Here is a 576716-nt window from a genome sequence, read left to right on the forward strand (position 1 = left end):
AAATAGTGTTGTTTCAGAACTGGTACTGTGTTCATATATACCTCTGTGAAATGAACGGAAGACAAACTTGTTTTAAATGATACAATCTCTGAAAAAAATTAAAATGTGACATTCAAGCTAGAGAATTTCTGAAGGCTACCTCATCAGTAAATAAGGAATATGAACAATCTGCCCTTATATTGCCTGAGCTTAGTGGAAAGGTAGAAAAGAAGGAAAAATAGAGCGAATGATACTGGATTGGTGAGAGAAAAAGCTATCATGGAGGTTAAAAAAACCCTGCTGTTATTCACAGGAGTTTCCTAAAGCATTAGCCCAGTTATTTGCCTCCGTAGTGAAGCAGAGAAAGAACACATTAATAGTTTAATTAATAGCCAGACTTTAGAGACTTTAGGATTTCAAGACAGTGCCAGAATTTTTCTTGAGAGACTGATTCCACCAAAAGTCTAAGAGAATTGAAGGGGAAGCCTATACTTCTGTCTCTTTAATGTGCATTATTAGTTTCCATTACTGTAGTAGCTGAATGCCTTGCTTTTTCAACGGTTATCTGCACAATGTCTCTATGCTGTAACAACGTGGTATTAACCACCTTGCACAAATAAAGGAACTGAAAGTGAGACACTAAAGGACTAAACCAAAGGACTTCTGTAGGGTCACACAGAAAATGTAAAAAAACAGGAACCTTAACCTAAATCCCACACATGTCTTGTAAGACCAGAACAGCCTCCTTTCATCTTAGTATTAAAGCAGACTATACGGCAGCTTGAACAAGGTAACAGAATACACTATAGCTGAAAAAAGTGTAATAGAAAAGACAAGATTTCATGTTTCTGTTGTTTGATTACAGTCTCTTCTTTTAACATAGTTGTTAAGTTATTCAGCTTCTTGAAGTGAACAAGAATCTTCCATTGAGTCTAATGTCAGTGTGACCAACTGATTAATTAATGATTTCTCAACACGCAGATGAGTGAGCTGTCTCATTCCCTAGTAAGAGTTTTAAATGAACCGATCAATGATTTCTTAGTCAGTTCAAAATTCTGATCTTTTTTGGTCCGTAAATTTATTTGTATGTCTCTGTGCTGCTGTGGGGTACCTATGAGTGGAATGGAACTATGTGGGAAAGACATTTCTGAGTAGTCCGAACAGGGATGGCAGTGTCAAGAGATGAAAAAATTACTCCTGCCTGCTTTTTATACCAAAGGGATGCTTTGGATAATCATTCAAAAAGCTTTTGAAATGAACCTTCAAAAATTTTAGAATCATCCCTCCCTCATAAAAGACCTTTTCTGCATCACATCAGTGAGATGAAATGAAGATGAAGGTTGCTCTGTTTAAAATTATTTCTTTCTGACATTAGTTTGAATTTGGCTTTTATTCACTCTACAGCAATCTCAGTGGAGATCATATGGCATAGGCTGCTGTTCCCATGCTCAGAAATTTTACATTTCAATGATATGTTTGTATTTCTAGATCTAAGCAGATAGAGATAAGTAGTGATTTGAGCATGCCCTGAATCCGGAATGTGCTGTCCGCAAGCTAGGGAATAAATGCACTTATGATGGGTTAGTTGTTCATGTTCCTGAGGGAGCTGGGACAAGAGGAGAGGATTCTAAACATTAGTGAAGTTTAACTTAGCCCTGCACTGCACGCTCTGTGAGTGTGCTGTATCCTTGAGTAGTGTGGCGTGCTATGGCACACACAGCAAGGCGCTGCTCTTCTGCATGAGCAATCTTCCACAAATGGCCATTTTTGTCTGTTCTCAGCTGGGCTGCAAGGAGGAAATACAGGGGTCCTTATTTTGGGAAAAAATGGAAGGGTGCATCTTGTGTAAGGAAATAACTGGAAGAAGGTTTGCAGATTTCTCATTCAAATTTGTGAAATGCAATACGCTTGACAACCCTGTCACTCTTCCTTTTTATTACAACATGATGTGTCGGGCTGTCAAATAAATAAACAGGGCAGCTTTCTAGACAGATGAGCTTTTTTCGGTAACAGTTAAAATCCAGAAGGCTTTAGGTAATGCCATTCCATAAACCACCTAGATTCCTAATAATTTCTTACCCCAATGTGAATCTGTAATTTCAGGGAAATGAAGTTGTAATCCAGAACCAACTGACATCACTGGGTTTGCCTAATATCCTACTGCTCAATTTCTACTAGAGTAATGATGTCCACATATGGACGTTGATCCCTGGTAAGATCTGTGTAACAATGCCTGTTAGCAATTTTGCTTTCATCTTGTTCGCTATTTTATTTGTCCCATATGATAAGAGGTCCTAGGCATTTTTTCCTTCAATGTTTTAAGGAAAAACAGTAGGCCTGAAGAGAATGCCTGCAAATGACATCTGTTTTGCTTTTTATGATGATTATAGATAAAAGGATGAGATAACAGTAGTTCCATAAAAGAGCAACATACTTTAAAGGTATGACATTTCCCCTCACATTTATGCATTACTTGTTATCTAAATATTTCCTTCTCCCTTTTGTCTTTGTTTTGGAAATAACAAAAGTTATCAATCACCTGGAACTGCGCTGATGTTTCCATGGCAGTTCAGTAATTAGGTCTGTTCACCAGGGGCTCTGATTAGTCCAATAAAATCTTTTGTGCAATTCTTTCAGACAGACTGTTGCCAGCCTATGAATAAAGCAAAATTATTCTAGCCACAGACTCATATTTTCTCATTGATACACAATACTTGAGCCTTAACTGCCTTTATTGTGTTGTTCTAGGTTTTTCAGTATTCAATTATCATCTAGAAATCCAAGCTCTGACCTGAGAATGATCATACATTCCCCAGCAGGGAACAAGCAGTTAACAGTTTGTACTGTAAAAAGTGCTAACAGCTGGGCAGCTTTTGCTCCCAACTGACCAGAACCAGGATGATTTAAGTGATAGACACTCTTCCTTCAGAAGAACAGCCCTGTGCACAGCTCCCAGTGTTTCCACAACTATGTTACATATCAGCATCTAAAGCTGCCCCTTCTGCTGAGTTCTTATAAGCCAAAGCATCTTGAGATCAGCTGATCAGAGGCGGCTCGGCGGGTCCCGATTCAGCGAAACCTTCCAGGTTCAGAGCATATTTTTTTGGGTGTTTTTTCTCCCAATCGTGCACTTCGGTTCTCAAGAGCCCCGGCAGCTCCCGGCAGCCCTTGCGAGGCGGTGACGTCAGTGGGCGTTACCGCGGGAGGGCGGGTGATTTGAAACCCGTCGCATCTCGGCACCGGCTCTCGGTTCCTGAGATCAGCTGATCGGAGGCGGCTCGGCGGGTCCCGACTCAGCGGAACCTTCGAGGTACAGAGATCACACCCCGCCCCTCGCCTTGAAAAAGCCTCCGGGAGGACAGCGAAATTTCTATTGAACTTCTTTTTCATATACTGGCATCTACAAGTACTGCCATACAAAACTGCTGGGGTGCAGTATTTGCTAGGAAGGGGCTGGTATGATTAGGACATGAGAGCATCTTCAGATACATATTGGACAGAGAACTTAAAGGTGAGTTACTTTCCATTTTGGAGGATAAAGGGAAACTCTGGTGCCTTGGAATTTCATGTAAATTTTTGCTACTGCAAGGAATCATAAGGGCAATATGTCATACTAATCCAGTGTTCAATTCTTTCTTGTTGCACCTTGCCATCTCTCCTATCTATTAAACAATTAGTTCTACACAGTGAGTTGCTAATTCTTCTGGATTCTCCAGTAACATTAAACAATTCTTGTCATGTAAAGATTTCAATTGTTCTTTAAGATATTTAAGTGTCATTTGCAGGGGCTTCATTGAATCATAAGTCTCTGCCGTAAACATAATGCATACAAGTTTGTGGTTTCCTAGTTTGTGGAAAAATCCATAGTACATATGGTTTCCTGTAACAGCATAAATGCAATTTTCCATGTTCATCACTACAAACACAGATGAAGATAATTAAGTGGCTAACAAATGAAAAATGGCACATATACAGTATATTCACAATAGTAGAGGAATGGAAACTACTATCAGCGTTTCATTAAAATTCATAAACTCAATCTAAGTTGAAGTGTTTTTTAGCTTTTTGATAGAAAGCACAAAGCATTTTGGCAGTCAAATGCAGTGAGGAAGAAGGGACAGATTTGACCCTTTTGTGAAGACCTGTAAGTTTGCCTCTGACACTTTCACCTGCTGCTCTTTACTTCTTCTCCCCAAAAGTTGACAAAACCTTGTTGCTATGTTTCTGCGGTGTCAACTGTGACAAATTCTAAGGAAATAAAATAATATTTAATGCCTTTTTTTTCAGCAGTTTATGCTGCAAAACACAAGTTTCATGCCACTTAACCTCCTCAATTCCTTGTCATTCTTTCTATTTTTTTAAGAATGAACAAGAAGGTTTTAAATTTATTAAGGTGGAAGAAAAAGAGGATGGAAGAACAATATTTAACCTCCCGCTCCAGCAAAGTAATAGTATATAAAGGCTGGATGTATCAAGTGATAATGTGAAATGTTGCTTGGGTGATGGGGCCTGTCATTTAGCTTCAGCTTTGTGTGGACAGCAGGACATCTTTCTGGTGCTGGCTGTTGAAAATGTCACAGTGAAGCCTTTGTCCATGCAAACACCAAGATACAGTTTTTGGATTGTGGCTTTTTTTGGTGATTGTGATAGGGAATAAAAATTTAGCCTTTTTAGTAGTAAACAGCTCTTATTAAGTTCAAATATGCATAAATACAAAACTGAGGTATCATCTACCTACATACAGCCTATAATTTTCTTCAGATTGATTTGTGCGTATTAGTGCTAATTTTAGTCTTTTTGTTAGTATATGTTACAGTTGCTTTGAACTAAGTGGCAGAGACTGCCCTTTTTAAAGTACCTTGAATTTTCAAATGTGCACCCATTAGCTCAAGTAATGCACAAAGTTACCGTGTGTAAAATCAGTGCACTTTTGCCAAGTGGTCTATTATTTTGAGCTTTTGATATAACTAATGTTTGATGAGGACAATACATTAATGCTATTTCTTGTAGAATGCTATTTCTTAGTAGATATCAGAAGTTTACAAAAGTATGGAGATATCTGACAATATATTTGATGTATCTGAGGTATTATTAAAGATCTCTCCATGTGTGTCTTGATCAGATAGCTGCTTATGTAATCGCCATGATTATCCAAAATTAATATCTGGAAAATTATAATTTATTTCACACTTCATTTACATTATTTAGTCTTACTGGATTAACTCGGATGAGGAATGCATGTTCTCTCCTGTATTTGTTAAATATTTTACTTTTAGGTGTACTCTTAGATATTAACCAAATCATTCGTGATTCAAGATGCACATGGACACAGAAGCCCCAAATGTTCCCTATATGTAGTGGTAATTACACTTTATGAGAACTTACAATGGGTCTGAGCAAATAAGTTACATTCCAGACTTCTCTAAGTAGTTTTGTATTGCTAATCTAAGTCAAAGAGGGATCTTGATCTGGCCTCAAGAGCTAACTTTGTTAGTATTCTTATTTGATTCTTCACAACTCCAGCTGTTGAGTTTTGTGTAGTTTAAATCAAACAAGCAATGCTGGAGACGATGCACAGCTGGTGGAAGCTGAACAATGTTTGACTAATTTGGAGTTCTTTTGCATGAATTTCACTCTGAGTGCAGAAGAATGAAATATGAGTACATCTACTATGGTAGATACTGAGAAAGTATAAGGTAACGCAGCAGCCTTGTACTTCATTTTGTGCTTTTGTCAGACTGCTGGGTACACAGAATTGGCAAAGCCAGTCTACAGACTTTTACTGTATTAACCATTTTAAAGTTAGCACTGTTGTCCATATTATTTGTCCTCTTGTGCATTAAGTTTCAATGTTGCGTAAGATTCTTCTATTTCAATTTTAAAAATGCAGGCACCAACAAAAAAGTCTAATAAAAGTACCTCCTTACCTCACTCACCTTGCTTTGAAATGAATTTTGGATTTGAACTTGGTTTTAATGTAAAACAAAATTAGTAGCATTTCAGTCCAAGCTAACAATTTTTTTCTCAGAGGTAAAACAATAGCATATTTCTTTCAGTAATGCGATGTTTTTGTTTAATTTCTCATTGTGTTATGCCTGAATGTCAGATTTCAGCGAGATGAAATGAAAATGATATCCTTAAGCAAACAATGGGGGATTCTGCCAGTATGACCTTTAGGGTCAATCACCTCATTAGCAGTCAGCTTTACAACTGCACGTTATTTATAGGAGAGGGATTTACAAGCTGTTAAACTAAACAACAAATGAAATTGTCCATGAGCCATCGTCATCCAATATAGAAATTCCCCTTGGGTAACAATGTGCTGCTTTTTCAATGGGAAGTTTTGAAAAAATTTAATACACTTTATTTTTTGCCAGCATAACCTTTATAGGGAACAGTCCCTTTTTTATTATGATGGAAAACTGTGCCATCAGTGTAAACAGCTCCAGATGCACAGTGAAATTCAGCAGTCACAATCCACAAGCCTCATTTTAATGAATGCTCACAGGCATCTTTCTCATCTGCTAATTGTTTTCAATCAAATTTAAAATACCACAAATAGAGAGTAGCTCAGTAGCGCATTTACATTCTCCACTAACTAACCATTTTTATTAAATATATTTTAAAAGCAATATTCTGAGAAGATAGCTTTAAGAAAGGTTTCCATGTCTGCATTTTGAAAATGGTAGTATGGTTTCAAACAACCTGTCAGCCTGAGCATGATGTGATGTAATAAAGAACTACACTGTGACATCACATGTCCAATGTTCCTAAAGAGCAGGTAGAACAGATTTCTAATGTGCCTAGTGATGCTGTTTTGCACTAACTTATGTATACAAGCACTTTAGTTATTATCACAGGGACGCTTCATTTTCTATGTTTTGCTGTTTCTGCTTTAATATTTTCAAGTAGTTCAGTCTTAAGTATTAGTCTTCTCACACAAAGTCTATTAACTGTTCTATTTAGACTCAAATTGCTTATTGCTTTCAGAAGTCTAAGTCATTGCTTCATTGTGTGTTTTAGTTTACCTCACTTTTGTGAATTCCTTTTCGATATTGTCCTTTATGAAAGAAACATAGTCCAGTCCTAATTTAGCATTTTTCCCCTGTTTGAATAACTCATTTTTGCCTGAGAAACATTTGTATTAAAACAACTCCAAAGAAAAACTTTTTCTGTTACTCACTGTGCTTTGTTCTGCCTTCTGTTTACACTGCATATGGGTAGGCAGAGAAAAAGAAAGCTGCTTTCAAGACTTCTGAACACTCGTAGTCAACTGTTTTTGGGAAAGAAACACAGAGAATTCAGAGTCAGGTTCTTACTTAAAACAAACACAAAACACCACAAACTTTTTCATACTTTCATATTTAGTCTATATTGCTAGACATTTGTAAGTAAGGGAGAGCCAACCCTGATACTCTAAGTTTAAGTGAAACAATGGTCACTTTGCATAAGAATTATATATCATTTGTGAAACTGGCATTTAGCTATCTGTGACGTAGTTCAATCAAGTCAGCAAACCTTAGGTAACTTACTTCCTTTATGACCTTTATCAATATCAGATTGACCTCACAAATCTAATCAAAACCAATGACTCTTGAGAAGTCTGACTCTGTAACTACTAACACAACCAACATCAGGCCTACATGCTGACCTTATGCTTAAGTTCATGGTAAACGTACAGAAAATGCCCTGCAGGACACACAATGTTACATAAAACAATCCTAATTCATCACACAGCATGGATGTGGGCCCACTTATCTGCAGACAGAGCTTTTGTCAGTGTAGTGGCTCTACAAAGGTTATGACTTTTTTTCTGGCCTTCCATGAAAAGGTGAATCTAAGTTCAAACTGGCAAGAAGGCAAGGAGAACATGCAGCATGCACTGCAAGAAGGGTATATCCTGTACCTGCCTTCTGATATATTTAGCATGGACTAGACAATTGCACAAAATGCCATGTTCCCAACTGTGTCCAGGACAGTTTCTCATCAAATGGATAGGGGGTCTGGTTCTTGAATACACTAACATGCGAGGGAAAATTTGGGAGATTACATAGGGTCCCTAAGACCTACAGGACAGAAACACCATTTTGCCATGGGTTGAACTGTAGCTGTGGATGGCTGCTGGCAACTTTCACCCTGGCAGAAAGATCATGCAAGGATGTGTGTTCTGTACTGTAGGATTTAATTCTGGATAGCTCCCAAATGGATTAGATTAAACAAGCTGTTATTCAGTTAAAACTCATGATTAGCTTTTCATTTTCTTTCTCTCCCTCTCACATGTCAGAAGAACATTGTCTAAATCCTGCAGTGAGAATTCATGTTAAAGAAGGAACTGCATTTAATGACTGTTTAGGACATTTGGAAAACAACTCACTAGAAAATAGCAAAATATGAATGACTACTTTAAATCTGCAAAAATATTTTATGATTTGGTACTTCCCATTCTAGAATGATAATATTTTGTACACAAAACTAAGCTCCAGAAATTACATCTAAATGAAAGACTTCTGCTAGATAATAGGCATAAGCTACTGACATCACTCTGTTCCAGGTGATTAATGCAAGTCGCTGACAATCACTTGAGTGGCATCTAGTCTTCTGTTCTGACGGTCGAGCCAATGGTGCTACGAGCTGGTATACATTTTGCTGCATGCGTCATCAGCAGAATTGCAGCTGGGGCTCACTGTAGAACTTTTATTAGAAATATGATGTATGAAGCAGAAGGAACACAGCTTGACTCTCAGATCCCAGACTGAGTTTGCTGCTCTAGCAGTTGGAGAAGTGGGAGAAAGGCTTTTGACATGCAAATTTTGTATCATTTTGGTACAAAGGCAAATGATGGATGATAAATACCATATCCCATTATATACACTTCACACTTTGCAGACAGAACCACACTTTGATATGCACAACCAGGAGAAAAGGAGTCAAAGGGGGACTATGATAGGGACATAAATGTCTACAAATAATTGAGCAGCAAGAATCCCTGTTGTGTTATTGATAGTGGCTGAAAATGGCATAATAAGGAGCAATAGCATGAAATTACTGCATAAAAGAAAACATTTAAATCAGACATTAGTGGAAAAAATCCGTAACAATGAGAAAAATTAGGCAATGGAAGTACGTATTTGTAGAGATATTTAAAACCTCGCCATGAGGTGTTCCAAAGTGTGATTTCACTTGACAGGTAGTTATAAAAACTGCAGTTTACCTATTTTATCTGTTTGTTTAGTCACATTTACAGATTTTTAGTGACAACAAGTTGTTTTTATACCATGCTGTTCTTGCCATGGGCACTGACAAACAACAAAGTGAGAGAATAAGGTGAAGTTCACAGGGCTTCAGTTCTAATCAAGAAAACTGGTGTTCTTTAGAGTAAGTTGACAGTGTCTTTTGGATTCCTGAAAGGAGATCTTGATTTTGGGACTAATTTCCAAGCAATAGAAGCAAGCATGTCACTGTACTTAAAATGCAAATTTCAGCCACATGGTGTTAGAATCTGAGAGAATCAAAATCTGATGGAAGAAATAATATCTTTACTTGAATTGCTGAGATTGCCATTGAGTCTCTTATAATCTAGCATGGTAGTAGCCTTTAGGATTCTGTCTAATTTTGCAGATCACAATGAAAAATATAATGAATTTCAAAGTTTGGAATAGTATGAACAATCTTGTTGAGTTGTATTGTTAAGTTTGGGTTTGGTTTTGTGTTCTAGTCTTTGGCTGCTGTAGAAACAGTTTGTTTCACATTTGGGGAGTGGAAGGACAAACAAAGGGTAAATGGCAAGCTCTCTTCCTGTTGGCCGTAGGACAGAAACCACCTGTGAGGCCTTCTCCTGGTAAATGTGCATCTCAAGATGCAAACATTAAGCATTTCCTTATACCAGGCATATTTTGCAAAGGATTCCGTGCGACTTTCTGCAGTACTAAGTGTGGCAGCATGAGGGAAAAATAATCTAGGCTGCATTCCTCTTTCCTGGGTATTTGCTAGAAACAGTATTCTTATATGAAGTAGAAAGATACCTTCCAGAATGGGGTGGTTCAGTCTTCTGCTTATTAATGAGGATGTACTAGTCATTATACCAAAATCTACCAGAAAGCACTGTCTAATTTCTTCTCTTCATTTCTCCTTTTTATTTCATTCTTTTGTAAGGAAGTTTCCTGTTTACTTTTTGGAAATTTGGAGTCTGATGAGACTCCCGTCCACCTCTAATTTGTGCTGGAGTCTATTATGTGCAGTCAATAGTTGATGCTTACTCATGAACCACAAGAAATCCATTTCATGTGGTATACGACAGCCTTTAATGTTGTAGTATATTGTATGTGTTTGGCTTAGACTATTTTATTATTTAGCTTAGTTTATTTTAAGATAGATCAATACCATCTACTGTTTCCAAAACATTCACTAGCATTGTGGCTAAGAAAGTGAGTGCCCAATCACAATATGTATTTTTTTTAATCACTTAATTCCAGTTAAAGCAGCTTATGTACATTTTAAGACATTGAATGTTAAAAGCACTTCGAGAGAATTCAAGGGTAGAATTACTGAAAATCTGAAATGATACTTGAAGGCAAATTTATCTACTACATATTAAACATATCAAGGTGTTTTAACTTTCCTTTTAGGTCATCATTTTGCATTTTTTCATTAGCACAGGGGATGCACTCCCATGGCTTGCCATTTTTAAATCACAAACAAGCTCACTATCACAAAATTTCACACAGAATCCCAGAATGTCAGGGATTGGAAGGTACCTGGAAAGCTCATCCAGTGCAATCCCCCCATGGAGCAGGAACACCCAGATGAGGTTACACAGGAAGGTGTCCAGGCGGGTTGGAATGTCTGCACAGAAGAAGACTCCACAACCCCCCTGGGCAGCCTGGGCCAGTGTCTGTCTCCCTCACTGAGAAAAGGTTTCTTCTCATATTTAAGTGGAACCTCCTATGTACCAGTTTGAACCCATTGCCCCTTGTCTTGTCACTGGTTGTCACCGAGAAGAGCCTGGCTCCATCCTCATGGCACTCACCCTATTTCAGTTCACTGTGAAAAGTTTCTTGGTAAATGTAGCACTACAGGGGTCCGTGGTTGTCTTGCACTGATGCATCTTTACTGAATGTACTTCTCACTCAAGAAGAGGGATCTGGCTGCCAGTGTGGAAAACTCTGTCTGTGGTCAAAGAGTCAGAGAAGTGTTTGGGTATTTTTTCCCATTTCAAGCATTACTACAGGTAATAAAGACTCCATTTGCTGAATTAAGCCCCCAGTGGCAGCCCTGTAAACCCTATTGTACAGCTATAACTGATGCAAACCTCCCAAACTATTTCAATGATGTACTGGCAGCAATACCCTTCAGTTAACTCTAAACTATTTCGGCTCTGCAGGAGCAATAGGAATAAACTTTTGTTACTAATTAGATATGACTGGATACATGTATAGATCAGATTTGTTGAGAAAGAAGGTGCCATTTTATCTTGTCGCTTTCCAGAGCAGAGCAATGCTTTAAATAAGACCTGACAGAACACTGCTCTTTCTGGCGTCTGAGCGGACAACTTGATATAATACATTACTGTGTAACATCACCATTTGTTTGCAGTTCTTCAGCCCACTTCCAGTCCAGCTGGCTTGTTTCCAAGTCATTTTGAATTGCTTTTGGAAGATTGTGTAAGACATTCTGTCCAATAGTTTATTACTATACAGACCTTGAGACAGATCATCCTTTTATAAGCTTTTTTCCTCTGTATTTTTCTATATTTCTGTAAGAGAGAGCAGCCCTGAAGCCAGCTTACAAGATCTTTAGAGGAGTTCTTCCAGCAGAGGGGAATACTCAACCCCTTTCCATGTTTGTAGACTGGGTCTAACCTCTTTACATGTTTGTTGTCTTCTCCCTCTCTTACACCTGCTAGAAATACCAGCTTATTTTTTACAGTCTTGTTTTATAATACTATCAAAAAGAATTAAAAATTAGGACAAATACATGCATTGTAGAGAACTTGTTCTCTTTTTAAACCTGCTCAGTTTCTAGATGGTAGACGGTTGAAATTATTATTCTTTTTTTGATAACTTTTTTTTTTTAAACCAGAGATCAGAGATTAGTACTGAAGAACTTGGGTTGAGTAGGAGACTTGTGACATTTAAAAGCATTCCTCCTATGCAAGATGCACTGAAAGGTACCTGCCAAGATTGCCCTTTTGGGGCTACTCTTACCATAGAGGTTTATTAATATTAAAATTAAAACAAAACAAAAATGTTTCTGTCCTAGTAAAGTTTCATCTTTGTGTCCTTTTTCCTGTAAGAGTAGCAGAAAAGAACCTTTGGATCTGTCCAGCATTGAGGAAGTTTTTTTAGTGCTTCAGTGGGTCATTGTTCAGTAAGATGACAATGTTTCTTGCATTGCTGAACAAAGAAATAATAGACTGGCTAATTTTTAGCTTTCTGTTTTTCTAAAAATGTAATGTCATAACTCTTCCATTTCTATGTTTTCTACTTCCTGTTATTTCTAAAAGAATGAGTCAGAGAAATGGAAACATAGCTGCTGTGAATAATTTAAAAGTGGTCTGAGAATAGCTAACCATTACTTCTGGTGATGCTGCTTGTGATGGTTACACAATAAGATTATCAAAAGAATTGTGGGAGACAGAAAAATGGAAAGGATGCATTAAGTCATGTAGTCATTTTTGCTATTGTAGAATTATGCCTAACATTAGTTTCACTAATGGTTTGTCTGGCTACCTTTAAAAAGTTTGAGAAAACTGATTTCCAGTATTTCTTCAACATTATCCCTATACCTTCTGCTCCTGCTGAAAGATTTTTTTAAATTATTATTATTTCATCCCATTATTTCTAGAGACTGCTCTTGCTGCTAAAGACTCTCTCTACAGGTTAAAACAGATAGTCAGCACTCCCTTTCCCCTTCATATGAGTGATGAAAAAATCATACTTCATATTTGTTGCAAAACAAAAATGCATAACACCACATATTTTCATAAAATCCACAGCATTTCATAAAAATGAGTGAACTCTGCCTCCCTGAGACTACCTCCCCAGGGAGGTGTCACAGCCCCAAGCCTGACAGTGTTCAAGAAACAATTGGACAACACCCTCAGACACATGGTGAGAACTGTGGGGTTGTCAAATGCAGGGACAGGAGTTGAACTCAATGGTCCCTTCCAACTCAGGACATTCTATGGTTCTATGATTCTGTGAACTTACTGAAGAAATTTCTTCACTTTTTTACTTTCTCATCTGTCTTTCTATCTTTGCTCCATTTTTCACACCAGTGGAGGTGAGTAGGCTACACAGCTCAGAGATGGGAAACCATTTCTTGTTTTCTATGAAAGTAGGATGGCACCATACTTGTCCCAGATACTCCCTAAGCAGCAAAAGGACAGGATACATTTACATTTTTTTTCCTTTTTGTTTTTGTTTTTTTTGCACCTTCAGTATTCTTCAACAGACTGTGGAGCTCTGATTCAGTAAATGTTTGATACTGAGTCTGAAAATGGGACAGAATCCCATTTACTCCTTCATTCTTCTTTCAGAAGGCTAACACCATAAAACCTATTCAATATTAATTTATTCTGATTTGGCTTCTGCTTTCACTGTTTGGTGAAAAGAAACTTTGGCTTTGCCATAAACAAGTATGTGCTGAATAACTGTAGAGATGGAATTTGGTCAGGATGGGAGGATACCACTTGCCAGAATGTAATTTCAGAATGTAACTACCAGCTCAAAAATAAGCTTGTCTGTTTGCTTTTCTCCTGTTAACTCTGTTTTCATAAGAGATTTTAATCCTTAACTCCGACAGAGAAAAGGTCTGGAATTAGAGGTATAAATGGCTCAGGGATGCATAGAAGCAGTGGGTAATTTTTCCTCTGTTGCCTGCCAAAACAGAATAGTGGATATTTCCCATTTGGCATCACTTTAATTAGCTGATTCCATTGTAACTACACCATTACCTATCTATTAGTATTGCTTAAGCCCTGTTAATTTCCAGGAAAAGTCTACCTGTGAAGCTGAGCCTGTTCTTATGGCTCTACACTGAGCTCTTTTCTATGGCTATAAACTGTTCAACGATAGAGATATAAATATAAAAGGACGGGCCAGAGTGAACCCCTCGAGCCGTAGAATGATGGAAATCAGATTTCATGTTTGTCTGAAGGCTGACTTAGCTGGCAGTAGCTGTCTGCCTTCTGGTCCTCTTGAGTACTGAGCAGCAGCCATGAAGTGGCATGGCCATGTCCTCATCCTTGAGCTGCACAATGCCTGATCAAGCCCTACCTTTTAGTAGCTTCTGCACTGGCATATTTGACAAAATCATTCACTTCACTTAAGGTTTGAAATTCCTCTGGTTTCATAAATTCTATGTTTCCACACAAAGCTGCTCCAATTTTTTTATCAGCGCTCATGTTCCGATAGAAAAAGCAGGTGGGCAGTTTCTCTGCTTCCTTTCTTCACAGTCTATCGAGCTGACGTCTAGTGGCAAATATAAAACTGGGACCAATCCCCTGGAAACTCCTTTAAGTTTCACTTAGAGGTCAAGTAGTTAGAATCACCTCAAGTGATCTGTACTTTAACCCTAACAACTGCTGATTTTTCTCTGGCTTCTCTGTTCTTCTCTCAACTTTTTTCCTCAAATATTCAAGTAATAGTTTTAAGCCTTTAGGGGAATTGGTCACTTGTCATTGCTCCTAGGTCTTTCAGCAAGATGAAATCTACTCAGGGAAACACACAGTCACCTCTCATTAAAGCTTTCTGACATTGTTCTCTGCTTCTATTTGGTTTTGACTTCAGCAAGTTTCAATTACATAAGTTAAAAGGTTTCCAGCTTGGATGTTTCTGTCTGATTTTGGGAACCAGAGAAAACTGGGAGACGAGACAGGACAAAAGGTTTATCAAGCAGCTCCTGAAGTGGGCTCCTGCTTTTGCCCGTGTTGAGGGACAAAAAGCAATCTTCTCCTTTGAAAGCTCTAACTTTCTTACACATAGACTGGATATTTTATTCTTTCTCGTCTCAGAGATAAAATTGGAATCTTAACATTTGTGTGAATTTTCCTAAATCAAAAATTCTTTGCCCCAAAAAATACCACAAAGAAAAGCCAGCGAAGAAAAAGCAGAAGCGCTCCATGGCAGCTGGCCGGGTGCACTCTCCCGCAGCACTGTGTTCCTGCACAATGGGGTGACATGAAGGGCTGTCCCTGCTCCATACGCCGCTTCTCCTGTGGCACAGCATGGCAGGGGGCTCACACCCGTCCATCCCGCAAACCCCTGCAGCCCCCTCCATGGTCCCTTCCTCTGTCTCACCCTGGGGGGATGCGGGGCCGGGCACGTTCACTTGACGGCGCTGCCGCTGGGTCTCCCTCAGCGGCGGTAATGGCGGCGGCCTCGAGGAGGTGGTGAGGCGTGAAAAGGGAGTGTCCGAATGCACCAATCAAAAAAACCCTTGCCCCCCAACCCAATAGGGATTGGCTGAACACTACGAGGGCCCCGAGAAGTGGGTGTTTGTGACGTCCGTCTGCCTAGCAACCCAGAATGTTCTGGAAGGCCTGAAGAGAACGCAGCCAGCAGTGGGTCGTGCTTTGCGGGCAGTGGATGCTCTGGCTGCTCAAGGGGCCTTGGCCCTTTGCGTAAGGGCTGCTGTGGGGAGATGGCTGCTGTGAAGTTTACCTGCAAAAAAGGTGAGAACCACAGTTTTATTTTCCTTGGTGTGGCCGTGCTCTGCTGGGGCGTTTGTGAACTCCGTTTCCAACACTGGTTGCCGGCCGGTGGGAACCTGGATGCAGGTGGGTGCTGTGCTGGGCTCTACCCGCCCAGCTCGGTTGCTGATCCCTGTGTGTATCACGTAGTAGTGCAACTGTCAAGAAACTGATGGGGTTGGTCTCTTTCTAAGGGGAAAAGATACAAAGTTGACAAATTCTTTTTTAAAATTACAAAACAAAATGTTTAACAATGAAGAGTGTTGGTGTTTAACTCCCAAGCGCCTAATTGCGTGGTCACCAACTAATTGTAGGTTGGTTTCCTGAAGAAATGAGGTTTAATTGTTTGTCCTCCTTGACTCTAACAACGTGATTGAGTGCATGAGAGGAATGTTTTCTCAAAGGGATTGTTACATTTTGGCAGACTGAAGGAAATTCAGCTCAAATACATAAATGCAGGTGCTATTTGTCTCTATTCATGTAGGTTCACAACATTAACGTGTGTGGGACCACCTTAATTTCTGTGTTCTAACTGGTGCTTGACTTTCCAGTTTTAATATTTAAACAAGCTTTTTGTATAAGCTCGAAGGTGTGCCAAGTGTACGGGTTTGTACAAGATTATAAGCCACGTTCAGGGGGTTCAGGGGGTACAAACCGTATTGCACAGCATTTTAGATAGCAAAGCGCTGTTTGGCAGCTCTCTACTGGGCTTCCAGTCTGCCTCCACTGGTTTCGTGTTTATGGATGGATTTAATATAGGATGAATTACAGCTCTCTGAATGACTTAGAGGCACCTGCACTCTTTGTTGTGCGCTGGGTTCTGTCTTCAGCCACCAGAACATGTGGATTGGCCACGATTCTGATAAATTCCTTGAAGTTTAAGCAGGCTTTTGCAAATTGAGATGCTCTGTCTAGACAGTAATTTTGCAATTAAAAGCCTGCCCATACCGAAATTTACACAGTTGATTCTACCAAGCATGCAGCCTGTCATCCTCATTTGAGATTTATGACGTCAAAGGTTTACCACTTTGAATGACTGATTTTCAGCACTGTGCTGTCAGCTTAATTTGAAGCAGGGTAAACTGATAAAACCATAGATTAAGGGGTCACAGCAAAAAGTAAATCAATAGCTTCAATATTCAAATAGGTTTCCTTAACTCTGTCCAGCATCTGTTTTCTAATCTTTTCTGGTTTTCCTTTTTTTCTAAAGGTAACAGGTTGTTTCTTATTTCAGTGTGAGAGCCGGCAATTGAAGGAACGTAGAGTTTGGCCAAAACTGACTACCTTGAAGTTCAGATCATTCACTAATGGGGAAAAATGGTTGATGGCTGTTGATGAAAGTACCCCATCCGCTTCACTGGGCATGTTAATTTAAGTAACCGCTGAGTGGTGGGAGCAAGGCATTTGGAATTTAGCTTCTTGTTAGTGAACATTTACAATTCTCTGATGTCTTAAAATTAAAACGGGTCTGTCCTATAATAATGTTCATCACCACAATACAATTTAAAGAAATTTCTTTTACCATGTGAAACCTGAACTGGCTAATAATATCTACTAGTGACTGTTGATAGCATGATAACTGTGTGCCATTGATGACTAGTAGCTGTGTTGACACTGGTCTTTTGGGAGAAAAGGTACTGTTAAGAATTCAGAAGAAGACCCTCTTAAAACTTAAGGGCAGAGCTTTCCTGCTCTTCATTGAAGGCCTTTTCTGCACATCGTGTGTGGGTTCCCCTCTTTTTGGGGATATAGTAAAAAATCCATTGTAGTGCCAGAGCAGAAATTTATGAGTGGTATAAAGCGTTACAAACATTCTTTTTATTTGTTTTTAAATTTTCATTTTGTGAGATAAGTATTTTTGGGGCAGATACACATACTCTTAGTACTTTTAAGAATGCATTGGCTTCAAAGAATTCCTGTAAAATCAATATACAGTATGTTTCTTACATCAGTGAACAACTTTCTTGAGGAAACAGAGAAACAATTTAAGTAAAACAACTTTGAGCAACAGCTACTTCCAGCTTGGGCTTTTTGCTATAGATTTTGTGGACCAAATTCATTAGAAAATATTTTGGTTCATTTGGGAAACAGTATTAATGACTGTTAAGATTTGAGTAATTTAAAAATTCTTGTCCCCATTGATACTGTGAATGAATTCCACAAGCAGCAGATGTTTTCCTTGCAGATCTGTTGTTCAAGGAGTATCTACAGTTTTCAGGTGTTTGTATAGAGAGGAATTATAGCTAAACTGATAGACATTCAGGAACCCAATTGTCATCTTCGGACTGAGCATAAGAACTATACTTCCTGAATTCACAAGACCTATTGTGCACACTGTGAAACGGCATGTGTGGGGCATGTTGGACTTAATGTTTATGTATGGATAATTTGTGTAGCAAATATCTGCATGAAGCAAAGTGTATATGCACATGTTCGTGTCCAGCAGATGTTCTGCTGCAGAAGTATGGGAGCCTGTGCCAAGAGAGAAATCTTGTGTTTAATTAAGATGTTTTCCTGTTTTTTACTGGCATTCCAACTACACCTGATCAGAATGTGAGGTATCAAGGGTGGTAGCATAAGCATTTTTACACTTTAGTTTTTGACACCTGAGAACTGTAGACTGGAATTTATACACAGTTTAAATTCAATTTTACAGCAGATCTAGCCACGTTCAATTCTGTTTACGTATTACGTAAAATCAGACTGTGTGATCTACACTTTATATCTGTAATTGGTTGTGTGATGTGTTTGAATTACTAGGATACAAAAAGCCAATCTCAAATATTCTTCACAAATTTCTGTATTCGGTGCAGGGGGAGGGGAGCAGAACTCTTTGTTTTCAAAACCTCTGAAGTTCTTGAAATGCAAAATGTTTTCTTTAGGTCAATTGATTATTGACATCAGATATTCCCATTTCTCAGATGGTGAACTGAAACAAGGCCTGCTTGGTGAGAACAAAGGCTGTTCTATTACAGTGGATGATTAGACTTGCAAACCTAATTATCCCCTTTGGGACTCAGCACGGACCTAATGCAGCTTGGATTATGGAGGCAGGTTCCCACTTTCAACTTCGTTCAATGGATTTCTGACAAGTCTGGTCTTAGAGATGATTAATTTCAGTACCACGATTAGAGAGCTTTCTGCAAAGGAATCATTGGATTTTTGAGGGGTTGGAGTGGATCAACTCTTCTGTTTCACTTTGAGATTTGTTTTTTGTTTTGGTTTGTTTTCCCTATTGTTTTTATTCAGAGGAAAAAAGTATTCCAAGTAGAGCCGTCATTTAGGTCTGATGTGTGAGACATGATAGATGCACTGGGTATCTACCATCTGTATAAGGTTTATGTTTGCAAAACAAAATTGTCATAAATTCGTAGTAACCATGGTCAGTGGGCAATTTTATTGCCATGTCTAGTTTTAGCTTGGTGAGCTGATGAATGGCACAGGAGGTAAGGTAATTTGGGTAGTCACACTCCCTGTGGTGGCAGACAAACTGCCTGACCTTAACACAGATTCATGCCTACTTAGTGTCTACCCAAGGCTGTCAGTGAAGATGTAACAGGTTGTAGGTAGACTATGGAGCTTCCGTGGTAAAGGCGGTTGATGCAGCTCTCAGTGTTTGCTTTAGCTGATTGTTACTGAAGCTTCTAAAGCATGAAAGCGTATTTAATTTCCCAGAGGAGGGCAATAAAAAGAGAATTTTATTGAAATCTAAATCCTAAGCCTCAAAAACTTACTCCTGGAGTATTACCAGTGTCAACATCGGTCCTTTTCCCAGGCTGTACTTACCACTAAATTTATATTTTTATAACCCTAAGTCAAGCTACATATCAAAACACATCTATCCATTTATTTTAATATACTCAGCACTTACGTTACTGAAATCTTGTAGTGAAGGTAAGAATACTTGCAAATAATCCAGCAGACTCTAATACTAGAAGAGCTGTAAGGGTTTGTCTAGCAGAATTGCCAGGTATTATGAGCACCCTTGTACAGAAGCTTTTCTTGTGGGCTCTGTTACATAAGTTTTCGTGTATCCTTTTATCCCTTAAAAAGGGCTTTAATAATCTGTCAGCCTATGCTGTTTTCTGTGAAACTTCATGACTGTCATTTCTTTGAACCAACCATCTCAAAACCAAAAACCAACCAACCAGACCAAAACACAAAAAAACCAGCAGCCTGTAGATTAAGAAGTGATTGAAAGGAAGAGGGAAGTGAGCTGTGGTGTGAGGGGATTTTTTTGGTTTTTTTAAGCCTTTTTTCTTTACTAGACCAGGCTAAATATCTTCTCCTAAGTATGTGATGTTCTCACTCTAGCTAGCTACATATTTTCTACACTGAACAATGAAGAAAGCTCTACAGCCTTACAAAAAAGCTCTCAGACAGACAGGCAGACACAAATTTTTGTTGCCTGTAAATGAATTATTCAGGTAATAATTTACTGAACAGTAAGAAGGTACTGTACATCAACCCGATTAAAAAATAAATAAATAAGTTAAAATGTCATACATTAATGATGCTGCTGCTTAGTTAAGATCGCTTTTACTGTAGTTTGGCACAGTCAAGCATCCAGTGAATAGTACAGTAATTTTGAAAGTTATAAATACGTAATCTGGACAAAAATACTGGCAGTCAAATACGTTGTACTCTGTTTTGTATTTTACATTGAAAGATGTGTGCTGGTAGGGAAAGAAGTGCCCTACCAAAACAACTTATAGTTCTTCTTATACTGAGCTTGATGTTTTATTAGTAGGTATGGATTATTGGTGGGATGCGGTCATCAGAAGTGAGCACTGTAGGAAAGGGGTTTATGCACGGAAGCGTTTAAAGGAAAGGAAGTTGAGATCCTTGGGAGTTATCTGGTTTCTGAACAAAAAACCCAAACCTAGAAATGAGACAGAAGCCCCAGAAAAACAGACTTTTCTCAGTTTTAGATATTTTATGATGTTACTGTGGAAGGAAAGAAAGTTAGAATGTGTGTGTGGAGGAACCTTCTGTATAGTCCATGCTTCCTTCATTGACTTTCTTTTTGGCATAGTTTTTTCTTAGCTTACTAGTTTGTTCTAATAATTTTTTCTATTTAATGTAAGAATCACATTTCTAAACCTTTATCTTAATCTCCCTGAATCCCTCCATGATCCCTCCACACATACTCACGTAGGGGTGAAAGGAAGCTGGTAAGTTCCTTGTGTAATATTAAATAAGTAATGATTTTTCCCTGGGCATTTCTAAAGGTACTATGCCATTGTCTCCATTGACAGGGAAAAGAAAACCCTGTTGAAGTAGAAAATGGACAAAAATCCACCTGAATTTATAAAATGTGTGCTTCTTCCTTGGAGTCTTCACAGCTTTGTTAACATTCATCCCATAGAAGATCTTAGTAGTGTAGGAAGCCGTGGAAAACTGTGGTACCACAATTCAAATGTTGTGAAGGAGTGTATTTCATGGGTTCTTCTGTGATATTTGGATGTGTCTGGATGAATTTCTTGTTACTATGTCCATTTTTGTAGGGATGCATAGCAATATTTAAAGCAATATATAACAAATATAATGTGTTTCTGAAGTTTGGATGCTTTGTAAAATATGGATAACTTCTTGGTAATATGATTCTTATTATAGTTTAAGACTGAAAGTTGAGGTTACAGACAAGGACAGAAATCTTAAAATCACGGTATATTCAGATCTACGCTTGTACACAAGAGAAACTTTTCAGTCTTACTACCTTAGACTTCCATGAAACTTAAGATTAGAGTTCACAGTTCAGCAGTTTCTGCTAGGAAAGATTATTTCTGCTATATGCATAAACATTCAGCATGCATTTAGTGCTTTTCTATTCTGCAGTTACAGAAGTATAGATTAAAAAACCCCAAACTTTTGCCTTAAAATAAATAGTTCACCAAAACATATTTCTTGGTTAGTTTGTTATTTGCTTTCTGTTACTAAGGCAACAGTCTTTTTCCTGAAGGGTAAAAAATTGATTGTCACTGCAATGCTATCTAAGATTTAAAAACAAAACAAACAAAAAAGCCTGGACTCTCTTGCTTTGCAGATTGTCTCGATCTGAGTTCTTGGGATTTTTCTAAGCAAGCACTGGAAAAAAAGAAAACCTGCTAGTTTTTTGAAAACAGTGTATGAAACAATGTTGGCTATAGCAAGCATCTTAGGAGAGTATAAGATATAAATTGAGTAAATGATGGTAGGAAACCAAACTAGTATATGGCAATTATCACATTGGATCTAGGGTTCACTTTTTATTTGAAAATGTTTTAAATATGAGGGTCATCATACCCTTGTGTGCTATGTTCCACTATAGTACACTGTCAGAAAACATAAGGAGACAACTTGCCTTTTTTAATATATTTGAAACTTCAAATTATAACATCAGTTTCTTTGTGGTTATCCAAACAATCCACTTCTCCATTGATGGGAGAGTTTGGCTGAGTATCTCATAGCAGCAGTCCTTTCAGAACCTCCAGTCATCCTCTGTGATTTGCATCAGGCTGAAAGCAGCAAATGAAGTTAACTGAAACAAGAGCAACTTAAAGCTTCCACAGTATTTATTATATGTAGTGTAGAAGTAGTTTGAATTCTGAATATGTTTGCAGCATTTTTTCAGTGCCAGTTCAGCTGTTTCCTAGCATACTTTTTAGACTCCAAGAACACTTTTACAAACAAATCCCCAAAAATGGCTGGGAGTGGGGGGAAACCTTGACATCTAAAACATTTGCAGCCCTGTTGTGAATATGGGTACAACCACTCTTACAGTTTTGAAAGCAACCTGCAGAAATTTTCTTGTGCGTTTCCACTCTTAGTTGGAAGTAAGTGGGAGTCCAAAGCTAAATTACCATGGCAGTCGTTTGAAGTATGTTTGGTTTCCTGTGTTTGTTTGGAGAGTTGCTTTCTGTAGCCTTTCTGTGACTTTCATAAAACAAAGCTCTATGATAAGAAAACAAGAGAACGGAGTCAAACTTGCTCAAGTTCTGGCAGATTTTAGAGTTCTGTTTCAGTCCTGTCACTTGCTGAGTTACAAGTGTTTGCTATATTCTAGCAGTGTAAAAACCGTTAAGGTGATTAATTCATCTTTGAGAATTTGAGCCTTGGTTGCTTAATATTTACATACAGTCCTCCTATATAAAAAAATTAAATTGAATAGGGACCATTCAAGGTCAGAATTAACATGTTTAAACTGTAGGAAGAATTTTTTGGGAAATAAGCTGGCTTGGTTAAACCACAACAGTGGCTCACTTAAAAATTCTGTGCTTTGTCCCTGCACAGAATTATGTTGGTGTTTGGCTCTGATTCAGACAGCCTGAGTTTGACCTACATCCTGTGTCTCCTGCTACTGCTGTCTGACGCTTGGCTTTGGAAACGTCATCAGTTGTAGTAGGAGCTTAACTTCAGTGTATCTGGTAAGAATCAGCTTTCTTGTTCATCAGGTAGAGATGTGGAGACATTTGGGAAAAATCTTCAGTGATGTGCCTTTGATGGATCTGCTTTTCTATACGAGCTGAGGTTTGATATATTCTCTTCAGGAAAGATAATTTGATGGAATTCTCAAAAATTGTTAGTGTGGCAGCTGAAGCCTTGGTTCTGCTTCTTGATTTAGGTCACTATCTGTTCCCATATAGGAGGGGGTTCTACTGTTTCTTTTGGTTAATTTCCATGTAGGTAGACTTGCCAGAGTCTTGCTAGTTTTTAACCTTTGTAGTTATTTATTTGGTCATTTTACCAGAGGTATTCAAAAGCTCAGAATGCTCAGCTTCTGTTGGAGATAGTTGATCTCCAGTTACAGGCTCTTTGTGTCTCTGAAATTTTTTTGGTTGCTTGCTTCCTTCTTTAGTTGCATGTAAAGCCTTCTGCATGTGATGCACTGCCTAATTTCAGTGTTTGTGAGTCAGATTGGAACCCACCTGTTTAAAAGGTGGCCCTCTCTTAGGATGTTAGCAATATTTTCTAAATAGCTGTAGTAGTTAAACTGCAAGTACAATGTAATTAAGTAGAAATGTCATTTTATAGTATAAAATCTAACACACAGGTAAAGCTCACTGTCTCAGAGGAGCAGAGAGCACGAAATGCAAAGCTATTTAATTCAGTAGGAAAGGTTTACAGCCCTCCCGTTTTGAAATACGGAACAAAGCTGTATTGTTGGAACCATAATACACAATACTTCTTAAAGCCAGAGGTGTCTAACCTTCTTTAAATGTTCTTCAGAAGCAATCAGATGGCAAATACACGTTTTCACAAAAGCAGTTTCTTCCACAAAGCAAGAAAGCTTTATAAAGCTACTAAGCCTTATAAAATCTGTTATTACTTGTGTCCTTTATAGTCTAGGTGTTTTAGCTTTTAAAGTGATATTATCAATTTAATTAAAAACTTATCAAAGTCTACCTCTCACACAGAAGCAATTCAGAAATTCAAACCACAAACATCTTACGTGTAAATTAGATGCTAGTAATCATATCGAACTTCAGGTATGTTAATTATTTAAAAAAAAGAATCCTCTATGCATTTAATGACCTAGATAATCAGAGTACCTTGTTGTTAAAGCTGAAAATGTCTTTGACCTCTGAGGGAGTGGAAGCAAGTAATCCCTTTGGTACAAGTGAGCTTTGATTTTTATACTTAAGCGTGCCTAGTAACCTAAGTCTTTTTCGTAGAAGGTGATATTAATTATGGGCTGACATGATGGGAAAGTCATTGAAGCCTACAGAAGTATTCATCAACAGTCAGAAGACTGGTTCAGGTTCTCTATATCGCCTGAGCTCCTGTAACTCTTTGTGAAAACACATATGTCATGACAAGATTATCCCTAGCTGGTATTCCTATATTGACTTTCCTTATTGTTCAGAAGATGCACTTTCTTTTGGTCTATGTTTTAAAATAGGCATGTAGTGTTCTCTTGAGCTGGATAGAGGGTGGAGGAAGAAGAAAGGATTTTCCTAATGGTTCAACAAGAGCACTTAGTAAATAATTTATCATCATCAAGTGCCAGCTTTATCTGAAACTTGACAGGTCTTTCTTTTATGATTCAGTACTGTCTGTGGTGACCTGCTGTACACGCTGGCCATCAATGTAAATGCATTCAAGTGTCATCCAGCCACTGTGACTTTATAAAGTATATGAAGTAGTGGATTATTGTACCTACTGGCATTCATGAAGACAATGTTAGTAAATGTGTGAGTAAGTATTTTAAGGCTCATTAATATTTTCAATAGAGAAATACAAGTTCTATATTTGAATTTGTAACAGGCATCTTCTTCTATGATAACTGTAAGAAAGTGATTTTGCTTATTGATTGTCATTATCAAGCAGTCAGGCAGACACTCTAGCAGGTAGAATTACCTTTCTGTGTTGATGTCTGCCAGAAGCTAACAGCAAAAGTGATGTCCTTTCTGCTAGTGAGAGCTAATATGCAGGAAGGTAATGGGTTTTAAAAATGCTGCAAACCTTAATGGTGCGAGATCAATATTACTGTTACTACAGGTAAAATGCTCCTACATATATTATTAAGACCTTCAGAATTACTTGAAGCATTTTTGGACTGTTAGAGGACTGAGTATTTATCTTCACAATAAAATACTAATGGACCTGGATTTGGGGAAATAATATTCTTATTTTTTTTCTTGTTTAGGAATATGAAAACTTGTTTTAGGGACATAGAGATGAACATAACAATGCCAGACAAATCTATCAGTTTCTTTGCTACTAGGTAGTATTTAGATTTAGGGAAAGTTAAATGAGCTGATCTAGGAGCTAGGCAATTTTGCAGGGATTACATGTATGCCTGTGTGTATATTTGTCTGATGGGAGGAGAATGAGCAACATAATCCTGGTTTGTTCTATTAGCAGTATGTTCATAACCTTGATACCAAGGGTGTATGCCCGCAGTGAGGCCTCAGAAACACTGCAGGATGTTTAAGGCCTCAGATACTTTCCAAGCCCCATTGTTTGAATATTAATGTGCATATGATTCTAAGGTTCTTGTGTTAAGTGCAGAGCATGCAACAGTTACTTTACTTGCTATTAATGTTTTTTTGTTTTGTTTTGTTTTGTTTTTTTTCTTATCTCAAGAATGTTCTCCTGTGCTCTGCAAATTACCCTGCCAAGTTTTAATCTAGCTCATAGTTCTTATATAATTTAATTATTTGTTTGGAACCTACAAACATGAGGGGTCTGGAGCATCTTATGAGGAAAGACTGAGAGAGCTGGGTCTGTTCAGCCTGGACAAGAGAAGGCTGAGAGCAGATCTTATCCATGTTTATAAATATCTCAAGGGTGGATGTCAAGAGGTTGGGAGCAGACTCCTTTCAAAATGAGGGGCAGTGGGCACAGACTGAAGCACAGGAGGTTCCATCTGAATATGAGGAGAAACTTCTTTACCTTGAGAGTGCCAGAGCCCTGGCCCAGGCTGCCCAGAGAGGTTGTGGAGTCTCCTTCTCTGGAGACATTCAGACTCACCTGGACACATTCCTGTGTGATCTGCTCTGGGCAAACCTACTTATCAGGTGTGTTGGACTAGATCAGGGGTGTCAAACAGTTCCAACATTACATTTGGCCCTTTAAAGGCAAGCATGAGGCTGATGTGGTCCTTGGATGATCTCCAGAGATCCCTTCCAACCCCAACCATTCTGTGGTTCATATAGGTTGTGGGAGAACAGTTTAGCTTTCCTGATGGTGTCACAAGACCGCTTGGGGAAGGTCCATAGCTTGTGTCAGTTAAGTAAAAAATTATTTTTGTTGACATGTTAGATGCTCATTGGTTGAACAGGCCGGGCCTAAAAACAAACAAACAAACAAAAACAACAACAACCAACAAAACCCCAAACCACCCAACCTCAAATGTTCTAACTGGAAATAAGCAAGATATTCATGAACAGAACTGTCTTCAACTCAAGTTGGACTGAGTTCCAACTGAAATATATTACAAATCCATAAATATTAATTGCAATTTTTAAAGCTACTTCTTTTTTGTTTTCAGAACAGTAAAACAATTCTGTTTACATTTAAATTTATTCAGCATCCTTGTTAGGTCTTTTCACTTACACTGTGCAGTATGCTGAACAACTTTGGCAACAAGTTATAACGAGTTGTGTATCATGATTGCAGCTATATTGCATGTTTTCCTTATCCATAACTTTGAAATTATCTGAAAAGTATATTTTGTTTTGTTTTTTTCTGTATGGCATGTGATAAACATTCAGCTTTAGCATGCTCTGACTAACACATGGAGAATGAAATACTGTGCCATAAGCATACAGTCTAGTTTCTAGTCCTGGACAGATGGGCTAAATAATCACTGCCTAGAGATTTAGCTTTGTGACTAGATCACTTGTCACAGTAAATATATGCAGTGTTCCATAACATTGGCACAGTCTAACATGAACAAGTATCAATGCAGAATAGTAATCCTACTCAAAATGTTTCAAACACTTTCTTTCTTGCGGTGGCATGTTCAAACACATGAACAAACGTCAATTGTACATGTAATGGCAGGGTTAAAAATAATGATGATGAAAAACTTACGTATAAATATTGTCATAAGGTGAGAAGCAAGTGGAGGAGTTCATCCTGCGCAAATCCTTGTTTGGCATAGATCTACCAGATCATCTGCCAGTGATTTCTTTTTTTCCTATGCTTCTCTATTCAGTGCCAGTTGGAAAACCTAAAAAAAAAAAAACCCTAAAAAAAAAAAGATCAACAGAGCCACAAGTACTTTTGACTGGTGTTTCAGCAGCAAAATGTTTTAGAGAAAGCAACATCCATGCCAGCCATCTGGGGGTTTTGTTTACCCTCCTGAGTACTGTCCTTGATTGTCCTGGACACAGGTGGCTGGGGTACAGGGAAGGATCTTGTCTGTAATTTCAAGATGATAGTTGCAAATCACATGCTATTCCTTAGAAGTAGATCCCGTGTCATATCTCAATTGCCTTACTCGACAGAGCACAACCATTGATTCTTGAGATAGGTTCTCATGGAGCCTATGGCTGTGTTCTGTGAATGGTATTGCTTATTCACAATCAAGATGAGGACTATAGATAAACTCTGTCTTGTTTCTTTGCAGTGGCATTTGGGAAATCTCCAGTACTGAAGTCAGACTTTGCCTGAAGTTCCTGTGACTTTGCTGGCTTGCACAATCTGAACCATATGCAGTGTCAAAAGTTGCATTGAAGTTCAGTTCAAAGCTTGTTTGTTAGAATTACTGATTGGCTTTGTCCTAAGCGTTTCACTGCTCTAAAACAGTGAGATGATAACTGTGCTGATTTTAAAAAATGGATGCATCTCTATGTAAACAAGAGGTGGAAAACAAGTGATTTCACCCTCACAGAGATATAAGTTTTGTAGTAGTCGACACAGAGCAATTCTGCTGTGACTTATTACTCCATAAGCATCTCAGGTGCTCAGGATCTGATTATTGAAAAAACTGCTTGTTGCCAGAATAACGTCAGTTTTAGTCTTTGAATTTTATGTGCACTGCCCAAGAAAATACAACACGGATTTTGAAAATATACTTGATATTCTCCTCAGAAGCTGCATTAGAATGATCTTGATTTCAATCATATGTAACTAGACATTTATTTTACAAGTGTAATAGCCAATGTTTGGACTTACCTAGGAATGCTATGACTTGTTTTGTTGAGGGATCTTTTTGAAGAATATAATGCTTAAGAAATTGTAGAGATGGTGAAACCCACTGGGATAAATATAATATAAAGCATCTAATTAGAGTGTATTGCTAAATTCATATAGTGAATTGATTTAGTGAAATTCCTTGTGAGATGTGCAAAAATAAGATTCTCCTGTGTAACAGAAGTTCTGAAACTTACATTAAAAAATGAGTGATTGAAGGTTTGGTATTAAAGCACTTTCAAGCAGATAACTTTAATGTATAGAATTCATAATGATAAAATTCTGCTCAAGTTTCAGTGAAGCTAAGAACCTGATCTTTAGCAGCTTTCATAAACAGATTTCCCTCAAATTTCTTTGCAAGTGTGAAGCCTTTAAATAGATCGGTGGAACACACTACATAAAACGGTAATCAAGTGGATAGTTGGGGTGGACTTATTCCTCTGCATGTCGCTACACAACCAAGGTCATTGGAACTTATATTTCAAGTACAATTCAAGATACACAGTTGAATTCTTGAGGCCCTGATGTACAGAGGTATAGGTTTTATTTATATCTGTACCTGAACAGTCATATCAAAGAAATAGAAACAGCTTGAACCTTCAGGCTGCTGCATCTCAGCCCCGTAAATTCCTCCTGTTTCTAAACACTGGACAAGGGAGAGGTAATGGGCAAATGAACAAAAAGTACTGTAGCCCCAAAGCAGAAGTTGGGCAAGTTCTGGTTTTCGTAACAAAATTGAATTTAATTTGATTTTTGCACACTTAATGCAATATGTTCTTATAATTCCGGAATTCTATATGAATCAAATAACTGTGTAAAAAATGAATTTTAGTATTTTTACTTTAATTTTTCTTTTAATGAAAGATGGATCTGGTTTCAGTATTTGTCTAAATGCATTTCCAATCCCTCTAGAATCTTTGGATAAAAAGCTGTTCTGTTTGTTGTCAGGAATTAATAGGCATGTTATAAGATCTGTCAGCTAGCATAACCAGGCATCTTAAAGCAATCTTTTTCACCATTTAGAACAACAGTCCTTGATATTAATCAACCAAGTAGGTGATCATAGAAAACTCAGTGAAATGGACATGGTCTGATGGACAGAGTTTTGGAATCAGAAGTATGACAAGAGAAGAGGATAACACAGGACGATGAAAGTAGATTGAAATACTAGGAGATGAAGAGGATTAAACATGAAAATCAAGAGTGTCCAGAGTGAAGACGACATTTTATATGCCCGAGAAGCCAGGACCAAACTGAGTGTTATCATTTGTTTGCTGAAACAGAGTAAGCTAGAGTTTGACCTGTGAGGAATCTATTTTGTTCTTGTTTTGTTTACTTGTTTGCTTGATTTAAGTGGTTCTCAGTAAAGGATTATGTATTCTGGGAACACTGTTCTTATGATGTGCTTCCGGACAAGGATGGCTAGAGCATGAGCACACAAAACCCTGCAGTTCTCAGAGCCAGCCAGCTGCTGAGTTCCTCAGAGGAGGAAAGGCTGGGGGAAGTCATTTCCTTGGTAGGTCTAATTAGCTGTGTGATGAGATTGAGTATTTAGTTAAGTATTTTATTGTGCATAGCAGTATGATATCGTAGAAAGGTTTGAGGTTGTTGTTGTTTTGCTTGTTTTTACTAAAAGACTTTCAGTATGATCTCATAGTATTGGATTAGTGTCTGATGAGTCACCAGGATTAGGATAGAATGACTCAGTATAGAGACCAGCCTGTAACTATGTAACAGCATACAGAACTCCAGTTATAGTTGCATTAAGTATGGCAGCTCCAAGGGTGTATGTAACAGTTTTTATAGCATGCACTGATGATCTAGACTCAAATTCTGAAATCAGCATTCCTCTGAATAGATTCTAGTGCTGGTGTGAAACTCAGGTAAAACCAGTGGGGCTGATGCAAGGATAGTTACACAGAAATCCGGTCACGGGATAAAGCTGAAACAGTAGTTGTGTCAGGCTTGTTCTTTTATCCTATCTCTTATTCATTTAATCCTTAAACTTTGCTCTTTTTCAATATATATAAGCAAGATAAAATACTCAGCAGTTTTTAGAATGTGTTTTTAACTTTTTTACAAAAATGTTAATATTAGGAAAAATAGATGTGAGAAATGTGTATGACTTAATATAGTATGGTAATATAATTGAATAACACTTAGGACTTATTCTGATTTGATGAGCAAATCCTTTGTTCAAAGAAAGAAGCATTATTGGAAACCCCAGAGGATGCATTTTGTTTTGCTCATTGAAAAGATGGCATTGGGATTTAGGAATTACGAGCCTTCTGATACTCTTTTTTTATGTCCAATATGATCATTGTAGTCGCATACTCTGTAAACTTTCTGGAACTCATAAGTGACCATTTGCTGATACTTGCATAGGAATCCTACTTCAGTTAAGACTATCTAGTGATGAGATGTTGCAGCTGCTTCTATCTACATGTTGCTTTCACTACAGCTGGGAACAACTGAATTTCTCAGCAAACAATGATTAACATTTTGATCTTGACAAGCACTTTACTGTCTGAATACCAATGTCTGAGTGATTGTTTTTGCCAAGCGAGGCATAAACAGCTATTGCATATGTAGCTTGTAGTTAGCTTCTGCTTACTAGAAACATGTGATCAAATACTTGCATGCTTGATTTTTTTAAACTGTATTATAAGTAATCTCTTCTGATTTATGGTTGTAGAAAAAGTGTAGTCTTACGTGTCTAATAATGCTATGTCAGCTAACTCCACTATGAAATGCTAGATGTCTGAAAGAGCATTTAGCGTCAGGTGTTGTGATCTAATATGTTAGTGATTCATGCCAGTGCTCCCAGATACATGCAAATTGACTGTATTCAAATGTAACCAGACAGCAGTTATAGTCTACAGATTAGCATAGCCTGAGAAAAATCCAATTATCCTATCCTTGGTTGTTTGCTTTAATTATATTTCTGTTTCAGGGTACCTTTTTGGTTAACATTTTAGAATTATTTATGGAACTAAAATCAGAGTTGTAAATGTTAATATGAATCACCAGGCAGAAGTATGAGACCGTGCACTTTGTCCATCTTGTCAGTAAAGGAAACATCTTACGAATGAAGCCCAAGTACCAGGTACTAGGGGAATAGAAGTTAAGCTTTGCAATGTGCTTATGCCTTGCTACAAAATAAGCTGGAATCAAGACCAACTTACATTCCTGGCCCCGTTTTAGCTGTTGGAGAAAAGCCTCCTAGCCTTCTTTCAGGGACAGAGCAACTGTAGAAAGCTGTCTTGTGGAGAGCAGAAAAGACCAGACGGATGAAAGCTACAGGTGCTTCTGCTCGTGTCCTGATGTTCCCTCTGTATGTTCAGGAACGCTGCTGAAATAAATATGCTTCAGGGCATGACTACAGTGCGTAATCAAAGCGTGTGTTATAGTCACACGTTGCGAAAAGTGTTCACGAGAAAATATTGTGCAACTGATCATACGTGTTTATGGAGTGTGGGGTATACCTGTATTTGCTCAGACAATACTTGAACTGCATTTGATAGGTTGACTGAAGTTAAAGATGGGCAACTCTGACTATGTCTTGTCTAGTCAGGGTTTCCAATGTATGCAGGTGACTGATGGCTGCTTCTCAGGAACAGATTTGGTAGAAGGCTGGAGGAGTTTCAGTTGTGGCTCAGATCTAGTTTATTGCAAAAAGAGGTTGGGCTGGTAGCTTTTGGGCAGGGTTGCAGGTTGCCACATACTGATGAACCAAGCTGCCTCTCAAACCGATTTCTGACTGACCTGAAGGGTTTGTAATTGTCCAGAGGCAGTAGGAACAGTGTGTTTAAGCACAGGAAATCATACGATTTCATGAAGGTCTCTTTATATATAGCTGTAAAGAAAATGTAGCCTTTTGTTCATACACTTCATTGTTTATGTGATTTTTCACCTCAGAGTCAATAAGAAAGAAAAATATTTGGAAGTCATTTAGCAAGGAATTATAGTAGTAGTAGAAGTCATATGAAATAAATTAGTTTGCCAGTTTGAGATATGCCCTCTGAACAATGTCATACAGCTTTATTGGACAATCAGTGAAAGCTGATTGTGATTGAACCCCCATCCTGTGAGACTGGGATTGAGAGGGAACCATGTCACAATGAAGAATTGGCTACACATACCTGTGAGGAATTCAAAGTACAGAGAGGAGTGTTCATTAACAAAGAAGAGGTCTTAGACTTTAGAATACTGTGAAAAGACTACACAGTGTGTTGATACCTGGTGGGAGAACATTCAGAGATAGTGGCGGGAATCACAGAGTGACTATGAGAATATTTTGAAGTACAAAGAACAAAAGATGGTTTAAATATTGCATGAAGAAATTGAAGACTGATGTAAAGTGCAGATAATGCACATTGATAGTTATCCATAGGTTCATAAAATGCAATACATATACAGTACAAAAAATAATATTTGTGTGGCTTAATAGAGAAGATGAAGCAGATCAGAAGTACAGCTCAAGGTTTTTTTAGGCAACCATCAAGATCAGCTGTACTCCTCTTTACATTTGCATGTGCTTGAGTTTTTTCCTGAAGCGGGAAGACATTTATGAGGTCTCAGTATTAATATTACCCTTGGATAATTTGTAGAAATGTACTGGAGCATGGATGCTTTTGAGTCCTTGTGAAATGGTGCATTTTTGTGGGAGTAGAAACAAATGTTGTGAAGAAATTTTTCACTGAAGTCACACTAATGTAAATGGGGGAGAAGCGCTTAACAAGAAAATTCAAACTTAATAGGGTGTTACATTGCTGTCAAAGGCCCTCGTGACATAAGTGGACAGGGAATACATAACTTCCTTGCAAAAAAATATTCAGATGTTTTTCATTCTTTTGCAACTAGAGTTCTAAAGGTATAAAATGCATATAGCTAGGAACTCTTTCCATGTCTTGGGTGCTTGGACTGTGCAACACAGCAATGGAGCTTGTGGGCAAACTGTGTTCTCTACTTTCACATTCTTCCTCTTTGAAAAGATGATATATCCATAATTTGCTTTTAGAGTGCGATTTTAGATGTTACCTTACAGATTATTGGATACACTTAAGAGCAAACCAGCCAACCACCACCACCACCAACAACAACAACAACCTCACCCCTCAGTAAAAAAACAACCAATAACCCCCAGCACCAGTCCCTTCCACAGGCTGCCCATGGGGGTTGTGGAGTCTACTTCTCTGCAGACATTCAAAACCCACCTGGACATGTTCCTGTGTGATCTCACCTGGGCGTTCCTGCTCTGGCAGGGGGATTGGACTAGATGATCTTCTGAGGTCCGTTCCAATCCCAAACATACTGTGATACTGCGATTTGTTTCACCCCCACAAAGTGGCAAGTTTCCTTGGGTGACAGGTTTTACTTGAGTGCTAGTAAACTGCTGCTGTATGGTGAATGACGGTCAGATGCACCGAGTGATAATTGATCATAGGATTGAATGCTTGAGGAACTGTTGAGGCAGAAGTGGGAATATGTGAGAGAGTAAGTGCGCTCAGAATCCAAAATATTTACCAAGAATGTAATTATAGAAAGTTTGAGGTAGTAGTGTAGGGGAAGTCTGAATGGTGAAATGAGTAGAGATAGCTATTTTCTACACAATGAAGTTCTTTGTGAAGAAGCGGGATGCGATGAAATTCAGAATGGACTCAGAACCCTCAGGAATACCAAAGCACCAGGTGTTGGTAATGTTCCAGTTGGGACACAAAGAATTATCAGTCTGATTTTGTTAGTTTGGGACAAAAAAGACAAGGAATGGTAATGGTCCTGATTAATAGAAGATAAGATTTTTATTGTCTAGAGAAGAGCTATTTATTTGCTAATACAGAAAGCAAGTGGCTGGAACTAATGTAGGCTGATTGTTTGCCACCCTTGATGGAGTCACCCATGAGTCACTGCTGGCCAGGAAGCCGTCAGTCAGCTGGAAAGGTGTCAGCCTGCCTTGCATCCTGGAGTGTGATGATTCTTGATCTTTCTGAACTACTATCTTCCAAGTAATTTTATGTTCCCTCTCAAGATTGTATGCCTCTTCATGTATGTTTTTTTCTCTTGAGCTATAAACTACTACCAACTCAAAAGTTTTTGTTGTTTGTTTCTACTTACTAAAAAAAACGTTATCTTCCAAGTCTTTAACTTACATAGTCTCTTTGTGTCAATTCAACAGTAGTCATTTGCTTTGAAGCTGAGCCAGAGTCACAGCGGTGCTTTGCAGAATTTGGCCGTATATTAGAGGCAGTTGATCTGCATTGGAGTGGATCCTGGGTTACAGTCCACCTACCTGCAAAACAAACACAATTGTACGTTTATTATTTTCCCCTTCTCTCTCCCCAAGGGATTCTGAGAATCAAGAGGAGCTTTGAGATGTTTTGATGAAACATGATGGTTGAATTAAAAAATATGAAAGCAGGCTAAATACAAGTAGTACTAATTGCTCAAATGTATAAGAAATTCTCTACAAGTGCATCAAAGTAGCACAGAGCTAATTTAATAATTTATAGAGCCTATAAAGGTTTGGTAAATCATGTATCAAGTTAAGATCCTACTTGCTATTACATTTTCAGATATTATGAGTCAGCAGCTTTATAACTGTAACCATCTGAATTTCAAACGTTAAATGTAATTTAACACTGCTCTAGAATGAATAAGAAATGATAGAAGGTCACCCTTGTGAAAAAATTACTGTAACTTGATATATGTAACATAATCTATTATGTACATCAGGTTTGTGTTGTGCAATTTTACTATGTAAAACATAGCACAAACTTCTTTTTTCTTTTTTCACCTTGCTGCCACCAAAGTCACTGACAGTTCAATTTCAAAGAAAGATCTGGCTTTTGAGAAGCAGCAAACATAAAAATACAGGTTTTCATAGACATATACAGGACCAGGCCTCACTTCAGGCACAGCTTTGCTTCGAACCGTGCATCGTCTTTAGCTGATGGACTTATTTGGCATCAGCTAAGGATTATGATGGAGAGTCTGGCCTCCCAGCCAGAAAGGCGGGTTATTAGAAGGAGTCAGTCTGCCTACAAATTCAGATTCTTGTTTTTTTCTTGTCCAGTGACCTGTCAGTACCAATAGTCAGAATATATTTGTACATGGCCATTAAGACGATTGCATTTACATATACAGTAATATGTCCAGAAAGACTTTTGAGTCCTGTTTAAGGAATAGGAAATTTAAGCCAGTAGTCTTTTCTTAATAGAGGGGTCCAGTTTAAGTGTTTAGTAGTAAAGACGTTAAACTGAAAGGCTGATCATATATTGTCTTTTATATGATTGTTCCAGTTTTGAAATAAAGAATAATCTTAAATTCACATTATTTCTTGAAGAAGCCATATAATTTTGAACTTTGTAACATTTGTGTATGACAAGTTTGGAGTTAAAGTCTATTTCGAAACACCACTTCATGAAATAAGATGACCAGAGATCACCCAGATGGTTAACTTGATAACAGGAGGAAACTTTATTTAAGATGCTTGAACAGATAAAGTGCTTAATATTAAAAATAATAATAATAATTTAAGAAAATAGAAGCTGCTTTGACAGTGGCTTTATTATGAAGTCTTCCTCTGTAAGTGAAACAGAACAGGGACCAGGTGCTTTGCATGTAGCTTGTATATACAGTGTATAAGAAGTTTAATAAGTGCTTCAAAACTAGATACTGATTCAGAGCTGGGAAAGTTAACGAAATTAGTAGTATATTGAAAAGGATGCTAGGAGGCCCATTTCTTTAGAGAGGAATTATTTGGGAGTATTTATAGTGACCAAGTGAGCTGGTGAAAGGTACAGTCATTAAAATGTATTCAGATATTGCACTTTTGGATGTGTGGTTTGACATAGGGCAACACAATCAATTTTCCCAAAAGCAGTGCAGAGGGAAGATGTCACATTTACTGTTACAAAGCATCACTGTGCACTAAAAAACCTGTATGGCATTAAAAGGTCTGCTTGTGCTGAGCCAGGTAAATACTTCTGCTGGTGATGAAGAACAGTCACTTATGCTACCTATAGTAACAACAAGTCAGTCTCCATAGGCAGAAATTTGCTTTATGAATCCATAGGAAGTAGCAGCATTTCTCACATTGTCAGACAGCATTGTCATAAGACTGGGCAGGGAAAGGCAAACAGCAGCTCTCCAGATGAGGAAAGCTTTGTGACCAGCAGTGAATGGTAACACTGGGCTAGAGCCAGCTGTTGAAAAGACATGCTCTCAAACACTAAACTGCATTATTTATGTTGACACTAACTACCAATGACAGTTTCAGAAATTGAAGATACTGAGGCAAAACTACAGAGCTGATTTTCTGTTCAGAGGTTTTCAAGCAGCCGTGAAGAAGAGTGATGCAGTGCAGAAGATAATTAGGAGAGCTAAATAGTCTTGCTACGGGAAAGAGACAACTCAGTTTTTTTCAAGTACTGAGATGATTTGGTTAATACTACAAGTGAAAAGTTCAGGCAACAATTCTAATTAAAAAAACTGGGAAATCTGATAAAGAAAATGTATTAAAAGCTGTGAAATTCAAAATCTTATTGCACAGAGCATTCACTTAGGTTGATAGACCAGCTAAGTATCTCTTGGGAGGCCACGCAACTTCTTTGTTGATCTGAAAAAGATGAAGGGATAAGAGGGACCAGGCAATAAAGACTTTTACTGGGAATTGGTAGATGCAGACCAAAAAAATGCCCTTGTCAGGAAGGAACTGGAGAACTGTGGAGTGGTGGAGTATGAAAGAGTTTGTAAGGATCTTAGTAGTATTAGGCACAGTACAGAGCCAGGAAGTATGACCTAAGTAGGTTAATAAATACCCATGTACTTTGCAGTTGTCACTAGAATGTACTCTTGTATGAATTGGGAAACTGTGCGAATCGACCTAAATTTTAATTGTAATCACAATCTGAGCAGTTCATAGTGGATGATTGGGGGGAGCGGGGCATGTCTGACTTCTGAAAAGAATCTCCACTTCTTTAGTAATACGAGCATACACCAGGTGCCTGTGAGTGCTGGAACTGAATATTCACTGAGGACAGTGTTGACCTATGGTATTTGCCTGTCATTTTTCAGCCTGGTGGATGCTTGGGGCTTGATTTATGATTTCATTTGTAATCAACACAAATGTTAAGTACAAAATGAAAGAATGGGGACGTGATAGTGAACGTGAGCTGGGTTTAGACCGTCATGAGACAGGTTAGTTTTACCCAAGTGATGATGTGGTGTTGTAATAGTAATCTTTAACCCTTATCTTTAACCCTTGTGTGTGCACTGTGGTGATTTTGTTGAAACACTATGGCATTTACAAACTGTTTTGTGACCAGTGTTTAGAACTGAGAATGGGCTATATGGGAACAGAGCTAAGGGTCCCTTTGTAAGCAACCAGACAGAGCAATCAAACACAATGCATTGAATTGATGTCCAGCTTGTTAAATCTTGTTATGTGACTGTTAAAACATAAATATTACTTACAAGTTGAACAGACTATGTAGAACACTATTGTCGCTAAAACAATGATGGATTAATCACATAGGAACTCAATTATCTCCTATATTTCATAGATTTCTGCCTTGTATCATTAGTTCATGAATATTTGATATGCTGAGCATGCTTCATTGAAATAACTAATTACAAATGCTGTGATTTATTGAATGTACTTTAGGTGAGATTTAATAAAAATATCTATTCCAAACTAATTCAAACACAGATTGTGTGTTTGCTCTTAAAAAATTCCATCCAGTATAATAAATTTTCTACTTTAATTGCATGCTAACCTTTGAGAAATTAGACCTCAGGGAAAGCCTTCTACTGGAATACACAGTTTCAGAATTCAAAAGTTCAGCAAAATCCCTATTTGTGACGATGCTAGATTCAGATAATTTTTGGTCTGTAGGCACTTGCATAAGGCATCCCGTCCAGACCCATGGATTTGTGGATGTCCAGATTGCCTAACTGCTCCCTAACCCAGTCCTCATCAACCAAGGCAAACTCCTCCATTGTCCTGCCTTCCTCTGGGGCCTCAGGGGTACGGGGCTTTCAAAGTTTCCTGAAAGCTGGGGTGCTACTTGTGGAGTAAAACCTGTCTGAAATAGCATTTTTGGCAGTTGCTACGAGTGGACGTCTGGAAGCCCACAAACTCTGTAACCCCCAACAGGGAAATCACAAGATTTTGTTGTTAATTTCACATGATGTGCCTTGAACTTTCAGATTTTTCAAAGATACTCCCTAAGAATTTTGCACGTGAGAAGAATGTCTTTAAGATGGTGCTATCTTGTTAAATGTTTCAAAACTTCACTTTTCTCACCCTCAGGCGAAATTGGTCTCTACAGTCTTTACTACAACTTACACCTGTAAAAGTCCAAGTGGGGCAAGTTCATGCTAGGTATCTGATGTGCTTTGCAGTGTGAATTAGGAAGAAAAGCACAGTAGATTAAGAGTAGGTGAGTTGTTTAATATGCCTTTCAGAGCTGGAAATAATTTCCTTGAATTTTTTTTAATGCAGCTGTTACTTTATTGCCTAAACATGAGATTCATTGCTTTAAGAAAACTCTTAAATTGGTACTGTAAACAACTTAATACAGTTTTGAACTGTCCTTTGTGCTACAAAGTCATTGTACTTCAGGTTCTGTAGGAAATATTTTTGTAGCAGTGTTTTGGCTCATAAACAGTTCCCCTTGAGCAGAATTTACTACCGGTGATTTTAGAGGTAGATCTACTTGGAGAGGACTTTAAATTAAAATTCCTGACTGTAAATAAAGAAGCAACTTCAAGGAAAGTTTGCCATAGTTCAGTGTTCTGAGACTTACAGTGACATTTCAATATATGAATTTATTGATACTATAAAACTTCAGTTATTTTTTTTTAACTGTTGAGTCTGTACTTTTAACAGTGTCCCATCCAAAGCTATGAAAGACGTAAGGGAGTTACCAGTTTTTCCACTGTGATTGAATTAGATTTGTATGAGCAGAGCATTCTGAATATGAAGATGCGTGTTGTTTGCCCTCTAGATATGGCTGGTTTGTCCTTGGTTGTACCTGATGAGTGGACTCCTCTCTCCTCCTCATGATACGTGTTGTTGCAGCAAGAAGCACACAGGCAGTTGTGCGTTGCCAGGGCTTATTGCACTATGTGTAATTTTATTTCTGATGGTGGAAGAAATTGGTGCGTAGATAATTTATTACTAAGAGCTCTTTTTTTCTGTGTGTACAAACACTTTTGTTTTCTTCATTGGGGAGAAATGTCTTCTGAAAATGAAAATCTTCTTAACTTAATGAAAAGACTGAGAGTATGTTATAATTAAATACCAGTGCTTCATAAATATGTACTGGTGTCAAGGCTTAATTTCAATCAGAGAAGACTTTTAAGTAGTTATGACTATGTTGTCCTGCTTCTGACTTTTCCTGGCTCTAGTAGGTTGTTTGTAAGCAGTTTGTGTGAACTCTGTAGAGTGGAAGGAGGTGGTACTCATTGTAAATAATAGACAAAATCTTGACGCTTAATATGGTAAAAATCAGTATACCTTTATATATGTCAATTCTTTTGTCCATATATAAAAGTACTGTACTTTATAATTACTTCTGCATATTGGGCTGTGATTGTGTAGGAATATTAACCAGCTCCTGAAGGATTTTGGCCATCTTCTGGGGATTTTGCCTCTACAGCACATGGGAGTCAGGATCATTGGGTAGGTCTAATGCCACGCATGTAATATATGATCCTAACATCAACTCGAGAGTTTTCCTGAGCATGGCAGATTCTTTTATTTCAGTTTCTACATATTATATTGAGAATTAATTTATCCCCTATTTTAGTGAGCCTTAAAAATGCGAAGGTTAACATTGTCTAAAAATGTCTTTCTGGATGGAACTGATAAGGATTCTGACTAAAAATCACTTCTTTTCTTGTTCTTAATTCAGTCACATGTAAATTGAAGGTAACCAGGGAAACCAAGAGCTTCCTATCCTTACATACTTCGCAGAGTGCTTTCTGGAAATAGAGTTGTGATCAGTATTCTTTGAGAACACAATACATGAAAATAGTCTTAACACATGTCAGAAGCAGGAAGACAGAATCCTCTTATTGTAACAGTAATCATACAGTCCTCGAAATTTATCATTTTATTATGAATTTACTGGGGGCACTAGGAAATTACTAGATTTGAAAAAAAAAAAAAAGCTAAATGCACGGTAAACCTGTGTGTGTCACAAGTTCAGCATTTTTGAGCAGTATTACAGGTAGGAACAACCCCAGGTTCCAGTATAAGTTGGGGAATGACCTATTAGAGAGCAGCGTAGGGGAAAGGGACCTGGGGGTCCTGGGGACAGCAGGATGAGCATGAGCCAGCACTGGGCCCTTGTGGCCAGGAAGGCCAATGGTACCTGGGGTGGATGAGAAGGGGGGTGGTCAGTAGGTCAGAGAGGTTCTCCTGCCCCTCTACTCTGCCACATCTGGAGATGTGAGACCACACCTGGAATATTGTGTCCAGTTGTGGCCCCTCAGTTCCAGCAGGACAGGGAACTGCTGGAGAGAGTCCAGCGCAGGGCAACAAAGATGCTGAAGGGAGTGGAGCATCTCCCGTGTGAGGAAAGGCTGAGGGAGCTGGGGCTCTGGAGCTGGACAAGAGGACACTGAGGGGGGACTCATTAATGTTCACAGATATATAAAGGGTGAGTGTCAGGAGGATGGAGCCAGGCTCTTCTGGGTGACAGCCAATGGTAGGACAAGGGGCAATGGGTGCAAACTGGAACACAAGAGGTTCCACTTTAATTTGAGAAGAAACTTCTTCTCAGCGAGGGTGGCAGAGCCTGGCCCAGGCTGCCCAGGGGGGTTGTGGAGTCTCCTTCTGTGCAGACATTCCAACCCGCCTGGACACCTTCCTGTGTAACCTCATCTGGGTGTTCCTGCTCCATGGGGGGATTGCACTGGATGAGCTTTCCAGGTCCCTTCCAATCCCTGACATTCTGGGATTCTGTAACGTTTTGCTGTCCAGTTTGGTGCTTCCATGTGTACTTTCTGTGCTTAGGACAGGGCGGTAAAAGGCTAAGAAAGCTTTTTTGTTGTTGGTTTGGTTTTGTTTTGTTTTTTAAAAATTTCAAGTGCAGAGAGACCTCCCCATCACAAAGAGATACGTCATACAAGTAAAAAAAATGAAGTGTTCTAAGGCATGTAAAGGAAAAAGAAACAATTTTAAGATGAAAACTGTTCTCATTGATTAGAAAGGCAGGCTGTGATTCCTATTTATTGATAATTAAAGGCAGTGTAGAGGGAGAGACTGACATATAAAGATGCACTGGAAGCCATAATGAGGTACTAGAGCTCAGATAACAGGGGATAAACTTCAAAATACAATATTGACTTCCAGGGATTTGGATAGCATCAGACTGAGTGAATAATGAGGCATTTAAGTAACAAGTGAATGGTTCATGTTCAAGCCAAGCTCTGTGAGTTTTTATTCAAAAAAGATCTAGTTGAATTTGCTCTCTTGCTATTTAAAAAAGGGGGAGTGGGAGACTAAAGAAAAAACCCCAAACCACAAAACACCAAACAAAACAGCAAAAGTTCTTTCTGTAGGTGTGAAGGAAAATAACCACTTTCATAGGGTTCTGTAACAGCCTACCTAGAAAAGGAAACATAGAATTGCAGCTCTTTCTCATGTTTTCTATGCAGCAGCTAAACATACTCATGTTATTTGAGGGTTGTTTGTTGTTGTTGTTTTGTGGTTGGTTGGTTGGTTGGTTTGTTTTAAGGCTTTATTTAGCTGTGTATGCCATAAAGTTATCCTTAGGTTAACTCTTTTAGGATGGTTAATTTGCACGGGGTTAAACTCTCCTGTGGATTTTCTTGGGCTGTGGTTTGTCACAGTAGACCACAGGGCTTCCTTTGGATCCACTTCACCATCTTAATTAAATCTGTGGTTAGGCTTATTTAGCTATTATTCGCTTCATAGAAGAAAGACATTTGAGGGTTTGGTGTCTGCTCTTGAGGATACTAAAAGTATCTGCTTTAATTAAACAAAAACTGAAGTCAGTTCTGTGTTTTGAAGTGCTTACCAACTTCACCAGTAAATATGTTTTCTTTTAAATAGAGAGGTGTATCTGCTACAGTAAATGCTTTGTTCTAAGTGGTAACGTTTTATAAAGGAGACCTATTTGGAGGTGTTATGTCTTATGTCTTAGCGTAAAGGCTACTAAGTTTTTTTAAAAAGGTCAAAGTAAAGTGGTTTTGTTTTGTTTTCTTAACTGAATTTGAATTTTGCTTTTAAAGAAAATGGTTCTGATCTTCACAGTGTGTCCAAGGGTAGAGTAACACATTGTGTTCCGTGTTCTTGGGTGTTCCTGCCCTGGGTCCGGGTCCCTGGAACTGTTCTAAACAGGGCCTGTGGCTAATGGAGGAGGCAGGCCTTGCAAAAAGGCTCCTACTGGGTTTCGTTTCTCAAGGAATTTAGCAAAATATTGGAGATTAGAATCCCTTCTCCACTTTTCGTTTTGTTTTTTTCCCCGCTCAGTGCTAAATTATTGGTTTATAAGTTGTTTTCCAGTCCTTACTGTCTGGCTTTTCTCAGAAATTTGACATTCAATAGGAGATGTTTTTATAATAGGGATAAAGAATAGTAACTGTTCTCATTTTCATAAATTGACATTTTCTGAAGAATAATTCTATTGCCCAAATCCTGCTGCTGCCCTAAGTACATGCATAGGTAGGCAACTACTATATCACTTGAATCTCCCAAAGATTTCCTTGAAGAGAGGACTCGTTCTGAAGCGGCACCCAGGGAGGATGTACAGGAGTGCTCGGTCCTCGCAAAGGGCTCTTTGTACAGAGTCCCTGTCACTTCACAGCGCATTGAGGCTTGATTCGCAGAAGCAACCAGAGTAAGGAAGTTCTAGAAATTGAAGCAGCACTATAGATAAGTATTTTTAGCCAATAAGAATAAAATACAGAAATAAAAACAAATACTGCTTTGTGAACTTGGTACTGTGTATAAATCCACAGTTTTCCATGCATTGCCAGGTGTTTAATTTATCATGTTAGCTTTTGACGTTTTTCTGATAAGTATGGAAGGTAAATAAATCTATCACATTCTTGCTTTCTGACTGCAATTGCATTTTCAGCATAGGATGCGCTGAAATAATAGATTGCTTAGCAAAGTAAATATATGAAAATGATGTTTAGGATTTCGGTGTAAGCAGTAATTAGAGTAGCGCTTGTCAGTTTCAGAGCATTGTGAAATATTATGGCATATTGTGACTTTATTTTTACAGAATCTGTTACATACCTGTCACGTTCATTCAACTAGAAAGCATTCTTTATGACAATTCATATAATATCATAAAGGCAACCAGTCATGTTTGATACAGAATCATTGTATGTCTCAATGTTCAGATTAAATTGGAAAAGAAAAAGACAGTGCAGGAAGATTAAGCTCAGTAGAAAATGTACTTTAAAGGAAGCAGATCTTGTTTTGCAACTCCTCTTGCAGCCATAAAATTCTTAAGATGTGAACTTGCTTAAATTAGTTATATCTGCAGGAATTGGTATTTTGTGGAGTGTTGACAGAAGTGATCACATGAACTGCAACAAAATACGCCAGACTGATGAAGAAAATGTAAAACTTTGATTGTTGTTCAGTTCTCACAGGGCAAGATGGAATTTTTTTTTTACATTTATTCAGTGACTCTGACATTCTAATATATTTTTTCTTTATTGGTCCACATTTATTATTGACCAAAGTGGGCTCTTAGGTGTTCTTTATTATTATTATCTAGCTTTAACCTCTTTCTTAAGTGTATGGATGGACCTCTGCATCTCCTGTGTTATTGGAAATGATTCAGTGCAGTTATAAACATGAACTTTATTGAATCTCCTTGTGAACTGCAGGATACCTGTATGAAAAGGAATGGTTTGGTCAACCTTGGCATCTTGACAGTGTGAATTTTGGGGGTCGGTTGGCAGGGTGTCTTGTTTTTTTTTTTTTTTAATTTTTACTATATGAATGGTTTTTGTGCTTGGAAGGAATCCAGTTTGTGTGTGACTGTCTCGAGTCTATCTCTTGATACCAATTATTATTAGATCTTTTCCGTGCAGCTTGTTTTCTGTTTTCATATGTCACAGTTATTGTTAGCAGTGTTGTACGTTTCTTACATAGCACCAGATATTAGCTCAAGCATTTTGACTTTGAGCGTATCTATGCAGCTTTATCTCCTAGGGCAGATACAATAAAAGGTTTTACAACATTTCTGTAAACAAAATGTTTTTAAAAGTGGGTTTACAATCTCCTATCCTGCTTTAAATAATTTTGAATTGTATTTGACTTTGCTGCTTCCTAACAACATACTGGAGTTGGATTACCTGGAGTTTCATACAGCTGGTGCTACTGAGCCAGGTTATCACAGTTCCTAGATGGCAGCTATAATTAATACTGTTTAGTGAGGCATCCCTCTGCTGATTGGTTTCATTAACATGGCATAGAACAGTGATAGTCAATATCATTAAACAGTTTTATCCTTTCTGGATAAAAGTAACAGAGTAGTTATTAATGGAACAAATAAAAAGGTTTTATGAAACATTGGTATGTAGGTGCCTATATACTTGTCTAGCTTTATTTGTCTCTGAAATGGTGGAGATTTTTTCCAATAATGTTTACCACTAGCTGAAGTGTTCTATATGCCAGTTCGAAACAGAAGTTGTTAATAACTGTGATAGGATCTACTAAAAGGAGCTATAGCTCACCTAAAAATAGTTCAGTATTCAAGATTGCTTTCTTCTTTGATTTCCATGTCAGAAAGAGTTGTGTGTGTTAGTAGTTATCAGTTTTGCTTCAAACTTTTGTACTTCAATCTTGAAAAGTCAAACCAATGTTATCTAATACAGCTCAACTTAGACTTCTAGTCCTTATTCTGTGCCCGTTATCAGGGGTCATAAACTTATTTAAGCCATGAACTGACAACAGAAGTGTTTGGGAAATGTAGGGGGTTTATTTATTCCTTTCTAAACTAAAAAAGTGTATGTATTCTTATTTATATGTTACTTGAATGTGCTTGTTGCTGTGCTCTGTCATGGTAAGCATATGCACCGGGATTCAATTGGACAGAATATGGTGTGAATTAAAAGAAATTTCATAGAAGGACTGAAAAACTGTATTTTTAAAAGTTGTATTTTTGCATTCCAGTATTTTATTCTGATTTGCTGTCTGATTTATGTATTTAATGGCCTTTATTTTGTTGGCCAGTGTGAAATTGCATGAGATTGTGACCACTGACTTTTCTATCTCAACTCTGTAACAACTGATTTTGATGGCTCCTCAATACCGATCACTACTTAAGCATCTGCTCTCATTTATTCATGATTAAATGAGGAGAAAAGTGATGAAAAGTAGCGTTGCACTAAATGCAAAGTCTTTCACTTTTAGCTGGATGTACTCACATTTGGGTTAGTTGTACAGATATTCTTTTTTTTCTGGTACTGAGGCAATGATGAAATGTGCACGAATCATAAAAAACTCGCTATCGCTACCATTTATTGGCAACAATTGTTAATACTTTTGATGTCTTAATCATTCAGCTATGCATCTACCAGTAAATCAGCACGTTAACTGTATAAGTGATATTGTCTTCTCACAAATGTAGGTAATAATTTGTCCCTTTTGCTGTGTCTTTTCCACTAAATCATACATATATATATATATATATACACGTGTGTTATATATATATATGTGACACGCTGGTCCTCTCAAAGCTCTCTAGTGAGTTCTGGTTAATCTTGGCAAAGATGACTTTTAAAGTGCACCTTTCTGGGTACTGGAGGACCACTGATATTTTCCATGCACTCTGATTTCGTATCAAATAAGTAGCTGAAGCCAGTCAGCTTTTGCTCCGACAAAATGAAAAAGCTTAAACACACTGTGGTATGGGGTGAATGAAATGAAAATTTTGTTTATTAGGACGTTTTTACAGGGAGCCTGAAGGGACTTGACTTTGAGGGTGCCAGAGCCTGGCCCAGGCTGCCCAGAGAGGTTGTGGAGTCTCCTCTGGAGACACTCAAACCCACCTGGACGCATTCCGGTGTGGTCTGCTCTGGTGAACCTGCTTTAGCGGGTGGGTTGGACTGGATGATCTCCAGCAGTCCCTTTCAACCCCAATCATTCTGTGATTCTGTGATGTTTGTTCTGACGATTCAGTAACTTGGCTCCTCATACACTTGATTCTGAATTCAGGAAATGTCGACTCATACCTGAATGTATACAAACAAACATGCATGTAATCATTCAGCCACTTACAAGCAGCTTATCATTTAATGGATTGACACTTTTATAGACTATTATACTTGCAATAAAACCAGATAAATTTTAAATAATATATTAGTAGAATAATAATATGAGAGCTTATACTTTTGAGGTTTCTTGACTAAAAAAAATGCCAGTGGAATGCCTGTAACATCAATGAACTTGTTTACTGGGTTCAACTGGGTTGAATGGCTGCTGCAGGTCAGACATGCAAATACTGGAGAGGCTAAACATAAGCAAAGTTGTAGAGAAAGCAAAGGGAACGATTGCATAGGACTAAGAAATAGTATTTTAGCATACTTAAACCTTTGATACTTCCTTGTTTTGCAACAAGTAACAGTTAATGTTTTTTGTAAGATCAGGGGATTTGGGACATTTTTGGTTTATATTTACAGAGAAATGCTGTAGTAGTATTTTGCAGCATTTTAAAGACTAGAGGATGTGTGAGGGCTTGTCTTAACCTACCAGGACAGGAAAGAAGACTTTCACACCTTATTTTTTTAGCATTTTTCACTAAATCAGTACTAATAACAGCTATGTATCAAAGAATTTCCCCAACAATTTAGAAAAATGTTGGAACTCTATGGAATTCATGAAATTAAATTAATTTGGTCAGGGTGTGACCTGAGGTTTACTTCCGTGTATGTCAAAATAATAAGCTGGCATACTAATTTAAGACACTTGAGAAACTGGGTCACCTTTCAGAAATCCTGTGACATAATTGTCCAGTGATATTTGTCATTGCCATAGACCGGGGGAATGATTGGATACTGCAGATATCTGCTTACATTTATTACAGTCCACACCAGGAATTGTTTTGAAAATTTCCATTTTCTCTTTTGATAGTTGTTGAAGAGAAGATGTTTCAATAAGTTCTTCTGGCAATGTGGAAATGATCACTGAAGTCTTTTGTCTTTTCAGTTGCATCTTTTGAGAAGGATGCTTTGGGCCGAGATCGTGGGTATCTCCTGGCACTGCAGCGTGAAGTGCAGACAACTCCTTTTCAGTCTGTGGTAGGCGGAAAGAAACCCTGGGAGATAGTGGTTTGATGGTGTCTGGTGACGAGGACAAGGAAGAAACTAGATGGCCGAGATTTTGCTCGGTCTTTATTCAAAGCTACTCTTTATCTGAATTTTACTTTAATGGTTACGTTAAAATGTTTCCATCCTTTTTGTAATAAAGAGCCAAGAAAGCAACACAAAGTGTAGAAGGATGGAGTCTTCTAAACAGAGTGGGCTAAAAAGGATTAGCGTACATTTTTGATAGCCTGGGGGTCCTTTGCACCACTAAACTCCCTTTCTAACAGCAGCAGTGCAGTGTAGAGGAGAAATGCCCCCACTGTGGTGATGATGGTACATACAGTTTTTTGTATGCTTGCTTCCCCTGCCTTGTTATTGGAGTCTCTAGAGGTTGTTTACTGTGACTGCTAATTGGTGGAGGGGAACAATGCTAGTGATGTGACTTGGCATACTGTATGACTGGAAATGATAGCACTGTAAGTCATCCTTTGGAATGAAACAAAGCAAATTAAAAACAAAACATAAAAAAAACCTACCACAAAACTCTGCATATAGCTGATACTTCTGCCCAAGTTCTGCAATACAGGACTAAGCTTGATGGAAAAACATTGCATTGCAATACTTACTGTTCTCAGTACTTGACAGTTCTCATTGTTACTTGGGGTTCCATTTCATGTATTTTATAAATATTTCAAATCAAGGTTCTTTAGATGAAGATATTAAGATGCCATCTTTTCACAGCTGAATGTCATTGGTGACAGGTAATTTTCCAATGTTCCAAACAGGTTTTCTTTTTCTTTGTAACTTTTCTTATTTTTCGGTATTCCTAAATCCCCTCTGATTCCTTTCACACTTCTGTCTTCACAGTCAGGTTTCATAAAGAACATGGCAGGGGAAATGTGTATTCAAAAGTTCCTGAAGTTTGTGTATAAAATGGAAATGTTTGAATAGTTTACTGTGTGGTGGGCTTTTTTTGTTTTATTTTGCAGGTAATCTACTATTTTTCTGCAGTTTATTATGCTTTTGTTGTCGTTTTTGTCATGGTGGTTGTTGTTTATTCAGTTGAGGATAAATTCTTAGTATATAAAGTGAAAAGAGAAAACAAATCCCTCGGTCATAAGGACGTTAAGGCAAAGTATTTTAATTTAAGGCCTCACTCTGTGGAAGTCTTGTAGTGAAATGTAAACGGGTTCAAAGTAAGGGGCTTTAATTTATCTTTTAATTTTCTAGGAGATTTGAGTTGGGACAATGGAATGGTCTCATTTTTCATAAGTTAAGTATGTAATTAGAACAATTTCACGCATATTTATTTTTGCTTTTCAAGAAGCCCTGATTTTATTGTGTAACTAATGGCAGAATGTGGAAGGATTATTGTGGATAAATTTGCAACAGCTGTTGTAACAATTTACAAATAGTTTCTTAAGTATAAAGGTACGACCTGTTTATTTCTTTTTAATTGTGTAAAGTACATATCAACTGCTAATAAATCTATGATGTCTAGCCATGCTTGCAAGATCATTTGGATATAAATTACCATACATAATTGAGCTGTGGGCTGCAGATGATGTTGACCCACCTTCTACAGGAAATAGAATTGCTGTGTGCTTGATATTTTGTTCTTCCTTCACATCAGAATACAGATTTTGCTAAAAGTTTGATACTGTGATTTTCTAGCGTACTTCCTGAATATGTATTTTAAGTAAAGAGAATGGACAACAACATGTTGAGGTCGTGTATTGATGTATGTAAGCAAACAGCTACTGGAGTTGGGAGGTAGGCTTATCCAACTTCAGGCAATCATCTGAAAAGATAACTGGGTCTTGACCCATCAGTCACTTACCACAAGAAATAGTCCTTTCTTAAATTTGCAAAGATGCATTTTTGCTAATTTCCAACTTCAATCTGTGAAGTGGCTGTGAACCCTTATTTGCATTGGTCTTTAGAGTAAACAGTTCTTTTAATCTTTTTATTTGCTCCTTCCCTTTCTTTCTCTCTCCCCTACAGCGTGTTGGGGTTACGCTTGTATCCATTCCATAGCAGAGCTCTAGCAGCATCCTCTGCGGATGCAGACTTGGGGAGCGGAGTCTTTACCTGGGATCTCTGAGAGCTGGTTGTCAGGGCTGGCCTGGGGTGAGAGACAAGAACAGCCGTGAGGGCTCCAACAGGCAGGAGCTCAAACAGGCTGAGCTGTGTCTGCTGACCAGCTGTACTAGCTGTCCTGGCAACAGGAATAACAACAGCAGGGGCTACCAAAGTTACAATATTTAGATAACATCATCTCCTTCGAATGGCATAATCCTGGTACAGTGTGTATATACACATCATTCATTTCCATTTAACAGCTGTGCTGATGTATGAACAAATCAAGGTTGGATTCTATTTGCCATATTCCATTTGAAATGATGTTTCGCCAGTACACTTTTACGTAGGATTAACAATAATACCTCCAGTGAATATACACTGCGTTTTGCATTATGACATTATGTTTGACTTCTGCAATTGCAGTATGTAGCAATAAGGGCGTATTGCAATGGTGGCTTCTAATGCATCCATATCCCTATTCTCTGCAGTCATTCCTGATTGATGAGATCTTTGGTGTAGCCTTGGGTTTTTCTTTCTAGTTACTAGCTGAATCATCTTGACTTTTATACTTACGGCTCTCATTCCCTTTCTGTTACTCCAGTCATTGAGGTAATCCAGTTCATTTGGTTATCTCCTTTGTACTCTTTATTGACAGAGGTCCTAACTTTGTTTTAGCAGTGCTTGTCTGTTTCTTTTGCCAGGGTAATACAAAGAAAATAGTATAAAGGTTGATTCCAAGAATAATCTTTGTCATTGCTCACCTCCTTCCAGTTGATGCTTTCCTTTCAGAGGGTGGTTAAGACTTAACTTAACATTTTTCACCCTAAATAACATGTTTTTTCTTATGATGTGGGAGTATTTTTAGTTAAGATAATGGAATATGTAAGGCATGCAACTTTCAAGTCATAAGTCAGAAGGTCAGAATAACAGAAACACGATTTTCCTGTGTTGCTACTATATGCTGTGTGAATGTAGATGTCCATATTTGGAAAAGTTTCTCCACCTTCCTGTCTGGTTGAAATATGTTACCACTCCAGTTTGAATAAGAATGCAGAAAAACTCCATTGGCTAGTTAAACAACATAAGACCCTGAAAGCGCTACAAGCAGCCAGTTCATTCACACTGCTTTTATGCATCCTGAATATGCATTTTTCTTATTTGTCACCATGGTTAATATACTATTCACTGTAATAGTGTCAGAATTACATATTCAGATGGGGTGATGGAAAAAGAGAAGATCAAGGGAAAATTGAAAACAGTGAAAAAAGATTGGCTATGGGGCTGTCTTTCATGACAGCTTCATCTGTCTTCGCAGCCTCAGCTCTGTTTGAAAGGGTATAATATAGACTTTTGGTTCTGATAGTAGTCAGCATGTATGAAACCCTCATTGGGGTAACTATATGATTTCATTTTCTGCACGAGGCAAACAATTACTGTGTTACTCATGTAGGTTTGGGTCATTTAGGAAATACTGTTCAGAGTGGTGGCTATTGTGGGTTTTTCAGGGGTTTGGGTGGGGTTTTTTTGTTTCTTTTTCTGTGTTTGTCTTAAAGCTCTGTATCAGGTTTGTCATTATCTCATCCACCCCAAACAAATTTAGCGTGTCTTTTCAAAAATGCAACTTTGGCATTTACACAAACTTAATTCTTTTAACATAATATACATTGTGATTTTGAGATCTGTAATTGTGGATAACTTTCAGAATGGTTGTTTAAATGCACAAACTTTGAGCAAACTACCCATTGATGGAAACCATTTTCTAGTATGAAACAAAGCTATGTTTGTCTGCCTGTTCTCTCTAACTGATTGAAGTGTAGGCTATACAGTAAACGTTAGCAAGTGACCCAGCTGATACAGTGTGATGGCAAATTTGGAGGCTTATCCTCAAGTAGCCTATTTGGTAACATCAAGTTGTAGCTTTTGATTTGACTTGTGGGAGAACATTCTTAAGACACTTTTGATGCAGCAAAGAAGTGAGGGTTCTGCAAGCAGTTCTTCAGCTGCATCAACTACCTGTAGAATTGACAACGAATCAGTACATTTTTACATTCACTTCTAAAATCATTTTTTGATTGCTCGATCACTCCATTTGTTTATGTAAATATAATTAGTTTTTTACTAAATGAGCAAAGCTGGCATTGACCCTTGATATACAACATTGTAATTTCAGATTGTATTTCCAAGTTCATGGCAACCTCTATTCATCACCATTGCAACCTACAGCTAAATGATATCCCCTCTAGTCATCTTATTAATGTGGTTTGCTACTTAAATGTCCCACAGTAACCTTCTACTAATTAATAGATGCACATAAAATTTTATTCTGCTTTTTCAGGACCTGGACCTCTTGCTGTCTCTGAGATATCTTTAGGAAAATGCCTTAAAGCTAGTAGAGGCCATGTGTATACGGTGGGTGTGTTTGGGGTTTATTTTGTTTCCTTTTAATTTTATCCTGACACTACCTAAACTTCAGTATATACTTCTGGCTGTGCAATGCAGATCATTGTATAAAAACATTTAATTCTTTTGCATCTTTCAAAGCTTTTTATCAATACACATTTGGTAGATGTCAGAATAGAGAAGAATATTTTAGAAGAGGCAAAAGAACAAAACAACATGGTGGGAGAAATAAACGGTTAAGAAAACTATAATAAATCACAGGAATTTCTAAAGCCATGTAGTATCAAAAAGAACTTTAAGGTCTTTTTTTTTCCCATTTCTACTTCAATTAATATAATAAGGCCTTACAGTTTAATTTCTAACAGCTAGCTAAACTCCCTGGGAGGTACTCTAGTGGTAATTAGTCATCTGTGAAAATGCAGCTCAGGCCAAGTAACTGGCAGATTCATAAACACATCACACAGTGTTGTTAAATGTTCATGTTTTTTTCTTAGAGAATACACACATTCTGCCATGGGAAACGATGCCCATGAACACATACCTAAGGTTGGGAGGAGAACAGTTTAGGTCACGTTTTCTATTGATACCCTTCTTCACTAAGGAATGGTGTTTTCCCTATAAGGCGAAAGCGCTGGATGTTGTTATCTCATCACTTGTTTGGAAAACATTTTCTGAAACCTTGGCCAGGGAAACCAAGTTTCACTTCTTGCCCTGTTTTTAGAAGACAATGAACCTGCAGCTGTGGCTGAGCTGCATCTGGCCAGGCAGAGCTCGCTTTCTGTTTTGCAGCGCTGCATGTGAATGGGGGAATCCGCCCTGCTTTTGGATTGTCAAACCGGGAATGTGGCCTTGCTGCGAGGAAGAAGTGATGTTTAATTAGAAAGTGCCAGGGTTAAGGGGGAGTGGGGAAATCAATCTGTTTTCAAAATTTAATGAATTATTACAGGTTTATATTGTGAGAAGTGCTGCCCTTAGGCCTTTGGTCTCTGAATGCTGGCCTTTTCACCACATAAATGTTTTACATTTAAGCCTGTTTTTCCTGCTTTGCAGTATAGTTCATTGCAGTATACTATAACTGCATATTATTCTTATTATGCAAAGTCATATTAAACTCAATGGTGCATGTATCTCACTTCAATGTGACTTTGTGTAGTAAAATTGTATATAGTGAGAGGAATTTGTAATGAAGTAGCTGCAAAGAATTCTCAAGGAACAACTAAGGGAGAAAAATGATCTTAACACATAATTTACCACATAATCACAGCTATATAAATTTTTATGAAGCATCCACAATTGTACAACATACTTTTTTTGTTCCTCGTTATTTTATAAACAGTTTAGACCTGGGCTTGATGTTAGTGGCAAACTCTACAAAGGACAGAACTGAGACAGGAAGAGATGCTTTTCTTGTGGGTTGAAGTTAAGAAAGAAAGAACAGGAATTGTAGGTAAACAAGACCCCAGTCCTAACAGTGATATGTGGGAAAGGTTTATCTCGCAGGGGCAAAAGGATGCTGGGACAGGAATTAGCAGGGCTCATTTGGAGAGCTTTAAACTAGACTGGAAGGGTGATGGGGTTGTAGCTGGGCTTGCATCAGTAGGGCATCACTCTAGAGTTCATGAAGGGTGGGAGGCCTCCCGTAGCCCTAGGATGAAATTGGTGTGCTCAGCTCGCTCTCTGAAATGCCTGTACACCAATGTGTGCAGCATGGGGAATTGCCTTTTCAGGCAATTGCTAGGGGAAATCCCATGGGCAAGGCTGCTTGAAGGTAAAGGGGCCCAAGATAGTTGGTTCGTGTTCAGGGACTGTTTCTACCGGGCACAAGATCAGAGTATCCCGACACATAGGAAGTCAGGGAAGGGAGGCAGGAGACCTGCTGGTTAAACAGGGAACTGCTGGGTGTGCTCAAGTGGAAGAGGAGAGTTTATAAATCATGGAAGGAGGGGCTGGCCCAGGCTGCCCAGGGAGGTTGTGGAGTCTCCTACTCTGGAGACATTGCAACCCGCCTGGACACCTTCCTGTGTAACCTCATCTGGGTGTTCCTGCTCCATGGGGGGATTGCACTGGATGATCTTTTGAGGTCCCTTCCAGTCCTTAACGTTGTGTGATTCTGTGACACAAGTCATATGAAAGTCTCGCGTGGTATGCCATCCACGGCAGGAAGGCACATCATGGTTTCTGATTGTGGCAGCGCCATGAGAGAAGGTGTGCTTGATGGCCACCTGACTGAGTGACTGCGTGTCTGACCTTCAGTTTCCTCTCTCCTCCACAGTGTGGTAGCTGTAAGACGTGCTAAAACACGTGCTGTATTATTGATAGTCATGTTAAATTCTCTAAACCCATATAAAGCCAATAAGAAAGGTTTTCAGGATCAAGACTCATTGAAATTATGGGACAGTGGAGTGACCATGCAAATGGTGTCACTAAGTAAACAAAAATCTGTAAGAAACGAATCTGTGCCATGATTGAGTGCATCCTTTCATTTTCTACCATAGTTTTCCAATATCTAATTTGGTTTAGATCACAGAATCACAGAATGATACTCTGTTGTAATCTTGAACATTATTATTGTCAATGTTGGTATTCACATATAACTAGGGAATAATTTGGATTAGGATTTTGAAGAGAAAATCTAATGGTACCCATATAATAACTGCTAATAAAAACAGATCTTGCTAAATGGCCTTTGTAAGGAAAATTTTGTCCCAGCACTTTTTCAATATTAATAAGTAATGAAATTACTTCTATCGGTTCAGTGTGCTAAATGGAATTGATTACCACACTACTCATGTTAGCACACACAGAGCATAATATGGATCGGGTTTTGAAAGCTGAGTGAATGCAAAGTTAAAAATGAGAAGTTTTCTTTCCACTGAAATCAGAACGTTTAAGGCTCGGAATAAACCCTTTATATTGTACAGTAGTTCAAAGTATTTAACAGGATAGAACTGCACTTTGCAGAAGTAGTCCAAAACTGTTTCACACTTAATTGTGTTGTTCTGTCTCTAGCAAATCATATGTGTGAAGTTTCCTCAGGTATTCCTTGTTCTGAATGCAGTTTGGTAAGATTAATGGAAATAAATGTGTAATCTAATACTACCATTCAGTTGTCACTTCCCATGCAATTTCATAGCATGCAAACCTTTTCTAAATTACATCGGCAGCAACAACAATGTTCTAACATGTGACGAGTTGCACTTCATGCCCTATTACTCACAGTGTGAGTTAGATAACTATCATGAAGGTGTCAGAACCTTTGAAATGCAGTAAAAGAGAAATCACTCTTGTCTTAACTACAGGAAGAATAATTTTAGTCAACCCTTTCTGTCTACGCTTGACCAGCCGTGCGTTAGGGAGTCTTACCAGCTGGTGAGGAAGGAGTTTAAAGAACTTGCAGGAGTGAGAGAAGCATTCTTACAGGCAGTGGCGTCCTGTTATTTATCTACTTTCAGGATAAGTAAAACTGTCAGTGTTCTTCATAGCTTGCACATGCTTTGGATGATTTCATCTCCTCTCCCAAATCCTCTCCTAGTTTGCTTTGTTGCCATTTTTATTTTATATATATGTATCTATGTACATAGTTATTCTAATCCACTAGGTTGTATGGCTCAATACCTCCCATTTCTAAAGAGTGTTTTCCCACATCTCTTCCCATGTATGTTACATGTCCAGACCTTTGTTTCTAATTTCAGATCTCATTGTCTTGCTGTTGACTGTATGCACTCTGCTCAGATGCTGGAAGCTCCATAAGTATAGAACTTGATGAATCTGCGTTTCAGTGCTCCTGATATCACCAGTACCTATGTTACCCTCTTTCTTTTCTGCATCTCTCATTTGTTGTATTTTTCTTTCCTTCTGCTTATTGAACTCTTGCAGTCCATACTACCAATTTCAATCTGCTTGGCTTCCTGGGCTCTTTCGGAACTATTTTTTAACACCTGCTGGTTTTGGGAGCCATATAGATTTTAAACTTTAAGTTCTGTTTGGAAGTCTTGATTTATGTTCACAGTATGGCAAGCTGATAGTTTTTCCCTCCTCTTCACCTTCATTGCTAGTCTCTTAACATGACAAACAGCGCAGGAATATACCTTAGTTTTAAATGCTATTGTAATTATATGTAAAACAAAATTGAGGCAGAAAATAATTATCATAATTGTATGAAACAAACTGTACTACACATGAATGAAACATGATATTACCATGCCACTGTTTGTCTTCAGTGCATTGAACCTACCCTTTTTATATAGGAATCGGCACTCTGTGTTCTGACATAGGAAGTTAATTGTAAAATCTACAGTACAGTCTTGGTAGCAAATTTTAAATGACTTATTGAATTCAAACTACAGGAGAGATTGAGGCAGGTAGGATGTGATTACCTATGTTGAAATGTTGCTAGGGTACTTGTTCAGACATTGGAGAGTCACAAAACTTAGGTATGAACTTGCTGAATATTTCCACGGTTTGGAGTTTTCTTTGGAAGTTGAGCACCCAAAACTGAGCAAGCCTTATGGGACAGACACATTGTGAGAGCCCAGCATGAAGGGTTCCTACAGGAAATATTGTGTGTTCTGATGTTTAAAGGATATTGATATAGAACATTATTAGGCAGAAGCTGGTGGCAGTAGAATATACTCAGAATTTGGTAGAAGGTCTGGGGTTGCTGGATGTGTGACAGAGGAACAGAGCACAGTGATCTGTCAAGGCTTTATGTTCAGTAGTAGGTTTTTGTGTCTGTCAGACTGGTGTCTAGTTCGACCCTTGATGTCCCTGTGAATTATTAAATGCCTTAATATTCTGAATCTGTGTACAATCACATACATACTTTGGTAATCTATATTTATATGGAACTGTCATTTCCTGAATTATAAACTGTTATGCAGCTACTGTTCTTTAAATGTGAAGTATTTACATAAGCTATATTAGGAAAATTGCTATCTGAAATAACTATATTGAGCACCTGGCATAAGTGCATAGATTATTTAATGTGACTTAACATCAGACTTTAAATAGTCTCCTCACTAACAATCTGCATATCACAAATTTAATCCACATAGAAAGTGCAAAACTGACAAGATAATTAACTTACCGTAAGTTTAACACAACTGAGCGATGGAATCTGGGTAAAACACTATGAAATGTGGATAGACCTGTTTCTGGAAGGACAGTAAATGACCAAATCTCACTGATTTCAAGCAAGAACATTCACTGTAGTATCTTTTATTATTAGGGTGACCACTGTACTGTGAGATTTTTTTTGACTATCAGTGTGTTTTCTCAATACTATTACTGCAATATTACTAATATCAGTAGTGACTAATGTATTGATTACTTGTTAAACAGCACTGTCTCTGAGAAAATGGAATTTTTACAAATTATTCATGTAGTTGATGATAATTAAAATGCCATCTATTTCCAGTATAATTTTAGAGATTTAACTCAGTTGTATTTATTACAATATAGGGAAAATGTAGCGGTATTTACTATATAGAAATAAATTAATATTTTATGAATATTTATTTTTGAGTAGTTTGGAAAATGAGAATGAGAGCTAGAACAAAAAATATAACTAAATGCTTTAAGTTAAAAAAAAAAAAACAGCTGCAAATAGGGGGCAGTTGTACTTTATTCTGTTTTAATTGCATACTCAGCCAATATACATTTTCAGCTTTTGACTTAAGAATCATTCTTTTTAGTAACATCAGCAGCTGTATCCCACCATCACTACTAACCCCACACCAGTGCTGGCAGTTCTAGAGATACAAGAAGTAATCTCATTTTCAGAATAGGGGAATATTACACGACTTAGTATAATTGCATGCAACATGTGCAAATATCGTTCATCTAAAATGACACCTCATATACATATACTCATGATGCTTATATTTATATGTGGAATATATATGAAGTGAAGTATTCCATCTATTTTTGGTTAGATGATGTCTGATTCACAGTACAGTTAGGCAATTAAAGCTATCCAGTGACTCCTTGGAAACAAAATTTATGCACAGTTTATTATCTTCTGCAACTTGAAATTCATTATAGGGATAAATAATTTAGGCCAGTTCTCCCATGAAGTGCACCCATGTTACATCAGAAGGAGATTTCTTCTCTTGCATTTCCAAGCTCAGTGCCCAGGAAGGCCCTTCTGCTTGGTTGCTAAGTCAACACAAATCAAACGTAATTGTACAAGTTTGTCCTTTATGTTTCATTGCACATGCTTCACCCTGTTACCCAACGTCCTTTTGTTGGTGCTGGGAGCTCTTTATCTTGGCAACTAAGGCATTTTTTGGTTCTATACTTGATATTAAAGTCCAAACTAATCACAATGATGCACAGATTTAAGGTCATGCTAGCTTTCAAATGCTAATTGTTCTGCCAGCAGTTCTCATTTACAAGGATTTTTAAAGGCTACACGCACATTCCATAGGATTCAGTAGTTGGACGTCTTCTGAAACCAATTAAGAAGTATAACTGGTCTTAAAAAAGAAGCCATATGCATATTGTCCTAGGCTGCTGCTTTCACTGTATGCAGATTTATTTAAAAGCCATTTTAATTAAGTTATGAAGGTTTGAAATCTATTTAAGCTTTTTTTTTTTTTTCTTAAATGGTTTTATTTAGCAGAGGAAACCACAGATAATATTATTTCCTTTTTTCTTCCCCATCCCACCTTTTCCTGCGGGAGGTACAAAATAACAAAAGCTGTCTTAAGTGGTTTATTTTTGTTTGTTCGTTTTTACTTAATCTGTTTATTAGATGTCTACAAATTGATTGTGTATGTATATATATTTCAAATGTAGACTTCAAAGTATCCTCAATATTTCGGAAACAGAGTATGTCCGTTAAGGTTTTTCTGACTGCGAAGATGTAGGATATGATTATATGTCCTTGGAGAGAAATGTGGTAACCTCATTCAAGACTCCTTGGAGTTTTGCAGAAATCCACAAGTGGCTGTCAAGGCCACAATTTTCATTCGAGACTTTCTGTATGTGCTTTTGTTGTTGTTGTCCTGAAGGGCATAAACAGAACTTTAAAAGAGCAGATTAGGGATATACTCATAAAAATATTAAGATAAAAACTGAGAGTAGAAAAGGATCACCTCAGTGAGTCCATTCCTGCAGCAAAAAGCAATTGGATTACCACTAAATTATTTATAAACGTATTTTCATTTATTGAATGTCAACAGCATGCTTCTTTTGTTAATGCTAAGCAGAACTGCGAGTACAGCAGTGGTGTTTTCCTAAGAAAACTACTAATGCAAAGGACAAATCTGGAGCCAGAAATGAAAGGTCAGAGGACAGTCCTCTCAGCTTGTGAGGGTAGATCTTATACTTCCATCCATTTACAAGACGTGGATAAAGAGCTGATGAACTAGACATCGTGACCAAGTTTGTGTAGTGATAGTTCAGTTGAGTTCATCTGAACCAGGTGCCAAAATTGTGCTGGTTCTTAAACTGCCAATAATTGTTACCAGGGTACTTTACTTCACCTTCTACTTAAGTCACAAACCTTGAGGTCAGATGCAGCGTCAAAAATGGGTGCATCTTGCAGGTGTTGGGAGGAGAAAGAAACAGAAACTTCCTGTGCTGGGTCCTGTTGCAATGGTGGCTATTACAAAAGAGAAAAGGAAGATCCTGATCCTGTGAGTAAATTGTCCTCTGGGATTTCATGCGTATGTGGAACCTTATTTCAGATCTCAGCACAGAGGGAGTGGGAGCAAACAGCAGCGGTTAGAGGAGGCTGTGAATGTTCTTTTCTCCTACTGCATGTTCTTATGCATTTATCTTTTGCTGTATATATATATATATATGTATATATGTATGTATGAATGTTGGGCCCAGCTGCTGTACTTCCTGAAGACATCTCTGAAATGGGTTAATATTTGTTTAGCAACACAGTCTGAGTTTTGAACCCTTTTCATTAAGGTGTATTTAGTAGTGAAATTTCCATCATGCTGCTGTGCATTCTGTTAAAGCTCCTTGCTCTGCATCAGTGTACACTGAGCTCAGAAGAGAAATACAGCAAGCTGAACAGCAAGTGTAGGGTGTGAGAAGGATGAGTACATCACAGGCAGAAGTCCAAGAACAGTTTGGAGAAAAGTGCAAAAACGAGCTGGGCAACAACATGTTGCTTGCCAGGTGGCATTCAACCGAAGAGACTTGTGGAAGGGAAGAGAAATATATCAATATATCAGAGTTGTTCAGGTACCCAGCATGTTGAAGAGATGTTCCCAGCTCATAGTAGTGGTTCCATCCATATGATGTGTAGTCATGGAGCAGGATCATGGCTTATGGACGACTCCTCCCCCTGCCCCCTTCCTTCCACATTATTTTACTATTCTTGCTGCCTATTATTCTTGCTTCCCTATCCAGTAGAATTGGATAGGGAATATTAGTCATTAGTCTGTTCAAACTCTGGTGTAGTTTTCTGAATTGCTGGTGCTGTCAGTGTTCTTGTTCTGGACACTTCTGGTCATGTTTGCACTTCTTTACAATCAACATATAGCTTGTATAGTTGATCTATCTTCTCAAGCACACCAAAACTATTCTGTAGTTCGGAGCATATGTGATGGATCATATATTTGTCCACCTCTGCAGCAAAAACTCATATAAAGTTCACAGACTTATCTTTACATTTATACCGCAACATCAGAATTGGTTGAGTTCCAGATCTGAAGGTGTTCCTGGGTCTCACAAGCACACGTGGTCAGCTGTTGTCCACATGGGGTAGTTGCTTTTCTTCCCACCTTTTTTTTTGTTATCGCCCTGTCCTCTCCCATGTTACCTGTATTATGCACCAATCCATGAGAGTTAGTCACAACAGAACATGTGTTGGAACTGACATAGGTCTTTTACAAATACTGACACATTTCTTTCCACTTTCTCTCTGCAGTGTATTGGCGTATACTTCTGATCTGATGTAGCGCATTCCTGGCCATCCTAAAATCTCTTCATAAAAATTGCATGAAGTGTTCGCGCTGCCTTTGTTTCATCCTGTTCCGAATCTGGTTAGAATGTTTGAATGGAGACTGCGGCTCAGGTTGCTGTGAGTGCTGTACACTGTGGAAGCTGCGTTAGCTCTGCTGTGTCATAACTGAAATCCATGGTACAGATCCAATGGTTGTTAGGACCTTATTCGTGATGGTTTTGCTCTACATTGTCCTTTTATAGTTGTACAAGTGAGTACAGTGCTGACAAGGAAGGAATAACAGTGTTATTCTTCCCAGGTGCAAATGACTCCAAACTGTTGGAAGCCACCAAAGAGTAAGATGGACCTTGAATAGCAAAGGAGTTGTATTTTATGCTATCTTTGACTCATGACTTAGGAGTTAATAAAACCATTCAAGTTGAGTACTTTAATCTCACAAATTGGTTATCACAGCCTTGTGGCCACTTCTTGTTTTATAATAAAGCGTAACACAAAATATCTGTGAAGGCTTACAAAATTAAACTAAGGGAAATATGTGGAGTTTTGAGCTCATTAGGAGCAATTCATATTTTCATCTGTCTCATTAGAGATGTTTTCATGAACTAGGAAAGTACATTTGAATCTGTGATTTTTATTTTCCCTGCCAACTGGCGTGAGCTTTTTGAGATTGTTATTTTCTTTTCATTTATTTCAAAGTGTTAAAAAGGATGAAGGGAAATAAAGAACCACGACACCACAGGAGAAATGAGAAGAAAATCAAGGCACTAAGGAAAAAGTGAACTGCATGAATGTGATAAGAAATACTATTTTATGGTAGGATTGTTCTATATACATATATATATATATATATGTATGTATCTCTCCTCTTTTGGTACTTTGATGACAGTGTATGGAAATACAGCATACTGGTAGTGGACTCAGAAGGTATTGTTCAGAATTGAAATACACAGGTGAAGCACGTCATGTTGAAGAATGACACTTGACCTGATGCTGTTATGTATGTTTTTTTGGAAAAAGTGACAGATTTCCTTACACCAGATATAACTTCAGTCTAACTGTACTTTTACTGTACCAAATAAAACTTACTTGACCTTTGGTAGTGTTGACAGTAAACCATTTACAAGCTTTTTGTGTGAAGAATGTAGGGAAAACATAAGTACTCATTGTGCAGGACTGTAATGACTAACCACAACATACTCCAGATACTGCATATGTATAAAATAGAGATTCACTGCTCTTTAGGTGTTAGACAGCTGTCCATACAGTAAAATGAGTTTCTCTGTTCCATCATTAATCCTTTATGTTGAGGTGACTTCCTTGCCAAATCAGTCCTTGATTTGGTCTTGACTTTGATCATATGATTGCTGGTTACAGACCATGATGGTGATTTTTGTGATGAAATGGTCTGCAGTTTAAAGAAGTACCACACTATGCATTGTAATACAGTTTTGCCAAAAAAAAATCTTGGCAATTTCTTGAGTCTGAATCTGTGCAGTTTTCAAATTTTTGAGTTTAGTGTCCAATTCAGTGTATTTTTGCCCAATTTTGCCCATTAATATTCCCCATTTGTGGCATTTGTTATTGAGAAAGCACTTCCCTTAGGAATTAGAATTGAGTTGTAAAAATGTGAAGCAGTCCCCCTCACCTTTGAAAGTGATTGAACACAAAAATTGCTTTTATACAGCCTACTCACTTGGCAACCAGATTTTCAGGAGATTATTTGCATTGAACATGCCCCATACCCGCAGTATAATACTACCTTACAGTTCAGGCCTGCAGAAGCTGAACAGGATTTTTCTTGGAAATAACCCTCTTGGTAGATGCTGATGATGTGTATGCACTTGTTTAAAGCGTGTAGTAGTTCCTATATGATCAAAAGTCACAGTTCTGTAATATTGAACCACAGAACTTTTTGGTGGAAATAAGGAAGAAAAAAGATTTAAAACTGATGTCTGAATTAAACCATGAGGGTAAGCTTAAATCTGGAATTTTCTTTCTCAGATATTTGCCTAAATGCAATCTGGATGTGAAGGTTGGATTGCTTTTATTAATCATAGAATGGTTTGAGTTAGAAGGGACCTTCAAAGGTGGTCTAGTCCAACACTGCTGCCATGAGCAGCGACATCTTTCACCCTGCCCTTGAACACTTCCAGGGATGCACATGTTTTGCTCTTGGTGATGCCAATGGAAGCTACAAAACAGTGCTGCTTCCTCCCATTCTGATCAGTAGAAAATCTCCTTGAGAGAATACAGCAAATGCTGCTCAGCTTTCAGGTTTTCTGCTTAGATTGCCAGCGGGGCATTCTTTCAGTGCTAGCTGGGATGATGGTTTCTGTGACACAGGTATCTTCCTGTCTATGAGCTGAGCAGAGGCTGCCAGTTTGTATCACAGGGATCACCAAACCACCATTATCTACGGCATTGATTTTTACATGTGTAGCTGCATGCCCATACTACACATTACACAGCAATACATGACATTTTTTTCTTTTTAATTCCTTCCTTTCTGATTTGTTAGGTCCGTGAAGTAATTGTAGGCTGGAAAACACTGAAATATTATGTGATAATTCCTTTGTATTATAAATGTCAGCTTTTTCATAGTAACAAACTATCAACTTCTGTTGTCACAAGTGTCTTCACAATGAGTCTGTCTGTTTTGCTTTAATTTGCCTATAAGTTACAGTTAATGCTCCCATAGGAGGTGTTGCTTTTCAGAAAAGAATGCGGTGGACTGCGCATTGTGTCTTAAAACATATTGCTGGAAATACGCGTCTGGTGGTTAGCCAAGGCTTAAAAGAAGTTGCGCCCTCCTCTTGATTGTAACACCTTCCATTTCTTAAACTAGTTTTGAGGTCTTGCCATACAGCGTAGATTAAAATGCCTGCTATTTCCTGTTTTTTCAAAACATATAGACATAAATCTGTCATATACTGCAACTCAGTTTGGTATTATATACTGAGAAAATTAATAGCAATATAATCTTACTTTACAGTATAACTGAACTGCAGAAAACATTTCCGGAAGTATGTAGATTTATGGATCAAATAAAATTTAAGTGTCCTGATATGTAGAAGTTTATGAAGGCACAATTTCTTTGTTGAGAGCCATTTTTCCTTTTATTAATTCATGTAAAACTCATCTTTCATTTTAACTGTAGTTTATTTCAGCTTTCACTCTCCATAGAATAGGAGTTTGAATTCCTGCCTCTCTCCTCCCCACCCCCTGATATCCTTGGTTAGGATTATTTAGTTGTCACTACAATTAGTTCAATAGCTTTTTACTTTCCATGAACCTAAGCAGTCATTTTATTTCCATGACTCTATAGTCCTAGTTCCCGAATAGTCTTTGTTACTGTGGTTTATATGCAGTACACACGTGTTTTTGTTTTATTGCTGGAAATTATGTGAAGCTTCTTTGATTTTTAGATACAATTATGGGCAAGATGTTTTTGAGCCACAGAAGGATATTTCTTAGTCCAAATAAACGGAAGTCATTTCATGGCTATCTGAACCTCAGCTGTAATATCTAAACACACTCAAGTTACGTGTTCAAATCCCTGTTGGTCTCGTCTACTCTGTGAACAGCAGTTATGCTCCTTTAAGTGCTCAGTGTTAGCTGCTAAGCATTGTTCGACTGAGATTCTAACAAGTTTAGCCTCTGCTCTTAATGGACACTGCACCAGAGTTCAGTATGGTTTTGCATCTTCAATTAAATTGCAGGCATAGATATTCCCATGTACATGTCTGTTTAGCCACTATGGGATTTGCTACTCTTTTAATAAAGTAAATGGTGGAAATGTAAGAAATATTTTAGCTGATATTAGGAATCAGTAAAACAGTGAGGATTCTAATTTGGTGGATTATTTTTTTAATTGCTATCCATTGCCAGTACTATATTTTAGTCTAAATGGGACACCGTGAAGTGTGAAGTCCCCAGACCTTCAGGACTATGGCTGAAGAGCTGATCACAAGAGGGACCTGCAGCTGCTGTCATAATATACATAATTTATAAAATGTGAGACGTGGATAGAATAAAAATTAACAAAAAAAAAAACAAAAAAAAAAACGAGGTGAAGTTCCTGCAGAGAAGCAGCAGCAGACTTCTGTGGTCTTTGGATCCTTTATGGAATCTCAAGCTCCCTAATAGAGTGGAAGACCTTTCAAATATCGTTATTTAACTTTGTCATTTGTGTTAGAGCTGAACTGGTATTTGGTTCAATTTTCCGATCTGTCCAGGCAGGCTGTGTAAACACACGCTCAGAATACAGAGTTTTTCTTGGTCTTTTGGAGAGAAAGGATGTTAAAAATGGCCATTGGGCCAGATGAGTATGTTCATAGTAAGTATTATTTGGCAACCTATATCTATTATTTCTGATGGGTCGTTCACGGGGCTTCTACTGATAGGAGTTATTGGGATGGTAGAACCCCAGATGAATGCCACCTGCTCCTTCTAAGCAAATGAGGATTTTCAGCATTGAGCAATGTTCTAGGTCTTTGGTTCCACCTTGGAGGGCAAAGATGTTTTCCAGTAAAAGTGAAACTTCTGAACAGTTATCTTGATGTTATTTTTGAGCTGACTTGCCCTAAAACCCTCAAAGCGTTGTCTGCTCCAGTGTCTTTGTTAGAATGTGACGCTTTGACACACTTGCATTACAGTTACTCATGTCTGTTTTCTTTCTTCCAGGTCAGTTTAGGATAGTAGAACAGGGGAAGAGAGAAAGAGAGAAGTCCATAAGTATTCCTTGTTCTCATAACCTCGCGTATCTTTATCCTGTCCACTGAAGGGAGACGGAAGAGGGGAGGAACGGAGAGGGAATAGAAATTTTTCTTTAACTGCATGCTGAAATTCTTTCTGATCATAGGCAGTGTTTGCAGTTATCTTCTGATACCCTGGCGGATTTTCAACAGAATTGGTTGTAAGAGAATCTTGAAAAATCTTGGAAACCTGGAGTCCAAGCATAGTTCCTGTAGGGAGCATTTGGAGTCAGAGGATTTCTTGCTAGATGTGGGAATGGCAGTTGCAGGGGTTGTCATGGGGATGGAGCATCCTGACAGTGTCAGGAGAGACTTGGCTTTCGGAACCAAGTTGATCATTGCTACCTTCTGACAGAGAAGCGAGGTAAAGGTACTTGTGCCTGAAAAGTAGGAGACAATATACACAGTGTTGTCCACCATTAACAAGGCTGGGTTTGTTTATGCAGTGTTGATGATTTATCCCTACTGAGAGAGAGAAACAGGGAATGAGGATAAACAAGGAAGACTGGAGAAAATGCAAAATTGAGTTTATCCTAGTTAAATAAAGGTTAATAATGCTGAACTGAATGTAAAAAATTTAGATTGATAGAGACACAGATGAATTAATCTCTGGCTACAGTGGAATTCTAGTGAAATTACATGTAAGAATAATTTTCCTCGGGAAAAGAATTGAAGCAGAAGCTCTCTCAAAGAAAAGGAAAAATACCAAAAAAAAGGAGGCAGATCAGACAAAGAGAAGAGAAATGAAGTCTTGTAAGACATGGGTGTTTACACTCATGACAGCCGGATCTGTAAGCATGGTTGTAAATATGACAGTCACGACACTGTTGATTTGCATGGTTAATATTAGTAATTATTTGTATTTAAACTGTCTTCCATCTACAGATCTCTCTGTATTTGCAGTCGTAAGTTGTTAGGCCTTGCTTGCAGAACAGTTGCTTAAACTTGAAATCCCCAGCCATTCCTGTTTTACTTATTCTTGAACTTCAACATTAATTATTCTTCCTTCTTCTAAAATAATTTATTGACTTGGTTCAATACAAATCTATAATGTAAAATGCTAAAAATTAAGGAAACAGATCTAATCTAGGTAGCACTGCAATGTAATTATTTAAATAATATAACTGCCATTACAGGACTGAGCAACTAAGTGGCTACATTGTGCATGTTAGTTACTTGTGATTGATTACCTTCCATAGCTCTGTGATATTATAATTACTACTTGTGAGTAATAAAGCCATTAGTAATATATAGAAATATATTCTTCAAGCAATCCATAAGCTACATTTCTCGGTGTTATTCACTGAGAGAACAAACTGGTTTGCTACAACTGTGTGCCTTCAGCATCTTGCATCTGCGTTGTTCAGATCTTACAAACCTTTTAAAATTGTGAGGGCTCCTCCAGGCTGGATTTCTATTTTATCATTTGGCATCACCGAAAGCCAGTAAGAGAAGGTTTACTTATATATGAAACAGGCTTTTAACTTCAAGATAAGCAGTAGGGAGAATGACTCAGCCAGTGCCTCATAATCTTTATACTCCCTGTTTATATGGAGAACTGCATACTATTTATAAGATGCTGTGGACCTTTTGATCTGTCTTTTGACTCTTACTTTTTAATACTTATTTATTAATAGTAGATAATATAGGAAAAAAATCTGTAACTTGTTTTTCTGAAACTTTAGGGGCCAGTAGATTTAGCCCAGTAAATTGTCAGAAACAGGAAATCCGTCCTCCAGGTGTTTTAGGATTAAGCGAGTGCAGAGATCGCTGCCGAGAAGACAGCCCCTGTGTCCCATGCTTAAAGGTACCTGGGGACGCTTGTTGCAAAGGCTGTTAAAAAGTGATCATTGCGGGAAAGACGTGAGTCTGACCATGTCATCTTGGAACATGAAGCTACAAGGCTTTTGTCAGGACCACTCACTGTATAAGAGTCAAAAGTCACGTAACAGCTGGGGTGAGGGGATCCAGGAGAGCAGGCAGGAGAATGGACTTTGCCTGTGAGATTGGCTGATGCCACTTTCAATGGGTCTGGAATGTCGACTGTTGTGTTAGGGATGTGATCTGAGTGTCAGTAGGAGATCACTGAATTATTTATTTAATTGGTGTTCCTTTCAACTTTGTGACAAAGAACCTGCCCTTAGCTACATTCCTAGATTAAAGGAGTTTTCTCCAAGTTAATGTTACAGACACAAAATACCAAGTGGGGAAAAAAAAGAAACCAACCCAAAAATAGGTGTTTATTGTTTTATTACGGTACAGAGAATAAGTATTGATAATAGAATTTAAAGGTCCTCTCAGAGGTATGAGAATCATAGAAGTGAGGGTAAGAAGCCGTTGTTGGAAATCTGGGACTGTTTTCTCTGCTGTTAGGCAAATTAACTCTGCATTCCTGATGTTGTAAGTTTAAATAAATTCACCCAGTAGCTGTATGCAGCTTTCTAGGACGGGATTTTCTGTACTTACCGATAGATAATTGCCCAGGAATTTGAAGCAACGATGCTGTTTTAATGGACTCACATGGATGCAATCTTTAAGCCACTGAGACAGAATTATAACAGGATTTAGTGTTGATGTTTGATTCAATATTTAAGAAGAAAAATGCATAAGAAATTATTGATGGATTGTTAAAAAAGTAATCAGATTTGCATAATTGTCAGCTATGCTTAAGTCTTAATTGATCTACAGGATAAACCTCAAGTTCTTTCAGGGAGAGTTCATTTATAATGTATAAGATATTACACTTGTTTTATGAGAAAAGCCTGAGAACAAGAAGCAGAAAAACATCTCTATCAGTAATATTTGCAACTCAAAACGCATTTGAAATTTAAAAACAAATTAAGAGTGTCTCTTGATTTGAAAGCTGTCTGAAAATCAAGCAGATTTTCAGTCTGTTGAGGGCAGCCTCTTAAACTTCATCTACAAATAGTCCAGAGCATTTTGTTTTTAATGACAGATAATTAATTTTTTCTTTGGTTTTGCTCACAAAATATTTGCACTTTTCTTCTCATTTTAAGTAGATAATGTGTCAATGTAAGATGTTACTGTCAGTCACAGACTCAGTCCTGCTTTCTCGTTAGAGAGGATTTTGAGTGCTCAGGAATGGCAAGCCTAAGGTATTATTTTCAAAAGCACATAGTGATTAATGATCCTTGACTCTATTCTTAAAAAGAATTCAGGAATTTAGGCACATTCTCAGGTGTTACAAAAATGCCTTTGTTCTTTTTGATTGAATGGACTGGCAGTGTGGACAGTGCCATTGGAGAATTAGACAATTTTACCAGGATTATAATGTCAGTTTCCTAATTATCAATTAATTTTATTATAGTTTTCCTAAAGCAAAAAAATACTATGTAGAACATCAGAGCTGAGTTTTCCCGAGTATTTCTGTGGTATGTTGATAAGTAAAAATTTAATTTTCCAGTGCAAATAAGTGTGAAATTAACTACATCTGAAACATTTCTTTTACAGCAGAAGTCTCTTTACTGGCCACTTTAAAGTTTACTCAGCAGTCTGTTTTAAAAGTCACTTTGGTTAGGTGCTTACAAAATATACTGTACAGTGGATTAATCCAGCTTGTAAGCTGTTTCCCAAAGAAATGCTTAATAAAAAGAATTTCATGCAATATGCTATTAGAGCTTCATTTACATTAATAAGACTATTCTCAAACTATTAAGCTACCTTCAAGATTAAAAAAAGGAACTCACTGTATTCTGCATGTACAGCCACAGCGATTAGTTCCTGCTGCTCTTCTACCCTTCTGAGCTCAGTGTGCATGAGAGAGAAAACACTGTTTTCCTCACAGCCCAAGAGGTTCCGTGTCCTCTTGCTGCCATGAAGATCCCCTCAAACAAAACAGTAACACCCGAAAGAGAAACCAATAATGTGATTTGCACTGGCTGCGCGGGGAATTAGCCCGAGGTTTCAGAGAGCTGAACCGAACGAATCCCGTGTTGCAAAGACTGAGTACGTGTACTGATGTTACATGGATTATTCAGAGAGCAATCTGAAAATACCAGCATTGGAACTGGTGCTTACCGTGGGAAGAGAGACACGTGGTAACTTACTCAAAGGTTTGAGTCCTAAATGCCATCAGCACTTCTAGAATCCAGTTATCAGGTATCCGCTATTAGGACTATTGAATGTACCGTATGAGATTAGAAAACTGTTCGTACAGTGATCTCGGGACTGTTCACACAGTGATCTCATACCTGTGATCTCGGGATCTTTGAAATAGTGAAGGAAAAGCACAAGAAGGTAAGACTCCAATTTCCTGTTGCTGGGAAAGCAAATGAACAGACCAGTTACAACCCTGTGAGCTTCAGAGGAGCTGGCTTGACATAAATCTGCTTTTCAATAAAGCCTAATACATTGCATTTTGTGAGAAATAGTTTGAAACAGAGGAAGAAAATAAAGACTTTTTAGAACTGTATCATGGTACCAGATTTTTGTAAGCTAGGCTTCCTTTGGGGGGAGAATATTTGAGAGCAAGACTGATACAGAGGAAGTTGGCTTCATCTCGTTAGGAACTGCTAATCTGGATGTGTGATCAGCTCATATGATTTCCTTTGTGGTATATTTTTTGATTGTGCAGAGTTCTGTGATGCACGTTGGCTTCCTCAGACATGTGCACTGTCCGCTTTAGTAGATGATCTGAGCCATTTACCCAGTTATCACAGAAAAGTAGGAAGAAATCGGTCTGGAGTTCTCATCCAGAAAAAATGTTCAGCTAGAGGTGGGTGAACTGGAAAAGACCTCTCTTTATTTCCGCATGGATTCTTGTTTTGTTTTCGGTTAACAGCCACAAAATGATTTTTGAAATGGTTATATTTACTGAGTTTTGAATATTCATTTTTATGATTTAGTGGGGAAAAGAAATTACTGATAGTAAATTAGTCTAGCAAAAAGCACATAAGGTCCAATGGTTATTTTCAGTATATAAATATTTTTAATATTTACTCATTGAGAGAAGTGATAGCTTCTTTCTTCATTTTTAATTTTGACTGCAGTAAATTAGCTAGGAATGTATAGGTGTGATGTAAAATGCAGCAGTGGATTGCGACGTGAAAGGAAAAGGTCTTCACATATGTTTATATGCAAATAGTTAATAGATAAAGTGCCAGAAGCAGATACCAAGAAATGCGGTGACCTTTTTGTGAGTTCTGCAAGATCAATAAACTTCTCCTTAATGTGCACTGGAAATAACTTGTCTGGAGCTTGTGACACTCTTGTCTTGAGCGGGTTAAAATTCACAAGTGATTGTGTCTGCTAGATGGCCAGTTACAAATAGTATCATCTGCGTAGGTTGCTCCTTTTTTGGTTAGTATCTGCCGTCTTGCGCTGTACTTCAAAGACAGTCTTCAAGATCCAGGAACAGAAATACTCCTGGCAAACATAGGCACAGTTTTAAAATGTTTTTCCTCTTTCCTTATACTCATAATTGGGCAATTTTGTCAATGACTGGCTGTAGTATTTTTCAAGTTCTCTGTACCACAGTTGGGCTTGATTTACTGCACATCATGTTGTCAGTTGCCAGGACTCTGTGACCAACAGGTGAGACTGTGAGAAACGTGATTCACTAGCGTTTTGTTGAAGATTTCTTTGCACAAAGGGATGGCTCAAGGCTGAAGTTGCTACAGTCCAGAGAAATGTGGAGTTTATGGTAAAAATACAGATCGTCAGCATTCAGCAACCAGGGAGTCTGAGATTAGTGACTTGCCTACCTACTTGAGCTAGAGATAGGGATGATCCAGGAGGGTAACAGAGGCGTCTGAACTGAGCCTGCAGCTCTATTTAAAAGCAGTCTGTTCTTATCAGATGCTGTAAGTCACTGTATTTCATTGTGTATGGTTTGTCTCTTCAGATTGTCACTGTATTTGACATAAACTTGTAAAAGTTGAGTGAATGGTTGAGCACCTGCTTAACAGAACAGTCTTCCAACTTAAGTTGTCTCTAATGTATTTTTTTTCTTTTCCCTCCTGCAACTAATCTCTGAAATACCCATATGGCATTTACTTCCAGTGTTATTTATTTATTTATTGTATCGTGTAAGCGGTTTGGCTGCCTGTGTTTGTCATTTGAACTTTACAATGTTGTTTCTTGTTCTTTTGCTGCAATCAAGAAGGAGCTTAAAGAAGCCTCTGCACCTGTGAATCTCCCTTTGAAGCGCAGATGCTTAGAAAACTCTAGCTGGTTAGCTACTCGGTGATGCTGGAGGTGTGAACAGTAGATTTCTTTCTATGAGCTGAGCAAACTGACACCTCAGTTACCCTGCCTAGATATGTGTAGAATTTAAATTTTCTCTCTTCAAAGGTTGTGTCCATCTTTGGTTGTGAAGGCATTAATTGGTTGCCTTTGTAGATCTTGCAGCCTGCCCAAGTTCACAGGAGAGCTTCTGATCAATAGTTTTTCACATTGTGTGCGTAAGTGGCCCAACCTGCTTCCAATCAGGTGTACTGTTAATTTATTGTAGTCTTCTCTCATTATCACACTTGCTTTTCTTTTTTTTTTTTTAGTTTTCTTTTTTTGGTAGAACTGAGTTTCCTGGGTGTCTCTCTATTTAGTCATGTACTGTTTTGTCTAACATTGAATAAATACATAAATGTTAAAAAAACAGCAAAAAAAACCAACCCTATTATTTTAGGGCTACCTTTTCCTGAGAGATTTCATTTGCATCTCCTGCCCTTCCACCTAGACAGACGTTAGGGTTTTTGGAATTTACTGGTTTTATTTTGCTCTGTGTCTGGCTGCTGAATACTCACCCAGACTGCACTCCCTCGGTTTAGCTGTGAGAATGCTGTGGGGACTGTGTCAAATGCCGTACTCAAGTCAAGGCAGACCATGTCCACCACTCTGCCATCATCCATCCGTCTAATGTCCTCAGAAAAGTCAATGAGGTTGGTCAAGCACAACTTCCCCTTGGTGGAGCCATGTTGACTGCCCCTAATGACCCTCTTATCCCTGATGTGCCTTGAGATGGCACCAAGAAGTCGTTCCATCAGTTTCCCGGGGATGGAGGTGAGGCTGACCGGTCTGTAGTTACCCAGGTCCTCCTTCTTGGCCTTTTTGCAGACTGGAGTGACATTTGCTTTCCTCCCGTCCTCAGGCACCTCTCCCGTTTCCCAAGACTTGGCAAAGATGATGGAGGTTTTAAATAGAATTTTAACCAATTAAGGATTTGTTTGATTCAGTATGCAGATTTGATTTATAACAGATGTCAAATGCCTTGTGCTATAAGCAAAACCGATACTAGTCAAAGATGGAGAGATTTTGTCAAGAACAATCCCCATCCAAAACTTGTATTTTTAAAAAACAATAGTGAAATGAACATTGCCATTGCTCCTTTCCAAAAGTGTTGTGAAGAGCAAGCCATAGCTTTTGTTAAATCTTGCGAACTAGATACATCTTTTGTTTAAGAAACAGACAATTATGTTTTTTCAGTGCTTTCTGTTCCTAAAGGGATTGAATATTTATGTCATTTTGATATCAGGATGGGCGGATTCTGTGTTCATTCTTAGTGATATCAGGTGTGGTCGGATGTCATTTTGGGAGGTGCATACGTAGCTTTTGTGGTTTGTACGTGAAGGTTGACTGTCGTTCTTAACTAGAAAGATGAAGAGACTCCTGTATACATTTGCAGTCTTCCCTGACGGTCCTTGGTGTATGATCTTGTATTTAGATAAAATTCCGCTAATGTTTTATGCTGCTTGTTGTTATAAATGCTTCCACATCATTCAAAATCTCCACCTGTGGAAGCATTGTGGTGGTACCCAGAGGACTGTTCCATACTCTGTATTAACTTCCACAGGGTCACTATAATACCATTGCTCTGGAGTGCTACTCTATATAGAACCTACACTGTCTTTTTATTAAGAAACTGAGACTGAAATCTTGAAGTGTCACCTTTCTAAAGCATTGTGTGTTTGTGGATGGGAAAGTTTCCTAGAAGCTTTGTGGTGTATTGTCTGTTCTTTTCCATAGCTGTTTTCAATACCTAGGCTACTACGATAAGACATGTAAAGATTAGACTTGCAGTTTGTGCTTTTGAACATTGTTCACCAATTTGCTGATTTTTTTTTTTCCTCTCCAGAAAAATAAATAAATAAGAAGCCAGTTTTCTGGAATCCCATCACAGACTTTTTTGTAATTATCAGCACTTGAGATTTTAGCTAAAGCTGCACAAAGATTACATTAGCATAAAATGTTGTGTTCTTCTGATTGAATATATTATTTGAGGGAAAATATTCAGCAGTACTAAAGGTAGGAATAAGAAATTATTACCTGCCAGGTGATAAATAGTACTCTGTTGATGAGAAATATTTTTTTTAAATGCTAATTGCTCCGTTGAAGTTGACACTTAATCCAGTTAAAAATATGCCACAAATCCAGCTCTGAAAATTCAGTATATAAGTAATGGGGCTGTTTGAATTGTAGCAATTACTGGTTCCAAATTAGTGGGTTCTCCTTTAAAATTTACTTGTCACATCATATTTTGTCACATCATGTAGTTCCACTTCATTACACATTGGCATATAATTCTGATTGGTAAACTGCAGTGAGATGATCAGAGTCCCACTTTGACTTTGGTGCTTGTGATTGAAAAGAAACCCAAACACTGCAATGCAAATAAAATGTTTTACTGATTACACAGCTACATTTGTAGCTTTTATTCCAAGATCTCTCCACATAGAATTTCTTTCACCTTCTTAACCCCTCATACGCTTCTCATAAATTATTCTACTTCATTTTAAAAGTCTGCTGTAGTTACTGCATGTTTAACGTACAGTGGTGCCTGTTTGGATGTGACTCTATATTGCTGTTATTAGTGGATCTCTGCTACTGGTTGGATTAAATACAAATGGGTTTGTCAGGGTTCCCCAAAGATGGAAGTACAGAACATCTAACAGTATCGCAACTCAAAGTTATGTCTTTCAGTGTTTAGCTGCTTCTGAAATGAGTGATCCTGTGATGCTGGATTGGACCTTGAGGAATTTCTGGTTATCTATAAACCTGAGAAATGTCTTCCTGCACAAAACAAACAGAAATCCTTTTATTTGATGCAGCTTCCTTTGCCAATCTACAGAAAATTTTATTGTATGTGGAACAGAGAACAGTCCTTTAAGGAGTCATCTATAGAAACAGTACGTCTGTTTTGTTCCTAGAAAGAGCCCAGAAGGGAAAATAGTGATGGGGTACCTTTATTTCCTCCTTTATTCAGCCCAATCAAAAATCTGTCCCTAGTTATGGGAGTGAGGCAGGCAGAGAACGCTTGAAGCGTTGGTATCTTGGTCTGTGCCTAATTGGTTACAAGTGGTTTTGTATTTTCTCAGTGAATCTGCTTTATGGAGATTCTTTGGAGCAGAGTCACAATACAGGAGTCTAATGGGCAAAATTAACACCTATTGTTGCTTCTCTGTTGCAGTTTTTTAGGGCTGGAATGCAAACAATACAACCCTTTCCTTACTGGTTTGTGACACTGTCTCCATTTGGATGCAGAGAATTTGTAGAAAGAGGAAGGGGTCTTGTGGCTGACGGAAAGAAGATTTTTGGTGTTGCTTTTCCTGCTGCTTTGTGTCTCTTGAATTTCTCTGTAAGTTTTCATAATTGAACACTGGGCTTTAAACTTGCAGGTGGCAAGATCTTCCACATTTTATTGGGATGAGGAACCTGCTCAGTCTCTCAATTTTCTGCCATGGAGAAAATATCCCACATGTCTATATAAATGCTTTTGGCTCCTGTCTCTCTGTTTTGTGGAGATTGCAATCAGCATTCACCTGGCTGCTTTGCCCTCCTTGTTGCAGGAAGACACCTTCTGATAGCAGGGAATGTTAGCACAGCTGGATTGGCCTGATGGAGCTTTTGATGGCCGGACAGAGCTGGTTAACTTACAGACCTAGTTTATTTCAAGATCTTGGTCAAACTAACAAGTTCTGCCACAGACTGTCTCTTTGGGTACTTTTGTGCCACTGTAAATATCCGTGGAAAAAATGCTGCTAATACTTCAGTTCTGTTGTGCAAGATTGAAGGAGTAAGACTTTTCAGTGGAGCACCTAGCATGCACTGACAAATCAGTATCTTTCTCTTGTGACTTGCATTGATATTCTTCTTTATAAATAACTTGATACTTAAGAGGTCACCAGTCTGTTTTGGAATTTATTGTTTGTTTAGTAACAGTCATGTTCTAAAAAGTGAGCCGTTCCTTTTGCAGAATGGCTTTTATACATGAATGAGTGTAATTGTTTTCCGAGCACAAACTTTTCAGTAGCTGAAAACTGTTTTCAAAGCAGCACCCTGTCCAGGTGCATCTTAAAAGTGTCCAATGTTGGGGAATTCACTGCTGCCCTAAGTAGATTATTCCAGTGTCCCATTGTTCTCATCATGAAAAATTCCCCTCTTCTTGTCCAGTCAGGAGTAACTTGTCCCCATTGCCCGTCGCCTTTTCCATGTGACTCCGTGTGAAAAGGGAATCTCCATCTTCTTTGTACCCACTGGAACATGTGGGTGAGCTTTTGTGTGCTTCATTTGGAGTGCCAGGAGGGAAGAGCTAGGCAGGAAATACTGGGCTTTGTATGGTTTTGGCATGGGCTTGTTTTGGTGATTACCTTATTGAGATAATTTAGCTTCTTCCGTCAATTTTTGTGGAGCACATGATACAATCATTAGAGAGAAATAATAAATTAAACCAGATTGTTTGCTAAACATGGCTAGTGATTTATGCCGTGTACCGTAGCAGTGGTATTGAATGTGCACTCTCTGCCCTCCTTTTCTTTCTCTTTCTGGTTTTATTTCAAGGAATGCGTGTCTGAACTGAGCGAAGCCTCCTTATGTTGTCATTTAGATACAGGTATTTTTGGTGATAAAGTTTTAAATAAGAACATTTACTCTGGCAAAAAAAAAGAAATGGAAAGGAAACAATGACATTGCCCCATGTGTACTGCATAATGAGTTGCTGTCCTCATTTTTCACTTGAAACCAATTGTTATGGTACTGAAGTGAACAGTGCCTCATCCATACATATATATCATTTTTCAAAAGGATACTCTAGAGAGAATGAAGATCAATATGAATTCATTTTTTCTGGTAATGGAAAATATTTGAACTGTTGAGTTATCAGGCACAGAAATGACTTCTGGGTGTATCGTGCTTGTGTTTCTACCCACTGCCCTGACAACTGCAGGCGTGTGTAAACCGACAGCTTTGGAACAAGGAGTCTGGAGAGACCAGCCGTACTCACACTGTTTAGGTAGAATGATACATGATTAGCAGAAAAGCAATTTTCCTTAAATAGATCCTTTCTTCAACACACCAGCTAAAATGTGAGTGTTTTGTTTAATATTTATTTTAGAGCAAACAATATCTGGAAAAAAAACGAAAGCAGTTTAAAAATTCGTATGAAGTTCAAAATATTTTCACTCACACACTGTAAAACAGATAAATACTGTGATGGTCACAGAATATAATTATATTTTAATAGATGAAGAGGATACAGAGGTGCAAAGGTATTAAGTGTAGAAGTAACATGCATAAACTGTAAAATAATTGCTTTTAATGACAAGATATGTTCTCTGCTAGTTGCCTGCAATATTATCTTCTTAATCATAAATGTAAATAGACATATGTACACAAAGATATTTCTGTTGACAAGAGGCTTTCAAGCTACTTAGAAACCTCAAAGAAGGGCATGAAAGAATAAGACAATGTTTACATGGAAATGCTGACAAAATCTGAAGTGCATTGCAGTGGGGATAGAACAAGTAATTGCTGTGTTATTATGAGGTTTGGCCAATGAGGGTAAGGGGGGCAAAGAAAAGAGACTAGAATTTGAAGTCCTCTGTTAAGCTCAGTGCCTTGTAGATGAAGAAAACACTGTGTGACTTACACTATAAAACTACGTTGTAACTTTTAAAGCCAGTCAAATAATTTCTATCATAATTTCCATCATAAGCTGTTGAAAAGCTTTGGGCTAAAGACAGTAATAGTAATAATGCTTGACTCTCAGAGAACAGCAATAATGGCTGTTTCAGATGCCAATACATACAAGATGGATTCTTTGTACTCTTTTTATATCCTTGGCATATGTAGTTTCTGTGCCAAATAGCTTGTGAAAGATGCTAATTTTATTAAATATGTTCCATTTTGAAGTTGCAACTCATTTAAACCCGAACTCTTATTTCCAGCCTGTGTCTGGAAGGTGAGAATTTGTTTATTTATTTATTGTCTGGCATGTGTTGACAGCTTCAGGTTGGCTTTTTATGGAATGTTAGATCTTAAATTGTAGTGAGTTTAACCCATTATGACTTGATTTTGTTAATATCTGTTTTGTAACTATACCTCAGCATTCAAGAGTTTCCTTCTGCAGGGCAGTGATTGTTCGGTGCCATTTCCAAAAGTCTAGTACATGTCTCTTCTCTATGTTCAGTGGAAGTTTAAAATACATAAATAGGTTTGTGAAATTACGATTTATCAGCCGTAGGTTACTGAAGATGAACGTCTGCCTGAGCCTGCGCCAGAAGAGCGTCGTGCAGCAGCGGGGGATAACCGGCAAAACATTACATTTTCAGTTTAGGTTTCAGAAATCTGATTTTTTTGTTGTTTTGTTTTGGGTTTTGTTTGTTTATTTGTTGGGGTTTTTTTTTAATAACTTCTAGATAGGTAAAAAGAATTTCAGAACCTAAACTGCAAATAACTGCCTGGGGAAATTCCTGTTTAAAGCTGTAATGGAGAAACAGGCTGAATACTTGTCCTGGTTTTGTTAAAAAACAAGTTTCTCTTTTAGTGAATTTGCCTGTCAGCTGAAGCTTCATAATAGCTGCATTTTCCTGAAGAACCAGATACGTGTTTTGGTGAACATAGCAATGGAATGTGAGGTTATTGCTAAGCACGGATGGACATCTCGCCAGAGGGGCAATGAGAAACAGGTGACCAAAAAACTGACCAACGGAGTATAACATTCCATTCACATGAATACTGCATATGAAAGTGGGAGATCACGAGGATCTCTTCCCTTTTTTCCCTTTTGCTCATGGCCGACATTAGGAGAGGACCTTGCGAGTCAGCCCTGTGAACTGAGGCAAGTGAGAGACTGAATCCAGCTCCGGTTGGCTGCAGAGTCCAATCCAGGACTTTGGTTGCCGGCTCTGCAGTTGCTGAGACTTTCAAGATTGGTTTTGTATATTTTGTATTATTTTTCTCTATTCTTATTAGTAGCATTAGTAAAACATCTTTAGTTTTTCCAGCTCTCTTCTCTCTGTCCTTCTTTCCCTCCTGGTCGCCTGTCCTGAGTGGGAAGAGGGGAGAGCAGGTTAACAATACATCTGCCAGGGTTTGATTGTCACCCCGCAATCAAAACCCTCAACAATACTACACAAACATATTCTAAAATTCTGAGGGATGGCTTCTGTCCAGGTTTTTACATTTTTTTTTTCCTTTTTTCTTTTTACTTTATTTTTCTGGTTCAGAATGCTTTAAGTCAGGTTATAATTCTATATTAAACCCCTGAGAGGTTGAAAGAGACAAAACCCGAATCTCTTGTTGAACAAAGAAAGCCTTAAAAATTGTTTAAAGAACCAAAACCAGCCAAGCTTTGTTTCACTTGCCTCCATTCAACAAGATGGAGTTTGGCCTCAGGGCACTCAGGTCCTGATCCAAACCACTGCGGAAAGAATCCCTCATGGTCTAATTATCCGCAACTCTAAGCATCGAGAGTGCTTATTGAATGCTCTCTAATGAGGGGAAATCAGGAGATTATTACAGGAATGGCCTTAAAGCATACACATTTTCTTTGAAAATTAAGACCTTTTTCCAAAAGTACAGTGTATTTGTTTTTCTGTTTGTCCTATAATAGGAGTGTAACTTTCTATCAGTATTTGATATATTTCTGTAAAAAGTGAGAAAGACTTTTTCAGACATTTAAAGGAAATACTGAAATTGGGAGAGGGATTTGACACAGACACAGGACAACAGGTACTCAAAGCGTAAGAATTTAAAGAAAAATACCTTTTCGGATGATGACTTACTCTGTTTTCTAGAGATGTGTGTATGTATTTTCCTCAGTGACTCGAAGTTGATACACCATTTTTGTAGTGTCTTCTGTGACACTGGAGAGTTGTTTTCATGGGATTCGGTAAGATTCAGTAGGGAGACTGGGGAAAGCAGGGAATGAAGCTGCAGGAGATGGGAATGTTGATGTTCTCACTGGAATGGCAGCCTGGCTGATGTGGTGGGAAGGAAGAGCTTCCACCTTGATGAAGTTGGCACTGAGCTATAGCAAGGTGTTGTCTGACGGGTGTATGATGATATTTTCAGCTTGAGCAGCTAAGGATTTCTGCAGGTTCTGCAGTTATGAGAAAGCAGACTGTAACTGGTCAGTTTGCATCCTCAGAAAGCTTTAGCTTCAATAGTTAAGCGGAGAGAAACAATGCAAGGATCAGAAGGAACCATCCACAACACCCACCTAAGCTGGGAAAACTGTTCTTGAAGGGACTGAGTTGATTATCATTAAGTGTTGTTTAATTCTGTCATGAGCTTCATGGATAAAGTTCTGCCTGACGAGGGAACAGAGATTCAAACTGACCTTGGGAAAGCAGAATGACCTGTTCTAAAGTCAAAGTGATCATAGTTATATCAGAACAGCTGTGCTCGTTCCCTCGTTCAGATCCACTGCAGACTGTACACACCTCTGCTCTGAGTTCTGCAACCTGAGAGTTTGGAGTCAAGAATTCACCAGGCTCTGGGAGCTATTGGTAGGTGCTGCCAGCAGAGCGGAGACTGCACAGCGTCATTCATCACAGGACCAGAAAGAAGTGCTGTCGTGGTTACTTAGCCCAAAACAGTTGTATAATTGCTCTTCTCTCAAACCTCTGGTCCCGTTTCTTAACAGGGATCTCTAAATACTGTCTGTTGAGGTGTCTTTGAGGAGCCTTTTGTATGGGAAGAGGATATCCTGGAAAGGACAGGACATGACAGTGCCCCTCTGAAAAAACATTGAAGCCTGTGTATTTATAAGTAGATGGAAAAGCTAAGAGTTTTCACTGTTTTGTCAGAGTATTCACAATTAAATTCCATAGGCAATTGGAAATGGTCAGGTTTATATAAACCTTGTTTTTCTACATATTTTTTCCCCAAGAATATACATACTTTGTATTACTTTTCCTATGAGTTTAAATATATGAAATTTCGAGTGACAAAGCTGTCAGGCGTACCTGTGGCATTGGTTTTAAAGCTGTTGAATGAGTTCAAAGGAAACAAATTTATGGAAATGAATTAGGGGTAAAAGGATTTAATTGAAGGTTTATTGAAAGTAATTGAAATTAACAAAGGCTATTGATAGAGATCAGAAGTAATTAAATTAATGGGAAGAAATTTGGTTTAATTGAGATTTAGTTGGGAATTACTAAAAGTGAGTGAATTTCAGTGAGAAGATTGATAAGCTGCCTGCTGATTTTTAAGAGTGATATTAATGATTTTCTATAATGAAAAGCTGTTATCTAGGAACAATACATGACAAAGGTATATGCATATGACTGTCCATTTCTTTGTTTTCTTAATGGGAATATTGATATTGTAATGGTGTCACAAATACTATAAAACTATTCCAACTATCTGAATACAAAATATAATCTTGATAAATATAGATTCATGAGCTGTATGCAGAGAATAAAGAAATGCTCCACGCTTTTCAATTTCTGTTATAATTGGTGCTGAAAGAAATGAGGTATTGCAAGATATAGAACTACCCGACAAGTAATAATTCTCAGTATCATCTTTTAAACAAAATAATCTATCATGATTAGGATATGACATTTTCCAGTGGTATTGCTTGCAAAGGCTATAAATTCTTATTTCAAAATGACCCTAGTTTTATATGTCAAACAGGAACACATATATTGGTGCTTTGGGTTAGTTTAGAATACAAATATTAATATATAGAATCTGAAAAATACCGGGCCTTTTTATTTGATAACCAGGCTTCGGAAAGGGGAAGAGAACTTATTACTACCTTAATGTAGGAACCCGTACCAAAAATAGAGGGGATTTCGGAAAGCAAGAGTAGGGATGTGAGCATGAAATTAATCGGAATTACTAATATTTGTCTGGAAACTGGTTGGAAATTGATAGCAACTGAACTGCAGTAACTTTGGAAAGTCTCATTTACCTCTGACCCCAGTGATTTGGGTGACAATGCCATGAATTAGGGATTTCCTCCCTACTACAGCTCTTCACCATTATGATCTACCAGTGCATGACTTCAAACTTGTTTTGGCCAGTCAGCTGCGCCGGTGACCCTCGCGTGTTGCTGGAGTGTTGGTGTGCAGTGGGTGGCCTTGGTCCTGCCTGCGGGTTTTCGGTGGCTGCTGGGCCAGCCGTACCTGCGCTGGTTCTGGGTGTGCAGTGTGGGACCCAGACGGGCCGGGGGCGATGCGGAGAGTGGCGCACTGGCACTGGAGAGCTGGTGACAATATGTACCGGTTACAGCACTTATTCAAATGCATTCTTGCTCTTTACTGATTTAACATGTTTGTTTTCTCTAGTCCCTGTATCAGAGGGGTAGTGTTTGGAATTATTTCATATTAAAAAAAAATATATATATATATTTATAGATATATCTGAAACTGGAAGCTTAGCCTCAGGCATGTATTATACAGGTATTTAGAGTCATATTGTTTATTTCTGATTTCAAAGGAACCCATTATTTGAAAAGAAGCAACCACAGCCACGGATTACTTATTCCTTCGGAAATTGCCCTGATGCAGATCTTGAAGATGGGGTTTAGACTATCTCTTCTTTTTGTGTAAATAAATTTCATTTCATTTAAAATAATACGTTTTTACATTTTATACATTTGATAATATTACCTCTTTCAAATATTTTCAGAAAACAGTAATTGGTAAAGCTTCCACCAGAAGAGAAAGGCATCCAAAACACCTTCAGGGGAGGCAATTGCATAAAGGATTCTAAATCTGCTTATGTAAATTGGATTTTCCTAAGTTAATTCTCAAAATTAAGGTAACCATGCATTCTTCAGAATGAAATACAGTTCCTGTCTTGAAAAATACACTTCTCTTCCCCTTTCAGATATTATAATGTGTATATGTATAATACATATACATATGTATGTTAAATATATATAACATAAATAAAGGCTGGAGCTTGTTCAGGATTGCATTTTTTATGGAAGATTTTCATTTCAGTTTGTACTTTAGAGAGTATAGATAAAAGAAGAGCATGTGTGGATGTAATTCACGTGCTTTAACGTAACCAGAAAAACACATTTAAAAATATAGGAGTTTTCCCTGTTGCTCTATATAAATCTGTGAATTTGAAAATCTTTTCTGAATCTAATGTTTATCAAAAATGTAGCCAGTTCTTTTGTCGACAGGTTTTTCCGGTCTAGCTGCTGTGTTGATTCACTGACCAGTTTTATTTACCTGGAGGTGAGACATTCTGAAAGGAGCATTAATCAGACCTAGAAAGGCCTATCTGATGTCGGTCAATTAATCAGAAACATTCTAGAGAAGCTCTTGGCTCACAGTTTGTCAGTGGTAGGTGATGAGAAACCTTTCTTAGCAGGAGATGTTAATATGAATAGTTAAGGTAATTATTGAGGTGTCTAATCACAAAAGATGCTATGGCTCTGGATTTTATTTGGTCTAGTTAGTTGCCAAGTGCTTTGGCACATTTGATCACTGGAGTAGAATGCCAAATTCAGGGTTCTGCATTTTATTGCTCCTGTGAGGAACAGGGATTTCTCCTTTTGTTGCACTACTGTTTGTTTCTAGGACGTACATGAAGTTCTTGTTCCTGAATGCAGCAGTTCTCGCCTGTAGTTCAAATTCTGTTTTCATTAACTAACTTGAAAGGTCTCTATAGCCTTTGCTCCTTCTCAGTGGTTGTTCAGACTATATTAGATGCTTCCTTGCTGTCGCCTTTCTCAGCTTCTCTCTTTGCCACCTTTTACACAGACACGAGCCTTCAGAAAACAACGTGCAGCTCATTTTCTCTAGCCTAAAAAAGGCTTTTTTTAAAAGTCCTACTGTGATTCTTTATTAATGCCCTCTGAATTGAACCTATCGTGTATAAAAGTAGTTTTACATATTGTTTGTACAAAGATGACTTGGCAACTTAGAGTTACCCGCAATTTAAAAACTGTGTTGCATGTGCCAGCACACCAGGCTGCTGAGACATACGTATGGAGTTTGCATGGACTTCATGCAGAGAATGACTGCCATATATAATACTCAGGAAAAAAAACAGGGCAAGAGTGAAGTTGGTCAACAATGTGTTAGATGTGTATATTTATTTTCTGATCTGATGATCAATTTTTTCATGTTGTCTTAATGTCCAGAATGCATTTAGGGTTTTTTTAATTTGGGGTGGGTGAGGGGTGTTTTTTGTTTGTTTTTAATTGCAATAACTGCATTTTTGCAGGAGAATTCACTTTCCACTTCAAGAATATGGAAAGTTCTGTCCAGGGTAAGCCAAAAGAAAACATCCATTAGATAACCATGAAGCAATATTTGTGTCGTGGTATGACAAAGCTCATCTCAAACTCTGGACTATGAAAAATGGCAGTAGTTACAGTCAACAGTTCCCTCTCTCACACTTTGTGTATACATTTTAGCTTCTGATCAAAAGAAAGTTGTAATTCCTTTAGCAATGCAGTGTATCTCTATCTTAAAAACCTTTGTTCTATGTATGTGTAAGTTTGGTGTTTCCTGTCTTTGCTCGGAATTTCACCCGTGTGAGGTAGTGAATCCTCTCGTATTCCAGAGTGTTCTCTGAGGCAGCTGAGTGAACTGTGAGTAACGTTGGGCTCCGGTGTGGGAAGCTGTGCTTCCTCTTCACCTTTCAGTTCATCAGAACCATCAGCGCTCTTCTCCAGATGTGGTGTCAGTTAGCAGCCATAAACGCATTGATGCTGATTTTCATAACCTCCCAACACTGGCATGCTGAACCAGCCATGAATTCCTCAGCTTGCAGCAGGCTCTATACACTTACACATTTTAATGCTCCATAATGTTTTAGTGTAAGGAGGGTTTGTTAACATTTTGTCATGTCACCTTTTTCCTACTGTTTGGCCTTCTCTCAGCACAAATATGTTTGATGTTTTCTAAATTCCACGAGGAGCTGTGCGTCCTTTTGACTACTGATGCTGTTACAGAGAAGCGGAGTATCTAACTGTCTGCATTGGATGAAACTGGGAATCTCTCTTAACTTTTAATAAAATACAAAGGAACTTTTCTGCAGTGTTGTCTTAATATATTCTTTAAAAATAATATTTGCAGAAAATGGTAGAAGATGGCACATTCATAGGTTAATATTAAAATGAGTAATCTTTTAAGTATGGGACACCAACTGGAAGCCAGCAGTGTGATAGGCAGTGATAAAATCATATCCAGATGGCTGTTTGGTAGTCTTAAGGACATACAATGTTCTTACTCTGCTTCTTATAGATAAATAATTACCGGACAAAAATCCCTTCGCTCACACCTCACGCTAACATACACCTTTATGTGGTGGAAAACAGAATTGGGTATGAAAGTGGAACCATTTGTCAACCTCCTAAGCTGCGTTTGTGTGCTGTGCATCATGAGAGCTGAACGGGTACTTGAGCTACTACTAAGGAGCAAAGACCTACAGAATTATTTTAAGAACATCATTGGCATTTGCAAACACCAGATTGACTTGGAATAATTTGAACCAGCAAAAAATGCCATTCTGATTTTATTAAGTCTGCGGCAAAATTATTGTGTTGAATTTACTCGTTTCATAATTCTGTTACATCTGCTTGATTAAACATTTGAGTAAATGAAAAAGAATAATTATTGAGCCTAACAAATGTACACAGGAAATATTAGCTGACCTTCAGTTCAAACACTTTAGTTTCTCTTGACATTTCCTTTGTTTTGAGCTATTACATCTGCCCTAGCAAACACATTTAGAAGTAGTTTCACAAGCAAAGTCAACATTTATTCAGACAAAATAAAGCTAACAATGGAGTGATTGCTTGTGAAACAAAAGTTATTTGGGTTAGAAGAGACTGAACACACTGTATGAACAGTATTGCGTGGCTTAACTTACACATGTGCAGCATATTTTGTCTTTAATGAACTCGTTCATAGATATTTTATTTAGTGTGGAGTCCTGTAGTGAGAGGTATAGAATGCGCAGGGAATGAACGGTTTCACAGGGGGATGGCAAAGGGAAAGATTATGTGGTATCTTCTGGAATATGTGTTATAGATCAGTACAATGTATAGAAAAGGTATCATGCAGAGGTGTATTTCATGCTTCTGTAATTAACTTGGTAAACTCCAAGGCAACAGGTAATTACCGAGTTTCTCAAGTCAGATCAGTCAATGTCCAGGTAACCAATAAAGCATTCGTGGGCAGTTTTCAGAAATATGTTGCACAGTCTGTATTTTGTGCTGCAGAACAGGTCAGAGGGGTCTTTGTTACAGAAATACTTCCACTGCTTTGAAGAAGTAGTGACTAAGTTAAATCTTATTTGTCCTGAACCTGGTTCTCCAGAATCTCTCTTCCCTGTTACACTCCTCAGCTTCTTCCTGAGCAACTGATAGTGGAAATTCTGTATTTTTGTTATATGAAAGGTAATTCCCAGGGTAAAGTGACCTAATTTGGACTTCAGGAATTCAAAGCTTTGAAGTTTGTGTAGCCCATACCAACACCTGCACTACAGAAAACCAGGTGCATCAATTTGCAAGTTAATTTAATATCTAGAATCATAGTATAAATTAAGAATTATGCAGATTGGGGAATTTAGACAGCAAGTTTATCATAGAGGACATGCTTCATAGATACAGATTTCATTAATAAACTTGCATTAGCTAAAAAAAATTACAAAAAAAGCCAGGAACTAAAAATATGAAACACGGATTGAAGCTATTATTGTGTTCCTGTTCATATCAAAAGGCATCACAGTCACTGAAACACAGACGAGAACAAAATTCTTCATGACCGTTCAGTAATACACAGTTGGGAGACCTTGTGCCATTGACATCAGTGTCAGGAAAGTTTGGAGTTTGGTGCTTGTTATCTTGCACAGGATAGCAGGTGTTCAATCAAAACCGCTCAAGTATTTTCTGTGGTTCTCATATACTTTAAAAGCAAGTAATTAGAATTATCCACAGATATTTTGTAACTATGAATAATTCATTTCCTGTGCATCAATAAAATAATTATTGCATATTATCATTCTTAGCTTTCTACTTCAATAAAATTGCTCACATCATGTCACTGTCACAGTAATGTGCCTTTTTATTTTTCATATTAATGAAAATTACCGGTAGAATGAGGAAAATTGTAATAAGGTTTAATGTTACCTATAAGGCTTTTCTGCTGTATTGCACTGAAATGATACAATATCTGGCTTCCGGTTGATTGGAAATGGATATTGCTGCCCAGCTTGGCCTCTTTTGAATACTTTGTTTCTAGATGTTAACTGGTTTAGACCACTTGCATTAGCTTAACTGACTCAATTAGGCACTTATTTTGTGAAATTCAGACAGTTTCTTTACAGTTGTGAAGCTCTTTTTTTCTCATCTTGTTACTTTGTTTAGGAATTCACTACAGCCTCCATCCAGAATGATCTCACATGGGAGTGATGTGCTATCCTCATTAAAAACTTACCTATAGTTTGTATTAATCAAGTGTTTAAATCCTTGGTGGCCTAAGATCAATTCTATTTGGATTTATTTGTAGTCATTTATGGTTCAGCAAACACTTAATGGTCCTTAGAAATTTTTGTTTCATATGAAATCTGTTATTTTTCCAAAAGTCCTAAAAAAACCCCCTGAAACAACAAAGCAAATAATTTTTGAAAGAAAAACAAACAAACAAAAAAACCCCAAACAACACACCAGAATCCTGCGAATGAACCAACCCAAACCAAACAAAACCACAAACACAAACAAAGCAAACCCACAAAGAATCAAAACCCCAAACCAACAAACCCAAATCAGTTTCTTATTTGGAATATTTAAAACTGCTTTGGCTATAAAATGCATAGGTTTTTATAAAACTGTGCATCGTTTGTTAAGATTCTTTGTTACTTTCACTAGCAAAATGCCTACATCGTCGTGACTTCACTGCTTTACACAGAATCCCAGAATGTCAGGGGTTGGAAGGGCCCTGGGAAGCTCATCCAGTGCAATCCCCCATGGAGCAGGAACACCCAGATGAGGTTACACAGGAAGGTGTCCAGGCGGGTTGGAATGTCTGCACAGAAGGAGACTCCACAACCCCCCTGGGCAGCCTGGGCCAGGCTCTGCCACCCTCACTAGGAACAAGTTTCTTCTCAAATTTAAGTGGAACCTCTTGTGTTCCAGTTTGAACCCATTACCCCTTGTCCTGTCACTGGTTGTCACCGAGAAGAGCCTGGCTCCATCCTCCTGACACTCACCCTATAGATATTTGTAAACATTACTGAGGTCACCCCTCAGTCTCCTCTTGTCCAGCTCCAGAGCCCCAGCTCCCTCAGCCTTTCCTCACACGGGAGATGCTCCACTCCCTTCAGCATCTTTGTTGCCCTGCGCTGGACTCTCTCCAGCAGTTCCCTGTCCTGCTGGAACTGAGGGGCCACAACTGGACACAATATTCCAGGTGTGGTCTCACATCTCCAGATGTGGCAGAGTAGAGGGGCAGGAGAACCTCTCTGACCTACTGACCACCCCCTTCTAACCCACCCCAGGTACCATTGGCTTCCTGGCCACAAGGGCCCAGTGCTGGCTCATGGTCACCCTGCTGTCCCCAGGACCCCCAGGTCCCTTTCCCCTACGCTGCTCTCTAATAGGTCATTCCCCAACTTATACTGGAACCTGGGGTTGTTCCTGCCCAGATTCAAGACTCTGCTCTGCTCTTCCCAGAATTACGCAAGCACCTTAAGAAGCAAAAAACAAATGTAAAAGCCTATTCTGTGGCAAGATCAGGATTACGACTTAGCACGGTAATAAGTAAAACCTTTAATTTTTTTTTTTTTCTGTTCCTGCAGAGTGAATGAACTTTTTATTTACTGTCTGAAACTTAAAAACATGTTTTATATTAGGAAATGTTGATGTTCAACTTGAAGTAATTATTTGGTATGCACAGAATATTGTGGGGCTTATCTATACTACTGTGGCTTGGCACACGTGCTACCTGCTGTTATTTACTGTTGTCTTAATTTCATGTTTGCTGTCAGAAAAATATCTTCCTTTTCCATCCTTCAGTTTGCTGTAACCTGAACCTCAGATTTTAGTTCGTGTTTGTTTGAAGCAGAAAGATATGATTGTGCTGTGTGTAAACATCTGATTTAATGAGAAGATAATCTTAATAAAATGCTAGGGGTGAGATAGCAAAGGTTGTATACTGGGTTAAATAATACCACTGTCTGATGGTACTTTCTCTTCGATTTATTTTCCCAGTTCTGTGGTAGGGATGCATGTATTTTGCACTTGAATATGTGTCAAACTTGATTAATTCTGAATTCTACTGCTACTTACACATCTTTTCAGGCGTGTCTACATCAACATAATGGGTGACAGTAATGTCCACATAAGTGAATCCTTTGAAAATATACTTTCATTTACCCTTGATACAGTCGTACTAGCAGATGATTGAACAGTCCATGAAGTGGGGGGTGTGTGTGTATTGATCTCCTCAAATTCTGCATTCCAGCGTAGTAATAGTTGCCAAGCCATTTCACTGCCATAAGATTCACTCCTTTGGGCCGGGTTTGCTCGCTGTAGCGCGCGGGCTGTGCCTCCCTGGCTCAGCAAAGCTCAGCCTGGTCCTGCCCCAAGGATCCCCACACCCTGGTTTGCTGGTTGGATTCCTTTAGAGCACGACAGTTCCACCAGCCGGGAAACGGCACATAGCATGGAGCAGGTCAGTGTTCTGACAGGTATTATCCCAGCTCGTATGACTGGCATTAGGAACGTAATGTTTTCCTAAGTTAGACTGGGATGAATTTGGGGAGATTTTTTCACCTTTTGCTCCTGGAACCCTTTAAAGTATGTGCTTTGCTGCCCTCGCAGAGGCTTCATAGATTAGCAGCCTTTTAGTCTTGTATCTCGGATGTTTTAATTTCAAAAATACGTTTGTTTGTTTCTTTAACTGTGGATTTGATAATAGAAGTGTCCAGATGAAATAGAATGGGGGGTGATCAGGTGCTCCAAATTTACACTGATGTTGAAGTCTATGAAACAATAAAACTAAGTGAAGAAATTGTGTATGCTTTAATGTTCATTCAAACAGAAAGAAATTGAAAAACAACTGCACCTGGGGAAAAAGATTTGGAAAGACACCTGGAGATGTTCCAAATGTGTGCTTTCTTAATAATTAGCACATCATCTACCTAGTTAGCATCTCATAAATAACCATAAAGTAGTCATTTAATGAATCATTTTACTCTCTGCTGTCAGAGGTTACAGAAAAAGCCAAATGCTTTGTTTATTTTAAGAACAAGGTGCGTCTCTTTTTTTTCAGCATCGTTGAAAAAATTGCAGTAGGAAAATGATGTCATATTTTAGATCAGATGGGGTTTTTTTAATACAACATAGCATGAGTTAAGCTCAGTGGCATCAATTACACTGCTATTTTGTACATGTGTTTTTTGGCACGTTACAGAGGATGGCATTGATTAAGCTGTGGGGCATTTTCTGACTACAGCCTTGCCTAGGTTTGGATGCCTGAGATCCTGTTTAGGCTTCTCAGCTCTATTCTACTCAGACTCAGCTTGTGTTGTGTTAACAAAGGCATTAGTACACTCTAACACCATGGGTTTTGTAGATGTGTGTCTAGTCTTGAGAGCTACAAGGATGGGTTCTAGTTCTGCCCTCTGTGATGGCTACTAGAGCTAAGTCTGGCTACAGCAGAAAACTCTTAGTGTTGTTAAGGCACCAGACAGGGCTTGGGCTGTGGGAGCAGAGAGGCAGGATGCAGTTCCATCCACTGAAGGAGACATGTCTTAGCACTCTGCCTGGGTTTTAGCAATGGTTTCAACGTACCTTGTTAAGAGTCACTTTTATTTATTGTCTAAACTTAAGGATAAGAAATGCTTTTCTTACACGGTGAGGGCAAACATCAGTCTATCCTGATAATCCTGGCTGTATGAGCCAATGCAGACAGGTTGCAAGAACAACCAGAGGCCACAAATGGAAGGCAGAGACCAAATTTATTGTTGTTACCTCACTGCCTGGGGATCTCTGGAGCAGCACTGAAACTCCTGGGCAGAGGTGACACGAGCAGAGATGCAGGCACTGCAGAATTCAGCCCTGGTTGAAGATCAACGAGCCTGCTCGTTTGAACCTGGATACGGGGATTCAGGCAGGCACAGTTTACCACACTGCTTTGATCTCTGCCTGCAGGAATCTCAAGGATGTATGATAAGGTGCCTTTACGGCTCTTTAGACAGGCCTGTTATCTAACACAGAGGTTCTACTTGTGATTTATTGTGTTTTTCTATACCGCAGTTGCAGTTGCTTGAGAGTATTTACAATTAACCTCCTCGTCATTCTTGCGCTATTCCCACACACTGGCTTTAACAGTAGGCAATATAAGGTGCTGAGGGGGAAGCATATAGGTAGTAGCAGTTCTGTATAATCACAGCATCATAAAATCATTTAGGTTGGAAAAGACTCTTAAGATTATCAAGTCCAACTGTTAACCTAACACTATCGAGTTAACTACTGTTTCTTCATTCTGTGACATTCCTTCATCTTGCATAGCCTCACATACTGCATTTGTCACCAATATTTTCTGTTTGAGACAGAAATTGCACTTGAGGCACTCTGTAGTAGCAGCTAATGGAATACATATGTGTAGAGTCCAGATTAGTGCTTTTATGTCTTAAATTCTCACAAGTAAAGGTAGGCATGAAGTCTGCCTCTTCAGAAGGGACTGAAAGGACAACCATTGATGTCGCTGGTATGCTTTTAGCCCTTAATCCAAAGGTGGTTGTTGCTTCCATTCCAATGTCCAAGAAAGGCAAGCCTCCATTACTTGTGTAGGTATCAAGATGACAATATATAAACGATATAGTTTATGGTAAACCTCACTTCAGTGGGAAAGTAATTCTATATTAGGTGCTTCAAATCTTATTTTGAAGCATTAATGATGTAGCATTATTTGCTATACATACAGTCCTTGGATGTTAAGCATGGGGGGTGGAAGGGGAAGCTGTGGGGAACCCCACACTTGTAGCATCACCTTCTTGCTGAAGATAAGAAACCCCAGTCCCTGGCTGGGAGACTAGACTTGGGTCTCCTCAGGAGTCTGTTCCCAGGGAGCACAGATGGGACCATAGCAGAAAGGGATAGGGCCCCGCTGGCAAAAGGGTTCAGATTTGGCTGGCATCTTGAAATTTGCCGATGGTGTTTGTTGGGGTTATAGAGTTGGGGAAAAAAACCCAACAACCAACACCTGAACATCTTTTGAAGAAACCTTTGAATAAATGATCTGAAATGCATCCTTAGAGAGCTTTTGACATCCATCAGCCTTTCTTAAGTGGTAAGAACCAAGAAAATGTTTGTGGAAAGAAAAGCTTAGAGTTATCTAATGTGGTGAGTACAGAGAAGGTATTTTTGGATTTCTTAATGTAGCTTTCCATCCTGCAATGTATCATTAGGTGTTATCAACAGCAAGGAAAACTGCCAATCATCGTAACAACTAACTACTTTTAAAAACGCCATCCAGTGACTTTAATTATGATTAAGTACTTATGAAATTAAGTAACACTGAATACACAAATTCCTTCTGGTAATGATCAAGGTGTTTATTTTCTCCATATGGGCTTTGGTTTTGCAGAGCAGTTTGAGCATGTGCATAGTTTTGAAGTTAGTAGAAGGCCTGGTCAGGACTGGATGAATATAGCCAAAACCTGGAGATATTAGATGGAAAAGAGCTGAAAAAATTTGTGTGACCAAATATACCCTATTAGATCCTTGAAGAATTTAAAGACTTAAGTACCTTTTAGCTCTTTAATGAATGAGAATAATCAACTGTTAACATGTCTTGCAGCTAAACGCTCACTAACATGTGTTGAGTACTGAAGTATCTTTGAAAATCTGCCTCTACATCATTCTAGCATATGGAATCCTCCTCCTCCTCAATTGCGCTGTTGCTTTTGGCAGCACTGGTAGTACTGCCCCTTTTACTATTATTCCTCTTTCCCTGACAGAAAGTCTTATTTTATGTACTGTAACCTTCTGCTCTTTGACCACCTGGAAGCCAGAACAGTGTGGGGTTAGAGCACATCCTTCTTTTGTCTGGACCTGTTGCTTCTCACTGTATTTATTTCTCTCTCCTCCCCATTTTCCAGTGTGTCAGGCAGGCAGCATTTTACATTTGGAAGCACTTTTAAACTCTTTTCACTTTCCTTGCTTGGCTCTGAAGGTATTTTAGTGGCATAGATGGGCAGATTCTTGACTATTGTAACTCTGGGAGGATGGGAGCAGTGAACTAACTCAGTGGTCCTTTCTGTCCTTACCTGGGGTTTTTCTGTTTCACTGCACGCACAGACACACACACACAAAAGAAAAACGACCTAGTCATGTTCATTGTGCTCTAAGAAATCAATTGAACTGACTTACCTATCAGAGGTTTTAGTGGTTAGAATATTATATAGCCAGTGGGCGATCTAACATAACACAAATTTCTTAAGGCCTCAGCTTTACAGACCAAATTAGAAAACTAAATAAAGAACTCCAACTTAGTCTTTTCATTTAATATTCCAAATGACTTAGAAGATTCCACTGTCAGCAAGTATGCATTGGTGCAGTTATACATGTTTTCATTTGAAGAAGACCCTTCAATACATATTTATAAGCAACTCAGATCTATGTTAATAGGTTTTCTTTGGAGTGCTTGCGCTTTTTCTCTCATGTGCTCTTTCCCACTCTCTATTTTTTTCTTACTTCTTTTTATTTTATTTTTTTCCGATGGACTCTAATGCTGAAGTTAACCTGGCTTTATGCTAAGGACTGCGCTGATGTTCAGCTCTTTCATTGTTAGAAAAACTCTCCCAAAAGGGAGCATATGCTAAATTGTGTTTCAGGGAATTAAACCCATACATTTGTGTCATTCAGCGATCAGACAATAATGACATGCTTATGTCCTCGCGCTTACTAGGCAAGAGAATTTATATTTTCTTGTTTTAACATCCAGCTTCAGTGATAGTAGCAACCTAAAGCCAAAATAAAACTATGTGCTGCTTCTTTGCAATGAATAGTAGTTAAAGAACTCAGGAATGAGCATATTTTTTTCTTCCATTAAATAACTTGAGAGGCAGAGCATAATAGAATGATTTTTCAACAAGCCTTGGCTCTAACAAATGGACAAGAGAAATAGAAGGTAGATTTTAAATGTTATTTGTCTCTGTGTAGATTACATGTTTGTATTTTAAATGACTTTGCTCTTCAAATAATTATATAAACAGTAGGTTAAAGCCATTCATTTATGTGCCATAAGACTGTACAGTGCTAAATGAGATTAAACAAGTCTTTCATTTTTGGTTAATGGTTGAATTATTAATTGTGCTTACATGAATCTACAGGGATTACTTGAAGAACAGAATTTAGACTGTGTTAACCCGAGGAATGCAGAGTGTCTGATTTGAATTAACTGCTGAATTAGCTATAGTTGCAGTCTGAGGAGAAGGCTGCTGGCCATCAGCCAACAGCAGTTGCCACAAGTCAAAAGAGCTGCAAGAAGCAGGTCAAATTTAAGAAGTACAGAATGCTAAAGCTCAGTTATTTAAATCAAAAAACCTAGTGCAGATGATCAAATAAGCAGTTGAGAGTATTTGATTTGGAGCACATGGAAACCATCTGTTCCTCTATAAGCTAAACCGTAGTAATAAATACAGGCTGATGGAGCAGAGGCTTGGAGAGATGAAGGAAGATGCCATGCCTCATCACTTCTTTCCAGCTCTATGAGAGGAATCTATTTTTAAAAGTCAAAGTGTGTCCAAAAAGTAACAAACTCATTCCGATTGTCCTTGTAACACGCACACTGGCAGAATTCAAAGTGATTAAGTGACTGAATCATAATTTGATACCTGTGCAAGTGAGAGATGGAAGAACTGGGCAAAGAAGCTACTAAATAAGTTCCCTTCCAATGCAGCAAAGTAGTGTATCACCAAGAATTTGGACTGATGAAAGTTGCTAGTAGGAGATAATGTCCTTTATGTCTTCTAGTTTTGACTGGTAGAGGTTAAAGTTTTGAGCAAGACTGCTACATGTAAAGCAATAAACTGCTTTGTGATCCTGGCTAAATTTCTGAAGCAGAGAAAAAAAAAAGTGTGTATTTCTTGCTTTTGTGTGTGTTCTCTGTGCATGTGTTGAGTTTCATGAGCAAGAGAAAGGCTAGACTGAAGTTTTAAGTCAAGTATTATACAGAAAATGTAAGTCAAAAGTCAAAAAGTATATTCATAGCCTCCTTTTTGGAGAGTTTTGTGTGAAAACATGTTTTGGTTTTCTTCTCTTTGATAGTCACTCATTTTTCTCCACCTTTGCAGCTGTGAAGTTGCACCGAGGGGGAGTCCTCTTGTAAACCTCCGTTCTTTGAAGTAACACATGTTCACTAAACGCGAATGGCTCTCAAATAGCTTAAGGCAAGCAACACCGTGTGCTTGATGGAACTACAATTGCTTTTTAAGAATTCTTTAGATAGTCCTTCAGAGTCTTTTTACACAAATCAAAGTAACTGAAAATTCGAAATTTCGAGTGATGGTACTATTGTAGATTTTGAATAATGATCTTTCAATAGCATATTGTTTTACTTCAATATATTTCGGGTATCTTTGTTCAGTTCCAAAAAAAAAAAATATAACAACTAATTACAGACACAGACGGACAAGTGGAGCCCTTAATTTTGATGACTCTAGAAATAAGGTACAACATAAGCACTTCTTTGGAATGTATGTAGAGGTGGTAGTACACTGCACCTTTTTTTCTTTCCTTTTGTAACACCAGTTAGCGAACTAATGACAGTGTACTGGATTTGTGCTGTCACTCACAGTGTGCAGCCACATCAGTTCTGGTCTTGAATTTGGCAACTTCAGTTATTGCTGATAAAAGCTGCCTTGTTCAGAAACTCTAAGCTATGGGAAGTATGCTATTAAATTCTCCAGGGATCCTGTTTTAATTCAAAACTGAGTTCTTCGGTATCCAAAACTTAAGTTTCCTATGAACAACTGAATAGCAAATGTGAATTATTAAGCAGAGCTCAAATCTTAGAATGTAGAGTGCCCTTCTGGATTATGTAGGAACTGTTCTATTTCACAATAAAATTGCTGTAAGATTCCACAAAGGCAGCTCAACAATTTAAGATATTCTTCTTTAGATGTATCAGTGAATGTGTAAGTTTTGCTTTGTGTGGGGTGTAATGTGTTCTTGCACGCAGTGTCCATTAAATAAGGTAGATAAGATGGTGTAGTTGTGTTATACTGACAAGCTTTAAAAATAAACTCTACATTTATGGTAAATGGGGGAAAATAGTTCTGTCTAGTAGAGCGAATCACAAGTAAGGATCTTATTCTGGAGATATGGGTCAGTCTGAAATCCCATACAGTTTATTCTTGTTGCCTGCAAGTTATGCCACAAGAAGAATCTCTGTGGCAGCAGTTATTGTTGCTGGATTATTTTACTCTCTCAAACTCATCCATATGAAGCAAGCATAGTGTTGGAAACTGTGCTCAAATAGAAGAGAACTTTTAACATGCCTGCCAGTGCTGTGAATGATCCCCCTGTCAGTGCGTAGTCTGTTCATGAAGATGAACATGTGCTCTCCTGGAATGATTTACATGGTTCGATATGTTTGGAACATTATTTGCCTCAGTGAAGATGTCGTTTTCCTGCTTTTCCTAGATTTGTGTAGACAGATGACTTCATGGCTAGAATTCTTTGTCTCTGGTGAATTGCTGCGATAGCTGACTGTTGCTGTGGCTTATTGCAGAGTTCCTGCTGTGCTAACACTTACCATCAACAATACTGTACACACTGCAGTTCACATGCAAAACTATTGCAGAAAGCTGTAGAAGAGCAATTGATGGGTTTATGGGAACACCCTTTTACTGTTGTGTGTATATGAAATGGACAAGAGCTGAACAAAACCAGCATGGGCCTTTGTTCTGAAGAGCACATAAGTGTATACTTTAAGCAAGTGCCTGAAACTATCCTTTCATACTTCTCAGTAGTGTTCCTTACGGTGGCTCTGAGAAGCATGCTTTGCTTAGGCATATCTGTATCAGAAGAAGTTTCTGAACAAGGTCACTGTGGTTAGCGAAAACATCAGCTTGTGTTTTTAAAGGCACTGGGGTTGTACAGGTTCTTAAAATTGAACTCATGCTTACATGCCATGCTTGACTGAGACCATAGTAAACTCTCAGAATACTCCTGAGCTATCGTTCTGGTCACTTTACGAACACTGATTATTGTTTGCCACTATGATGTATTGCAATTAAAGGTAATATTTATTTGTTATTATAAAGGTTATGCATCATGTCTACTTTCTTGTTACCAACATCAACATTTACATTTATTTCTCATCTCTCTTGTCTACTTGATGCTTACAAATGTTAATCATTAAAAAAACCTGCCTGTAATTAAATTCCTTGGGCAGCATAGGCAACAAAAGAATGAAGACATTTTGAGCTTCCTAATGTTCTGCAGCAGATACTGTTTGTGTCTCAGAGGGAAACGTGCATGAAAGATGAAATAACTGGCAGTTGTCTGTTGAGTGTCTTCCTGCCAGAGTCACCTGAGTAGCAGTTCTTGTTTGTTGTCTTCCTTGTGCAAGTTCAGGGTGTGTGTTCTTGTGAACACAGTCACAGTGGGTCAGATGGCTCGCCAAGCCAGAGCTCTACGTGCAGGTGGAAGCAAAACCTAAAGACAAACTCTAAAACCCTTAGGTTCCTGATGGACTGACACAGGTTTGCTATGGGTAAACTATTTGTAAATATTCACTGAACAACTTTTTACTTCTTTTTTCCCAGGTGATGGATAAACTTCTGCCTCTTCTCAGTCTGTCAGGGAGTTTAGCCACCGCAAAGCCTGAAGAAAGTGAGGTAAGACATTCTTACAATTGCTGATTCATAAGGATTTATTTTGATCATTTGTACTGAGGGATTAATCAATCCTGTGTTACCATTCCCGATCTTTGAGCCTGATCGAGTTGACAGTGAAAACATTGGAATAATCTAGATGCATTTTACAGGCCTTCAGCTAGTGCTTAGATTGTTGCATGAGAGAACCATAATGAACGATAAGAGACTAGTATTTCACAAAATATTTGTAAAAGGTGTGTTGTGAGTTTCATTGTTTGTTTCTGTTTGTTTATTTGTTGGGTTATTTTGTTTGTTTCGGTTTGATTATTTTCCCTGTACAGTGAGTATTAGGCCTGCAATCTGTTGCCAGGGGTAGATTGTTACAAATGCCATAGCAAGCATTGCACAAGATATTTATTGCAACAAAGGAATTAAAATAGTTTTTAATACAGGCTGTTTTCAGTTACATTTTTGTACCAAGAAAAAATATTTTTATTAACAGATGTATTACATTTGTTCATGTTCTCTCTCTCTCTCAAGTGCATTATATTTTGTATCTATCATAGTATACATACAACATTAGTAAGAAGGATTAAAGAAAGACATTCACGCACATGCACTCTATTTTTTTTTTCCCAAAATTGGGCTTGATATTTTAATAACTCTGTATTTTGCCAATATAGCTTCAGTTTAATTGTAAAAACATAGAATGATGTAGTTTAGAGAGCCCCTCTAGAGGTCGCCTGACCTACATCCCCGATGCTGTAGTGCTGAAGACTTCAAGCCAGTTGCTCAGGGACTGACCCTTGAGCAGTTGTTCCAGCTGCTGTGGTGTTTCAGAGGTGACATGGGATGGACTCTCTCTGCCACTGATAAGTTCTTGGCACCCTCACGTTGTATGGACTGTATGTGTCCCTTTGTTGAAGCAGTCTGTAGGTTTAACCTGCCTCTGTTGAAATGTTTCACTCTCCCAAGCGAGGGAGCAATGTACGAGGTCGTAGGTCCAACAGTGGGCCTCTCCTGGTTGACTTTCTGATCATCTGGGTCAAAAAATTCTGATTAACTCTCTCTAGAAATCTCTGGATTTGTTGTGTCCTGCCATGTTCCAGCCAACGTTCAACCAATGTTTTGAGTGAGAAGTGGGGCCTGTGATGATGAGGCAGCCTCCAGTTCTTTGAGGGTTAATCTACCTTATATTCTGAATCAGGTGATCTGTACCAGACACGCGCCACAATGTCACCCATGATTATCTGTTCTCTGATCCATACATGTAAACTCCAAAGTAGCTGATCACCACTTCTGCAGCAGAGCTGCATGTGTCTGAGCTGTTCTTTGCCATCTTCTGTACCTTCCCCTCCTGTCCTTCCTCTAGAGCCCACATTCCTCGTAGTGCTCGGGTCCTGTGAGCTGTGCTAATGAGATCACACCTGTGCAACTGCTTCTGGAGCCGTACATCAGAGTCCATTTACATACCAATAGATGTGACACATCACAAAGCATCCTCAGTCAGTGTTAATACACACCTTTACCATTGACAGATGTCAAATTTGTTGTAGATACTCTTTAGCCATCCTCCTCTGCATTCTCCTGAAACTGTTCATTTGGTAATTAGCATTGTTTCACTAGACATCACCTTTGCTTTGAGTCTTCCATTAGAAGATTTTCTATCACTTTCAAACTTCAAAGTATAGAAAGACTGATAGGGATGAGGGAGAGGGGAAATAAAAAGTGTGTTTTTTCAGACTATTTGTTAATGCTTGTGGTCTTGGATCCTCTTTGATGTTTTCCACATTTCTTGTTGTTTTGTCACTTGGCTGTAAATAACATACTTTCCTGGCCACTTAGAAAGGTAATGTTCTCCTCGCTTGTCTTGTACAATAGACTTATCATTGAGCAGAGCATTCCTGGCAGCCTACTGAAGAACTTAAAATTGAAACATCCTTTTAGTGTAGAGTGGTAATCAAAATGCTCGTGTGTTATGTGGGAAAGGAGAAGTAAGCATTTTTCAAGTTTATGGCACAGAGCTTTTCCCATTGTTGTAAGAGTTCCATCATTAAAGAAGCCACCTCAAATTGCCCCAGAGATCCCCAAGCAGTTCTAAAAAATGTTGGTCTTTGGATCAGTTGTAATTTTATTCTGGTGTCGTTAGTTCTCTGTGTGGCTTTGCTCTGCGTGTTCTTCGTCATCCAGAAAGTACATTCTATTTGAAGCATTTACTCCTGAGTTCCCAAGTGAAATATATTATTTCCCCTATCATCCTCAACAACTGTGCATTGTTAGAGGTTCAGATTTGTTCCTCAATAAATATCCACTTGTTGTATGACTTTAAAATACTGTAACACTCATGCTACATACATTACAGTGAAGGGCTGCATGTGCATTGTGTAACGTGGTAGCAAACTGTAAGTTATAGTAAGTGCTGCCTTTACAAAACTGAGTGTTTTCCCATAGGAAGGAAGTGATATTTATATTCTTTTGACAGAGTTTTCAGGAATTTGTGAGGATACGACCTAGGGAAGGAGGAGAACACCACAAAAATGGGACTTTCTCTTATATTTATTTACCAAATGGTTGTGCTCGTCATAGGTCTTGTGTTTTGGGACTTTTTCAGTTGTTGAATTTGCCAGATTGTCTGATTAGAAGTATTTCATGTACGTCTGGCTCCAGATGAATGTAGATGGGTTGCCAAGCCTCCAGGGCTTCTTGGGGTCATGTCTTTGGGATCACTTGCCATGTGCTTTCATCAGCCATGGCTTCTAGACCCCATCTCTAGGCTGGCCAACTTGCTTGGCATCTGGTTTCCAGATTTCCTGACTGTGCGAAATCCCTAATGAGAAGACGTTGTGACATGTGCAGACTGAAATTAAGTGAGAATAAAATAGTTCATAGTCAAAATAAAAATCTGTTGTGCTAGTCAGAGGTGAGCAGCCATGAACTGACATACTTTATCCATATCCATCTAGAGCAGCCAGAGCGGCTTGGATGTCCTACTCTAATATGACCACTGGTCAGTTTATCGAGTAGACTGGCATCTTGGAGTGGATATTTCACTCTGGAAATGCTATAGCTTGGCAATAAGTACACACTGTCAAGTTTTGGTTTATTGTCCTGATTCAGTCTTATTTACCTTGAAAATAAAAATTTCCCAGAAACTGAATTTCATTTTTGCGCCTAATCTTCTCATGTCTGTGTTTCACCAAATTACGCAAAGTAAAAGTGAAACAAAATTATATGTATCTTAAAAAGTTAAGAAATACCAGATTGTTGGCATTGAGACCCTTTTTGCACATATATCATGATTATGTGCTGTTCCTCAGCAAGAATATACTGACTATAAAACCTAAACTTCCTTAATTAGCGCCTCATTGGTTCTGCTCTCCCGAGCTTCAGATCTTTATCCTTCATAAACACTAAATAAGCCTGTTTTCTGCCTGACCATCAGCTTCTTTCTTTTTGACAAGTCTGCTTTTTGGCACTTTCTCTGCAGTTCCAGACTGCTCCTTTGCTTTCTTTGGCTTGTGATTCCGTGGTGATAGAATGCCAGCAGAGTGCAAGGAAACAAAAGATCTCTGCTTTTAATACCAATACCTTATTGCATCTTGTAGCAGCAGTTATCATTAGAACCCTTCTCCATCCCTACTGCCAAAGATTGGGATGTGCTTGCTCAGTCTATGGTATCGGAACATACACTGTGTAGTTACAAACAGAATTTAATACCACTTTCCTGCAGGGATAAATTGCTTTTAAAGTTCGGTCAGCAAAATCCAACAGTTTGAGCTGTGAGAGGCTCCAGTTCAGTCACTGAGAACAGATTCTTTTGCTTGTTAATCTTCTGAGTGCCTGCTTACGTGTGTGGGAAGTGTGGAAGTGCTAGCAGGCTTCAAAACAAAGAAGTCTGGGAACTATTTTGCATGTGCAAAATTGCTCTCTCCTACTGCTGGTGTCAGAAATGGCTGAGCTGATCAGGATGGAAGTGTCAACAATGGAAAAGAAAAGCTCAGAGAGCGAGCAAGAGACACCCAGTGTAAGAAATGTCAGCACAACTGGCTAAAGTTGGAGCCAGAAAAAGCAGGATATTGAGGCAAGAACAGTAATGCAGTGTTACTGTTCAGTGCTACCTGCTGTTCCCTGAAGACCAGCACCAAATAATCCTTGCTTTTATTTTGTACATCTGAGTAGGTGTGAGAATAAAGCTGCCTGCTACAGGTCCACATGCCTTAATTTGCTCCAGCTTTTGGAACCCAGCAATAGGATAAGAGCAATTGTTCAACCGTTTTCCTTCATCATGAGCTGTTTTGTATTGCTGGGGATCAGAGGAGGTTTAGTAGTTACATCATCCGAAAAGCAACTTATTTTATTGGTTGATTTATTTATTTTGCTTTCAAACTTTACCTTTAAGGAGGTGCTTATGTCTACTGCATAATTTCATATTTTTAAGCCAGCTCATAAATAAAGTATAGTGATATGTAGATTCATTTTGGAATAGATCCAAACGTATTCATTTGTCAGATATTATTATAATGTTTCTTAACAAGTTTAATAAAGTGTGCTGAAGTGGTGTCACTATAAAAGTATTCCCAGAGATGTCTGCATTGATGTGAAACAGTTCCCTGACTATTCTGATTTGATCAGAGCTACGCAGCTAGCTTCACATCAGGCTTTTCCAGGCTTGATCACTCACATTTTCATTAATTTTTCAAGCCTTTCTCTAAAATCTGCTTTATTATTTATTTAGGTGTTTCTTTGCTACAAAGAAATCCAGTGGAAAATGAATATCTGAGCTGCTTAACCGTTTGGCTGGGTCAGGTTGTTCACTATGTCTCGCTGTCTGCTGTGTAAGTGAAGGCTCAAGTGCTGCTTTGGTTTTTGGCTGGATGCTGTATGCCAATCCACAGAGGTGAACCGGTAGTTAACCCATGGATGAAACTGGGCCTGTAGATGACATAAACCTCCATGATCATTCATGCAGCCAAACCTGAGGTTGCCTCATCTTTTCTCAGGTCTGGAAAGTTGACAAGAAAACCCAGCTGGCCAGAATGGTTCGTTAATAGCTGTTGCTTGGGACATGCATTTGTATACATGTGGTGTTTATTACTTGTCAGGCTTCCAAATTAGGTCTTCGTTATTTATGACACAGAAGTGTTCATCAAAAGTCAGGTTTCTCCATCAGAAATCATATCATAGCACAGCACAGGACATTGCTTGGACTGTAAAGAGAAATCACTTTTGGTGGTTCCTGGCCACTTTGTTGGGTGCAGAATGTCCTCATGACAGTGACTGGTGGAGTTGAGCTCCATAGAGTACAGTGCGGAAAAGTTTTTAGCCTTGCATGTCAGAATCTACGTCCAAATCTTAACCTTCTTGCTCTCCGCATTCCCTTGCTGTTCTTCCACTGATGGGAAAAGACAGAGCCTGGAGTGGAAGAGGACAATTACAATTTGAGATTTACTCATCTAGCTGCAGTTAGGAGCTGCAGTCTGTGGCAGCCAATGCGGATGGGATGTGTATTCATAAATCTTGTAACTGTGATGCTTTGTGTTGTAGCATTTGAATACTTTAATCAAAAGAGAAAAGTGGCAAGGAGGGTGTATGGATATTATTTGGAATACTTTTTATAAACAGAGTTTAAAGTGGAGAACCTGATTGGACAGACATTGCAATATCCCAGAGTAGGTTTTGAAGTAAGTGATTTCATTGTGAGTAAGAAGTCTTTGAAATCCATGTATGTTCCCACTCACTTAAATAAAGAGCTCATTAAAGGTTAGTGGGGAAGAGTTAAAGCTGAAGATACACTCTTTTGTACCGGCCTCTTGTGGTTCATCTTCAGTGTAAACTCGTGCATGGTTAGGTGTTAGTGCTTACGTAAGGTGACATGTTATTTGTTCTAACTTTTTTAAAAGTACGATAAACTGTGGATCCAGACACATGACTTCTGTCTGTGATCTGAGCTTGTAACATGTGAGCTAGGTCTTGTCCTCAGCTGTTGCAACTCACCTCCTAAGGCTTGTCTCCCGTCAGGCTCAGTACAGCACATTAACATAGCCGGTGAAACATGGGGAGACAATTTCACCACTTATTTGTTTGTGTAGACGCATAGGCAGATACTGTGCTATATTCTTTGCTCCTCTCCTCTGCCCTTCCTTAGATAGGCTCTCCAGGTGTTCCACCTCTGATGGGCTCAGCTGTGCCCGCTGAGCGGCCGTTGCAGAACCCTCTAGAACCAGCTGGAACTGGCTGGAACCAGCCATGTCCAGCTGGGCAGCCCCAGTCTCTCCTCACAGGGGCTGCTGCAGCCAACACCTCACCAGGCAGATCCAACCAGGGTAGAAGGAGAGTCAGCGTGGACAGGAGTGATTGGGGGAACAGCAGAAAAGAAGAAAAACCAAAAGCTGATGTGTATTTTAAATGGATAGGCACATTGGATGAGCTTCTAGGATGAGACTGGCTTGGGAACTGACCGAGGAATGCTATTGACAAATTGTATGATAAAACGATCCTGTAAGTCCAAAGAGACTGCGTCAGACGGCCTGGAGAAGGAGAGGGCTGCACAGCTGAATTTACAGGAGAGGTGAGTTGTGAAAGAAAAAGTTATTTTGCCTTCCTGTGTGTTGTATTTGTGCCGTGTGCCTGCTGTAAGCTTATCTCTGCTTCCTCTGCGGGGAGAGCTTTATGTGCAGTTAATTCTGTGCACTAGCAGCCAGGATATTTTTGCAGTGTGCGTGTATTTCCCAGAAGTGCTGGTATATGAAGATCTGGGAATAAGCCATTAAGATTTGTGAGAGCCTTATTCTTTCCTACAGGGTGTTGTAAATAACTTACAATAATTTGGACTTAAGCAAAAAGGAATTAAGAAGTTGACTGCAGCTAATGAATACTAATGATTGCTGGAAACATGATCAATGTGAGGCACATATTATTAGTGAAGGTGCCCTTCTTAAACTTCATTAATCACCAAGATACCTAGGAAGCAACAAATAATACCTTGTTATTTGGCAACAGCTAAAGGAAGATCTGGTTTGTAGTAGGTGTTAATTTCTGCATTCCTGTCTCATGCTGACACAAAGCAAGATTTCTGTGAGAGTTTGTGCTGGCGTAAGGAAAAGATGTTTAGTGCTCTGTTGGCACTTCAGCATATGAGTATATCTGAATAAATGAATAATCCTGTTCAACTCATCCAGGTAATGTGGAAGTTTATAGTCAATCATGTCTTCACAAAGTCTGTAAGGGCTTCCATACGGGCAGAGCGAGGCCCTGACAGATTGGGATTGTGAGATTTTAGTGTCTTCTGAAATCCTCTATCAGAGAAAGATACAGTCTTAAACACAATCACAGTAACAACAAAGAACCTCTGAAGTTAAATGCTTGTTAAACATGTCTTCAGGTTGTAGCCATTTTAATGACAGTGCTGCAGTTTTCAGGTCTGTTTCACCGTCCTGGGGTAACCTAGAAACAGCTTTCGTGTAACAGCTTTCTTACTTCCCCCCATCCCTAAAAAGTGTCTCGATAAATCCACCAGGAATGAGATTTACCTTGACCTGTTCCGTTTCATTTCAAGAACACATTTTTCACCACTGTCCTCCTTATTGGCTTGAAGTTTCCTACCTAGTTTGTTCATGTAAGTAGTGAGCAGGCCAACAGTACCGAGAACTTCAGTCCTCTCCAGCGCTATGTGCTGTATTTTTACTGTTCAGTAATTAGTTTCTTCAGCAATTCACTTAGCAACTGATCTTCCTAGGAAGTTGCATTAATTCCCGTTGATAATAACCTGCTGTGGAGAGTTCTTTGAAGAAGTTTACCTTTCCCAAGTGTGATTTTTTTCTTTCTCTTGAGCTTTCTTGTGCTCATTTACACTCCTCACAGTAAAATATCTTATAGGAATGCAAGATTCCCAATTTTGAAACTTAAATGCTTTGAGAGAATTAGCTTTGTGCCATTCTTAGGAGTGAAATCAGAGCTATTTTGATAATTTTCTGCAGTTTCACAAATAATTTAGACTTGGGGCTGATAAAAGGAAGGGCAGAGTAGGCAGAGGGTTGCATTGGTCCTCCACATCTAATGGTGAGCTTCACAGCAGAAATTCACTGGGCGTGTGTACCTTTGCCATTAGATTTCAGCGTATACACAGAATAAACCAGACTAGTGACATCTTTTCTCCCCGGTGCCGCCACCGGTGCTGTCTGTCCTTGCAGGAAATAAAGTCATCTTCAAACACAGAGTAAACCATGAGGTGTATAGGAGTGACAGTAAATGCTTTTAGCTTTATCCCATGGATCATGCATTAGACCTGTGGTAAATGTAGCTTGTTTTTTTCTGGAGCATTTTTATTTTCCTACCATCCATAGAGTGAGAGTACTGCTAATAGTTTGGATGTCGTAGTCTAAGGATCATCGCTCTCCTTCAGGTGATCATACGGTGGAAGTTTCAGGGGCAGCCGTTTTTTTCAGTGCAGTAACACACTGTCTGCTTTAGTCTCAGTTTCCAGAAGAAGTAGCTTCTGGGAGAAAACTTCTTGTGAAAACTTGAGTGTTCGTCATCATCATGTGGTGCAGAGTGTTCCAACACTGCTGATCTTTGAACCCAGGCTTTTAGGTTGTAAGAAGTATTCTGCGTATGGCAATGCTTGTAGCTGGGACTGGCGCCTGTGGCTAAGGGGGAGGGAATTAGTCAGTGCTGCTGTGAGAATTTCTGTGACCTGTTTTTCACTGTAAATTGAGAATGTAAAAAGTGGGTGGTGGAACCCAGGGGTTCTTAGGTGAGGTACTACCTGATCACAGGGCAGTTCTTGTCTTGTTCCCTTAAATGCCTCAGAAATCTTCAGGCCCCTGGTTTTCCTCTGTTTTTACAAATGTACATGAGGAGAATAAAACATTTGTAAATTACAGTATTCTTAATGAACAGTTACAAAAGCAACTCACTTACTCCTATTGAGTGAATAATATAGTTTTGTACTAATAATTCTGTGTTTGCTGATGTGCGATAATATATCCGAGTAAAAACCCACGGTTGCTCTTAGAAAAAGATGATAAAGCCTGACATGTTAATCTGAGTATAGAAGATAAGGAAACAGGTTGTGACTCACAGCAGTTTGCTATGGACAAAATTCTTCTCAGCTATTATGGTCACAAATTGTCACTCTTATGTTTCAATGATAGATATTTAATTATCCTATAATAATTCCGTAATTAGTTGTTACCCTTTATGTTGCACGGTGATTACTTTATAATTAAATATTAATTTAATAACATGATTATGTTTGTGTTGTAGCACAGAATTAACAGTGAGTTAATTATGAAAATTTTCAGATGCAGCAGTTTGAAGAAGTAACCTCTCCCTTCTCCCAAAAGAAGCATCCAGAATTGTATCCAGAATGTGCTCCAGAGCAGTAAAATGAGATATGCGTGAATTATGACGGACTTGTGGAGACTAAGATAGTTCATTGGCATTTGTAAATGTATAAAGGAATAATTCTGGCTTTAACACACGTAATAATTTAGCAGGGACTGATGATTCTTATACTAGTGGTGACTCTCACTAGAAATTAATATTCAGATACTGTTGTGTGTTTAAGATGCTGATCTTCATATGCAAAGAAATTGCAGCTGCACAAGAAGCATTTAGTGATGGAGGTATGGGGCTGAAAATTGTGCACCCAAGGCTTGCAGGGAATGTCTATAGGATTCTAAATAGATCTGGTGTTTTGGTTACTGAATGAGTCTTGTCAGTGGCTAATGCATTCTGGAGAAGGAAAACATTGGTGGCTAGGTAAAGAGGTCCTTTTGGTTAATATTGAGGTGTTATTAATAGTTTTTGGGACAATGCTATGAATATCGAAGTGCTGTGCAAGGGCTTAACCTAGGCAACAGTACTTTTTACCTGCGCTTATAGTGTCATTTTGCGTTATTTTTACACCCAACAGAGAGAAAACTGTTGCCTTTAGCAAATGAAACCCCTCCCTATACTAGACTTGATGTAGAATTACTAATTATGTGGGGTTTTCCCAAGCAGTTGGAATAAATTCATTCTGAGGATGGATTTACTATGGGAAAGATTGTTCCATAGCAATATGGAATAGCACGTGTTGAGAGAGTGCAACTCCTCTGAAAACATTGTTCCACACTATCTTCTTTTTTCTCCTGTATTTCTCCTTGCCAAATCGCCTTGTCTCTGCTTAGGCTGAGACTTCTGTTGCTTAAGATACTGCCTAAAGTCACATAATGCGGAGTCACGGGTTATTTATGGAATTATTAAAAGAAACAGGTTATTGAAAAACAAATGGAACTCATTCTTAGAGAAATGAGTCATTTTTCCTTCTTGTTTATTCTGGTGCATTTCTGGTCTCCTTTTCAGTAGTTCATCACCTGACTGGATTCACCCACAAAACCTTGGTATTCACCGTGTATTAGCAGGAATGTTTTACATCGTAGTACCTGAAATAGTGGATAGTGTTTCGTAATCTGTTTTCCTTCCTTAGCGTTGCCATTGTTCCTTATCAATCTGGTGCAGTTGCACACCGTAAGTCACAGTGTTGGAAGCTATTTATAGTGAGCTTTGTGAAAGGTCAGATACCTTAGGCTGTTTGGATGTTTTCATTAACAATGTTATTTCCTGTTTTCATCCTGTTTTATAATATGCCAAATCAATATTTTTTAGAGAATAACATTTAGATCTTAAAAAAAAAAACAAACGACTTTTTAATCTTAGCTTGATAAATTCTTACCTCACAGAAAAAGAGGTAACAAAACTAATTATTGTTCCTTTTTATATCTTTTATCTGATTTTGTATTGAAGGGTCCATACATTATAAATATAGTCAGCATTATTCATAAATGCTGAATTGATTAGTTGGGTTTGAAACTAGAATATCCACAGGCTACTCAGATAAAGAAGAAACCTGGAAAGCTGGTATCAAAAGCCTAAGGAATTAATAGAAAAGAACTTCATATTGCACATTTGATATAATCATAACAGAAACATAAAAAGGTTTATTGCTTGCCTTCGGGGCAGAAGGCACCTGTCTTCACATGGAGAGTCACATCCCACAGCCCTGTTATTGAGAAGTCCCAGACACTTTCTTCACAAACAGCTGTGCTTTCTCTTGTCTATAACACCGCATTTTCCGAAAGGAAAGGTAGTGCTCTAACCCCCACATACAACATACAACAGTTCTGCTCCCGCTGCGAGGCTGAATTAGCCAATTTGGAGTCGGGTGCTTTGCTGAGCATTGATTGATCTGATTCAGCTAGCTGATCCCCCCAAAAAACAACAGACAACCCAATCCCCACCTCCTTCTACTGAATAATGATTATTCTGGGTTAGCATGTTAAATTACTTCATCAAGGGATCAGGCAAGCTGCAGCCTGTCCATGTGGAGCTTGTGGCCAGGAGCAAGGCTGAATGGGGAAAAAAAGATTTGGTAGATAGAAGAGCGAGCAGAAGACGGGCTCTAAAAACCCCACTGAACTGTTAATGTATTTAGGTCTCATATAATTGGACCTGAAGAAGAATATGAGAGAAACTAACAGGACAAGAAAGGAGAGAGAACCCCTTTTCTTTAGTGTAGTGGAAAAGACAAATGCTGCTGAGGTAGATACCAAACAGAAGGACATAGTTATTCTAGCTTAGGTCTGGTCTCACCAGCTCATGGAGAAATGCGGAACACTGCCTCTTTCCACTCCAAGCTGTGTCTTTGAATGAAAGTAGGAGCCAGTGCTGTGTTTTACGCTGTCGTACCTTCCCAAATGTTCCCTTTGGGGAACATAGCAGGAGAGCATCTCCGCTGAAGATTTCTGCAGGGAGTCTGTGTGAGGTGATACCAACCTGTTCAGTTCTGATAAGGCTGTGATCCTTCTGCACGTGCATCGAAGAGCACATTTCTAACACCTGAATTATTACTGGTGAACGTGTGTGTGTTTCTAGGGAGTAGATGAGAATTTTGAGGGTTGCTCTTGTGGATTAAAGCATGTAAATTCCACTTAAATCTTACTTCTGGTGCATATATCTGATTTTGAATCTGCATGGTCTCTTGTCTACTGGGATGAGATTTAGAAAGGCACATTTGGTGTTTCCAATTAAGGTTTTGCATGTTTGAAAGTTCAGAGTGTGTTCCCAGTAGGATTTAAAGAAGCAGTGGTATGGATCTTAGGAAGACGTGGCAATAAATTGTGCATAATGATGGACAAACATCTTAGAACTGGTTGAAATAGCAGGAAATACTGACCACAGATGCATGTCCTCTCTGGATTCCTCTAAGTCACCTGGCTGAAACATGAAGATGAGGCTCTCGGTTTTCTGAGAAATTGTCTTCCCGAGGATTCTTGGTTTTTGCTACATTTTAGTAGTTTTATGCGTTACCTTAGAAATTTGGAAGAACAGACTCAGACTCTCCTATTCTCTTTTGAGTAATTTTCCAACGGCCTTAATGAGGTAGCACTTTTCACCTTGGGGAAGTATGCACACCAGTTTCATACAAAGCTGGTAGAGAGCTCTTCCTCCTCAAAAGCAAATAGAACTATGTGCTGTTTGGGCAAGTTGATCATACAGTTCTGACCCATTGTCCCTCTCTTTGTTTAACATCTGAAAAATTGATGCCACTTCAGCCAACTCAGTGAATGAAATCTCGTCAGAAGAGAACAGAAAGTTCACACACAAAAATGAACCGACTAATACAAATTTTGTCTGGGCTTCATGCAGGTTTTACAGAGTTCTTCCAGTTACAAGAGTGCTAGTCTTGAATCCCAAAGCAGTGGATTGGAGTTGGCTTAAAAATATTCTGATGGAAACATTTTTCAAAAGGAGGAAACAGCAGAGCAAGTTGCTGTGGTTTAACATGTGTCCTCGTTTTGGCTGGGATAGAGTTAATTTTATCCCTAGTAGCTGGTGTAGTGCTGTGTTTTGGATTTTGTATGAGAATAATGTTGATAACACACCGATGTTTTAGTTGATGCTAAGCTGTGCTTATAAGTCGTCAAGGACTTTACAGGGGCACAAGAAGCTGGGAGGTGGCACGGCCAGGACGCTGACCCAGACTGGTCAAGGGGATAATCTGTACCATGGAACCTCATGCTCAGTGCATGAACAGGGTGATTCCTGTTCAAACAGGATGATCACTGCTCGGGGATGGGCTGAGCACTGATCAGCGGGTGGTGAGCTATTGCATTGTACATTACTTGTTTCGTATATTCTACTATTTTAATTCTTGTTTTCCCTTTCTGTCCTATTAAACTGTCTTTATCTTAATCTTTAAGTTTTACTCCCCGCCCTCCCTCCCAATTCTCTCCCCCATCCCACTGGGCTGGGGCGGGAAGTGAACGGCTCTGTGGTATTTAGCTGCCTGCTGGGTTAAGCCACAACAATATGGAGCTGAATACTTGCATACATATTTTACTGAGTCTCTGAAAATGCTCAAGGTGTACATGAATAGATTGAGTCATACAGATGTGCACTTCATAAAAGACCCTGAGGCTCCTTCTGGCCAGCGTAACTCCTGACGTCTTATTTAATACTGCACCCATTTTCTGCCACTGTTATGTGGGTTAAGCTCTGACCATCATGCCTGTTTAGGAACTGTTTGTTTTTCACTTACCTTTTCCTTTGCATTTGTTTAATTAAAAGATCTCTCAAGACAGCACATGCCACAGTGCCCCATTCCACTGCTTTTGTCAAGATTATATATAAAGTGCTTCTCTAATAATTGTCTTGGGATTTAGGAGAATTCTGGAAACAGGTCACCTCCCTACTTTCACATCGGTTTCCCACATTAAACAGATTGTCCTTCAGCCTGTAGTATGTTAAAAGTCTGATTTATAATACTGTAAACAGTAACATAACTGAAGTAAATCTCACTAACAGTGCAACTTACATCAATTGGTAGTGTTAATTTATGATCAGCCCTTTAAAATCCCGTTAGTTTTATAAAAGGACTGTAAATTAATTCTGTGAGTTGGGAACACACTGAAGTTATTACTGCACAGCACCTTATTACAACATTTGAATACTTCTTGCCTCTACGAATACACTGTGATGCTTTGATAGTCTCAGTGGCTTTTAACTGTACTACTACTATGCTAAATGATTTTCTTTAGTATAAGAGAAAATTCCACTGATGACTATATGTTTTCTGTTTAATTATATTCTGTGTTTGATTGCATAGATATTCTGAGCCCTTTTTATTGTTCATAGTGCGTGAGGGAATCCTTTCTTGACCATCTCAAGACATTTACGTGTTATGTCCATTACTGTTTGCCATTGCTATTCAAAGAAACAGCAGTGTCTGTAGACACTTTGTTAGACAATCCTTATTTTATCATGTCAAATTTCAAGGGACAACAAGAAAACCACCAAATCTGGCATCGCTTTTCTTCTAAAATTCTTTGAATCCGTTCTGGGAGAAAAAGAAGTCTGTCAAGTCATTAAACATAAATTTGAAATAAACCTTAGTATTATATTTAAAAAAGGCACCCATTGTATGTTGAAATGTCATCACTGGTGTAAACCACAGGGTCTTCGCGAAGTGGGAGTGGATATCTTGCACAGTAGAGATGTGAAAAGGTAAATTTAACCCCTAACAAGTGTTAAGAGCCATAAATAACAAATGGCTCAGCAGTAATTTAATCCTTTGCCAATCAAAGTACTCAGTGTTGAGAAACCGTCTGGGAATGTTATGTTGAATGGAAATGCTTTAAGTTTGAGAGGCTAAGTGTAATTTTTGTAGCATAAGGCTGAGCCTGGTGCATTTCCAGTCTGTGAACCCTTAAACATAAAAAAAATAGGAGTTTTATTGCCGGTAGTCGTATTTTCTTGTTATTCAAGAATTCTGTACGAATAATACAATAGCAAATAGACAAAGCACTTCCACATTCACTATCTACATCATATTTATTGGTGTTCTACATTGGCCTTACTGTATGATAGATAAATAATTCAAAAGATTCTCAGAAAAGTACTTTAAAATTGTATGGAAAGTAAAATCATTAAAATCTGGGTGAAAAGATCAGTAAAATATTTAACATTTCTTTCAGCTGGGTTTATTGCAGTCTGTTTTCCACACAGACTCAGTGAGAAATAAATGGAGGGTTAGGTTAGTGCGGGAGAGGAGAGGGCACGTGTGTCACCCTCCTGTTTGGCTGTGTTGGGGACACTGAGGGCCTGTGGAAATTGCAGTCGTCAGTCAGCTGTGCATGTGCTTAACCAGGAGCTCATAAACATTCACAGGCTAGCGACAGATGTCCTCTTCTGCATCTAGTTTTGCCTATGGAAGCAATTATCATCTGTAAGTGATGCCCTCCTCCCTGCCGTTCTCCCCTGTAGGGTCTTCTCCCCTACCAGCACAATTGCTCTTTTGCAAGCTCCCCGACCCATTTCAGTCAGAAAGCTGGATTCAGAGAGACTTGCTCTAGAAATTGGCCAAAGCCATCCTGCTCATTCTGACTGACAGACAGTGAAAACTGCATTCACAAAAGTAGCTTTGGGAGCAGAAAGTGGGAACAGTTGCGAGAATCTTGGCAACAAGTCTTTGTCTGGCACATCTGGGTCTGGAAAACACTTGTGTCATCATCCGACAGAACAGTCTGTGTTGTGGCTAGCGACCTGGGGAGCTCTGGATTGCCTGTCTCCTGCAGAACCCATCACTTGGTTCTGAGGTTGTACTAACCTATCTGGAATTGGGTTGGACCACCCCGGAGTTCTCACACAGCACTGCTGTTCAGATGAAATGTGAATCTGAGCTTGAGGACAGTCTCTGAACTGCCCTTTTCTTCCAATGGAAATAATACAGTATGGTCCAGTAGGTTAATTCCCGTGCATAAGCACATTTGTGTTGCAGATTTCAGTAAAATATATGCAGACCTGTAGTTTTGCCATAATTGACTGCAGCGAGGAGAAGTTTATTGATGACTTAATAATCATGAGCATATTGAAAGTAGAAATCATGCTTCAGAAACCTCCAAGCAAAGTCAAGTCTTATGCTTTGGTAATGACAGTCACTTGTTTTTATGGACTTAAATACCCATCATGTCCAAAGGAAACAAAATAACAACAAAAGAGCACAATATATTTAATTTTGTTTAAAGTCGAGGAGCAAACTGTTAAAAATTTACAGAATGAGTGTCCATAGTATAGTATAAAGATACAAATACAGGATTTCATCAGTTACTTCTTAGTATGTCAGAGAACAGGATAAATAAAAGTTGCATACTGTATATATTCATTTAAGCTTCCAAGAAGTGTGTTACATTGTGGGGTCAGAAGATTGCTGGGGAACATCTCTTTATTATCTAAGTATGATGTCACTCGGTAGATACCCTGCTGACTTCATTTATGGTAAGCAGTTCTGCAAAAGCACAGACAACTTTTTTCCTTTCCATCTGCTGTTCGGTTTAATTCCTATTACATTTGCTTGGTATTTATATAAATTGCTGGTAAGTTCTTTATCATTACTTCACATCGTAACTGTTTGGTTTTCAAGATCCCTTTCCCCAAATTAACAGTGAGGGCTCATGCTGTTTTCAATTATTACAATTCATTCTATTCATTTAGTAAAGAATGCTTCTCTGCATTTGAGTGAAGCACCAAAAATAAGTTTTCCTTAAAATCAGGGGAATCCCAGCAGAAGAGAATTTGCCTGATAGTGCCTGTACTGTGGGTACCGTTGGGCTTACTCGTGTTTCCTTTGAAAGGCAGCCCTGCTGAGTTCAAAGGGAGCTGGGTCAGAGCCTCCGTCAGGCAGAGAATAGCCTTCACAGAACAGCCTGTACTGCGATGCCAAGCTCTGCCTCCCAGTTATTACTGCAATCTCAGCGCAGGCTAAGCACGTGGATTGGAGTGCATCTGGCAGCACAAAGTGAAAGATGCGCTCAGGAGCGGCTGCTGAGAGTTTGGGTGGCTCATTTTGTTGATTGTAGGATTTGATTGCCCGAACTGCTCACTTTGCATATATTGACTAGGGGAATAGGTGTTCTGTAGTGACACATTGTCAACACGGTAGAATCGAGGAGGAAGGTGGTTTGAGAACTTGCTTATGATAATTAATATCCTAATGTATGCAACAGATTTTGAGTCCCAGGGATAAGAGTGAGTTTATTTTTTTTCTGTTTATTTTGTGATTTTTTGACTGTAGAGGCGGGTTTGGCCCACTTCTGTTGCTTGTATGATACTGAAATAATGTTCAAAGTGGTGGGTGACAGTACAACACCCTTAGTCAGAAAATAGAAATGGGTCTATAGCTGCAATCACTATTTATGTCTACGTGGGAAGTGTGTGCAATCCTAGTACAGACTGCATTGTGGTCAATAACTTGCACTTATTGTAGTTCATGTTATACACATGCAGGCTGTCAAGGGTGACACATTTATCTAACGCCTTCTGACAGATTGAGTGCAGTTCTTAGCTGGCAGACGTGCTGTTTGGACCAAATGTTCCAACACCAACGCGTTAGGCAAAGAGCCAGTAACTGTTTGTCATGCAAATATAAATAACTGATACCACAGCAGTGGTGTCTTGCTGCAGAAAAGTCTGCTTTCTGGTAGAAACATAGGTCACTGATTGCATTTGAAGCATAGAGGATGAAGTAATACGTGTATTTTAAATTACATGTTCAAGTGTCAGAGAACAAGTAGTAATATTTTTATAAATTCTGTAATATTTTAAAACTCATTCTTGGAACATTTGAAGCTGTCTTTCTTGGTGTGTTTGAACAGCGTGTGGCAGTTTGGACCCTCCTCAGTGCAGGTGTGTAGGTTCTGCAGCAGTTGCGATGCTCCTGCCCGTGGTCACCCAGGCAGGAAGGAGCCTGACCCTCGGAACTGAACCCTGGAGTCACGGTTGACACCCTTTCCCACTTGGTTCCACCTTGGTCGTATTTCCCTGTCCACTGCTGTCCGGGCTCTGGTGCAGGAGAGCAAAGCTGTTTGTCTCTGTAGTCTCCTTGTTGTTTTGTGTGGAAACAGGGCAGTTAAGCCATTCTGACTGAGACCACCTTGCCTGTCCAGCATTAAAGTGTGGGTATCAATTCCCAGGGTACTGTATATCTGTTCGTCTGCTAAGATACAGAATCAGGAATACGTTTCTTCTAGGGAACCTAAATTGCCAAGAGATCTTTTCATACCGGCCTGGATGTTCAGAGCCAGCGTGCTGGGGAGTGGGAAGAAGTAAATTTTGTATTTAGATGTGGTTTGGATTTTTGTCACATTTTTCAGCTAGCACAGGTAGATTACTTCCAATGTAATACAGAAAAGTAAGGAGAAAATGAGCAATATTGGGTTTTTTAAAATTACAAAAAAAGGTATTTTAAATCCTCTCCAGCTGAGATAGCTCTTCTGTACTTGCCTTCCTCCTCTTCTACTGAGAGACCTAACCATGAGAATGCCTAGGCTGTGTAATGTTTATTTGGCTTGGAACACTGTTAGCGACATATTGACCCACGTAAAAACATTTAAGTGTAATATCTCTACTTGTGATAAAAGTTAATAAAATTACGGGCTCCCATTTTGAATCAACGCTTTTGTTCTTAATTCATTTGTGCTCATGTCCTAATCAATAGAGGCACTTCTGCAGTGAAATTGAGCAGCTGTTAGAAAGCCACCCTGCTACAACAAAGGCTTGGGACAAAACTGGAAATGCAAAATGAGGTTTTTCTGTGAAGACGAATTGTCATGACTGCCTGAAATGGAATTTGGATGGGTGAATTGTAATGGGACCTTTACTTGCCATAAAGAAACAGTTTCTTGACCTTCATAGAAGCATCAGGACGCAGATGACCTTATCTTGTCCCCAGGATCTATTTGGAATACAAAAGGTGCAACCAGTGACACAAACAGTGCCTCTTAAACAACTCCTGTGTCCTCCAGACCTGTGTGAGGCAACTAGTGGTACTGCTACGTTTTAGTTCTTGGACTTGAGTAATTGTGTATCTGCTGTCTTAGTTTCTTGAAGTATCTTACTCAATCTTGGTTTGTTTGTTACTTTTTGGTGGTTTATTTGTTTCTAAAATACACATGCTTCTGTTTCTGGGAAAACTGTTTGATAATGAAAGCTCTGCCTCTGCTATCACAGAACAGTTCCTTATCCTTCTTTTTTTGCTGTAAATAAGGATAAATGGTTATGTTCCCTTAAAGCTTAAATCTTATGTCAGTCACATCATATAAGCACCTTTGCTTTTTCTCTTGCATTAGTAGCGGGAAAAGAAAATATAGCACTGGTGACTTCCTTCATCCTTTCACTTGTTTCAAATCTCAGAGTCATGATACACAAACAAAGCCAGCACTTTTTTATCCAGCCGCAAAGCTGATGTGCAAAATGTAATTAACTTGGATGGTGACATCTCTCTGTAACCTACCTAGTCAATACTTCAGAGCTTTGTTCTCTGGAGGTGTTAAAGCTGTTGTCTTATTTCACTTTATCTCTTTGGAATTGCTCTACATCTTTCAATCCACCTCCAGTGTTTGTTTCTGCAATGTATTGCAAAAAAAAATGGAAAAGCTTCCCCATCAGAAGTAGAAGTGCTAGAAGCATGTAGGAAGTGTATCAGCAAATTGCTATTTGGCATCCTTCTTAAAAGTTTTAATCTGTCTTGGCTGTTCATTAAGACAGATGCATAAAACATCTGTACTAGTCATCATTCACTGCCAGAATCCTGGCTACTCCACACGTAGCTGAAAAACTCATTTTACTAATTGAGGAGGGAGTTTCCAGCAATCATTTTGACAATAGCGGTTTCATGGATGTCAGTCACTGGAGGGGGTAAAAACAAAAAGCTGTGTATGTGGTAGGTATGTATTTAATATCAGCCAGGATTTTACATCAGGCAAGCTAGGAGTCATTTAAAAACGTTAGTCCTTTTTCTAAGCTAATTATTGCATGAGAATCCAGTTCAGTATTCAGTATGATTACTGGTGTAAAGGCTGAATGTTTAATTTCAGGGCAGCTCTGATAAATGAAGTCCTGTTAGGTACCTCCCCAGGTACGTATTTTATTACTGTATACAGTAAATTTCTTGTCCTTGAAAAATGGATATTTCTCCAAATGATGTCATGACATAATGTGCAGCAGAGGATGTGGATGTGGCAATATTTAACCCAATGAGTAAAAGAAATTTTTTGTCCTTTTTATGATCTGTCACTCTCACATTTGCAAAAGAATGTGTTTTGAATACTCCCACTAAATTTACTAAATGAGTCAAAGTTTAATGAGAATTTCCATTTAGCTGCTAAACCTAGTGGTGCGTTGGTAAAGTACATTAAGTTTTATTGTTAAGTTCATTTTGTATCTGTGATAGGGAGTTTGAAGTGAAGCACTTGTTCAGAAAAGAAAACCTTGTTTAGCTGTACTGAAAACTATATTCCCAGCTAAGACTGTTCTCAATAGGGTGACGTGTAGTTATCGATTTTACTAATGGCATGGATTCTGAACTGCAGGGTGTAACACAAAATGTAGCAAAGAAATGCAAAGGCATTCATATATTGAGTAAAATATTGAGCAGTTTCTATCAGCTCAGGTATCTGTTTTATAATGGATATAATTCAATGAATTTTCTTAAAATTACTAGTCATGAAAGCAAAGGCTGACCTGGTTTATTCCCGAATGAGTGCTGTGTGGAGGGGAGGCGAGCGTTGGCAGTGTTCTTTAGGAATGCAGTTGGTACCAGTAACGTAGCACGTGCCTCAAACTGCCTCAGCGGGGTTCAGCTCCTGTTCTGTGCTGGAGGGACTGTGATCAGGTCACTGGCAGGTTTTGGATTCTCAGTGTAGTATCTCTCTGTCTTTTGCTTTACACCTCGGTTAAAACACATAATAAACAACTGCCATGAAGCTTTATCTTTAGGGGAGAAATGTGTTAAGGCTAATTACTTCATTTTGAATTGTGGTTTCATATGGGATGTGTTTGTGGAAAAACAAATATACACAAACTTAGTGGTAAAACAATAATGAGCGTAACTCCCTAGACACCGCTCTGCTTTGCAAGAGGGTTTGCAAAAAGCTCCTGTGTTTACAGAGTCCCATTCTTCCCGCTCGTGGCAGTATCAACAGGTGTTTCTTGAGCAACTCAGTGAAATGTGCAGAGATTTATGATGGCCCTTAGTTGGAGGATTTATTCTGCAGTCTTGGGCTGTCCCAGGAAATTTCCATCTCTTGGATAAAGTACTTTCGATGTTCCAACATTGATTTCTAATATGCTTACTGATTAGAGTAGAAACATTTACAATAAATAAGTTATTTGTGAATTCAAGTAGGGGTTTTGTCTTTAAACAGTTTGTGCTTTTAACACGTTTCTTCTCAAGCCATAATTATCCAGTAAGTCATTTGATGATTCTTGAGACAAACAGCACTCTAAAATTTCAGGTTCAAGGAGTCAAGAGCATGCTTGTGATTCATATTGGGGCTCTGATTGTTGTCTGGTCACAATAAGATAACTTGTGTGATGAGTGTGACTGTGACAGGCAGCTGAGACTCTAGGAATGTCTTTGTCCTCTTGTAAAGAAGTGGAAACTGAAGAGCTGATGCTCTATGGGCTCCTCTTCGTCTCCATTTCTGAGTTTAAGAAGAGAACAGAAAATGGTGAAATGATGTAACAGTTACAACTGTAGTACTTTGTGCCTTTGGGGGAAGTGAACTCCTTTTATATTCAGTATTCCTTGTACACTGACCCAAACTAGAAACTTGGATGTGCCTTCCAAGGGAAGCTATTCTGATGCTTGCTGTTCTACACTAAGGAAAAAATTGCATGGGGAATAAAACCTAAACATATTGCCAAGCTAGCTGCCCCATTGCTTAAAAACATCAGAGTTTTTTCATGTATTTTAATGTATTGTGCTAGATTTAGAGTCCTCTGATCTCAGTGGAGAAAATCTTATTCTGTTTAGTGGATTGTGAATGTAGCCTCTTAAAAGAAAGTCTCTTTATTGTGTTTGGACTTGTATTGGTTTGAGATAAAGCATGAAGAAATGTCTTTTGCTTGTGTCACACAGGTGAAAGACAAATTTTCTTAACCTCTTGGTCTGCTTAGCAAATCATTTATTTGCCATTTTCAGAGTGCAAGAAAATAATTTTTTAGTATTTATGGCAACTAACATTGTTCAGCTCAGATACATTAAATGTATCTAATGGGGGTTGTTCAGAGTTAAATCCAAAATATCTCTATCTCAATTTCAAGAGATTTTAAAGCCCTATTTTATGTTAGTTTGCTATACATGTGTCCAAATTGCAATTCTGCAATTTAATCAGGTTGTTTACTTGGTAGGATTAAAGCATAAAGATAAATGCAGAAGGCAATGAGTGATATTTTATAATGTTCCGGTTGTTGTTTTTTTTCACGTTTTCCGTCTGCCTGACAAATACATCAACCTTCTCATATTTAGTTGTAATTACACCTGGAGATAAAATGGTGGTGGGGCTGCGATGTTACAGAGACTTGAGGAGTGTGCTCAGTCCGTAACAGTGGTGCTCGTACATAAAGAGACAATAAAACAGGTGATAAAACACAATCTGTTTGCCCGGTGCTCGTGATACCTTGATCGGGATGTAAAGGGAAACATTTCATATTGGTTTATTTTGCCATTCAATAGGATTTAGAACAAATCTTTTCTCCGAAAGTAAAGGCTTATCTTTCTCGTTCAATCATGTTTGATATGTGTTCTAAAGCAATTAAACAAGGAAGATCCCCATAGCCTGAAAGTGTATAAAACTACAAATGTTCGTGTTCAAACTGTTGAGAAAGTGATGCCTGTTTTATATTCAGAGCACCTGAACACTCATGTGCAACAAAGAGGTTTCATTTTCCTTAGAATTCTTCTCAGCTGTTCAGAATCTGGTAGGAACTTAGTTTTGGTGGTAGGACAGTTGTAGCTTTGTAAGGAAAAAAAAAATATATAGGCTCAGTGTACTTTAAAGGCTTCCATTTTGTCATAGTTGATGACTCTTTACGTTGGGCTTAGTGTAATTCAATTATCTTTGTAAATTGTATGCTCTGTACTGGAGACTGCATTCTATTTGATGACATTTAGTACGAGGCAGCCAGTGTGGATTGCTTTATCATAAATCTTTAAACAGTACATGGAATTGAAAGTGATTTGTAGACTCTGGTTGCATCTTATGTGCTGGGGTATGTTGACACAGAGTGTCTGAATTTTATGTATTTACTGTCCAAGCAGAGTACTTTATCTCAATTCTGTTTGCAACTGAATCTAATTGCTAAGTCACGTGTAAATACTAATCCTCATCAAGAAGTGCCATTGGCTATTATTGGTTGGAATGTGCACAATGTACAGTGTAAGAAGTTCAAAGATGAGCTGCGGCTCAAGGGGAAGAAGCGTATTGAAGACTGCAGACACTCTCCATTTATGGCTTATGAATTTAGTTGGGCATATTGGGCTGCTGAGGCCAAAATAATCTGACTGGCTTGGGATGGTATATCCATTTAAAACCTGGTTCTTCCTGTTCACTTTCTCGGAACACCTTGCAGTTCCTGTTGGCCATCCTAGTTTTTTGGCAGTAACTAATTATTTCAGTTGCCTTCAGTCTTAAAATGTTGATTACATAGAGCAGACAAAATGGTAGTTTACATGCCCATGAGCTTCACTAGAATTTTGGCTTCTCACAGACCAAGCTTAGCATTAATACTTTGCATTGTAGTAATGTACCAGTTTAATCTTCTTTTGTACTAAAAGCTTCAGGCACATCGGATGTTAACACTTTGTTCACCTAAACTTACATTAAATGAATCTGAATTAATTTTGAATCTCCTAATATTACATGTTATATATTAAGAATCTTATCCTGCAGAAAGAATCCTTGACCCAGCTTTCTTTAAATAATTAGTATTACAGAGATCCCATTTGCAGATATCATTAAGACAAGGTCTTAAGATATGCATCTTACTCAGTTATGGAGGTTCAGCTATTCTCTATCTTGTAGGTTATGAGTGTTATTTATTTGTTTTAATATAAGTAGGCTTACAGGATGGATTTGTGTCTGCAGGAACACCAGAGACTCTTTGGTGAACCCAAACAACATAGACTTTGTGTCCAAGATCGATCAAAGAATAAAAGGTTGTGTCACATTTTGCTTAAGAAAACCAGTTAAGAACACAGGATTGAGTCGGACCCTGGGTACATTTGATCATACTTTTTGCTTCACAGATAACAGCACAAAGTAGGTCAACAAAAACATTTTAACCACAAAGTCATTTAGTACATCTACGAGCTTTATTTATTCTGTTGGCTTGTGCACATAGTCGTGTCCATGGACTAATACTAAAATGTCCTCCTCTTTGTATTGGGCAGAAAAAGCACTACCCTCTTCAATAATGTGTCTTCATCAGAGGGAAGCCGTTCTCGTGGGAATATTCCTGTTAAAAAGTACCTTTGTGTGCAGGGCATGCACACACACACAATAAAATCAGGTTATGTGCTTTTCCATTAAAATATGACCACTGTAACCTAGTGCTTGGGAGCCCATGTCACAAGGCCGTAGTTTAGAGTGACAAGTATGTGAAGTTCCATTCTGCTTTCTTCTGCCCCTACGAGGCTGTCCCACATCTTTTCCTTATTTATGATGATTTTTGAAAAGAAGTGAGAAATACTTTCATAAACATTTTACTTGTCGGAGATGCAGGGATTTTAGATCAAAAACTGTGTTCTTTGTGTTATGTACAGTAAGAACACTTGAGTTTTGGGGAGGGATAAGACATTGTGTGCTATTTTTATTTATTTATTTTTAACTACTAGCTGCCAGGGAGTTGATTAGATGCTTCTGCTGGATTTACGAGACACTGACCTCTGTGAATGTGCCATCATTAGAGCAGCCACTAGGACTATCGTGTGTTCAAAACTCTGTATCAAAAGAGAGTCCTTTCCCAAAGGACCCAAAAGTGTATTGTGTGAGCTTAGCTTTGAAACCATGGGTTTTACAGGATTTTTAATAGAATCTTCATGAGTGAAGACAGTAACTCCAACAGACTTTGTTCTAGGCTGATAGATGTTGAGCATGGGAACCATTTTCTTGCATCTTTTTTTCAAATTTTTATATGAATTATTTTAGACTAAAATCTCGTGACAAGAGATGCAGATATAGCAGCCTGAACAGACTTTAGGGATATTGTCAGCAGTGACAATCAGATATTGAGGTGTATTAACTTGGGCTGCGTGATCTGTGCATCTGATATACTGTGTAAAAATAAGAAAATAATGAAATATTAAAAAAAATAAAGAGGTTTTCTAGATGTGCGAGAGAGAAGACATCAGCAGAGGTGATACCTTTTCATATTCTGTGCTGCTTTTGTTTGCAAACAAAATTGCAGGGGACCTGGGGGATTTGTTTTAGCTGGACCCCGTGTGGGTCTGCTGCATGTCGTTCCGAGTCACCCTCCTCTTCTCCAGAAAGCTCGACATTTCCTGGGTTTGTTTCGGTATGAGGCGATAGTGAAACACTGATGCGCAGGTGAGTATTTTACATTCGGTTAACTAAGTGTGCTCTTGGTCTAGGATCTGTTAAACCAATGCAGTTAGTGCAGAAAAACAAAGCAGAGGAGAAAGTGGAAAAGATCTATAGAGTTAAAAAAACAACACAGCACTGATAACAGGCATAACTCTGTTATTATATTCAAGAACTTCACCACAAAATTGATGGCATTTGTTTGTACGTAGCTCATATTTGTATGTGCAATACAAGACCCTGTGTCACAGTTTTATTTTTCCTCTCTAAAGCTATCTTTATCTTTTTCAGTAGTTCCCTCTTCAGCCATGGAGCTGATATTCCTCAGTGTTGATGAGAACAAAACACAGAGAAAATTCAAGTTATTTGGATGTCCTTATACCCTAAACAAGTGATTAGATATTTAGCTCGAGAGCTGTGTGTGCTCAGCCTTTAAAACTAGGGCATCTTTTTAGATACTTACTATTGTTTCAGGTTTTATACATGTTTGAAAAGCCCTTGTGGCTAAGTGTATCATTAAAGGAATAAAGAGTCTTCAGTTGTAGTAGGGATTTTTCACAACTTTTATAGATACTCCAGCACTCTAGACTCCATCATGCCTTTGTTTTCTCTGAAAGACTGAGAAGAACCCTGTGAATGAAAAGCAGCAAGTTTCTGGCCCCCGCCCTGGGTGATGCTGATGTTTCTGCAGATCTGCAGCTCTGGGAGGAGGACAGGGCAAATGTAAGAAAGGAAATTATCGTGTCTGACAGTAATTTCTCATTTCCTCCTCTTACAGAGGGTCAGGGTGATTAGTTCTTCATGGGCTTGTGATGAAACACAGTAGCCCTTCAAGGATCTGTTTAAAGTCCCATTGGGGTTGGACCTCGCACTGAGGGGCACAGTCCCCTCTGTAATCACCCAGAGGGGACAGCCGGGAAGTGAGCCTGGCGCTGTTTGATTGTTAGGGCTTTATTTGGACTTCTCTCTCTTTCCAGTTAAAAGGTTCAGTTTAGGAATAGTTTACTCCTGGGATACTCCAGAAAGGCAGTATAAACAGTGTTCTCAGGTTTGACCTCTTACTCCATAGACAGTTCTGTAACCGCTGTCCCACCAAGGCGTGCACTCACAGATACCCACAGGTGGACGCATGTGGCGCTTCCCTCAGCTTACCTTGGTAACATTCCCATTCTTGTGGGCTGTCACAGATCGTCACATTATGTCAGATCCTTTGCACTGAATAAAGCATGTGGAGTACTCACGTTTTAGGGCCACAAAGATGCTCTGTGTGGCCAGAGGGGATCTTGTGAGAGGATCTCTAAAACATTTCCTATTCCAGATGATGATTTGTGACGTGACCCTTGTGAACTGGGACTGACAAGCTGCCAATGGAAGCTTTACTGTAGGGAGAGGAGCAGGGGAGAGAAACCAAACGCTGGAAAGCAAATAGCTACTCTTCTTTTGGTGTTGGTTTTCAGCCATAACTCTAAATAGCTTTTCTATAAACAGAGACAGAGTTATCCACCAGTTCACCTTCATTGCTTTGAGCTTTTTAACTTCATCATAGTACTGGTTAATAATAGTGTTAGCAGCAGTCTTTCCATCTCATTTATATGAAGCTATCATGTTAAGAGATGATAGTTGATATACATCTAAAAACTTTGTATGTATATCTGTTTTTAATTTAGACGTGTGTGTGTGTATAAAAATGCAAAGGGGCAAGTGACAACCAGAGAAGCCTAAGTGGTAAACTGAAGTATCTATGTCTAGGTGTTGGCTCCCCATAGTGTAAGGAAGGTTTAAACTTGGTTTCTCCCTATACATGGTAAATCCTACAGCATGTAATAAGTGAAACTAAACTAACACTTGAACTTGACTTTCCACAAACCTCTCATATAAACTTCAGTTTGGCAAAATGAAGGTAGAGATCGTTTTCTTCAACTTCTTTCTTCCTCCATGTTCATGTGACCTTGGGAGTATAAATACATTTTGCTGCTAACACCTATCAGAGAGAGCTGAAGATTTAGTGGGGAGGCCCAGAATTTGTGGAGACCTTCCTTAAATCTGTGATGATGATTCGAGAGGCAGCGAGATATTCCTTCACAGATCTGAGGCAAAACCTAATATTTCTAAGCGGGAGTTGCAGCAGTATCTGGTATTCCTTTGTGGTGCGTCCTGTTGTTAGTTCTTTGAAGGTGAAATAAAATTAGGCAAATATTTAGGGTGCTGTTGTCTTACTTGTTTGGTAACCAGTATTTTCTTGAAGCTCTGTCAAACTTCAAATGATGATGTATTAGTAATTTTGTATGTGTTGCTTTTAAAAAGCTACACATACCTACATATGAATATGTATGTGTATCATATTTATGCACTAAGGTTTTATAGTGGCATTCAGGATGTTGGAGATTTTGTAAAGCCACTAGTCTCCATACCATATGTTTCTACAATATCTCTTGAATGCTTATGGGACTGGCAACTCAATATTGTAAGTTCAGTTTCACAGGGAGAGGAGTCGGTCTGGCAGCGGCAGCAGTGGATTTGTAGATGGTACCTCCTTCATCCTTAAACTTGAAGTACAATATCGATTTCTAAATCAGAGTGAATGATGTGAATTTAGCTAATCCGAGGTAAAAGAGGAAAATGTATTTCCAAAATGTAGGTTATCTACCCCATCTTTATCATGTTTAGAATTGCCTAGCAATGAGATGCTGATTTTCCTTTCTCTCATTAGTCTGCTATCTTTTCAACTTTCTTGTCTTTCTAGCAATTGATTTTTCTACCGGAACAAACTGCATACTACTCAGCTTGTCAACTTTAAGCTCTTTTTTTCTTCCATTACTTTTTTTACCTAGGCTCCTCCACAATGTTTTCTTGAGACAGAAAATGAACAGTGGCTGGCTTTTTGTTATTTCTTTTTTGGAAGCATATATTCTTCAGTAGAGTTTGAGAGCATGTTGTTCTTCCTGACAATGATTCAGCAAAAACAGTGGAACAGGAAGTTTTCACAGGCGATCTTACACCACTCCTGTTTGTATACACCAGCTGAAGGTAAAATGTCTGCTACAGTAGTGATTACCACAGCACTCAGTCCCCTTGAAGCAAGGAAAGTGCAGTTTATTGCTATTTCCTATATACGGAACCTTTCCTTGAGATTGAAGTTGTATCAGTGTATGCTCTGAACTAGAAAACCAAAGGTATGGAGATGTTTCCTGTATTCATGCAGGAGACAAAACGGAGATCTGCATCGAGAAGTCAGGTGACCAAGTCATTAGAGAAAAGTGTGGCCTCAGAGTCAGACAGAAAACAGACATTGTTCGTGGGTTTAAAAAATAATAAAAAGTGTATTACAACTGGACCGAGCAATAATTAATCATCTGTCATCAGGTTTGAGACCAGAAGCACTAGATCGGTTTTTGTAGGTAGTTACTCTTTGCCAGGTTGGCATTATTCTTCCCAGTATAAATAGTTTATGTGTTTGATGTATGCTTTATTCATTTTGGGACAGGAGATAATGATCGGGCTGTTGCAGCCTGTTCTATGAAAGTTCAGAACGTCTCCCTGTACTCAGTTCTACTACAAAACAGAATCTCAGACCAACCCACAGAAACAACAACAGTAAAATGATGGAAATTGCACCTCAGTGTACTTATGAGCTAGAGTATCTGAAATAAGACGTTTTAAAAAGAAGCAGCAGCTTGTGATGATCAGTGAAGTTTTTAAAACCTTTAAATCTTTTTTTAGAAATACGCACCTAAATACTGGAGACTGTCTTCTGTAGCAGTACATGGATATGCCAGAGCAGCTCCCGAGTCGTACTGATTCTGGAGACATGCCATTTAGACTTGCCGTTTATTGCATAAAATGCATTTGGGTTTTAAGTTGTTACATCTTCTTTTACTTAAAGTTCTGCTCTCTCTTCAGCACCAACTGAACTCAGTAAATGTTTGCAGCCTTCCTTTGCAAATGCTGCACTGTTGTACCTTTTGCAGAAAATAAACTACCACCCTTGTTGAATTTGTGTGCTGACTTGGTGATAGGAGCAAATCCAGTAAGACGTGTTCAAGACTCGGCCAGACTCGTTTTTACAAGCCTAAGTAACAAAAAGAAAAAACCTAAATACTGTTTAACTCAATAATCCGTCTCTCTGGATTATCGTGTGTCTTGGTGAACAAGGCCTTGAGCAGCTGCTTCATATTTCATGTCAGTTTCTCTGTCTTCTGGCAGCCTCCATCACCTTCTGTGAAATGCACGTTTGCAGTGAGCTTCACTGCATACTCAGTGCGGAGTCTGATCTTCTCACCTCTACCCAGATCCCACTCATGGAAATTATTATTCTTCCATTTTACAAATAGACCACATGCATATGATTTAATACATGCTTGTCTCTTAGGGTACACGTTCAAACTTATATGTATGGGTGGACTGTATTAACCCAGGAAATACCTTGCTTTTTTCTTAAGATAAAATATATTGAATGAATTGAAACTAACATGGTTCTCTGATGGGAGCTCCACAGACGAGGTCACTGTGCACCTAGGAAATTAGGTCAGGACAAAACCACTTTTTTTCCAGTTTTAGTCCAGATTTGAGTGGCATTAGATAATGGACAGATGCAGGAATCCCATCCGAGAGATCACCTAGTTATTTATATTTTCTTGGCCAGATTGGCTGCTAATCCATCAAAATCTATGGTTGTTAGAACTGCTAATGAGTTCCTAATTAGAAATTAGCCAGCCATCTTAATAATAGATAGTGTTTCCCAAATCTGTCAACCAAGAGGATGCAACTTTTAACAGCCTGTGACGTTGATTCACAGTTAAGTAAATGATTTTACATACTATTTACCCTTTTCCCTCTTAATGACCAAATAGTTTTGAAGTGAGTTGTAACATTTTTTTCAGTTAATTCTCTTTATTAGTAACCCAGTTTGACTATTTTGAAATTTCAAAGTAATAATGGTTGTACTGTTTCTTGTATAGCAATGCTGTATAGATCTAATTATTGCAGTGCAGAAAGACATTTGTTTATTTGGCATTAATGCATTAGAAAAACTAAGTTGCATTCAGCAGATGTGAAATCAGTAGATGTACATGTTTAGGTTGGTTCCTTGTGTTTGGTCAATACAACATAATGTTTTGTTAGGCAAAGTCTGAGTTAATCCAAGCTCATTACAATTAACTAAAATATTAGCAGGATTACAAAATAGATTTCTTGCTTTAATTTACCTGTTGAAAACTCCATATATTAATTGTGTTCTACATCCCATTTGAGACAGCAGAAATGGGCACGGCCAAAATTAAGGAATTATCTTAAGCTGGAAAGTTACTTAATTATTTACCTGTTTTTACTTATTTGGAGTAGTGTATTTTTATCACTGATGTAAGTGAAAGTAGACTTCATATGAACATTGGGATATTAATATAACCCAAATAAAAAATGGTGTTAATAAAGGCCAGACTGGCTTCTTTGGAGACAGCAGAACCAGGGACATTTCAATACCTTGTTTGGTTCTGCAGATGTTAAACTGCAGAAGTTCTAAACTTGTGATACAGTTTTGAACTCATGATTTGTGCCCTGTATGATCTTGGATTCTTGTGGTGTCTCTATAAAGCAAGAATGGACCATCTAGAGAGGTCCCATGACACACATGAACCCCAAACTATGCTATTAAATACTTTGGAGTTTTCTGTTTCCTTCTAGTAGATTCACTTTGTTCAAGTAGCTGCCGCTGGTCCTGTTGAAAAAGGGGGATGACCAGGTTTGGGAAGCTGTGATCAGTCTTTGGAGACCTTTTAGCCAGAACATTTTGAAATACAGAGTTAGAACCAATTTATAGATTTGCTAATGAAGAGCATAGATGAATGTGTTGAAGTTACATTGTAATGTGTTCCATGTATGTGAGGCAGAAAACTTATGCAAGTACTTGAGAAATGTCGCTGAGTTTCGCAGCATTGGACCCAATATAAAAAAATAACCTGTAGAAAGCAGTGAGCTGTTAAGCCCATGTGTGCTGCATAGAACTGGTAAGGATGTTTGGGGGATTTTTTTAATGCTCTTTTCTTTTTCAGAAAATGTGATGAATCAAGAAAGGGCAAAAGAGGGAAAATCTTTTCATTCGAGGGCTTGATGCTCATAGCTTCTTTGTATCCTGATGCTTTCAAAAAGCCACTTGCTTCAAAGTATCAGACAGTTGAGGAATTGATTTAGACTTGCAGGTGAGCTCAGAAGAAGAAATGTGTGTGTTGTGGTCAATATTTTAGCTTTAATGGGAAAGTGAGTATTCCAAAGCTCACTCAGACCTTTAATGAGTGTTTTAGACTTCACTGAGGCCAAAAGTAATGTTCTCTGATTCTTGCAAATAAATATTTTCCTGTTTCTCTTTTCTAATGTGAGTGCTCAGATAATTGAGGCAAGGTGTTGGTGTTTAATTGTTGCAGTTAATTTTAGTTGTAGTTTTACATTTCCAGAAGAAAAATTGTCCAGAACACCTTTGTGGTTGCTTTGTTTGGTTGGCTTTTGTTTGTTGGTTGGTTTTGGTTTGTTTGTGTTTGTTTTTGTTTTCCAGATGTGACCAGTAAATCCTGATAGTGCCTCATGCATTAAAAGCAACAACAACAGAGATGCCGTAATTGTTGATTTAGGCTACATTAAATTTGAACAAACTGTTAATGAGTAAAAAATAAGCTGAAGTGAATACCTCATTAATCTTACTTTAAATAACTAAAAGTAACCCAGAGAGTGTGCTGAGTTTTGGCAGAGGTGGTGGGGAGTTTTTTGTTGGCGAGGACATAGTGAGAAATGTGCATAATGCCATGGAATATTGCCCGAAAACTTAAGGATTATTTCATACAGTGGTGCTGATTCATACAGTTCAGGAACTCTCCTTATTAAGAGTTATTAAAGAGTGGTTGAAGTGTCCTAATTAGCGTTGTGTTTTGTGCTTGTTCCCTGTCATGGCACTTGAAGGTCAAAAAAACCCCCCCACAACAAAACCAAATGAAAAGTAGATCCTTTTGTGAAGCCATTTCTATGACCCACGATGGTCGAGTAAGAAACTTCAGACAGTACAAAGCTATTGTAATTATTTTGTGCTCCCTGTGTTATCTTTGTATGCATTCTGCCACTTGCTAAGTCAACACAGCACTAGCAGGTCATGGAAGTGTGTTCAAGAAGTAAGTCTGGAAGAAATAATATCATTTATTTTGGGCAACGATACCCTTTCGGTATCTGTGGAGGTTTGAACCCAAGCAGTAATAGGGACTTCTGATTCTATGCTGAGCCACACTGGGCAGTGAAATAGATGACTACAGACTTGTCTGGTCTTCTTAGGTGACAGAGCAACAGCAGTTTGACATGGCCAACGTAATGCCAAAAAATAAAAATGCAGGCAGTGGGACAGGAGGATAGGATTTCATTGGCCAGACTTCTGTGCTTCCCAGCTTCTCCAGGATGGGGCAGAAGCTAAGAATAGAGGATGCTGTATGGCCACATCCAACCCCTGCACCGTAACCTTATAGAGTGAGAAGCTACATTTTAGTGTGATTGTTGTAATCTTCCTCATAGCAGAATTCTGTGTATCCTGATCAGTTCTTGAACTTCTCCAGCATTCACTAAAAATTCTTGTCAGTCTTCCGTTTGGTTTGTGCACAGCAGCACTGTGGGTTTCTGACATGTCCTTGCAGGGTTTGACTTCTGTTTTTCCTTTCTCCTACAACAGAAATTGTCCCCATCTCACCCTTTACATCACCTTGCAGTGGCATTTTTTACCTCCTCAGTGTACTGGAAGAAATGCCATTAGAAGCATGCAAAGCCTTTTTACTTTTTTATGAGTCTTTCACGTCTTCCGCCTCTCCCTTGACCTAATGGCTTGTCAGCTGCACGTCACTCTTTTTCTTTTATGGAAGCTAAAGTGTCATTCATTTTGAAAGAATAAGTAAGTTCATGGGGATACAAACCTGTTTGAACTGCAAGAAATCTGCCTCCATTTTTATAAAGCCAGTGTGAAATGCCAGCGTTGAAAACACATTCAACTTGGTTGCTCACTAAATGTCTTCAAAGAGGATGAAACGATGGGCAATAAGGGAAAAAACATACTTTTGCACAGAGGTACGTTACAATAGAAAGGAGAAATTTGTGTATTATTCGATGTGCAATGGACCTGAGGAAAGGGTGACTCAGGCTTAATACAAGTAGACTCAGAAAATGTGAGGGAATGTTTCACAAGTGCTAGCAGGTGCTTGTGAAACAGAGAGGGAGGCAGGAGTAGAAGACCTTCAGGAATATATTCCTTATTTCTTGTCATTGCAGAACTATTGAGTTACATATTATTCTCAGGAAATGTCTGTCCTCGTTCAAAACTCTTAGTCAGGCCTGTATATAAGACAAGCTCTAGGCTGAGCTCTTCATGAAGGCTGTCAGCTGCTTCCAGGGCAGGTGCAGCTACATGCTGAAGTTTCTGCCTTGCTTCCTGCCAGCTGAGAGCAGTGACAGCTTGGGGGCGTGGGGGGACACTGTAGAGCCTGTGAAACCTTTTGAGGTTTCCTACTCACATATAACAGAACTACAGAACTGAAACAGAACTACAAAGCTGAAAACAGTGGTTTGTAATGTGGTTTGTAATGTTTGTAATGTGCAGTTGTGAGCAAAAAAAGCTCAAAAGCATGGCTAAACTGCAGGCAAAATTATATCTCAGTGATGTATAAATCACAAGTATGTTTGAAAGATGTATGTTATGGTATTTAAACTAAGTCAGAAGAACGTGAATTTGAAGTGCAGTAAAGGTCTGAAGTTCTGAGTGCCACGTTTACAGTGAATAAAAACTGGAAGTAAAATCTCTTGGGAGCAAGAGAATTCATCTCGTTGTCAAAGTCGAGTCAATACCGTCCCAGCTTATATGCGTTGTGAGAACCTTGAGGTGTTCCAAACTGGAAAACCTAATACAGTATCTTGTCTTCAAGTAAACTGCAGTCAAGCTTGAATCAAAGGTAATTACCTGTCATCTTAAACAGATTCTCCTCGGTACAAATCAGCTGTGCAGTGGCTAATCCTCACCAGAAACTCTATTAGGCACATCATCATTTGTTCTGGAAAACGCATGAAATCTCTGGTCAGAATGAGCTCCAGAGGTAATTGCCTCATTGCATGCAAGTGTACGTATGAAAAGGTTCCAGTGAGTGCCCTTCTTAATCTTCTGGTTTTGCAGTGAAGGCTCAAATACGTTATGAAATCATGAGGTCTAGTAGTGCTTTCAGAATTGTTGCCCTCCCTGGATCTCCCTGCATGCCCTGTACCTCTGGTACAGCTGTGAGCAGCGGGAGTTCTTTGAGAAACGTCTGCATGGAAGAAAATTTGCAGCATCTTGGCAGATTGCATGTTTTCAGTTTTAGGTTATTTCAGATCTCTGGAGAGACTATCAAAGCAGTTAAAAGCATTATTGTTTTGATTCTGATTACGTAGAAACTGCACCCGGTGGTTAGGCACAATACGAAGCTTTTCTCACATGAGTTTCCAGCAGTGGCTGGTCAGAAGTGAGGAAGCAAGAGTGAGTAGTGCCACTCTTCACAGGTAGCCGTTTGTAACCCCCGTGTTACCCATCCGAGTGGTTAAGCAGTATTTGGAAATACTGTAAGCCCTCTTTTAAAAGTTACAGCCTCTGAGAAAGAACTGGTATGTTTTAGGAAACTAAGAAAATAACCTAAAAGAGGTAGAATTAAATAAAAAAGAATTAGAGAGCTAGAACCTCTATGGCTGTAAAAGCATCACACTTGTTACAGGTATAATATTTCTTGCATATATTGCTCTTTAAAATAATGATGGCGTGTTTAGAAACTAGACCTGTTTTTTTTTTTTAGCAGAAACAAGTGATACTTTTTGTTGTTTCTGTTGTTCCTTATTAGCAGTATTAACATTAAATATTACAAATGTGGCACAAAGTTAAGCTACGTGTTACTTAAAGAGATACGAGGAATTTAAGTTTGAATTTTTTGCTATTATTGCTGTTTTAAAAAATAATAATACTCTAGTGAGAGTCAGCATTGAACTTACGATGATGATGTTAGAATAGATTTAACTCAAAGTTACATAGATGTAACTCTAAGGCAGTTAAAGCCAAAGGTATTGTTACCTCAGGTACCAAGGTATGATTTTATGGAAGATGGGTTGTCACAATGTATATTTGTATGTTCAATCAATACCAGAAGAGCTGTATTATGTTAATGGGATATATATGCTTAATGCATACTAAATAAGGCCATGTTGTAGCTATTAGGCGGGTTGTGTTGTGAGTGACAGTGTAGACGTATCATAAGCAAATGCATAAGAATTTCAGCCAAATGAGAGCTGGAATATTTTTCGTACATTAATTCTTCTGCTACATATCTAGTGGTAGAATGCCCTTTGGTTCATTTGTGAGCTTCCAGCAACATCAACATGCTCTTCTTTTTGAATCTGCAGGCAAACGGAAATCCTGTTCCTAAGGTTAGTTGGCTGTCCATCGGTGTGCTCACTGACTGTGTTACAATAATGCATCAAAACCCGTGACAGGAAGCATGTGCTGCTCCCTCCACTTCTGGCCAAAGCCACATTGTACATTAAAGCTTCTTAAGTGGGGAACTTATCCATTCAGTGGGCTTTATGTTTTGGAAAGCCAGGATGTTGATATCCCAACTTCAGCATTATGACTTAATTGCAGAGTCAGGAAGGAAGAAAGAAGAGATGGAGGAAGAAGTGATGAGGAAAAGGATTGATTTAAAAGGCCTACTGCATAAATTATTGGAAATTGATGTGAGATCTCCTTAGAATGCACTGTGAATGAGAAGTTTGCCTTCACTGGGACTCAAGTCTTTGCTATTTAAGTATGAGGCAAGTGACTAAAATAGCAACTGTTCTCATCCCCCCCCCCATACTAAAACTGGGCTTGGTGAATGAGAGCAGAAGCCATTCACTAGTTTCTGTTTGCGAATAGCATCTCAGATCTGCCATTACCTAAGCACAAATACAATCATCTATCCTCTTCCCTCTAACTGGGGCAGAACTGGAAGCAAAAGCTATTCAGGTGGATACTGAAGTCTCAGAGATAGTTCCCTATCTTGTTCTAATAAGCTCCCATGCTGGTGGAATAGAATACAACAGAATTGTGTTTGCAGCCAAGTGTCCTAGAAACATGCCTCCCCAAAGGCTCCCAGAATTCTGCAGTAAGATGTGAACAATCTTTCATCTTCCTCGAAGAAGTCCGGCTGGACTCGTGTCAGGCTACAAAGTCCTTTTGCCTTCTTGGTCCAGCAGCCTTGAGCTAGAAGCACAGGATAGCTTTGCGTTCCGTGGAGCTTTACATTTCTTAAAAATCACAGAATCCCAGAATGTCAGGGGTTGGAAGGGACCTGGAAAGCTCACCCAGTGCAATCCCCCGATGGAGCAGGAACACCCAGATGAGGTTACACAGGAAGGTGTCCAGGCGGGTTGGAATGTCTGCACAGAAGGAGACTCCACAACCCCCCTGGGCAGCCTGGGCCAGGCTCTGCCACCCTCACTGAGAAGAAGTTTCTTCTCAAATTCAAGTGGAACCTCTTGTGTTCCAGTTTGAACCCATTACCCCTTGTCCTATCGTTGGTTGTCACCAAGAAGAGCCTGGCTCCATCCTCCTGACACTCGCCCTTTAGATATCTGTAAACATGAATGAGTCCCCCCTCAGTCTCCTCTTCTCCAAACTAAAGAGCCCCAGCTCCCTCAGCCTTTCCTCACACGGGAGATGCTCCACTCCCTTCAGCATCTTTGTTGCCCTGCACTGGACTCTCTCCAGCAGTTCCCTGTCCTGCTGGAACTGAGGGGCCCAGAACTGGACACAATATTCCAGACGTGGTCTCCCCAGGGCAGAGCAGAGGGGCAGGAGAACCTCTCTGACCTACTGACCACCCCCTTCTAACCCACCCCAGGTACCATTGGCCTTCCTGGCCACAAGAGCCCAATGCTGGCTCATGGTCACCCTGCTGTCCTCAGGACCCCCAGGTCCCTTTCCCCTATGCTGCTCTCTAATAGGTCATTCCCCAACTTATACTGGAACCTGGGGTTGTTCCTGCCCAGATCATAAAAAAATCATAAAGTTAGTTTTGTAGAACCAAATTGTAATGTGAGATTTATAAAACCTTGAATTCCACTGAAGCACTTGTTGAAATGCTGGGAAATCAGTCATTGCAACTATTTGCAGAGCTTCAGTTAATACAGTAGACTGAAGTGATTAGGTAGGAGTTAATTTGTGTTAAATATGCTGTGGGATGAAGTTTTGTGATAAAGAAAAATGCAAACACAAAATCTCCCCAGCAGTTAAAGCTGCTGCTTGGCGCTGTTTGAGGCAGATTCTAGATTATAATGTGACATAGAGACACCTAGGGGAGACGACTTGGATGGTAGAAGAAGCCTTGTTAAGCCAAATATGTTTTATTAACCTCAGCAACAGAAAATGTGATGCAGTTAGAAAAAATACAGTGTATCATATCTAAAACAACTTGGATATATCTATGTCATACTTCAGTTTTCAGACTTGCCTCAAACTGTTGAAATTCAATAGAAACCCTCCAAGCTATAGCTCTGCACAAAAATACTTTAATTGTGATGTTGTTGTTTGCGTAATTTACTAAATACTGGTGTCTGGTTGTAGGTGAATGCCCTTCATTTGGCTCTATGAGACTCTGCAAATGCAGTTTTTGTGCATGTCAAGCTGAGCCACAGTATGAGAGTTCTCTTTGTTAGGAGCGGTCTCTCAAGACAAAATTGGTCATGTTCAGCTGTGATTTCCGTGTCTGGCTGTTACAACAACCGGTGTGTTATTTGACAAGCTCATTCCAGTGCTAGTTAGAGATCAATAAATAGAGGTACATCAAGCAGGTTTTACTGGTGGTCTCTTTCCAGTCGTTCAGGCCGGGGCTCTGGCTGGAACGTGAGTTCTCCCCTGACTAAATGCTTGAATTTCTTCCTTAGAGGTGCAGAGAAAGTGCCTCTGGTCCTGACAACAAATGCCATCTTGCTCCCGCAGCCCCACAACTTCGCCATAAGCCTGGTCTTGTCAGGCTTCCTGTAGTAGTTACTATGGAGAGATGAGTTTCTCCAGAAAGTGAATGAGAGCAGCTTTATTTTCTGGAGTTGTTTGTCTCCGGTTGTTTACTGACAGTGCACAGAGGTGACCGAGACTGTGGAACACAAGTGTGCTAGATGGTGATGTTACTGACATCTTGTAGGTGTGGAGAAAAAAGAGCAGAATGGGTTATCAGCTGTTTAGTTTCTTGGCCTGATGTTTTCACATGTTTTCAGTATTTCTGTGAAAACTTACATCTTGGAAAAAAAGATCAAGTGTTTCGGTTGACAACACTTAGTATTGCAGTATGACGGAATTCATTTCCACAAAATAAAATCTATCCAGGATCTTTCTTTAAGGAAAACACCTGTCCTATTGTATGCATTGTAAGTAGTCAAACATAAATATTTCTTTAGGTGACTTAGCAATTATTTACAGAACATACGCTAAATGTCATCTGGTCTGAAATCTTTCATGAACGATGTTTTAAGAAAAGCTTTTCCTTTTTGTGCTGTTTTTAACATAATCCAATATGACGACTTGAAATTCAGTACAGCTACTGGAAGGAAAAACTGTTTCAAACAAAACGGGTTATAAAAATGTTTCTAAAGGGTTTAATTTGTAATCGTTGCAGAGACTTAGCTGAAATGTTTCATGCTGTGATTGAACATTTAAATATTGTGATATCAAAGGCAGTTGAGTGATGTACTGAGAGCACGAATTTATTAGCTATTGCCTAGTATTATGTTATAATTTAGTGTGTTTGAGTGTGGGTGAACCTGAATGCTGAATGAAAGCAAAGGGATGACTGCATAAACTCTGAAGTCCTGTATTCTGACAGTATAGACCTGCAATGCTGCAATAAAGCTGCTTAAGTTGGCTTTTGGTTTTGTTTTTAGTGTAACTTCCCTGAGACAATGAGAGGTACATGTGGTTAAGAATACACTTCACTTGTTGGTTAGATGGGGCATGATCTTTGGAAGCATTGAATTTTGTTCTTAACTTGGAACTGGTGGCTACTGACTGTCAGAAATCTTTCCTCCTAGTTTGTGCTCTGGAATATTTTGATTGCTCCTAATAAGCTTCAATACTGGCATTAAAGGAAATGAAGTACAGCTCTAGGTCATGTTAAAGAGATTCAACAACAAGGGAGAAATTCAGATTTTTGTTTTCTTTTTAAGATAATGTATATGTGTCTGCAGTTAGGTGAATTAATTTTTGACATAAAAGCATTTCACCAACATTTCTCGCTTAACATTCTAGATATTGTTTTCTTTCTGGCTAATCCATTTATATTGAGCGCTTGTGCGTTCGAAGGGTTGCTCTCCTCGCCCCCGCAGTAATACCCTGGTGGCTTCAGTGAAGCAGAACCCAAATTGCCTGCTTAAATAACAGCAGGAAAGATCACTCATGCAACTAAGTGTAGTATCAGGACTCTGTCTTATTAGAGGATCTTTCACTCGTTTGCTTGGCGGGTGTTGTTTTGGTGTTGGTTTTTGTTTGTTGTTTTTTTTTCCGGGTTTTCATTTTGTTTTCATTCTTTCATATCTTGGTTCAGAAAATTAATAAAAACACAGCATATGAAAAAGAAATGCGGACGTTCAAATCCCGAAACTCACAAGTCAATTTACCACTGCTCCACAGTGTTAGCAGTAGCAACTGCTAACCCAAATAAGTACCGTACTGTTGGTTCATATGTGTTTTCTGTGCCGTATAAAATCCTGCCATGCCCTTCTGAAGAGTCTGACAGGCTATGCTGTTAATGCACTCACTGGTTCTCTGTACAGGAAGGTCTTACAAAGTCAAGAATTGAACTTCTTTTCTGTTTATACAGTCATATTGCGAGTGAATGAAAGGTTGCAGTCACTTGCCAGGATGTTAAACCGGGCTGGAGTCCGCTGTCCAAGGACTGAAGTGGAACAGCGGGAAGTCTCAGAGCTGCTCTGTGGTCTCCAGTGAAGCAAATGATACGCTGTGCGTGGTCTAAGGGCTTAGTGAGCGCTGTGACTGCAGAAGTACAAGTCAAGAAATAGCAAAGGAAGCTCATGGAAAAAGGTTTGATTTTGAATAGAATGAAGAACAGCGATTTGGATTAATAATTAAGGAGGAAAGATACTCGACAAGATTTCCTTATGTTTAAAGAGTCTGTTTTGAAAGAATTAAAATACTGATGCAGATCAAGTTTTCTTAAAGCTTTAATCATCTTGTTAATTCCCCTTCATTAGAAGGTCCCTAGTCAAAAGTTCCTTTAAAAGCCCAGCTAGAGAGATCTTGAGAATTTCCTTTTATCACATGTTTATTTCTCTCTTTTGTGGATTTTCCAGTGAGAAGACTTAGAGAATTCCCAAATGAGCAGAAATGATGGGAAGAATTCCCATTAGCATTGTGCAGTTTTAGATCAGGTTCAAAGCTCATAGGCTGTCGGTGTCAGGATCCCATCGGCCGAATGAAGTGGGACAACTTGTGGGACAGCGGAGGCTGAAGAAGAATGTTATGGTGTCATTTTTAGGGAATGTCCTGTTGTAAAAGCATAAAGAAAAGCAATTTACTAATTCAGCATTAAAGATATTAATGTAGAAAAATACAGGGTGTTTCAAAAAGATGGACCCCATTTTAAAGCAGTGGTGCTTTCAAATTGCATCATATTTTAAAATACCCTGTATTATAATCAGGATGGCATGTTAAAGCATTAAAATGGATGAAAATATGCCAAATGATAAAGAATTCTTTCTGAAAGCTGAAACAGAACTTGAATTTCTTGAATTTTACCTAAAATGACAACTATATTATTTACATTGAAAAAATACAGGGGGGGAAAACCCTACAAGCAGTAAGTTGGTAATTATGCACTTGCTGAAAACATGCACTCTGCATTTTTTAAATTCCCTAATTAAATCCTAATTAGCATGTGCACTAGAGTGTTAATTCTCGCTTTTATTCCTCTAGGGCATCCGTACACCTTCAGGAACATAAGCTTAGTCAGATACATAAAATATAATTATCAATAAATAGGACTGCCACATAGTATGTTAATTCCATTACTTATTTGTTGTGTGCTTGCTAGTCTGTTACCCAGAAAAGCAGTAAGAATTGTTTTGTTTCTGGTTTTGTATGAATGCGTTCAGCTTTATCACCAGGACATCACAGCAGCACAAAAATTGGTCAGTATATTGAGAGCGGAGCAAATTTGGACTGCAAAGTGCAAGTTTATCTGCTTGTATGTTTGAAAACATTTCCCAAAGCCTAGAAATGTCTGTGGATAGACTGCAGAAAGCGATAAGTGCCGTTTTTAAACAAATGGTCAATTCTCTGTTATACAGATCCTTAGGATATTTCTATTCTCATGCCAATATTCTGCCTTTCGTGCTACTTGAACTTCACATTGACAACTTGGCAGTTTGCTCATAGTTACAAAAGCACTGATTCTCTTAATAAGCAAAAGGTATTAGTTAAACTTCCATATTAAAACCCAACAGGTAAAACCCCAAACATTGTAAAGAAATGAGCAGTGTGATTTCTTGGCAACCATGAAGAAATCAGCCGGTGGAGTCGTATCAGGGGCCCAGACGGGTTTACTGTGTGAGATATGTTCTGAACATCCTCTCCATAGGGCTGCACATAGTGCCCCTGAGGCCGTGCCCGGTCCAGCTCCGTGTTCAGAAACAGCACAATGTGAATTGGATGGCAACTTAATTTGTACATTTGTTGATCAAAATATGTGTAAATGGTCAGCTGCACTCATACGGTGAACATTTTTATATCTGAGGTTGGCACTTAATTGTATTCAGATTTTTAATTAGAAACATTTGATAAAGTGGCTGAGAATCGGTGGGTTTCTTGCCCTCGTTTTTCTGTCCCTCTCTTTGGACAGCAGGGATGCTGTCACCATATGTGATGGTTTACAGTGCATTAAGTTCTTGTCCTGGATGTCAAAGGGGCTCATATTTTCTGTCTGAAGGAGCTGGTTTTACAAGTATTTTGCCAAAAGTACCAAGTTCTCACATTTTTCTTAATTCCAGTTAGTCTTTGAATGCAAGGTTTGAACCCCAATGAACCATGTAAGCTCAGCTGTCCTTACCATTAAGTAACCTGATCTGTAGTAACAAATCATTATTGGAAACAGTTTTCTCTAGATAAAGTAAAATCAATAAAAATATACAACATATTAGTGATTGCCACCTCTAATGAGTTTCACTCACATTTAGAATGGAATATTTTATTGTATGTATTTTAGTGGCTTTCACTAAAAATTGCTAAGATTTATTTTTCTTAAGCAATTAGAAATAATTGCTTAAGTTTAGTTAGACTTCTGTTGGTCAAGAGTTGCTTGGCTGTAGCATTAACTATAGGAATTCAGGCTAGCAGTTCTGTAAGGAATCATCTTATGCCTCTCTTTGCACCAAAGTAGCTGTTTGTCTAATGTATTTATAGCATCGACAAATCAAAAGGGTTTCTACAGCCTTTCTAGAAACCTCTGAAGGCTTAGTACCTCTTTTAGTCAAAAAACTTTTCCTAGTATCTAATTTAAATCTTTGAACCACATTATAATGCTCGTCTTTTGTTTATTTGCTGCCCTGCATAGGATGACTGTCATTTTGCAGATCTTTGCATGGTACATCTCTCATGAATCTTGCTTTAATGTTTTATTTTGTAAATCAAATACATCAGCTTCCTTCAGCTCTTCTTTATGTGTCATGTTCTTAAATCTATTGTCTTTATTGTTTTTCTCATGTAGAGTCTGCAGTCTGACAACATCTATTTTGGGGTCTCAGAATCTGGTTTATATGATCAGTGTCAAGAATTGTCGTTGTGTATTTTGTAGTCCCGCTAGTACCCCAAGAGTGAGCTGCTTGGTTCTGTTTGCTTGGTTTTGTTTGGTTTTGGGGTTTTTTTAGTACGGCTTATGTTCTAGGCCCTCTGTTATCCAGTTTTGCTGTCTGACCCTTGACTCCTTGTTTTGTTTTGATGCATTTGTGGCTTATTCCCATACGCAATGTTTGGAATCTGCCTTTACCCAGTTTCATCCTGGAGGTGTTTATTGACTTTGTTTCCAATTTGGAAAGGTCATTTTGGATCACAAAGATCCAGAGTGCTCGAATCCTGCCTCCTTCACCTGTGCTTTGGCCCCTGACCCTCTTCACTCAAGGATAATTTAGATATTGTCTGGGTGGACCTCTGGGAATTTCCATCTTAATGCCTTATTTCAGTTCAAAACCCAGAATATTGATACTTGCTCCTTGAATATATCTTTTCAATTAATTAAGTATTTACCTCAAGGTGTTTTTTCATCCAGGTAATATTTCCCTACCTTGCCTGTGGAAATTCCATGTCTAGAGTTGTTTTAAAGCTTTATTGAAGTGCGGCTGTGTTACATCTACTCCTTCCACCTTATCAATTAAACCAGTTATGTGTAAAGGAAGGAAATTTAATTGGTTTGGCACAGGTTGCTCTTGACAAATCTGTGTTGGCTATTTTCATCACTTTATTATCCTGTAGGTGATTATTAATTGATTGTTTAATCATTTTTTCCCAGACTCTGTCAAACAATTGAAGTTGGGCTGGCTGATAATTATCTCCTTTTTGCTTTCTGGATGGGAAGTGAATCTGTACAGTGTTTGTGCTCCTTTTTGGCTTCCATATTCTTTGCTAGTTGTATGTAGGATTGCACTAAAATTTCCTTTCACTGTTCCTTCATATAGATCCTCAGTCATATGCCTTTTTATTGCCATTGAAAATTAGATTTTGATTTTTAATTCTCTAAGAATATCTTTACCAGTGCTCCTTTGTATAGCCATATCTTATTTTACTTTGTCATCAGTGTTTCTACAGCTCTTCATTCACCTCCCCCGTTCATCCATCTGCCCAGACTCACGAGAGGGAGTTGAATGTGATAAGGATCTAGTCTCTCTTTCATGGAGCAACTGTTTCAGTTTCAAACTGAAGTGCTTTATCTTAAGCTTTGCTTTGTCTGTATGCTTCCTAGTGACTTGGACATAATGTACAGGTTGGGTTTTGGTGGGTTTTGTGTGTGTTATGTTTTCAGTTCTGAAGTCTTTATTCTTAAGATGAATTAATGTTTAAGAGCAAGCTTGTCTAGATAAGGCCTCTCATTTGAAATAATAGACAGATATTAGCTCTCAGGTAAGTGTATAGTTCATTTACGTTGTAGTACCTTAAAATTATAAATTATTTACAGGAAATAAACACTTATTTAGAATTTAATTGTTTTGTACTCATGTTTCTTACTGTTTCTGAACAACAGAACAACATAGGAACTGTCCAGCTGGATTCCTTAAAGCACTATAAAGTGAATGCCGTTGTGCCATTGTGGTCCTTTCACCTTGGAGTCCTTCAGAAAGCAATTGGCCTAGAAGTCCATGGAATAATAGATATTCCGCATCTGAGTGCTGTATCCCAGTTACCTTAGAAATACAATTTGAATGCTTTGTGCAGCAGGGGCTTTGAGGGAATGTGCAGATCAACTGCCAGTTGTGAAAATACTACTATAGAAAAAATAATGATGTGATCATTCCAAAAAGTATTCTTGTCAGAAGAAGTTTCATATATTTAATAGATTGACACTGAACTGTTGAGTGTTGTCATGGCCTTTATATTATGGAAGGTGCATTCTTCAGAGATACTGTCCTGGCAGTTTAACTGGAGAATGACAAGATACCAAATGTTAAATAATGTAAATGTACTTTAGGATGCATATAATGGTGCATTTCATAATAAACACACAGTTTAGATAGATGTAATACATGTGCTAGGTCAATGGAATTGTATAATGCCACTGTCCATCTATCCACATATAGATGTCCAAATGTGCGTGAGCCTAAACCTTGAGTTATGTGCACGTGCTGATAAAGTCCTGTGTGCAAAGGGAGTTGTTCAGGCTGCTCTAGAATTGGGCATTGAATGTCCAGTGAGAACTGGAGTAGGGAGGTAGTTATTCTAAACACTATTCTCTGTAGTTTCATATTCTCCAATTTTGAACTTTTTTAGTTATTGTTAAATTATGATTTGGAGATTGAAGTGCTCACGTTCTGTAAGAGATTGCATTCATCAAGTGCTTCTTCCCACTTCCACAAGTGTTCACACATGACAGAATTGTGTGAACAGTGAAAAAATCCACTGCTTTTAGGCACTGAACCTTTAAAAGGTTGCGCAGTGGGGAAGCGTGTGATTCTTGGCCATGTAGTGAATAGGACTGACATGTTCCGGGATGCAGGCAGACAGAAGCAAGATGAGGACAAATCCATGTGAATATATATGTGTCTGTGCTGAGAGTGCTCTCATAGAATTCTGTCTGGAGTTCTACAGACTCTTTGGTGTCTCAGTTGCCTTCTGGAGATGATAATGAAAACTTCAGGTGTTGATCAAGAAGTACTTTATAGCACCCATTTTAAAACGATTTTGAACAAAGCACTGCATTTTTCATTTGAGATTAATTTTTATAGTGAATGTATAACATTGCACGTTAAATGTACATTTAAATTTTAAAATATAAATGAGCAAGAATATTAAAAATAGAAGGTTAATTGATGGAAAGGTGTCTTCAAGCCTTCTGGAGAGCTAAACCGGACACAGAAATGGCCATCCTGAAGTGCTGAAAATGCCGTTGCAGGCTGGTTTTGTCCTAGCTGACCTCTACACTGCAGTCTTTTACAGTGTCTACCCCATCAACATGTGAGTTTCCATAGTTTAAAAAAACAGTAAATTACAAGCCATACTGTAATAACTCACAATTTAGGCTGTTCATGCAGAAATTGAATAGATGACATGGTAATCATTGCAGTAGGATGCATACTTTATTACAGTATGTTTTTAAAGTATCCCGAGGAAAGTTATTCATGCTACACTAGTCAGCAATCGGTTTTGTTAAACAAGAAAAATAAACCCATTAAGTGCTAGATGATTTACCTGGCTGTGGAGCTGAAGCCCATCGGTGTATCCTGCAGTCTCTCCTGAAGAACACGATAGCTTTACGTGGCTTAAAACTGCAAGCTCTGACTTGTAGGCTTGTCAGACCGGCTCATGTCGACATCAACAAATCAAATAATGGCTGTGAGAAAAAACAAGCGTTGGTGGGTAGGAGGCCGTGAGGGTCAACAATTGGCATTTACACAGATCTTTACTTTGAAAAATAGTATTAGCAGCTTTTTGCTGCTTCCCTTCAACAGCAGCGTGTGAGGAGTGGAGTCGTGAAAAGAAATGATCTAGCGATGCAAGTCACATTGCTGTGGCTTCTCTTCAAACCTGTCCTTCTGAGTGGCTTTCAGCTGGTTTTCCCCAGGAATGAGAGGCAGAGCCCCCAGGTAGAAAATTATCCCTTTAACAAGGGATTTTCCACGTAAAGTGATAGAGCTACTACATGGAAAGAGGAGTCCTTCTCTTACCCATAGCATAGGGATATATAATAATTATTTAAACGATTTCTTCGGGGTTTTTACATGAAATCATACTTACACATTTCTTAAGTTTTTGGAAGATATATTAATCCTTTTTATTTTAAAAATCAGAAATAAATCAGTACTTACTATACTTTGAATTTATCTTTTTGTTTAAAGAAGCATTAGACAATATAATTTTCAGATTTATCTCTATGAGGAAATATTATGTTCTTCTGGAATAAGTGCACTTTGCACAAAATTGCTATCTTGTGGGTTTTTGAAATTTTGGTAAGTGAAAGGAAATGGAATATTAATATTTACCAAGCCAGCTTTATTTATGAAACGGTCATAGGGGCAAAATAGGATAATGTGTTGATTTTTTTTTTTTTTTTCTCATGCATTAGACGTGTATGTTATATTTGTATCTTCAGCTCTGAGCATCTTATTCATTATCTGTTTGGCATATAATTAATAGTTGGTGGCCATGGTGGTTTTGTTTGTTTTTAATGAACCACAGTCTCCTCTATTCTTTGCAACATTCCTCTGATGTTTTTTTTTCTCCTAATGGGATGCTGCATGGAATGAGTTACATTTGTACAGTTTCATTAATAGAAATTATGAAATGAGAGTAAAATGTGAAAAAAGGTCATGTTTTAATTGCCATTTTTTACTTGGATTATAAGAAATCATATTCCAAACAAAATCACACGTAATGACGAGCATGATAGTATTAATAGTAAAAGCACACATATATAACAGCGTAAACAAAGCTGATAAAACCACTGGGAAATTGTGTGAAATTCTTAGAGTTCATGTACCATTTGAACTGAAAGATACATATTGGCTATGTTCTCAGACTGTCTTATTAGGATGAGCTTAGGACTGGATGGCATACAGTGAATTTCTGATGCAGACACCAATGTTTGTGTCTTTTGGAGTGCTTCAAATTCTCCATGGACCATTTAACTGTTTGCTTTCGTTGGAGTGTATCTCTTCCAGTTTTGGGGCCATATGGTAAGGAATTACCCTGTCTGCCTTGCAAGCTGCACCAGTTTTATTAAGATGCAGAAAACTTGTGTTTAACAAGTGAACTTTTTATTGAAATGTTAGATAACAAAGAAATAAGAGCCTACTAGCAACAGCCTCTCCTCTGCATGCTGTAAACAGTCTTCAAACAGCAGGTGAAGCAATAACGTCTCCATTGCACTGCGAGTGTGATCACAGCAGGTACAGGCATATGTGTGTCGGCTTTGATATAGATGGTCTGAGCCGCTAATACAAGCAGGTCCGGAGCCACAGAGGTTTGCAGGCAGCTGCTCTCATGAAGCCCGTGTCTGCAGTCACACTCTTGCTGGTACGTGCATTCAGTAGATGAAAGCTACATTTTGTATGTTCCAGTCAGAACTCTGATTTCCAAACAGCTGCATGAGTGCAGCGCTACATTTGCACGTTGACACAAGCTGCATGAATCACTGCCAGGAATTTGGATACTTTTGCTGAAGTCTTCAACTGTTCTGTTTTTAGCTACTCATATCTAAGTTTACAGGACTGGAGGTGATTTGAGCATGTATTCTCATGCTGCATGTAAGCCTGCAGTTGCATTGGAGAGGCAATCAGTCTTACAAGAACAGTGTCTATTCAGTGCACAAAGCCAGTGCGTGTTAGAAGGCACAAAACAGCAGTAAGTTTGTAAGAGCCTGGTCTTGCACAGAGTTTTCTCATTGGGGGTGAGCAAAGTATTTAAGGAAGGTGCTTGCCTTTCAATGACTGTGTGAATCTTTACATTGGCTATAGCTGGTTGAAGCACTTGCTTCTGTCTCAGAACTTTAGAATTAGAGAGCGTAGCCTTCTAAAGGATAAACCCCTAAAAGTGTGTTTTGTCTTGCCGTGTGACACCTGTGCCTCTTCTCCTTGTGTACCTGCAAAGGGCTGGGTTGTGTGGGAGGGCTTGGGAATGGATGGTGTCCCTCACCACCCAAAGAGCCCCGATCACTGCGCACTAAGAAGTGTTGCTGGCACTACTGGGCAGAGGCCCAATAGGTCTGTGTTTTGTGGATCCATTGCTGTGCTTCATGTTCTATTCATAATGCGGAAAAAAATATTGAAGTTCTTTTATTATTTCTGGTTACTCAAAGTCAGAATAGTAGTGAGGGTATATTTATTCTTTTTATATGTAACTTGTCTTTGAGTAAGAGAAACTATTTTAGATTTTTATTTATTTATATTTTCATATTGGTTTAGAAATCAATGTCGTAATGGTAGACCACATTGCTGACTGCGTATATGCATTATGCATATTACATTTTTCGGTGATTTTTCTTCTTCCTGACTGTTTCTGTTTGACTTATTGCCCTTTGTGGTTTGCATCCAAAGAATGATTTCCTGGTTGGAAGGATGGTGGGGATATACATCATAGGACAAGGCTTGAGGGAGAAAATGGCATCAAGCATTTGTTGAGTATTTTTCCTTTAGGTTCTTCACTGTCCTTCTTCTCTGCTGCTTGCCGTATGGTGGCTACTTGATTTAATTATGCTTTTCCTTTCAATGCTCTTCTCAAAGACCATCCCATTAAATCATTCTGCCTTTTTTTTCTTCATAACTACTCACTTAGCAGTAGTATTACTGTGTTCTGCTAGTTAATGAGTAAATTTCTCTTAATTCCTTTAGACCACTTTAAAGGCACTTGACAAATACAGTGGAGTCATTTGTTCTGTTTCAGGTCCCTTTCCTGTTAAGTACCGATTCCCATCTACAGGCTGAATGTATTCTTATTGGTATCAATGGTTTTTAGGATGAGGCACATAAATATACGTCTTTCATACAAACATAACTATTCATTATTTGTTAATCTCCAGAGCAATATCTGTGCCCCGTTTGACTGTTTTCTCTTAAGTAAATGTGTTACGGCTCTTAAAAATAAAAGAAGCTTCCGAAGAAAAAAGCTAAAAGAGAGCAAACAGAAGCGATGAGAAAGTAAACATGATGGAAGCGGTAGAGGATTGCTATTTCTGTGCTTTGCAAACCCAGTAAGCAAAAATAAATACAACTAAAGCTGTGGCCCAGAATACTAATCTGGAGCAATTTTTCTTGGAATACTTTGTGGCAAACACATCCACTCAATCCACAAAGCAGGTTAGAACAAACCCCTGAACAGCAAGACTAAACAAGAGCAATGCAAATTGAGTTAACATAAAATAATGGTCAGCAAGCAGATAGGTTAACCTAAAAAATGGCTCTTGCAGTTGCCAGCGAGTATCTTCCTGACAGGCTTGTAGCAAGGGGTAACATCGTAGTTCTGGTGTGGACACCTGGACTGAGTGAAAGAAGGTTTGAACTCCATACAAAATAGAAAAATTTCTACTTGGATGAAAGAATATGTTAACTTTGTAACACACTTTTGGGGAAGATCTGGCAAGTTCTACCAATACTCCATTTGAAGTGTTGAGTTAGTGCCAGTAGTCCCTGTGCTTCCATGTGCTGGACTCACTGTAGATCGTCTCAGTGCACATTGTGTGTGGTCACTCCCCTCTGAGGAGCGGAAACAAGGAATGCAGCTGCTGTTACCAAAGCTTCTGGAGGAAATACTTTGAAAACTACAATTGCAGAGGCACAAGATGGGATGGGCTGTCAGGTTTTCTTTCCCTTTGAATGTTAGAGGTCAAGCACAGTCATTCTTACAAACAACATGCAAGCAGTTGAAGTGAAAGCTGATCTTGTTTTCTATGTGAGACTCGAGGTGTAATTGCTCTTGAGTAATGTTATAGCTGTACTTCCTTTAGTTCTACTCCTTCAGCACAGCACTGAGCCTGGCGGCAGGTCTTGAAACACCTCTCTTTACACACCTGTAAATATATATTACTCACTAGACACCAGTGTTCCACTGAAAGCTCTAAAATTTCATAAGAATATCCAGAACCCCTCTTAACTGCTTTATTAGTTGTCCTAATGCCATTATCAGCTTCTAATCTTTGATATAGTGAAGAGCCAGAAGAAACTTGACCTGCCAATGTGATAATATGCAAAGAGAATGGGAGCGCTTAACGATTGCATCTGCCCCACTATTACCATATTAACTTAGGACACCTGTGCTGATGATCTGTTAAGGTGGCTGGCTTGCCAGCAGGGAGTCTGTTTTCCCTAGATCAAGTTTTTAGAATGTGAGGATCTTTCTAGACCCCTCTCTTAAAACCTCTTTGCCTAAGAAATAAATTGTCCTAAGTGTTTTCAGGAGTTTATTAGTATGGCATAGAAGAGTGATATTGGGTAGATTCTCATCTGACTAGAAAGAACCTCAAAAGGCCATCATTTCTGTCCCGTGTGAAAATCAAGATGAACTCTGTCACTTCTGACAGTTGCATGTCTAACTTACAAAGATCTCTTCTGATGGAAACTGAACTACTTCAGTTAACTTCTTCAGTATTTCAGCAGTTTGAACATTTTGCTACATGTGTAACCAAGGTCTTCCTTGCCACAACTTAATCCTCTTGCTGTCATATCCACCAGAGACACAAATAGCCACTGTTCTTGTTTGCAGCAGAATACCATATTTTGAAGACTGTTGTGCCCATCTCCTGTCCCCTTAGCATTTCTTTTTCTAGCTTGAACAACTCTGGATTCATCTTTCTCCTCCCCTTCTTTGCTTGGCTAGCTAACAATTTGCATGGTTCTTTTTGAAAGTTTGCCTCATTAGTGTTTTCCCATCAGTATTCCTTGAAAAACGGTGCTGGAACTGAAGACCTTATTGGCATGGAAGGATGACTGCAAGCGTTCTATAAACTGCTTCTGGTAGTGTGCCCTACTAGAGTGTTTGCTTTTGTCTAATTAAGCCATTGGTGATTTAGATCCTGTTGTAAGTGATCTTCATCCAGTTCCTTTCCTGCAACTCACTATCTTGTCTATGTTGTTCATGAGAAACCTAAGTTGTGAGCATTTTCCGGTGTTGGAGAGTTGACTTCAAGTGTAAATCCAACTGCTAAGGCAGCTAATGTCCAAACGCTTACTAAATAAGTAGAAATCAATTGACTGCTAAATTAAATAGGTCACACAGTAGAAACACCTTAATCCCTGTATAATTTGCAATCTAATTGAAATTAAGCAAATGAAAACAATGCAGATGAGGTAAACAAAGTGTAACTATGTGTCTTGACTATGCTATTAGGAAGTCTGTATCGCAGCTTTTGCTTTCTTCTGTTTTTTTTTTCCCAGCACAGTAAATTGTTCTTCTCAATTATGTGACCTTTCAGGAAAAATAAGTATGAGTAGCTGAACAGGCAGCTCACCATCAAGCTTTTATTTGTTTTTATTTCAATCTCTATGCGGAAAATGGGTCTATTTAGAAGACTGACATCAATCATCCTTCCAAATAGATTCATCTTCTTCACATGATTTAAACCATCAGATCAGACCAACAGAGCAGTGCTGAACAATGATTACAAACCAGCGTGTATGGCTTTTCACAAAACATAAGCAGGGTTCAGATGCCTAAATCTGAAATTGCAATTTAAAGGTTAGTTTTTACTTTAAAAGTTGTCTATTGCAGACAGCCTTCATTTTTACCATGAAGTTTAAGTGCTTGTCATTCTGCTTTCTGTGCATAGCCAGAATTGTCTTGGCCTGAGCAGCTATAATCCTGTGCCTAACTGGGACCCAAAGCTGGGGAAAGAATTATGCAGGTCCCCGAAAGGTTCTGTTGAGCGGGCAGCCTTTGCACTGCAGCCGTGGGATCATTATCTAGCGCGTCTCTAATATAGTTTATGGACTTCATTTTTAAAGCACTGTTCTTGCAGCTATGGAGCTTTACAATTCTGATATGTTGTTTTTTTGCTGTGATTAGCTGGTAGGATTTATGTACTACACAGCTTGTAATAGCAGCAGCTTGACATTCAGGGTGGACTAGAGAGCCTGCATTGTGTTCTGAAGAAAGTCAGGCCAGTCTGCCACATTGCCCTTTTTCCTTTCTAGGCTGTTGTGACTATACAGCTATCCACATCCAAATCATTGGGCTTACATTAGCTCAGGTCTAATTTTAAGATCTGTTCAATTGGCAGATACAGTACTATACCAAGGATTTTATGCAGTAATGTTTCTGTGTGTGAAAAGCACTTCAGTTTTCACAAGAAGCACACCAGGGATAATCAAATATGGGACAGATTCTGTATGTGGCACATTAAATTGAATAGAACTTTTCAGCATGGAAAAGAGATGACTTCAGTGGGATAGAGTAGAGATCTCCTCAACTGAGAGTGGCATGTGAATTTGGAATGTTTATTTGCTCTTTTCCAGTACAGATCTAATTTAAACCCCAGGGAAAAAGGGGAAGGAAGCAAAAAGACCATTCAACCCCCTCCTCCTCCCACCCCCCAAAAACCCCACCACCACCACCAAAGAAAACCAGAACAAACAAACGACAAAAAGGAAAGAAAACAAACAGAAAAACCAAATGTACAAAACCAAATGATGACAACAAAAAGCCCCAAGAAAACAACACGACCCCAAAACCAAACAAAACCCATCTTTAAAATCACGTAATTAAGCCTCTGGTTAACTCTTGCCAGAATAAACCTTCAGAAGATTGTTGTGGGAATTTTGAATATTTGGACCTCATACAATGGGCTTTGGCCCATCCAGCCGGGCTGTCCAGATCCCTCTGTAGATCCCTCCTACGCTCTGCAGATCAACACTCCCACCCTGCTGGTGTCATCTGCACATTTACTGAGGGTGCGCTTGATCCCCTCATCCCCATCATCGATAAAGAGATTAAACAGAACTGGCCCAATACTAAGCCCAGGGGGAACACCACTTGTGATGAAAGGCTTCAAAAGCTTTGGAGGAATCTTTGGCTTGACCTGATAAACTTTTCCAAGGTTCCAAGAAGTTTTTTTTCCTGCTGCATCAATTTATTATTCCCCATTCTCAATTTCTGGCATGATAGTAATTTCACTTCTCTATTTGTCTCTAAAGTGCTCGCTAACAATTAGTCTGAAATCTGACCTTTTCTTTATTTGATTTAAACTGCTTGCAGTTCTGGGCTTCGGGAGCTATGCCTTTATTCACCCCTCATTTCTGACTCTAGGAAATCCCAACATGCCATTGTGCTTTAATTTCTTATTCACCCACTGTGATTTATTCTCTAAGAGGTTCAAAAGTACAGTGTTCAGTCAATAAACAAAATACTAGGGTGGCAGCTTGATGGACCACTTACAGAAAGGTAATTGTAAAATGTGCTTTTATTTCCTCTAGACATTGTGTGCATAAGTCATAAAGTGGACTGCATATTACTGAAGTCAAATTACGATGAATGCGAATGCATGCCAACATTTCGGCATGGTTTTGGCAACTTGTAGATTTATTAGCTGATTAGAAATAAAAGATGAAGACATACTGCCCGTTGGTTCATTGAAAAGCTGTTCACATGCTAATATAATGGAACTATTATTTCTGAGAACTTTGATTAAATGTGATATTATACTTCTACAGCATCACTTTTCTGTCTGCAGTCTCACTGGAAAGGATAATCTGTTGTAATAATATCAATCTTGGTAGATAATACCATCCAACTTAAAACCAATGGAAGATTTCACTCAATAAAGGGATGTGCATTTTAAATAATTTCTCTGTTTTCGTTGATTTGTGCTTAAATCAAGATGTCTTGGAATGAAATTGTGGTGGTTTTAGTTTCCAGTAGTTTCTAACTGTGAAACTGAAGTAACCAAATGGTTTTTGCTTACTTGCTTACTTGGGATTCATAACATTTCTCTTACGTGAGGACCTCCTTCCTTCCTTCTGCCAACATGGACCTCTCCAGGTTAGCGTTAATTTCTCCCAAGGATTTTATGCTTGTAAAATTTTGTGCAAACCTGGTGTTATCAGGACTTGATTGCAAAATAATACCATACTGTGAAGAGAACGATATTTGTAGCATTTTCTGTAATTTTATTTGTTGAGTTTATTGTAACTGATTTGCCAGTATAAAGTCACGTGCTGATCTAATACGGCCTCCAATATGATGTCAGTCCTTCCTAAGCCTCTGTTCATCTTGGGGGGAGCTGGTGCAAGCGCAGGGCTTGAAGTGAATCTTGATGGTAAAACTTTCTAGATGCATACAGAATATAATAAAGTATATAATCAAATGTGAAAGTGACCTTTCTGCCACTTTTTCCTGACTCATATTTCTTATGTCTAATGCGTGTCTCAGAGACTTTCTCTTATTATATTTTCTACAGTGGCTCAAATCCAGTGTTTTATTCAACTTCCAGTTGGCTATTCAGCATTTATTAAAGGTTTGACCAGGAGGGAGGAGAGAGAATTGATTGCAGAAGAATAGTGGCCCATGCAGTAGGTTTTTTTTTGTTGGTTTGTGAGTGATCTAAGATAAATTCAGTGAAATGCAACTATTTGCCTTGTGCAAGGACAGTCAGTCATGCTACAACAGTAAGTTTGTAGCAGTGCCATAATGGGTATAACTGGAAAAGCTCTTACCAGAGTTGAGCTTTATGCCTGCTGTTATTTTAAATTTTATCAGTTTGTTTCAGTGGATTTTGAGGCTTGAAAAATTAATAGTAGGTAATTTTTAAAACTGGGTTTAAAGATCTTACCTTTTAGTCACATTAAAATTTCCGTTCTATTAATTTAGGTCAGGATAAATAAGAATTCCCAATGGGCTTTAACTGTGCTATTTATATATGTATATCAATAGGCCAGACAGGCAGATCATTATCACTCAGCAACATCAGCAGGAACAGGATCAAAAGGCAAGACAGCATTTAACCAAGAAAATACACACACATTACACACAGGAAAGAGCTGAGGAGCTCTTGCTAGCAATTAGAGTCCCAGTGAGGGTCCTGCTGTTGTTATTCTGCAGCCAAGACATTACTGAGCCTGACCTGTGCACTGCATGTAGTTTTAAAATGCATAAATATGAATATAATAAAATAACCCCCATAGGATTGCCTGTAGATAAGTTGGCTTTTTTCCTGAGGTAAGATGTAGTAACAGTGGTGTGTTTTCATGGGAAACTATTTGTGCATGAAGAGAAGAGCAAGATAGAATAGAATAGAATAGAATAGAATAGAATAGAATAGAATAGAATAGAATAGAATAGAATAGAATAGAATAGAATAGAATAGAATAGAATAGAATAGAGTCAAAACTGTTCTCCACAGCCTGTGATTTGGTAGTTTTGGGGGAAGAATGTGTTTGTGTTGGAAAGCTCTTTTGCACATTTTAGCCATCTGCTCAGTGAGTGACATTTCTTGTATGCCTAAGCTTTATTCCCCTGAAACCCAGGGTGGAAGAGGAAAAGGAAGACACAAGCTGGTATGATGCCCAGTGGGGTGGGTGATAGTGGTGTCCGTTACCTCGATCCTTATTCTCCACCAGCAGTCCTAAAAAAGACTTAACCCCTGGTATACCCGCAGTGCAGGCACATGTCTGCTTTTCAGCAGTGTCATATATTCCATGCTGAATTCTGTACTGCAACAAGTTGGCTGTGAGGAGCAACAGTGCCCATTGTCTTTAAATTGTCACATGTACTGTGGGTATTATTTATCAGGCTGTTCTCTCCTGTTTTCTAGCAGCCTCCTTGTCATGTATCTGCTCAAGAGGTTTTATATCTATACTTCTTTAATCGTATTACTACTAAGAGGAGCCTTTCTGCATTACTAGTGTTTTCTTACCATCCCCATGGAGTGTGGTTAACATATGTATTTTTCTATTATTAAAAAAAAGCTTTTCCTCTTTGTGGTAGTTGACAGGACTAAGGCTATTTGCTATCCTAGGCTCCTTTTGGCAGTGCATGGTGGATTATTCATGAACAGAATAGAAAGTCAGGCCAAGAACAACATGGTATCTGGTAGCTTACTGTATCATAATATGCGATAATTGCTCTAATTATTCAGAATTACAGTGACAACCAAACCCCTGTCTTTTACAATAGAAATTCTTGTGAAATAATGCCTGTGTGGTGGGGTACATTTGAGGTGGGGCGAGAGAGTCAATGCAAGAGTAGGGAGAACAGCTTTTTAGTGGATGGTGCAGGTTGTGCATAACTGCACATGATGGGGTGAAAGGGTAAAGAAAAACTGTTGTTTTATGGTATTGATGGAACTACCTCAGTATGGCCCACGCTTTCATCAGTATCCACCAGATACACAAATCATCCATTTCACAAGTGTTATAGACATGTAACACTCTAAGTCTAGGAAGGAAACAATTTGAAAGCAATAAAATAATAAATAATGTATTATTTATTAAAATAATAAAGAGATTTATTTTCATAAATGAGACATTATTTATGAAATAAAATATTTTGGTTTTTCTCCTACTGCTGTAATTGTGCTGTGTAGTTCCTGTGCATTTGTAGCAGTTACAATACAACATAGTCAGTGTTTTGTTGTCTCCATCATCTTTCTCTCAATAAATTTGGGATTGAACAGCAGATTTTATCTTTGCTTTATCTGCGTTTAAATCTGGTTTTATCTCTGATCCGTAGAACACAAATGGCTGAAGTTTATAATTTCCAAAACTACAGGATAAAAATAGTTCTTTTCACGAAAGTGATTCACGATGACATTTCATTGTCATTACTATCTACGTTTTACTATGTAGCTGTAACAGAGATTTGCTGTTTGTATGTACAGTGGTATATCAGAGATCTACTGAGATTTGCTTTGAAAATCGGAGATTCTCAAATCTGTGGTAGGATTTGGACTGCTTCAGCCTGGCTGATTCAGGGTAAATAAACAACTTAGGACATCGCTATCTGTCTCTGCTGTTCTCGCACTTTGTGCAGTAACACACTGCACCCGCCTCACCCTCCTGAAACAGTGTCAGCAGTTCAGTCCGTGGCCACAATTAAGTCCTCTCTGCAGATCGTTTTCTCCGCTGGAGCTGTTCTGTGATGCCAAGGCCACCACAGAATCCTGCGTTTCCATCTCGCAGTGGCCTAAACAGAAGCAGAGCCAGCACAGGCGTTGTACCAGGCCACCAAAAAGAGTGCTAGGGAACGTCAGTAGGAGCTGAGACTTATGGTTGGTGGTTTGGTTTGGTTTGGTTTGGTGGGGTTTTTTGTTTGGTTTTCCTTTAGTGTTGGTGTATTTTTTCCGCCCTTCAATGTGAGCTGGGAAAGAGAAGATAGAGCTCTATTTGCCAAGGGTATTAGTGTTATGGTGATGAAAGGAAGAACACCAGAACCTCCTCTAGAGCTTTGTGACCTCACTCCTGCACTTATTCTTGGTGTCCTTTGATTTCCCATGATGTTGTCTCAAAAGCCCTTCTCTGAGGTAAGGTACAGACAGTGAGTGTTGTGGAACACTCCCAGGCACTCGCACTTAGTCTCAAAACCTGTTAAGTTGTTACGATTGTCATGGTCACCACGTAACAGAAACATCACAGTGTGGGGTAACACAGGGGCCATCCAGTAGAGCATCTGGTCTCTGAATTGCCGTTATTTAGAGCCTGACTACTGGTTTTTAAATCCTTGTTCTCCCAAATGCCTGTCATCTGGAATCTACATTCTTGGCCTCAGCAACATACTGTGCACTGACACATTAGAATTAGCCAGGCATCTGATTATTTTATTTCAATATAGAGATTTTTAAATTAAACCCCAAATATATAGAGTGTGTTTTGGAAATACTTGCTTTTTTCTAGAATTTTTAATAGGCAAGTTGACCTGTGGTTCTTAAAGTGCTATCAAATAGTGAAGTCTAACAGAAACAGAAAGAAGGATGTTAGTCCTTCAGTAGGCTTTATCTCAGGGAATTAGTAAGAAAACCCCCAAACAGGTGGTCACCTCTCTACTTCAGGCTTCTCCACTAGGCAAAAGTTAGAAGATAAAACGGGAATATGAATATAAATCTCTTTTGTCTGATGTTAGAAGAATTCTTGGTTAGGAAAAAATGCACACCCTAAATAGCATCTTGCATAGATTTTTGTAAGAGAAGATATAATATTTCTACATATTTGTTTTAATTTGAAAAATGTCTTGTCTTGAAATAAGTAAAGTTTATGTTTTCATATAACAAAAATAGCTTAGGCATGTACTGGTCATTTCCCATGTTAAATCAGGTGATAAAAATATCTTACATAATGCTCCTAAGACAGAAAGATTTATATTAGCTACTTTGTACTTAGCTCTTCTGCATAGTATTAATATTCTTAAATGGTTAGGGTAAATAGCTTTGAATAGGGAAGTTCAGAGTCAGAGAACAAAGAAATACATAGGAGGTCTATGAAATGTATGTTCTACCAGAGCCATGTTAATAGAAACATAAGTCAGAAGGATACTACAGTGCTTTTTTATTTGATGCCATTATGAGACAATGCAAATATTATGAGGCTTACTGTCCATTTTCTGTGGTTCATTATTTCCAAGGCAGAGGATTAAACAAAATGTGAATGGAATGTGAAGAATACTAGAGAGATAGTAGTAGAAGACATGACAACTAGTAGATAAAAATAGGGGCAAAACTATTTTAATAATTTCACCTTCTACTGCTTGTTGTAATGAACCTCATAATTTGGTATCTGCCTTTCATACGAAAGGAATACCTTCTTCCCTTGCTTTACATTTCTACACATTTTGCCTGTGCAGCAACGTAAAGGTCATTTCAAGTCACTCTCCTTGGCTTTCTTGTTACTCTTTGCTTGTGCAAGTACAGTAGTTGTCCACATATTCCTGTTCCCTTTTTGCCTAAATTTATGTCTTGATCATAGTTCTGTGTGAAGGACAAAATTTCCCTCTTAGATCTGCATATTGAAGCTCGATTCTAATAAGCAGCTCTCACTTTGAGTGGATTGCCCACAGAGATCAATGGGACTTCTGCATGCAGGGTAAGAACAGTGTGTTAGAGGTGAGCTTTGCTCTCAGATTTCAGAGGACGTCTCTGTCCTAGGTATCTATTTTAATTTTTTCTAAGTGCAGACCATATCTTTACATGCAGCTTTTACATTTGATGCGAGTGCTTGGTGTAGGGTTATTTTTGTTATCCCTCTGATAACAAAATGTGATGTCAACACAGGAAGGTACAGCTTAAACAATGGGCCACAAATGTGTACAAATTGGTGAATGTATCCAGACACAGTTGGTCCATTGTGCAGACACATGGGCAGTGACACGTTTAGAGAAAGCGAAGGGGAATAAAGGAAGAGACCCAGGTCTGTCAGAGTCTTTGGGTCTGTGTGTCCCGTTTGTGCCTCTGACAGTTGCACAACCTCTTGTGTGCCCTGATGGTTCTCCTGAGCCAGACCGTTTAGCTACAGAGCACAGTATTCCTGTAGGTATAATAACCTGGAAAAGGGATGGCTATTATTTAATATAGATGCAAAAGTGAGTAGTTTCTAGAATGAGGGAGGAAAAGTGGAAAAGGAAGTATGCAGAAAAGTACACTAAATTCTTATCGGAGATGATTCTTCTGTATTTTTGTGTCACAATAGTCTAAATATATAAGAAGGGAGTATGTTCTTGATATTCTGCAGCCTACAGTACATTTTAACTTGCAGTCAGTAAACAAACAGGTGTTTAAGTTCCTGACAGCCTCTGGCTATTTCTCATATTTCTACAAGAGGTTCCTATCAGTGTGAGAGGGTCAGCAGAACAGGGCAGACCCCGGTACTGCAGTTGCTCTTTATTGGGGGTTAAGCTAATCTGTCTGATTGTGAACTGAGTTAAAGGCAGTACTGTTTTCTGTTGACTGTTGCAGGGGTGACAACCTGTGGCGCAAAGGCAGGTGACAGCTCAAGTGTAGTAGCTGTTAATTCAGTTTTTCTATGGAAAGCAAGGGGTGAAATGTTTCATACAGGTACAGTGCACTGGGTTTGGATTCTAGTTCAGATTAATTCTGACTTCTGGTGAATTGCTAAGCATCTTTGTACCTTAGTATTTCCACTACAAAATACCAGCATGACCACAGTAGAATTGTGAAGTCTCTTTTAACCATATATTGAAGAATTTTGAGATCTTCCAAAGAAAGCACAAAGGACAGCATTTTTTGTAATTAATTACTGTTATAGAAACAACAGTGGAAAACCCATTCTTTACAACAATTTTATATAAGTTGGAAACTTAATGGAACCCATATGGATTTCATATTTCAGGGACTTCAGCTGATAATACCTGTCTGGAGACATACTATAGATTGTCTTAATTAGGCAGCAGATAAAAATTACCAAGCGGTCTCACTTGCTGCACTAAAGTTGTGCTGTTACAGCTTACTAGTGGGAAATCATTCTTAGTTGTATAGTCTGTGCTAGCAACATGACTGGAACTGGAGATCTGGATGGCATGGCCATCATTAATCTTACTAATTAGTCATTGATGTCAAGTATATCTTTAAAAAAATAAATAAAACTATGCATTATTGGGAACTGGACCTGCACTTGGAACTGGACAAATGCTTCAACTCATCTTATTTTTGAGTTCTTCTTTTTTCCTTTTTATTATTTTGCTCTTTCTATCTAAATATTTTAACATTTTTCTCAAGGCTGTATGAGGTCCACAGGAGGAAGTCTATAGCTTTCATCTTGATTTATAGAGATGATGATAAAAGTTTAGTCTCACAGCTTGTTGCCCATTTCTCTGCTAGATTGCTGCCTACAGCATATGTTCAAAGACAGGTTGCCCATAGTTGAATGTAGCTTTTTTTTTTTCCATAAACATAGCCTACAGTAGAAACATATTGAATTTAGGCTAAACTTGCAGAGAGATTGGAAGAGAAACACTATACATAGTGTTGGGTGCAATTAACTCTGTTCTAACATTTATAAGCCTGTGTGGCTGTGCCAGAGGGTTAGAGGTGAATGGGTTCCATCCCTGTTTCGCATGTCTATGGCAGTCATGGTTTGATGCTCAGGGTGTATTGAGACAAGATATTGGCATTTGTGTTATAGGAATGTATCTTCTTGTGAACCAGTTTTCTCTATCTCAGGGATCTGTGTCTCTCAGGTATCACAAAGAATGATTTCTGTGCAAGGTTTTCATGCTATAGAGGAGAAACAAGAGTGAGGAAGGAGACTGCCTCTTCATGATTCCTCAGAAACCCACGAAGCAATATAATACAACAATCACTTTGAAATACCCTGCTCTGTTACGTATTTTTTAATATGTATATGTGGCTGTTTTACATGTATTTATGCACACATACATGCATACTTGTATGTATTTTTATATATGAAACGTATACACTGTTATGCTAATAACAGCAAAAGAACTGCTTACTCTTATTGCCCAGTGCCTTCAATGTTAATTAGTTTAATATTAATTTCATCATAAAATTAATATACTTTATATGTTAGTGACTGTCTACTAAAAGAGGTCATTCTCAGTTTTACCAAGGAGGATGTGTGCTGATTGTTTTCCTGAAGTCAGCATTCTCTGAGACCAAGATACAACATCACCTCACCAAAAATGAACGTGTTCAAGTAAAAGAATGCATACGCTTTACGGTTGCTCATTCTTAGTATTCCCTGAATTTGTGTCTGGAATTACTCCAATTTTTATTACTGCAAATTTCTGTTACTTTTACTCGAGTTAGTTGAAACAGAATAAAGGATGTTAGTGGAACTACATGGGGAAGTAGTGGTTCATTAAGATTATCATCCATAACCTGCCTGTCGCACACCCCTTGTTGAGACCAGATTGTCTGCTGTAAGAAAGTACAGATTAATCTATCCTTTATGTTGTCATACTTGCTGGAGTGGCAGATTAAGATTCTATTTTTGGTGCCTAATTTCTAAATTAGCAGTTTTGATCTAACCATGTTTACTGCTGTCACAGAAGAACAAGCTGGGATGTTCACAGTCTCCCTGAGTGACGTGTAATTATAAAAAGCTGAGGATGTGCCCTTGTGCTTGCTAAATGAGATGGTAGCAGTACTTTTCCTCTCTGAATATACTGGTGAGCTCTTTTTGTGTATATTTAGTTGGCACATTCTTTAACAGTTAAACTACGGGGAGGTTTTTTCCTATCACCAGCTGGTAATCGGTGAAATTTAAAGGAGGTTTTCTACTTAGTTTAATAATTTTCTGCGTCTTTTCTACTGTTCCAGTCCCTGCTGAGCGGGTAGGCTTACTTTATATATTGTAGTTGTTTGAATACAGTTTTAGTTACTGCCAAGTAGAGGAAAACAGCTTTGTTATTAGCGCATATGGAAAAAGACGTCAGTCCTCAGGAGGTTAAAATGTGCCTGTGACTGGCTCGCCCTGGCTGGCTGTGCAGAAGGCCGAAGGCTCAAGAATGCTACTGAAATCCCAGGAAAGGTTCTAACGAGTGCGTCAGAGTGGAGTGGATGATACCATTTTGCTTTCTGTAGTTATGTTCATTGTAGATGTACACACTCAGTTCTCTAGGGAATGAGCTTGAATTGACTCCCTTTTGAATTGACAATGAGGAGGGATTTCAGAGAAGAAAATCTTGGCAGACCGCAGGATGTGCTGGACGTGGAGGGAGAAGTCAGGGTGTTGGCCAAGTTCAGTAGACTTTTGTTCGCTGTCTGTGTGGTAACCGCCCAGTGGACCGGAGTAGCTGTGATTGGGCACGTAGCCGGAATGCACGGCACAGAGCCTGTCTGTGTGGTGGAACCTCAATTTCATTTTCAGAGTAGAAAGCATCAAAAAAGTACCAGGTGATATCACTCAGTGTAACAATGAAAATGTTTTGGTGTGTCTCCATGTTGTGCTGATTAAAGTTAGTTAAGTAAAACCAATTCAGGTGCTGCGTAACATAAGGCAGAATCAAACAGTTTTTGTATAGGTCATCTGTATCTCAGAGACATTCAGATTAATGATGGTTCAGGAATTCTATATAATTATATGAATTTAAAAGTATTCAGATTTATCTGAGTAGAGAAATCTTAATATCGAGGTACTTGTGTGATTTACATTTCACTACTGTGCTTATTCCTGGGTGATGAAGCATTTATATTTCTTAAATGAACAAATGAAATAGTTAAGTATCTTAACAAACTGCTATATATTTAAATACTAATTGCACATGGAAGTATTATCACAGATTGGCTAGAATGATTTTTAACTTCAATATCTTTTATTCCTCATTCCCCTTTTTTACCTTATCAGGAAGGTCATTTGGGATAAGCAACTGACTCTTTATTCAGGCTGCAGTGTTTTGAAGAAGGGTCTAGCAGTCTTGAAAAGGACTCATAATCACACCTTTGAATTCTTTAGATATGTTTGCTGAACTCCTCGGGGAGCCTTTGATATCCTGACACTTCATGTTAGTGCAGCGTGTTTGCCAAAAATACTCTTTGTCAAAGAGATTGCAGAGCTTTTCTCTCTGCCTCCTGAAGCCGCATGGCACGCAGAGGCCTACGGTGAGAAAATGGGATCAAGATATTCTATTGTGTAAATGTGATTACTGTCAACTGTTTGGTGCAACAACTTGAAAAGATTTTCCATCAAACACTGGAGGAGCAGTGGTTCTTTTGGAGTAAAATGGCAAAAATTGGCTCTTGGTTAAAACATCTAGAATCTATGCTATGGAGTTCCTTAAAGAAACTCCCACAAGAGATGCACTTCTGTGAAAACAAAGTTATTTCACATTGGAGTTACTCATTGAGCCCTGGGTGGGGAGGTAATGCTGACATATGTTTAGCAGTATCTGTGGGACTCTTTCAATCACAGTAGTACACTAGTATCTCCAGATAACAGTAGATGTGCAAACAATAATTTAGTGCTGGAAATGCTAATGCGTTCAGGTTGTATTTTCCTTTCTCTGGTACAGACTTCTTACCTGTAACTTCAGAGTTACAGACACAGAACAGCACTAGAATAAATCATAGTGATTTCATTCCGCTCTTAGAAATTGTTGCCTAAATTGACAACAACTCTTCACTATTAGTATTAAGTAAACTAGCTTTTATAAAATATGAGCAACTTGATCATTTATCTTAAGCCTCAATCTGTATTCTTGCTGGTTTTGAAGGTAAGCTACAATATTAAGTAAAAATAGGAATTGCTTCCCTGAGGAAATTTTACTGTGATCAAAGCAACCTGACTGTGCATGAGTGAAAACAATGTCTTGCTTAATGGAATTTAAAAGAAATTAGATAAATAGATGAAATGGAGGATTCCAAACAAATTGTATGATAACTCTGAAGAGTGAACGCAAAATACTGAGCCTTCAGGTTGAATGTGGAGGGCGCAATAGGGCTAGTAAACTAGCTCATGAAATGTATTCTTTAGAGTAAGGGAAAGGTAAGAATGTGGAAGTGGCCTTGGCAGAGGTGGACACTTGATTGTGCTCCATTGCTTTTGGAGTGATACAGGTGAAGGGTGATGAGAGAAGAGACTTAATCAAATGAGAAGCGAGGAACAGAAAATTATGTGGAGCTTCCACAGTAGAAGGCAGGAAGACTGAACTTTTAAATCTAAATTTTTGCAGAAAATATTATTTTAAAAAAATATCTATTTCTTAATAAATGAAAGATTGCTATATGAGCAATGGAGTCTGGTTCAGAAGTAATTCTCCCATCTTCAGGCCTGCAAAAGGAATAAACATGAATTGAGCCAGAACTAAATGTCTGCCAGATCCAAATACAGCTGGAATGCAAGATAATAGTTCATTTCTAATCCTAGTTTAGAAGTCATAGGCCTCAAGGCATTTGCTGTTGATTGACTTAATAGCCTTTATACTTGTCATAATATCTCATTTCGGAGAGACCTGATTTGTATATTCTATCCACAGTCTCAGAATTATATTGTTTGCCAAATTTGGATCTGGGAAATCATTCTTCCCAGATCAGATTCATGCAGCAATGGACCATTTTCAAGAGTCACTTATGTATAATTGCACTGTTTGATTTGTGCAAATTTTTTCAGTACAAGTGTTTCAAAATTTAGGGACAACTTTTCTTTGCTTTTATCAGCCAGTCTGTGGGGACAGGAATCACCGTGTTTATTTAAGAGTGTCTAATGACTTTCTTTGCTCCTTCTCTCTAGGAGGTTGTGCTGGCCATGTGAAGAACCAGAGAAAGGTAAGAAAACCTTTTCTGTTTGCATTTCAGCTTCTGCAGTTGTTTTTATTTTTACAGTAGAAGAAAAAATATCAAGTTTTAGGTTGACTTAAAATTCTCCCGTTTTTTTCCTTTCTGTCTTCAGAGAAAGGTGAGAACAGGCTTTTGGATCCTAACATATTACACTGATACCTATATAGCACGTACTCTTTCGTGTCTGATGTGATTGCCAGCAAAATACTTGTGTTATTGAAAGGATATTTTCATCTCTTAAGCCCAGTTGTTTAACCATGGTGCAGTGATACCAGGACAAACATCGTCTGCTTATTTTTTGTAGATCTCCACCTCTGTCTAGATCCCTCTGTTGTCCTGTTTTCTCCTCAGGCAGACACCCAATCAAGTAGTCAGGGGAGCAAATAGAATAGTTAGGGTCAAATTCCATTTCATGTTACATGCTGTGTTGCAATATTTACCAGTCTTTGCTATCTAGTAGCTGTGCAAGTCTGCATATTCAAATTTTAAAGATGCGGGTGAGAGTAATTCTTAGTAAGAGTTGTGGTTGTGTGTTATGCACAAAAGCCACAGTGCCCCATGTCACCTTTCTGAAAGAATCCAGGCTCCACTGGATTCTTGCAGTGGCTTTTAGATCTGTTTCTCTAAACAGAGAAAAAAAGAAGAGATGGTGCAGGTTTTGTGTCGTTCTGTGGCAGTCCATGGGTAACAGGTCAGACCTTTCTTGACCGATGACTGGAAAGAGTAAGTGGGGTTTGGGGAGGTGGGAGGGAAGAAGACTGGGAATACTGCCATAGTGTGGGGTCTCTGGATAGCAGAGTGTCTGGGGGAGCTCCAAGTCCTCCAGCTTATCTCACCTGCGGGCACTTAAAACATGAGCCTAATGAAAGCACCACAGGAAGTGACAGCAATATGAAAGGTAACTGTAGACTAATATGCAGTGTGAGTTAGGCTTAGTTTGTTTTCATTACAAGCATGTCTTCAACATGGGTGGATTTTCATCCCATCACTATTGAAGTATCTTAAAATCAGATAATTTTCTGTTTTCAAATGTTTAGCTTACAAATATCTACATTCAGGGCCATCATTTGTATACAGTTCATTAGGAAACACTTTAAAGTTGGAGAGGTTCCTAATTTAGATCAAATAAAAGGGAAGTTGTCACTTGCATTTTCAGTGCTCATCTGCACCTTTGAACCATGTGAGAGGAAGGGAATTTGTCTTACTCAATCTAGCCATTCCTCAGACTTAAACTGGTCCTCAAAATTCCAGAAGTAAAGCTGGGAATTAGGAACAGATGATTCTGCAAACCACAGACAGGAAAAGCTGCAGGATGTGGGCTGTCAGCTGAGATCATTACCCAATAAGCTCTTTCGCAGTGTCAAATATACATATATATATACACACATCTAGTAGATGTAAGCAGTTAGATATCCTTCTCTTACCTCGGATACGTTCCCTGCTGCACCCGTGGGTTTTGCCAGTGCAGCGTGGCTGTTTTATGTGTGATAATATTTTGTTTGGATTGAAACAGGTTGGTAAACAAGTGAGCTGTGATAATTACTTCAGTAGGTTTTGTTCAGTTTATTTCCTTCTTGTGCGCCTGTTCTTCAGCCAAATGTTTCAGTATTGGAAACACTGTCATCTAGACAACTTTATATGAAGATATTGTGTATTTTATTCATGTCTATATCTTTTAAATTGCTTCTTCTCTCCACTCCTTGTCTCTTAACAGATATGACTCGTAATTACATTTTGTTATTAGAGAAAGGATATGCCATTAAAATGCAGCATTACAAGAAGTCGATTGCATGTATACGAACTTTAGAACAGACTTCTGTGCTCAGATAAGCCTTAAAATCTCTCTCAACTCCCTTCCCGTCCCAAGTGCGTGCTATACCTTCATTAAGATACAGTGCAGTTCTGTTACCTCAGTCAGGATTGTCCAAGGGGCGAGTCAACTTAATAAAAATAACGTTGTTTCTGCCATTGCCCAGTTCTACTGAATACATGAACATGTTTCCAACATGATGGTGCTGTTTACACAGACAGGGAGGGTTATAAAGTGATACAGGCTAAAACTGAGTTTTATTATCTTTAGTTCTTCAATGAGATTGACTTAGCTGTACAGTAGCAAGTGCAAATGTCAGTGACTGTCTCCCCATTTTATTGTTTACTGAGGGTGCAAATGCAGTATAAGGCTTTTCTGGGCAAATTGTTGCCATTGCCATTTGTTTGTCCATGTCCAGTTTGGAATGTAGTTTAGAGAAAACCAGGTTGTATTCTGTGCTGGCTTGTTCTACTTTTAATAACTGTTACTCTTCCAAATTTTAACACATTCCTTTGTCGTCCCACGTATGTGTGGTAGTGATTAGATGCACTCCCTGCAATGCTGGTCTGTTCTTTTAACAATCCATATGAGTGACACAGATTAATAAAATGTGGCATTTTTGGAGCCAGAGTAAAATGTGAAATAAAAAAATGACTGTTTGAGGAAAAATTAGTCATATGCAGAGGGACCTATTAAAGTTGCCTCACATATCAAGCCTTTGTTCTGAGCATGTGTGACTGGAAGTGCAAAGCTAGGCTGTCAGAATTTGTTTAGCTAATGATTCTAACTTGTTAAAATTTTAACCATGGCTCCTTTTGTTGTGCTTCAAAGGATTCATAATGCTCTTTATATGAATTTGTCTTATACTATTGAAAATATAATTTTTGTAGTTATTATTTAGATATTGATTTGACTGCTTGGCGAATACTGTTTATATGTAATTTTGATTTTGACTTTGGGGTTCAGTGTAAAAAGAATCTGCATAAATTCATAGCTCGCATAGAAGCGCTTTTTTGTGATCCAGTAAGACATGAGATACAAATGAAGTGTGAGAAAAGCTTGAAGCTAGAATATAAGATGTGAATGCTAAAATCTATCACAATTCATACCGTCAGAGAAATACACATTCAAAAATCCTTGGTCATGTATAATAATGGACTGAAACAGAAATAGCATGCTCAAACATAAAACTTTAAGAACACTTTTGTCTGAGGAGAACTTGTAAACAGGTCTAAAAGCACAACATGTGAAGGAACCCCTACTGATGGGTTCAGTGTGGCACTACTAGGTCATTTATCCTTATTCTGTATCCACATGGCAAACAATCATAGAACAGGATTTTTGCTTTCTCTGATAGCTTCTGGAAAACCAAAACTGTAGATGTGGCCCCTTGCCATGCGCTAAAGGTGAGGTATGATAGTTTTGGTTTGTGATTATGTTCGTCACTGTTCTGTCCTCCTGTCAGTCCCTGCCCACATTGCAAACATTTTGCTCCCTGAGCTGGTTCCAGAGCCCAGCAGAGGGGATGGAGACAGCCCTGTGGTTTTCAACAGGCTTTGCAGTAAGTTCCGTTTCATAACCTGTTCCTCACACAAACATTCCAAGCACAGAGCCTACTTGTCCCAGTATGCAGGGGGGTGTGCTGGCCAATGCCACGGTAAAGAGAGAGCTTTTCAAACAGATCAGATGCAGTTGCTTGTGAACGCACACCCTCTTGGTTGTCAGAAAAAGGGCCTCCTGGAACATCCCTGGGAGAAGACAGACAGCAGTGGGGACGGTGTGACAAGATGGGTTCAAACCAAAAGCGGACATAGGGAACAGTTGTAGATGGGTCTCATTAAAGCAAAGAACTGAAGTTTTTGCTTCTCACCTACAAAAATCTGGCTGATCAGAAGCACCTGCTTTCACAGGGAATAAGATTTCTTTTTCATCTGTTTCCGATGCGGTTGAGCTGTGGAAGATACTGCACAAGGAAAGGAGCGGGCTTATCCTCCCATGTCTCTTGATTCTGCTGGTTTCTGTGAGGACAGTTTCATACCCACCTGTCAATTACTTCCTTTTTAGTAAAATGTTCCTGTTCAAAATACAGTTTGTTTGAATTTCTCATGTCAAAAACATCACAGGGATAATAATTAAATTATTTACCTGGTCTCTGAGATGAAAACCACACACAATACAAATCCTCTTCATACTAGCAACCAGGGAGGCATCGCTTGGATCTGCTGTCAAACTAAGGAGCACCAAAAGGAAGGTGTCGTCAGGCATGAGGCAGGTCATAGAGCCATACAAGAGACATTTAAAATGCATTGTGCTTACAATTAGGCTGTGTTAATGATTCTATTTATATACTATATTGATTGGCTCAGGTATATTGCATTGGAATTAACTGTAAGAATAGAAAAATGTGTGTATATATAAATATGTGCAGTGGAATTATCACAAAAGATGTGTGAATCCTAAAGCACACACATACGTATTCAGTATCTGTATTCCTTATACAATGAAGAAAGAAAGTACAAGGAGAATTAGACTCTAAGCAATGCAAAGGACTTCCTAATATTTTTGGAAAATGTTATCTATAGGATAGAATGGGTCGAAATTTATGTATTATTTGCGTTTTTAAAATTCCCATTGTATTTGCCGGAGCCAAAGTTTGGTTGCCAGTGTCCAGTAGTGACCTTCTGAACCAATATTTCCATCTTTACACAGTAGCAGCTTTGTTCCTCTTCATGTGTGAGGCTTGGGATTGTGTTCCCTTTCTGTCTCTTCACAGCAGAGATTTTGTCATGGCAGTTACAAGTGAGCATATGGAGGCAACAGCCTTTTGGGCTTCAGAAACTGCAGCATCAGAACAAGCCACATTAGTAGACTAGATGAAGGATGCTTCCTTGTTGATAAATACCATGTAAAGTGTTCTATCTGCATGAAAATGTGTGTAGTTCTCTATGCAAAACCACGGGGATTCCTAAATCTCTGCCCAGATTGGAAAGGTACACTCAGGTATGTGGATGGCCTAAGATGCCCGTATGCTACAGCATATTTTTGAATTTCTTTATCATTAATATCATGCTTCACTGCATCCATCTGTCTGTGTACTAAGTTCAAGTTTCAGAGGAAGATAAGTAATACACAACAATTAAAAATGCAGGCAAAGTTTAGGACTTCTGCATATTTCAATAACTTTTCAATAGGAAGGCGTTGACAGATTGAAATGATAAATTTATAGTTTTCCAAATAAATTAAGTCCATTTCATAAATGTAATTAATAAAATCCTGTGAGGCTGAATAACACTTCCAGCCCTTATTGCTTCAAAAGATCAAGAAATCACAAGAGACAGGCAAAAGGTATTTTGTTGTTCTAATAGTCTAGGATGGACTTGGTTAGATAACTGCAGTCATTTCCCAGAGAGCAGGCAGATAATTTCAGCGGCGTTTGGCAGGTCTGCAGTGCACGAAGCAAGAGCTCTGTCTGTGTTTTACCATAGACACATTTTAACCTCCACTCCAAACTCTCCTTCACAAGTCAAGCTTCCAGCTTTCCTAAAGCTGCGCCTTCAAATCCATTTTGAGCAGTGGGTGCGTTGGCTGTGTCAGGCTTGGAAACCCAACCTATCAGCCTAGAAGTTCCTGAGTGAAATAAAGCAAGCAAAAAGCCTACAAGAAACTTAACCCATACAGTTTAACAATCACTAAAGCAGGTCACAAATAGAGGCGATTTATATTGCTTCACGATGGCAGTTGCTTGCAGAATACCTGCCATCCTCTTGATAGGTTAAAAAATAATCTATTTGCAGCTCTAAGGTTGAAGAATGCAATGAATTTAGCAAGCTCAAGCCTCACCGCGCTTGTCTTTCATGCTACCAAATGTGTCCTTTTAAGATATTATACTGTTTCACACCTGATTGAATAAAGAATTTAAGAAGGTATCTTCTCAGAGTATATCTGTTCTTAAGTCTCTTATCATTTCTTAATGTTGCAACACATACGTGCCAATATTCATGGGGCAGTTGGAAAATATTTATAAAACATGTCATGGCAGATGCATTTAAAGTTTTATTTGAATATCTGAGGAAGACTTAGATTTCACGCTTTACAGAAAAAATGAGACTGCTTGTCTGCAGACAAATACTCTATACTGTAGTATAATCCTTCAAAAATAGTGGTTAATGATATAAAAAGGCTCAGTAAATTGCAACCTTAGGGCAATAGACTAACAGTGACCAAATTTGTCACTAGTGTAACTCCATTACAGTTAATCAAATTACAGTTGAAATGATTTTGCCTAATGAATCTGCACGTCATGTCTTCTGAGAGACTGAAGGACATACGGTTACTGGGTATGTTAACAGGGATGTTCTGTGACAAGTTTTTGAGTTCTGATCTATATTGCATGAAATCAAATGGACCTTCCAAGGCAGAAATTCATGGTGTGCTTACATATCTGTATCTTCCTTAAAGATTGCACATTACTAAATACCTAAATTAGTGCAGTGGTGGTGGTGCATTCAGCCAGATTTCAGTGCATCCATATGTTTACAAAGGTGTTGACAGATATTTATACCTATATACGTAGGTATAGATATTGTAGATATACTAAGCATTTGTAACGTTTTTGTGCTCTAAATAATTCAGTGTGTTTGGAGGTATTTGAAACAAAAACTGCCTTGGGATATCAGTAGGTCATGCATTCAGTGAGAATCGGCTTCTCCAGTAACTAGCACTGGCATTGAATCGATGGAGTGAGAGTTTTGCTGGCAGCATGTTCGTTTCAGCTTCATAAACATGTGAAATAAATATCCAGATTTCACAATGCTTTATCTGAAGCAGAAAGAATCTCAGCGACTGATTTTTGCATACAAAGTTAATGAGAGAACGGCAGAGCTTAGGACCCTGGATGATTCTTCAGGGATAGGGTTTTGTGTAGAGCAGTTGATAAGCGTTATAGTTTTCCTTGTTTCTTATCACAGTTCTTTTCTGTTGGAGTGTTGTGGGGTTTTTTAGAATCAAGGTCTATACATTAAGAGCCCACTTACATGCTTGCAAAACTCTCTGGAACTCTGTAAACCGCTAAGTATGTCAGAGCATACACGTTAGGGGGTGGTAATTTCTGCTTTAAAAGACTACTGAAGTTTTTGCTCAAGTGTCACAATGAGGAGGCTGAATTGAATTATTTTAATGATACGTGTCTGAGGCTCCGAAATCTCACATAACACAAGACCAGCATTCATGTGCTTCAAGATACCTGTGTTTCTGTTAGTTCACCTGTGTGCAAAATGTTCCATACGCTGGTCAGATCAAAAACGTTTAGCGTCAGTGTATGTTAGGTTCTTTTCCGCTTACAAACTGTCTTTTACAGCAAACTGACCTTTCTCTGAATAGGTCAACATTTTACAGAGCCCAGGGACCACCGTCTGACCTATGTTCCAGTGATGAATTTCTAGAGCATCTTCACTGATGTCAGTACAGCTACTCCATTATATACTGGTGTGAGAGCAGAAATTTCACTGGGAACTGCCTTCAGATATCTACATAAACAGTTTAAAAACTTGAAAGCCGTTTATTTGCAATGGTAATTAATTAAACAAAGGCTTTAAGTGCGGCACTTGCACTCTGCTGGAAAAAGCGGAGGACCAGGTCAGAGGAGATGGACTTGGAGGTGAAGAAATCGTCTGACCTTTAACCTTAGAGATTGTAATTTGTGTTCGTACTGGAGGCAGCTGCCTACAGAGACGCTCACCAGCAGGATTTTCCAAGGCTGTGCGACTGCCTGTGGATAAACGGAGTCTACCTGTTTGCTTTGCTAGTTATTTTATAAGCTCTGCAAGCAGTAAAATTGAGATATATATTCTGGTTTAGAAAAAGAAGAAGAAAATTAGGTGTCTTTGAATTAAGAATGGATATTACTGACAGACTCCAGCAAGACGATCAGTGCAAAATTGATGTTACGAATTACTTGACAATTTTTTTCTCATTGAAATTAAATAAATTTAGGATGCTTTCAAACAAAGCTGTGTCTGATTCTCTAGAAGTGCACTTTTCTGCCTTGAGGGACCTTCAGAAATGTCTATTTATGATAAACCACTTCAAGCATAAAGCTTTCAGACATGTGGAATGTTAGCAACTATAAAGAAAAACCATGTCTGTTTAATTCAGATCATCTTCCACTTTATGTAAATGAAATTCTTGCAACTTTTATGCCCAAGATTCCAATTTTCAGTGCTTTATTGCATCAAAACAGGCAAAGACAAATGGATGCTTTTACTAAGATGTGAGTTTTACACCAAACTCAGGGCAGCAGGTACGATCTTGCAAAATGTCATTGGGCTTGGCTTTGCATGACACTGCTGTCACTAAGTCCTCCCAAGTGGTTCAATTCAGTCAGATTCAGTGTTGGATCTTAGGTTTTATATATTATTTCACATCCGTTTAGGGCAGTTTTATTGTGTTGATTTAGACCTTGTGCCAGGCTGATTTCTGATTTGCGAACGTTGAGTAGTAGTGGCCAAGCGGGAGCTCCGGCATCCCGCAGAGTGATGGTGCCGCTGTGTTCCGCAAGCCACGTAGTGCCACTGCCTGTCCCATTCTCTGTGTACGTTATACCCCTCTCTGCTGAGTGAAACATCTTGGTACCTCTAAAGCTTCTCCTTCGTTTTGCTGATGGCTATCACACTTTCAGTTGGTACAAGAGAAATAAGCGATCTCAAAGAAAGAGGAAAGGTATCTAGTCTTGTACACAGTACTGTCACTGTGCAAATATTTTGCCTTCCAAAACTGTATTTTTTTTTAATTCCCTACCTGTTGTCCTTAATTGTTTCATAAATGAGGAACATAAAACTTGTGGCATACCACTGAACTTTCTCCCATATTCTCTGTATGTATGTATATACACAAGTACATGTAAAATTATATCTAATGAGAAGGACTTACTCCTCAGGCTGTGTAACTGTCCTGTGCATGGGTGGGAGTGGTCAGGTTAAAAGACTGAGGGATGATCAGAAGCTTGAACCAGATTATGTAAGTAATATTATGGGGTTTTTTGGTGAGGAAAATGTAAAAGATGATTATTGGATAATACTGCAGACAATGGACTAATGAGGTTCCTTCATGTACTCAGGAGATTGATTTGCTTTTAAGGTGAGGGTCAGTCTGTGAATGAAGACATCTGAAGCAATGGTCATGATGGTAATGAACCAGCAGCAGTGTCATCCTTCCACTGCCTGGGGTGTTTGCTTGCATCGAGTACTGCGCGATGGATTTTTCTCAGAGATCCAATACTGTCTATGACAAAGCAGGTGGTTTGGTGTATGTTTTGGTTCTCGATCTGTAATCCCAGAGTCCCTGAGAAACTAATTTAATATCAGACAGCTCAGATTTCACCAGGGCTCTGTGTTTAGTAGACTTTATGTAAAAAGAATAACTATATTGGGATGGTATTCTGCTATGTTGTGTGCTTAATTGATCACTTTCATGAGCTGAAGTACGAAGGCAAGAAAGTACGAAGCTGGAATGCTTGTACGAGTAAGGATCACCTTCCTTTCAATAAAAAATCTCTGCTGGATATTTTTAGATAGAATATTCTTTGTGATTACCGCATAGGAGGCACAGATATGAAACTACACCCTATAGTGTTTTGATCATTTAAATTCTGAATTCGGCATTGGATCCAGCATGGGTACAATTCATTGCCTAAGGTTTCCTGGCTACACAACATGCACTAATAATATGCACTAAAATAGCACACTCCCTGACCTTGTGCAACACTGGGCTTAGCTGTGCAGTTTACAAGTGAGCACAGAGAATATATGTGACTAAATGTCCTTGCAGGAAAATACTGAGTAAATACTGAAATAAAGAGTATCAGTGAGGCTGTATGCTACACACTGATGGTTTTTGTTTTGCACTGTGCTCGGATATTGTTGAACCAGCTTGAAAGCTCAGGCAAAGATGTGGCTTCCCTAAGGCAGAGACAAAAGACAGGATGAAGAGTTAGTTATTGTTCTGCGGATGAAAACTGGTTTACACGGTGCAGTGACGGATAAATACTGAAGAAATGTGTTCTGTGTATTAAACATAGATTTAACACGTAGTATGTTCTAAATTAGGCAAAAAGGAAGTCCAAACGGTGTGGTGTTTCTTAATGTTTGTGAATGACGTCCCTTTCTTGGCAACACATATCTATTAAACTCAGTGCCTTAGTAGAAACGTTATACAAGTGTCATCTAATAAGGCAAAATGGTAAAACAAAGAGCCACTAAACTTGAGATCTAGACAGTGATGCTTCTGTGTATTTCTTCTTGTTTTAGCCAATATGTAGATATTTGTCCTTAAACAGAAATATTTTCTACTCTCTGCAGTGCTACAAGAGTAATTCCTTAACTTTAGAGAACAACCAATCAGGGAAATGTATTGTTATCAGTTTTTTGATACTGGCAATGTGGAAGGGTCGATATTGTGGTCTGTTACTGCACCTTGTCAGCACAAATATGCTATAGGCTTTATTAAATGTTTGCATAGAAGCTCTGATTTACTTATATGCAATTACTGTAGCAGTTTCTGAAGGCAGCCACCTGAAACACCGGTTCTGCATTGTTGCTTCAGATATGACTAATTTGTCATTGAAAACCAGAAAAGGATGACTTGTAAGCCTCTTTGTCAGTATTTTAGTTGTACATTATCAAACATGCACCGGTCAGTCTAGTTTTGAACTGTTCACTGGATTGAAGGCACATTTGAGAAATGATGTTTGTGAAAGAGAAAATAAATTGGTACAATGCCGTATTTAAAAATACGTATTATTGATGAAGGCTGTCCCATGGCAATGACAAGGGAGTAGTGAGAATATATGTTTTTATATAAGTATTCCTAACAAATACATTTGCTACTGATAAACATAACGCCTTACAAAGTAACTTTGAGCTAAAGGCAAAGTTTCCTCACTAGTGTGGGTCAAAAACCAAGGCCATGGTTACAGGGGACACTTTGACTTTAGGGACCGAACTTGAACCACAATCTGAACTTTTAACCCGTACTGTTTCTTACTGTCAGAGACAACTATGAGCTTGTTTCTATTTGTTTTCCTCTGATAAGAGGCCCGTGCATCTCAGCGTCTCTAGGAGGACATACATCAGAGGATAACTAAGCCGTGGAATCCAGGTTTTACTCTCTACATTAAAATGACCTTTTTAAAAGTGCGTCATTTGGTGCTGTAGTATCCATTGATTTTTACTAATGCTTTTTTATCCTTTAGAGCACTGTGAAAACATTGTTGACTTTAATCTTGTAATTCACATAGGTGTGCTAATAATTCCTGCTTAATAAGGGCAAACCGATAGTCATTCCTTACTTAGAAACTATGCTGGTTATTGTGGAACCAATGAAAATGCAGAGGGGGAGTAGATATTATTGTGTTGACTCTTTGATTAAAATGTGATACATCTTAGAAGATTCTGTTTCATAATTAATTAGTTTCCTACAGATAAGCTACAGCTACTGGCTGAAATTAGTGTTGCAGGTTAAAAAAAAAATGCAAAAAAATAAAGTTCAAGGAAAAGCAAAAAAGAACTGAAGGCTGAGCATTGGAAAGATGAAACTGGCAAGCAAATGTGTTCACATGTGCCTCTGTTACAATGGTGGTTTATCACTTAGCTTATGAAAGGCAACTTCTTCTCTAAGGCTACTTCCCTGCAATGAAAGAATTGGTGCAGTCTGCAGTCTGTAGCCTCCAGGCTGATAAATTCAGCAGCTCAATGAGTGGGTGACAGAAGGGTCATCTCACTGACAAACTATCCGACATATCTTTACAGATATGTAACACGTTGATTGACTGCTAGAATACATATTAGTTGTGATAGAAACCTTATGTCTTCTTACTTCGGGCTATGGATTTGTCAGGTACAGGTGACACATATAGTTATCTGTAGTGTCGCAAGCCTGGAGATGAAATGACTGAAGGAAGTAAGACTTTGTTTGAAATGTTGGGAACATACCAAAAGGTTCAGCGATTCCTTCAGTTAAGCATAGAAAATTGTATAGCCTACTTCAAACTCACACAAATAGGATAAACCTCCTGGCTTGAAACCTGGGCTCAAAAAACAAGGGTGTATTAATCTTGAAAAATGTCCTCCTGTGGTATTTCTTGTTTGCTAAGTAAGCCAGTTATAATAGGAAGATTTCCTTAAAGAAAAGTTCTTCATTGTTTTCAATGTTCGTACCAGCATCGCAAAGAAAAGTATATTGAGACTGCCTGTCCCAGTGAGACGTGAGGAAAATGAAGTGGGTGGTAGAACTTGGCCCTTCCATCTCATCACTTTCCGTGAAATTCCGGGCAAGTATCTCAACTCAGTAGCTGGGGCTGTGGAAGATTTCTTGCAAGTTTGTTTTTTTTTATTATGAAAAGTCATAATAAGTCTCACCAGGTTTCTTGATAAACTTGCCAATGGTTAAGAATCTTGTTGTCAAGAAAAAGTAAAAAATTAATGTGTTTCTCATCTGTAATGACTGATTTTACTGAAGCTGTCACTCTGTGGAACTACTTCTACTCCTCATGCATTCTGGCTTAGATGCTTGTTGTGCCTGAGCTGCTTGAAATGCAGAAATGCGTTACATTTGGGGTTCCAACTGCTATATGCAAAGAGTTTCTATCATTTCACCGTGGTGTCACTTCAGTACAGTGCTATAGCATACACTTGTGCTGTCTTTCCCTTCCCTCTCTACAGTGCTATAGCATACACTTGTGCTGTCTTTCCCTTCCCTCTCTACAGTGCTATAGCATACACTTGTGCTGTCTTTCCCTTCCCTCTCTACAGTGCTATAGCATACACTTGTGCTGTCTTGCCCCTCTCTCTCTGCATACAGCTGGTTGTTTAAAAGGAACTGAGATCTGGGACACTGAAAATCTGGCATGTGCCTTTTATTTTAAATAAACATGAATGATATTAAGTATGGTCTTTCAAGCCACTCATCATTATTGGTGTCATTTGGGGCTGGACTGCTCCTCTCTTTGTTTTAAGTGCATTTCCTTCTTGTGGAAAATGCCAGAGTGACAGGCTTGAAAACTGAAATCCCTCTGTTTATCTTCAGCCTGCGATAGAATAGTCAATGACAGCACAAGCATCCTCTGCCTCATCAATATGCCTGAAGTGTGAGCGAAGGTAGTTCAGTCTCCATGGCCATTAAATGCTGTTGATTCCATCAATAAGGATGCCAGTTACTGAACGGTGTCGTAGTGACTTTGTGATCCGAATGACTGCTCGAAAGACACTAGATTGAGACACCAAATTCTCCTCACATACCTCGGTGCATACACAATGGTAATGGTTTTCATTCACGGTGAATCTGGGATGGATTCAAAAGGTATCTCAGATTTAAAGCTTTCTAAAATTCAATAAACATTCTCCTGAGCCACACAGTTGCTTCACTTACTTGAGAAATTCGTTCATGTTTTTTAACAGGTTCCTTTTCATGTATGAGGTCTTTATTGTTTTCAGCGGCTTTCTATCAGTAGGAAGTAGTTTCTTGGATCTGTGGGGCATGTGAATAAGAGTACTTAAAGATTCACTTGAGTGTAAAAAAAACCTGCACACCATCTGGTATTGCTGCATGTATTTGTGTTATGCTGGTAAAGGAGCCGCAGGTACCTGTCTTTAATCCGAGTTGTGACCCTGTTCACGTCACCAACAGGGGTTGCAAAAGCATAAAGAGCTGTAAGGAGAGCAAAGTGTAGCTGGGTCACCCTCAGCCTCAGTTGCCCTAACTAGAAACTGGGGATAGAAATGTTAGCGAGGTATGATTCTGCAAACTGATTAGTTTATATTTGAGTGTTTTATCCAGCATGTAAAATCCTAGGTATCGTTGCCACCTAATTAAGCTATCCATTACTAGATTAAAAATAACCAGGATATCTTGGATTTTTCATTGTAAAAATACTTTCAGACCACTGAAATGTGGTGTAGATAACTTGTTGTAGTCTTTTTTTTTTTGTTTGAGAATACTTCCCTGAAAGAGAAGTACTATTAAAAAATTCTAATACAAGTAACAGCAAAGTTTGCTTCAAGAAAAACCTGTAGAAATACATGTGCTTCATTAGTTATCAGGCAATATTTAACGGAACTATTATGCTGAACAGATGCTGCTCACCAAAGGGTGCTTTTGTCTAAAAAATCATTTTGAGGATAAAAAAAAATGAAGAAAAAATGGTAGAAAACTTGCCTGTTAAAAAGAAACCTTTATATAGAAAAACAGACAAACAAACAACCCCCACAACTTCTTTCCTAGCATGCCAAGAGTTCCATGTCTACAGTGAGCGTTAGTGGTTTGCACAGTCTGGTCACTGGAAAGCTTGTTTCAGTAGAATGACAAAACTCTCAACCGGCACCCTAAACTCACATGGCTAAATGGCTGTAGAGGAAATACTTCAGAGATTCATTTACTTCAGAAGGTGCCGCAGGCATGTCAGCCAGGCTGTCCATAATATCAAGTGGTGTGCGTGGGGAGGGCGCAATATCTGGTTCTGCAGTTGATAAAAACAGTGCTGATGGTATTTTGGTGCTGGTTGTGTCGTATTCCTCCATCTAGTAAAATTACAAGTCTATAGAACTCAAACTTATTTTCTGTCACTGTCCTGTTACACATAGGCCATCTTTCATAGATAGAAGGCAAGATTTTGGTGTCCTGTGTGCCGACGGTTGGAATTGGCGGGGTGGAGGCAGAGCTGGGTAGCCAGGCTGGCGCTGAGACTGCCACACAGTGCCCAGCGCTGCAGCAGGGTTGGCGAGGAATGTTAGAATTGGTGGAGTGCCCCAAGAAATGATTTCTTCCATAGCAGGAGTACAGGGAGACTATAGGGCAACTCTTAGCCAGGTTTCTGATTTGATTCTGCAGCAGCAGAAATACAACTTTCATCTTATAGCATGCAGGTAAATCACAGGTGAGCCAGTGTCCCTGTCATTCCTCAGATAAGCTCTGCATTTTACCTGTCATTAAAGATGGTCCAAAACCATTTTGGATATCTTGAAAATTGCAGCATATATAATCTGTCTCTAAATCCTATTGACATTCCTGACATTTATAATACTAACATATTTTATTCGTGCGTATATCTGCAGCAAGAAGGGAGATTTCTGTACTGCACATAGTTTCGGGTGTATCAAATGGCCAGATCAGCTGTGGCTCAAGTAATTGGAAACTTTTTTCCCATTGACTTTAATGGGATCTGTAGTTTGGAGATGAGTAAACTATGGGAGGAAAAGAAAACTTGGCCTCTAGAATGGCATACTGCAGTATGTTGTAAAGTTCTCTTTAAGGCAGTAACACTTCATTAGTATATATAATTTTCGCTCTTACAAGGTTCTCCCACACTCTTAACATTAAACTGGATATAAATTTTGTTGAACATATAAATATATAGAATTTACATTACGGTCATCGTGTCTGTGCCTTCAGGAACACGTCTTTATTATAAAAATAACACTTTTAATTTATGGCCACTTATAAATAATATATTAGTAATCAGTAAATGATTAATACATATTTCCCCCCTTAGTTATTCAGGGTACTGTTGAGTAGGACAGTAAGAACTAATGCACATTATATTGTATAAGTGCTACGAAATAATGGATAGCATCTTTTAGTAAAGTATTTTAATATTATTTATACATGTCTCTCTCATATGTTACACAGTGGAGCTACTCTCAGTAATTTAACTTAAGAAAGCAATGCCTAGACATGTTATCCATTTGTCCAAAATTGTCATCTTAGTTTATGGTGATACTAGTATTTCATATTTACCATCTTAAAACATTAATGCTGTTTACTGAGTGTCTGTCTGGACCCGTGTAGTAAAGAGAGAGACTTAAACTCTCAGCGGCTCTGACCTAACCCCGCGGTGCTGGCGGCGGGGGGGCCTCCCGCACCCACGCGGGCTCCCGCACCCACGCGGGCTCCTGCAGGTGGGAAGGATGCTCGGGGGCTGTTTGCGCTGCTGGACGTTGGCCTGGGGAGAAAGGGAAAGGTGTAGCGTAAGTAATCCAACAGGGGCTCCAATACCCAGCTTAACTTTTAGCACTTCACAGTGAACACAACTGAAGAGATAACTCTGTTTCATGAACCTGATTGCCATGCTTCTTTCCGTTTTGTCACAAAATGCGTGGCTCTAAATGCATTAAAAGAGGCAAAAACTCAGGGTTTGTAATAGTTTGTACCAAATTATTTAAGTTATGCCCTCATAGTAAAGAATAATTTTGGTTTTGTTCAGTATCAAAATGACACAGAAGAATTTGGCTTCCTTTTTCAAATGAATGTTAAAAAGTTACTGGTAGAGTATTCACATTGATTATTCATTAGTATCAATGTGGCAAGTTCCTAGTAAGGAAATAGAAATAATTTTAATGAAAATGCAGCAACAGAAAAATACACAACCAGAACTGAACAATTGATATTTTAATGGCTGGCTTTTCTCATGAAAGTTAATGGGCACTTTTAAACTGTCTTCACGTGGAATATGGTCAGTACAATAAGTGCTTTTTACTGATGTACTCAGTACAATTGCAAATCACTTCAGTAGCACCATGATGGATATTGAGTAGTATTCTAGGCTTGTGGTACTGGATTCAGTGATGGTGCATAATGATGCTTCTCTGTGTTCATTTCAGATCTGGGCTGTAGTTTGTAACATAAAGATACACTTTAAAATGCTTTCCATATATGTCTCCAAATGATGCAATCCTAAAATGGTGCTTTTAAATTAAGTGTGAGTGACAAGGTGGCACATTGGGACTTGGGAGTTTGCACTTAGAAAGGTTTCGGTGCTGTGCCACACAGTTCGGTGTTATTAGCTTGACTAAGGACTAACAAACCTATGTGACATTTTGAGTGGAAATGATTTGAATTCATAGAGCTGGGAGCTGCAGAGAGAAGTCGTGTTTGTCTGTACCTCTCCATGCAGACGCACCCTAGATTTTCAGCTTAGATCTTAGGAAAGAAAGAAAGGAAGGATCCCAGTATTCATGGGTTGCTAGGAAATACTTTGTTGTGCTCAGTTTAATTTCCCATGGATAGGTGTCCACCAGTGCCAGAACTCTCACGTCTTACACCTAAACTGACAGAGCAGTAAAATGAAGAAAATAAGATGCATATCCTTATTTTTTGGCATATGTAACTGTCATATATGAAGAGATCTATATCACTGCCATGTGTATATCTCCTATCTTGTCTGGCATTGCAGACTATGTAAACAAACAAAAACACTATCCTGAAATTTAGAATCGTGGTTGCCATAATGTTTTCAGAAGAGATCGTTCTTCTCTGTTAAAGACAAAAACACGGGCGTATCTTTCCATTAATTCTCATTACGGTTCTGATTAATGCATGTGCTAACAACATAGGTTAAAATGCTGGTTTGCAGTTCTCTGTTGTTGAGGTTTGCGTCAGTGCAAGGAGATGGTTTGAGTTTTCCTGGTGTACTTTAGAGAAGAAGAATGCAGGCCTTGAGATTCGGTGGTCAGGTTTTCTCCTATCACAGCTTCCAAGTTTTGCATGCTCGGATTTATTATAATCTGGCTTCTACCATCTCTGTTTCACTGAAGTGACTGTAATTTATACAGACCTGTTTATTGTATGCTAGAGTTGTTGGTTTGGGGTTTTTTCTGCCACATTTTCTCGAGTTTTGTAATAAATATGAAGTTTCATCTCTCTGTTCCTTTTTGCTGTATTTTAAATTTTTGAAAGTGAAGTATTTTCCCAGGATGGCAGTAGGATTCCTCCTCCAGCTCTGAGAAAACAGTAGACACAAAAAATCACAGCACTAAAATAGGAAATGGTGTGTCTTTTTTCAGTAAATGTGTGTAGCTGAGTCAACTGAAGAGTGAATATGATCAGAAATCTGCATTCTTGTGAGGCTTATCTACTCTATGAAGTTTGGACATCTGAGATTTGCAAGGCATTAAAAGATTTTAAGATTAGAAGGCTTAAAGAAAGCAAATGGCTTCATCCTATTTAATTTAATGAAATTTATTTAGTATGAAAAAGGGAGAAAGCTAACTGTCTCCAGCATAAAAGCTCTTTAAATACATTAGTTCCTGAGAGGCCTGCAATCTGAACATTGCCACTGTGCTTTTTAGATGAATTAGGCATTGTCTTCCTTCATTCCTTATAAATTGTGAGGCAGAATAGCTTCGCAGAATAGCTTCTGAAGTTCTTTTATTACAGGAGGATGATCAGGCATCCAGTCTTGTATTGCAAGTACATTACTATGTAATGGTGGCAGTGTAATTCAAAACTATTTTTCACTCATGTTTTCTGTTAAGGACCCAGACTGTCCTCAAGATCTACTTAAAAAGTTAACAGTACTAACACCTGCTTCATTTCCCACGCATTATGGAAAGCATTACACAATCTTGGACTGTCAGAATATGCAGAATTAGGAGAGGGGGTATACTCAGCAGTATACAAGTCAACAGCTGGCTGTTGACTTGCATCTTTAGGTAGCACCCCAGGGAAAGTCCTTCCCTGGTGAACTGTGTAGCTCAGCAAGAAGGGGGGACACAGCACAGAACTCCAGGCTTCTGTTCTGTAGTTTTTGTTTCCTGATCTGCTTGAGATGAGTTTCCCACTGTTGTTCACAATGCAATGTGCAGTGCACAGTGCATGACTCTGTGCTCTAGCTTTTTCGTACCGGTTCTTATTCAAGATGACTATATGACTGCATACATCCTCATTTTTAGAAATGTTTTCTCATGCCTATTCCTAGATTCCCAAAAGTTACTAAGTTTGAAAGAATGTCTGTAGTCTTCAACTCCTAATGCCAGTGTATATAAAACATAGGCAGGCAATAACAAAGCATATCTTTTAAAATCATAGAATGGTTGGGGTTTGAAGTGACCTCTGGAGATCGTCCAGTCTGACCCACACGCTAAAGCAGGTTCACCTAGAGTAGAGTGCACAGGAATGTGTCCAGGTGGGTTTGAATGTCTCCAGAGAAGGAGACTCCACAACCTCTCTGGGCAGCCTGGGCCAGGGCTCTGGCACCCACAAGGTAAAGAAGTTTCTTCTCATGTTCAGATGGAACCTCCTGTGCTTCAGCCTGTGCCCATTGCCCCTCATCCTATTGGTGGGCACCACTGAAAGGAGTCTGGTCCCATCCTCTTGACACCCACCCTTGAGATATTTATAAACATTGATGAGATCTCCTCTCAGCCTTCTCTTGTCCAGGCTGAACAGACCCAGCTCTCTCAGTCTCTCTTCATAAGAAAGGTGCTCCAGGCCCCTAATCATCTTTGTAGCCCGCCGCTGGACTCCCTCCAGTAATTCCTTGTCCTTCTTAAACTGGGGAGCCCAGAACTGGATGCAGTGCTCCAGATGCAGCCTCACTAGGGCAGAGTAGATGGGGGGGAACAACCTCCCTTAACCTGCTGGTCACACTCCTCTTAATGCAGCCCAGGTACCATTGGCCTTCTTGGCCACAGGGCACATTGTTGTCTCACAGTCAACCTGTTGTTGACCAGAACTCCCAAGTCCTTCTCCACGGAGCTGCTTTCCAGCAGGTCTGCCCCTGACCTGGACTGGGGTCTGGGGTTATTCCTCCCCAGGTGCAGGACCCTGCACTTGCCCTGGTTGAAGTTCATTGGGTTCTTCCCTGCCCGGTCCTCCAGCCCGTTCAGGTCTCGCTGAATGGCAGCACATCCTTCTGGTGTGTCAGCCCTTCCTCCCAGTTTGGTGTCATCAGCAAACTTGCTGAGGGTGCATTCAGTCTCTTCATCCAGATACTATGTTGTAAAGCACTTTAAGCAATGGTGAGTTTCACACTTCTATGGTAGTCTGTTACAGTGTTTAATTATCCAGAACAATTTTGAACAAAAATCAGTACACTTGGCCTCATTAATGTAAGCCAAAGAAGAGCTTTTTTAAAGCAACCTCCAGACAGGATTTGTAAACATCAACTTCGTTTTTATTTGGTACAAAGCACATTAACAGCAGCAGCAGCAGCGAGCTAAATTTTTACAAGTAGAGAATTAATCACAGCGGGTGATGACAGGCTGGTAAAGTGTCTCATTAGTAAAAGAATAACAAGAAGTTTAATAGAGAGTCAGTGTTTTGTAAGTATAATGGCCTGGGTTTTCAAAAGGGATTGGTGATTTGGGAATGCCTATAGTTTTGATACCAATTCAAAACAACCCATTTTCAGAGGCGTTTAAAATCTTTTCCTGCAACTACTTTGAAGTGTTTTGAGGGTGAGCATCCCAAAGTCTGTTTTATCAGTCTTAGACAAAATTATTTTACTAAAAGCCACCTAGATTCACAGTATTTTAGGAAGCAGCAACATGGTTTAGTAGGCAGATTTGCAGCTGATATAAAATGCCATCGACCCGGACAATGTAGACAGAGCAGCGCCAGTTTAGAGCCGTTGAGATACTGTCCCTGCAGTAGGAAAAGGAGATACCATTGTAAGGGAAAGCTGTATGTTATGTGGAAACCTAACACCCTGTCCCCCACCGCCAGTCGTGCAGCCCCAACACTTACCGCAATACAGTATTTTGGAATGCTTGATTTTAAACGTGCATTCTGCTTGCAACAGACGTAACTAACACAAGATCCAATCTAGAAAAGGGCATAATAAACACAGCTGGCAGAAGCAGGAAACATAACCATAAAAGACAAGAACAAGCCGTAACTTGAATGGACAGATTGGAAAGTAGAAAATGCAAGGAAGAGATTCCAATATTATTTTAGCTGTTTTGAGGATGAGCCGGGAGTTTTACAGCAAGCGTGCTGGGTAGTTTACTCTTGTGGAGTACAACTAGTCTCTTCAAACAGATTATCTGTAAAATTAGGTGGGGTTTTTTAAGCTTTTTTTGGATACTATTTAATATATTATTTTGATTGGGTTTTACTCTCACAAGTGCCATTTCGTCTACTACTGAGCATATAATTTATATAACCTTGTAACACAATATATTGCAGGCAGGCATTTTATGGTATATTTTATTTCTATTTTAGTGGTGTTGTGTGTCATAAAAATGTTTCTGCTGTTTTGGATTCCACTCATTAGAGCAGGCAGAACAATGGGCAAAGCATCTTACAATAACTAGGGGCTAAAGCACAATAGGGATTTCAGCAGTGCCTAATTCTGGTGTAATACGTACCTACAAGTTAGTATTTGTGAATGATAGAGAAAGAAGCATGCACCAAAAGACGATTAATGAAATGCTGTGTGTGATGCAGCAAGACCAAAGAACTTAAAATAGATGGGTTGTGGCTTGGTCAGGAAATCCCATTGGTATTTAAGGAGCTAATTCGTTTAATGCCTCCAACTGAAGTATGTTCATCCTTTAGGATACAAACCTGTGTACTGAGGAACTTCAAAGCTTTTTAAAGTCAGGTAGCTTGTGTGCAGGGGCTCTGACGAATCAGCTTGTGGACCTCTTTGGATGTTTGTGATGACGATCGGGTCTGTCTCTGTGCTCAGAGATGGCACCGTTCTCTGCTAGAGCCGCCATCTGAATAAATGCAGTGCTGCTGTGCAAAGTGGTGGCAGAATCAGCACCCACACTACTGTAACTCAGGTACTGAACTTCAGGCTTGTCTGTTAGTACAAGAAAATGAATGATTTCTTCGATGCTTCACTGCTGCTAAACCTAAGGCAGCCACAGCGAGAATTTTGATGCCCCCTCCCATCTATTGAAGTCACATTGAGAAGATTTTTAGTGTTAGTTCTGTAGCTAAATTATTTCTAGATACTCAGTTCACAATAAATCTACTTAGGGTGCTTTGTTCTGGTGAACTCATTTAAATGTATTATAGTAAAAGTTACATTTTCAGAAGCTTCTCTAGACATTTCTTAATCGGTTGTCATGGTGATGTCACTGATTACAGTTTTTAATGTCCCATTTGAAGATTATGCACTACTTAATGATCAAAAAAGTAGGTCTAATTTCTTTAAAGAAAAAAAAATCTTTTAATGGAACAAAAAGTAACTCATAATAAAAAAATAACCAAAAAATGCAAATGACACAATGTAAAAAAAAGAAGATTTCCTCAAGATTATAGGCCTAGAGGATGTCCTACATGGAACAGCTTTTTGATAAACATAGCAAGAGAATAAAAGAGTTGCAATCACTAAAAATGTGGATATGGATGAGAGTAAAAAACACCTGAAATATCCTTGTGCATTCTTCATCTCTCTTTACAATTACAAAATGGTAATGGGCTGGAGAGCCTGCGAAATGATTTTCTATTTGAAAGGGATGTGTTGTGACACATTTCTCAGCTCCTGGTTGGACTGTCGGTGTGATTTAGGGAGCAGTGCGAGCCGCAGCACTTCTCGCTGGGAATTCAGTTCAGCTTCACCTGAGCACGCTCTGCATTGGGAGGGAAAAAACATCTCCGTTATTTTTGTGTTTCGTACTATTTTTCTCATGCTTAAAGGATGAAATGTCACTAGTGGTTTCTCTAGAAGGTTTTAAAACATGGCTTTCATAAGCTGTTTGTTTGCCAGCAAAGGCATTGTAAAACAGGTTAAGGGAATGGTGGAAGGAAAGAATAAGGATAACAAGTCAAAAATTAAATGATAGGGAAAAAAATACACATCAGTTCACGTTATGTGATTGTTCAGCTTTGTCGAAGGCCCAAGTTTGCAGAAATACATGGGCACTTGATTCTCTTGGATTCAGGGTAGAATTCTGTATCTATATGCCTTGACTTTTGGTTAATAAAATATTGCTTTATCTTCCTGAAACAGCTTTTTTTTTTTTCTTCCACAAAATACATTGAGAGAAGTCTTCCTTGGTTTTCATTTTTTGGCAGATCCCAAATTTCTTTATCTATAGAAACTCCCGAAAGGATCAAGGGTGAGAGCATAAGTAATAATGAAGATTGTGGCAGATTCAAAAGATGTGAAAAGGAAAGCAGTGTGTCTTGTGCATAAGGAGAGCTGGAGCTTTTCATAGTCACAAAGAACGTTATGTGAATCAGGTACTTGATTCACAGGGCAGTGAGCAAACTTCTTCAGGCCTACTTGTGTGAGGCAGTTGGATTCCTCTTTGCTAATCACACAGTGTCATACCTGCTCGTTACTCCTGAAGACATGCAGCATGCACGTGCTGAGTACTGTGTCCACTGGATACCCCTCAGCCTACGTTAATGAAGGTATGCTGGAGAGCAGCTTGTTAACAGGGCAGTTTTCATTTCATCCTTTTGTCAGCATGGTCTTTGCCATTTGCATTTAGTTCTTTTTTTCAGAATTTGCATATAAATTCACACTTTGGTCAAATAGTTTCTTTAAAAAAAGGGAAAGAAATTTGCTGCTCAGGCCTTACTTTACCTCATCAGAGCTCCATGGCTTGTGTGTTTGGCAACATGAAAGTTAACCACATCTCCATACACGTAACTGTTCTGATAGCCTCCAGAAGTTTTGTTCGTGTTTATCCACAGTTGTTACAAGCACTATCTAACAGAAATACAGAATGATACCACAGATGTCTTTAAACATACATTAGAAGAGAGCCAGCAGGAGAAAACTTAAAAAGGTTGCGATCTGTAGATTATTTTGCATATGTTGTAACAGCCAGAACATGAAGTATCTGCTGGTTTGCAGCTACAAATACTATGTTTGGCATGTAATGAAGTCTGGACTATAGAAAGAAAGTGGTTTTGTTCAGCAGGAGGCTTAAAGATAAAACCCTTCAGAGCTGAACCTAATTGTCCTTTAAGGTATGTGTTAAGGTCAAAGCTGTACTTGATGTTAATTATAGTTACCTTCCCATCAGATCTTTGCAACTGTACTAAAAGGAGTGCCAAAACCTCCTGAGCTTTCCCTGGTTTTACTGCAGAGAGAAACAGCGTTTCCTCTTTCTATACACTAAATAATGCTAATTTAAAAGACCGTTGTATTTTAGTTTTGTTTTGGTGTTTAGTACTACAATTAAACCAAAATCAGTCAAAATAAACTTTCCTAAAAAAGCTTAAAAGGAAATAGTAAGAAATAGTTTAAAAAACAAATGGCCATTCTGATCAGAAGACCAGCCTACTTAGAAAGCCAGTCAAGAGATGAATCACCTCTTTGCTTACAAAAGGCAGCCATCCTTTACTGGCCGTCATCTCCCTCCTCAAGTGTTTCTCACACTCCTTACCAGTGAGAAAACCTGCCAGATACCTTTGTGTGTTCTTGAAACCTTTCTGTGCTTTTCACAGTGTAGGACCTGCTTGAACAATGGTACTTTTTAATAAAGAAATAAATGCAGCACCGCAAAATAATTCTCTAAATGCAGCTCCCTGCATTTAGAAAGCAAACGAGAAAGGAAAAAGAAGAAAACTGAACACCACACCCCCCATTTTACATTCCTCTGGTTGGATATTTAGACCTAGTAGACTGAGACTTAAGGGCTCGGACAAATAATCTACCTTTTTATTTAAAAAGGAGATGTTTTGCTTTCAGCTGAAAGTTTGCATAGATTCTTGCACTATTCCCATCCTTTTTTACCTTCTCAGTGTTGTTCTCTGAAGTCACATTGTGCCTTTTCAGCGTCTGTTGACCTGAGTCTTGGTGATTGTCAGCGCGTAGGGCAGCGCGCCAGGGTTGGTCCCGTCAGCAGCTCAGGCACCCCCTGCCATGGCGTGTCTGGAAATCCCTCCTGCCTTTCGTTTCGTCAATTAGCTTCCTGTCTCCTTTGGCACATCATCACGGTCCCCTAGGTTTCCTCAGGATAATCACTTCTGCTTCGTGGTCTGTGTCCGTCTAATTATGATGCAGAAGCGTGCGAGTGAAGGTATTTCTGTTTCAGTGAGCTTTGGGAAGAGAATGGTTTTGAATTAGTATATTTTTGTAGACATCTCCATCACAGTTAAAAATGGAATATATATATAGGATTCACAGATACCATGTTTTAAGTCATATCACTTCTTCAGCCTTCTTTGGCTTAATGCTTTTTCTTATTTTAGATAGTCTATTTTATCTGTATTTGCACTGAATCTGAGAAATTGCGGTGTTCCGATTGGCCTCTCTGTGAACTGTGCACAAATTCTTCCTTTTCTTGGCCAAACTTAGAGATAAACATTCCTCCCATAGAAATGTTCAGTCCAGCTTGTATATGTGTATGGTCATACCTTGGAAGTTAATAAAAAGACACTAGTTTAGCTCCACTTCTTTCAGTCGTTGGGGATTTTTTGAGGAAAGACAAGTCCCGTAAGAATACAATAAATTTTGAAGGGTGAATAACATAAACTATGTTATTGACGTGCACAGCAGCAACATAATTTAAATGCTCTATCTGTTCATGACAAGAGATTGTATTTCATATATTTATTACCATTTACATACTATTTCTACAGTCCCTCATTTGTTCACATAATGGTACATTTATGGTCATACAATAGCTTATTTAGGCCAAATATAGGTCATTACATTTCTGTGAAGTATTCATCACTTTGTAGCATTATATGCTGACCTCTTCTGTCTCAGATGAAATCATTTCATACTAATTTATGGAAATTTTCCTCTCTTTTTTTTTTTATTCCTTCATCCAATGGATGGACATTGAGTTCAGCATTGTAGACGGACTGGCGTGCATTCGCACTAGCTGTGAACTGATTTGCTCTTCAAGGTGGCAGAATAAAACTGTTAAACCCAATACATTTATTTGTCATTGAATAGTCAGAAAAGATCATCGTCTTAATTACAGTTCAACAGTAAGATACATGGTAGAAAGGTGTTTTTCCCTCTAAACTCGAGACCTTTTCCATACAGGCATTCAATTTGATTAATGTTTACATTAATAGCAATTTAGTGGTCACTTGCTCAGCAGAAGCTTTCTGAAAAGAGATTGTATATGCTAATGTGTTACTACTTAGATCCCAATAAAACATACACGGATTACAAATTGGAAAATATAGGACTAATTACCACTGATCAGCAGATGTGTATGCTGATGTAATATATTGAGAAAATCTGATTTTCAGCTTCATTTAGTCAAAGTCAACATGCTGACCATCATTTTGATGAATGCCTGAGTGAGCTTTAAAACACATCAGGAGGCCGTATCCATATATTCACCCTTGTTTTCTTATACATATAAAATAGATAAAATAGATATAGATATTAAACTTAATAATATTATTACGTTTTACTTGAAAATAGAATAACAGTTTCATCACTGTGTAAGTAAAGATATACTGGTAAAGCAATCCAAGGATGATATTCACAAAGCTGATTCACGCATCCCCCAAAATACATTTGTTTATAGATGAAGACTGAGATCTCCCTTTTTAATGTATTGTTCTTAGATGTTTGTATTGTCATGAGAATAGGAGAAAGAAATCACAGTGTAGCTAGAATCAGGAAGGAAAATCTTTAAGGCAATTAGTGTGTTTAGAGATAATTATCTGTCTAGTACAATATGAAAGGAATAGCTTCCACTTCTGGTAAAAGGAAATGTATCAAATAAAAACCCACTTTATTCTTGTTTTGCGCAAGTACATTCACACATAAGTGCACCATATGCTAGCGGGCAGCAAGACCGAGGCAGATGCGGAGGTTTAGGAGAGGAGCACACAGACCAGAGAAATTCGCATGAAGAAGCCGGCTGATGTTACTCGCAGCCCATAATCACAAGGAACGTGTCATTCCTGTTTACTCCTAGGCAGTGCTGGGAAATGAATAGCATTAAACATTCAGCAACATTATTCCTTTTCTATGTCTGCATAAATTTTTAACACTCGTGGTGTCCAAAATAATTTGTATAAGTTTGAAAGCTAGGAAATACGTTCAATCTTAACATGCCTTTGCCAGTCAGTCCAATAAACTTAATTTCTGAGTACTGCCCTTAAAGTCTGAATTGGACTATTTTTGAATGAATTTGAAATTAAATTTTAAATTGGTGCCAGCTTCCTTCATGGTCCCAGGCGCTAAGTTCAGCCTGCTAAAAGGAACCCCAGAAAACTTGTGCCTGTTTGTCAGATACAGCTTTGCCAACGTGCACACGCGAGTACCTACTTGTTCTGTCATCACTGGTAATATGAGATACATACGTGTATTGTATACACACACACACGTTTACTATAAAACAAATCTCATTCTAAGTTGCTGTTCTTACGGAATGCCATTTCAAGTATGTCTATACAGTAAGTCTTACTCTTAGTGCCTTTATGGTCTCATAGACCTACCCCAGCTCAGCCTTCCAGCTCCCCGCTTTCATTGATATTTCCTCTCCATTGGCTTTAAAAAACTTTCAGACAGTTGAGCAGTATGTGGTATCTTCCCATCTCTTGTGAATGAGTCACAGGTCATACATGCAGTTCGTTTACCAACCATAACTGCTTCCTCTTAAACTTTATTAACGTCTGCCGTTATCTGATTTACTATTCCAGTGCATTGTGGTTCGCAAGCAGTGTGGGTGGAACATCAATAAATGGCTTTACTATTAGAAACAGGACTAATGTAGGAAAAGAGGGATCTGGCCTTCTTCTCCAGTCAGGAGGACAAACCAAAATGATGTCTTTTCTTAAACAAACATACAGAGCATGTGAAAACATGGTTTATGAGCTAAAGATTTTGGGACTAAAACGATTTTAATTTTCCGGCTTCTGGTGAGAACTGTGTAGCACCAACTTAGTGTGCAAGATAGTATTTCTGTACAGGATGGCATTTCCTCCGGGCTAATCTTCTTACAGAGAAAATTCCTATAGGTACTTCAGGAATTCAGTTCAAATTCTGCTTTTGATCCACAGGGAGGGAATTCGGCTCTAATCACAGATATTTCTCTGGAAACCAGTGCAGTAATAGTATCATCTGCTGAATTTTGTCTTCCAAGTTCATCACTTTTCAGAATGGGAATAATAATTCTGGAAGAATATGCAATATGGATATTAGATTAATCACTTATCTGTTAAGAGAAAAAGCATAAAGCAATTTATACGCTGTACATTTCTACATTTAATGAATAAATTATGGAAATTATTGCATTTGTTCACAGAAGACAAAACCTCACTCAAGTATTTAGCAGTACTGTATTCAACCATGTTGTGGATATAACACCCTCTTCCCCCTCTGTTGTACTTGACCAACAACAAAGACAAAAGATTTTATACATATGTTAGTTTATTGCTCTCAGACAGCAAAAAAAGGGGCAGTTTGGTGATTTCACCAGTTGAAAAGATTTCATGTATTTTCTTCTGTAATTCAAATGAAAAAAATCTTTCATGCTATATTCTCATGCCACTGTGATGGAGTGGGGCAAACACCAGGTAGAAATACAAAAAAGTGCATGTGATAGAAAAAAAAATACTCTAAAAATAATACTATTTAAATACAGGGATGTGTGATTCAAGAATATGAAAGCTAGCAATGAAGACTGTTTTCTCTCAGATGCATTGCCATGCTTGGGCCTTTAAAGTGCTTTTTATTAAGCCGAGATCATCTGATTGAGAAACCACATCACTCTGCTCATGCCTTGTTCAGATGCGTTGACTTTGGAATACTTACCTCTGTAGTATTAAAAGTGTATTAACATAGCTTATTTAGACACAATTGAACACAACTTTTGGTTTATAATGCAGTAATTATTTTGAAAGTACTGTATAATCACCAAGACTGTACAGCGTGTATGTGACGTTGGCTCAGAAGTCTCTGTTGAACCTAGTGAGAGTATGGAATGGTTGGGATGCCTGAGGAAGCCGTCTCTGGCCATCTCAGTATGGTACCTGCCGCCACGTTCCTCCTGTGCACACTGAGTGTTTGCACCAACAACAGAAGAAGTACCTTAGCCAAGTCCAGGTAGTGTCTCAGCTTTCTGCCAGCATCCTCCCTCAGTCCTGGTAACCTTCTTTCATGGTATCTTCCTCCACTTTTAAAAACTGCCATTCACACGTGTGAATTTCTGTGTCTTCTTTCAATTTACCGTCATGGGTAATTGGATATGTAAAAACAACCAGATATCTATTTCCAGTCATGTTTTACGAGTGTGCATTCTGTTGTTGTAGGTCATTGTAAGATGCAGAAATAGATGTATAAGATGAACCTTGACAACAACCAGTGCTGTATATTTATATTTGCGTGCATACACATATGCACATATATATAAACTATGCCGTCCTCATGCACTGGCAGTCTTCTAAGTCCTTTATCTGTTTTTCTTTCAGAACAAGCTGCCTCTTCGCACTCCTCATACCAAATCAATCTGGAAGTGGTAGCAATTTAAAAATAGTCAGTAAATCCTAGGGAGGTAAGGGAAAGGTCATATGTTGGGAACAAAGAGAAAGAACATCAATTCTATGCGGCAAATACTGCTTATCTTTTTCATTCATCTGTCAATTTTCAAAAATCCTATGTTATCTAACAGTTAAAAATAGAAGGATGCTAACATTTTACATAAATGCTTGCTCTGGATCTTAAATTCCAATTATTGCCTATAGTATATTGATAACTTAATTTAGTGAAACTTTTATAAGCAGCCTACCTACAGCTGCCTGCTGTACCTTAGGTGGTTGCAAGACTTGCTGTAATCTGATGTGTAAGTTAGCGTACCGTGAGGAATAGGGAGGCTTCCAATTTATTAGCTGAAGTATCTTACATCTTTCGATGCTAGAAAAAATTTTATATTGACATATCCGGAGTTTTTATTGAAGTTATATTAGGGCTATCTATCAGGGATATGCTAGAAAATCTATAACTTCCACCAAAATGTTGCCCATGTGAGCAATTCAGTTTATGAAGTACAATCTTCCCAGGCTGGCTTAGTGCCTCCTGGTTCATTTTTCAAGCTCTGTGATGTTTAATGAATTTGTCAAAATAAAAACTAATACACAGTTTCACGTCTATCATCAAATTATGTTCTCCAATATACGACTAAAAGTATGAAAAAAGACACCTATATGAAGGTCTGCAAATGGAAAACATCTCAGGTCTCTGCTATTTTATTTCTTGTTTTGACACTTCTTCACAGTCTCAGAGATGTTTTCCTTTGGTTGCAATTACACTGGGAGTCTGTCCAGCTGAAGTAATCCCACTGTTTCCTTATGTGAAGCACGTAGATATTTGTCTGTGGTGCCCCATCAAGCCAGTCAATATATTTGCAAAAAAAATCACTAAAAGGAAAGGTTGAGAGGTCTTTATGACCTTGTTTAAAGCAATCTTGAATCCCATTTTCTAAACTACTAAACAGAGATTTGAGACTCATTCATTTTGTCTTACATATTAAGTCAGAACCTTACATCAGCTAACAGACTGACATTTTAAAAATAGCTTGGCATAACGTTTACCCTCTTTATATATGCTGCATCGTTTCCCTGGGACCTTAAGTTTCTTTGAATAAAGCTAAGAACAGTAAACCTTTAGGAATACTAAAAGGAAAAATAACATAATTCTGTCCTGTTTTGCAGGCATGAGTAATATATGCTATACTGACTACCAATTTTAATAATCACAGGCAGTTGTCAATCATCATAAATCAGCATCTGCTGTGACCTCCGTGGGATTTCACAGGTCACTGCAGAGTGCTTCACATGTTTTAGTTTTCGGGTTTGATGGAGTAATGACACAATGGCAAGAGGAGAGTTCCGAGACCTGGAGCTTCTCCGGCCCATTAGCCCAGCCGGATGCTGTGTGTGCCTCCCTCATACCGGCGGGGCTTCAGAGCTGGAGAGCTCTGTTCTCACGGCAGCTGATCCAGGCTTGACAACCCCCTGGCCTTTTATACACAAGTGCAATGTTCAGGCATATTAAGCTAATAAAGCATATTAAAAACCCACTGGTGGGGCACTGCTGATTATGGAATGTAAACTAGCCGAACCTCGCAGCACAGAGAGGCTTATTGTGGAGAGCATATAACCATCAACAGTCACATTCTTATATTTCATCATTAGAAGAGTGTATCTTATGTGTATCTTCTTAAATTCTATATTGCCAGCTGCTGAGCTGAAATGACGCGGCCTTGAATTTCCTGAAGTGATGTTTTAGATCCATTAATATAAATTTTACACGTGTTGATGCTATTAATACCAGCACATGAATGGAGTAACATTTAAATGCCTCAAATGCATCTTGCCGAATAGCTTGCTGGCCTTCAAAAGCTTGGTGTTTGTGCATGATGCTGGGACTGCCTTAACGCTTTGGAGTGTAGATGTGACCTTAGAAATCCGTGTAATCGTGTTGGATCAGGAATGTGAAATGGGAGCTGTATGATAAAAACCATGGAAGTACTCTCTGTAGCATGTAGTCCTTTTACTGCAGAATACAGCATGTATACTGGCCAGGATAGCGCCAGTCCTGGGCTACTCCCTGGCTCGTCACGCTATCTCAGTCCTGTGCAGGCTGACTCTGACAACTTTGCTGCTGTTTTAGTGTTTTCCCATTCTTGTTCAGGAGATTATACCACTGGAATAGTCTGCAGAACCAGTACCTCCAGCCACTGGATCAAGATGTTATGTCTTACAAAGAAATGCGAAGTGCTTCAGAAATAAAACATGATTATAGGGTTTTTCTGGGGGTGTGCTTGTTTTGTATTGTTTTCCAGGCAGGGTTGAAGTCCCTGTCAGAAGAAAATTAAGAATTTGAGAAAGGCAGAGAACTCCCAGTGAAATGATGACCTAGACAGATGCAAGTCTGGGAATAAATAGGAGACACAGTATTGAAAGACAGTCTGTTGAAGTCTGTGATTGCCCCAAAGGGGTTAATGGAGTTTTTAAAAACATTCTCCATTGGTTTCAGATGATAATATCTAACTAATGAATCAAGAATGAAGATTCCTAGAAGAAATGTTCATTAGCATAATTATACTCATTAACATAATATGTTCATCACTTAATATGGATCTGATTGGCTTGCTTAGGATTAAAAGCCTGAAGGTGCAAAACTGAAGATGACCTTTGCTATGAGCTCACAGACTTCAGTACTCAACAGGTCCAGCAGCCCGTGTCTTCACCACCGCTTCTGGTATACTTCTGTTCACAATTACAGCCTCAGAACAATAAAACTCTCAGCTCCTTTTTACTGCCAGTGTATCTAATATTTGCCAGTCAGACAAATTCCTATACGACAGTATTGTTCATAGGAGTGTTAGCTGGAAACAGTTAATACAGAACCTCCGTGTAAGTTGAGTTCATTTCTTCTTGATAATAACGGATGCTAGGTTGGCATCCTAATGTCCTATTTTTCTGCTTAGTTGGAACCTGTCATGTGCATGTTAACATTAACAGGAAAGCTGAATATGAAACTTGACTTCACTACCTAGAACATTAAAATTTCAGTAAGTTCAAAAAAGAAAAATGCAAACAGTTGAGAGGTCATTTTGCTTGTTTATTTTTTTACAGTAAATTGCATGCAGCTCTCGTTATATCATTTATCTCTCATAATAGCTTAATTTGGACTTCTTCCAAATTAAAATGGAGACAAAGTCATTGTTTTGCTGTTTTCAAAAGAGATGCTGGATTTCATATGAATAAGGCAATAGAGCAATGTCTTGAATACTAAAAGGAATACACAATTTCCTTCTGGTAGCTGTGCTGGCAATTGAGTTAGCATGTTTCCCTTGCTTGAATGGCTAAAGAAAATAATGGTTTTGTCCCTTCAAATGGCACTGTTGAATCCAAGAGTTGATTTCAGCAGTGTGACTCATACATCATGCTGTCGTGGTCCACATATGGTCTCTTCTTCTAGAAGAGTTTCTTGATGGCTTCCTGTGTGATAAAACACATCTCTCTGCAGCTTATATTGCTTCCATTGCATCCTCCATGCTGCAAAGGCAAAATAAGTAGGTAAATCCTGCTTATCTCTGAACATTCCGTTTTAAAGGCAGTATATGATATTATTACTAAAATCATAGTTTTCAAAGATGATCAGACAATACTTTTTTAAGAGTAGTCATGATAGAATGGTATAGAATGGTATCCACATGAGTGCTGCCTATTGTGCCTGCCAATGTAAGCTAAACTATCAGCATGTTGCACGCTAGTTTAATAAGGCTGCTTCTTAGCTCTAGTGAGGCTTGTCCAGTACTTAAGCACAAATATCTGTAAGCCTGTAAGCCAGCTGCAACGAGCCAGAAAACAAGCGTAGCTCTGTGGCAGCTCTGTAACTAGCGCCCATCGCCTGTGTGGGAAGTTGTATGCTAAATGTGTGACTGTTGTCATAAACTTAAACCTACTGCATGGTGACTTGGTCAAGTTCTGCTTTAAGCTCTGTCTGTCGTAGCTAAGTCCAATATCAGCTTGTGTTAAAGGCCCAGGTGAAGTTTTCAGAAGTGTTACTAATGGCATGTCAGAGGGGTCTCATGGTAAAATGTCACTTCAGTACTGGTCACTCTTCATGATTATGCTCCATTCCCCCTTTTCTACCTTTTTTCATCTGAGAAGACCATAGGGTTCAATTTAACAAATTGTGACTTTGATTACAAGCAGGAAACTCCACTGATTTTCCTGTGCTTGCATGACATTCCTGGGCAGTGAGAGCAGAATTTGACCAGGCACCGCTAGCAGATATTAAGAGTAGCAATTGTAGGCATTTTTCAGTTACATCACACAACAACATGGGACACATACTGAAGAATAACAGACACAATTTACTGAATTTTAAGTAAGCAAAATGCAAGTGTTTATACTGGAAAATGGCCAAGGCACAACTATTATCTGCCACATTTTATTTGAAATATTCTGCTCCATAACAAGTGATGAGAGGAGGTCAAAGACACCCTTTAACTCACGCCCTGGAGATAAACACAATTCATACTGCCTTTTAAATATTAACTAGTGGCTGCTCTGAGTTTCCTTACAACTTAAGTAACAATAGTAAGCATTAATATCAAATGCTCTTATGAACCTTCCTGCTTCATGGATTTCAAAGAACTCTGGAAAAATATAAAAGTGTCTTTGTTTCTCAGTTTTGCAAATAAGGAGGGTGATGTGGTTTGGATTACTGGTTTGCCTAAAAGCACACATTGATGTGATGCACTTCTGAGAATAGCACTGAGAAGGTGTTGGCTCTAAGCCAAAGGATCACTTCACTAAACCACTTTGCTTCTGATACCTGTGTTAAGACCCATGTAACAGTGCTTTAGATATGAATGAAAAGGAAGGGCACCAAATCATGTACTGACAACAGTGTGCTTTTCAGAACCTCACATTTTGTTATCAGGGTTATCAGAGATTTCTCATCTAAGTAGAAACAGACCTAAGCTGTTGCTTATTTGACAAGTAGGGTCATGGTCCTCAGTTCTTGGGTGATTGCATGCAGGAATACTCTTGATAGGTTTTAGCATGCCTTCCTCTCCGTAATTGTTACTGTTGTGCCTGCTCTTCATGAAGATTTTTACTTCATTGATCGTAAGTACTGACAAAGCATAAAATCTTAAAGAAAATTAAATTCAGTATGAATGCTGAAATACACAGCAGGGGTTGTGGGATAAAATTGAGAATAGAAAACCCTGCAAGTATTTTGCTTATAGAGTAGTTTTGGCATCACTGGTATCATAAGAGATGTGCCAGCATTTCATTCAGCACCATCGTTTCCTCATGGAAACTTTGTCACTAGCTACAGCTATAATAGTTAAATAATATTGAAAATTTAATGAAAGGTAGAAAGCTGCCAGTAACATTTTACCTCAGGTACAGAGGAGACTAATCATAACAGCTGTATTCTTCTCAAACAACTTAGTGGATGAGGGAGAGGCTGAGCATGTTTTACCTGGATTTTAGTAAAGCCTTTGACACTGTTTCCCACAGCATTCTCCTGGAGAGACCAGCTGCTCTTGGCTTGGATGGGCTTACTCTTCACTGGGTAAAAAACTGTCTGGATGGCCAGGCCCAAAGACTTGTGATGAATGGAGTTAAATCCACTTGGTGGCCAGTCACGAGTGGTGGTGTTCCCCAGGGCTCAGTGTTGGGGCTAGTTTGGTTTAATGTCTTTATCAATGATCTGGACAAACTCACCCTCATTAAGTTTGTGGGTGACACCAAGCTGGGCAGGAGTGTTGATCTGCTGGATGGTAGGATGGCCATACAGAGGGATCTGGACTGGCTGGATCATTGGGCTGAGGCCAGTTGCATGAGGTTTAACAAGGCCAAGTGCCAGGTCTTGCACTTGGGTCACAACAACCCCAGGCAGTGCCACAGGCTGGGGAAGAGTGGCTGGAAAGCTGCTTGGTGGAAAAGGACCTGGGGGGGTTGGTCAACAGCAGCTGAACATGAGCCAGCATCTGCCCAGGTGGCAAAAAAGGCCAACAGCGTCCTGGCTCATATCAGGAATAGTGTGGCCAGCAAGAGTAGGGAAAATGATTGTGCCACTGTATTTGGCACTGGTGAGGCCCCACCTCGAATCATGGGTTCAGTTTTGGGCCCCTCACTACAAGGAAGACATTGAGGTGCTGGAGGGAGTTCAGAGGAGGGCAGTGTTTGATAGCTGACGATGTAGGTAGAGTTACATGTGGTGCAATGTGGCACTGACTCACAGTGCTGAAGTGAAGGGGTTTTGATAGGCTCTGTTCACCATTGACTAGTCCAAGGTCCAAATCTCCAGAGGCCTTTATTGCTACTCATTTTTTATTTTGTTAGTGTTAGGAATATTATCAACTATACGCCAAACCACCCAAGGACTGTATGAATCTGGCGAAAGATAGACCTTATGTACCATAAGGCTTATATTTTACGCACCAGTGATCTGACCAAAACAAGAGACTTCTTTGTGATATATAGACTAGATCACCTATAACTTAAGAGAGAATTCATAGGTAAATTCAGTTGATTAAATTCTGTATCAGGAGATAAAGTTGTGATGCCTGGGAATGTGCTTGAGACATGCTGCACATTTTGACAAGAGAAAGCTCTGAAAATGAGCTGAAACAGCTGAGGAGAGAGGTGTTACTCTTATTCTCCTTCTCTTGTGCACTCTTTCTAACCCTTGCCCCTACTCTTTGAAGATCTAGCTCTGAATTACAGGTCCTGGATTCAGTTGTGTACTTGAGAGCACTGGGATAAGGTTGGGATAGGGAGATGGGGGAAGAAGGGAGTGAAAGAATAACGGAAGTAACGGATACCTAGGAGACAGTAACCACCAGAAGCTAAAATATTCCTTTTGAAACTGGACCACTGTGCAGCCAGAAAGTCAAAGGTTATAAAGCTAGTCAGTATTATGGAGTATTTGAATCTATTATAATGAAAAACAGAATACACACATTTTTCAGTACCTTGGCCAATAAACACTTTAGTAATGCATTTAATGAGTCCTCGTGTTTCTCGGTTCTGGCTGCTCAGTGGCTCCCTTCTTCAGGAAGCACAGTCTCTGCATGTGAAGTGTACACATGCTCTGTTTAATTGACTGGCTTTTCCAAAAACACAGGCAGAAGTGAATGTCTAATTCATGAAGCTGCTTAGGCTGAGTTAGGCACTCTCCCATATCAGGACGTTCTGGTATGTACATGTTCCAGCTCAGAGGTTTGGGGCCAGAGAGGTATCCACTGTTTTTCAGATACCCTCTAGGTTTAGGTGGCTGTTGCTAATCCCACTGATATATATATATATATATATATATATATATATATATATATATATATATATATATATATATATATATATATTTGTAGATACCTAAGTTCTGCTTACCTCCCATGGTAGGAGTCTGAACACAGCACCTAAAGCCTGATGTCATCTCTCAGGAGAGAGTTGGGAGAGGAAAGAGGAGGGTATCAATCCCCTGTGCTTCCTGACATATGTATTTTGTTTTCAAGATGCATTGGAGGGGTGAAGGTGTGTGGAGGTGTAGCCATGGCAATATTTATTTTCCCCAAGCAGGCCCCTGGAAATAATTGTGTGGTTTTTAGTTTCTTTTAATAAGAAATTAACCCAAAGTAGAGACTTAGAATTCTTGTTAATAGGCTAAAACTTGGTCTAAACTGCAGGCAAGGAGAAACTCTGGCTTAAGTGGAAAGTGGCTGGAGAATGCCTTTTAAACAGAAATTACAAATACTGATGTTAATGTTCTTATAAGCCAGAACAGGAAATGTCTTCTTTTTACCCTTCTATTTTACATTTATCATAATTAGTCACTAAACCACATTTTCCAAAGTTTTAGGACAATTTTTTTTTCAAATATTGGCACTATTTCCCATCTCTGACCAAATCCTGCCATTCACTTCCATTCGCTTAGTAGCCTTTTAAGATTTGTTTCCCTTCCCAAAGCTTTTTGGTAGATTTATTGCATTGAAACTGGAACATATTTTCTTAGAACTACATTGATTTAACCTGTCAACTTCGGAGTCCCGATTGGATACAATTCTTCTATTGAATCCCCGTTGTTAAACATTAGATCTAATGCCAATTCATGGCAACGTTATTAGCACTGTGTAAATAATAAAAATTAAGTTTCCAGTAATTTATTTGAAAGTATCATGATGCTGAATAGTCTATAAATATTGTTCACTAGTGCAAAGGGATCCTGTGGTGACTCAGGGGATTGTTACATGTACTGCTGAACTGCCACTGAAGTCAGAAATTCACTGAAGTTGAAGAACCATGTGAGATCCCACCACACTTGTGTGAGCAGAGCTCCATTCAGTAGCTTAGCCACTGATCATTTCTGCCAGTGCGTGCAGGAAGAATTGCCTGCCAGTCATTAATGACTGTGGGTCTCCGCTTGCATGCGAGTTGACATGTTGCAAAACGCACTTTTCATTGCCTGGGGTAAAAATCTGGTAATCAGCCGTATCCTCAGTTGGTGTAAATGGCAGGACTCCAACGGGGTTCTGCCAGCTGAGGAGTTATCCAAGAATGTTATCATATTATATTCTCTAGGAGTGCATTACAAATACACTCTTATTCCTGTATTGCTCCATTTTGCAGAGCACTGTTAATACCACTGTAAGAGCAAATATCTGCTAAGGGTAGAGTCTTAACCAGTATAAACCAGGACACTTACATCAACTAAATTCAGTCTCTTTAGAGTCCCTCTTGTCTGTGATTAATGTTTGTGGTAAATAGCCAAGATACCAAGCAGTGTTTCTGTTAATGTAGTATTGGTTTAAGATAAGAGTAGATGTCATAATTAGGACGGAAAGGTCAGTGTTTGGTCCCATTTCTGAGTCCCCTGAATCCATGCACCCCAAATACTGAGTCTTGGAGGGAAATCTTGTGATTCTTTAGCTTAACAGTAGGACTGGGTCCAGACTAGCATATGCAACCTCATGTTTCGTGACAGCCTGTTTACCCTGTGGTTCTGACTGTATTTTTTCTGAGAGAGGTTGATAAATCATGTTCTTAAAATGAACCACTTTAATTAACAATTCGAAAAGATATGAAAAGGGTTTGAATGACTGTGTTACAGATTTATTATCATAATCTGGCACTTGACTAAGTTCTCAGGCAAGCAGCATAGCCTGTTTTGCTCAGTTACAGTGAGAGAAGAGTTACGTTGTATATTCCATCTTTTACTATATTATTTTGCAACCTACAGCAGCCATACAGCCTACCCTGCCGATCCTCTTTTCCTCTTCTTGTTTCTCCATTTAAAAGCTGACTTTAAGACAACCCAGACTGTCACTGCCCAGGATCTGAGCCTAAACAGCATACTGTGGATGGTTCCTTCGCTTTCCAAGGACCAAGATGCAAATCTTCCCATGCTTTTGTGGGCTTGTCTGTCTTCCAGACAAGAGAATTCTTTGCACAGGGTGCTGCATTATCTAGGGAGTAAAAACCAGGTTAGCTTCTATGTGTTGTAGTGCCTAGTCTCCTACCTGTCTCTCCTTCTTAGATAGGACTAATTAATTTTTGTCTATTTGTACTGTCTTCTGCAGACAAATTTGTCTTCCCTGTTTGTTTTAACAGGTAAACTTAGAGTGATCAACTTACATAATGTAATCATATAACTTTGCCTTAGTGTGTTTTTAGTTATACCACTGTGGAGGTGCCTTAAATCAGCTAAGCATATTAAATATTTTAGAGTATATTATAGCAGCAAAGGAGTGTTTTTATCAATACAGCTTATGGTGTAATTAAAGAAATGGAACTGTTCTGTGTGAGCAAAGCCTTACTTAGTAACACTGAGTTTATTCAGTCCTTATACCAAAGATTTGCTGCTATATATATTGGTAGAGCTGTAGAGGGAGCAATAAATCAGTGTTCTTATCATGTCCCCTGTCAGTACCCAGTCTTTACTGGGAAAATTGATGATTAAATCAGCAGACGGAATTCATTGAATCCCAGTCATTCAGACATTCACCAAAAAGACAGGCTGTTCTACTTGACAATCCTCCTGGTCTGGGTGCAACTTATAACAGTAAGAGAGCGCTTTTGTCAGAATTGCTTATGCCGCTTCCCGGAATGAAATAAGCTGTGTTGTTTCTCAGTGTGGCCGTGTCTACCGCAGGGCTTTTGCTACTACAACAATATTCCTAGTTGCCATTGTTCAATGGAAAACGTGTATATCTAGATTCAGACTAACTATGATCTTAAAAATAAGCAAAAATAGACAGATTGAAGTGGAAAATGAGCACTGCTGTACAGGGTCACAATATCAGCATGTATGATGCATTTGATGATATTTTCCTGTAACAGTCCGGCAATCTAAACATGTGCTGAAAATTTGTCAAGAACTCAATAAGTATAATTTAACATACATCTATTTAATTATGGGTGTGTAGTGTGAGTCAAATTTTAGGCTAGGTGCAACTTCAGTAATTGCAGGGAGATGAACTTGACTCTGCATTTTCTTGACTTATTGATGGCATGTAATAAAGTGCAAATACCTACTTTGTATCTGTGAAATAATAATTAATGATAAATGCTAGTAGTTATGTATTTCTTAATTGGATAAATATACATTTCAGAAAGGAACTGGTCACATTTTACAACCTAATTAAAAGATTGTGTAAAAGGATTATTGCATGCAGTGGTCTCAGATAATTGAGAAAGACAAATAAAACCATGCTTTACTGCAGGCTGTTTGAAGCAAGAAGTTCTATAACAGAAAAGGAAAGGAACGAATGCAGCGAATGGGCATTGCTGGGCATGCCGGCAGGGCTCTCTGCACGGGAAGGCTGGCTTCCTGGAGTCGGTACCGCTGTTCAACAGTTCTGGGATAATACCGTATCACATGGCATGAAAGGAACAGCGTGTATGATCAAATTCCATTACCCAGAAGCTATTCTTCAGAGCCTTTGGTTCAGGTAATTATTATGGTCCCTAATTTGGCAGCTTGCAACAAACCTTTCTGTCATAATGCTGCAGTCAGACAATACTCTGAAATGCTGTTGCAAAACTGGCCCAGAGTTCTTTCCCTTGGTACTGGAAGCTGCAGAGAAACAAATATGTAGTAAATATGTAGTAAAGCAAGCATACTTACCTGGAGACCTATGCTACGTGCTCTGCTATCTGGTTTCTTTTGCCTCTGCTAGCAACTTATCCTCTATTGTTTCTTCTTGGAGATACTTCCATACTTCCATACCCCCAAAGCAACAGCAAAAAGGGAAAACAAAAAAACCCCTACTTGTAAACTGTGGGGATGTTTTAAAGCTTAAATGCATTGATGTGTATAGCAATCTTCCTATGCTTCCTATTGGGCCTTTTGTGTATATTGTGCGTCTTCTGTATGTTAGTGAAAGTGTCATTAGTTATGAGGCATTTATAGGCAAAACTATTCAGTAATATCAATGACATGCTGTGAGTCGAGGGTTTGAAAATGAGTGGCCTGAACCAGGCTTGAACAAGCTGAACAATTTCCAACTGAAAGGTTTATGTAGGAAAATAATAAATAAAATGTTGTATGGAACATGCTGCTTTCATTGGTGTTTTCAGTGGGAACGTATTGAAATATTTAGTAAGTTCGATATATTGTGTTCCGTAAGAGTACAATGCAGCGTATTTGGTTAGTCTGAAACATTTCTATGATCAAAATGAAGTATTTCATAACTTTGTGTTTATTCTGGTTTGATATGATGAAAAAAACACAAACATTATGAGCACGTGGAGTAGAATTAGTATATTGGGTTTCCTGACAGTGTAGGAAAGCGTCTCTTTTCCTCATACTCGGGAAATGACAGAATAGTTGGAGTTAGAAGGGAGCTCTGGAGATCGTCTGCCCAACTCTGCTCAAAGCTGGTTGCTCAGTCCATGTCCAGTCCTGTTCTGAACAGCTCCAAGGCACTGCAACCCCATGGGCAACCTGTTCCATTGCCTGACCATCCTTATAGGGAAGTTTCTTCACCTATTTAGATTTCCCGTGTTTCAGCTTGTGCCATTGCCTCTTGTCCTGTCAGTGGGCACTGCTGGGAAAAGGCTGGTTCCCCCCTCCTCACTGCCTCCCATCAGCTCTTGATACACAGCGATATGTGTATGATATATGATGATACACTGAACCGTCTCTAGGCTAAGAAATCCCAGCCCTCCCAGCCTCTCCAGACCCTTAGGTCTTTGTGGACCTTCGCTGGACAGTATGTACATTTCCATTAAGTGAATGCATTGTCAGCATTAGAGAGCTCTTGGTATCATCATCAGTGTCAGCCAGGTAACAGGGTAACATTTTCTTTTAACACTTTTCCTTCACAAATGTATCAATAGCTGCTCAATATCAATAGGACAAGGTGGACTATTCTTCTAATTTTGGGACCATTCTTTTAATTTGGAGTGTAACAGAAAGAGGCCACAATATATATAATGAAAAAGGAGAAAGCAGGTTTTGTATATGTGCTTTATTTCACTGTGATATAAACAACAATGCACAGAAGTGTATAGTAAAAACTGGAGTTTTGAAGATTTCGTAGGGCACCTTCCCTAGGAGAATGGCTGTGATAGGATCGCTCAACTTCTACCAAAAATGTGTAATTCATGCTGTCAGTTCAAGTCACACAGTAGCTGGATAAAGAACTTTTCCTTGCTGCTGAGGCAGAAGATGCAGTAACGGGTGGTAGCATCCTGCGCAGCGTTTGACAGCTGAAGTAGGGCTTTGTGCCGTGTTGTCTTGGCTGTGCCAGAATAATGGAAACAATTTTTGTTCCAGCCTTGTTTTGTCTTCCTCACTATCTCCTGAAGGAACAGAGAAGTGGGAGCAGGAAGATAAGGCATATCATTGACCTGTCACCAAAGCAATGCCTTTGGAAGGCTGTTCTTTCTTTCTTGCTCTGGAATGAAATAATGAAACCCTTTCTGGTGTTGACTGACAGTGAATTTTCTGAGTCTAGACTATTCCAAGCACTGTGACGTGCTCTCGTATCATGTCTGGTTTAGCAGTCTGTGATGCAGGTGGCAGTGTCCTGCCCAGTTGATTGTCAGTGAGAACTGTAAGCTTACGCTGTCTCCAGTATTGTTTCCAGTGCCTCTCGTATCCTGGGTACTATTGAAGATCTGGTAAATGGCCATTTAGTGAGATTTTTTTCTTTGCTGGGGATGCAAGATTTGTCCCATTTTTAACAGCAATATGCCTCACCTTGAATCATAGCGATGCACGTCCAATTTTTGGCAATACCTTTTGCATCTTTATGAACAGAAAATGGCTTCTTTTCTGGAGAGAAAGAAAAGTAGCTGACAGTTCTTTGAAACATTTACTATGTGTAAACAGATGATTAGTACTCTGCAGTAAATATTTACCTCCAATTTTCAAAAACCCTAAGCAGCAGTGAATAGTACTCTGATATTGCAGTTTTTAAAATCTTACAGGAGGCAGAAGAGTCTCCTTTATTGCTCGTTTGTATATGTGAATGTTAGTATAAAATAGCTATATTTTTATTCACATTAAATATTGATGATGCATGTTTCACGATTTCATTAAAATACTGACAGCAATAAAAATCTCCTCCTGGTAATGTAAAAAATCTCCTCTGAGCCTCTAGCTAAAATTGGACAATTGGCTAATTCTACATGAAAATAGGCTTTTGTTCCATTACAAAACCACACAGGCTGTGATTTGCTTCCTGAATGTCAGAGGGAAAACTCAGCTGCAGTCCTCAAATAGGAAAATGAGCACACAGGATTGGTGCTGGTGTCCTGCCACGAGGCTGCCAAGCGTCCTGCAGCCCTCCGGTGACACTCAGAAAATGGTCTGGATTGCCTGGACGTGTGTTTTGGGCAGTGAGTCCAAACCTTGCTAAATCCAGCCCTGCTTCAAACACAGACTGCAGGTTTTTGGCAGTGGCTGGGCCGAGAGAATTTGCAAACTAAATTTCATTACTTTGCTACGCAACCACTTGCTGCTTAGGACAGAGGCTAATGCAGTTCACTTAACTGCAGTCAGGATAACTTCCCCCAAGATCCACAGGAAAAAATGGAAAGCCCTACATAATGTAGAGTAATGCTAGAAGTAGCGTGTCCTCTGCACATACGAAACCATGAGTTGTTATTGAGAACGGTGTTGATTTTATCTGTGCTAAAGTAATTCAGAGAGGAGCAGTCTGAGTTTATAAGATTGGATTGAACACATAGCAGAGTTCTGTAGCTCAGTGCTCATGTTAACTTGTGTCTCTTTCAAGGTCTCTGCTGGGAGACCAGTGCAATTCAGTTGGACTTCTACATATTTAAGTGTGACTTCGCCTGCTTAAGAGATGTAGTCTAAATATGCTCAAGAACTATGCAAAGCCCCTAGGTTGGTAAAGCCTTCAGCATCACTCTTAAACCATTAAGATGGAATGTAAATCACAGGAGAACACAAAACCACAAAAATATTGTAATTAAATTCAGAAGTTTTTCTAGCATAGGTGAGATACATTGTTTGAGGCAGATCCTGTGCGTGTCCTGCTCCCTGTGTCTCCTTAGCCAACAACTCTTCTTTCCTGTTTTTTTTTTGGCCCCCTTCTGTATACCCATTATTTTATATTTAAATTCTGTTATCGCATTTTGTGTAGCACAAAGCGTTTTACACCTGACATTTACAGAACTACTCTAATGGAGAGTGTCTGGGTTGTGGGGTGGTTTCTTGTTTGTGTGTGGTTTTTGGTTGGTTTGGTTTTGTCTTGTTTGATTTGCATTTGATATACAGAACAGAGTTGTGGCTTGTAGCTGTTGGTGAAAAAAGATGTTCCGTTGCTCTGGTATCCATGTTTTGCTAACAAATAACGCGCAGTGGGAAAGAGTAAAGTTCAAGATATGGTGGTGACATTAGCAGTGTCTCTTTTTTCCCTAAGATTCCCTAAAACCATCTGCCATCAACTGATAAGACGATATAAGTGGAAAATGTAAACAACAGTCTTCGTAGTTCATTGTCTGCACAACTACAGGAGAGATGGAAAAGATGACAGCACAGTTCAGCCAGGGGAAGATCCTTAATAAACTAACATACTAGATGGCAGTGTGCGAAGAGTCACTTTAACAAAGGCTTGAATGAATGAGAGCAAGTTCTTAATAAAGGTACATAGGTATTATATCCTATGAGAGTGGAAACAATAAACAGTTCTGTAAAATACACACCTGTAGCCTTTAGGTCTAATATTTATGACAGACAGGCTGAGCTTTGATTGACCACCCAGTGTATAATCATTCTGTAAATATCCAGAGCATGCAATGCAGTGGCACTGACCCAGTGGGTGCAGTTTTATTGGCGGCTTCATGCCTGCATTCACATTATTATGCTGCTGTGGCCTTCTGAGCATAACATTTAAAATGAATGGACTCCACACTGGGTAGGATTTACCTATAAACTGTCATTTCTGTTTATGCAAACAGTCATGACTCTTAACGAGAATTGACTCAATTGCTGGTAGAATACTGCTGCCTCTCCAGCCAGAAATCACAGGCTTCTGAGTCTAATTTCAGAAATCCAACCATTTTTTAAAAGTAGATTAAAAGAAATTGAATTTTGAAACATGAAACCAGGTTTTCAAAAGGCCTACGTATTTGGCATATCACTCCGATATACATAGTCTCTATTACATGTACTTTTTATGCATTTCACTCATTGCACAGGCCTTTGAGAATCTGCCACCGGGGGCTTTGATTTTCATAGTACAAGCATTTTCCCACGCAGGTGCATGGAAATCATCTCGTGCGGTCTGTGACTGTGGGTCTAACACAGAACAGTTTTGTGCATGAATTTTGCTAACATGGCGCCTTAGAAGTCAGGAGAGTCAATTTCCATCACACGCTCTGAAATTCTCAGTTGAAGTGACACTGTGCCATGACAAGTGAAGTTTGTGCCAGGGACAGTGTGGAGCAGCGGCAGCCCCAGGGGTACCCTCAGAGGCACGAGGTTCCTCGTACCCAGCATGTGAGAAAGTGGGGGTGACATGGGCAGGCTCTTGTTTTCTGTGACTCTCTTTGGCAAGTGGCGCATCAGACGGCAGGAGAGCATTCTGAAATCGGTTGGATTTGGCAGATGCAGGCAACAAAAATATGAAACATCTTTGTGCCTTTTTCTGACCCTGTGTACAGGCACCAGCTAGGTTTAACTGGCCCTCACATATGCCCATTTGGCTACCGTCTTTCGTTTTATGATTTTTTGCTTTGTTCAATATGTGCACTGTAGCATAGATTTTACAGTCTTGTAACATCCTCCAGCTGCCTTTATTCATTGTCTTGCAAACAGTCTGCTCACCAGACATGCGGTTTACAATTTTAAAAAGCCCTCATTATTCCCTAAATCCTGCTATACTTGGCCTCTAGTAAGATGGTAACAATTCCCCATTGGTCTTTTGACGGCTGAGTGGTTTTTGTCCCTTTTCTATGCTTTAATAATGTTATGAATACAAGTAATGAATAAGCCACAGCTGATTTTTGCTTACCTTTCCCCCAGTGCTAGTTTTATTCTAAATATGAGTTGGACCTATTCTAAGAATTATTAGGGGTGATTCCTTTCACAGGTCTTTAAGCTTTCAGAGTTTAGTAAGCCAAAATTACAGGCTTCAATTGCTGTGCAGCCAACTCTATTTATTTACTTTGCATGTGATAATTCAAATCTGAAATTCTTTGTTCAGGGCAGGAGGTCTTCTGTTTGTTTCGCAAACTCCAGATTATAAAACCCTTTTATTTTTGCTCATGTAGACTTACGCATTCCAGACCTGGGTTTCGTCTGGTGTAAATGAGTATCATTTCTCCAAGCTCAGCAAAGCTATACAGTTTCTACAAGCTCACAATCTAATACATGGAATTACAAAACAAAACCCTGAAAATCATCACAATAATTTTTCCTGATTTTATTCGGTTTCCATGCAAAGCTGAAAATAGATGTAAACTTTGCTGGTAGGTCTGGCTTAAGCATCAGACTTGTGAAGAAATGAGAAACCAGGCAGTTTTCACCAGATACTGGATTTTTACTAGTGAATTTTCACACAGCTGTAGTTCTAGGCTAATTGACTTGGAGTTGTGTGTATTTGCTGAGCTTGTTCAGGGCGGTTTTTGTCTCAGGACATGCAGGGACATGAAACCAGATGTGTTGCTGCTACTCACTTTGAGTATTCCCCATGTTTTAAGGTAAGAGGACACAAACAGTTTCCTTGGCGAAATGAACTTTACACAGCGGCGCAGCCAGCAGGGAGGGTGGGTTTGTGGTGGCCAGTTGGCTTGTGCTGTTCTGCGGGCTCCCGAGGGGCGGCTTCGACTGCTGTTTCAGAAAGGGAGAGAGAATAGATTTCTTCCTCCACTTTGTAAATGACTGTGTGTTTTGCCAAGGCAAAACACCGTTATTGCTGCCTAGATGGAGGTAGTGACAGCCTGTACAAAAGGAGTTTTAGAAGGGATGTTCACAGCAAGAATGGGTTAAGAAGTTACTAGCTCAAAACATTTCCATGCCATAACTTAGAAGTGGTACTCGAGAGATGCTGAGCGCCTAATTAGTCAAGATTTCTAGGTCTTCTCATTCACGTATAGGCTCTCTCCCCTCCTCTCCCTCCCCTTGCTCTCCCCACCACTACCTTTTGATGCTTGGGTACCATTCAGCAGCACAGTAATATTCTGCCTAGAGGCTGTGTCCCTCTGCCCCTGCACATCAGCAGAATTGCAGTGATTCTCTTCTTATATGGGTTTTGTTAGATTGGAACGTGTGGCTCAGAAGCAATTGCTGAGCTCCTGTCATCCAGGCTTTAACTTTGCAAACCTGACTTTGCACTGTGCTAACAGATCGGTGATGTTGTGAGTAATGGAGCATCTTTACTCCTCCTCTGCTAGCAGTCACTTTTCAGTGTGGGTGCTACCTTAGGACTTGGAGTCCCTTTCTGGTCATTAAATGGCTTGACCCAGAGCCTACTGAACCCAACACAAGTCCTTTCATTAACTTCAGTGGCCATTGGCTCGAGCTGTGTCAGGCTGCATAGGATGCTTCTGAAATAGACCTTTGGAGAATCTCTTTCTCCCTTAGAAAATGTGAATGCTTAGGAAAAACAGTGTTTGTGAACTTCTTGCTTCAGGAAGAATACTGGAAAAAATGGTTTCAAGCTGCCCATGTGTAAGCTTCTCCTAATGAAAACAAAATGCACTTTGTTTTCAAATATAAATAACATACAGGTGAAACAGTTAAACGACAAAGCAACCCAATGCATTTTTTAAATAATTGAAACAATGTTTTGGGTTTTATCATCTGGCTTTTTTTTCAGATTTTTGGGAACCCAGTTTTGCCTTTTAATCTCAGTTTTAGGTAAGAATATTTTAGACATGGGAAGTGCCCACAAATGTGTGACAACTGCTTTGTATACAGCTTGACTAAACAAGATCACCCCTCCAGAACTTTTGCCACTGTGCCATTTGCCTGGAGTGTCGTTAGTTAATGTGATAATAAGAAGAATAAGAAAAGGAGGAAAAATGACTGAGAGCTGTAATTCTAATTCCCAAATCTCTTGCAATCCAAAAAGAACTTTATCATCTTTATTTTTATCAGGCTGGCTATGCATTAACTTTTCTCAAGCCTACTTCACATTTTAAATCTTTGAAGTTTGGCATCATCTAAGTTACTCAGTTCTGCATTCCTTCAAGAGAAATTATATCTTATCTAAGAAGGAATGACAAATGCTAGATATACCACACTACGTGAAGTCTAACCGTTGCCTTGCAAAGCAATAACACCGCCTGCTTTGATTCACATTGTATTCCCTCAGCTCACCTCCCACCAGCTTGTTTATCTTATTCACTAGCAGCCAAATATAAGGCGGAAAAAGCTTTTGAGGTTTGTTTCTGTAAAAAGTGCCAAATGTTGTGTTCTGATCAGCCTGTTGACTGTCTTCTGTTTGTTTGCACTTCCTCGTACACTCTCTTTTGCTCTCTGGGGCACATTGGTTTAAATGTTCCCTGATTGTATCACATTTCTCTGTCCATTTATCTGGGCCCAGGTATACTAATAATGTAATGAAAAAGGATTTCTTCTCTATAGGAGCTGTTAAAAACTGATATAAAGAGCTGCACAGAGGAAACCATTTGCAGTTCACAATAACAACAAGTTTTATTGGTCAATAAATCCTAGGAACTATACTGCTTTGTTTTCCTGTAGCATCTGCTGGCCCCTTATTTATTAACAAGCCATTTCAAAAACATAAAGCACATTTATTAATAGTACCAGGGCCTGATCCAAAGCCTCTGGGTAATTCAGTAGGTTTTGTATTGGAGACTAATACACATGAGTGCTGCTGCTGAGCCTTTAGGGGTGCCAGGAAAGGCAGAGTTGGCTCTTCCCAGCCTCACCATCATTTACCGCCGCTACTAAATATGACACAAAGTCGAGGTTTTCAGGTAGCAGCTCATGGGCATGTCTTCTGAGTTCTGTGTTCAGCATTCATCTGTGTCTTTAGAAAACCAGTGCCCAGCTCCCAAGTGAGCATTATAATGGCTTCCTCTGAGGTTGCAGTGCTCTTCATTGAAACTGCTAACTCCCTGTCTTCATATACCTTCAATACATGTCTGCAGTGCTTTTCTGTGTGCTTCAACACTGAGAAAACGGACATTAGTGGCAGCAGACGTGGTAGCTCCAGCATTTTTGATCCAGCATTTTAATTTGTAGATTTAGATTGCCACACACATGGTAAGTCTGATGCAATTTCCCTGAGACCCCAGGCAGAGTGTGGCTATAAATGCACACTGTATTGCTGCAGTAGCGCTCCCAGAATATTTTAATTAAATTAGTGTCTCAGAAATAAACTATTAAACCAATCTCAGAGTTATTATTCAGGTAAAATATCACATGGCAGAAAGACTTCAGGATGTTATGACTAGTGTAGCTTATAATGATTTACTGGGCAACAGTAATATTCAGTTCCGCTGTTTGTTCAGGGGTTTTTTGATGTTGTTGCCCATGAAAATGCCCTGGAAGCTGGCTTTGTATTAACAGCTAATGTATTTAATTCTGTCAGTATCCCGCTTAAGTCCTAACCTGTGATCTGTCATTCATGCCTTTGCTTTCACCTGTTACATGATTGATACCTGAGAAATGACATAAAAAATCCTTGCCACATTGTGAGCTCCTCGTCTTCTTCAGGGGCGTTTGTCTTTCCCTGAAATGAGATACATTCTTAATTATTTTAGGCTGATGTTCACCTTTTCTGGAGAGGATGGAACATATGGAACGATAGCAAGTGATAGTGGGGGAAAGAGATAGAGGAATATCACCTTGGGCTTTTTAATTCATCCAGCTCAGACAGAATCGCGGCGGGATACCAGCAGTTACTTATGGGAAGCAATTTGTTGTTGTTGTCCTGTATGCCCCTTTCACCATCTGAACATTCATCAGGGAAGGTTTAAAGTGCAAACCAAGGTGGCCGTGCCACGTCCACGTCACTGTGAGAAAAGCGCAAGGAAAGGTAGAAAATAGCACGTCAGTACAAACAGATGTTGCTAATGAAACATGCAACCCAACAGGTGTGTGTCATGGCAGAGCTTTACAGGAGCTGAGTGCTCTCAAAAATGCCTTTGCTTTTTTGCGCCCGTGTTACGTATTGTGTTACGGTGATGATACTTAATTCTCGTTGACAAGCACTTTTAGCTGATGTGTTACAGTATTACAACATTAACCGTTAGGCAGATGAGGACTGTTAGCAAACTATTCTACTTCATCAGCACACACTGACTTTGAGTGGTTGAAATGTTTCCTGGAGACCTCCCAGGTTCCTTAAAACGCCTGTTGAGGAATAGTTTGGCTTTGGAACAGAGATGCATTGTCTAGGCAGGGAGGTCACCAGCCCAGCACGGGCCTGGAGCTGTGATGATGGAGATGACAAGCCCCTTCCCCTCCGACAGAATGACCGTTTGAACTTGTGTCCCGTGCCGGAGGGTCCCGCTTTGGCTGCAGGGGCTTCATCTGCCCGGGCTGTGACTCGTGCCTTCTCCTGACCGCTCCTCAGGACGGATTTGTTTGAAGGGGTTTGTTTTCTGCAGATGAACATGCCCAAATAGAAACAAGTTTTCAAAAACTCAGAGGCTGCCACAAAAGGGAGTTGTTATCATCTGATCAGCCTTACCAACAACTGATTCCCACTACCTATTATTTAGCTACTTTGGAACAGATTATTCAGAAAGAGAGGAGGAGAAGATTTAATTGCTATTTTGCAATTTTAATGAATAAATGCAATTTCTGTTCATCTTCTATTTACTTTCACAATGTAAGGCAGAGTTCTAATGCCAAGAATGAATTTCATTACTCACATAAAAAAAGACACTTCATTAATACTGAACTGTTACTGCTGGCATATGTGCTGGTTGGCTAATGTCTGTGATTATCAGTAGAAATACAGCTTTTCAGACACAAGAGGAAGGCTGCCATTTCAGAACTAACTAATCCTCATGGATGCTTCAGTTTCTGTGGTTCTGATATAGGCACTTAAAGAAAAGTTAATTTTTGGAGCACCAAGGTTTGGAATTTTCAGTAATTCAAGTCTTCATTCATCTAGGTAAGGGACTAAAACTAAGCCCATGAATTCTCATAATTACTAGTAATTTTCCAGATGAGATGGGGTGGAGGATCAAGATACTTGGAGCATATCTGCATTAGGGACATTATGTCCATAATTCAATAGAATTGAGACAATGAGATTGGAATAAAATCAAAGACTCTGAATCACAAGATGGAAAGGTGGCCGTGTTCCTGTCTCAAGCATTTGGAATAGTAATTCTCTCAAATGTGAGCTATAACATCTTTTCTTTGAAAACCTGGAGTTAAACTCTGCTTAAAAGAAACTAAATAAGGAAAACGCTAAGGAATATTTTAATGTTTCTTTTTCTTATTTAGAAATGTGATGAAATGGTTGAAGATCAAAATTATTTAATAGCTATTTAGAAGAACAGAATGAATTTTTGGCAAAAATCTTTCTTTTTTTGGGGGGTGTTTTTATCAAACAAAAAAAATCTAAAAACTGAAAGAATGTGATGGATTATTTAATAGTAAAATCATAACTAACACTATGAAATGTCTCATACAGTAAAGTCACTACACACTCATATATACACACCTACATTGATAAATTCATAGACAAGTATTGAGGCATACACTGGCTTGGCTGCATTAACTGGATCACATGTTGCTTCTGTAAATGCTCCTGGATCCTTTTACACCAACTTAGCAAAACCTGGCAATAATCTGATATAAGCAATTAAATCCGAGGGATTTGCACAGAAGTACATGTTTATATGCTGGTTTTAATGTAAACAGTACAATCAAATGAGCCGGCTGGTTTTGTGGCTTTGAAAATCCCAGTATATATAAGTTGAGTGGTGTACTCCAAGCCCTTTTCTGTGATGAGGTTCCCAGTACACCAGTGCAGCAGCGCTGGACTCCAGGTTTGAACAGCACCTCTTGGGTCCTTGCATCCTCCACTTCTGTTTCCTTGCAAAATTCAGAATGAGATTGGAGTTGGCATTTAATTTATCCAGCTTTCTGTATTCAGTAACAGAAAAAAGCATCATTGTCGTGCCTGTGTGTGTTTGTAATGACAGTCCCTGTCCTAAATTCTGAACAGCTATCTTTGCTTCAAGTTCGAATAGTGATGTCATGTAGATTGCAGTTTCAAGAACAGCTTTTGCAAAATATAGACCTTTGTATTATAGAATCATGACTAGTTTTTCCTGACCTTTTCCCCATCGTATTGTCCTACTGTGTGCAAATGTTTTACACAATGTTTTTACACATGCTCTGGATGCATGACACAGCTTGGCTATCTGATGCTATTCTTCCTAATGATCTTTTCTACACAATTTAACTTAGAAAAAATCACTTGGCTACCAATCTTTCTTTCCAATTGTTCATATAACTGTTCTCTCTTATTCTCCTGATTATTAATAATCATACTAGTTTCAAGTTTATTACTGGAATTCAGATTTCATGTTAGTGGTATTTCTTTACCACCTGCCCTTTAAATATCATTTACTTCTCCATGATAGTTTTCTAGTCAATTGTCTTTAAGTCGTAATTCCTTGAATGTCTGGCTTCCTAAGAATCTAATGTCCTTGCGTTTGCGCTCTGCCATTTGAAAACACTTGGGATAGACCTCTGAAGTGATTGTCTCAGATTAGCTGCAGTCCCAGACATGCGGTTGTTAAGCTCCGCTCCTGGCTTTGGCTGGCACACAGCTGAGCACTCCCTGAGTATTCCCATCGCCCTCCTGTTCCCCCCCATCCTCTGGGGACTTTCCAGCCATCACATATCACTGCTTGGTGATTTGTGCAGGTGATATCGTACATTTCCACTATATTAATATTGGGTTTGTTACTAAATGTTACTAAAACTAAATGGTGCAGCTCAGCCATTTTATGATTTAACAGCATTACAATCTGAGTGAGGCGCAGGGACTGAAGAACATGAGTTCCTCTTTCTCTTCCCCTGGCAGGTTCTTCAGACAGCTTTAGCTTGTGTTTTCCCTCTGGCCACATACACACTGAAACGCGTTAGGTGTAACAGGATGAAAGAGAACTTTCTAAGTCTTAAGTAATGCCATTGATGTCTAATGGCAGCAAAATCTAGTCTGCTTTCATCTGAAAGCAGGAGGAGAGAAATACAGCAGTCAGCATCATTTAGAAGAGCATGTTAATTTTAGCGATGTTTATAAGAAATTAAGAGGGATTCCCATGTAGGAGGCATCAGATTCACTACAACACCAAGAATTCCTCAGTCCTTCCAGAAGCCACGGTGCTGAGCTGCATACAACAGTGACTTCATACTACATGAAACCCCACAGTGCTGTTGAGATGGGAGCGGCGAGGGGGGATAGGGGGCAGAGGTATTTTATGTCCAGCACTGACGAAAGACATTGGCATTTTATGCAGCATTTCATTTTAGCATATAACAGCATGAAACAGGTATATTTTTGCCCCTTTCTATTGTTCCACGTTAATATTTCAAGAAAACTCTGTTCTTTTCTCACATAAACATCAGCAAAGCAATAAATAAGTATCTTACCTACGCTGTGTAATTCCAGGTCATTGAAAATAATTATACTTGACTTCTCCATGTAAATCTTTCAAAAAGCAGGGTTAGACCTTCAACTAGAATAAATCCACACTGAAGCCATGAAGGATTTACATCACTTGTGGTCTGTAGGCCAGTTTTGCCTTGTATTTTCTCATTTGTACTTTTCCCAGAACTTGAAAAACAAGTGCAGACATTGCTATAGATAGAAAGATGAGAACAAATTAGTAAAATAAGCCAGATAACATGGCATTATTGCTACTTGACATTCTTAACGTGAGGTACAGTTGCACCTGTGATTCTGCAAGGCACAGGAACGCCTTTGTAAACTCCTGTTAGTGCAGCCTTTCTATTAAAACTTCTACTATGGGGTTAATGGGCAAAACTCACTACCCTATCAGCTCTCTGTGCCACATAGATTATTTTTAATTGAAAAAAAAAAAACATAAGTTGCATCTTATGATCACATTTGTTCGCCTCCCTGCGTTTTCCTCCGCAGAAGGCGTATTTAATGGTAATCAGAAGTGCAGCGCAGGCTGCGGTTCCCTCATCGGCTTGCAGCAGTCAGCCCTTTCTCGGAGCAATCACAGCACCCAGATGCCAGGCTGTTCAACCAGTTTTCCAGCTATAGCATCTGCCTCCAGATTGATCAAGCAGTTGTGTCTGAGTCAGTTATGTGGTTAAAGGGATAATGGACTGTCTGCGCTGCCTGCCCTTCCTGAATGCCAATTTCTTTTGCCTCACATTTCTCAGTAATTTATACATCTTTCCCAATTGTTCGAAAGGCTTTGCTGCAGTCCACCTCGCCTCATTTCAGTTGGCAGCAATAAAGAGAAGCTCCAACCCCATCCTGTTCACAACTGGACAGTGCCTATACCTAAGAATGTGGATTACTTTATATTTTCGCTAGATTCCCAGTTCAAACAATAGTAGCACCAATTGTGTGCTCACAGTGGCAGCAGACCCTGCACAATCCTGCTGTCAGACATCTTCTCATGATGCTGGGCCACAGCAATTAAGTAACCTTTCTACTCTGACTATGTCAATGTTTGTAGCTCTGAATAATATACAGACTGGAAGAAAAAAATGCATCCCCTTCTTACCCACAGCTCATTTTTATACCTTTAGCTCTAGGAAATACGTGAATTAAATGTTAGGTACTGGAATCTGAGATTTTCTTTCTCTAACTCACCAGTACTGGGGATGAATAAATATGATGAATTTATTGCATGTGAGGTAAAGGTTCTGATTCTTATCTTCTCTCTGCATGAAACCAATCTCCTCTGAAAGGACTTTTGAATTGAAGAAATAGAGGACAAATATAAATATGGATGGAGGTTAAAACTCTCAGTATAGGTGTGAACTCATAAACCGTTCGACCAAAAAAAAATCCTTGTGTTGTTTCTGCTGCCAGCTCGCTGAGCTGATACACCAACATTCCCGAAAGATAAAGGAAACAGCACGTGAAACAGTGAAAAATTCAGAAAAATGCCATGCATGTATTGCTAATTTTATTGCATTCTTTGTAGGGAAGTCACTCTTCAGTGCTTTCATTTTTCCCTCCCAGATTTTCAGATAAAAGGACTATTCTCAGACAAAGAAAAATGCTGTGAGAGTACATGTTGTACTTCTTATTCCACAAGATGTACACATGTACGCGTTTTCAAGGATCACGTTGGCTTAATAGTAACAAAGCCTTAGGGGCTTATAGAATGTACATCCTATTTATTCCGAGGTTAAACGTTTTCCTATCAAGCTGCAGATAATGGTTAATATACTGTAGTATGTGCAGTCTCATTATACATTCCTCTGATTTCAGTTATTAACGTGCTAATGTTTTGTATTAATTTTTAAATATTCAGGGTTTGAATGTAAATTATTGTATACTTCTGAATAGATTCTTTTATATTATTGAACCTTTGTTACTGTACCAGTATTTTAAGTAGTTCAGTTGTTTTTGAATTCAGCACCTCTGGATATGACACGCGTCCATCTGTTCATCCACACAGAGTCTTGCAAACGTATTGCTGATTTTGTAAATAATAACAAAACTTCTTACTTATATTTCTTACTGCTGAACCAGGAATTGACAACAAAATGTGGATTGTTAGCATGCAACAGTGTGTGTGAGGAAGAAACTAATGTTTAGAAACACTTAATGTGTCATTGACTAAAGACAAAGATCAAAATGTGTCTGTCTAGAGAAAGATGATGGCATGAGAGAAGGAGGAAAAATAAGTCTGAAGTGTAGTATCCCAGATTCTACTCTTGAAACGTGGAGGGAGGTGAGAGTGGGAAAGGGCGGAGTGGCTCATGGACACTGCTGACCCTTCCCCTCTGCAGAGCCGTCGTCTTCCATTCTGCACATGCAACTCATTCTAAATGTGTTTTTGTTATACTCATTAAGGGAATTCATACTATCATCAAGCATAGTAGCCTCTTAAAATCAATGGAAATAAAGGATACCTTAATCTATTGCGAAGAGAAATAGATCATAGAAAAATTATTCTATTCTAGTCCATTCTGTAAGATAAATGTCTGAAGCGGATGCACTACAGAAAGAGGTGAGCTATTTGGCTAAGAAGAGACACATAATTTTTTTAAGGGTCAAATTTGAAATAGCCAGAATAAATTCCACATGAAATGTGAAAGGGCACAGGTATGTGCAAAGGTGCATGGAGTCAGCACCTTCGGGTGTGACAGGTTCCGTGTCTCAGGGACAGGATTGCCGTGTCTGTGATTCGCAGGATGGTGCTGTGGCGCAGGTCACTTTGTCCTCTGCTGTGTCAGGGTGCGCTCTGTGCCACACTCACCCCACGCTGCCTGCCCCTGCCACTGCCATCCACCTCTCGCCTTCTCTGCTGTCCCCTTTGTGTAGTTTCCTTTGGTTCCCCTTCAAATCTTAGCCCTTCTGTGACTATTAACGACTGGGTGAGAAATAATATCTATATAGTTTTGCTCTGTGGATCTACTCCAAAAATCTGATTGAAATGACTTGCATGCGTGAACACAACATGTACCTAACAGCGTTCATGAGCAATGGTCTGCTTCGCTTTGCCACCCTTTCCTTTCATTATATGGCTGTCTTCTTTTATACAGCTAGCCCTTCAGGAGACATATTTGTGGCATTACATATGCTTGATGGTAATTGCAGAAGTTGTAAGAATAGTAATAATAATGTGGTATTCTAGGTTGTTCATTTTGTGCTCATTTAAATTGGCATTTCTGTTTAATAAATCTCTGTAAATGAATCTCTGAAAAGCTGTAGTGAGGGCCCTTAAACAAGAAAGTTACCCGTCACAAAACCTGAGCAATCAGGGCCATCACAGCATTTCAGGTGAACCCAGTGTCAATCCTCAAAAGTCTTCCGCTTGTTGTTGATGCAACTGATGTTTGGATAAAACCCTGTATTGAGCCTCTTTAATTATGCCATAGATGAATTACAATTAATATGTAAATAGAGACATAAAACTAGGCTTATCACATCTAGCTATCTGTACTAGCCATCAGGCTTTACAAATCCCTCCCTTTTGAAAGTCCCTTAAGCTACTTGCTTCACATTTTATTTTCTCTTTGACTTCAGCTACCAAAGTGCCAGTAGAATTCCAAGCACACTGTGGCCTCTTTGTAATTCACACCATTGAAAGGCGCGACACATTATGATCCACTTGGCTAACAGGCAAGGCAACATACTGCTGGTTTATTTTTACAAGTATTTCTTCCTTCCACTGTATTTTATATATGTATGTATATAAGTTTATGGATTTGTGTAATCAAATTATTACAGCGTTAGTAAGAAACAAAGACTCATAATAGAGGAAACTTTCTTTTGTCACTTGGCACAGAAACACCTGACCAGAGCTTGTATCCATGCCGGGTCAACTGATGCTCACTTGCATGACTAGATGCTAGACTTGCATGCACAGCTCTGTATCAGAAATGATCAGCAGGCACATGGTTTTATTTTTCCCCAGAACAACTAAGGGACCCCAAAATAAACCCCCCAAAAGACAGAGTTTTCACTGAGCAACTGCAGCTGACAGTCTTCAAACTGTAGATCTGTTCTTCACCCATCTGTAAACTGCAATATTTATATGCCGCAGAGATCACGGTGGGCATGGTTGGAACCAATGAAGAGAGTAAATGTCATACTTAATTAGTAATGGTGACAGGCACTTTCTAGCATTGAAAGGCAGACTGCGTCCAAACCCTGCACACTTCCAGACCTACTGAGCGCTGACTCTGAAAGTCAAATGAGAAACTTTATCTGATTGTTGTTGTTATTAGGGATGCAGTAAAAGCAATGAAAAGTAGGAGTCAAAGTGAGAATTTAAATAGATGTCCCTATGAAAGCTTCTTGCATCTACAGATGGAAAACTCCTAAAAGAGTAGGCATGGGGGTTGCTGGGGTATACAGGAGCTTTAAGCATTACTTATTTATTTAGCTGTTGTAGTGATGCGCTCAGCCGAGTTGGTTCGTCTCTGCTTGGAGCTGGCGTAAAGTGGCCTGTCTCCGTAGGAATGTTTCCCCATTCATAGTCCTGGAATACAGCGCTGGATTTGCAGCCCATTGTCAGGGTTTCCCAACAACCTTCCCTCTTCACTTGAAGAGGCACAACTTGCAACACACGTTAGGAATCAGGAAGACATATCTCTCACATTTGTGTTTGAACAGTGTTATCAATAAGAAGAAAAAAGTGTTCACTAATTTGAAGTACAATACCCAGAGAAGGTCGAGGATTCAGATTTTCCAAATGTGTTGAATGTGTTGAATGTACACATTAGCATCTATCTTTAAACACTTAAGTATTGTCTTGGACTGTACAGTTTTCATTTGAATGACCAGTTTCCTTCAGCTTAAATAAGAAAGCAGAAAGGAAAAGAACAGTCTTGCAAAATCCATGATTCTGTATGTTCATGCTATAGTATTCTTCTGCATTCTCTCAAAGCCTGATAGTTCAATGAATGTCCCTGAATGATCCAAATGTAACAGGTTTTCTCAGGCAACTTTACTGTAAAGCTGCTACCCCAGCACCACCATCGCCACCGAGTTGGTTGTCATTCTCACATATTATAAGAAAAAAATCATATATGAAATGGTACCCAGTTCACCCGGAGGCCATGACTGGTTGCTCATAGTTCTCTGATAATGAGAGACACCCAGGTGTAAGTCTGTGATGCATTTTCCAGCTCTGAAATGGAATTGCTGCAAAACCTTATTGAAATTCTGGAAAACCTATAGGAGTCAGTCAGGAGCAGGTGAAGCAGCAGCAGCAAGAGCCGGTCCTCTCCAGGCTCCCTCGAATGGGACGAGGATGCTCTCGTGCTGTTCTCACAACTATGCCAAGGGTTCCTGTGCTGGCCCTGTCACTCCAGCGTCACCAGTGGACGTGAGCAGCTGCAGACTGAGCGCAGCTTCCCCACCGGAGTGCAGAGCACAGCCCGTGCCGAAGTGCGGAGCCTGTTTGTACCAGATACACAGCAAGTAGACTGTGCAGAGGGGTCCAGCAGGCAGATGCTTGGATAGCTATAGTGTCAGAGATAGAGTTTGGCCTTTCTGTTTTGAACTAGAAGAATTATTCCAATAATGATTACATTAATTAGGTTTTTATGGCTTTAGCTCTTAAGTTATGAACTTGTTTCCAACCTGTAGCCCCATAGATCAGAAAGGTTCAAGTATTCTAGTAACTACACAGATCCTATCAGTAATTTTCAAAATTTATTACATTTGGAAAGAATCTGTTAAAAATGCAGCTAAATCATTCTCATCAATGCCTTTTTATACTGGCATCCTACCGTCTTTCTGCTGCATTGGAAAAATGGATCGTTTTTGTGACAAAATTCAAAGCTGAACTATTGTGCTTCTTACTGCTAAGATGTTGGCAGGTCTGGTGTGTGCTGGGTTTGAAATATTTATTGTACTGCCAGAGCGATCCAAACCAAAGTTTTACAGATAATTACGCCAACTAAGTATATGCAAAATGCATCCGTTTCTCCTTTAGTGCTACTATACACATATGGATCTTCTGCTAAGAATGATCAAGTTTACACACATACATTAAGGAGAGGCAGAGCAACAAGCTCCCCTCATCTCCTTTAAACACTGGACAGCTTCTTTTGCAGATCAAGCTGTTATAAAATTAAAGCACTTCTCTGAAATCATAGTACTTTCTATAACATATGTGAGAATGCAGAAAGAGAGAGAAACCTAGAGGGGCTGGAAGAGAGCCAAACCAATAAAGAACAATGAGTGGGCTTGCTGGTCTGTTGATCTTGGGTTTTCCCCAAGTATCATTTTTTTTCTGTGAGCTGCTAGTTGGTTTTTTTCCTCCTCCCTTTGCCCCCCTTCTCGTTTCCTTTCTTACAACACAAGGACAAGAGAAAGAGAGCAAGGCACTGCAGTAATTTTAAAATGAGGATAAATATGAATGAAAAAAGAGGTGTTTATTAGTACAGGAAATTGCTTTACAGCGTCATAAATTTAAAACAGGCATATCATATTGCACAGACTATGAAGTGTTAGACTGCTCTATTCAGGAAACTGGACAATCTGCTTTGCAATGCAAAATGTACTTATGCAAGCACAGTGTGGATGTAATAGAAAGTTAGGGACTAAAATAAGCTGGACATACACAGAGAATCACAGAACAGTTGGGGCTGAAGGGAGCCTCTGGAGATCAGCTAGACTGGGCTCCCCCCTTCAAAGCAGGGTCAACGGGAGCAGATTGCCCAGGGCCTTGTCCAGTCTCGTTTTGAAAGCCTCCAAGTCCGTGGTGCTGGAGAAGATGCAGATGCTGTTGGAAGGCTGCTGTCATCTTCCAAAAACCATGACAGCTGGGGACTAGAAACAGCAAATGTTTTGAAAAACGAGGAGGAGGGTCTGAGGAACTGCTGGCCATGAAGGCTCAGTTCAGTCCTAAGCAAGGCCTCCTGGAAAGCATTTCCAGGCACGTGAAGGACGAGAAGGTGGTTGGTATCAGGCAGCAGGGATTTACCTGGACCAAACTGTGCATGACCAACCTGATGGCTTCCTAGAATGAAATGGCTTAGTTTGCAGCTCAGGGTAGAGCAGTGGATGTCTCTTAACCTGGACTTCAACCAGGTTCTCAGAAGTCTCCTTTAGTACCTTTGTAGCCAAACGGAGAAGGTATGAACTATTAACAGATGGCACAGCTAAGGGTGACAGCTGACTGCGCTGCCGGACTCAGAGAGACAGTGGCTCTAAGTGGGTGTGTCAGTCATTTGAAATCAAAATACCAGCCAGTTATAAGTGACATATGCTGGAGGCTGATACTGGGGCTGATACTCCTTTACTATTTGTATAGGCAGCCTGGGCAATAGCATGGAATACATCTCAGCAAGTTCACGGGCAACACCAAATAGGATGGGCCTGTTAATACGCCACCCTGGAGGGCAGAGCTGTCATTCAGACAGATGTTACCAGAATGCAGAGCTGACAAAAAGGAAAAGCATAATTCTGAGCTTGGAACAGAACAATCAAGGATAGAGGCAGGGGGCTGACTAGCTAGAAAGCAGCTCTGCAGAAAGGGAACTGCGGTCCCGGTGCACAAAAGGCTGACTGGGAATCAGCACAGCATCGTGGCAGCAGCAGCCACCTGCGGATGGGGCTGCAGTTCGGAGCGTGGTGCTGCTGCCCCAACAGAGCCAGGGAACAGGTCAGTGCTGCTGAAGCGTTATTGGGAGAACTGTGTCCACTCTGGTACCCACAGACAAGAGAAAGGACACCGCAGCAAGTCAAGGAGAAAGGTACAACATGGTTTGGGAACTGAGGCATGTGACATTTAAGGACAGGCTGAAGGGAAGAAGTTTGTTAGTTATGGAGAAGAGATGGCTAAGGGTGGATCTAAGTGCTGTCTTCAACCACCTAAAGGGGAATTACAGAGAAGACAGATCTGTATTGTTCTCAAAATGTACAGGAAAAGGGCAAGAAGCAACAGATACCGGGTGTGGGAAAAGAACTTCCATAGACAGGTGGATAAAGCTGTAGACCAGATTGTCCAGAGAGCCTGTGGAATAACTATCCCTCATGATACGTGGATCTGACAGGACAAAGCCTGATCTAATCCTCAAGCTGGCCCTGCTCTGATGCATCACATGGAGTTTTACTGTCTGCCTGCTGGTTGTCTCCCTTGGCATTCCAAAGATGTGAAAAATGATTCTTTGGAGCACTTGCCAGGTAAATTCTTCCCCTGTAGTTTTATTGCATTATATATTTCTTAATTTTCATGCATTCATCTCCTGAACTTTATGATTTTCATCCTTCCAAAATACAGAACTTACATTAAAGTCTCTAAAGCCCCATGGATTTAACAAAAGTTATGCTGATTAATTGAGACAATTATTTCTCCATTAAAGAGTTACAGAAATGAAGTAAAAGAGATTATTTTACTTTAATTTTTTAGTTCTCCTTTCACTTAATACACGTGCTGCTTTGTGACAGGAGCTAAAACAATGAACAAGGCAAAAGGAAGATGTATCGCAGAGTACTTCATCAGGGAAATGCGTGTCAAGTTCCCCCATTGCTTAAGCTTTACATTTAGTTTATGTGTGTGAGTACCTTTGCCTTAGCAAACATGGAGACTTACACCTGACATCTAATTATACTAAGTCTGTTTGGGGGGGGCTTGTAAACCAGACAGCTGACTAAATGTCAAAAGGAGAAACAACTTTGCTGTGTGTGCAGGGTAAGGTTGGAGAAACTTTAGAAATGACAGTCACACTGGGCTTCTCCACAAAAGGAATGTCCGTCAATCTCAGGTACGTGTTTATTCCCCTACTGCATAGTTGAGCAATTCACTAACAGCAGCGTGTTAATGTTCACTCTTGTGAAAGGGGGAACTGTTAATACAGAGGAAAAATCTGGCAAGAAAAAAAACCTGAACAGCAGCCTCATCAATTGCAAATGACTTTCTCATGCTTTGGTATCTTTGCATGGCTTTTTAGCTGGACCATAGTCTCAGCCAGAATAATCCCTGTGTTTCTACTGCATGAATAATGTGCCTTTTAATAACATTATAAAAGTATTAGTGCAGCTTTAATCTAATTCTCGTTCCAATCCGAACTATTTTTTATGGCATGGTAAAACACTCCCTCAAAACACTGTCCTAGAAGCTCAGCTTTGCAGTACGGTTCAAAAAAACACAATTAGGTACTTATTATTTAATGGATGACTGTCAATGGCCTCTGGGAATTACAACCTGGATCACTATGGGCAGTAAGCGTAAGTCTGTAACTTCCAGCCATTTTCCATGAACTATCTTCCACTTCATGACTGCAATCAGGTACAGAAATACAACATCACTGGCTTTTACAATGCAAATTGAGTCATCTCTACGTAGCGTGTTCAGCGTAAATGTCCTCAAATGCATAAAATGAGGCACAGTGAACAAAAAATGCGCACAATTAGTTACGCAGAGCACGGAAGGGGTGTTTGCTCAGACAGACTCTGAGCACCATCTGGGAGACAAGTGTTTAGTTTCGCAACAGATTGCATAATTTTCATGTAGAATCTGGAGAAAAGCTCTAAATGCTTTAATAGATAGTTGATTTAACATTACGTTTAATCTTTGTTTTGTGTTGTCTTAAAGGCTATGCATATGTTTTGAATGACAGAAGTAGTCATTAGCTTATTACAGTGCTCATCCCTTTGCACAATTTGCTTTCTTTTCTTCTCATTGTGTGTGTCTGTGTGCATGCAATATTTCACCTTACAGAGTTCGTTTTCACAGCACATTGTAATTAATCTTAGTAAAAGCCAAGCATCTACTGCATATGCATGCCACTTGATTGATTGGATTAAAAATTTAACGTTACAGTTCATACATTAGCAATATTTCAATATAACATATACCAAGGACTCTACTATCAATAATAACAATACTTCAAGAACAACACAAATTAACACCTGAAGCATAAAGAATGACCTTGAGTGAATGAAATGCTTTCCCTAAATCACACTGCTTAAAATGTATGTGAACTGAGCACCATGTTTACGTGCTAAAAAAGCTGTAGAAAGCACTGCCCTTCAGAGCAGGGAGATTCCACAGAAAGAATTTCTCACTCAGAGCATTTTAGAAATAGCATAATGTTTAGAAACACTGCATTTTGTTTGGGTTTTTTAGTGGTATCCAACTAAATTTCTCTGCTATACCATTGTAAAAAGTGATGCATAGAACTTTTTTCACTTTTCTTCTTGCACAAGTTAATAAAAACCTTACAAGGCATAAACTGAGGATGCACTTTATTAGGACCAGAAACAGAGAGAAAGAAATATAATCAAAATGAGACTATGCATATTGTATAAAAAGGCATGCTGCATTATGTGACATTGTTATGACAAGATGAAATAACATCCTTCACTTGGATATCTGTTCTTCTATATCCAAAAGCAAAATTACATCAAAATACTTCCGCACTGATTGACTCGTAATGCAATACACTGCAGCATCTTTGAACCTTAAGCAATGATAATGCTTTCAAACCTGCTATAAACTGGGTCAACCGCATGAGGCAATTGTAAAAAATGATGCAGTAATTCAATTTAGCACTGTGTGAAAACTGCACAATTGCAGGATTAAAGGATCTGAAAATGAAGACAAGTGGTTCATTATTAACTCCTTAAATGTTGTTCCTTCTGCTTTTTCTGGAATGTCATCTGTTTCTAGCTTCGAATTGTAATTTCCGTGTCATGATACAGTGGGTCCATTCTACATTGCCTCTCCATAGGAGCACGTTGACGTTTCCCCAAAGGCTTAATAAAGTTTATGAAATAAGGCAGCATTCAGTATTAATTTTACCCACATAGGTAACAAAATAAATTAGAAAGAAAAAGCATTACGCGATCAAATAAAAGCTGTAGTGTGTATAAAACGTAGTCAAATAAAATAAAAAAGGAGCTGTTTAACTGGCCAAAGCAGCTTAAGCAGCTTTATAAAACTTAATGCTAAAGCTGCAGATGGAAAGTGCTTGTATGCAGAAGAGATACCTCTGTTAGTTCCTTGAAAAACGTCATCATTTGAACAGCTGGCCTCTTCTGTAACATGGTAATTTTGTAGACATCATTCCTGTGTGTGCCTAACGAGGCCGTATTCTTATTTCGTGGGCAATTCGGTGTTGTCTGTGCAGTGGAAAGGCTGTGGACCGGCACGTGTAGCTGGCAGGGCCATCCCTGTGGCGGGGCGGCCGGTCTGTCCCTGCCGAGAGCAGAACCCGTGCTCAGTTCAGAGGCAACGCCAAAACGAGGAACAGTTGAAAAGAAACCAGCCTGGGATGATTTAAAGAGCTGGGGAAGCCTAAAGATATTAAAAAAAAAAAGTGCTGCAGGGGAGTAATTGTACTTTTGCGTGTGAATCTCTAAAAAAACTCTTCTGAATTTTTTACTTTGAGAGCTTAGATAGGTTCAGTTCAATTCAGGCTGGACATCAAAAAATAAAGTTGATAGTAGGCAGAAGTATAGTCTTACTTTTGCTATAGAAAATCGTCTTTCTTCCAAATTGTAGTATGTTTGATCATACAAATTTGGAACTTAATTGGCAGAGGATAGATGCAAAATTGCATTTAGCACTTAGTGCAGGCACTAATGTGAGCGTGCTCCCAGCTGCACGTTGTGGTGCTGGCTCCAGCCACCCAACCCCAGCAGCAGCCCAGGGTACATTTAATTTTACTGTGCAGGTCTGGAGGCACATGGGACGTGGTCTGCATCAGCTACTTGTTTCAGTTTATAATTCATAATAAAATCATTGGCCAATGAGCTCAACTGCAGCGTTAGTGTTGGGGCTGTCACTGAGTCAGCACGAGATGCAAGAGAGCAGCTAAGCGCATAGAAAGGCATTCACACGAGAACACTCTGTGGCACAAACAGGTGTTGTAAGCGGAAAATATGCTAAATAAACTTTGTGACAGAAGAGTTTGTTTTGAGAATAAAGAGAGAGAAAAGGGATACAATCTTCTGTGTAAAATTATCGTGAAGATATTAATGCCTTCTCCATCTGTGGCCCAAAACATAAGTTCTTCTACTTCAGAAGTGATTGTGTATTATGATTGTAGATTTACTTTTATCTCCAGGACCAAGGAAGGGCATGGAAAACTCACCAGTTTCTTTTTTAAAAAAAGTATGTTTAATTATTTAACAGAAAATTGGCAGAAGGAGTAAGGAGAACTTTAAAATCAGAGTAGGAGCATTTTTTCCCCCTACAACCGTAATAATAATGTAGATTATATCCGTGAGATGAATTGATAAAATCCCTCATACCGTTTTCTCAGTTTTTGCAGTTTTCTCAGCTTGCTTGATGACAATGATTAAACCTTCAGGTTTGCTTATAGTCAGTCTCGTGTTTAAGTTACGGGAATTTGCAACTGGAGCTTTCATGCTCTGGAAGTGTGCTTTATTTATGAAGGGCAGCAATCAGTGCTCCTCTGGCTCCCAGACAGTTTCAAAAGGTTTTATATTGTGTGTGTGTGTCTCCTTGACACACAACTGCAGCTCTGCAACTCCCATAATTTCATAGTGTTTTGCTGTAACTTTCAAGGCGTCTTGAAACTCAGTGCCACAGTAACAGAATTTAACTGGATTTTTACTTAGCAAAATCAATATAGGTAGTTAACATCATGAAACCGAGATTAACTATAGCTTGAGATCCAGTGTCTACCAGAGCATCAGATTTCTGTTGTGGCCATGCAGCGGGAAAACTTGCAGAGATCGGTCATGGTGGGAAAGGGTGTTTGTGTGAGGTTGGGTACTGCTGCAGAGCGCAGTTCTGCTTCGGTTGGACCGTGTGAGCACAGAGATACAAGGGGGTTGATTTGGAAGGGTAATCCACGGCCTGAGCAGCAAAGGAGTGGAATATTTGGAGGACAATTCAACTGGGGCACAGCAAAATGAGGAATGGAATTACAGCAATATACTCCCACTTTTTACCGTTTCCTAAAGTTATTCGTTTGCTTATTTTGACCACTCTGTGCTTGTGAAAGCAAGATGTAGTTTGCTTTTATGCCTACCTTGCTATATGTAAGTGCTTGTTTCTCAGTAGTAATAATATGCATTTTAGGGATATGATCCAATATCTGCTGAAATCAAGAGAGAAGTTTGTTCTGCTCTCCAGCTTACTTGAAACAGATCCGGATCAGGAAAATAAGTGATACATGCAGTGTTTCTGAGTGAAACAATATGCATCAATTAACTGTGCCACAGTAAGTTCTTGGCTACATCTTTGCAAAGTGATTGCCAGTTGCTTTTGATAGGTATGAATGAAATTAAGATCTTCAGGGTTGAGCAGCACGTGTACAATCCTTAGCTGGTTTATAGGAAAAAACTTGGTTTTTATGTGGTGCACAGTAGCGAAGAAACAGCTTTTCAGAAGTAACATTTCTGTGCTAGAGCTCCTGGTAAGTAGCTGCGCATGGGCACCAGCAGAACAAGCCGTTATTGCAGGATCCCTTGGCAAAGTGACAATGTGTGCAGAAAGGAAAGCGGGTTGGCTTGCTTGGGGCGAAGCTGCGGTGGACAGAATCACAGCGTAGGTGAGAGATGACAGCAAAACCTGTAACGTGCAGAGGTGGTGAGGAACAAATGTGGACTTCTAAATTGGTTTGGTAACATAGATGCGCAATTAGAGGAAGCAAAAATTGAAGAGCCAACAAGTCCTAAGTAGAAGGCAGACCTGTGTGCTGTGCTAACGTAGTCATTTAGGCCCACAACAAGTGTCACTACGGTAATTATAATATACTGAGAAATGTGATTGGAATTTTTGAATGATGGGAGCATTGCCAACTGCTTTTGATATCGGCTGATAGCAAAAGTAACAGGCTGACAGCACCTGTTCTGAAGTCTTTACCAGCAAGAGGGGAAGATGCTTTTCAGTGGCTTTATCCTCTAGCATTTCTCCTTTCTTCTCCAGCCTCTTACGACCTTTGTAAACAAACAAGCAGCAATGATATTTTAAAGGATTAGTTGTGCCAGATATTGCTCAAGTTCACTTAAGAAGAGGTGCCGTATAAAAATTGCATTCTTCGTGTGTGAGCTTCCCCCTGTTCTGTATTTCCCATCAAGTTTGGGATTCACTTCACAAGTTTTCAAAGCAATATTATTCTCTTCTGATGCTTTTCCTAGGCACTGGTGAAGGGTTTTGCTGTCCTGCCTCTCTCCTCTGGAGCTGCAGCTTGCGTGAAACAAAAAAAAGATGATTTGCAGTAGATCAATATTCCTTAAAATGTAAACGCGCTTCTAAGTGAACAAGATTAGGCCTGGCCAGTGCTCTAATGTTACATCTCAAAGGTTATCTCAGGGGCTGCAGAAATGGTAATGATGAATCAATAAGCAGAACAAATCTCTCCCAGGCCTGACGCAGCCTCTCTGGGTACATCTGTGCCGTCGCGTGACTGGAGGGAGCTTTCTGCAAATGAGATGCACACTGGAGGAATTCAGGAAACGCAAGTGGCAGTTTCAGTGCTGGGCAGGGCCCTACGTCTGATCCCAGAGGTGAGGTTGTGCTGTCACTAATGATGCTCTTCCTGCCTAAATTGCCTTTGTAGAAAATACTCTGCTTTGCTCACCCCCCTTAGCTGGCACGCGTTGTTTCGTTTTAGTGTTAAAGCAAAGGCTGTGCCTGAATTATAGCTTTGATTAAAGCGAATCATTTTTATACAGTGTTTTGGGGTGAAATGGGCAGTTTCAAGTCCTGCAAATGTATGCAGAGTATTTTGCTCTCTCCCACACTGTTACTGGGTGTGAACAAGCCCAGCTTGCTTGTGTCCATTTGATAGCTTTATAAGAAAATGAGTCAGGATTATACTGCTAGACCTCCACAGCCGGCTTTCTGTCTCACAGGGCTTGAGGGACCCGTGTAAATCTCTGGAGATACGGAGCTCAGGGGCTGGTTTGTGTTCTGCCTTAAACTGGCGTGTTTTTCAGATGTTTTGCCGGGTTGAGGATCCGGGGTACGTTGAACGCCTCAGCGGCTGAACACTGAGTGTGTGCATTTACAAGGCAAGCAGGAATCCTGCTGTATTTATTAATAATCTGAGATGCACAGAAAGCCTGAAATGGCGTGACATTCATAAAACATAAGAAGAGTTCAGGTGCTGCACACTGGGATCTTACAATTCCATTACCATAAGCGCCTTCCACCTTTGTTTGTGAATGGCCATCTCATTCATGGAGTCCCTCTTTGTTTTCCTGTCCAAGCTATTCTTTTGTGTTAGTTAAAACCCAAACAATTAAGTCTATGAAAGCGTGCTCAAGCTTCTGTGCACACCCAGCTGAAAACTGGGCCAAATGACCAAAACCCGTTAGCAGAGATGCAAGCTTTGTCACCGGAATAGAATGACTGAATATGAAATTTGTTATTGGGAAGCACAGTGACCTTTAAATTACGCCGTTCCTTTTATGTGCTTCTGACAGGGTTTTTTGAAGAAAGAAAATTCAATGAGTTACAAGGCACATAAATGCAACACTTGAAAATAGTGTCTTAAGATGTTTGATTCTTAAATGAAATGTTAGTGCTGTGTATCTCTATGATTTTACCATGAATGTGACACCTAAAACTACATCTCCTCCAATCTTCAGTGCACTAACTTGCTTCTTGGAATGCTGGACTTGCACCACCTGTGTTGAACCCACACAACAGAACTGTGTGCAGAGAACCGCTGCAAGAAAGCACAAAACCGAACATAAGCGTTGTCACAGGTAAGAGACGGCAGTGAATCACGGGCAAGTGCAGAGCTGTCGGGGAAAAAACAAGCCAGTCCGAAGGAGATTCAGCTGTAGTGTCAGGCCCTCTGCAGATGGACAGAGGAGTGGAGAAGAAATGGCTTCAGCCAGGAGAAGGCACGTGTTGGGGGTGAAAAGAAAGCCTTATCCTTGTTGGACGGCCCAGTTTAAAAAGTGTATTTATCTACGGAGTTAACTTTATCAGCTCCACTAACTGCACTCCAGTGAGAGATAAGAAGATAATTAAAATTACCACCATGCTTAATCAACTTGCCAGCATAGGGATACTCTCTTGAATTGGGGCACAATTAAATTAAGCTTAACTTCTTCCAAATATATGCAAGAAGGAGACATCTGGCAAAGCCCAGCTGAAAATGCACAGAGCTGCATCACGACAGTCTCCAAGGACAAAGGAAATGGCAAGTCCTTTAGTCTTGGGTTTGCAATCCAGACTACCCGTCACAAAAAATAGTACTGAATTATTGCTAAATCACTAAACTAGTGATTTCACTCATTTACCCATATATACATACATATATATGAAAACATGCATAACGTACATGATTTTAAAATGTTTCTGTAAGCGTCTCGACTAGTTGTGTTTCACAACAATTTAGAACTGCAATTAAAAGGTCTGAAACTGATATAAAAGGAAACAGACTAATTGAGCTAATCAGAGACAAGTTCAAGGCCCTCCTGGCCTTCAAATCTATAGCTCTATGAGAGGGAGTCATTGAGTATTTGCTGAATCTAAGGACATTAATAATCTGCAGTTACAGTTCTGTCCATCTACAAGGGGCATCAAAGGATTATTTTTTGCAATATGCCCAGAAGTTAACTAGCAGAATCCCTATTAATTTTACTGAATCAGAAAGCTGAGAAGACCTGCTAAGGCCACAGCTGGAACTAATCACAGCCAGATTACACGTTGCAATTCTAGACTCCTAATCTCCAGGCATCTGCTAAAAACTCAGTGAAGACAAAAAGGCTTCCATTGAGACGGGGTCCGAAACAAGCGCTATGACTGGCAGTTGTGCTTTCACACTCTGAGAAGTCAGAATGCTGTACAAATCATTCAGAATGGAAGTAAATCATTATCTTTTCTTATTTTTCTCTACAATAGGAATTTTGACGAATATTTTCAAACGTGCTCCAGTGGGGAAAAAAGCAAAAGTCAAATTGTTGTGTGAAATTTTACTCTTTGAGTCCTGAACACATTCTTCTGAAGAGTTAATCACGTAATTAGCGCGGTATCACATCTGTCCATGCTGGACTGCCTCTCCACAGAAAACCAGGGATGCTCGCATTAATCCCAAAACCATCCTGACATGTTCACTTCTATTTTCTTCCATTGGCAATCAAAGGCGTGTGCTTTCGAGGGAAAGAACATTCTAATATCTGCATCATCTTTGCCACTTTCCTTTCAAACTGACAGGAGTGCATCATTTCTCTGTCGTGTTCTGCTGCTCTTACGCAAGAGCGGGTCGTGAAACCAGGACTCCCGCTGACGCAGGATCTGAGACAGGCTTAAGATTTTAGAGGAGGTTCAGAGAAACCCTTCAAAAGCTGGAAGCTTTGAGCCATGCTCAATTGCTGCTGTCTGCAGATTTAATCTTTCCAGCAGCTGATCTTCCCTTTATCCTGCGTGACCAGTCTTCTCCCATAGGAGAAATGGTGCTTCTAGCTTTTCTAAAATTCTGTAACTTTTACTCCCAAAGTGGCACAAAAATGGGTCATACTTTGAATGCTGTTGACACTGTCTTCCCAGACTTATTTATTGCTTTATCATGCAGATGGTTGTATGTAAGAAAACATGCTTGTTAGATGTACATTTTAGCTGCTTGGAGTCTCTGTCTGTATGTCATATCTAACCTAAAGCCACCACAGGATAACATTTACGCTTTCATTTAAAAATAAGTAAGCAGATGGGACCTCTCTCCTCCATTGAGTAGTAAATTAAAAACAAAAGTAACAATATTTTTAATGTTGTACTCTGCAGAGATGAGAGTTTGGCACTATGACATCTGGTCTAGTCTGAGTATTCCAGGAGCTGCTGTACAGCATTTACTAAAACACTGAAATGAAGCCTGCTAATATTATTGTTGCAAAACGTGCACACAGAAAATCTGTGCTTACTCACTCCTCAGCAAGAGAGAAAGGCTGACTATAGGCTTAGTTACTTTCATGACATTATGTCAAATGATAATCACTGTAGTTGAAAAGCTGCCATACAAAGTCCATTTGAGATTATCTGTCCAGGAGAGCAAGGGGAAAGAGAAAAGGAAGAAAAGAGACACCAGTCTCCCAGTTTGTATCTTTGAAAAATTTCTCCCCAAGTAAACAGCTTTTTCTCAGTAATATATAGAACTTAAATTTTCTGTGCACCTTCAACCATCGGGGCAAGTTATTGGGATTCCAGTGAATATTCAGAATGTTTCTTCAATAGGCAGAGACTTCACAGTGCCCAGAAAGTGACAATATTGATGTAATTTTTGTTCTGTATTTATAAACTATGAAACCTTGTCATTCCTAACCAGACACAAAGCAGGACTAGTACATGATTAAATAACTGTTGAGAGTTCAACATTACACACCATAGATATGCCACAAAATTGAAATGCCTCTTCTATCAAAATACAAGTAAACACACTAAATAGATAAATGGGCAGATTGCAGTTCCCAGGAAATAATGCCTTTTGCTCTAGCGTGGAATAAAACGGTCTCGTTTGTAAGTCATCAACTCTAAATCTGGTCAAAAAATGACCTGCTGGAAGGTGTTGCGGTTAGCAGTTGTTCTCAGAGCTGATGTCAGTAAGGAAATGAGGAGAGGCGCTCCGTTCCCGGCTGCACTGGGGGAAGCGAGCTCTGTTCCTTGCGTGATCGCTGCCTGAACTGCGGGCGGGTCACAGCTCTGCTGCTTGCACAGAGCGCCTGAGAGGAATGAGGTTAGTGTTAGTAGTATTTCTGAATGGCATTTATATGGTGCTTTGAAAAAAAAAACAAATTTATGTGATTTGTTTGGGGCAGGGGGTGGTTTTTCCAGCAAGTAAAGAGTTCAGCTGAGAGTGAGAGAATGAATTTGTCTCTTATCCTTTAGTTTTTAGTTAGGAACCGAGAGTCACGAGGGCTGTGGTCAGTAGGAACAGGACAGTTGCCATCCAGCTCTGTCCATCCCACTGTCTGTTCATGAGCTCTAACGTTGCTTAGAAAGGGGATGATCTCTTGGATTTTTCAGGAAAAAAAGACTCTTGGCAAATCCAGCCAAAATATAAGCTCTTTTTATATACTTACGTGGCCTTTTAAGGGAAAATTAGCACTGTATCAACCTGAAAGCCTTTCTTTTTTCAGTGTGATCGTATTTAGGGCTTCATAAGCACTGACCTTCTGCTTCTAGCTAAGGAGAATGAACCGTTAGTAATACTGATTAGAGAAATAGCAAGCCTTGTGTTTATTCAAAGGTTACACAATTACTTTAGTTGATATATTTTGTTCTGTGACAATAATGATACAATATTTTACACAAAAATAATAGATAATATTGTGAATGCTGATGTTCTGAGGAATTGTACCGAGAGAAGAAAAAACTCTTATTTGTTGTTCACTGTCATACAGATTTGCTCTGCAGTAGGAGCTGTCGGTAATTCCGTCTGCATGGTGACCCTGGTGCTCTGTGCCGTTGCAGCGCAACACCAAAACTGATGCAATTTTAGAATTTAGACCATAATGTGGAAAATGAACTTTCCTCCGGAATCAGTCTGTACTTTCATTGCTGGTAGCGAGTACATAACATTCAAAGGACTTGGAGCCCTGTTCTTTCCAGACACCTACTGTATTCCATAGCCAGATGGGTCAAGCTCATTTTTTTCATTAAGAATTTTGAACAAAGAAATCTTAGTGTTGTTTTCTTTCACTTTTCAGTCCAGCTTTTATGGTGCCAATGAAGAACTGGAGTCCAGGAGCGAGCATGGACAGAGAGCTGTTTAAAGTACCCATTTGGAAAGCTGAAGCATCAGGTATGTCTTGAATACCACTGTGTTGTGTCAGGGTTTCGTTTGGAAAAATAAGGAGGAGTTCCTTCTTTAGGCAGGTGGCTCAAAAGCAGATGTTTGCTCTTCCACCTGCATTCGTCTCAGTAGTTAAACTAGTCACCGCAGAGGCAGGGCACTTCAGGCACAGCTGCTTCTGTCCAGGGAACTGAAATTCAAACCCTCGTCTGTCTTTGTGGAGAGTGCGTCGTCACCCCTGTATGTAGCACCACGTGTGTGTCTGTAAATATGCAGGAGAACCTTCTCGTTTTTTTTAGGGAAGCAGTTTATTTTGCATGACATACTAATAATGGAGCAGGTACACTCCTTTAGAGCCTCATCTCATGGTTAGGATGCTTCCCTGGGAGGGGGAAAATGCAGGTTCAGATTCCCTAAAACATGGGAAGTACTTCGGAACAGACCTCCTGCGCTCCACTGTGTTCTGAGCAGTGGATATAAAGACTTACCACTGATTATCACTCTTGTGTTCTTAAAGTTCTCATGAAATTTTAAAGTTCTCGTGAAATTAAAAATGAGCATTTTGTGCTGGAACAGTTTTGTTCTTTAGCAGTAATGGAGAAAATAGAATCTGGTCCTTGCAAGTAGCATTCCCATGTGGGCTCCAGAAATATACTTTATTGTCTTCAGGGCCAGAACTAATTCAGAGGCTCTTTTATTTGCCACCTATGAATCTTGACCTTGACCTAGAAAGTCTATTCTCACTATTGCAGGAGGGGCAATTAAACTTCTGTGAAGCAAAGCCTCCCTATCCTAGCAAAATATGTCAAGTGTATCAGAGCACAACCTTCCAACTTTATTTTATTCCCTTGCAATGTGCCAAGCTGCCTCACGTTAATTTAAATAAACTGAGAACAACGGCACTTGAGAAGATTGAAAGTTTCTTTAATCAGTTTTGGGTTGTTAGAGGTTTTTGTTGAGGGCAGAGCAAGTTTCCAAATTAAGTAAGACATAGATTTCCAAAACAAGACATGGGGCTCAGACATTTACCTTGAACTCCACTGGTGTAGGAAGTTAACAGAACTGAATCCCGTAGCTGTTAGTAACGGCTCCTGTGCTCACCGTGGCCTTCCCTGCGTGGGAGCCAGTACGACTCGCGGAAGAGCTCCGAGTAACACCTGGTTGTGTTTTACTAGGGGAGGTGGGCTGGCTGGAGTACATAGGTGAACTGTTCTGTTTTGGCAGCTCAGCTGAGGGTAAGTAATTAACCAAGCTTCTCTTCCCGAGTGGTTAATACAGTGACCACTGCTGCCCTTTCACAGCCCCCAGGGAGGCGGCTGGGCCGTGCACCCCCGAGCACACAGTGTTCAACAAGCACATGATGGGCAGGCAGCTCACTGACTGTCCGCATGCAGCAAAGATGCTTTTAACATTCAAATGGCTCCAGGGATTGACTCTGCGTGAGGGAGCACAACAGAAAATCTCTGATGTTCCGGTTTTTGTCAGTAGCGTCTGACCACAACAAAGGTTTGCTTGTCTCCAAGAAATGCAGGTAACCATTGTTTTGCTGAGATCTAGACTTAAATGTGCCTTGTTTTGTTACACTGGCAAATGAAATGTGTCCCTAAGCTCTTTTTATCTTATATCCTTGAAAATTAGGAAGTTTACAGTAGTGAAGAGGATCGTTGATGCTGAAAATGACATGTAACTCAGCTTACAGTTTTCTTAGTAAGATCAATGCTTCTAGAATGCTGGATCCCAGGGTTTTGCAGTTTTGCATTGATCTCATTCACCCCGCTTCCCATGAGAGCCTTTCTGAAATACTGCTATTGAGTAACATGCTCACTAGTATGAAGGGAATAGGGAACGAGTAACCTTTGCTGCTTGAGTAAAATGCAGAATGACATAAAGCATCCAATTCAGCCTCCTTTAGGGTGTTGAAGACGCAGCACTCATTTTTCTGGCTGAAAAGCAGACGGTGACACCGCCAGCAGCCACTGTGTCAGCCCAGGTTCTCCCAGCAGGAGGGACATGCAGGGCGGCTGGACAGGGAAACAGCAGATGCCACAACTGGAAGTGCTCGTTTGGAGCCCACGTGTAAGTAGATACAATGGGACACGGGGCATGTAAAAGTTAACAGCGACTCTTCAAAACATAACAAATGCAACTGATCAATAATGAAAAATACAGAACAATTATGATCTGTTTAAACTGGGGGTCCCCGCTTGCATCTTGAACACCCATATCTGCACGTGGATGAATATGAACGGCTTGGTTTGGTATCTACCAACCACAAAAACATGCAAGAGAAAAATTAAAAGGGAAGTATGAAGGGAAGAACCTTCCCCCTCCTCCCAGAATATCTTAACAAATTACATCATAATTACATTATATGTCGTATTGTTCAATCAAAATGTTTTATGTCTTATTTTATATTTATCCCCATTAAAAGTTGTTCTGTGTATTTTAAAGGAAAAATATGCTTAGCAGTTTTTAGGAATCTGAATCTCAGAAGGAGCTAGATATATTTGTAAAGGAGAAAAAAAAAGGCATTTTGAAGAAACATGCACACTACAAAATAGATGATTTCTGAGTAGACCATGTTAACATTTATAATGCTTAGCACTAAGATGATCATTACAGGATAGGGCTTAAGTCATATTGTATACATTGATAAATTAGAAATTAATTTTAATGAAAGACAAAGTATTTAAAAAGCAGAGTTAGTAAATATGTAGAACAAAGCTGGCAGATAGCTCATAGTTTTGTTACAGTCCGTCATTACATATTATTCTATGACGTGTTCTATCATAATAGCTTGAAGTCTGGTGTAATCTCTGGGTTTGACTCGGTTGGAAACGTGGCATGTCTGCTCACCTGCACTAGAGAAGCACACAAATCTATATGCAGCAGCAAGGCAAAAAGCCGGGGAAAGGTCCATGGCCCCGCACCATTGATGGGACACTCTGCAACACTGGGCTGCCACCAGCTAATGAAACCCAGAACAGGGAACACGCAGTTCAGTTCACTGGCAGATGAAGAGCTGCAGTTAAGCTCATGTTTTCTCAGGACTGCTATTCGTGCCGCCTCTTTTACTTGGAGCTCTTACATTAAATCAATCTCTTAAGTCCCTCAGACGGTTTTCCCATACAGCAGTTACCTGATGGCACTCCTATCATCTTAATATGAGCCTTAGATGTGCCTTGAATAGTACACAGCTCCACATAGGGTGAGTTTCACTCGGTTGAGTGCCAGAAGAGAGATGCAAATAGCTTGAGATGGCCCACGATGAAGATTACAAGTAGCACTTAAATGTCATTGTTTCCATGACCTGTTTCATTTCATGAGTGCACTGGGGTTAAAAATACTGTTCTGTCTGCTGCACAGTGTGTTTGTGATCGGGGCAGCCTACATCTGTCAGCGAGAGCTACAGACAAGCAGAGCTACATGAGCTGTGCCAGGCGCTGTACGGCGGCTGCCGCGCTGAGCTCACCTGGTAACGCGCTGGTTCTCGAGCACCGCTCCCGGGGCGAGCCTCAGCTGCGCTAACGTCTGGGATGCGTGCACAGCTATTCCGGGTCCTGCATGGGAGATTCTGCTAATTGGGTAAAGCCGCTCTAGTGTACAGGCACCAACTGGCAGCCACAACTTCCACAATGAGAGAGATCCATAATTTTCAAATGTAACTAACAATTTGTGACAATAAAGCAGCAACGGGAGCCAAGATGCTGGCACTTCTTGTCACCTTGTGCAAGCGCAGTGAGTAGAATTTGCATTTTTTTTTTTTTTTTCCAAAGGCAGTTACTTATTTCATAAAACACACATTTAATCCATGCAGTTTCTTCGGCACAATTTGATTTTCAAGCCAAAAATCTCTAAATAGAGTTTAGTGTCTCTCTTAAGAAAAGAACCCAAGTACTATTGAATTAAGCCGTTAGCTGTTTTGATGCAGTATTATCAGCATACAGTGTAACTGTCCATTGTCGTTCGCGATCCAGTGTCTTGGTGTCTGCCCGGTCGGTGAGTGCACTCTCCTGCCGCTTCGGGCTCCTTCGAGGGGAACTGACCATTTTTTCCTTTTTAGAGCAGGCCCTGGGCTACAATACACGGGATATCAATCATTCTTACCCTGGAGGTTCCACTCCAGAAGTACATCCATGGAGGAGGGTCAGTGCCAGAAAAAGAGGTTTTTAAAAGAAGTATTCTTTATTTGGCTGTGGGCATAAATCTTTAAAGACACACAAGAAAAAAGGACAGAAAATTGGAGGGGAGATTTTTAAACACTGGCTTAAGCATTGGTAGGGAGCAGGTAGACTAAGCAGATGCAGCTTTTCCAGATACCTTAAGTTCATTACCCTGGTTCCCCATGACAGACTCCACAAGGCGACCCAACAGGCAGCTGAAGAAACATGAACCTGCGCTGGTACTTTGATAGTGGTTCAAACTGCAAATGGTTTATTGCGGTGGTAGCACAGGGCTGGTGCTGAGCCTGGACCATCTGCCTCTCAGCAGCACACGCTAGGCAGTCCAGCACCGCACTCATGTAAACGTACCGCGTTACGGTCTGGAAGCAGCTCCTGCTGATACTCCAGAACAAACCCAAGAGCCACAAAATATCTCAGAATCCTGCAGTGAGCTAGTAGCAATAAATGACTGCATGGCACTGCAGAGCTTTTGAAGTCATCTGCAATACGCCGGCCCCACACAGGAGTTGCAAAGGATTAGACATTGTAAGGATGATATGCACACCTGCGGTTTTGTCAGATGGGAGAGAACAGGAGAACCTGAAACCGAGAGAGACTGTGAGGGGTTAGAATGACAGTTCCCCTCTCGGTGGGTTACTGGGGCAGGGTGATGAACTGGGTGGCCTCTTAAAGGGCCTTGCAGGTTGAGGGTTCTGCCCGTGCCCTCCATGTCCCATCCTGTCTGTCATCCCCACCCGGTTTTTAGAACAAACAGGTTTTTGAAATGTCAGTGAGGAGTCTGCTGGTGTCCATTGCCAAAGGCAGTGTCAGGCAGAAGCTGAACTACTGGTCTGCTCAGCTAAGACCATTTCTGTGCTCTTGTGGGTCACTTTGGTAAAACAAAGAAATGCAGAACTCATTTGGAAATTTCCTCTACACCAAGAAAACACTTAATTTTAAAAATACCACTTGAATTTTACAAGGATAATTCATATCAAATATTATATAGGCAGAAGCTGCTCTATTTCATTCAGCGTCTGGAGAAAAATAATTATGCCCTTTACAATTTGAAGTGCATTTGTATTCCTTCCAAATAGTCCTATTACAACAAATGAAGTACTTACTATACATCTTTTTCCTGCTGCTTTTCAACTTAAATTTAATTTTCGCATAGATTTATTTAAAACAATTCTCAATGTGACTCAGCCAAATGATGAATTTATGGAAGCTTTAGTAAATGTGTAATCTAGTTGAAGTTAAAAATGGCTACTTTGTGATTCTGTGCCTAAATGAAATTACCCATTGTAGCCAGCTACTGTGCGTCCATTTGAAGCCTATTTCTTGGGGCACATATTCAGTCTTCAACTGAAAGTGTAGTGCAAATATGTTGCTAACAGAAAAATGTATATATACTTACATAGCATTAGTACTAAGCAAATGTTTTAATTCTTCTATTCTCTGAGACTGCTTGAGCAGTTAATATATAGTGTGTATACATTTTGGATCTGCAGAGAATACACTGCACATGTTGATGTCTTATTTTGTATTGGTCTTAATACATAACTGTCTCTACCCAAATGTAAATAATCTGAATTTAAGAAGTTAAATGAATGTTGCAGAGCATAAAAATATTTGTAATGAGATCTCAATGCAGAAAAGGTTTGTGACTCTCAGTGATAACAGAACTCTGCCTTGGGCAGAGCGTGAATCTGTTTTCTGTTGTTGGCACGAAATCAGCAGTTACAAGAGCTAAGTCTCAAATCAGGCTATCTCTGATAAGGAGTGTGCATCATCAGCCTGCTTGAGCTTGAGTTCAGCATGAGATCTTTAGGAATTCACCATTTTTAAAGAGCACGCCTCAAACTTTTCTGAACCTGTGTCCCTGAGGTTTCAGATACCAGCACGGGGTGCATTCAGCTGACTGATTGTTCTGGAGTTTTGCCTAAGCTATCCACACTAAGTTTAGTCAGGATAAAGTTCATTTCTCCCACCCAAATATATAAGAATTGAGCTACTAAGTTCTCTCCATATCAGCACAACTATGAACCACCTGCAGACTCGGTGTTTACTCCAAAACCCACTGCATACAATTTGTGGGAAAAACTTGTGTCTTCCTGCCAGTTCTGGATGAGGCTGCATTTCCTACTGCAGTAATATTTTATGCTGTTTATTTGGTAACGATGTCCTGATTCATATAGAGGGATTTCTGTTACTGTCTTTGCAAGAGCTAGTATATACACAGAAAGACGTGATGCCACATCCTCGGAGATACCTGTGCGTCCAAAGTCCGACTGTATTCCATAGTTGGCATTGTAGCCCATCCAGCATGAATATTAAGACTTCAGCTGTATAAATTACTGAGAGTGAGGCTACTTTATTCTGTCTTTAACCGAGGAAAACCATCACAACCTGTTTCATCGTCTTTTCCCACGATTTTAATTTTTGCAGCTGCAGGGCAAGGAGATGGGGGCGTGCGGGGGAACCAGGAGCTGAGCGCCGGTGCGGCTCTCCCGAGCCCCGTGTCTCGCAGCACCCGCAGCTCCCGGGGAGGCAGCACTGCTGCTCCCACTGCCCTGTGCTGCGGGGAAGATGCTGAACCCTCTCTGCTATCACAGGCTGATCATACCCTACTTTACCCTATAATAACATCTTCAGGACTGTGATGTTACTTTTTGATACAGGATTAATGGAGTGCAGCAAATACTCAGATATTGATTACAAGGACTCATTTTTCATTGTTAGTATCTCCTGCCCACTATTAAGCTCTACAGCACAGTAAAGTCTGGAATTTAAAACAGTACCATGATAAAAAAAAAAAATCAGAACTCTCTTACCTCTTGTTTCTTTGCTTACTTTAAACCACAGAGAATGTACTGACAAAAAGCTGAAAGGTCTGATTTGTAGTTAAGCCATGGGTTTTAACCAGATCCTGGTTCATAATCCTGTGTATCAGAAGTTTCCAATGAGCATCTTTTACTGCAACAACAGCCCATCAAAAGAATGGAAGAATGGTTTTATGTCACACACCCAGCATTTCCTGAACAGTGGTATGAAGGTATATGGAGCTCTTAATAGTTTAACTAGTGACTTTCTCCAGTTCGGTTAGGTTTCCCCCATGGCAGCACAAGGGCTTGGAGAATTCTGCACTCATGATGTGCAGTTCCGAAATGATACTGAAGCCTGGACTCACATGAAATCCTCCAGAGGTTCTGCATTCTTCAAAAGGTTCCTAAAATCTTTGAAGTTGATCGCACCTCCTGGTTTGTCTTCTGGTGAGATGGAAGGTAGAGCAGGCATTTGGGTTCTGTTATGTTGAAACAAGACAGCGAAAGGGGCCTGCCATAAATAAAGCTTACGAATAAATGAATGCATCTGACAAAGAGCTTAATGATCACATGGACTGAGCCCAAATTCTTGATCAATGAATCATGTAAGCTGCTTTGTTTAGGCTTGGCAAATCAATAATCCATTTTGTTAAACAAGTAAAATAGATTTTTTTTTGGGGGGTTGCTCTGGATAAATTTTAAAATACAAAGTGTCAGCCAATCTGCAGGGGTGCCTGAGAGTCCTGCTTGGAGCCTTCCAGGTGACAACACACAGCAGATGACCAGGTATGGGAGAGAAATACTAATATTCAGAAGACTATATTGTAGCTACAGAGCTGTGAAAGAGCTCATGACTTTGCAGACTTATTAGTATGATATAATTATTGCTATGAAATGAAGCAGAATTGGTAAACAGTAGTCTGTTGGATTTTTCACGACAGAAGGGACAAAAGTCAAGATTCTTAAAGGGATTTAGGTACATAACAATGCAGATAGACCCTGCTCAAGTGCTAAGAAATACATATAGGTTGGATGGTAGACAGCTTCTCCCCGGCAGCAAAGTTACGCCAAAGCCACTGGAAGAAATTTATTTAAGTAACTAATGTTGGTTAAAGTGGGTAAAACTGGGACCTGGTTTTCAAGAGAACTTGGGTTTTGAAAATTTATCCTAAAATATCAGAGGTACCAATGGTATGAGTATCAGTTTCTCTTCTGTGAATACCAACACAGTTCCCTAATTCTGGCCCCAAAACGTTGGATCAGATCTGGTACCACGAAGCCTGTGAGTATTGCTGAGTTTGCACCTGTCCTCGTGCTAGAGCAAACTGCTGCAATTCCTGCCTCTGGGGATCAGTAGGGGAGAAAAAAATGTCTTGCAAAAAGAACAGAAAGTTTCTAAGCTCGTCAAGAAAATGACATTGTCCTGCATTTGGTATTGCCTGAGCAATATTTCTGAAACATCGCTCCCAGATAGATGTAAGCAGAGACAAAATGCCAGATCTGATTACATAGATCAAAGTGGTCTGCTCCTATAAAGCTCTGAGTGCTCACAGCTCACGTTGTCAAAATTAGATTTGTGGCTAAGTGGAATTTTTCATCATCATAGCAATTTGTTTTGGGTACTTAACAATGAGTTTAGGGGCCTAACTTTAAGTGGCCAATGCTGAAAGCTTTGGTTTTCTAAGGAAAACTGCTGCCCAGATTCTCAGAGTTATTTATTACCTTCAGCAGCACGTCTTGTTAAAGAGACCGTTCAGAACCAACTTCCAGCAGGAAAAAAAACACCACTATTGAGACACAGATAGGAAGCGACCCCTTCCCCTCTCAGTTACTGGCCTTCCATCAAGTTCATATATGCAAATACTGCCCCGTCAGAAAATTACACTATGACTTTAATAAGAAAGCTGAAAAAGAAACTGCTCTCTGAACTATGAATTAAACATTCTTTATGGTCACTGCATTGAGTCAGTGGAAGAAGAGAAACCAACTGTTCTGAAAATAAGTTATTATCCCCTAAAATGGTTTATGTTCCCTTGGTTATTTGTAGCGTGATTGAAAGTCAGGTAGAGGACACAAGCTATTGAACAGATCACTGGGGACTGTTCCAGGCTTGGTCTGTTAAAAATCCTTACAACTATATCAGAAAATTCTGTACCGAATAGGACAAAATGGAGTAAAAGAGAACAAATCCAAATCAAGGATGATACAAGAATATACAAGCTTGAAGATTGTTAAAGGAGCTAAAATCTGTGTGTTATTTTAAAGCCTGAGCTGGGTTATTGGATTGCTAACATGTACTCACCAAAGAGAAAACGAAACAATAAAGTGCCAGCAAGGAAAAAACAAGCTTATTCACAACAGTACAGTGTGTATTCTGCAAAGCTGTTGGCTTGATATGCTCAGAATGAGGCCACCCAGAGGCAAACACTCTTTCCATTTAAACAGAAACTAAGGCCTCATACCACTTCTTAAAATCAGGCATTTTTTTCCTTTTAGAACGTTCTCCCCGACTGCAGATTCACACATTGCTGAAGGTCTTTTCAAAAGCCAAATAGAGCTCAATATTTATAGTGGCAAAGGTAGTTACCGTCCTTTATCAACTTGGGATCAGATGTTCTCCTCGAAATCAAGAGAGTATTTCCCCACTGTGTCTCTGAAAGCAAGAACAAATACAACCGATAAAATGATTATGTTTTCACAAGCAACTAGCATGATTCAAGTGATACACTACTAAACGAACTTTATGCAGAATCAGCATTCTTTAAAACAGCATTTTGCTTTCTCTTTCATTTGTCTGCAAATATTTCCATTTTGGCATATCTTTTACGCAGCATTATCGAATCACAACTGCTGCAGGCCATGAGCAGCACCTCTGCAGTCACGAGATGCAATCTTACTCCTTCACTACAGCATTGCTTACCAGGCTCAAGCACAATGTGTTGCGGTAGGGAGTCGGGAACACGAATTTCCCCGTGCCTACTTCAGTGATTAACCTGTAGAAAAATGGTTTGTATTTAAGAAAAAACATGACAGGGATTTACATAAATAAAACACTAATTCATACAGAAAACACAACAGAGTGGAAGTTAAATCTATAGAAAAATTATGGATCTTAAGCCATAAAAAGCTTGAATATGTTAACAGTTTGTATGGCAGAATTGGAATGTCGCATATTTTATTATAGTTGATGTAAGCCTAATGTATTAGTGTGACTTGTTTTACTTATATATGCTTGCAAAAAAATACTATCAACCCTATTTTTACCTGATTTTAAAGTCAGTAAAAATACTCTCTGTTGCACGGCTCTTAACACAAGGTTGTAAGTATCCGTGACCAGGACGTCTATAGTCTATCACAGTGTAAATAATTATTTGTGATTATAACTTTTCTATCATGATGTTAGAGGAGGTTAAAGAGGCACTAGACTTCATTGCTGAAAGGTGACGTGGAACCAAGTGCAGTGTACATTTACACTGCATTTATAAAACTAGGTAGCAGCCATTCCTTCGGGTGCTATCACTGCCAGTGCTTACAATGCCAAGACCTGGAGACCTTCATTATACATTTATGCATTTAATGTACTTGTTCTCAGATACATAGACAGACATGCATCATAGGATGCTCAGTAATCTGCTATATAAAGCATTCTGCTGGGAACTGTGGCTTCAGATCATTGCATGCAAAGAAATAAATTGCGATTAGTCTCTTCTTAGGTGATTATATAAAAAGTGTCGCTGTGTGGACTGAGCCTTGAAGGCAATAAAAGGCCATAGCATGCTGTGGGGCAGGTCTACAGAAAGATGACAAAGAACTGTAAGAGATACAATGGTATACATATGATTTTTTAAGGCTCTGCAGAGGGATCTGAGCCAGCTGGATCAATGGGACGAGGCCAATTGTCTGAGGTTTGACAAGGCCAAGGGCCGGGTCCTGAACTTGGGTCACAACAACCCCATGCAATGCTACAGGCTTGGGGAAGAGTGGCTGGAAATTCTGTGGAACAAGAATGGCTTTCAGATCAATTGTGATGATGCTTTGACTCATTCAAGTCGTCTTTGTGACGACGTGGAGTAAGAGCTGCGGATGGCCATAGCAAGAGAGCGACGTGCAAATCTCCAGAGAAAGCTCCAAGTGTAATAGAAAGCAAGTTGGCTGCATCTATCCCCAAGACAGAGATTTCACTCATCATTGTTACAGAATGAAAAATTTAAGAAAGCCCCAAGAGAAGAATTTTCTTATTTTATTCGAATGAAGCTTCCATCTGAAGGCACATATGCCACCATATGGGATCCATTTCAGGCATTCATTAGAAGAAGAATAATTAGTCTAGCATCATACAAGGAAGAAAGGAAGAGGCCCAGAGGATAATTACTTTAGAAACAGAAATAAAAGACCTTGAAACTAAATTTGCTAGAGACAAGTCTATGAAAAACAATAATAATGATTTTAAAAAGCCCTTATTTATGGGGAATTTTGAATTCAGTTATCAAAGAGAAGAGGAAAAGGGGCATGCCCAAGACAGGACTATTTTTAGCTTGGGGAGAAGCTGGTACACTATTGTTTTAATGACTATGGAAAAACACGTAGTCTCATATTTCATCCATTCACCTCAAGCAAGAAGCCTCTTCTCTAGTACAAGAGAAATGAAACACTTCCACATTAAACTAGGAAGAACTGCACTGTATGTATGTCCTCTCTTTGCAAATACACCATTACCAGTGCTACTGGTCACAGGCATCACATACAGCTGTGACCATTTAAAGACTGTCAAAAGGGATTATTCCTTTGTAGCGCTTACTATGAGACAACCTGCAAGGAAGAGAAATACCTGTATTATGTAAATAAAGCACAGATTGAATTACATGAGAATAGAGAAGACTCAAGAATATGTCAGATTTAGGGATTTTTCTATGAGCAATTAAACACACCGAGATAGTGCTCTGTATACGTCAGCTTAATCCTAACCATGCATTTAGCCAACGTATCTCCCCTTCTGGAAGGTGACAGATAGACACATCAGACTGAATAAAAGACATTCGCTGTGTAGTGCACCACAGTCTGCCCGCAAAGCCTCAGGCCCTAAGTAACTAACCCCTAATTAACTGCTGAGTTTGGAGTTTCTGTGCTACTCAACAGGCCCATGGGAAGGCAACAGTGACAAGATTTGGCCCTTAAAAAGCACTAGTGACTGGTTCCTCCTCTTCATACCAGGGAACATCTGATATTCTGCAGCACTGAAATGCTAATGGGAACCAAGGATTTCTCTAGGTAAAATGCTTTGATTGAGACAGTGGTCAAAGGGACAGTTCTTTGATGTCTGGAGCTCTTTGTAACAAAGAATAAAATGAGATCTCGCATCGCTGCATGTGAAACAGATGGTATGGGTTATGACAGTGGTTCATTCATATTGGGGATGCTTGTTACAATGCATTATCTTGTAAAGATACAGAGAAAGCTACCTAGCATTTTGTGACTCACTTACAGTATAAACAAGATAATTACCTGGTTCACCTGCTAGAGCAGGGAGATCGATTATAGAAGCTAATTAGAGACCTGTTTTAAGCAGATATGAACTCATGGGTTTTCGTTATGGGTTCTTCTCCTCTTAACATACCGCAGAGAAAACCATAGAACAACAGTGATTAGCCTTATTTCATTTTTATGGCTTTTCCCATTCAGAACAAAACCACAGAAAGTCAAAAGTGTAGCTAATTTATGTGAGCAAGCCAGCAAATGTAAGTTAATTTTCTTGCTTTACTACTTAGAAAGCTCAGCCAGAGCATTAATGTCAAAGGAAAATGAAGAAAAAAATAGCTATCTATACGGAATTTGAATGCAACTCATGGTAGATTGACAAACATTGGCAGAGAAAACTGTTGTACTTGCAAAGAAGTAACAGGTATTAATAGTGAGCATTTCAGCTCTTCGTTACTTGTAATGTATAACTACATTAATTAATTAAATTACTAACATGTCAGTAATGCAGTAGACAAGATATACCTGTTTGCGATGTTTGTTGATTGTTACTCTTCTGGCACTGGAGAATGCTTGCATTTCCTTTAGGTAGCATTCTTCCTTACTGCTGCTGTCCCCAAAAGCAGAACATCCATAGCGGTGTCCATGAATTTCTGATCACTCATATTTAAATATGTTGTGTGTCTATGGTCTGCAGGCATTTCCCAGCTCCATGGGATCTGTCACAGTCCAGGAGGGATTACTTTAGAATCTGTTCAGTCTAAAAAATTTCACACTGCATCTCCACCCACATGTGGGATAAAAAACAAATTACTTTCGGAAGGCAGAAAGACGTTAATCATTAGTACTCGGTTCCCAGGTGACCTGCTGTCTAGTGCAAAGCACAGTTCTGAGCAGGGCACTCAGGCTTCCAGCCCACTGCAGTGAACAAGGTCTGACGGCTCTAAGCCACCAGACTTGGGGGTGAACTGGCACTGTCACTTGGAATTCCCCAGGAGTGGGAGATGTGGCCTGAACTGTACCCTTGTTAAACACCTGCGGCAGGGCTATAAAAAGACTGTGGCATCTTAGCCACAAAACTGTAAACTAAACCCATATTCACCGGGAAGAATCTACATCCTTTAGATTTTCACCAACTCCTTAACAAACCAACTGTTTTTTTTTTTTTGAACTATATATTTGAAATAATTAACATATCAATAATAAGGCACATAGCTCACATCTCCGCATGCTGGGATGTACAAGTTGGGTATTACATCTCTCAGACGCAGGACCAGGGAAGGCATCATTCTAAGAGCATGTCTGCTGTATCGGGTTGTACATAAAACATGAAGTTCCCCTGCTTCCCTGCCTCTCCCCCTGCACTGACCAGAGCACCAGACGGCATCTCCCTGGCTCGGGCTGAAGCTGTTTCATTTTGTAGGAAGTTCTCACAATTGCTAAACCACTGGAAAGACTCAGGCGAGTGACTGACATAAGCAGAGCACTGACATGAGTAAGGGAAATGTTAACTCATATTTGCTGCCCCAGTTTTTAAATGCTTTATCGCTTATTCAATAGCTGCCAATAGTGATATTAGTACCTCTGCAAAAGCTGGACAGTAGCAGATATTACATGCATGTAGCTGCTTAAGTGTTTCGGTGATATAGAGTCATATTTATACCATTTGCTTTCTAACCACATTAATTGCATGGAAGCCAACACGACGTGGGTTACAAGAGCAGCTAATCCTGACTGAGTGCCCAGCTCCACAGCAGGGTTTAGCACGGATAAGCCTAGGGCACAAGATGACATGCCTCTCTGACCACAGAGCTGCGGCTCTGCTGCCTGGCCCATGGCACGCTCGGCTAGCGTAGAAACTGCAAAGTCTGCTGGTGGGGCCTTCCCTGTGCATTATGAGTCCATACTTTTTTTTTGGGAACATAGATACCTATCTTGGGAGGTGAAAATTGTGCTCTTAGGCACAGAACCAGATTTAAGGATGGGTAATGCTTAGAAGATGATTGCATGGCTCTGCATTCGTTATTCAAAATGACATTAAATATTTGACTAAATGTTTGTATTTATGCTACCAGATTGGTGCAGTATGAGAAACTACCCTGCAGTTATAGAAGGATACACAAGATACCTGATGTAAAAATAAGAGTGCATCATCTCCCACATACCTCTTGATCTCCTACGGCAAAGTTAGCACTTCTGATAAAAAGACTAAAGTCACAGGAAACATGCCAAAAAATGAGAAGGGCGATGTCTTAGGCTCTGTGAGGACAGAACAGTTGTTAAATTGGGGAGTAACGATTCTTTTACCATTGAACACAGCAATAGTAAAAAATGAGTAAAAATAATACTATACTTTGAAGGAGGCCTGGCACCCAGACTGAACTGTGCTTGTATTTTATGGTCATTCTTCCCTGCTCAAAAAGAACGGAGAGTTTTTGCTTTCCTTTTGACTTCTTAGAGACTGAGTGAAAGCGTTCACAAGAGCCAGAAAAGGCTTTCATCAGCTTACCAAGCAACAGGCCCAAACTCTTAGTAAAACCAAAGTGACAGGGGGAACTTGCCCCAAACCAGCAACAATACAGATTGAAGGCAGGGGGAGGAAGGCAATCTTATTTCTAAGAGACTACAGTTATAGTAATACAAAGGTTTTGTGTAGTGGTTCCTTCTCAATCAGACCAAGGCTGGCTTTTCACCTTACCTACTTAAATACCCTATCCAATAATTAATTTAACTGATATGGGACAGCTATATCATCCCTGAATAAAGTGATTTGTATAGCTCTAAAAGCAAATGCCTCAGCGGAAAGACGGGTGATCATTATTTCAGAGCTCTTTTTTATTTTTCCCCTGCTCTTAAGACTTGTGAAATTATTTATTTGACAATCTGAAAATAAAACTTGAGCTGTATTAGCATGTAGGCTGCTCAATAAAAAGGAAAAAAGGGAGAGGATTAATAAATTACATGCTAGAAATGGGAAACAAGATTAGAGGTGACATTTTGGCAATGGAAGGGAAAAAATGAAACAAGATTAGTTGGAGGGGAAAGAGGGAGTCAATCAGTAGGAAAAATGAAGTTTAGAAAATGTGAGAAAGCCTGTGAAAAATGGAGGAGCTGATGAGGAGAAAGGGTGCCATACAAGTGACTCCACCGCAAAGAGGGACATCGCTGCTATCAACAGCGAAAAACCAGTCAGTGAATCGGAGGGTTAGAAGGGCGGCTGGAGCGTAACGGGCCGATGGCAGCGAGAACGCACCACGGAGAGGACAAGAGAGGGACGGGGTGGAAGCAGGGCACGGCGCTGCTGCTGCAAATGCCAGAGGAGCTTCCCCAAGGCCCACGTCTGTGTCCCTCCTACTTTCCTACCTACTTTCTATCCTTTGATAACACGGATACAAGGTGAGCTATACACAATCATACAAAAAACCAACAGTTCCATGTGGATTCATGGCTTTAGGCAAGACTGGATTTTCAGTTTGTTTGTTTCCATGGGTCAACACTGATAGATTGTAACCTACGGCAAATCTCGAATACGCAGATCAGGTTACTTCCTCCAGCACATTACTATAGCAACAACATTTGAATTACTGATATTTGACATCACTGGGGCTGCTGTTTCTTTCTGTTTTCAATGGCAAGGCAAAAGAATGCTCCAGCATTGTGCTACCTTCTCTGCAAGGCCAATGGACCTCTTCTCCTTCAACCTACCCTGCCTCCGTCATGAACGTTTGGCTTCCTAGAACCTATTGTCTTTCTGTTCCTCAGCCTCCTCTGCCATTGCTAAGATCTCCATTCTTTTTTTCCCCTCTTTTTATACCCCAATACTTGCAGTGGTTGTTTGAAACTCCTTTCAAATGAAATGAGAATGTGGGCAGGACAAGCAGGGACTCCCCATGCTGTAAATAACAAAGAGAAGCGATCAGTCTGGATTGGCTGTAGCCTGAACAGCTATTTCTCCTTTGATTAACCAGATTCCTTGGTATACTTGATAATGAGCAAAAGGGACAGGGAGGGGGTAGAGTCCACTGCCACGAGCTAACGAAGTGGATCGCTGTTTGCCTCTTCTCTGTTTGCGGGCACTCTGCCACCAGCACTCAGTCTCATAAAGACGCCAGAGCACCTGTTGCTCCCGAGTACAATGAGAGTGAGGACAGCGCGCACAGACGGTCTCCTCATAAACCCTGACATCTGCATGGAAACCACTTCAATGCACATCTTGTTTGAAACACGCCTCGCATGAACCAGCAAACTGGAGGGAGCAGAAGAAGACCGCGGCTTTGCCCGTGCATGAGCCTCACGAGGCTCTGAGGATTTGTGCAAACAATGCCTGTCCTGTGCAGGAACACACTGGCAGTTTGGAAGCTGCCTCTCAACTGCTAGACCCAGGTTATCTGAAACTGATACCTGTTGGTAACGGTGCACGCGTATGACAGCATAAAATTCTCACACACTACTACGAAAGTAAAGTTTGCATGCCAGGAATGCTGTGAACAAGCTTGGAATTAGAGCAAAAAAAAGCATAGGTATAAAACATCAAGCCTTTTGGGGACAAGCGTCACAAGAGTGACTGTTTGGTCACCCTTCAGTGGCAGTTTTAGTCCCTGACTGTCTCGGGCCTCCATCCTCCCATCCAAGGGATCCTAAGCAAAAAAACCAACAGCAAACAAACCACAACCAACAACAAAGCAGCAAAACCCAAAAAGCCCTTTGGGTTGACCCTATTATGATTTACCATAATCATTCCATTGCTACCTTAGTAAGACCGTTCACAAAGATACAAACACGGGCTCAGTCCAGGACACAGAATGTGGATCCTGCTGTAAATAATCTTCACGTGAGTGATCGTCTGAAAAAGTTGAGTCATCTTACTTCCTTTACGAGTATCAGTAAAATGCTGAGTATGCTTTCTTGCAGTTTTCTACAAGATGCACGGGATACAGGAAGATGTCTGTATGCCATAATAATTGTCATCCCCTAAAATGTTCATGTGCCAACAGGAATTACTCCAAAACATCTACATCTCAGAAACAAGGTAGGTGTGGTTGTTTGCTTTGTTTTGTTTGTGGGGTTTTTTTGTTTTTTTTTGTATTTTCCCTGTATTTACATGTAGGATTTAACTGGTAACTGTGTGTCGTGCCTTGACAATGTTGACTTTTTAAATTATAACTCCTGTATTGAAAAGTTACCTCCATTTGTCAATGAAATTGAGCAGTCAGTGTATAAAAGGTAAATCTCAATGTTCTAAGTCAGTAGGAACGTTATACCACTGAAATATTTATTAACCTTGAGAATTTGAAATGAACGCATGCTTTGCTCACGGTCTTAATGGGACATCATTTCACCTAAGCACAAAATGCAGGTAGATGTATGGTATTTTCTTCTTACGTTATCAGCAGCCTATTGACATTATTTTACTTTTCAAGTATATTTTATTTTTAACGATAATTATTTTCTAGATTGTTTCACAACATGCTTTTAATTAGGACAACAAATTTAAATTTGCCTTTATTTCCCTTTCTCAAAGTGTTCTTCATTCCCTATTAGTTTCCCACAGAGAATTTCTTAAATGAAGAGGTTTTGTTTCAGAATTCGTAATCTCCAGAACAGACTTATATTTCATTATCATAAAGTCTCTTTCACACAGCAAGCTGCTGTTTTTCTGAGCTGTGCTCGGAAAGCTTCATAAGGCAAGAGGTTCAGTGAACCTCTGGTCCCCTAGGGGTCAGTGTGCGGAACACACAGACACCTATACCTTGTATCATCTCTTAAAACCCTGCAAATGCTGCCTACCCTCTCGGCCGGCTTGGTTGTTAAACCATCCTAGTATACACCAGTGTACAGGAAGAGATGTCAGCCAGTCCCTCGCCAAAATATGGTGCTCACTTAGGAGCGCTGGTCGGACCTTCATTCCAGATTGCTGAACTGCCACCAAGTCTCTCTGATAACAGACACACAATCTGCCATTTGTCAAAAATCAGTTTCATGAGAATCCGTCCTTGATTTTTTTAATCCATCTTGGTAAAAGACCTTAAGGCGTGATTCAGCAGTCAGAGCTGATAAAACGTTTCTTATGTAATGCACAAGAAATCCAGTTTAATCTGGACATCACCACTTGTAAGTTTTAGGTTAACAAAACAAAAGCATAGAGTTAATATTCATGATTTCAACCCTGCGTGACTGCACATTTAACCATGCACTGAATGCATATGCATTAGCTGAATGATACTCGGACTTGTATCCAATTTTTTCAGCATTTTTTCTTTTACTGACCTTAAAAAAAACATGTATTACTTACTGTGATTTAGCCAGAAATGTACCTGATGTAGTGTTGCCTTCAGACCTGGAATAAAGACACTGGTGCTATGTTCTGAAGATGACAGCATTGTACAAATCTTCCGATGTTCCAGGAGAATCCTGTAAGGTGCCAGAGAAAAGGTTTACATTTGAAATGTGCACCAGGTAATGGCTCGCATCGTGCGCATTGCGGAGGGGCAACTATAACACAGAATTAAAGGCAACAAAGGAAAAAATTGGCAGGAAGAACCAATGGCTTGAAAGAGGCATTTAACCAAATGTTAATCAAGACCAAACAACAGAGATGTGAAAGTATGGTTAGTGGTCACAGTTTTCAGTCCATTCAGTATAACTTCTGAAGAGGAAGGAATCACTAAAGTATGGCACAGTGTTATAAATGGTATTTGAACACAATGTAATAAAAAATACAAACTAAAAGAGAATCAATGAAGTTCGGCAGAAGGGCAGATGTGATGAAGTTGCCCCATAGTTTCATTTTGTATCTTAAAAGTGGAAGACTTCCAAGCGAGGACATGGAGTTTGAGCACTAGAAAAGTCATCTCAGTGGTGGGTAAAAGGAAATGGGATAAAGAAATTAAGGAAAAAATATAGGAGAAAATGTTTTTCTGGACATGAATGTTGTGTCCTAGAGGGCAGTACATAGCTTGACATCCAGCAGCAAATGCCATAGTAAAATGTCTAACAGCAAAAAGTAATCAAGGTTAAGGAATGAAAACACTCACACAGTGGCACACAGGAATAAATTAAGTTAAAAGACTGTAACACTGATAAGAGAAAAAGGGACAGCCTGAAATTGTATACAAGATTGATTTTTATAATATGCATAAGCAAGAAATGTTTGTAAAGGCTGAAAGGAGTATTATGGTGGGGAAAAGAGATACAGAACATACAATAGTTTTTTGCCAGGGAGTGACACCAAAAGAAGATAAAACTAGATATACAAAAAAAATGCCAGATAGGTATCAAAGGGAATCAGTTTCATATAAAAGAGGATCAAAAAATAACAGTACCTGAAGATTGACATAGCTTTGGAGTGAGCGGAGAGCTGTGCCACAATTCCAAATGAAATCCAGTGGGTCAGGTAAGCCTCTCGGAGATGCGCAGATGGAACTGCTTTAGGAAATAATTAGAAGGAGCCCAACTTGTCTGTCCTAAGAGAGGGTCTGGTGCATGGAGAATTTTTGCAAGTTCCTTGCAGGATTTAAGATTTCAAGTTTAACAGTGACAGTTCCCAAACGATCACAGTAGAACTGAGAACAACTGGTAAATAAGAGGAGCAGTGAGAAGGTAACAGTTCCAGAGGTGACACCATTTCTTGGGATGTAAGAGGCGAGCAGACAGTTTCAGGGGAAGTGATTACACAAAGCTGAATGAAGGAACATCACGCAAGACAAAGTTCAATGACACAGTATTTGAAATTCTTATTTAAGCATCTGTTACTCATTGCTAAGTTGTAAATGAACTTCTTACAGTAAAGAGGAAAAAGAATCTCATTAATTTTTCAACTCTTCAACAGAATCTTAGTACAAAGAAGAGAGAAGAACAACTCCACAGTCTCTCCCAACATTAAGAGACCAAAGAGCTGTAAATACGTGTAGGCAGGTGCATGCATGTATTTGTGATTCTTGCCACTCTTTCTTACAAAATTATTTTGTAATGAAATTAATATGACATGGTCAGATGAATTCTGTATCTAGTTTCATGCTAGAAAGCAGGGAACAAGCAGAATGTGACAGACTGAGAAGAAAAATCCGGGCAGGTAAGCCATCTCGCTGGTTTCTTATTCTTCATTCTCTAAACATTATAAATAACCTTCAGAGTTCCTCAGATGTGAGAAACTAAATCACAAGAAGCATAAAAAGCAGTGAGGGAGGGCACAGTAAGTCAAGGCAACCGCTAGAATGCTACACCATGTAACCAGATCTGAAATTACACACAGACCTTCCAATTAAAGCTCAAAAATGTATTAGAAGGCAAGGTACTTACTTGGAAGACAACACATGTGACGTGGGAACTGTGTTCATCAGCAGAGTGCACTGAAATCATGATGATCCAAACGCAGCCTGGGTGTAAACATCTGTCCCCTCACAGCTGCCTGAGTGGGGACCCTGAAGTCAAAACAAAGCTGTTTGTTAAAGCGGAATACAATACTGCACAATGCCTGTTGTGGTGTTGCTAATAAAATCTAAGATGGGAGAGCAAACTGAAAATACCCATAACATTAAAATTGTTATATTGTGAAACGGAAGAATTCCTAGTGAAAAAGCTCTCTAGACTTACAGCGGCAGTGGCTCCTTGGCTTGTGTCCATGCTGTACAAGCACTTCACCTTCTGTGGGCTGTGAGGGCACTGGGGGATCTGCGACTGCCATAGGAAACTCTTGCATCTGATACTTAATTTATTGTGCAACACAATGCTTTGGAAAGCAAAATGAAGGCTTTACTTCTCTAAATAATCCTCCCTTCCCCACTACAGTCATTGTCTTTGTAGTATTTTATGATTTGTCATATAACACCCTGGGATATTGTCCTACAGAGGACGTTATTATAAATACATGGCTGAAATGAAATACCTATACGGTGTTCCTCACTCACAGTATAACTTGAGCTGTGGCAGACTGGGCTATATGTATATGTTAATATTTTGAGTTTTCCAATTTTTGTAATAAAAAGCAAAAAAAGCAAAGAAGAAAACAATCTTCACATTGATTTAGGACTTCAGGGAGAAGAATAAAGCTATTCCATCTATTTTACAAATGTGAATATGCTTATAACATTGATCTCATCGGTGTAAATCAATAATACCCAGAGCTTCCCTGTCCCCCACAGACTGTCTGCAAATTATAAATGGTGGTTACAAAAGTATAATCAGGGTGAAATATTTTCAAATCTTGTATTCTACACGAGCTGTAATTCAAAAAAGCAGCAGATCTCTTGGAACGTAGAGATTTGATGCTTTAATGAGTGCACTATTTTTTCTAGTGAAGCACAACCAATTAAATCGAGCATCCAGTCTTCCGCTGAAGGAACAGTCTGCAGCTTCCAAATCACTGCAGTTCTCTCTTTCGCCATTACAGGAAAATCTTCTCCTGTCACCAAGCTCAGTGCACTCATAAAGCACAGAGCAGCTGACAGCTAACATTAGTAGTGCTCAATATCATCACACGGGGCTGTGTGTCTGACACAGGGAGCCACTAGGAGACACAAGAAAACAGCGGAACATATTTTGAAACTACATCTTACACTGTGGGGTAAAAAGCCGTGTTTCACAGCTTTTTCAAGGCATCGGTCCATTTCAAAATTAGTCTTAAAGAAAAGAAAAAGCAGCAAGGCTCAACAGGTTCAACTCTTGCCTTTGTAGGAGCAGTGAACCCAGGAACGCACCCTCCTCCTTACCTATGCATCTGTATTTGATTAGGAATATAAATAGAGCAGTTGCAATGAAGAGAAGCCAGAAGAACTTCTCCTGAGGTGAGCACAAGGGATGGAGGATGAGAGTCAAATCTACTGAAGTGGATTTCTATTCTATTCTATTCTATTCTATTCTATTCTATTCTATTCTATTCTATTCTATTCTATTCTATTCTATTCTATTCTATTCTATTCTATTCTTTTCCTCCTCCTGATACATTTTGCCCGAGACCTAAACTGGTAGGAAAAATCTGATCTTAGTCTTCTGTTCCACAGAGACTGGCTTGTTTGTGAATACCCGGAGAACGTAACAACTATCTCCTGCCTACTAAATGTTTTTCAAATCCCAAGGCCCCGAGAGAACATCACTGCTAGAAACTTTGAGATGTGGGATGTTAGGTCCTTCCAGACTTAGGAAGACTTTAATTAACAGTTTTGTGTATCCAATGTTTGGACTTTGGTGAATTTAGCCCTGACAGATTTGTCCGGATTCCTACAGAAAGGCTAGAACAGATTACAGACTTTGAACTCACATCTCTCAAAGCTCCAGCTTCTTTTTTTCAGCTATCAATTTGATTTTACCAATCAGAACTGCATAGTTAAAGCAAGTCTAAAAATACCAGACCATGGTTTTAGAGGAGAAGGTAGCACTTGATCCCCCTCTCTGCCCCACATTCCTCAGATTATGGAGAGATAGATAGATAGATAGAGGGTTATCCTTTTTTTTTCTGCTTTTCAAGGAACTCTGTGTCTGGCTTCAGCAATGACACAGTCCTATTGCCTGCTAATGAATATTGCAGGTAAGATGGTAGCAGCCAACCTCAGAGATGGCCATGCTTTAGGAACCGATAGGCTGCTATTATAAAGATCACTGTAAATAAAATAACTCTAAGTGAGAAGCATAAATTAGTTAGTTAATGTGTTTATACCAGACCACAAGCAGTAAGTCTTGGTGCTTTCTTCCTTATAGGCAATAATACTGACAGCAGTGAACATTTCTATTGTTAAATGCTTTGCTTCGGTCTCTGCCATTTAAAACAAGAGAAGTCTGAAATCTTCCCCAGTTATCAGTGGAGGTACAGAAAGGCTGGTGCTGATACACACAAGTCATTTTACTACTTGGTTAGCAGCATTTGACTAGTGTGATACAAGTTCCTTATTATTTGCTTTATAGTTCTAGTTAGGTTACAAGGTTAGGTTACTTTATTCCAGAATGACAACTAGCCAGTTTTTTTCTGACTTCTGAAACTACCCAGTAAGATGGAAAGTCCTGGAAGACATCACCCAATGACAGACTCCATCACTAACTCAGGAAGCAGATGGTATGGTGTTTGTTCAAGCTTTCCAAACTGATCTGGAATTTGTTTTTTTTCTGACTAGAGTTTAAAAACTTTTCCATGTTTATTTTCGTTCCAAAGTTTCACATTTTTTTTCCTAGGGAAAAAAATCAAAACGAAACCAAAGCAGCCAAACACAAAGAAATGCTGGTGTGTTTGTTTTGCTGCATCCAGAGGTGACCCCAGCTTTGTGCTGTGTTCTTATGTGCATCTATTGTAGCAGTTTGCAAGCTGCTCACACCTTTTAATGAAGCTGTGCTCAAAGTAAACCCATGGGTAGGCAAATGCTATTCTGTCCATTTTACAGACAGAGAGCTGAAGCACATGGGGAATAAGTGATTTGTTGAAGTTCTCACACTGTGTATAGCAGAACAGGGACTTGAAGTCACCTTTCAGATTACAGGGCTTGAACTTCTGCCTGAGGTACCTGCACAGCCCTTTCTGTGCCCCCTTCCCACAGCCTCCGCTCCAGCCTCCGCTCCAGCCTCCGCTCCTTCTGGGTCTGAGGCCAGCTAAATCATTTAAATCACCTGGGACGTACAAAAAGTTAAACATAAGAAGGCACATTATGCATAAATCTACTCCTGACGTACCAGCCTGTGAGACACTTGGCCTCTTAGAGGGTTCCTGGAGAGTGGACTAGACAGAAAAACTGAACTTACAGAAATGGGTATCAAAGAAGTGTCACAGAGATGTTTTTCCGCTCTTTTTGGACCCTTCCCAGAGCTGAACAATGTGTTGCTGGGAACACGGTGGACGCTTTCAGCTGCACCTCCTGAAACCAGCATTGCTGATTCACTATGCAAGTTGCAGATTTTTTTTTCCACTGTAAAGGTACTTATTAACATTCTACACTTGCATAAGTATCAATAAATACAATCCAATTTGGTATTAAATAATAAATAATATGTTATATAGCATTAAAGAAATACATATACTACAACATAAATAGAACATGATCTCAGCCCCTAAGGTTATGGGTATGGCTTGCATTACATCTGCCTATGAGGAAAATCATAGGTTGTTGGGTTTTTTTTTTAAAGCATGACTTACAATTGTAAGCTGGCTCTATGTAATTCTCTATCAAACTAGGTCCTTGGTTCAAAAGCACACTGAAAACTTCTCTTGTGTTTCACATGGAGAGCCAATAATTGGCCTTATTTAGTTTAGATGAAATAAATAATTTCACAGCCACTTCTCATTTAATAAGGTTGGCTAGAGCCTGCCTTTTTTCTCCTCAGCTTCTATATTTTTGTTTGGAGTGAACATAAAAGCATATTTTCTTACCTGCTGAGTGTTCATTAAAACCACTTCCAAATCTTTGCAGCCATTAGAGTCCTCACTATGTTCTGATCTTACTGGCATATTGATTTAACTGTAAAAACATTCCTTTCTTTAAATCATAATAGTAAAGCTATTAACTGAAAGTTATGAAGGACAGCTCTTCATCTAAAGGCCTCAACTGCTTGCAAACGTTTCAAAAAGGAAAAGAAAAATCAACCCAAACCCAGAAGGTGTCTGAAGAAAGAAGAGTCACCCAAGGAGGAATTCTACACCTCTTGCTGCAGTGCAGTTACTGTTACCACACCGGGTATGGGGCTGTGCAAAACGTGCCTGGAGCACAAACCAAGACAGAGAGGAGGAAATCGTCACCTGCAGCTCGAGGTTCTGGACTGGCCCGCCACAGCAGTTCACCAAATCAAAGTCCTTCAGTGACAGCCGTCGTCTGAGCCTGAAGCCAGAGCTGCAGAAACAGCAGCCACAGCGTTGGTCTCCATCGGAGGCCCTCAAGTCGGCCTCTCACCGCTGTACTCAGGCCGCTGCCCACACAGTGCACGTGGGTAACGCTCCCCTTAGCCTTAAGAACACTCCATCGAGTTTGGTGACTGGTTATCCTGGTTTGGTACTTGTAAGGCAACTATGTAAATCATATCTCTCTCCTAGATGTCTGTTCAAACTGGGTATCACCTGCTTGGGAATTTCTTACCCTGTTCCTTATCATGTTACACAACTCCTCCCTGAGCTGGGAAAATGGTATGAATGATAAGAATAGCCGCGATATTGGTATTGATAATGAGTATAATTATCTTGGTAGACAAATGAACTCCAGAGCTCTAATGTCACCAAATGCTATTAGATACAGTTAAGGGAAATACATAACTAACCAGAATTTTGAAGTTTCCACTGAAGCCTATGAAATACCCCCTTTGTGAAATTATAATGTGATATTCTTTTGGGTTAGCAGTCTGTGCAAAAATACTAATCAGCTTTTCAGTACACAGACTGTTTGGGAATGTTTTCCCCTGGTTAAGGTGACACATTGCATGTAATATAGTAGATACAGCTGTATTAAAAGCCTACTTAAGCTCTTCATTACACCAGAATTCTGTAAATAACTTTGCTTTTTAATTACCAAAGACTTTCTATGCATAAAAGCCCTAAATTACAGACACAACAACAATGTTCTGCAACAGCAATAGAGAACACAGGTATTAGATCATGTTACTTTAAAATTCCAATTCTCAGACGTCCAGCCAGCACACTGCCAAAAGAACACATCTGATTAAAGCCCTACCAGGCAATCCTGAGGACAGGGTGCACAAACTGCCTGTCTGTCTGTCCTGAGACTACTGCACTACTAACTGCAGTCAGTTGTCGTAGCTGTGCTGCTCAAAGGACGTAAACAAGATAAAATCATAGGAAAAACTTCATTATTGCCAGTATTCAGATAAGTTAATAAAAGTTCTCTCTCCCTACCTCCCTTGTGCTCTCATTGGGTACTGCTGATTACTTCTCAGTGAAGGAGTTAAGAACAATTATGATGCAATTACAGAAGTCATAATTTTAATGTCAGATAGAAATATTGCAGTGCACACCACTGAAATAAATGTTAAGCTGTTGTCGAGAAAGAACTAGATAAATGATATGATCCATTCTCCACATCTTACTGAGCATACAGAGCTGTAACTATGATTCGATTAGGTCTGTCTAGGCTGACAAATTGTACGCTAATGGATAAAATCTTAATCACAGAAATAAGGGCATGAAAATCATTCAGTTTAGCTAAGATGCTTCATAATTACAAGTTGCTCTTTCATTTGTCCTAACTCGTATTGGTGGCTCAGTCACACACCTCGTCATTTTCTGAAAAACTCAACATCTTTGCAACTTGGCTGTAAAATTTTCCTTTTAACTTCAGTTTGCCGTTGATGCATCTCTAAAGAGTTTTGTGTTACTGTATATTAGGACCATCCTATAAAAACACAATTTATTTTACTACATTATAAAAGAATGCCAGTTATCCTGCCACATCTGCGGTACCAGCACGGTCCCACGGGAAACACTCTGCAATAGAAGGGAATATGTTACAATTTGTTTGGAAACATTTTTACAATCACCAGGTGAGCAGGTAATTGCTCACATGAAAATGGGTATCTCAACACATTATCTCAAAGATGGAGATCACCGCGTGTGCACTGAATATCAGAAAATGCTACTGGATTTCTTTGGCAAATCTAGCTAAATAACTAGCTAAATGAAATAAGTAATGGAAATGGCCATGCTCATATTTAAGGTAAGCTTGTAAGTTTTCAGTAGGAAATGCCACTGATTCTGAGATATTCAGTTCTGTTACCCGATGTTGACCACGGCTTTGTACACCGGGGAGACAAAAGCAATTTACATGTAACCGTGAACCAGCTGGACTCTGCCAGAGCCTGGCTACACCAACTGCAGAACCAGGACTCCTCAAGACTGCAATCTAAATCACCGTAATCTTCTGATGAAGATTGGGATTTAATGAGAGATTGAGGGAAACCAAGTGTCCCTTAATGAGGGAAGGCGAGTGTACAGGAACCTGAGGAGTCTGCAAAGTGTGGATAGTACAATACAGGCAAATCCATTTCAGATCTCCAAGAGCCTTCTCTACCCCCTGCTGATCCACCTGGAAGGCTTTTGCTCTCTCAGTCTCACTCTCTGAACTGAACAGTTTTCTTATGGCTCCCAGCTATGAAGTAGGAGAAGGACTTAACTTACTGTTTCCTTACACGCTCCCGTATCACACAGCCTGTTCGCGCTGGGCTCGCAGAGGCAGCGTGCCCTCCTTCAGGTTCTGCGGGTTCTCCGCGGAGGATCGCAGCTGTATCTGTAGGACTGACTGCATTTTCCTAGGAGAAAAGATATTCTAAAATACAAAACTAAAAACTTCAAACAAAAATGGCTTTTTGTTAAAACATTTTGAAAAACAAACATGTTCTTTCTCCTCCCAAGGAAAGTACAAAGCTATTTTGAAAAATAACTTCAAAAATAAAAATGCAACAGCTCAGACATCCCACTGCAAAGGAGGATCTGTTGGAAAATGTCAGTTATCTACAGGTAGAATCAAGGGAGTTTAGTTTGCTCCCACATACATATCCAATGCTCTAAAACACACCTTCCAATATCTTCTGTTCGCCTTATTTCTAATTGCCTTTTTTTTTTGTTTGGTCAATTTTATTTCCGTTTCTAGGCAATTTTCAAGAAATCTTAAGCTTCCCCCCCTTTTCCCAGGTCTAAATATTCTGCATACATCTGCGCTCTATCTAGAACTACATTTCTACAGTCCTCTGTTTCTGACAGCGTGGTGTTCATGACGGGTGATCACCCGAAGGTTTGTAATGCTACAAATAAAAGTAGAGATGCTAAGCGCATCCCTGTTGTTACGATGAGCTGAACAAACAAAATCCATTATTTTGCATTCTGTAAATGGACTTTTATCTTGTCCTTCAATACTCAGATGGTTTCCCTTGGTAAAAAAATTTAGTAGATAATTTTACAGCTGAATAACATTTGACCTTGGAGCTGCTCATTGAAATCAATGAGGCAAGTTGATTTTTCTGCAGCATCTATGCACTAGAAAGGCACTTTAGGCAATTCCAAACATGAGATAGCATAGCAACGAGAAACGCTGGTTTCTTGAAACAAGCAAGAGCGTGTATGCTCTACAAGGCTTGTAGTTACTTCTGTTAAACTTCTAAATACATATTATACATTTTATCATAGCAGGACTCATAAACAACTTCCACAAGTGCTGCACTAATCAGGAGATGTAACGATGCTAACAGTTTCATCACAGCAGAGTATTCCTAGCAGTTCTGATATTATTTTTAATTGAAAAATCTCTCCAAGGACGATGAGCGGAGGTTTATTTGAAACCAACACCTACTGCTACATGGACTTGGTTTATAAAAGCACAGCTGAAGCCTACGATGCTAGGCTGACATTATTAATCTAAAGTCGCAAAGTTTAGAGCATAGAAATCCAAATCCAGACCACACCGTTAATGCGTGGTCTGGAAGCACATCCTTTAAACACCATGTTTGTATCTGTAGCTTTATTCTTCTCTGTCACCTGAAGCCCCTCTTCACCAAAAATCAAAATCATTGATTCAGTATTGAATTTGTATGAATCCTGATGATTATTCATGGAATAAAACACTGTATGAAATTGTGTTAGTATATTTAACAGACAGATTAAGGATTTCTGGGCGCTCTAATCTGCAGTGTCTGCTCTCATCTGAATGAACGTCTCCCGAAGGATAAAAGCATGCAACTAAATTCAAACCTATATGTATGTTTGAAATCAAAATGTAACTGCCTATCTGGGGAAAAACAAGTAGCTGGTCCTAGTCCTTTGCAGACACACATTTAGAACAATGAACTCCAGCAACCTCTTTTTCCCTTTGTTTTCTCCTTTGTGCAGACATTCACAATTTCCTCCTCCTCCGCCCCCCAGCCCATGGCAGGCTTCTCACATTTGAATTTATTATGTGTTGTGCAAGCACAACCGTATAATTATCTCCAGTTCTTCCATGAATGACCGTCCAGAGAACAGCTACTGGATCGCTCATACAATATGCTCAAAGACAGAAGCAAACTTGGATGATCGAGGGTAAATGGCAGATGCCGCTCCATCACGACATGAGAGGCAATGCCGAACAGCCGTGATTTTTCCTTATGCCAACTAAAGGACTGGAAAGCAGAGATCTCAGTATTTTTCAAAAACTTGTAATAATGTGTAATATTGTTTTTCCCCAGAGAAAACAAACACATGCGTGGTCGCTGCTACCTGAGCTCTGTTGAAAGGTCAATAAAAGCTGCTATTTCAGTTTTAAACTATGAAGGTCTATAACATGGAACAATTACCCCCTACATGATATAAATTACAAATTAATTTTTGCTGATGATTATACAGTGAATTCATTTTGGAGAACAACTCACTAGAGCATAAATGTCAATTTCATTATTATTTTTTTTTTAAACTAGGATTCAATTTTGCATTTCTATCATATTAAAAAAAATCATTTTCTGTGTAACTCAGTGGGATATTCACATGTGCTCGGAAACTAATGAGGTGTGGGAAATAGATACACTGTCATAAAAGGAAAATTACTAAACGAGAAAAGAAGATTTTAAAAGGATCTCTCAAAGTAAAAAGAACAATTTCATCACCAAATGGGACTGCCGCTTCACTATATCGCTGCTTTTTGCCATCCCAAATGGCCTGTTCATTTCTGTAACTATTTGGGAACAATCTCCTGCTTTTACCGATTGAACGAATCCTGTTCATTAAACACCTTTGTAAAGTAGTGTTAAACCCAAAGAAGTTTATAAAGATCATTTTAATAATAACACTGTGCTGATTTCTTTTGGTAATTCTCTTTTGACTCTAGTAAATAAATGGTTCCCCCATCCACTAACAAAATGACGGGAGCACGCAGCTGGACTGCTCAGTAACGCTCCCTCGTTACCTTTAAATAATCTGAGCAATATCTTTCTCTCCTCGCGGCTTGAGGGCCCCTTCTCGTGCTCTTCAGATCAACTGGCTGGCCGGTGCTTTCACACAGCTGCTTCCCATATTCCAGTTCCTAATGAAATCTGTGTCTGACTTCAGTTTGCCTGCTGTCAAACTTAATTTTGGCAATTACGCAAAGATCAAATGATTTGTATGAGCTGATTTAAAAGGCGCAGGTATTCAAGGTTAGCAGGTGCCCTGGTGTAATGACAGAATGTGATGGCAGCCTGGACACACATGTAAGGTGCGACCCGCCAATCAACTGGCAGCAGTTGCTGGAAAAGCGCTGTTACAGATGAATTAAAAATTCTCTTTAATTAAGAGCTACATGTTCAGAGAAAGTTAGTGAAAGATGTCTCTAAGCAGAGTAAGAAAAATACATATTCATATTCTGATAAGGCAATCAAGATGTTGATGTTAATATTAGAGCAATAACTTTAATTGTATTTCAGCAAACGAATGGCAATTAGAAAACAAATTATCTCAGAGAAGCATGTCTGCTACACAGCTTAGCCCCGAAGGCAAGCCAAAAGCTAAGGCTTTTTCTTGAATTTTAATGCAGAAGATAAATAGACACACCTCTGGAATTATCCTAAATAGAAATACCATAAACGGTTTAAAGTTACTCTGAGACACCAATGTAAAAACTGCCTTTCCTCTTGAAGTGGGTTCTTTGCTGCCATGACAAACATTAGCTTGCAAGAGTAAAATATTACCCTGTGCTTTAAAGATGGGAAAAATGTAGCAGATGTTGGCCATGCTAATTAAAGAGCATATGTGTATACTAAATGATTGCCATTAGGGTAAGATGTGGTGCATAAATGCAATACTAATGATTCAAGGTGAATTTTCTTACTAGTTCTCAGTGCTACGCTGTTTACACAGTGACCAAGCACAACTACAGCCATGGTGTTTTCTGACAGAAATAAACACTGCCCCTCCTTGTACCTGACTGTATTGGCGCCGACGAGATAGCTGGTAAGGGTTCTTGAATCGTGTCGCAGCCGGAATGACACTGGCCAGGTGGGGTATGGGACAGGGAACCAAGAAATACACTGGATTTTCAACAATGCAACTGGTCTAACGTTTCCGGATGCACAGTTATCTTCTGTGATAAAACACCTCCTGCCAATAAAAATATACTCATCTTTCTAGCCAGTGTTTCTCCTGCTCCCTTGTCCACCCCCCAAGACAATATGCCCCATCGGTCAAATGAAAGTCTGTTCTTACGATCACTCAGCTCACTGCTGGGGACCACATGCGAACTGGCATAGACTGCATCTCGCTAAAACACTGGGGGTGTAAAATACTTAGGAATTACTCAGCCCTCCCAGGTTTCAGTCATACTATTAGAAAATTTACAAAATCTTGTGTGATCAAGCTTGAATGGTTTTAATGATGCTGGAACTGAAGCCACCCAGATTCCAACAGAACATCACCATTTTCAACCATCAAATTTTGCATAAATGGTAAAAAGATGGACTGCAACTGAGGTCTTGATCCTTAAAATCTCCTCACTCAGAAAGGAAATCAGTGACAATTTCTCATTGTACCTGCAATGCAACAGTCCATCTTGGTTCTACAAAGCAATTAAGTACCTCATTAACTTTAAGCACCTGCTTAATTCCCATGGCTTTGAAACCAGTGGGAGTTAAATGCTTGTTCCTGAATTCATGCAGGAAAAACATTCTTGTTAAAACTTGCAAAAAAAGATTATGTCTGCTAAACTTGTTATATACTAGTTATACTGGTTTAAAAACCTTGATGGCATTTAACCTTCATCTTTGTTACATAAAGAATCAGAGTAGGGACAAATGTGTGATGGCATTCAGGCCATATCTTCAAATGATGCACCAGATATTCGGTGGTCATAAAAGTCTATTTAGAGTTTAAAAATCATACTTACCTACTCAAGTGTCCAGATAGTACCAAAGGTGGGAAAAAATGAAATCTAGGAAGAAATGGAATAGTGATCTTCTTGATGAAGCTTCTACTTTTAGGAGACCGACCATAACATCTTTATTAAATGTGATATTCTTTCTTTTCAGTATGCGTTTTACAATAAGGGCTTCAAGATTTGCATGAAAAACCTGAGGTTGCTGTCAGGAGTGTCAAGAAGGTGGTGGCTGGGTGTTACAGAGCATGTTAAGTACACTCATATACGATAAGTCAGTCTCACAGTACCTCTGTTCTCACTGAAGAAACAGTTGAGGGCTACAAAGATATAACAGAGACTCTTCCCAAATCTGTCGTGTAAATCATGTTTTGAAAGAGTGGAAGACAGGCACGTTACACATGCATTGTAGACAACTTTATGGTATTCTCTACCAATGCCAACCCAAGAGAGATGGAAGGATTATGGTGAGCAAGGCCTAAGAAACATCACTGTGAATTTCCAGCAACAAGACACGTACCTCTTTGGTAGGATGAGGCAGGGGAGAAGCTGAGAGAGCGGCCACGACGCGTGTGCTCATGCCTGCGGAGACAGAAAACAGCGCTATGATGTGCTTGGCAGAGAATGACACACACAGGGCTAAGTCCTAGTAAAAGATTCTCTGATGAGTTGGTAAGGAAGAGACCGGTAGGCTCACTAAACTGCTCACAACCAACTCTGCATTAACAAATATCCCAAAGGTTTTTATTTTACACTGTGAGCTTCATATATACATATATACATATATATATAAATAAATAAATAAAATATGTCCTCGGGACTGCTGAGCTCTTCAAAGTCCCTATCTGTAAGTTTTCTTCCTGTTCCCTGAAACACAAGGATTTCCAGTTGTTTTGTTAGCTGAACAGGTATTATTTGCAGAGCGCACTGATCGCAGTGCTTCTCTCACAGCGGCTATTTACCTTCACAGGTGATGAGAGGATTTCTTGGTAACCCTTTCTGACCTGAACAGTGAGATAAAAACTCCAATCTTAGACACTGCTGATTTCAGCTGGTGCAACGAGTGACGGAGTATGTGACAGATTGTTTCCTTGGCTACGTGAGTAGTCACATAGGCCACAGTATCCTCCCCACAGCACTGAGCCCTTTTCTCCTAACCAGGACTGAAGCCATAGGCACAGAACATTGTTTATTGTCAATTTTTACTACATTAGGACAACAGTTTCACTTAAATTAACTCATAGTGGATCAATCTTTCCATCAGCAGTGAGACATTTCCATGTCATGTACAATTTACAACAGTAATTTTTTAACTGCTTGTTGCTTAGCTTTCAAACTGTACCTTACACTGTCCAGTAAACGTTAGGGAGTACATTCTTTTAAAATGTACTGTGAGGAGCACTGGCTGCTCTGCTTTAACAACAAAAGACAGGAAAAAACTGCTGAGGAGCATCCAAATGGCTATTTGATTCAAATTCATGAAGGGCAGCCCCCCGTTCAGTGTCAGAAGTACCCGCACGTACCCTGGACATCAGAGCAGCTCCAGAAGTTGCGAACATAATATTATAAGCAGCAATTCAAATGTGTTGCAATCCTTTGCATCTGCTAATATCTTTCTGCAAACTTATCCAGTGATTTTCTACTCTTCAAATAGTGATTGAAGCGGTCACATCATTTAGGTAACGGTCTAGATCAAAAAAACTTAATTATTTCCAATATTAGAGATGCTGTAAGAAATATGTCTGATAAAACCAGTGTGGAGTATCGGAGCTACTGGTGCCATGTGCAAACAGATGAACTGGAAAAAGCCCTGTAGTGATTCCTAAGCCACAAGCTGAATAGTAAAATGTACCAAATACACATATAATTCACATTTTTCTACTGATGTAATTTTAGTGGATTTTAAAATTTGACTGTTTAGTGCAAATAACCTATATTGAGGACATCAGTTTCTATTTAGCCTCTTGGCATAGAAGCTTATTACATTTACATCATAGTGTGTTAAAACTGACAGGGAAGCTTCTGTGAAGAGCACGCTCCGCCTTTTCCTTATCTTAAAAAATGCTTTGAAAACAAATCCATCGCATTTAGCATTTGTACATGGTACTAGGCCTAAATGGTACAGGCCTAAATATTGCTGGGTGGCAGAACTGGTACAAAATATCCTGCAGCACTACCTGTTGCATCAGTTTTAAAGTCACGGGTACCATTTCTAGAGTGGGAGGAAACGAGATTTTCTTCCTAAGAGAGACAAGCCAGTTTCTTCTGCCTCATTTGCCAACAAGCATCACAGTACAGGTCAAACAGCATGGGTCTCTTTCTAGCATAAGGAAAGGCCTATGTATGCTACAGATGACCTGTTTAATCTACACATATGTGTGCATGCACACGCATTTGTGTAAAGTACATCACATAAACCCTGGTTACACAGAAATATAAATGCAGGGTTTGCAGGTTCCGGGTGGATCCACTGCTAGTTTTTCTGAAAGGAAAAGGTGGCAAGCAGCAGCGGTTTCACAGTGAAGGAGAAGGCCCTGCCGGCCTACCTACTGGAATTAGGTACTTCTCTCAACTTTAATTAAATTAAATGATCTTTAAGGAATTTACTACAAAGAGAACAAAAGATAAATGAGGACGTGGAATTTAACAGCATTTTATTGTACGTATCATCATGTCCTTTGCCTTCATAATATCTGCCAGTAAAATTCTTTCTTAAAGTGAAAATGATTTTTTTTCCAAAGTTTATTAATTAATCATATCCTTTTTATGAGAGACTGATTCTTTAATTTTAGTCATCAATGGGAATGTTGAGCTGCTTAACATCAGACTGAAGCCATGTAAGAACAGAGTATTAATTAGTTTCCATCCAAAAAGCAGGTGGAAAAGGCAATTTAATGATCTAACATAGGCAGGTATAGGTCCTGATCTCATGTGAAATCTCATTACTTTCTTTTGCACGACAGTTAGTTAAAATTCTACTATTCTGAAAGTTACTTTGTGGCCTACGTGAAATAAGCTGATGGTCTCACTCTACGTCCCCGTGTTCAGGTGCCGACATCACAAAGATTGTCACAGCTGTCATTCCTTGACATACATGTCGACAGGTTTATCAGATAACAAAGGTTTAATGAATGCAACTCTTGACCCTATGGGCACCGTTTCCTGGCGCACACACAGGAAACATAACATGGCAATTTTTATCTGCAGTAACACCTAGTAACTTGTTCTGTGGAGAAACCGGATCATCTTCAGCTCCTTTCCTGTTATTTCCTCCCTATTTACTGCACACACATTCTGCAAAGTTTTCAGTGAAAAAAAAACCCTGGTTCACTGGAAAGGTTCAGATGAAAATCAGAAGTCTGGGGGGTGGTTGCCTGAGAGGAGAGAATTGTGCTGCTGTGCATACGTATGTGTACATAACGTGTAAAGTAAGAGAACCCTGACAGAACACAGCACAGTTGAGATGTTTCAGTGTGGAGAAAACTGATGAAAGAACTTAAATGTAAAACAGAAAAAAATGGAGTGCCCCAGGGCCTGTGACTCCTCCAGCGCCTACCCCTTTAAATGTTAGCAAAAAGAGAAGGCCCGGTAATGACACAAACCCATTGTTAACACATACAATGACATTCTGAAGTAATCATGCAAAAGCTTCAGTAAATATATCTGAAGCATTTGAGGAGAAGCAATGTCCTTGAGTCACACAAACCCCTCGCGTTATTTTCTTGAATATGCATCTATAGTGACAAAACTTGCCAATGAGTTACCATGGGAGGTGTATAGCACCTGCTCAAGTCACTTACAAGTGTATGTAGTGATGCTGGAGTACTATATTTAAGGAAGATAACACCATCAAAGGTTGAGATGGCAAAGGCAAAATACTGAGCCTTTTTTTCACGTAACTGAGTTTTATAAATCACCAGTTCAGTTATTACAACAGGACAAATCTCAGCTTCTGGTACTGTTCCCTCACAGAATGATCCTGTATTACACTTTCTGAAAAGATGCTTTAGCAGCTAGAAGCTGAAATATTTTACACATTTCAAACCGAAATAAAGAACATGAAGATCAAAGAAAAGGCAGGAAGAAGTTGTTGCCTGGACGACATAGCGGTAAGCAGAGTCCTGCAATGACTAATTCAGGAACCTCTCCAGACGACGTTATCGTACCCCACACATGGAAGGCAGCCACACAGACAGATGTTGCTGTTGACTAAGTACATTTATTCTAAAGAGTGACATCCGTCTTCTGCCAAGCATAAGAGATGTGTGACTACATCTGTTCACTCCACTGAGGGAGCACACAGGCATAGGACAGAAGAAAGGGCTGCCATAAAATAAAATGTTAATTAGTGCACAGAGTCCCACTTGAACCATTAGGAAGTCTGTATTTCAGCAGACCTATCGCAGGTCCCCCAAAGGTGATGGGAGCTGTGCACTTGGTGTCAAAGAGGGAAAAAACAGAGGAAAGATTAGAAGTTAAATGTGACCGTTATCCATGGACCCTTAAATAGGTGATGACAATAAACATCGCTGCCTCCAGCTCTTCATCTTTATATAAAAAACAACTGGAAAACAGAATTCTTGTGTTAAACTTCCTACCTTAGTTAAATGCAAAGATCAAAGGAACGTGAACATAATCAACTGTGGTCCCGGAATTAATATATTCTAGTGGTACAGTTCTTGTGAAATATCAAGCTGATTTCCAGAAGTATCATTAAATAACACAACACTTGTAGAGTTCACCCAGAGGTCTGAGACATACAAAACTAATTTATGAATCTATCCCTCATTTTGCAGCTTAGGAGTTGACTTTCCATGGTACCATTGCCTTCACTGAGCTTTTGAAGGTCTTCAGGGCACCGTGAACAACTGCCAACCGGAGTACTTTAGGAAAATAGCAATTTGCATATTTCACATTTATGTGCTTAAGCGCGTTCTATGAAAACACCTTCAGACGCTGCTTTACAGTTATGTGTCTATGTATATAATGCACATCCACAAATGCCTTTCCTGACTTCCCTGACTACTTGGGTTACCAATTGTGAATCCTTTCTAGTGTAATTCTGTGTTATGTTCCCTCCTCTTCACTGAGCCATTGCCCTGGGTGAAGGTGAAAGGAAATGGTTAAACTCTCAAAGATCTTTCAAATATAACTTGAAATATTTAGTCCCCTCCAAATGTTGATCTGTATCCTAAACCAAGACAGTAAAACACATTTATATTCATTTCTAACTTTCTTTCGTACTTTGTTTACAGATGTTCTTCTACCAGTTTTTTAAATCTATCTGTGTAACACTTTTCCTCTTCAAATAACCCAGCTCCCACTGATGCAAGTGTGGTGGATTTCTGACCATACAGTACGAGTAAAACGCTCTATTTTAAGTTTTTGTCGTGTTTACTAACCGACAACTTGGAAGTTACAAAGTCAAATTGGTCATTTGCATGTTTCACAGATAGGCAAAAGCACAAGCCTGTGTTTTGAAGGCAGAGATTTCCTGCCTAAGATAAAGCACGCGAGACATTTCTTTCGTGAAGCTGCGGGGCCGGTGAAGTGCTGTGACACACCAGCTGTGACCAGCCACCGCACGCACAACAGCGACGATGATGGACACGGCTCCGGGACACAATAAATTAATAATAACCTCCATTATTATATCCCCAAACCAAGAATAACTTTTCTGCCAGAAGGGGATATGCAGTCAATGCAGCACTGTAAGTTTGTTCTGATAAACTGATGTTTTAATGGTGATTTTGGTACAGTTTGTCTTCATTGAATGAACTGCCTGTTACCTACAAAGTCTTTGCTGCAGTATTTCACAGCTTTTATGCAAATATGTGATGTTATTAGGTTCATTTTTTTTTCCTTGGTTTGCTTTGTACACTTTTGCTGAGTTGCATTATGCAGCCATTAAAAATTAATAGCCAAAATAAAAATATTTCATATTGGAAACCATACTTAAAAATTAATGATGTTTTAGCAAAAGACCGTTTCCCATAATTTCACAAACAGCAGAAACTTCGTAAGGCAATGGTTAATCAGCTGAAGACAGCATTTTTGGTGCCTTTTCTACATTGGGTAAAAAACCCCTAGTTGTTGAAGCTCTGCAGGGTCCCTTCCACTCGGTGCTTCAGAGAAGAGGAAATAACCTTCTACAAATCCTTGTGCTTTGCACAAATTCCAGTTTCAGTTTTGTCTGTGGATAACAACAGTGACTCCACTAAAAAACCATCTCTTGATATCCAGTAGGGAACAGAAGAATAATGAGTCTTGTTTTGAGAAAGCTCCAGGAAAACCCCCAGATTGCTCCTAAGTGGATTCCAGGAGGCACAGACTCACAACAGCCCCACTCCTCACGGTTTCTGTCGTACGGATGGACTGCAAATCCCTCAGTCTCGTACAATCAGAGGATCCAGTAGGCACAACTGGACTTCTTAACTTACAAAGTCAGTATTCAAGGGATTCACTACACACTTTAACTGGTATATGATTAAAAAAGAAAAAGTGAAAAAGTGAAGTATTTCTAAGGAGTGCAGGCGGAAACAGTTCTTCAACATACCGGAAAGAGCGAAATAATCAAGGGCAGTGATTATTCCATTGTTAATTTTATATTCTTAATTGCTCCCAGGTTTTTCTATGTACATGAAAGTCTGCATAGTGACGGGGAGAGGAAGACAAAGACAAAAGGAACAGAAAAAATAACCATGAAAATAAATGGGTATGCAGATACGGCAAAAGCAACTGAAGGCAGCAGTACCGGAGCCGGGTTCCATACGTAGAGTGGGAAGGGAAAGGTTTTACCATTTGTTCTCTCCTGAGTTCCCTGACATCACCAGGACTGCATTTTTTTTATCCCCTTAAATTATATTGAGCTCAGCGGAGAAAATGGCAGCCGAGATTCTTCTCATGACTACGTTTAGATTAGGCGTATTATGCATCCCCTCATTTTACAAAGGATCAGCTTCAAATTCAACCCACTGTATGATCTGCAGTGAGTTTAACGTATGATTATGAAAGCTCAGCTATTCCACCTTGGAAACAGTCCAATTCACGTTCCCCGTGCTCGCACGTAGTTCTGTTTGCACTTAAACATTTCACTGAGGTGGAGTTCTCGCATCTGCAAGTCAGAACGGCAGCGATTGATTCCTGAAATTCTCTCCAGTACGTAGTGAACATCAAAGAGAAGCGTGTACCCTGTTGGTATTGATTTACAACCGATGATCTCATTAGAAAGCCCTAATTCTCCACATTGCTTTGCTTTACACAGTCTTTAATTTATTTTAAAAAAGCTGATTGGCCAACTGTTTCAGCCTCATGACTGTCTCCTCATCTTACTCGACAACGGCTTTAGTCTTTGAGCATTTAAAAAGTCATTAATCGAAATGCTAATGCAATCAATACTATATTAAATAAACTATAAAAAGAAAATTAATATTAGGTAACCTGATGCATTGTGCCATAAGGTTTTAAAATGTGCTACTTGTCAGCACATTTAAAATAATAAATGAAAACAGTGCACCTTTCAAAAAATAATCCCGGGAAGCTTTTAAAACAGCTTCCTCCATTATTTAAACACTGATTCATGATGAAAACAGTAAGGAAAATACATATTATTTACTTTTTGGTTGAGCTAGCTTTTATACTTACACTATTTTCCACAAAACCATGTATGTATGGAAAATTGTGCTTTAAACGCAAGTGGAAATATGTAAGTTGAAGGAATTTGGTCTCAGAAATAGAACACTTATCTGTGATGTGTTGTGGCTGGAGGTTGCTGCCCTGTTTCCTGAAGCTCTAGAAGGCGAAGGGGATGAGCTGTGGCTCTTACCTCTATTTCACACTGCAAAACCCCACAGATTATATACAAGTATGTATTATTTTCTCTTCTGAGAACATAAACCTCCTCCCAGCTATCTTATCTGAGCTGGCCCAGTTACCCTTCATATTCACATCTCTCATCGTTTTTCCATGCTCTGCAGTAGTAAGTGGCTTTGTTGTTTGTGTATTCTGTTCAATAGGTCCCAATTCTGAGCAGACAGCATTCACTACTGTAATAATTTACATCTCACAGAGATGGTGGCATAAAACCAGCACTTGCTGAAAGTTTTAGCAAGAGTATCCACTTTCTGAAATGCATTTGTTTAACAGGCTTTCAAATAAAAAAGCTGGTTGAGAAACCAATGTATATCCACCCTAGAGCATCTATCAGTCCTGCATCCTGTGGATTTTAAATCTGAAGCATGAGAAAAAGTTCATTCATTTTTTCAAACCTTGGATAAGGAAAACTGGGCTCTTGCAGCTACACCGTTAAAAGCTTTTTCCCTTTTATCACCACTGGAAAATCCTGCATATCTGGAGTGCTTGCATTTGCGGTCTCGGTGCTATTTACCTTCCTTCTTGGGTTTTCTTTCTGTATCCAGATCATTGTCTAAATAGCAACTTTCTGCACCTTTACCTTGAATTCTAAAATAATGGATGTGGACCTCTGGTATATCACGATTCCTTTCGAATGCCTCCAATAGCTGATACTGATTATTTTCAGTCTAGCAAACAATTGCTAAAACAAATGCCTTTCTGGCAACAATACTTACCTTCTTTCACTGGCATTCATCTCTCATTCACTGGCTGTACCTACTCATCGTGCTTTATGTGCTCACCTTCCAGGCCCCTCGTCAGCCTGGCCCTCTCCTGCTGTGCCGTCTGCTCCCGAATGTGTCCAGCTCAGCTGAGCCCAAGTGCTCAGCCCAGGGAGCTTTGGGGAGAAAAACCAAACCAACCAACCAAAAACAACCACGAAACCAAAAGGGTCCCAATTTGTAACCACAGAAAAAGGGTCAGAATTTGTATCCACAAAATGAAAACTCACACTTTGCTCCTGTAAAAATGATTGGAGCGTGCAGACTTTAGGGTTTGGCTCTACAACTACCAACTTCTCACCAAATGGCCATAATTTCACGGGAATACAGCTGCCAGCATATCATTTGGGAGAAATTGTTACGAAAAAAAATTGTGTCTGATAAAGGTGAAAGTGTCCCGTAGAAAACAATTTTGCACAGATTATTGCTATGTAATGATGACAATCTTAAAGAAAAGCACAGCTGGCAACACAACAGAAGTGAGTGACCCTGGTTCAGCCAAAAGAAAGAACAAAATACAGACTGATGAGAAAAATCACTTGTTAGTGAAAAATAGTATTTGTTTACAGAATCTGCTTGTTAGAGAAAAATAATATTTGTTTACAGAATCTGCACCCTATGTGCTATTTCCATTTGGTTGTAGTTGATCTTTCCCTTGCAATCATTAGAAAAACACTTCTTTAGCAGGCCAAAAGGATGGAAAGGAAGGGCTGTGGAATGTGTGGAAAGCCGGGGTCGAGGTTGGTTTCAATTCATAAACTAATGGAAACAGCATAACATAAGCTGTTCTGGTGTCAAGACAGTTTGGCTGAAGAAAGAATACGTTACTGGCTCAAAGGTAACCTGCAGCGATCAGCCTCTGACCAGCGGGCAGCCAACACGGACACTGTGACCACTATCAGTGCAGGTGAGCGTTTCTGGCTCAGCGACAATCGCTTCTTTAACCTCATCATGTACTGCATGTTTTGTTTTGTGGAGTAAAATGGTCTAAGAACTTGCTGAATTTAGAAAAGTAAGAAAGCAAAAGGAATAATTGAACAGTCCTGTGCGCCTTCCACTAGGATTAAGCAGCAATTCACTGTAAGTACTGCGTCTGGGACGCAGAGTCCGAGCAGGGCAGGAGCAGCGCAGGTGGCGAGGCCCCGCAGAGGCCCCGCAGAGGCCCCGCACAGGCCCCGCAGTGGCCCCGCACAGGCCCCGCAGAGGCCCCGCAGTGGCCCCCCCGCACAGGCCCCGCACAGGCCCCGCACAGGCCCCGCACAGGCCCCGCACAGGCCCCGCAGTGGCCCCGCACAGGCCCCGCAGTGGCCCCGCACAGGCCCCGCACAGGCCCCGCAGTGGCCCCGCACAGGCCCCGCAGTGGCCCCGCACGCAGCTCACAGCTGGAGCTCACGAAACCCTTTCTGCTGCTCAGAGCCAAGAGACCCGCAGCAGTAACTCTTTATGTGCTATAACTCAGCCTAGTAGTTTATTAACTGAACTGCTAAATAACGATAAGCAGGGGGCTTTAAAAAGAATTTTCCTTGATTGGATGGAGGGAAAGAAGAAAAAAAATCAATAAAAAGCAAATCATACTTGGGTATGAAAGCATTTTATTTTGCTTCATTTTACTTTTTATGTTCCCAAGTGTCTTGGTTCAAGTATCTTGGATATTTTGCAACACTATCCACAAGGGGTGACATAATGAGTACACAAGGAGGGCATAACTAAGTGATGTGTAACGAAGTTGTGCTCATTTGCAGGGTGAAGCATAAAAAGAAATGTTTAGAATAATATTGCCCGGAGCAGAGAGGATATGAAAGGAGAGTGGCAGTGGGGAGAACATGAAGAGATTACAAGGTGTAAGCATCTCAATTTGGAAGAAATTAATTTCAGAGCACTCAAGTATTGCTGGTCATACCAAGCTGAGCATTGGGGTAAACAGCAAATGCAAATCACCATGGAAACATCCTTAGGTCACCGAGAAGTAAACACTGAAGCTGAGCTACTACATGATTCAAAGGCTGCTCCAAGTTGTAAAGGGATGCTATTGGATTCACTTCAGAAACAAAATATTCACTTGGATTTCCTAAGTACGCACCATCCTGCATCCAACAGAGCAACAACAAATTACTAAGAAAATTCTTTCTGAACTTTTTGATCATTATTTAAAAAAATGGTTGCTACACAGTTGTGAGTTTCCCCTAATTGCTGGAAGTCTGGAATGGTGAAGACTTCAACCAGTTAATGCATTCGCAGCATTTCTTTCAGTGGTGTCACTCAGAATGGAGGAAATATGCTCCCAAGATCAAGTGCCAGCGCAGGGTGGTACTTCACGCAGCACATCCTGCTGCGCGGGGCTCTCGGAGAACACAGGGTTCTCTAGGACAACAGCGCATCTATGTGCACTGACTCAGAAACACACTTGCTCACAAGTCAGGACTTACTCGTGAGTGCATCCTCACTCGTGGCAAGCTCCATGTGCTTTTTACTTCTGGCAGAAGTCACATGCTAAAAATTAAGATTACTCTAACTTGAATGGAATTATTATTTTCCCATCTACGTTAAAACTCTCATAATCTAACAGTGGAGGTACTTTTTTTAAAGGACGCTGTTGATGAAGAATGAAAACCCTTCCCCAGAGTGGTTCCAGCTCAGTGGTTTTCCTGGCTAATCAGCACCAGAACAACACAATAGTTGAAAGGATATTTTCAATTTGCATTTTCATAAAAAATCAACTGACATCTAAAAAAGTTAAAAAAACCTTAGCAGCGTCTAAAAGATAAGAAACATCAAAGACACAGACACAAAGGTTTTTTGTGTTTTATGTCCTTAAAAAGCGCCTGTTGTCCCCACGGTATTTGGGCCCGCTACCCCGCTCACACATGGGATGATCAGAGCACAGGGGATGAAACCAACAGCTCCCTAGAGGAAAGCAAACACTCCACACACTGGGCATTATCGCCACTTCCAGGGAACACCGACAGCTAAGAGACATCACGTGGAACTCCTGCTTGTTGAGGACAAAGCCTGAATCTGCAACAGATAAAAATGTCCCAACCAACCTATTTTTGATCTCTGATTCTCTTCTATTACGGGCAAAATTTTAGAAATACGGAGGTATCACAAACAAGATTAATCTTAATTTTTAATATTAGTTGTAAACATTGCTTTTTAGCAATTTTTAGTAAATTTACTAAATCATTTCAGTCCCAAGCACAACTTACTAATACTACAACTTGCATACAAAAAGAGAGCAATGAACCAGGATAGCTGGAACTGGAGAAGTAACAACAGGTGCCAGAACAGACTGCTAAGGGCATTGTCTGATACTAGATTTTACAATGTCTGGTAACATTGGTTTCCAAAACCACTTAATAAAGATATTTTCCTTGTTATTTTTTCAAGTGTATTGTATTATGATTAGAATGAAAACATTATTTTAATGCAACAGAAAGAACCTAGGATTCCTCCTTTCTCTTCCTTGGCTGCCTCATGTTCTCAGAAGAACGTATCTTGGTATTTAGCTGATGTCAGGAATCCGGGGTTCTCTCTGATTACTGCAGCACCACAAAGGTATGAGGGTCTATTTGCATCCTTCACATCTTCTATTACACACAAATACAACAGCTAGGAAGAATATGGCCCTAAGTGGTTTTTAACCCCATTCATCAAATGCCAGTTTAACATCAAAGTTTCACGCCATGTTAATATCCTAACTGACAAATTTAAGAGACAGCCTTTACTATGAGTTTGTCTTAAAAGCAATGCAAGGACGGATTAACTTTGTCATTTTCCAGAAGAAAGAGAATATGATTTCTAATATGCTCTTGGTGAGACGAAGAGGAAAGCAAGCATACCACACATTACAGTGACTCCAATGACTTGACAGCTGTTAGCTAAACAATACAACATTAATTTTCAACATTTTTGCACATGGCTGGGTGAGAGATCCCTTAATCCCAGTTCCTATTCTGCTTCTGCCTCATTGTTGCTGTCTCCTTTTGTATCACTTATTATAATCAGTTTCTGCTGCATACTCCCTTTCACCTTATTATTGTTGCAAAACTAAGGTACTAGGTTAATTCAGACTTGCTTCCCTGGGGTACATTAAGATGGATTTAAGTATTTTATTGAGACAGTCTGACTTCAAAAGCTGCTTTATCTGTTACTACCAGAGAGAGATCCATCCGTGACAGCAGTAAACTAACCATAAATTCTCATATTCTATATGCTGAGTGACTTTCAAAAGGACAACTATTGATTTTGTCATTTATGAATGGATTTAGTCAAATTAGTCTTTTCATTGTGCACAATAAGACAGCGTTGTGATTAGGAATTAGAGGATAAAACTGTGTGGAACCAATGGAACTGCCGTTTTTGGGATCCTCAGCACAAATTCAATAAGCTTTAGTTATGCTGCCCTGATCGTTTTGTTCATGACCAGCTACTCTTCATATTTTGATTATCTTTAAAGCAAAGGAAAAGTGGCCTCCGCCTTCGAGAGGCACTTTGCTCTCCAGAAGACTTAACCTTTCAAAGAGCTCTCATGTCTTTACCTTTGAAAGAGCTAATAACTTGTTTGCCAAAATGGCACAAGTATTTACAGATGTACTTGAAATCCAAGATTACACAGTGAAATAAACAGAGAGATTGTCACTGTCAACAATAAATTAAGTTTGTGCTAAAAACATAAAATGTTTAGAGTGTTTCAGACATCACTAAGCATTATGCTTCGCAAGCCTCTGAACTTTTCCAAACACAATAAGCACTGATAGGCCCTGGATACCTTTTCCTGAAGAGCCACTCCAGATGGTTATTTCAGTAGCTCGGCTGTATTGCTGGAAACAACAAGGCTAACGCTTGTGTCCCGATTTTCATCTGCTTTGTGTGGTGTCTGGCATGAATGTACCAGCTCACAACTATACAGAGAACAGAGCATGAAATGAAAAGCCACTGGGGAGGAGGAACAGTTTGCCAATGCTGTGTAGTCCGCGTATTTAGGTGTTTGTGCATCCAAATGCATGCACAAATAGGTATGCATAGAAATTACCAAGATTTAGTGCTGGTTCCATGACTTGTGCAAGCTTATACAGCACATGCATGGCAGAGCCAGGTCTAGAAACCAGAAAGGTCCCACGGCCCAGACTTTTTAAAACCAATAACCACTATGTCCTGAGTACACTGCAAACGTGCCCTACAACTCAGAGAGTTTAACAAGCCTGATTAAGAGAATACACATTGGATATTTCATGGCCAAGTAAGCAATACATTGACTATAAAATTTATGATCTGCTAAACACAGCAGATTATTTAATAATAATATCTTTATATTCCTCAGATGAACCGTGTCAAAATGAATGAAGTATAGCCATTCCCACCAAATGATAATGCGATTAAGTTACTCAAATATCTCAAATAAATGGACATGGATGTGAAATGGAAAAAAAATAGATCTGGAGGTAGGAATCTGTCTGAAATCACCAGGAGTTTTACCATTAATTATTACAGGAATGGAGTAATGCCCACTATCTCAACTTAGTCTGGAGATAAGCGAGCAAGCGATCTTTTGTAAGAAATGAACAGATAACGTTCTTGGAGACAATACCAAAGGTAGTATCAGATTAAAAATAAAAAAGGAAAAGCCACTGATGCACAGCCATGCTTATGCAAAACAGGAATATAGTACAGGCTTAATTATAATGATATCCTTGGGCACCAAGTCTGAAGCAGATGCAAAAAGTTAGACACGCTGATGTGCTTTACTGGAAAAGAATGAAAGAGAGAGTAGCTAAGGTAGCGAGCAAAGGCGAGAAAAACCCCGTGATCGGAGATCTAAGTAGAACAGATATTTCTTGGAATCTGTGCTGTCTTCAGTGTGGTAATTGTTTAACATGAACACAGTAAAACCATTCAGTCTGTCTCTTCTTCTAACGCCACACACTGTTAGTTAGAACAGGTGCTTTAAAACAGGGCATTCATAAGTTTTGAGACAAAGTAATTATACAAAATTATAACCACCACTACTCTGAAGTTTTTAATTTAAGCAGAAGTATGTAAAGACATGATTGAAGCTGGTTCATCAGAACAATACTTAATTGTAACGTGCACTTGGAAAGAGAGCAGCTGTTTCGGTTGCTATTACAGCTTTATTTTACATCATATTATTTATATCATGTTATCCACGTCAGAAGGGTCTGTATAATGTTCTCAGCCCTGCTGTAAGTTAGGACATACTAGGAACATACACTTGAGAGCATTTTCAGAGAGATATTTTGCCAGCTTCCTACCAGAAACGGTTACTGAAGACACCACTTCTGTTGTTGCTGAAAAAAGCAGCTTTCTAGCTACCCAACACAAATCCCTTTGACAGCCTAGGACTTATTGCACAAATGCTTAAGCCGAGAGGATTTTAATCATGAACTTTAATGTGTTTAAGAACTGAGTCCTAAATAATTCTGCCATTCCTATGGCTGGTAAACTGTGTGAGCTCAACTGTTGAGTTACTCAAAAATGACCCTGCAAAAAATAAGTCATACAATTTCTAGCATCATCATTTGGAATATGGAAGACATTGGTGTAACAGGTTTGTTTATGCAGCGGTAATTCCGCTCTCCCTTTTCCCTTGCTATTAACTAATAATGCAAAGCAAAAGGTTCTCACAGAGAGCCAGCTGTAAACAAATGCTACGCCCTTAGAGACTTTGGTTTTCCCGTATGAAACACAACGTACTGGATGATGTTATATATTTATAACAAAAGATACCCCAAATATCCCTGCATATGACTTCATTTAGAAAGAAGGTAGATTTAGATGTTCTGATAAATATGCACATATATGTGATAAAAAGGCACCCTGAAAACTGATTATTTGCAGAACTTGAAAATCCATAAAGAGCTATGCAACTGAATTACAAATTCAAGGTATAGACTATTAACCATATTATTATTTTAACACTGGAGTTTAAATTCTGGTTTCTTTATCTGCTAACTTAGTCTTCTAAGACTCTATTTACAGCCTGACATCTGAAAAGTGATACAGTGAAAATGAAATCTTTTCTTCAACTTTTGTGGTAATTTCCACATTTTACTTACATGCCGTCCTTCCCAAAATAACTCGCTCACTGACTAAAAGGTATTTGAATAATCTTTATATGTACAAGTTTCTGCAGAAACAAAAGAATGGGCTGAATACCTAAGTACAGTCTGAAACAGGAGGATGCATGGAGATTACATTATTCACTGCACGAGTTTTCACCAATAGGAAGAATTCCTCACTGAGAAAAGTCAATCCTGGAATGCTCTACATTGAGTAAAAGACACTTACCATCAAATATGAATCTATTTGGCATTAATGTTGTTACAGCCAAAGCAAACAAAAGCAATTATTGCATCTTAATTAAGGGTAAACATCTGTTATCTAAATGAATAGCTATGTGTCTGTATATGACTAGATCTAATCTGAAATGAGTGCTGCGATTAGCCAAAATCCTCTAGACATTATCTCTGGGAAGGGCTGTTTTTATAATCTTGGTCTAAGGCGAAGATCAATGAAACCTTAAAGAAGGATTTAGTGATGCCGATAGGATTTTTCTTCTTGATAGATTGTCAGGTAAAAAAAGAACAAACCAAACACAAAACCCCAACATATTAATAGGAATATATTTAAAGGTTTATGACGGCACACTCACACTACATGTAATACCCAGACTATAGAAATGAGTTGTAAAACAATCCTTTAGTACTGTAGGAACCACTGTTTTGTATTGGTAAAGCTACTTCAAAGCAAAGTGCAGTTCTTTTTCCCCATTGTACAAGGCCTGCTGTTTTCTCTTTGTGTGTGTGTGTGTATTGTGCATTTTCTACTTTTACAGTTCGTATAAAGGGTCAAATCCTGAGAGATGATGAGCGATTGCTACACAGACTGGCTTAAACAGACATTGCAGAAAACCTGCTTGTTTCAGATTCACTTGCCTTTACACATTGTTTACCTCAACCTCATTGCCAGTTTTTTGTAACAAGGGGAAAGCAATTGCTTTGAATAACATATTATTTCCAATGGTGTACATAAGTTGGAATGCATTTCGCTTCCTTTATACTGCAAAAATCTGTCCACAGACAGTTAGTGTATTTTTATCTTCTAAGTCTCATATATCTAGCACAGAAGACAGACTCGAGGAGGTTAGTTATTTTTCAGAGAGGGATGAAAACCTAGGATTTTTGTTCTAAAAATTACTAAGTGAAACACAAAGCCAAAAGCCAGGAACCACAGTTATTCCTGGGTTTGGAATAGAATTGCCTGTAAGGTATTCATGAAACCTGGGATTCATGAAGCATAAAATGCTAAACTCCAAATTCCTTGGCATTTCATTATCTTTCAGTTTAGATGTTTGAATCTAGGTAAGCTGACTGTAGTATATACTTTTATTCTGATTGATGTGATGCACCTCATGATGTAAATAGCTGGACAGAGCAGCAAGCGTACTACATGAAAAGAGGGGATTCGAGAAGGGTATGCATTAGCAACTTTTTCTGGAGAGTCAGCTTACCCGATTAAACTTATTCCTCAGTATTCTTCCATTCTTGTTTGTACTGTGTGAAGTACTGAGGGAGAAGATTCTGGGCAAAATATGGAAAAAGACAGAAATTCTATATTATTTGCAGATAGGCCGTCTTTGAGGGTTTAGCATGGATAATTTCATACCCGTGCATGCCTAGCTGTTATCCATCTAGAATCTCAGCATTATTTGCGTGGTATCTCTATATTCTTGAGCTGTCATAGAATCATAGAATAGTTTGAGTTGGAAAGGACCTTCGAAGCTCATCTAGTCCAACCTCCTGCAATGACCAGGGACCTCTTCAACCAAATCAGGTTGCTCAGAGACCCATCCAGCCTGGCCTTGGATGTTTCCAGGGATGGGGCATCCACCACCTCTCTGGGCAACCTGTTCCAGTATCTTAGCACCCTCATTGTAAAAAATTTCTTCCTCGTGTCTAGCCTGAATCTCTCCTCCTTTAGTTTAAAAGCATTAGCCCTTGTCCTTGCCCTGCTAAGAAGTCTGGCCCCATCTTTCTTATAGGCTCCTTTAAAGCACAGAAAGGCTGCAGTAATATTTCCCCAAAGCCTTCTCTTCTCCAGGCTGAACAACCCCGACTTTCCCAGCCTGTCCTCATAGGAGAGGTGTTCCAGCCCTCTGATCATCCTGGTGACCCTCCTCTGGATCCTCTCCAACAGGTCCATGTCTTTCTGTGCTGAGGGCTCCAGAGCTGGGCGCGGGACTCCAGGTGGAGTCTCACCAGAGCGGAGCAAAGGGGCAGAAACACCTCCCTCAACCTGCTGCCCACGCTCCTCTTGATGCAGCCCAGGGTACGATTTGCCTTCTGGGCTGCAAGCACATGTTGCTGGCTCACGTCCAGCCTCTCATCCCCCAGTACCCCATAGTCCTTCTCCGCAGGGCTGCTCTCAGTTCCGTCATCCCCCAGCCTGCAGTGACACCAGGGCTTGCCCTGACCCAGGTGCAGGACCTTGCACTTGGCCTTGCTGAGCCTCATGAGGTTCACATGGGCCAACTTCTCAAGCTTGTCCAGGTCCCTCTGGGTGGCATCCCGTCCCTCAGGCATGTCACCTGCACTACGCAGCTTGGTGTCATCTGCAGACTTGCTGAGGGTGCACTTGATCCCACTGTCTGTGCCACTGATGATGATATTGAACAGTACTGGTCCTAGTACTCTTAATTAAACCAGTCACTGCAGTATTTTGCATCCCAGTCATTAAAGTATTTTGCATGACACCTGCTCTTAGTGATATACAATCACGTGCTCTTATCTTGATTCATATTATATTTATCCTTAGAAGTTGTGGTTTTCTCAAAGGCTTCCTGAGGCCTTAATCCTGCCTTGGTAAAGGAGCTGACTCCATCAGTGAAAACTGTAAAATGGTGCATACTGACAAGAATGAGAGTTCTGAATAATACCACTAGCTATTGGTGAGATTTGCCACAGGTTTTTTAAGAGAGAAGATAATATTCACCAAGAATGGCAAAAGTGTTAGGAACTAAGATTCTACCATCATAAATTAAATTGAGTATTAAATTCAATGACAGCAACATTTTGATAAACAAATGTTTTCAGCTTAATAGCATGGAAAATTCAGCATTAGAGTCTTGAAGTAAATGAGAAACACAGTTACTATGACAGTATCAGCACTGTGAGATGCTGAAAAAGTTTTCAGGGGAAATTTTCATTTTTCACAGATTTCATACAATACAAAGGAAAAACATCACTTTTTGTTAGCGTAGTTGTACAAGTTTGCGTTATAAGCATTACAAATAAGTTTTACCTTCAAGCTTTAGCTGCTGTCATAAATATTATGCTGAAATCAGCTACAGCACGTGTTTCTGTAGACTTCTCTACGGCTTCCTTATTTGATGGATAAAATGGATTAGTTTGGAATCAATCAGATTAGCAAACTGTTGCCTGACCTTTCCCCATTCAGTAACTCTGTTGTTAGGTGCTTGTGCTCAGTTACTTTTTGCTGCTTGTAAATTTGTCCTGAAGTAGCAAGGGTCACTGTGACTCTTACTGGCTAATGGCCACTCAATCAAAGAAAGGCTGTGTTCAAAACCAATAATGTCTATGCTTGGACAGATATAGATATATATACATATATATAACCCCTCTCCAGCGCCTCCACACACACATGTAGGTATGTTTGTATATATAGTGTTGAAAGACAGAGTGAGTGCTAGAAGAAAAATCTGCTCTGGGAGCAAAAGCTAGTCTCCCACATTAAAGCTAAGCTATATTCCACATTTCTGAGTTGATCAGCAAACCAAGTACGAATCTGCTCTCTTCACCCCACACCTTAGGCGCTATCACTTCAGAGAACAACCACACACACACTAGCAAAGGCAGACGCTGTCTGAGTAGGGAGCAATTAATAATTTTCTAGTGCTATTGATGAACTATGATAACAACTAGCGCACAAAGCAACACTCAGCATTATTCTAACCTTGCTGTCCAAAGAGCCGCTTCCACCCCTCAGTGGTAGCTCCTGTACAGACGACTGGCTGAGCATCCTCAGACGGGGCCACCTTTCTCCAGCACACACGAGAACCTCTTAGAACTGCAGGGAAACAGGAAGAGAGATCATGATGAGGTCATGACTGTGACTGATGGAAGCAGCAGAGTTTCAGGTACCAGAGGACAAAAAAGCTATTAAAGGTCCTGCAGAGGTGATGAGAAGCTCATCTGCAGTTACTAAGTTTCCACAAGCTGAGAAATCAGATCAAATGCTGCCACGCCTACTATTAAAGAATATAAGCATTTACATTTTTATTTCTTCTATTTTTGAAAACCTCATCTCAAAATACTTAACTCTCACATGCAACACTAGGTAGTATGCAACTTGTGTTCATGTTTGTGACTGAACTATATTTTAATGTTAAAGGTCCAGAATAAGAGTGTTCCTATCAGCACCTGAGCAGTACTGCTCTTGTACAAAGTTTGCTTATGCTTTCCTAACTCACGGTCAGCAGGATATGCAGGTGTAGTTCGTAATTCAATTCTTCTTTTCCACCTTAGAAGAAAAACCCGTACAACATTTTATCCATGGTGTAAGTGCCAATATCAGCAGAGATTTCTTTTTATATATAACACTCAAGAAAACCTTCTGTACGACTCTGTTGTTGAACTACCTAGTGTGGGAAATATCTATATAGCACAGAATCCCCCAGTATACAGATTTCCCCAAGTAGCCCTAAATAGATCGAAACTGCAGAATAAATTAGCCCAGTGGACCCTTGGTCGTCACTAAAATGCTGATTGTTTACAGCTACCTTGAGCATTTCCTGTCTTCCCTGCAGTATGTAGTAAAGATATACCAAGCATTACTTCAATTCCCCAAAGCTTTTATCAGCATCAAGACAATAACTAACAGGTACCATTCACACAAGAAAATAAAAATGCTCACCCTGCCAAAAACTAACCAGCCAAGCAACCATCTCAGGCAACTGCAAACCTAAGAAAAGAACAGTGCATGCCCTCCTACTCATCCACCTCCTCTGACCTTCTTATATCCCTTCTCTGTTTCTACATCATTTAAGAAATCTTCTTAAGATGGCACATTTACTCATTTACCTCTTAATCGTGGTAAATAACAAGGTGAATTTGTGCTCTTCCAGTGCTGCCCACCTATTTCCAATAGTCGTTTGCATTACTCTCAAGGAGAGAGTACCACTCATGGAGCATTGCTGCAAAGGCAGCATGTAGGATTTGGCTCTTGAGAAAGGTCTAAACTTTAAAACTACACTGGCTGGTTACCATCTGGGGCGCCTCTGTGAGCTCTCCAATGTCTCGCTCAAGCTTGGGAAGTTCAGTGCTACCAAGCCAGACACATTCATCAGCTGGGTCACACCGCGGGGCTGCAGTTGGCCGACGCGACGGTAAGGCAGATGTGCCTCCATTTGGTACTCCCTTGTGATCAGGAATCCTGCAAACTTCACAGAGATTTCCTGTCTGTTCAGCTGCCAAATATATCAACTGGTGCTTGTGCAAACTGGCATATTACAGTTTTGTTTGGATTAATGGTTAGCATTTAAAACACATTCCAGACAAGGTCTCTGGCAAATGACAGGCGAAGATGTGTGCTTTGATTTTTCACATTTGTAACCGCATTTCCTCCCCCTTGTTTTTCTACTACAGCTCGGATTTCACAGGCGGGCAGTACGTTGGTCATTCACCCGCATTTTCTTCCCTGCTGTCCCTGAACTCATTAGCCTCTCGCATACAGGCTGCGTCCAGCACGACTTAACAAGTTAGTGTTTACTAGTGTAGTGCCCAGCAGCAAACTTCCCTGTTGACACTCCTACACAGAACACTACAGCCAATACACTTCCTCATAAAAATGCATTATATTATACAAGCTGCACAAAAAAATGTCCCACATTTCTGTATGATAAAATAAGTAACCAGATCTGCAAAAGCCTGCTTTCAGTAATCCTGTGTGGATGGATGGATGTTAATCATAATACAGCTACAAACCCATATAAACAAAGAAGAACAAGAAGCATGCAGGAAGGCACAGATGTATTTTGCATTAAGTGTCAGGGGTCAGGTTGGAAGTTCAATCCAAACAGAATGGTACTGTCAGTGATGGTCATAGGTTCTGTTCTGCGCATTTTTTTAATCTGTCTTCAGAGAGAAGCTCAGCTGAGAGGTTTTGATTTGGGGCTCATGGCTACACAGACAGTATAGCTACCCAAGGTCATGCAGCAAGTTGGCAGTTTAATTAGGATTTGATCTCAGAATTTTCCTGGCTCCTGGCTATTTGCTCTAACAAGCAGCTGGTACAACCTTCTAAAGATATTTATTTAGATGGTCAGTGGCCAAGAATGAAACCTGTTCCAGGCAGCTGTGTTCAGCGCTCTCCTTCTCTATTTTTCAGAAATCTAGATAAATCACCACATAATGAAGTGGCTGGATAGCAGTTTCATAGGAAAGGACTTGGGAGTTATTCTTATAGCGGATTGCAAGCTGAACATGAATCACCACTTAGGTGTTGCACAAAGGGAAACACCACACTGGGATTATAAGCAAAAACATGACCTGCAGGATACAGAAAGAAATCTCGCAGCTCAGCTCTCACAAGTCCTCAGTTAATTTAAGTCCACTTCTGGGCAACACACTTGGAGAGACACAAACCAACCTGAGAGAATCCAGAAGTGAGAAAATAAATGATCAGAGACTGAGAAACACAGCTGACAAGGAAAAAACAAATCAAATGGACAATTCGGTCTGCTCTCCAGGCTGTGATAATATGGCAACAAGCAACAAATAAGTTATTGCTTAGACAGCAAAGAAAACATACAGAAAGCATAACAGTAGAGGACCGAAACTGGTTAATTTGTGGTCTATCCTGTTGTATTGAACACAGAAGACACTGTATGTCTGGAATAATATAGTTGCACCTGATTTTGCGGTTCTTTCCAGAATTCCAGTGTGGTGGAAATTATTGGTATGATGAACCATTAATCACCATTTCTGTATTTCAAACACCAACCTGTAGTTTTATTACCTCTCAGTGGCCACTGATATTCATAAAGTAAGAAGTACTAGACTCTCTCTCACACACAGCCCTGAGACACTGTAACCAAAGCATGCGCCCAGAGCTGTTCTCCAGCCAGGCAGCCTTCCTCCTGTGCTCCGTCGTGGGGCTGTTACAACCCAGGTAAAGAACGATGCTTTTGTCTTTACTGGAAGTTTCTGTCTGCTCATTTCTTCATCCTTGTTTTATCTTTCTGAGCAGTAGCCCTGTTCTGCTATGAAGCAGACCAACTCTTCCACCCCACTTGGTGTCATCCACCAAGTTGCTGAGGATTTCATCCCAACAAACAAATCACTACTGAATATTTCAACAGTAGTAGCCCTTTATTAGTGTCAGCTCCTGAGGAACCTAACTTTTCACTCGCCATCAGCTGGACTTTGAACCAGTTCCTGTTAGTCACCAGATGCCAAAGGATCAATATTGCCTTAAGGTACCAACATGTGAGAGAGCACGGAGAACCCCATAGAATTAAGCATACTCATCGCTTAGTGCATGTGTGATCCCAGCTATTTCCCTTAACATGTGTCTCCAGACACAGACACCCTTTGTGGGTGAAAAAAACCAATTGTAGCTGTGGTAACATGAACAGCCTTAGAGCAGGGAAAAAATATATACAATACCTTAGTCAGAAACACCAAATGGGATGCCCATGAGGCAGAGGAATTAGGCTTCAAGTGATATTCCACAAAGGTGTTGACACACGGTGTGCTCTGACAGCCCAGCTGGTAAACATGGATGTCATTCAACACTCTGGATTTCCCAGTGAATGGCATGCCAAAATCTCACTAGAATAAGAAACTGTACACCAAATGCCAATCATTCATTATTTTCTAATTCTCTAAGGAGTATTTTTCATTCAGTTTGGCATTTTAAAGGGAAAAAAAACGCTGTGCCTCTTTAAATAGAAGTTCTGCACCTTTGTGTCAAGCCGAGGGTTGACACGATGCATGCAGCCAGGCTGCTCCGAGGGACGGCCACGGGTAAGAAACGCAACCGGTGATGCTATGAAGAAAAACAAAGGCCTCCTTAATGTACTACTGAATTTAACTAAGACAAGAAAATGGAAGCAAGGCTATGCTCTTAGTTTTCCCTGTTCACTTTAATTTTCTAGATAATCGGTCTAGGAGGGAGAAGGAAGAAAAGGAAGTGCAGGAATACCTCAAAATGTCATAATCAATAACTCAGACTGACTGGAATGAATAACACAGTATCTTGCCTAGATTTTACATCCATTATAATCTGTTTAAAGAAACATATTCTGAAGTAGAGAAGGACATTAACAATCTCTGTGTGTGTTAGTGAGAAAATGTAAAGAACACATAAAAGCTGCAGGGGAAATTTCTTTCCTAAAAATAGTAGGGACTCCAATTTTCATCGATTGAGATATACTGTTTAAAGTAATCAAAGTGACTTTTGGTATCAATTTATTCGACATCTTCAGCTCTTGCTGACCTGCAATCTTCCTTCCACCCACACCACAGCCAGCCCATCTAGGCAAATACAGACTCAAACTGACTATAACTTTTCTTGAACTTTGTGAAACATGTTCAAGAAAATATATCTCTCTCAAAATACTTTACATATTTTCAAGGATTTTACTTATTTCAATATTTTGTTTAAAATCATTTTTAAAACTGTACTTGAGTTATTCATGTTAATGTGACCAAGTACTCAGAGTGCAGCAGATGCTGTGTTTGATTTCCTTTTCAGACTGCAAGCAAAACTTGGTTACTTGAACTACTGTACAGATGAATATTAGTCATCCAAACTTTTTGAAAGGTGCATTCTAGCTTACATGTTTGTGTTCTGTTTTGTGCTTTTCACTTCTAAAACCAGCAAGATTTAAAATAATTCCAAGTGTGTAATACACAGACGGGAAACAAGCAAAGAAAACGTGCAGCCCAGGTCAAGAGAAAAGCTGATGAATGTGAAAGGTATTTGACCTTCTCTGACCGCCTGTTTGACGGAGTTTTCAGCCTCCTCTCAAACTGCAGAGCCTGTCTCTGAACTGAGGAAGATAAGAGAGTTGTATATGGTCCTGAAGGATGTGCTAAGGACATATAACGCTCCAGGCATGAACACTGAACACAAGGTATGCCTTGAAAAATGTCAGAAGATAAGGGATGAATGAAGGTGCATATGACCTTCATTGTGCACGGGCTGGAAACAGGGAGAAACTCAGACAAAGGCATTGATTTTTTCCCCCTATTTGTATGTCAAACTATTGCTTCTTATTGCACAATATGAAGACCCATTTTCCTGACTAAATGTCCAGTTTTGCCATTGACTTTCTTAAAAAAAAAACTATTTAAAAATATTCTAGATATGATTCATTACATTTATACAGTATTTTCACTCAAATCAGTGGTATCTCAGCATAATACAATAGCAAGATTCATTCCAGCCTATGCTGTTCTGATTTAGTGAGATACTTTAGCATGCAAATAATTCCAGTACAGTCAGTGTCTGCAGAGACACAAGAACTATTCGCATTCTTGAATTTTAATGGCAACTCTTCTTCACCATGCCTGGAAACCCACAGAACTACAAAAAAAACCTACAGGAAACCCAGAGCTATCTTTACAGCTAGAAGAAAATGGTATTAATTTCTCCTCTTTCTTAATGCACCCAAGACAAAAGCTATACCTAAGCAAATATTTCAGTTATTTTTCCTAAATATCTAGTAATATCAAAACCAAGGCAGTGAGAAGCAGATAATGAGAAAGCTGGCCTGGCGCGGATCCCATCCGTGCACTACCAGAGTATCCTGGTAGCTGCTGCAACTGGAATTCTGCAGGCAGGAGGATCTCAGACTTGCCGTGTTCCAGGGGAACTCTACAGCTGAGCTCCCGGACACTACGAGGCCGTTCTCCCGCATGTCCGTCCAGGACTTCTGGCACTAACAACAATTCCTCCTTTCCTTTGAAATTATTTAGTACACATGACCAGATCTGTGAGCAGGCAACCTACCTAGTTCATTCTTTGTAAATAAATAACCTAGGGGGATTGTAAAGAAAAATAAAATAAGAAATAAACAGCTCAGTTCTCAGTTTTGTGACCTATTTTTGTACCGCTCATCTAGGACATAACCCTCTGTACCAACCAATGTAATTTTCTGTCATGGGCTAACCCACAGAAGAAAGCAGACAGATGCACAGTCATGCACAAGAACTCGTCATTACACAACATAAGATGCCCTTCGCAGAATTAACCTGTGGAAAATATTGCAATGATCTATTCATAGCCTTCAGGAAGCAACCCCTCTTGCTTTCTGCCTCTTCTAGTAAGTTCACATAACTTACATGTGTGTATGGGCTCCTTCATTATGGTACCAGCATGACTCACAAACATTAATTTCTGGATTTACGAATTGTAAGGCCAGAATGAACTATTGGGAGGGTCTAGACTGACCTTCTTCATGATGCAGACCAATCATTTTTGTATCGAGTCTGTCACTTCTGAGATATAAAACATCTTTAAGAAAATTGTTTAGCCTTCATTAAAGGATTACAGCTGATAGCAATTCTTATCTGTCTGTAACGATTACCTTTCTGGCCTTTTAAAAACATTCATTTTATTTCCACTCTGAATTGGTCTATTTTTGGCTTTCACTCACTGTATCTGCTTATTCTTTTGTTACAAATCCAACGGTGATCCCTTGGCCACGTAGCCAAGGTAAAGCTAAGTCTCCTTTTCCCAGAAGTTAAACAACACGGCCTTTTCTTGCCTTCCCCGCCATGACCGTGTTGCTCACTTTTCCGAACAGGCCTCTCTTCCACCTGTGTGCTGAGCTTTTACACTTTTTCACTTCATCACCCCAATTCTATTCTTTAAGACTGACCAATATTCAACAATCACTGTCTCCCCTGTTCCACATACAGTGCAAATAAAACTCCTTTACTTCATAAACGTTCACTGGAACATTTGCGTAACATAGAATATTTGGTCTTGTGAAGAAAGGAACTGCTATGTCCAATTTTCAAATTAAAAAATAGAGATAAAAGCATTGATTAACATCATAAAGGAAGCACGTGGCAGAATTAGGTCTCGAATCCTACTCAGTTCAAGCCAAGCCATATAAACAAGATGATCCTACCCACTAATTAAGCACAGAGCAACTTTCAGCATTTAGAAAAGGAGATTACTGCAAGTTCTTAGATCTGTTTGTGTCTTCAAATATTAATTGTGATCGTTAGTGATGGTATTTATGACTTTTAATATACTATGTGTCATGTATACATATTTTCCCTATCAAAACAAGATGCTGCTCAGTTTCTTAGATTTTCTATAAAAATACACTTTTAAAAAGAAACTGCGCTTTGTTTTCTAAACTGTTCTTCAGAGAAACACAAACCCATACACACCATTTCTCCACATCTGTGCTATCACTGTAACTGATTTTCTTTCCTACATTCCACATTCAGAGCCTGTTCATTTTATTTTTATTAAATTTTGTTATTTAATTTTATATTGAATACATTTTTTTTTTTAGTTTTGCTATTTGGCAGAAATAGAAACGTTCAGCACCTTGTGCTAAAACACAGGTATTGTTTCCTGTGACAAGAAACACTTCAAAACATGATCTGTTCATGATCAGTACGGCTTCTATAGTGATACTAAGACACTGGAATAGCATAGCAGAGCAATTCTGTTCTCATTGTTCTGAGGTCACCCTATTCTCTCAAAAAAGGAAGATTCATTATGGCAGAAATGATAGATGGATCATCTTCCCCCGCCCTTAACCTTCCATAGACCTCCTCCACCTTTTCAGTGTCTTGTCCCTCCGTACACGTTATCTCCAGCAATGCAACGCTCGCTCCTCTTACACCCTGAGAACGAGCATATTTTAAAAGTAGTTCTTCTTAGGAAAAGTTACTCCTACGTTCTAATTATTCTGACACTAAAGACCGAATTTTTACTTATTTTCAAAGGTTTATCTACAGTGTGCTGAAGTGATTATAATTCTTCTATTTTATAATCATCTAGTATGCTCACACAGTGTATTAATCCTTCTTATACTCCCATAAAGTCAAAGGAAAACTATCATAGCAATTTTGGTTTTATTCCAGATATACCAGCTAAGCCTTCGGCTTTAATGGCAATGCATTTTTATTCTTTCTCTTTCTAACTGTGACAGAGAAGGGATTTCTCCATGACAGTTCAGGGAATTGTCTTATGTACAAGTCATAAACTGCTGTATCACAAAACGCGCCACTGGATGTAGGACTGGCTATAAATGTCTCAGACAATGAAGAGTCATTAGACTTCATGGCTCTCACCCACTGATGGTGATATTTGGGGAAAAAAAATTGGCTGAACACTAAGGAAACCAGTCCAGCCCAATTTGTCTGCATGTAGAGCTTGTGAAGATATTTCGCCAAAGGCAGAATAAAGATTATTTAACAGGAATTAATTTTATCACTGTTGCCTGATTTTGACCATGATCTGGAAATTAATTGTTACCTGGGTAACTTAAAGGGATCTCAAGTCTGACAAAAGTGTAGGCAGGACAGGCAAAGCGGGACACGCACTTCATGGCCAGGAGGACAAAGAGGGAAGCCAGAGCAACTCCCCGAGGCACAGAGGGAGCAGAGCACGTCAGTCAAGAACCCGTCAGAACTCACATCGCTTGGTAGTTCAGTTGTCGTGATTAGCTCCTTCCAAAAATCCCAAGTCTCTATTTTCCCGCACTTATAGTTTTCTTTTACAGTGTTTTCTCATGATATCACTAAATATCTTTACTTGTAGTCAGCACGATGTTTTCCTGCTACTTTCCGTTAAGTATTAGACATGACTTAGCCTGCTAGCAGCATTTAAATGAGTGCCCTGGAGAAAAGACAATATTGTATTATTCCCATTTCCAACCTTATGGGGAAGAAATCAGTAGCAATTTAAAATTCAGAGAATTTATAAGAAAAATGTCTAAATTCCCCATTACGTGCCTCTGTCTATACAATGACAGTGTTTTTAATTTACTTCATAGGACATACTTCTAAATTGCAAGAACAGATTTTCATCCTTAAAAGGAAATGTTAAAATTAAGGCTTTTCTTACTTGGATAATTAAATTCAGAAAAAGACTGAAAGGGTGTTTTCTTTTTTAAACTGCAACAAGAATATTTTTCTAACGGTATTTAAAACAGAATCATAAATCTTTAAGAACTGAAAAAAGATTTCTATCAAAGCACAACCTTGGAAACCCCGAATAAAACCAGACGTACCAGGTGGCAAAGCCCGTTTGCTGATCTATGTTTAGCCTGGAAAACATAAAAAACTGACTTCTCAAAAAAACCTCTGCTATGGCATCTTAATGAATAATTTGTACTCTGCCAGGTGCGAAAGCTGCACTGCCCACCACTGATTGTTCCATTGGGGTTAAGCCAAAAATAAAATACAACAGAACAAATTGAAAGACTCAATCTTGTTTCTACTTCTGTTTCTATTCTACCTTACAGAAGTAGATCTGGTTTGCAAGAAAACACTCTTGTTCAAAGCAATATCAGTCAAAGCTTGGGGTAAACTTCCACAAGTTTGTGGGTTACATGACTGTTCATGGTGAAATGATCTCTTAGCACAAAGTAAATACGAGCAACATTTTTAAGTCAACAGAATTGTGAACACGGTAAATATGTAAGAAATCTAGTTAGTTTAGGCCATGAAAGGTTTGACTTCATACAGAAAAGTCACAATGAGTAGTAATCATACTATTTTATATGGGAGCTTCGACGTATTCAAATTGGTTTTACACAAAACACTGCACTGACATATTCACTTACTGTATCCATACACCAATGAAAGGAATACTACTACTGAATTAGGATTCACAATGTACAGGGTGTTTCAAAAAGATGGACCCAATTTCAAAGACACGGTGATTTCAAATTGGGTCCATCTTTTTGAAATATCCTGTATCTTGCATCTCAACATATATTTACACTATTCTACTGTTTAGCTATGCAAATCAGACTTCCAATTAGTACTTACCCTCATCTAGCTTTGATATTGCCAGTTCAGTGCTGCATAAGATGCACATTTATATGTAAATGAAATCTCCTTCTTAAAATGGGACTTAAAGTAACTTTACTTTTGGGTAATTGTAGGGGATGAGACAGGGAGAACCCTGCTTGCTTTCCCATGCTTAGCAGTGTATGACACACATCCTAAAAAGAAAGTATTATTTTTATTGTTATGATTATTGAGGTTATCTCATATTAAGCTAACCATTCTTACTGAGTGTCTGATACTGGTTCCCCAAAGGCTTCATCCTCCGAAGGTTGCAGAAACAGCTTTCTCACACAATTTTAAATGGAAAGGTAATTTCTTCTATGGCACACAACGTTTTTCCCATTTCTAATCCTCTCATCACCTCAGTTCAAACTCCTCAGTGTATTTCCACTGTAATGCTGTGAATAGAGGGCACTCGGGAGGCACTGTTGAGAACTGCTGAATACCCCTTTACGGAAGAGGAAAGATCATGTTCTTTCAAGATGAAGAAATGAAGGAAGAGAACTGAGAAGGAAGTGTTCTGCCATTCTGGTAACAGCGATCTCCAAGGCAGTCCCTACACAGTTCCCAACCCCCTCCTCCAAGTCTACCTTCTTATCCAATGTTTTAGAAGAAATTTAAGTTTGGAGCCCAAGACCATATGCCTGAGGATATAAATTGAACATCTGCATTGTAGCTGGATGAGCTACAACCATCTACATCAGTTTGAGACTAGTGCTGAAGCCAAAACAGTGATTGCAACTTAAATATTTGCTTTTCAGGTGATTTATTTCTATACTTTCCTTGTCTGCATCTTTCTTCCCCATGTACTAGACTTTGGTTACATATAAATTGGTTTCCTCAAGAAAACGTGAATCTTGTTCTACACGGAGACAAATTCATTAGTGTATCTGTGCGTGCATGTGCATCCCTGTATATATATATATATGTATATATATATAAATAGGCATGCATATGTGTGTGTGTATTTAAAATAAGGAGGGCCTTCTTCCAAATGAAGATGAGGGGTAGTATTCACAGAGAAACCATGAAAGTCTGATTTAAATCACACGGTGTTCAAGCAAAACACCTGAACTTTGATCTGCTACAGCGACAGCCTCACGATGATTCTCTGCTACTCCCCGTACCGTGATTGAAAATTCTGTCCTTTGCTTTCCATCAAAAGTTTTGTCAAGCCTGTCAAATCCAAATTTTTTAAAGGAGAGTTTATCAATCACCATAGTTTTGATGAGAAAACATTCTTGATCAGATCTAGTCACATTTTTTTTCCTCTGCCATCTGCCTGTATCCATCTGTTATCTGTTTTAAGATTAGGTGTGATTTAGGACAGGGAGTGTCCTGTTAATTTTTGTTCATAATACACGTAGCACAGTAGGGTCATGGTCCAGGCCAGAAAGATACTGCAGTTTCTTCTAAATTCAAATGATAAATAAATTCATGTACACCAACAAGCTCCCTGGCAGGAAGGTGCGGAATGTAGGTTTCCTATAGTCTCTTCCCTGTAAAGTCCCGACTCTAGCCCCAGCCACTATGTCAAATTTTGATAATGATAATTTTTTAGTCCTGGCTCTGAATGATCAGGTAAATTTATTTTCTGCAAAAGTTTTTTTTTCCTAAATTGTAGCAACATTTTCATTTGGGGCAAAAGACCAAGGGGGATTGGACTGGCTGATCTTTTGAGGTCACTTCCAATCCCTAACACCGTGATTCAGTGCTATGGATATCTCCGTGCCTCTGGTTGCATTCTTCATTCCGGAAAGCGTATAATTTTGAGACAGCTCGGTTTGGGGGTGACAGTCATTTTGTATTTGATTGCTTTGCTGTTTCCCTCAAGAAACTTCATCTTTTCTTTTACACACAGCAGCTGAGTGCAAGATAAATCTTTTTCGGTAGGTGCAATGGTAGCTTTTAAGCCGCCTCCAGGGACTGTGAGGAGTCAGCTCTATGCTGCATTGACGTTCTACATTCTCCCACTCCCGGTGAGTATATTGCTTTTGTGACACTGGTGGCCCATTCAGCAATACCGGCTAATTCCAGCTCCACAGTCCTTTATTAAGTGTTTTGTTTTGTTTGACCTCGCATCACAGGATCATCTTGTCTACCTCTGACTTTTTCATTACCTCTCATTTCAGCTTTCCCTACATTACATTGTCATCTTCAGAGACTTGCACTCATAACACTTGGAATAATTAAGTGATCTGCTTAGCAGTAATGCTGTTGCCCTCTGTAAAAATGCCATGCCACCGGCTTTTAACTAAGAGTGACAGAAATTCAGCCCTGAAGGCAGCAAAGCGAACAGCTTAAATTCCAAGTTTCTCCTGGAATCTCAAAAGGTGTAAGCCAGAAATAAGAGAGGCGATAGTGATGTATTGTCAGTGAATGTACATGGGCAAGTACTTTCCCAGAAGACGGCTATTTAGATTTCATGTTATACTCTCCTATTTGTTCTTCCTCCTGTTTGAGTGTGGCTCTCAGACTCCTCCCAAAAGGGTCACTCATCACTGACATCTGTTGGTTTGAAAGAAAAGGAAACTGAGGCAAAGAAGTTCTGACTCTGGTTGCAGACAGCAGCCACTGCACTTGGGCCTTTCTGCTGCAGCGTTCTTCAGGTGCTCTTCAAACAGTGGCAGGAGAGCAGACCCTTCAGCTCACACAGACGGAATGGTGACCCACCTTCCCACCACCCTCGCTGCAGTGCCAGCCCACATCTCTCCCACCAGTTCAGGGCCGGGCAACTGAAAGGACCAGCTGACTCTGCTTCGGGCTTGCATGGGACACCAGGACACACTCTCCAACAAGGTTTTTTGAGGAGTCTGTTTTCCTGATGTGCACTAATGCAAAATGCTTTGTTATCTGTATTTTTGAAAGGCAATTAAATTAAAATAGGAGCAAAACCCTTGAGTAAACAAACAGCTTTTTACAGTTGTTTGTGGGGTGGAACTGAAACCTGTGACACTTTGTAAAATTTGCACTCTCCAAGACTGTTTTCTCAGGGGACTTTTTTTAACCTTTTTCTCCACGACAAGATACACCAACAATCTTCCTGCAGTAGGCTGAAGTGTTCACGAATACATCTGGTCTCTACAGACTGTACTGCAATTCAACCTTTCTCTATATTCCTCGTTCCTCCCAAACAATCCATGAGTATGCCAAGTTACTGTTGTGCTCTTCATCTGTTTAACACACACGCAGTTCAGATGACAGTACCTCATGTTAAACCCTCCTGATGTCGTTACCAATTAAGGAGGCTATAATTCAGACACTTACTTGCAGCTTCTCCATTTGTCACTGAAACATTTTCCGAAGTTTAGAGTGAAACCTGCGACTGTTTTAAAAATTATAGTTAAAATAAGAATGCTTGAATCTCAGGTTGACAGACTTCACATGATTTCTTACACACAAGGTTGGAAGAGCTATTTCCTCTTCTTAAGGTGCACCATCTTTCTATCCTCTAGTAAAGCCTTATTTCCAGCCTTATTTCCAGCTGTGTGAGTGCACCATACCTGTTTTTTCCTTCCCCTTGTTTTCCTCTGTATTGAAAACTTGTAATCACAACTTCTTAGTGTCTTTCGAAGTTTTTCCCTTTTTGTTGCTTGAACTTTACTGCTTCAGTTAAAGCACTTCAGGCTTACGAGTTCTCCAAATTGTCCTCTCTGGGAACTTTGCTGCTATGCTTATTGCTTGCGGACTTTCAGGTCCCTCAGTGCTTAGCTTATAATATAGTCCATTTTACCATTGCTTGGTCTCTAGTAAGACTATACTGATACAAACAAAAACAAAACTCTGAAAAAGCAAGAAAACTTCCACTGGCCTAATTCCTTAATCTAAAGAATAAAAGTATTTTCTCTAACCCTTCCCAGGGCAATGAACGTTTTATCCATGGGAGCTCATGTTTAGCTACAGATGAATCTTCAGGGATCATAATGCTGTATATATTAAATAAAGCCATAAAGCAGGGCAAAAAGGTCACTGTGCAAGTTAGTGACATCATCCTCTGCTCAGTGGGATGTACCGAGAACCATTCCTCCAGGCTTGCTGTGGAATACACGAGCCTATTTCTCCTTGCCCTGACCTCATGTTAAGAAAATAAAAGCTTGGATTTTTTGGGTTTGTGTTTTCTGAAGAGATTTCAAGGGTGTGCTTAGCCCTTCTTTGCAGAGTTTTCCCTCGTGCAACTGGGAATTCCATTATTAAAAGAAAAGGCACTGGAACTTTCACAAAATACCGTGATTTCAGCAGCAGATATTTTGAAAAGGATAAACAAACCAGAATCAAAGTTGCAAGAATCCTAATAACATGCCAGGAGACAGAAACAACGCCAACACGTGAAAACCATTCAAAGAGTGCCATACAGGATTTATCTCAAAGTCAACAGAAGCTCATCACAGTCCATAAAACCAAGTAAACAGCTATATTAACATGGAACGGTAACATCTGCAACAGGAAACTGAATTCTGTAATCAATGAAAATAGTACTTTAAGGTGTCTTTTCTTAGGAGTTTCACTCCAGAAGTCAGGGGTAGGACAGGCAACTGATACAAATGTTGCTCAAAAGCAACAATGACCAAATGGTTCCATTGTATAGCTTTGGGAAAAAAACAACCCTCTACACATCTGTAAATAACTCTAACCCAAGCTGTGTTTTACATTTTTTTCACAGCTGGAATACTTGTTTTTATTACAGCTCAACTGGCATTGCAAATTAAAATCCATCTCTGTTTGTTAAACTGCTACTTAAAATGGCTTCCACCAACTGTTACAGTTGGATATTATGTTGTCATTTATGCATTAAGTGGGAATGGTTCAATAGCATGAATATTTAAAAACAAGTACATGGAAAGTATTTTAATTGGGTTTCCATTGCTAACTGCTGAGTTATGTTCTTGAGGTTTGGTCAAATCTTGCTTAATTTTTCATTACCTATAAAGCAGTACCCACTGAATTAATGGAATCAAGATCCTTTGTAGGTGCACCTCCGGGTGTCTGATCATAGCAGAGCAGCTTTGCGCTTTTAATGGACAGCAATTAAAGTGCTCAGGAGACTTCTACCATGCTGGGTAGTCTATGTGGAACATGCAATTTGGTGAACTCTTCCTTGGAGATCTTAATTGGGAAAAAACCACCACCTCCTCACGAACAAAGGCACTATAGAATGACTGTAGGACTTCTGTCTTCATAACACTAATGACAAAATTCTGCATCCAGTTGGATGGAGAATTTGAGAGTCTTCTCTATAAAAGCAAGAAAGATAAGTTGACTACATTTCAGGAAGAGAAACAAAAGACTGAGAGAAGGGAAAGGGAAGAGGGAAAGGATATTGCCAGTAGTCAGTTTTAGGTGTTACTTAGAAGAAGGAGCTTCTTTCCCAGGACCACAAAGAGGGGGCACATTTACAAATACAGAACATCTCAATTCTCCCTCTGCAGACAGCATTACTCTTTCCTGCCCTATAATCAGAGACAGCAGACTATTGCTATGAGTATTACTGAGATGTCAAGTAAGTATAAGTATGGTCTTTTCTCTGTTACTCAAGCATAAATAAGGGTGACAAGGTTTATATTCTTGTATTTCATCATAAAAGTACCTTCTGTAAGGGAAATGTCTGAAATATTCAGTAAAGGGAAGCAACTTTAACTGGTTAGTCAGGAAGATCAGGTAAGTTAACTACAAGTTTATGTAATTTTCATTTCGCTTCCTGCCAACCTTTTTCCGAACTAGCACGTCATATGACGTATAACCATGGGACAGCACGTAAGGACATGAGACAGCATGTCCTTCAAGTGACTAGCAGACCTTTGCTTTCTCCATCTTCCGATGAACAAGTGGGTAACTCACCCAGCGGCAGAGATGGGAATTACCTTAACTGCGTCAAACAAGAAAAAGTGATGAAACATAACTAAACTACGAATATGATCTTCAGGAAGTCTGGAGAGAGCAACAAAAATAAAGCGAATCCACAATCATAATTTTGGGGACAAGAATCAAACATTTTTTGAATGCTGTTCATCAAACTCATTACCTTAGAAGAGCAATAGGACAGAGAACTGATGTTACTACTTAACAAAACTTGGCAAAAGAAGAATCTGAATCAGTTTGTCTTTCTGCTTCACTTGCATTCTCCCATATGTGATAACATTAAGCAGCAGTGTCATACATTAGTATGTTTTATTGCTTCAATGGGCAATTTCTCAAGTAAGTTAGGCCTTGGGAAGCTCTTCAAATGCAAACCTTATCAGGAAACTTGCAACTCTATAGATGGCACTTGATGAAATACACCACTCTCCAGCTGCCCTTCAGGAAATGCAGCATCAGTTGGAAGCACGCCCCACGCCAGGTCTGGGACTCGGAATTTAATTACATTAGAGAAGGGTATGATAGGAGAAGCTGATGCTGTTTTTATTCCAACCACTGAGCTTGTTGCCAGCTTAGTTATCAACCTCCATTCAGCTGAACGGTCACCTGGGAATCTGTGGTGGCAGTGATAATATGAAGCCTGTGGTGCTATTTCTTTAGCGGTGGCTGCTCTCCTGGCAGATGACATGCTGGGGAAGGGTAAAGGGGGATTCCTAGTAACGCAACTCAGGTAGGAGCTAACTTGTAAGCTATTTTACAAACTCTAAAACATTGCAGAGACAAAACTGCTCGATTCATGCTTAAAAAATAAAGTTGACCCCATACTTTCCATATACTGTTAACAGTAATTACAGGTAAGTGATTGTAGAAGGGATACAGAACCATTGTTGCCAACATTTGTGGCTAGTGGAGGAGATAACATTCAAAAGGAGATCTGCATTCACTGGAAATGGTTTGCTTTTAACATTAATTTTTGAGTCTCATAAAATGGGTTTGCTAGAAATGAAATTAAGAAATCCAGGTTTCCGTATTAGAAGACAGCACTGGCAGTATCACTCCAGCAGAAAGGAAGGCTGGTCAGTTCACATTTGAGGGTCAAATTTACTTCCAAAACACACAAGTATCTATTCAGCTACACCTGTGACATAGTTTACAGGAACAGGCTTTGGCCCAGTTATGCCCTAAACCAAAAGTAAGATTTCCATTATTCCAGTCATTCCCAAGAGCTTAGAACAGACTACTGTATTGCTGTTTTATAAATACTATTCGAACCTGACAATTTTTTGCACAAGTAATATATTTTTTTCCTAACAAGGAAAGGGTTAATACCAAAGCAAAATGGGTAGACAATAAAGCCAAACAATAAATCATATAACGCAAGCCCTCTTTGACACTGTTCCCTGACGGATGTGTTGGACAGCACGCTGCTAAGCCCAAATGAACACTGTATGGTCACACTCAGACCGAAGTCCATCTGGTCCAGACTTCCACAATATAACGCTTCAGGGAGAACATTTAATTAACAACTACAACTTAATTTACACCAACTTGATACTGACATTCTCTTAACACATAACAAGTTTCATCTCAACAGTATTAATTGTTACAAAATTCATCCCAGGCTTCAAGGTCCCTCTCCACTCATGTACCTACATACTTCAAAAGGCTGGGACCTTAAAACTTGGTTCTTCACCCATTATAATGCATGGCACTTACAAATCCAGGAATGACGAAGCTCAGACTTGATGTGGTAAAATCAGACCACAGGATTCCTTCAATTAATCCCTGTTTAAATTTAGATTTTCAAAATCCTTCAAACAAGTTCAATCTTAGAATAAAAGAAAAAACAAAGAATCCAACTGCCAGAGAATGGAATAAACCACTGTCACATTGCTCCTGTTAGTTACCTTAACTAAACAAAACCCAACAAAAGTAAAAACAAACAAACAAAAACCAAACAAAAGCAAAACAAACAAATAACCCAAACAAAACAAAAAACCCCAACCAAACAAAAGAACTCCACCTTGATTCTCAACTAAACTTACTGAGCTTCAATGTACAGCCATTGCATCTTGCTGTATCTTTGTCTTCCAGCCCAAGGAGCCAACCACCCCTTCTAGATAGACTCCAACCAAGTCCCTTAATATCTTGATCTAATTAAATTAATTCAAATCTCAGAGAAGAACAAGGGATTCCAGTAATGTACAGTCAATGACAGAAATAGAAGGCCAAACTTTGAAAAGAGTTAACTGCTAAAGTGAGAAATCAAATTTAGGCACCTAAATACTGGAAACACCTTACTGGCAATACAGAAACCCCGTTCTCCACAGAAACCTTAATTATTTACTTTCACCAATGCCCAGAGTGTACTTGTGTGTTCTTCTAGAATTCAACAATTTGATTCCCAGCTAACTCATAAATCTGTTCTGGACTCAAAAGCGAGACACTCCTCCACCTAGACTGCCAGTGGGCCTTGCTTTGGAAGAGTTTCTAAATCATTCTTTATGGAAACAACAGGCTAAATCCACAGAGAACACAGTGACAGCTGCCATTCTTTTAAAATAACAGGTAGAGCAGAGAAATGAGGGGACAGTTGTGCTCCTGTTTCCTCTTCATTTGTCTGAACACACACCTGAGAAGCAGCAGATGTAGGTTCCCTTTGTCTGCCTAAGTGATTTCAAAACCACATTTCTAACTCCTACAAAATATATACACCAAGATTAAACTTAAATCTTACCAGCAAGGAAAAAGACATAAATCCTACTTGATCCTCATGATTTCCTAGTGACTAGATTAGACAGCTCTCCTATTAGTGCTCGGATGCTGTGAATCTCTTTCTGAAAGAGCAACCCTCCTGCATGCTTGGGGAAATAAGCATCAGGCTGAGAACAAAAGATTCTTCTAGAAAATCAGGTTACATCATGTCTTGTATTTCAGTGTCATCTCAGAGAACATAATTACAGCATCGTTTATCCTGATCAAGAATCCCCTGGTCATTGTACGTCCCTGTTGCACGCAGCATCCTAGTGGGAGCACACGTTGCACTCATGTTGTAGCCCAATCTTCAAGACTTGCAGAGGCACTGTTTCCGAGCTGGAGGTCTCGTACTGAAAGCACGTCAAAACGCTTCTGGTCCCAAGTGAGAAAACAAACTTTGCACGTACCCTGCCAAGTGACCTGAGCTGTTCCAGGAACATGCCCATCTTTTAATATTTGCACATCTTTTTCAACATGTCCTAATTTTTTTCACTACAGAATTTAAGCGTTTCCAAATTGATAAGGTGGGGTTTGTTGTTGTGGTTTAGTGGGTTCTTGGTTGGTTGGTTGTTTTTTGGTTTTGTTTTTTTTGTGTGTGTGTGTGGTTTTTTTTTCATTATTATTATTATCTTTTGGTGTGTGGGGTTGTTTGTTGTCATTTTGGTTTTTAATAAAATAAAAACTGGAGAGAAGAAACCAGAATCTGTACTTTCAAGGCTCCAGGAAGATTTGACTTAAAAGCAATTCCCTGGTTGTAATTGCCTTCCTAGACAGTTTAAATCTATTTGGAAGGCTTCATGTTAACACTGTAGCCGCAAGAGTCTTGTCTCCAGAAATAGCTCCTGTTTGAACTGTAGCTGTTCACATATATTTTAAATCAAGTCTGTGAGTGTTTTTCACCTGGGGAGCTGAGTATTGAGATAGGCATTTCAGGGACATGTGACAGGAACAGGACAGAGCCGACACACGTGCACATACATAAAGATAACCCAGCTGGTGCGAGGGCTCAGTTGGGAGCTCAGGAGAGCTGCCTGAAGCCACCCCAATGTGGCACGCAAGAGCCTCCACACACACCTGTATGCAGTACAGCTTTAAACCTCATCATGAAAACTGAGTGAACCTAGACTCCTCTTTTTTTTCCTGTATACTCAAAGCACACATGGAACATTTTTAACTGTCCTTTGATTTGAAACTGCAGGTAAGCAATTCCTAGTACAGGTCTAATATTTCAGTGTGCTCCCTCTGATCATAATTATCACATTTGGAAAGCTACAAGGTCCAGACTGTTCAAAAAAGAGGGTGTTTTTTCTATAATTTCACAAGATAATTGTCTGCCAATAAGCTTAGAAGCTACAGCTGGTGAACGAGTTCATGCCCTCTCATGAAGTCAACAGGAGAAACAACAGGCCCGCTCACGGGCTGCGCGGTGCTGTGGATCATGCCAAAGGAAGGTTCACCCCATACACAGGCTGGCCTTCCTCATCACACTCCTGATGCTCCACTCATACACCTCCAATCACAATTGTCATCCTCGACTCCAGCGGTTTCATCATTTTGATGAGGAGTATGGAAAGGGAATCCTCCATTCATGAACAGTGAACACTTAGAGCAAATCAAAACAATTTCAAAAGAAATGTCTCTGGTGTACAAATACACTCAAGCTCTAGAGTCCTGTTCATTTTCTTCGATCTTGTTAGCTAGGCATAAACTTGAGAATTCCTGTTCAATTGTCAAGCTATTACATACACTATCAACGGTTCAATATGGAAAATCGCATAGTTTATAGTGACGTTTACTGCAGCACAGCAATTTTACTTGGTGAGATCCCAGTTTAAAAGTAGCATGAACTACAAGCGGAAAAGAGGGAGTGAGGCTCAGGGTCAACTCAGCATTGAGGTGAATTAATTTCAAAACCACATGATGAAGTGATCTGTTGCAAGCTTTCAATTATTCTCATAAAAGCTCCATACCAGGCTATCTAGGCTCCTGCACAACAGAATTCAGTCAAATCACTCTTCCCCAGCGCCTGCCCACAGCCCATTCAACTCTCAACAGTGCCTCCACTGATTACCAACACTATAATCAATGCCCAAAACAAATTAAAGAGAGGGATAAAGAGTCAGCTGCCATCATTTGTGTGTTCTTTATCTTTCAAAGGCTTCTAGCAATTAATTTGTTGGAAGTTTTATTGTTACCAAGTGAACACTTTATTTTGTAGGACACTATGGGTAAAAGATGCTATAATGCAAACAAACAATGGCAATCTGTTATTATGCTATAAATCTGCTTCCAAATCTGACTCATGCACTGATGGTTTAGGATCTCTCTAAAGTAACATATTTGTTTACTTGTAAGGGGAAAAGGTCCTTCTGTATGTACTGCACAGATTAAAATTTAATCAGAATAAAAATGGCACTCTTTGCAAAGTATTGTTAGGAGTACAGTGATCTGCAGTTTCATAATTAAGGGAGAATTACTTAAACAATTATTAATGATTTAATATAGAAATGGCAGCAATCATCAGTATGTCTTTCACTCTCACAGAAGACTGAATAAAAGTGCCATGAGGTGCAGTAAGGATCCCCTTGAGCAGACCTCATGCAACTATCACACAGTTAGAGATCGCACCTCTGACTACTTTATTTCCCCTTTTTCTTTTGATTAACTTCTTGGAATGTTCTGCATCAGCCCAGAACCGTCAGAAGTCACTGTGTATTTCAAACCCGTTAGTCTCCTTACAACACTTCCAAGAGCAATCACACTTCTTGTTCATCTCCATACTTGTACACGTGGATATACATGCATGTGAGTATTTGGCTGTAGGCATATACACAGCTAAATAAAGACAACACAAAAATATCTGATGGGATATGTTTAGATATCTATTGTGGCCATATATTCATTCAAAAAATGAGAGAGAAATAGAGATGATGCTAAAAGGACGTTGCTAGCACTGCTACAACAAGCGATCAAAAGTTGGGAAAAAAGGGAGTGTAAAAAAATTCCTCTCTCTCAGGATGTGACAATGAGAAGTGAATGCTAATCAGCTGGCATAATCACACCGGCCTTAAACACACTCTTCCCTTTCAGAGGAAATTATTAACTTCAAAGAGCAAGGCAGACCATTCAGAATAAAGCATGAAATAGAGCAGTGCAGCTTCTCACAGCACCTGGAAGCAGGTTTGCATTGTATAAGTAATTGTGATTTGAATGGATATTGCATAGATGTTATCACCTTCGATTATGGCTGCCATTTCCATAATGCCATTTCCATGTGAATGAAGAGCAAAGTCTGTCAGAAAAGTGTTGACCCTCCTAGGTAATAATACACTACTGATTGTGATAATAGTGGGACTCCTGTGCTCTGCAAAAAAAAAGCAGCTTGTGTATCAAGGACAATTTAATAACAAAACCCAAAAAACAACCTTACTGTAGTCTGTGGTGGTTGTGTGAAGAAACTGCCAGTCACTTGATGCAGTGCAGGCACAGGGGTGATTGTCCACAGGGCATTAGAGCCAATCTAGCTACTCTGCTTGGTGCTTGAGCACCCTGTCTGTAGCCTGGTAAGAATTACTGTCATTATACAATTTAAAATACGCACCCCCCACCCCCCCCCAAAAAAAAAGATATAGCATTGATGTCTGTGTTTTAAGACAAATTACCAGTAAGATCCTTTAAACAGTAGATTAAACCTTCCCAAGCAAAAACGATCAAGCATTTTGCTTCTGATTTTCGTTTCAATAGAAACCAAACAAAGCCCAAGTCTTTGCTTCAAGTACACTGTCAGGGCATATAAAAATGGGTTCTTTTTCAAAGATTCTACAATACTGCAACTTCAATCAAAGGTGATTTACCAATCCACATACCCCATAATCATCGCGCAAGTAGTGTGAGGTCTTTTCACACCTAACACGAAATTAATAACAAGGGCCTGATACATACATTTTCTTACAAAATAATAGATTTAGTCCTTTTTCCATTAAAATTGTGGCAAAACTCCAACAATAATGAGCAAACTCCTAATAACATTTAACTGTCATATGATTACTATGTAGCAATTCCACTAGTAATTAAATGGCACTTATCCAATCATGTATTACATTCTATCTTTCCTAATACCTGGTCTTTCAAAGTAAGGGTCAAATTAATGTCACTGTATGTGAAAAATACTTAAAAAGGAGGGAAAAGGTGTTTTCTGTCTATTTATCCATTTAAAAAGTCAGCCAAAGCCCTTCAACTCCCTTAAGCACAATGTATCATCAGGCTGAGAACCAGAATAACCTCTAGCCTCAAGGAAATTGATTTCGTGAAAATGTAAGTTCCCGGTACTCTTCTTTTTCTGCATCTGCTCTTATAGTTAAACTGATACTCAGCAGGCATGTGCAAACTTTTCTATAGCGTGGTAGCTCGCTATATCGACTCTAGGAAGCACGGCTTAGGTAGAGTCCGTCCTGTCTTCCATTCTACCCTTGAGCTCAGCCTGGGCCCAAGCGTACACACGAGTACTGAGCAGCATAAACCAAGCCCTGAATCACCCAGGACAAACCATAAGCAAAGCAGGGTACACCCCTTTCAGTCTGGATATGTTACATCTGTCTCCGAATTTTTTTAATATGTTGCTGTTTTGATCGAAACTCCTCTGTAGTGCGGCGTTCAGAGCGGGATGGGGAAAACATCAACATCCAAAGAGTGATTCTGCTGTAGCTAATATATTTTTACAGCATTTTTTAAATACCTCGCTCTGCTGTATGCCATACCAGGAATGACATCAGTTTCTGCTTCCAAATCTTCCCTTTTTTCTGGAAAATGTTTTGTTTTGTTTCTTAAATAAATCAAAGCATGTCTCTCAATCTCAAGATTGTTCAATTAGAAGTCATCTAAGTATCAAACATCAAAATATGAGTGCAGTAATACAGTTAAGGGACAAGCTGAATCTTAGTATTAATACATGGTAGGCACTCAGCTCCTAGTACCTATCTAGCCAAGCCGCTCCCAGTAATTCATCACTGCACTACTCCAAAGTTATCAGAAGAAGCAAAAAAAGCTTCAGTCTCTTATGAAATGTAACACTGTTAGTGCTAAACAATTTTCCTCCTTTATTCCAGAATGCCTTGTAGGAAAACAGATAGTCCGCAAGTGTTCTAAGAAGAAAGATAGGAACACAGGAAAAATTCTGACTTCGTCTGCGCATAGTGTTTCTTGTGCAGGATCTTCTGTTCTGTTGTTGAAACAATCCCCATAAGGTAACTACAAGTTTTGCATATACCATCACAACTGGTCCAGTTTAACCATGCAATCGTGTACACCCTGACTTTGGATTATGAGAATCAAGGTATATTAAAAATGTAAATCAATGCTAATAATCACCACAAGCATCTGAGAGCACAGCTTGGCAATAACCAAGGGTTTAAATGCCTTTAAAAAAGTATTTATAATGGATATCTTTGTATAGACCAAGCTCCTAAACAATACATGCCAGGAATAAAAATGCACATTGCGACAGAGAGTTTGACCATGTATTATGGTAAAAAAGTATATAACACACACACACAAAGAGACACTGAAGTTTAAAATCCATTCTGGTTGAGACTGAAACTGAATCAGTGGTATTTCAATCAGAGAAGAATGTTCTACCAGATACAACTTAAGCACATACTCGCTTTCGTGGCAACAGGAGCCCGTTTAGCCAGCCAGCGCTGCGGACTAGTCCTTAACCACTCCGGGCTGCAAAGGTTTAAAATGTGCTCAGGAAAGCAGCCGATCAAACTCCAGATGTTATGTACTCAGCAGATCTTCGGCTGGCATGAACCTGCATGGCGCCACAGACGAGCAAACGGGACCACGGCTGAATTCAATTAACTTACCTGTCATTTTAAACTTTTACCAATTAATTGCAAAAGCGGAGTTTTTGACTCACTTTGTAAAAAAGTAACTTTGGTGGAGTATTTTACTGATGTGTTTTGTATGTTTGTGTCTAGCCTTTCCTGCCCATTTTATTCTTAAGTGAACAAAGGAGAACTAATTATAAGCTCAGTGCTGTCTCATTCCTCTCCTTTCTTTATTCTTTCCCATTATTATCTAACATCCTAAAATTGGACATGGGCAAAGTATTATAAGAAAATGTAAAAACCCCACAGCATACGTAGAACAAGAAGGGGAACGGAGCTTGTATCATTTCCTTGTTTACTTCTAAACAAATAAGCAAAACCAAACAGTCCTGTACAGGCAGCTCCACATTACACCTGGTAAAAGGCTTTCTCAGTTATTTCATGTTATTGCTCCATTCAAAAGATATTTAAAGTTTGCCTAAAAGCAGCAGCAATTCCACTTGGGCCCAAAGTGGTCTCCTCCCACTTGCCCTCTACTGTTTTTACTCTGCTCCTGGAAGACTATAAATTATGAATTGTATTTAGAAATTTGCAGACATGTATTTTCCTTGCAAAGAGAGAGCAAGCTCTTATTATTTGCATTTTGATGTACACCCATACAGTACAATGAAATCACTGCTTTTATAATACCCTATACATTCCAAGCACTTGACCCAGATGTATTTAAACAATGCAATATTATTTTTGTTTGGGAAAAATCTCTCCTCCCAGCTCCCCCCTCTTTTCTTGGGGTCTTTTTATAGCTCCAAATAGCCAAGCTTATCTTGCTGCCAGCATCCTCAGCTCATCTCAGTGTTCAGGGAGATAAGATTAGAGGCCTTGATCCTCCTGCTGTTAGAACAAGACCTCAATCTCTCACTGTCTCTATTTAATCAGGTTCCTATTTTAGCTGCCACAAAGCTGTCAACAAAAGAAAATAAGCTATACCCCATCAAGGGGTTAAATTGGATTTCACAACGTGCAAATGCTCGTCTGAACAAAATTCCACCTGCACCCTCCATCAGGCAAATTACTTCTGACTTTTAATTTATTTCTCTAGGAAATGGAAAGGTATGGCATACCCAAAGTCAATAGGGAATAAAGAACGAGGTGTAATCAGCCTGCTCACCAATTCAGAGCCCTCTTCTCTGTCAGCTTTAATAGATTCTCAGACCACACAATTTATAGAATGTAAGATGTATCTTTTCTGGTCTGTGTTTTATTTTGGACTTGTCTAGTTAATGGTCCTAACAAGTGACAACTGATGTTTGTTTGATGTAACAGTGCCTGGGAGACATATATGTTACTCAGGCAGATTTTGGACAGTCTGCTTGCCTACTCGGGGCTGTAAGAGAACTGGATTTCAGCTGTGCTGATCTGCGGTACCAGAATTCCGCTAGGATTTTGCTCAGGAAGCAAGCTGATCAGCTTTTTATTCATATCTACTACGTAGGCCTAAAAAACCCCAATAATTAGTCACTTGAAACCTAAAGATTTTTTACTTCTTTGTTCAAAATTATTGGTTAGCAGTATGGTCCCCAAAAAAGGTTTCCTTTTCTTGGATACTGATTATATTTTAGATAGCAAATAATCACTTCACATTCTTTCAAAATATTTCTCCTTTTTTTCCCTCCCCTTAATATTTCAATTTTCGATTTTCACCATGTCAAATCCCAAACCTACTGAACTTGGTAAGTCTCCTCGCCGCCTTCTCCCAGGGAAAGGAACAGCATCCATGAAGGTGAAATATCGCTAGGGCAATTAAAACAGCCTTAGTGTAACGATCACCTACTATGCAAAACCTTATTGGCATTGCTGGTCTTGTATTCACTTTGTTTGTCAGCCCCATACCAAGTGAGAATGTGACCTGGAACGGGGGCACCATTAAAACTTAATCATAATCAAAAAGCATAAAATAAAATCAGAAATATAACAAAATTCACATCTGAAGAAAAGGCTTTTATCTCATTAATTTACTGAATAGCACTAGGAAATCTGCACCGTATGTGATCCTCATGCAAGGGCTAAAGGTTGTTTTCTTGCTAAACCAAAGCTGAGGAGTATCTTTTGCATCTCCAACTTCTTTTCTAATCCCATGTTATGAAATGTGTACTTGCCTCCAGTGTGTTTATTGCTGTCTAGTAGGACATCTGCTACCTTGCTGCTAACATCTGTCTACCTACAATCACGTAGCGTTAGGCATAATTTTGTCCTTAATAGCTCTTCTCGGGTTTTGTCTCTTTACCTCTGATAGGCTGTATTTTGTGATGGGAAGAATAAACTGCTTTAGTTTTTGGTCTAATTAAGGTACATAAATACTCATAATTGCAAAAGTAATAGATAATCACAGTAATGTTAAAGGTCTTGGGAACACACCATAAAATCAGAGGAAAGGAAAAGCAAATACTTGGAAAGAAAGAAACCCATAGTGGGATTAAAATGTAGATTACACCCTGCTAACAAATTGCCATAGAAGATATTCTATTTATCCTCTTACAATGGCACAGGTTCACGGTTTTCAACAGAATCATTATCTCACAATCGAATGCATGTGCCTGAAGTAAATAAGGACAAATTCCAGGTAGTAAGGACAAGCATAAACCAGACACGCAGAGATGTAAACATGCAATATAAAGGTGGATTAAATGCAGCTTGCAAGCATTCAGATAGATCCTTCTTCACATAAGCAATTTAGAAACTCAAAACAGGGGTCTGAGTTGCCTTCCACCTCTCTTGGAACAAAGATGCAATCTTTCAGCCAAAAGTGCGTTACTGGTACATTATGGGGCAACAGCACAGAGAAAACAAATACTGGAGTTCACTACTGCTTATTCATCACCCAAAGATTTGGGATATTTTATTGTGAAAGTCACTAATCAACAGCTAAATGCTAGGATATGTAACAATGGAACATACTCCCTACTGGAACCTCAGCTGAAGGTTCCGAGTCCATGCAAATGCTGAATGGGCATCTTCGATTAGTTTTTATTTGAAGATACGGTTATACATTGAGACCATATCTCAGCAATCTCTCTATAGTTTATTTTGGATAGCTGAGAAGATGCAAAGTGTTTGGCCAGAAGCCAATTCACATAAAATCCCATAATTTTTTTTTTTAATAAAAAAATGCAGAATTGGCTTTTGGACACAGTATTGCATTTTACCTGACATAAATTCCAGTTGTTTGCAATTTAGCTAATTCAGCTTAGGTTGCACACTTGCAATAGAAGTTCAGCTAAATTTAGTTCAGAAATATATATCTTTTTAAAGAATCTACATACCAATTGAAACAATGTGCAACATCGGTAAACAGGGTTTTTGCTTTTCCAAAGGACCATGTTCCATTTTAAAAATTGTAAATGGTTTCCCAGCTCTAGTACTACTGAGAGCACCCTAACTACTGACAGCTGTTGGAGTATTAAGGTACTGCCTATTCACTCTGAATCACAATTGTAACAATGTTATCAAAACTGGTAGGACTCCCCACCCACCCTTCAGAAAGCTCTGGTGTTCCACTGCAGGAGAGAAACACAATTTGCCCATATACAGAAATGACCCAGAAAGCTAAATCTTTTCCCCATGAAAAAGAGATAAACTCGTGCTTAAGTTCCTATAATGGCAGTGCATTCAACTGTTGCCTAATAGAGAATGAAGTTGGATCACTGAGTTTTCCCTGGAATTTAACATCTCTGCATGCAGTTCTTTCAATAAATAACCCAGCCCAGGTGGTAGAATAAAGAAATCTGATGCAAAAAACAAACAAACAAACCGACCAACAAACCCTTTGATCTCAGTAATGACTAGCAAGTCAATCAAACTTCCCTAATGCTTTGTCTCATACATCAAGGCTTGAAATCTGGAATATGAAGCCAAATACCGGTCACTGTGTTGAGCCAGCTGCAAATGCATACCACTTATGACAATGCGTCTGTTGACAGGACACTGGTATAAAACGTCTGTGGTGCTTTACTAATTACAAACACAGCAGTCATAAAGCATCAGCCTCAGCCCTTGTAAAAGAAAGGACTGTTGTGTAAAGGGAGCCGCGTACTATTAGCACTTCACTCCCAAACCCCAAAGGGTCCAGAAGCCTGTAGGAACAATACATTTCATTTTCCAAAACTGCTAGTGGATGCCAGGGCAAAAAAACCCCAAAAGAACATAAAAGTTCTCTTATTGTTCCATGTGAAAGTGACATGAGATCAGAGACTTCTCTCAAAGTAGCTCTGAACTTACACCACAGGTTAACCTGGCCCTAGATAATGAAGGGATGTGAACAACAAAAAAGGTAACAAGCAAACCACAATCCTGCAGCTGCAAATATAGACTAAATCCTCAGTACCCCTACATGTTGCAGTTAATTGACGAGGATTTTTAGAGCTTAGTTATCTATACGCCCACATATGCATTTCATCGCTGCTTTCAGGATACTTGGTCTGCTCCTTTGCATCTGGATTCAGTGCCACCCTTCAGAGGTGTCTCCTCCCGCACACCAGCGACTCCAGCGCCACTGCCAAAGGGGGCAAAGCTTCCCCTGCCCTGGTCTGACAGAACGCAGTTCCCCCAGATTAAAGTCCTTGCACTGTCACACACAATGCTAAGATAAATGCCGTATCTTCTTCCCTGCCAGCCCTTCCAAAGCTTTGTCGCTTAGCACACTAACTTTTAGCAGCTTGACACCCCTCATGTTTAATCTCTGTGCTACTGTTCATTCAATGGACTGGTGTAATTTGTTCACAATTCTAAAGGGCAGCACAAAGAAAAGTTATTTTCCCTAGTAATAAGACCTATACACACAGGAAGCCAGGAGAGGAAGGCACAAATAAAGCCAGATTATCTTGCAAAGTCTGCGGCTGCTTCTTAATGCTAATTTAAGTGTCCATGAATAGGCAGCTCTTACAACATGACACTTCAATACTGATTCATAGCAAATGTAGGAAGCGGTAAGCTGAATCATCCAAATAAAATCCTCACTATCAGAGAGAGCAAAGATGAGGACTCAAGCTCTTTCTCTTCACCAGACTTCCGTCTTTGCTTGTTATCTGACACGGACAGTATGATTCTAACGACGACACACAACATGCAAAGCCCAGCTACCTAAACTTCTACTCTTCCGCCTAGAGCTGTAAAAAATGTAGCTAACTAGTCAAGTTTTGGTTCCACAGAGAACAGTCAGGGATTTAACTCTGTGGTGGATTTTCTGTATTTTTGCATGTGTTTTCAGAAGTTTTCATCCCATTTGCTCACTACTCTGATTGGCCCAAAAGGTCTGTGTCTTCTGGGGTGAATAACGCCCACCTGAAAAGCCACCTCCAGACCCAGCAACGCGGAAGGGTGTGAGAACAACTTCAGGTGTGTCAGACATGGTTGGAATAGAAATTTCCCCCACCTCATTGCCAAGCCACAGCACACACTTATTTTTACCCTCAGTTGCACTGAGTGCTACAGAGACGGAAACTTCCAGAAGGACAGCAGGAGTTACCAACTCCTATTTTGCTCAAACCAGATTCTCAGCTGTGCTTACATGGCAAGATTGACAATCCTGTTCTGGCTGGCATCTGAGACAAGTGAAGATGTACAGCAGTCAGAAGAATATTACCCAGTTCTCAGAAGCTTATAGGCATTTTAATGGGGGGTATTTTTTTTTAATTTAATTATATGAAAGGATGGAATACTGATATTTTTAGATAAAAGGAAATTATCCCACATAAAGCAGAGATCTTTGTTTAGGTCCAGACATTCGAAAGTGCTTAAGACCCAGAGAAATCAAAGCCAGGCTTAGCAGATTTTGAGGAGTATAAAGTCCCCAGCAGTGCTTGTTGTGACATGGCCAGTGTTTCAAAAGCTCTCAGCACACAAGGTTCTTCTGAACTCTTTTCAGAATCTAGATCTAAGAACCGCATTAGGGCTGCTGTGTGCTTAGCATATTTAAGTATCAGATCTCTATTGTGGGCTCTTCTGAGCCCTTTTCAAAATCTGGTCTGCACTTTAAACATCCAGCTCCACGCATTGTTTCAGTCCTTGGAGGATTCAAGAGGTTTATAATGAATTTTTAAAATTGAGAAACTTGAATGAAAACTGTCTTTTAACAGCTATATAAAGTAGGTTATCTCAGGCAACACATTTGTTATTGTTGCTACAGGAGGTATATGCCAACTATAAATACCATTTATTAGCAGTGAATGATAAAGCCTCAGTGTAACTGAAGGCTTAACAGCAGAATGAATTAACTCCTCCTCATATTGCTGCAACTTCAATTCTAACTTGAGGCATTATGGGGAAAAAAACCCTCAGATTCCTAATGCATTTAACCAGTAAAGTGTCAAACGTAAAGAACCAGCCTAAATAAAAATAGCCAGCGGCTACCGGTCATTAGTATTAAAGCAGTGGGTAGCTGCTCTAACCCTTTATATATGTTATTCTTTTCAAAAACGTAAAGACTTGATGTCAATATTTTACTTTTATTAGCTGCTTTACTTACACATTTGGACTAGCTAGGCCAGTACAGGCGCCTTGTTTGAAATTTCACAACATGGCAGACAGAAGGAAGCAATGCAGCTTAAAAAGCCTTTTACATATTGAAAAATACTTTTTTTTTTTTGGTAAGAATACAAATGACAAGGTAGAAAATAATATCTGCCTTCCTATTTACTCCAAGTTCTGAAAGCCACAACTCCCTCTCTCCTGGACGCCAGGAGAACATGCAGACAGGCTAATAAGGTGCTAGAAGGAAGCAGAACTGCTCTTTAGAAACACAATTCCCACCAGTCTCCAGTCTGCAGTAACAGAAGGTGACGTGGGAGCGATCTGTGATATCTTTATTTTATGGAGTGGGAAATACACGAGAAAGAGAACCTCAAGCTCACAAAAGAGGTGGACCTACTGTTAAGATGGAGATAACATTATATAAATGGTATTAAACAAATTAAATAATCTTTTGCATGTCACTGTAGCATTTAATTCTGAATTGTAATAGCTGCATTATAATTAAACTTAGATCTTCCAAAAACATTCTGAGGTTACCAAGTACCCCCATTCGTACTACATGTCAACCTAGAGAAAAACTAAAGTTGTCGGTTTTTCCAACAGTTATCTGCAAACCCCTACAAGCCACAGCCTATTTCTCACACCTTTTCCCCAGCACCCTCGCTGGCCCTCCAGAGAGATCTGAGTCCTCCAAAGTGCTACTCGCACCGATTCAACGCTGTGAAAGAAACTTTGAAAGAACAGGAAAGAAGTGAGACAGGGTATTTTGAATGAAGTACTCCTTGGGTGTTTTGCAGTAGAGGGTTCTACATAAGGTTCTTCTGTTCACATTCTATTAGTGACAAGTTAGCAATTAGTCTCGATGAGAAACAAAGATGGAGACCAGCTGGATACCAACAAAACCCACACCCATCAGATCACCTGCTTGTCTCTCTCATAAGCAGAATTTAGAATTCAGCAGCTGGTCTTAGACTTTGTCCTCATTTAACTGCCAAAAACATTTAGGAAATATGCTTAAATGTTTCCCATTTCTCTTCATGGAAGCCTCTGCTGCAAAGGTTAAGAAATGCCATCCTACAGAGCCAAGGCTTCCCTAGCTCCCTTGCACTGCTTGGGGCATTTGCAAAGGCGAAGATTAACCGCATTAGTAAATCAGATCCCTTGCGTTTGCTATGGTTCTGATTTATGGCTTTGTAATCTTCATAGCCCAAATTGCAGGGAAGGAAAAATGGATATTGGAAGAAGTCACAGCAGATGTGTTCAGTTCTAAAAAAGAATGCACAACATGTGCTGCAAAATAAAAGCACCATTTGGCAACATAAAATATCTTGGCATCTGTGTGAATTTGTAACTGCACTAAAATATTGATATGGCTGATAAAGCTGAAGTTCCGCTCTCCTCTGCCTTTGCATGCGTGTGCCTTTAGAGGAAGTTTCCTTTTCATGCTGGGGGATTAATCTTGTTTATTCTAGATTTTTTTAAATTGCCCCATATCACTTTGCCTGATGGAACAGCGAAAAAAGAAAAAGTTCTAGTAAGTGATTGGATGACACTTTGTGGCCTCACTCCACTGGCAAAACACATGCACGGGTCCAACTCTGTGTTTTAGGCCATTATTTACAGAAACCACTTGTGAAGTTCACATACATTCCTGTTCCTTTCCAAGGCAACAGGTTATTGAAGGTTTGAAGCTGACTACAAAGGTCCATGAAACCATGAATTTTGTTCGTACTTATGGAGGGACTTTATGTTCTGACATAACTTAAACATGAAAAAAATCCTTCAGAAACTATGTCTCAGAGTATTTGAACTCCGCTGTACCTGGCTGGGACAGAACAAGCACATAACAATGAAAATGAATGACCATTACTGCATTAAATATTTCTTCTGTCATTTCCCCCCCACAAGGCCTTAATCTCTATTTCAAAACCAGCTTTATCACTTCTGGATCTGAGACAACCAATTTTACCTCCTCCACACCACCAATCACTGTGCACCATTAGAATAACATCGCACCCAGGTTATGAAAGAGCCTAAGAGATTATGAATATTGAGAATACTTCAAATGTAATTTCCTTCCATTAAAAACTTTGGTGGCTGTTCTGAGTGCTGATATAATATGTGGAGGCTGCAAGCTTGTTCCTTTAATCCCTAGCAATTAGTTTCTCTCAGGATATACTCCCACTCTCTTGACGAGTTTTATAAATTAGGGGATGGGGGTGTTTGGGGAAATTTTAGCTTCTTAAATTGGAATGAAAACAGCCATGAGACTTTCATGGATCTGTAATGGACCATTAAAAAAGTCTACTGCAATCATATTTGCTGTCACTGTATTACCTACTCTGTGCAAATGACTTTTTCCTTTTCAAGGTCTTTTTTTTATATACTTACATTCCTGTTAAGCCTATGAAATTCCTACGCATCGCTCTTCCCATCACTGAAACTACAGGAGTGTGAGGAAGACTGGCAATAAGTACTTGTAAGACAGGTTTACCATCAATACCGGAAACACGTCAACAGCTAAAGAGGAGCTAGCGCTGGTGTGGACTGAAAGAATTGCACTTGTGACAGAAACTTAATCCCTGTAATACACACCATCCAATTTAGCACTTCCTACCCACCACGCAGGTTACTGTAATGACATCACTCGCTTGTTGCTTTTTTCAATTTGCAGTTTTATTACTCTAAATTAATACATGGGTTACTTTCAGGACTTGACAAGAGACCTTCAGCAGCTGCAAAGGTAGCTCTTCTTGGAAACCAGTAACAAAACCTGATCCAAAGGATGCTTTGCTAGTGCAGTACCACTTTCTGCTATGGTGCTGTTGGCTGCAGATGAAATAAATCTTTTGTACAATCACAGTCACAGCAGCAATAGTCTAACTTCAAGAAAAAACAAAGTTTGAGCAAAACAAACAATTTTGCTCCCTGCCCAGGAGAGAGCTATTGCACAATACACTGCTTCGCCACAAAAAATCCCTCCCATGAAATATTAAAAGTATTGCATTTAAGAATCAATCAATTTTCATGTTCAGAATTCATGTCCTTCTTGGTACATGGGTTGGATGCATTCCTCAAATAACCGGCTAACAGCAAGTGAGCTACTGATATGTTCTCGTTCGTTTTTAATGAAAACTAAGTCAATAATAAATCTATCTGGCCATAAGCATTACATTATAAACATGAGCCCTCCAGCAAACTATTGAATTGGTTCAGTTAATGGATCCCAAAAAATGTTTTAACCAGGAAACTCTTTCATTATTACTGAGATTTTATTCAAATAACATCATTTATTGGTAAAAAGATCAGTTGTTTCTACCCTAATATACTGCTATCTATATAGTATTTAAGTCCTGGACAGAATATACTTCTTATACACAAAGAGAGTAAACAGCTATATTATGGATATGATTTAAAATACACAGTCTTACTCCCACCCCTTTCTTCCTGAAAGAGTGCTTGCTTTATTAGGCACTGGGTTAATAGGACTGCAAATGCTGTCTTGTCTTTCCACGGGATGGGTAAACTGCCAGCTACCACAAAGTATAAATTAAATTGATAATCACCATTACTGCACAACAAAAGCTTAAATCAAGAGGGAAACAGTTGAACAAACATACCAAAAGAAGAACAGCTACATCTCTGCTACAGAACACAGAGCAATGCAATGCAATGCAATACTCTGGACAAACGAGCTCAACTGTAACAAGCAGTGCCGATGCATTTGCTCTCCATCCTTCTCCCTGCGCTGCACAGGCAGGGCCACCTCTGGGCACTCACACAGCTGCACGGCCCAGGTCCCGAAAGCTAATTCACTCGGAGCTAACTTGGCTTTCCTTCCTGCACACTCAATTGTGTCACAAGGTCAAAGTCGAAGCAGCAGGTCTAATGCAGCCCAGGACTATGAGACTGGTTTGATCCCTTCCACCCTTAAAGTCTGTGTATCTGATGGACAGACATAACGTAAGCAAAAGCTTCTGAAAAGATTCACTGAGCAAATGACTCATCTCTGGTTAAAAAGTAGATACATACTGGCTCCCAACGAAAGCATGTGGCTATTGCCTTAATAGACACTGAAGTAATAAAGGCTTGACAGGTGGAGAAGATGTAGGTTTAGAGGCAAAATAAAGCCCTCATCAAGCTTTTCAAGCCTTTGTTGCCGTGGTTTTTTTAAGCTCCATTTTTGTTTACCTCCTGTATTTCAGCCTGTGGCTGAACAAAAGAGCAGCTGCTGAATCTGATAATATTGTTCAGCTTAGGAATTGCTTAGCAAATCAGAATAGTGTTAAATGGGTTTACTTTATTAGACTGCAGATTTGCATTGCTTCGTCTGTATTTCACTGTGTGTGTCTGTAGATGCCTATACATTCCTTTTGTAATATACATGTGTTTATTGAAATACATATTTTAAAGAATTATAGACTACTAAAACCAGAAGAAAGCAATGAGACCTACTGGCTCAAATAGGGGTTATGAAATCAAGATGTGTAGGTTTAGATTCCAGCTCTGTTGCTGACTAAGTATACAAAGCTTGTTACTTAATAAATTACAATACCCAATAAATGAGAATTTAATATTGAACTACAGTGTAACAGCTCTAGAGTTCCATAGATGAGACAGATTGTATCAGGAATATCACCATTCTAAGGTATTAGCTACTTATTAATCGCATTTAAATATGTTAAAAGGATGTATTTATTACCTAGGGGATCAAGATCAACTGACTTCAATGGCTAGATGGACAGAATCTTGGTTAACTATTTTTCATTTTCATCCGAGTCTCCATGTATAAACCCAACAGGCTGCTTAGAATCTCTCCATATAAATCTACACCTGCCACATCACTGAGTCCCCTAGAGAGTCTATCGGGAGCCAATCCTGACCATTGGATATTGTGAAAGACTAGCTTGAAAAAAGAAACTATGACCAAGGGGAAAAAAAGATCAAGCAATCAGAGCCCTGCAAACATACTGGTATATCATAGACACAATGATGGAAGAAACACCAGAAGGTGTAAAAACCCTGTAAAATGTCTTAAGTGAACAAACCTATTGACTTGACTTTATACTCAATAAAAGAAGATAGACGAAAGGAAAACATTTTCACATGTATTATTAGTAATATTAGCAGAGCTTTATCTTCATTTTGGTTGATTTCCCTGAGTTCCTGTAGGAAACAGAGTAATCAGTATGGTTGCCTTTTCTGTCATTACCTTAACAGTACATTAATCCTCCTAAATAAGTTAATTCTGTAAAAACCAAAAAGCGACAAAACTCCTCCAGCAACTGAAAATACCATGTGTTTTCAAGTGAGGCTCTTGTCCATTTTTAAATGTTGAGAGGCCAATGGACAATGTGAACACTGCGATATTCCCTGGGTGTGCGCACATTTCCGAGTCTGCAAGGGCGCAGAAATGCCCAGCATCTCTTGAGCTCGTCCAGCCCTAATCATTTGGAGGCTAAAGAGCAGTATTACCTACTCAGTGGAACTCGACTGTGAAACAATAACTTGGCCTGCAGCCAAAAATGGATACTTAAAAAAAAAAATCTCTAGTTCTTACAGATTCAAACTCTTGTACAAACTCCCAGTGACAGCACGCAGCCTGGAGAGCTCCTACAACGTTTGTATTCAAAGAACAGCCACTGCCAAGAAGCACCTTGCAGGTCAGAAAGACAAAGTCGGGGAAATAACAAAGTGCACTGATAGCAAATTGCCTCAGTATGCAGTGAAAATGGAGCATGTAGTCAAAAATCGGTGCTAAGCTGTCACATGTATCTGACAAGGGAGGAAAAGAACAAAACACCACAAAGCAACTGTTACCTACAGAGAAGCTGCTACTGAATGTCTGGATTTACTGTAAAAGTGACAATGATGTGCCCCATACCGGAGTCCCCAAGCGACTACGATTAGGAAAACTGGAACAACAAGTACAAATGAAGCTGTGAGCCGGCTGAACTGCTTTGATGCCTGGGCTTGGGTTCAATTCTCATCATCATACTGATAAAACAGATCTGTCATTATAAGTGCCTTAATTTTCCTGTGAATTATCAGACATTTCTGGCATTTAAATGACATACACATTTAAAGCTATATTGCCTAAGTCATCTAAAAACGATGGCATTTTTAGCTAGGGTAAGCCTGAGAGTTTTTATTCACTGCCATTCCAAGTATGTTCAGATGACTTGGAGGTACAGCATCACAGCTGGATTGCAATTTTTGACCTTAATTGATTCATCAAGCTCATAACCGTTCTTCTCATCTGAAACTTGTTCTTAGTATCTCAACCTCTGCCTTACAGCTTAAACTTTAAAGCCAAAATGAGAATCTCAGCTCCCTTTCCTCTTTCATTAAGATGATTTAGATTATCTGGAATTTCTCCCATTCCCACAAATAGCTAGCTGGCTTTCATTTGCTTGTAACACACAAGACTTGAGAAAAAGCCAGCCTCCACCAGTAACTAAACTGGAAGAAGGCTAATGTTGAACAAATTAACAGCACACACTTTGTCTTGAACTAAATTAATAACAGTGCTAGCAAAGTAACAGCCAGGGGACTAGTGTTTCTCAGTGCAAAAGTACTTGTTTCTGAATACTCAAAACGCAAAGCGCAGCACTAACACTTGACAATATCTGAAAGAGATGAGCCGAAACCAGTTTAACAAAGGTCGGACATGGCAGAAAAGCCCTCCAGGTCAGAGAGTTTCAGTTAAACTGAGTGGATGATACGATGTTTCTCCCCTAGTTCTTGTAATTGTGCAGGACTCCAGAGCATTACAAACAAACAAACGAACGGACTGAGGAAGCAGCACTCTCTCTTTTCATGCTGGTGCTAGAACGCAGACACGTTTCTTTTGCACAACCCTTTCCTGGTCCTCTATTTGTATTGCCATTGCAGATTCGCAGCAAGTGGGTCAGAGAGCACACAGAGAATCCGCTGGATTGCTGACATGAGGCAAATAATCCTCTACTCACCAAGGGCCGAACTACTGGTGCAGAAGATAATTAAACACTGGCTATTGCTTTTTTCTCAATACACTTGGAAAGGAGATTAAAAGAACAAGGCTTTGAACTAAATCCAAGGCTGCATTATTGCCTTGATTTAAGGTATAAATGGACAGAAGGGAACTTGAGTACCAGTGGAGACTGGGATTTTGCATGTTTTCAGAGCAATAAGAATTTTTAGACTTGTCTCAAAAATACTTGTCTGGAATGAACTGAGCAGGTAATGACAGGAGCAGTTGGAAATACTAGCTCAGAATTGCCTGGTTTGTGTTCTACCACCAGCAAGATTTGTCTAAATTAAGTAGCTCCCAGAAGAGTATTTTCTCTGCAAGGCAAATATTTCACAAGATCTCGCATTTAGACCCTTCAGTCTTGACGGTACACCACAGGTCAGGAAAGCATCCAAACCTTTGCTACAAACTTCACACTAGTAACTGTCTGTTTCTTATCAGGCTCACAACAACCTCATTTTAAAATTTCAACAGGTTACTTGCCTTTGTTTCACTTTTACATAGTACGCAAAAACTTGACGATATTTCTGCCATATAGTTAATATTAGACAATTTTATTCCAAGTATGCCAAACAGATTATAAAATAGTTACACATATGAGTAGTAAATGATTAGCTAGGGAAAGAATAGTATATAACAACTGTATATAACATGGCTACAATACCAAAGCACAGTAGGTTTGTCCCATATTTGCAGGTTTGGGGGCGTTTTGTGTGTTTTTGTTGTGAAAGTTAGATAAGAAGGAAGAAAAAGAAGAAATGTAACATCTAGCATTTTAAAATCCTGCGTCATTTTCTTAGGAGTATGGATGAGTAAATAAGGGCAGGAAGGTGTAAATCAAGACTGCTGAAAGCTAAAAAAATCCTCTTCGGCTACAAATTACTGGGAGTTATTTAGGTAAAACAATTTTTCAAGTTCTGTACAAAATAATAGGTTGTTCTGCTCATAACAAGTGTGACTAGGTCTAAAGCCCCCTCAAAAGACAACAAGGAACCCCGACAAGAAAGGTGAAGGTGGACCTTCTGTGAGAACCAGAGCTGGCTGGTTGACATACTGAAGCGTGCTTGCCCATTTCAGCTTCTAATTCTTAAAGCAAAGAAGGTATCTGCCTCGTCTTGTAAGGTATATCACCCTAAGAGTATCTTCTTACTTAATTCTGATTATAAAACCAATGGAAAACAGAAGGTAGGGTGACAGAACTAAAGCCCCAGGATAAACTACGCGAGTGAAGAATAAATCAGAGGAATTCTGATGTCATCCGTGTCTCATTTCCAATTACAAAATTGCAAAACACGAGAACCACCTTCCTCCATATTAGGTCAAACCTCTACCATTCTGAAAAGTAACCTTAATATAGTTAACACTCATTACAGATAACTTTTCTTCACTCCAATGTATTGCGCATCTCTGCTCTGACATTCTCTGACAACATCAAATAAGAAGCACAGAGACTCTGTGGCTTTCAGATACGGCTACCGTGAAAAGCCAGTGAAGAAATGATTTTGCTACACTGTCCCAGCAATGACCTCAATCCCGACCGAGGCGCTGACTCAATTCCAAGGACTCACTCCCAGACACTGTCAGTTTGCCCCCCCATCCCCGCCTTCCTGTTTTTTATAGTAATATGTAATATGGAACAGAGTTACTAGGAAGTGAGCTGAGACAAGCAAAATTCACTTCAATTAGGGTATAAGATGGCATCAAGTTTCTCTCCTGGAGGAAAAGAGACCATGGCTTTTCATTCACACACCTGTAAAGGCTGTTAGTAACCACAGTACCATCACATAATGCAGATCTCTGCTTGCAGCTAGGTGAAAAATATATTAGGTACATCTACTTCTTATGCTGGTGAATGAACCCAAGCAAAACAAAAAATCTTGAATTTTGAATTCATGTACTAGGAAGTCAACCTCCCTTCCAATTTTTCATTTCTTCTTATAATGTCAGTTCAAAATTTAAGCTTTTATTAGAAGTTTATTGGAAGAAAGGAAAAATGGTTTGAGAATTTACACTATTCCCACATGAAAGAAGTTAGAAGAAACACCATGTGTTCTTATGGGAAGCTGCTTTCAACACCAAATAATCCATTGCTTTCTGAGCTGTAACGATTCTGTATGCACAGGCATTCAACATTTCACTTCGCAAGCAAGTCTCAGACCAAAAATCAGAACCTCTACAAAATTCATCTACAGTTTTATCTCAGTAATTTCACTAGGAATTTCGGGTCTGTTACTATCTGTAACGGTTTGTACTGTCAATACGTTTTCCATTCAGGGAAGTATCCCACTCATGTAGGGAGTTTCATCGATAATGCAGTTTGATACCTCCACGTTGCATCATGCTCTCCGTTTCAGGAATCACCAGAAGCGCTCTAAGTCATCCACAGCCCCCCTGAGCTCAGGTGGGTAGGAGACAGCCCCGCATTCAAAGCTGCTGAGTAGATGCGTACACTTCAGAATAGCCCTATTATCTAATCTGCAGTATTGCACAAATTGTGCTGAGAGTTAACACAAATTAAACACATCCAGACTGAGCCAAATTAAATTGTATGTTTGGAAAAGTAAGATAAATGAACGACACTTTGTAAAATCAGAGGCTGCAATGCGAAGGGACTGAAAGACTTCCTGTATTGGGAGAGAGGCTCATAATAAAAGCTCCAAAATAAATACTCATTGGCCAACTGTGGGAAAATTTCCATCCATTGGGAGGCATCAGTTATCTGAAAAGCACAATATACAACAGAAAAAAAAAGTTAACTTCATCAAGCATTATAGCATGAAGCCATTATACTGCAGTCTTGTTTCCAGTCCTCAATATATTTTGAACTCGCCTGATGCTGCCAGATTCGGTTTTGCCTCAAATTTGCAATGTGAGATATAAGTTCCTGTCAGCCTCTCATTTATGCCCTTTTCCTTCTTTCTTCTTTTTCCAGTCTAGCCTGGTTTTCATTCAACTTAGTAACGTTAGCTTAGATGCAATCCAGCTTAGCTTTTACTGCACACCAGGGACTAACAAAGTGCCACCAATATTAATACCAATGGCAATACAAGTTTGCTTTGTCTCACAGTATGAGCTGAGTCTGTGGTTTTTTCTGCTAATGCCAGACACAGAAACTGTCGCTTTTGCCTGAATCCTTTATCTTTGTTTATCATTTGTGTCTAGGTTGGCAGCACCGAATTTACATACCAAAATCTCAACACTCTGTTACTCTACGTCTTTTTCCGAGAGAATAGTTACAGCTTCTGAAAGATTATTAAGTAGGATATTCCCTTATAAAAGCATACTTCTGCTACAAGAAATAATAAAGATGGCTAAAATGACTTAATTTTAAAAGTCTTTTCAGGACTTTATAAAGATTTTTGTTGCTGCCATGTCAATGAGCCAAACTCTTTTAAAAGACCTGAGAGGTGCAAGTGCTTCAGCGATGAAATATGGATGTGAATTCCTCTGGACATGTCCCATCCCCACTGATACTGCAGAAATATCCTGGCATAAATTATATGATTCCAAGACAAGAGAGGAAATATTGAAAACCTTGTCTTACTCTTTGCCAGAGATTTCTTCAAAATGGTGAGGAGAAGATGAAGATACTTATTGCGTATTTTGTATCAATATTCCATGCTAAAGAGACAGTCCATCTTACTGTTATGAGACAGGAGTCTTTTGGCTCCCTGTGTATTACAGTAAATAGCTATATTAGTGCAGCATGCTGGAGATAGGAGGCTCCCACTCCTCAAACAGAAGGTTTATAAACCCTGTGCCAAGACTGAGGCTTCCAGACAAATAGGATCTGTCTCTGTACACGTGAAGCAGTGAGGGACACACTTCAAAAAGTCTCCAGCAGCACAAATAAAGATCAGATGAGTATTCACGTTTTGCACTACATAAATAGAAATACCTACTCTCCTTCTACTGTCTCTTTATATCCAGACAGAGCAATGGCCAAGTTGTAATGAGTTAAATGCTGTTCCTTTGAGTTTATTTTTTTCCCCCAATATTTAAATATTTGGAAATCTAAAAAGCAAAAACACAGCTAAAGCTTCACACTTTACATACTGATCCTGTCAGAATTCATCTCTTCAGGTCTTCTGGACTCCTCTGATGGATTACACTAAATCAAAAGCACCAGTCTGGCACACAGATTGTTGCTTTGAATGATTTGTGCTCCATCTCAGCTAAGAACAAACAAGGACACTCCCATACACAAGAAATAGCATAAGGTCCACTCCAACAAGAACACATTTCTGCTATTTAAACGGCATATGCGCTTGAAACAAAAAACACATTATGAAACGTAAGTGTGCATGTTAATTCTGCCCTGGAGGTAAAATGGACAGACAGTTCCTCCAGGGCAGAGGTCACATGTAGCCAAGACAAGCATTAAATTATCACATGCACTGCAGATAGGATTTCTCCAGAAGAAACTAAGCTTGTGCAATGTCTAAGTACATCCTAGGAGACAAACCCCACCTTTAAGAATTTACAACTCAAATAGGGAGGATTTGCCCAGGATCATAGCATCGTTCTGCAGGAATACTGACTGTAGGACAGGCTGACCCAAGCTTGGTCCTTCCACCACTCAGCAGCCTCGCAGGTGCCAAAATGGTCTTGGCGCATTGCCATCAACACCAAACGCTACAGTTTTCAGCATAACCTAGGATTTATCTGCTTACATTTCGCTACCCACCAGAATTCCTAAACAGTTCGTAATCAAACAAGCATTTCACAGTGCCTGAGCCTCCAGTCCAAATCTGTTTCTGCAACAGTTGGAAGCAATCAATAAACTAATGAAAGTTGAAGTGGCTGTGAGGCAGCAAGACTTCCTGTGTACCTGAAGCTGAAGTTGTTCTTTTGGCACACAACTACTCTTTGAACTAACAGGAATGATTTTGTGTTTTTCTGCAGTTCTCTGATTCACTACATCAAAACACATTGCCTTTGTGAATGACTTCATTACAGAATATCTTTCAAGGAGAACAACATAAGAACACAACAACTTTATCAGGTCAAACGAAAGATCCAGTTAGCCTGAAGCCTCTCAAAAGAAGGTACGAAGAGGGCAAGCGTATGTGGTGCTTTCCCCAGACCTTCCCTCAGCCTGAAACTATTAGTGCAGTTCATGGAACTCCATGAAACAGATGTGGCTTTGGTGTACTTAGCAATGTGCAACAAGAATTTCTGTGTCATTAATCTGTCCAGCTTTGCCATGTAGTATTTTCTGCAGGACACATTTAACACCAGCTAAATTATGCATTTTAAGCACTTGGATTCAAAACTCTCTGGGCACATCCCATCCACTTGTTCCTGATTGCTCATTGTTCAGCACATTGATCCATGACTAAGGTTACTAGGTACTACAGCAATACAGCACAGCTTGCTAACAAATGAGACTAACCTCAACAGACAACACGGAAATAAAACAGATGAGAAAACTCCAGCAAGTTCAATCACTTTGGAATCAACCCAGTAATGGCTCAGTGGAGTATTTCCAGTGCCTGCTATTTGGGAGAAGTTAGGGCAGGATCAGAAAGTAACAGCTGCTTTTTATAGCAACAGGAGAAACAGGGATATAAAAAGTTGCATTAATTTAGATTCTCAAACAGTAGTTTGCTCATTCCAAACCATTTCCTAAAACAAACAAACAAAAAACCCCAAACAAACAAACTACCCAACCACACACACACCTCCAAACTTAACAGAAATTACAGCGCTTTAGTTGAAAATGAGAAGCTAGAGGAAATGAGTTTTATGTCATGATGCCATTTTTACAGTTGTTAAGAGCCTGAAAATTTAATTTCAATCATCCTCCAGTTTTTCCTCACTTTTTTAAGAAGGTGAAATGAATACTTCAAAATGTTAAATCTTTTGATCACTGCAGAGGTGGAATAAGTCTCATTTTGTTTCTCTTGAACTACTTTTCAGTTATAAGTCTATTCCGTAATTTTATATTAAAAAAAACCCACTGTATATGAAAGATCTCCTTTATTAGCAGTAGCTAGCTCTGTTAAAGTCCAGATAATCACAACCCATTACTGTAACTGGTTTGATGCTCTACTGTATCATTTCAAAGTCCATGTAGCCTTTCTTCAAAGTAATATTCACTTCTGACTTAATTTTGAACTAATAATAGAAGTATTTCTTTGAACAAAAAGTTATTCTGGAATGACATGTTGCAGTCTCCAGTTGCTTTCATCTTCCCCTCGAGATACTCCGATTTACATAATGTTTTAACAATCTTTTTACTAAATGTATATATACTTAAATAAAGAAAAATCCTTTTAAAAGACAACCTTATATCTTAAGAGCTCCGAATATGCAGCAATAGAGGCATGCGGATGGAAAAAGGCCACTGACTGTGAAGATTTAAGAATGAGACTGCCATCTGCCACCTCAAAATTTCCCCTAGAAATGAAGCTGAATTTTGTACATTCTGGAATGCAGTCCCACCGACAAAACACAGGACTCATCAGCAATAAGAAAACGAGCAATATCTCAGCCTACTTTTCTAGATGGATACACACAAAGTTTTGCAAGACATTTTCTAACAGAGTTGTTGCTGGGGTGGTTTTGTTGGTTTGTTGGTTGGTTTTTTTTAAGACTTCAGTCTGATTCCATCAAGTTAGATATTCACTATTAGACTGTCAGGTCTAACATTACCCCAGCCCAATTGCTGTGGAACAATCCACTTAAAGATATTTCCCTGTCCTGGTTTGGGCTGGGATAGAGTCAATTTTCTTCCTAGCAGCTGCTACAGTGCCATGTGTTGGATTTAGGAGATCACACACTCAAGTTTTGGTTGTTGTTCAGTAGTCAAGGGCTTTTCAGCTTCCCATGCCCTGCCAGGCCCCAAGAAGCTGGGAGGGCACAGCCAGGACAGCCGACCCCAGCTGACCAGAGGGATATTCCAGACTGTACCATGTCACACTCAGTAAATAAAGCTGGGGGAATGAGGAAGGAGGGGACATTTGGAGCGATGGCATCACATGTGACAGAGTCCGGCTGCCCTGGAGATGGCTGAACACCTGCCTGCCCATGGGAAGTGCTGAATGAATCCCTTGTTTGGCTTTGCTGGCGCATGCGGCTTTAGCTTTACCTATTGGTACTAAACTGTCTTTGTCTCAACCCACGAGTTTTCCCACTTTTACTCTCTGAATCCCTCCTTCATCCCAACGGGGGGGATGAGCAAGAGGCTGCGTGGTGTTTGTTGCCAGCTGGGGTCAAAACACAACATTTATTTAAGCACTCCAAGCCTCCCATATAGTGTCGAATTCTAGGTACAAAGCTAAGACTCTGAAGATGACAGACAATACAACACACTGAAAACCTGCTGATTATGATCATCTGTTGTTTTATAAAATAAGTCAACAACTGATCCAAAGGTATAATTTCTTATTCAGTTTTATATTGTGCTCAAATGCAAGGTTATAAAGCAGTTGGTTACTGGTGCCACTCGTTTCTGCTTCTAAAGCAGAATTTAACCAATATCAGGCTCTTTGTGCTAGGTGATATGCATATTCATACATGATTTAAAGGCTTTAAGAACTTACTGGAAGAGAATTCACAGTTACAGAATATAACGATTGGTCTTAATAATTTGTATTTCAGGAGCACTTAGAAAACAAAATCCATGAGTCAGTCAGACAGCAACAGCATGAGCCTATGACAGGACTGCCTCTGCCTGAGAACAGCGTCTACACAATACACAAGATCATGCAAGAGGACGAAGGAAAAAAAACCCAACCAAAACCCAACAAAACTCAAACAACACTATTTCAATTAAAAGTGAAAAAGATCAGGTTTTATGCTAAAAATAGAACTTAGTACTCCAAAATTGAATTCACTGCAGATTGATCAAAAAAACAAACCCAAAGCATACAAATTTTTAAAGTTCCTCTAATGGGAGCAGTACTTTTAGATGTTTCATGGGTTTTGCCATGCTATAATAGAGATTTTTTCCCTTTTAACACCTGCTCAAATTTGAAACTACAAGCATTATTTTGTACGTATCCTCTTCCAGAATATGAATGGGTTTACATACGCTTGACGTACACGTATGAACTTCCCACACAATGATTTGTACACCTGCAGCCTGGTACTAATTTATGTCCGTAGCAAACTCTCAGTTATGTATGTCTGGAATTCACTGTGGAATTCAACTGCTGTCCAACAGTTATATATATTTATTACATATACCATGTTTCCCTCCCCATTTGTAAAAGGGAGGATAAGAGGGGAAAAAAGTCTTAGTGATTAACCGAGGCAATGCAGAGTAGGGTAGCTAACCACCTTCTCCTTTGGAACGTAGGAAATTCAGCTATTCCGACTGCTGCTTTCATTAGGCTCCCACCTAACTTTTGTGAAGGGAGCATGGCCTACTGAAACCAGGTGCAAGTCTTAAGCCAAATATTTAAACACCAGTGCAGACTAAAATAAAACAAAATTCCTCACTTTGGAAACTACTGACCTCCGAATCTGACATTTTTGATAGCATTACTTTAGGTCAGAAATGTTTTATGACACCAACTGAAAACTAACTTCTTCAACTGCCACTAGAGCTTCCCGCGCTTTCATTTCAAACACAAGCTCAGTCTACACATTTAAATACTTCCATAAATCCTGTATGATAGCAATTTACGAATTGCATAAAGGAATACTTACAACAGTCCTTGAGCTCAAAGATTCCTTTAATAACTCTACAACTAATTCATTCTTAATGGCATAAACACACTGGTAATAGTCCTATTCTAAACATCCAGAGTTTGCCAAACCTCATTTGCTTTTAATGAGATGGCAGATATTTTGCAGTGTCTAACATTTTTACAGATTTTGTGATATAAAGGCTAATGACAGATTTGTGTTCCTTCTGTTCAGTTCCGAGCACATGAGCTTTCTTGTGGCATCATATTTGGAAGACTACAATTATTTAGTATTACTTAATCCCCAAGGAAGTTAGTTCCAAAACAGGAAATTATCCTTATATGTTTTCTGAAATCAAGGAAATTATAATTCTCATTACAGCTCAATGAAATATTCGCTTCAGTATACGACAGGACAAAGCGGGAAGTTGACAGCTTGTATATATCACTCACCAAGACAACAAAGTTCCACCATTGGATACTACAACACTCAAAGGCCAGACCACCAGCACATATAGCTCTACAAGGCTATCAAAGAAAATATCAAGTGTTCCTTTGTTGTTTCCCATTTCGCTAAGAAATCTGTGTGTTTCAACCATTTTTATTGGGGTGGGCCAGGTGGGGGGAGAAAATGAATAATATGCTTTTCTCTCACACTTCTCATGTGGAATCTCCACCAAAGAACTATAGGAATGCACTGCAAACCCAAATGTCCAGAGCAAAACATTTAGGTGCGTACTGAGCTACTACACACGCCTCTGGGCAAACATCCAGCAGCAGCACGTGAGCAAAATATGATCTGTTTTGTTTCCCCCCGCCGCCTCCCCTTTTAAATACACGCGCCTTTAGTACCTGCCACAAAAGGTTTCGCCTCAGACATCACATGATAGAAAAGACCGGTTATAATAAAAAATTGTCTTGCATGTTAATATAGGATTGCTGCCTCCAGGCATCTTAGTGAGCTTTGCCCATTTTTAGATCTCTAAAGCAAGGCATTCCAATCAAACTCCTTGGAGAACTGGATCTATTGCTTTCATCACACGCCCCAAAGACTTCATTCCAGCATCTGGTTGGGCATATATGCTACTAGACTTCTTCAAGTGCTTCTTTTCCCTTTAATAAGCTTCCACTCTCCACTCACCAAAGAAGGTCTGATTTCAGGGACACATTAGGATTTCTCCCATAATCATTAATAAATCTTCAGAATCATCCTAAATTATCACAAAAGCAATGACCCAAGTGTTATTTACTAAGTCAGTATTCCCTTTTCACCAAGTCCAAGGAAATCACACTGTAACAGAACACTTGCCACTGTAACATTTTCATCATAACTAACACAGGCTAATATTCTGTGTAAAATTACTACCATGAATTAACTTTATGTCTGTAGAAAATGAGATTGTATGTAATTACTGATTTCCATTCACAATAAACTAAGCAAATTATCTTCACAAACATAAATGCACCATAAATTTGTTTTGAGGCATAATGAAGAAATAAATTTGTGAAAGAAATATGGACTGAATCTGCCAAATTATTGTAAATGATAGCTTCTTTAAAATTAAGGCATGTAATTGCAATTGGAAAATGTTATCCTCTTAATGGTTGCATTATTATTTAGGTAGACCAATAATCCTCTTTGCTGATGCCTCATTTCTAAATTATTGGCAGATTTTATGCATTTTAATATCAAAATGCCACGCAATCTATAAATAGAATGATTTACCATTTGCAGGATTAGGTTTGTCCTAATGAATTTTAGAGGATTTTAAAATGAAGATAAAAATGCTTAGTAGAAAGTCTCACATTTTTTCTGCTCATATTATTTAACTGAGTGTACTCGTTCAATAGACAAGAATGTTTTAACATATGGTTCCCTGAGTTTAATGTTAATGAGTGAAAATCACCATGCCAAATATGACATTTTAAATCAAATAAAGCAATCAGTTTGATGATGTTTTAACAATTGCACATTACATCCTGCAATAAAATTGCAAAGTTAACTTCTTTCAAATGCCACAGAAATTAAAACACTTGTATTGTTGTAAGGCATCAGCATTATTCGACATTTCAAAAGCACGAAATCGTGTCTGATATCCCCTCTATCTTGTTGATGGCCACGCATTTTAAGACATTGTTAAAACTTTCAACTGCTTTTAAGTAGCCAAGCTTGTAAAAATCTTTTGGGTTTGATGTTATTCATTGACATTAGTAACCCTACAGAATACATCAGGATATTGTTACTAAAAATATGAACTACTTCTCTTTCAAAAAACTTATTTTTCTCATAGCCATGATGTTACTTTTATTTTTCCTCTTAGAACACGTAAGAATAGGACAACAAAAACTCTCGCATCCAAGTTATCATTTGAAGTAATTGGGAGTCAAACCAGCAGAAATTACTATAGCCAATTGTACGAGATGGCTTTTGCTGCTGCCATAATGCCTAGCAGCATTCCAAAGCAGCTAAATGAGTACTACACATAATGAGAATTCAAAAAGGTATCTGAAAATACTGTACAGTCGCTGTGTCACAGCACTGGACACCAGACAATCAGGAGTCACACTCCACATTTCCTCCTCGCCAGCTTCTTTTGTTAGAGAAGTAGGCACCATAGCTGGCCCAACAAATCTCTCCCTCACAGGAGGACTCTCAGGGTTGCTCTCATCTCTCGTCTCATGTGGTTACCTTGTCCCAGCCTGTGCAGGGCCCCTTCATCCTCCTCTTTCCTTCTTTGGCACCTACCACAACTTTGGTTTTGGGAAAGGGAATCTAGCAAAGCTAAATGGCAAATGAGACATAGAAAAAAAGCCTTTGAAAGCTTGTCTTTTCAGACAGATTCAGAATGGAATTATCCAATACCTAGATATCACTTCCTACAACCACCTAAAAGGAGGTTGTAGCATGGAGACTGTTGGTCTCTTCTCCCAAGTAACAGGCGATAAGACAAGAGGAAATGGCCTCAAGTTGCACCAGGGAAGGTTCAGACTGGATATTAGGAAACATTTATTCATGAAAAGGGTTGTCAAGCACTGCAACAGGCTGCCCAGAGAAGTGGTTAAGTCACCATCACTGGAGGTGTTCAAAAGACATGTAGACGAGATTCTTAGGGCCATGGTTTAGTGCCAGAGTAAGGTTATGGTTGGACCCGATGATCTTCAGGGTCTCTTCCAACCAAAATGATTCTATGATTTAAAATAAAATGGATCATAATACAGAATTTCTATGCTTTATCCGAACAAGGGAGGGAAGGATACAGTAACAGTTGTCTGTGCTCTCCATACATGTAAACCAGCTTACACCAAAGTAACTACATTGTTACTGAATTATGGAATTTCATTTCTTACTAGGTGTGTTAGCACCACAACTAGGAGATGAGGGGAAGCTCTCCTCATTGCCCACACTGCAAAAACAAAGCTTGAAAACACTTACTCCCATGTAGGCTAAGGCAGCCTCACCACATTTTTGATGGAAAATAAAACAGAGCTAAGTTGTGGTTTACAAGAATTAGCTTTGCTTTACACTACATTTGTTAGGGATATAGGTTTTTTTCATACAAGCAGAGATATAGTCACCTAAAGGTCACTACATCTCTCTTGGTAATAGCTTCCACACTGAAGAAAAAGCCATTACATACACAAACAGCAAATCCTTGTCTGGTGTTACTACGATGGTCTAAAATGTTTTTCAAAGCCAATTTTCTTTACTTATGAAGTGGACTCTAAATCAATGTTAAAGTCGTCCTTCCTTGTTGGAAGGAAGACTCAATATTGTTATTGCCCATTATTTTCTTTCCAGACTTACAGGGGTCCAAATTTGGGTCTCACATTAGGAATTCGGATAGTGAAAGTACAGAGTAGAAAACCAGAGGCCTTCAATTTTTTACCTGAATAAAACTAAACATGCTACACAACGACCTGTCTTCTTCTAAATAGCTGGAATGCTATCTCAACAATAGACTGTATGTTAAAAGTGATTTGAAATTCCTAACACTATAAAAAATGCTAGATACCCGCGAACTAAACAGAAATTTAATGCTAAATATTGAGAATTTTAAAATAAGCTTTTTTCAGGGATGGTTCCTGAGTGCCATAAGAAATTGCACGTTCTGTATCCAGCTGTCTGCCCTCCCTGTCTTCCATGCAGGACCTTCAGCAGACAACTTCTGTGTTACATACAAACACACAGAAGATTCATGCTGGAGCTGCAGGATCTCAGTACAGAGTTAGGCTTTGCTCCTAGCACTGAATTACTGCCTGTATCAATGAGGCAAACACTCCAAGTGGCAACAGCTGAGTTAATGCTCCTGCCAACTACTACATAAAGCAGTGGTAGTAAAACAGAGTATATTGAGATTCCAGCATAGTAAATTAGTCTGTAATGAGAAAGTGATTCTCAGTCATCCAGATAATCCAGAGAGATCTTCTTCTTTGCTGACTGCCCTAGGCATAAAAAGAGAGTTTGAATCCTAATATGAAATTATTAAGCCCGTTTGGGTTTGATTTTTGTCAGATAGTGCTGGGAGAACACAACAGGTAACTAGAGATGATCAGTTATTGAGTAATAATAAATAATAACTGCAAATAACCTACAAAGGCTGCAAAAAGGACAAGCATGTATCACTGAGCGGAACCCACACATTTTAAATTCATTTCATTGTTCAATGAAAGCAGACAAAGTTCACTAAACCTGGGGAAAAGGCCAATTTAACCTGCAAGTCCCTTGTCTTCATTGCATCTTAACAAGGTGGTTTGACATTATATACAGACCACTAGGTGCTTACCAACATTTCTGGTTTGGCTTCTCCCCTTATAACCACTCAAAACAGGCTTAGCATGTTCCTGCTGCTCAAAGAAAAACCCATGAGGCAGGGAACAGCCCTGTTCTACGAAGAGAATGGAGACTCTCCATTAGGCATCTTGCTCTGCTTTTTGTGTATAAACCACTTCAGTGACAATTTCTAACTCCTTTATGCAAAGCAAATCCATACGTTTTAAACACCAAAATCCATCTGTGATTCAATATCAAAAAAATCACTGAGTAGCGTGATCAAAAGGTTAAACACAGACCAATGCCTGAAGTGTCATTGGAGAGGAAAAGGTACTATTCAATGTCTTACTGCCTTGTGCCCTCTTGAACATTCAAGTACAAGGGATTTAGTCTAAATAAAGGTAGTTAAGGGCTCATTCTGCACAGAAAACTTTGCATTTAGCAAATTTTTAAGAGGATTGTACAGTGTAATTAATTAATATTTTAATGGGCTTTGGATTCTGGAATGAAGAAAAATACTTTCAAATAGAGCTACTGTTCATCATCGTGGATGTCCTCCCAAGCAGTTTAGTGCCGGGCCACATTATTTTCTATTCCATATGTAAGAAACACAATAGAAATCTGTGAGACCTTGTAGATAAACTCAGCCCTAGAGGGCTTCACTGCAGACAACCATAAATTACCACAGTTCTGACATTATGTTTTAAGCCAGAGGACGCAAAGAACCACAAATATTTCTATATGTAGAGGCAAATACAAATATTTACTTTCGATGAGGTACCTGTGAGGAGAGCCTAGCTAAACTGATGTATGAGCTGATGCCTCTTTAGCCTCCTTTTTCTCCATGTATAAAACGTGGAAAATGTATTTGTATGACATGTGAGATTGTTGCAGGACTGATTAATGTAGTATTCACAGAGAACTGTATTCTGAACATCAGAAGTATCGCAAGAACTAGCTGTTGCTCTATAGTTACTGTTCGTTGTGTGTACAGGAGAGCAATGAAGGGAATATGCTGCTGGTTGAAATAGTGCATCTCGACGCAGGTAAACGTCATGCCGTTGCTCTTATTTCCTATTTGAGGCTATTACAAAACAGGCCAGAAAGTGAGGAAGCCGGTAGAAAGTTGTATTACTCGAAGAAATTTAAATGCTTTCTTAGAAGCTGAAGAGTTGGAGTTCTGTATGAAGCAATTCTGGAGAAAGCACTGGGTGGGGAGGAAGAGGGGAAATATAGGAAACAGTTCCTAGACACAAAATGCATCTCTTCCATGAAACAATGAACAATACGATGTGAGCTGAAGAACACCACAACAGTAACACATTTCTGGCACTCCAGCACATTTCTTTCTCCATAGAATACCAAAGAAAAAAAAAGGTGAGAAAAAAGAAAAGCCTCCCCCCAACAAAATCTTACAAGATACGAGAAATGTCAGAAAAAGCCACCATGTCAGCAGCATCTGCCAACAATGAGCACTTATATCTCTGATATACAACAATCATTGTAGTTTAGAAAGATAGCCATAGACTGATAGTGAGGAACCGGAGGAAGAACATTTCCAGTGCAATACTATGTAACATAATTCAAGAACTGCGCAACAAATATTTACAAGAGTGTCATTCCTGCTTGTATTAACAGTGTTTTTCATACAAAACCCAGTCCAAATATGTGTGGTATAAAAGAAAGGGCATATACCTGTGTTGGTGAAGAATCTGCCCAAGGAAATTTGCCTTATTGAATGGAAAACTGGACTTCTATCTATAATAGCTTACAATTCTGGTCTCTTATTTGTATGTCCTTCTCTACCGCCTATATAAAATTCAATTTTAAAAGAAAAAAGAAAAAAAAAAGGTTGGAGAGAAAGGGAGAGATCTCAGAAAATTAATCCTAGAACATTATCTCATCTTTTGCTCATGACATAGACTCTGATGATATGATCACACATTTATCTCCTCGGTATCTGAGGCATGCCATCCTAAGTCCCCAAATACCTCAAAGGCAGAGCTAAAAATCCTTCCAACTTCACTGAAAGACCCGATACTATCAAGTAAATGAGGCAGGAGTATTAGTATGAAACAGGTTTTGCAGATCATCACCTCTGCTTCAAATTATAGCCCAAATCTGGCAAAAAGCAGCAGACAGACATGTATTGCCTCACATCCACGGGCACTCTGGCTCTAACAAGAATCCTGCAAAGTTGATGTCTCTTGACTTGCAGGCTTAGGAATAATATCTGGAATCAGAGAGCTCTAGCCAAAAAGGCATAGTCAAGGAACCAGGCGTAGCTTTGAGTCATACATCTGGCTCATTTCACATTGGCTTCTATTTAGTGAATGAATCAGGGTTCCAGTAAGAGAACTGGAGAACAAAAATAATGTTAAAAAAGTAATGAGCCAAGCTCCCACCTTGTCAGTGGAGCATAAAACTTCTGTGATTCTCACCCAGGCAAACACCTGCACCAAATGCACACATTCACTCCAATGTCTTAAATTTCTATTTGCCATGCAGGAAGGAGAAATATTTTTTCCTGATGGGAATTATAAAATTCCCTATTTAACAGGAATACCAGAGGGTAAAGAAACATTAGGGAGATTTGACTATGATAACAAAGAGTATTTCAAAAAATTTAAATTATGTTCAGTCATTATAATGTTGAATGAAAGCTGATAAAATGAGAATGACTCCTCCACTTAATGTCTAGGTGGAATTATTTCCCTCCAGATCCATATAGACACTAGAGTCGCAAAACAAAATAAGCTTTAAGAAAAAGACAGTTTACACACACAAAACATACCTTTGTGGTAAGTGCCAACAAAGAACACATTGTACATTAATTGCTGGTCTCTCAGTCCAGACCATCTGTCTCCGCGATGTAATGAAGGCTGGCAGAACTGCTGCTATTTGCTCAATAACTAAAATTGGGTCTGAGCGAAACCCTCCTCCCTGTCTTGTTACACTATCAGCTTGACTTTAGTGAACTGAGATCCAAATGCAGTGCACAGCCACCTTTTAGCAGCAATGACTGAGCCTGCTGTAATGTGCCTGAAGTTGAGAACAGAGAGTACTAGCAGGGATAATGAGAAAGAAGTGAAACCACCGACCACACCTGAAAGCAGAATGCATTGTAACTGCTGTGCTTTCCCAAGATGAGAACGCTCAGTACACATGGTGATAGCTGCCTCTGAGTACTGCTAGGTATGGGGGATCAGTCATTCCAGTACTAGAACTCGGAAATGGATTTCTACTTGTGTAGATGGCATCTATAAGAAATCTTACTTGATTAATGTTTGTAAGTACCTGTGAAAGTCTAAGTAGTCTTAGCTTAAATATAAGGATAATGATATACCAGAAAGCTGCTTAGCAGCTTTTTCACTGTGAGGGTGACCGAGCACTGGCACATGTTGTCCAGGGAAGTTGCAGCGTCTCCATCCTTGGAGATACTCAGAAGTCCTCCAGTCCCTAGCAAGCTGCTCTAGGTGATCCTGGCTGAGCAGAGGGTTAGACAAGATGACCTCCAGAGGTTCCTTCTTACCTCAATCATTCAAATGATTCTGTGATCCAAGGTCTTGTTTCCAAACTCTTCTCCTTCAAATACTACAGCCAATCTAGATAGGGCCTCGCTCTATGCTTCTGTCCTGGTTTGAGCTGGGAGAGAGTGAATTTTCTTCCTAGTAGCTGTTACATCCTTGATATGTTCTTTAATATATACGAAATGTATTTTGTTTACCTTCCAAGCATATCACCCAGTCTACTGAAAACAGAGACTCAGAAGAAAACCAGTGCTTGACTTAGAGCACCTGAATATGCTTTTCAAGTAGCAAATTAAGATGCTGAGGATTAGACCTCGCTCTGGCGAACTTCTTTCTAAAAGAAAGCAGATTCTCACTCCTATCACTGCAACAACACAAATGCTGTCCTGACCCTTACAAAAAACTCCAAACTCTGGTCTGAATCATCAACTCTACTCCAATGGGAAAGCAAGACTTCCTCCTCCCCACATTTCTCTTGATTTCTGGTGTAATGGTCTGGAAAACAGCAACACCAGAGCACTCACCATCTTTTTGCAAGAGCAACAGTAACAGTGGGTCAAAAGTTCCCAGAGAAATTGACAAAATTGTAATTCACCAATGGACAAAACAAATCTATTTTTCTAGGCTGCCTGTTCTTCCGTGGTGTGATTTAAATGAAATCCCACAATAGCCAACATTTTTAGATGTCTGCATGAGCAAAAAGATGTGGTCTCTTTCTCCCAGCCCTGAGACTGTAACAGCTGATAATGGAGCCAACAGTATAATACCACCTCTAGATATATTTGAGCACTGTCTGAAACCTGATTGTGCATGACTTTCAGTGAGCATAAGCCATGAAAAGTATGTTTGATGCAGCCTAAAACTCCTCATCTTTTTCATTTTTATAGTTTCGTAGCCTTGCAAGCTTAAAAATTCCTGAAAGAACATGTGGTAAAACAAAAAAGAAACCCAACACACTCTCGCAATTGGTGCCAGCCCAGTGGGACTGAAAATCTGTTGTACAAAGATATAGGGAAGTAAACAATAGTGTAAGAACACCATTCTTTCAGAAAGTTAGCAGCTTAACATCTCTGCATGAGACAATGAAAAAGCAAGATGAAAAACACGAAGCTACGTAATATATCTAACTGAGATCTCCAGCTTGACCCAAAGACCAGAGCCTTACTTACTTTAGGACACTTTCAACCTTTCACTAACAAGGAAGGACTAAAAAAGATGGATGAGAATTTGCACACAAAGCTGTTCTGAAATGTTCTGGCAGAATAAAGTGACATGTTTCATTATTTCTTAATCTTATAAAAATGTGGCCTGCTGCCAAAAGGACAGTCCCAGTTTCCAGAACTATGATTCACACATCCCACTGACAACCAGTCCAAACCCAACATTTTTTCAGTGGCACACATTTTTACCTGATTCCACAGACCAGGAATTCACATGGTTACAACAATGTGGTTTAAAGATAAGGCTGGAGAACAGACAACCATCCTTTTCATTGCAACTTGCAGTTAGATTAGTAATGTAAAGCTGCATGTAATCTAGAGTTTATGCTGTACAGTGACAGCAGGAGAGAAGGCACTTGATCTCACATTAAGAAAGAGTCTCATAGACAGATGATTCTTTGCTTGAAGAACGTTACGTTGTAAAAAGAAAATGTATTAACATTTTTGGAACAAATCTGAGGTCCAAGTGAGTATATACAGAATTTTCATTTTGAGTTTCTGAGTTGTGGCATTTTCAATCTAGCCTGAAAGTCCAAAACATGTTTTACCCATATCTTCATTCTAAATATTTTTTCAAATTAGAAAGTATATTAACTGTTTTCAAATGTTCTCCAAACTTCATAAAGGAACAAAATGTGCAACGTTAAACAAAAAGCCACAAACTACCGAAAAAAAATAACCCAGATTCACTCTCTCCTGCCTTATAATTGGAGAGAAGGAGCAGGATTAAAGAAGTCATATCAGCTTAGCTGTTTGAATATGTTGTTGATATAAACCAAACTGACCTTGTTTCCTGAACAATCCATTCTACTTATTACTTTTGAATGAGTTCTTGATGTAGAAAGGCAGAACAGTCAAACATACCTCTGCAAAAGCAAAGATTCAAATTATTTTCTTCTTATTATCGCCATTACAATCAAATTACTTAAAAGCAGTATCTCTTAAGGATGATAGAAATGCATATTTTGATAGATTTCAAGCCCTCTCTAGCAAGGTCACTTCTAAACGGAATGAAAAAGACCCATTGCAGTTTTCTGGTAGTCAGTGCACGATTTTTACACAAGGCAAAAATGTAGCTGGTCCTTACTTGAACAACAGTGGAGGCAATAAAGGCAAAGAAACGTTTCACCCCAGCATTTACTCCCTGGTAAGTGGCTTCTGGGAATCATAGGACAGCTCCCTGAAAAGCCTCCGTAGCCTCTTTTTTTGGTGACTGTTCAGTAGGAGAAAAGTATGTGGCAGTTAACTACCCTACTAACATGCAGGGCCAGACAAAAAAAAGTCACTAACTTACAGAAAGGAAAGAATTCTTCCTTTTCATAAAGAAGGATGCAATGGATATATTCCCACTGTATGCCAGATTGCTCATTCAGGCAATGCCTTCAGAGCAATGTCTCGCGTGCTCAGTGGAGCAGTGAAGTCTGTACTATGGGGTAACAATTAACAATTACAATATGGCTCACAGTGAAAACTCAGTGAAGCTGAGTAGAAAACACAAACCAAGATCTTCCACAGCACTGTATCCAAAGCTGTAAAAACACTTGTTCCACAGTATTAGGTACAGTTGTAGCTTACTGAATAAAAACATCAAAGTATAGGTATTTCTACAACTGTGTGTAGCTGATTCCAATCTAACCATTATCTCATATGTTCATGAAAATACCCGTGTAATATTAAATAATGCAAAAATGTTATAATAATGTTAAAACATTAATATTAGCAAGCACTTGAAATAATTATATTTTGTTTCCAAAGTTATGGGTGTTAGCAAAAACAGGATGAAAGTTCAGTACAAACTCTAGTCTGGAAACAAATCTTTGACTAGTAAGTGTTTCCACAAACACCCAAAGACATGAATAAATGTACTCACACAAATCAGGATCACTTCACCATGTTTGTTCATGAAAAAAAATAGTGATCTTTCAAAAAAATGAGGTTTATACAAGTTTTTTTTTTTTCTTTTGCTATATTTTTTATACTTCATAATGAAGGAACACTTACTTATCTAAGCAGCTTTTTGGGTTCTTTACGTGATCACCATTTTTGACACCACCGAGAATTCAGATAGACTGACTAGGAGTTCACCCTAACACCCTCTAGTTGTCAGTGGCATCTGTGAGATGTGGATAGTTCAGTGCTTACTTCACCTTCAGTTCTGATCAGCAGGACATAAGCCTGCACCCAAAACCAGTAGCACATGGCTATGACAATAAATGCTGCTTCATATGTGTCATACGTACTGCTCTACTAATGTGACCAGAATACAACTATTGACAGTGGCCTGGGCAGATAATGCACTCCAAAACACATATTGCAGTCACTTTGTGTACGTTGTTTTCTATGTCTCACACAAGCTGTCCATTCATGTTGGCAAATAATCTTATTACAAGCTTTTAGGAAAGCTGCCCAGTAGTGTGATAGATAATCTAGCATTTTTGTCCTGTCTGTTAATGAATAAATACTAAACGTATGTGCTGGCATTTGCATGTGTGCTGTTTTCATATTGGCTGAAACCAACACAAGCCTTTTGTTGCAGTCAATCGGAATGCAGCTGTTTAACAATGCTACAGTGAACAACTGACATACTAGTGCACTAAAAGAATGATTACACACAGCATGCATCAATCACTTGGCAGAACAGAAATATAGAGTCATTGTAATAGAACAATATCACATGATAAATACCTTCCCCTTTGAAATCCTTGTGCCTCAGCATTAGAGATGATATATGGCCAGACTTCACCTTGACATTTTTCCCCTAGAAGACGACTATTGTCCTGTGACATTTTCCTTTGAAGACATATCATACAAAATTTTTTCAGGAAGAATCTGAATGAACTTATATACTCATGAAAGGCAAGGAACAACTGCTATTTAAATAAGAAAGTTCAGTCTAGGAATAGCTTTACTTTCTAAGTATTTTAATACAAGGATGTGTTTGGTTCCCTTTACACACGTAACATTTACCAGTACTTTCTCAGACCCTGCTTTAGCATATTTTTTCCCCCCTCTTCCTCGCCTGGTCTCCAGGATCTCTTCTGCTAGTTCTGTCTTAGAGGAGATGATTATTCTTAGGACAGGAAAAACAGTTCTTTGTAGAACTCTGCAGCTGGTTGACTCTTATGGGGAAAAAAGCTGTTCATTTTCTTACATCTTCTTTGGACTGTTTGCTACAGCACAGGTGGTTGGGAGGGAAAAGGAAAGCTAGCTAACACCAGCTTCAGCAGCTTCCAGAAGCCACAGTCTCAAGGTACCTCAGGATTAATGCCTGTAGACAACTCCTTTCCAAAATCATGACAGCCTACCACATCCTGACCTACAGTACACAAAACGCCAGTGAAAACTGTGACATTGTGACATAAGGCTAAGGCTGTGAATTTTGCTCTTTTTTTTTATGAAGCACGGGGAAACTATGGAAAAGATAACCCATCACAGAGCATGTTTATGGGCTGGAGACACATTACTGTGGTGATTTGGCATACAAGTTTTCAGCAGTTATGTGCAAGCAGTAGAGACTAATGAGGTGCTCACAAAAGTATATTAATGAAACTTTCATATGGATTCACAACTTCATGAAGTTTTTGTGACTTGTTTTCCAGAGAAACTAAAAAGAGGAATTTTCAAATAAACAGCATTAATGCTATTTTCCATTTTTCACCACCTGCAAAGCTATGTTGACTTACTGTTCAAGGTTCAAAAGCTTAAGGACGGGTAAGGAGGCAAACAACAAACAACTTTTAGCAGCCTTGAAAAGAAAGTATTATAGCTTAAAGCTTCCCTCTCTGTATTGTCAGCCCACAGTTCAGTTGCTACTCTGAATTATAAAACAAACTCCAGATTTGAGCTGGAGTTGAAGTGATCGAGTACGCATGGAAAAAGCAGGTTATGGCAAGGTACTGTATCTTGTGGCACAAACTTCATCACTAAATGAAAGGTAATTCTGAAATGTGTACTATATGTTAATATATCTTTAAATTCAGAAGGGCTTAAAATAAGAAGAAAGGCACTGAAGCATTTAAAAGATGTTAAAAAAACCCATTACACGCTGAAGTTCATTATCACTGGCAATACAATTGGATTTCACTAAACAAGTTTGTAAATAACTGCATATGAACTGCACATGACTGCTCACAGTTTACACATGATTACAGTTTGATTGCAAAGACAACCATACAAACAATGAGCTCAATTTACCCAATAGTTGTAAATGTTTTGTAAATGGATTATGTATACTTAAATCCATTTGGTTAAATGTAGTCAGTAAATATTTTCCAGTTGTGAACCCATGTAGGATACTCAGTGAGAGTTTTCTGTAGTTCAGCTTCAGAAGAGACTCTTCTGCTACCTTTAGACCCACTTGCTTTTCATGTTTTGTTCTTTCCTCTCATCTCTCTATCTTCTTTCTTTATTTTGTTGAGTCTGATCAAAAATCCATTACAGTCAAAGATATTCACATCAATGAGCCACATATGAGGCTATTATGTTATAAACTGGTAGCACGGACAATTACATATAATTCCCATCTATTTACAAGGACAGCTACGTGAACTTTATCACGTCCTACTGCAGTGGTACAAAGAGCAGAGGGAAGACTGCCTGTAGAGTACCTTGAATACCAGTGCTGGGAGAACTGCCAGGGGTTTGAACATAGTTACGTTCAAGTAACCAGTCAGTGTGATAGTTCTCAGGAAAATTTGTTCAAAATGCATCAGGCTTTACCTTTCAAGCCGGTCGCATTAGGCTAGAAACTGCTCCATCACAGCCTCTTTCAGGGCTAGTGAAGCTGCCATGTCTATACTCAGCTGACACCATCAGAGAGAGAAGCTTTCCAGAACACTTAGTACTTTTCCAACTGCAGTGGTAGCATAGTGCATATACTGCCTCTAGAGATCAGAGAACGAACCTGTCCAAGTCTCCCATGAGTCTTCTGCTACCTCAGTGTAGTGCTTGACCTCAAGACAGTCACTAGACCATGTAACAACGCCTGTAACACCTCAGCCATGTACAACAGCAAACATCCAACACCAAGGAATTTGAGAAAAAAAACAAAACCAACCAGTCAGGAGTTTCATTCTAAATATGTAGCGGAACACGGCAAGACAAAAATTTCATTTCTCCTCCCCAAAATGCTCCAACCACCTTTTTTTTTTTTTTTCCTCCACAAAAAGAACAAATTTCAAAAGATAAGTAAAGCTGCATCAAGCAAGGATGACTTGGCAACCATTAATTGATTTGCACACAGACAGCGTAAATCTACACCATTAGATGGGGATGGGGCAAAGATGCCTTCCTTAATGGACAAGGTATTGTTTTTGTCTTAACCTTGCTTTTCAAATCATCAATGAGAACAAACAGTTCTTTCTAAAGTACTGAGAGAACCACAGTCCTGAAAGAATGTTTGTTAGTGATAGCTTTAAATTAAAGAGAAATATTCTTTGTCTCCTCCACCACACTTTCTTTATTCACGTAATTAGCAAAATGAATCTCTTTATTAGTTGCATCATGTCACACAACAAAAGACAAAGATGACTTCAAAGTTAGTTGCATAGCCTCAAAGATTCTTTGTGTTGCTTAATAACACACCTCTGGTGAAATGGTGCCCTTAGATCATTTTGAACTGGCAATCTACCCCACTCTTATTTACAGTATATTCAAAACCTATAAAAGCTTTTCGAAAGCAAGAAAGTCAGTGACTTACCGCTATGTTTAATATCTTGAATGATAATAAAGGCCATTTCAAGACCACAGCAGGCAAACATAATTCCTCTGAACTTCAGGAAGTTCTGTCTGTTTATATCAGCTTAAAATTTCACTCAGAATTGTAGTTTTGAGATGCAGCTTCACAATATGCTCAGCAGCTGCCTTCCAGTCATGTAAAGAACCTGGCCATTATAATATTCTATTTTAATTTTTTTTAAACAGAAAGAAATAATTAGAAATAATGCCCTCACTTCCAGGGGCACCAGAAAATATTCTTGTTAAAAATGAAAAACAACTTCAATATTAATTATGTCCACTGAGACCAATGCAGTCATAAAAAACCAACCATTAGCTCAAAATAACTCGTAGAACTATAAAAGATCATTCATGCTATAACTTTAAGGTATTCTGAAATTAATGTCTTTTACCTGGTAAAGTCACTACTTGTGTGTTTTATACAAATAAAGAAATCTTGTTATTAAGACAACAATACATGAATATCTTTATTTCTGCCTTGTGAACCCTAATTGAAAACAAAGGTTTATTTCAAAGTCCTGAATGAACAGGAAACAGAGAAAATAAAAGTGCGTACTCAGAGTTCTTCTGGAAACAGCGACAGGCTCTGGGTAGCACAGAGTTTGGACACTCAGCTTAACTGGACTGATAAATCTTCCGAACTGGATACCTTTTCAAGCTTCTCTACATTGGGCACAAGATACCACTTCAAATCTGAAATGAACTTGACTGTTTCTCTCAACTGATAATTTGGGGCATGATATTTCTCTCGGACAACCCATACCATATTACAAGTATGTATACTTCATGCTTTTTCTTCTTCAGCATCTCTTAAAGGCAAAATTCAGCAATGTTGAAGAAAGACTTCATGACCTGGGTCCATGCCTGCATTTCCTACCACATATGATTACCAAAATCAGCTATGCTATTTATAGGTTTTGTGCAAGACAGGTATACTACCTAATCCACCAAAAATGCTTGTTTATTTAATGGATTTCCTTTGTCTTTAAAAAATAAAAAAACATGTATTATAGAAAACAGAAGAAAACCAAAGGAAAAACACTAAGAAAGCTGGTTCAATGGGTAACAAATACAGAGAAGGAAACAGAAGATGGAATATTTGACAAAGGTGAAACACTGAAGCAGATACTGGAGGACTCAGAGACTGAAGACCTCTCTACAGTACCACCTGAGCAAAAGACATAAAACTAAAGAAAACCCACCTGAACAGTGAAAAGAGGCAGCAGAATCTGGTCATTGCAAGTTGGGTTTTTTTGGCACAGAACACTCAAAGCAGTCCAACACACAAAACCAAACAATCCCATGTGACTTGCAGCTGAGATTCTTAATGAGCCCATAGATTTTGATAATTCTATCTCGACTTATTTGGTTACAAATGCAACAGCTAGCGCATACTGCAAGGATTCAACAGGCACAGCTACAAGACTAACATTTTCAAAGGCATTTGTGCTTAGGTATGAAGTCAGCCAAGCAGATCTTTGTCCTGCCTGCAGCTGATCTGCAGAACACAGCTGCTTGCTACAATGTGCTGGTGCCTCAGGTGTCTGGCTCAATCTCCCAGGCTCATTCCCCAAGTTATTCTAGAACACAAGAATCCCTTCAACTACATGCTTAACAACACCAACTGTTCAAAATTAGGGGATGTTTTAAAGCAGACAGTTTCCACTTCAAAAAGGTGTGGTAGTGGTAAAGAAAATAGTAGGCAACAGCTTAGTACTGTGCAAGTAGAAAGCACAGGTTTAAGTAAGTGGAGGTTAGAGCCATTTAAGAGCAGTGCGTGTCAAAGAAATGAACACATTTTGCCCAAGAACTCTGCCAGATGCATGGTTTCATAACACACCAATTCATTACTTGAGGAGATAGTGTTCTTCCTCTCATTTAAAAAATTGTCTCAGAGCAACTTCTTGCAGCCATTAATTAAAATGGTGAGCACTATAATAATAAAAGTGTAATTCTCTTACATGTCCTCAAGTGTTTGCCTTGAAGTCTCCTTCTAGAGGAGACAAAAAAAGAAATAAAATCTGAGAACACAGTAAATTAAAAAGTTGATACTTATATTACTCCTGGCCAAGCCTGTAATTCTCAACTGGTAAATATGAAATTGGCTTGTTATCTTCTTCTGTCAAGATGCCACAAAACTATTGTTCTTCTCAGTGCATCAGAAATACCCTAACTCCCTGCTCCCAATACACTATGTTTTCCATAGTTGTGCTTATCAAGAAAGATGACAGACACAATCCACCTGTGGTAATTCACAAGTGCTATACTTAAGGACTGTATGGCTTTCAGCATGTAAAGATGATATTAAGCAGCATGCAAGGGAAACAAAGAAGCATTCTGCGTGCACTCACATTTGGATACCTCAATACGTTTGTCTGCTGCCATTTTATCGCTCTGGTGTTTTGTTCCCACACACTGAGGACAGCCAACATAAAGGCATACAAGACCTTCTACATAGTAATTCAGTCTTATGTCAGTGAGCACAAGGACTTAGAGAATTATCTAATCAAGGATGAAAAGATAGCAACATATGTCTACTTGTAATGTTCTTTTATTTTTTTCATTTAATAAACAGACAAAATCATATCTTTTCAGTCATCTCTACTCTTAATAGGATTTTGAGTTTGCTGCACAGTTTTGTTTGTTTGAAAAGACACTTGAGAATGAATACAGGAGTCCTGGATTCATTTCCTTCCACTTTCAAGGGATATCTTTCATCAGGATACTTTACAGAGCTCCCAGAAGCCTGTTTGAGGAAACTATTTAGCACAATTAGTGCTTGCTGCAAATCTCTCCCCCTGTTCTGTCAGCACTGTTAAAAATTAGCCTGTGACAGCATCCGGGGGAGCTCTTGCTTCCCCACTGTCTATTCTAGACACTGCTTTGGGGTCAGTTAGATCCATGCATATGCAGGATACCATTGCCTTTTGTGGCAATGGTAACCAGGAGGACAATTAGCCCCATGCATCCCCGAAGAATTATAATTTACAGTGATTTGATGCAGAGCATAGGAAGAGCCTTCAAACTCTTCCTTAGCAGAGGTCAGCTTTCATCTCACCTATTCTCTGCGACAACAACCCAGGTGAACATCTAGAGTAGACCACATTCGCAATGGTAATTATAACAAAAACATTCGCAATGGACTATCTCCAAAAGATGGACTGAGAGAAACTTCAGTTCCAATACCGTAAGCCCTGGTGGTTGAAATATTCTTCTCACAGATAGTCATGCATATTCAGGTCCCCTTAGCTAAAGGATGAACTTGCATTTCCATCTTTACCTGAAGCAAGCTGTGAGAGCCTAGTCTTTCTTTTCCTTTGTCTTTCTTGACATGCTTCGGTCTGAAGACTTACTATTTTACTCTCATGGAACAGAAACCAGGACACAGCATAGGGCAAAATGCAAGGCACCAGTCTTTACACAGGGAATCTGTTTGCTGTGCGCGTACTTCACACCCTGTTCTCACCTCAGTCTGCTTTCCTATACTGTGCTGATGCTGCACTGTGATGCACTGACGTCAGTCCAGGATAGCGCTGCCTCAGCTCACAGCCTCTTCACTGCAAGAAAGCATTTCTTGTAAAGCCAATTCACTGCACTGAAGAGATCGCTCAAGGATGATTAAATCCTAAGGTAAGTGTTCTTACACTTAAAGCTGCAAGTGGAACTTAAAACTGCAGCTGCATTTCTGCTGTCCACTGCTAATATGACTGAGGCAGAAGTATTGTATTTCTAGGAAACCTCACCTCAAACCTGCATTTTCCAAAGTTTGTTCTGAAAGTGCTGTGCTACAATAAAGCTACTTAAAACAGTACACTACAATAAAGCTTTGTCACTGAACTCAGTTCGGCTAGCTACAGCAAAATGAGTTGCTCAATACAATACCTCACTTTCAAAAGTACTGCTTCATGTAAACTGCATTTTAATCATTTCACTTCAGTTTTTTTTTTTTCCTGCCTTAATCTGTAATAGTTTTGAAGAGGAAGAGGTTCTTTCATTTGTTTGTTTATTTTTTAATTGCACTTTTGTCTTTTGTGTGGGGTTTTGTTTGTTTTAAACTGATATGAAAATGACTGAATTATTATGGTAAAGCATCACCTGCTAGTGAAGCAAAGATGGTCTTTTCAGGAGGGCAATGACAGGCAGAGGTCCCAAGCCCCAGCTGAAAAAACAACTTTCAAGAGCAAGTGAAAGGGAAAAGCCAAGTCACAACATAATGATACATACGAGGGCATTTTAGGTAGGATTGATAGCAGTTATTATTAAAAAAAAAAAAAAAATAGATGGTTCAGCCCACGGCTAAATTGCACATGCCAGCTGTGAATGAAGCTTCGACTCAGGAGACAAATTAAGGTATGATGAAAAGGTCTGTGTCATCAGATAAGGGAAGAGAGTTTTCACTTCTAGTTGTAATAGTGAACAGCAGCCAAACAGCTGAAGAGAAGAAATAATTCTCATTCAAACAGAAGCAAAAACATCTGACTGTAGCTTTAGTCAAAAAACATTTTATATATTGAGAAATAAACTGAGCTGACTCTAAAATTTCAATCAAACAAAAAGACCAAAGTGATCTGCCAGTGATTTCTTTGCTAAAATGTCAACGTACTCAGCTTCAAAATTTGAGTGGTTGAGAAGGAGTTGTCTGAGCCTTCGGGTTTTTTTGTTTTGGTGTTGGTGGCTTTTTACATTTAACCTAGTCATACATTATTAGACCATCTATATATCAATGTAATTTTGTTGTAGGACGTGCTGTTGACATTTTGCCAGAAACACAGAATAGTTTATTCCACATTTCACTTGAGAATGTCTCAATCACTTCATATGCTGATCTTGGAGTAGAAATAGAACATAATGTGGCAGTTTAGTACACGCACACACAGTGTAACCTTAGCTCTCCTCGCTTCACACTGAGAAGAGCCAATAGAGGATGATACCAAAATAAAACATAACAGAAGTAAAGCTCAAAAGGGTAAAAAACAAAAATAATCCACAACCTCTGAGTCTAGTGGTACGTCCAACCAGAACTCCGGCTGTGAAGAAGGAAGTTTACGATTAACCATACAGCCAGGTGAGAAGCACGGAACACTCCTTGAAAAATTAATGACCTGCAACAGGCACAGAACATTATTTGAGTATTTCGACATAGAAATAAAATGGATGGAATTACTTCCAAGTCTGAAATGAACAGTTAAACTTTGAAATATTAGGCTACATTATCCTAGCAGAGCCTCTCCCCTCTTGCTATGTAACAGACATTCAGACCATGGCTACTTATTGTGCACCAAGATCTTTCTGGGTTTTTTTAGAAAAAAGGTGGTTTTGACAACCTTTTCTAGAATATCTCTTTTCTCCAGTTTAGTTGCTAAATCCTAGAATTCCTTGTCTTCAGTACGTCGCCTGTGATGAAATTTTTAAGACAGCAAATAATTCTGGAGCAATGTTCATTGTTGCAAACCATGTGATCCCTCACCTGGAATTTTTGGTTTTTATTATAAATGTAAAGTCTCATACTAAGGGAGAAATGAGACATACGTTAGTTTTCAAGTAAACAAACAAACAAAAACAACCCACACACTTTAGAAAATCATAATGTCATAATGTAGGCCCAGCTATAGGTGATCCAAATAACAGCTGCTGAACTGAGCTACCAAGGTTCCTTCACAACAGTTTGTTGTGACTTGCAATTTTTAGAATTCACAACAATATATTTTTAGGAGTCTGAATTGCAGCAGATCTCTTTGGTAAAGTCCTTGGGGGTTAAAATTTATCTACTACTTAATGCACATTTTCAAACTATGTATACCCAATCAAACACATTATTTCCCATAATAGGTTATCTGATTTGATGACCAATATAAACCAGCTCTGATCACTACTAATTCAGAAATACTGATGTGCTTAAAAACATATGAAATGCAGTGTCACAAACAGCAAAGAGTATAAAGAGTATTTCCATTATTCTAACAGCTCACCCAGAAAATCTATTCATTTACTTAGTTTCACAAAACTCTTATTTATCTTCTGCCATTTAGACTACTAAAAAAAAAATACAAAAACCCCACATATAAACACACCATGTTGATTTGAAGTATTCCAAGCATGACTGAAAACATTTGGCCATTGCTATGAATCTTCAGTACTATTGGCCTCCCTAAACAACCTCCAACAATAAATAGCATGTGAAAATAGGAATGACTGTATTGATTCAGATCAAGCATCCATCTACCTCAGGATCTTTATCCAACAGGGACCACAAACGGATCTCTAGAACAAAGAAAGAACAATCATATGACACCTTCCTCAATATTCCTCTTCCTCCCAGCCTCTGACCCTTCTTTGGCTCAGAAGTCTTCTGGGCCTGTTGTGGTTTGCCTATTTAGTAACCGACAGCAAATCTCTCTCAATTTCTGCCTAGTCTCTTGAGGCCACGTGAACATTTTGCATTCACAACATTCAATAAGTATTTCCACACATCCGCTAGCTGCGGTGTAAGAACTATTTGTCTGTTTTGAATCTGACTTCCCCTAACTTTCTTTGATAGCCCCTAGTTCACATATTCAAAAAGAAAGCAAATGTGGGGTTTTATTCATGTTCTCCACTTCAGTCCTAACTTTGTAGTTCTTCATGCTGCTTGAGCCATGGATTTTTTTCTTCAGGTTGAAAAGTCCCGGCTTGCTCAGCAGTACCATGTATAGAAGCCATTCCATATCTTGAATCACACTCCCTTATCTAAAATCTTTTCAGTTTTAATAAATCCTTTCTGAAGAGAGGAACCATAACTGCACACTCAAGCCACAGATGACCCATGACTTTCTGCAATCACGGTCTGTATTGTTTTGTTCTTAGACTCAGAGCGGCTTTAAGTAGTCCCTAACACTTGCTTCACTTTTTTGACTGCTGCCAAACTTTTAGCTGATGTTTTCATTGCACTATTTAGCATGACCTCAATTTGTCATGAGAATTTTGTTTATTTCATCTGATTTAATAGTCAAGTATTAGGGAACTTGCCATGCAAAAAATTTCTGTATTTTTCACTCTTCTGGTCCCTTTTAGCTTTTCTTTCACAGGTTCCATTGATTAATCTTGCCCTTGAAATTAAAACCAGCTGTATTTTCTCTTACAAATAAAGACGGGACACTCATAAAAGGAATTCTAGGCTTACTTCTGGCACCCCTCATTTCTAAAGGCATTTTATCACAGCTCACAACCCTGATGCCAGTATCATTGTCACAAATGGAAGTACGAGTTTGAGTACCATTCAACAAAACATTTATTCCAATTGTATTGTAATTACACAAACACCTGTGCTACGCAACTCTGAAAAGATCGTGTGAAGCTCAGCAGTTCTGACATTTCCCCAGCAGGACAGGACACAGATGACTAGAGCCTGAAGGGGATCCAGATCAAGATTTTCCAAAGACAGAGCTTTCTTTGGCTGCTTTCTTACAATTTTTTGAAATGTTAACCTTGTTTTACTTTACAAATTGTGAAGCTGATCAGGAGAATCAAAGTCAAATTTTCAACTACAAAATCGCACCCAGGAGAGCTGAACCAATGAAGCATTATATTTAGAAGCTTTCCACAAAAGAATTTTTTTAGATGATTACTCAGAGATTACAAAGTTATAAGCCATGAATCCTCAACTAATACAGTAAAACTAGTTAGCATGGATTTCCTATGAATGTGCAATTCCATGGCAGTTGAAGCCAATGCAACTTGACGCCTTGCGGTCCCCTTCTCTAATTCAGGTCTGCATGCTGAAACAGCAGAGCCAGACACCTCTTATCTACACAGAAACAAAATGCACATAGTGCTGAGAGTTGCTTCAGCCCTCAGCCAACGTGTCCTAAGTGAACTATACAGAGCGGCTCCTAATTCATGTTGCTTTCTTGAGGCACAGCTACCCAGGCTGTGACTGACTCCCTTCTGAACGTGCGCTCAGCCACAGCTATGACATGACTCTACCTGGCCATAAGATTAGGAAATGTCTCTCCTCATATCACACTGCTTACACTGAATCCTCTCCAACATAAGAGATTTTTGGTGTTATTGCCCTTGCTTAAGGTTGAGACACCAGGTGCTTTAGTAGGAACTTGCAAAAGGATAGAGTTCAGTAAGAAAAAGATAGCTGCTAAATTTAAAATAAAAAGTAAACATTAATTAAAAAGCAAAGAATAATTAATTCAGAAAACAAGCAAACACAGAAACAAAAAACCTTCTGCAATGAACAGAAAGAACATGTAGATGTGTTAGAGAAGCTTGTGAGCTCCCGCTGATGCTAAGGACAACTATAAGCAGTTTCAATTAGTAACATTCAAAGATTCAGTTCTGTTGATTTCAGAAGAACAGGACCCCTTTCCATAAGTGACTAATTGAGCTGACATTTGTAAACCATTATGGACCCCAAGTTCCAATCACCATTTCTTCCACATGAAGCTTTTTCATACAGCTAAACTAGGCTGACTCCAAAAGTACATTTTAGAATGATAATTAATTCAATGCCAAATGTGCCTGCAGTAAAAATACCTTTAGGGAATGAACACATAATAGTGTGTGTAGCTTTTAAATAAGCTGTCCACAGGGCTATGCCAATTTAAACAAATTAAAATAATTGTCAGTATGCTAGGTACGGAAATATTCTTTTTGTAAAACTGCTGTGAAATGCCCTGGAGGCTTGGGTGGCATAGCAAGAGTGCTCGATAGATCCGGGCACTTACATTGTCTATGTCCAACTTGATAGAAACATCCCCAGGTGTTATGGTGCATTCAGTAATGTTGATATAATACCATGATCCTGTTTTTTCAATGCAGGTGATGTTGATTCAAACAAACTCCTTGAAAGGGAAAGGGTCCATACTACAGTACTCAAAACAACCAACTTCTTCTATTGCTCTGCCTGGTTCTTTGGCTAATATGTTTATGTCCCATTTTTCCCCCAGAAAAGCAGACTCATAAGGAAGAGCATAAAAATGACCCTTAAAATGTTCATAAGTGACAACAGATACTGAACCTATGCTACATCTGAACTCCATTTGCTTCTGTGTAATTGGATCAATGTGTTTCAGGTGGCACTGGTGCACTTCCTTCACCCAACACTACCAGAGGCATCTCGGACAGCTCCAGTTTCAGCAGCCTCACAGATGCTGGGTGCTCTTAGCTCTCTAAGACTTCTAATAAGCAACAATTTTTAGGTCACTGAAACACTATGATCTTATGCTGCTTTTTGAGCACCAGTATTTAGGCTGTCTTAGACCAACAGCCCACTACAGTATCCACACATTCTTGTGAAGGGGAAAACTGGCTTCCTTGCAGCCTTTTGTACAGCACCCAGGAAATCAGGATCTGGCCCAGGGTGCACCAGACCAACTTTTCAAATCCTTAAACAACACGGAGAATAAAACTGCCCTCCTACAAGCACTGTTCATGTGCAATTTTGTGCAGACCTCACATGAAATCATGTAAAACAGACACCTGAACAAATAAAAGAATTCTGCAGGTTTTCAACAGCACCACAGATCATCAGTGCCATCCTTAATTCACTTCAACAGGTTCAGAGGGTATCAGCAGAGTGATATGAGCATTTTTCCACCTGCTGCTCATGAAAGCAATAACATTTAAATGATCTACACTTAACAAGTAAAGCAACAGCTTTAAGAAATTAATTCATTTGGGAAAGGGAGTAAAATGCTATTCTAATCTAACATGTTTTGCTGCATACCAGATTATGTAATGACCTCTAACCCAGCATAGACTAACATTTCATACCCTAGCTAGAATAACATTAGTCTTATTTTTCACTTCCAAACTTATAGCAAGAAAAAAGAGGGAGTTTTATTCTATTGCACATTAAAACTGAGTATATAATATCTTATTAGAAAAACATAAATTAAAAATTAATAGCAACACCATCAAGCAAGGGCACTCAAATGTTTTCCATTGCCTAAGAAAAACCAAGAACAAAAAATAAAAAAATAAAAAAAATCAAATCTCATTGAGCAGGAATACCTACAAAGTTAGTACTTCTATTTCAGATATACTGAAGAAGTTACTGTATTTAAAAAGCCAAGGTATCCTGAAAGGAAAAATAGATAATCTAAAAAGTAGCAACAGACCTGGCCATCAGCTCTCAAACTCTCTAACTTTCGTGTTTAATCATCTACCCTTGCTCACACCTCTAGATATAAATCCAGCCTTCACTGTACTGATTCAAATTCTAGTCTTCTATATCTCACAATGTTTCTAGTCACATATTCCAGTTCAAATCCATTTCTATTTATATTAGAATACCTCTAGACATTACCTTTGACTAAGTGCTACACTAAGTATTTCAATAAAGGGCAGTGTTCACAATGTATTACACATCCATGATCCGTTCCTTTCTGCTCATGCAGTTTTGCTGCCTGGTTTTATAAAGCTATTTTCATGCCATATCAGATACACGTTTCTTTCAGCGCCCACTGTTTGAAACCCTGTAAAAAGTCCACAGGATAAAACATGGCAAACATTTGTTTAATGTTTCATTACTGAAGAAACTATATATATATTTATATACACTACTCTCAGAACATGAAAAACACCTAGATATGGATACATTAAAGCCTTTAGGTATATTCTCAAAGATTTCCTGACAAAAGTCTATTAGAGAATGAGAATTTTTCTGGACAAAAGATGCTGAAATTTTAGGTACTAGAATTTTCTCGCCTTTCTTACAGGAGATGATATAGGGAAACTTTCAATAAAATCTCTAACAGATTTCCTCTCCCCTCCCCCAAAAGACTTTCTTCCTTCCTCTCATGATCATCTTTACCAGATATTAGAAAAATTCGAGAAAGAGGCTGAACACATCATTTCAACAGTCTTTCCATTTTTCCAACCTAAAGCAGAGACTATAACCACCTTTACCTAATGAAACAAAGCCAAAGAACAGATGCTTTTGCTGTAGTTAAACCTTGTACTCCTATGGAGCACCATGTGTCATGTGGGGTTATTTTTATTATTTCTGCCAGTACTATTTTTATTCTAGAAGTACAGACAGTTGTATGAATTTACCAAATGGGAGCTTATTAGGACCACTGCTTTTGAGGGGCATGGAGGATTAGACATTTAGCATTTTCTCTGAAATAAAGCCTTTGAAAAAGGTATTAGATATAAGTCTCAGCAAAGAGAAGAGACAGCAAATAATGGGAAGGGGAATTATTTCCTAAGATAACATTAAAATTTGCCTTGTGACATCCTTCTGTTTTACAAGCACATGCTTAAATGCAAAAGTAAAGTGGAAAGATCAGAAGAGATAAAAAACCTGATCGCTTTAATTCAAATTGCTTTTCTTTGAAAACTGGCAGGCAAATTGACTTCTGTAACAAAGTACTCTGCAGGTGTTTTGCATCAGACTTCACAGAGCAATGCCCTGTCTGTCCCACTTACAATCAAATGGGACTGACAGAATGTCCTTCACAAAACCTTTTTTCTCTTATTTTTCCTTTCCTTCTCCTCCTCTCTCTCCTTTGTTCCATTCCCACCCGCGGGCAAAGTGCACCATGCACACACTGACCATCCTAGTGCCCTGTCAGGGAGTGAATGAATTTCATTAGCTAAGAACCCAATCCTTCACCAGCTGGTACACAGTTCCTAATAATGGAAGACAGTAATTGTTTGTCTTCCATAATGTCAAAATATTTAGTGAGAAAGCCCACTTGAAGGGGATGCTGAAATCCCTGTTTTGAATGGGATGGAATTATCATCATCTCATTGACATCCATGTGAATTTTGCTTCTTCACTTCAGCAGGTTCAGGATTCCACACAACTCATTTCTTTAGATCATGTTCTAAAGCTTTCTTGATTTAAGTTATATTGCATTTTTTATTGCATTAAATTTTATGATATCTGGGAATTTACACAGCTCTATCCTACCTGGATGGTTTGTTTTAAGGCAAGTAGGTGTACTAATTTTACTCAGGTCATTTATGTCTGTCATTGTAAAAAGCGCTAACAAGTTCAAATACAAAAAAAAAAAAAAAAAAGAAAATCAAAAGGAAGTGGCAGTGCTAAAAAAATTTCTTAAAACTCAAGGAGAGTGAGATTCTATTGAAGAGAAAATATTTTCTGCAACATTTTTGTCATTAAGAGTATAAAAAATGCAAACATTCAGACTATTTGGTACTGTGTAAACATCCTTCCTAGCCTTCTTCAAGCACTACCCTTCATGCTGAAAAAGGTCAAAGCTAATCCTCTCCCATGGATTGTTCTCTTTACTATGGAGGTGGCCATCTGTGCAAAAGGCTCTAACTTCTGCTCTAGCTTTGCTTTTTCCTAGAGTTCTTCCTCAAGGACTATTCTGCCTAGCCCATCTGTAACTGTGCATGAAACTACAGTGCCTGCAGCTTCAAAGGAGGCTTCTGCAAGCCTTTTACCTTAAAGTTGTCGTGAAGGGGTAGTGCATCTTGGCCCTAGAACTGTGCCACATTAGAACAGTCTTAAGCACCTTTGCCCTCTAACCAACCTCCAGATTCAGGCAAGCTGATCTGCAGAATCAGACTGATAAGAGTTTAGCGTACTGAAAACCTGACACTTTCATCCATATCCTGTCCACTTAATTTTGTGACTCATTTGGAAGGATAGTAGGACCCCCCTTTCCCATCTATGGTAAACAGAAGTGATTTCTGCTGCCTGATTGCTGGGATGCAGTTTTTTTCTCAGTATCGTGCAATTTTAACGCTGTACTAAAAAAAAGAATTTTCCTCCTATAGATATGGTTCTACATTTGTCACCTCTGGTGATCCTCAAAATGCATTAAAAATGGCTTAGAAAAATGGTTTCTTCTGGAGAATACACAAGTCTGAGTAAATGTCTATGTATACAAAGTATTTCTGGAAATGAAAGTGGATGAATAAAACACACTATGAAGAAAGAGAAATAGAAAGAGGATTAGCAGCAACCTTTTAGCTGTGAAGCTTTGGGATGCAGGAAAATTAAGGTTAGAGCAAAAATCCTGCTGAGTTAATATGTATGGAAAGATGAAAGAGAGAGGAGAAAGCGAGTGTGGCAAATGGGAGGGGGGAGAAAAGCTGCAAAAGGTCAAGTTGCATGGAGAAGAGGTGAGCACAGAATCAAAGGGTAGGAACCATATGAGCCGAATCAAAGCAGAAAGGAACCAAGGCTTGAAATAAGAACACTGATCATTTTGGAGATAGGTTATTGGATTAAACTGGAACACTGTTATCACCTTGTCCAAGGAACAAGAAATGAATTAAAAACATATACAGGAGACTGCCGAGCTGTATATTTCGTTTTACATTCTTTCATCAGTGAGGTGCCTGCTTCTTTGGACTCTAATTTCTCTAGCTTTATTTGATAGAACAATAGGCCCTTTCTTTCTCATTTACGTTGATTTCCAGGCCTCTTCAATTTATTCAGTGAATAATCATCTATATTATTAATCACAAATGAAAGTCCTGTTGCTTCAACTATCTGAATCTGACTGATATTGTGGCTAAATTTTTCAGAGGGACACTTGTGCTGAAGGAAGAAATTGATTAGTGCATGAACTAGCTCTCCAAGGAGAATTTGTGGCAGATGGCCTATTTTAGAAGCCTCCTCAGCAGAGAGGGAGCAATACAAAATTGACATGGGAATGATTAAAGATTAACTAATGTCTTCGCTTTTCTGCAGAGCAGCCACACTTGAGAATTATGTTGCTTATTCCTTCAAAACACTTAAAACACTTTGAAACCCCTTCTGTATGCCATACAAACCATTTCTAATTGCTTCCTTTTAAGGACTGCTTCCTCATCCCCATTTTCACTTTCATTGCATACCCACTTAGGTGATGTAAAAGAGAAAAGTTCAAAACATTTGAAAAACAATCACTGAGCTTGGGAAAATCAGTGCTCCAAAGAGGACTTACCTAGCTGGTAAGTAATTCTGAAGTCCTGTTGCCACTTAAATTCAGACAGTAAGCAAAGGACTTCAAAAGGAATTGGATCAGGCTATGGATACCTGATCCTCATTTTATGCAAGCTATACCAGCTGTATTTGCAAGGAGAACAAAACAAAACACAAAAAGGGCCAGGTCAATAATACCTAGCCTTTACTGTCTGAGAAACACTAACTATTGGCACTTCCATCTCTGTAGATTTATATTCAGCAATACCTTTCTTTAAGCTATGCAAAAAAGCAAATACGTTATTAAATATTCAGTTTTGACATTAGCTTCACTGAAAGGGCCTAATATTTTATGTACTGTAACAGTTACAATCGCTCATTAGGGCTTTAGAAATGAGAACCAATCTGCTCTTGATTGTAGTTCTTCAAAAAATTTGATCAGACCGTGTCTACCATGTTATGCAACTGGGAATGTTGGCTCTGAACATGGTCCACTGGTCACAGTTCAGGCATGTTGATCTGCCCGAGAAAGTATGACAATATAATTCTCTGAAACACTAAGCTTTAATCAGCACTTGCAGTCTCACTGATTAGAACAATGTATATGAACCCTGTTAGTCAGCAGCCCTTCAAGCAATTGCTTTTGATTCCAGACTTCGAAAATTTTGTAAAATCTCCGTTTAAATGCAGGTCCATCTCAATCAGAACACTCTTCTGTCTAAAAAACATCCCAATCATTCCTTCCTTCTGCATGACTCTTGGGAGCTTTAAAGTCAGAGAAGCGTTAAAAAAGTAGGTGTGCACACCGCATTTTTAGTGCTTGCCAACAGTGCATACTAAATCAGATTGTTATCCTTATTCCACATAAATACATATTAATTGGACCAAAACAAAAAAAAAAAGAAGTCTTTGACAGACTGTCACATTACCAGAGGATTTATACAGCAGACATAAGCCCTCAGGAATCACTGCTATCTATACGGCATATATAATTTTATCTTCTAACTGCTTAAATCTCTTATTTCACTGTCAGTTCACACCAGTAAAGAATCAGGCTTTGTTTTCTCCATTCACCATAGTGACAGTTCAAGATGAAGGGTGCTGACTTCAACTTCTTGTAGCCCTTCATCCAACTGGGGTACAAAAAAAAGGCTGTTCTTCCCCAAACACCACCCCTGGGCTCAGTGAACGACACTGCTGAGAGCAGAGGAGACCAGGCCACGTTCTCCAGGAATGGTTTTGGTGATGGCATGACACAAGCACAGTGACATGAACTTGCCAGCAGGCTCGGTACGATGCCAGGACACACAACCACACTTTGATACCAACACCAGTAAGTAACGCGCAATGCCACACGGGTAACATTAGCCCAAATAATGAACTAAATTCTACTAATATATAAATTCTACTAATATATAATATATATACTAATATCTACTAATAACAGAATCGCCATTTTGCTCAAGGGCATCTCAATATTTTTCAAAACATATAATCACTTTGCAAACAAAACCTGCATAGCCATGTACCGTTTTATCCTCCCCAAACCACCCAATTTGGCTTCTGTTGTGCTTTTTTTTCCTATTTTAAGAAAAACCACAAAATAAAACCTTCTAGAGAACAGAATCAGAGCAGCAGCAGCTCGGTGCCGCAGCCTCACCGCGCACCGCCGCGCTCGACACGGACCCGGCCCCGCCCGACCCCGCCGCCATAGGCCCGGCCCACGAGGAGAGCGGCGTCTGGCCGAACGCCCTTGCTGTGCCTTACCTGGGGCTGACAGCCGGCACCACCCCCGTCTCCGCTGCGTCCTCGACCACGCCGCAGAGCCGCTCGGAGCCCGCTCGGAGCCGCCGCAGAGCCGCTCGGAGCCCTCGCAGAGCCGCTTGAGGAGCCCGCCCCGCCGTCCCTCGCAGCTCCGCACGCGCCCGGCCCTTCCCGGCGTGCCCCGCGCGGCGCGTGCTCGCCCCTCTCCGGAGGCACTGGGGTAGTGTGCGTGTCCCGGGGGAGGTCGCATCATCTGCATCCAGTTTTACATCTGACGGGCTAAAATAAACTAATACATTATGGTTATTTGGTGGTAAGCAGTTATTGCTGAATTATCTCGGATAAGGTGAATTGGTTTGGATGCTTCAGGAAACGTAAAGCTGATACACTCTGGCTTACAGAGACCGTGGAGTCGTGTACATTAGCAGTTTTCCTTCTGGAAGATAGTGCCTTATTTTGCTTCCAAAATTGCGCACTCACAAAATATATTCATGCCATTGAGTAGTAAAATAACCCAATGCTAAAGTGGTACTGTATCTCATAATAAGTCACAGCAACAGAGATTCCTTTGGTGGCTTTAGCCTAGTTGTAATGAATAATTTGCTTATTAAAACAAATCATTCCCAAATAATGACACACCAATGAATTTTAGATCTTGATTTTTGTATCTTTACGTCAAGAAAACCTCAACTACCTGTAAGCCAAGGCAGGACTGCATCTGAAATAAAAATAACTGTTTTGTAATGAAACCTACAAAACAGATGTCCAGAGTCCTTTGCACATCATCTTTGTGTTTGGTTGGGTTTGGGTTTTGCTGGGTTTTATTGTTGTTTGTTCTCCAGTGATCACCTTGCATTACTGTTTCTGTTTAGTAAGAAACTTGAGAATTACAAAGCCTGTCAAAACTTGGCATGATTTTGACCTTGTGTGACGAGCACTCTCAAATTCAGGTTATCTTTCAATCTTTGTAAGCCTTGCCTTGCCAAAGAAAACATTAACCTTCAGTACGGAGGCTCTTCACTCACTGATTGTATAGTCAAATCTTCCGAACTTACTCCATGGCATCATGGTTTGTGGTCCATAAAAACAAATGGAAGGCAAATACATGTTTAAATTCTTTTGGACTTTGTGATGCAAGGTAACATTTTTCCTTCTATATTCAAAGACTGGCATCAATAGAACGCATTCTGCATTATTTACTATAAAAGAGAAAACATGTTTAGAAAAGGTTTTAAAATGCCATCTTTTTGAGTGTAAGCACACATGTAAAATCAATACAAACTCAACACCCTTCTTTTTTGCAATTCAATAATCATAAGAATAATATTAAAACTGTCTTTAAATGTCAAGGATGTTGGAAAAAATAAAGATAAAATTACAACAGTACTTCCCCTGTGAAATAGTAATTCTTTCAGTAATTCTGTAAACAAAAGCTCTTATATAATTGTGCTCGTCTGTTCTAGAAGTACTTTATGACAAAGATGTCTCTGTGATGAGAATTAATTAAAATAAACCATCTGGTTGAAAAAAGAATTTTCAAAACAAAAAAATATATATAGCAAACCCACAGGGTAAAAGACTTTTCTCAGTAAAGCCATTAGAATTTCCTTTCAACAAGACCTTGGTTTAGTGATTCCTATAATGTATGGGAGTATAACAACGCGTACTGAAAGGGTCATTGAAAACACTGAAGGTGGTAGCAGTAATATACTTGTTTGTTTATTTTAGATTATCACCTAAAAAAATCACCTCTGAGGAAATAAAAATGCAAAATCACAACTGACCTCCGGCCGGAGGGATTTTCAGGAGGGATTTTCAGACCAGAGTCAGCGCAGGAGAAGAACACCTCGTATCACCTGCCTAACAATGAGCTCTGAGAAGGTCTGGTAGCAACAGAGGGGAGCCAGCCCTCCTGCCCCTGGCGCAGACACTGGGAGAGCCTGAAGCGGAGTGGTGTGAGCCCCAACCGTGTTTATGGCTGAAGGGAAATATCAGTCAGGATAAACAGGTCAAAGTAAGAAACGAAAAATCAGGTCAAAATTATCAGCCCAACCTACGAGTGACTTCAGAGAATGTACGCTCTTTCTGCTCCTTATTTGTAAGTGAACATCAGGTACGCAGTTCTAACTAGAAGACCTGCTGTTAAAGCTCACCTTAATCTTTGTGTTACATATCTAAATATGTATTGCATTTCTATTTTATATATTGCCCTGTGATAAAGGAAATGCAGTTCCTGTTAGAATGAGATTGCAATGTAAATATCATGTCAAGCAGCAACACTGGAAGAATTATCACTGGGACTTTAAAAAAATTAAAATTTACCTTTGCTTTACATCTATGTTGTAAAATAGTGACTGATGTTTTATTAGGGGATGTCTGTTTCCCTTCTTCATTTCTTTGCTGGGGGGCTTCCTTTTGCTGTTGCTGCTCGCTACTTTGCTCCTTGTCCCTCCATTCTGAAGGCAGCTGAGCAAGCCTTTTTCAGCTAACCCCATCATCTCTTAGACTTTCTGATTTCTTTTCGGTTTGACAGATAGTTTTAGTCTGCTAGTAGGGTAACTATCACAAATAGAAAATATTATACAAAATAACAAGATTCTTATCACCCCCAATATATACGAGCATATAGGATAGATATTAAATACCTTTAATATTAAAACTAAATAATGCAGTGCTTTTGCATTTCTGGCAGTAACACTGCATTTTAACAGTATTTTTAGCATAATGATCTGAATAAACTTTGAAATATAGAAACAATTTTTTGGTAATTATAGGCTATGGATCACTACTGGCCAGACTATGCATAAACTTATAAGAGAAATTGAACTAACAGTGGTATAATTTCTCTTGTATTAAAAAGGAGGCAATCTAGCAGGATGGAGATTATGGACTCTCCCTTAGGCACAATGCCCCTTTTCATTGTTCATACTCTGGTGTTTACTTCTCATCAGGCCATTGCTGACAGACTCAACATTTTTGTTTTTCAGGCACAATTTTGACAGAAAACAATATGAGTTCTATACATGGAGTAGCTGATTTGGGCCATAAGTGTATTGCTCACAAGGGGAAACTGATCATTACAAGAGAACACACTACCATAATGTTCTCTCAGCTATAAAGCTGCTCTACTGGAGATAGGTTGGCATTTTACAAGTCCTCATTAATACTAGTCAGAATCCAAATGCTTTTCAGATTCTCCTATTTCATATATATTTATTCTGAAATTATGAAAAGTACCTTTGAAGCAGCAATTGTATGAAGTGAGTGACCAGAACAACCTAAATGGAGAAGTATCATCATTTTGATATATAACATTTCAAAACACCATACCTTGGGCAATACCTCACATGAGGATGTTACTGCACATTAATTTTGAGAATGTTAGGATCTGCCCACCACTGTTTCAGCAGTAAATGCCATGGCAATAAAGAATAATCGCTGCAGCAGTCACACTATTACAGTTAGAGCTCTGCTGGAGTTTCCATTATAAGTTGTAAATGCTGTTTTTGAAGGATTTGCAACTTGGTGCTTTTGAATTCGCATTGGGCTGCAACTTCCCATTGGGAAGGATTAGTGTATATAATTGCTTATGTTTTGTTTGATGTTTGGGTATACTGGCTGACAGAAAAACAGCCCAGCTCGTTGAAATACCAGCCTTGTCTGCACTCTGCTTTTTGCCCTAACTTTTTGATTAGAGTGCAATTTTATACCAGGTTAATTACACTGGAACAAGCTCTCATATAGCTCCAGTGTAAAGGTGTTATACAAGTTTGGCTCGTTCCTTTAAATTTAGTAGAATGTGCTATCTTTGGTTTCGTACCAGTACATCTTTAAATCCCAATTATAGGTCTTTTCCTACTGTATTTTAGCTGTGTTGGCTTCTAAATCAGCAGGACTGGAGCAAAGCAAAACCTATGGAGCAAAGCCCTAAGATGCTGTGTTTAATTGTTTAAAGCTGAGCAAACTGATAGTTTTACTCCATTTGTTTTATCATGAAAAATCCATGCTTTTGTATCTTCATGTTTTGATTGGTTTATCTTAGAGGGATATTTGGGAAAAGCAGGTCTTCATCCTCCTAATTTTCTTTGTTTTCTGTTTGCAAGCCTGTAGTCCTAAAGCTTTAGACCATTCTGCTAAGCATTACTTACTGCCTTAACACAGCTTCATCACTTTGAGCAATACATTACGTTGTTGGCTATTTACAATCACATGGGATCCTGGGGTGTGAAAGAACTCCGTATAGATACAACTGTTTGGCAACGGAGATCAGCATGCATCGGAAACTATGAAAAAAACAGTAATTGGCCTGAGAGTACATATTTGACTTAACATTTGAACTGTTAGTACTTCCAAGTAAAGTAAAAAACATTACTGGGGGTTTGGTTGCAGAATTGCTGTGAAAATAAAAGGATTCAGAAATACACTATAATTACAAAAGGGGAGTCCAGACATACCAACAAATAATGGGAAGAATGCTTGAAAAGACTCTAAGTTTTGGTAGCTTGCACCGAAAATAGGAGAAGAGCAGTATGGCTATTGTATGAACAAAACTCTAGCTTCAGTGCAAAGCTTGTCACATCTAATACAATCAGCTATAAAACGGATGCAGGGAATCATGACCCGGCATCTCAACTGCCACACTAGACTTCTCCCACCCAAAAGAATGTAATTAATTAATTTCAGCTGGAGGTTGTTCTCCAGTTTTATAATTAATAGCATGTACATCCACCACATTAACCCGCTGTAGCTGAAATTGTATTTAAAATGATTAGTAAAGGTAGATTATCGTTGATTTCCTTCCAAGAACTGGCTGATGCCAGTTGCAGTAAACTTTTAAAAGATCGAGACAATATCAAAACTTATTTATGGACACTGAAACACAAAAAGCACTGCATAGATGGTCAACTTATATGGGGTATTAGAAAGTAACTAGATAAAAAGCACTTAGAAAAGGAAAAAAAACATGCTATTAATCAATTATACTGCATTCTGTCACTACTATGGCTGAGGCAGATGTTGTGATTTTCTATAGAAGTTAATGTACAAAGCTTTATACGCTAAGGAGAGGCACCAAAAAAACAAGACGTACCAACCAACACCACTGAATTTGGCCAGTGGATTCAGGTGGGCCAGAGTTTATTGGTTCATTACCCTTCTCACGTACAACAGTAGAGTGAACAGAAAGATGGGCATTTCTCAGCAAGTTTGTAATTACTTTTGCCAGAGTACACTATCTTTGCAGTATTTGAAGACAGTGACAATTTCACTCTTGAACTCACTGGGAACAGGCGTGGGTATCACCAGCCTTGAACTGACAGAAGACGTGAGCGTTCTCTCTTGAACTGCTTTGCTTGAGATATGAGATTCACAAATCTCCATGAATCCGCATCCCTCCCATCCACCCCCTCACACACACAATGGGTTATATTAGAACATAGACACATACTATGCTTTGAGAGGCAACCCTTCATTAAATTGCTGGTATAATTGAGAAGTCAAATAAAGAGGTTTAGGGACTGAAGTGTTAACAAAATGCAAAATTGAGACCTACAAGATCCTAATCTGTTAAATAAGTTACTAGAAGAGTCTGGTATGTTACAGGATTGCAGAAAAAATATTGGTATATTAGCAGCAGGGACTAGAAAGATGACACAAATAAGAAACAATCAGTTTTACCCAGAGGTAAGAAAGTATAGGTTGTATGAGCTAATTTTATTGAGTTCCATTATTCTGACTCAAATATTAATTTGGGGAGCATTGTGTTGGAAAATGTCTGCCTATCTATTACTTTTCAAAGTTCATCCTCAAGGAAGAAACTGATTTTCTGTGCATCATTCTTGGAGAAATGAAGCTGCCTAAAGCATTTTAAGTTGCCACCACTGACACTCCATATGCTTATACTGGCATGTGTTCAGACTGTCATTCTCTGCTGTGCATTCTGCTCACACAAGGAAAATTATTAAAAAGCCATTTAACGTATTTTAGCTTTTATTATAGTTTAGCAGGTATAATGAAAATCAAGGGGAAGTTGCAGGTACCGTAATGTTCCTAAAACTTAGCAAGTACTCTGCTTATGACCTGCTGCTGCTGCTCTACAATATTTCCAGGGCAGGTCTGTTCTGAAAATCAACCTATAATACGTGTGGTATGTCACACTGTGTATACTGACTATCCAACTGTGAATATGGTTGTTCTGGTGCTCTTTTGGAGATACCGAAACATATCACAGGGGGAAAAGTATCAAAAAGGAAGACTTTCTAATTAGAGGTCAAATATAAACCAAAAAGGATAAATTTTTCAACATTAAAAATCATTTTAAAGTGTTAAACATTTTTCTTCATATACTTTCAAATTCTTCCCCTTATTGCCATCAACATTATTATCAGAATCCAATCTGCTGCCAATGTTCTTTTGAATAATTGTGTCAATTTACCCATAGCTACTCATAGATTCGTACCATGAAATCTTTCTTTTCTCACGCTGCCATGGTTTACCATATAGCTATACATTGCGTATGTACCATGTCTGTATCTGTACATATAAGAAAATCTATGATACCTTAAATAAGGTTCAAATGTAAGTCTGCTCTAATGAAAATCTAAAGCTGTGATATTTAACTGAATGTTATATTGTATTGAAGCTCTTCCTACCTGAAGAAAAACATGGAAGGACTTGTGCTTGCAGAGCTACACAGAACAATTCCAAGAAGAGGAAAATTAGAATGAAAGGTTCGGCCCCGAATTTCATAGAAAACACTGGGATATTCCAAAACATCTATTCCTTTCTACAGTTTTTGTCTTCCCCACTGGTGTATTGTCCACATACAGCATCCTATGATAAATTGCATTTCATTGGCTGGGTTCTTTCAAAAAACATAGAACTAAAGGAAGATTTCCGAACAAGACGAGTACTTACGAACAGTCTGCCTTCATGGCATTCTTGTGTAGGCCTCTTCTCATCGCTTTGTTTATACACGTTCTGTATGTGGCAATCCATCAACAAATGTTAAATATGAAGACTTCAAAATAGAAACAGCAGTAGGCTGTTTATTACAGATTCCAACTTTGGCAAATAAGCCCAACCAGGCATCTCTTGGAAAAGCTATCGGAATTACTTCTGTTTTCTTGCTTGTGATGAAAAGCCTCCTATTGGCTTCCAATATTTGTATGTTTTTACATTTGGTTTATCTGTGCAGGACTCAGTAGGCATAGTAGTTGGTCCAGGAGAAATAACAGATTTGTGTGCCCAGAAACACACATTTGGAGCACTGATAGCCTTTTTCTACCCTACTGTGGAAACTTTACTGGGGAAGGAGAGCCTAAAAATACTGTAAAGGTTTCACAAATATAATACTCCCTCTGGAAAGGTAAAAGCTATAAAAGATTGGAAAGGTCTGCATATCTGTATTCCATGGTTTGAAAGGATCCAGTCATGTCCTGCTGTGTCTGAGACTACATTCATTGTCTGCCTTTCAAGATGGCATTGCAGGGGCTTTGCAGCAAACATTCTCTACAACTTATGATTATTGCCATCTACCCTTAAATCAGCCCAGCAAGGAAAAGATTCTGCTAGAGATACATGTGCTTTACAAGAGCATTAACTCCCAGGATTGCTTTGCTGAGCCATGATCTGACAGACAATGGGGCAAACACAGTGTGAAACTGGGGCTTAGGAGGAGCACAGTTAGTTAATGCTCTCCTCGTCTATGTTTGTTTCCCTGCTCCAGCTAAGTTTGCTTGTTTTCTTTTTACTGGCAGGGTGGATGTTGCTGCATTCTGAGTCAGACGAGCTATCTGGTGTGTGCTGCTAGAAAGGCCCAAGAGGAAACTGGGAAAGAGAAAAAGAAAGAAAAAGAAGAAACACCAGAGCAGTGAAAATCCAGCACAGAAGCTGAGTTTTCATTATACTTTTACTTTAACTAACTCTAGTTTTACAATATTAGGCTAACTAGATAGGTGCTCATTTGAAGGATCAGGCTATCAAAGCCCTTGCTGAAAGGGACAATCTTCAGTTATGTACATTGTCACACTGGCTTTGACAGGCCACCTCACATCAATAAAAATTGATAGGTCTGGTCCTATATTGGTATTCTTAGAATGTATTTACCATGATTAAGATTTTCTCGTTGTTATTCGATCAACTGATTGATGCATACAGCATATTTTCTTTCCCAAGAGAAAATGAGATAATAAAGAAATACTGATGAATGAGTGATTACACATCTTTTTTACACCAGGAATTTTTATCAAGTACTTAGAGCTGAATATAAGCCAATGTAAGTAATAAACAATCTTCATAAAAATATGTTGCTGGAAATGCACTTATCATCGCTACCATATCTAATTTTAGCAATGCTATTTAGATTATTATACATACTCTGGACAACATATTACATTAGATCAGACTCTATGAGAGACTTTTATAATAAATGGATGGCAGTAGAATTTCCATCTTAACATAAAGACATTGCTTGGCATTCAGATGGATTTTGTAATCCCAAGCTAGTTGTTATACATTGAGTTACTGCATTTAATTATTAATTCTGCAAGGAGGCAGACATATACAGATCACTGAAACTGCAATATGTATGTGGATTATTCATGGTGATATCCATTTTATTTTTCTTAAAGATGGGTCTTTCAGTGTTGGTATGCTGTATGCTATACAAATATTGCATTGTCTTTCCATGCTGCTGCAATGCAATATATCATTTGTTACATCATAGCATCAGAGCCTGACATAACTTTGCATTCTGAAGATGAAGGGAAATGATTCTTTGGTTCTTTTGATTAAGATAAATGACCCGATGCCATTGTACTTTTACAGCATTTCAGACACTTTCAAGATTCTAAGTATGAAAAAGCTCTTCCTCTGAATTTACAGAAAAAAAACCCTGCTTATTGTTCTATGACTTCCCATGCCCAAATGCTGTAGTGAATTGCAGGCTCTCACTGTGTACTTTGATAGTGAAATCGCTCTAGTTTTCCAAACAATGGCTTAACAAAGTTCAGGCTGCTAAAATTAGTCTGGCTTCAGGAGCAGGGGTGTCTGGAGGAGCTGGGATTATGAGCATGGCAGATCCGATGTACTACTTCTATATTAATTAGCAAGGATCCCTGGCAGCAGAGTCACAAAGTGAGACCTTTTCCCTCAACATTGTACTGAAGCACTTGTAACTAAGTCCTCATGCAGCCCACAGAGAAACCCTCCAGCAACATACACAGCACTTGTGGGGGTTTTCTTTAATAAAAACTTAGCCCCGACCTCCGCTCACTTACATAGTGCTGGGATTCTTATAGAAGTTCTTCATTCCAGAGTAAGCTTCACCTGCTAAGAGAGACAGGTGGGTTTCTTCTGCACTGTAATGATGTCTGAGAAGGAACATGGGACACAGGAACTGAAACACAAGTGAAGGGAACATGTTGATAGAAATGTATTCTCCATATCTCTCTCTCAAATCAAGAGCTATATCACCCTTATTCCAGCAACAATGCCCTAAAGCGTCATATGTAAAATATATCTTTCTTTTAAGGAATGAGCACATTTAATGAGCTGAATCAATAATATCAATTACCATTAGTACCACAAGTTTGAAAGAGGCAATCTGAGTTGCATTACATTAACCCTGGAAACAAACAGCTGGTGAACATTTTTATACATATTTAAAATAAACTGGTAACCTTTGTAGTCAGAACAGGAAGGAAAACACAATGACCAACTCAAAGAAGGAAGGATGCCCCAAGAACATTTATGTTCTCAAAGTGTGATAAAATTGTTTATTTATGAATTGCCGTTTAGGGATTTAATCTTATATAATATTCAAGGGTAGATTTAGAAGAGCAATCAGGCAACAGAAAATGTAGGTAGGTTCAGGTCTTCCTGAAACCAGAAAAACATATGAGTTATTGACACAATTCAGTATTCAAGCTGTAGATAAATTTTCCTTTTGAAAAATCTATGAACGTAAAACATTTGATTCAGGTTTTCCTGAATCAAAATTGGTCTGGAGCAGTTCTGTGGGTGGACAGACAGAATGGGCAGCTGACTGTGATGACTTCCCCGACAGCAGAGCAGCTGTGCTCTCTCTGCCTGCTTTACCTAAACTTTCCCTTGTTACAGCCTTCTTGGGGCTGCACCAGTCGGTAACTAGAACAGGGGGAGAAGAGATGTGATCCCTCCAAGGGGAAGCCCTTTTCGGTCATCTGTGCTGATCACGGCAGGAACAGGAAGCCTGGGAGCCTGAGCTTTCGCCTCTGCTTCTCTGTCCCTGGCACGATTCATGTAACCTCCTCTCCTTTCTCTGGCAGGTGGGACCTAAACCTCGTCAGGCACCGGCCCTTCATCTGTGATAGCATTACAAACTGTTGAAAGCTTTAAAAACCTCCCTGCTTGTAGTGAGTCTGCATCTTTTTATGCCTCAATAACAATATTCATGTGTCTGTAGGACTTCCCACTTGATCTGTTAAAGTTTTTAGATGATTCTCAGTTCTAGTTGATGTGACCTCTTTTTCCGTTTATCAGCACACCAGTGATTTATTATTTTTGCACAGTAGGATACATTTACCTCGTACCTGTTCACCGGATGCAGTTGCCTCCCGTACGATATATTTATCTCAACTTCAGCAGATTTGAGATACCTCACTGTTTTTTGAGAAACTACTTGGCTTTTCTTATAAATCTGTAATTTTCAGCTTGAAGAAACACTTGCACCTTCAGGGAGCAATGTATTCTCTTTTCCCAGTGGCTTTTAATTTTGTTTACTTTCTCAAGTACCAACAAGAATATGCTGTAGTACTGTAACAGCCTCTTGTCAGATCCAATGAATATATTTTTACCAAGCAAGATCTTCAGTTTGCTATGGAAATGCAATATGGTGTAATCGACCTAATCGATGCTCCAAATGTCAGTAACATTATAGAAACAATCTCCCTCAGGAAAAAAAAAGAAAAGGTAGAATTGCAATAAACTGTTCTCCATACATTTGAACTCTGAGAAGCCTCTTTTAGATCACCTAATAAATCCAGGACCAACCATATCTTCACTTGCTCATTAGGTACTCAGTTTAAAAGAAGAGAAAAAAATCAATACTTGTTCGTGTGTCATTTCTAAAGAATGGCACGGAGCCATTGGAGGTCTGCAATGCCGGCAAGTGAGTGACACGCTCAGATAAAGTTCAAAACCTCAATATCACCTCAGCTCATTTTGAACATCAGTCACAGGATCCTGATTTTTGATGGAATCAGAATTAAAGCAGAGGGAGGGAGGGAGGGAAGCACACATTGTGTCCACAGAGGAATGGATCCTGTTTGGAGAAGGGGAAAAATAGTCATGCTATTCTTTAGCAAAATTCTATCACCAAACAAAAATCTTCGTTGTCCTTAGAGTTCATTTTTACTCTTATTCGGAAGGTATTAAGATTATAGATATAAGGTATATAATAAGATTATATATATGAGGAAGATACTAAAATTATACTTAGGTGAAATAGATAAGATCTATTAATGATGCAAGTCAGATTAAAATATAGTAAAGTTTTAGGTATTTACAGAAATTTCTAAAGATTTCTTTAACTGCTTTCAGCTGCATATATCTTACCATGAGAGCGCAGAGAAAGAAGGTAATACTTCTTTTACAGAATCACTGGAATTATTCAGTGTTTGGAAAGCCCTGTATGGTGTCTCAGTTTAAAAAAATAAATAAAAATAGATATTGACAAACTGAGAGGGCATTCAGGACTGAGGCCTTGGAAAGGCTGATCAATGAGAGAAGACTTAAATAAATATGTATGGCTTATCTTAAAGGTGACTTTTACAAAAGTTTGAATCGCATCGCAGTTAAACCTGGTTCTTTAGGGTGATTCTGGGAGAAAATGTAGCCAAATCAGATGAAGCTACTTAAAGAAATAAAAATTGAATTATACAAGTATATAGCTATATACCTTGGAGAAGAATCTTGTTCAAAATGATCATAGAACTACAAACTTTTAAATTAATCATGTAATGATATTATGTAGACCTTTACTAGTTGAAAAGACATGGATTGAATGATTCAACAGGATTTCTAGTATCTGACTTTATGTAAGGACTACTTGTTTGACATAAATATCAAACAAATAGACTTAATCGTTCACTAGATGTAGTGAGCGCCAAACCTGCATAGATTAGGACACAGTCAGGCCCAGTGCTTCTGCATTGTGGGGTCTGACTGGTTTCCGGACGTGACAGTTCTTGCGAAGGACTTCAGAAGGGCACTGCCTAAAATTGAGCTGTCAACATTACTGTGATAAGGAGGATATTCAGAATTTTCCTCTTTGATGCCTCGTGGTTTTTTGGAGGAAAGTTGTGTATGTACACATAACCTTAAATATATGTATTGCATCCTAGGAAATTGTGCCCTAGCACTCAGATCTTCAGACGTTCAAAAGAGGCATTACTCAATGGGTTATGAACGTCAAGCACGAGGACACCTTCAGAAACCTGGTCTTTTTTTCTACTCACTTGCAGCCACCATCCCCTTCAGAGACATCATCCAGCAGGGGAGAATCAGGCCCCCAACCCAATGGTTTCCTGGCTTTGCTGTTCCTTGGCTGTGATTATGGGAAGTGGTGCTCTATGGTCATGATCACCCTTTGCTGTCGCTACCAAAATCATTCGCCATAGCTTTACAATTTCCTGTACTGACAAGTAGTACTGAGGGGCTGGCAGGTGGTGTGTTGCCCCTCAAGTACTGGTTAGGGCAATCTGACTCAAACTGTGCCCTCTCAGCCCAGGCTTTTGGAAAACAGAGTTCAGATTTCTGCTGTCTGTGCTAACTACCTTTTTCCTAGAAATGTCTTTGCCATCTGTAGGATTTGCTTTCTGTTGCAAATGAACACTAGGGGAAGAAACAGCATTTTCTATACAAACATCTTTGACTAATGCCACCTTTGGTCCCAAATTCTAACTCGTCACCACCACGTCTGCTAATGCAGTAGCAAGACTGCTTCACCAGACAGACATCTGATGCCTCTTACAGAGGATTAACATGCCTATCTCTGAGAGACAAAAAGGGAATACTTTAATGTTTAATATTAAATCACACTCCTAACTGGAGCAAAGCTATAAAAACAACAATAACAAGAGAATCCTAGAGGAGCTGAGATTCAGTCTTTATCTGACGGAGGAGAATACACAATTATAAAGCTACCAAGGCTTTAAAACCATAAATACAATTAAGAATAAAGATATGCAGAGAAAAATACTGATGTTAAGACTCACAGCTTTAAAATAACTGCATAGTGTTCTAATATGAAGGAAAACACTCTGGTATACTAATATGATGACCTCACAACTCCCAGTTTGCATACAAGAATATGCCGGATCTCAAGTGTTTCCCCTCAGCTATGGATCGCTCTCTCCACTCAACATCTGTCTAGGAAGAGACTTCACTAAAATTCACACAGAATTTTAGGCACCCATGTTTGCAACAGGGGCTCAAACTCAAGGGCTGAGGAAAGAAATATCTGCGAGGCTGATGTAAGGAGATAAAGGCAGAAATGCACTCAGCACTCTGATGTCATGAGGCAAAGCGTGTTAGTAGGTGAAAAATGCTGCTGTGAAAATCATTGAAAGTAGTTGTATGCGACTAACGCGTTCACCTAAAGGTGCAATGCTGCATCAGTCATAGAGACATGGGACATAAAGATGGGATAAGGCCAGCATAAATTGGCTAATGTTGCTTTATTTATTGTGGAGTGTTACCTTGGTTTTCATCATCCTTTCTCTTAAATAATTCTCTGTTAATTCCTTTCTTCAGTTTAAATTCATGTTCTCTCAAGTGCTGTGACGCTGTATCAAGTCACTTCACCTACTCCTTCATTCTTTTCACAGTTGTGTGTTCTGTACTGCAATGCAGTAAAGTCTCAGGATCCTGCTTTGCAATCTTTCCGTATCTCTAATGACTGAGCCTTTGTTTTCTGTGTCATTTCCAGGGCCCTGTGCCTTCAAAATTAAATCTGGGAGTTCCTCTCCCTATCAGGTCTTTTATTTATTCTCCTTTCCTCCCCCTTATATTAACAGAGGTATTGACACATTTTGTTTTAAATTAAATAGTAACATTTTCACATTTTTTCTTCTCTGTTTATTATTTTTAGCTTTCTCAGCATCTCCTTCAGTCTGCTGGCTTCTCTCAGTATCCTGCACCACAACAAATGTTCCTGATCTACAAAAAAATGTTGCCCTGCCCTCTTTATCCATCACTTTTATACTCCCTGTTGGTTCATCACATGTCCTTGTTATCGATGCTCTAATTAATTTGTTCCTTCTCCAACATAGTGATAATTACCTTCTAATTTTCTTTCGGCCGAGTTTTTGTATTGCGACTAGTGTTTGCCTTCTCCTCCCTTTTCAAAACATTGAAAAAGAAATCTTCAAAATTTTTCTGTACACTCCGTGCACTGTACTTGTGATATGAACATTTAATAATAATCATTTCCTTTAAAGGCTGCTACAACCTCATTTAATTGTACTCAACTTTCAGGCTTTCAGGATTTGCTTCGTAGAAGTTCAGACCTTCTACCTTTGGCCTTTACCATGCAAAACAGCCAGTCATATTTTCTTCTGCTTCAAATGGGTCTGGATTCGAGCATATTTGAAATCATCAGGTATGACTTGGAGTCTGTCTTTCAGAACCTTTCGGAACAATTTCAAGTTTTGCTGGTTTTGCTGATTTTAAATATAGCAGTTATTTACTCTCAAAGGCAGAGTCCTGCAAATGTTAGATGTGAGATTTTCAAATAGCATTGCTGTTTCTCAATAAGGTAAGACATCTGTCCTTTTTTAAGGAAAAATACTTACGACCAGTTGTGGCTAGCTAAAATACTTCATATTGAATACTAAACCTATGTCTCAACATAAGCTAGACTCCTCACGTCGATAGTATGAAAGTTGTAGCTTTAGGATACAATCCTCCTGTCTGAGGTCTTTGCAGTCCCGGAGTGAGTGTCTTATTTTCAGAACTTAGCAATGTAAATTGGCTCATCTCCATCACACACAGCTTGAATGAGGACTAAGTCAGAGCTGAGATGCGTTTTGGAAACTGGACTATGTAAGAATAAAATCTTGCCTTTTCCCCTCTTTGATTTAAGCCGTCTATAGTGGTTGAGTTGAAGGTGTCCCCGCTCATTGCATGGGTGTTGGACTAGATGACCTTTGAAGGTCCCATCCAACCCAAACTATTCTGTCATTTTATGAGCTGTTCAGCTCAACTCAGAAGCTTGGAAAGGAATTAGAAAGAGAGACCCTTCGGGCAGATTCAGGGCTGGGGTGGGCAGCCAAGTGATTACCTGACCCATAGGAAAAGAAAGTAGTTGTTTCCTCAGACTGCTGCTATGGGAAGCCCTTGCTCTTACTGGAGGAAATCGCAATAGAAAAGGCATCTGTACTATCATAGCCAGACAGCTATGCAATCTGGGCCAGGAAAATAGTTTTGGGTTGTACTTCAACATGAAATTCACACCTGCGAAAATGACCTGGTGTAAGATCTTACACCTCACGGGTTTGTGGAGAAAAGACCTTGAGGTGGTAGGATTTTAGTGGGTCTAAAAGAATATCTATATCCAAAGATGTGAAAAGCTCGTCCTTAATTATTCATATCAGATAATTTTAGGGGCTTGCATTTATGATCCTCATTTTTTTCACTTCCAGGCTGCTAAGGCATCACATGATACCTACTCCTTGTGTATGAAAGAATTTTATAGCCTCCATCAGCTTTTTGAAAGCCAAATATTAATATCATGATTATAATCTTGGCTGATGCTGCCAGCACAAGTTTATTTCCCTAATTATTTGAAGTTATCTGGAAGTATACCTTGATTTATTGTAATAGTCATCTTGGTGTACAATACTGGATATACTAACGGTAATACGCTTATCAGGGTTTGTGAATAACCATTATTTAAATAACATTTTCATTGAACAAAACCAGAGTGAAATATTTTATGCTGACAGCTTTCCACATGAGAGAAATTGATAGCAGCTGAATGGGTGGTATTAGAGCTTGCCTGACTCAAAAAACTCAGGGATTCTGGGGAGGACATATTAATATTTTGGGGAAAGAAAACGCAATGGAGGGAGACAAAGAATCAAGGTGATTTTATGGCAAAGGCTTTCACTTTTATCATGTTAGGACAGAATAGCTGGTCGAGCTCCCCTTCCTCCTTCACTTTTCAAACAATACTTTTCAAGGAAAATGCTGGTTCAAAATGGTACCAAATGCGCTTTTTCAGTAAAATTCCAGCTGACAAGGTTTCAGAAGGGCAACAGCAAGCTGTCAGTAAAAGGATAGGACAATTAGGTGGAAATGCTACTTCATGTCAGCTTCTGGTACAACTAATGACATTTTGCACTTAAAAAAGATGCAACTGAATTCTGAGTGACACGGGCTTCGGACACAAGCTGGCATAATTCCACAGGCTTCAGCAGAGCTGTAGCACCTAAAGCCAGCAGGCAGCCAGGCAACTGGGCGTAAGTTGCCCCTGAGATTTTTTCATAGATCTTTTTCTTTAAAGGTTATAATGCTTGGATTATAACTTAGTCCAGCTCCGTATGAGGGCAGTATTGGAAATTCAGTTCAGATCTTGCTAGTGCTCAGAATCAGGGGTTTGACCAGGCTTATGGATAAGGTGCATATCAGTTGTGATTTTCCTAGGAAGAGCATTACGTATAAAATGCAAAACAATAGTTGTGTCTAAAATTGCAGAAATCTCCACTGGGCTGTCACTTAAACTACAGAAACCTAAACTCCAAGGGGATCTTATTGTATGACCTTGAAGCTTTACAGTCAGCCCTGAATGAGCGCCCAAATGACATCACTCTTGAAAGGCTGGTCGCTCATCTTGGCTGAGACCTGTAGGCCAGGTGCTACTCCATAAATCTGCCTTCCGCAGGAGAAGGTTTTTTGGTTTTATCTTGCCTACAACTCCCAAACAGGAAACTGCTTCTAACCAATGGCTATTTCCACTTCCCTTGAAAACCTGGCTGCTGTTGTTCAAGCTTCTTTTCTTAGAACACATCAGTTTAATTATTAGCCTATTTAGATAGGTATGAGCCCTGGATGGAGGAGTGGGGAGTTCTTTTACCTACGAGTTAAAGTATTCACTTAGAAGTAGGTCTGTACTTACCTTCCTCCTTCATTGAAAATATAACTGTATTTTCCATTTTACAGAAATTACATTAAAAGTCAGAAAGGATAAACAGGCCTTGGAGCAGGGACCAAAAGTAACGAGCACCTTACACTGAATTGCCGAGTTATCCATCCTTTCTCACCTTCTGAATCTGGAGCTATTCTTGCTGCACAAAGGTACTGCTCTGAAGGAACAACATTCCTCACCTCCTGAGGAGCCTTCTGTCTTGCAAGCCTTGTGTTTTGGGCACTCGTCTGGAAGAGAAAAGATAAGGTTTGGAGTTCAAACTGCACAATTGAATCTGTGCTTGTCTTTTACAGGGCGAGCGTTCTTACCACTTGGCTATTGTACAGAAAAGAAAGACTCAGTATCTCCTTCTTCACCTGTTTTAAAAGAAAAATAGGAGTACTGCTCAAAGGGACCAGGTCCCTGCTTTCAGCAAGGGGTGCTTGCTAAAGATCGGAAGTTCTCAGAGAGGACTAAGACCCAGAGTAGATTAATATTTAGTGGTATAACTTGCTGTTGGGTACCTGTTGGTAAAAGAGGATCCCTGTTCAGCTTGTTGGCTATTTCAGTCCCAGTGTGCAAGAGCTGACCCTCCCTTAGGCTGCACAGAGAACCTGATGGAGGAGGCAGGAGCCCTCTTCCCTAAGATTAGATTCTGGGTTCCACTCAGTGGACCAGAGCTGGGAGGACAGCCCGTGCAGCACCCAGCCCACAGACCCCCCGGCAACCAGACTGTCACTTCTTATAGTCATGGGACTATGTTTCCGAGTTGGTTCTTCCTGCACTTTTTGTTAGGTTTTGGGTTTGGGGTTTGTTTTGGTTAGTTTGCTTAAGTCTTCAAAACATAACTGTACGTTTCTTTTTCTTTCCTAAAATAATGTGATCCAGGTTTTTAAGAGGGTGGATGTGTTCACCTGCTGTAGTTCAGTGTATGCAAGAGCTACAAAATTTTTGTATCAAAAAACCTCAGAATGTGCAGTGATGTAGAAAATGGTGTAGGCACCAATGAGACAGAACCAACAGAAAACCTGGCATGGTGTGTTTACTGAAAAGCACCTTTACCTCATGAATATTCCAGGAAGTTTTGACCCTTTCAAAATTTCCTGTAGGGATGAAAAATGCCACTTTTCCATGGGCTATTTTGTTCTGATTTATATGATGCTTAGGTGACAGAGAAGCATAGCAACACATGCAGTATTAACTACTGATGCCATTAACTACCGATGCTATAAATAGGCAAATACCTGAGTTACCAATTGATTTTTCAACTTATTTTATTCTAAGGTGTCCAAACATATTCAGATGTTCTCAGCACATCTGAAATGGAGTGTAGAGGGCTTATGAAATAAAGGCTACTGCTAAAGAGCTGACAAGTGTGGCGCTTCTTACTGCAGGAAAGGTTCAGATTATGCTCTTAGACTGAAAAAGATCCGATTTGGACCATCATGCAGAATTAACATTTAAAATAAGTGTCTGGATTAAATAGAGAAGTTTCATAGGTTAGTCTGGCATGAAGGAGACACTGCATTTGTGAATGGCTGAGATCCATCGTCCCAGACAAAGGAGGAAAACGACTTCCTCAGTTTCTCTAGAATTTTACAATACGGTTACAAATATACTGGCAAGATGGAACTTATCTTGTGCTTTAAGTCGTCAAATAAAAAGTGTCTTCCTTGTAATGGGGATAACAACAACATGCGAAAATACCTGAACACTCCGTTCAGAAAGAGACTCTTGGTACTTCCTACAAAATCCCAACCAGACTCCGTAATACACAAGCAGCAGTTCCAAAAGAACATCAGACAAGTAAAAGCTTTATGTGCTGTTCTGGAATCCAGGAAAAAATGTGTAGCCTTAGGCATTGTATTTAAATGAGTCTTCCAAGATCCTCATGAATGTTAGCTCAGACACAGTTTATCTACCAGGGGGAAACCAGAGATTCAGTTTCACTGCCAAATTTCTTAATAAACATGAGCCACTGGCATTGTCCAAAATAGAGTAGATAAGCAGCAGTTGCACATCCCACTCATTACTATGCTATATTAAAGCTTAGCACAGTTGAGAGAGCAACATTTCAGAAGTTATTTACAGTGATGTGAACAATTTAGTCTATAAACAAATGAGCAATAAATATCCCCATCCAGGAGATTTTAAAAAAAAAAAAAAAAAAGATAGTTTTTACAAAAAAGTCAGAACATGTTTTTTCAAGCCTTGATTATCAAAGCAATGTTAGTGCCTTGGGTGTGTTTAGCAGAGTTATTTATTTGATTATATTTAAATTAGCTAGTGTTCTGTGTGCCTGCTAGGGAAAGACTCTCCTGCTCTTAGACGATACAAGACCTGATTGATATTCCAGCAGACGTGGACTCCTAAACAAATCTGATAAAAAAAGCTGAAATTTGCTTGGTTTTTACCCTTTTTGTAGCACCAGTTAACATCATTCTCAGACTATCACAACCCAAAGATAGCAGTATTAAGTGAAATCTTTTCCTAAAGCAGCAATACGTATTTTTTTATAGACTCATGAACTATGGGTTTTGTTGGGTTCCACAGCGAAGTGTCCGATAGAGACAGCCTGGACATTAAACAAGCTGTGAATCCTAGTGGAGACCTGTAAGCAGATCAGCCAGAGACCCTGTTCCTCCCCACTCAGAGCAGCAGGAGCCCTGTCTTGGAGCCACCACTGCCACGTCTCCTCCTAAGGGGTGAGCACTTGTATAGGTGGAAAATCAAAGGCTTAGGCAAGTCCTTTGCAGATTGTCTTAACTCCCAGGTGTCTCTGAGACACTCCTGTGATTTGTGGGCCTTGTCTTTAGATCCGTTATAGCCTGCAGTTCACCTTTCTCCTCTCTTGGTATCCTAAGGGTAAAACCAAAGGAGGTGCACGGGCTGCGGCTCCGCTTGGCCTGCGGAGCTGAATGAGGCCCTTATGGAACCACAGCCTGTGCTCCCACTGTTTGGATACACTTTGGAAGAGACAGGCATAGCGAACCTCCCTTTGTTAGCCTTACCTAGCATGACTGCATGTGCAGATTTGTTAATTGTACAAATAAATAACCTGCAAGTCATTTTCCTCACACAGATCCAGAAAATCAGTATTTGCACCTTGCCTTATCACTGGCATATGCTACCAATCCTGTACTGTCCTATATGGTTTAACAGAGTGTATAGGTGAAAGGAGTGCATTTTCAAATATATTGTCTTTTCTTGCCCAAGAAAACTTCCAGGAAAACAGCACTGCTTTGATTTGGACATTTGCACACATCAAAATGAAATAGAAGCGTTTATTTTTGTGCCCAAAAAGCTGAGTGGGTAGAGTTTCAGGAAGCAGTTATTTAGCAGACCTGAAATATCTTGATGTAATGCTAAGAAAATTATGTATTTTGGCAGTAAAAGCACATTTGTGACTTTGTGAAAATCCTGAAAATAGTAACAGAAAGAATACTATTTTTCTGATCTTTACTCCTACAGAGTCTCTTAATTTTTCATGTAAAATACATTTGAATTTTTTAAAATCAAGCTATTTTTTTCTTTTCCTACAGGGGCCTCTAATATGGATCCTCTGATCACTGCTAATTCTATTTCTTTTTCTAAATGAGAAAACAAATGACAAAGGGAAATGAGACAAATCTGAAATTTTGCGAAAATTCAATAGGCATTATTTTCCTATTTCTTAGCTTCACTGGTTATCTGTTTTATCTACCCACTAATCTAACTTTCTTTACATTTTGTTTTTACTTAAATAAACATTAAACACACTTGCCTACAGTAAGCTCTCTTGTTTTATTCTCTTTGCTCTGCTTTCCTGTACAATAAACCCATTAATTTTTCATATTTTATTTTCTGAGTTTCTCTTTTGTTATTTCATTCTTAATGAATTCTCTCTTAAGCTTACAATATCAATGCTTATTTATTATGGATGTATTGTACAGGAACATTTTTACTGTGATTTGATTTTTCAGCAGAAGACCTTGAAGTTCACTTTATATAGAAGAAATGACAAAAAACTCCCTGGGAAATAATCCATGCAAAATAAACATAGCTAATTCAGGAGAGGGGAAAGAAACCCAAAGAACAATAATGACAGGAAACTGCCAACATCTCTTTGGAAAGTAATAAACCCATTCTTGAAGGCAGCCTACATTAAACCAGGCATCCTTAGGTTTTTTTGGCCTGTGAGATTCTAAGACAAGTTGCTTAGTTTTTTTAAGCCAAAGTTTTAGACTAGTTTTCTTGGAGATTGTGTCAAATCAAAAGAAACTCATTTTCTGCATTTATAGTTATGCTAGTAAAGCAGAAAATATCCATAGGTCAGCAGGATGATATAGCATCACCATAGTATTTGTTTAATTTATACTCGGTTAAGAATGTAATTAATAAGAAATATAAGAAGCAGTAGACCTCTAGGTAAGGATCTCTACCTGCTTAGGAAGCATTAGTAAGACACACAGGACCAAGTCAAAAGTCTATAGTAGTCACTTGGTATCCAGTCTCACTAATCCCCTCTTTTTCCATGTTTTCCTGTCTGTGCACGGTAAGGGGAGTATGAAAGAAGACATAAAGGAGTAGTTTGCCTCCTAGTGACCAGCGAGGTCTTTTGATGCAAAGATTCTATTTTGGGAAATTTTAATGTTGATATACTTTTTAGTTTCTATAATTAAGGCAAAATCAATAATATGAAATACGATGATTCTAGATGCTATCTGGCAGAAAGTTTCTTAAATAACTATTTCCTTCTGCTTTTAAAATGACATTGTTTTGGTTTACCATAGTAACAATTCCAGCCTGGGCAATGTAGGTTTGGTTTTGTATGATCCTGGACGTATTCCTTAACTATTCTTAGCTACTGTACTTTCGCAACTAACTGTGGGATTGTCAAGATGAATTCATTGATTGGAGGCACTAAGTAGAGTCTATGTAACCAGGTTGTAGGCAGATTTATGGGCTATAGGAGTTTTCAGTACCAGTGAGTAACATGAAAAGATGTCAGCAGTGTTACATAGCATATCTGGACTGTGAAAGAAATAAACTGAATGGATGAACTAGGAGTTGGAAAATACTTGAGGAACCTTAAAGCTTTAAACCAGAGAGACTTATCTGCTGTTTTATAGGGAGACAGGAAGATTTTACTGTACTTGATAAATCAGCCAGGTTCCTTTCTATTATACTGTCCTCCACTGTCCATCTTGCATAACTGTGAGTATAACTCCAAAAATTACTGTAAGTTTTCTGAATAATGAGACAGAACATACTAATGCTGTAAGCAATTAATATAATGATGGTTCATTTTTGGCCAGTGCTAGCATTTTTTGAGATAGGACTATGAACTGTCACGTGCCTGGTTTTGTATAACAGTATTTAGTATTTCAGAGATGCTCTGAAGGAAACAAACATTCTATTTCTTTCTTACTAGAAATTAGGAAAGAATAGATGTTTTCATTTGGCAAGGCTGTTATTTTAACTGGAATGGATTCATGTTCTCCTATCAGGCCGAGTTCTGGAAGCAAACAGATGCGTAAAGCTCAAGAGACACCTCAGTTGGAAGTTCTCCATCCCCTTTGTAGCTCCAGCCAGAAATTCAGCCTGGGTCACCGTCACACCTTGCTCAGAACACAGACCGAGCCCCGTCCCACCAGCGCACACCTGTGCGGTTCATCCCCGTCACCAGCCTGTCACTGAATCTTCTGTTCCTGACAAAATTCCACTGGAGAAAATTTCCATTTGGTTTTGCATTTCATATGACAGCCCAGCTAAGCACCAGCCAATAATTACCGAGGGCAAATTTAACAGCAAAGCAGGAGATAGCTGCGCATCCTTTGAATCGTATTTATATCACACTATTTATGTTCTTTGTACTCACTCTTCAGAGTCAGGATAAAAATTCGGTTATTTATACAAACCTGCCCTGAAGGAAGAATATTTGAAGAGACTTCCATTCCTGTCTCAGTAGTCACTCTTTATCACTTCTGCTTAATTTTTGAGAGTTAATTGTAACCATTTCAGTCTAGATATGGGAGAGAAAAGAGTCTGGACTGAGTAAATAAATCTCATCCTCTAAACTTGGATTTCTCTTGCATATTTGCTTTTGCTGTCTCCTAAAAAGCCTCTCAAAGTGTACACTTGTGTTAAATTGCATTTAAAGACTTGCAGATACTTCTGTGCAAGTATGTCCAGTTGTTCTCTCTGCACAAGCAGGAGTTTTCACACTTCATATGTGTCTTGTCTATTTCCTCATGAAGGCAACTTAAATGGGAAAAAGGAAACTCGAGAGAGGTGGGCACTAATCTCAGTCTAGCTAAAACTTCCCATGTAACTGGAAGTCACATCAGGGCCTCTGTGCCACAACTGCAGGTTTGTCACCCTGTTCTTGTCCCCTGTGACTCACAGGAAGAATTTTTGGCTGATGATTTCCAGCTGCCTTTGCAAACCCTATGTGCCAACTTGTGCTTTCAGTAGGAGCCTCCCTGTGCTATACTGTTCGTTCACACACATCCACACCCGCTTTCATGTCAGATTTTTACAGTCATAGCCAGTGCTGTAAGAAATTATCCAAATCATTCTTCGTGCATTGTAAGCACTAATAAAGACGTGCTCCTTTCAGGATCTGCTCTTTGGTAACGCCAGGCCACATGGATTTTAATGCCTGTGTAGGCTGAGATTTTCTATAATTTACATTCAATTGCTGAAAATGTTCCTTACCTCGTGGGTAAACATTATCAGGAATAGAACATGTTTTTTTCCTTTCAGACAAGGTCACTGACGAAAAATGAACAGAAATTCTGTAAGCCCCTGAATCAACGTAACAGTTTTGACTAGTTGTTTTCTAACATGCTGCTTTGCCACAAAACAAGACAACTCCTTTGCCAAATAGGAGCGAGTGTAACAGTTGTTACCTTTCAACAACTCTTCATTTCTGATCAAAAGATAAGGAGGTAATTTTCTGAAATCTGTTAATCCAAAACAGCTTAGCTGCTAATAGTTCCCAGAATCCTTTCTATGTGCGTGCCATGTTCAGGCTTTGCAATGATCAAAAGTAAGAGAACTCTGCTGATCAAAAATAAAGGAACATGTTATTTTGACACTTCAAGATAAACTTTGCTTTCTGCGCTGATGAGAATTCAGAAATTGTACATCATCCTACAACAATTCAGTAAGTATATTAAAGAATGCAAATCTCCAACCTTGTAAAACATCCACAGGGAGAGAGGACTTTGCATTCTCCTTCAGGAGGAAAATGGGATTTCAAATGCTGTAAATTATTTATGGCCAGATGGTATGTAAGAAAAATATTTAATGTTTACACTTAATGTGAAAAAACTAGAAATGTGAATCTTGCCTCAGGTAAGTAGTAGCTCTTGACAGCATACATTTACCAGTCACAGCAGAGTTCATGTTTGCCATTTAATTTTTGGTGGGGAGTGAGGTATTATAGGTGGAAACAATCACTGAAGAATGACTGCATGTTGGCAGAAAAGAGGATTTCTCTTCGGCCATTTGGAGAAGAGCAGGAGGTCTGCTGTAGCCAGAATTTGTTCACTGTTACATAAGCCAAAGACTTAGTCACTAACCACTTCTGCTCAAATATGACTTTGTAGCAAGATCTTTCTGTATATATCTATACAACCCTACCACAAATGCCACTCTACACTTACATGGTTACGTTCACACACAACGTAGCAGATATCAGATATTAAATTCATTTTTCTAAATTCTCTCAAAACCATTAGAAATATCTGACAGAAAATGCCTGCATGAAAAAACCCTGTGACATTCCAGGCATATGAGAAACCAGTCCTGACCTTTCTCTTAATGTTGGTCGATGGAGGTGAATAGCAGCTCTGTTGATATGAGATCTCCAGTAGGATACTACCTGTATATTATCCTATGTAGCTTCTGTGGTAAAAGACCGGTTAGTTATCTGGTTGAATTTCTGAAGCTAGTCTGGCACCAGCAGATATTGGTTTCTGTTCACCTTCAGATTTATTTACCTGTCTCAGAGGAGAGAATAAAGGTCCCTCACAACAAGGTGATCACTTGGTGGTTGACTTCCAGCTTCTAATCACTGGAGGGGTTTTTTCTCATTTGTCCCAACAGATAGATGGATCTGATAGCACAGAATGTTGGTGGTTTTTTCCTTTTTAATGTATTTTTTTTTCAAAGCAGCAAGTAGAACTGGCAAAATGTTTATGTCGGGGTTTTTCTCCCTAGAAGACTGCATGTGTGGGCTGACCAGAGCTGCTTATGAAATTACAGCTATTTCATACATCTATTTCTGCAAAATATTGAAAAACCCCCCAACACTTAAGCCCTCTTCTCTAGCTTTGAATCATCTATCGCTTACCTCATTGTGGAAACTCTTCTAAGCTAAAATGTCCTCATTCCTGCTCTTAGGAATTGCTATTGTGGATATTTTGGTAACATCCAGTAGAGCTACACTTAGGAGTGACTGCAGAGCTGTGTGTAATTTTGCCTCTAGTAGCTCAGCACTATCGTGTTCCCTCCTGCCTCTTGTCCCCTGCTCTCTCCAATCCTGTAATCACATTCTCTTGATTTTCAGCCGTGTGTGCCTGGAACTATCCTTCTGATCTCGTATGCAGGCGCTCTCTCTCTTCCTTTGAATTACTTGCTGAAACATTTCTTCAGAAAATTATTTTTACCCTTTATTTATAATCAGTGATCTCTCCTGAACTGCTGCTTCTTGTCTTGTCTTGTTTTTATCTCATATCAGATTATAAGATCTTTGAGTAAGGGAATATGTCTTGCTCTGTCTCTGTAAAATGCTTTATAAACCTACGGTGACAGCAATGATAATTCATGGTATATTTCCACTCAGATCAAGGAATTACTACTTATTTATTCTGGGCAGCACACATTCCCGTGGGCTAGTGAATTCAGGTTTATCGGGGCACAAGACTATCCTGATAGTTAGAATTTACTATTGCGGTAATCAGAAGTGGTGTGACTCTTCCTTGCACTAATTCACCCAGGTTCCTCCTGACCTGAATGGGTCTGTCAGCGGCGCTGATTCGGCTGCTGGAGGGTACACTGGGTGCTGCTCCGATAGTGGGGGGGAAGCAGACAAGAGGAAGGAGAGGATGCTGCTGCCTCTACGTGATTGTTAAACATGCCTTTTCTTTGGTTTCAGTATACTTGAAAACTAACTTCTGTCAGGAGTGAAGAAAGGCAAGGCTTTCGCCTTCCCTCTCCAGCTTCGTGGCAAGGGAGCAGCATGGAAGCAACTCGAACTTCCTTCTAAGGCATCGTTTTCTTAACGAAAATGCAAAAAGGCCAGTTGTTCTGCGGGAATGAGAAGGTGAAGAGATATCACGCTGTACAATTGAAATGGCTGCATGTGCTATTTGTTTCATACTATTTATCAGAAATTCAGAGCTCATGCCAAGACGTTTCTGTGCCTTGCCAGAGCGCATTCAAACCAGAGTTTCACTACAATTCCAAAGAAAAAGGCTAATAAATTACAATAAAACATTATATTTTACCTCCAGGTTGTCAGTGACTGAATGTTTAAATTGCAGTAACTAGCAAGTGGTATTTTTCTTTGTGGAAAACAATGGAATTTTTCTGCCCAGTATTACATTATGATGTTTATAGCAGATCATGAGATACATTCGGTACTGTAAGTATAATCTGCTAGTAATACATATTACAGTCCTCATTAAACTTTTAAGAATAGCTACAGTATTTGCCGTGGAAAAAGCTCTCTCCCCTCTAAGCTGTTTTGTCTGTTGTGTATCAGCAGAAAGCTAAGTTGAATCTCCTTATAAAATGAATATACCCGTTCCCTTCTCCCTCCCTTGTCACCATTCTTAGGTTGCTACTCAGAAACTGAGCTGGGTCCCTAATTTAATAAACTCTGCATATATTGCTGATTTCCAAAAGCTTTTGTAAAGTGTGATAGACAAGGGTACCTTCACAGCCACATTTTGTCCCAGCAGAAACCTATATCATGTATTTCATTGCAAACCTATTAGTAGTGATTTGCAATAGTCCAATTTAGAGGTCACTTAAGCATGAAAACAGTGTACAAGAAAATGTATAATGAAACAATATCAGTAATAGCATATTTAAATGAACAATATCAGTAATAGTGTATTTTAAATGTTTCATTAAGTCTGAATTGTTATATTGTAGTACTGCTGTGAAATAGCTACCACTTTCTGTAACAAGATTTTTTTATATATGTATTATTGAGACTATGCAATTGCACAGTAACCAAATGATTATAAAAGTCAAAATATTTTTATTAATCACGTGTTTTTGAACATTTGTATACTGGATGACTTGTTTTATAGCTCTTTATAAAGTCAATAATCCTAGATTAGATCCAATTAATATAAATTCAGTGTCTTTTTTATGAAGGCAGTGTGAGGTTGAACATTTTGTGGTCTCGTATATTAAATTAAAACAATTAAAATACTTTTTTACTGCTTTCAGAAAACTGTTATCACAGCAGCATAGATTTTCAGTGTCCCGATTTGAAGGCATGAAGTAAAGTCTGTTTTAATGTATCAGGCCTGGGTGACACTGCCCTGTTCATCGCAACACCCGTGTTAACTATAGATTAGTCGCATTTAATTGTTGAAGAGCATAAACTGATCTAATTCCATGAATTCAGTTTAGCTATGCAAGGTTCTGCTAGTTGAGGATCTAGTCTAGTCGGTCTTTCATCTGCACATAAATACAATCATACTGTTATTCAAGAACACTGCAGTACTGAGACCCGGCTAAAAGCTGTGTGGCCTTTTCTTTTCTTTCTCCACAAAAGTCCAGTGCAACAAAACCCCTGAAAACTGATTTGGCTTTTGGAAGCAGGAGGTTTTAACCTACAGGTTTCTGAAAACTGAACCGGTTTTGGCTGAAAAATGCTTCAAAAGAAAAAAGTCCAAAGCTCTGAATTACCTATATTTCTACTTTTAGTTTACACGTAATAAATATGGGGTAGGCGGGAAGACATGTACTTTAAGAACGAGCAGAAGGGCTGGAGCTTGTTCTAGTTCCCTACACTATTTCTGGTTCCAAAGTCATGTTTGTATGGCTCCTCCCTAATTTGACTAATTAACTTAGGCCAGTGGTGGTTTAGGCAATTCTGCACTCACTCCACTGTGTAAGGACAGCTTCATAAAGAAAATAGAAAACGACTGAAAACCTACACGAAGTGATGGAGATTTTACTGTATAATCTAATAAAAACACTTGTTACTGTGTTGTCAGTACACCCTTTGCTGCCTCCAAATTCCACATCATCAGATCAATTTTTCTTTCAGCTCCCAGGACAGAGCAATCTCATAAACGCTCTCTCCGCTGCATGACAAGTGCATGCTGAGTTCCCTTGTCTTCTCATCATCTATTGCGGGCAAACAATCAATTCAATCTGCTCGAATTGCTCTGATTTTATTTTGGTCTGGAGCTCCGCATTTCCTTCCCAAGGAAGCCATGGGGATGAAATGCCCGGAGGTTTATGTGTGAAGTCAGAATGTTTCTGCTCAGCCTTTAGTCTCACCAGTTAGAGATAACTGTAGTAGCTATTTGCTTCTCATATAGTCAATTAAGCTACAAAACACTAGCATGGTTCCATCAAGAAAAAAACAAAGAAATCACATGATGACTATAAATATACATTTCAACAGGTGTATCAAATGGCGAGATTCTTTTTGTCCGTAATATTTGTGTAAAATATGAGCTTTTTCAAAGGCCTAAATCCAATAGGAATGTCACCCATCCAGTGTCTTTAATTTTTCAAGATTAACTTTTGTGATTACGTTGCTGAAATGTAAAGCTAGAAAACGTTCATATAGATATTTCTTGTGGGTTTTAGCCTATGGGATTGATTCACATGGGAGGAAAGAACAAGTATCAAACAGAATATAGCATTTTGCAGTTGTTTGCTTTGTTAGACATGCCTTTTATCGTGCATCCCTGACAACAAGGTTAAAAAAAGTGATAGTGAAACTAAAAAACATCTCTGCTCTTATCCGCACCTAATTATACTATCTTTTCATTGTACTAGGTATCTCAAAGCACCGTGGATATTATCGGTGATTTATCATCATCGCATTGACAGTGGCATGGTATTACTGCAGAAAAGAAACCAAATTCAACCTTCAGGTTATACTTCTTAACCTTGTAAGCTGGTTAGAATCAGCCTAGTGGACCTGTTTATGATACAGTAATTCCTCCCCAATTGGGCTGCATCTGCTAGACTTATCAAGAGGCCTTAGTGCTTTATGTGTTTTAGTCCCCAGGAGCAGAGGCACAGAACAGCACTGCAAACTGAAGATTACGATAGGAATCTACTCAAAAAATAGAATGTTTTTCTCTTCTGAGAGTGAAAGGAAATAAAGACAGTGACAGGCTGGAAGGGGACGGATATATTTGTAAACTGTGACAATAAAAGTTAACACTGTAGCAGGAACAAATCAAGCATTCAAGCAGCAACGCTGGCAAATACACAGTTTAGCAATGCTGCACTAAGAGTGTGCTTTCATATGACAGCACCCAGTGCCAAATTTGCAGGCTAAGAATCCTTTAGTTCCACATGCTGGTACAAGACCAAAATATAGTATTTATTGCTTGTATTGAACTGCTTCTACACATCTCCAGTATGAAACTTCCAGATCCACTGTTGTAAATAAATGTCTAAATAGGCACAACAGAGGTAGAAGGCTTGATATTAATACATGTACTTTAGAGATGGATAAATGAAGTTAACGTTTTAAGGAAAGCCGGCACAAAATAACTGCCACTGTAGCTGAAATAAACCTTGCTTCTTCTAGAATATCTGTCCTTTGGATCTAGAAATTTTTTTGTGTGAAGGATGAAGATTGTGCACAATTTTCTAAGATTTCAGAGCGCCTGGCCCGGCTGCCAACAGTCCAGAAATCCCAGACATGTCCCAGTGGCTCTGTAGAGCACAACTCCACAGCGCTTACACAGCAAGCCTGAAACTTCTGAAGGCAAGCATCGTGGTTTTGTATACATGCTGCACAGATGGTCTGTATGTTTCTGCTCAAACTGATGGATTCCGAATGCATCAGAGTGCGCATGCACAGGCCATCTGTGTGCTGCAGCAGCCGCTCATCTGACACTTTCCAGGAACATTGGGCTCTATGTGCATACACGTGTATAGCACAAGGGTGTATTTCTGTTAGAAAAACTATGTACAGAAAGAGGTTTTGAGTATCTAAGTGAGGCAATGAGTTTTACTGGAAGTCAGAGGCAGAGAAATCAAGTCCACGCCTCCACCGCAGTCACCACACAAACACACAATTCCTAACACAATTGATTCCCAAAGTCAGCATGGATTTAATTTTTCCCCCTTACATCAGACCTTTCCCTCATTATTCTTATGCCTCCTGCCCTGCCACTGCATGGCTATAAAATCATGTTTGTTTATTTGTCTTCGTCACCTGCCACGCTCTGTTTGATCTGGTCCCTCCTGAGCGATGCGTGGGTGTCCTTTCCAATCAGACCTCACGCAGCTTGGCTGAGACTTCACACTGTTGCTCAAGGCCCTTCACCTCAAAATGCTTGAGCAGACTAAATAGCAATCAGGCAACACATGCTAGATATGTATGTCCTGCCACTAATGATGGTGGGTAGCTATTATACGGAGGTTATTCTTTCTGATGCCCTTGATACATATACAGTAGGAGTCATTTTCACTGCCAGCTTATCTTTACAGTGTCAGACTTTCAGCTTTAATAGGCTCATTAATCATCTGTGTCACTCACTTTCCATTCCTTCCCTGAAGCTGCTCAGCAAAAGTTCTGCTGCTGTATTTTGCCAATACCTTGGTGTTTTGACAAGGGAATGTAAATTCCACTATCTAGAAGTTGCTGAACCAGAGAAAGGTTTAATTGGGTTCAATAAGCATCACAGTCTTTGGATGCTTATGAAGAGTAATAATGTGTTTGTCTCAAAGATGGACCCAAGAGAAAGCAGGTTCTGTTCGTCATCTGACCTTCCCTGTTCCAGACAGGCAGGGCTGGATCAGGCCTGGTCCTGGCCTGTCTGCTGGGCTTGTTTCACCCCAAGCACCTTTCATTTCCTTTGGAGTTGGCTGCCTGCACTATTTCATCCCGGTGTGACTGGACTCACATATGGTAGGTTCTGACTCTCTCAAGATTAATGTTCTTAGATTTCTACCTTTAATTTTCATTCCTGCCTTCACATTTGACCTAATAAAAATATATTTACTGGTTCTGTTTTCTTTTCACATTTGTAATCAATCATACCTGATGTATTGCTTAATCCTAAGTCTAATATTACTCACTTTGTGGTAGCCCCATATACTAATAGTCTTGTGTTACAGCAGAAATCATACCAGCAATGTCAGCATTTCCAGTATACTTCAATCAACATTTTTTTAAGATTTTAAGAATACCAATAATTTTATACCGTTATTGAACTATTTCCACCTCATTTATCTTGTTTTCCATCCTAGCTGTATACAATTGCACTGTTTGATTTTTTTGGTTAATATTCTATTCTACCTTTATTTTTTAATATGTGTTTTAAATATCTGATGAATAAAAGTTACTGGAAGAGGGCTTCATCTTAGGAAAAGCTTAACAGTCACCTTCACAATTCTCCTTCCAACCCTTCTTCCCAACTCTTAAGCACAGAGCTTCAGAAAAAGAAAGAATATTACACTGAAAAATACCACAGTAGAAATCACCAACTCATTTTACATCAGGTCTCTTGAATTAGTGCCCACATACACTGAAAGCTGAATGAAGGTTCTTAAAGTCAGGCCTTGTAGTATCCACCTTTTATTTATTGATCCCTGGGACGGGAGTACAGATTTTAATGCCTCAGTTCACAGGCATATCCTCACATAGGACACGGGGTGACAGAAAGCTTAGGGTACTGTCCCAGACTGCCAGAACAAACTTCAGATACCTGGAGAAATCTACAGGATAACCCTGAGCACAGGGAGTTTATTAAAGGCTTTAGGGAGTTGCCTTAATCTCTGCAGGATCCAGAGTTCAGAAATTGCTCCGGAATGAAGGTACCTGTATGTCTTCCCTCTATTCCTCCTCCCTCCCCAGAGAGCTGATAGCAGGACTAGCCTTCCCACAACCTCCTTAGTTGCAAGAGCAGCAGGATAATAACCACAGAGCTCATCTCAGAGAGGTCATTCAAAGCTCTTGCTCTTAGGACAGTGCCCTAGCTACCCACCCAGGTTACTCCATGCTGCCGAAACCAGGGATCTGCACAGAAAAATTTCAACAGTCATCAGCTTAGGGACACAGAAAAGGAATATTTGACTGAGTAACATAGCTTTTAGAGCTTTATGTAGAAGTACTAAAATCCCCATTACATTCCTAGAGAAGAGTGAGCCTCAGCTGAACAGGTGAAGAGAAGCAGAGCAGCCATAATCCATCCCATTAGCTCCTAGATCCTTGTACCAAACAAAGATCTATCTCTTGCAAGTTCTGAGTTCAAGCTCTGGTTGCAGTAACATCAGCAGAAAACAAAGCAAAACAAAACAATCTTAGCTAGTGGATCTGTTCTAACTAGATACCTAGTTATTAAGCTTTTGAAAACAATTTGTTCCCCTTGCTCTTGAGATAAGAGCTGACTTACATGCTATATGAGCTCATTCATCTTCCACAGGATTTTTAATTAATGGTTTATATTTTTTTTTTGTTCAAAAGCATCCTAAGCTCACCACACTTTAAAGGAGTTTGAAGTTTCTGCTGAATTTGATGAATTGTTGAAAATTTAAGAAATGTCTTGCTGTCTGTACACGTATTCAAACAAGTGTTAGTAGCGGTGTAAAACCAAAGTGTCAAACACTTCTAAGCATCAAATACGTCATTTCAGCCATAAAAATATCTTATCAAAGGTCATTAACTTTCCTCTTGTAATAGATTAGGCAGTTTTTCCTGTACTCTCTAAGCTAACAGCATCTTTTTGATCTATGCTGGACAGTGAAGTCTTCGTAGGAAGATCAGGGAACTACTGAGGTGGTCCAGAGTGACTTCAATCTTTAGTCCAGGGTTTCCATACTTCATTTTAAATAAAGTGCTTCACCACTTCGAGGGGAAAGAAGAGCTGTGGACTGCTATTTCTTAGTGTTGTCCAATTTTCTAACACTTAAAAACTCCCTTCCCATTCATCTTTCTTTTTATGCCTGTTGACAAGCTCAAGATCTATCACTTTTCCCAAAAGTTGAAAGATAAGTGACTTTCTTTAGTGCCCAGAAGTCGTTTTACTGGGGTTTGCTGAGGAAACATGACAACAGGCTCAGGGATAAGAAGATCACTGAACAAGCATGATAAGCTTAAACAGATCTGTTAAAGAAAAAATAGTACATGGACAAGACACCATATTGACAACAGGTATTTGCAACAACCAGGAGTTATAATGGCCTTAGTTCCACACACAAGAAAGCAAATATGGCGTAAAAGCTCGTTAAACAAAACAAAACAAACCAGTTGGATCTACCTGCTTCTCATCAGCATTCTGTCTTTTCCCAAACCAGCACTAATTCAAGGATTCCTTGGGGAGGGCTGGCGTTTTAAAGAATTCAAGACAAATTCCCTCTTCTAGTGCCTTCCAGAAAGAATCGGGACTCTCAGGAAGGACAGTTCACAGAATGTATTTTTCACTGGTGAGAGAAGTTAGAGGCATTGGAAAGTGACTATTCAATGGACAGTCAAGAAAGAAAAAGGTAGCCTGGGGGGGGAAACAAATCCAGATTGGGTCAGGTTTCGTATTATTGTTAACCAGTTGGCAAAAGAGCAGCAGGAAGAATAAGATGAATATCTACTAGAATGTGTTCTGAAAAATATTCTTTTGATTTATTTTTTAATTCAAACTCACTCTTTTATGGTTGCAGGAAGTATTTTGTTTGATTCAGTCTGACATGGCCTGTGTGGTTAATGATGAATATTTTTATCAAAGGTGGTATCTTAATACGCGCACTGATGGGAGGAATTGAGAAAGTACACGCTCAGGTTTCCACACAGTCTTAAGTAGGAGGGATGTGAGCTTCCCCTAAATGACTTCTGATTCATTCCGGATGTTTTACAAGCCATTTACAGTAGCAAACGAATACCTGCCATGGTGGGAATGTAGCACTTGACCAGTTTTTGATCCTTCACAGCAAAATGCCCCTATATAAATAGCCTCAGTGAGGGGTAATAAGACTGTGCAGCATCAAGATGGAATAATTCACCTTTTTTTAATTACACTGAAAGCATAAAGTTGAATTGAAATGAAAGCTAGCGTCTTAACTTTGTCAGGACCAACTTAAAAGACTCAGCAGATGCTGGTGTCAGCGTGAGTTTCCAGTAAATTAAAAGCAATCCGTAGAGTAGCAGGAACTTGGTTTAGCACACACCCTCTCCTTTTTTATTATCATTGTAATTTCAGATGAAATGGTTAGTGAAGTAAGTGGCATACCAGCTTCCTCCCATTTTGAAATAACAAATATTTAGTCATTTCTGTTACAGGCAGGATTCAAACAAAACAAACAAATAAGTGGTATTCTTTCAACCCACTCCTGCTAGGTTCCGCCCCTCAAAAGCAGTGCTGTGATGCTCATCAGATAATCTTTGGGAATAACTGGAGCAATGTGTCAGCCATGAGAGGAAATAAAGAGCTGCAATTGGATTATGCATTCTGCTCATTATCCAGGTTCAAATGCCTGATGAACGCTGTATGTGCAATGAAAGGAATGTCAGTGTTGCATATAAAGCAGCAAGTCAAAGTGTCTGCAAGTCAGATAATGCCAGTCGGAGCTGCAGGCACAGCCCTGAGCACGGGTGCTGGGGAAGCTGCCCCGTTTCGGGAGCCTGGGGTGACGCTGTGTCTCAAACCACCTCCCCCAGCCCTGTGCTGCTCCTCTTCTGCTCCAGGGGAGGAAATAAATGATTGCAGCTGACATTGCTCTTCATGCCTGGCCAGCTCTTCTGATCATTAGTAGGCGGTGGTGTGGAGCCAATTCTATGCCCATTCTCTGCCAATTCCTTCACGGGGGAAGAATCTGGAAAGCAGAGTCTGAATGTTACACTACTGCAGAGTCCAAGGCTGGGCAGGCATCAGCCAGCAGAGGAGAAACTGCTTGACTGCATATGGGAATAATACCCTGAGTAGCTGATAGCACAGGGCATGTCTTTGCCGTCTGAATGGCCTTTTATATCTCCATAGAGTTACCTATCTCAGTGCAGTGACAATAACACGATAGCGCTGTTGCCTAGGATGGCTAAGAGAATATTATAATTTATCTACTGAGATGATAATCTTCGTACCAATGTGGGTAATCCAGACATCTGAGGAGGATTTTATTCAATCTGCCTTCCCTTAGGGTGCAGCTGGAAACTTGAATCTGGTTGTACTTGACAGAGAGATATCATTACGAAATTCTTGTCATTGAGAAGATTCTTGACGAGTATTTGCTAGGACTGAAAAGCACTCTTGAGGAAAGAACAAATTCTGTTCTTACCTTAGGAGTAATTTAGTTCTAAAGGCAAGCAGCTGTTGTTGTAAAACTCAACTTCCTTTCAATTTAAAAAAAAAAATACAAAAAACCTCAGCAACAATAAGTGGGCAAGGAATAAAACCTCTTTGTTTTGCTTTGTTAGTTTAACTTAGAGAAAGACAGCAAGTGCCATGAAGCATAAAGTTGCTGCTACACTAGCATGTAACTTTTAGCACTCTTTCTATCTAGCTGAATATATTGACACATACAGAAACAAATAGCTCTTTTCCCTCTTTTGTTCGGCTGTAAGTGCTGAAGTTTCAGGAATGTTTTGTTATGAAACTAGAAGTAATACACACAAATTTTCAACTTCGGTATCTCATCAGCCATGGCAGAGATTGAACTCCAGTATGCGAAAGTGCACACAAAGGTACCCTCCCAACACAGTTCAAAACTCACTGCAGCCAACCAAAGACTCTTCTTTCATATTGAAAGACACAAGGTGAGAGACTAACAATGTGTGTGTAGAGAAAAGCAAATGCCCTAAAGATTAAGACATACAAATTAAATAATGTTAACTGGCCTTCCCACGTTAGCATCTGAGACTCCTGCACATGTGTGCAGTGCACAGGTTCGCTAAGTCACGTGAAAAATATCACCTAGTTTTCAAAAAACCATCTCTCATTCAAAAAAACTCAGGAAAGTGGCCTCACAGTAGGAGCAAGAAATAAAATAGAAATTTCCCAATCAATGCAGAATGTTCTGTTGTTAGAAAATACGAGAATTTGGGCTAATTACTATTAAGAGTACTGCCACATTGAAGGCTACACACCCCTGTCACTTTAGTTTTTACTAATTGCTCTTGTCCTTTCAAGAAATAGTAAATTCATGTATTTTCTTTAACTCACTATCTCCAATGCTTGCAGTGGAGGGACTGTTAGGCTTTCTGTACTCTTGAGTGTGCAGCACGTGCCACCACACACCATGGCGGGCAGCTGAAACAGCTCTTTGTGCGAAAGACCCTCCTTCTGCTCTACCTTGTTCCCTATTTTCTGGTGTTCAGTAAGAAAAGACAGCCAGCCTGAAAATACTTATTTGTTCTTTGTCTGTAAAATGGTGCCGTCAGATCCTTTACATTCTTCTCAATATGCAGATCAATACACAGATAATGCTGTCTTAGCTGTTTTGGGCTGTTTTTTAAAGCCAAAATGAATAACCTAAAATTTTGCTACCAAGTGACTACAATACTATAAACAACACGCAAGCAAAAAGACACACTGAGTATATATATGTATATATGATTAATATGTATAATAGTCATATATGCAATATGACTAATAAGTGAACTTATTTAATAAGAATACATCTCCTCCAACTTTTATTTCTTACTAAGACATACAGTATTTCTTCGCTTTAATTCTTTTCCTCAAAGGCTCACTGAATGATGCTTAGGCACAAATCTTTCTGCTATATAGATGTATTACTGCAGTCAGTGGTGTTGAGCCTATCTTGATTTTTGGACTGATTACATGTTTGGTAACTTAAGTTAATGCAAAAACTGTTCTGGAGTAGAGCTTTATATCAAACGTGGATGTTTTCAGGGAGACATTTCTCCGCAGGACAAAAGGCGAAGAAACGCTTTTCTGTACTGGTGCCAGTTATCATCCCAATGTACTTAGAAAGTGGCATAAGTGAATAAACTTCCAAAACTTGCAGAGATTTACATGGAAAAACATACACATGCAAGAAGTATTCTCTTTATGAGGCCCAAGAGACTTACCTTTATAGGTAAGCAATCTCTAAGCAAATTGCCAGCTAGTTTATGCAAGTGCACAGAGCAGCCGCATAAAAAAAGGAGAACTGTTTTATGGCACCAAAACGGAGCTGCTGAAATGATGCCAAACAAGGAAGGGGCAGCCCCGTCCAGCAGACTAAGCAAGTGATGCCGTAGATTCATAAGCAAGGAACTAAGCCACCCACATTGCCGGCACAGTCTGCCAAGAAGACAGATGGTGCTACTTGTGAAATATCTTCAGATGTTCCTCATAGTTTACAGCATACATTTTATGGTAGAAATAAATGAAAAAGGAAGTCTTTTATTCCTTGCATTTTATTGGCTACAAATGTTAGGTTATGTCCTTTTAAATCAGCCTACAGAAAGATCTGCACTTAATTAAACCCTTTAAATAATTGGTAGATTTTAACTTGCCTGTGGAGATTTGATCTCCATACTTGCGATTTAATCTCAAGGGCTCAATCCACATTTAGTTTAGTTAATTGTTTTTATAGGCAAATGCCCAATTAGGAACTCTCCACACCTTTTTGGTCTGCTCAGGCTCAGAATACCTGTGCTAAATAAATAGTTACAAAAAAAAGAGTGGGCCTGCTTTAATGGTGTTTGACATTCTGCCTCTAGAAGGTGATATTCTGGCATTTGTATTATAGATTTCACTGGAACAACTACCTGTGCTTGCATTCAGTCTTGGGATGGTAAATAGTGCAGTGAGGTCTGCAGATCACTTTGAACTTGAAAGATTTAGAATATTGTCTTCACTATAATGAACTGAGTTTCTCTACTTCCAATTGCTTATGCTGCACACTATTCTTTAAAATAATTTAGTTTAAATATCTAATCACTGGCATTCACGCGATTGAGCTTTATAAGCACTAGAGACAATAAGTGTTTTTTTATATCTTCTGTGTTTTTTTCCAAGAAAATATAATACTTATCAAGTATACAATACAAAAGGGGATTTCACACACAGGCTCTCAGCTTCAACAGAAGTGCTTATTTTTCTTGGAAGACAATCAGTGGAAACTTAATGAAATCCCACAACACAACGAGTACCAAGCAAAAGGTGAAATAACAGTTACCTCCTGCCCAATGGCCTTGGTGCAAGTCACCTCCACTTTCTCTCTGGAGAGGCAGCCGCTGAGCTGGGATTCGGGATGTGACCACTGCCACACCTGCAGGTCGGCACCTGGGGGATCAATCCAACGAGAAATGCAGCGTGACCCACAGCTCGATTATGGAATTGCCAAGTCCTTAGGACTCCATTAGCAGAACACAGAAAGGGCCGTGCTGTAGCTCTCACAGCACATACTGGCTTTTGTAAGTGATGTGAAAGACTGGTCAGAACTGACAATAAACCAATATAGATCCCAAATGCTTTTAAAATTGTTTTCCCTGTTTTCATTCACATTTTTTCACATTATAATCTCTTCCCATCCCTCCCTTTGTCAGCACTGAATTCAAGCTATTAGCAGCATTCGCTAGAGAAAAAAGGGCATGTGGCTCATCACTTAACTTCATCTCAGCATTATCATTATATCCCAGCTTTTTATTTTAGAAATCCATACCCGTTCATCACAATCACACTCACTTTTGCACCAAGGATGAGGTATATAGGTAGCTACTATTTCTCATCCTGTGTTTAGTAATGGCCTTTAATCTCATAATCACTGGTGAATATCTGTGAGCTTTATGTCAACAGCCATGGATGAAATATCTCCACATAGAGAAAGATACTGTTCTTTTACTTCGGGGCTTTTTGTTGCTCTTACTTTTTAAATCACTTCACCATCTCTTACATCCCCCATACTGAACAGTTATAGATATATGTAACAGCTGAAAACTGAAATTTCAAAGCTCAGTTTAGCGAGCTTTTAAGCCATTCAAAGAGCATAATTTTCTCCAATTCCCAGTTTGGGAAGGCTGGTTTTTTAAACAGTACTTTTTTTAAAAAAAGGCACTGTAATCTGTTAACCAATAGTACCATGAATATTGTTCTACTCTCTATGTTTATGGGCAGATTGACACAAAAGGAGCTTTGTGACACAATCTGCTTCTGTGTTTTCATCCCAGCGGAGCCCACTGAAGTCCCGTCCCTCAGTCGCGGGTCACCAGCTGCCACAGGTCTCCCCATCCAGCACCTTCCTCCTCAGACACTCCGTAGTTCCACTTAATCCGAGTGGAGTTCAAAAATAAGAATAAAACAAACTAACTCATTAAAAATACATTCATCCAGCAAATATTTGTAAAGGACTAGTCCCAGGGCCTGTTTTCTATTTAATGGTGATTTAGTCTGTCTCCCCAGAGCTCAGCCAACTGATGGGAGGCTCACATAACCATCCAGCTGTTTCCAGTCACCAGCTACCATGGAGATATTTTTCTTTGTCCTCCTTTTCAGCAGGCAGCTGAGCTAACCTCTCACTAGACTCCATGCCTGTAGCAAGACAGGGTTAATTGGCCCTTGTTAACCTCCCCTGAGCCAATATGGCATTTGTAGGACCCTATCTCCATATGCGTTTATCTGTCTCACCACCAAAACCTCTGTCAAAGTTTCACCTTTGTAATGAAAGCCTTGGTACAAATCTCTTCACAGTGCTTGCACCTACCCTGTCACGATCAGCCAGCCATAAAAGTGCTAATCAGATGTTACAAATAAGGCTCATTAGAATATTGGGTGCTGGTTGTATCTACTTCAAAGGAGGGAAAATTGCTGGAGATTCGTATCAAGTCCCTGCTCAATAATTTATCTTCATGAAAGACAGGTATTAGGAAGCACTTACCCTGATAGGATATAAATCCATTGTCCTGAGCACTTGTGGACATCCACTACACTATTTCACTTTTCGTAAGAGAATGTATTCAAACTACAAGGCAGATTTAGACATATTTCAACTAACTTTGACTCTCTGCCCTCCCATTGCAATTCAGTCAGCGATATCTTATATATCCTTGTATATTGTCTAAATAGCATATGGAACCACATCCACCAGCTTGTGTATGATCCTACTTTTTTTGTAACGTGCTTCAGTTTAAACTAGCCTTGAATAATCCCTTACTCTCTAGGTACAATGATTAGGACTGTGTGTAAGCCCTGCCAAATAGTGAAACACAAAAGCAGAGTCCCTCCCTCCCTATGCAAGGTCACAAATGTACGTGCAGGGACCGACACAATTTGCTTCTGTGATTTCTTCAATATGTTAACTACCGAAACATTTAAGCTAATTAATTCAGACATAATAGCTTAGAAAGATCAAACTTTCGTTATTGCAGAAGAGGGGCTCTATGGAGCTATAGATGTTGGCAAATCAAAATAATGTTATATCTTTAAATGCTACTGGAAAGTGCAAATTGACAGCCTGGAGAGGTCACTTCATCTACAGAAAGAGACACAACAGATTCCCTGTTATCTGACTTATACCAGAGCAAGCATAAAAGGACACTTAGTCATTTTTCAAGGTAGGAACAAATCAGCTGCATCCTGCTTACATTTATTATCTGTCTACACATTTTCAAGCCTTCTCAGAACTGTACTTGCTTTTTTTTTCCTCTATTGCCGTGGCCATTAATTCATTTTCTCACCTATTTTCTCCTCCCATTTGAGGTTCTTCCTCCTACTTCCTTAGAAAAATTATTGGCTAATTACTGGCTAAATGACTGTATTGATTTCAGGAACTGCCTGAGTGAAAAACAAACCAGCAGCCTCAGGAACATGGAATTTCCTTGATACTCTGGTTCTCCAGACAGTATTTCCTCAGCCTTTTTCTCCTGATGGCTTTGATGAAATCTACCTGTTACCCCTGATTTATTTGGAGTATGAGTAATATCACCTGTTTTAAGAGCAGCTCCTCGATGCAAGAAGCCACTTGCAGTGGTCATCTCTCTGGTGTCACATCAGATTAGCTGAAATCAGAACAACAAATTCAGAGAAAAGGCAACTGGCTATTAAATGCAGCCGGTCCCAAGGTCTGTGTTCTCCAGCCAGCTGTGCCTCCGTTACACCACTGCAGTGCCACTGGAATGGAGAGTGAGCCTTCTCCTTAGAGCGCAAAAAAACACTTAAAAACATGCAAAAGAAGTGAGGCTTGTGAAAGCTTTTCAGAAATAAAAAGTACTCCATACGTTCTAAAAGGCCAAATGCTGTTTGCATGAAGAATTTCGGTTAATGTTCACATAAAACAGCTCAAACTATTTGAAAGTAGAGAAAGAATATCTGTTTCAGCAGATACATGCTTTCTGTAGATTAATTGTATCCGTCTCAGAGATAGAACTTTTATTTTGCCAAAGCCTTGTAATGCATGGTGATGAAAAATAATTTTACCTTTCAGTTTTAGTCACAGAGCATTATAACTGTGCCTTGCGATAATTTTGAAACATAATGTCTTTTTTTCAGGCCTTTGGTAACACAAGTAACGAAGATTTGTATTTGGAATTTATTTTATTATATTTTGTAATTATGCAAATGAGGTTGTACATCAGCATTAATCACACTAAATGAAGCTATCTGTTTCAGTTTGAAATACTGAATAATTATTCATTAACAATGACTGCCAAAGTAGCTTAAATAAACTTGCACTTTAGAGAAGCAGCTTGCAAAAAATACTCTTTGGGAGGGTTGATTTTATTTTTTCGGGAAGTGCGTAGGCACAAATATTTAAAAATAGATACTATTTGTGAGAAATATTGTAATAATGCCTTTCGCTTGCATTCATATTTATAAATCCAGTAGCTGGAGTTATGAAGAAGAAACTAAAGTGTAAATATCGCTTATTTTCTTTACGTTTCAGAAAAGAAGATCAACTGGCATCTGTCTCCTTCCCTGGTAAATAAGTGATTTGTAATTAATTCATCTGTGAAGGCAATTTCTAAAGGAGCGTTCTCCAAAGCAGACGTGTTACAAAAGGCGGCTGCCAGCGGCGCTGGAGCGCGTTGCGGCTCGTCTCCCGCAGCGAGCAGCTCCTCAGGTCACTGCGATCTGAGGCGCTGGCTGTGCCAGCTTTGGTTTGTGTGCCTTTCTCGAAATGAACTCTGTCGCTCAGTTCAAATGGTTCAGCAGCAAATTGATCTCTCCAAGTTCACACAAATCCAAACTCCTAGAAGAATTTCCTCCTTTCCTTAGACCCTGTGCCTTCTTCATTAACTTTGATATAGGCTCCCTGCCTCACTTCTGCTGTTTCTTGTGCTTATCTTTTCACAGGGTAGTCAGCAGCTTCACCCTTTTAGCAGGCTCATCCAAGCTTACAGTGTAAAAGCTGTTCTTATCCCCAACGAGGAAGAATCGCTCTGTATCAAAGGTGAGGCACGATGCAGTCAACTTCCACCGGCCAGTCAAGCACAGGAAGCTGGAACTAGTGCCATTCACGGTGACGTGGACCTTGTCTAGGCCAGAAAGAATTAGTCTCTGCAAGTCTCTTCTGGTCAATGTGTATTTTGTGTTGACAAAGGGTTTTTTGGCAATAAGAGTTCAAAATGCTATCTTGTTCCCTGAATTAAATAAGCTGCACCATCAGTAGGATGGGGTTTCTTTGCCCTTTAGAGTTCTTTTGCTTTGGGAAGGAATTCCCTGTTTTGCTAGGTCGTGTTAGTCACTACAGCTGACAGTTACAGGTCTAATAGAAAGATTCTTCTGCAGACAGTAACACAAGAGAGGACCCTCCGAAATCCAGTTCATCTCAGTGAAAGACAGACGGCCAGCCCTGCAGTGAGTGAATTCCTCTCTGAATGCCATTCCCTTTCCCCAGACTGAAGGACACAGATGTCAAACTTCGGTTAGATCGATAAAGTTAGCTCAGGCAATTTGTACCCAATTATTTTGCTGGTATTGTGAGAGGCCTAACATAGCCATGCTTGCACACTTCTGAGTGTTCCATCTCTCTGAATAAACTTCAGGCAGGCTGCTTCACGTGCCTCTCAGCATGGTAGCCAGCAGAGCTCAAGTATGAGCCATGTTTAGATCTAGATCAAAACCACTCTGTGATTTAAGCCAGCTTCTTTGACTTTACGCTGAAATGGAGCAGAGGAGATGGGCTTAAACTGCTATGAATAGGAAATCAGCAAGCAGCAGAACAGAACAGCCTTTGTGCTGCACACAGGAGCTGGCTCTTCTCTGGGATATTGTTCCACCGACATTTTCCAGGCTCAGTTAGAGCGGCTGGAGTAAACTTCCAAATCCCAGTATTTTGTACCTATATTACAAGCTCTGGGTCAGGGCCAAATTCTCCCACATGCTGTACAAACATTCAACCAAAAGTGGCACTAAACAGCCTGGACCTTGATGAGCGTGAGAGTCCTGCAAGGGAAACGAAGCAAGGGGAATGTCACTGAAGTTGGAGCAAAAGAAAGCAAAAGAGCGGAAAAATTCTCAGAGTCCTAAGTAAGAAACATCCTGTGAACAGCCTGTTTCTCTTCTCATCATCTGGCTTGTGGCTGTCTTGTTAGGTTTCGTTTGGCTGGTTTGGTTTTTGTTTTTCTCCCTCTGCCCATGTGAACCTTTCCTTGTGGACAGGACTATTTTTCTGGTTTGGTTTGGTTTTTCTATCCTCATTCAAACCTGGGTTTTCTCTTTGTAGACATTGGAGACCCTACACCATTTCTCTATGCTCAATGATTCAGGACACTACAGGATCCAACTTCAGTTATTTCAGTTCTACTTTAATACTAGAAATAAATACTATTAATTTATAAATTCACTTGCCTACTTAGAAGTGTTTGGCTCCTCCAGTCTAATGTTTTTTCCTTGCTTTCTTAAATCTTTCTTGTTAATAATGTGACATGTACCATGGGAAATCGCTCACTACACCAAAAGAATATTTGATAGAAATCTTTCCACATGCTCAACAACAACTGCTTGAAAACTATGCAAGCAAAAATCACGAGCTATCATTCAGACTCGTGTTTTCAAATACGTAAGGGAGTTTGCTTAAGAAAGTTTCCTGATTCTAAACATACACAGACTGTAGTTCTCTGTTTCACCACCTGGCTTTCAGGAGTCATAGAATTTTGATCCAGCCCAGTTAGCACAAGGATTAGAAAAACATTTTTGGTGATAAGACAAGGGGTTTACTTCTGGTATTTTGTGGAAAAAAAAGTGATCAATAAAAGCCTTTGCAATGCGTTACTGCGAGGAAAAAAGAATTTGTACAGAAGTTACTGTGAGCTTTTGACTAATGGTCATAACTGTAAACGATATTGAAAAACAGATACAATTAAATAAAGACCTGTGAAATATAAATTTGCTGCTGGGAATCTAAAAAGGATTTTCTTGTTACTCACCCATGGGATTTGGGGTTCTATCAAGGAAGCTTTCCTACTTGTCATACATCATTTCAAAGAGACATATATAGCCTGGAAACTGCTTTAAGGCAGCTGCAAGCAAGTGTCACTTTGAGTTAAATGCATTATTAAACTGTTGGGAAATTTCACATCATGGGTCATTTATCTATGCTAAATGGGTCAAAAGCCTCTACACATGCCTAGATAAATGAGAGAGAAGAGCAAAATTCTCCCTTGGGAAGTAATACGTTGACAACCTCTTAGAGTACATGTTGTTATTTTTAGCAGATAAGAGGAAAAACGACTTGCTAAGTATACTAATTCATAAAACCAGGTGCCAAATACCCACAAGAGAAGGTTACCAAATATGCCCATGTTTTGACGTTGCTTCATGGAAGGTGTCAGCAAAATGAAGTATAATATGCTTTGGTTCTCTGTCTTTAATGTCTGGTTACGTGGTCCAAAAGATGCACAGTTGAATAATGTGTGCGTTACCAGCCTCGGTGCTTTGGGAAGAAATAGTGTGTGCACTTTGAACAAGGCAATACAAAGTTCCTAAAATTTTGACATGTTGTTAATATGTGATTTAATTTAGTTGCAGAAAAGTCTTTGCTTTAGTAAATGCTATAATGCCTCTGGCATGTTGCTGGGCGTTCCTAGATACCATGACATGCATCATCGAACAAATTAGAAGCTAACCTGGTAGCCAGTTCTAGGAAATTGGCAGCAACATGAATCCACATGAGAGGAGAAGTGAGCTAGAAACAGTTCTGCACAGTGCATTGCTATTCTTTCATGTTGAAAGATTAAGTTTTCCATCTCCTTGCACATTTGCCCATCAAGCAGACCAGTCAGAAAAATAGCTGAGCAAACAGTCGCAAAGGGACAGCGGTCCTTAGATAAGAAGCAATTTTACTTTCTCAGTAGCTGGTAGAGGGGAAAAAATATTTGGTATTGGTATCAGTTGGTAGTTCTGAGCCAGCTGAGTTTACATGGAACTCAGCGTGTGTTCCTGGCTGAGGGGCACTGAGAGCACAGACCCGCTCCTGCCAGGTGACCTCTGCAGGTGGATGGGGCAGATAAGTGTCTCAGCCAGATTATAGGATAGTTTATTAAATATATTCTAGATATTAGAGAAGGATTCTTCACTTTAACACAAGAGGCAGATTAACACAATTGCTGATGTTAATGGCTAGATCTGTGAAAATAGCATGGCGCTGGTTGTTCACTCCCACCTGTAGCAGTGACATTCCTATCAGTACGCTGACCTTGGCCCCCAGCATAGTCAATCCTGAGCTCTGGGCAGCCGATTAATTTAATATCTTCTGCTTTTTACCATTATGGCCAAATCAGAGAAACCTGAGAGTACCAGCAATCCCACAAATTCAAGGAGCAAGAACCAAGTTTGTGGGTTATTATCCTTTCAAGCTCCATAAGAACAGCATGAGGATGAAGTCGTCAGATTTATTTATTAGGAGAAATTTCTATACAGCATGGGGAATAATGGAAGTTGTCAATGTATTCCTGGCTCTAAGAATCTGGACACTTTCTTGGCAGTAGAGAGCAACATTTCAAAACACACATAATCTGTGGTGTAGGAATTGCTTTGTCAGCATTCATCGTCAAAAGGATGTCTGTTTGACTGAGACACATACCAGGTTCTTATTTGCTGTAGCGCAGCACAACAGAAACATTCAGAATGAGCTGATCTAAGAAATGAATTTAGTTATGTTCTCTCTCATAAACTCCCGGAGGAGCAACGTTAAAATTTTGAAAGGAAATTTGATGTCAAACACATTTCCCCTCTTCATCCACAGATCTTGCTGCATTTCAGTCAGAATAAGCCCATAAAACACATTTCCAGATAGAACTCTGGCACTTTTGCAGAAAATGTTTCCACACCTCATTGTGGTAAAGACTGAGCACGATGTTCATTGTCTGTGTCCTGTTACGGGGCCTTGACTGTCACAAGCATTCCCGAAAGGCTCAACGCACTAACCCTTCTGTCAGACCTAACACACGCAATACTTGCAATAGCAACTGGAAATCTGAAAAAATATGTATTGAAAATTTAAATTTAAGAAAAAAAAAACTTGTAAAAATTTTAATAGAATTATTATGACATTACTAAAAGATATTTTATATCCTTCATATTAGTATATGGCTCAACTCTTCATGAGTTTTGCCTTGAAACCTCCAAAGATAAAGTGTATGTTCTCAAAAGCTGCAAGAATTCATCTGAGTTCATCCCAGCAGGAAGCTATCTGCTTGCAGATGACTTTTTTACCATCAAGCACAATTATTTATATGGCTAGCTGTAATACCAGTCGTTTTCTTAACTTTCCCTAAATTGTGGTTCATGATGAGATCATCACTGAAGTACTATACAGCTCAGAGGGCTGATTTTTAATCACACGACTGATTTAGTACCCATCAGTGTAAATGGAGTTAGTCAAGAGATATATAAAGATACAAAGTGAAAACCTTGCATTGCCCAGTTCCTGTTAGTCCCTTCATTTTGTGTATCATCGCAGTATCACAGTATGTTTGGGACTGGAAGGGACCTCAAAAGATCATCTAGATCATCTAGATCATCATTCTAAGTTTCTGCTTAAAACAATGACTATTTCCCAGACTGTGACTTAGCAACCTCAACCCTCTAACCAGCCAGGGCAGAAAGTCTTCAAAAGACGCCTTGAATTGCAAAATGATATTAAATCTGAAACCATCTCTAAGAAGGAGCCAGTTTAGATGATTCCTGAAGTTTCAAGACCCTGCTCTTGAATTTCTTTAAGTACGCAAAACATGCAGGTTTTAAATTAAGTTTGTACTTTTCAGTGAAGAACGATTTCCGTGTTTTGAAGTTTAGTTGATGTATGGTTGAGGAACTTGGAAAAAATTAAAATAAATGGTTGAAAAATACAAAAGATCTGCAGGTAGTAAAAATCACAACATATTTCAGTTGATGCAACATGTAAAGAAGGATTTCAGCCTCACAAAAAGGAACTGAAAATTTCAGCTTTTGGTAATCAAGCTTGATTCAGGACAAAGATGAGCTATTTTATTGCACTACTCACCTAGAAAATTTTCAGTCTGTAGCATTTATCATAACTGTAAAATGAAATGCAATTTAAAGTTACATCACTCTAAGTTTCCCCTTTAACTATTTTTCGTATTTATTGCTCTGTAAATTATTTTCGTAGCAGAAAGACCTATTAAAACTTTAGTACATTAAAAAATTGATGAAGCAAAGAAAGCAAAATATAGCAAGGTGTTTGGCTGATGAAGCAAAGCCAAGCTGATCTGCTCCAGCCAGCTGACCCTGCTGGCATCGTACCAAACAGTGCAATCACAACCCAACCTATCCCATGTCACTGAGAACAGAATTAAAACATCTCATTAAAAGCTTTCTCAGACACAAAATTAATGTATATATCAAAGCCATGGCACAGGTTCTCAATTAATTAATTAACCTACTTTAAAGTATGAAATCTCTGTGCTCAGGTATTCTGCCCATTGAAAGTTTCTGACAAGGTCCCCAGCTATCCTGGTAGTCTTTTAAGCTAAATTGCCTTAATAGTGTAAGAATAACTTACATCACCATTAATTTCTTACTTTACTGCTCCTTTTAAATTTACCAGGCTGATATGAGAAACAGATGTTATAAAAGAGCTTCATAGATCAGAAAATATTCCTGATGCTGTTCACCAGGCAATGTGAATAAGATTTCTTTACAGAGATGATTTTAATGTATTGCGCTTCTTTCACCCATAGCTGGTTTTGGTTTGTGTACAATGGTTGTTGTCATAACCTACATCGGGCCATTTGCAGTATCAACAAAGGCTCTAAATTAAATAAGCTAGATTTGCTTAATATGCTCAGTAATAACAATATTACATTATTTTAGTCAAATGTTGATGTCAAACTGAACAGAAATAAGAGGAAAGCAGTAATTAGTCTAGGTTAAAATATATCCTCAAAGGATATTAAATATGCAAGAGCTCATCCATGAAAATTAGACTGCAAGAGGTTACACCATGTATTGGCTTATTTTGTTACATATCAAATTATCTCTCATGAATAAATATATCTAATAATGTTTAACTCTATAATTTAATAGTGCCCTATTAAAAATACTTTCTGAATCAACCAAGCTGTGTATTTGATTTTCCCTGATTATCAGATTTTAAGTACACAATAATTAAATGTGCAATTTGTACTGACTTCTGCAAGAGCAATTAAAAAGCCTATGCTCTTTAATCCCTTTAGTAGATAACTTCAATAAATATGGACACCAGGACCTAATACTTGAGTTGGATAATAATAAGCTAAAGAACACACCACGATGTGAGGATTCTTAACAGGGAAATGGTTAGTTTAGGTCTCTTTCTTTATTTAAAGCAAAGAAACAATTCCTGAACTATGAAATTTAAGTTTGATGTGCTTTGCAACGTGAGCACTGCTGTATTACTTCTCCCAGAGCTACCGAGACCACAGCTTTCTGAAAGGACTCAAAACCACATCTCATCTAGTGTAAAATCCTTACCTTGCTTGTCATGAGGCAGTGACACAATTTCCCTGTCACACAGCTCTGAACTGGACTGACCCTCAAAACCAGGGAAGAGTTAACACAGCCGAAAGGGAGCGGAGCTGGGCGACCTCACCGCCCTTTGCTGCCACAGGGCGCTAAGGGACGCTCTGAGAAATGAACTTGGTTAACAGGCACTGGGGAAGTCCAGGGGACTTACAAGGCTCCGCATGCAGCATTAACCCGGAGTCATCACTGCTCTCTCCTGACGAGAAGCCGTGGGAAGGGCTGCTCTAGTTGCCATGGTGAACTCCACTCCAAGGTTGTATCTCTCTCTCTCCCCTTCCCCGGAGAGGATCGAGATCTGCGTGGAATTTTTGTTTCCCTTTTCATTGGTCCCTGCCCCAGCATCAGGCCAAGCCACCATGCCAGGCTGAACAAGGATTTGGTGCTATTTGCCAATTCTAAAAATTCATTAAGACAAATTAGTCTCCTTCCTACCATGTTCCCTCCACTGTAAGAAATGAAGAGTAGAGCAATCAGCTAATTAACCCTCTTTTCCAGGCACAAAGAGCTGCATTACAATGTGACATTGCTCTGCCCTTTTCTTTTCGAGATGTTTTCATGGCCTATCAAAGTCTGCTCTATGAAAAGACCCTCTGCATCTGCTCTCGCAACCTGCTAATTACAATACTGTAATTAAATGCACACGGAAGCAATTACCTTCATATATCACTGTGTCCGACAAGCAGAGAGTAACTTTCAGTGAAGACATGCTTAGCTCTCTCAGGAAGGTGGCGATTTGGTTTTGGCTCACCTGGTTTGACCGTTGCCTGAAGATACTGAAAATCCTTATTGCTGTCTGAGCTGCAGCTCTGTGAGGAATGTGTGCGCACACCCCTGCACACGGATGGGCCCGAGTCTCTGTGAGCAGCTGGTAAAGCCCCACTGAACTTACTGGAGCTGGGTACAGATCATAGGGGCTGAAGTGTCACCGGTGTAGCGGCTGCTCATCATCCCTTGAAACACATTGCTTGTTTCTCAACTGCTCTTTCTGGTTCCTGAGTCTCCGCAGACATACAAGGTCACAACAATATCCTGGGTTTTCCTTGGTTTAATTCCTTGTCCCTTCTGCAGTTTTGGCATTTCCAACCTCCTTTTCTCTATGACAAAAACAGTATCTAGTTTGTTTGGGTTTTTTTTTTTGTGTTTCGTTTTGTTTTTCCTAGTAGCACTTCAGCCTCAAGCAGAGCAGAGGTTAAGATTTGATTTTGCTTCGTATAAAACAAGTAAATGTTTCTGTAATAAGTGGGTCCTTTGGTTTTGATTCAGACTTCGTTGTTTGCTGTACAGTGCATTTTGAGCCTGCGGCTGAGCTAGACTTGCTTGAGATCCACACCTAGAGTGTTCAGACCTGCGCTCAGCTGTGGGATCCAGAGAACGTTGTGTAAATCACAGGCTGGCACAGTACGAACGCACACAGCGCAGTGCAGCCAGCGCTGGGAACGCTGCTTTACCGCTGCCAGCAGGTGTCTGAAGGAAAGCAAGCGGCACTGAAGAGAAACTAGTAGACTTGACAGTCACCCCCAGACACTACCACATCTGCGTCTGTGTTCTGCCTTGATGGTGTCACATCATTATCTGAGGAGGTAAAAAGAAAAAAGCTCCTGTAAAATGTCAGTGCCTTTGAAGTATAGGCAAAATGCAGACACATCCAAATGTATTTTCCTTTTCTATACCATTTCTTTAATGAAATATAATGGTCAGCTTTAGGCTGGGTGCTGCCATGTGTTGCCAAGGGGAAGTGAGAAACAACAGCAACAAATTCATCTTTGTTCCCAAAGTGCTGCTTGCAGCATGAGGCAGCACTAATCAAAGACAAATCACAAAGGTTTGGATTTCATCTGTTCTGTACTAACACCTAGGGGCAAGGCGGACGAGAGGGCTGTTTGATAGTGAGCAGCCATACTCCCTACACTCTTTACTGACCAATTTAATGAAAGCTCAGAAGGTTTATTCTGTAAGAGATTAGGAATGGTATTAAAACATACCAAACTCCAGTATGTGACGGCACTTCTGTAGCAGCACACAAAAGTTAGAGGAGTTTATATTCTGCTAATATGCACAAAAGGTGATTTTTCCAGCACCGAAACAAAGGGAGTCACACGTATCAGTAAGTGTCTGCAGGACTGGGGCCCGTGATGCTAAGAACAAACTAAGAGGAAACAATCAGCAGGGATGCCCTAGGAATGGAGCAGCCCGCGCGCAGCATTTCTTTGAAGTATAATTACAGCCCCACTAGAAGCATGAATGTAGCCTAACGTATTTGCAACCACTGTAATCAGTGTAATCATGCTGCCATTTCATTTGCTCTCACACACTCCGTTAAGGCGTTAGGACTGCTGTGTAGACTGCTAGAATGATACAGTTAATACTGTCCACTTATTTTGTTCATGCTGATAAATCGTGTTGTTATTCTATATTCATACTTCTTTTCAATGACTTTGAGGCTAAAGGAGCCCATTTCATAGCAGTGTAAGAATTCTGTTTGTAGAATGAGAATAGAAGGTAAAAACAGATTTTGTTAGATTTTTAACACCTTTACGGGACCTTTCATATCTGCTGTTAATTAGCAGTATTGAGACCAAATAAAAATAACAGATAACTCCCTCTTGTAAAATTATTCCTTCCAGTAGCTGTTATTTAGTCACAGTGAAGGGAGTAGAGAAAAGGAAAAAGAAAAGACACCAAGAAATCTGATCTCGCTGCCATTTCACCCCTTCCTGAGTGCCCCACTTCCAGTTTTCTTTCTCTAAGCAGGTGCATTAGCGAAATAAAATAATAGAAAGGGAATTGCCTTGAAGGTATAGAAGGTAATTAAAATAATATACATAGCTAAGTGAAGCAACGGTAGGTGAAAGTAATGTGGAAGGTTTAACATCTGCTCTACCATACAAAGCCCTTGGAGAAGACGACACAAACTAATTTAGATTATATGATGTTGCTGATTTTTCATAATAATTATAAACCTCCTTTGTTTCAGATGGTTCTTCACTGCAGTTTGCATAAACAACAGAACGAAGTAAGATTACGCAAGTGAAAAGGCAATGATTGTTCTGCTGATAAGGGTGCTCATGTCGATGTGGTTTTTCATTTATCCTAACTATTTATGAATGTTGTATTTGCCACATTTTTAAGGAAGCGTTTTCTGTGATTCTTCCAAAATCAGACCGTTTAAAGATGTAGTGGAAAATGGTAGAGCAAGTTTTAAGGAAAATTCTGCACCTTGATGTCTATCTAGGAATTTAAACAACTATTTAATAAGCAGACTCATAAGAATGAAAACTATATAACAATTAAAATAATAATGCTCTTCTAATCACTTAAGCACCTAGAGTGTGTATCGAGGTAATCACATTCATTGTAAATTTCTATGCTATGCATATCCTTGCAAGCATTTTGAAAGAAAGTGGTAGAGAAGACACAGGTGCCTAAATTAATAAACATTAGAAAATCAGCAAGAGATTTAACTACACTGGTTATTGTTTTCAATTATTAAATAATTAGTTTGAACATCTTTGTACACCTGGTCCCAAATCATGGGATTCAATTACCTTGAATGGCTCAGGGCTGCTATTTGATCACTTAATACCAAATGTGCACAGTACTGGGCATTAGGAAGAATTTCTGTTGGAGGACATGGAGGTTTCCCAGGAGTTTTGTGAAAAAGTTCACTCATCAGAACATTTTGGCTTGTGGAGTAAGGAAAAGTTTCACATCAACTGTCAATGTGGTTTGCATTATGTTTATGACGTAATTATTTTCCTGTAGAACTTGAGGAATGAGAAAACTACTCCTATAAGATACATTTTTAATGGCTTCAGTAGGATAAATAGGAACTAAATAAATCTAGAGTTAGAAGAAACAAGAGTCCGGTATCTCACTTTTTCAGGAAGACGTTAAATAGCCCTTTTTCTTTCCAGTTTTTGAACACTGATTGATTGCAAACCCCTGTAATTCACTAGGAAAATACAGAACAAGATTGTTTTTCCTCTGCCTCAAAGCAAACCACTGTCACCCTTACTAAATATGAAGGTAAACAATATGGGTGGAGGGTGTTTTCCAAAGCTTGAAAAGGTCTAATTGATGTGTAACTTATTTTGCAGGTTGAAACACAAAAATGTAGCCAAGATGGCAAAGGAGTGATTTCGGTCTTTGCCTGTGTCTCTGTATCTTTCTGTTTCTTTTGGCTCTCAGTGACACAAAAGCAGCGACAATATTGGGGACGATCACTGACATTCTCAGATAATCCGATAAACTTCTACAGCAACATTACACATTCTAGGCTATTTGTTGGGGCATCACTTTAAGAAGAGCTACAGCAGCTAAGGATATTTCAGATCTAAATACAGTATGGATTTCTGAATGTGACTGTTTGCATTGACTGAGAATAGTCATGCTGTTTATATTCATTAGATGTTAATTTTTGTGAATGATATAATCTGTTTCCTAGCTAAGCGTTACATGTATTGTGATTTCCAAATTGATTATTTGAATTTATTTAACAAACATTTACATGAGGATTATTTTTCACAGACTTCCTTGGCTGGTTATGAACAATTCACTGTGACCACTTGACACAATGGTTGACTTGGAACTGATAACGCAAACCATATGGTAGTATTTTGAAACTTAGACGTAGTGCCAAGCCAGGGAAAACTTTCAGGTACTGGTTTAAAATGTGCTTTACAGGTGCATTTGTATGAATGAAACCTAGAGCTGCGTCATGGAGATGACAGAGAACCTAAGGATTTGGACATTAATTCTTTTGGCTGTGCCACACAGTGCCTGCCAAGGGTGGTAATGATAATAAAAACCAATTAGAGCTAAAAGGCATTTATCAAACTTGTATTAGTTACAAATTGATGGGCCTGCTGGAAAATTTCTGAACAATCTTAGGGCCATATTACCAGGACAGACTTGATGGCAGAGAACTATGGCTCTAGTAAGTCTGATGTAGCACAAGCTGTTGCGAGGTATTTACTATTTGAATGGATCTAAATTGGGCAAATGCAAAATACCATTTCTGTTAAGGGCAGACCTTTCCTGTTCTTATGTGATGGACAAAGGAGCGCACAGGTATTTAAGGAATACCTGGTGTTGAGGGGTAAAAAAGCAGTCAGAATATTTGGTACAGTCAGTGCAATAAATGCGCATAGAATACTGAATTTGTACATGTGACAGCAACATAAATATTAAAAAATAATCATCAATAACTTTTACTGTCCCTCTCTGTCCTTACAGCACAAGAAATTGTCTCTCTAAAGTGAGCAGGGAGTCACTGTGTCACCAAGGCTAAAACAGTGGATTATTCAGATTATTCACTGGATGGTTCAAGTTATGGTTTTTCACCCTGAAGTTTATTCCAAGGTTTCAAAAGTAACTTGCTTGTTTGGATAAGAATAGAAGAGGAAGGGATAAGGACTGGCTAACCCTCATGTCTTAAGGGGTTTAATCCAAGGCTCTAGTAACCCCGGTCCTTCAAGGCTGACACAAGAAACCCCAAGCTGACCTGATTTTATATAGACCTCTACATAGCTCTAATTAAAACGTGCATGAGGAGGTGCCAGAGAAATCATGAGCCTTATTATTTTAGTGTAGAGAATGTGATGTAAAGATTAAATGTAGGTAGGGTTAAGATGAAATACAGCTATAATCTAGTGATGATCCTTTTTTCTTCATGACATTTTCATCTGGCAGGTTATTCCCTTTATTTCTATTCTTTTTGTTCCTTTGCATTTAGGATACAGGATCATCTTACACAGTCTCCCAATTAAAGGTCTTCTCCTGTAGTTACAGTCATCTCAAAGGTAATCTGATAAATTACTCCATCTCTTAAAATACTTTGAGGTACAATAATGGCTTCAGAATAGGCAACCATAATAAAGTGATCAGTCAGCTACCCTGACTACATGTCATAAATTTTGTCTCAAACATGGATCTTCTGTGAAGATTCAATAGAACAGGATAGAATCCTGCCTCATTTCATGTGGAAATCCTATGAGGGAATCTGAATATCATGAAACTTTACAGTTCGTGCAAATCAAGACTGTGAGAGTCAAAAATCAAGATGGGGGTGTAAGAAGTCAATTGATTCATTCCTAGAGGTTCCAGGTTTGGTCAATGTAGTCCCGGCTCTTCTGGGATTAACAAGCCAGGTCACTATCGCGAATTGACTTGCTCTTTTCATTTGCTACATCAGCAGAATCAAATACAAACCCATTTTCTCAGTGTAAGGGGGGTTGTACCAGTCAGAGAGTGGGGTTGATATATCAGCATTCTCTCCTATCACCTGCCTCCAGTATTTTCCTGAATGAGATTTTGCCTCCTCCATTTCCACAGATACCCTTCTCATGCCAGGTTAGCAAGGAAAGAGAAGAGCTTTAGGATTTCTCTGTGTCGATTTTGCTCCACCTGCCTCAAGCTGCACCTTAAGTATAAGAAAGGCAGATGTGACATGAGAGCTGTTATGGTAAAAACTAGAAACTGCTGGAGTAACATATCGGTGTGTCATAATGCAGCCTAGAGGTAAGAGGCTTGGGAAATTGCATCTAAAGCCAGCGGTGATTCCTTTAGTAGCAGGTTGCCGTCAGCATCCACTGGCAGAAGGTGTTGAAACTGAGATGCGAAAGGAAACAGCAGTCCCTCTTCTTTAGGTACAGTCTTGCAGGATGATTGAGGTTTTAGATTAAGGGAGGAATGGAGTGTGGGAATCTGTGATGCTTTCCAGGACTAAAATAAACTCTTCATGTGTCTCTGCACCCGTGGCTCTGCCACTTTGAACTCTCAAGTCAAAGAAGCGGTGACCATGGGCTAGAAAAGCAGTAAATCTGCAAGTAACTGGAATAAGACAAAAGGATCAGGGATCATGGGGAAGTCACCTCACCAGGACAAAAATTCTTTTTGGTGGGAGATAGTGGTAAAAGCGGGAATTAACATCACTGGGAACTCTTGTGTAGCTTTTGACAATAACTTCCTTGAAAAGATTTCCCCACTCTTTGAAGTGTCTGCTTTGCCTGTAGAGCAGACAGCTTACTTTCTGCCTACTGTCTTGCCTGTCTGCTCCCCTATGTGCTTCTCTGTTGTAACACCCTGTATTATTACAGTGACTCTCAGCACCTGGCTACAGGACTGAATCAAAGTGTTGTGGAGGCAGCATATCAATTTGGGTTTGTGCCATGGTAATAGTTACTTGACAGTTAAGTGGGATCATTTCAAAGACACTTTCTCTTCCTTTTCCCTATTTCTCTGTGCCCAGATCACTGCTTGAGCTGCCTTCCCCCTAAACACTACGTGCTCACCTTTTGTGGCTGTCTAAAATAGAAAACCTCTGCTCTTGTCAAAAAGATAAACTGAGACAGTCACTTATGTGGCAGAGGAATTGCACACCGGAGTGCTCCGGCACCGCTGCCCAGCGCTGCCTCAGCCCCTGGCCCAGCGGGGACACTCAGCTGAGGCCACCCCAGGGCAGAGGGCAAGCTGACCTCCAAGCCGTGAGAATCCCAGACAAGCAGGTGAACACAATCAAATAATCCGTTCTGAATTGTTGGTACTTACAGAATACATCTAAAAAAAATAAAAGATTGGATTATGTGTCAGTTGACTTCATGCTGCTGTACAAAGAGCTATTTTCCTTCCTTCCTTCCTGTTTCCACTGCTATTAGCTGGCTGGCTTGTTTGTGATGTGCACACACACACACTGAGAAGGGAAATCTGCAAATTCTCACAGTCCATGGTATCTACATGGAGAATACACAGAACTTGCAAGTACAGCTTGTGCAGGCTCTCCTGGAAGTTCACAAGATTTCAGTAAATTCAGAAGACCGGAATTTCCCCAACTGCAGGCCAAATTAATTCATATGTAAAAAAGATTTCTGTCTACAGTAACAGGAGTAAATGCCACATAAACCCCAGTCCTGCTCCCATCAGAGACAATGGGAATTAAGCCACTAACTTCAAAGAGCAGTGCTCTCCCTGTAGAGTATATTTCATGCTTCCGCAGTCTTGGCTAGATTAGTGCAAATTAAACATTGGGTTAAGTTGCCAGAGTCCAGAAGCGCTCCATTAGGCTCTGGAGGATTTGGCTAATTTTAGTCAAATACTTACCTATTTTACAGAATACATGCAAAATTCATCCATGGGATAAGCCCACTGAACTCAACAGAATGCCACTAATGAATTAGGCCTTCCAGTTCCACTGTCTCTGCATTTATGTGGTGCTTAAAATGCATCGCATGTTTATGCACCTTATCAAATGTTAAGAAACAAATATTTTATACCGGTGCATACAGAATAATTTAATAAGAGTTGTGAACAAGTGGCTTTCACAAGTGCTAAAGGATCTAATCATTAAATCACATTCTGTGTACACACACAAGCCTTTCTTGCCTGCGGGGCCACCGTGGATGGGGCTGTCTGAACGGCTCCTTGCAGTGCTGCTCACTGTGCTATATCTTGTGAGTGCCAAACTGCCCCAGGGACCTACAAGCTACATTTTTCAATCATCTCTGCTTTATGTTAAATACACTTACAAGCAGCCAAGTAGGATCCCCAGAGGGTCTTACTATGACAGAGGGATGTTAACAATATACTTCTGCCTTTTTTCTTCAGTGATAGCCATTCCTGAATAATTTCCTAATTAGTGAGGAGGCCTTGCGTTTAGACTCATGGATGGCGGAGAGAGAGACTGGAGGTGTCCTTTCTGAGCTTCATGCTGTAGGATTTTGGGACCAGCCTGGACAAAGCCTTACCTGATTTTCAGACTTCATTTGTTCCCTGGCTGATAGCAGCCCCCTGGCTGACTACGGGGGGTCACACCGCTGCGTGCCTCAGGTCCCACACGTACGAGATGGACCAGCACTGACAGTCAAGTGTTTTGACATCTGATGAAAAGCACTAGAGGAGCTCATTACCAAGCGTTTGTACAATGTCTGGAACCACTGCCTTTGCCATCGCTGTCAAGGCTTTTTGTATCTTAATACAGATACAAACATCAGACTAATTAATAGTTTTTAAACTGATGAGTCAGGCATTTAGAAAAAGCACAGGGTCACATATAGGTAATACAGTGCAAAAAAATAATACAGCAACATCCTTTGGGAAGGCAGAAAAGGTCAAGCACAATGCTGCTCTTTTCTGAAACAGAAATATGCAGAATTTATATGTGGGAAATTGACCACTCAAGCAGCTAATTGACAGCAGGATGTCTTGCTGTACACATCTTCTGGGGTGCTTTAATTATGCAAAGACACCTTGTTGTCACATAGATATTATAAATAATGTTTAAAGCTCATGTTTGTTTGAAGTAAATGCTATGGGGACACCCCTTTGGGGAGAATTCCTTGTTATAAACAACATGGCACTTCAGCAGAGGGTTTTGCTGCTGATGGATTTTCCCCTCCTCAAATTATGTTTTAAAAAGCTTCTGGCTCTATTCCTCACTGTCATTGCAAAATTGGGCACTTCAACAAATCGCTTGGTTGACAAAAGGAAAAAAAATGTTGCTTCAAAATAAACAATTATGATGAGTTTGAAGCATAACATAAAATGTCTCATTGATTTTGTCCCAGAGGACCGGTGTAAAGAATGAATAACCAAAGATGCAATGAAGCATGTCATATTAGTGCATGCAACATTACTTGTGCAGTATTGTTTTAAATCCATTTTCTCACCTCGGCTCTTCTGTGATCACCTGCTATCAAAAGGGGAAACACACGCAAGTCATCTAAATACCTGATCAATAAGAAAAATAATGTCTTCCTATTCAAAAATAGCTTAGTAGTGGCAGGAACAGGCATTATTCCTGTTCCACAGCCTCTGAGTGGAGTACTAGAGAGATCATAATTTCAGCCTGTGGTGCTTGAATTCCTGGCCACTAGAATTTGGCATTTGTTTTCCTCTCAGAAATAAATTTTACATTTAAACTCTGATTACACTGTAAAGCTGGTACCAAGAAGCATTTATTCCTCTCCTGCTCTCTATATTCATAATGCTAAGTGCGCTCTGAAGGGGCACTGTGCAAAATGTACTGGCAAAACCTCATTCTGGAGGCAACCATTCACTCGGGTGCATTTTGTCACACAAGCCAGTGTTCAAGAAGTAGGACGTTAGAGTGTTAAAGCCAGAAAAAGGAGCAGTAAATGATCAATTGTAGCAAATGTTCTGCAGTCATTTCTTCAAACACAAGTGATGCAGTATTTTGTCCCTGGGCTGAAATAGATTCAATTCCCTATTACACTAGAAAAAACTCAGTGCAGCTCTTCTGCTGCCTTTGGATATGGCTCTTCTCTAATAGATCATCTTATCTTCAGCCAAGGTATTTGCTTGATTGATGGAGAATCTGTGTCTTATAAGTTTCCATTCAGCAAAGAAAAATTAAATTGCTTAAAAAAAATGACATTAATCAGATGTTAAAAAATAGCTGAAAACAATCAAACAGTGGCTGTCATTCTGAAAGTTTGATTCCTAATAGACTTGACACTGAAATTCTGTTAGTCATATTCATCTCTCCAGGTACGTGTGAAATCAGTTTCCATCACTGAAGTGGAACAGATTATTTATTGTCATGGGTTCCCCAGCATCTTTACAGTGCTCAAATAATTCTACGCATCTTTCCACTTAGCTTCACTGGTTTGGCATTATCATCCCTCTGTGAGCCAAGACTCGGTCTCTTGCATGTAGTGATCAGATCCATTTTTTTACTAGAAGGATTCTACTGAGAAACGGCAGGTATTCCTTTACTATACTGATGTAGCCATACTGTGCTACGACCTCTGCCAGATACAGTGAGAAACAGTATTTTTGTATTTCAGCACATACGAATACAACACAGGCAAGATCACCCTATTAGGGAATCCACCATTGACGGGATTCTGTTGCTTAAATACTTTGGAAGATTTCAGCCTCCGTGGTTTTTTGCTCCTGGATTCCTCATTGTTCTATACTACTGCATTAACTGTGCAGGGAAAATAAGCATTTACTGTGGGAGTGACTTGACAATTTTGTTTTCAGAGCTGTAGACTGACAGAAGATATATCTATTCAGCTCTGCTGGGCAGCAGTGCTCAGCAGTAAGCTAAATTAGCCCACAACATGTTATTCTACCTAGACTTCCGACAACCAAGGCAGCTTGCTTTAAGGCTAATATTCCCAGAAAGGGAGAATTTCAGCATGTTTTTCCTCCTGGATTGATTATTCCCCCAATACTTCCAGGTTCTGCTCTGTGACGAGTTAGACAACAGCACTTCATTCCATTCTCGAACCTACCGGTTCTTGCCTCCACAGGTATACTTTAGCTTCTATAATGAATGAGAATGAAAAAGAAGTAATAAATAAGGCTGTGTAGCTAGGGGCTATGCAAGACTGATATTCAAAATAACTGTAATAAGTATTTCTGAAAATGTAATAAGTCAAGTGTATAAATGGTGAGAATTAAATGCCATGGTAAATTTACATAAAACAATGTTTAAAGCAGAAATTGGAATAAATATAATACAGATAAGGACTAATCCTCTCTCTGCTTAACTGGGCCATTAATAACAATTTTGAAGGACAGACCGCAAAATATCTTTAAAAATAGAGGGTGATATTAGAGATTAGCCAGGACTGATACAGGAAAAACAAAGAACTGTGCCTAGCACTCAGCCCCCAGCTCTACATCCTATGCGCAACAGTTCCTACCAGGAGCCTACCTGTACTAGTAGTTACTATAGACTGAGATATAATGGCGATATCCATTTACTCTGGTCTTTTTTCTTATAGCATTTAAAAGTTGTTTGTTTGCTGGTTTGTGTGTTTAAACTAACATTCACTGTGGAAGAGCATAAAATACTTGGCCAGTGGTTTTTTAAGAGTGTAGCAGAAAATGATTCAGAACTAGAAGGAAAATAACCTATTCAGTTTGGTCGTTTGAAATTAAGCCACTTGCACTTTATAAAGAAGCTGTTGGAGATGACAAACCTGACATTTTTTGCCTTGCATAATGCTGCAAAGATAGCTGCTTTACAAAGACAATCATTCCTAAGAGTGTAAGCATTATTAGGTTTCCTCTGCTGATCTTCAAGGTGTAAATGACAGGTAACTCAAATACCCTGCCAAGTGCAAAATTTCTTTGCAAAACATATCAAAAAACACGATTTTCTGTTTTACATAAGACTTCACAATCCATATAATGTCTAATCCTCTAACACGTATTCTTCTGTTTCTCCTTACCTGCAGGATTTCTTGTGAGCAATGCATATGGCTTTAAGTATTAGAAAAGTAAATGGTGTCTTGAATAGCAGTATTAAATTCAGAAGCATCCTGCACTGTCAGGAAATCACCTCTAAAATATATTCCTGCAGGCAGTTGTTCTACTAATTCCTGGATACAGACAAATATCGATCTAATCCCAAAAGTAAAAACTGTCAGTATAGTGAGTTTTCTGTGACCCATATCATGTCTGTAGCTCTGACATGAGAGAAGAAGAGTTCTCCAGCTGGGAACAGAATTATTCTACTGTTTTCTGACATTCTCTTTGATTTTTTCCTGCCAGCCTGGTTGATCAGTAAGCGATGTATTAATATAAGCCACCCAGCTGAAACAGGTTCAGAATATGAACACCACGAAGACAGGAGATGGGGCAAGAGAGAGAGGGGTTAGATCTACTTAAATGTGCTTTTTTTTACCTATGGGAAATCTCTTCAGGCACAAATGATTGCTTCATGCCCTCTCCTTGTATAACGCTGGCCACACTGACAGAGTTCAGGCAGCATCAAAAAGGCACATTTATCAAACAACCCCTTTGCCAGTGCGCTAATTTGTGTTGGGATTAGCCTGATCAGCCAGAGCAGGGGTACTGTGTAACTACTCCTACGTTTATACAGTCTTAAAATTACATTCGGCCCTTTGAAGGCAACTGTGAGGCTGGTGTGGGCCCCAGTGAAAATGAGTTTGACACCCCTGAGCTAGAGGTAGGTGAAATAGTAAGAACTAGCACATGGTGCTTCCAGCTGGGCTAAGCAGTGTTGAGATCAGCTTCCCAGTGCAAAAAAAGCAGTCTGGAGACTTCTAACATGCTGCCTCGAGGATATAGTCTGAAAATAGGACTGTTTAATTATCCAGCCGAGGTATCCCGAATCTGAAGAATCAGCCTCTCAGAGCCTCTAAAAGCATATCTGAATCTGTCTCTAAAGAAAAATCTTCCTGGAGGAAAACCAGATGAGAGCAGGTTCCACACCATCTAACTTCATGCATCTCATATAGTTGTGAAGGTAGGACCTCGAGCAGCAGTGGAGACTCCAGAAGCTATCCTGGAAGCTCAGCCACACTTACCCAGCAGCCTCAGACACTAATCTAGGCACCTGTAAGCCAAAACTAAACTGCATAAATATGCGTCTTTCCTCCAGTGTGCCCACATAACAACGGCACTCAGATAGCCACTCCTGGATCAAATAGGTGACAGTTGTCAGTGATCTTTGAAGTTTATCAGCCAGATGGGAGTTCAAACAGAGTCAAGTGCTGAATGATATCATCTCGTTTTGGATGTAACTATGAGGCAAAATTGAATCTTTCACATAGTAACACTTTTAATCAAACCAGGAACCTTGTCTGCGGACTGCAGCACTGACGGACATTAGGTCAACAGCCCTGGTCGCTGGGAGGGGGTCTAGGATCTTTTCAGAGAAAGTGTAAGTTCCAGGCTTTCTTATTATTTTCCATTGCTTCACTCAATGACATGTACCGATTTACAAGGAGGTTTAGGACTTGAGGGAGAGAGATCAATAGCTTTTTAGTGAATACTAAGTGCTATTTCTGACAATTCAGAATATAAAAGAGCCCCATGCTGTCCAGCTCTCACAGCTAGAGTGAGAGGAGAACGATCCATTGCCTTAAAGGATGAGAAATTGTTGCCAGAATAACATCTTTTTGTACCCAGACCCTTGGCTCAATGGTCGGATTGGGTGATCATGCACCACTGGACAAAATGCAGGGGGAGACTGGACTTTCTGCTGGAGCAGCCACAGCTTAATTTCAGTCTGACATATATGTTCTTTAGGATTACGTAGGCAGACTCAATGAGTATTAATTAATTTATGCAGAGTAAATTAAGAAATGCACAGACTGAAGCTTCTGGGAAGAAGCTTATTGCCCAAGTAAAAACTCACTGCCTTTGCATAGCACAGCCACGTTGTGTGTGCAAGTGAAATTTTTGAGATGCATCAGATTTAGTGTGTACACATGAATAGATTGTTACAGCCTGGGCACAGAATTGCACGGTTTCTAGATAAAAAGCAGGGTTTCTGCAGCCATACTCTATATTTCAATTATGCACTAAATTGGTCTGATGCTTCCCTGAAGTATATGACCTACTTTGCAAGTACAAAACACTATATAGCTAATGCATGGTAGTCCAACACACTTTGGACCAAGTAAATCAGACCATAGATTTGATTTACGAATGAGTTGTAGAAATACTGTACTGAACACCTGTTATGAATACAGTGTTATGAGTGTATCAGTTTAAAAACAATTTTGTTTCATTCAAAATGGCTAAATCCTCCTTACATACACAGAATTCATATTCCCCAAAGGAATATAGGAAGGAAGCAAGCAAACACAGGTTTTCGCTTCCTGGGTACAGAGATATTAATTAAAATGGATTCATTTAATTAATGAGAGCCACTTCTTCCTTATGAGAATTTGAGCAGCATTCCCAAGTACGATTCACTGAAAACATGTTTGGCAAATAAAACACTGAATTGCAGTGATAGATATTAAAAAGTGAAAAAAGAGCTTGTTGTAAAAAAGAGAATTATTTGCACTTAAGCCCATCTGTTTCTTGTGCTCATGTAGTTTAGATTAAAGTATTCTATTTCTCTCTCCTAATTAGGACTATTTACTACTGACTTCTCAGATATTTATATGTGAGCTTGAATTACAGTTCTTACCACACTTATTTTAATATGGTATCAATGCAAATAAACAATGACTCCTGACAGTCTGGAAAACACTGAATAACATCAAATCTGAAAATGCAAGTATTAACAGTGAATGGAGAGATATTCATCCTTTAAATATAATTAGAAATCAACACTTCAGCTAAAGACTATGTAGAAGTCAAAAAGATTATAAAATATTCACCAAATCACCATATTCAATTTTGGGACACACCAATAATAGGCAATTGTTTATTCATGGTTGCTTTCAAACCCAAAACATTTTATGTGTGGAAAGCAGAGAGGAAGGCAAATACACAACTGGTGCTTCTCATAATTGTGATGTTCTCATTGATGGATGGGGACAATAATCTCCTATTACCAGGAGTCTCGATATCGTGAGTTAGACAGAAGTGACATCACCAGATGTAAGTATACAAACAGAAAAGTTATATCATAATCTCAGGCCTTTTAAGTAATTTTTCCCAACCCTTTCTGACTCCTGATGCATCACAAAAAGGTATGGAGGCTCATCTAGGGAGGCACACCAAGGGAAGGCAGGAAATAAGACACAGTTTTCAAAGCAGAGCATGAAGCCTGGCCTGAGAAAAACAGGGAGGTGCAGTAAAAAACAACCCAACATTAAATGAGACAAGATACTAGAAATCATGCACAAAAAATACATTAGAACATGTCAACCTAAGTGTTATGTATAATGCTGTGTATTCCATCCTATGACTAGAACTAATTGTCCAGTCTCCAGATAAGCACCAAATTTCCTAATACCTGTTGGGTTTTAGGTGAAAAAAAGTCTTTAACAAAAGTTTTTAAAAAATAAATAAAGGAACAGTAAAGAATGTAGATTGGGAGATGCTACAGTAAATAATGTGGATTAGCAGATGCTAAATATTAATATTTTTTGTCAATACTTATGTTTCATAAAAATTCTAGTTCTGTCCATTTGGTCTATTGCCATATGGGACTCTAATGACCCATTTACTATTGATAATAAGTCATTAGCATTATCCTCATCATTCTCATCTAACTCTCTAAGGATTTTTTCCTCCAGAGTGATCGCAAGTCTCATTCCACCAAGTGGAAATACTTTAAAATGAATCAGTGTAGACTGTTATCCTACAGCCCTCCAAATAACTCCTGCATCATTTCTTTCTCAATTAGGCTTAACTTGAACAAATATCCCTGTTTATAGAATTGCATGTCCACAACCTAGCAGAACCATCTACAAAGTGCTAAAGAAGATGCTTATTAGAGGCACAATTCCAATTATTAAAATAAAGAGCTATTTTCTGTGGTGTCCCTCAAAGAGAAAGCTGGAGGTGTTTGCCACCAAACCCATTATATCCTGAAAAGTATTTGTTTACCATTGTTTTTCATCTCAAATAGAACTGACAATCTGCCTGTATTAATCCCAATGTTAAAAAAAGCATCACTGTGCAATGTAAGCAATACACGGATTGGCATGAAAAGGCATTTTGGCCAGATGGTCAGTATGTGAAAGCACTGGGATTGCTTTCACTACCAGGGATCCGTAACCAGCCACACAGAGTGGACATCAGCATTTACAAACACAGTAAAATCCCACAGAAATTCAGGGAGTAAGGAGGACTTGGGAGCAGAATGGCTTAGGTTAGAACCTGAAGGGAATCTCAGCGCAACCCCAAGGAAAACTTAGAGCTGACTTGGTAAGGGTCCCTTCAGAAAATGTAACATCAGGCACAGGAAACATAGCAGAGCAGATGCTATTTTCATCTCTTGTGCTGAGAGTGGTTTCAGGACCCCTGAAAAGACCAGGGCATTTCAGACATAAGGCTCTAGCATTCTTCAGAACAGGCGTCATGAAACACTTACCAAAATGAGTTTCCTGATACAAAGCTTCTGCACTTGTTATTCCAAACAGCAACGCCAGATGTGCCCTCATTGAGGAGGGCAGGCTAGGGGAAGCTGGCGGGGCAGAGCTTCTGATAGAACCGGTATCTTGCACTGAGATATACTGGCCTGGTGCTCCCTGTTGGCAAAGTAATAGGGAGAGAGTGTGAGCTTTTGTGGTAAAAGAGACGTTGCTAACTACATGCAGGTTTTATCTAAGGACAGCTAACATGAAAAAGCATTCTTGTAGACTTGCCATGCTGTCATATCTAAGTTAACGGAAAACTGTGTTAGAGTGACTTCAGCGGAACTTAAGTCAACCAAAACTGACAGTGTGAGCTCCCAAGCACTCACTCAAGCATGCTTCCAAACCTCTCTGTACACAGCAGTGTTTGCCTGATTCAAGCAGTCAGCGTGTTGGTTTGTAGATGGTGCACAATAAGAAGCAAAAAAAATTAATCGATCAGCTTCAGTAGGAGTCCCATCTGCCTTTAAAGAGCTGCTCAATGTAGTGACTGGTTGTTCTCTGATGATCAGACAGCCCTTTCCCAACTTCATCTGAACCTAGTTTGTGCAAATCATGGAACTGAGGACATGAGTTTTCTGACTGCAGGCTGGCACAGGCTCCATACTGAGTTTCTCCAAAACACTTCCTAACAATAAAATTAGCAATCCCTTCTCTCCTGACATCCTGTTGAACATCTGTTTTCAAGTCTGGACAGAGGCAGTCAAATCCCAGATCATTTGTTTTGGGGTTGTTCTTGTCCAGACTCTCCAGACAGAATGAATAACCTTCACACAGCTACTTCAGCTATGAAAGACATGCCATAGACCCCTCTGATTTCACAGGACATCTGAAAATTTCCACTTTATAGATAAGAGGTCTTGAATTTATAGTATAATTTTCTTGCCTCAGGAAGATCTTGTTCTGCCACAGTTTTGACTATGAGGCAAGTCCTATTGCCAGAGAAGATGGATTTCCCAGGCAGTTGCTGCATAAGGAGCAGGGACAGCACCCTTGTAATTAACTTGAGTGATTTGGTACTTGTCCCATGCCAAGAATGCAAGGAAGGGTTAGTGCACACAATACTTGGCAAGTCTGCACCTGATGCCATTTTGTCCAGTCCTTTAGGTATTTCTATGTATGTAAGCTGATATGACAAAGTGGAAGAAGTGTTTTAAAATGGGTTTGTGGAAGTACAAACAGGGGCAGGTGTGCTGATAGTCCCACCTTTTAGTGGCCAGGAGCGGTTTTAACAACATCCTTGTCTCTGCTCCTCTTAGCAAAGGCATTCCAGATAGGTTGCAAGCAGCACTTAATGTTCATTTGCTTCCTAGGAAGAAGACAGTGGCTGTACTGGGCCAAAGGTACATCTAACTTAGGATTCCAGCTTTGACAGCTATATAAGAAAAGCATACAGTGATTTTCCTCCAAAATATTACTACTTCCCTGGCTATCAGGAAATTATACCTTGTATTAATAGCACTAACAGATCTGGCATCAAGGAGTTTGTCTGGATACTCTCATAACCCACTTACAGTTCTGATCTCCTTGCAGTTCTGATTGCAGCAGTGAGCTCCAGAGTTTAACCAACCTGGTTCTGTGACAAAGGGCTTTTTTTTGTTTTATTTCTACTAGTGCATAATTCCATTTGATATTGCCTCCTATTTTAAGATGAGAAAGCGAATACCAGTTTCCTGTTCCCTTCCAATACCACTCACAATTTTATCACAGCCTTCGTTGTATTCTTGTGTCAGTGCGCTTTTTCTGTGCTGAAAGTATTAATTTATTTCATCTCTCTTTGGACACGAGTCATTCTGTGCTTTGTCACCCATCTCTGTACCTCTAGTTCTGTTTTAGCCTTTCTGAGATGGGTAAACAGTACTACGACGTGTAGTAAAGACAGAAACCTACCTTTCCTCTTAATCAACACAAGAGTGTTTTTTCCTTAACTGAGAACTACTAAAGGTAGAAGTCGATCTGGCCATTCCATTGAAATACCTTGAAAGGGATGGATTTGATCAACATTTTGAAAATGTGTTTCCTAAGCTTTAAGAAAACTACTAAGAACCCTTGAACTGTGCTACCTTGAGAAAATCCAGGATCTCACAGGATCGGGCTGTAAAATGTTATCTACATCCAGCTCCAATGACCCTTTTATTACACTGCCTTCAGATTTAGTAGAAAACAAACCAGAACCCTGGAGGGTTAATATTTTCAAAACCAGCCTTAGCTGAAGACAATCAGTGCAGCTTTTGATAAAACTGATCAAAGGACAATTCTTGACAGCTTGGAAATATGAAATGCTATTACTTGCCCTCTTTTAGTTTTGTTCTTTCTTCTCAGAAGACCAGTGTTTGTTTTGCGTAGTAGCAAACATTGTTTCTGTGTTTAACTTTTGCACATAAGCCTTCATTTCATTACACCAGAGTAAAAGCAGCGTGAGATTAGAAAGAGGTTCTTTGTCTTCTGCTATATTAAAAACTTCTTTTTTTGCATTTTATCTTTCTTTTCTTTCTCTCTCTCTTTTACCTCTTGGCCACAATTTACACATCAGCATCTTCTGCTATTGTCTTGTCTTGGATGAGAATCCCCTTGAAATATTCCCACAGAGTTGCTGTTTCTCCTCTTTTCATTACTTAAAATTGAAAGTGTTTAAGATAATGTATTTGGCATCAGACTCACAAAGAAAAGAACAAAGAAAGAAAAAGAAAATAAAAGGCACGGGGTGAATTGCTGTGTGTCTCAAGGACAGTTTGTGTTGGGGCACCAGGGCCAGGGGAAGAGGGCAAATTCATGATCTCTTTTACATTGTGGTGCCGATCAAGGGATGTATAAATTTCCCATTGACAAGTAACTAGGAGCACCTTAAAACTGCTTTTCTTTAGGCTTAGTACAAAAGCTGCAGGTCGTGTATCTCAACTCCATGCCCTCTCACAGGAGAGGATATGTCATTTGGCCATTTAACCATTTAGAAAGGCCCACAGGATTTTAATCTCTCTTTCATAATCTTTAATTAGTCACCTCTCTCAGCCCCTTCACAGTTTTCTTTCATGCCATTTGAAATCAGGACACTTTGCAGATACTGGCATACAGATTAAACCAAGCATTTAGTCAGTAGCAGTCCGCAGCCAGTTTGAAAAGCCTTTTGGGCACAGTGTCTGCTCTCTTACACTGGTGGAAAACTACAGGAAATCTAAAGATCTCAGTGTCAAACCTTCCTCCATATTCAAGAATGCCGAGGCTGTAAAACACAGTTCAGTTCTTATAATTCCTTTGAACCAAACATTGACATAACTAACACAGAAATGCTTAACTGAGGGATCAGCGAACAGAGATAATTTCTATGCTATCAGATCCTTATATTAGTTATCACCCCCAGTTAAGTTTAGAATTGCTTTTTAAGCTTCTCTATTTAATCTAGTAGCTTTCAAATGCAAGTCTCTCAATTCATTGTTGTTTATTGAGCATTTCAGGCACAAAGAAGCAGCATTGTCTCCTAATTTTAGTTTAGAACAGAGAGTGAAAAGACCTTACAGATTAACCATGGATGTTCACAGTGAGGCCATGAAAAACCCATGAAGACCTTTCTGCTCCTCAGTTTCCCCATTCATATAACGGACTTGAAAGTCCACCCTTACTTACCTGGGTCACTGTGTATAAACCAGTTGGTGTTTGGTAGGGTGTTTCAAGAGGAAAAATGTTTTCCAAATGTCAAACATAATCATTCATGAATATTAATTCTCTGGGCAACACACCTGTGAAAGCTCTTTAAGTAACATGCTGCCTCTGAACACATTTACAGAAGTAAGTGGACACATTTCCTATCCAAAGGCTATTTATTTGTTAATTTTTGGCAGGTAGACGTTTCTGCTTACACCCCAAATGGATGCAAGTCACAGTCTGACAGTGACTGGGGAAAACCCATCAATGTCAGTGCCAGCCCTGAGAAAAAGATCTTCCCTTTCATTGGAAAAGGGCAAGTCTACCTAGGAGGCAGCGTGTTCTCCACAGTGCCAAGGATGTGTATACTGGGGGAGGCTTCATTTTCATTTATCATTTTCATTTTTCTTAAAAACGGAACCAAAATAAAAAAATCTTCCAATGTTTTGAAATGATGGATTTTTTTCCATTTGGATTTGGCATTTTTCATTAAAAATGCTTTTTGGCAGCAATGTGTCTTTCAATTGGAAAGCTTTCCACATGAAAAATCTCAGACAACGATAACAACAAATGCTGCAACAGTATCTTTCATGTGAGATACAGGGCGATTTCATGACTAACAGAGGGAGCTTGGCTTTCTAAGAGCAGGGTATTCAATTTTATATCATGTTCATGATTAAGCTGTGTGCTTGAACACATCTGACTTTCAGCACGTAAGGATGTGTGGATTCAGTGAGCCCATTCACTGTACATAGAAATAACATGCTAAGGAGCAAAATAATGAACTAGCTCTTCTGGTGAGCTGTCAGGAATACCTGCTCCTTTCCTGCTCCAGTAGGGGGATTAGACTAGATGATCTTTTGAGGTCCCTTCCAATCCAAAACCTACTGTGATACTGTGATACCGTGAAAAAGGGCCATTATAAAAATAGGACCAAGCTTGTAGCTGAGTTTTGCCCTGCTGATATTAGGCCTCTTCTACATTTCAGGCAGCTGAAATGTACCCGAAAGAACTTGAATTCAACCAGGTTCGGTGCCACATGCTGGAAAACCTCGTAGTGTAGCAGGACACTGAGCAACTTCCCTGACTCCGAGGTTAAAAAAGTATCTTACAGGCCACTTCCACAACATCCTTGCCACAAAGTCTGTGAAGTCACAGACTCTGGTGAGACCTGGATCAGACTCTGAGTGTCATTCCTTTTCAAGGAGATTGTCATTCCAAGGCAATACATTTCCAAAATGAATTGATTTAGATGTAATTTCCCTCTTTCCTGCCTCCCTCTTAAAATAGAACAATCCCATGGACCTATGTGTTTTTATTTTCTACCAGAATCACCACAATGGATTAGACTCTATTTGCCTTCTACTGTACATGGCATTTGAACAAATCCCATCTAAATTCCTTTCCTGCATTAATAGTGACTTTGGCAATTAGATTCACAGGCCGTCTCCACTCTGGCATTTAAAGTCCCTTAGTATGAAAAAAATAAAATAAAACAAAACTCCCTAAGAACAAGGCTTCCATACTTCCCCCTTCTTTATCATCCAATAACGTCCATGACATAATGCAGAAAAGTTTATCCAAAAAGTAACACTTAATTCTGTGGAAATGAAATAAAACAGTGAATAGTAAGAAAGCTACTTAATTACATAAAAGTCAACATACTTCTAACGCTGTGCTTAAAAACTAGTGGTGTCTTCTTTTTTCGTGCACATATTTATTCATGCTGTAGGCTATACATTATTCTAATTATTCTGTTTACTACAAACACTGCCTATATATCACCTTGTGTTCTCTGATGACTAAGCTTTGGAAGCAAGGACTTAAATTTACCTGTTACAACTTTCAGGAAGGCTCAAGATACTTTCCATTTATCTTTATGACCAGAAAACAAATAGTTCTTCCATTTCTTCCCCTCCACCCCCCAACATCCTCCTAACATTATCTCTGTCTCACCAGCTGTCAACCACATTCCAAACTCTTTGCTGGTGTGGAGAACTCGTCCTCCTCCCAGCTCCCCCAGTGTCGTTGCCCTTTGGCACTCGCCTGCTTCATGCTTGCTTCTTATTGCCCTTCCTTCAACCTCCATGATTTAGAAGTCTAGTTCTAAGTGGTAGTGCCATTTTAGCGTAATCATTGGTTTAATCCCTTTAAGAGTCTGTGATCTCTTCACTGGATAGATATTGAACATCTCCTTGAAAAAGTAAGATTTTTAGATCCACTTTCACTCTCTAATCTATAGCTGTAAAAGACATTTGCTGCTTTGCTTTTTAGCCTCATGCTTTTCTCAGACCAGAAATTGATGGAGGTGGCTTATTCTATTTTTAGTTCTCTTGAGCACTGACTTTTTCTGATAATGTCAGCTCTCTTCACTATACCAGGAGGTTGCATAGTCCTGTCACCCAGGTAAAGCCTAATCCTTCCCTCTTTGTGCAGCCCAGACTACGAGATTTTTAGCTCACATAAACCCGCACAGTTCCACTGAAGGTGAGTGTGCACTGGGGGGTGTCTGCTTCACTGCTCTCTAGAGGAGTTTGGGTGGACAAGGCTTTTAGGTATTTCAATATTCAGACAAAGAATTCATTTGTTGAAATGCTCACGACCGGAAGTGAGAAAAGACTTTAAAAAGGTGTGCTGAGATGGACTTTCAGAGGTCAGACTTGTTTCAACTGTGTTTATTACTTTTTTGGACTTGAACACCCCAAATGCATGAGCTTTACTTAATCCTGGTACTAATAACATGTGATATTAAGTTAAAATATTCACATTCCTCCAAAGCAAAACTTGATCACAGTATATACAATACTTCATGATTTCTTAAATCACCGGTTTAGAAGCAGAACTTGAATCCTGTGCTTAATGTAATCAGACCCATATTGTCCGACTGTACTGACAGTAAGTTCTGTTCTAAACTACCAGGCCTATTTACTTTTTGTGGAACATTTGCATAATATGCTATTATACCCGGTAAATAACAGCACTACCTCACAAGGCAGCACTAGCCAACTTTGCCTGAGAAATTCCTTTGCTGAGAGAGGCCAGAGCAGCTTTCTGCTGGGGTAGCAGACTGCGATGGTTCACTACAATATTACACAAATACCAAAGTTGGAGCAAGACTGATCTGTTTAGTGACAGCCACTTGATATATTGGCCCAGTCATTTAATAGACGTTTTTCTTCGAGACTAGGAAAGTTTGGGGTCTTTTCTCCCCAACTTTCCCATCTTCAAATGACTTTGATTGAGTGACTTTAGCTCTGTTACCCCTCAGGTTCCTTCTCTGTTTAGTATTAGTGGGCACCTGGTGAATCGCATGAGCCGTCTAAAACCCCATAACATTTGCATGCCAGCATAACCCAGTAATGTCTTTGTTCACCACTATAAATACAAAGACTTTATATAAGTTACTTCCAATACAGATCCTTGAGACTAAAATCAGGTTAGAAGTATATAATTAATCAATCCTTTATAGATCCAGTTTCAAATTCTCAGAGCAGGCTATTTATAGCTAGCAAAGCACAAAATATGACCAAAAAATACACTAGCATGTCTATGGGGTCCTCATAGATATTTCAAATGAAATAGGGGCAAAAATGATTATGCCCAATGACTTATTTGATAGGTAATTTTGGTTCAATTCCTCTCATAAATCATAAAGACTTCTCTGGATAATTTTTCTAAGGAGAATGAATTACTGGCATGACATAGTCCTTCCATGACATTTGCTAATACACTTCTCTGTCAAACTGTGAAGTTAAGTGTTTTCATTGTTGAGCTAAAGAGGCTTAACATTAAAAACTTATGGAAATGGCTTTAATACTGAGATTTACTTCTAGAAAGCTTTTGAAATGCAATATCCCCAGGTACTTTATAAAAATGCTAGACTCCATTTTCAATAGCTTTTGCTGAGTTTTTACCTGTATTCATAATCCAGAATTTGCCATTATAAATTCTTAATCAATCAGCATCTGCTAGACTCACAAAACAGTTATATCTCAAAATTGACGGTTGGCCTGATTCTGCTCCTCTGAAGTGGCTGAGAACTTTGCTTCTAGCTTCCATCAGAAGAGCATAAAGCATATAACATCAATCTCCATTGCAGTCTTTGCGTCTGACTGTACAGTTACATAGATTCTCAGTCTGACCCAAGCCAATGGAATCACTTTGCTGGCTGGTACTTAAACGAAAATGTCCATTTAAAAGTTGTATTTTTAAGCTGTGTATACTTCTTGCAGAGGCATAAACATAAATATCAGGGAAATGGGTTTAGGAGTATTTCAGATTAATCTTAGTTTAAGACCGCATGTTACAACCTCAAGCTGTCCTTCCCTGGGCTTTGCCATCCAGGGGGCAATATGATGTTAGCCATATGGTACTGTTGGCCTTGTGTTTGGCAAGGATGGTATCCATCTACCCAACTCTTTGCCGAGGGCTATCAGACCCAGGGTAAACACTAATCACGCATCTACTTTGCCCTGAGTCATTTGCCACTGATGGAATACAGCTGAAATTAGCAAAGCACAGCTATCAATTTACCATGAGAGAATAAACTGATAAAATGTCCTGTCTCAAATCTTACCTCTTTCAAATCTGTCCTTGATGTCTTTTCAGCCTCATACATTCATTTAGACATTCTGTCTTCAAACTCCAAGTGAAGTTAAACATCCTTTAAAACACAGATGGTTATTACAGTTTGCTGTGGAAATAAAACAAAACCAAACAAACTAACAAAAACCCACCACAGACACACACACAAAGGAGAAAAGGAAAATCCAGTGCAAACCCTGTGTTTGGTTAGACAATACACTAGAGAACAGCACTGCTCTTGGACAAGCCAGCTTCCCTGCACATGTGAAGGCCAGAGGAAAGCCATGTTTGCATTCATTTATCTTCACCACTGTGCACGTTTGTGTAACAGTGTCTATGGCAGCACGTGGCAGAGATGGCACAAGGCCCTCAGCCCTTAGCGCTGTGATGAGCTCTCTCTTATCAACCTTCTGTGCCCAAACCAATTTGAGAGAATTTTCTACAAAGCAGATAACAAAGCCTGAAAAACCTGAGAGCAGTCAGCAGCTACTTTATTGCCATTTTAACCAGAGTTGTACAGTTTTCTTAACTTAGGTTTTGTCACCTTCCAGTGGTCTTCCAACCCACACATTCCATACTGTCATCGCTCTCATTCAAACTTTGTACCTTTTTTTTTTAAAAAAATCATATTATTTCCTCTCAAGAAAACACTAGCATCGCATTGACCTGCTTATAAGATCAACTGCATCTGGGTGAGCCTTAAAACACCATCTCTCATAGAATTTGTTAATACAGAATATGGAAGTGGAAGTCTGGGATTTTGATTGTAGATGTTTGATAGACAGAAAATGCTGTGCCTGCTTTTACACAAATAAGAAGAAACAAAGATTCCTTTTTTAACTCCTTATATGGTACAAATAATTTTGAGAAATTAAAGTCACATCTAGCACGCAGCTCTCGTTCTCTCTTTGTCACCAGCCAAAGCCTTGTTCTGGGAATACACTAGTAATAACACTTAGCTTTGATTCACATTTACTTTTATCATTGTATAATCTTGCCAGTTCTCTACTGCTCATTATTGTCCAAAAATCTTATTTTGACCATGAACACAAGGAATCCCATGTTTTAAATGGTTCCACTTTCCAAAACTCTGCCACTTTCATCACTTACTCAGCAACAGCAAATACACAAATATGGAATTTGTATTGGCAAGAGCATTGGAACTAAAACTACTGCAAAGGCATTGCACATTTCTCATCGTTATGCCCCTTATTTTGCTAGTTAGTCACATATTTAATGGCAGCAGGGATCTCCTCAGAATTGGCTTTGCTTATTTTGCTTTGTGCAAGATACTGCATGATCATTATTCACGGTTGTAAATAATTCCTAATTACATCTCAAGGGGTCCATTTTGCCTACCTAATTCTTGAAGAAACTACTCTCTTCTGTTTATACAAGCTTGGGCCATGTATTTAAGCTGGGATGATACAAACATTTTACCTGCACAGGAACATCTCGTAGCAGGACTGCTCCCATTTTTGCATGGCACCTGCTCAAGAGTACAGGGATGAAGGTACGGGTATGAAGGCTTCTACCCTTAACAAAAGACAAAAAGTCTAAAAATGACTTTGCCTTGAGCACATAATACTCAAACCCGAGAACATGTGTTTAATGAACAAAAGCCTTTTACTTTTTCCCTTTAACTCTGGCTGTCACTATTTTCATGTTTATTTGCCAGATGCATCCCAGCTGCTAATTAAGCTTGAACGAATTAAGGTGAATTGAATCTTGCCTGAGCATCTGCTCTTCTCCTATTAGCATGACAGGCAATGAAAGGAAGATGATGCTACATCTTTAAAGAGGCCATTTATACCTAGAATTACTTCTTGCAATACACTAATAAAGAAATTTTTTCTCATAACAAATACTGAGTAAGCAACAATAAAATGTGTTATAGAATACGCCAGTCAGTTGACACATTATAATTTTAGCCGTTTTCTTGATAGATTCACATAATATGCAAAATTAGGACTACAGTTTTAAATTCGATTCAAAGATGAAGAAAGAGCCAAGTATCAAACAATCTACAAGCTCAGTGGTTTGATCAAGAGTGATGAAGGTGTAGCTTCAATTCCTCTCTGGGTTTGGCAAATTTCCTAGCAAACGGAAAACACAAGGTAGTGGCAGGCAGTAAGTGTTCTGTGAAGCCTTCTGTCCTAGAGAAAGGAAATGTTTCTTATGGCCCCTGTGTCAAAACAGTCCCATGTAGAGACCTTAAAACTGGAGATAGAACTAGATGTTAGACTAGGTCTACCTGTGCCAAAACCAGTTACTGCTTAAGGAGCTTTAGAGTCTTGGTTCCTGTAAAACCGCCGTTAATACAGTATTAAAAAAAACCCAACACAATATTAAAAATAGTTATGAAAGGGAAGCAAAAAGTAAGTCATTTTGATCCTGGAGACACTTTCAGGTTATCTTGGATGGAAAGAAAATCTCTTCATAAAAGAAATATAAAAATGATTAAAACTCTGTGCCTTGAGAGGTGCAGAGTTTGCTTTTACACAATTTGCAGTAAGTCTTTAAAGAGATAAAATCTTGAATATTAGATGTGCATCCCTTAGGGCTTTCATTTCATTTTTATACTGAAAAAAGGCTAATACAAGTTCATAGTAATCAAAAATGGTGATAATTGCACTACTAAAATTCTCTGTAAAAAGTTTGTGCTGCTTTACAGAAAAGTAAGTGAAAATTAACAAAAGCTGGTCCAAGTTAATAAATTTACTCATTGCACAAGAGACAGTTGGAAAGTAGAGTGTATAAATGTAAATGTCGAGAAGTTAGAAGCATAGTTCCTCAGCTGTAAGCATGATAAATTTAAGTTGTGTAAATGCTGTATTGTGGCAATTAAAACTAAAGATGTACAGTGGTAAAACTGCTGAAATAATGTTTCTCACTACATGCTTTCCCATAGGAATACACTGTTAAAGGAAAATCTAACGGACTTTACATCCAATAATGAATGTTCTTTTGCTTAACGACAAATGAGAGTCATAGTACCGTTTCCAGACTAAAGATGATTAAGTATTAATGCCCATTGGGCTAAAGAACAAAACAAGAGCTATTGATCCAAAATTGGACAAATGTATTTGTTTATTAAGCCTAACTGAATTTTGCCAGTTCATAATGGTGAACTCAGCACCATGAGAAGAGTAGTTAATGATAAGACTCTGGAGATGTTAATGATGCTTGGCTTGTCGTGAGCATTACCTGAAACACGTTGAAGTACTTGGGTGAATTAATCTTCATCACTAAATTCTGTCTAAGCAAAATAAACTGGGGAAATAGCTCTAATATGCACAGCCAGGGAATCCTAAATATAGGCTGCAGGACTTAAATATTTCACCTGTACTTGAATTAAATCTGAATAAACCATCAAATCTGAATCCTCCAATTTTTTCATCAGATAAAATACAGTAAAAAGCTGATTGTTTTTCCTCTTCCACAAGCATATCCTGAATTGAAATAAGCATGAAAATAATATCAAATGGAAAATTATTCCCATTTTTTGTGGACTTAAGGTTCATGAACTCTTTTTCATAATTTATTTTAAAAGTGTATCCAGAAGGAATCTGACCCTGGTCAACTAAGCCGTACAGCGTCCCTCAAGAAGCCTTCAGGACCCTTTCTTGGGACTATTTGTGTTGAAACACACAAACGACAAAGCCAAGAGCGTCAAGGCGTTAGTGTGACAGTAAAGAGACAACGATACAGAATCCAGAGGTCTAGTTGCAAATGAGCAAAACAGAATGCATTTTGGTTGTTAAATTTAAAATTTTAAGCTATTCGTTAAGTCATGAATAATTCATAATTCACACTTCATATTTATGATGAATAATAATTACACATAAAATAGAAAGTGCAGGAAAACAATTGACATTGAAGAGGTAACAATTGATATTGAGTTGATGCAAGATGAGAAATATTCAACATCTTCTTCCTTATTGAGCAGCTAATCTCTAAATTGTAACTTTCTAATGGCTTTCTCAAAAACAAAACACATTTTCTACTTACACTTCAACATTTCAGTAAGAAGACATAGACTCTTCATACCTGCCTTCTTCATGGACCAGTTCTGGTTAAAAGAAGAAGGCATTTGTGTGTGAAATCAAAGCTAGAAAAGAAAGAATTTGAATTCACAACAGAATAAAAGATATCGTTAATGTAGGAGCTTTATTGTCAGATGAAAGAAAGAAGACAGGACAGTGTAGGACAGGAAAAGCCTTTTGCAGTTGAGTTTATATATATATGGAATGATATTAGGGCAAAAATACCTGGAAGATCTGTACAATGGAGTTCTACAGAGAAACTGCATGAGACTTCAATAAGTGAAGAATAATTTGTTGTACTCTTTTATAGAGTAATAGAATATAAGAGGGGATGTCTTATTCCCATAGCAAGGTAAAGCTAGTTGGAAGCCTAACTTTTTCTAAAATTCTGCAGTAATGCAGGTTTTATCACCTCAGCCAATTCCAGTGCTTAACCACCCTTATTGTAAGTCTAACTAAAGTTTTACTCTTTACTGAAATTTATGCCAGTGTTTTCACATTTGTCTACCACAAACACAGAGAACAGTCTGGGGTGATCTTTTGAGAGCATTTAGAAAGGAGACTTCAAAGGAAGTCCAGCTGAGCTAGAATAATTGTGCTTGGGGAAAAAAAAATTGTTAGAAAATTATTATGTGTTAGAAAAATTATAGCAGAAGTAAAAACTTGTGACTTCAGGAAATGAATTTATTAATAGGGAACTCAGCCAGGCTCAGGGATATGTTTTCCTGCTTTTCCAGATTACAGGTAGAGATGTGGTCTTCAGAACTCCCAGAATCTCTTGGATGCCTTCATGGAAAGTTCTGGAGCCTCAGAGGGATCTGGGCATGAGAGCGGTCACCATTCCTGGTGAGACCACACCTGGAATATTGTGTCCAGTTGTGGCCCCTCAGTTCCAGCAGGACAGGGAACTGCTGGAGAGAGTCCAGCGCAGGGCAACAAAGATGCTGAAGGGAGTGGAGCATCTCCCGTGTGAGGAAAGGCTGAGGGAGCTGGGGCTCTGGAGCTGGACAAGAGGAGACTGAGGGGTGACCTCATTAATGTTTACAGATATCTAAAGGGTGAGTGTCAGGAGGATGGAGCCAGGCTCTTCTCGGTGACAACCAATGATAGGACAAGGGGTAATGGGTTCAAACTGGAACACAAGAAGTTCCACTTAAATTTGAGAAGAAACTTCTTCCCAGTGAGGGTGGCAGAGCCTGGCCCAGGCTGCCCAGGGGGTTGTGGAGTCTCCTTCTCTGCAGACATTCCAACCCGCCTGGACACCTTCCTGTGTAACCTCATCTGGGTGTTCCTGCTCCATGGGGGGATTGCACTGGGTGAGCTTTCCAGGTCCCTTCCAATCCCTGACATTCTGGGATTCTGTGAAAGGACAGAACATTGAACTAAATAATTGGAGATATAAAAATGATTATTTAAGCAGAACAAACTTTAGAATCATGTGTGAAATGCTGAGAGAAATTGAATGGGATACAGAGAGAGAGAGAAGGAGGAAGGCAGAAATGAAACAGAAGTGTTCACAGATAATTTAATTTATCCCCAAGAGGTATATATGTCATCTCAGAAAAAAATATATAATGGATTAGGTATGACATCCACAAAAGACTACATATGGAGTTAAAAAGGGCAGCCAATATGGATGACTGAGGACAGGCAGAAGGTAACCCTGGGAAAGAAGCACACAAGGTCCCTAGACATATGCTATCTCTCATATCAATTACAACAGGCTCATGGTCCCTCTGGCTTTTCCTGTAACAATTAATTTAAAAATATAGTTCTGCATTGTTATTTCTCAATGGCCTTATTTTTGTCTTACTCTCAGTTTCTCTGTCAGTTTTAATCATACACATTGAGCAGTTCAAGCCTTGCATTCAACTGGTTTACTTTTTTTGCCTAGGTTTTAATGTTTTACAAAACCAGCAAACAAAAACAGTAAGTAATGTGAAGTGAAGACCAGCAGTAACTTATAGGAAGAAAACCTTACATTTTTTTCAACACTTTGAAAATGTATATTTCAGTAGAGATGGAGGAGATTTGGGACTTACATATTCAATGTCTGAGTCTGTCACTGATCCACTCATTACTGTTACAGTCACCTGTAAAACAGGAAAATAACATTCCTTACCATATTTTGAGACTATATAAAAGTTTGCAAAGCATTTTGATACCCTTCGATGAACTGTGACATATTAAGAGGATGAATGACTGTTAAATACCATCACCAATTCCAAGACTGTAGGCAGCTCTCCATTCACATCAGTCAGATTCAGCAATGGGATTTTCATGTGTCCGCTTCTTGGTTAACTCCAGGGAAAAGTCTGCTTGGCACTACCACTGCCACTATGTCGAAGGCCTTTCTCAGAGCCCCTTCATCACTTGTGACAGCTAGACTGGCAAAGTTGTGACTCATTTGGCCAACCCTGTTTATGCTGCTAACCCAAGCACCAGTGTGAACCTGCCAGACTTCTCCCAGTGGCATCACAGAGAACTCAGTTGTCAAATGTTGTCATTTCTGGAGCTATCAATCTCTGCTGGACACAGAAGGTAACTAAGGAGGGAAGAGAATATCTTCATTGGCTCTCCTTCTAATTTACGTCTGATGCGGTTGTACCTTGGGTGGATAAAGACACTAGGAAGTAGGCTTTCCTTCCACTTATACACCGGGTTGCACAACTGCTATTTAATTTCATTTATCTGGGAATTCTTTTTTCCTTATCTTCCCTAAAGGCTGGACCTTAAGTAAATGTGTTTGTTTTTCCTTGAAACTAGACTTAAGGGTAGTCAAAGTTGCAGTCTAGTCTAAGAAATATGTGCATGGCTTAGTGATTGGAAAACTAAGAATACTCATCATCACCATTGCCAAAGATGTCAGCATAGTGGTTTGTTGATGCCTAAAGGCATTCTTTTCAACACCCATCTGTGTTGCACAGGTCCAGGTCCAAGGAGTTAATACCAATGTGCTCCATCTCAAGAGTTTCCCAAACTGATGCTGGCTAGTGCTCTTCATTGACTACCAAACAGATTTTTAAATGGCTGCTCAGATAGAAGTGTCAGTGAGGAGAAAGGTATCAGTTTGAAATGCAATTTCCCATAGGCATCCTACAATGATGAATATTCTATTGTTACCCTGTTTCTGCTTTTAAACATGTGAATTTTGTAGATGAGTGAAAAAAAAAAAGGAACCGCAGCATTCACAGAGCAATTTGCTCTCTGGCTTTGCAGGTAAAATTGTTAATTGAGGGCTTTGCAAACAAGTTAATCTAAAAATGAAGATCTATGGCTGTTCTGTTATTTAACTAATAACAACATCCTGAAAAACAACTAAGCACTCATGTCCAAATCACACAAGCAGTTACTTTTTGTTTTACTATTCAATAAATAAAATGTTATTGATCCTTATAATAGTAAATCAGCGAAAGCCAGTAACAATCAAAAAATATATGAGCATGAATAGGCAGCTTATTTAGATACGGGAAGTTTTTGTTTCATTTTTTCTAGTTAAATTTCAATGTATCTGTGAATATGTCAAGATGACAGAATCTCATTTAAAAGCCGTGAAGACAGCTGACAGAGAGTGCATTAAAAATTAGATTTTGAATTCATAGAATGAAAGCTTTAAATCACTACAAGCATGTCTGTAGGACAAGATTGATACCAGATGCTATTTAGTACATGTTATTAACAAACCATTCAAGCCTTGAAGGGACCTTGTCACTACATAACTTCTGTCTATGTAAATAAGATTGAAGCAAGGATTTATATTGCTAGCGATATCGAGCATCCAGTACATCAAAGAAACAGGACAGAAAGTACTGCTCAAGTTAAAGAAAGTACCAGAGAATACTAAAATCTATGACTTTCTCCTGACTTTGCTTACACATATAAATCACTCTACAGTGCCACACAAAATCTATCTCATGAAAGCACTGGCCTGCAGAGCAAAACCAAACACTACAATTGTCTCTGTGCTGAGAAAAAAGTGTTGCATTAACCAAATATTGTTGTATTATTATACAACAGCATACATTAATGCAGATTAAGTTGTTTAAAACTGAAAATATATGTACACTACAGGACCTGTCAAAAATCTTTTATTTGTTCTCTCTTTCGAAGGTCTTCCTGTTCTCGGTACACCATTCACCAATATGCAGCAACACTCTTGTTTCAAATACTCAGTGCTTTGGGGAATACTGTAACAGTTGTCTAAGCAGCTAAGTCTTGCCCGAGCTTCTGGTCCGTAACCTCCACTGACATATTCATTCAATGTTAATTTGACACTTCTGCCTTTTTCTGTGGTCACCCTGATTTATCAGAAACAATTCTCCCTCGGCTTCTAGCTTAGTCATTACATACATGCTCATCCATAGGCCACTTCAAAGGGATTGCATGTGTTATCCAAGGACAATGTTATATGCCAGTTCTACAAATACTTTCTCAGATTGATAATTTTTAAGACTGGAGAGACCTCTAGGAGATCGGTCTGACCTTCTGCCTCAACACTCCTAGTTGAACTAAAAAAGTTTCCATAAACATCCAGTCTGGATCTTAAGACGTAATGAAAAAGAATGTACCATATCTTCACATAAATTTCTGGATACATAGGTATCTACAGCATGGCTGTTTTTTCTCTTTGTTTTCTTGGCTTGATTTGTCTGACATAAACTTTTAAGCTATAAATAAATATTTGCAATAAAAGTTGAGGAATCCTAGTCATCAGAAGATTCGAAAGCAGAATTTGATGGGCGGGGATTTGATCTTTAAGGCCCTATGTGATTATTAATTTTTAGTCTGAGATACTGCTTTCCTTGTGCAGACCTACAGTAATGGTAAGTACAGTAAAACACCTGAGCTGCAATGCCACTTTTACAGGATACAATGCTGGTAGGTCATTCTCTGTAAGAGAAAACTTTGGAACTTACTTGTCCATTATTTCATTATCAGGATATCCACTGGTGTTCTTTGTAGTCCATAAGGAGAATTGTGTCAAGCAAATGATGCATTTTGGAGCCCATGAAACTGGTGGAAAGTTCTGAGAACAGGTATTCTGACTACAGACAATACTGCTTTTTCCGGATGACTTTTCACCTTGACAATCCTGTCAGCAATCAAGACGAGCGCCACCGGAGTCCTCCTGGCTGAACAAGTGGGAGCCTGTTTGGGCAGGAGCAGAACAGAAAGACATAGATCATTTGTAGGATTCATCTGTAGGATTGATGTAGGAGGGATTAGAAGGGGAGTCTGCAAATCGATCCTCGCTGAGGTTTACTCCCCCAAGCTCCTCATGCTTTTTAATGAGGTTATCTGGCCTGTGTCAGCTATTACTGGAAATATTCAGCATTTATCCGCCTCTCCACGTGACAAATAAGGATACCGTTCTTGCACTGAAATTCCAAACTGCCAGAAACTCCGCTTGCCATCTCTTTGATGAATCCAACCCAGAGACTTTACCTTAACATGATGCCTACAACCTGTATTTGGTGCAACTCCATAATGTCTCCATTTTAAAATTATTATTATTTTACTTTAGCCTCCTACTGATCTGTCAATTTGGAATTAGAATGTTACCGGATTTACACATCTTAGTGAAATATGAGGATTTATTCAGAGCTGTGTTAGAAAGAGTGTCAAAACCCAGGAAAGTAACTTTCCACTGTAGATGTGTATATATACATGATGTGTCTTTTTCTGGTTGCTTTTTAAATTAATCACCTTCTCTTTGTAAGTCTATTCATTGTAACATCATCTCCTAATGTGAATATTACAGTCTCATCCCAGGCTTTATAGAAATCTGTATAAATGCCCTTGATTTGAACAACACCCAGCAGATTGAAATTCTGCAATAAATTTCAAATGGCAGAATTTATTAGCACTTCAAGTTCTCGTGAGTTACAGAGATTGCAAAGCGCAATGGTACTTGATCTGGTCAGCCCGCAGGCCATATTCTTAGAGACTGTTGGCAACTGCAATGAGGGGGAGAGAAGGAAACAACCTGGTTGTTTCCAAGTCCTGAAAATAGTTTAGCTTTACTACAGAAGAAGGCTTTGTTTGATTTTTAGGACTGCCACAAAAACAAAGTTGACCTTTGCAGGAGCACTGTGTTTTATAAAACCTTAACCTCTGAATGCTCATGCAGAAGCGCTTACTCCACTCTGCTCTGGGTAGTAAACGGTTCTATGGTTGTACGGCTGGTTCTAAAACCCCCTGAGAGTGCTCTCAACATTTACAGTTGCTAGCAGGACCAAGGGGCTAAAACTGCAGCCAGGCCCAATTGCGGATTCATTCTCATCTCATTGACATTCCTCACCTGGCACGGCTGGCTTGAGACAACAAAAGAGCCTGAACTTTTTCTCTTCATCAGCAGAGGCGAGCCCTGTCCTGAGTAACTCGCACATTGCTTTTCACTGGCTTCTGTACAGCACTGCCTTAATAAAAAACTGACCATTTGTAGCATTTCCTGCACTTCTGATCACCACACAGATGCCCTGCCTAGCTGAATTACAGTTTCAACAATGAATTTAATGTCTCAAAACTTGTGAGCTTAAGTCATCTCACATGATTCATGCAAAAGCTAGAATCAGTGCAATGAAAATACATAAGCCCAGACCTACTCCCTTCAGTGACTGTTACTAAGCAGAGCTTTACAACCAAAGCCCAGGCATGTTAAGGTTGGGTGCACTTTTCGACTAACAAACATTTCAGCCATTAAGTAGATACATTTTACAACATATTGAAAGATTGCTCTACTTTGCTGGTAATATACATTTCACTGAAAAAGAACAAATTCCTTTTTGATTAAAGAGGAAAATTCTTCTGAAAGTTTGATCTTTGAATACGGTGGTCTCATGTTTATTGATGGCAGGTTCTTTGATGAGATAAGATGGTTATTTTCTATTAAACAAGGAGTTTCTCATTGCTTGTGAAACTTTCAAAACAAAGTTGAAGCTAAATTATGTAACATCAACTTGAAATTGGCACACAGCCTTTTCTATATGATAGGGGACAATTAAATCAGAGATAATGGAAGGAATAAACCAAGCACAAACCACTAGAGAAATTACTGAAGAAATGTAGCATACCAAAACAGGTGAGTATGAGCAAATAAATATTATAACTTCAATTAAAAAATAGAGCATTTAATGGACTGGAAAGGGATGTGGGAATTAACGTTGGCTGATATATTTCAAACCACTGAATTAAATCCATAATATCTGTTTGTGTTCCATATTTTAGTGCCTGTGGTTGCTGGAAGACATCTTCTAGGAAACAACAAAAATTATATATATGTATGTCAATATGACTAAAATAGTGTTATTTACTACCACCAGAATCTAATTGGAATCATCCTATGCAGCCACACATGTCAGAAAGAACACTTATGCTCTTTGAACAGTAATCCTGGTTGAAAATCATGCTGATCTTGGGAAGAAAGGTGTTACACTACGGGCTTTGCACATGGGGAGGAATAAACAGTCTCACAAAAAATCACGGGTTTCTTCAGCAGATGCTGCAGTTTGAAATGGAGGTGTTGGAAAGAGCTGCTGAAGAAACCAGCTGCTTTTGGGAGGGCTCTTCCTTACAACAAAGGACTCTGTGCAGGGGCGCGCTGTTGGTTGAAGGTTGCAGCGTGCACTACAGGCTTCCTGAGCTGCAAGTTTTTCTCTTGAAATCATTTCAACAACAACCAAATCTCTTTCAATCTAAACAAAAATCTTCCCAGAAACATTTGACTAGCAAAGGGATTTGACTCTATGTCAAATCGAGATAAACTATTCACCGTTGAATATCAAGCACTGGCATGCTGCCTCACAGGTGGAGACGCAATGACAGTGTTTATTTTGTATCATTTATTCAGATTGCTGAAATATTCCCTCGATGCACATCCTATGCACTGGGTGCCTTTTCCACCGCCTAAAGTGAAAACACACAGCAATACAAATAAATGACTGTACCTCCTGTATTTAGGCTATCATTGAACAATGTTAATTTTCCCTCCGGAGAATATAGTACTGAGCCCAGTGGAGGGAAAAAGCAAACAGTGCAAGTTGCTGAATTCCATCACGTGAACCTAAATTCCGTATTTCAAATGCATTTTGTAGCTTTCTAGTGTGCTGATATTCAATGGCTATAAATACTGCTGCTGTTTAAAATAGCCAAATTTACATTCTTTCCGAGGGTTTCATGCACTGATTTAAGAGCCATAAAAACATTTTTCAGTGCCTCCATACATTGTGCGCTGCTGATAATCTGAAGGTTCCTTTTGCTCATTTTGAGTGTCTCCCAGACCTTATTGACTGTTCTCCAATGTGCAGAAGCGTTCAGCACACATTTAACAGCACGCTGGAATGCACTCTGCAGATAACGAGGAATTTAGGTATTATTTAAATACCACTTCCTCTTGCTTAAAGCACCTGATACATATAAGGAGAACAAACCTACCCAAAAAGAAACCAAACTCATTCAATAAGAGCCACATTTGCTCTGTTTGCCTTCTTTTGTAAAAAGGGGGAAAAAAATGTCCTCTTTCACCAGGGAAAGCCATTCTACCACACCAGTTTTCCTTAGGTTAATGTTAGATTTACACTGATCAGCAAGCCTGAAAAATATATGTTGCCTTATGCATGCAGCACACCACACTTTTTACTGGTAAGTACCTTCTCCCCCCACCTCCTTTTTTTTAAAATACTTGCTTGCTGAAAACAATGTGTTCTCAATGTGTTCTTGTGTAGCTTTCTGTATGTCCACTTGTCTTGAAAAAAACAGCAGTTGAGTACAACTTAAATATTCACTTTCCAAAGCTTGACCAAATTACATTGCACATTCAATTCCTTCTACCTTCCGGAATAAGCAAATTGAATGTGATATGTTGGAAGAGGAATAGGCTCAGCACTTCTGTAAACTTCAATATTTTTCTGTTACTAACCACCAGCCTGTTAATTAGAGAGTGATTGAATCTTATGGACTGCAGCAGTGTAGAGAAACTCAGCTATTTGTTCCTGACCTTGTCTGAAATTAAAACTGCAGCAGGTGAAAAGGAGCTAGAGGGAAAGAACATAGTTCACAATTACTTTTAGATATTTATATATATATATATCTTTCCGTGGAAAAGGTCCCTGGCACAAAGTTTTGCTTTGATTTTGGAGGAAGAAGATGACTTTGTTTTGGTTTTAATTCATTGTTGATAGCAAAGCTGCAGAAATGTATTTAGAGGTGTTGGCATTGGTGTCCAAACTGAATGTCAGCTTGTGTGACCAACATACAACAGCTAACGCAACCACCTGAAATTTCACCACTTGTCTATCAATTCTACATAGTTAAAAAAATATATTAAAAGTGTATTCTGCTTTGGATGTACCTACAGACCGTAGGCACTTATTTGACCCCTATTACTGTACTATCAAAGCACCTCACAATCTTACTGGCTTTATCCTGACAACCCCCCTGCGAGGGTTTGCTATTATCTCTGCACTCACGCTGACACTTTATGTTTCAAGGAAGCACAAAATCAAACTGATTCAAATGTAATACTTTCCCTTTGGCCTTGGAGGCCCAAGGCAGCTCTTTCTAAACATGGTTTCAATCATGTTTCACAGATTAAATGAATTATTCAGGTCTGTAAATCTACATTTTGCAGCAGATTTTGTTCAGTTTTAAGATCAAGTTATAAAAAGTCATCATTTCTCTAAACTGCCTCCTAACGGTACAGTTTTGATAAAAAATCATGTAGGAAGCACACACCTTTTTAAATGCATGGTAGTTTTACAATAAGGGGTAAAACTGGTTTACTTATGTTCTTTAGGAAGAAAAATCACCAGTTCAAAGGAGGACAATCTGTAATTATAACTGAATGGGGAGACCTAATTTGTACATCTGATGGCAAAAAGGCTACATATAGGGTTTCTTATTCCCAGTTTGTCATACGTCTTTTGCAGATTGATTTTTTCCAGAGTTTGAACCGACATTACATACGATCCTTGGTAAGCCTGGAAAGAATCCAGTATCTTGGGACAGAAAAGAGAGACGAGCACAGCAGAGCAGAGAACTGATTCAAGGGTTGAATTCTCGTAAATGATACTTTCTGTTGCTTGGTTTTCCAAATAAACCATTGTTTACCGTTTTCCCTTTCATTGTGGTAGATGAAAAAGGAGGTATGGACAACTGGTTGTGCTATTAGAGATGGGGATGTTTAGAGACCACAACTCTTCCAAAAGACACTGCAATGAGCAAAGGAGATGGCATTTCTTTTTTTTCACCTGGGCAATGCATTTTCAGTGGTGAAGAGGAATAAACCAACACTCAAGATCTAAAATGACAGATAGTTGAATAACAAATCAGCTGGAGAATGCTCTAAATTTAAACTCTTCAATATTAACAATGGTTACTGTATTACCCTTTTCAGGCTGAAGATTGATGCGCTTCCCCCCCAGGGGAAGCGCTGACTTTGGCTGTCCCTGGCTTCCCCTCTGCTCTTCCACATTGATTCCTGGTCCCGTGTTGTGCCCTCAGCTGAGCTAGGACAACTGATTTGGGACTAAATGGAGAACTGGATCAGGGAGGTGGCAAGGTCAATAATAATAACAATCATAACAACAAGAACAACAACAATAACAAAGTTCCTCATTTCACTTTACTAGTCAGTCTCAAACTCCTTGTGTGCACTCAAAAAGTGGATTTAGTTAGCAAAGGGAGAAAAGACAGCCAAGGGGTGGCTGGATTTGCTGGAGACGGCCCTCCCGGAGCAGCTGTAGTGCGAGGAAGAAAGGATAGCCTTTGACCACACAGACCAAGTCACGCTCCAGCATTTCCAAGGTGCTCATGACTTGTGAGACAGTAGGACAGAGCAATTGTGAGATACCAGCAGCCCTGGAGGAGGCTTGAGCCTCTTCATCTGGAAGCTGCATGATGGCATCACGCCAGCACCGCTGAGAATCTGTCACTGGGGCTACGTCTAATAGTAGGGACATTTTGCAGGAAGAAACAGCTAAATATTTCCTAGCCTGATCTGTTAGCATCTGTGAGGGCTGCTGCTTGGTTCTCAAGAACCGTGTCACATCTAATTCTATAACACAGCCTTTATTTTGACAAACAGCTTCCAATGAGTGGCTCGATCCCCAGTTTACTTTACAGCAATCAGCCTGCTAGCGCTTTCCGCAATCATTTTAAACAGCTTGATTTGGAGGTATCTCTTAACTGACAACTGAGCAACAAAACCTGTCAACTAAGAATTTTACTGGCTGTTTGGTGTTTAGCTACTAGTGGAAAAGAAAGAAGAAGATATTAACACTTCATGAATATTTTTGGTTGTAAAAGCTGTTTTTAGGGATGTTTCTGATCGACTGTCCTACTAAATAGAGAGTGATGGAATAATTCTTCACCTGCAAAACTTGTAATGGGGCACGTACCGAGCAGGAACAGCCACGCACTGCTTCCTATTATTTCTTACTACACAGGAAGAGTAAGGACTGCTTATTGTTTAAGTGTCTGCTCTCAGCACTCAGTTTGTCACCTGTTTTCTCTGTGTTTTACCTACATGTGTTTTACCTTCCACGAGTGAGCCTAGCTTGAATATATTAGTAGAAAAAACACTGCAGGTACAATGCTGAGTAAACTATTTAATATCATGCCTGCTTCTTCTGTCTCTGTTTATGTGCAATGTTGTTACCATTTATCCTAGGAGGCAATTAAAGCATTTGCTTGAAATTATAGACACAAATGTGACTTCTTTCTAGGTAGCAACTTTGTTATTAACCTGTCAATCCTGATTATTATTAAGCGAACTATTCATTTCATCTGTTCATTGCTGCTCACGTGCTCCATCACTGGTCACCAAAGGAACTGGGCTGCTGCTGCTGCTCCTGAGAGGAGATCTGAGAGTTTTCAAATGTGAGACCATCAAATAATTGAAACTAATTGTCAAATTAATTATACTAGATGCCACGCAAATATTAGGATTCAGAAACATTTTCATAAACAAGCAGTAGTTATCTAGGCACTCCTGAATAACACAGGCATGATAATTACAGCAAGCTAAATGCTGCTTTTTATTCATTCAGAAATTCATGGCAGTTTTCTGGCATTTTGTTAATTCTATTTCTTCAAAAATCAAACCAGCTCAACTATGTTCTTTGTACTGAAACCCTTGTGTTGTAGTCTGATGGACGTCACATTTAGGATCCTTTTCAATACTGCACTCAAAGTAATTTAAGTGACCCGCTTTTCAACTTCATTTTTTTCTGCTTAGATTTTAAAAGGTTATTTTTTGCTCTATTAATAGTTAGGATTATTTTTTCAAAAGGAAGCACAGAAAATGTATCCACCTGAACAAAACTGGAAATTGGAGATATTTCCCTTAGAGATGCTGATTTTTGGGGAAGTTTGCTACGTTGTTCCACACAGGGCTGTAACACAAGGTTATTAACAACTCCTCGTGCCGATGAGATCTTTTACACCCAACTGCCTACAGTCAGTTAGTTGACTATGAAACTGCCCAATTTCTGTGTGTAATCAAAGTAACTGTGTACACATTTGGCATGTAATTACGTTTCTAAATTGATTAAAATCCAGCCCTGAAACGATTGCAAGCTAAGGCTTGGCTTCAATGATTAGTTCTTAAAACTTCTTTCACAAGCTTGAGCAAATAACACATTTGCCAAAAAATGCTGCCAACTGCGAAAGTTAATTATGATAAATGTAACACAGTTCTCTCATCACCCATGTACAGAGAAAGGCTTTTGCCTCATCTAACCTCATTGTCCATCAGGACAAAGATGGTGCTTCAGGTTTTCTTTCCTTTAACAAGGACAGATATGCTCATGAGTGACAGTTAAATTTGTTGGAGGTATTAAATTGCTAATGCTAACACATTTTACAATCTTCTGAACTGATTTAATATATTAGACTGTCACTCAAAGTCTTAATAAACAATTCCACACTCTTAGTTTAAAATCATCCTGTCAGATCTGGAGGTTTTTGCAATTGGCCTCCATTGTTAATGTGAAAGTAGTTTACAAACAAATGACTTTTTTCCTTCATAGGTTGTATCATATGAGGCTTTAATGGGTATTTCTCTTGTTTCTCACTTTTATTTATTATGAAACAGCTGTGCCAGAGCTTAATGCTGTGGACTTGTGCTTTAAAGCACCTGTGCTTGGAGCTATAGACCTCTCCCTCTCCTGCAAATAATCTCTCACTTATTCATATTTGAATAGATCTTTCTTCTCATTTTAGGATATTGCAAGCTCAGCCTCGTGCAACTTAATACACTTTTGAAGGATGATTTCATTATGTTTATTCTAATATAGTGTAATTCCTCCATGGAGTGCCACTTTCGCTTCAGAGACCCATCAGAAGCTCACCGAGTACTGAAGTTCCATGTTTGCAGATGTGAGAAACAGAGGTACTCATTATGGCTAATAGACTTCGACAGGAAAGTCATTAAAACCAAAATATTTTCTCTAATTTTGAAGAAAAAAATAAGAGGGAAGAGGAATTCATTTTTCTGAAGTGCATTTATTGAGAAAACAACCTGGATATTTTGATTTTTAAGGCTCTCAAATACTAGAAGAGCAGCACTAGCATCAAAGAGTTTAGATTATTGTTTGGATAAGTATCCAGATTTTGATACTTTATCTGTCTGAGTGTTAAATCAATATATCGGATTGCTGCCAAAGAAAAACTTGTAGAGAATTCTACCTTAAACCAGGTTTAATAAAACGTCCTTATGTTTTGTTTGTTTTTCCTTATCGGTGTGCTGGTGGTAGATTTCTTCTGTGAATAGATGCATAAATTATTTGTAGTGGGATCTAAAATCACTGCAACAGACAAATACAAATTGTTCTGACAGCTCATTCCATAATGTGCTGCTACTTATTCAAGAAAGCTTCATTTCTGACTCTCACAATTTTCTTTATAGACTTTCTTAACTTAGTTATCTTGAGAGTTAGATAAGTATTCCCTAAGGCAGATGTCTCTTTCTTCATAGACAGCTTTCAGGGTTAGGACAAAGGCTATGAATGCGCCATAGAGTAAACAGGACTAGACAAGACCAACAAGTTTAAGACTAGTGAAATATCAGTAAGTCAGCACCTGAGGATGTGTGCTTTCATTTTACGGACATGATGAAGCTTCCATTTTTTGTACAGGTAAAACTAACTCAAAGATATACAGAGAGATATAAATGTGTCCAAATGTGAAAAATTACCAGATCACTTATTCGGAGGAGTTAAGCTACAATACTTAAACTGAGTTTCTTCCTGGACTAGAATCCTGGAGGTTGCGAGGGCTTGCCCCACATCTGTCCACATTCTACCCTGAATGGTTTCAGGTGATGTCAGAAAACAGCTCAACTTCATTTGGTTATTTGCTGTTCAGTACTAAAAGTAATCATTCCCTTACTTGTTTACAAATCCAGTAAAAGCAATAATGAAAACATTAAAGAGGAGAAAAAATGAGGGCGTCCAGCTAGTTTAGACTTTTGTTGTGATAATTCTACATCACTGTATGTGCAGTCCAGTATTCTATTCTATTCTATTCTATTCTATTCTATTCTATTCTATTCTATTCTATTCTATTCTATTCTATTCTATTCTATTCTATTCTATTCTATTCTATTCTATTCCCTAATAGAATAGTTGTCTAATTTTCCCAATAAAAATATTGTAATGAAAAAATGTCATCCCTTTCTGAAACCCTTGTTTTTCTTCCTTCTTTAGACCTCCACGCCTATAAAACCATGTAGAAATATTCGGATCCCTAAATCAATGAGCACTGACAATTTAGGACTGCCTCTTCAAGCATTCTTTTCATACCAAATGCCAAACATTATAAAGCTACTGGAAAAAAACATATAACTTTATTCCAGGGTGCTATCTCATTATTCTCAAACTAAAGCCAAACCAAAAGACCATGCTTGTGACTAAGAAAATGACTAATCGTGTTGAAAACTACCTCAGTTCAGCAAACAAGCACAGTGGGAAATTGTATGGTCCTGGATGATGGTGTATGGACAAGCAGACCATTTGCTGACATTTGTTAATCGCCTAATACATACAGCAGTCTTTTAATATGTTTGGATAGTTATATTCTAGCCTGTTTGCTCCAGATGAGGGTTAAAGTGTTTAGTTTCTGTTTGATAAAGCATACTTAGATCCCTACCTTTCCAGGGGTCAGTATGGTTCCCTTTGAAAGGTTGGCCTGGTTTAGTTAGGACCGATTTTTGCCTTTGCCATCATAGACTCAGTTTCAGAGATCTGAGAAGTTCTGAGTGATTTTTAACCACTGTCTGTCACCAGCGTGATCAGATCCAGGGCACTGTCAAACAGAAGTTCTTACAACTAACCTGATCCATTGCAAGCTAAAAGTTCTTAAGTCTTTTGTAGAAAGTGTGGGGGGTCTTTCCTGCTTCAGAAATCAAGATAATTACATGTTAAAAAATGCAATGCCATAGTAGTAGTTTAGAAAACTTATGAACTTAATACTAAGAATGTGGTTTTGATGAAATAGGTATTTGTCTAATGAATATTTTTCAAAAAGCGGTTACAGAAAAGATCGCAGGATAACAGGAACAAATGTAAGAAATAGCCAAAACCAGGCTGAGACACAATAGAAAAATTCAGCTGAGATACTACCTTTCTGTTTCTCTAATGCTCCTCTCCATTGCTCTGGTTCCCATTTTCTTCATTTCAGCATTACAAATAGACCGATTTTTTATTTCTAAAAGAAGATGCCAAGTATTTCTTCTGGTGGATTTGCAATTCTATGAACTCCAGACTGCATCTGTAGTAATAAAAGATAATAATTATGAACTGGCATAATTTTCATTACACGGTTGATCTTGCTTGAATTTCAAGCTGTAACAGCCCTGGTCTGCCATTAGTGTGGGATGTGGGAGGAGCTGCTGAAAATGAACTCCCTAAACACCAGCTTTGTTGGGACAGTAGCTATAACAGCTTCTTAGTTGCCTCATTACTTGTGGGAACCATTCTGCAGCTGCACTACATGCAGAACTCCCACTGAAGTCCTTGAGCAAGCACATAATTGGGCCCTAGTGCGCACTTTAACACATTTGTTTTCATTACCATGTTTACTATCTGTGTTTTGGAGGTGTCAGTTATACTGTGCTCCATGGCTCTAAAACCGCAATGCGACTGCCATATTTTATATTTCTTTTTGAAACAATAATTTAGCAATTATTTTTCCCCTTATGTGTATGTTTTTAGAAAGTAAATCTGCGTGTTCCAGAACAGTGTGCAAAGTCAGCGCTTTCATCCAGCGTTTTGAACCTCTACTAGTAAACCTTATGAAGTGGTAAAGATTGGATTTTCCTTTCAGTCTTTGCAGGCAATTGAAAAGCAGCAGCACACTTTTGCAAAGAGAAGTGGGTTTTTTATACAAACTCTATAGCTAAATTTACTAGAATTTATGGTTGGCATTTCAGTAGACTTTTATGTTTTTAAACATGACAACTTTTATCTTGTTTTTTCCTTTTAAGATAGAGGATACTAAAAAATACATATTGCCGTTCTTCACTCTGTGTGCAATCTTAAAACATAGCCTTTGAAAATCTCACTACTGAGTATTAAAGGGAGGGGATTTATCCCATATCTTCGTTTTGCTGAAGAGTAACTAATATACTGTTGATTGCACCACTGGTTAATGAGAAATATTTGCAGACAGCACACAGCAAATCAATATCTTTGTTTCTTCTGCTAATCTTCACTATACTGATAATCAGCCTTTAGAGGACTGAGAATTTGAGACTATTAGAAGATAAGGATGAAGCACTGACAGCTTACTCATTTCCTCATGCAAAAATATGTTAGGTCATTTTTTGCATGTGAAATATGATACAGATATATCGTCATTTGATAAATAGAGAGGTTTTTAAAAATTGCATCTGAAATACTTGACATTCAGTACAGTTTTTGAAAATGATAAAATCATAATTGTAAAAAAGACCTGCAGTATTGCCAATCAGATTCTTGCTGTTATGTGCACCCTGGCACATACATCTTACTGTCCCCCTGCAGAAGAAAGAATGAGCATAAAGAAAAGAGCAATTTTCCTGCCATAAATTGGAAAGTCTGCCAACCAGCTAAGTGATCTACCATCAATCACTGTTAAATTCTCCTTAGCTGCAGAAAATTCAAGAACTAACTATTACTGAGAGATTTCACACAGTGACTAATGGTATATGACAAACACATTTAAAATCTGCATAGACCAGCATCAGTTTAAAATATAACATGAATAATAAACAATTCTAAAGATATCCTGGTGTGCAAAATAAAATATAATCTCCTCAGACACATATTGTACATAGAAGATTACCATTCTAGAAATGCATTCGATATCAATACAAAGCCAAGTATATGATATGACTTCATTTGGAATAGCATCTTTCATGTAATGTATGCCGCAATGTTGCATGTATTCAACCAAGACTGTACAGCAAGATGTCTAGGTTATAGTATAAAGTAAAGATGACAGCTGAATAAAACACTGGGCTGAATAAACAATTACTTCACTCGCATGAGGAGCCCCATTAAGTAATCTTGAAATCTTGAGGTGACAAAGGTCTTCTCCTCCACCATGTCATTACTGAAGCCACAACTAATGCATCTGTTCCAGATGGCAAGCATTCAAATGAATGTGGGACAGTGTTGCTGCTTGCATACTAAGCTGGCCATTTCTCAGTGCAAACATTCCACTCATGTCTGTTTAGTTTTCCCTTAAAAACATATTCTTTAGTTGCACAATATGGAAAAATATTTATAAGAAAGGACTATACGAGCTATTAAAAGCTGTCTGCACTTCTAGCTGAAGAACGGTGCATAAAACTGGAGACGTTTGTCCTAGATTTGCATTTTCAAGCATTTAGACCTTTTAATTTATTTCCATTCATTTTCTAGATTGATATATTTTATTTAGAATATAAAGTACATCATTTTGACAATGGACCTTCTGGTCACAATTGTCTTTTTTTTTGTTGTTAAGTTCTTCCTGACAAAATGTGTTGTCACAGAAGTCAGAGGGTGTATCTGGTTTCATTTTATTGGGAATAGGACCTGTTATTTCTGGCTTCATCAACCTATAAAGGAACCATAACAATATAGAGCAAAGGTGTCTTCACTTTGAATGGACACAAACTCTGAAAGAAGTAGGAATTTGTAAGGCAAAGCAGCCAGGGGAAGGTGTGCTATGCTGAGAATACAAGCAGTTCTAATAGTCACCAAAGCGGGATGGAAGATCCTCAGTCAATGGAATCACACCAAAGAGCTTCAGGCTGAGGTACTGCTTCCCCCCATTCCCAGCAGAAAGAAGAGAACCAAGAGGCAAGTATAGCCAAACAGTTGAAATGTGTTTAGGTCCAACGTCTGTAAGCTGTGCTGTGACCTCTCAAATATTAGTCTGACAGTATGTCTCCTCCTCCACCTTTCTGCCTCCCCAAATTTAAGTATACACAGCTAGTTTGCTTAAAACCTTTAGCTGCTGAGACGATCCACCTCTGAATTGTGACTTTCTGAATCATTCAGGGATCGGTTTATCTAATTTTGTCTCCTCTGAGCTCAGATATCTTATATTTAAATGGGATAAAGTGCTATATATGTTAAAGACAGAACAGTTCAGACACAAGCTGGGAGGTCTGTTTCAATCAAAATCACAGGTAATACAATAAGCAGAGATATATCTTGTGCTTGAGCTGTTTCTATACCAATAAAAGCATATTGTTCCTTGACTTAATTCTACAAGAGCAAACAGCATACACATAGTACACAGGAAGCAGAGATTAGGTCAGTCCGAAAAAACACAAATACTTCAATAATCGTCCCATTAGCTGAATTACAGTAATGACCTGGTAATTTGACCCTACTATATAGGATCATTTCCATTTACAGAATTGCTAACAAGAAATCAGAAACAGGATAAAAAAGAATTTGCCTGTTATCATTTGTTGCCATTCTGACATTCTATGCAAGCACATACCCATACAAGGAAAATATAGCTTGGAAATACTGTTAGTAGAAAAGATTCCAAGCCTGCTGAATGCCATGAAAGACCTGTCTGTGCTACTCCAGTTCCTTGAGTAATGGCTCTGAAGGCTCTAGAAATTCTTGTAGGGAAAGTGCGGGCAAGCATAGAAAGTATTTAGCCAAAATCCATTTACGATAGCATACAAACTCAATGTTGAAAGAAGCCATAAAGTTTATCAGATAAATTCTATTTCCAATTATTGACTTCTCTCAAAGAAAAGAAATGTAATTTTAAAAAGTCAAAACTAAAGTAAAAGTGAGAGCATAGCAAGACAGATGAGTAGGCAGAGGATATTTGCCATCTCTCCTTTGTGCTCTTTTCTACTCTTAGCAACAGCCTCTGATGTATTATCATCATATTATCTTCCATTGTTTTAATAGGGTTTTTTATGAGTAAGGAATTTGTGGCTGTATGCAAATATTCTGTGAAGCTAGCAGCAAAAGAAAGTGCTATTTACACTGAAATTCATGTACTAACTAAAAAGCATTAACAATAGCAATTAGCAACAATGGAGATGGTGCTGTTTCCATCTGTATTTTGCAATATACAGCAAATGATAGTCACTCAGCAATACATTAATTTGCTAATGTTCTTCAGTTAAAATATAGAAGTTGTTCTATTTATTTTAAAGCACTTTTATCAAAGTAGTCCAAATCCCCAAATCCTGTCTGCTAAATAATTAGAAATCATTAAGGATATGAGAATTCACTCCCAGCCCCGAGCAAAGTATTATTTCCCTAGGAAGAGTTCCAAAAAGGGCTCAAGAGACACACTTTGGATTCTCTGTTATTCCGGGTGGGATAGAAAGGAGCAATCTTTTGCATCAAAGCCATCAGCAGACTCGGGTTTTCCTCTCTTGTGCTGTCCAGGTATATGAACGGGACCCACTGTCTGTGTACCACTTTTCTTGTAGGTTAGAGAGAGAGCAAGATACAGAGGTGGGGTGGGAGGAGAGATACAGAGCTAGGAAGAGAAGAAGATTCGCTTCTCATCTTCTTTTCTCCATAAAAACAAGATAGAGATGTGTGGAGGAAGGTCTTACATGTCCTTTGTCTCCAGCTCAAACAAATATACTCATCAGCTGAACATGTTTTTCAGAAATAGCGAAACTGTACTCTAGAATTTCTAGGAACCATCAAATCATACGAATATGTTTTGCTTATTTTTAAATCTTCAGGGTTTTTATCCAATTCTAAAGAACAATCAGAGTAATCTATAAATCTGTGAGAATCATGACAGGTGTCTCTCCAACAGTTTAAGTACCTGCTTCATCTCTACCTATAGAGCAGCATCCAGGTGGATAATAGTGTCTTCATATCCTTCCCGAGTGACCTTGCAGACACCATTAACCTAAATGAGATTAGTCACTGGAGCTGTGCACAGTTGCTTTTAGCAGATGCAGCCACAGCAGCAGCACTTTTCAATAAAAGAAGCTTGTCAAAGAGAGAGAGCGCCTGGATTTGGAAGTTTTGAAGATGATCATAAGGACATATGGTATCTGAATTTCTGAATATGCTAGAGACAGGCTGGCATAAGGACACATATCAAAAACCAGAAAAAGCCCCTGTGAAGAACGCACGTTTTTGTGTTCATTTTTATAATACACTGCAAGTGTTTACGCAGAAGCCTCTCATTCACGAAAGTGAAGTTTATGACTATCAATCACAGAAACAGCAAACAAAAACGCTGAGATTTTATGTGCAGTGCTTTAGTCTGAGGGTTTTAACACTTTCGTAAGCAGCAGTAGTTATTTTACTGGCAAATGGTGTCATTGGGAATATGTTGATCATCTGGCTAAGCTGTAACATACATAAAATATCAACATCCCAGCTGAAAACCAGCCATAACAACACAATGGAGCAGGTTTTCCTTTGCACATATTTAAACATTTATGCTGAGATACTAATTGCCACTGTTCTGTGGAGCAGGAAAATCATCCATGAATAAAGTTCCAAGGAAATATTTTTAAAAGTTTATGTTCATATCATATTCAAATGAATTGCAAAGGACAAAGGTTACCCAAAGCGCTGATATGGTCAATGACACTTCCAGAAAACAGTGGAACTACCTGAAGACCTGAAGGTTGGGATAAATCTAGAACTTTGTTCTTGAAATAACTTCAAGAACAAGGTCTTCTTAAAAAAATCCCAGGATGTGAATTAATATGATAGCTACTACCACTGTAGTGTAGGGTTGAAAGCATCACCTGCAAGTGAAAATGCTGGATTAAACAGAACAGCAGGCACAAGTAGCTGTGATGACAGCTTATATCAGAATGCACTAATCATTGGCCTGCAGGGTAATATGCACTTTTGTTCTCGTTCTCTGTGGCTTACCGAGTATTTAATTATTCTACGTAAAGCAAAATCGCTTCAACAGAGTGGAGAGTAGGATGAAAATCAATCCTGTAAGTCCTTAATGGTAGGGTAGGTTCAAATGTTGTCAGGCAGAGGAGAAAACTGAAATTAGAACTGCTAGAAATGGATCAGTTGTCTGATCAGCTAAATTAAGTGGAGACCTATGTAGAGTGTACTTCCTTTTCTGAAAACACCTACAGGATCACTTCCAAGAAGGGGAGACCTCTTTTCTTTGTGAACCCAAATAGGTTCTGGGTTTCCTTTTACCTATGGAAAATTGTGTTAGGAATACCTTCTAAGATCCATACAAGTTTGCAAACATAAAGAAGTGCCATATAGTGTCATCCTCCAAATCATTTAATTCTAGAACAGATTTAGTTATCTCTGAGGGCAATGCTTGTGCTGCCAAATGTTCAATAAGTAGCAGTGAGTCTGCAGTTTGTGCTGTAGAACTCTGCATGTCAGTTTTCCACACCATAGGTGCTGAGGTCTCTCCAAGGGGAAGTTAAACTGGGTGTTCACCACAGGCAGGTAAGGATGTATGTACCAGGAACAGTAAGAGTGTATTCAGTCCTTTCTTACTTAGCAGACATTACTACACAGGTATAAAGAGAAGAGAAGAGAAGAGAAGAGAAGAGAAGAGAAGAGAAGAGAAGAGAAGAGAAGAGAAGAGAAGAGAAGAGAAGAGAAGAGAAGAGAAGAGAAGAGAAGAGAAGAGAAGAGAAGAGAAGAGAAGAGAAGAGAAGAGAAGAGAAGAGAAAAGGAGAAGAGACGTCTCTCGGCTGCCAGCATGGCAGCTCGCTAGGCTGGCTGTCCTCTCGGTCCTTTCTCGCAGTTCTGAAAGGCGCCTGCTGGCATTGCTGGGGACGCATCTACTTCCCAATTTATCTGACAGGTGGTTAGCTATTAACATAAATAAAAGTTGTGACCTGTCTGCCACTTTCAATAACTCAAGTGCTATATCTCCAATCTGTCATGTCCTTGGCAGCCCTTTTGTTTATTAGTAAATGCATTATTCATTAGGAAAATTTGTTAGGAAAATGTGCCTTAATTTTAATCATTTTAACTGTGCTCCACTATTATCCCTTTAGAGGCATTTTTCTTTGCTGTACTCTGGCTGTTTCAGGAGCTATTATAGATGGTGACTTGGCTGATGCACCACTACATGGTGGTGAGGGAGGATGGCATTTTGTCACTGTCTTCTGCAAGTTCTCCCAGATGTGCAGAGATAATAAAAGGTTGTACAACTAACTCCTTTCACAATGCTGAAGTGGGTGAGTGGAAAAATGGGGAAGACGAGACAAATAAACCTGCATTTGCCATCCGCTATTGCCAAATCAATCCCACATGTTTCAGTCTCAAGTAATAATACCTTTGGGCACTTAGAGAGGCACTGTGACTCACACTGTGTTCTCTTCAGTGGAGTTCCTTATTCATTGCTCCTAATTCAAAATGGTTCCTTCTCCCTTCTCTCCACTGCAAAAATTGATTTATCCCTAACAAGGAATAAGCACTTCCAGTGTTCACACAACAAAACAAACCCTGTGTTTATTCACTGGACAAAATCTGGCCTTAGATTTGTTAAAGACTTAATAAAGGCACTAGTCCTAACAGCAGCAGCAGTCCTTGAACCAGATGCTAATCCTCCATCCTTTCTGGAACAAATACAAGGTCCTAAATAAATATATTGAGCATAGATTGGGTTTCCATGACTTAGCACTGAGGTAACCATTCTGTCCTCACGTCAGTTTGGAAATTTCTAATGTAAATTGTATTTTAACCCTTATAACACCTGTTATTATGGCAAGATTTATTCAGGTTAACAAAACAGTAAAGTCACTAGTAAGATATCATACTATTATGCTGAAAAATGAAATTACCATGATAAAATTTCATCAAATTGACGTGACAGAAATTAGGAAGCAACTCTTACGTACTGGAGATAGGAAGATAAACAAGGATGTGTATGCAAGACCAATCCTGATGTGTGTGGGATCAGATGAAGCATAATGGCTTGTCGGCTAAAGTTATTTCAACCAAAGCCTCCTTCTCAAGCAGCTATCTATCTTCCATGCAGCTTGGATCACATTATTTTAACCTCAAAGTTCACCCTTTGGATTGATAAGTCTGGCTACCTGAGGATTTTGGAAGGTGAGTAATTTGTTTGAACCATCTTCCAGACAGTGTTTGAAACAGTCTTTTATACCGATGAACTCTGTACACTGTACATTTGTCATTCCTGTGTTGTCCATTTGTTTGCTCCCATTTTGCTAGCTAAGTGTGCCTGAGCAAAGAGAGTGTCGGAGACTAATGACAAAAGTGTTTCCTAATTACTGTTAAAACTCCCATGTCTAAAGTCACTCAAGGCACACAAAAATCGTGGGACATGAGTTAAATTAACAGGAAACTATGCAAGATCTTAATTGAGGGGATATTTTTTTCTGCAGGTTTGCTGTGTCTTTAGCTGAATTCCGGAGCACAGAATTTCCAGTTGCTGTGCATTGTCACACTGACAAAGATCGCCTGTTGCACCCCAGTCTTCTGCTCCACAAAACAGCAGCCTATTTTTCATGATTGCAGCTTTGTGTCAGCTGCACCAGTGAGGCGCTTTTCTGGCACATTATTCAGGGAGATGTTGCTGGACAGGTGCTTTAGGAATTCGGAGCTTAAATTCAGAGTTAAAGGAAGAGAGGCAGAAACTTTTGCTTGCCGGTTGTATAAAGAAATAAAAATCTCATTTAACATTAGATAAAAAAAGAAAAAAGTTGAAAGAATGTAGGATAGAAACACAATTGTCAAGCATTGCTCCTGCTCAGATTAGGCAATGTAAGTGCATGTCAATTGTCAATTAACCTTGCCTGTTTAAATACAGAGATGGGCAGATGACTTTTCTTTAATTTTTGCTTTCTGCTAGTTCAATTTCAGAAGTTGATTTTCAATGTATGAACATAATAGGAAGCACATCAGGACAAACCAAAGGTCTTTCTAACCCAGTGTCCCGTCTCTAAAAGCAGCTGACACAGAGCAAGCACATAGCAATACTTTCCCAGGTATTTTTCAGCCTCAGATGTTTTTAGCTCAGGGGTATCCTGAGACAGGGGTCCGCTGAATTTAATCAACTTTCATAATCTTTTCTTCCTCAATTTTTTCCTGTTGTCCTTAACATCCATGCAAATGATGAACATTCCTCTGAATGCTTCCATCTCCCACCCAGTGCCAGTGACGGGGACAGTTGTCCCTGTGCAAGCAAGAGCATGGCTTCAACCTCACCCTTCTGGTGGGAGCAGAGAGGCTGCAAATAATTATTGCAGCCTTAAACGGTTCTCTGGAGATGTTGGGAAAGCTACAGAAAGCTATTTCTCCACGAGGGAGCCAATTGCACCTTTTTGCCCAGTCAGACTAGGCTACAATGTAAGAAACTATCCTTTAAGAGAACGACAAAAGAAGAAAGACAGTGGAAAGGTGACTATATTTGCTATGAGCCTACAGATCATGTTACCTGTATAGAGTAAACAAAGAATTATTAAGCAACAGAAACACGTGAGGGAAATTGCTTCAAGAGTTACCAGATGGCAACAGCTGTAACTTACCCTGCCAAGAACTGAAGTGAATGCAACATAGTACAATGTCATTTGTAGAAAAACACAAACCCACAGAATTCCTGCCATAACTGTTCCATGATTCAGCAGTTCACCCAGCTAACTGCTCCCAATCACACATAAACTCCAATAAATTAGAGAAGAGACTCACATACATGCCATATGTTAGGATGAATGTAAAACCCCAAGGATATCATTGGAAAGCTCCGAATGCCTTTGCAGAATTCAAGAAGGAAAAGAGCGAATACAAATTTGCAATATCTGTTTTCAAGAGGAAGGGCATGGGGAGTAGGTTTTTTAAGTTCACAATTAACTTGCAGAAAGCAAATGCATAGCTCTTCTTCCCCAGGATTACCATAAAGTCAGCGGAGCAGCTGCCTAATCCGCGGGCAGAGACAAAATAAGGAACTTTGAAAACGAGACAGATTAATACTTCCAATTTGCATAACCAAATACCTGGGGGCTAACGCTGCCACAGCCGCCCAGGGGAGCACTTTCCTCCGCACCACATAACACTTCTGCAGTCGCTCAGGATGTAGCTCGTAGAACCTAAGGCCAAATTCAAAGCTGCGTTACACTTTGTGGAATTAGGATTCACCACTTTCAGTTCCTTTGAATCATTCTTAATTTACAGTGGCATAACAGATTAGAATCTGGACCCTCGAGTTTTAACACCTACATAGATTTAAACAGTAGAAGAGCTTTAGCTTAAGACAAGAGCTACTAATTCACTCAACTTCATTCCCACATAAAGGCTAGTATATGTCTTTCTGCATTTATGCACAAGATAATCCAGCTAAAAAGTATTCAGAATGTGTATAAAACTGCAGGAAGGGACAGCAGACAATTTTAAATTCCTTTTGAATAATTACAATTAAGCATACAACTATATTGTAATATACAGTGCATTATTTCCCTGTTTTTCTGTTTCCTCAGTTTTTTACAAAAGCTTAAGGGGATAATTGTTCTTCTGGTGCATGTATTAAATGCTACCAGCAGTTTATTTTTAAGACTATTTGCTCCCTGCAGAGTCTTCAACACCAGATTTTTTAAAAAAGCAATATAAAATAATTATAAATTCCCTATGTAGTTAAGTTGATTATAGTAATACGCTCATCTGATTTAGTCCACTATCAGCCATCTTGCTTTTCATATTTCAGGTTCCGAACTGACTTTTTAAAGCTCTGTTGAAAATGCAACAACTGTCTTTTATTAATAACTAAATTCAGCTACAAAATAAATACAAGGAAGAATGTTCTGACTTAAAAATTGCTAACCATGCACGTCTCTCAGCAGGAATTTCAGCAGAGACACACACAATGAAGCCCAGGAAAGGAAGAGGTGCTCTGTAATGAGAACACTCTCATTGGCCTTTGCATCGCAAGGTAAGACATTGTACTCTTAGCTATTTAGAAGTGATTAACCTTTTTATGAATACTGCAGTTGGTCTGACCCTTTTCTTCACATGCTGCATACGGCTCCAAGGAGCAGAGGAGACTGGGCAATGACCTGTCTCTAACAGTATGTAGCCTATAATAAAACCTCTTAAAATATTATGCCTTACTCTTTGCCTATGTTTTCTTTTGCCAGAAATGGTGACGTACAAAGACTTGAGACAGGGTTTCCAACCATCACAGGATTGCCTCATTTGGGAGAAATGGCAAGAGGTCCAAAAAGGGAGTCAGCCTGCCAGGGCCAGATCTCTCACTCCTTTAAATAAAGCAATCGATCCCTCATGCTGTTATGACCCAATGCTACTCAGTATCTGCCAAAACAAAACAAGAAAAGGGAAGCAACTCCAACTGAAATAAAAGACTAGATACAATCAGCCGCCACTATCCTTATTTTTACCAAAACTTGCCTTTTATGCCATGCTCTGGACCTAATCTAACTGCCGCTCATCAATTTACCACTTCTTGTGTTTTGAACTCCCTACTCATAGAAAATCATGTGGGCTGGAAAAAACTAGAACATGGAGATATAAATAAAATAAAATAAAATAAAATAAAATAAAAATTAGAACAGAGAGCTGCAGCCAGGCAAACCACTGGCCAAAGACATGATTGAATTCTGACATTGTCATCCTGCCAGAAGGAGAAGCTAGAGGGCATAATATGGAGCCAGAGATTACCACTAAGCTGATCTTTTCTTGAATTAAGATGGATTCATTTTTTAAGCAGAAGAACTATTATTGCAGTAGTACTGATAGAAAATACAACTCTCAAATTAGGCAGAGATTCAAGAATTACGGGACTGCTTGACCCAGATTTCAAGTGCAGGATTGAAACCGTATTTGTGGAAATGTGGGCCATTTCTAAAAACACCAGGTGATATTCTGATATAAGTAATATATCACTTATTATATCTAGCAGCTTCTACCTTGTCACCCTCTCCACTTTCAATCATATGTTGAATACTTGTCAGGAGCCAAAATATTATCTGTATCTCTGAAAACAAAAGAAAATGAGGGAATATTTAAACTTCTAACGACCCGAAGAGACAAGGAAAAAATGTTTCCCGGGCGTTTATGGGCATCATTAAGCACAAACATTTTGCCATCAATACTGAACAGGCCATCACTGACAAGACAAACTCAGTCTGTCTTTCTGCCGGTTGAAGAATATTGTCATAATGATCAGGGCACAAATGAATACCCTTTATCTGTATGCTCAGAAAGTTGCCTGGGGGCAAGTTTTATGATAAATGCAGCCTATATTGTTCCACACACGCAGAGCAGTATTATGGTACGTGACAGGCTGAATGACTATCAGTACAGGCAGTGTGCAGTATCTTGCATCCTTCAAAAGAGAAGCTCCTCTTGACAGCATATATCCATCCCGTTGGCTTACTTTCCAGGGGGAAAGAGGAGTTAGATGGAAAGGATGAAAGAAAGCCATAAAAATTATTCCATACAAGCTTCTGATGGATATTCTACTCCTTGAGATAACAGGGTAACATGAGCTCTCAGAAATCGTGAGACCAACTGGATAATACTTCAAAAATTAATACATTTTGGGTTCTTTTTATTTCCTTCCTGGCATGTTTGGGTTCACTGAAGGCTGGAGTCTTAGGGTCAGATTTAAAATTGGATGTGGGCAGCATGATGCATCTAAATGTAAAATTCTAAGCCTGGGATTTTTCACCCAGCTGCTACCCAGTCCTGGAAATGCCTCATTTCTCCATGTGCATCTTCTTCTAAACTTTCTTTCTTTGAATGCCCAGAACTGCTGTGATTTGAGTCGTGCACCTAAATCCAACATAAGCCCCATCAAAATAAGAAACCAGATTGGTTTCTTTGGCAAAGTCCCACAGGGGATTCAAAATTCAGAAGCACCTCTAGAACTCACTCAAAGAAGCCAACAGTGATTTTCTAAGCTGTGGTGCTAAGTACGGCATGCCTGTGTTTTATACCAACGAGGGTGCCACCAGTCTGGAGTTCCTATGAGCATGCGATAGGCAACTCCAGTTAAAAACTACACTGTTTACACAGTCTACTGAGAATTTTGTACCATCTTTAAAAGGGAACACGTTATTCTCCCCACATATTAGCTAGAAAGACCAAGTCTCTGTTTTCACTTGAAGACAGGGACTTATATTCTTACCTAGTTCTAGCCTTCTTTTTGGTCTTTTTTTATTTGAGAAAACTTCATCAGAAAGAATAGCTCCTTGTCAAGGTATACTCTATTAATCTATCACGTATATGAATATACTAAAACGGGAATAATGCACTTGCAGTGACCCTTGGGATTTAGGGATGTCTGGCCTTAACTGCCTTGTACATTCTCCCACACATTCCTTTCTAACTGAAAAGCAGGGGAATGATTCAGTTTATCCGCATGGTTGAGGAATCCATCAGTAAACTCCAGTTTGCCAAGCAAAATGCTTCATGGAAATGAGATGACAGTTACGTGCTAAAAATTATATATTTGAAATGGCTTGTTAGAATCAGAACAAAATATTTCATTTTTAAATTTCTCCAGTAATGTTAATTGTTGAAACATTTGTACTTAATACAACTGAAACAAATGGATTGCCATTAAAAGAATATAGTATTTCAATGACCTGCAATAAACGCTTCAAAATGGTTCTCTTGCAAATAGTATGATTTATGCTTTGATATCATTCCAAATAAACCTAGATTTTTAATATGAAGTCGAAAGTTTTATTTTTTCAGCATATCTCATTGTCTGGCCCTAAAAGAAATGCAGAAATGTTATAGCTGTGAGAAATGCCTTTCATATATATTGGTGGGAAGAGTTTATTACAGCAAATGTAATCTGAATGTGTCGGACACTTAATGATCAGCTGTTTAGATGAGCAAATTGACTGTGGCAGCTGTACATTGCTCCTGCTCAACATTAATTCCTCTTTCCTCTCCTTCTTTCCTGAGTTCTCCACACACCTTCCCATCTTTCACTTGCAGGGGAACCTCATACTAATTGCCCTTCTCAGAGCATTAAGAAGATGGAGATAGATTTATCGAGTAACCAAACTCAAGGAAGAAATGGTTGGGAATGCTTCACATTTGTCAATTTTTTTCCAATTATTAAGAGCATGTGATCAATTTGTTTCTCAGAATGTTCATGTTAGCATTCTCCAGAATATTTATAGGACATTGCAATGTTAGAATTTATCTCGTATGCCCACTGAACAGAGAAGCGTCATTAAGTTATTTACCACTATGCCACTGTTCGTAACACTTGGACCAGAATATCTAAGTCCCATAAGCTTCTTAAAAAAAACTAATCAGGATACATTTTTCCAGATATTATGTTATTATTCTCTCGGAAAATATTACTTATTACATCACAAGTATGGGAATTAGGTGATTATTGTATTCATTGCAGGAAAACTGTCTCCAGAAGTTGGCCAATACCTTGAAAACTGGACACCTGATGTTATTTTTCCTTGAAGGGCAGCAAGGTTGGCAGTGCTGGCACTGAAAACCTCAACACCCAGGACATAGAGCTGAGGTGACGAGAAAAGAACTTGCTAAATGCAGGAGTAAAATGTGATGTGAAACATAAAGCTACTTTTGATTAAAAGCCTTCATTCTTCTTCAAAAGCAAATCAAATCAAGCTGAAATCACAAATGTCATTAAATATCCGCATGTATACAAGCAGCAATATCTGTGTATCTGAATCCACTTGGTTATCAATCAGTTCACCTGAGCTTTTATATACAAAGGAAAACAGAAAAGACAAAAAGACTTGTACATCTACTAATGGTGTTTGCAAACATCATCCCAGTACCTCAGAAATTTAACATTAATTCAGAGGTATTTAGAAACTGTATCCAGTTTCATCACTTTATATCATTTTGCAGTATTTATTGTTTTATTGCCTAAAGTTGAAGGTGTCACTTGTGTACTATTTAAAGTCACCAGAAATATGTCATATTTAGAAATATTAGAGTGTCCCAGAGCATGTTCGTAATTGAATATTCTTTCTGATATTCATGAATGATTAATGACGGTAGGCCTCTAGCCACTTATTGCTGAATTGCAGATTTCTAAAAGAAAAAGAGGTTATGTTATTACTATTTACAAGAGCGAGTTTTTTGTGAGAATCAAAATTTTACCTAAGAAAGTGTCATTCTCTAGAGACATGCCTGCCCAACACCAGTATTAGGCTGACTAACGGTCTGACTGCACAGAAAAATCATTCAAAAAAAATAGAGGTGTGATTTACACCACCGGTAGAACAAAGCTTTGCTATACTATGATGACAACAAATGTTGAAATATTCAAGGGAAGCTTCAATAAAAGGGCATCAGCTGGAGACTAATGAAAGATACTGAGAATAAAATATTGCGTATCCTTTGTCTCGTTTGACACCTCATTTCATCGGTGCCTCGTTCTCCCTTTGGGGTGGACAGCTGATGTGATCTTAAGGTTTCCTCATCTGCACTGCACTGATTTCCTGAGTTCTGCTGACAAAATACGGGTTTCCTCAGTGAAGATTTCCAGTATGATACTAAAATTACTCAGAATTAAATGTCATAGATAAAGCATTCTCTAACCATTCTCTAGTACAACGCAAACACGGGAACGCTGTGGCTGGCATAGGTCCATCTGGGCATCGATATCTCTGTTTTGCTTCCTTGCACTTCTATATCCTTACTCACAAGGTATTGAACAGGACGGTGAAGAAGCCATCAGAAAGGCAGATTCTGGACTCTGTAATTTACAATTTTAAGTGCATTCTTCAAAGAAACAGCCTTTTGTATCCCTGCTCCTGTACTCAGGTAGGACATTGGTGCCCTTTCTGTCATCGCTTTCTGCAAAATGTATCAAAGCAAGACTGTCCTGCAAAAGGAATGAATAAAAAAGGACCTGTAGAATGAGGATACTGAGATGTGCACACAGAATGATTCTATAATAATACCCCATAACTTCATTTTAGAAATCAATGAAAGTTAAGGTTTCAGTGCATTTGAAGGCAAGAGTTCATGGAAAGACTCTAGAAATATTCACAAAAGTCATCATTATGGGACTCTTTCATACCAATGAAAGTCCAAACAGCAAGAACTCTCAAAAAATGCTGACCTTTATACATAGTTTGCCACGGGGCATGTTTGCTTTCACTTCAAGCCTTTTAAGCTATCTTCAAGTACCCTAACATTTTCTGATTGTTTTTCTTGAGCCTGCAATGTCTGGGAAAGAAAGGACACCAGCTTTCCAAGAACGTATTTCCCTCTGTAAATGCATTCATGGGGCTATCATGTAACTGTTTAAACTATTGCTGTGCTCTTTCTCTTTGGAAGATTATGTAAGTCATGGAAAGAAGTTACTGTTTATAGTCATCATTAAATGTATGAAAAAGTTGAGCACTTTCCATTTGGTGAAGCCCTCGGCAATAGCGCCGTGTTAAGAGACCTCACGAGGTTATGCCTGACAGTGAGCACCCCTTGAGCCTCATCACATGAAGACATTGGGGAGCAATATGCATTTGACTGTAATGTATTCACAAAAATGCACAACCATCTGAATTTAGTTTGTATAAATATCTCAGAACTGGAACTTTTCATTTTGCTGTAATCTAGAAATTCCACAAATTTTTGTGTTTGTTCTTTTTTGGGGGGTTTTGCAGGAGATTTTTTGCTGGACTCCAGTATGTTCCAGTCTCTGCAAGTCCAAATACAAGCTGACGTGGTTTGCAACTGCCTGGTAAGTGATGATTTTTGCTGACAGATTTTCAGTGAAAGGAGTTTAATTTGTCATTTACGTAATTTTGAAATTCTCTAGTAAAACGCTGATTAAAAAATTAGAGTAAGCAAAGCTGGGGAAGCCTCTAGGGCTGACAGGAAATGCCTGGAAATGCTGGGGAAGACGTTCACTCCTTATACTTACTACATTGCCATCGGTTTTTATTCCCATCCCCTTAACAAGGTACAGCAGGTATGTTTAGAATTATAATTCTACAAGCAATCCTGTTATTTTTAAGACTGAAAAGTACTTAATCACATCTAGTTTAAACAATATTAGAAGTTTGTGGTAGCAAATTCTGAAAATGAATCTCTTCTCCAGATCTGTTCTGCCAAGGCAGTGGCTTAAAGGTGTCAGATTAAAAAATGCTGTCCTAAAAGTATTTGGAAATCTTATTTTAATTTAGATGTCTATTTGTTCCATTTCCCTGGTTTTGATCTAAGCTAGAATTTTCACATAAATGCAACAAAATCTGTATTTCATCTTGTTATGATCAGGAAATGTGTGTGTATAAGAGAGACACAGAGAGAATGGTCTTGATCCCCTTAGGCTAAAGTACTTACTGCGGCCCTAGCATTTATTAGACCTTTATAACGTACTTTCCTGGATTTGGTATCTCCACCTCCATCTACTTCTGCTTGAAGAGAACAGTCCTAAAATTGCCCTTAAAAGAAGACAATCATGATTCTTAAAATAGAGCATCCTTTCACAGCAAATCAAAAGTGGAGAACAATAGCGAGGGGGCTGTCTTTCCAACCTTACTGTGTGAAGTTCTCCTGCTGGAAGCTTTAAATGAAATAAAAATCAGCCTTTACAATGAACCTTTAGAGATAATAGCATTGGACAAAGACTTTGTTGGGTTGCTTCCTTTTAACTTGTCTGTTACTAGGCTAAATGAAGAAATAGACTTATTGAGGGAGAACTAACTTTATCCAGGTTACAAGACAGAGAACCACATCTAAGTCACCGCACAAGGCAGCAGTGATATGTAGCCTGAATTATTGTCTTAGCCCTCTGTGTGGTCTCTTCAGGCTGAAGTGAATACACCCCTTTCTCGCACCCCTTTATAACCAAGATGACCAGCAGGGGAAAGAAGCATGGCTCACTTTGTAAGTTACTTATTCTCATCACTGGCTTTTTGTCCCCCAAGATTTCTAAGGCTTTGGCTGAAGATTCTCAAATTCAGTACTGAAGTGGTGAACGAGAGGTCTGAGATTCTCTGAAGGAACACAACCATAACTAATCAGATGCAGGTGTAGAATTTACATATCTGGGAATGCCAAATCTGACAACAGTTGCTCGCTGGAAAGAGAGGTATTAAATATTCCAATGAATTTTGTCTTTATTTTAGATCAGTAAGAAGGTAATTAACAGGAAATGATGGATTCCTCTATAGGCTCATTCTTTGGTCACTCTCACTCTCTCAAATGCTGAAAGAATTAAACACACTAAGTTTCCACTCTCGGAAATATCGAACTTCAAATGGTTTGCCCTGAAGCTTTTCAAGACTTACACATGTATTCTATAAAATGTCTTAGTTCTCCATTCAGTGACATGGTATGAGTCAGAAATACCTATGCTAAAATTAGTCGGCCAGTATGCTGCTAAGCAATATTGTGCTATTTTCACATTGCTCTCTTAATTTGATTTATTTTGAATGCAAAAAAAGGGAAATTTGATTAAAAATATAGACAAAACCCAAACAAGTAATTTTCTTTCTTTCCTGCACTTACCTAATGTGCAGCCACCCACACAAAGTGTTAACTCCTTTTCTGCAGGACAGTTATACACAGTTCAGTATCTAATGGCATTCAAAGCTTCTTAGATACTGGTTTTACCCAGGAAATACGCATTTCCATATCCCAGTGCACTGGGTAGATTGCACGGTCTTACACAATCACAGTTTTCTGTTTGTACTGATCCAGCTGCCCAGTCAATGACCACAGTTTGTGTGATCAGATGAGGTCCTCACGCTCACCTGTGTATTGTCTCACTATCCATGCACACAGAAACTCAGCACATTTGGAGTTCAGACATACAAAGGACTTCCTTCAACACCTAATTGTCAGCTTCTTGTTTTCACAGATACATTATCAAGTGCCACTTTGAAATCAGTTTGAAGACCTCCACTTGCAGGCTACCTCTGACCCTGCCTCTTCCAGGAGAGGAACTTGCTTTTGATTTCCAGCTCAGATTCATCCACGGCCAGTGTATAACATACAACATTGTCTATGGGTTAGGCAGCTCTTTCTGTGCTGCTCATCCTTCCCTCAGTCAGATGGTGAACTTAGAGATGATGTTATAGAACATTATCTTTTGCTTTAAAAAAATAAACAAGCTAAGGTCCTTAAGTGTCAGGGGAGTGGAGGGGTCATGGCTGCCTCAGCATCTTCACTTGCCAAAACTCATCAGAAAAATCATAGGCTCAACTGTTAATAAATCCGGCCTGTAACTGGCAACATCATAGATTTAGCAAAATATTCAAAAACTGAACTGACCTTTGGAAGTTAAGGCCTGCTCCTCTCTCCCTGAGCTGAGCAACTGAAGAGTCGGCAAAGAATGAGGGGAAAGGCGTGATGATATCGCAGATATGTCATGTGCACAACAGCAGCCACATAAAATAAGTTACCGATCCTTTCTATAAGGGACAGTTATCTATCTCCAGCAGTAAAGCAATGGAGGGACTGCAAACCAGCATCCTACCAGTTACACACTATCATTCAGGAAAACTGGTGCAATTTTAGGCACAAACACATTTGGAATGGGTAGCTGCTATTGAGCCTTGACTAGCATATTGAAAACATACTAGGGTACTCTTGAGAGCTTTGAGAGTTCTGCACAGTTAGGTTAAACGATGTCTAGAGTCCCAACAAGCTGGTTTTGAGTGCTGCAAATGCTGGCAAACTGTTCCCCTTAGAATTAGTTGCAGAAGCTTGAGAATTTACAGTAATTTTCCTTTCAGGCTACAGATTAATTGAAAACTGTTTTCTTCTCTCAAAGTTCCTCCTCAGAAATTCAAATGTCTTAGGAGAGGGTGAGAAATTCGCTTGTGTGTGACATTCCTGGTGACAAATTCAGACACAGGTAAGCAAAAGTTAACAATGGAGGGTGAGATTCATACATTTTGGAAATCAGTACAAGGACTGAAATCCTGGCTGTGTGTAGGAGCCAATAGAAATTTAATCCTCAATTCCAAAGAACGTGGCTTTTATCCAATGTCTGTACCCCACCGAATTCCCAGATAAACACTCAAAAGCAATAAAATGCTTCATAAACATCATAGTCTGTCTCTGAACAAGAAATTCATTTGGAAAGAAGAATGTCTTGGATCCTGGTGGCAGATGTGGCAGAGGACTGTTCGTTTGCACAGGAAATTTCTAGAGCTTTACTATTTTCCTTCTCTACAGGGCCTACCTTTCAGTTCAATATAATGACCAAATTTGCATCCAAACAAGTTTGAATATTCTCAAATTTTCCATTCTGTCTCCAGTGTTATTGTGTTCCACTGAGGTCTCATCTTGCACTATGACACATTTATTACCAGATGATAATTGAAAAATAGAAGAAATGGCTTGGAGAGTAAATGGAAGAGAGGCAGATAATTTTAGGATTCAATTTTCTCTGCATTTTTTACTGGTAGGCATAGCATAATACTGCAATAGAATCCAATCAGAAGTTCTCTTCTGTACTTGTCACATTTCAGTGAGCTAACAGTGGCATGTCAAAACAGCTACAAATCTGGAAGACTTGTTTTTGCTGGAATTAACAACAGGACAACCAAAACCATGAAGAACAGATATAAAGAGAATGCAAAAAATAATTGTTAAACAAGTAAAGGATTTCAATTATGCTTATTGCCACCTTAATTTGCTTTTCTCCCTGTGTAGCACAATCCTCAATATCATATTATACACAATTAATTCAACTGCTGTAATGAAATTAAATACATTTGTATAATTCGCATGTTGGCAGAAAACAATAGCATTAATATTGCCTATCATTTGGCAAACTGATAATAAAGCCCAAATCTAGTTAAGAAAACTCAATAAAATCTTTAGATGGTAACACTGAACTATGTAAGCAAGATGTTACTTGAGTGGACCAGAGTGAATTGAGTGGAGCAGGGTACGAACAGACGCCCGACAACGTGTACGTGGGATTATCTTACAATTCCCCAAAGAGAACATGTAAGAAAATCCATGAGGTTTGCTTACTTCTTTTGCAGTGAAATTCACAGCAACCTCCATTTCACTACCTTTTTATTAGGATTTTGAAAGGAATTTGCCTTAGCTTTGCATGTTAGGCCAGAAGAATCTGTGCTTAGAGCGAGATTTGCAGGTCTAGAGGAAAAGAGACTAAGTCAGGATTTATCTATGCAAGCCCGGGTGGCTCTGGGAGCTGAAGGGCACTCTGAGTAGGTCAGCCAGTATGCAAAGATTCTCTGGAAAATCTTTGCGCTGTACTGCTGCACCGAATCAGAACTGTGTGATGGGACCCTAGGCCTGTCCTTCCCGTTCTCTGCTCTGCTCTCAACATATCCTCACTCTGTTCTTGTGCGGTATGTGTCATGCCTCTACCAGCCAAACCACAGTCTGGCCTTTCAGGTCTTCTTTGTACATCTGGAATTCTTACAAATCAGAGTAGAGGCACTGAAAAATTCCAGTCATTTTCATGATTGATTTTAGGTATTTCACTATGCATATCCTCTTCATATACAGAATTAAGATACAGGCACTTTGATCACAGGATCACGTGGCCTAGAAATGCAAAAATATGATTTCAGGAAAGAAAAGGTCATCATCTAGAAATCCAGCTTGGGATGTTCGCCAACCATGTCTTATCCCAGCATTCTCCAGGCTCATCTATTCTTCATCTTCCATGCCTATAAATCTACCTATGATTTCTCTTGTAAACATTTAAGAGCAGACATTTCAGAAGCTTCATATTTTCTTTAACAACCAGTTTATATCATCTTTGTGAAGAGTACTACATAACGATGCAACATCATACATTAATATTTAAAAACTGAACAACACCTCAACAAGGATAATTTTTTCTCAGTTTGCTAGCTGTCTTAAATTCATTTGTGAAATGAATTAGAACAAGGAAACCACAGAGATAAAGCTTCCTTGCATTTTTATGAATACACAGCAAATTCATTTTTAGAAGACATATTTGCATAAATGTCACTTTTTTTTCCCTTCTGAAAGAGCACCTGTTTTCACAAATTATAAATTTGAAGTTCATTAGATGATTAGATGTTCTAGAAGTATGATTTATAGGCTAGATCTCCCAATCAAGAAAGAAAAACACTATATGAAATACATTATTGAACAAAATTCAGCAGAATTGTAAAACACAGAAATTTAATCTTCCATAATTGCTACTTCAAGCAAACACCACTCTCAAAGGCAGCATTACAGAAGCACACCACAAGAAGCAGTGAACAAAGGTGAAATGCAACAAATAGCATAACATGCAAACTGAGAACTAAAAGAGATTTGGAGTCCAAATCCTGCATCAGGCTATGGCAAATCCTATATCAGCCTCTGTTAGCATGTTGCTGGAACTGCCTTACCTTGGATTCCCATCTGGAGCCATAGGGATTGTGCTCAGTAAGGAGCAATACTACCATTCTAGAATTCTAGGAGATCTCATGGCCAGCCAAGCTGAACCGATACCTTGAATCATAGTGCAGGATGTGCTTTTGCATTCCCTCTGCTGGGCTGGCAGAAACTTGTAACCTTTTATTATGTGGTCACATCTTTGTTTGCTTGTTCCCTGTCCAGAAGAAGAGGCATGCTTGTGCCTTGCATTCTGCTACCTGGTCATTCCACTGTATGCAGTTTTCTTGTTCTCTGGTCACAGCTCCCCTGTTTCAGGACCTTTCCCAGGAAGGGTCTGATACTGTTTTGCAGAGGTGCTGAGAATGTTTATGGTGATGGACATTTATTTTCAGAATGGAGACCTTCCAGAAATTTCTCGTCACCTTGTCACCCCTAACCCATTCGCCTCGACTATTTGTATTATTTTCCTCTGATTATTTTGAACACCAGTTTTTCTTTTCATTTCCCATAGGTTCCAACAGGATCACTAAAGCACAATTTACAGTTTCTGCAAACCCAAGGCAGTTTCTTCCACTCTCACTTTGCTGCTTTGGGATTTGCAACTTATTGCCTCCTTTCTTATTTTCTTACAAGAAGCAATGTGTCCCTTAGATGACAGCCTACATAAAACATTTTGTTATAGACCTGGGGTCAGCATACGGCTCTTTAGAAGGCATTAACATTTGGCTTGGCAACTGAAATATAACGTAGGCTCAATTTTTAAAAAAAGGGGGAAAAAAAGCATTAGTCCTTATTTTGCAAAGAAAATCAGTTCAAATCAACAAAGCAGAGTCTTGGAAGTTCAGACAGCTTTGTGTCAAACCAACAAAGGAAATCTCATCTAACTTCTTTTACTTTAGAAGAACTGAGAAAAGATCCTGCATAAAAGTTGACAAAATCTGTATAGATTGGAGAGTATCCAAGTCTGGTATATATACTTTTATACTGTTGGTTGTTCTTATCTATACAAGAGTATATTCCAGAAGCCAGCTGTGGTCCTTGCTGCTGTACAAACCCATGCAAAAGTCCCTGTCCCTTTGAAGCTAGCTGGATAAAACAAATAAATTACAAAAAGAGATACCAAACGTCAGAGTGATGAAGAGGCTGAGACAATATCATGCAGTATGACAATGACAGAATCAAGAATAAAACTGAGATTACCTGAATCCCACTTGGGTCAGCGCTCTGTTTGGTGGACAATCCTATCGTCAGATGTCGTCCAGCCCCACTGGATTTCCCACTACTCCATACACAGCTGTAATATCCAGGGAGACTGCAACTTCCATCTTCACTCCTTCATGATGTAACTGAAAACAAACAGGTACCCCATCTTAACATCATTTTTATTAATACTTACACTTCAATAGGTCGGATAGTAAGTGCAGAATAACAGCAATAAGATGTGACAGATATTGAGACCAAGACGAAAGACTGTTCTATATGTCATCTGCATTACTGTTATGCATAAGGATGCAAATAGTTGCTGACAGTAGGTAACACATGGGTGATATTTAAGAAAATCATGTCAAGGTGAATTTGATTAAGTAAGAATGACATTACCAGATTTATGGATTCCATTGTCACACCATTACTTTCCTGGCAGTGGAAATAATATTATTTATGTCTGTTGAATGCAACTTTCTACATTTACCACATCCTGACTGTTGTATTGAATGGGCACCATTATAATATTATTTATGTGACACTAGTGTCTAGAAGGTCCAGTTAGGTCTTCTCTGTGATGTGCACAGGAAAATACTTCTGGCAAGAAGTATTTGTTGCTGAAATACTCAAGTGAGACAAAGGGAGGTTAAAGCAAATGGATTTTCATGTTCTGTAGTCAAAGACACACTGACAACTTCATGCAAGATTTGTTCATCTGCTCAAATAGCTCTGGAAGATTTTTTCATCATGACTGACATGCAAGCTTCAATCTGTAAATGGTTTTGCTTTCTCTATTTTCCTACCCTTTGTATCAGCACTGCACTGATTTATCTCTCTTGCAGCCTCATGATGTTTTCCCCTGCACAGTGCAGCACAGCCAGGCACTGATGCACTAATGCATGCCCCAGCTTGGCAAAACCACAACTCGGCATGTTTTCTTATAACCAAATAAACTTTCTTCCAGATTCTATTCCACTATACATTTTTTAATAGGACCAAGCTATGTCGTAATGTATTTTATGTTTAAAATTAGAACTATGGGAAATAAGTCATTAGTATTGAACAGGATTATTGACCACAGCTATTGAAAATTCCATTTGAAAGGGACTCTGGAGGTCTCTAATCCAGCCTCCCTCTCAAAGCAGGGCCAACGAGGTCACATTGCTCAGGTCATTGTACAGTCAAGTTCTGAATATTTCCAAGAATAAATACTCCTTTCTGAACCCCTGCTCTGACAGTTTGAACTCATGATAGAGATCATGGGTTTGACCCATATCTGGCCACCATCATGATGATAAAATTTTATCTTGTATAAATGAGTATGCTGTACTGCAGCTTGTGTCCACTGCTTGTGAATCAATGGCAGGAGAAAAGAAACCTGAAATGGCAGCTTTATTTGATAAGGAGCCTATATCACATAACAGAACCTGCAAAACACAGGCAAGTAGGGCTAAAGAATATTGTGAAGCGATAAAACAGATTTCAAAGTTCTAGCAAAAAAAGGGCCTGGAATTGAATAATAGGAAAGTAAAGGGGACTGAGTGATTCACTTTGCTCTGACAACATTCAGATAGTTAAAACCAAGAAACTGTCATTTGCCGAAAAATTCTTACAGCCAGATTTCTTTCATGCAACAATATGAAAATATGAATAAAAATCTGGTTTACGCCTTTCTATATGGCATGGGGTGAACTAGTCATTTGTGTAGATGGCACAGCCCATCAGTAAGTTCATTTCAGGATGTTAAAATAATTCTTGACATCTTGAGCTGCCGCACACCCTCAAATGAAGGATAGTGCCCTGACTTGGGTGGCAGTTGACAGTAGAGAGTAGGCCACAACTTACAGATGTTCTCTCCTTCCAGACCACGTTCTGAAGAGTGACACACCAAAGAGGAGTGACTGTGGTTTAGCACACTCCAGCAGTTCCCTCTGCTCGCTTTCAAAATGTGCAGTAGGACTCAGATTATAATAATCAACAAGAACTTCCAGAAAAAAATTACAGATGCCTTATGTTCCCGTGACATCCTGTGAGTGACATGCATGGAGCAAAGAGGAACAGCAAATCTATCCCATCACATTCATTGTAAACCTTTGACCTTTTAAAAATAATAGGTTTGGCAGCAAAGGCTGGCCACTGCTGGTGCACCACCTATCAATGGGTTCTTAATAGAAATTACTAAAACGGCAGCTGAGCCCGTTCCTGCTACCACAGAGAACTACGTAACACACCAGCAACACAGAGCTGCCGTAAAAAACAGTGTATTGGGTGATACATATCGTAAATAAGAGGTTTAGTGGCAGCTGTCAGATTACCTCTGTTGTAAAATCGCTCTTTTAAATTTAGGGTAATTAAAAGCCATCTAAATTACTGTTTCCACTTCTAATGTAACAGAAATTTTTAAACAATGTATCAATATGGAGCAACAAAGAAACTGGCTGTTTTCTAAACTGTGAAGAAGAGATTTTATTCTATGATACATACGTGTTTCCCAGCATGATTTTTCTTTTAATGATGCCTCATAGCAAAATAGTCCACTCTGCTTACTGATCATGTTAAGCTGTTGCCATGGAAATATGAAGACCCTACTATACTCAGATGTTAACTCTTAAAGCACAGCGTTACACTTCTTTAATATAAATTCTTGTTTAAAACGAGAGCTCTTGGCAAAGCAGAATTCAGTTACTTTTTCAGCCGTTCAGCACAATAGCTTCATAAGGAAGACCATGATCTGGGCTTGTTTCAGGGGTGTTGCAAAGACCATAGCAGCTACATGAAAATATCACACACATACATCTTCTCCTTATGAATAGAGAACTACGGGAAAATCAACAGACAGCTCCACACACCATGTCAGTAATACTTAATTAGTCAAGTTCATTAAGAAAGAGGGGAAATGGAGAGATCACCAAATACTGCTACAGCTTTGTCTAGCACCTAATTCCTAGGGAAAAAAAACCAAACCAAACCAAAAACAAAACCCACAACATTTTCTCCTTTCCCCTCCCCTTTTATGGTTTACTTTTAGAAACAAAGATCAAAGACCCTAGGAAACAAGCACTGCTTACCTCTCTCTCTCTATATATATATATATATGTATATGTATGTATTTTTAAAGAGGATTATGGCCATCAAGGTGTTGAAACAAGAGCAGTGAATTCAAGAAAATGGTACAGATCAGCTGTAAATGGCTGCCTTCGAGTTTGGGAAGTGAAAGACAACCAGGCTGTGATTTTAGCCACATCATCTTCTGCCATGTTGCTGGCTGTAGAGACTGGGATTCTGGCCCAGCTGGCTGCTCCAGCCAAGACGGATACTTGGCCTTTAGTTAGCATGGCAAGGGAATCTGTATGGTAGCTAAAGAAATGCCACAATTCAGACAATGTTTCTATTTAAATGACCAAGACACATAGTCATTTCATCTTTTTCTGTAACTCCTGTTTATATCCAGAAGAGTATTTCAGAAGAAATAATTCTCATGCATACAAATGCAACTAAAATGAGTTGCGAGGAAATCCATTCCATATGTCCAGTTACAGTCAGCTAGAGAATCATCTGATTCTTCAATATAGCCTTATAAAGGTAGAGCAAATTTAATCAGTTCTTGGTAAGACACCCTGATCTATACAGGTAATATTACTATTATGAACGATGCTTCAGCAGGGAAAAGCTTGATTTTGAAGCATTGACAGTGTAAGAAAAATGGCCTTGTATTCCTGATACCTTTAATCATTGTTAACGCTTTTGTTTGCCTGTGGTTCTTTCTTGCCTTACAAAAGGTAAACACATGCTCATATTATTTTGTTTAAACTTGTACTAACCAAATATCCAGATAATTCTGAAAACATGCATCAGCTTTGTGATTTATAAATGAATTACATACTTACTGTATGTAGCAGGAATAAATCAACATGGTAGGTCTCCTGATGCTCAGATAATTTGTTTTACAATCTTCATCTTCCTAAAGCTAAAGAAGTTGATTTAGGTGGCTCTAAAAGCTTAAATGAAATACAGCCTAGGTGAGTAGTTTCTAATGACATACATCAGCTCTTTTTACATGGTAAGAAGACTAAATCTTATGTCTACACTTTTTTTCCCCCTATGATAAATGCATTGCATTTTTTTTCTGCAGCGGCAGAACACAGGCTAGACCTCCTTCTTCCTGTAAAGAAGCTCAAGTACTTGTGACTTGGTGTTGGCTATCTTTAAAACCCAGCACTACACAGGGAGGCTGACAACCGCGCTGTGCCTTCACTATGATGGATGTCATCAATAGTCTAAACCCAGCACTGGGGGCCAGGAATCCTCCTGTGGACTGTAAACCTGGATTTGTCACTAATTCTCTTTGAGGCCAGAGGCAAGTTATGTGTATGTTTTTTCAGCCCCTCGAGTAAGATAAGGGTTGATTACCTTGCACAAGTACGTGGATGTTTTGATGAGTAAATAATTGTCTCAATAAATGTCAAGTAACCTTATAGCATATCCCTACTTAGTGTATATCAATTGAAGGTGACAAGCTTTAAAGTCACTCCCTAAAGAGAAGCCTAAGCATGTCAATGATTGTTGGCCCCATGCAAGCACAGTTTAAAACCTGGTGACTGCTTTTTTAATTATTATTTTAATTTTATTCAGGTATTTCTATTACCTGGTTCATTCTTTTACTATTACCATCTTTCAGACATATCTTTTTTCCCCTCTCCAAGGCAGAAGAATGCTACTGCTTTGAGTACAGGTGAGTGACAGAAACTCAGAAAGGCTGAATTACCAACGCAAAGTCATTATGAAGTCTGCCAAATCAGGGGCAGGTCCTCGGATACTTCAAAAATTAGCCCAAGTTATCAACCAGCTGTTAGATGTTATTCCTGTGCTGTCATCTCCTGAAACCACCACATAAGTATTTGATAAATATAGTAAGGCTACCATAGGAAGTATGAGACTGAAGTTTTAATAGCCATGTTTACATTGAAGCTAAGTATCAGAGCAATATTAAGAACTGAAAATCAGTTATAATAAGTTGCTTTGCAACATTGCCAAGACTCAGAATCACAAAATCACAGAATGTTAGGGATTGGAAGGGATCTTGAAAGATCATCCAGCTGATCCGGGCTCCAGGTAGATTGCACACTTCTCTACGATGCAGATTGTGCCATCCGTTCCTCTCAGAAGGGAATTGCCTACTACAATTACCCTTCTTTTTTTCTTATTTGAGGCGTGAGGTCAACTGCCTCTTTCTATGTGACCTCGTAGGTGGGCCTTGCACCACATCCTCACCTACCTCCTCTTCAAGATCCAGGGCCTCAAACCTATGACGGAGGGGCACCTGGGGAAGCAAAGCAGGTAGGGAGGGAGGTTGCCCATGGCCCTGAACTGGAACTAACTTCCAACCCTTGTAATCTTTTCTGTCCCCTACCTCTACCCGACAATGACAGGGCAGGGACTGTCTCAGGTCTTCTCCCTCTGCCCAACAGGGCAAGGGGTTCATCACCTTTTGGGGGGTATCCCCCTGGAGCCTTTCTGAGCGGCACACCAGGGAGTGACTCCACCAGTCCATTTCCTTTTCACCCTCCCTGATGGTCCTCAGTGTCTCAATCTCCTCCTTAAGCTTTGCAGCCATGCTGAGCAGACCTTGCACCTGCTCACCCCTCACACAGGTAGGATGCTGGCCATCCTCACCCGGCAGCAGCAGGCTCTGGCACTCCCTGCAGCTGGAAACCTGAGCAGCCACGGTTCAGGGCAGACAGTCTGTCTGAGTGGCTACAGTTTCTTCAGACAAGCTCTCTTTCTGGTCAACACCATGGCCAGCAACAGCATGAGACAGTGGCAACAGGTGAGAGAGTCTAACTAGCAACAGGTGACAACCTCTACACCCCAGTGCACGAGTTACACACCCGCTGCTGCAGCACGGCGTGGGTGCTACTCACCCGCGGCACAAGCCGATGGCCCTTCCAGCACCTGGTGGCAGCGACGTGTCGCTGTCCTCCCGGAGGCTTTTTCAAGGCGAGGGGCGGGGGTGCGATCTGTACCTCGAAGGTTCCCCTGAGTCGGGACCCACCGAGCCGCCTCCGATCAGCTGATCTCACGAACTGTAAGCCAAATCGACTCACAGATTTGGATTCTTGAAAGTGCCTGTGACAAAGTCTGATTTCTACACTGTGAGCTTTTATGATCACTTAAAAATAAATCCAAATCATCTGAAAGACAACTAAACAGGAACTTAAATTTCTCTGAAAATCCCATCCCACGTGATTAGATTTCATTTCAGCATTCAGCGCAGGGATGCCCAGCCCAGCTCTGTGGTGAACGCTTGGGGTTACTACGTGATGCAGCAGAGCTCTCCCCCTTCCCTCTTGTTGGGAGAAGTGCCCAAAGTCAGGACAGACCTGGGCAAAGCCACACACGCCATCAGCTGCAGCTTTTCGGAAACTTGGGAGCCCCCCAGCAGATGCAGCTGCTGATCACAGGGCAGCTCCACCCGCCACACGCAGCCCCAGGAGCGGGAGGTTGGGCACAGCTCTCTGCCTGGGCTGCGAACGGGCCAGGAGTGGCCACAGACACCAACTAAGCAATGAGAAGAAGGGGTGATGACATTGAGGCTGCTCCTTGATGAAATCTGCATTAATTTTATTCCAAAGGTTCTAGTAAAAGCAGAAGTTAATTGCTTAACAAAGAGCCAACTTTTAGGACCTAATACATAACTGAGAACCATGTTCAGCTGCTGTGTGTAAAATGTGTTTAAAACAACAGGATCTCAAATTATAAACATATTATTTGATTTTTGTTTGGGAGAAGTAATGCAAAAACAAGAATTTATCGGACTCCTCTATAATCTTACAAGAAGGGTTATTTATGGAGGAGGATCCCCTTACCCTTTAGTAGAAGTCATTGAAAATTCAGTTTATATGAACGAGATAACATGTATCTTTTAAAATACATTTAATTAACAAAAAAATAACCTGTTCCAAAATCTCATTTTGAAAATAAACCCTGCAGCAACTCTAGCATACAAATCAATTACTACATATATTCCTAAGAGTTAGTCTAGATGCCAAGTGAAAATCAATGTGGTTATTTGACTTTATTATAGGACAACACCAGCTTTATGAAAATGCATAATCAAATGTGTTCAACTGAAATTTTGACACTACTTATACTTTCAGACTCAAAATAGACCAAACCAATATATGTGAATAGGATCGCATTATCAAAGATTTACACCAAACTCAATGCAAATGAGTGAAATTAAAGATACACGGTGTCACATAATCCTAGAATAATGTAGGTTGGAAGAGACCTCAGACAGGGTAAAATGAAAGCTCAGTGCATCATTTTCTCCCTGCATGACTGAAACATGAATAAAATCCATATAGGAAAGTGTGAGAATTTACCAGAATGGACAGTACACTTCCAGATTGTACCTCCTCACGTACAGCTATCACACAACTACAGTGTTCATTTTGACTCAAGTGTGGAAAGGCCCTTTGGGTCAGTTTTTTCAGAACCAAATAATACACTTATCGTGATATACGGCCAAGACTTTGCACAATCTTGGAGTCTAGATGTGTCTTTGAGAAAAAAACACATTTTCACGTGCATTTTCAGTACAAACACTGAAGCTGGAGGCCTGGGGAGATATTTACAATATTTTATTTTAGGGAGAAGTGGCAGAATATACTTCCAAGGAATATTAAAACTGAGGATTTTGTGGAAAGGATAAAATTAAGCACACTAGTAGTAAGATAATATGGACTTAGAAGGGTGCGTATATCTGCAGGATTTTCCAACAAAGAAAAATAAATTCAGAATGTAATGCAAGTGAGTGATGCAGACATGCCTTTATCCTCACCTGCACTTATCAGCTGCCAACATTTCAAATTGCATTGCTCTTACTGGAGTGAAACTTCCCCTGTTCTTATACTGGCTGAAGCTTATCTACAACACTGAGACACAATGGGTCTACTTTAAAGATGCAGATCCTCCTTTAACTTTTCTTAATTCTGTTGGATTTAAGTCAAACCCTTAGGGTATCTTGAACTCCTGGGGTGAGCACCTGTTTTTAACAGGCTCATCAAGCATGAAACGCACCCCTTTAGCATCAGCAGCCTGACACAGGAACTGTGCAGAAGACTGATACTATTGCAGTGCGTTTAAGCAAAAAAAGGCCGAATTTCCAAATGGCTTTTCGGGAGAAATGACCGTGGCAGCTAGTTTCTGAATGTAGGGTGAGTATGCTCTGCACATTAACAGAACTTAGTGCAATCTTTAGGCTACCAACACCTCAGTCAAAAGTGAAGGGGAAATTAGCTCGAGAAGGTCTTCAGCAGGAGATCCACTCCAAAGCCCTCTCCCATTAACCATCCTTCTAGGTCACAAGAGCAAGGAGGAGGTTAAGAACCAGCCCCCTGTTGCCTGAACTGTACTTTACCGGGATTCAGCTTTTAGAGTCTTTCATGCTGTGATTATTGAGAGCAGTCTGAGATGGCAATGTCTCTACTTAAAAAACTAGCCAGTTTTTCTGATGTCCAGGCTACATCCTGCAGGCAGGTCCACAGGGGACATGAACTGCAGAAGCACTCATCCTATCGCAGAGGTGAGTTCCAATCTGGATAACCCCAGGAAAGGAATCAAATACTCTCTGTCATTTGTACTTTGAAGTAGAGAAAGCAGTTTGAATATGTAGCTTGGGCTCCGGATTTCTCATTCAGTTTACACAGGCCATTCAAAGTGCAGCAGGGCTTAGTTCACTCAGCCTTGCCTCACCTCCTTGGCATCTGGAAATGCAAACACAGGGATGCCCCTCTTTGGCACTGACCTTGGTGCTGTCAGCTCAAGTGGCCCTGGAAGTAAATTTCCAAGAGCTAATATCATATTACAGCAACTAATACCTATGCTGTGCAGTTGCTTCACAGAGAAGTAAAAGCTGTGCTGTTTTCAAAGCACTTTGATACACTGGATTGAAGACCTTTCAGCATTACAAATCAGAATTATTTAAAGGTATGCAATACTATTTATTTTACTGGCTGCTGTTTTAATTCAGGCATACAGCCTCTTCTCTGTTTGCTCTCTACAGCATGCCAGCTAGACCTGCATTCCACTGGAACTGAATGCAGCAGTTCAGCATAGGAAAACAGCAAAACTGTCTCAAACAACAGAAGTATAAGTAATTGCCTATTGTGCACGGCAAACCAATAATGGGTATAATGGCCCACCTTACTCCCTCCTTTTAACTTGGGCAAGAACTGTATCTGCAGAATGAACTGACATTTCTCATGTATTTGCCTTTTTACCCTGTTAATGCGATTGATGTAATGTATCCTCTTTCCCTCTGTTGCTGAAAAATATTGCAAGAATACATCAAGGCTGATGCACTCCCAGTCAATCAGAGCAGATTTCTGTATGTAACCTTCCTGACAATACCCTGTTTGCACTCTCTCTGCAAACTTGTAGTGTTGCAAATGTAGGCACAGGCAAATTAAAGTTTACTTATTCACTCAATCTTTTAGGATGAAACTCAGCTTAGTGCAGAGGATCTGCACAGGAAGGCCTGTGCCATTTCAGTACCACAAAAGTGAGGCTTTACATGTAAAAGTGGATTTGACCAGGCAAAACTACCCTGACCAGAGGCTTTCTGTACAATAGAAGCCACAATTATTTTGCCTGCATGTCTACAGGCTAAAGAGTATGCCACACATGGTGGGCTAGTGCACAAAATGGAACATCACTGACCGCAAGGTCTATGCCTGAAGTCTCCATTTAGTCTAATGGTCGAAAGCTCACACTGCCAGGCACTCAGGCTGCTGATATAAAATATCTGTCCCTGCATATTTTCCCTTCCTGCCTCCAAACATATTCTGCTTGCTTCTGCATTATTTTAAAGGTAACTTCCATAACCTCTTCTTCAATCCCAAACATCACTCAGACTTGATTTCACAACATTTATGGGATCATCCTGATTTCAAAAACAACAGTAGAAACCTCTGACATTTTGACAGAGACAGACATGTTTCTTCTTCTGAGGTTTCCACCAATTTGTAGCTGGTCTTTTGAAGACCTCCTCTCTCCTTACATCTGATTTTTAACAACTTACTCTGTTGCAGCTCTCAGCTTCAGGATGGTGCTGCAGAAGGCACTGATGGCCTGTTATCAGTCTGCTAAGAATAGGAACGTTTCCCAAGTGATGCTGCTGTCCAAAATGGCTAGCAGATATTATATCCGTGGATTGAGCGTTGTTTGTATGACTTCAGGCCTGATGGCTGTTTTATTTCATGAGTGCTAAACTATTATATTTCTGTGAAAGTCAGTGGAATTACACTGGCATCAAACTAGTGCAATGGAGTGGAGAATTGGGCCCTTAGAGTTAAATTCAATATGGAAGAACTAAGTGAAGCTTTGCAGGAGATGGAGAGTGACTATGACAACTCCTAACACTCTTGTAAGACTGTTTGAACATCAACATTTATTATTTCTCAGACTTTGTCATCTCCCCTCAGATACATTTGCCATATTATTCCCTAAAGCTATTGACCAAATGTTTCAGTATTAGATTCTACACAAACATTGTGGTAAGAATAGAGGAAGTCTCTGTGCGATCAGATAGATCAGCTGTTACAGCTTATTGGATGGAGCAAGCAGATGGTTCTAACATGATGCACAGAGGTTTAATCTCGGTATTTTATGAGTCTACACTCGTCCACACAAATGTGCTAAGTTTCACACTTCAGTAGCAAAGTACCTTTGTTATAACAGAGCTGACTGTGTATCAATAAAACATACAAGAAATGTTTTAATTAGAAATGATCAGCACTGACCTTCAGTAATCTCTATTTCTAACTATAGCTTCACGTAATGCAATGACTGCAGTATAAGGGCAATGGGAAAGGCAATAAAAATAATATTGTAGATTTCAAATTACATGTGCTGCAGGTAGTATCTCAGATCATTACAGTTGAAAAAATATTTTGAAATGAAATATATTTCATTATTGACCTTTTATTCTTTGAATCGGCTTTGTTTTGATTCTGTTTTGTGTTTCATATGTCATTGATCTTCTCATACAGTATCCATAGATTTTTGTTGTATTATGGAGTTTTCATGTGTGGTTGTATACAACAATAATGGTTTTGTGGCAAATGGTAACATTAAAGCAGAGAACTGAGAATTGGTTTAGTCCTATCGCCAGCAATTCTGCAATCATTCTTGGAGATCCATGAAATAGCAGGTATGGTTTGCCTGAGTACTTAACCCTAAGCAAGAGGTAACAGAAATACTTTCTGGTCTTTATCCTGTTTGACCACATCGGAGTGACTTTGAAGTTAACATCCTAAAAAGGATAGAATCTGTTCAGCATAGAAATACATGCATACATTATGAAGGACATGCAGTTTATTGGGTACCTTGTAGCTGGTTGGCCTGCCCTTACCTTTGAGAACTTGTGAAAATTGCTCAGGACTATATCTGAAAAACACCCACTAAATCTTCACTATCTTGGATGTTTGCATCATTCAACACACTGGCAGCCTGACTTATGTGCTCCTGACAATGAAGAGTTAAGGGTCTCAAGTTGAACATTGAGAAATAACAAACCTTAACCTGAGGCAGGCACTTGAAAATGTACCTGTTTGCCTCCTGGATTCATTAGACCTCTAAGTGATGGATATGAAAACTTCATCAAGGCTTCATACTGAAGCCTCCAGAACATGCCAGGAGATTTCAAGTTGTAAACAATAAACTTGTACAATGTAATTTTAGTGGCACTGCAGGGTGCCATGTATCCTTTCCAGCTAATATTACTCCTTGCCTTTAAAAATAAACAGAAAACAAATATGAAAGTGTTGAATAAACATTAAAACAAAGATTAATTTTAAGATTCTCTGACTTTCTGTCAAAACTGTATTCATCTGTATTCAAATACCATCTGATAAATAACTTAACTGGAAATTAACAACAACAAAAACCAAAAGGAACAGGCAAAATAAAGATACCTGGAAAGATTTCAGCAAAGATCTAACTCTTGGAGTGTTTCCAAGCAGCAGCCTTGATTTTGATTAATATTATAATACAGCCTGCTAAAACAGCACCTCATAAATATCCATGAAGCAGTTTATTAGAGATGGTTGTAAATACTTAAAATCTTGTCTTGCAACCCATCAGATTTCAGAAAAAAGGCAGTTGAGAACATCAAAAGGTGAAAATAAGAAGAATTCTTAGAAGATGTTTTCTTCCTCTTCAATATTACAATGTATCGGTCCAAAAAACATTATCCTGGAGAGTGGAAATACTACTGGAAAATGTGTGGGTTGCTTTATAAGCACAACTAGCAGAGATTTTGAGCAAGAAATACTGCTGGGGGAAAAGAAAAAACCACAAAAATATGAGATGTGGAATACATGAAAATTACTCTTAATACAACATTCCGTTTTCTTATTTCAAAATCAAAACAAAATAACTACTTGTAAGAAAATGTGGTTGGCATGCATGTAAAAAGAAGGTGGAAAATAGAGTGCTTTTGCAACCTCTTAATCTTGTAAGTCTCTTTTTACACATAGGCATCTTGTGATTGTAAAACAAAATTGCTTTAATTTAGGCTCTGTTATAGGTGATGTTTTGGTCATCTGTCCTCCCAGTTCTTGTCTTACATCAGGTATTTCTGTGTTCATATGCAAGGCCATTCTGGGTAGCATTTCTGCTGTTTTTCTACATTTTCTTTCCCTTACAATGGATCTTGGCTCATGCAGTCTGCAAGACAGAAAACTGAACCTTTACCAAGATAATGAGCAAGAGAGAGGAGAACAACGTTACATAAGGCAGCACTAATGCAGTGCCACAGCTCCGACTAAGCCGTTGGCCTCTGAAGGTAGAAGGCACCGTCGGTCTGCTTGACTCCATCTTCTCTGGGAAGGATCACAGGGGGACATTCATGACAGAGCTATCATTCAGGAACTGAGTTATGAGAACAGGCTGAAATATCCATCTTAAGCAAACTGTCATAAATGGGAAATAGTACAAGTTAAGACTGACCACAGACAAGCTACCTATAGAAAGGCCAAGCTGTGAGTGCTATTCCAGGTCAGCTCCTGCCCAAGTTCCTTGAAGTCACCCTGCAGATTCAGTAGAGAGTGTCAGCCCGACAGTTTATGGTCGATTCCCACTCCCTTTGCTGTGATAAGAATTTCAGATGCAACTGGCCCAGTGCTACAAGTCCTCTGTTTTCCTGACTATGTGTGGCAGATACAGGCCCCCAGACAGTGCATGGCTCTCCCTGCCTACAGCCACGAGATACAGAAACATGATGTGACACGGTGGGGTGTGTTCATCCCCTGAATCGAAACTGGGGCTGTGTATGCCTCTGGGAAGGAGTGAAATAGAAGAATACTAAAGGAAAATGATAGTGTGCTTACTCTGCCTTCCTTCTCACTTTCTAGCTTAGCAAGTCCCTGTGAAACCATTTGTCATATGTTACCAACTCTCGGTGCTGCCAGGTAGAGCTGCTGTTATGCAGTAAAGACTACACAAAGAAGGATACTTTCTCCTCACACAAAAAGTTTTGACTTGGAAACAATGCCAATTTTGCTCATGGTATTGCAGCTCAGAAGCCAGATGCTATAATTCTTCACTGCCAGGCACACTCCATGCATTGCACAGCACACTTCCATCTCCCTTCCACTGTGGGAACCTGTAGCATTTTGGAAGATATTTTTCTGCTTGGATGTCATTTGGAATATGTTAATTTCCAATGTTCACCTTTAAAGTAAAAACGTACAAGTATATAAGACACTCTTCTGCAAAATGGGAATTTTGGTGAGAGCTGGGAGGTAGAGCAGTCATTGAAAGCAAAAGGCTAAATAAAAATAAAAAATCACAAGAAGATGGAACAAAGATGCAGAGGTAGATGAGGGGAAAGGCATTAGCACACTCTACATAGAACAATTTATTTTTTAGCAATACTATGGACTCCAGTAACATTATCATTTCTGGGTTAACACTGGAACTAGTGATGTTTCTGGAAGTGACTTTACACTCACTAAACTCCTGAAATCAATGTTATACAAAGCCTTTGTCTGGAAGCACTTCTGAGTCATAGTGTAGTTGGCTGAAAACTGTTTTTGTGCCTCAACTTCATACATACATTAGCACCAACAATGAACTTTGACTTCTAGGAGCATTAGTCTTCAGACTCAAAAGTGCATATGTGGCTTCCAGGAAAGCCAGATCTCCTCATTTCTAGTTGCAGCGCATCACCTTGGCAATGCTTTCTCTCCTAGTATACATGAGCATGAACTGGAAGAACACTGTTTACTTGCTTTCAGATTCTATGGGTACAAATATATTAATGGAATATTTATAGTATGATCCCCTATACAAGAATAATAAATACCTCTGTAATTCACTAATTAATTATGTGTTGTAATTATACTGTTCTATAGTAATCTTTTGAGAGTGTTTGAATACATATTTACTTCCTCCTCTCCCTCCTTATTTTTAATACTACACTTTTTCATTCAGATAAAAATATAAGGATTTTTCCAACTTGTCAAATTTCAAGCTCTCCATTTTCAGGTGAAGTCTCCTTCATTACTAATAAAAATCCCTCAGGGAGATGAGCAGTAACTGAACACACCAGCTGAAGAGAAATGATGAAGTACAAAAATATACTTGCTCAGTGTAGAAGGAAATCATATGCTACTCTCCTGCTTCCATACAAATGTTATTGTCTATTCAGTTGTATGATGCAGCTCTTTTCCCACCCTACATCCTTCCCCCAAGAGTAATCATTCGTTTTCAGCAGTACAGTTATTTTGATTGAGGTATTTTTTCCAGCTCCTCACTGAATGTGCTTCATATAAGCTGCTACACTAACTCTCTGTTAAAAAGGGAAAACGGGGAAGAGGTAATTTCTTATCCGGATAGCTGACACACTTCTAACAGAATATTTAATATAGAAATACCACATGAACTATCATTTATTACAGAAGGAGATCCCAAAAGAATATATTCTAAGCAACTGTGGTAACTCTTTATCTGAAATTAAAGGACTAAAGCTAGGGAAATGATTCTGCAAACTCATATTCATGGGCTCAATCCTACATGTGCTACCAAGACCTAGTAAGTGCCATTTCACTGAACTTGAAAGATTTAAATTTTCAAAGATTTTCAAAGGGCTGGTGCAAACTGTATTTTGACAATCTCAAAAGTTCTGTGATGTCCTGGATATTTCATTCATGAATTATTTTGAAGACAGTGGCATCATAAAGAGTCAACACTTGTAAAACTCTGACCGCTTATTCAACATTTTTAATAAGAACATTGTCAACTGAGGTCTTGAAGCACTAAAGCTTGGCAGTTCTGTCCTGGGAAACAGAAGCCCACTACAGCTTATCCTGAAGGTCAAGAAATTCAGACTGCAAGGCAGCAAGCTGGGAAATGGCTTCTAAAGCTATGAGTCCCCCTGGGAAGTGTTCTGCTACCAGCTTCTTCCTGTTGAGCTCAGAGATCACAAATTCAAGTCCTTTCATCCATAGACCTGTAGTAGAATTACATAGGAAAAGAGAGGATTTTTTTCTCCAATAGCCCTATGAATCAGAAATGCATTGCCTTAAAAAAAAATCAATGCTACTTAAAGATAATTTATATGATATAAAGTAGGAATGATCAGACTTAAGATGCCCACCACAGAAGTGCACTCCTGTCTTAGAAGCTGCAGTTTAGATCTTGGTACATGGCTTGAGAAACATTCATGGCTCTGTGCTGGGAAACCCTGAACAATGTAGAGATGTTTTTCTTACCTCTTTCTCTTAAAATGGGGACTGGAGAGGTAAGAAGGTCCTACTCCAATGGTACACAGCTGTGTTTACTTCCCCATAGTAAGCACCATTTCTTCAGTATAGGTAGGAAGCTCTCAGAATTTCTACAGCAAAATACACAGTACTGGATATGATTATCAGCTACACATCCAGCTAAAAGCCACTCTACCAATTCCACCTCAGGAAGTTTTTAGCACCCACAAACATGTCTCATTCATAGTGTGACAAGACTGTGGAAGATTTACTTAGATATTACAATACAGTAACAGTCTGTCGTGATGGAAACCAGCTCTTAAATGCATTGTGCTTTGGTTAGTGTCTAAGTATCCAGTATTTATAAGACATCATTCTACGTTTCGGTGATCAAAAAGTTTCTATGTTTTCATTTTGCCTAAATGAGAAATTTGCACCCTTTAGAGCCATTAAATAGCAGATATTTGCAAGCTGACACAAATTCATGCATTTAAAATAAGTCCACATACAAGAGATCCTGAAATTTTCCCAAGTATATGAATATAAAGGCTGTAACCATGTAAGGTTTATTTACATAAATGAGAGGTATTAATATTGTACAGAATCATTTAAATCTCTCTGTGCAGTAATATAGCCTGGCCTTCATAACATACAACTCCATCTGTTCTGGCATTTTTGCAGTAAGTACGTATAAAAACCAACATCCTTTTCCTTCCTTAAGGCAAAGTAAAACTGCTCACAAGCACAGAGCTGTGCCTTGGAGAACAGAGAAGGGCAAGGGCATGTCCTCCCTTGCATATAGGACAGTTTATTAGAAACTGGATTAAAACCTTTTAATCAGGTTTAGATTGGTCCCAAGCTGGTTAGGCCTATTCCATCTCTGATGACAATGTCTTCAGTGGAAGATCAGTTAAGGGGTATGGTTAAATTTTCAGCATGATTGCTATACACCCTGGGAATAAGACAAGAGCCTCAGTTTTACATGTGGTTACTCATTATTAATTTTAAGGAATTAAAATTAGAACTGGCATATCGGTCCAAAATATGTCCACTTTTTCTAAGAAACAAGGTTTGTACATGGCAGCTTGTTTCTCAGGACATGAGAGAACATTTCAGAAATGCTTCTTGACTGGAGAACAGAAATATCTCAGCAAAGGATGCAGAGGAATAGTTAACTTGTGATTTTAGAGCATTGTAATCTAACAGACTGCTAAACAGTGAGAGAGAATTAAGTGACCTGAAAATGGCAGAACTAATTGTAGAGTCTTGGAAAAAAAATGTTAACGTGGAGGTTCATGAAATGTGCATGAACTGTATCACATATTCATGTCCTATTACTGCAAATTCTGAAGTGTCTTACTGTTCAAGATAATAGACCTTGATTCAATTCAGTCTGATGTAGGATGAATTTCATGTGCTAATTAGTAAAGCATTTCTTAATGATTAGGAAAAAGTAGATAACATCTGATTGAAAACCTAACTGTCAGAGATAAAACAACGATGCAACTCAGGGTGGAAGAAATGCCAGTCAGGCTGAATTCAGGTGTCTTAATTATGATGATTAATGATTGTATTCCCTATATAAATGAACTCAGCCAACATGAAAAGCATATTGTAATTAAAATGCTTTTGAAAAGCAACATTTAAACAAATGCCATTGGTAATATTAATTACTTTTCTCATTTTCCATTTCACATTTGATTGCATTGGTTCACTAAGGAGCTAATATGGAAAGACTTCGAGCTTCAACAGTTTCTACTGAAGTAAGAACACAGCACTACACAGCAAGAGGGCTTGAAAGGCCCTGCAGACCCCGCATCTTTATCACTGACCATAATCAGTGATTTTTCTTTCATAAAATGAAAATATACTCTCCCATTAACAAATTGCTGCATCAAATTTTCCATCTCCAAGATGCTGTAATAATGGATTTCTTCCTGGCCAACAGCAGGACTACAAGTGGATGTGGCTTTGAAGAGACCAGAAGAAACAACAGCTGAAAGAAAATGCTTTTTGGGGATAGACCTATTCAGAAAAAGTATTTTGTGTCCTAAAAGAGACATGAGTTTTGGTTTTTCTTTTTTAGCTATTAAATCACTTGCACTGAAACAAAACCAGAGCTTGTGATCTCACAGAATTACAGGTTGCTTAGGGTTCGAAGGGACCTCTGGAGATCATCCAGTCCAACCCACAATGAGAAGACAAACAGACACATTGATCTATGTTTTGTTTCAGTTTGGCTGTTTTTACTAGAGAACCAACCTCTTCCCAGAGAAAGCCTGATTTCATTCAGAATAACGGAAGAGTTTGTTGTGTTTTGTTTCATTGTTTGTTTGTTTTTAAATCAGCCATTTATGTTTTGAGTGCCCAAGGCTCATCTGTAGTCAGCTCTATGAAAATAGCTGCTTATCCACAGGATTCTTGCTGCTCTAAAACACATGGTGAATTTAGACATCCCTGTATAATGCTTATACTGCTTTACCACGCAGAGACCCTGTCAAATCTGCAGATGACAACACACATGCACATATCAATGTTATATTTTAAGATAGGTAAGAGGAATACCAACATTATCTTGTCATCTACATTTGCTGTACTAGGAAAAATGCTTAGTGACAGGACTTCTCAAAAGCCAGTGTATTAAGGGTAATTTAGCCTGATAATAATATGGTGAGCACAGAATAGCTCCCCTGGAAGCCAATCCTGTACTGATTACAATTCTACATAGGAGATAAAACATAAGTTAGCAAAAGTTTCACAGCTGCAGACCAAAGTGACAAAATAGAAGAACAAAGACATCAGTGATAATGGGTAAAATCCTGGCCTCAGTAAGGTCAAGTGCAAACTCCCATTGATTTTAATGATGCTTGATATTTCTAATTCATCACCTTTGAAGTGACAAATACACAAACAACAGTCAGTACAGCTAAGCGGAATGCTAACCCACACCTCCACAAACATGGGGTTTTTCTGTGTGTAGTCAGCCACCTGAGAGATTTGGCAGCAGGCTTTGGACGTATACTTTGAAGTGACTCCATTCTATTAAAGTGCAGCTTGCTCATTTCATATTTTTGAGCTTCCTAAAAAAAGACATCTGTAGTTATTCTCCCAGTCAGAATAACCATTTTCAATAACAGCAATATGAATTATCTAGGGAAATACTGGAAACGTCACGTTACGGATAAATACGATGTTTTCCTTTCCCCTTCTCTTCACTGCCCTTTACCACTCCCATTTTTGAAGCCTGCTTCAGTACATGGGTTTCTCCTTATTTTGACTCTGAGCCATGAGAAATGAGCTGATACCACCAGAAAGAGCAGCCCAACAGAGTTTTCACCCTTTTTGAGGTAACTGCTGGCTCTGCATTAACCTGGATGCTTTTAGAAAAAGAGCAATCCAAAGGAGCAGTATATCCTCCAACATGAAGGGACAACAGCTTGAAGTATCCCATTCTTGCCTATCAGGGTGTCTGACTTTTACTACTCAAATTTCCATGCAGCTTCTCCTGTGCTCATCTGGACAGTTTGCATCACCACTGTTACATGTAGTATTGTTTCCAAATCATTCTCCACTATTCTAGCATAATGGATGAAAATTCAATTCTGTTAGCAGAAAGGTTAGCATTCCTGTAAACTTCCACAAGGCTGATACTTTGCTTAACAGGCACAACCAGAGGATGAGTCTTTCCTGAACTAATTATGCTGTGATTTTAGCTAAAGGACCCACAGGGCTCTGAGATTTGAAAAACTCCCAGGACTCATTTGCCTTCTGGCCACAAGCCAAAATTCTGACAAACCGGAGTAACACACCAGCATGTGTGACAGGATGACCACTACAATGCATGCTGAATTGGTATCTGAGACTATGACTCCACATAACCATGTTGTTGGCATGAATCAGATCCTCTGTGCTTCTCACACTCCCAAATCCTGCTTGAACTTATCACTGGAACAGTTAAAAACCAAACCAAACCAAACCAAACCAAACCAAACCAAACCAAACCAAACCAAACCAAACCAAACCCAACCCAACCCAACCCAACCCAACCCACCAAAAAAACCCATATGGGTTAAAAATAACCCATGTCAGAGGAATATGTGTTCTTTACTTGCTTCTTTAATTCAGGGTTAGGGTATTTTTATCCCTGGGTTCATTTGTGGGAAGAGTTATACAAAGATTTAAATGAAGACAACTGAGGACAAACTAAACAGTTACTCACAGCAGCAGGGAGCAGGTTGTGAACTCTTAAATCAGACCTGTCACCAATGGTATAGAAACTTTTAGTCAGGACCTGAGGCCACAGCATTGTCCCAGCTGTTTTCCTGCAGTGAACACCTTTCCTCACCTCAGTTTTGAGGAGGCCGTTGTGACCTCTTTTATATTTAGCACAAACATAACAAAAGTTTTCCATGAGAAGACTACACAGCTCACAGCAATGAGGTAGGCAAGAAGTTAGATTTCTTATAAAGGTTCATTTTTCATGTTTAGTTTTGTACCAGTGAAGTAAACCTTTCCTTTTCTTCTAAACAGGCTGCTGTTGCCCATATATTGAGTGCTCATTGAGTTGATTAGTATTCATTGTTTACAGCCTGTATTCCATTTGTACTGTGCAAACTATTGTAAGTCTATTTCCTAATCCAATGGTTACCAATTAAATACCACTCAAGACTCAACATTTAATCAACCTTTGCCTTTCTTCCATAAATCCTATAAAATAATTTAAGGTCATTGACGATTTGCATTTTAGAAGTGCTTCAGAGCTCGCAAAGGCACAAATGCCTTTCTTATTGTTCACCAACTTCCAGGGTTCAAAAACAACTGAAAAGATGATCAATCATGCTGGAGACATTTAACAAAACAAGAAAAAAGAAACTAGAGGAGCTTTTGTAGCTTATTATCTTGATTTACAGATTTAGTATGGTGTGTCTTTGAAACTGGAGCATCCTCTGCCCTCTTTCTCTACTCCTTGCCCAAGGTGAACCATTTTGAGAAGGGAGCAGGTTCAAGAAGCAGAAGGGACAGAAAAGAATCTCTGAGCTCTGGTCTGCAATTCAGGTTACCTCCATACACCACTTCTTTCCTGCTATTATACAAAAATTGAGATAAGTCACTTGAATATTTAGACTTGTAAAACAGAAGCAGTACAAGAAGATGCTTGTGATATGCATGAGTCGTATACCCAGACTAACACACAACTTCTGAAAGGCGGTGTTCACCGCCAAAGGCAACATGTTGTGTGGTGCTTAGCTCTTACTTTTTGAAACCATGCAGGTTGTAAGATTTTAATCCCTTCAAGTTTTAACACTTTGAAGTGATCAGTTCCACTTCCATTTAAGCATCCATTACAGATGGATGTCTCTGAGCACACCGTGTGCGCTCTGTTCCTAGTGCACCTGCAACCCCACACTGCATCTTTGTAACCCTGACCCCAAACGGCACGTCCTCTTTCCTGCCAACAGAGAGCTTTAAACTCAGCTGCTGGTGTCCACAGTGCGTGAAGCACAATCGAGACCCTTTGTCTGCAGTCCCATCTATTGCTGTGGCAGCTGAAGTCTGGGCTCTTCCAGAGAGAGCCACAAAGGTGGTCCATCCCCTATAGGAGGGCGCCAAGATAACCGACTGGGTACACAGTATCCATTCCAGCACCCACATGACCAGATACAGATTTGGGTCCATGCAGACAGTCAGGGTGAATACAGACTTCTTCCTGCCCTTCAGACACGTCTTGAAGTTTTGCTGAAGGTCATATTTCAGCACAGTTTTTCATCTGTGTAACAGAGATGCACAGTGAGGATGCATCCATAGACTCAACACTGGAGAATAACAGCCTCCCTTACTGCTCCGTGCTCTGTTTCAGCCCAGTTCTCTTTCTGAATATGAGTTTATTGAAGGATTACTTCATGAGCTTCAGAAACTTGCCTATAGAAAACCAGGCTTTTTTACATGACAGTGTTAAAAGATTATGTGTGTATTCAGGAAATTTAAAAACCATTTTAGGCAGAGTGGAGAGCTGACTGAAATGAATTAATATACCTGGCATTCTTTTTTCAAAAAGCCTGTATTTGTGAGAATTTCATATTTCACTCTAATAAGAAAAGAGTCAAAGAGTCAAAGAATCCCTAAACAGAAATCAAAGATACACAGGCATGCGACTTGAAAAATAACAAAGCCTGAAAATATTCTAGAATACACGGTCCTAAGGAGATGTTCTCTATTTTTAATATCTTATTTTCCAAGGCCAACATAAAATTATTTACTGATTGGTAGCCAAAGAAAATGAAGGATGAAATTACAGTGATAAACTTTATGTCATTTCTGAGTTGATATTTTCATTGTAATGAATACCTCACTCTAAACTAATCACAGTAGAATAACAAGTATATGCTAGAAGATGTATCCAAACAGCCTCTGGAATCTGAGGTAAAAAACCAAAACCCTAAAAAAATCAAAACTAAAGCATGGTCATTTCTAAGTTTCTCCTCTGAATGTCTCGAAGATACAGAATTTGATTGCCCAGCAAATCTTATCAAGATGATATTTAGAATGTCAAAAGATACACCTAGATAACCAGGACTAAACAAGCACTATCAATCAGCTCCTAACAGCTGAAAACCCAGTTGATGTTACAAAGTCATCAAGTAGATCCTAACAAAGATGTGGTTTAATTTTGTTCGCAAGGCTATTTCCTTTTGTATTATGAATTTAACTGAAGTCTTTGTTCAAAAATATTTTTGCCAACAAACTTAAATATGATATTAGACTAAGTGATACCGTCTCTTTAAAAACCCTGTCATTAGAGATTGTGCAGGAATATAATGACCAGGCCTTCTCTGCTCCTCAGTCTCCTCTTCCTATTTGGATTTTAATTTCAGTGATTTTCTTTTTTTTTTTTTTTTTTTTAATACTATGATTTTACTTGCTATAGAAATGTTTTCAACTACTGTGTTTTATAATTAAAAAATGTGTTTATGTACCCCTATACTCCCACTATAGCCCTTGATAATAGAACATAGGAGTTGAAAATGGCCCATCCACTACTTCAATTGCACCAAATGGGAGAGAAGGGCTGAACAGCACAGCAAGGGGGAAATTACTTTGGTGTTTATATTTGCAATCCAAGGCCCTGATCCTGCAGACATTTAGGCAGTTGAGCAATTTTACACAAGTGAATAATCCGACGGAGTTCAAAGGGAGTACTCAGATCTGTTAAATGTCTTACCTGCCTACATGTTTATAAGCTGGAGGCCTACATTACAGCCGAGCTGTCACTTTTGGTGTAGGCAACTTCACTGGATGAAAACACTCTTTTTTCATTTTCTCTTAATTGTTGCCAAAGGAACAGTATTGCATTCCCTGATCTACTTTTATGAAACAGAAAACAAGAGTTTGCATTGCTAGAGTGCACATGAAGCTCAACTGAAAATGGTAGCTGAGCTTAAACTTGAGGAGAAAGAAACAAGGCTGTAAAGCAAGTTAAAGTAGTTAGGATACAGCAAAATATTTGCTGTTACGTAGTGCATACATTCTGCTCCCAATGACTTTGGTAGTATCTAAAGGTATTGTAGAAGTGGGAGGTGATTTATATTTCCTTCAGAAATGACACTGAAAAAGTAGGTTTCAAGAGCAAAACCTCTCCCTGTTATTTACTACATTTGTTACCTATTAATATAATACATATGCTGCCACGATGCTGTGATTCCGTGTGGAGAATTTGCATAGCAAAATTCCCATAAGCAGATATGATAACAGAAAAAAACCTTTGCCATACTGAGGCCTGGGGAACACCACTTATGATGGCACCCGACACCTTCTGCTCCATAACAGTCCCCAGCACTGAGGTCAGACTCATAGGCCTGTAGATCCCCAGGTCCTCCCTCTCGACCTTCTTGTAGATGGGTGTCACCTTTGCTAACCTCCAGTCACCTGGGACCTCCTCAGTTAGCCAGGACTGCTGCAAGGAATGGAAAGTGGTTTGGTGAACACCACCAGCTCCCTCAGCTGGATCCTGTCTGGCCCCACAGACGTGTGTGTGTCTAAGTGATGTAGCAGCTCACTAACCGCTTCCCTTTGGATTATTTGGGCTTCATTCTGCTCCCTGCCCCTGTCTTACACCTCAGGGGGCTGGGTACCCCGAGAACAACATGAAGCACTGACATACAAAGCACCATCATACTGATTTCATAACAACTCAAACTCAGTTTGCATGAGCATAAGTGACAGCACAAAGATAGAAAGCCGGGAGATTCAGGTCCCAGCTGTGGAGATTATGATCAAAGCAGGGTGGAAACAGCTCCTGCTGCCCATTATTAGAAACAGACACTTCCACACATGGAACTTTTTGGATAATTTTCTGCAAGGAAACAGATCAGCTGAGTGAAGATCTAATTTTATAGTGTAGAAAGCACACTAATAATCTGGCCTTCAATATTGTACAAACAGCTTATTTTACAACGTATTTGTGCACTATCTTTTCAAATAAAGAGTTCTTGTATTTGCAGAGTGTTGAAAGCGAAGGCTTTCTCATCACTTCTGCTGTCATCAGGATGTCAGCCCTAATTACTGTGTGGGGCTGTTGCTGGAGAACCCCACGGTGGGTCAGTTTGCACCCGGGCTATGGGAGACACACGAGCGGGGGAGGCCGAGGGCTGGGAGATCAGGATTGCTCTTTTCAGTAACAGCCCGCCAGCCAGATCAGCTTAAACAGACCATGAAACTGGACCCCGAGGTAGACAGCTTTGATTTCTGCCAAGGGAAACTATAACATGTTTTCTCCCAAGTAATAAAGTCATCCTGCACTTTCTACGTTTACAAAAAGTTACTAAAAAAGCCCCCATACATTCAACATGTCTACAAAAATTTCCTACAGCTAGTAGTTGAACCATGCATACTTTTAAAGTAGCAATTCCTTCAGATCATACGGTTTTCAACAAAATCTGTGTCTTAATTGAAAGACTAAGTAAAAAATGAAAATAAATGCATTTCGTTAGTATTAAGGTCATAGTCTTCTTGCCCTCAGAAATGCGGTTCACTATCATCTATCTCTCATGACTCTTTCCATTTAATACATTTATTTCTCAAGGAGATTTACACTTGTTTGGGGTTGCTATTTTGTAGCAGTTTTTGTTAAGCAAATGTAGTCCCTTTGAAAGTAATAGTGGTAAAACATAATATACATATGTATAGCATTATATATTTAGATATATATGTATAAGATATGGCACTCCCTCAATAATTTTGGACTTGAGTAACACAGAAAGAGCGAGCTCCATGCCCTTGCTTCCTTCCTCCCTTTCTTCCTAACTACCTACCTCAAAAGCCTTTTCTTTCCTCATTAAAAAGGCTGCACACATAATCTGTTTCCTGTTTGACAGTATGCCTTGCTTCCAGAATTATTGGTATTAATATGCATAGCCCAGGACTGAATATTTTCTGGACACCAGTGGAACTTCAGGCTGTCGCTGTTTGCGACACACTCTCTGCTCAGATCACGCACTGCTGAGGATGTTCCAAACAACTTCTCCTCTCCCTCTAGCTACAGGCAACGAGAACTACTTCTTAGTAGATGTCACATCTTCAACTCAGAGGGAAATTCCTCTTTCTCAAAAATAAACTCCAGGAGAACTAGCAATAATTTAACAAGGGAAAAATGCAAAGAAAAATCAAGCAAAAGGCCTTTTGGCATAAAGAAACTACTTAATGTATGCTAAGAGTATGATAAAAAAAATACTTGGAATGTAGTCTCCATTTTCAGTATATAATATCAGAACACTGGTAATACTAGGATTACGTGTAAACAACTTAGCAGGCTGTCATCAAAGAGAAAAATACTGCTGACATTCTTGCTTTGACTTGTGTTTCCGTGTCCTGGCACAGTGCAGCTGGCATTGGTGCCAGAGCAAGCCATGCAACTCAGGAGCACCAGTGCTGAGGCTGCGTCTCCTGAGCCTCAGAATCTGCCTCCCGAGCCTCGGAAAGCTGCGAACCCTGCTGCAATTACACTCGCTAATTCTGCCCTGCTTATGTGTACCTTTGATCTTTATACAAACAGTCCCTGGACATCTGTTCATGTTGAGCAGTACTTTGATCGATGAATGAAATCATGCAAAAGTACTAGTGCAGCAAGGTATGGCTCAACGTTTATAAAACTAAAATCTTGACATAAACGGTTTTCACAAACTTACATTCCTTTGGGATAACAGCCATGCCTTGGTTGCTGTTTGTCTGGCAAACTGGTTTGAGTTAGAACAGAACTGGAATGGTAATTGTAATGAAACAAAAGGAGGGGAAGAACAACAATACACTTCATTTTCCAAGTAAAAAGATTACAGACAAATTATGAACTCATTTTGTACAGAATCCTGTTTTATTTATTTATCTAATTAGCTGCTTTAAAGACACCTGGCTCTGGGCTAATTTGATCTCAAAAGAACCATCATCCTGTAAATAATTTCCAATAAGTTGTGCGCTATTGAGAACAGGAGGAGGTTAAGTGGAAGAACTCTCAAACTGAGTTGTGCATATACTGTAAAATACAGTTTAAAATAATATAATATGATTCAGAACACTAGAGCTCTTTTCAATATCTTCTGTTGCCACTATACTTTTCTTTTTGATTCCCTTAAGAATCTTCACACAATGAAAAAAGGATATGATTTTAGGCTTCCAAATACAGTTTCTTAAGGGATTTTACAGAGTGGAAGACATAGCTGTGTAGGACAAAGACTGTAAATGCATATCTATTTCTAGAATAAGTGTAACAGAGTCCTGAAGGAACTTGTGGATATTGTACAATAGCATGTTTTTAATATCAGTCTTTACCTCAAAGGAATAAATCACTTTGGATTGAAGTGATGTAAATGTTATAAAGAAAATGCAAAAAGTTAGTGGGAAAGCGCTGTTAGAAGATTTATTTTTTCATTTCATAGTGATGCCAAATTTGTTCAGTTATTCTGTTAATAGTGTGATAGTCACATGAGTCATTAGTTCTGAATGCTTGTTTCACTTTATAGTAGGATACTGTACGTATGTTTTCTTCTATTTGCTCAAAAATTCAGCTGGCTCAGAGCTCAGTTGGGAGGGCTTCCATGGAGGATAAAGGAGCTGGCAAGTGCTGGGGGTTCTTCAAGAATGCTCTCCGGGAAGCGCTAGAAAAGTTCATCCCCCTTAAAGGTCATGACAGTAGGTAGAGCAAGAGATCCCTTGGCTTAACTGGGAGCTTCTGAGGCTGCTCAAAACCAAAAGAGAAGCACACCAGAGGTGGGAAAGTGTGCAAACATCTGTTTAGAACTACAAGGGTGTTTCCAGGGTCTGCAGAGATGCAGCTAGAAAATCAAAACTCAGCTTGAATTGAAATTGGCCAGAGACATCAAAAACAATGAGCAGAGACAGAAGCAAAGTACTGGCCCACTGTTAAACAGGGTTGGTGGATTAGTCAGCAACAATGCTGAGAAGGCAGAGGTTCTCAGCACTTCTTCACCTCTGTCTTTACTAGCACTGTCTGGCCCCAGGCCTTGGGAACAAAAAAAACAGGTTGATACAAACACAAACCCACCATCAGTGAAGGAAGAGTTGGTAAGGGAACTATTACAGGTGCTTGACCCCTACTAATCTATGCGCCGTGACCTTATCTACCTGAGGGTGTTAAAAGAGCCAGCTGATGTTGCTGTGAGGCTGCTCTCCATAGTCTTTGAGAAGCTGAGGAGATTGGGGGACATTTCAGAAGACTGGAAGAAGGCTGATGTCACCACCAGCTACAAAAGGGCTTCCTTTAAGGAAGGATCCAGGAAATTATAGGCTCATCAGTCTTATTTCAGTCCCTGGGAAAGTTATGGAACAAATCCTCCGGGAGGCTTTCGCAAGTCAAATGAAAGACGTGACTGGGAAAAGAAAAGCCAGCATGGCTACACATACGATTTGGAGTGAATGCATTATGGAGTAAGAAGTACCATCAAATTTGAATATATAGAATATATATGCGTCATTTGCTCACATGCTATATGTTTGTGGGGACTAGCTAGGTGTCTATGGACAGTAGTGAAGTACTGACATTAAAATTAGCACTTGAAAACTTAAGTTGTAAACCTAGACTTTTCTTATAATAGACCTCACATATATTCTCTGTGTTCTGTTGAGTATCTATTTAGAACTTCTAAGGATTTGTTTCATTTGAAAACCAGAATTAGGCAGCTTTCTAACAGATACATTTTCCTCATTGAACTGGGGAATTTGTATATGCCATGTAGGAAGTATTGATTTGAGATCAAACTAATAATCGCCATTGTCACTTCAGGCTTTAAAATCTATGAACTGATGAAAAGTGTGCCATATACGGGCTAATCTTCTGTCTGCTTTGGAATTCGAATGTAACTTAGCCATTGCAGAGCGTTTGAGCTTTCTGAATTCCACGCCATTTTCAAAATGTCTTGTCTGATGTTTAAGACATACAGAAATTCAGATATAGTCAAATATATTTTAATCACATCAACTGAAGGAAAAGTTGATGAAATTACTACATGTCACAAATAAATGTTTTATATGAATGCCATAAAAATGCTTTACTGAATGAGTGTGCAAAGGAGCTGCCCCTTGAACCATAGCAGAACTGGAAGTTTAAGAATCAAATAGCTAAGAATAACACTGCTCCATTTTCAACATACTAAAAGCTTTTTACTCAGTGGGAAACTAAGTTATTAGAAAGGGCAGTCTAAAAATGTACTGCTAGGAGATTTGGGAGTAGTAGTCCTTGAAGTGAAGATTTAGTATTGTAGATTTTACAATTTACCCATTTTTGGGGTTGCGATGTATGAGTCACAGGGGTAATAAACTTCAAATAGGTTGAAGTAAAGTTAAGTATTTCCCAGTATCTTCTATTAATTACCTGTGGAATAGAAGAAAATAAATTAATGCAGAGACATAAGCTCTTCTTGGAACAAAAGGGGAATACGTTCTTATTGTGATGATTTTCTGAGTCTTTTTCAGAGAAGGCCGAGTGATTGAGAAATATTTAATGTCTATAGATCACTTAAATTATTTCATTTTTTATCATTATTTAATTTAAATAAGGAAGGTAATGAAACATGAAGGATGGCAGAGTAAGAATACTGTAAACAGAATTACTGGAAGTCTTGTGCTCTTGTCTGTGCAAAAGCTGTAGGTCAATCCTAGCTAGCAGGTTTACCCACTGGACTTGTTTCAAGACTGTTTCATGCTTTTTGTTCTTTAAACCACAGACTTCTTTTGAGAAGACCGTAGGGTGAAAGAAAATCTGTCACGTCTATGCCGGCTCTGTGATTTAGCAGGCACTGATATGCCATTGCTCAAGGGTATCTCTAAGCCTTTCTCTTGGCTGTTCCAAAGCTAGCTGACCAAGATGATCTGTGTTTATGGTTTGATATAGAAAGAAAGGGTAAAAACAAACCCTCCACTCCCTACACATTACGATATCCTTCGTAACTCTTTAACTCAAAGACTGATTTCTTAATTTCCCATTGATTTGGCACTCCAAAATTTGCCAATATGAGTGGAAGATTCTTTCTGTAAAGGAGGAGTTTTCTATGTGCATAGTACAAGCAACAGATTACAAATTGGAGCGACTAACTGCTGATTTTGGGTGGCTTTGATAGATGGAATCAAAACCATATTCCATTCTACAGCCCTTTCAAACCTTCAAGTGCAATATCCACACTTAGGTTAATTGAAAAAAAAAAAAAAACCAAAAAAACCCAACAAACTCAAAAATGCATTTAATTATAATGAAAAATATGGCGTTTGTTTACACAAGTGTTGCCTGTGAATATTTAAGGTCAGCTCAAAGTTTGGCTTTGTAACTTCTTATTCTTCAACTCATCAGCATAGCTAAAACCCCCAGACCTATGTCCCTTTGATCATTTCATACTTGGACAATCTCCAACACATTAACTTTCATCTAAAGCTTTCAGCTTCTTGGCAGCAATAACACTATTTATTTCAACCTTGCAGAGGCTTCAAGAACTGATGATAAACCAGTATGTATTAATATTTATATTCCTTGGAAACTGTAAAATCATTTTCTCCTTAGACACTGTATCCTAATACAGGATCCTCATTTTAGTATCCTTCATGTAGTACCAAGAGGCAATCTATTTGCCAAGCAAACATACAAAAGGAAGTTGACATCATTGGTCTTTTCCCACCTCTAAGAAACCAATTAAAATAGAGATGTCCAGTTCTAAGATTTGCAAAAAAATTGCTCGTGCTTTTTCCCCACCAACTCCCATCTGAAAGTCAGTCTGAAGCCTCAGATGGATAAAACCAATCTAAGGTGCTCCATACTTTCACACAGAGCTGAGGTTCAACTAAGTGCTCAGTCTAGTTTGCACTCTTGTTACATTTTCTAGATCAGTCTTCCGCATCTCTACCTAATTATCAACACCATCTCTACAGATAATCTTATCAGAGGATGACTGTGTCAGAACATAATCTTTTTAGGGGATAATCTTACCACAGGATCATCTTGTCTCAAGATAATTGCATTACAAGATTCAGAGCATCACTCCATCCCAAGAATATGGTACATTTCAGAAGTAGTAACATTTAGTCTTAAGTTTGAAAGACATACTAAATTGTATCACAGAATCCCAGAATGTCGGGTGTTGGAAGGGACCTGGAAAGCTCATCCAGTGCAATCCCCCCATGGAGCAAGAACACCCAGATGAGGTTACACAGGAAGGTGTCCAGGCGGGTTGGAATGTCTGCAGAGGAGACTCCACAACGTCCCTGGGCAGCCTGGGCCAGTATCTGGCACCCTCACTGGGAAGAAGTTTCTTCTCAAATTTAAGTGGAACCTCTTGTGTTCCAGTTTGAACCCATTACCCCTTGTCCTATCATTGGTTGTCACTGAGAAAAGCCTGGCTCCATCCTCCTGACACTCACCCTTTAGATATCTGTCAACATTAATGAGGTCACCCCTCAGTCTCCTCTTCTCCAAGCTCAAGAGCCCCAGCTCCCTCAGCCTTTCCTCACACGGGAGATGCTTCACTCCCTTCAGCATCTTTGTTGCCCTGCGCTGGACTCTCTCCAGCAGTTCCCTGTCCTGCTGGAACTGAGGGGCCACAACTGGACACAATATTCCAGGTGTGGTCTCACCAGGGCAGAGTAGAGGGTCAGGACAACCTCTCTGACCTACTGACCACCCCCTTCTAACCCATCCCAGGTACCATTGGCCTTCCTGGCCACAGGGGACAGTGCTGGCTCATGGTCATCCTGCTGTCCCCAGGACCCCCAGGTCCCTTTCCCCTATTAGTTCCCTCACACTAGTCAAGAATGTCAGACATTAACTGCTAGTGCCCCTTCACATCATCTTTGAGCCTAACTTTTATTTGCTTTTCTATTTTTCTGGTTTTATATAGCAATTCTTTCTAATGATTACACTTTATTTGCATTTATTTTTATGGGTGGTTAGAAAAACACCCTTCTCCTTCTTTGTTTTAACCAGTTTCTCCCATTTCCTAACTTTTATTCCTACTAGCCAGCAGTATGCATGTCATGGTGTGCCTTTACTAATTGATGCTCTCCATTTCTATCACAGCCTTCGCCTGTTCTATGCCTGTTGCCTTCTTCCAATTTATGTGGAGATATTCTTTATTCCTTTTTCTCCTGACCTTCATGACTCTATTCGTGCTACCGCAAAAAGGAAGAAGATTGTCTAACATCCATGAATCACGTCAACTCAATATTTTCAGGGAGTACACTGTTTAAAGCCTCAAGAGGCAACACTCAGCCTTGACGATTCACTATGTGTTTCTTCTGCCTTTCTCCTGACATAGAGAAAACATCATTTTACTACATTACCAGTTTTCATAACTGATGTAATTTACTGTCTTGTACTATGCAGTCCACTTCTGTATATTACAATTTTTTATCATAAATTCCAGCTTTTATTCTGAGTAATAGTCCAACACAAATAGCTTCTAAAATTAATCTGGGAAGAAAAATAGTGCCATCTGCATCTTACACAATTGTAATCACAAACCTAAAAGCTACTAATGAAAATCCGAAAGACAGAATATTTAGGTATCATTTGCACTTACTTGGAAAACCACTGCCTTCAAAGCAGAGGTAGCACGTTTTATTTACTGAATAAACAGGATTACCTCCCTGTTTTAGAAGTGAACCTTGAAGAAGAAAACATGGAATTCCCATCTCACAGAGACAGAAAAAGAAATTAAGATTGGGATGTGGTTTCACAGCGCGTTGGAACTGTTCTAATGCAGGCAGCTGGCTGAAGAAGTGGTTTTGTTCTTCTTCCACTCCCAACCATCCATCCTACCTTACCCCTGGGGTCACTTCTAGCAACTACATGGTTGGCAATGACTTGGTTCAGACATTTTTGTGTGTCCACGCAAGATCACAGAATCACAGAATGTTAGGGATTGGAAGGGACCTCGAAAGGTCATATGTATCCTATAGTTACATAATTATTAGGTCTGTTTCAAAAGTAGAGGCAGGAAGGCATGGTTAGTTGTGGGAGAAAAGATCATCTCTGTAAGGAAGATCTGTTTAAGAATTATATGAAGCTACATCTTCATTTTTCATTGTTTGTGTTTCAGAGAAGATCTTCGTTTTCATGGAGCAGGTTTTGCATGAAAACTTGCTAGAAAACTTCTAGAAAACTTCAGATCTCTAATTAAATGCAATGACAGTAACATAATTATATTACTATCTCGCAGTTGTTTTTAATATGAGTTCATTTAGTCCACGTTTCACCGACAGTCATTTTGCATTACCAGTAGACTGTTTCTGTGTATGATTAGCTGCCATTCATCAGACTTCCTTTCATGTAGCCACAATTTACCAATAAGCTGAACACATCTATTTAAAGATACTTGGAATGTATTCATGTTCCATGGGGAGCAAGAGAGGAATGAAGGGAGGAGTCTAGGTCAAAGTTACTTATCTATTGATGTTTATGACTATATGTTTTCATATATATTGAGTGTGAGATTTTGTAATCTCACAAAGGAGAAAACCTGCACCAAACCACTTCCTTGTTTTGAAGAATCCTGCAGATACCTTCTGGCTAGATCTGTATTTAGAAGTATAACACCTTCTCAACTTGCACTCACTGCAACTGGACTTTCAGATGTCACAGTACCCTGCAAATCAAAACTAATGAAAACTTAGATTTTTCAGTTACAAATCAGTTACAAAAGTAAAACTGCTAACAAGACTCTTCTCCATCCTTCATAGCACAGTCCACAGAAAATCACAGGTCTGCAGAGGAATTCCTGTAATACACACTGTCCCCCAAATTTCCAGAGCCTGTGGGGCAATGTCCTTTGTTGGCATGTTCCCTTTCAGTCACATAGGTTTCCACAGGTATCTTCTCCCTCTCCTTATGCTATGATACTTTTCCATTTGTCAAAATACCACTGTATACATCTATAAGTGCTATATTAGGGTACAGGTAATTCCTAGAGGTATTCCTACTAGAAACAGAAGATGGTACCAGCTGAGTCTTTATAGGCCAATAGCAATGCATAACTTAAATTTACATGAAACAAAACATGCTCTGAATTTCAGTTCAGCCTTTTATATGTTGCTCATCTATGTACACAGCTGAAAGCCCTCCCGGTGAGAACAAGTTTTTTCAAAGGAAACAAAAAAAAAGGGTGTTTTCTGGTGTTGTAAGGTATGGCCCAAGTGCTTAAAATATATCCCCTTAATATGAAAACAGGAGCTCTGAACCTGTATTTCTCTACTAGAAAATATAATGTTCATTAATTTTCTATCGTTTTACTGCCTTTTCCAAACTTAATGCAAAGTTCATTCTGCATGGTCTACTAGCTTTTATGTATGTTAACCAATTTAAATGAGAGGTTGTGAAATGTATAATAGGAAATATTACTATTAAAAGTTTATGACAACTCCAACATGTTGAGCATTTGAAGAATTAAAGTGTTCAAAATCAAAGTGCTTGGAGCTATTTGGCAAAACCTTCCAGATCGAAAACTCTGCTTTGCAAAATGTTTAAGTGTTTATTAATTTAAGTAGATTTCATGGAATTTATTTGATCACATTTTTTACAATAAAGCTTTTGCAAAGTGAGCATGCATCCTAATTGTTTATTTACACAATATTAATATTCAGGCAGAAGGATCATGGAAGCACAGTTAATTAAATATAAATTAATGTGATGGAATATTTAATTATCTATTCTACACCTCACAACTAATGATTATGTAAATGCTTTGCATTTAATCTTGTTCCCAGGAAATTAACTTAATGGCCTTCAACAAATGAACATTTTGTATGCATTGCAGGACACTTTATCTAAATTTTAACAGCATGGTATTAGTTTCAGATAATAACATGATTACACAATTTAAAATGTAAATGTATACAATACTTTTGTTTTCTTGATTTTACCTTGGAATTTAAAGTGGAATATAAGGCTATTAATATGATCGGAGCTCTAAGGTCTGTGGTCTAGGTTTTGGACATCATCTGTTTTCTCACTTGTGCTTTCAGCACATTTGCAATGCTCTTTCACTCGAACTCACAGACTATTTCTGGAGAGAACTGGCACGGCAGCTTTTCCAGCTTTCCCATAACATGAACAAGATGGATTCAAAAGGTATATTAAAATGGCTTACCGTAATACAGAGCTCCTGCTAAGTTGCCCAAACCCAGGTGTAGTAACGAATATTGAAAGTTATCTATAGCAGAGATTTTGCTCTGTTGACTGTAGAAAAAGTCTGTACCTTTCTGTAAATACAAAGACTATATATGTTTTTTTTGTTTGTTTGTTTGTTTTTTGGTAGATAGTTAAAGCAGTATGTCCAGAACAGTTTTGACCGACCTCAGAATGAGATTATATAATCACAACAGGTCTCCTTAACCATCAGTAAAGTACATACCAGATATAGATTTAATGTGCCTGGAAAAAAGGTTTCTTGCTACTAACCAGTACAATTAATATGCACTCCAATTTAGGATTAAATCTAGAAGATATATGCTTCTCAGAGAAGAGAGAGGGTTATGTGGGTCTTATGCACATCCAAAAAAATGGCCTAATTATTATTACTTATTTGTCGGCAGTCCCAGGAATGCCTGTGCAGACTGTCAATCACTGCTTATTCTTGTCACTTACTCTTTTGCAGAATGATTACAGCCAGAAAAAGCTGAAGTCCTATTCAAAGTCAGTGGAAGCCAATGGGAAATGACCTGAAATCAAAACAAAGAAATAACAATGAGATCTAATGTTACATTGTATATCTTCAGAGCATTTTACCTCCTTTAAAAAGCAACACAGCACTAAGTTATACAGTTGGCTCAGCTTTACCAAGTAGTGGTAAATGGTATTTAGAAAGAAAGGAGAAAGTATTCGCAGAATAGTTTCACCCAAAAATATAAAATGGAAGTTTTCAAAACTTACTCTGTCATTTTGATATTACTTAAATTAAGTGTTTAATTTGTGAAATAAGGAAGAGCAAGAAGGCTTAAGAACATACAATCTCTGTTTCATTTATAAAGAATGAGAGAAAAAGAAATCCTTAGTTCTGGCCAGGTATGTTCATATGACTTATGTATTTGCTTATCCATAGTGCTGCATTGATTGATCATCACTGTAATTGCACTCAGGAAAAAGGATATGGAAATTCTACAGAAAAAAAAATAGTTGAGTAATTTACCCATTCTGAATTCAGCGGGAACAGATTTTAGTTTTAAGAGATTTAGCTTAAAAAAGCAGCAATAGGAGACTCCATTTTAAAGAACAACTTCTCCACAGAAGTCTGGTTTGCTCTGGATTTCTAACCTGAGATTTATATGTTGAGCAAGTCTTTGGGATTGCCTTCATGGTGTGTCTGAGAAGACTCATTTTGACAGCCCATACCTGGACTTCAGAATGGTGTCTTGGAAGATCAGGAGTAGTAGAAGCAATGTCTGATAAATGAAAGGGCAATTGCACTTCTGACTGGACCCTGATGACAGTTGCCTTCATTGTTCTGCAAGAGAGAGGCAAAGGACACCCATTGTAATATCACAAAATATAACTGGAACTGTGAAACGAGTAAAATTCAGCACTATTTGGAGTGATGTACACCACAGAGTTTCAGCCAGCCAGCCAATTCACATACTGAAGATGTGTTCATAGTCCTTCTGGAATCTGCTGCTCTATTTCACACATTCATGTATATAGCTGTAAGATCCCTCGAGAATAAGAAAGGAAGCAAAGGAATAAAAATAAACTAAGAAGGAAAAGGAAAGAACTGCAATTACCTAAAAGTATACAGCTATGTAATATATATGCAATTAGATAACTCAGCACAAGGTAAGTTCTCTGAACTGTAAGACGCATTGTATCCAAATTCTTGGATGTTCAAAGTATCTTTCCCATTACAAAAGCAGAGTATATATTAAAATATTTTGTGCTTTAGATTCATAAGAGGTACATATTAGTCATAATTCTCTCATCATAACTGCCATCCAAAAATCAGTCCAATAATCACAGTGAAATGCATCCATAAAAGTGAGCTGAACAAATTAAAAATAATTAGTTGACATTGTATTCTTCACTCAGCATGACCTTTTACAATCATCTTCTGCAGGGTTATATTCATGGCTCTTAAATAGGGGGCTTTTGCCTCTGCAAAGCAAATGAGTGATGTTACACTTTGTACGTGAAGATCAGAATATGACATGGGATTTTTGTATCTCTCATATATCTTGCTGATTACTACCAATTAATCTACCTGTCATTGTGTACAAATCCTCTGTTTTATGCTTCCTTTCCTGTTTCTTGTTCTAATTGTCCATTATTAATATTTAGTTTATTCTTTTTCAGGATGAGAAATAGGTAAATCGAGGATTTAATCTTGCAAGGAGAAGGAAAGTTCTTGGAGGAGCTTGGCGGCCAGTGGAACCTGATTACACGCAATAATTACACAGAACACTCAATGCCTTCTAGGATCAGTTGTCAATTAAGACAGAAAGTGGATGACAAAAAGTGGAAATTGTTATTTTTGCATATTATTTCAAAAGGTCTAATTCAACTCTCAAGTCAATGGGAGATTTTACACTGAGTTTAATAAAAGACAGGGAAAACTCTTATCGTTTTGCGTCCTTGAGAATTACAGCAGTTAAACATCTGCCTGTCCAAAACTACAACAAACAAAGCTAAATAAGGATTCCAAAAGCTTCCCTGTAGTCTAGCGTCATCCAGCACGCATCTCCACCAGGGAATATGCCAACAGCAGACCCTACTGAGTGATGAGTTCAGAGCTGGAAATAAAGGACACAATCTGAAACTGGGAACCTATATTCTAATACATCTCTGTATATAACGATAAGATTTCACATTGATATATGATGTCAGAAACCTTTACTGCATGTAGAAACCAGAAACACAATGAAAGAATATAAGCCTCCATGCTCTATAAAATACTCATTAAACTATAGCCGAATCACAATTCCCAATCTGCAGCAGGCTTTATGAACTGCCCATGCCTCTATTAGACTAATGTATTCCTCAGAACACCACCCATTTATGTTGAACATCCCATTTCCTCTTCCTTTTTCCTTTATCTCTGCTGGCTTCCCCTTCAATCTCTTCTTGACCTCCTTGCCCAGACCTTCACCTGCCTTTTTATACTTACTCAGTGGAAAAAGCTGCGAACTAAGCAAGTAGCAGCAGCGATAGAGTTTGTTGGGAAGGTGTGTGGAGAGGGAGTTCTCAGGGTAGAGTGCAGGGGAGGGCCAGTGAGGGCAGATAATGAAGGTTGTGCAGCTCCTTTCGTGTTGCCAGGCTCCCTCTGAATAAAGATGACTACATTACTTCATTTAGGAGAAATTAATTTCCTCTAACTACGAGGACACAGGAGAGCGATACAGTTACCATTGTATGTGGTTATCTTTGACATCTTAAACTAAATGATCTGGCTATTTTCAGCTAAGTCAGCTAAGGGCAGACTTCAGCATCAGATCAGAACTCACACTGTGGCATCCATACTGAGACACATTAATAGCTCTGCCTGTAGGTAGAGTGTGCGCTTTTCTTTCTTCCAGTGACGTAGGTGTATATTCTGATGTCTATCCTGCTTACCATTCTTACAGCCTGGACTCTCTTTTCCTGGCACCAAACATCTTTAGAATGAGACTAAATAGGATTTAACCCAGCATCACCAGCATAACTTCTTCAAATAGTTCGGCTTCACAGCCATAAAATAACAACTACTCCTTGGATTGTGGCAGCACATTCCTGAGCCCGTGTAATCTTAAAACATACATTGCAGGGCTCTAATTTTCAGTGACTGTCAGGTGCCTGTTTATATTGATGTGGTGTGTTGACATTTCAGATATCCTGTAAAGACTTTCACATTGATTTGGACAGAATAGTTCACAATTTTAAAAACTAAGTTTGTGAAAAATCATTACAGCATGTGCCCACTTCAATTTTCAGCTAGGAGGTGAACATAATTCTGTTTTACCCATAACCTTCTATGTTTTTGTGAACAAAACCTGGACTTTTAAAAACGTTCAGCTTTTGCGTGACTCCAGTCCTCTTGGAGACATTGGTAAATACCAAGAGATCTTAAAAACAGCAGAATTAGGTCAGTGCTGAGCACCTTTGAAACTCTCTATTAAATCAATGGCTCAGCCTCTACGTAGTCAAAGAACCTCTGCGTCAAATTTCAAAGCTGATGTCCTTTCTGTCCTTTGTGGCTTTTTATACTGTTTAGGAAAGGACTGCACGAAGAAATGACTGCTGAAGTGTAAGAAAATTAGTTGAATATTTTGCACCTTTTCTACTACGAGGTTTTCCCTTTTCCTTTCTTTATGAGTTGAGAAATAATTGTAATACCTGAGCAGTCAGTGAGTTCACTTTATTAACAGTTCAAACATAATGTGAAGCCAATATGTTTAATGCTAGTTATTAACCTTCTGTAAATTTAGGCTACATTTTGCTCACCTAATTAGGTACACTACATTGTTTTTCTCTTACTGGTTCCTCTTTTTAATGTGAGAGCAATAAAAGCACCATAGGGTGCACTGTATTTTTAAAAAATTCATTAGAGTATATGTTTTGCTATGAATTCTAAATGGTTTATAAACTTTTTTCACTTTCACTATTCTTCCTCAAGTTTTCTTCACTATAAAATATGTGATCCCTAATGCAACCTTCTAAAAACTGACTGTACCCAGTTTGTATCTAATTAATTATCAGCATAATCTCTTCTGGTGACAGTTATTATTTAACAAAGCTTTATAATGCAAATCATGCCATTTACATTTCTATTCAAGTGATTTCTGCATTTAAAATCTCACATAGGATATTGCCTTAGAATCAATTCGCCACTTTCTCATTTTTTCCCCCTTCGCCTTGCTCCTTTACAATTCTCATTTTCTTTTGAAATAGAACAAAACATTGCTAATTTGGCTCAAGTCATTTTCCTCTTCATGGCATTTTCCTCTGTTAGTAATAGTCTCATTGCAGACTGAATAGATCAAGCTATTGAACGTAAAGCTAGAGAGCATTTCACTATACAAGAAATGAAGGAAGATCATGCTGGGACAGTCACCTTCAACATCGTGCATTCAGTCTAAATTTACAGTAATAGACTCATACTCGGAGAATGCTTGCTGTGTTTGTTTGCAAACTAGTATGCAGTACTTACAAGTCTGTGGTTTTATTGACATATTCCTTTCCTTTCCTGTGGTTTTTAATTGAAACCCCCACTGCTCAGCCTAGCTCCTGGAAGTCAGAGAACAGAAGTTTTGTGTTTAGTTTAGCATTTAGACAAGATGAACACATACAGTAGAGTTCTGCTGGTTGATTATGAAACACATAGTTCAGGGTTGTTGGGGTTTTTGTTTTGATTAACACTCATGACATGTGTATGGAATTAGCCCTATCAAATTAAATGAATGATGAAGAAAATGTCTTAATGTGAAGATCAGCATGTGACTAAAGCAGGCATTTTAATATCACTGGGTTTGTTAGAACGATATTTGCTAGAAGGTATTTGCTTCCTGCTGACTGCGTGTCTGACCTGAGGATTCAGTTCACAGCCCTCTCAGCTACGATGTTTTAGTAAGCCCAGTTAGCCAAGGCTGGGTTTTCATTCTGGTCACTATCTGGATGAGCTGAGACTGAGTCAAGAGTAGTCCTGTGTTTCATAAGGAAGGTATGATTGGTTTAACAGTATCCAGTGCTCTTCACCAGCATCCAAATACTACGACTTTTGGTATTAACAGAGTAACAAAATGCGATCACAAAAACGATGTGAACTGATAAACAAAAGTAATGTGAAACTAAAATCACGTTTCTAGGCCCGGACATATGACCTGAGTTGGAATTCTGATGACTTGTACCTTTGCCTTATGTCAGGTGTTAAAATGCATTGAAAGCATTGGTTTCCAGTACAGCTTTCACTTAAAAAAGGCAAGGTAATGCAGATTAGATGCAACTATGACCAAAAGTGGCAACTCATATCCAACTCAATTCCCAGTTCCTTATCCCGATCATAATATTTATTACATTATTAATATCCACCTACTCTAATGCCATTTTCTTCAAATGTTTAATACTTCGTTTGTCAGGTCCAACAAGAATTGACTGCAGGTACCCTGAGGGGAGCAAATGGCATAATCTTGACACTAACACACCTGGGGCCAAGACTGTACCTTAATGTCTAGGAGAAGTCAGGCTGGTGCCTGACCTGTGGGTTCACCAGCAGCAGAAGCGTGCTCAAAGCCAGCAGAAACTGTGCCGTGAACACAAGCTCTGAAGTTGCCAGGACTCCTTTGGGTGATTTGTGTTGCAGCACATCCCCTGTGCTGTTCCTTTCATGTATCTAATAGCAGTTAGGATGGATACAGTCCTAGAAGTAAGGGAACCCTCTTCCATGTTTATGGAAGCTGTTGCACAATGATATAAACATCACCAAGTCTTGATTTTAAAATGTTAATTTGTCTTCCCAAATTACCACACTCGCATATGGCTCATAATTGCAGTATCATGGAGTGTCAATTGAGCAAAACAGATGTATTTTTCAAAAAAATGTGACACTGTTTGCAAAAGCACTCTATTCTCCATGGGTGTGCATGCTGCTTCCACCTTCTGCTTCAGTACCTACATATTGATGCTGCTGAACTAAATGCAGATTTTCTGCTTCAAGTATATACAACATTAACATTCAGGCCAGCAAATCACTTCATTCTGAGAGTGTTTGGATGTGGATAATGCTGAATAAACCGGTTAAAGCAAATGCTTGTGCATGAAGTAACAGAGCAGGATTTCCTATAGAAGCCACAAGAAACCCCAAAAAGGGTATTTTGATATTGTGGCAGATCACTCATAAATTAGGAAAAAAACCCTGAAAAGTATAATATAGCTTCAGGTATAGAATCTTGTCCCATTAGGTTTTAAGTTTGTGACTCCCAGGGGATCCACACATCTCTGGCAGGTAGCACGAAGGGCCAAGTTGGTCTGAAAATACCCCATTGACCTTAACAAGTTTACGTTGTCCTGTGTGGTCCTACATGAAAGGTGCTGTTTGTCAGTTCTTGACCAAATCGTCCTGGACATTTAGTCCTGTCTTTCTCTTTGGAAAAGACTTTGCAATACATTACATGTTGGACATCATTTTGGCACAGCTATTCCAACTAAGATGTGCTTTGCTACAGTCTTGTGACTGTGAATACCATTTTACCCTAAGAAAGCTTCCAGGAATTCAGAGGCATTTAGTGCATTTCAACTCACAGGACAGGAAGGCTTTTGTGGAAGATGTTTCACTAATTCTCATTTCAAAATTTAAGCACCTTTTCTTTTCTCTTCTTGTTTGTTTCTGCTTTTATTTTACTTTCTAATATTTTTATTTTTTTTTAATCGGAATGCCATCCTCCTGATCTATTTTAAATATTAGCTTTAGCAAAGCCATGTTTGTAATTTGTGTTGTTCAAGAAATTGATTGCTTGATAGTTTTAGCTCTGTGGTGTGAAAAAATACCAACCAACCGCAAAACAGAACAAACCAAAAACCCCACCACACCACTTTCAAAAATTGCAGGAAAAAATATCCATTGTAAATACTGTTATCTTGAACTAATTTCTTTCAGTTATCATTCTTAATTGCTTGCTGTGCAACTAGTCATACCGTTCAGTAAATCAAAAACAGCCTCATGCAGTTAGTTTTTGATCTCTATTACTTTTAAGTTTAGCTCTCCAGTAGTTCAGAACGAGTTTTTCATTGCATTTCTGTCTATCTTCATGTATTTTCTTGCAGTAGAATTTACAGCAGTATCTTCTTCACATAAAGAAGAGATCTGAAGGTGATGGATGCAGAAGTACTTCTGAAACAGTGTGATATACTGCTGTTATCTTTTAGCTCTTTTGTACGCAGTGCTCCCATGGGAGTTGGATGAAGTGAGAGTATGGACTGAACCCTGATTGTGCAAGTGAGAAGCTCTTACTGGATACAGGCAGAAATAATAAGAAATAATAATAATGCATAGAAAAACAACCATATTAATTTAATAATTCTATTTTTGTAACAATACACTTCTCATAAATAGCAATACTTAAAATATATAGCAGCACTCTTCCTCTCTACTTTGCATTTTGGATTCCTCAAGATGTTTACCTTTTGCCTTTTCTGACGCATTTTTCATTTGGCTTCCTCTTATTCAAAGGAGATGATACTGAATTTTGTGAGTGTGGCATGAAAGCATGGGTCAGTTCCCTCCCAAAGTCACTGAGCACTTCATAGAATTTGGTCTGTTATCCCTGCATCAACCCAGACACCTTCTGCCTTGTTATGAAAGTTGGTAGAACAGTATTTTGAGACACCGTAGACTGCTGTTGTACTCTTGGGCTGCTTTAGGGAAGTTTTTACACTTCTCTGGGCCTCTTTTTCTCCAATGTAGGGATGGTAATACCAGCTTGCTTTCTAAAGCATTTGCAAAAATACAATACCACGCAGTCAGAGTTACTATTACTATCTTATTATTTCACTTACCACTGCTGAAACATATATTTAACTCATTTTATCTTAGTAAAGAATACCAAATCATAGGTGGTGCCAGCAGTTCCCAGCGTATAAAGATATCATAGCGGGCACACCATCACCGCCGGGAACAAGGTTCTGCCACTTGGAGCTGTGCATCAGAATAGAACATCATTGTGTCTGGGAATCTGATTTTCCACGTTAGAAAATCAGCATTGCAGATAAGACACTATATTGGCTTCTTTTATAGTTCATGCCACTAAGAGATCTAGGACACAATTACAGATTCTTATCTTGCTGTCCTATCAGATATGAAATTGTGAACTTATCAAAATGTCACCATTGGAAACAAAAAGCAAAACTGCCTTTTTTTTCTTTTTACTGTGTAATGTGTTCCTATCCGCTTTGTGGCTCAATTCAGTTTTTACAAGGCTTCCCTATGAGCTGCAAGGATCTGATTTATGAGTCCACATTAAAGCCTCCTTCACTTTTGAGGTTCTGCTTAACTATTTATGATATGAAAGTATATTGAAAAATAGAGCTTTAGTTTCTTATTATGGGCTTTTGCTTGCTACCCTTGTTGCACGTTCATTACAGATTGTGCAGGATGTCCCATATTTCTATTTTTTGTGTATCTCTGGTATATGTGAGAGCTCAATTTGATACACTGCAATATATACTCTCTCAAACAAAAGTTACCAGATCAGATCTAAAGAAAAGTCTTCATCTCCTATTAGTATGGGTGAATAGAGATGAATATTTTATCACATGCTATTATTATGGATGAATCTTTGATTCTGGATGTCTTTCTATGAGGTGGAAACATGTGATACCACATTGCAGACAGATTCAATATTACAGAGCTACAGTGATGTTTACACATGATTACTTGGATCAGTATCCCAAAATCTGTCTGCATAACAGAAAAGCATGTTGTATTTTGCCTCATAGTATTTATAAACAGGACAGATTGTTCCCAGTACTTCCATGGCCACAAGAATGTATTGTAGCATCTGTTCAGATTGGGTTTTTGACTCCGGGAAGGTTTGGAGTGAAAGCACAGTCTCTAACCACTGCTATCTACAAGTGAACCAACAGGTGCTGAGGCTGAAGAAAAAACACAGAGAGGACACGGACTGTGAGAAATCAAAATTCTACTGTCCCTTGCCCTTACTAAGTACGTGAGAGAGCAGTGATGTAGTCAGGAAAGTGGGTTACATAAGGAAAAGAGCTGATGTAGCATTGAGAATTGTCTGCACCTAGAATTCACCTACACATGGCATAGCTATGTACCAGATCTCACCTTCATAAAAAAATACAGGAAGTTTCACATTCTGGAGTGATCTATCAAGGAATAGGTAAAGATACACCTACGTAAGATATGCGTATGTTCAAAAAGCCGCTTATTGCCTATGTATGCCCATTTTAGAATGGTCTAAAACTCTTTACAACCGGATGTAAAGGCAAGAGTCTACAATGGAGGTATGAAACAGCAACTTGGCATACAATAGCTATGAAAGACATATAGGCTGTTGGGAATAACTAGTAAAGGAACTGGTATCTGGGCAGCGAACAGCATTATAGCACTGTACATGTGGTATATTCACACCTCCTTTATTACATGCAATTTTAATATCTCAAAAAGGGATAAAATAGACCTAGGAAAAGATTACTAGTGCTATCGGAGATATGGAACAGCTACTCTATTAAGGGAGGCTGAGCAACCCAGGATTCACAACCTTGGAAAAGATCATAAATTGTAAAAAAAAGAATGTAAGTGAGGACTATTAACAAGTTCTTATAGCAAAAACTGATAAAGCATGAGGTTTCTAAGAAGAAATACCTTCTACAATTCAAAATCTATGCTGTGCCACAAAGTGCTTTGCATGCAAAAACTTAAATGAGTTCAAAGAGTAGATACACAAGAAGCATGTAATAATATGTTTAAATATAGCTATTTATATGATGATAGTGATGTGATTTCTGTCTCAGAAAGTCTCTAAAGAGTATTTGTGCAGAAGCTGGGAGCTTGTATCTGGGAAAACAGTAATATAAACTTGTTTACTCCTTCACCACGCCTCAGTGTTATAAGAAACGTTCCTTCTATCTGAGTCGGCCTGGCCATTGTTCCCCACTATTGTATTGTATTCTGCTTCACAGTAGAACCAGTATTGGCAATTCGTTTCTTATTTTCTAGCATTTTAGCTCTCATAGTCTTCTTGCCATAGTCAATTGCAAACTCATTCATGGCATGTTAGAGTTAAACTATGAGTGGTTTTAATTTAAAATATATTAGCATACTACATAATTAATTAGACTTTTACACTTCAGTGAGCTTTGGTTCCCCAAAGAAAATTGAGCATAGAGAATATAATTTGATTTAACTTTTTGTCAAGGTTTAATCTACCTGAAACATTGTTCTATTTCAGGGGAAGTATAAACTGCTTAGATTTTGTCAGAATTTTATTTGTGGGAACAACATTTATTTATTTTAATAGTAAAATTTTAAAAAGTCATTTAAAAAGAATGCTTTATCCCTTCCCAATTTCCCAATTTATACATAAATATATACATATATGCAAGGAATACATTCAGGCTGTATCCAAGGAATATGAGTACAGTTGTCAGTATGTGAAAGCTTGTGACAGAAGTGGTAATTCTACCAGAGATAATTAAACACTTACAATAAAAAACAAAATTAAAAAGAATAGGTGAGAAGAGTGAAGAAAATAAATGCCTTCACAACTGCTAAGTAGGTTAAGAGGAATTGGTCCTGCTGAGGATATTTAATGGTCTGGGCTGTTCACTGACCACCAGACATTTGAGGAGCCTGTGCAGCTGACAAGCGATGTTTCCTGTTTAAAGGGGTACTGAGAAGAGCTAATAGCAAAATTCTCCTCTAGCCTTTAGTATTACAAAGACTAAGTACCTATAGTGAGCTCTCCATTAACTGGGATAAGCTGAGATGGAGAAACCCATATGATTCAAAAGTTCTTATCCTATTCTGTTTCTAGATTTGACATGCCTCTGAAATGTTTCTCTGAATTGTACTACCAAGTAGTCTCACTTTCAAATACAATTATGCAGATAACACCATAGACATACACAGTAATATCACAAAACTTAAAGCAATCTACCCATGTTTAGGTTATGCTGAGCCAGAGCTGATCAGGTTCTCTCAAACCTAGATGCACTAGGTAGGGCAGTGCAGAAACATTAGAACATTAGAAACACTTCCTTTTCTGTTAAGAGTTTTAAGGCAAAGAGCATCAGGTAAATTATTTTCTAATGTTCCATGATCTACCACATCAAACAGTCTGTCCAACTAGATAAAATGTACAGATGGATTAAAATTCCCATATTGTGTACACGGAATGCCAGGTGAGATATGATGAAATGCTGGAATAGGTTGCCTAGAGAGGTGGTAGATGCCTCATGCCTGGAAACATTCAAGATCAGGTTGGATGGGGCTCTGAGTGGGGAGGGTTGGACTAGATGGCCTTTAAAGGTCCCTTCCAACCGAAACTATTCTATGATTCTATGAAGAAAATTATTATGCAAGAGCAGGGATATAAGGATTATGGCATAAAATAGGGAAATATATTATAACTCGTGAAGATAGCAGAGATCGTGCTTCCTGGCCCAACTGTCACAAGCACTGACTGGGCAAGGGGTTCATCACCTTTTGGGGGGTATCCCCCTGGAGCCTCTCTGAGCGGCACACCAGGGAGTGACTCCACCAGCCCATCTCCTTTTCACACTCCCTGATGGCCCTCAGCATCTCAATCTCCTCCTTAAGCTTTGCAGCCATGTTGAGCAGATCTTGCACTCGCCCGCGGCACAAGCCGATGGCCCTTCCAGTACCCGGTGACAGCGACGCGTCGCTGTCCTCCCGGAGGCTTTTTCAAGGCGAGAGGCTTAGTACTCCACTTAGGCTTGCTAATGTAGGAATTTCTATAGAGCATATTTATTCTTCATCTGCTTCTCAGGTCTATTTTGAAATGTGCATAGATGTGTTTTGCTAATGTGGAAGTTCCTCTGGAGCATATTTATCCCTCATTTGTTTCTCAGGTCCAGCTTAAAATGGATATAGATGGGTAATACATTAACTTTGATGGTGCAGAAACATGCATATCAGGGGACTTTCTTCGCCACTTTTGAAATATAAATTCAGGTTTGGGTTATTTTGTTACATGTGTTGTATCTATTCACCCTCAATGTACACCCTTTGAATTTATACCATTACTCAGAGTAAAAAGCCTTTGTATATTACTGTAAGTAATGTCTCTCCTCTAGTTTTTTAGTAACCTTCATGTGTTCGAGCATGGTTATAACAGTTTTCTCACCGAACTAAGTTTTTATTAATTAGTAAGAAGATATGAAAATATTTATTCAAAACCCTTCAGAGTGCAAGTGAGCAAAGATGCAAGAAAAACAATCTTAGGAGCAGGTATGGAATAAGGTATTATTCCAAACAAGTAAGACCGGCTGAATTGTGCACTAAGAAATGTCTGTTTTATTATTTCAGTCTATTGTTTTTTCAGTGAAACATTAGTACGTCCAATGATTTGATAATGACAAATGAGATCAAAGATGGTCTAATCAAGAACTAAGTGTTAAACCAGTAAGGAATAGGAAAACAGTGTGTGACCTAATTTTAATAGACACTAGTTGTTTGGTTTGGGTTATTTCTTTTCTTTCAGATGCAAGGTTGTTCTACCAAAATGATTTTCCATGAGGCTGGTGACAGTCTCATTTTTCACTATCAAGTAAGTCTGCATTATCAATTACATTCCATCTTATTATAAAGCTGTCTGTTCCAACACTCTACTATGATATTGTTAGGGGGAAATAGCATCACAGAATGCTTTCAGCAATGAAAGATTCACTTCTTTAATAACATTTCTATAAATATACTTTCAGAATGCAATATGTCAAAGGCAAATAATTTTGAATAATAAAAGCTGATACACCTAACAATATGGGAGAAAGAACAAAATATAGATATTATAGGACAGTCTTCAGCTCGTCTCCAGCCACTTTGACTCCAGCATCCAGAAAGAGATGTAGCCTGGAGGCTAAATGACCCCCAGGGAGCACAGGACTTCTAATTTTTGACAGTCTCCAAATAACAAGACTGATCTTGAGGCTGCTCCAGTTCACAGCAGCTCGTAGCCATTCTTAGACTTTGATTTACCCCAAGGTTGAGATCAGATGTCAGAGTCTGAGAGACCAAATATGACACGTATATAAAGCAGATATAATGCTTATGACCTTCACTATTCTTAATTTAAATGTTTGTATAAATCACACACAATACTTCCTGAGCTATACCAAATCATCTTTCCATGATATGACTTTCATGTTTCTTACAAAACAAATGAAACTAACTCTTTAAGAAAGAGAACTGTTATCCTTCTCACATTCATCTGTGTTTGGAAGTCCCTTCTACAAATGCTGATTTTCTGTTAAACTGACGCCACTGAAAAGACGATGAGCATCAAAAAAACCTCTTGCCGAAAGACTGTAGCTCATACATTTATCATTGTAAAACACATGTATGTTTTAACTTGACAGATCCTTTGGTGAGATAAGAAAGTTATCTTTCAACTTAAAATTCAAATAACAAAAATGCAAGGCAACAATTTGTGCTTATTTACTAAAAAATTGCATTTAAATTAGCTCAGTATTGTCTGTCAAAATGCATGAACCAACACAGTTTGATGGGACAAATCCCTTATACATGATGGATCCAGCCTGAGCAAGCTGTTTGTGTTATTATATCAGCTGCCCATTTGATGACTCATAACCCGATAAAAAACACCTTTAGAGATGATGATAAAGAGGCTTTTTACTAAGCATGGTCATTCCCCAAAGCTAATATGAAAGGTCACTTTGGGGCTCTTCTGAATACTGAAGAGTAATAATAGGTTTATTATTAATCATGTTCATTTAGTTCCCTGATTTTATATGTTGAAATCAAATAGTAGGCAATACCTAATGTCTTACAGTGTCTGGGCATGTGCTGGCAAACTCGAAATTTAATAAATAGTTACGTGCAGCAAAGATAGACCATGTGGATCTCAGTATGTACTTATATACCCAGTTTTATACAGTGTCCATTGAGGCAACCTGCATACCTGGAGGGATAATTACTGATACAAAAAGTAGTGGAACGGAAAAAAATAAAGAAGACCGGTCTCTGAAGCAAAGTATTGGATCTTTTGGTAAGTATGCACACAAAAGTATTTCAAACATATAGTTGGAGGTCTGTGACAAAGAATGTAGGCCATGCTTACAGGAGAGGAAACCTATCTGGCCTAGGAAACAATGGAAATTCTCATGATGAGAAGAATGTGAGTTTGTAGTGAAATAGGAGCACCGAGTAGATTTACGTGATGCGTAGATGCAACAAGCAGGGAAGTATCAAATAGGAAGAAACAGCTCATGTTTCCTCAGTACTGGCAACTCGGTAAACCACTCTGAATTCTGTGTGTTTCTAGAATAGCAGCTGTAGAAGTACATAGAAGAATCGGACACACTTCAAAGAAGGACAACAAAAATAATTAAAATATTATCTAAGAAAAAAGCGCTAATTACACAGCAGCCACTGGACTCAAAGCAACAATTAATTGCAGGGAATCCTGTGGTGTGTGCTATGCAGGAGTCAAGACTAAAGGACTGCAACAGTTGCTCCTAATCTTGGAGTTTTCTAAAAGCTGCTTTTATTTCTGCATAGCAGTAGGAAAACACCTAATCTGAGACAGTGTTGGAAATACATAATCACCAAAAAACTGCTCTGTGATCCACAATCAATTAGGCAGTTTTTTGGTCCATTTTCTAAAGGGAAAACATGCACACAGTACAAAAATGGGATTATTGCTTCCTTTTCAGTATCTCACATTGTGATGTTTGTCCATTCTCTCTGGAGCAGGTGCACAAAATGATGGTGTCCAAACAAAGGTACTCCTAACAGTTTGTTTGAGGACATTCTAAAAAAGACCTCTCCTACTGATGGATCTTTCCTACTCCAGTTCACTGGAGTTTTCCTAGAAGAACCCTCAGCCAAACTGAGTTTTATAGAACAAATGGTTCCATTGCCTCCAAGGAGTTCCTGCTCGGAAAGCTGAAGGACTTTTTCCTCAAAAAGACTTCAGTTATTTTAGTAGAAATGTTACTGACCTTAAAATGTCCAATTAAAAAAAAAAAAAAAAAAAGAAAATAAAAAGTTTGAGCTTCAAAAGCAGAATAAAATCTATTTTTGAACTTCTCAGGGATGCTCTTTGATACACAGAGTTTAACAAATTTATCATTCTCCCTTTTGAAGACAGAAAATCTGCCTACCTACCAACCTGTCAACTCTGGGATTCTCCAGATCTAGCTTTCCTCCAGTCCTGCATACTCTTACTTTCAGCAGTTCTTCTCCCATGTTACTGGTGCCAGATGGACCCTCACCAAGTCCTCAAGTGGCACCAAACTTGGAACTCAGTTCTACGCTGCTTCATCCATTCTCTCATCTTGTAAACTAAACTAAATATTAGCTTGAAATCAAATGTGTTATTCCTGATAAAAATCTCTCATTAGAGAGTATATATGCAGTTCCATACATTACTTACAATGCACAGCATGTTTGCCCTGGAAGTTTTTACCAAGAAAGAAATCATGAAGAACATGGAGATAAAAGAAATATAACAAATCATAGAGATTAAAGTTTTATGTCACCGAGGTCTTTCTGATCCGAATTAGGTTAACTTGTATGTTTATTATACAGTGATATCCAGCCTTTCTTGTTGTCTCTGCTATCTGGAGATTTGGGAACAAAATACTTTTCAGGAACAACTAGTTTGAAATAGTTCCACTAGAAAGTTATGAAAGTTATGCAGAATAACTGTCGTCCCCCTCCTTTTTTTTTTTAATGTTGTAATACTGGATTTTCTGTCCCTCAGTATACAAAAGGACTTAATACACCATAAACAAAACAGTTTGTTTTTAAGTCACTTATCACCACAGATTTTGTTGCTCAACTCATCTAAGAATTAACTTTCTATCTTTACAGTGGTAGGTTGATACTGCCATTGAATATCCAACCGTGTCCTGCTCAGACTGCCACTATCTGTAGCTACAAGAGCTCGTGGATATTCACTTTTTGATTCAAATGGTAGAATTCTCAACCTCATCTTTATTCAGGTCCCAGAAGCGATACACTCTTTATATCCATAAAGTGAATATGAGAGAAGTGAATTACTGATATTGGAAAAAGTAGAAGGCTTCAAAGAAAGAAAAAAAAGAAAAAAAAGTGAGGTTCATATACAATTTACCTTTTCTTTATATTAAGTAACATTTATACATTCATTTTCCCTGAGCTTTACTGTATTTTGATTAGTCCTTGAAGCTTTGAGAATATATGAAGGATATTGGTCCTAGAACACAAAGTTATACCAAATAACATAATAATAATAATAATAATAAAATCCATAACAGACTGGGGACTGTTAAAATTATCAGAGATAACTTTAAATTATTAAATCCATAATGAACCATTAATAATGAATGTAGGAAGTATTACGAAAGCTATCACAGTATGATACCATCCCAATTTTACTTACCAGATGTGTTTTATTGATTTGCAGAATTGATAACTGAAATGATCTAAGGGAGGTATACTGGGGAAACCACGCATACATGAATAAATAATTGCACATGGAATGAGCGATGCTGCTGAGGAGAGCTTTGTGCACCACAGTCATTTGAAATCCTCTTTTGAAACATGTAGACTTAGGGAGGAGTCATGCAGATATATGACAGAGATTTTATCGGCCTTGTGGTTTGTAGAGGCACTTGGTTCTATTTCAGGCACCCACCTCAGGAGAAATAGTTTATATAGACATTGCAGGTGGCTCGATTTACCCTTCAGTAATTTTATCAACTATTAAGGCTACTGTACTCACGGAAATCCATTAAGGGATTTATCTAAGTGGCCTAGTTTTCGAACTACTAGTTTGCTTATAGATCTTGTTACAATCAAAGTTAGCTTAGTTGCATAAGATTTCTATAGTCAACACTGCAGGTAGAAACATGGTCCAGATCTTGTACGACGGTTAACCTCAATTGTGTATATGTGTATATTATACCTCGCAACAAGCTAGTCACACATAGCTCAAGCCTCTAAAGCTCTTTTGGCTTGAAGACACAGCAACTTCCTCAGTTGAGGATCTATCTACTGTTGATAGTCCCTTGGGTACATCTCATCTCATATTTTACAAAAATAATTTAGATATTGAAAAATAAGATAAGATCTACTAGCAGAGGAAAACTTAGACCAAAGCTTGAAAACCTGATTGTCTCAGGTGTTCTCTGTTACCAATCTCCTTTTATCTTCTCCCTCCATGCACCGAAATAACAGCAGAATGAAAACCATCAGCCTAGGCTGCCTGAAGCAGTGTCCAAAGTACTGCGGGTCAGATAGCGAGGGATTCCAAAAATGACTAAAAAATGTATTGCCTGGAACTAAACTATGTTTTGTCTCATCAGTATTCGATAAGATCATAAAGAAGACCAAAAATAGAACAAAACCACAGGAAGAGCAACATTCTGAAGTCATTAAGATTTTTTTAGCCCAGACAGCTGTGACTATTGATTCTCCTTCTTAGCCAAGAAACTGTTGTACAATTCATTCTGCAAATTTAAGTATGGCTGCTACAAGCAGCATACAAGAGAAACTTGTCCTTGAGAGCCGGGTAGCTAGCAGCCACACCTGCTGTGGACACACACATTGTTGAAAGGGACCTCAGTTATTACACCAAAACTGAGAGGTGTGTAAACACCCCCTGGCACTAGCAATACCAATGCCCATACATAACAAACTGATTCACTCACAGAACCCTTTTGCTTCTCCTTCTCAACTGTCAGATTCTGCATTTGTATTTTTCTTCATGAATGGAAAGTAGATTGTTTGGAACTCAGTAATGCTGCGAAGAGTAGCAACATCTGTTGTGAAGTTTTCTATTCTCATCATTCTTTACACAAGTGCAGTGGGAGCCATTATATTCGCCTTTTGTATCTAGTTCATTAAATCATGCAGGAATAAAGGGCTACAGATACTCATTCATAGAAGGGAGAGGCCAGAAAGTAGAGAAATGAAACAGAAATAATAGGGGCACTGGAATAAACTACTTCATAGGAGGTTTAAGTTCATAGCTCAAGATCACACTCACAGGTCTTGAGAACTGGGAGGCTGTATGTTCCTGAGGGCAACAATGCCAGAGGTAGGTAATGTTTGAACTTGATGATCTTGAGGGCATCTTCCAACCTAAATGATTCTATGATTAAAATGGAAAGGTGTTTCCTCTGAATTGCTTTTTCATAGACTGCCTGGGAAGCATAAGCCATCTTTTTTCAAATTATGAGGTCTTTAGGTGGGAATAAAAAGTTATAATGGGAATCTTAGACTTCTCCCAACACCACTCCCGCTTTAAGAAACATCAAATAATGTGAGAAAGGAAACATTTGTTGTCTAAAATTAATCTTTCTTATTTCTTTTCTCTTTGCATTAAATGATGAGCCACTTGCTAATCAACTGGCAAGAGCCTGGAGGGCACTATCTTATCTGCCTTGTGCAAAAAATCTCTTTTGTTATTTTTTTTAAACCAGCTACACTAGAGAGGCAGAAATTCCATGGTAGAGGGACATGGTCTCATCCCACAAGTCTTTATAAGGGTGTTGGTGAGGTTATGCCATCAGTAGAGCAGTATGGAGAACAGCCTAATGATGTGGCCTTTCTTCACCTTTCTCCGGCAGTTCTGGTCACTTCCATACCATGTGTCTACCATTGTATATATGGTGCTTAGGGACATGTTTTAGTGGTAGAATTGGTAGTGTTAGGTTTACAGTTGGACTAGAAGATCTTAAGGGTCTTTTCCAACCTAAATGATTCTATGTCTTTATGCTGAAGTAGATGTAATCCTCTTTTTTTCTATTGACACTAATTCAATGATTCCATGTCAAGGTTATCTAAATATTTATGATCTACATTCTTAAGTGAATCTTACCATAAGATTGCTTAATTTGCCTAGCTATTAGTTCATTAGCAGAGTGAGCATTAGCCATGGGTTGTGAAGGAAATAATACATTTGTGCTCTTCCTTTTTCACAGGGATTTGCTCTTTGAGAGAATCTGAGAAGGAAAATGTTAGGTATTTCCTACTGTTGCACTGATATGTAAAAAAGGGAAGATATGACTGGGAATCAATATCCCTCCTTAAACATATAAATGAGATGGAAGAACCAGTTATGGAAGGAATTCAACAGCAGTAACCCAAAAGGAATTTGCTCTCCTTCCTCGAGGGGGTGGAGGGATGGAGATGCCTACAAACTAGCTACAGAACATATGTGTCAGTATCAGTAATATTTACATTTGAAGCTTCACAAACAGCAAGAAAGGGCACAGACATACACATTCTTACAGATTGTGTTGAAGTGGTTTAAAGAGATGCTTTCAGTTTAGGCTAACATGTTCTAATTTGTATTGAAAGAGACTGGAAGTGTCAACAAGGGCAGTTATCACATCCTAGTGATTTGGAAGGGAAGGTCCACTTCATAGAAGGATTTTACAGGCTTCACCAAGGGTAAATCATGCCTGATTAACCTAGTGGCCTTCTACGATGGAGTAACTACATCAGTGGACAGAGGAAGGGCTACAGATATCCATTACCTGGACTTCTATAAAGCCTTTGACATGGTTCCCCACAACATCTTTCTCTCTAAATTGGAGAGATATAGATTTGATGGGTGGACTGTTTGATGGACAAGGAACTGGCTGGATGGTCACACCCAGAGAGCAGTGGTCAATGGCTCAGTGTCTGGATAGACACTGCTAACAAGTGGTATCCCTCAGGGGTCTGTACTGGGACCAGTACTGTTTAATATCATCATCATCAAAGACATAGACAGTGGGATCAAGTGCACCCTCAGCAAGTTTGCAGATGACACCAAGCTGCATAGTGCAGGTGACATGCCTGAGAGACGGGATGCCATCCAGAGGGACCTGGACAAGCTTGAGAAGTTGGCCCATGTGAACCTCATGAGGCTCAGCAAGGCCAAGTGCAAGGTCCTGCACCTGGGTCAGGGCAAGCCCTGGTGTCACTGCAGGCTGGGGGATGGCGGAATTGGTAACACGTGGACTCTCAGCACAGCAACTGCAGGCGTTTCATTCCTATTTGCATAGATGTCAGGTCCTGTCATGTGCTTGCTGTGGAGAAACAGAAAGCACATACAAAGTACTGGAACAGGTCATAAACCAGACAAATAACACAGCTTTTTATGTCTGCCTTTTAGGGGCCAGTACTACTTTACTTTTTGGGGAGAGACGTTGTTCTTCTTGCTAACCTAGATTCTTAGGCACATTCAAAATCTTCTATTTATTTTAAAGAATCACTTTTAAGGCAGAGAAAAGAGGTTAATGCCGAGAGTAGAAAAAAAAATGGATTGCAAACACGCTGAACTGTTATTGAAGAACAGTCTTCACACTTATTCCAATGCTTGATCATGATTAAGAGGTCTTATGGCTTTGATACTTCAAATTTGGTTATGTATTATTGTTTGACACTGACAAAACACTGGAATTCATCTATACTGCTGTAGGAAAACAGACTGTGATATAAGAAAAAAGAACATGACCGATGGATAAATACAGACAGATAGACAGATATATCACTGTGTCATTGCCACCATTATTACCTCAGCCATAAAAGTCTGGGTGGATCAAGATGCAGAATAAGGTTTAAAAATAGCCTTCAGTTACAGATTGTTCACTTGTATTTTACCATAAATATCTTAACCATTATTTCAAGAGGCATTATTCTTCCATTTAAGTACATGCTATATGTGAATGATGTTATCTGTAAAAGCAATAAGTTCAGTCATAGCAGTAAAATGTAATTAAAGTATTTTTCTGTGACAGAATTGATCTTGGGTAGGTACATTAAACTCATTTGTAACAAATAGACTCTGAAGTTGCACAACTAACATTTTTACAAGATGAAGTTTGCAAATGATGATTTCTCACTTATGGGAGATTAACTTTTTGAAGATTATACAAGACATTTAGGAGTGAATGAATAGCAAGCTGAAGTGATGGGAAAACAGTTGTATTTTTCATGGGTGGAAAGAGGGGGGAGAGGCAAAGATTTGTAGGCTGCCTGTCATCAGTCAGCATTAATTTGCCATCATGACCATGAATCTATTTCAGTCAAGGATGGCAGAGCAACAGTAGAGATGGGTGAGTCAAGAACTATGCTTATTATTTTAGTGTCCTACTTTGCAACTTCATTTGACGTACAAGGCCATGCATGGATCATCATTTATTTTACATCGTAGCATGTAACTAATGGTCATGTTTCAGTGTCTTCCTTGACAGTGTAACATAACTCTAGAGCTGTGTTACAGCCTGCTTCTGGGGGAACATGGCACTTCTTGTCGCACAGGCTATCAACACCTTTTCAAATGAGTTCCGCAAGAGGGGGTCTTCAGCTGCACCGCATCCATAATTGCAGCAGGTTGTCAGAAAAGATTTGCTTCTACTTAGGTGTATAAATAAGGACCTGATATCAAAAAAAACACTTCTGAAATTCCAATCTTAATTTAAGGTACTTCAGTATATTTTTGCTGTGTTTATGTCTATGGATAAAATCCAAAACTAAAAAACTTCACAGTATAGGAATGCACTGATTTAAAAGTTGTTTTTCCTTCCTTTAAATATAGTGGTGTAACATGAAGAAAGAAATGGTTTGGGAGAAGCTCAAAACAAACAAAAAGCCCCCAAACAAACTAACAAGAACACACACAAACAAACCACAAAAACCCCCACAAACACAAAACCAACCAACCAAACAGAACAAAACAAAACCACAAAACCTCACAACACACAAAAAACCCACAACCAAAGTGTTTTTCAGAAAGTACTGCAAAATGATCTGGTTATCCCATGCATTTCATACAACACTAGAAAACACAGCACTTTCAGCATTTAATCAAAGAAAAAATACAAACTGTTTTCTCTTAATTTCTTCTTCATCATTATAATCTGTGATAATTTTGCCTACCCACGATCGTTGTGTCAGATTAGAAGAGATTCTTCTAGTCCCTTTTCCCAAAATCCACCTATTATATTCTGTTCTGTATATATTTTCTATGTCAATTCCTGTTGTGTGTAGCACCCAGTAGCACATTCAGTAACGTGACTAATATCTGTTGATGCATTGTTTATTGTCTTATACCTTCTCTAGGGAGAGGTGTGTATGCAGTGCTGTTGGTTTTGATAATGATTTTCTTTGTTTTGCTTTCTTTGTTGCCTTTCTTAAGGAAATGTTGTGGTATTTCCAACTTAGAGAAGGCAAGGTCAGTAAAATGTTCCCAGCACGTGGGGCTGTAGGTGTAGTAATGGTGATGAGCTCCTGTTTCTAAGGGCAATTAATCCACACTGTGTCCTGTACAGGTAAGACTTAGCCCTGCAGAGATTTCCATGGGAAATAAATGAAGTTTTATGCCACAGACTTTATATTTAAAAATTTAGGATGAAGGTCATAGCATAGAAAAGAGACTGGGATGCAGAACTTGATTCAACTTCATGAGTTTGTGGCCAACAACTACAGAATAAAAAGAGATTTAAAGTGCTGAAGAGATGCATTTCAGCATTTTTTTTACTACTTAGAATTTCCTAATCAGAGTAAGATTCATGACCTGTTATGTCCTATTGCATAATCTAGATAAGAGGTGACAAATGTATGGGTAACTGAGTGACGCTATCATTCTTCTTCTGGTCTATAGACTGCTGAAGACAACAGCACATGATTGAATTAAACACTGTGGATGCCGCTACAGCAAAGCTGTAGTGAAAAGTCTTAAGAAGAACTGACTGTCCAAAAGAGATGTCTATTCTTTGAGATGTTTTCATCTGTTCACTATCATCACCTCTTCCTTGGGCTCATTTTAAGTTACTTTCTTCTCACATCACTTCCATGAAAAATTGCACCACACTGCTGTAAGTAGTAGTCATTCTATTTGTTTGGAATACCAGATTACTATGTGACACACTAAAGGTCGCTGAATTCACCTTTTTTTAAGTGCCTCCATCTCAATTCTCACATGTCATTTCTGACCATCACAAAGAACATACTTTTAACCCTAACACTGGAGAGAAAACCAAAGAAAGGACACAGTCACAAAGAAGCTGACATTAAATGGGACCACTGATGCCATTAATTTTAGCATAAATTCAGGATCGATTCTTGCATATTGACCCAAGCATTCCAAAAGTATCATTAATAAAGCTGGAAATTTTCAGATTACTAGAACAGTAGCCCCCCAAAAATTCCAGACTCTGATGCTGCCCTTGGTTATAACTGATAGGCTGAAACAGAAAGTTCGCCAGAACTATTGACGGTTAATAGCAACACAAATTATTAAACGTAAAGTTTAACTTTAAGAGTCACACAAAATTTGTCCAATACTGTAAAATCAACAAACTCTTAAAACTTTTGCCAATGAGTAACACTTAAAACATGAATAACCAGCACAGCTGAAAGTGCTAATCCCCACATTGCTAATAATTGCTTCAAAAAGCCAGGAAACCGGTCAGATCAAAAGGCCATTTTAAACCGAAATGGCTGGCCATTCTACCCAATGCAAGCTGTGATGTAGTTTAAGTAACAGAGGCTGGTATTTCCAACCTTTTTCTGGACCAGACAAATAGTTTGCACCTTTAGGAAAGGAAACTAATTAAATTCTATACATAATGCAGAACTGTGTCATTATGACTGATACCAATTCCACTATCCGGTACAAAAAGAGAGGCAGCCGAAATGGATCATCCTGACAGGTGCATTATTCCTGTACTATGACTGTTATGTTCAGATGAGCAAAAACCCCATTGTATTTGCTTTATATAAATTAATTTCTTCTGCTTGCAGAAGTATAAAGAAAAAAAGTACATACTCCTCAGTTATAATTATTTACAAAACATGTGTTTGCTCTTTCTTGTGGGACAATTCATGCCCTCATTCACTAAGATAATGTACACATACATTTAGCTGTTTTAACAGCAACTCCAATCTGTAAAGAGCTTATTGTCTACATAAACCCAAATAATAATACCTATGTACCAAATACAGTTAATTACACTCATTTAGACAAAAACTCTATTCACTCTTGTCTGTAAGTCAATGCAGGACACTGCACATGTGGCAAACAGCTAACTCAACACCACAAAATACAAATAGATTGGCAAAGGTATTTAAAACTTCTCCTTTTTTTATAACAGACAGAAAATGGAGGGTGGGGGGAAACAGGAAGACAATCATGGCACAAGTCAAACTGGACAAAAAGCATAAGAGAGGCAGAGTACTGAATAAACACCATCGGTATACAAGACGGAAGAGACTTCACGGAAGTTTGCATGTGTAGGAATGGAGTACATTAAGGACTTGTGGACAGCTTTTGACACCTGCTGAATTAGCCCTGTGAAGTATTAGTAACATTCAGTGGATTAAAAAGAAAAGTATTCATCAATCTGTGTTAGGATTTCAGGATAGGATGAGTTATTGCATTCATAATACTCTATTTAATAATGACATTCTGTGCTGGTTTGGATGAACTGAGGTAATTTTCCATGAGGATAGTTAATTTTCTTGTTGATAGTTAGTATGATCCTTGAACTACCTTCAAAACAAAGGACAACAAGATAACACCCTGGGACAGACTTAATGTTTTCTTCCAGTAACTTTCCGGTGTTTCATAGCATGAAAGAATGTCAGAACTCACTGACATTGACACCTTTGATGGGAAAGCCAAGGCTGTCCCTCAGTGTCTCATGTTTTGTGAGTGAGCAGGTGTACAATGCAGGGAGGAACAGATCTAGGACAGCTGATTCAAGTTGGCCAACAGAACTATTCTATACCATTAACATTACATTCCACATTTACGTGGGAAGTTGCTGGGAACCTCTCCCTTTCCTCAATGTCCACCATCCCTGAGGGGCTTCTGCCCCTGTTTCTGCTCCCTGGCCCTGATTCCAGTAGCTGCCCTGCACCCTGCTGTTGATCTCTGCATCTTTACAAGTCTCACTGTGCTTGCCGTGTCCACTCTCTGGCACTTATTGCTGGGATTGTGCATTCTAGTGGCTAAGTATTTGCTCTGTATCATTCTTCTTTTATTATTATTTTATTAAATCTGTTTCTACTTCAACCCGTGAGTCTTTCCTCCTCTTTCCTGGGGGGAAGGAAAGGTGGGAGAGCAGCTGTTTTGCTGTTTAGCTGCTGACCCAACACTAAACAGCAACACACCCTCTATTCACATTAGGTTTTAGACTGCTATTGATCATAGTCCATGCTCAGCAGTCCAAGAAAATAATATTTTGTATTTGTTACAGAGAAGTTATTTTTCTCCTCAGCTGTAGGACCTTCATAACCTGCTCTGCACTGTTTCAGTTACCATTCCAGCACTGATACTACCACTGATCACAGAAATCATTTCCTAAAACTTTCAATGAATTATATTGAACAAAGAATAGTATCACTTGAGCATAAAAAATTGTAAACATGAGCCATATCTGCCAAATAGAACTAAGTCCTCAGTTATAGACATCAGTGTTCTGTAGTGTGGAAGTGGTCAGTCCCACCTCACAGCATCAAACCTTTCATTGCTTTTCAGTGCAACAGGATCACTTACACTGTTAACGTGAGCTGAGAATGTACTGTATGTCTGAATATGCTTCTACTTGCTGCCATGGTTCTGGCAGTGAAAGACACTTTTCAGTTAATTCCAAATACACTTAAGATTCATACAAAAGGAAAGCAAGATTTCTAACAGAAGGGGAGGTATCATACCCCGGTATGATGTCCCTGTGAAGGTGCTGATTCTTTGAATCAGAGATTTTGAAATCCAGTCAAAGGGTTAGAATTTCAGGATGAGCTGACCACTTGACAAGAGTTGAAGTACAGGCTCACTTCAGCTGCTAACTATTCCAGTAAAGGAAATACATGCTGAAGTGCAGTGCAGATGTATGGTAAAACAAACTCCCGAGGGAAAAATGGGCAGCTGGAAAGGTTTGTTTCTGATGTAGATTATTATTTTTGGATAACCTGAAGATTCCTTGGAAGATGTATGCTTCAGTTTAGGAAGCTTCTGAGATTGAGGGGTCAGTGGAAGAATACCAAAGGGGTTCAACCACAGAAACAGCACTTTGGAAAGCTAGAATTAGCTGACTGGTGTAAAGAGAAGCAGAAGGGAAACTAAGGTAAGACAGACAGTGTCTGAAACAAGACATGGTAAACTGTAGCGTAAGTATTCTTAGTTTCATAAGCTGAAGTGCTGTCCCACATATCATATTAGTAGTTATACCTTAATAAACCTCAGTTCTGTGCTTTTGCACCCTATCTAATCAAAGCTAAGAAGCAGGAGTACTTTGGTTAGTTAATAATACAGTATAGCAAATGCTAATGTGTGAAGGGCATTGAGGCTAACTCATAACAGGTGGGTGGAGAGGCAAAAGCATGTAGAAGCAAAGGAAGGAAGCTCCAAACAGAGAGACTAAGCATAGGCTTGCTAAATACATGCAAGGAGAGGAAAAAAGATGTGACCTTTTCATAATGTACTTGGGCTAAATGTGGAGCGTGGGAGGGAAAGGGTGAGGCGGTTTGTTAATGGAACACTTGTGCAGTCAGCCAGTGTTACTGCAAAAGCTACAGAGACATTTATTGAAGCCAGATCTCTGGCTTCAATATGCCTTCCCTTGACTCAAATCTTTCCAAGTGTCTCTGAAAGAAACCTTGATGGAATGGAATCGACTAATGCAGATTAGTCACATTGTTCAATACACCATGCTGAGACATTTGAGGGGAGTGATAAGAGATCTGACATACATTCTTGCATAAAAGATATGGACAGGTGTATAACTCTGCATCTATCTCCTTTCCAGTGTATCTCCCTTATCCAAATATGGATATATGAGGAAAAACAATAGGAAAGAAGAGACACGTGTCTATGTCAGAGAAGTAGTTTGGTATCATTGAATAACAAATCTAAGTTTGATTCAGGAAAACTGAAACTTTTTTAGATATTGGTATTAGTGGAGCTTGAGTATTTCTTAACATAGCTAATCCCAAACCTCAGGATACAGAGGATCATGTTATTAGCAGACTCAAGTAAAAACAATGGCTCAGATACTCAGTACTACTCAAGATTTTTAAAGCAGATGTATTCAATTCCCTAAGGATTCCTATCTTCAAAAGGCTCTGCATTACCCCCTCCTCTCCCTGAATTGAGGGCTTGACCAGGGCTGGCCTCTTAGTCACTAGACTAAACGCTAGAACAGCCCCGACTGGCATTTTGTGCTAGTGAATACTTTAATCAAGAGTATTTAAAACTGGCTGGAAGCTGCTCAGCAAAACTAGCTAATCTGGATGAGGATAGCTGGGGTCACAATTAAAGCAGTTTTTAAAAATACCATGGTTATACTGTGAATGATTCTGCCATACAAAAGAATATAGCTTCTGTAAAGCTCTTAAAGGATGGAATTATGCTGGCTAGTTTGCTCTGTCAAAACTTTTATTTTAAACTAATCAGAATCCGAGCAAGGTAAGAAACTGAACGTTGGCTCAACTAGATACTGTGCCACACAGAAAACTTTAGTATTTTGCATGACTTTTAATGCAAAATTGTTTTAAATGTGTTCAATTCTTCTTCCTCTTGATGGAGACTCTTTCAGATATTCTAGATGTGCAGTTACTATGATTATACAGATAGTTTTGTGACAAGTTATCATACATTGCTGTTTCAGTGTTCACTTACCCAGCTGGCACACATAAGGGAAGCAATTGTAGTCACAAATTAGTCCCACAATCACACGCTTACAGAGTTCTAAAAGCTGGTTCTGACTGTCCAAGCGTGACGCCTTGTTTCTAAGGGAAAAAATAAGAATACTAAAAGGGTGATTCTAGCTCTGTCAGTCTTGTGCCTTTATATTCAAACGAGCAAAAGCACTTAATCTTCACTTCAACTTGCAGGCGGGCTCTGACCACTTTGCAGAGCTTCAGTAGTGGAAAGAGACCTTAAAATGAAGAGCAGTTGACAGTACCTCCGATGACAAGAGCAATACAGAAAACCTGCAACTTTACATCTGACCTGTTATGCTTTGCAGTTTGCTGCTTTTACTCACGGTACTGATATATTATCTGAATGAAACATTAAGAGTCTGATTCTTCACTCAAAGCCATACAGTTTAGAGCTAAATCTACTGAAATTACTATGGTGCCACTTTGTGAAAAGAGAATTGAACTCTTAGAGCACCATCCAGTACACTGGAGTGATGAATTATACAACATGAACAAATCTTATAACTCTTTGGTAATGAGAATTTGATGACAAAGCCTTAATAGGCTTGGCAACTCAGACAAGTGCCACAAAGTCAGCTTGTTTATCCACAGATTATCTGAATTATTCAGGACTCTTGGGTTTTCAAAGCTGAGCTGGAAGTCTTGCACAGCCAGACCTTGCCTATTGCGTGTATAGTAACCAGAAAAGAATATTCCCAGAGAAATTCCCCATGACAAAATATCCCTGGTAACAACAACAATTTTTTTCATTACATGAAGTGATCTTGTCAATCAACTAGAACTATGGTGAGAATGCTCCTGAAATAGCTGCTTACAGTAGCCTAGGAGGCAACCAATGGTCTTTCCTCACAGGTGAGAAATTCATTCTGACAATTAGGAAAAGCTATTGAAGAGGCCATGTATTTTTCACAGTACAGATTTATAACAAGCCAGCCAGCCCTGGAGAGGAATAGCACTGAAACCACAAAGACATTGAAGAGCTGCAGGTCTTCTCTGCACCTGCTTGCTCACAGCATGACCCAAAGCCCGCAGACATTACTGACACCCTCTTTTTCCATTTGACCTTTTCAGGTTTTGAAGTCGGTGTTAATTATAGCACTACATGGTTGATCCCTAAATGATCTACCGCATCCCACTTAAAGCGGAATTAATGATCACAGCTAACACACATGATGACCAAAAGGAACTGTTTTGATCATAAGATTTCAAAAATTTGAAGATGATTGTTAACAGCAAAGGACATTTTATTATGCCTAACAGAGAAACTGCAAAAATTTGCCAAAAGCCTATTTCTGCGTTTTCTACCACTTTGACTCTCAGTTGCCTTTAATATGAAGAACAAGGTACAAAACCTTGCTTGAAATTATTCTTTTCTCCTTCTTGTCAAGCTGATAAAATAGCAATTGCTTTTCCTTGCACCTCTTGTCTGTAGTACTCCAGAATCACTTACTTAAAGCTTAGTCTTCTCCTCACCTTCAATCAACAAAATCTTTTCAATGAGATACTGGACAAAAAAAACAGAGTAAACCTTCTTTCACTTCCAGTCCTTTAAAAGCATTCATATTGGTGGGCAGGACAGTGGGGAAGAGAGATCAACCTGCACAAGTACTATTGACCCTTCCTTGGGAGGATGGAGAGAGCGGTGGTATACTAAGATAAGTAACAGTTCTAAATTTCAAATCCTTGCAAACCCCAAAATAAATCTGTGTAAAAATAATGTCGGATTCACAGTGCAAAGATCTCAGAATAAAGCAGTTTTACTATGTACTCACACCAGCTAGCTCCCTTCTAGCCCATTCTGAAAAATAGTTGGATTATTTTTCCTTTATAACTATAAAGTGGAATGGCATATTTTTTAACCTATGACCATTTTACTGAGGAATAATGAAGACTATTCAGTTTCAACTTCTGGTTCTTACAACATTCTTTGGGATCAACCTGGGAGAAACTGCTGTAGGGAGCAGGAAGCAGCTGGCCAGCCTGCCGAGGTTGAAGGGAACACTTGGGGATCAGAGTTTGGTGGAACACAAAGTCACTGAGTCCCTGTCCAAGACCAGGGAAGAAAGAGGTACTTTTAAAACACCTGTGATTTCTGAGCTGCCTTGTTTAGTACCTTTTCTCTATCTTATCATACAGATTTTGATTTTCTTTGGGAAGCTCATGTTAAGAGAAGGTCTGGGCATAATCACGTCAAAGCTCTTGCAAACTCACATTCCTCGTAGTCTTACACCTGGACTAGTCCTTCCTCCTCCAACTTTTCTTTAACAGTGAGACTGAAAAGCAAGACTTTGAAAGCCAAAGTAAAGAAGAGGTGGAGTCCACACAAACTGAAATGAACAGTTGTTCAATTTGCTTCAACTAGAATCAATAATCTAACTCTCCTTAGAACATTTCCCGAGAAGATGCTTACCCAGATTCTTAACAGAGGCTCTAGAAACCCAGAGAAAATAAGGGAGGCTGAATGCAGAAAGCTGTATTTTCTTTCTGCTAACTTCCCTCTATTTCCACTCACATCACTTGTTTTTTAAACAGAAGAAAAGAATTTCCATTTTAAAATGATCATACTTGCTTTCCAAATGACCCATTTTTCATATGTAAGAGTTTCTAAATTGCAACCACAGCTCTCTGCATCTCAGAAAATAACCGACTCCTTTTCCTTTCAGGTAAGATTCTGATTCCCTCTTTCCTTTTCTCATAGATTATTTAACCATTTTGCTGGCCCTGTGCTGGTTTCTTCAACATCATTACTCTAGCTCCTTCCAGTGGTAAATCATAATGTTCAACAAGAAAAGAATAGAGCTTTTAATATACCTTTAATCATTCTGCTCTTTTAAAGCAAGTCTTTCTGCTTGTCTTAGTTGCATCAAAGGTAAAGGGTAAATGAAGCTCAAAGGTATAGCTCAGCTTCACTGACAATTCTAGCACGTTTTGGTCAGGCAGCTAACGGTGCCATTTTATCTCCACCACAGTATAGCTTGTGACTTTTTGTCTGCTATAACGCTGTGAGGGTAAGAGCACAAACAGGATAACAGCACATCCACATTTCAGGATAACTACACTTTCCCTAACTCAAAATGGGAGGAACAAGCTGAAATAAATTCGTAGTTCATGGTTCTAAGAATTACGTGCTTTTTGAAATATTGTTACCAAATAAAGGAATAGAGAAGCAATCAATATTTAAGCATTTAAAAAACCTTTAATATTACCTCATTCTAGATTCAGAAACCCTGCATGAATTGAAAGATGAACTCTGAACTAATATGTGACAAGCCAGAATTTAAAAAAGAATTCCAAATACAACATATGAGCTACAAATGCTGAAAATGAGCTTATCAAGGGAAGTCTGTGACATTCTGGGAGAAACTTGGAAGACTGCTGATTACAGTCCTAAAAAATATTAAAGTAAAATAAACTTGTTAAAGAGGGTAAATCAAAATCTGAAGAAACAATTCATTACAGAACTGTGGGCACATTAACAATATTCAGTAGTTCTGCAATCACAGCCATAAACTGTCAGCGGAGGATATATGTGATCATTTATTTGATTATAAAGTACCTAAGAGTGTTCAGCAGGTCAGATTTTTCAGCCGGCTGAGTTTCCTAATAGCTCTCCTCAATCAAGGGATTGTGCTGCACAGTGGAACACGGAGCACAGATATGAGGATGGTGGAGGTCATTGACCCGCCTATTTAAATAAAAGAGGACTGTCCACAGCAGTTCTACAAATGCTTTTTCCTCCAGGTTTCTGTTCAAAAATCTTTGCTTTTACTGTTAACATATAAATTTAGGCCCCCATCATTAGATGCTGTGGCAAAATAAACTACAGCTGAACAAATACAAGAGAGCCATTAGTCTGAACAGTAATTTGACCTCTTCACATGATTTAGACTGCAGTCTTCCATAAGATTATGCACGTGCTTAAATCTATCTACTTATAAAATACTATTACAACTAATCACCAGGAGCAAGTTGGTTGAAGGAATCGGTGAAAGAACATGTACTCCATGTCTTATAATTGGTTGAATCTGTTTCTTATTAATCAAAACCTACTTAGCACCTTAGTATTATGCTTAAATTAAAAAGCTGGCTGCCCATTTTGTTTGACAATTCACATTTCTCTCCCACAAGGAAGATCCTTCTCAGTTAAGTCCCTGGTCTCTCTATGGAGAGGTTAAGATCAAAATGAACAATATCACCCAAGGAATTGTAAATCTCTTGTACTAAAGAGCCTTGGTGGCTGATTCAAAGAAAGATGTAGACTCATAAATGGGACTCAAGCACCCAAATTCCCTGTGAGTGCAAAATCATAATATTGAAACCTTGCTCACTTGATCCCAGAGAGGAATGAACTCCAAAGTTTCTGTATCTTTATTTTGAACTTGAAGTTGCACCTTTGCTTGGACCAAGTTTGGGTAGGACTGAGTAAAACAGCATTTACCTTGAAACCATGTGTAAACACAAATTAGAAAGAGGAAGATCATGAGCCCTTAATTAATGGTTATTATTGTAAGGAGTATTATATTATGGACTCTACTCAAATCTACAAATGGCCATGTGTAAGGACAGGAGCCTACTTAGGGTGCAGTTTTCTACTTTCTTAAATAAAGCTAAGTAATTCTGTCAAACATAGATAAGTACATGGTGAGGAAGGAGAGGCCCAATCTCCACAAGCTAGGACTCTGGCTGCTCATTTATGCACAATAACTGCTGTCTTAATCGCAAAAACTGCACGGATATGACTTGCACACCCCTCTACTCACCTCCCTTCCTACTGTACTTCCACTTCCGCAGCTGTTAATTCTCCTTGCCCTCCTACCCGAGGGCACAGCCTCCCTAATAGAGAGAGCTAACACACACTTTAAGGGCACCTAGTTTAGAGCTTTATGTAACCAATCACGTTGAGAAAAAACAGGACCTCATTGAATGCCGAGATAAGAAGTTTCACAGCACCTAGATGTAAACTTGAGGCACCTGTAAGCTTGAGAAGATGAGATAACAAAGATTTACCACAAAAGGGGTAGAACCAGTCTGGTTTCAATTGACTTAGCAGCTTGAGTTCCAGTCAATTCAACATATGGAGCTAAAGGTAAAGAGTTCACTGTAACGAAGCTGAAGAAGCCTTCATTCAAAGACCCCCAAAGACCCCTCCTCAAGACCACCAGGTGGCACTGTGCAGGTGCAACAGGGCGGGGTCAAGGAGGAGACTATGGAAATTATTACCTGGGACTCATTTTAACAAGAAGTGGGGAAGAGTTATGAATATGTATAAGCATTCCTGGAGTTATGAATATGTAACACCTTACTGTATTTAAACACACCTCTTATTGTTAGAAGGCGCGCATGAATGCTAGAATGATCCCCCTTGTGCCCGACATCGAATAAACATACCTGCTTTGTAGCCTTGGGAGCTGTAAAGTTTTATGATGCTATAGGCTGTAAAGCTGCTTCTGCGTGCCATCCCCGGCCGCGAGGAGCGGCCGCGAGCGGCACCTGCAGCGCGAGCAGCACCTGCAGCACGCGCTGCCGCCCCGCACCAGGAGGGAGCCGCCTTTGCGTGAGAGTAGCGGAGGTCGTCACTGTTACTTTAAGGAACGGCCTCACGCAGGCGGACTCCTGGTTTTCCCTTAAAAGACCGTCCGAGGCATTCAGGTAGGAGGAGGTGTTGGGTGATGTGAAATCTGTGGCACCTGGCTGAGGTGTTGAGTAAGGTGAAATTTGTGGCACCTGGCTGAGCTGTTTAAATGCGTGCTTGTGGTTGGATGCCCACGTTCTCGTGGCTCGCTGAGGAGGGTCGGGGCGGCGCTGGCTCGGGTGTCCTGTTAGGGTGGGAGGGGGCGCTGGTTGCCTCCTTGCAGGCAGGGGGCCAGGAGGGCAGCTGGGGCTGCTGCTGGTAACAGGAGCAGCCTCAAGGGTGAGTCTGGGAGGGAAGAAACAAACGAGGTGTCGTCTGTGCGCCCCCAGGAACCGCCTGCCCGCCCGGGATGCTGCTCTGGAGCACGGCTGCAAGAGCGGACCGCTCTGTATACGCATCCAGGTAAAGGTTTATTTCCAGAGCTTTTTGTTTAATGTTTCCATGAGGAGTTCTGAGGTTTTTGGGTTTTGATTGTTTTCCAGAGTTTATTTATCAGGTTTTGCAAGACTTATCTGCAGAGAGTGGAAGTTCTCTATGCTAGGGACAAAAAGCATAGAGGCTGCCTGATGCAAGGTTCTCAATTCAACTCTTAGAGCAAAGAGCTTAATGTTTAATGGATCTAGGCCTGATAAATTGAACCTACCAAAAGCTTTCTGTATATGCACTTCTGGAGATGTGCAATTGCCATCTTTGAAAGCTTAAATCAGTGAAGGAGATAAAATCACTGGGTAGCGAAAAAGCAGAAACCACCAGGTTCCATCTGGTTCTTTATCCTTCGCTCCACTGAAAAATCTGGCTATAATGTGTGAAGAGAGGGTGCTGAACAGCTTGAAAGGTTAGAGTGTGGTTAATGGGATGATGTGTGAATACCACGTGGTAATCCCCTACATGTTATCCAATTCAATTTCGCCTATATCATGTTGTAGAACAGATTTAAATAGTCATTCAAGGCCACAAGAATAACATTATTACAATCCTCTGTTCCTCCTTACTATGATTCTTCAGAAGTAGATTTAGTATGGAGAAATAGTTTCAATAACAGAGAGCAATCAGTTAAAATAAAATACTCCTCCACCCTAATGCAGAACTCACTTGGAGAATTATTTGTGAGTTAATATGTTATTTTCTGGCAGGAAGTTGCAGTAAGACAAGTTGAAACTTACAAATTATGTAATGGTAAACAATTGATTTCCCTACTAAACAGAGAACTTGCAGAGGAAATTGCAAAGAGGAGAAGTCTACGTGTATAATATAGTAAAAAACCTTAACTGATTAGTATTTTTTAGAATAAGCTGGTCATGCAAAAGGGGGTTTGAAGAGGTAAAGGAGGAACAAGTACACATTTAAATTTTTCTGCTTTAAGGCACAATCTGTTTTTCTTCTGAACTTATTCTGTGCATGAGCCATGTTAGTCAGAATGCCAGTAGTGGCTGGAGCCGTCTGTATGCGTTTTGAAGAAAATAGCAAGAGTGGTTTTGCCCACTTAGTAATCATATTACAGATCACAATGAATTTACCTGAAGAAACATCCTGTGCCTCTGATGGCCACATATATCAGACTTTTTTATTTAAACGTTGTAGTGCTATGCATTATGATTAATCTTTGTCTCTGAAATCATTCATGGAGAAGAAAATATGTTTTCATGGACTTATCTTGACATCTTTGAGAAAATGATATTTAAGGTGCATGATACTGCTCCAAAGTGATGCTGAATAATAAGACCTATGTATTCCAACAATATATGGAAGAAAAAGAGCTAAAAGATCTCTTCATGGACTTACTTGGGCTTTCATTCTTTTTGTTAAAAAGTCCCAATGAAATTATGAGGGCTACACAGACTTGAACTTACGGAGGTGGTTAAGTGATTTTTTTGATCCTGATTTCAGTTACGATGTATTTCTTCATTATGAACAAAACTAATTGCTGCTGTACATTAAATTGCCATGTTTTTCCTTCTACTGCAAAATGTCTATTTCTCAGTCCCTCTGAAGTCCAATTTTCCTTATTTCTTTTAAGTCTGTTTTGCATCTTCCCTCATTATCCATTCACGTTTAAATTCATAACCTACAGAGAATGTGAGAAGAACTTTCCAGCATTCAGTGGTCTGGTTAATGAGCCTCCATGAGGTGTGGAGATTCTTTTATCATTTTAGTGTTTGTTTGCTTTGGTCAGTTGTACTTCAATATTTTGTACTCCGCATATACGCATTACATTGGTAACTCCTTTAAAGCCTAATCTTTCCCTGGCAGTGGCAAATGGCAGACTGTATTCTGAGAACCACCGAACCAGTCTGACCTCTTTAGACCTTTAAAAAAATGTAAGTCTGCTTGCTGTTTTCATGTGACCGTTGGCTTGTAAATGGGTGCAACTATTCCAGAGTGTTCTGGTGCATATGCCAGGATTGCAGTCTTTTAAATAATTTAACTAGATATATATATATATTTGTTTTCCCTCCACATAGTTGCAAAGATTCTCAGAATCATTTAATGTATATCTTCATTCTTTGGCTAAAGTATAAATACTTTTAATACATTTACATTGTCAAATCTCTATTTGGATGTGTTAGCGATTCTTTAAAAATTATATACCTATAGTTTTAAAAATATATAAAAATATATATACATATCTAGAGCCAGACATTGGAATGGTCAATTTCTACATGCGGGTGACAATTCCATGTCAGAGAACTGGTACGCACTTGCCCAATTTGTGTGTGTGTGTGGTTTCCTTGTGAGGATTGAGTTTACATGCACCATACTTCTGCACTGAAGTAGAGATGCAGCTAATGCTATATTATATAAAGACTTATATACATCTCACGGATACACATCATATGTCTTTTAATAATTTGTTTGATGCTGCTGTAATATTGCTAAGGTTATGTTCATGACACCTATAGATTCTTGGTATTTATTATGAACTATTTGCATAAATCTCTTTTTTAGATCTCATGGAACAATAATGTTGGTATCTGCATAAGAAAATATTAGAATTTTCTGTGCTGAAAAATAACATATTTTTGGTGTTTCCTACCAAGCAGAATATAGAACATGGTGGGTTGAAAGAAATGCTACATTTTGTTATGATCAAAATATTAAAACTTTGGTATTGTAATTGTAAAAATATTTCAGGCATAAGCAAGCATGCCTTCAGCTAATATCAGTGAAATAAAAATGTTAATTAGCTAAGAGCTGTGGGAAAAAAATACACTAAAAGAATAAGCAATAAATGCAGGTAATTTGCCTTTTCAAGAGCAATTTTTGAAGCAACCTTCTAAAATACATGCAGCTACATGGAACTCAGTGATTTGTTGGTTTTGTTTGTTGTGGTTTTTGTTTTTTAAGCCATGTCAAGAGAAAGCAAATACTTTTTGGCATTTCTGTGGTGTAACGCTTATTTTTCTTCATTTGTCAGAGTCACTATTTAAGTATGTAAATTGCATTACTAATTTTTTACGATGAGGCATAGTAGAAAGCTGGTCTGGAACTAGCCTGTGCTTAACAGTATAGCTGAGTTTTATGATAAAAAAACTAAATTACTAAATAAGAAATCTTTTTCCACGTAAAATTAAGTTATTTTAATTAGGAACCAAGAGAATTGTCTTTATAGTAGAACAGTTGTCATTAATCCTGTATGAATGTTGCAAAGAAGAGAAGTTAGTGATGTTGAATTGGCTCTATTGCACTGTTTGATTTTTGACATAAAGTTTTGTAAACTGACTGGTATCATCCTGCAGATGGTAACTAATGGAGGGAGTAAAAATATTTACGCAATAAACAGATGGTGAAAAATAATTTGCATTGCATTATGCTTCCCTTGACACATTAGGTTATTGTCACATGATTAGAAGGGATCAGTTATACAGTTTGGCAAGGTATTGCTTGTAGCTGAGCTGTGGTTGGTCATGTACACAGTCTTAATCCAACAACAACTTCCTAACAAAGAGGCAGAGTTTTAAATAGTATCTGCTGCTACTCTTGGTTGGTGTGACTGTGGCCTTCTCTGTGGCCTGGAGTTTCCCACTTGTGGGTAGTTCTCAGCTGCAGAGATGAGATGCTCTCCATGTCTCAGGTTCTCTGCCAGAATAACTCCCCCTGTGTATATTCTGGGAAATTGTCACAATGTTAATTAAAAGCTTAGTGCCAGAAGTATATCAAAACCAATGCAATATTAATAAGGAGGTCAGTTACCAACCTGATAGTTTAAGTGGGTAGATAGCAACAGTATTTGCAGACTCATGAACTTCTTTACTAAGTTCAGCCATCTTGGGAAAGAACTTAATTTGCATGAGACATGCACCATTATTTTTTGGATTTTGTTTCATTGCGGTGCACTGGAAGTTGGTTAAACAGTGCTAGGCTTCACTAATCACATTTCTGCAAAAATTGACACAAAGCATTTCATTTTAACTTAAACATCAGAATAACACTAAATCCTTTCATGCTTTCCAGTAAGCCCTACTACCACCAGCACCAGGAGTAGCAAGTGGCATCAGGAGCTTCTTGAGTTTCCCTGGCAAACAGGAGCCTTTGGTTCATTTCACTGAACTGGGTCTTTTTCCCCATGCCCCTCTCTACACTAATACCTGCTCATTAAGATATTTTATGAAAGCCAGACAGTTTATCTCTAGTCTTGCATATGTGAAGTGAAAAATAATACCAGTATTGGTCCTAAAAGGAAATTAAAGACTGCAAAGGCTGTTAGTCCATCTTTTCGGCAGTCTTTATAAAGAAAAATAGAATGCAGATTAATACAGTCATGCATTTCCTGGTGATGATGATAATGTTCTGACTTCAACATAATGGATTTTCATGCTATAAACAGCTTACTAGAGAGTATTACTGAAAAGAATATGTTCAGATGTTTTTAAAATAAATGATTGGATTGTATCATATCTATTATTTTTTCAGGAGGTTTCTCTGCGTATAACTTGCTCATTGGCCATAAACTAGCTCTAAATTTTACACAAAAACTACCAACATAGCAGTAAGGTTTTATTTTTTCCTTATAGATGTCATTTAATGAGCTTTTCTAGTTACAATTTTCTGATTAAAATAAAGCTGATTAAAAAGTAAATTAAAAGTAAACTCTCAATGATTGTTTTACATTGTAATGTTTTTAATCACAGAAGTCATATCAGTTGGATATATGTTTGCATTATACTATCACGCCTGCCAAGATGCTGATGTATTTCTGATTGCATGCACCACCAAGGACCTCAGCTGGTCTGCAGAACTGCAGAAGTTCGATTATGATAATGAAATTCACACATGAGCATTATTAAAAACACAGTCTGATTCAAATTATGGTTTTAATTTTTATTCTGGGAAATCAGTATTCTTAAGCAGCAGGGTTCCAGGTGCTTTCATTGTTCTTTGATTTCAGAGAATGATATCAAAGTTGTTGTTTAATATTTTTTAAAACCTTAGGTTTAAGGAAGGTAAATTACCTTTAATCTCCATAGACTGTCACTTAAGACATATAATTTGTTTGGTTTTTTAACCATGAAAAAGCAACTGAAACAGCTGCACTCTTATTCATGGCTCTGTATTCTCCAAATCACTATCAATAATTTAAAAGAGCCCACACACTGTGAGAAAACCTTGCATGTCAGAATTAGTTGTTCCTGTGCCAGTCACTGTGAGTTAGAGAGCTGCTTGTTGTACAGCAGGATGCATCCATCTATAACGTATGACTGTGCACACTGAAATCATGTTAAGTGTTGTTCTGACCCAGCTAACCTTGTGTCAGAGAGTGTGCAAATACGTGCATGCAGTTAGGAGGCACCAGGAAGAATCCATACAGTTCAAACAGCTAGCTATTTTTTGTGTTCCTGTAATTTAATGATAACTCCATGTGTAAAGCCAGCTCCTCAGCTGGAGGTTTAAATCATTCTAGTTCTCTTAACTTCACTGAAACAACATCACACCACCAAAGCATCTGGTCTTCCTGCTTTTTTACAGTAAGATCTGGTGGAAAACAGAGCTGAACTAAATTGTGTTTTTTAATGGAAGGTTTCTCTAAGTAAGTACTTGAACTTGTCTCAGGGTTACCAGAGCAGGCAAACAAATGTCACTTGATCTAGCATGGAAATAAAAATCAAACTCCTTGTAAGTCTACTAGACAATGGTTCAATGTAACATCAGAGTTCCTGATGTAATCACCTTGTTCTGCTTGTCTCTATCTCAGTTTGATTTCTCTAGCACGTGAGCTTCCTCCATACCTTTATCTCTTGTGCCAATGTCTGTGTCAGTGTTGGGGCAGACATCGAGCCATACTATCTTGAGAGAGCATTGAAGAATATGGACGGTCTCTTGAAAAGCTGCTTTTGAATGCTTGTTTTACACTTACCAAAAGACCAATCTTCCCTCCTCTCTTCTAAAAGCAGCTTAGTCTGAAAGAAGAACATTTTCCTTGTGCTACCTGCTGCCTGCCTCAGCCAGGCTATGGTGGGACTGCAGGCAAAACCTCTGTTCACCTGACTGCTAAAGCTGGCACAGCAGGCCAGATCTTCCTTTTTAGAGTTCTTAGAATTTTCCTTTACCATCAAAGCAAATATTAAGGCATGGATCATATTCTGTATTTATGTCATAACATAGCAAGTGTAAAGACCCTGACCCTCTACTTCTCTGGCCTATAGTCAGTGTAATTCTTACATTAAAAAAAATATATTCACAGATCAGCCCTGTAGACTTTTTCTAACATACTGCTACATTCTTCAAAACTCTTGTTTTTTCACAGAAGTCCTTAGCAAGTGTGTGTTATGGTGGAGGTTAAAAAAAAAATGCACATTGTTCAACGTGTAACTTGTTAAATGTATTTACATCTCCTGTGCTATGTTCTTGGTAAGGAAGCAGGAGGAAAAGAGGACAGAAGGGTAAAACTGGATGGATATATATATTTCTTTTTCCCTGTGAACTTGACTAGTAACACAGCAGCAAGGATCAGCCACAGTGTGAGTGGTAGTATAAGTTTGCATATTCAACTCAGGCAGTGACCCTGGAGCCAGAGTGAGTGAGGCTCAGAGGAGCTCTGAGAACAGTTTTCTCTATGGTGATTTCCATTTTTCATTGCATTTGACATTTTTGAGGCTAAGGTTTGTTACAGTCTAGAAGTTTACAGCACAAGGCTGGAGAGATGAAATCTTATGGCAATATAAAAAAAGACATTCTGAAGGAAATGAGTGAGGAATTGAAACAGCCCAGTTTGGGAGCTTTTTGTTAGGTAGTTGCAATAAATTATTCTTTTGTGATACAGTCAAATGAAATATGTACACAGAATTCTTAGAACTTCCAAATATAAACAAATAATTATGCTTTCCTTTAACTCAGTATGAAAAAGCTGTCAGGATAGCTTTTGATGAGTACAATTGTACAATGAAACTACCAGACACTGCTGAAGTTTCATATACATTTTTACCTTATTTTACTGATTTGAAGTTTTGACTTCTCTGTCACTTCATGACAAATTGAAGTACTAAAAGGAGGCTGTGGCTTTCTTCTAGCTTTTCATTTTATTTGTTTTTTTGTGAAGGAGCAGTACTATCTTTATTAATAACCTTTTTGGTATAGGAAATATTCTCAGTGTTCAGAAGTAACAAAGAGTGTCATTCTAGTATTTATGTGCTATTTGCTGCAATTACAGCCCTTAACCTGTAATTCAATCTGTGTGGACAGACTATATGTTTATATGTGAAACTCCATTGACTTCAAGGGTTTTACATTGGTATAAAGACCAATTTGCATGTCTTAGATTATAAAGTCAGGCTAATGTGCATATCATATAAGCATTTAAGAGCACATTCCTAAACTGTGACAAGCATAGAAATTGCACTAAAATGAGTAATAAGTCTGTTTATCAGCTGTACATTTGCTTGGCAATACTGAAATTGTGGAACTCATTGCCACAGGTGGTTGCAGAGGCAGAGAATGTAAATTGGGGCTAGATGATTTCATAGGGGAAAAGTTTATCAGGGCTGTAGAGCCTCCGAATCAGGTTTTGTAGGAAGCCTGCTGGTATTTGGAGTCTGGGAGGACATATCTAGACATGATTATTTTGTGCTTTTCCTCTTTCTGAAATCAACTGTGCACCTTACTGGATACTACCGAATTTCAGCTGTGGTGAAAGGAAAGTATATATGAATATATGGTAGATAACAGAGTTTGTATACTTACATTATTTATCCCCAAAAAGCTGAGGTGCATCTGCAATAATGGGAAAAAAAAAAATGTTTATTGTTTAAAGTGCAATGAAAAGTTTCTAAAACATTTAGCCTTTTATTTGTTCTTGCATAATAATGTGTTCTAAAGTGAAATCTGAATATAGTCAGCCAAAACAGTTATTACAAAGCACATAGACACAGTTCTGAACAGTTGGGAGATTGCATACACCCATCACAGCTTATGGGAGGCTGACTGCACAGTCTATAATTATCTGAGGCTGAAATTCTGAATCTATCATCCTTTATCATTTGCTATCACACAAAATAGGTGACTTGTGCATTACTTGTTTAAATAGCTGAGTCAGTCTATTACTGTAGTGATTGTGTATCTCTAGGTCAGTCCAACAAATTAAAAATGATGGTCTATTGCAGTGTGTAACTGCATCCCAATACCAGAAGTACCATAAGTCACTGCTCATATTCTTGTAAGATGTTTTCTGAGTTAAAAGTTTGCATTATTGGTGAAGTAGGAAGGAGAATTAAGCACAGAAATGGAAACATGGTGTTTGAAAATGCAGAGCAAAGTAGCAGCAGAGCTGGAAATAGAATTTCAGAACTCTGTTTCAAAGTCAGGTACTGTAAAGATTTGAATACACTTTCATCCAAACCGAAGTCTAAGACAAAGTTGGAATTGAAAAGGCTTTCCATTGGTTTCATAACTTAGAGTATAAATATCTTTTGAGTTCTTTTCAAATTTTTTTCCTGTTGTTCTTTTCCCCCACCTCTATCTATTTGGATGTTTCTGAAAAAAGCAACAGTTTTTCAGAGAAACTAATAACTTGAAATCACCTTCTGTTTTTAACGAAAGTAAAGAATGACCAGTTCTTTACTTTCCAGGATTAATAACTCCTTTCATTTTATTTAAAGTATTATCTCTGACACCTAATAAAATGCTAGACATAAGGAAAAAGATGGGTATGGGATGACTTAGATGAGATTCTTCTACTTCCTGCCACCCACTGTTGATGCTGATATTAATTTTTTGGAAACAGCAAAACAGGAAATACTTATGCTAGCATGAAAAGCAAGAAAAACACAATATACCTTACAAGTCTAAGAATCAGTTCTTAAGTAGAGGATTTTTTTCCAGTGTCATTCTCATTAATTTTGTTAAAAATATCAGAACCACTTGTTTCTCTGCATGGTATCGTGAAACTGCTTGATTTCCTTTAACTAATTTTTTATGTCACTTTGGGAAAATAGATTAGCTGTGGGATGCCCACACTGAAGTGCATAAGTGGTCTTCTCAAACACAAACTTTTTTTGGTGTTAAAATTGGTAGCAAGTAACTTAAACTTGCCATGAAGAAAACATAGTAAACTATTCTCTTATGCTTACTTAAGCTTTCTTTTTCTTAAAATAGTCTGCTTTTCGGAAACTTATTTTGTGATGCAGAAGGTCCTATTATGTGCAGCTCATTAAAACCTTTACACAACCCCTACACACTCTCATATTCAGCACTTGGTAGCATCTTGGTAAGCACTTTTCATGGCAAGCTTTAGCCTCTGAAGATTTTATGAAGTGCAAGAAATGTACTAATTTACCTTAACTTTATGAAGTATATAAGCCCCTTTAAAATTGGTCAATAAACTAGGCTGGTGCAAAGTACAAGATCAATAAGGAGGACCAGTAGAATCTATCAATCTCAGCTATTGGACAAGGCAAAAAATATCATACAGTTCCATAAATATTTGAAAGTAACATTCTGATTGCAGTAATAATGCATCACTTTCAGCTGTCATAAAGGTATGGCAAGTACAGCTAAGAAGTATTCTTTACTGTCAGAATCTTAATCCATCAAACTAGTGACCAGCTTGAAGTTGGAGCAGGGTAGTAGTAGAGATAGTAGAGTGCTTGTGTAAGCAGGCTAATGTCTTGCGGATCCATGATGGGCCAGACAAAGGTCCAAGTAAAACAGGAAGTCTCTAAGGGAAGGGAAAAGTAAATTGAAGTTTGAATATACTTAGAAGTTATAATGATCCTAATGAGTCATTTACGATCCAAGCTCCACCCCCCTCAATTAGCACAGCATTTGGAAACCAAAACGTAAGAATTATTTTTTCTCATTATTATATTTATATCCTATTATAACAGCACCTGATGTAAATTTGTGAAAAAAGGGAATGTGTCTAACATAAAACAGGTGAAATTGCAAATAAACTCAGTCTTTTCCCTTAGGAGCTGATGGCCTAAAACAGGACCAGGCACAAAAGCACAGGAGAATGGAGTGGTTTCCAAAACCACTCGGAGAGCACCACAGGTCGAACTCGGGCTCCCTGACTGTCGCATGAGTTAACAGACCTATAGGCTCTCCTTCTGTAGCAATGAAACAGCATGCTAATGAGAAAGGACATTTCATTGTAATTTATTTAAAAGAAAAAAAAACAACCCCAAAAGCCAGGGGATTGCACAATTGTCTCTCTCTATCAGCAGTTGATTTCAAGCTCCACTGAGGCTAAAGAAGGAACAAAACTGTTTCAAACAGCTGCTTTTCAAACAACTAAATTCATTTCCTGATCAGAGCTGAATTTTAAAGCTCTTAGAACATCGACTTCCATCTGAAAATGAGGGTAGGAGCAGCCAAGAAATTAAATGATTTACTACCAGACCATTTTTATTAGCTATGTGCCTCCCCACTGGCAATGCAACTTACGAGCCTGGAGCAATTCACTTTTATTCTGTAATGGGTTCCTTCCATGGCCTTCACTCAGAACAGCCAAGAGCAACAGAAGGAGCTTGTGCCTGACCTTTACTCATAATAGGAAAGAGATAAAGCTATAGCAGTGGTTTCTTGCAGCAGTTTTACAACATACTGCAACAGCTCATTACATATGGCAGGCTGACCTATGTATCGAATAGGTCAGTGTTTCAGGCAACCTGTCTTCAGCCTTCCAAAATGTCCCATCAACCTCTCCTTGTCATCTCTTGTTCTGCTTTGTTTCTTATGTTGTTGCTGTATGTTTTGCTGCAGACATACTGTGGCATTCTTTTGTGAACAACTTTCTGTGTCTTTTAGGTCTCCTGTGCAGTGTTGGCACTCCAAATTCTTTCCCTTTTCTGGTTTTAATTCCACCACCAATTAGGGAAGATGTTCTTCCTGGTTCTCAGAGATACAGGGTCACTTCTACAAAGGAACTGTTACTGCAGTAGCTCTAAGTTCTGTTCTGGAGAGAAAGGACAGGACCTACAGATGAAGCAAACATCATACACTCTTTGGCTAATTTGTTAGTGGTTCTGTGCACAAGGAGATGGAGAGAGGAGGCATTTTTCAGTATCAGACTGAAACTTTTTTTTTCCCCCCTCTTCCCCCCAAATTTTAATATGACTTGGTGACACTCTTATGCTTGTTTTCCACTGAAGTACAATGTCTGCTGGAAAAGCATGACAGAATGAAGGCAGAGCTGGAAAATTTACAATAGTAGCTCTAGATCTCTCTGCTTACAGACTAAGGAAGCTTCCATGGTTTTGGGAGTGAAGCAAGATGGGAGAAGTATCTTCAGTTTCATGAGAAACCTTTTTCTTTTGTCTCTTCAGTAACACCTCAGAGCTGTTTTCTTTGGGATACCTCAGGACTCACCTAGTAAATGATTCCAGTGCAACTTGAGGATCCTTTTACTTTTCTTTGTTTGTTTACTTTTACTTTTTTATATCTGACTTTTACTTGAGTGTCCTGGATTTACTTCCTATCTGTGGGCAAATTTAGAATATGGGAGAGATTACATTGGTGTGACCGAAACCTTTGAGATATCGTAGTTAGCAAACTTACATTTAGACACATGCTAGCAGAGAGGTATCACACTACACTGCTTTTCTTTTTAAACAGGCCTAGTAGGACATTGTCTTCAGCCAGCAAACACAAGTTAAGCACAGATGGGAACTTGGCCTGTGGCCATTTTATTGACCTGAAAGGAAGGTGCTTTACAAAGTTTAACTGGAACTGTTTAAATAGTAACACCATAAACAAGAAGAATCCTTCTTTCCCCCCACGTTCCCTTCCTCCCTCTGCCCTTAAAAATCAGAGCAGTCAAATGTCTAAAGCTGTTAGTGCTAAGGTAAGAGGCAAAATAAGAAGGTCAAGAGCTTTAAAAGTGTATAATCAGTCCCCATCTTTGTTTTTCTGATTAAATGTATAAATATAAACACAGAGCTGAGAGAGGCCAGATCTTTAGCAAGTCTATCACATAAGCATTTCCCTCACCACATTAAAGCTCTAAGTAGATATATAGCTACTTGGCATGTTGTTTCTATGCTTCTCCATGATGGAGAGAAGTGTACAAGCAGCAACTGAGATGGTGAACAGCAGCTAGACAAAGTGAAGGAGACTAGCAGGGAAGATGGCTCCAAGGCAGAATCTTCTCCAATATCTCATTCAGCTGTGTGCATTCTGTCACTTATGACCCAACCCACAGATAGCTCTCATTTAGGCTCTATCTCTGATTAACTCAATTTCAAGAAAGACCACTTACCGAAGTCTCAACTTCATCTATACTTTACACAGAATTGCATTGCAGAAACAATACCCACAATACAGAATCTTGATACTGCGGTGATACGAAGAGCCTATATTAAATGCATTACACCGTACCTTAAAAATTTTCAGGTTGTCAATACTATATTTCTTGCTTCCTGGTTTTTGACTATATGTCACTTTCAGGCTTTCACAGTTTGACAGAGGTGCCCAGGGATGCTTAGTGGTTTCCCACTAGTGGGAATATCAGTATATTCTGCCAGTATATTTCCAAGATACCTTGAATTCCTCTTAACTCCCTCAGGCTGTGGGAGTCTGTGCAGCTTTATAACCAGTCCTGGATGCACAGCAGTGGACACAGCAAATAAGGGATAGTTGTTAATTGATAAGGCCTTTGTGCTGCCTAAACAATGACATTTCTGTAGAGATGGAAGATTTATTTTCCATCTCTCCAGAAAAATAATCCAGAAGGACTGAAATATGAAATCTTAGGAAGACTAAAAATGCAGTGGCTCACTTGAGTCTGAATGTGAGCTGGAAAGGAAAATGTTTCTTAACTGTTCCTGCAGTAGGATAATGCATGACAAATACAGTGACAGTATTTCTCCTTAGTTACCTCCCTAAATATAACATAGCATATATGAAGTGCAAGATGATTCAATAGAGATTTCTTTTGGTCTCTGGTAACCCAGTTAAGTGCACAGTGCAGAAGCTGCACAGATCCGGAAAAAGATCTAACTGTTAACACCTGAAGCACTGCATACAGTCAGACTACACGACAGTTTCTCTTTACAAAACCATTTGTATTTTAAGTACTAACAATATCTGGATTTTATTTTTCTATATTTCTTCATATATACAAAGTGTATTTCTTATAACTAAAGGGAGGGTGGTCAACGAAGTGCCCGATCCATATAAACAGGGGAAGGTAATCTGGCTCAATAATTCAATGCTGGAGTCAGTGCATGAAAACAAAAAGCTGATTGACTTCAGGAGGCTGTGGGGCTGAGGCCTACAGACCCATCTCTTGAAAGTTCATGAAGATCTGCAACTATTGGCAGGTGGAAGGAGGCAGAATTTAGGCTGGGACAGACTTGTGGGAGAGTTTGAAAAACAACTTTTGACTATTCATACAGGTTCAGGGGATTGATATATGGAATACAGATTTGGCAGCCTGAATCTCATCAGCCATCTGAGTTGCAACTGTAAAACTTGTGATTGACCTGAATCCATTTTTCACTGCCCAGGGCAGTAAGTGGGCACTCTCTAAAAGCAAGAGCTATCAAAGATCTAAGGAGATCTCAGTTCAGATGCTCAGAAGCCTCATTGCTCTTTAAAAGTCTTTAGCATTCCTTTTAATTGGGCAAAACCACTTTTTGTGAACTTGACGTAATTCTGTGTAATCTTAAAGCTTTTACATCATCTATTTTTAAGTAATGTGCCTTCTGGCAAAAATAATGTTACAATGTAATTAGACTCTATAGTCTGGAAAGAAACCCTCGTTTTAAATGCACTATTACTGGAAAGCTATTTACACAGCAGATGTTGTGAAGATATCTGCTGCTTTTCCATTCTGTCCGCTAACCTTACTCTGACAGTACTAGTTTGTAGACATACAGATATAAATTCTCCGTAAGCATTTTGTAATGCTAACAGCAAAATTATAAATTGCAGCTAATGCAGGAAGATGTTCAAGTATTTTACAAAAATATTGCCTTTTTCTTTGCATTTGAACAGATCCTTACTAATCTCGCCTCCTTCAGTCCCCAGCCAAAAATATTTGTTGTGCTTGACTCTGTTGGCTTATTCGGCTCAGGAGTAGTAATCAAGTATTTCAGTTATACTTAGTGAATAGGGTAAATAGTCCCTGTAGTTGTTCATTAAAACCTCCATGATGTATGCATCAATTACCAAACAGCTTGAACAAAACAGAGGTAAATTAACTTTCTGAAACACACTGTCATAGCCAAGAGGAGTGTAAAGCATTAAAAGTGATTTCATGGCTTAAAGTTCATCTGAAGTACTATTAGCTTTAAGTCCAATTTTCAACTGTCAAGGGAAATATTTACAATAGTAATTTCAGATCATTATCTTAACATTTCAATGCAAATAGCCACAATTTAATTCATTATTACTCACATTACATCTTTATTTTGCCACCAACTGGTGGCTGACATTTCCCAAGCTACCAGGAAGAAATGCTAATTAGACTGATGTGCACTCTTACCCTTTCTCAATTTCATCATGTTTGTTCTTCAGTGACATGAAGCATTTCCCTCCTTCTGGTCAACCATTGCCTTTTATCCTCTGCATCTCCACAGTAATCCAGTTGGCAAATTGAAATAGAGATGGGGCAAGTAAAATAATTGCCTGCTTTCTGTCTTTTTGGTTAAGTAGCTGAGAATATTTGTGCTAGTATGACAAAAATGACCCACTTCCCTCAGCCCACCCACCCAACTTAATTTAGAAAATCTGAAGTGATCTCTGGAGTGGAATACTATATGCATTAATATGCAAATGAACTGCCAAGAAAGTTCAGATTTGCATTTAGACTGGACAAAGGGGAAGGAAATGGCTTTCTCATGCTGTTCCCTTGCATCACCACAATTTCACAAATTACTAATCCCAGAAATGATGCCAGAAGGGACTTTCTCACTACATTTCATTCATGCTTAGATGAGTTTGATTCATCTCAATGTGCCTGGCATTTTACAGTAAACCTGCAAATTTAAAGTGCAAGCAGAACCTCGGTGGCTTTGCTAAGAATTGAATGTGTTTGAAATAAACACAATTAGTAATCAAATGAAAGAGTCCCTCCTACTAGGGGCTAGAATAGTAATAGGCAGGGGGTAAAATAATCTTAGGGAAGTTTCCCTAAGAATTAACAACTATGCCAATGAGAACATCTTATGTCCATTAAGAATAATATTATTCCAGTGTGTATATGGGCCACAAGTAAAAGATTTAGCCAGTGAATGCCAAAATTATTGAGAGGAATGAAAAAGGAACCTTTAAGGCAAAACAGTAATCTAGTTAGCAGGTGGACGGAGTTTAATCCTTCTCCTCCTGATTTGCAATCTGCAGTTTAGACAGTTTGCAAAATGAGGAATCATTCCTGGGCTTAAAATTCAGGTCCTTTCCAATATGTTCAGTTTCTTTTGCTTTTGGAATAGAGTCCCTCCAAAATAAATAGTATTTTTCAACAGATGTTTTCCTGAAGACTTTTGCTATGTCTAATAACTGTTTTAATCAGGGAAGCATTGGTTAATTTTTTATTTTATTTTAATTTATTTTTAAATCAAGGGAATAAGTGTTTCTGTATCTGAAAACAGACCAGCTTTCAGTAGCATAGGTGCCCCAACAGGCAGGTACTTTTCAAAAAGAGGTATAATGTTGAAAAAGTACCTGCCCTGGGGCATCAACAAATAGGAATTTTGAGATCAGTTTTATGTTTGCCTCTTAATCTTTCTGAGGGATTTTTTTTCTCCTCCCAGCTACTGTAGCAAAGAAAATACTGTAAGTCATCACATTTCTGTTTGCCAACATTTATTTGCCCTTTGGTTTAAATGTGTACAGTGGGAGGGTAATAGGGCAGTGCCTTTTACTGCTGGGGATACATTTTGTTGTGTCTGTTTTTGGCTGGCTAGAAATGAAGTATTAGTACTTGTTCACTGGAGAAATGCAACCAAGTTTTTGTATGTCGAGGAGATTTTTTTTCCCCTCCTCCCACCTCACCCTGCCATCCTCCTCGGAACACCCCCTGGGGCTGTCTGCTCAGTGAATAAATGGACATTTTATTACCAGAATAATCTGTCCATTTTAAAACCTTCCCCATGTCTCCACATGAGGAGAAGGTAGACCATTGCAGCCTTCTTTTATTTAATGTACTGTGCAGCACAGCTGGTTAAATGGATGAAGGAAACTGCTTAAATACTTTGTTCAAATGAGGACAGAGCAGCACTGCTGGTGTGGAGGGGAGGGCGTTGGGATTTGGTGGATATAGCACTATACAGCAAAACCCAGTCTGACGCATGTCCTCGTGGTGCTTTAGATGGTGGAAAAAGCCATGTGTGTAAGACACTGGTCATCTCAGCTGAGGTTTCAGTCCTTCCCCAAATCCACAACATTAGCTTTGTATTCCAGGTTTAACTTAACAAATATTCAGAGTTAGCAGACCAAGAAGAGCAGCCTGAACATGATTTGCCATCTGCTTGCACTTTGCATTATTAAGCTAAAGCACATGGGACCCAGGAAACCTGCAGTTTTCACTACTATTGTATTTTACTTCTGTTTCCCATGAGTATACAGTGCACAAGAGGATGACCAATCCAGCTAACCTATCTAGTTTGGGATTTTTTTGGTGATTTTTACAGTGCCATGTAATTCGTTTTTCCCATGCTAATATTTCGTTTCTTAATATCCATCTGGCTTCCTTTGTATTTGATTTGTGGTCCTCTGTAGATTGCCCACTATGATTCGCTGTCTTTGTGTGCTATTCTTAATGCTGTCAAGCATCCTTTTCCCTTGTTTTCAGACCAAGGGTTTTTTTTTATTCAGGGGATTGTCTGTTACAGTATTTTTGTTACTGTTCTTTTGCTTTCTGATGGAGAGTGAACTTCTTTGCTCAGTACTGGAAATGCTAAAAGAAGACGGCTGAACCACAAGACAAACAATGTTTTGGTTGTAGGTGTTTTACTTAATCTGTTTTGCCAATAGATTAAAAGGCATTCTTGTAACAAAGTACAATTGTTGACTCACTGTTAGCCACAACCAGAGATGGTTAGAATGACAGTCACTAGGCCCAGTTCTCTGTGATGGACTCGGCTCTGTTGGTACCATGCTGCAGCACGGCCCATAACGACTTGGAAGAACTTTCCAAACTGCCTGCCATGTATGTTAGTAATGTGCCAGTGTGCAGCAAGTGAGGAGCTGTTCTGTGGGCTGTTAAACTTCATTGGTTTTGACAAGAGCTTTGGAGGGGGCTGTAGCAAACAAGAGGAGAGGATAACTTCGTCAGCAGTCTAACATACTCCATGGGGTATGTTAACTCAAACCCCTTAGTATTCTTACCTAGTAAATCAGTGAGTAATTGCTAGTATGTGTTGCATTCATATCCTAATTTATGCTCAGTAATTTCCTTGTGTAGTCTAACCTTAAGAGCTTGACTATCTCTGTATGCTTTCTTGAAAAGCTTTGTCTTAAGCTTTCTGGTTTGCTGCATAATCAGGCTGATTTTCAGGCTTATTCATGGCTTTCCTTTGGCCTAAGCTCTTCTTAGGCTTTCAGTTTGAAGAAAACAATCCTGATGAGCAGCAGATTAGCATTAAACAGCTTTCCTAAAAGAATGGTTGTTAAATCATCACAATTTTGTTGTGATTAGTTCCTGCAAATAATGAATGTCTCTGGGCTAAGCAATTCTCTCTCCCAGTATGAGGAGTCATTGCCATCTTCTTTTTGATTATGGCAGCCTGAATGATCTTGGCCTGTCCTTAGGTGATGCTGTGATTCTTTCTTCCAAGTCCACTTTCTCCTTCTCTTTGCACAGTAGCATACTGCACAATGAACCGCTGAAGTCTCCATTATCAGTTCTGAATTAAAGAGACTCACATCCAAGGTTATAATGTGTCCATCTGTGTTTTGAGCTGTTGGGTAGGTCTAGAAATTTACAGTGTTTTTTGGTACTATAACTACTGAAGCATCTTCTGTTGGCTTAAAGATCAGGATGCTGGACCTGTCCTGGTGTCCCTCCAATTTAAGGGTTAGAATATTGATGTTGGTACAATCTTAAAGGAATGGTTGTATCAAGCCCAACTTGTGAAAAAAAATGTGGACAATTGCTCTTGTATACCTACTCTATCCATGCTCTTACATACCCTTGCTCTACCGTTTGCCTATAGGGGTAAATGGAAAAAAGTTGCTTGTTAATTGGATAGTTCTGAATCTCTGCATCTGTATTTTATTTTTTATGATTCTATCTTAACTATCACAATTTTTTGCGTGTAGGGAAACAGTACAACATATCAGAACACAAAGATCTATTGAGTTTTTGATAGTCTCCGCTACTAGCCCTGTTATAGCAATGTGTTGTTAGAGGGTTTTTGTTAGTTTAGGTTTGTTTTGGGGTACTTGTGTTTGTTTGAAGCTTTTTGTTTGGTTGTGTTTTGGGGGGCTAAAGGCTCTCTGGGAAAAAAACCAAACCAAAAACAAAGCTACAAAAAACCCAATGTATTTACAGCAAACACTGTTGGTTTGTCTTACCAAGCTGGACTTGCAACCACCTACTCTAACAGTGTCTGTACTCACCTTGTGCTTTAGTCATGGCATGTGAATATTTTTCTCTACATACTTCTTTTGACTGTGATGAAATGTGATTCAATGACCTTGCATTAGGTAAGAAAAATCATCTGATCTAAGAGAGTCTCTGAGGAAACTGGTGAAGTTCTTCATAGTTTTCATGAGTTTCTTTAACAGGTACAACAGAGAGTGGAGGGTCTCTGGACATCAGTGAGACAAAAAACGTATTTATTCCTGCTTAGGACAGGAGTTATGCTTTAAAACCTTGAATTCCAACATAACTTTCTGTGAAGAGAGAACTCCTCTGCAGGGCATCAGAGTGCCCCTCTGCAGTCACTGGATTACTCAGTTTCCCTTAAAACCCTCTGAAAAAGAGAAACATTCAGCATGGAATGTCAGTGACAGGAGAAGTTGTTTTGTCTCTCTATGAGGAAAAGGACAAGTGCATTGTTAAGGTGTCCTTGCAATAGTCATTTTAATATTAATAAAGGTAGCAAACATGTGCACTTTCTACCTCAGTACTGCCAATTAGAGAATGATACTCCTGCATGTTCTTTCTGCACTCTGCTTTTTTGCAGTGCTTTCACCTATGCCATCTGGGATGTTTGTATTTCTTGATGACCTTTTCAATAGTTTGTTGTTCTTATTCTTCTGTCCATGGGTAATAGATGGAATTCTCCAAGGAAAGCTACTCGAACATATGGCAAGGTACAATATTATAGCATGTAAACTGGCATTCATTACTGCCTCTCTGTACAGTTGACTTCTCTAGATTTTTGTTTGGGAAAAGGTTTTATTATTAATAACAGCTCTAACTTGGAGAGAGAGCCCCAGTATGTGATAACTGGATTGATGTGTGAAGCAAATTCTTACCAACTGGGGAGCTAGGCCAGGCTGTGGATGGAGACTTCAGACATACGAAATGATGACTGTGGGCAAAAGTTAATTTTTAACAAGAAGAGGTACAAGATGAGGTAGACACAATGAAGAGTCTTTGTTTTGTTTTGAACATGCCTTTTATGCTTTTTTTTTTACTTCCCCTCTCATACCAAAATCTACCATGCGTAGAGATAAGAAACATTTGAGTACTAGGGCAAAAGCATTTGTGATTCAGTGGTTTCATACTTGGGGCTATAAAGGCCAAAACTGAATGGAAGAAGTCACAAGGTGGGAAGGCTGCCATTAGTTAGACAGTAAGGATGTAAATGTCACAAGAAGGAGTGCTACAGGGTGGGCAGGGAAAACCTGTGCACATTGTGAAGGTAATAAAAATTTTGGCTTGGTGAGATGTGCCACAGGTGTAGTGAAAGGGCTGAGAGGTAGCCCTAGTATGGGTTAAATGATGGGGCTATTTTTGCAGCTTGTGTTTCCTGATGACCTTTTCAACAGCTGCTTGCTTTTGTTCTTCTGGCCATATGAGAGAGTTAGAATTCTCCCAGGGAGGCTGCTTGAATGCCTGCCATATCCATCCATTTGTGTGAATAAAAAGGGTATTGTGTGGACATCATAAAAATCAGAGAAAATATGGAGGCTACTAAATTAAGATGGAAAACAAGTGATGCATTATCAAGTAGTTTCGTTGTCAAAATGAAAAAGTAGTACTGGATAATTTACAAGTCTGTGGAGGAACAAATGACAAAACTTCATAACACTTTACATATGTTAGGAGAAAGATGAATGGACAGTAATCTGATTGACAGGAAGAATAGTGAGAAATCCCCAAGGCAGTGGAGAAAGCAAGCAAAAGAATGGTTTTTGCTTCAGTGGAAAGAAAGTAATCTGAAATTTGACTAAAGATGTGAAGGTGAAGGAAATGCTGGTGGATCATAAGCAGAGATGTGTAAAGAGGTGTGGGGGATTAACCAGAACTAGCAGCATAGATGGTCGATAGGTGATGTCAGTTTTGAGAAAGAAGCAAGAGGAAAGGACACTTGATCGGATGAGGAAGAGATTAAAAAAAAAGGCACTAATATTGCTGCTGAAAATAGCTAGAGAGGATGTTGTTATTTACAGCTTACAGCTTCTGCAAGGTCAAGAAAAAATCTGCAGATGCTGTGTAGTGAGGGTTTCAATCAAGAAAGCACATATTAGCAGGGATATTTATGTTAACACACAAAGTGTAATTGATACTTTCAAATTTAGAGCTCAAATTCTAGTTATTGAAAAACCGTACAACAGGAAAACAACCTCATAATTTTTTGCATAGTCTTCCTCTATAATACATTGATTTCATAGATCTTACCATTCAAAGAAATTACCGGACTGACAGTCCTAGACTGAGATTTGCTGTTTAACCCACGCAGGTTGTTAAATCAATCAATGGTGATAAGATAGGATATACCACACTGCCTAGTCACAGAGCTGTAAATGACAATCTGAAGCATCCACTACTGTGTGGCGCTGTATTTGGTGATGTTACAGCTGTCTTTAGTAAGGTTGCCAACAGATATTAATTTGGGGAGTGGAACTGGGTTGCTGATGATCTAGAACTGGAGAGAGCTCCATCAGGGTTATTTTTGGGTAAGATACTGCACTGTGGAATGATATCAACAACAATAGAGGATCTCCACTGTCGAAGTTGTTGTAAAACGTTCAGTTCAGGGTTGCAGTTCCAAATAATATTGTCAATAACATCTCAAATGAAGTGGACCCTCAGATCAATGTAGCAGATAACCTAGTCCATTTATTATGTTTGAGAGAATAAATGCTTCTATCAGTTCTGACAAAGACCAAAACCCAGTAATTTCTGGGAAGATCTTCAGCATGTTTCAAATATTTCACTCCTGTTGGTTTCAGCAGAGCTGTTAGCACTTCTGTAATTCCAAATTCTGAGTATTACAGCAAGTGGGGAGCATGTGCCCGAGGAAAGCACGCACAAAACCAATTCTCTTATTCTGTGTTTACTTACTCTGTGGAGTTGTCTCAGAGCAGCAACTACAATCTGGAAAAACAAGATTGCTTCCCTCTGGACCCAACTTGCATAAATATTTCAGTGGATAGATACATAAATTAAAAAAAAATATGTGGTAAATAGAAAGGATGAAAAAGCAAATCTGAGATGGACTTATTTGTAAACCAGTAAATACTACATTGTCTTTACAAAATAAAGTTCCATAAAGGACATCAGATTATCAAAGTTATGAGAAACGCTTCCTGGATCTGGAAAGGGATGACTCTCAGGGTCCTAAACAACTTAAAGGTCAATTAACCAATCTATTTGATGGTAGCCTTTTAATAGCCAGCTGTCCGGCATTGGCTATTTGATACTTTATGATTTCTTTATTTTGTGTTACATCCTGTTATCTCTGTCATAATCTTTCCTAAGCAATTATTCAGCTTAGAAAGATTCTGCACTGAGCATTGCTAATGTCCTGTGGTTTCTTTGCCCATCTGAGCTGTCATATGGTGCTCTTTCCAAAACCACATTTGTGGAGCACAGCTTTGGAACTGTTTAATTTTCTGGAGAAGAGTTTATTATTAAACACTAGACTGTTATCAAAACAATTCAATATGCATGACCCAAATCTATTTGTGGTTAAATAGTAAGGTCTGGAGGTTAATAAAAAGAACTGCGGCAAGCTGCTCACAAGATAATTCAAGAAACTTATAAAAGATCACAGAACTCCAGTCATTTTCCCATTAAGCTTAAGATAAAATGTCAATTCAAAAGGAAGGTGATTCATCTATATTATACATTCTCAGCAATATTGAGAGACATTCCATTGTTTTAAAGGTTAGGTGAGAGAAACAGGAACTGTGTGCAGCTGGCAAAAAGTTACTTTTTTTTTCCTAAATTTAGCAGAATGTTTTTTTCTTCTCTCTTCTGGTAACTTTAAAAAACAAACAAACAAAACCAACCACCCAAAACCAAACCAACAACAAAAAAAACCCACCCTGTCCTTAACCTTGTCAGTGTGAATTGCTGCAGTGGGAAGGGGACATAAATCAGCTTCCAGTTCAGCATTTAAGCAAGCACAGTCACTTCTCAAGTGCTGCTGAGTGTCACAGCAAGACAGGGAAGGGAAGTGGCACTAAACGACTCCTGAAAAGTCAGTAGGCTTATTAAGTCTTACTTAAAAAGTTGATTGGGGAGCTAATTTAGAGCTCCCCTGTCCTGCCTTTTAAGTATGATGAAAACCCTTAAAAGACTCTCACTGGTGCTAACAGATTCAGAGTGGCATTGAGTGTAGATGTGAAGTGGGAACAGGGAAACACAAAGTTAGAAGAATTGGTTGCCTTTAGAGTCCATGCCTGTGCATTTTTCCTGAAGGAAAAGTGGCACGTGAAGGATATTTTACTGCCTGTTGCTGACATTAATATCTTTTACTGAACAGTGGGCCAGAGTCCTGCCATCAGAAGCCTCTTTTTCATCCTCTTTGTCAGTGTATAGAAACCTAATTTGGGTCTAAATGGCATGCCTGCATACTCTGATTTCATAAGCAGTATGAAGGGGCTGTGGGGTAAATATTAATAACAAACCCTTTGCTGGTGATAATGCATTCCCTTATTGTTCGTGTGGCACCTGTGATATCATGTGAAGAGCCAACCAAGCAATGAAAAGATGGCATTGGAAACTGTTGTTCATGCTCTAAATTGCTTCTAAGCTGAGCCTTCAAAACTGGATGTCATTTAATAGCGAACTGCCTGCCCTTTTAATGGAAATGTCAGTCCTTTTGAAAGTTCTTGTTTAGAGGAACCATGCGGTAGACAATATTCCTAATGAAGATCTTCTTCCTTTGTCTCTGCACTTGCCCTCTCTTTTATTTTGTTTCATAAAGATCCCAGCCAGGACTCTTCAATTGTGGGAAACGCTTCTCATTTTAACAACTGTTTTGTAGACGTTCTTGCTAATGCATTTTGTCCGCCTTTGTTTTCCAGCCTCCCATTCTATTGTCATCTTTCAAAATGACAGGAGACAGAGCTTTTTCATTAGGAAAAGAGCTAAGACGAGACAGTACAGCTCAGGCTGTGCTTGGAAGAAAGAACAAAGGCTTGACTATTTAATCTTAAACTCACTACAGGTGCATATTCAACAAGTTATTATTATCTTATGGCCATTGAAAGTATACTAGTTGGAAATATTTTGAGAATAATTTTTTAAACTATAAATTCAATAATGTGACCCTTAACAGCATCTGAGATTATTTTGTTATCTATGGAGTGTATAAATGCTTGCTTTTACTCTCTCCCAGTCCAGACTTAATATACATTGCTAGTTTGAACTTCAGGGAAAGAAGATTAACATTAAATACAAGTGGTTTCCACCTTCCAGGTGGAACAAGCTGAACAGTACATGTATAGGTAGTTATGGTACCTCTTGACTTCCTAAACAGACACAGGTGTTGTGCATCCTCTTGTGTTTCCCAGCACCATGGCAGCAGGAGTGCTGATGCTGGAGCTGACTCTGCTGTTAGAGCTATGTGCCTAATATTCATTTAGGCTAAACATTCACTTTTGGACCCTGGAAAGACAGCAGGGTCTCTATCCTCACATGGCTCCAGATTTTCCTCTGTTTGTGATTTCAGCTTTCTTAGAATGCATCTCGTGTGGATATTTGTAGGCATTCTTGTCAAGTTTCTCCTCTCCTCTACCACTCTATTTTTTTATTCTTCATCAGCAAGTTCTAGGATCTCTTTCAGGCTGCTGTCATGGCTGCTACTATAAATGGACAGGACAATCCCCTTTCGGACTCAACAACTTTAAATCCATGTCTTCCAGCAATCAGAAAACACAGAGCATTGGTACATATGCCCCAGCTTTTTGTAACATCCCTGGTTACTACTGAAACAGAAAAACAATCCGTAAGAGGATATTTCCAAGTATTACTGGAATCACCATCCCCTATTATTAAACAATGTGTTAACTGTCCAAAAGCTTTATTTAAAGAAAATACGCATTTGTCTTCCTTTCCCTGAGATGGGAAAAAAACAGCATTAAATTGTCTGTCCATGAGAGCCAGTGAATGTAACAATGCATGTATATAAATTCTTATATATATATGTGGAGATACACACAGGCATATATTTAGCAAACTTAGCGCTTGCCTCTTCTTTGTTCACTAATGATAAGGCAGAACAAAGTGTGGTGCTATGTGTGATATTCTTGTCCAGTGAGGAATACCTCAGTCTTTAACTCTGAAATGCAGACCACTGTATATATGTATAGATAGTAAATGCGTTATTTAATCTCTGGGGTACCAATGAGGGAAA

At 39.0% G+C, this 576716-nt stretch overlaps 3 long non-coding RNA genes across 6 annotated transcripts; 2 read left to right on the forward strand and 1 right to left on the reverse strand.

The window, feature by feature from the left end:
• The first annotated feature begins 3177 nt into the window (after positions 1-3177).
• On the forward strand, positions 3178-266648 carry LOC110362295 (uncharacterized). 3 transcript variants are annotated; one of them, XR_010465987.1, is made up of 5 exons: positions 3178-3490; positions 97748-97819; positions 163612-163646; positions 236373-236467; positions 237634-266648. It is a non-coding gene; the product is annotated as an uncharacterized LOC110362295 (long non-coding RNA). The 3 variants fall into 3 exon arrangements; XR_010465985.1 differs by having other exon boundaries at positions 236373-266648; XR_010465986.1 differs by lacking the exons at positions 3178-3490; positions 97748-97819 and adding an exon at positions 102364-104366 and having other exon boundaries at positions 236373-266648.
• LOC135575372 (uncharacterized) lies at positions 15410-35053 on the forward strand. Of its 2 annotated transcripts, XR_010465989.1 has the most exons (4): positions 15410-15652; positions 22943-23076; positions 26311-26378; positions 27729-35053. It is a non-coding gene; the product is annotated as an uncharacterized LOC135575372 (long non-coding RNA). The 2 variants fall into 2 exon arrangements; XR_010465988.1 differs by lacking the exon at positions 26311-26378 and having other exon boundaries at positions 15421-15652.
• Positions 266649-444187: 177539 nt separating the features above from the next.
• On the reverse strand, positions 444188-566630 carry LOC110362292 (uncharacterized). The gene is made up of 9 exons (XR_002419526.2): positions 566441-566630; positions 559699-559728; positions 518897-519008; positions 518153-518226; positions 483251-483396; positions 459914-460061; positions 449210-449441; positions 446336-446386; positions 444188-444319 (listed from the first exon to the last, which is right to left on the reverse strand). It is a non-coding gene; the product is annotated as an uncharacterized LOC110362292 (long non-coding RNA).
• Positions 566631-576716: the final 10086 nt, after the last annotated feature.

The sequence above is a fragment of the Columba livia genome, chromosome 13 (genome assembly GCF_036013475.1).
Source record: "Columba livia isolate bColLiv1 breed racing homer chromosome 13, bColLiv1.pat.W.v2, whole genome shotgun sequence".
Lineage (NCBI taxonomy): Eukaryota > Metazoa > Chordata > Aves > Columbiformes > Columbidae > Columba > Columba livia.